Source organism: Misgurnus anguillicaudatus, chromosome 18 (assembly GCF_027580225.2).
Source record: "Misgurnus anguillicaudatus chromosome 18, ASM2758022v2, whole genome shotgun sequence".
Taxonomy (NCBI): Eukaryota; Metazoa; Chordata; class Actinopteri; order Cypriniformes; family Cobitidae; genus Misgurnus; species Misgurnus anguillicaudatus.
The window spans coordinates 32,380,153-32,956,868 of NC_073354.2; the positions used below are offsets into that span (position 1 = coordinate 32,380,153).

General features: G+C 38.1%; 18 protein-coding genes and 1 long non-coding RNA gene across 51 annotated transcripts in view; 6 read left to right on the forward strand and 13 right to left on the reverse strand.

The window, feature by feature from the left end:
* Positions 1–216: 216 nt before the first annotated feature.
* On the reverse strand, positions 217–16,967 carry rfx6 (regulatory factor X, 6). 2 transcript variants are annotated; one of them, XM_055187047.2, is made up of 19 exons: positions 15,932–16,967; positions 15,645–15,789; positions 15,408–15,531; positions 15,198–15,259; positions 15,031–15,108; positions 14,707–14,734; positions 14,340–14,447; positions 14,177–14,254; positions 13,988–14,101; positions 13,861–13,910; positions 13,600–13,759; positions 13,388–13,526; positions 13,202–13,311; positions 13,008–13,125; positions 8,886–9,008; positions 8,585–8,791; positions 7,717–8,238; positions 2,425–2,637; positions 217–1,011 (listed from the first exon to the last, which is right to left on the reverse strand). In XM_055187047.2, the coding sequence occupies exons 1-19, from the start codon at positions 16,125–16,127 to the stop codon at positions 830–832; spliced, it is 2,757 nt and encodes a 918-aa protein (XP_055043022.2). In that variant the 5' UTR covers positions 16,128–16,967; the 3' UTR covers positions 217–829. The 2 variants fall into 2 exon arrangements, with proteins under 2 accessions (XP_055043022.2, XP_055043023.2); XM_055187048.2 differs by having other exon boundaries at positions 8,615–8,791; positions 15,932–16,965.
* A 2,341-nt stretch (positions 16,968–19,308) lies between these two features.
* tdrd15 (tudor domain containing 15) lies at positions 19,309–31,660 on the forward strand. The gene is given in 5 exon segments (XM_073856322.1): positions 19,309–19,440; positions 19,916–20,009; positions 22,648–23,952; positions 23,954–28,110; positions 31,631–31,660. Coding segments are annotated over 4 exon segments (5,484 nt in total). The 5' UTR covers positions 19,309–19,440; positions 19,916–20,001; the 3' UTR covers positions 31,645–31,660.
* A 1,016-nt stretch (positions 31,661–32,676) lies between these two features.
* igf2r (insulin-like growth factor 2 receptor) lies at positions 32,677–82,711 on the forward strand. The gene is made up of 47 exons (XM_073856324.1): positions 32,677–32,938; positions 33,268–33,407; positions 37,800–37,918; positions 38,933–39,031; positions 39,201–39,333; positions 41,530–41,641; positions 42,778–42,880; positions 43,235–43,394; positions 43,506–43,692; positions 43,898–44,001; positions 46,660–46,815; positions 48,105–48,251; positions 49,927–50,214; positions 50,297–50,447; positions 50,532–50,709; positions 50,815–50,930; positions 51,150–51,306; positions 53,656–53,823; positions 54,156–54,257; positions 54,356–54,457; positions 56,117–56,291; positions 58,131–58,304; positions 58,401–58,544; positions 58,688–58,863; positions 59,169–59,256; positions 59,340–59,537; positions 65,987–66,123; positions 66,203–66,306; positions 66,404–66,537; positions 66,714–66,924; positions 67,268–67,380; positions 68,344–68,475; positions 68,774–69,036; positions 70,695–70,907; positions 70,993–71,142; positions 71,235–71,393; positions 71,530–71,713; positions 71,831–71,983; positions 73,340–73,577; positions 75,070–75,203; positions 75,287–75,414; positions 75,669–75,811; positions 78,580–78,764; positions 79,718–79,904; positions 79,990–80,139; positions 80,630–80,699; positions 80,795–82,711. Exons 1-47 carry the CDS (start codon positions 32,805–32,807, stop codon positions 81,152–81,154), a joined length of 7,359 nt encoding a protein of 2,452 aa, XP_073712425.1. The 5' UTR covers positions 32,677–32,804; the 3' UTR covers positions 81,155–82,711.
* A 1,662-nt stretch (positions 82,712–84,373) lies between these two features.
* Positions 84,374–100,445, forward strand: slc22a2 (solute carrier family 22 member 2). Of its 2 annotated transcripts, XM_055185477.2 has the most exons (11): positions 84,378–84,903; positions 85,005–85,108; positions 86,846–87,000; positions 87,426–87,594; positions 88,299–88,413; positions 88,494–88,597; positions 88,685–88,899; positions 93,429–93,537; positions 96,688–96,800; positions 99,118–99,217; positions 99,292–100,445. In XM_055185477.2, exons 1-11 carry the CDS (start codon positions 84,487–84,489, stop codon positions 99,377–99,379), a joined length of 1,689 nt encoding a protein of 562 aa, XP_055041452.2. In that variant the 5' UTR covers positions 84,378–84,486; the 3' UTR covers positions 99,380–100,445. The 2 variants fall into 2 exon arrangements, with proteins under 2 accessions (XP_073712436.1, XP_055041452.2); XM_073856335.1 differs by lacking the exons at positions 96,688–96,800; positions 99,118–99,217; positions 99,292–100,445 and adding an exon at positions 96,492–96,642 and having other exon boundaries at positions 84,374–84,903.
* A 1,088-nt stretch (positions 100,446–101,533) lies between these two features.
* plg (plasminogen) lies at positions 101,534–117,083 on the reverse strand. Its single transcript, XM_073856338.1, has 20 exons — positions 116,955–117,083; positions 116,778–116,807; positions 116,102–116,228; positions 115,886–115,992; positions 114,017–114,131; positions 113,773–113,912; positions 113,163–113,283; positions 112,959–113,077; positions 112,722–112,884; positions 111,384–111,508; positions 111,122–111,278; positions 110,831–111,033; positions 110,594–110,769; positions 110,400–110,493; positions 108,451–108,565; positions 106,658–106,735; positions 106,419–106,559; positions 105,906–106,012; positions 102,161–102,306; positions 101,534–101,931 (listed from the first exon to the last, which is right to left on the reverse strand). The coding sequence occupies exons 1-20, from the start codon at positions 117,001–117,003 to the stop codon at positions 101,770–101,772; spliced, it is 2,475 nt and encodes an 824-aa protein (XP_073712439.1). The 5' UTR covers positions 117,004–117,083; the 3' UTR covers positions 101,534–101,769.
* Positions 117,084–121,212: 4,129 nt separating this feature from the next.
* Positions 121,213–332,336, reverse strand: LOC129429024 (apolipoprotein(a)). 2 transcript variants are annotated; one of them, XM_073856325.1, is made up of 53 exons: positions 332,214–332,336; positions 330,781–330,907; positions 330,585–330,703; positions 330,341–330,503; positions 328,966–329,090; positions 328,616–328,751; positions 275,655–275,779; positions 274,482–274,617; positions 274,285–274,403; positions 274,050–274,212; positions 273,688–273,812; positions 272,805–272,931; positions 272,446–272,727; positions 272,195–272,319; positions 271,951–272,071; positions 271,755–271,873; positions 271,518–271,680; positions 271,329–271,450; positions 270,897–271,023; positions 270,705–270,823; positions 269,847–269,997; positions 269,301–269,425; positions 268,931–269,057; positions 268,582–268,700; positions 241,929–242,091; positions 241,673–241,797; positions 241,087–241,204; positions 240,885–241,003; positions 240,646–240,808; positions 240,261–240,385; positions 147,485–147,611; positions 147,287–147,405; positions 147,051–147,213; positions 146,405–146,529; positions 142,765–142,882; positions 142,567–142,685; positions 142,331–142,493; positions 141,685–141,809; positions 139,977–140,094; positions 139,779–139,897; positions 139,541–139,703; positions 138,869–138,993; positions 130,237–130,357; positions 128,319–128,437; positions 128,068–128,230; positions 126,742–127,065; positions 125,051–125,169; positions 124,793–124,955; positions 124,368–124,492; positions 121,920–122,040; positions 121,724–121,839; positions 121,472–121,634; positions 121,213–121,386 (listed from the first exon to the last, which is right to left on the reverse strand). In XM_073856325.1, exons 1-53 carry the CDS (start codon positions 332,260–332,262, stop codon positions 121,272–121,274), a joined length of 7,260 nt encoding a protein of 2,419 aa, XP_073712426.1. In that variant the 5' UTR covers positions 332,263–332,336; the 3' UTR covers positions 121,213–121,271. The 2 variants fall into 2 exon arrangements, with proteins under 2 accessions (XP_073712426.1, XP_073712427.1); XM_073856326.1 differs by lacking the exons at positions 121,213–121,386; positions 121,472–121,634; positions 121,724–121,839; ... (6 more) ...; positions 128,319–128,437; positions 130,237–130,357 and adding exons at positions 133,585–133,822; positions 133,916–134,061; positions 135,580–135,686; ... (5 more) ...; positions 137,489–137,607; positions 137,690–137,810.
* Positions 153,377–156,621, reverse strand: LOC141350365 (plasminogen-like). The gene is made up of 6 exons (XM_073855440.1): positions 156,544–156,621; positions 155,534–155,700; positions 155,247–155,387; positions 154,986–155,092; positions 154,178–154,323; positions 153,377–154,085 (listed from the first exon to the last, which is right to left on the reverse strand). The coding sequence occupies exons 1-6, from the start codon at positions 156,619–156,621 to the stop codon at positions 153,924–153,926; spliced, it is 801 nt and encodes a 266-aa protein (XP_073711541.1). The 3' UTR covers positions 153,377–153,923.
* Positions 233,389–237,744, reverse strand: LOC141350608 (plasminogen-like). Its single transcript, XM_073856337.1, has 4 exons — positions 237,630–237,744; positions 237,362–237,468; positions 234,342–234,487; positions 233,389–234,256 (listed from the first exon to the last, which is right to left on the reverse strand). The coding sequence occupies exons 1-4, from the start codon at positions 237,671–237,673 to the stop codon at positions 234,095–234,097; spliced, it is 459 nt and encodes a 152-aa protein (XP_073712438.1). The 5' UTR covers positions 237,674–237,744; the 3' UTR covers positions 233,389–234,094.
* Positions 280,971–308,501, forward strand: LOC129429025 (apolipoprotein(a)). Of its 7 annotated transcripts, none has more exons than XM_073856327.1 (27): positions 280,971–281,117; positions 283,438–283,564; positions 283,647–283,765; positions 283,842–284,004; positions 285,312–285,436; positions 286,082–286,132; positions 286,313–286,439; positions 286,522–286,640; positions 286,717–286,879; positions 287,574–287,716; positions 290,583–290,639; positions 291,724–291,850; positions 293,445–293,578; positions 293,666–293,828; positions 295,544–295,668; positions 297,870–297,996; positions 298,092–298,210; positions 298,287–298,449; positions 298,850–298,974; positions 300,751–300,877; positions 300,964–301,082; positions 301,156–301,321; positions 301,905–302,023; positions 305,597–305,717; positions 306,362–306,480; positions 306,559–306,721; positions 308,305–308,501. In XM_073856327.1, the coding sequence occupies exons 1-27, from the start codon at positions 281,069–281,071 to the stop codon at positions 308,417–308,419; spliced, it is 3,375 nt and encodes a 1,124-aa protein (XP_073712428.1). In that variant the 5' UTR covers positions 280,971–281,068; the 3' UTR covers positions 308,420–308,501. The 7 variants fall into 7 exon arrangements, with proteins under 7 accessions (XP_073712428.1, XP_073712429.1, XP_073712431.1 ...); XM_073856328.1 differs by having other exon boundaries at positions 301,159–301,321; XM_073856330.1 differs by having other exon boundaries at positions 293,445–293,563.
* LOC141350609 (uncharacterized) lies at positions 312,779–322,782 on the reverse strand. Its single transcript, XR_012358728.1, has 3 exons — positions 322,151–322,782; positions 319,304–319,426; positions 312,779–316,326 (listed from the first exon to the last, which is right to left on the reverse strand). It is a non-coding gene; the product is annotated as an uncharacterized lncRNA (long non-coding RNA).
* LOC129429028 (plasminogen-like) lies at positions 325,247–328,143 on the reverse strand. The gene is made up of 9 exons (XM_073856336.1): positions 327,997–328,143; positions 327,503–327,629; positions 327,302–327,420; positions 327,060–327,222; positions 326,790–326,914; positions 326,151–326,268; positions 325,947–326,065; positions 325,708–325,870; positions 325,247–325,422 (listed from the first exon to the last, which is right to left on the reverse strand). Exons 2-9 carry the CDS (start codon positions 327,613–327,615, stop codon positions 325,287–325,289), a joined length of 1,056 nt encoding a protein of 351 aa, XP_073712437.1. The 5' UTR covers positions 327,616–327,629; positions 327,997–328,143; the 3' UTR covers positions 325,247–325,286.
* Positions 332,337–336,703: 4,367 nt separating the features above from the next.
* On the forward strand, positions 336,704–357,691 carry LOC129429758 (uncharacterized). The gene is made up of 17 exons (XM_073855398.1): positions 336,704–336,812; positions 337,082–337,378; positions 339,886–339,982; positions 341,198–341,362; positions 347,330–347,471; positions 347,672–347,771; positions 348,590–349,595; positions 349,780–349,862; positions 349,984–350,154; positions 351,123–351,230; positions 352,897–352,924; positions 353,056–353,126; positions 353,595–353,696; positions 353,782–353,919; positions 356,214–356,298; positions 356,388–356,508; positions 356,695–357,691. Exons 2-17 carry the CDS (start codon positions 337,112–337,114, stop codon positions 356,882–356,884), a joined length of 2,874 nt encoding a protein of 957 aa, XP_073711499.1. The 5' UTR covers positions 336,704–336,812; positions 337,082–337,111; the 3' UTR covers positions 356,885–357,691.
* gpr31 (G protein-coupled receptor 31) lies at positions 343,232–344,944 on the reverse strand. The gene has a single exon (XM_055186661.2). It carries the CDS (start codon positions 344,643–344,645, stop codon positions 343,698–343,700), a length of 948 nt encoding a protein of 315 aa, XP_055042636.2. The 5' UTR covers positions 344,646–344,944; the 3' UTR covers positions 343,232–343,697.
* Positions 357,692–359,410: 1,719 nt separating the features above from the next.
* ttll2 (tubulin tyrosine ligase-like family, member 2) lies at positions 359,411–364,040 on the reverse strand. Its single transcript, XM_055186660.2, has 2 exons — positions 363,933–364,040; positions 359,411–361,635 (listed from the first exon to the last, which is right to left on the reverse strand). The coding sequence occupies exon 2, from the start codon at positions 361,593–361,595 to the stop codon at positions 359,883–359,885; it is 1,713 nt and encodes a 570-aa protein (XP_055042635.2). The 5' UTR covers positions 361,596–361,635; positions 363,933–364,040; the 3' UTR covers positions 359,411–359,882.
* An 820-nt stretch (positions 364,041–364,860) lies between these two features.
* Positions 364,861–377,806, reverse strand: unc93a (unc-93 homolog A). Its single transcript, XM_055186799.2, has 8 exons — positions 377,622–377,806; positions 377,303–377,484; positions 373,488–373,717; positions 373,285–373,410; positions 371,040–371,257; positions 370,818–370,953; positions 369,429–369,560; positions 364,861–366,098 (listed from the first exon to the last, which is right to left on the reverse strand). Exons 1-8 carry the CDS (start codon positions 377,709–377,711, stop codon positions 365,806–365,808), a joined length of 1,407 nt encoding a protein of 468 aa, XP_055042774.2. The 5' UTR covers positions 377,712–377,806; the 3' UTR covers positions 364,861–365,805.
* A 27,613-nt stretch (positions 377,807–405,419) lies between these two features.
* afdna (afadin, adherens junction formation factor a) lies at positions 405,420–549,109 on the forward strand. 24 transcript variants are annotated; one of them, XM_055186681.2, is made up of 35 exons: positions 405,422–405,769; positions 463,802–463,997; positions 465,770–465,882; positions 467,475–467,635; positions 469,827–469,987; positions 472,208–472,365; positions 473,866–473,959; positions 474,253–474,390; positions 478,433–478,474; positions 479,140–479,234; positions 480,160–480,413; positions 486,809–486,878; positions 486,960–487,066; positions 487,455–487,510; positions 489,778–489,983; positions 492,503–492,523; positions 493,342–493,487; positions 498,364–498,458; positions 499,189–499,454; positions 499,546–499,689; positions 500,662–500,860; positions 501,392–501,495; positions 504,366–504,446; positions 523,253–523,318; positions 524,453–524,526; positions 525,918–526,036; positions 526,309–526,500; positions 530,350–530,438; positions 530,699–530,884; positions 531,042–532,175; positions 534,399–534,434; positions 536,951–537,085; positions 540,798–541,329; positions 546,393–546,474; positions 548,947–549,109. In XM_055186681.2, exons 1-35 carry the CDS (start codon positions 405,668–405,670, stop codon positions 549,101–549,103), a joined length of 5,811 nt encoding a protein of 1,936 aa, XP_055042656.1. In that variant the 5' UTR covers positions 405,422–405,667; the 3' UTR covers positions 549,104–549,109. The 24 variants fall into 24 exon arrangements, with proteins under 24 accessions (XP_055042674.1, XP_055042673.1, XP_055042656.1 ...); XM_055186683.2 differs by having other exon boundaries at positions 548,950–549,109; XM_055186690.2 differs by having other exon boundaries at positions 540,798–541,107.
* A 1,108-nt stretch (positions 549,110–550,217) lies between these two features.
* On the reverse strand, positions 550,218–555,268 carry dusp23a (dual specificity phosphatase 23a). Its single transcript, XM_055186706.2, has 3 exons — positions 555,137–555,268; positions 554,752–555,027; positions 550,218–553,169 (listed from the first exon to the last, which is right to left on the reverse strand). Exons 2-3 carry the CDS (start codon positions 555,019–555,021, stop codon positions 552,933–552,935), a joined length of 507 nt encoding a protein of 168 aa, XP_055042681.2. The 5' UTR covers positions 555,022–555,027; positions 555,137–555,268; the 3' UTR covers positions 550,218–552,932.
* Positions 555,269–562,056: 6,788 nt separating this feature from the next.
* LOC129429646 (DBH-like monooxygenase protein 2 homolog) lies at positions 562,057–573,554 on the reverse strand. Its single transcript, XM_073856348.1, has 13 exons — positions 573,154–573,554; positions 572,571–572,717; positions 566,642–566,794; positions 565,974–566,057; positions 565,731–565,886; positions 565,553–565,655; positions 565,305–565,471; positions 563,579–563,670; positions 563,016–563,112; positions 562,872–562,931; positions 562,659–562,792; positions 562,452–562,557; positions 562,057–562,311 (listed from the first exon to the last, which is right to left on the reverse strand). The coding sequence occupies exons 1-13, from the start codon at positions 573,484–573,486 to the stop codon at positions 562,174–562,176; spliced, it is 1,770 nt and encodes a 589-aa protein (XP_073712449.1). The 5' UTR covers positions 573,487–573,554; the 3' UTR covers positions 562,057–562,173.
* A 2,690-nt stretch (positions 573,555–576,244) lies between these two features.
* LOC129429812 (DBH-like monooxygenase protein 2 homolog) overlaps positions 576,245–576,716 on the reverse strand; it is a 10,761-nt gene continuing 10,289 nt past the window's right edge. The window contains exon 13 of the mRNA XM_055186754.2: positions 576,245–576,667. Coding sequence (XP_055042729.2) covers positions 576,515–576,667 — 153 coding nt within the window. The 3' untranslated portion in view covers positions 576,245–576,514. The remainder of the gene's footprint in view (positions 576,668–576,716) is intronic.

Below are 576,716 nucleotides of genomic sequence, written 5' to 3' on the forward strand. Positions count from 1 at the left end.
ATAAATTTAAATCTACGGTAAATTACCAGCAACCCAGCTGCAATAACATTGTAATTTCTACAGATTTTTTTTACAGTGCAGTGTTACTCGCAGCTGGTTGCCGGTAATTTACCGTAGATCTAAATTTATGTTATTTACTGGCAACATTTTGTTCAAAGTTGAATGGACATTAGACATTTGAAAGTCTTTGTCTTTACAGAGTGAACTAGGAGAACGGCATCAAGCAAAGCATTCTGAGAAACAAAATCTGAAGCAAAAAACAGAAAAAGGTTGATGATGATTTCTGGTTTCCAGAATGCTTTGCATGAGGCTGTTGTTGTATAGTTTTGTTCTGTAGAGATAAAGACTTGTTGATGTTTGGAATTTATTTAGCTTTGAACAAATTATTGCCAGTAAATAACACAGTAAGTAAGTTACCGGCAACCAGCTGCAAGTAACACTGTAATTTACCAATACAATTGTTCATGTTAGTTTATTGTCCATTAACTACTAATAAAACTTTTGACTTTGAAAATGTATTAGTAAATGCTGAAATTAGCATTAATGCTGTATAAGTATTATTCATGAATAATTCATGTTAGCTAATGCATTGAATACAACCTTATTGTAGTGTTACCGATTTATCATATAATTAAGTTATTACTGGTTCAGCACTTTTAATAAAATGTTTAATAGCGATCTAATTCAAACAACATATAAAAAATAAATCAATTTACCAGTACAGACCCTATTATTGATTTATAGATATACACATGTATATACGTGCTAAAACATGTCTCACCTTTAGTGAGTATAGCAGACATAATGAACCAGTGGTGTTTCCTAACAGTCATGGCGGTCCACCAGATGAACCCATAAACACAGTGTTAATGGGTGGAAGAGAGGAAACCATTTCTCGAATGTCCGCAGCGGTCCCCTGATGAGGCAGCAGTGCATTCTGGGAGTGATATGGAGCAGCAGTACCATACATGCAGGGTGCAGATACGGCACAGGAATGAGGTACGCTGGACCCTGACATGTAGATGAAATGATAAACATTAGTAATAGATAAATCAGAAGTTGCAAACTGGCACATGCTCCCTCAAAAGTGGATTTTAAATGCCACCTGAAATAGTAACTTGAAAATTGGGTTTAAAAGTTATTATTATATCACCCATTCGCAAGATCTTTTGCTATAATTTCAAACCCCTATGTAGCTTTACTGGTAGAGCATCATGCAAGCAGTGCAAAGGTTATGGGTTCAAATCCTAGTGATCACACATACTGATAAAAATGCATAACTTGAATGCACTGTAATGCAAAAATGTCAATGTAAAACTTTATAATTATTCACCAATACCTCACGTTGTTCCAAAAAGCATTTGTTTTTGACCAAACAAAAATTTGGTTCCCACTATAAAATTCAGTTTGATGTTTGAATGTTTTAAGGATTTAGGATTTGAACCTGAGTTCCCTTTAACAACAAACAAAACAACTACAATATTTTATCTTAAATCATCATATCTTTGCTTATGGCTTATCTTACCCATTGCGACAAGTAAGCCAGGAGAGCCCCTTTAAAGAAATATGTGACCGTGCACCACAAAACGCGTCGCAAGGTATATTTGTGGCAATAATCAACAATACATTGTATGGGTCAAAATTATCAATTTTTATGGCAAAAATTATTAGGATATTAAGTAAAGATTATGTTCCATGAAGATATTTTGTAATTTTTTACTGTGAATATATCAAAACGTTATTTATCAGTGTTGTTACTTAATTCGGACAACTTTAAAAGCGATTTTCTTAAAGGTGATAAAGAATGATCGGAGTATTCATCCTTGTTCTGTGATGTGACATGTAGGCAAAAATTTTTTTGTTTGGGTCTGTAACCCTTGAAAAGCTTCCTAAAAACCTCTCTCAGATAGCTCTATTAGGGTGGGGTATTTTAAACAAGTGGTTTTGCACCTATTTGGCTCCCCCTACTGGCTTAACTTGCAATCTCATAACTGATTGGCTGACTTTGCTGCCACTCAAAAAAATGTAGCCAATTATTTTGGGCAGTAAGATACCTGTGATGTCATCAGCATCAGTTTTTCAGATTGGGCTGTTTTCTGGCTGACATTTCTAAAAGAGGAATTTCTATGAGACTGAGATGTTTAGCGCTTTTTGTAAGTTTGTGAATGTGGGTAGACTACCATTATTCAATAAAGACAAGGTAAAATGGTTTTTCATTCTCTGTCCCCTTTAATATTTAATTTTTTTTTGCACCCTCAGATTCCAGATTTTCAAATAGTTGTATCTCTGCCAAATAAGTGACCCTTATGGCGGGTTTTGTGATCCAGGGTCACGTATGTGACTGACGGCCCTTGGCTACATATCAAAACAGCCAAAGCTATAATAAAGGTTTATGAAAACTTCATATACGTTTTTCTTTCTGACCTGTTGTGTGTGTTCCCATTGAGGCCAGTTCAGTGTAGAAGGGTCTTGCTGTTTTTCTGCTTGTTGTATCATCCAGAATATTGAGAGGATCATGAACCTCGGTGTAGGCTGATACAGAGCGGGTGCTGCTCACACTGCTGATAACCGACACATGCTGGTCAATAAATGTGCTCATCCTTTGAGCATCCACATAACCACTGGAACCATAGTATCCTGAATGAGAAACATTTAAGGGTCACTTTAAAAAAAACTGCTACTACATTTCATGCCAGTATGCTGCTAAGACAATAAACAACCTACATTCTTAAAAATAAAGGTGCCCATAGTTGCGTTTAGTGCCGAAGTGAACTTCGGATGTATTTATCATAGATGGACGGGTGTCCGTGAAGTCACTCATAGGTTTCTGAAGATAGTTTTTAAAGCTTAAAGTAGGCGGTGGCTGCCGTCGCCACCTTGGCCGTGCATCACTCACGGATATCCGAAAATGGGAAAAGAGGTGGGACGTGGGTGAAGCTGAGGTGGCTGGTTGCTGAAACCACACCCCCTAGCTCGACTCTAGTGACAGCAGTGGCTGTTCAACCGTCACTCAAGTGGCCACACCCTTAATTATGCAGAACTTTAAGGCTTAATATAATTAAAACCCATGAGTTACAAAGCAATTCACCCCCCTCACAGTTGTCAAGAAGGGAAAAATTTGTTATATAGACCAAATAACTTTTTGTACCAGGCTGTAAACATATTATTTTGTACTGTAAAGTTGGGCATTTTAACATGGGGGTCTATGGGGATTGACTCCCTTTTGGAGCCTGCCTCAAGTGGCCAGTTGAGGAGTTGCAGTTTAAGGGGCGGTTCACATTTCGCGTCTAAATCCGTGCAAAAAACTCATGTTGGTTCTTGTCACATGACCTGCGGTGCACTTGTGGCATTCTAGAAAGTCAAAATGTTTTTACCTCAATGCGGTGCGTACACGCCTGGAAAAAACAAGCGTGTCGCACTGCGTTCGTGTCGCAACCGCGCCGCTTCCATTATGAGCGCGCATACCGCACACCTACATTTGAAATAACGCAAAAGACACAAAATGTGAATCGCCCCTTAATCAATTCCATATTGGCTTCATCAGAGAGATCGGAAGGTTGCCTCTCGGTATTTATTCATGGGTCTGGTCAGTGGCTAAACTGATCCCTGAAACAAATACCTTGTCGAAAATAAAATGTTTTTGTTTGCTAAGGAAGAGGGGAGATGACGAGGATGGATTCGGCAGCCAGGGAAGAATTCAAGGACGTGCAGCTAACATTTTACATTAATTTTACACAGTAACGTAAACTTGGTGTAATAGTTGAAAACTGTCTATAGAATAACCTGGCAGAACCTTAAAATACCTTTTTTGTAATGGATAAAGGGTTAAAAAGGTAAGAAAAAAATTAGGCGCTCAAATGCAAAAGCCGCTAAACGCCACCTGCATCAAAAATTATATAATGATATTAACCAAATGCTTCCGACACTTATTATACATTCATTAAATACTTTCGCTTCAAATCTGCTTAATCCAGGCCTCAAGTCATTAAGAAATACCGTGTTGAATGGCAGAATCCATTAAGAGTGTTTTTACAAGAAAACATGTTAGACGCACTTATGGGCGTTTCACTTTTTTTTATAGTGCGAGCGTTTTGCAGCATTTAGGGCAAATATGTATATCTTCAATGGTGCCTGCTGTAAAAAAACGTGTCCACAGAAGGGGCAGGATTTGGGTGCACGAGCAAGGCATGTGGACCAATTCCGCTCCTCCTCTGAAACCACCCCCATTTCACCACTTTCCGCACGTCTCCTACTGAAAATGAACTAGAAACTCGCGACTGACGCGTACCGTGTGAAATGTCCATAAGGGGCGATTCACATTTCGCGTCTTTTGCGCGATCAAGTTCGTTATTTAAAATGTAGGTGCGCGGTATGCACGCTCATAATGGAACCGACGTGGAATCGCCACACGGCTACAGCTTTTCTCGTATAGTGGAAGCGTTTTGCAGCATTTAGTGCAAATATGTATATCTTCAATGGTGCCTGCTGTAAAGAGCCGTGTCCACAGAAGGGGCAGGATTTTGGGTGCACAAGCAAGGCATGTGGACCAATTCCGCTCCTCCTCTGAAACCACCCCCATTTCACCACTTTCCGCACGTCTCCTATTAAAAAAATAACTAGAAACTCGCGACTGACGCGTACAGTGTGAAATGTCCATAAGGGGCGATTCACATTTCGCGTCTTTTGCGCGATCAAGTTCGTTATTTCAAATGTAGGTGCCCGGTACGCACGCTCATAATGGAAGCGACGCAGAATCGCCACACAGTTACAGCTTTTCTCGTATAGTGGAAGCGTTTTGCAGCATTTAGTGCAAATATGTATATCTTAAATGGTGCCTGCTGTAAAGAGCCGTGTCCACAGAAGGGGCAGGATTTTGGGTGCACGAGCAAGGCATGTGGACCAATTCCGGTCCACCTCTGAAACCACCCCCATTTTGCCACTTTCCACATGTCTGCTTTTGAAAATAAACTAGACACTCGCGACTGACACATACCGTGTGAAATGTCCATAAGGGGCGATTTACATTTTGCGTCTTTTGCACGCTCAAGTTCGTTATTTCAAATGTAGGCGCGCGGTATGCACGCTCATAATGGAAGCGACGCAGAATCGCCACACGGCTACAGCTTTTCTCGTATAGTGGAAGCGTTTTGCAGCATTTAGTGCAAATATGTATATCTTCAATGGTGCCTGCTGTAAAGAGCCATGTCCACAGAAGGGGCAGGATTTTGGGTGCACAAGCATGGCATGTGGACCAATTCCGCTCCTCCTCTGAAACCACCCCCATTTCACCACTTTCCGCACGTCTCCTATTGAAAATGAACTAGAAACTCGCGAATGACGCGTACAGTGTGAAATGTCCATAAGGGGCGATTCACATTTCGCGTCTTTTGCGCGATCAAGTTCGTTATTTCAAATGTAGGTGCCCGGTACGCACGCTCATAATGGAAGCGACGCAGAATCGCCACACGACACGGCTACAGCTTTTCTCGTATAGTGGAAGCGTTTCGCAGCATTTAGTGCAAATATGTATATCTTCAATGCAGGCTTGTGCACAATTCAGAATTGAATTGAGAATGACTCCTTAATTCCAATTCAATTCTTGAATTTGAATTGAATTTGAATTGATGTCAAAAACAGGATCTAGAATTTCAATTCGAATTTGAATTAAAGGAAGCAGAATTGCAATTCAATAGAAATTCAAACAAATTCATATACATATTATAACTGAAGTGCTAAAAATTTAGCTTTCAGTATATGATTGCTGCATTACATATTCTATAAATTTAATTAGTTTGAACTACTTGTACAGATTACATTAACTGGATTTCCCCCCCAGCAATTAATGTTAAAAACTCATACAACAAATAATTAAGTTTGATTTTTTTTTTATTGTAATTTTGTGGAACACGATGGAACATGACTTCATTTCCAATAATGCTTTACTTTAAGTATTTAAAATGGTTGCCAAACAATTTCCCAAAGTAACTTTCCTAACACTGAATGTGAGATTCTTTCTGGGACTGTGGAATTTCTTTGAATTACCATGAATTTAATTCCGCTTCCTGTCATTCCGATTCCAGTTCAAATTCAGCTTCCTGTAGGGCGGAGTCAATTCAATTCAAATTCCAATTCATGAATTGAATGGAGGCCAATTCTGAAATTCTGAATTGTGCACAAGCCTGTACAGAACCTTAAAAAACCTTTTTTGTAATGGATAAAGGGTTAAAAAGGTAAGAAAGAAATGAGGCGCTCAAATGCAAAAGCCGCTAAACGCCATCTGCATCAAAAATTATATAATGATATTGACCGAATGCTTCCGACACTTATTATACATTCATTAAATACTATTTTCATTAAGAAATACCGTGTTGAATGGCAGAATCTATTAAGAGTCTTTTTACAAGAAAACATGTCAGACGCACTTACGGGCGTTTCACACGGAACGTGGTGGAATCGCCACACAGCTACAGCTTTTTTTTTTATAGTGCGAGCGTTTTGCAGCATTTAGGGCAAATATGTATTTCTTCAATGGTGCCTGCTGTAAAGAGCCTTGTCCACAGAAGGGGCAGGATTTTGGGTGCAAGGCATATGGACCAATTTCCGCTCCACCTCTGAAAGTACCCCCATTTTGCCAATTTCCGCACGTCTCCTATTGAAAATGAACTAGACATTCGCGACTGACACATACCGTGTGAAATGTCCATAAGGGGTGTTTCGCATTTTGCGTCTTTTGCGCACTCAAGTTCGTTATTTCAAATGTAGGTGCGCGGTATGCGCGCTCATAATGGAAGCGACGCAGAATCGCCACACGGCTACAGCTTTTCTCGTATAGTGAAAGCGTTTTGCAGCATTTAGTGCAAATATGTATATCTTCAACGGTGCCTGCTGTGAAGAGCCGTGTCCACAGAAAGGGCAGGATTTGGGTGCACGAGCAAGGCATGTGGACCAATTCCGCTCCACCTCTGAAACCACCCCCATTTTGCCACTTTCCGCACGTCTCCTATTGAAAATGAACTAAACATTCGCGACTGACACATACCGTGTGAAATGTCCATAAGGGGTGTTTCGCATTTTGTGTCGTTTGCGCACTCAAGTTCGTTATTTCAAATGTAGGTGCGTGGTATGCACGCTCATAATGGAAGCGACGCAGAATCGCCACACGGCTACAGCTTTTCTCGTATAGTGAAAGCGTTTTGCAGCATTTAGTGCAAATATACAGTATATATCTTCAACGGTGCCTGCTGTGAAGAGCCGTGTCCACAGAAAGGGCAGGATTTGGGTGCACGAGCAAGGCATGTGGACCAATTCCGGTCCACCTCTGAAACCACCCCCATTTTGCCACTTTCCGCATGTCTGCTATTGAAAATAAACTAGACACTCGCGACTGACGCGTACCATGTGAAATGTCTGTAAGGGGCGATTCGCATTTCACATCTTTTGCGCGCTCAAGTTCGTTATTTCAAATGTAGGTGCCCAGTATGCACGCTCATTATGGAAGCAAGCAATTTTGGCTAAAACAAGGCTAAATTTGGGCTGTCAGTGAAAGTCTAATAGACGTCTACGTTACTACGTTAATACGTTAAAAACAAATGAAAGCAAACACCTTGAACACCTGTTGATTTTGCTTACATGTTGGAATATCATTCATCTTCAAGTTACTTTGGCAAAAATGGCATGTAACCAAATTCAAGGTTATTTAACTCCTATATTTCTCACCACTGTGTCCTGTGTCTGGTCCTGAGCAAGCCGGACCCGAACATCCTTCCCCGTTGACGGCACTCCCTCCAAAACTGAACCCTGCAGAGTCCAGAAGCTGAACGGCCTCCGTGTCCATCACCGCGTCACCTGCGGCTATGTATCCAGTGGATGACACCCTGGAGCTGTATGGAGATGCCGTACAGCTGATCCCAAAACAGTCTTTGGCCAGCTGCTGTCCAGAGAAAGATGTGTAACGTCCGCTTTCTGCACGAGCCTGGTAGGTTGATGTAGGAGTGTGCGCTTGAGATCGAAACACTGTCTGGTAGTAGGGGGAGTTGTGATAGGAGCCGGTGGTAACACTGGGTAGAGTCTGGTACATGGTATCAGTGAAGGCCTGGCAAGACACTTGAGGCTGAATGGGGCAGGTGCTTTGGGGTCTCATTGCCATCGGACCCTGGTTGATCACACTGCTACGGTTCATCATGGCTGGAGATATTGGAGGCGTCATGAGAGGGCCGCTGGTTTGGTAATCCATTTGTCCTTGAACATATCAATCATTTTGACAATAACTAATCATTTAAACTGACTTATTTGAATAGGTAAGCCACGCTAAATGCATTCATGTTTTTCGTTATAACAAACTGATTCATTTTAAAGAAACATTTGTATATGTTCATTTCAGCATTTACAATTACATATCAAAGTTGTTACTGTTAACTTAATGCACAACATTAACTGTACTGACATTAACTAGCATTAACAAAGATGAATAAAACATATATTGCTCGTTGTTAGTTTTGTTCATGCATTTACTAATGTTACCAAATACAAAGTTTTTGTAAAGTGTGACTAAAATAAATTTGTGGAAAAAGCTGCATGCAAGTACCAGATACAGTAAAGCCATCTGGATCTGTACCGTGGTACACGAGAGTATTGGCCCCGAGTCCTTGCTGTGCGGCTGTGAGTGCTAGAAAAACATTTTCCGGAGGATTCTCGTCCTTGACACTGGAATCACTGGAGGTCGTGCTGCCTTTATTTCGATTGGCCAAGAAACAGGAGCTTGGAGAGGCGGTGAAGGTAGCCTTACTGGCATCTGTCAAAAGCAAACATCATAGTTGATTGTGTTCAAGACACTTGCATAATAAATACACACTCATGAGATAAATAGAGAAATGTTTTTTTTTCACCTGCGTTCCTCATGTATTTCTCCAGCAGGTTCTGCAGGTCCTGCTCTTTGTCATTGTTGAACTGCGTTTCAATTGCTAGCAGGATGTACTCGTCCAAAAGCATCCGAATGAGGTGGAAGGAACCTGTTTGTGAGATTGAACCTGGTTAGATTGTTGGATAGTTCCCCCAAAACACATAGTTTGACCAATCAGAAGCCCAGTTGACTTCCATAGTATTCTTTTTTTCAATGGGGCTTCTGATCGGTTTGGTTACAAACATTCCTCAAAATATCTTCCTTTGTGTTCATTAGAAGAAAGAAATTTATACGAGTTTGTAAGAACATGAGAGTGAGTAAATGATGACAGAATTTTCATTTTAGGGTGACCTATCACTTCAGGATGATTTCTTTAGCCGAATAATACCTAAAGTTATCTGGCTAGTATAACAAATGCTTTTATAAATTCTGCAATATATTGTACAGTTTATACTGTAAGCCTGCACAATATTGTGGGAACTGGCATTGCAATATTTTGTTTATATGCAATGTATGTATATTGCAGCAGTATGAAAAATACTGGATGGTTTACCAGATGACTTGGAAAGCCAGATGTGCACTATTTGCAATATTGCTGCTGAAACTATATATTGTGCAGCCCTAATATACAGAATGCAGAGTTAAAGTTTTCTCTAAGCAAGGCAAGCCAAAATCACTTGCTACATTTGCCAAAATGTGTAGTATACAACAAGCACACTGCTTGTAATTCTGTACCCATAATGCAAAGTGCTTGACTTTCACTTTTATTTCCAGTAAAATAAAAGAACTAGAACTAAAGTATTATGTCATATTATGAGATTTTTTTTAAGATGTCAAATAAATATTTGGTGTCCCCAGAGTGCGTATGTGAAGTTTTTGCTCAAAATACCCCACAGATAATTTATTATAACATGTTAGAATTCCCATTTTGTAAGTCGCCGTTTTAGGTGTGTCCTTTAAAATGCAAATGAGCTGATGAAATGCAAACACTGATTGCAGTAATGGTGGTTTGTTGCAATTGAAACTCAATTGTGCTGTCAATTATTTTCTCTCTCTCTCTTTCTTTCTGCACTAAATGGCAGTGTTGTGGTTGGATGTGCAGATTAAGGGGCGGTATTATTGTAATTGGCCTTGCTACCTACATCACAAAATAGGCGAAATCTTAACGACCTAATTTTTCACATGCTTGCAGAGAATGGTTTATCAAAACAAAGTTACTGGGTTGTTCTCTTTAACATTTTCTAGGTTGATAGAAGCACTGTGGACCCAATTATATACCACTTAAACATGGAAAAAGTCAGATTTTCACGCTATGACCCCTTTGAAAAGAATATATATTTGAAAATCTATATTATGCGCATTATTTGATCAATTTAATTTATTTACATTGTAGCAAAGCAGCTTTACAGTAAATAACACGTATTACAGGGATATATATAAAAGGCTTATGAAATATATAGTATAGGCTATTTGTGACCCTGGACCACAAAACCAGTTATACGGTATTTTTTTTTTAAATTAAGATTTATACATCTCAAAGTTGAGTAATAAGCTTTCCATTGATGTACTGTATGGTTTAAGATAGGACAATATTTGGCCAAGAAGATACAACTGTTTGAATATCTGGAATGTGAGGTCCTTAGCATTGCATCCACTCAAAAAAATAACATTTTAATATATTTACGGTAGGAAATTTACAAAATATCTTCATGTAACATGATCTTTAAAGGGATAGTTCACCCAAAAATGAAAATTCTGTCATCATTACAAAAGAAGATATTTTGAGAAATGATGGTAAACACACAGCATATAGTGTCCATTGATTTCCATAGTAGGAATAAAACAATATTATGCAGTGTTTCCCACAGGATTTTGAGAGACTGTGGTGGTGATGACATCACACGCCAATTAGCATATATGTGACGTCATTGTGTCGTGTTTGCGTTTGATCTAGTGTTGGCACCTGAAATATGTTTCACTTTTACTCTTTGATCTGTATCTGTATTTGATCTGTATTATAAATCACATTATATTTTAAGCCGAATTAAGCTGTTTTAAATAGTGAAATAAAAATGTAAATGGGAATCATGAAAATTCTATTTGTGGGGGCCAGTGTTGATTCTGTGGTGGGCCACCACAAATAAATCAATGTATGGGAAACACTGTTATGGAATTCAATGGGTACCATCAACAGTGTGCTTTCCATCATTTATCAAAATATTATTTTTATCATTTATCACAATACTTCCAAAATATTTTTTTCCTACTATGGAAGTCAATGGACGCTATATGCTGTGTGTTTACCATCATTTCTCAAAATATCTTCTTTTGTGTTTATCAGAAAAAAGAAATTCATACAGGTTTAGAACAACATGAGGATGAGTAAATGATGACAGAATTTTCATTTTTGGGTGAAATATCTCTTTAAATAATACCCTAATGATTTCTGACATAAAAGAAATAATTTTGACCCATACAATGTGTTGTTGGCTATTGCTACAAATATACCCGTGTGACTTAAAACAGATCAGTACTAACTTTACAAATAGTTGTCTGTAGGATTGTAATCTGAACATCAATTTCATAGTGCTATCAAACAAATATGCATATTAAGCATATCAAAGTGTATATGTGTATATTAATGATACTAACTGATGAATACATTATTACACAAAGTGAATTCAATGCAAATAATTCTGTGATGGGATAACACGACAACACTGTATTTTAAAAGATTTTGATGGTGGGAAAATGTTTTAGTAACTTAAAAAAATTGTACAATGTATACTGTGCTGTATTAACTAGTATGTTATTATTCAATTCTGAAGTCTTTCTAGTCTTTCTCCTAAGTTTCACATCTGTCTACTAATGAGATTAGTGCTGAGGTCAAATGGTTGACCATCCAGGTGATACTGTTTGGCTTTGTGAACACCTGTAGGATCATCAGATGTTAGGAGACCAGAGAAAGGTCAATCTCTAATCAGGGCACACGCTACGAAAGATAAAAGTTTGTTTATACAAGCAGGGTGAATACAATTTACAGCAGGTAATTTACTCCGGTTAAAGGGCGAGTTTTAATAGTGTACATTTTAATATTATTTGGAAGATGAACAGTAATACTGTGGTTATATATAATAATTACCGTATTTTCCGGACTATAAGTCGCTCCGGAGTATAAGTCGCATCAGTCAAAAAATGCATCATGAAGAGGAAAAACCATATATAAGTCGCACTGGACTATAAGTCGCATTTATTTTGAAAATTATTATTCTTTTGGGGGACATTTTGTTTGTTAAGTCTTTCTCCGTTGTCTTTAAATCAATGTTTCAGTTAACATTTTTTTTTCAGGGGTAGGCTACAGGAACAACATATAGCGCCCTCTCATGGCTGTAGACAGTAATGTTTTCCTTTGGTTCATGTTATTCAGTATGAATTAATTTTGACATATAAGTCGCACCTGACTATAAGTCGCAGGACCAACCAAACTATGAAAAAAGGTGTGACTTATAGTCAGGAAAATACGGTATATCACTATAGATTGCTATAGTTTAGCATTTTAGCATTTAGTATTAAAGAATACGTTGAAATGACCTAAATTCTTAGATAAATCTACAAATGTTGTCACTGGGATGGAACTCTTTAAAAAGGTCCTAAAATGTACCATTTACATATACAGATCTGGGGTTGTGTGGGAAACGTGTGTACACCAGTTCCCAGGCAAAGGTCGTGATCTATCAAAAAACAAACTTGATGGGAGAACGGGCTTGAAGGGTGGGATCTGAGGATGATTCATGTACGCACACTTGCAGGTGATCTGTGATTTATAAAGGGAACATTGCTTTGTTTTATAAGTCTTAATATTTTTTGCCATATGCCATTTTTGGCTTTTTGTGCATAAGTAGACTTTTATTATGGATCTTCCTACTTTTTATAAATGAGACCCCTGTACCTCTGAGGTACTACTATGCACTCTTTAGGTACAAATGTACTTTTTGAAAAGGTATTTCCCCAGTGACAGCTTTTGTATCTTTTTTTTGAGAGTGTAGAGTACTTTAAAGCCAATAAATTGTACATAAAAGTTGATATTTTGTGCATGCATAAAGCTTACCAAAGCTAGTTGCATTGTTTAGAGTGAGATTGTGCATCACTCGAGCGCCAAAAAAACTCCACTTTAGAAGGAAATCCTGAGCTCGCTTTTTAACCGATCGACCATTTTGCTTGCTAGGCTGAAAGAAAGATAGTATGCTTAAATTTAACAGTCAACTTGGGAATTGTGGGCGATGATCTTGCAATGCAACAAACCTTTATAACTTTCTGCTCCACCACAGAGTCCAGCCATTCAATGAAAGACTCCACTGTGGCATTTTTCCTCAAGAGATCTTTCAGCTCTTGAAACACTGACACAGAGTCATCTAGAGAAGACGAGAAAGGACTCAACATCTGACATATTTTAAGTTTATACAGACAACCGTGCTACCAATAACTTACATTCAGAGTAGAAGTCAGAATCTTGGTCGTTTGTGATCGAAAGGAACGCTTGGGAACCAATACTATTCAGATCCACCTCATCAATATCATTCACCATGGCGGTAACTACGTTCTGGTCAAAAAGTGCAGGTCTTGCGATCTAAACAGACACAAATACATTAAGAAAAAAAAACAGTAAAATTGATCCATCCATTTAAAATAAATAGTCCTACCTGTGCAAGATGTAAAAACGAGGTCTGTCTCTTTAAAGAGGACACAAAGCGGCGAGCGATGGGCAGTTTCTTTTCTGAAAGGATTTCCGGGAGGTTCTCCAAGGAAGACACCATCCAGTTTTCCCAGTGCTTGGCAAAATTCCGAATATCTGCCAAAAGACTGCAGATATTTCCTTAAACTCACTTAAAACCACTTTGACAAATCAAATGCTTTTATGGATTTTGTACAATTGATGTATGTGTGCAGTATAGCAGACCAACCTCTCTGGCATGTCCTGCATGGTAGCAGGGATGAGAACATCAGTCAGAACCTGTGAAATACAATTTTGCCAGTTTCTACATAATAAACATGAATAATTGTTATAGCATAAAATTTACAAATGCTTACTTTGTAAAGTATAGAGTCACACACACAGAAGATGTCCACAATAACTGGATTCTCCAGTAGTGACAGGAGATGTTCAGGCATCCCTTGCCAAAAGTGAAGCAGGAAGTTTTGGATCTGGTGCACATTAAAAGGGAATTGGTGAATTTAAATGTAGGATTTAACAGCTTAAACAAGATCTTAGAGACATACCTCCTCAAAGTTGACATTAATGGCGTTGTCCAGAATGCACTGACAGTGTGTTTTGTACATCATAATTAACGTGTCGACCTAAAAAAACAAATAAAACAGTGCAGTAATATGGAAGAAGTCCTTATATGCAGTATATGGAAAACTGGTCACAATGGAAACAAACCTTTTCTTTTGAAACAGACTCATGGAGGACTAGATGTTGTGCAGATGGGAATTCAGGTAACAGCGTCCCTGTTTTAGAGCTAAGGGAATATTTCCTTGTGAATCCTCCCTGCCATTAAAAAAAACAACAACAGGTGTATGAGCCAAAGGTTTGGTTTGATTTAAATGTGTTTTTTGAATATTAAGATTTGATGAATGCATTAGCAGCACAAAGGTTGTAGGTTTGAATCCCAGCAAACACATACTGATAAAATAATAAAATAACTATGATAAAATTTATTGTAATACACAGTAAGTCGATTCAGATAAAAGCATCTGCCAAATGCATAAATGTAAATCTAACAAATTTTCATAATAAAACTACCAACCTCATTTTTAAGCTTGCTTCCGGAGAATCTGTGCAAAACACATAAAATGCTGATATAATAAGCAATTAAAATAATGTGATGTATGCAAAATTGTATTGCATGTGTGCTATATGCGACCCTATCTGTAAATGTAATCTAATGATAAGATTAGGAGCATCTGATTTCACATTGATTTCAATCTTTGACATGACCTTACTCCTAGTCAAAATTAAAGATATCAAGGTTATATTTTTATCAAATTTTCTTAGGATTTTATGTAGAACACAGTAAATCACAAAAATGACGCGCATATGACACTGAAATGAAGTGCTCAGCACAGTTTACCGTGTCAAGCCTTTTCCCGAGTACACAGAGTGATAATACGCACTGCTTTCTTTAATCCCAATACCATAATAATGATACCTGTAAGACATTCATAAAACATAGATGTTGCAAAAATTGGGTGCTTCTGGGTTATAGATGTGTCAAATGAAACAAGTGCTTTCACTTACTTTGAATGGCCTCTAGTTCCAAGCCTCCGTGTTGTAAGCAGAGGAAATTTCTGTCGTATAGTCTGCAAGAAGTAAAGAAATTAATGTGAACAAAAAAAATAGTAGATCTCTAAAAATATATATTTTTTAATGTATGCAATTGAGCGGATAAGCATAAAATGATAGAAGCGGGATAAAACAATACTTATACATATTAAGTATTCATCTTACCTTCCCAAAAGTGGCAGCGCAAGCAGGATCTAATTTCTCCTTCCGACAAAAATCTAAGTAATGAGCATAAAGAATGCAACGTGGCAAGCAAACACCTTCACAGACGATGTAGTTTTCCTCAAGCCTATGGCACAAAATTAAAACATTTAACAGTTCAATAAAAGTCTCCTTAGAGATCACAGAGCAATATAAAATGTATAGTGATATGAAATAAATTCACTCTATGTGCATGGATACCATTGTAAAGTAAGATGAGTCTGTTTCTTCTTGTCCTTGATAATTTGACTGATGCTTTTCTTTGGCACGGTTTGTTTTAAAGAGAAGGTCTTAGAATAATCTAGGTCTTCCTCTGAAGATATGCTCCCATTGCTCTCATCGGCTTCTGTCGAATAAATAACATACATAGCTTTCAAATGCTTTATACAAACTGTGACGCGTGCCAAAACTATTCATAACGTATCATTTCAAAACAAAGTGGGAACGGTACAATGACTGCATAGCAGTGGGTGAATCAAAAGCCAAACCTGATTTAATTCCTGAATCCTCCTCCTCCTCGAGTCTGGCTTTGAAAAACACGTTTTTTCTAAGATCGTCATGGTCAACAATAGTTGTTGCATGGAGGTCATCTGCGCTTTTGCAAGCTCGCTTCGCCTGCGACGGTTGTAGCTGATGAAACGTGCCATTCTTCAATGGACTCCCTGTGTTCCTTTTCATTGGCATGTTCAAGGAGAAATTAAAAAGAAAAACTGGAATGCAAAATTAAAACCAAGTGAAAACAAAAACGTGCCCCCCAAAAATTAAGTTGTTATAACATTCCAGAATCCATAGAGCACATAATAAAACTTGTCAATGCGAATCATGTGTCCATTCCTGAAATGATACACATCTCCAAAACTTCCTGATGAAACATTTAAACAATTTGTCAACTATGCACGTCACCTTTCAACAAAAATTCCTGCAATGTTTTAAAATCACTACACTAATTCTTTAAATATAACATTAATTGTTTACGTTAATCCAAGAATAAGGACGCTAAGACCTTCTAGTCTATATTAAAGCTCTGCTGTCTCTGAAATGGTGCGTCAGAGGTGAGCGCTTTAGGGCCATTTATCTTATTTACAGAAGACGGCCGATGGATTCTGGCTTTTAATGATTAACTAAGAGAGATATCATCTCCTTCAAATCTGCTGCTGCTCTTGTAGCTTGGGTATCAATCAGAGCCAACAATTTTATATACACATATGGTTAAAACCATGTTTAATTTCCATTTTACTACCATATTTCAAAGCAAGTTGGAAATATTTTGATGTATTTAATATTTAACTGTTCATCAAACATTAGTGATGTTTACAGATTACTGTTGTAATTGTAATAGTTTGAAGTGTTTTGTATAAGATAAAGCACCATTTACAGCCATCATTACTTCATTCTACTAAAGAACACAAGAAGTGCTCATATAGGATGACCATACGTGCCATTTTCCCCAGACACGTCTTGGCCAGGATTTTGGGTGTGTCCTCCGGATGTCGCATTTGCCGACATTTCATTCAACTCACATTTAATTAAACTAAGATTTATTCTGTTAAGACATACAATCATTGCACTTTTATTCTTATTCTTCTTATTCTTTTATTTTTATTCTTGAAATATAATTGTTGCTTTTCTGAAATAGAACCTAAAATATTAAAGGGGCCATGGGATGAAAATCTGACTTTTTCCATGTTTAAGTGCTATGATTGGGTCCCCAGTGCTTCTATCAACCTAGAAAATGTGAAAAAGATCAACCCAATAACCATTCTCTACAAGCACATGAAAAAATAGGTCGTTAAAATTTGGCTCTCCTTATGATGTCATAAGGAGCTCTTATTATAATAATACCACCCCTTAATCTGCACTATCCAACCACAGCACTGCCATTTAGTGCAGAGAAAAGCACAATTGAGTTTTAATTGCAACAAACCACCATCATTGTGATCAGTGTTTGAATTTCATCAGCTCATTTGCATTTTAAAGGACACACCCAAAACGGCACATTTTTGCACACACCTACAAAGTGGCAAATTTAACATGCTATAATAAATTATTTTTTATATGGTATTTTGAGCTAAAACTTCACATATAATGTGCTCTGGGGACACCAAAGATTTATTTGACATCTTAAAAAAGTCTTATGCCATATGGCCCCTTTAAACCTCGATGGTGTATGCGGTCGACCAAACCCGAAATCCTGGCCAGAAAAAATGGCATGTATGCTAATTTGACCTTGAAGAGGATCATACATTAATTATACCCAAACATCAAATTACAGATAATACAGTCATCATCTACTCACCATCATGATGCTCAAACTATAAAAAGAGAAGTACAAGTATTAATTTAATAGTAATCTTAAGAATAGTTGAAGAAAAGAGTCCTGGCAGACTCACTAAACAGCACACACTAAATACTATAGTACTTGTATTGTTTATTTATCATTGGTAACCTGGTTTTGGTTCATTTACCTCCACAAAAGTAAAAAAAAAGGGAAACAGGACTCCAGACTTCAGGCCTTTTAGGCTGGGTTTCGAAGAGAAAGACACATCTGAAATAAAGCAAAAAGTTAAATCTGGTGCCTGGCTGTAGCCTATTCTTTCACACAAAATTGACATTAGCCTACACATTTGGCAGAGACTTTTATGCTGCTAACGCTATTCTATACAACTTGCCGTTTCTCGCAAGTCATAAGCATATTAAAACAATTTATTATTAACTAAGAATAATAGTCAACTTTATAATTGTTAATATTCTAAAATAAGTCTTGATGACGTATTCAGCCTACAAATGAGACCTCCGGAGGCTGCAGCCTTCGAATTGAGAAACGGCCTGTATCTGACCCTAGTTTAACCTTTTATCTGTCTGTCTGTCTGTCTTTTATTAATCAGTATTAATAAATTTAATTTTATTTTATTGATATTTGTTTTATTTAATGTTTACTTATCTAGAGGAAATCCGTCACATCATGTGTTCAATACGGTGGTTTGCATTAGGTGTGTTCGACTTCATGCGGCGCTGCGCAGACCGATCGGTGGCTGACTTGAAGCAGTGCATTCCGGTTAGTATTTTTGTCCGACTTCAGCTGGCGCTGCAGGCACGTGATTGTGTCATATGGTTTTTAAGTACCGCGAGAGCGGTTCGAGATCAGCCGCCTGAGTAAGCCAGCGCAGTTCGCGAAGAGGAGCTGCACGGGCTGTAATGACGACACAGCTGTTTCACGATTGGTCGGATTCACCACATGACAACAATCACGTGTATTTCGTGTTTATTTTCACGCCCTCAGTTCCACAAATGCTCACAAATCTGTATTTTTATTACAGTTAAAGCTATTTTCATGTAGTCGCGATGTTATATTGTGTCATCTTCATCAAAATAAAATGGATAAAAAACGTAGACCCCACTACATTGGTATTTAAATAATATATGCTTATGTTGAACTCTTTATTCTTGTAAAACACTGCTGTAAGCCTCTTCAGTTCCACTCATGCTCATACACGGACATTCAAAACAGTATAATTCACTTTTTATGTAGTTTACATCTTACAAATCATGTTTAATGCGATTAAGCAACCAAACGGCACGTGATCAGCCATGCCTGACGTAAATGCAGCAAGCTACGGAAACCACAGCGCGTCCGACTTCACGTCTCCGTTTTCAGCTCCTCCCCGCCTGCACGCGGCTAATCTCGCCGATCGGTTACATCCAGCCACAGCCGATGTCGAACACACCTATAGGTTTGTTCGAGCACGTGCACAGCCCAAACGGTAGGTGTGTTCGCCTTCATACTGTGCCGCGCAAACTGACAAGCCAATGACATCAAAGTACCGCGAGAGCGAATCGAAAGCATATGAAACATCTGCTCTTGAATCGCTCTCGCGGCATTGTGATGTCATACTGTAATGTCTGCGCAACCCCGCGTAAAGTTGGATATACACCTACATTTCAGCGGTGGCAGACAAGAAGCGCGTGCTGAGTTGAGATGTCGTACTCGTACGTCAAGGTAAAAATATTTTATGACAGTTTAAATAACGCTACCTATAATTAAATAGTTATGTTTTAAATACATTGGTAGACAAGAAATACTATGTACGTCTATGGAATTACACATTAACTGTCGTTCCCGTAATACAGCTCAGTTAAAAGCAATGCAAAAATGATTATATACGCGATTGATATCGATGCAATTGATATTGGTACTGTAAAACGTTATTTGACGATAGACTTTGTGTAAAGCATGAATGCAGTTCCGAATTGTATCGTTAGTATAATTTTTAATCTTGGTAATATAATCAAACTACAATGCTGTGTGGTACTTACCATCGTTGCAGATGCAAGACTGCACGAGGTCACTACCTTTTTATTTTCTGTAACTTAAAGATATTCGTAATATAACAAATCTTTGGTGGTAACGTTATTTGCAAATTTTTGTGTTTGTCTGTAACGTTATATAAATTCATTTTTGTAAACCTCATCAGTGTGTTGACCACCTCCAGATGGCAGACATGTGCTCATTGGATGAACGTTTACCAAGACTTCATGGTTAGATTAGAGCTGTGGTCAAATGGAGAGGTAAGGATTTACTTTAAATCTATCAGAGGTGGTCAAGAGGTTACTTAAGTAAAAGTACAAATAACTACTCAAGTAGAAGTAAAATTCATGATTTTACAAAGTAAGTATACAATGAAAAAGAATACTCAAGTAGCGAGTTACTAGTTACTCTTGACACACTATGATGGTCTGAGGACATTGCTAGTGTACACTTACGTGAAATATAAAAGTTCTCATGTTGTAAATCTCATGTCATTTGTGTTTTGTGAGAAGCACTTATATCTAAACATACAGTACAATATATAGCTAATCAGACATCAATCATTGATGGATTTTCTTCATTCTGTGCTTCAAGTGTATACAGTATTTTTGAAGGTTGCACGCGTTGTGTCTGATGGCAAACAGGTCACATATAATGGTGGGCAAATAGTACACATGTGAAGTTTTGCTTTTAGTAAATAGAAATAGTAGATTCATATCCAACTCAACACCATGCCTCTTTATGTTTTGTGTGTTTCTTGATAAAAGTAAAAAATCACATTAGACGATTCAGTTTATGAAACGAACTGAACAATTCATTCAAACTGATTCGCGAACCAATTCAAAATGTTTTCTTTGTAAAGAATAGACGCAAAATACTTTTGCAATACTTTGTTAAGAATCAACTAAAATGAGTCCCGTTCGTTCTGTTTTTGAAGCTATAATTGTGTTTATAGTGCACAATATAATGTGTTCATGTTTCATGTGTAAAAAAACTACCAATTTTAAAATAAAATACACATTTCGTAATGACTTAAAATACAGTAACGAAGGAACGTTACGCCGCACAGGGTAACAAAGTAAAAGTAAAGATTTTTGTGTTGAAGGTACGTTTGTTGTTGCATGCATTATGCACAGCGACAAAAACGGCAATTATGTAAAATAATTTTTTTATTTTGAAACCATTTGAATTTATGTATAGACCCCTCGGTGTTTCTTTAAACACGAAAGTGGTGGTTTCGGTTGATTACAAATTTCATTCGATTAATAATTAATTGAAAATAATTGGATATATCATAATTGCATATTCGGAAAGAACCTCAATATTCCTACTTCTGTTTATTAATGTCTTTGCTTACTAGCAACACTTTTGTAGTTTTACTTATAAAAGTTTTCTACAAATACACTTTTTGTGAAGGGTTTTTCGTCTGTCATTTTAACACGTTAGGTAGTGCATGCTATCCCAGGTGAAAAAGTAGTACACTTCCATAGTGTACTTAAAGTGCTTTATTTTCACACACTAATTTTGTACTTAATATACTAAAGATTGATCTTTAGTACTTCTTACGGTGTTCTTAAAATCATCTTAGTGTACTTCACTGTGCTATTTTGAGACACCATAAATGTGAACTAAAATGGGCTAAAAATGTATTTAAAAACTGTATTTAGGTACCACTTGTAGTAAACTTGAACCCATCTTTGTATGAAAGTTGAGGTCAAGTTTAATAAAAGTGTTAACTAAATACATTTTTTAATACAGAGATAGTATGTTAAAAGTGCATTTTAGTTCATATTCATGGTGTCTTAAAATAGCACAGTGAAGGACACTTAGATAATCTTAAGTACATTTTAAGAAGTACTAAATTAAGTACTATTTTTTTTGTATATTAACTACAAAATTAGTGTGCGAAAATGTTACTTTAAGGTTAGGGTTAGCTTTTTCACCTGGGATAGACTGTAAAAATATTTAACAATAGCCCTATTCGGACGGGATTAGTTTTACATGGGTAGATGGCGTAATGTAATTTTTCCACAGGACGTCTGTAATATTAATGGTCAATTCGGACGGGATTAGAAATCTCAGTAAAACATTCAGAAGTGGGAGGGGTAACTCGTTTGCGCATCGCGTCACCTCTCGTCGTCACGCGCACATTACCTTGCTTCCTGATATCACATCTGCAAACAACATGACACAGACGAGGAAAACGCGAAACACTGTGTTTAATTTCAGTTTGAGGAGAACGTCAGTTTCAGAAACATTTCCGTGCCTCTAAGAAGTAAATTTGACACTTTTTTACTTTTTTTGAGTTTGTGTCGTGTTATTCAGGAACTGACTTGCCACTGACTTGTTTTTACACCTAGAACGCAAGTAAATGCTTTTTTAAGTGATTTTATATTTAAAAGAAACCCGCTAATTAACAGGAAATGACGGAATTTACCTGTATATTTACAGCTGGTCTATTCGCACTGGATTAGTTTTACCTGAGGTAATTTCTCCGGACCTTTTTACAGAATGTAAAAGTCGCCGAACAAGAGTCTGCTCAGTAGTGGTCGTAAAGTGGTGTCATGGTATCAAGATCCCGCCCATATTCCCATTTGACTCAATCACAGACAGACAAATCAAATCCTTTTTAATAGCATCTTATAACTAACTGAAACCAAACTTATTAAAATGAACACTTAAACTACATCAGTTTGATAAGACACAAATAAAACAATAGCAAAATGTTATTTGAAATTAGATTTTCAAGTGTTTAATTTGATTTCCCATCCGTTTACATTTAGAGGGCGGGGTTTATGACCTACAATGCCAGCTTCCTGCTGTCACTTTTTTAAGATGTGTGTGACATGCCTGGTGCATGCTTCATAAATGTTAAGACTTTTGTTTTATTTATTTTAGGTCTAAAGAAGAATCAAAGTTTCTTGCACCATGTGCATTGTGGCCAGTGGAGCTGAAGGTGACACACATTGACTGCAATCCCAATGACACGCTGGTTCACTTCCAGGGTCAATATTTGACCATCTGTGAATTAGACTACAACATTTTACAAGTTGAAATTCAAAATGCAGTGAAGACCAAAGTTTCACTTCAGGTTGGAGAGCTTTGCTTGGTAGAAGAGCCACAATCTGATCGCTGGTACAGAGGAAGAGTCCAACACAAAGAAAATGATTTGTTTGACGTGTTTTTGCTGGATCACGGAGATATTCTCACCGTCGGACCTGAACATTTGTCCATGCTATCCGACACACTTCTGATGCTCCCACCAAAGATCGTCTGTGGTTTCTTTGCCAACATACTGCCGGTCCAGAAACGATGGAACAGTTTGACCGAGAATTATTTCTCATCCTTGATAGGCAGTCAGATCAACGGGTACATCCATGCTCGTCTGCCATACCAAGTACTCATTCTCGAGGTTCCTGACATTAAAAGTGACTTGTTGAAACTGAAACTGGCCAGACATGTCGACACCAGTACATTTCTGTTACTGGTTGAGTTGCTAATTGAGGTTCCAATTCAGCAAAGCAATGAGTCTGTCCCAGATCTCTTGATTGAAAAGCAAACAGGGCAGGAATACTGTCTTAAATCTTCAAACCTACCGGGCTTTGAAGAGATTCTTTCTCTTAATGGCCCAAAGCTGAAAGTTGGCCAAAGAGCAGAAATGATTTTAACAGCAGCTGTAAACCCTGGTCTGTTTTACTGTCGTTTAACTTCCATGGAAAGGGACGCGCAAGAAATGGCCCAGAAATTAGCACATGTATGCGAGTCTTGCAGTGGTAGCTTAAGCAACAAGGCCCTTGAAAACCTAGGGTTGCTGTGTGCGGTGAAAGGGAAGGATGAGAAATGGCATAGAGGGGTTGTGCAGTGCCTACCTGTGAACTCCCATGTGAGAGTCTTGTTTGTTGACAGTGGATATTGTGAGTCAGTAAAAGTGGAAAACATCCTTCAGTTGACGTCCGAATTCCACTCCACACCAATCATGGCTGTACCATGTTCACTTTCATGCCTGGTTGGGCAAGATGATGGCATTAAAGAACAGCAGCTGGAGACTCTCAAGCATGCATTGCTGGGAGGAACTTTCAAGGTTTCAATAGACAGCTTTTGCAAAGATCAAAACTTCTACTTGGTCACTTTGAGCACAACTGAGATTTCGTCAAAGGCACCAGTAGTGCAAACTGACAATATTAAACCACATGTCAGTGAGAGTAAAGTTGTACGCTGCAGAGACAAAAAAGGTCCAGACATCTGATTCTGCTTCAAATCAAGCAATACAAAGCGGTGCTCTGTTTGAAGGATACGTAGTGCACGTTCAGAATCCAAAACATTTCTGGATTAGGACCAAAGAACAAAACTCTAAGTTTGAGGAGATGATGAAGGAAATTAGTGATTACTTCAGCAAAGTACAGTTGAATGAGGAGATCTTTGAAGACCCAGTTCCTGGTGCTCTTTGCTGTGCCATGTATGAAATGGACATGAGTTATTACAGGGCTCTTGTGGTAGACACTTTGGAAAATGGTGCTGAAGTTTTTTTCATTGACTTCGGGAACACTGAAAAAGTGCCAGGCATGTTAATTAAGAAACTTCCCAAGAAGTTTGCTGTTCAACAGGAATATGCAGTGAATTGTGCTCTAGCGCATGTCTCTCCGATTGAGGATACCTGGACGACCGCAGCGTCTGATTTCTTTAGGCAAGTCACATCAAATAAAACCCTGCTGGTTCGTGTCATTCACAGGAAAAATGGTAAATCCATTGTTGACCTGTTTGAGCAAGGAGAGGAAAATGGAAGGAGTATTGCAGAAATCTTAACAGCATCAAATATGGCGGAGTATTGGAAATATAACCCAGCATCAGTGTCTGTTGACATGAAGAGGCAACCTGAAGTCAAGGGAAAGGCTTAAAATAAGAAAAAAAATGTGAAGCACCCTTATCTGGGGAGCCTACGCTGCAACACATATTCAAGAATGAAACAAGAATGTGCAAAAGAGACATACGTCGAAAGACAAACTCCTAATGAAAGGACAAAATCAAAGGTCATTTCCACAGAGACTTTCAAAGCAATCCCTTTGAAACCTGGATGTCAAGTAAATGTCATTTGTTCAAACGTTAATTCCCCATCAGACTTTTGGTGCCAAAACAAGAGCACAAAAGGGGATTTGGAAAAAATGATGGAGGAGTTGCAGAAATTTTACCAAACTTACACTGTTGTGTACGAGCCCCCGGCAGTATGTTGTGCTGTAAAATCTCCACGGGATGACAGATGGCACAGAGCATGCGTGTTAAGAAAAGACAACCAGGACATGTACGTGATTCTGGTTGACTCTGGCGTAGTCCTAAAGGAAAGGATGGCAAACCTTCGAGCTCTTGCACCACAGTTCTTTGAACTTCAGGAACAAGCATTCAGATGCAGCTTAAACCTGACTGAACCTGCTGCAGGAGATGCATGGAGCGTAGAAGCATGTAAGTTCTTCAGGGATTTTATGTCGGATGATTCAAGCGAAATAATATGCCAAATCAATTCTCAGCTTTACGAGCAAGGTATAGGTGTTATCAATGTGGTCAACATCCATAATCAGTTTCAGCAGGCCACAGCATACCTTGTGGAAAAAGGCTTCGCTGTGGAAATACAAACTCTGAAGCAGCTCGATTCATCCATGTATCCTCGCTCTTTTGTGTACTCTTCCTTCAATGTGAGCTCTGGAAGCGAAGAACAGGTGTACGTTACTCATGTCTGCAGTCCGTGGGAAATCTATTTTCAGCTAAACAGAAATACAGAGATCATTGATAAGCTGATGGAGAGAGTTGCTGAAGAAAGTCAGCTGTTGTCTACCACGTCTGAGGACTGCAGTGGTAATGTTTGTTTGGCACGATATTTTTGCGATGGCCAGTGGTACAGAGCTATGACACAACCTATCCAGTCTCATAAGCACCTGAGCGTGTTCTTCGTCGATTATGGCGATAAACAAATTGCTGAAAAAATTAACGTTATGCCCATTCCCAGAAGAGCATCTGAGTTGCTAATGACACCCATGCTGGCTTTGAGATGCAGCCTTTTTGATATTCCGGAGTGTGAACACTTGCCGGAAGTCAATGCGTGGCTTGAGACGGCCTTTCTCAACAAATCTGTTAAGGCCAAGTTCGTGACAAGAGACAATAGTGGACATTTTGTTTGTGATTTGTATGATGGTAATAATGTGCACATCAATGAAAAAGTCAGAGCGCTCATTGCAACTTACAGTATGAAAGAATGTCATCAGTCTGCAAGTGATCCTGCGTTTGATCCTCAGAAAGAAGCAGCGAACGTTGGGGATTCGGGCAAAGAAGTCAATGCCAAAGAAAGCAGGTGTAAGAAGGTCAATCTGGGTGGCAAACAAACTTCAAAACCAACAAAAACTCCAAAAACAGAACACAAAGCACCAAATAAAGCAACGGTACAGGCGGAACGACGTAAAGCTTCTCCAAAAGTGGTACCTGTTCATCCAAACCTGCCGAAGCTTGCCGATCTTCCTGATACTAAAATTAAACCAGGTTCTAGAGGTGTGGGCTTCATCTCTCATTGCAAATCTGATAGTTCCTTCTTCATCCAGATGGAAGACGATGAACCAAGCATCCTTCAAATGTGCGAGGAACTAAACAGTACTGTCTTCAAAGATAACATGAAACGTGTGACGTCAGAAGTGAAAGTAGGAGATCTCATTGTTGCCGAGTATAAGGAAGACATGGCTTTGTACAGAGCTGTCGTCACTAAAGTGTTAGTCTCTGACCAACTACAGGTTGAATTTGTCGACTATGGTAATACTGCAATTGTTGACAGAAACAATGTTCATGTGCTAACCTCTGCAGTTTTGTCTCAGCCCAGATTGAGCATACTTTGCATTCTTGCAAAACCTCACTCTTCAAACGATGTGGCATTTATCAAAGAAGCGGTCGGTAAGACTTTAATGGTCGAGTATACTCAAAAGCTTGGAAATTCATGGAAAGTGAACATTCGGGTTCACGAGGGTGGCCACACGCATAATGGCGATCAAAAAAAAGAGGCAGTGTCGCCATTAAAAGTTTACGACAAAAATCCAACAGTGTCCCAAGATAAAACCAAAAAGTATGACAGTAATGTTCACATGCTCAAGACTAACACCGGGACCTCAGTCCAACAAAGAAACAAATCAGTCAAGCAAAAAAACAAACTTGAATTCAAAACCAATCAGACTTTTGCAACGCAGCCACATATTAAGGCAGCCACTTCTGAGAAGTCAAAATGGTTTTCAAGGAGGCAATTCATAAGAAAAACACAGGTTGTTCCAAAACCAGAGCCGTTGGTCATTTCCAAACAAAAATCTGTCCCAAGCACTTCAGCAACGAAATGTGCAAAAATGTTCCAGAGAAATACTAGTAATTCAAATGCTATTAAATCCTCTGGTAGGTCACCAATGAGTGCTAAGATTTCTCAGCAAGATGTAAAAGAAAGCAAATCCATGAAAAATGTTAAGTTGCCTGCTGTTGATAGCCAGCTTCCCTTACCAAATACTTCTCCAAAAAGCAGTAAGGATCATGCAGACCAGAAACGGACTCTACGTCACGCACCTGTCCAAATGAACATTGACTATAAAGGATTTGCATCTGCAGTCACCACCCCGGCTGAGTTTTACATTGTTCTTGAAGATGATCTTTTAATCCTAGAAACCGTGTCAGCCATTCTTGAGAACCTTCCAGAAGTGTTGATGCCTTTACCTGAAGGTCATTTCATTCCTGGTTCGAGCTGTTTGGTGAAATTGGGAGAGTTGCAAAAATGGCGCAGAGCAGAACTAGTTCAGTGCGATTTAACATCTGCGCTTATCAACTTGATTGACCATGGGCAATATGCAGTCTTATCAAAGCAGGATATTAGCAAGCTTAAACAACTTCCCGAGGATCTTGCTCGATTACCCAAGGTCACCTACCACTGTATGCTAAGGGGAGTCCAACCTAATGGTCAGGACTGGTCTGATGAGGCCATCATCTTCTTCCAGAACTGTATGTGTCATAGGAACCTTCAGATACGCTTCAGACAGTTTGTGTCTGAGACTCAGTGGGAGGTGGACATTACCACTGGAAACCAAAATCTTGCTAAGCTGTTGGTAGACGCAGGCCATGCCATGTATATTGATAATATGCTTGGAATCAGATTTCAGCAAGAGATTGAGATGACAGAGCAACCGTGTGAAGAAGAATGTCACCCGAGGGAGAACCTTTCGAGGAAAAATGCATCAAATGAATCAACATTTGATCTCAAATCATATCAAGATTCTGATGGGGATCAAGAAAGCAGTTGTGATGAGCCTGGACCTGTGGAAGCAAATCTGAGCCCATCAGCTGGTGGTACCAAACCCTGTAAGTAACTTTTTTATGTTATTTAATTTAATTTTTTGTATTACACAGACTATCATACAAAGCATGAAAAATGAAATGTCATTGTTATTTAAATTCTGTGAGGAAAAATAATAAATCTTTTTATTAATTTATTTAGCAAAGCATGCTTTTCTAACCTTTGCTCTGTTTTAAACCAACTTCATGCTTTTTAAATAATATTAAAACCCTTTACCTGTTTTTTTTTGTAGAGTGTAGTGCCTTTTTTTCGTGCAATATGGACATGTGACACGTTTAGAATTAATAAACTTTAAAAATACTACAGAACAGCGCAAGCCGGAAGCGGCGTGCTTGTCACGCGTCCTGCGAGAACAGCATTAGTGAAACAAAACACAAGAGCATTACTTTTAATAAGGTAGCCTAATATTTTTCTAACAAACAAACATTCCCGTATCAGAAATTAACAGCACAGTAATTACTGACATCGTAAAGGGTACGCCATTTAAATAAAACAACGAAAATAAATGAATGAAGTTCAACAAACTGTAATAAAACGGTAGCATACTTTCAAAATCAAGTTTATTTATAACACTTACACCATCCAATATGTTTTTTCATCAGTAGAACAATAATGAAGATGTTTTGCAGAAACCCCAGTGCTCCGTCATGCAAGTCAACCGATCCGCACACTTTAAGAGCTAAAGCATATATATCCAATACAAAAGTAATCCCCCATAACTTCGTGTGACATATTGACGTCTTGTGAAGCAAATCAATCAGTTTTTGCAAGAAACTGAACGTTATTTACAACATTATTAGCGTGAATGCCAAAGCAGGTTTTCCGTTTGAGGCGATCTTCCACTGGTGGCGTTTAGTGGCTGTTGGCTATGGATGTTGGTCTCTCTGCGCCACCTATAAAGCGGGATCGTGAAGCGCACTTCCTTCTTGGCAAAAACTCTGCATTAACGCTGAAAAATATTTTATATAAATATTCGAATCTCAAAAATGAAAATCGAATGTCAACCCATGGAACGAATATTCAAATATTCTGGTCCAGCCCTACAGCTATTTAATAAAAAAATGCTATGTAAATCTTGATGTATTTTTTTCTGCATTTGCCCGTTTAAAAGGTGTAAATGTCGTAAGTGCAGTGCCAACTGAGGCGGAAAATGTTTGCTGTTTTTCGTGTTGTTTACATTACATGCACGTATGCACCGATTGCAAACAAAACATGTGAGATTTTGATTTACTTACGCCTGTGGTTGCAACTCCTAAACACACAAGATTTAAAACGTCTTTCAAATTGGGACTGCTCCATCAGTTGTAAATAGGGATGCACCGATCCGATATTCTGGATCGGTATCGGGGCCGATCCGGCATTTTTTGCTGGATCGGATATCGGACTAACAGGACCGATCCAATTCCGATACTGCGCGTTACCCATGGTTGTCACTGACAAGCGATTAAAACGTCAAAGTATTATAAAAGCACCATAAACGTTTTTATGCACTATAATCAAAGTCATCTTACACTCAATAGCTTCATGTGAAGGAACAAACGCACATTTAAAAATATTCATGTTCACAGAAACACTGTAACTTACTTGCAAACTGAGTTAATCCACTGATGAGAAGCGGACGGATAAAAACGCGTCATTCAACACAGGCACACACACAATAACACACACAATAACTGTAACGTTAGGCTTTATTTAAGATCTTATTTCATAAAGTCTCAGTAAGCTGTTGGATGGATGCAATTCACTATGTGCTGAGGATTCACAGGTGAAGCAGACGGATGAAACGCGTCATTCAACACACGAACCCTCAATAACTACAGGCTGTTTTAAAGATCTTATTTTATAAAGTCTCAGTAAGTTGTTGGATGGATGCAATTCAGTATGTGCTGAGCACACGATGCATCAAATCTCTTTGTGTTTTAATAGTTATGAACTTAGCTTTCCATTGTGGAGCGAGGATTCCCATGCGAGTGTGAGGACGCTTCTAGAGCATCAATGCTGCACAGTATTGCGCAGAATGCGCACTTAATATGATTTAGGCGCATCAATTCTGCACCCGAAATGTGCATAAAAGGTCCGGTTAAGTGCATAATTCCCAAAATAACCATCTGCACACTAAAGCTTTTTTACTGTGACTTTTTGCGCAATTAAGGAAAATATATTTAGCATACTTATTTGATCAAACGTGCCTATTTTATTTTCTCCTAAACACTGCCATGGTTAATAATTACTAATGTTCTTGTAACTTGTAAATCATTTAAAATTATTGGTTTTTAATTTAAAAGTATAATTATATATAATATAATTATATTATGCTAGATTTAGACATTTATATAGTGTATGTCTGTGTGTGTGTGTGTGTGTGTGTGTGTGTGTGTGTGTGTGTGTGTGTGTGTGTGTGTGTGTGTCTGTGTGCGTGTGTGTGTCTGTGTGTAATTTAAATTGCTCAAGAAAAATACAGTAGTATCGGATCGGCAGGTATCGGAATCGGCCGATACTCAGAATTCGGGTATCGGAATCGGATCGGAGATGGAAAAAGTGGTATCGGTGCATCCCTAGTTGTAAACAAGTGGCAAACTGAGCCTTGTTTGTAAAGCAATCCTCTCCGAAATGCAGCCAGGGAACAAACATAAACCCATTCGCAATTACGTTGCTGTCCGGAAAAACTGCATTCATTGTTGTCTTAAGACAGGGAAAGCTAAATAAGGTTTTCTTCCTAAATCCAAAAACACACTTTTATCAAACCATCTTTATAAAACAAAGTTGTTGCGTGCTTTGCAGTGATACCGGTGACTTCTACTTGCTGGAGCAATACTAATGCTTGCTGTCACTTGACGTGCAGGGCCGGCATGCTTTTCTGGGGATAAAGGCCCATTAAAAGGAATATGGGGTCAATGGATACCCTTGTTTGAAAAAAAACTTTCCGAAACTTGTAGGAAAAGGGAGGCGTGAGTTTGGCCCAGAAATACTCTGTCCAAGCTAAGATGCTTTTTTGACACTTTGCTTATGTTTAGCATGAGGGTTAGAACTCTTAAACTGTGGTAATAAGTCAGAATGCATTAAATAGCATTAACCCCCCCCCCCCATTTGTATATAATGCAGCCAAGAAATGCAACCTCAGGAAGCTGCAGCCTTCAGATTTAGAAACGGCCCATGACTCGCTCATCATAAAACACTCGCTTGTCTCCACCTACTGGATAAGCAATGTAACTGACAGAAAGAGCCTATGAACAAATCTTTTGGAGAATGGATAATTTTTTAGTAAACGTAATTAATAAAAGATTACACGATTGATAATAAAGTAGCCAAACACTTCACATATTGACAAAGCTTTAAGTTATTAAAATGTATTTTTTTTTAAATAATATAGAACAATGGTGTTGGGATAAATTTACTATGCAATCATTTTAACCCTTAACCATTTCCATGCAATGACATTTCATTTTGTAGTGAAACACTAATTTATGTAATATAATTTATAGAATATAATTAAAATATAATTTTTTTTGTGTTTTTCATTTTTAGGTTCACTGATGTGAGAAGGCGTTGTAATTTGTGAGTATGGATAAAATGACTGCAGCACTGTAGAGTCCAGAACAGTTATAGTCTTTATATAATCTTTATAGATTCATTACATTTTCCTGTTGTTTTCTTTCTTTTTAGAAAGAAACTTGCCAAGTCCAGTTCTAGTTTGGGAGTCATTTTTGTTTATAATCAAGTATTTTATATCAGTTGATTTGTTTTCAGACTTTCCAGTTTGGATGTTGTAAAAGCAGCACTGTGTTCTATAAAAATAGTCTGTCTTGTTTTATAGATTACCGTATGTTTGTTTTTTATTGGTTCCCTTGGTATGCAAGTAACGAACATGTTGTTGAAATACTATCGATCTTTACCTCATACTATTCTTATTATGAATCAGACTACAAACCTACAAGCTTTTTGGCAATTTTTTTCTATAAACCGACAAATAAACATACAAATATTGTTCATGTATGATGAATTGTATAAGTAGTTCATTGATGCTTATGATTCCTTTCTAAAGATCAGCAAAGTTCAGTCACCAGCAAAGCTTTACTTTGTAATTTCATTTTGAAAGATTAATTATTTTAGTTTGACTTGTTGTGAATATGTGTACTGTAAGAACACACAATAAAACAATATTACGAGCTGACGGTGGAAAAGTTGTTGTCAGAAGTGGGATTCGAACCCACGCCTCCAGAGAGACTGCGACCTGAACGGCCATCCTGACATACATTAATAACGCACAGTATTTTTTTTTTACATATTATAGAATGGCAAATTTTTGTACCGACGAACCATTTTCAGATATTGTTTAAAAATATTAGAAAATAATTGGTAGTGCAGTAAAGTTATACAGTACAATAAGCACGTACAATAAGGGTTTTGGGGGCTTATGGCGGAACGGACAGTTTTAACCACTCAAATATATTATATATGTATAATCTAAACAACTTAAAGTATTAAAATAAAAAATATTTTTATTTTTTTAAACGTTTTTGTGCTCGCGTGACGTCACTGCCCCGCCCATCTTCTGGACGAACGCACCACGTGATCAGCACCACGCGCCTCTCGTCATGTGACCGCAAGTGGTTCCTGCTACACGGCGATGATTAGTAATCAGTCAGGACTGCTGTATCATGTCGAACCGTGCGCATTAATTTATTGACTAATGTAAAACATGGCTCATTTACGCATTTGTATGTCGGCACTCCTTCGTCAAATCTGTACTACTGTAATTTTTGCGTTCATACTGCTTCAGTATTTCCCTTCATCAGCGGGCTCGGTTGATCCATGGTACCAGGATCTGTGCAGGTAAGAGCTAATAAACAAACAAATTGCTTATGTTATTCATTTATGATGTATAGCATACGAACACTTGTGTTAGGCCACATATGTTTGTGTTTATATATGATCTAGATCGTGCATGAAAGTTTTGTTGACATTTTGAGAGCTAGTTATGGTTTTTTAGCATTAGCCTATGTGTTTAATGCATTACAACCTGAGAAGAGTTTATGCTTGTTTTTAAGGTAGGCAGATATCTAATAGCTGGATCTATATGGAGCGTATGGGTCATAAACAATCATAAAACTACCATGAGAGCTCATGCAAAACTTAAAAGTGTGTGTGTGTTTGCTTTAAAGTTACAAATGGGAGGCCATTGACCAGGACAGCAATGTGAGATACACACTGAAGCTTTGTGAATCCTCACCAAACACGGGTTGTGGAAAAGACAGTGCTGTTTGTGCTCAAAACCTTACAAATGGACAGAAGAAGTCAGTAGGTAAGTGCAATGCATCAGTTTCAGGGTTGCATGATGCACATCCAAAAGCATTTACAGGCTATACTGTACCTATAGGATGCATTTGACTATTTTGTCTTATATGTGACCTTACCAAGTGTGGGGTTTTATCTGAATGTTATGGCATTGATTTATGATTCAACTAAATTGATTGGAGAATTGATTCTTTAGTGGTTAGGATAACAAATGGTCTTGATCTTACCATATGTACAAGACTTAATATAATCATTTTATTATGGTCTACATGAGAGAGTGACTACATTAAATAATTATGGGTGGATAAATAAAAAAATGGCAAGATAATGCCAGGGTCATATTGCACACCTGAAGTGAAGTGAAAACCGAAAAGACTTCAATTGTATTGCGTTTAAGGAACCAATGCATTGTGACGTGCAAAATGTTCAAGTAAATTATTAAAATGCTTAGTTTTATGGTACTACAGTATTTTGTACTCCCTTTACATTTGATCAAATGCCGTTTTTTATAATAATAATGTGTGTCACCCTTTTAAACATCAGTACTTAGAAATTGTTTACCTGTATTATGCATACAAATGTATTGATGCATATGATTTCCTTTTCCTCTAATGAGATTCATCCTTATAAATAGGAATGCACGATATATCGGCCGATATATTGTTATCGGCCGATAACTGCTTATTTTTAATGTTATCGGTCTGATAGCAAAATAAGGCAGATAAATGAAAGCCGATAAATGCTGGATTATTTTGGTTTGTTGAACCACTTCACTTGCTCATTGCTGGCCATGTGGAGTTTTGATTGGTGCTTTCTGTGACATAGCACGAAGATGACACGTGTTGCGGGCTTAAGAAGAGTATGCTAGTCTAGCGCAAAGACAAGATGTCCGCAGTCTGGGAGTTTTTCATTGTGAAATAATATGAATATTTATCGGCCTATATATATATATATTGTGAAATAATATTAATATTTATTGGCCTATATATATATCGGTTATCGGCCCCCAAATATAAAGAATGATCGGTTATCGGTATCGGCCAAAATGTCCATATCGGTGCATCCCTACTTATAAACATTAGGCCATGTGGTTTTTACCATTTCTTGTCATATCAGTCTAGTGTAAAGTATGTTATTCTTTTGGATAAAGAAGGAAGTATTGACTTGTATTTGATCTAGAACTTCACAAGGAAGTTAACAGTTCTTACTTTCTGTCTTCACAATTGTTAATGACCTTGCAACACAGGCAGTGATATTTCATGGTTGTTTAAATTTGCACAGCACCTTTAAACACACAAAGCACTGGATTGTTTGGTCTTAAAAAAAAACATGTCAGCTGACCTCCGTATGACAATGACCCATCAACTATTCCGACCAATAACAACTCTTTGTGTGATTATATTATCTCGAGATTTACATTTACAATGGGGTTTGGGAGGCTGTTGCATCACATGCCATGATGTAATCACGTGACCATATAAAAATAACCAGCACATATTGATTTTCCTTTTTGAACATGTATTGAGTCATATGTGATAGTTTTTACATTTTATATAAAGTGCCCTTGAAGCAAAAGCAAAAGTAGTTTATTTTGTAGAAGTCATGTGAAATGTCTATTTATAACTGTGTGTCATGCTGTGCAGACATTTGTTTAAACAGTTGATTGTAGTTAAACCTACGTTGCAGCCTCACGTCTTGGTTGGTTTGTAACTGCGCTTGACATTTAGACGCGTGATTCACCGTAACACATCTTGAGTCACATTCTTCTCGTTCTTCACTTCATTTTAGGTTATTTATGTACACTATTTGGACAAACGTTTTGATACGCCCACTTCTAATAAACAGGTTTAACTACTTTAGTTATTTCAGTGAGCACAAATCCTAATCCTACAGGATATAATGCAATGACCCAGTCAGGAAAAAAGTACTCAGAAACATCTTTTTTAGAAGAGGCATCTTAATACCTTTTACTATATAGTGTAGTCTGTGTACATGTTTGTCCTGGTATTATATTGTGTTACAGCAGCAGTTTATTTGTGTTTTATCGTAAGTAGGTCACAGTTATCAAGCAGCTGGTGCTGTAGTTGAATATGACAGTAAGGCAAACATCTGTGGGCTGAGATTAATGTGTTTAAATAAAGACAGTGTAATATATTTTGTGAGGGCTATTATTTTTTTAAGTGATGTGCAACGCATTTATATCAGTTAACATCTCAAAAAATGTGGTGTTGATATTCATGACACTTTAAATGACACTTAAAGAAAAACAGGCTATGCTTCATGCTATAAATTCTGGCTGTGCAAAAAAAATCTACCTCTACGATTTTAATGCATGTTTCATCACTAAAGCTGGTTTCTTGATTAGTAGTAATGGAGCGGCATATATTATCACATAGATTATCAGAGTTGATTTTGCCTAGCTTTTCTGTGAAATATGTATGTGTAGTAAATGCCCCTCCATCTGAAAGCAGGTGATGGCGATTTAATAATAATCATGGAACCGGCATTACTGATGAAGCGCACATGAGAATCGCAGCCGATTTTTTTTGCACAGCCCTACTATAAATTATGTCACGGACAACATTGAGCACGTTCACATGCACTTTTTTTTCATCTGTGAAAGGTCATAAACAACTTAAGCAAAATGGGCCTATTACCCTGATTTCGCATTATAGACGGTTTTAGCAGTAACAACATAAACAAACGGCTTTCGTGGAACAACCGTAACTTCCAGTAAACTCGGAAAAGAATCAATAACAACATAGCCTCTTTACAGTAGTTTATTTCTGACCTTTTTTAACCAAAACGAATAACAAGTAGATTACTTTAGTTCAAATCATAGCTAAAGCGTATCAAAACCTAGACTTGGCTAACATTCCTCTGTAAAATGTATACATACTTATATAATGTATACAATGTTAACTACAGATCAGCTACCAAACCACCTTTCACATAGCAGTGATCAATGATTGCCGTCTCCCCTCATTTTTAGTAAACTAAAACATTTGTTATTTTAGACGAGGTATTTGTTCTAGAGTTTACTTTAGCTACTAGCCAGACCATTAGGGATCGACCGATATGGATTTTTCGATGCCGATTTTCTTGAGCCGATATTTGGGGCCGATACTGCTTTTGCTCACTCAATTTACATCATAGAAATTATGTTAAAAAAATGGCATGTTGTTAAAATTGGACAGTTCTTACGTTTATTTTAGTCTAAGACTAGTCTAATCCCTGTCCGGGAAACCGCCCCATAGAGATGAGAAATAAAAACCCGCTTTGTCCAGCTACAGTATGATCAGCTGTTAGGCCGAGCTTTCGATGTTGTCATGGAAAGGTTGGTTGTTTTTAGTCACATGACCTGCAATCGCTTGCGGCTTCCAGCACTCTGTCTGTAAATAATGGCGGGAAAAAAATCTGCGAACACGGAAGCCATGAATCGGCCGATGCGATACACATAAAACTCGCAAATATCGGCCCGATATAAGTTTCACCAGATGCATAACCGCAACAACGCATGTGCGTTCGATGAAATCGTCTATATGTAAACAGGAGACATAAGTAAAGAGACAACAGTATAGCTTTAGACAGATTTCCCAATGGCTTTTTTAATGACTAGGCGGACTATTAGGCTGGCTAGAAACCTGACAAATCCTCCAAATCCTGTGTAAACAGTTTTCTGCGTAGCCGGTTTATTTTCTTTGTATGCAAACAGGTTTCTAAGTAGATTTTTGCACTCATTCACTTACTGTATGACATCTTAGTAAAACCCATAAATGTATATGATAAGCACATAACATGAACTTATAATAAATTCTGATTAGTTGACATCTGATTATTTGATCTGATTGCTATTGAGGTGTTTTTACACAGAATATTAACTTAATGCCACCCAATAAATATCACTATAAACTTCATGATAGTCTGCATACAGTATAAACCAAACACAGCATTTTAAATGTCCTCTCGTGGTCTTGGACTGTAGTTTGTTTGGTTCTGGCTGGCATGTTTACAGTTGGCACTGCGTTTCATTTTAGTAGGTCATCCTCATCTGCTCGATGTTCTCACGGGTTGTTTGCTGCCAGACATTGTGACCCATAAACAACCAGTCCCTCGTTTTCACATGCTGTAATATTTAATATTTTTTCGACCTTTGCTGAACTCAGCCAAGCCAATTTTATCGGAGTTACATGGCAATGCTATCATTTCATAAGGTGTATTGTAAAATACTAACTGTTCATGATATATGACCTTGTCTTTGTTATCTAAAGGTGTCCAATTGCATTGTGTGTCTGTTTACAGTAGCATTTTGATCCTAAAGGGTTCAATATTATATTATGTTTCCACCGTGATTTGTAAAATCTACAGTGTGTCACACCGTACTGCTTTACCCCCATAGGTGAGCTCTCTTTACAAAAGGTCTCGCCCGCTGTGCTGGATTTCAACAGCTCGAAGACATGCGACAATACGGGCAATCCCATTCAGAGCAGCATCACCTTTCAATGCAGCAAAACCATGGTGAGCTTTATACAGCAACGCCTGCTGTGACGTTTGTTTCCTTTCAGACTCTTGCTTAGTAAGAAGAAAACCACATAGATGGAGATTATAATGTTGAGACAAAGCGAGAATTGCTGTGGCTAAATTTACGATATTCCTTTAGATATGGAAAAGTTGATGGTTTTGTTTTTACTCGTTTTTAGTTTCAAATCATACCTAAAGTCACTGATGAACTTCAATATGTGACCCAGCAATAGTAATTTATTGTATTGTCTGCATAAAATCATCCTACATAATGTAAAGATCATTCAGTGAACATATAACCTTGATTTCTTTAATATTGACTAAGTAAGGTCATGTCAAAGATTGAAGTTAAAGTAAAATCAATGACTGAAATCAATTGCAGGCCGTGTCACATATTTGTGGAATGCTAACCGGTAGCGTTGTCATTTATCAAATTTTTTGCTAACCCTTTACATTAACGTTAGTTAATGGATTAGCTAACATGAATAAACAATGAGCAAGACTTCTACAGCATTTATTAATTTTAAGTTTATGTAAATAAGCATGTATTAAATAAGCATGTTGAACTAGCATGAACAATTGTATTTGCATTAACTAATGTTAATAAAAGATTAATAAATGCTGTAAACTTTATTCTTAAATGTTAATTCAAGTTAGCAGTGTGTTCAGTAATGTTAACAAATACAATCTTATTGTAAAGTGTTACTATTTTTCTGGATACAAATAAAAAACGTATATATACGTAATATATATTAATATGCAACCAAGGAACCTCAATAAAATGAGCAATACGACAAAACTATGGTCTAATTTTAACACGAGGTCATGTGCTGTGTTTGTAAGCCACAGAAACAGGAAGTTGAGTTTTATAGTGCAAACCAAAGCATTCAATAATGTAACCAATAACGTTTAATGTAATTAATGCTGGTAGTTTATGGTGTTTGAAGTGTGACTTTGATTAAAGCAGAATTGCATTTATGACATTTGTATTTTGTTTGTTTTTAACAAAAGGGCACACCAGAGTTTGTCACCGTTTCCGAGTGTGTACATTACTTTGAATGGAAGACATATGTCGCCTGCAAAAAAGATACATTCAAACCACATAAAGAGGTGGGTGGAGGTGACGAGACATAGATGAGATTTGCAAGTGTGTGCAATGTTACATTAACTGTGTATCTTATGTTGAAAGTTGCACTACAACAACAGTAAAGCACATTCTTGTCCCCACCAGTCCTTGTATTTTGTTGTGATCTCTCTCTGTCTCTCTTTTTTTTTAAAGGTCCCTTGCTACGTATTTGACTCAGATGGGAAGAAACATGACCTTAACCCTTTAATTAAAATAAAGGATGGTTACCTGGTCGATGACTCGGACAATGACATAGATTTTTACATTAACATATGCAGAAATCTAAGTAGGTTTCTTTATATCACGTTTATTTTTAGCAGACATTTTGCTTCTTGCAGCTGCTTTGTAAAACAGTAATGCAAGCTAATGACTTTAGCCCTTTTCACACAGAGATTACTTAAAGGTATAGGGGAAGATTTTCCATAATTTTAGAAAAGAACCGCCTTCTCCACTATTTTTAGGAACGCCTATTAAATGTGTGCACGAGAGAGCATGCACGAGCCTAGTTCTTCTCGTGCACGCTCTGTTTACAAGTTGCTGTCGGTATGGCTCATACATTGAGATGTTTACCGTGTCTGCGCGGTTCGTGACTTGTGCCAGGGCTAGCATTGCTAGTCATACCTTACATCAACTTTTATTAGCAGTGATTTTAAATGGATTTCTCCAAATAGTATGCCAAACTTTACCTGTCGAGTAGAAACTTCGCGACTGAGGCATCAGTGGGAAGCCCAACCTGTGCTGTTAGCGCACGCCAGCATGTGATATTCTCCCAAAACACTTTGGTCTTGTTTCTTTCTTCAGAGGCCTTTCTCTTCTTGTCATACAATTCGTAGACACTTTTTCTCCTGCGACCCTCAGACTTAAAAAAAAAAAAAACCCGGTGATAATGCGAGCTTCAATATATGGCTGAACCCGTAGCTCACCACACATGTACACCTGGAAGTGCACATGAACCCAGGGACGAGCACGTACGACGGCCTTATGTAAACATATCACCAGAATGATTGACTACTAGGATGACCAATAGTCTTGATGATCCACCCGGAAAATGAAAATCCTCTGCTATACCTTTAAAAAACACAATGTATTCGGGATGTCCGGGATCATTTGAATTTTGGTTTAATAACCCTTTCCCCGGCAGCGTTTTTTAAAAAAAAAATTATCCAGTCAGTGCAAGTTTAATGCCTTCCAGAACATATTCTTCTTTAAATATGTAAACATACAATATATCAAATGAAAGAAGAACACAAAAGTTTTATCCTAGCTTCATTCTCTTTTTATCCCCTCTCAAAAATGTGTAGGTTTTTTCAAAAATACCAAATTTTGAGTAAAAAGCTGAGATAATTGCGTTTTTGTAAAAGACTTCTGATAGAAATCCGAAGATGATTTAGAGCGACGATTAAAACATACACTGAGTTTGAACTGTTTGACTTGAGGGGTTGCTTTTGGGTTGTATAAGTTGGTTAAGAGCGCTATCTGGTGGATAATAGTGGCAATATGGATTGCCGGAAAAACTCGTCATTGACAGGAAAGCGTTTTCTCTTAATTGACGAGTTAACTCGTCAATGGGGGGGAAAGATTTAACACTGCCAGTGATTTTCCGGAATCTGTGCGTGCGTTTACACATCCCGTAAAGACACATGACGTGTATTGTATTTGCAATCATTCACTTGGTAGATTTTTTTCCACTGTGTCGTTAAGTTTGCTTATTATTCGTGATTTCTCTCGTGAATCCTAGCAAGTGTATTTTTCTGATCCGATCATTAACTAGCGCATGACGTGGTCTTCTAACATGCTGGCGAATGATCTCAGTTTCAGCACGGATTGTGAGGATCTCTCTGATCTCTGCCTGAAGGTACATTCACATTATAAGCGGCTTTTTCGCTGTGTGTCGCTCTATATCTAGTTGTCATAAACAAATTAGCAACGTCCACTCCAGTAACTGACGAGAGACGGATGACGTGAAATCCCCTGCTAGTCGCTCCCGAATGTTGCTCATAATTTGCATAAAGTAAAAAAAGTCTTAACTTTGTCGCGCGACTGGACACGCCCATCCAGCCTTCAACGGTCACTGTCTCTCGTGTCGCCGGATGCCACGGGCTTCCATTGAAATCAATGAGATTGCGTCGCTCTGCTACTGCTAGTCACTGCTAGTCTGAATGCAGCTTTATTCAGATCTCCGCTATATCTGGATTTAAAACCGCCATGTCAAAGAGCTGAATGAGAACTTGTGTGTCCTCACAACAACAAACCCCTTAAGGCATTGTTTCAGCCTTTTGTTTACACAGGACACGTTCCGGAAATGATACGGCAATGTTACTAGGTCCCATTAACGGAGCGATCCTAGAATCAATTACGGGTTGTGTTTGCGATCTCACAGAAGTCAGACTAGCAATTTCATGGGATCAACATGCTGTGTGAAAAGGGTTTTTTGATAAGTTAGGAATATTGCTTTACCAAAGCGTTCAATTTCTCTATCCAGACCGAGATGAAAGTCCCTGTCCTCAAGATTCTGCTGCTTGTCTCACAACCAGCAGTGGGTCCTTTGACATGGGTCAGCCAGCCCAACAGCTCGAGCTTATCTCCAATGACAAGTATGTGTTGTTTTCTTATTGTATTACATCCAAAAGTTCTGTAATCATTTATTAACCTTTCATTTTGTACTTAAAGAGCACCTATTGTCCGATTCACGGTTTTACATTTCCTTTGGGTTTTGGTGTGTATTAGTACGTTAACGATATGCAAATGGTACAAACCCCAAGTAAATGATAACGAGTTATCGTCTCCTACGTAAATCAATTTTTTTGGACTACAACAAACGCACGGATTTTAGGCAACAGTTTGCTTCCTAGGACTGGTGATGAAGGCAAGACTGACGTTATCCTAATTCTCCCGATTCGGACTCACAGCCTGTAAATTAACTCCTGTTAGCATTGCATTGTGATCGAATCTTTCAAACATGGTAAGGAGCGTCACATTTCCTGCTGATGTCAGAGGTATTCAGATTAATCACAACATACAGGTTAGCTGGTTTCAGGAAGACAGGGAACTCTGAAGCCACAAAAATGTAGGGTATGTTAAAAATATATATTTTTTAAACATAAATCACGTGAACACGTTGTATTATACCAAATACACAAAATAAAATTATTTAGCAATGAAATGGGTGCTCTTTAACAAATTAACCTGTTAACCCTTATTCTCAAGGGTGTAATGAATATTTTTAATTTTCTTATAAATCATAAATTGTAGGGATGCACGATATATCGTTCGACATATCGTTATCGGCCGATAACTGCTTATTTTTAATATTTTCGGTTATCGGTCTGATAGCAAAATTAGGCCAATAAATAAAAGCCGATAAATTATGGATTATTTTGGTTTGTTGAACCACTTCACTTGCTCATTGCTGGCCATGTGGAGTTTTGATTGGTGCTTTATGTGACAACGCACGAAGATGACACGTGTTGCGGGCTCAAGAAGAGTATGCTAGTCTAGCGCAAAGACAAGATGTCCGCGGTCTGGGAGTTTTTCAGTGTGAAATTAATATGAATATTTATCGGCCTATATATATATATATATATCGGTTATCGGCCCACAAATATAAAGAATTATCGGTATCGGCCAAAATTTACATATCGGTGCATCCCTAATAAATTGCCCTTCGAACCTACAACCTTTTAGCCATGTTCTCCACCAATAATATTCAGTTTCTTGTCCTCTGTTTCAGGCTGAGGCTGCGGTACGAGGGAGTAAAAAAAACCCCAGACTTCTGTGATGGCCACAGTCCGGCAGTGACTATAACATTCATTTGTCCCTCAACAAGACAAGCGGTATGAGAGAGAGTATAAACTTTTCAATTGATTTTAAGTATAGACTGATAATGTTGACTTTCTTTTTTGAATACATGCAAGTATGCATATCTGCAATAACTATTTTATGTATTGTCACTAACCATTATGTGTTATATCATGTTGTGTTATCAGTAGAGAACCGCCAAGGCCTTCAGGCCCTCAGAGAGAAAAATATAATTTCAATGCATACTACATATTATTTTTTAATAAATGTCGGTCAGTTTACAATCGCTGTTCCAACTGGAAGGCCTAGGTTCCAGTCACGGTTCGCTACTGTGTGTTATAAAAAATACTCTCGCCTTTGATCTCACAGTAACCTCATTGATTTCTCAGGGAAATAACCCTAAAATGATAAGCAACACAAATTGTCGGTATGAGATCGAGTGGGTGACCGAGTACGCCTGCCACAGAGATTACCTGGAGAGTCACGACTGTAAACTTAACAGCGATCAGCACGATATCGCCATCGACCTCACTCACCTTACACACGGCAGTGGGTTTAAAAGCTGCATTACACATCCACAGATTGTTTTTCACAACAGATTATAAACATGAAAGTGTTTTTTGGGTAGATTGATGTTTATGTTATTTTAAATTTTTGTAGTGTCAGACCAGGCCTATTTAGCCAAGGCCCAAAGTGGCACGGACACATACATCTTCTATCTCAATGTGTGCCAAGCGACCAACGCTGGTCAATGTGATGATGGGAACGGTTACGTATCCGCCTGCCAAGTGAAAGAATCTGGTGACATGAAGAAGATTGCTGGGAGATATCAGAACCAAACACTGAGGTTGATCTTAATTCATGTTTTCAAATGTCTTTCTGTCTCGTGTTAACATGCATTACAAATTTCACTTTGCTATTAATAATTCAGTAATATTAAAATGTGACAGCCCACATTTGCATATCAGCATCTGTTCAGTATTCAGCAGGACAGATTCACACATAAATATGTTGGGCAATCATATCATATAAAACTATTTTGGTGTCTGAAGGTATTCTGATGGAGATCTCACGCTCATCTATCCAGATGGCAGCAGGTGCACCAGTGGATTTCAGCGCATGACCATCATTAACTTCGAGTGCAATGCAACCGCTGGTGAGTGACACATGTTGACTCAGGAAGTCAGGTGTTGATATGAATAGTGATGGGCACAAGTAATCGATTGTGCAATTATTCGAACGTGGCATCGACGATCAATCATGAAAAACGATGACCGTGTGGGTTTTTTATATTTTTGTGGTTATGGCGGCATTTGGATATCTGGTTAGCGTTACAAGCGCCTGTGGTAGTAAAGACTGGGTGCGTGTTTGACATCGACGTAAGCTGCGCAGACCGGCGTATGACATTAGTACCATGCATGATTTTAAAGCTTCTTATGCGCACTCGCGCCACGGCAACCCCTTTGATCCACGCAATGCTGTGAAGCCGAACACACCTCACATCACTGAGGCACTATGGTTTTAAAAGGATTGAGTAATTTTCGGATTCACTTCGGTAAGACAAAAATATAGTAGGGCAGGTGCAAAATGTACAGTGTCCTCATATCATCTCGTATTTGAACATCAAATGTTAAGAGATACCAGAGAGCCATACGAGCATTACATCTTGACTGAGAACAGATGAGAGGATGACACGACACACATGGGTGATTCTCACGAAATCCGTGTCCAGCATCAGAATTTTTAAAAAGCCCTTGAAGCCAATTTTTTGCACATATAAGATTAAGGTCTGAATTTACTATAACCATTATTTTTTATTGGATTTAAAACATAACTCCTATAAAATTATTTACTTTTTTTTTAGATAATCATTCTCAAAAATTATCATTACCGCAACATGATATTACATTAAATATATGCATTTACAAACTCATGTTTCGGTAATGAGAACTAAAAAGTTGTCTAGGTACTATGACAAACAAAACAAGAACTGCTTAACTGGTAGTCCCTTCCAACAATTTTTCTTTTTTTAAACAGTGAATGAAAATTGTTGCGGAGGATGACACATATATGTTCCTTATAATTGTCTCTACATTTATCAATGATCACCAAATACCACATGTTTCTTTACTGTAAATGTTCATTGTACATGAACTGAAGCTTTAATTTTTTAGAGTTTTTAATTTAAAATATTTGCATGTCAAAGAACCCAAATCCAGTCATGGACACGTTGCGGTAATGAAAAAATTCCCCTTAAATGTGGAAAAAACAACAAAATTGGTTTGTATGATGTCATTTGAAATCATGTGCAAAATAGTACGTGAAGAAATGTTTGCAACTGTATGCTTCTTATTTTAATACTCTTACTTTGCATTTACCTTTTTTATCAAAATGTTTCATGACACCTCATAAGTCTAATTTCGCGAGAATCACCCAGCTAATCGCTAAAATAATAGCAAAAGGCTTAAAGGCGCTTAATGTTATAAAGCTTGTGCTTTGACTGGACGTGTTTTAAAGTGCGCTGTTATGGTGCACATATACACAGGAAGTTAAACTTCCTGTCTAGTACATAACTTAGTTTAAGGCCCAATCCCATTTCTCCATCTTACCCCTTTCCTTTACCTCTACCCCTTAGTTTTGCACGTTCTCGTGAGAGGAAGGGCTATCCCAATTGGACCTTACTCGCCCATGAACGTGTAGGGGTAAGGGGTAAGACAGAGAAACGGGATTGGGCCTAAGTCTTGCATTTTGTGCAGATGTATGCACGTTGTATAATACATTGATGTTTTATCATGGCTTAATATTATGTAAAATGCATCATATAGAAATCGCTTCAGTTTGTGTTTATATTAACCCTTTAGTTTTACTTCATCACACAGCTGTTCCTGTTTATGTTAAAAACATTTAATTCATTAATGATCTAGTATGTTTGCATTTTTCTGTCATAGTTTTTTTAAAATTAAGTTTTATTTAAAGGAGTCATAGCGTGAAAATCTGACTTTTTCCATGTTTAAGTGCTAAAATTGGGTCCCCAGTGCTTCTATCAACCTAGAAAATGTGATAATGATTAACCCAGTAACTTTGTCCGGGTAAGCCATTTTCTGCAAGCATGTGAAAAGTTAGGTCGTTCAGATTTCGCCTGTTTGTGAGGTAGGTAGTGAGGCGAATTATAATAATACCACCCCCTTTATCTGCACTATCCAACCACAGCATTTCCATTTAGTGCAGAAAGAAAGAGGAAGAAAATATACTTGACAGCACAATTGAGTTTCAATTACAACAAACCACAATCATTGTGATCAGTGTTTGCATTTCATAAGCTCACTTGCATTTTAAAAGGCACACCCAAAAACGGCACACTTTTGCTCAGGCCTACAAATTTGCAATTTTAACATGCTATAATAAATTATCTGTGAAGTATTTTGAGCTTAAACTTCACATACGCACTCTGGGGACACCAAAGATTTCTTTTACGTCTTAAAAATGTCATAATATGACCCCTTTAAGTTTTTTTATAAAAATATATTATTTTTTACAATGACACGTCTTTGATTGCCCCTTTTATAATTAAGTTTTATTTAAGTTTATTTATAAAAATATTTAATTTTCACCATGACGCCCCTTTGATTGCCCCGCCCCCAGTTAATCAAGTACTTGTTTTTCAGTCCTATGGATTAATCGAAATGAAAAAATTACATGCATGCACATCCCTATATATGAACATATCTCTTTAAACTAAATCCTGGTGTCAGAGATTTGGTTTATTGAGTGTTTACTGGATTTATTGCAATGACACCAGACTTGTGGTTTTTAGGAAATGGCGAGCCGGTTTTCACAGGAGAATCTGACTGCACGTATTACTTTGACTGGCAGACAGAGTACGCATGTGTTAAGGAGAAGGAGGACCTGCTGTGCCATGTCACAGACCAGAAGAAGCGTTACGATCTTTCACCTCTATCACGCTTTCCAGGTCAGTACTTGTAGTTGTTTATGTATTTATTCTTTGAGAACAAAACCAAAGGTTCAAGAAAAGACAAACCAAAGTGATGCAGACAACACTTCCATTTTGGTGCCTTTAAAGGAATATTCCATTTTCTTAAAAGAAAAATTCAGATAATTTACTCCCCACCATGTCATCCAAAATGTTGATGTCTTTCTTTGTTCAGTCCAGAAGAAATTATGTTTTTTGAGGAAAACATTGCAGGATTTTTCTCATTTTAATAGACACCAACAATTAACACTTGACTCAGCACGTGGCGGTTTTTTTCAACGGAGTTTCAAAGGACTATAAACAATCCCAGGGGAGGCATGGGTGTCTTATCTAGCAAAACGATTGTCATTTTTGACAAGAAAAATAACAGATATGCACTTTTAAAGCACAACTTCTCATCTAGATCTGGTCGTGATGCGCCAGGTGACCCCACGCAATACGTCATGACGTCAAGAGGTCACAAAAGACGAACGCGAAACTCCGCCCCAGTGTTTACAAGTGTGTTGAAAGAGGACCGTTCCTACGTTGTTGTATGTCAACTGATACTAATTAATTTCTTTGTGTCAGTTTATTGTTTACAATGGTCCGCAAATGTGCGTTTTATATATGTAACACGTGACCTCCCTACGTCACCACGCATTTACGTAAGGTCGCGCTGGATTGGACCTAGACGAAAAGTTGTGGTCCAAAAGAGCATATTTTTTGTTTTTCTTGTCAAAAATGACAATCGTTTCGCTAGACAAGACCCTTATGCCTCGTTTGGGATTGTTTATAGTTCTTTGAAACTCCGTTGTAAAAAACTGTTATGTGTTGAGTTGATTGTTAATTGTTGGTGTCTATTAAAGTCCATTAAAATGAGAAAAATCCTGCAATGTTTTCCTCAAAAAACATAATTTCTTCTCGACTGAACAAAGAAAGACATCAACATTTTGGATTACATGGTGGTGAGCAAATTATATGGATTTTTCTTTTAAGAAAATGGAATATTCCTTTAAATAGCAAAATGGGTGCATGCTGTGACTTGATGATGCAAGAATACTTCAGTTCGAAACCAAGTAATGTAATGGGAACAGAAGCCGAAAGGGGAGCCTTTGAGCTCATGTTTGTATCAGGCAATTGAACAAAGTGTAAAAATCTAATCAATAAAACACTAATAAAAACATTTGGAGAGAAATAGATTATGAATGCTTGTGGGTTTAATGTATTTTCCCCCAAAAAGGCATTTTGTCAGCACATAACTGTGTGTGTATGTGGGTGTTTCTTAACAGAATCAAGTGGATCTCAGAATTGGGAGGCTGTGGATGCGGGAGCCAGAGAGTCTGATAAGAAGAGATTTTACATCAACGTTTGCCATAAAATTATAAAGGACAACGCGACAAACTCTTGTCCTGAGGATGCAGCAATATGTGCAGTAGGTCAGTGCAGAGATTTTTTAAAATACATTTGTTTGTGATTGTGTGTGTATCTCTACCTCTACAAAAATACACTTCTTTGGACAAGACTAAATATGCAACTAGAAACATTGCAAATAATGAAAGTAAAAGTGTAAAAATGAAGAAACTGAACCACACGTTAGGGGGAGCTGTGGTCTATGTGACCTCCACAAACTGGTTGTATTCAAGTTTGAATGTGATCCACGGTCGTTTTGTGTGTCGTCGTTCTTCTTATTCATCTTTCGTGCACTTGGAGAAACAAGCACACAAAATCGAGATGCCGTTTAGTGGATTTTGATAACAATGCAGTATTTCGGGATTAGTGGATTTGAAGTATATGTGTATAGTAGGGGAGAGCGGGGCACAAAGCTTTTTGGTTTTGGCTCAATCATTCAAAAATTTGAGTTTGATTAATTATATTTTTACACAAGCAACACACACAACTCTGCTACAAATGAACATTTGAAGTTTGTTTCTAGTACTTACCATTCTTGGACAATTACACCAAACGTGACTGAAGTGCAAATGTTACAACTTACCCCATAGTTGGGGTTAATTGTAACAGGCAGCGGGTTAGTTGTAACACTTGCTAAAAATTAAGTTCGCAGGCAAATATTTCAATACTATTTTGTTCTATATACTTGAAGTGGATATTGTTTATATGTCTGTCTATAATAGACAGATATCCACACTGTATTCATTCATCCAGCCCTTTTCTAACAATAGTTCAATTATAAATGGATACAAATATGTGAGAAAAAGCAGCACAATTATGACATTTTTTTTTTATATGTGACCCAGTCTGTAATAACCATACTACAGTTTCAAAATCAAATTCTGAGATAATGAGCATCAAAGTCTGATTTTAGCCATTAATTTCATTATGATTTTAATCTTTGACATGATCTTATTCAATCAATATTAAAAATATGAACAAAAATAAATTTGACACATGGTTTTTGATAAGACAGGCACATTTATTTTGTTTGCACACAGCAATCATTGTGTGTAGCCTATTTAAAACAACGGCAAGAATTATGCTAACGTTAACTATTTTCATATCGTAAGTGTTGAGGAGTTTGTTATAATAATAACACAGCGTTACAATTAACCCCGCTGGGTCCAAATATTTTCAAGCCCGCCAAAATAGTTGCTAAGAGCTGCAGACATATTTCAAAACTATGCTATGTTTTAGTCAACAAGACACTGATTAATGTCATCGCATTGGATTTGGTATCTTACACACCCAACTTGGAAACCGAAAATACATATGATGAAAAAATTTACTTGCATGCCACCAAAACACTCGTTCATCAATAACTCTCTTGAAAAACATTATACATTTCCAATTATTTGCGGGAGATCGTCTTTTGGCAGCGTGAAAACAATACCGGAAAACCAACTCGCTCAACCCTGTGCAACAATGTAAATAGTCCGTGTTACAATTAATTCTGCATTCGTTTTTTGCCCTGTGCCAAAAACATTCGGTCAATATCATTATCTCATGTTTGACGGAGGTGGCATTTAGCGGATTTTGCATACGCATATTTATATGTATGTGAGTGTGTTTTACAGTTTAATGTCTGACGTGATGTTAAAATAAATAAATACTATAACAATTTTACAGCTCACACTAACCCAAATTCCCCTTTTTTAGGTCAGGGGAAAAGTATGAGTTTGGGAAGATTTCTCGCTTCTCCGCAAAAAGCGTCCGAAGGGAACGATATCCGCCTCATATACACCGACGGAGACGAATGCAATAAAAACATGAAGTTTAAAGCCATCATCACTCTGAAGTGTAAGCCAGGAGATGTTGAGAGCGCTCCTGTCATGAGGGGCGTGTCCGGTGACGGCTGCACTTATGAGTTCGAGTGGTTCACCGCCTCGGCCTGTGTCCTGTCTAAAACGGAGGGCGATGACTGCCGGGTGGAAGACCCGCAAGCAGGTATGCGACTGGATTAGTGGCCTAGTGGTTACAGATCCTGTCTGGTAGAGGATTTAAAATGCATACCTCTTTTTGTTTGCAGGAATTTCGTTTGATTTGTCACCCCTGCGGAAACCTAGCGAAAGCTATTACAACGTTTCCAGTGACAAGTATACATACTTGATCAATGTCTGTGACGGTGTGAAGGCTGCAAAGTGTCCTGAAAGTGCAGGTGCCTGTCAAGTGGACCAGAGGTATGATTTGGACACTTAAGATTTTTGCCACTTGATTTAATAACGTCACCCCACATACAAACTATTTTTGCTATGTCTTTACAGTGGGGGGAGCTTCTGGAATCTCGGCGAGTTTAACTCCAAACTGTCTTACTATGACGGACTGATCAAGTTGACTTACAGAAATGGCTCGCAGTACAACAACGAGCAACACACGCAGCGTTCCACACACATCTCTTTCCTGTGTGACAGATTGGCCGGCCCGGGCAAACCCGAGTTTCAGGTATCGCACCTGTAATTGTGTTTAGTACCGACTGTATACATGACAGGCACACCCTCAGGCATTGTTTCTTTATGGCTTCTGTCTTTACGATATTTTCTACTGTAGGTTGAAGATGAGTACACGTACAATTTCAAGTGGTATACATCTTACGCCTGCCCAGAAAGACCGCACGAGTGTGTTGTGACGGATCCCAAAACACTACAGCAGTATGACCTGTCCAGGTTAGCCACCTTTCTCAAAAGATGCTTTTGTTAAGCATTGGTTAGTAATGCAAAAGTCATAGGTTTGACCTCAGGGAACACATACTAATGCCAAACTGCTATAAGTTGCTTTGGTTAAATTGAAATGCAATGCATCAACACTTACAGAAAAATAGTCCCATCTCTAAAGATGGATTTAGTCTTCTGTACTAAACTAATCCTTTCATCCTTGTTGCACAGATTGTCTGTATCTAATGGTGGCAGAAACTGGCAGGTCATGGAGACGTCTGACCCCGGCGGGCCGAAATACTACATCAATGTCTGCCGGCCCGTCAAAGCCGTGCCTGGCTGCGACAGGAGAGCTTCTGTCTGCGAAATGAAACTTGAAGCTGACAAGGTTTGTTCACTGGTTGTACTTTTTCTCTTTCTCTGTGTTATTTTCCATCATGACATTTGCATTGTATTTTTTATTATTACTCATGTTTTATTTGTTTCGTTTTTTTTTCAATGTTGTTTGTATGTCTACTGTCTTGTGTGTTTGGTAAGCCAAAGAAAAATTTCCACCTTGGTGGACAATAAAGATTTATTCTATTCTATCCGGTTTGCTAAAGAAATGCAGTGTATCAGTGAATTCAACTCTTGAGACAGAAAATTGATTTTACTAGTACAATAGTTGATACCATTCAATTATGTTACAGGGTTTCCCACAGAAAATTTGTTAGTTAAGGTGGTAGGGATGGGCGGGGCCTGGGTTTGTGGCAATCAAGGGGCGGGGCGCACATGTCATGATGAAAATGAAAATATTTTTATTAAAGACACTCAAATAAAACTTTATTTTGAAGAAACTATGACAGAAAACGAACACATACTAGATTATTAATGAATTAAATGTTTTTAACTGATACCTCAAACGGGAATAGCTGCGTGATGAAGTGAAACTAAAGGGTTAATAAACACAAACTGATGCAGATGTTGTAGAACGTCTGGAGAAGGACGATTGATAGTGTGAAGATTGTTAAAACTGATTATTTTCCACTATTATGTACTAGGGGTGGAACAATACATGTATTTGTTTCAAACCGAATCGGTACGGGGGTCACGGTTCGGTGCATGAATTTAAACGGAGAATACACGGTATGAAAATAAAAAAACTTGCGTGCAAAATAATTAATGTAATGCGGAACTACTGTTAGATACGCGGGTTCTTTATGGACAGCTAATCTGTTGCCCCGCTTTTAGCTCTGAAGCTCTGATTGGCGCCGATGCATCCGAGCTCCGCCTATGTATGCGCTCTATCAGAGCCCGTCTACATTCTGGCACTCTGCAGTTTTTTGTCACGTCGACGCAGGTCCAGTCAGTTACGTTAGTGAGCAGAGATAGCGAGGGTGGCAAGTGGTGTTCCACAAGAGTCGCTCCGCCAGCCATCGCAAGTTTGGCAAAACTTCAGTTACAATAGTACAGGCGAGAGAGTGGTGGAAAAGACGAGGACTTTGCATCGGCGTTGTTCAGCAATTGTTAGGTATGTGAGTGGAAATACATCTAATCAGGGCTCTCAAGTCTCACGCATTCACCTTGACAAACACGCATTTCAGTCAGTTCAAACGCCACACTTTGTATTTCTCACGCTGAGAAGTAGGAGATAAATTGTCCTGCTATATACAACAGGCATACGCAGGGCAGTTATGTCGAGTTCAGCTGGTTTCAGTTTTTTAAGCGTGCTCAACTTTACGCAGCGCCATCAGCGTCAGAGTACCGCGAGAAATCTTGCGGAGGAGGCTGATTTCAAATCGCTCTCGCGTTACTCTGACGTCATCCACTTGTCGTTTCTTGCAGCGCCTCGTGAAGTCGTACACACCTATTAATTCATCCTAAGAGCCTTTTTTTGTTCTTTAGTACATTAATATGAAATAAGGCCAAAATTTAATTTTAAAATGTATTTAGGTAACAATTGTAATACAATTGAACCCATATTTGTATGAAAGATGAGTACAAGATTACTTAAAGTGGTATACATTTTTGAAATACGAGATAGTATGTTAAATGCATTCAGTTCATATTCATGACATCTCAAAATAACACTGATAAGGACACCTATGTTTTTAAGATTAGCTTAAGTACTAAAAAAATGCCTTCTTCATTTTTGTTTTGCTTTCCCCTCCATTGTACCGAAAGTGAATCGAACCGTGGCGCCTGAACCGAGGTACGAACCGAACCGGGACTTCTGTGTACCGTTCCACCCCTATTATGTACATTAGCTTAAAGGATTGTAACTACTTTAGCATGTAAATAATGCACATAAATAACGTGAGCAAGAGCGCTCAACAATTATATCAAATCAACAGGCACGTGCAACCTAGCTAGCATGTTGCTCAAACAACAAAATCACCAGCTAACTTCTTTTAAATTAGCAAGAACTATAGACAAATACAATAATACAATAACAGGCTTAAATAAACCCAAAACATAAGTCCACTTACAGTTCTCACAGACACGCGTTTTATCAACAGGCTATCCTCCAGACATGTCTGAATACGTCATTATCTCATTTCGGTCGTGTGGAGCGCGTGCACGCTAGCGTTGTGAAGCGCATCCATGCTATTCTCTTAGATGTGCAGCAAAAATTTTTTTTTTATTATTTGATGACCTAGTTAAGGCGGTAGGGTTTCCCAGCTTAGGCGGGCCGCCCGAACTGCAAAGTGCTGCGGGAAACCCTGTGTAATAACAAATGTATATGTTGCTTGTTCAGGAGAAAGTGGAGGTCAGTAATTGGGGGGTCGCAAATCAAGGCCCGGTGATTGTAGAGGAGAACCAGCTAATGTTGACCTACACGAACGGCTCGGCTTGTGTGACGGAGGACGGTGTGATCACCACACACACAACCCGCATACACTTCGTCTGCTCGAAAGGGATGGCGGTAAGAGCAATTCACTATAATATAGTGCCATAATTGTAGTAATGCATAGAAATCATGTTTGTGTATCTCAATTGGTTAACAGTGTAAAACTTTGTGGGATTGATCCCAGGGAATGCTTATACTGATAAAAATGTTTACATTGAATGCACTTTAATTTGCTTTGTGGTGAATGCATAAATGTAAAATATTATTGTCAATATTTTTTGCACTCGCAATTGTAAAGATTTCACTATTAAGTACCTCATTTCACAGTCAATAACTGTGTATTTTAGGTTATTTTAAAATAGACGTCTTTTACAATGTGTGCCAAAGTCTTTTTTTTTCTTTTTTAGCGAACCGGTCCACGATTTGTGGTGAAACAGAAATGCGTTGTTGATTTTGTTTGGGAGACAGAAGCAGCCTGTGCCATCTCAACTGTTGTGGACACAAACCAGGTCAAACTTTATTCTGCAACTTTTGAAAACTCGTTCATATCCTCATGAAGATTTTGTTTCTCATTCTCAAACTTTATTTTTTATTTTTTTGTGGACAGACCTGCTCAGTAAAAAATCCCAACACTGGTTTTGAATTCAACCTTCAGCCTCTGGCTACCAAGGACGGATACAATGCCACAGGTCATGGAAAAGACTTTGTAGTAAGAAACTCTTGAATTTTACTTCTTTAGGTTTTCTTGAAAAAGATTCCTACAGTTATAATCTGTAAGTCAATAATTTACTCATAAATTAAGACCTAAGGGAATCCATGACTTAAAAATGCTAATACACCTCCGGCATCTTTAAAGGTCCACGTGTAGATTTTTAGTGGCATCTAGTGGTGAGATTGTGAATTGCAACCAACGGCTCAGTCCACAGCTCTCCCTCCCTTTCAAAACACTTAGAGAAGCTACGGCAGCCGCCACAGGACAAACATGTTGTCGCTTGAGACAGCGTAGTGACAAAATGCGTCATATAGAACCGGTTGTCCGTTTAGGGCTACTGTAGGAACATGGCGGCATGAAATGGCGACTGCATGTAAGGGGACCCGGCATGTATGTAGATTTAAACCCCTGATTCTAAGGTAATAAAAACTAGGGCTGTCACTTTTCGTTCGAAAATCGATTGCACAATCGATCGGACCAACCAAAAAACGTTTCGAAAACGAAAATAGGCAATCGATTTTAACCAAATATGTACACTATTAATTTTAAAAGAATTAAACAGTTAAAAATATAGATGTAACAAAACTCACAAACAAGCAGAAAAAGAAAATAAAGAATTCCGAACGTGCAGTAGGTGTGCGAAAGCTAAACAGAAAATACCCAGCAATTTTACGCACCTATATTTTCACGCTTTCAATCGCTGCATCTAGTGTTTTGCAAAGAAAATGGAGGACAACGTCAATACACCTGTGCAACATGAGACAGCGTCGAAATTGTGACCTTACAGGAGATGATGAGTTATGACAAGGAGCCACCCTTGCGAGCTGACAGCAACCCGCTTTTGAGATGGAAGATTGGCAGTACGAAATACGCAGCTGGCAACGAAGTACCCGAGTTTCCCTGGGACATCAGTGCGGTCGGAGTGCGTCTTCTCAACAGATGGACATATAGTGAATGAAAAGCGCTCTGCTCTTGACCCCTAAAATGTTGATCGACTTGTTTTCCTGACCAATAATTTGTAATGGCCCTAGTTTCATTATGCCTGCCTAGTGCCGCCTAAGTGTCGGTTACGTTTAATAAAAAAAAATACACAGCATGTTCTCAACTTCAAGTAAGTCTATTTAAAGTTTCATTTTTGAACAGTTGTTTGAAATGGATCGAATCATTATTTAAAATAATTTTTGAATTGCCTAAATCATAAAAGCAGCCGGTTGAACCTGCAGTAATGTTTTTCATTTATGGCAGCAGTCCACTCTGCATATTTTTTTTAGAGAATGTTGCACTACTAATGCGGTTTTTTATTCTGCACGAAACTTAATGACAATGAATAAGAAATATTGCTGACTTGTACGTTTCAGGCGCTCTCTTTACATTTGTCTGTTATTTGGCGTTAAATGGAAACGTCTTTTTTAGACATGGAAAATCGATTTTACAATCGATTCAATGAACACTTATATATTAAAAATCGAAAATGATTTTTTCACAAAAGTGACAGCCCTAATAAAAACAATACAGTTAATTTTATAAGGGCCACTGATAATATAGTTATATTTAATTGCGTTTCCCTCAAGAGATCCTTCTAAAATTTACATAAACCAAAGCATGTGATTGTACCGTGTTGAAAGGAAGATTCACAGACCGTCATGTTTACTGTAGGTGAACATCTGTGATTCTGTGGATAAGTGTGGAACTGTTGATGATAAACCTGTGGCCGGCTGTGAGATAGATGAAGGGAAACCTGTGAGTCAGGTTGGAGGTCAACGGTCTCTTCAGTTCTCCACCGATGGCTCGCTCACTCTCACTTACAAAGGGTCCTTGGACATATCAACAGGTGCGTACTGCATGAGATCGTGTTGTCGTTTTTGCTTGTGTTTTATGTTGTGTTATATCTTGTTATTGATTATATTGTTATGATTCATGATGTGTTAACAGTTATGTTGTGTCATATATTTTTATATATTAGTTATGTATATATGAAGAGTTTGGTTCCAAAATGCGTTAAACGCCTTTTTTTAAAGTCGTTAACACCAAAATCAGTATTGTATCAGGTCAGTATTAAAAAGTAAATTCTTAATTGTACGCAAAATCCGATATTTGCTGTGTTATTCTGTCATCTTTTCTCCCTTTTTTACCAAAATGCGATAAACGTCAGTCCTCCTTCTCTGCAGAATGGAATAAATCCACTTATCCAATCACAGCGCACCATTCCACCCATTGTAAACAACAATGGCAGTGCGTTGAGTACACACTGAACCCTAGTTTTCCTCATCTACTTTCTACTTGTGATCAACAAACAAACAAAAATAAAATAATACTTTTGATGGCATTGATAAACCTGTGGTGGTTTTCTGTGGTTGGGAAGAAACGTAAGCCATCAAAATCAAATAATTTACGCGAGAGGCACCGGAAAAATGCCGGCTGCTGCTTGTTCTCACACGATAGCATCAAGCTTCTCTCATGCTAACACATTGACCACAGGGGATCTCATGAAAAACTCTCCATTATTTTAAGCGAAGTCAATGAAAATCGAGCAGGACCGAAACATTTTATAGCTGATCGTTGTCAAAAAAGTTCAGCGACGACGTCCCAAGTATAACAGCAGCAATGACAGTGTTGTTAATATGACAAAGTAAGTGTTTTGATTAATGCCATTAATGTTTATTTTTTAATCAGTGTATATCACTAGTCAACTAAATGAATATAACATGGCAAAGACGAATGCTCATTTATATATTAATTCAATAGATTTATAGCATTTTGAAAAAAACTTGTCATGGATTTATTGCATTTTGCGGAAAAAAATCACCAGTTTTTATAATAAATGCGTTTTGGAACCAAACTCTTTATATGCATATCAGTAATGTTTGTATACTATGTTGTACTGTTTTATGTTGTGTTATATTTTGTGTTTATTGGGTATGTTAGGTTGTGTTATACATTGCATTGTGTTATACGTTGCATTGTTTCATGCTGTGTTATCAGTTTCATGTAGTGTTATATGTTTTGATATTGGTTGTGATTGTGTTGTTCGTTGTATTTTGTTGTGTTCTGTTTTGTGTTATATGGTGTGTTTATGAAATGTAAAGGTGTGTGATAAGTTATATTGTGGTAAATGTTGTGTCATTGTATATTGGTTATGTATACCATTTATGTTTGTGTTCTATGTTGTACTGTTTTCTGTAGTGTTATGATGTGTTGTGTAATTTGTGCAGTTTTATGTTGTGTTATGTTTTGTTTTGTCATATATGTTATATGCTATTTTGTGTTATGTTTTGTGTTTATTGTTGAATGTTTTGATATTATGTTTGTGTTATATTGTGTTAGTATACAATTTAGCGATATTTAAAGGGATTTATTAACACAAAGAGAGAAATTTTGAGCCAGGTTTGTAAAAAAAAACTTTTTTTTGAACACCATTGACATTCATAGTATTTGTTTTTCCTACTATGGAAGTCACTGGTGCTCCTTTTTCCTACTGATTACAAATATTTTCCTTTGTGTTCAGCAGAACAAAGAAGTTTACACTGGTTATAATGACATAATTTTTATCTTTAGATATCTTCATAAAGTAGAATTTAGCAATTGACCAATCAGAATTAAGTAATGGAGAGAGGTGGACTCTACCCTGGACTCTACTCATTGTTTCCCATTTATTTTCTGTCTGTTTAAGGCACCGAAGACACCTTCATTATTAGTTTTGTGTGTGATCAAGATGCTGCCACAGCATCTCTGCGGCTTATTCACGAGGAGCTGGGCACAAGTTCACACGTAACGCACAATGTCTTTTTTGAGATGTTCACTGCTCTGGCATGTGAGCCTGCACCTGTGGATTGCCAAGTCACTGGTAAGCTATTTATTTAACCAAAAACCCTGACGAAACCCATGCTGTTGACCATCCTGTTCAAATTTATTTAAGTGACAACTTTTCTTGCTTTTCCAGATTCACACGGTATTGAATATGACTTGAGTGACCTCAGTCTAGATGACAAGTATTATGTTCCTCTGGACACCTCAGATCAAGCCAGGTCTCAGAAGTTTTACATCAACGTGTGCAAACCACTGCCTCGCATTCTGGGCTGTGCTGGTGAGTCACTGCAGATGGGACTCTGTGATGTCACTTCCTGTTTGCTTCTTGTTTCGAGATTGTTGATCTGCTTATAACAATGTCCCATCTGATTGGTTGTGTGATGCACTAATCACTTTTTATTTTGTTGGTTATTTTGGCAGCTGGTGCGATCGGAGCATGTGGTCAGATAAATGGCATCGGACGTAATCTGGGATATGTGCAGTCGAGTCTGCAGGTGGCTGCAGATGGCTCCATCAGCATTGTTTACCAAAATGGTGACAAGTGCGGTTCAGCACGTTACTCCACCCGAATCATCTTCCAGTGTGATGACAGTCCTGTAAGCAATTGTACAATTAAAAGGCATAGTTCACCTAGAAATGAACATATGGTTTTCGAAAAATGTTCATTTACTTAAAAGCATCTGCCAATGTATACATCTAAAACAACTTTTGTAGTGCATTAATTGTGGTAATTGGAAGTATAAATGTAGATACAAAAGCATCACAAAGTTCTCCAAATGACACATTTGCATATGATATCTTTGTGTTAAAAATTAGGTCATTTATGATATTTTTTAGGCTGAATGTTTGGATGTAACTAGACTTTTAATGCATGTTAAAGCGGTCTTCTTTTTGTTAAAAGGGTGCACCAGTCTTTGATCGCAAAGACGGCTGTGAATACGTTTTCATGTGGCGAACCTCAGAGGCTTGTCCAATCAAAAGAGTACATGGTAGGATGAACAGCCAATCAGGGTAAAGGGTCATAACAAATGTTGTGTAATTGTCTTTGACGTAAAGTTTCATTCCCTCACAGGTGAAAACTGTAAAGTCACGGATCCAAAGAGCGGATACGAGTACAATCTGATGCCATTGGCCGGAAAGGACTATGAAGTGAAGGGTTCGAATTATGAGTATCACTTCGCGATGTGCGGCCCAATTAAAACCTCAGTCTGCCCACACGGTCCCGAAAACTCTGTGTCCTCCTGTCAGGTAGAGGGCAAAAAACAAAGGATTGCTGGTAAGATTCTTATTTTGCTTAAAGGCGGGGTGCATGATCTCTGAAAGCCAATGTTGACATTTTAAAGGAAAAAACTGCCGCCTCTCTCAACTTTTAAATATATTTACAATCTGAATAGACACTCGCGACTGTTAGGTGTGTTAAGCGCGGTGACTTAGTGCGTTAACGAGCCACTGTCCTGCCCAAATAATCCTGGGTGCAGATATTTATAAAAACGATTTAACTCTTTCCTCGCCATTGACAAGTTATCTCGTCAATTAAGGGAAAACATTTCCCTGCCAATGACGCTTTTCTGATAAGTTTTTACGTTAATCTGTTATTATTATCCACTAGATGGCGCTCTTACCCAATTTAACTGCTCAAATGCTGGGGATGTGTCCGCTGTCTATACTGAAACCACGCCCACTCGCGGGAAAACTGCCGCCTCTCTCAACTTTTAAATATATTTACAACCTGAATGTACAATCGCGATTGTTTTGGGTGTGGGACCATGCTCTGTGACTTCAGTGCGTCAACGAGCCACTGTCCTGCCCAAATAATCCTGAATTCAGAAATGTGGAAAAACTATTTAACTCTTTCCTCGCCGTTGACAAGTTATCTCGTCAATTAAGAGAAAACATTTCCCTGCCAATGAAGCTTTTCTGATTATTTTTTACTGTAATCTGTAATTATCCACTAGATGGCGCTCTTACCCAATTTAACTGCTCTCAAGCGCTGGGGGAGTGTCTGCTGTCTGCACAGAAACCACACCCACTTGTTAGTTTAACATCCTGTCCTTGTGGGGGCGCTAACGGGGTGAGAATGCCTCATGTTATGTATGTTTATGTTTTACCCGTGAGCAGTGGTTGCTGTTGTCGGGGTTGCTGATAATAAAGTCTTAAAAAGAGCTATTTGTTTGTTGCAATTCGAGTTTACATTGGTAGCAGAGGATGGCTGCGGGAAACTACAAGGTCCCGCCACAGTTTGATGAAAAGAAGTGTTATGAGAGCTGGAAAAATGAGGTGGAAATGTGGATGCGTGTCACAGAGCTGGAGAAAAAGAAACAAGCACTGGCTGTCGCGCTATCGTTAACGGGGAGGGCGCGAGATGCTGCTCTGGAAATATCTGCGGATGATTTAAACAAAGATGATGGTATGAAAACGATTTTAGACAAGTTGGACTCTGTATTCCTGAAAGAAGAAAAAGATCGCCAATACGACGCGACGCGTACACGGAGTTTGATCGTATCACACGAGAGCACGGAATCCCGATGGCCGATTACATCATCGAGTTTGAAAGCAAATATAACAAGCTGCGGAATTTCGGTATGACACTTCCAGATGCTGTACTGGCGTTTAAACTGCTCGACACAGCGGGTCTCGATGCTAAAGATAAACAATTAGCGCTTACCGCTTGCGCAACCCTCACATTTGCGGACATGAAATCTGCTCTGAAACGAATTTTTGGAGAAAATTACATGCGTGGAAGCCACTTTACTGGTGAGTCTGCATGTTTCACTGATTTTAGTAAGAAAGAAAACAAGCCACGTCTACAAAGACCACTGAAAACACAGCCAGGAACGAATCCTCTCGATAGATATGGCAGGCGATCTAAATGTGCTATCTGTCAGAGTACATATCACTGGGCAAAAGACTGCCCTCACAGAACTGAACAAGCAAAGCTGACTGAGGATGTAGAGCAATGTAACATCACTTTGTTTTCTAAAGAAACTTTGTCAGATGCAGAAGTGTTTATGGTTGAATCACTTGGGTCAGCAGTTATTGATACAGCCTGTACTAAAACAGTGTGCGGACAGAAATGGTTTGATCACTATGTCAGTGGACTAAAAACAGCAGAGCTAAAAAAGTTGAAACGCACAGATAGTGCAAGAGCTTTCAAGTTTGGAGATGGAAAAGTTGTACATTCTACAAAACAGGTCAAGATTCCAGCTATGATTGGACAGACCAAATGTTACATTGAAACTGAAGTAGTCCCAGTTGATATCCCTTTGCTCTTGAGCAAAACGTCCTTAAAAAGAGCAGGTGCTGTACTGGATCTTCAGAATGACACCGCAATAATGTTCAAACACCCTGTGACCCTTGAGCTTACCTCATCAGGACATTACTGCATAAACCTGACGGATCAAGACTCCTCCTGTGATGCTGAGAAATGTAGTGAAGATGAAGTTCTATTTGTAACAGAGAACATGACTTCAAAGAAAAAGAAAGAAGTCCTAATAAAGTTGCATAAACAATTTGGCCATGCTACTGTGGATAGGTTAAAAAAGCTGCTGATCAGTTCAGGTAATCATGATGAGGAGTGCATTGTGATTTTAAAGGACATAGTAGATCACTGTGAAACATGTGTGAAATACTGCAGGCCCAAACCTAAGCCTGCGGTGGGACTGCCTATGGCCTCAAGTTACAATGAAACAGTAGCTATAGACCTGCATGAACTGGATACAGGAGTGTGGTATCTTCATGCTATTGACCACTTCACTCGCTTTAGTGCTGGAGTTATTATGACCACAAAAAAGGCAAGTGAAATTGTAAAGAGCTTCATCCACTGTTGGATTAGCATACATGGTCCACCTAAAAGACTGTTTAGTGACAATGGTGGAGAGTTTAACAATGAGGAAATGAGGTGCATGGCAGAAAAGTTCAACATTGAGGTAAAGACCACTGCGGCATATAGTCCCTGGAGTAATGGTCTTTTGGAAAGACACAATCAGACGCTTACAGACATACTAATGAAAGTGAAAAATGACAACAGATGTGACTGGAAAACCGCCCTGGATTGGGCACTGATGGCAAAAAACTCAATGCACAATGTCCACGGTTTCAGTCCCTACCAGCTTGTATTTGGTCAAAATCCAAACCTACCATCAGTCCTTACTGACAAACCGCCAGCTCTGGAAAGTAGTAGTACAAGTACTTTGGTAGGACAGCACATTTCAGTTTTACATGCTGCAAGGAGAGCGTTTACAGAGTCTGAATGCTCTGAAAGAATTAGATGAGCTTTGCGCAAACAGTTACGACCTACAGATGAGAAATATGAGACTGGTGACAAAGTTTACTACAAGCATGCAGATAGTGCACAGTGGAAAGGCCCAGGTGTCGTGATTGGCCAGGACGGGGCAGTGATTTTTGTACGGCATGGAGGTACTTATGTTCGTGTACACCATTCTAGGCTCCGAAAGACAGATGAAAATCACATAATACAGGAAGACGGAGATGCAAAAGAACAAGACATTGAGAACAGTACAGTTTTACAACCTGCAGTTTTAAACAGAATGGAGTACGACGATGACACTGATAGCATTGAGAAATCACAAGCAAATGTTGAAGGTGAAATTGATGAACAAAATGACACATCGACTCAGTCAGAAGATGACACACTGACTCAATCAGGAGAAGATGCAAGAAGTTGTACTCCTAAACTGAAAGCGGGACAAACCATTATCTTTACAGACAGAGAAAGCGGTGAGTCACGTACAGCACAAATTCTTAGCAGAGCAGGAAAAGCTACAGGAAAACACAAAGACTGGTACAATCTACAGTACACCCACCCAGAGACTGTTGCAGGTATTACTGGGTCAGCTGACTTAACACTAGTGGATGACCTTCAGATTATTACCCCAGTCACCACAGTACAAGGTAATCCTCACCATGAAAGTGATGTGCTGATTATTGAAGACGAACCTTTTGCTGCAGCTAAGAAAACTGAGCTGGACAACTGGAAAAGTAACTGTGTGTTTAAGGAAGTGAAAGATGATGGTCAAAAATGTATCAGCACAAGGTGGGTGTGTTCAATTAAAGAAACACCTGATGGTATAGTACCTAAGGCAAGACTAGTTGCAAGAGGTTTCGAAGAATTAAATGTCAGTGACCTTCCTAAAGACTCTCCTACTTGTGCTTCAGATTCTCTAAGCGTTGTTATGGCAGTCATATGTCAAAGGAAATGGCACCTGAACTCAATTGATATCAAAGCTGCTTTTCTTCAAGGAAAAGAATTGTCAAGAAATGTCTATATTCGTCCTCCTCCAGAAGCAATGTGCAAAGGAACGCTATGGAAACTAAACAAATGTGTGTATGGTTTAGTGGATGCTTCTCTGTACTGGTATAATAAGGTAAAAGATACCATGCAACAGCTGGGAGGTCATGTATCACAGATTGACCCTGCAGTGTTCTACTGGCTGGACGACAAAGGTGAGTTGACTGGAATCCTCGCCTCTCATGTTGATGATTTTCTGTGGGCTGGTTCGAAAACGTTTTCTTCTTTGGTCATCCCACATTTGAAAACAGCTTTTGAAGTTGGCCGTCAAGAGAGTGATAGTTTTAATTATGTGGGAATGGAAATCTCTTCTGGAAATGGAGAGATACATGTACGTCAAAGCACATATATAAAGAATCTTCAGCCTTTTGTTTTGGATCCAACCAGAGCTGTGCAACGTACAGCTCCACTGACAAACTTGGAAGCTGACATGCTGAGGTCCAAGATTGGACAAATCCAGTGGGTTGCTAGACAGAGTAGACCAGATATAATGTGTGACACTTCTCTCCTTGCTTCAACTACAAAACATGCTACTGTTCAGACTTTGCACGATGTAAACAAGCTTATCAGAAAACTAAAGTCAGAGGAGGTCATTTTAAAATTTCAGAACCTGGGAAAAGACAGCTCCCTGAAACTGGTTGTTTTTAGTGATGCCTCATTGGGAAATCTTCCGGACGGCGGTACTCAAGGTGGACATCTAATTTTCTTGGTGGGAGAAGATGGAAAATTTTCTCCCATCTCCTGGCAATCTAAGAGAATCAGAAGAGTCGTCAGAAGCACTTTGGCAGGAGAAACTCTGGCGCTCGCCGATGGCATTGATAATGGGATGTGTATATCTGCTCTTTATTCAGAAATTACAACAGGCAACATTGCTTTAAACAACCTGCCAGTTATCTGTGTAACTGACAATCATTCTCTTTTTGATGCTGTGAAGTCCATAAAGTCTGTTACAGAAAAAGACTTCGTCTTGAGATCAGCAGCATTAAAGAACTAATCCACTCTGGAAACATCAAGCAGATCCTTTGGTCTGCTACAAAGCAACAACTTGCTGACTCTCTGACTAAAAAGGGAGCTTCTACTTTGTTACTTCTGAAAACCCTTAGTGAAGGTGTATGGGAACATAAATAAGTTAAATGTAAATAAGTTTAAAAAAAAGGGATAATGATCTCTTTAAAGAGATGTTACTGTCATTTAATTTTGTTACATATGCTCACCCCTTCTTTTAGGATAATGTTTCCACTCCCTTTAAAAAATGTGTATTTGGTTTTTTATTTTGTTTTTTTAAGAGGGAGATTGTTAGTTTAACATCCTGTCCTTGTGGGGGCGCTAACGGGGTGAGAATGCCTCATGTTATGTATGTTTATGTTTTACCCGTGAGCAGTGGTTGCTGTTGTCGGGGTTGCTGATAATAAAGTCTTAAAAAGAGCTATTTGTTTGTTGCAATTCGAGTTTACACACTCACATGAAAACTGCCGCCTCTCAACTTTTAAATGTATTTACAATCTGAATAGAAAATCGTGACTGTGTTAGGTGTGGGACCATGCTCGGTGACTTAGTGCGTTTATGAGCCACCGCCCTGCCCAAATAATCCTGAATTCAGAAATGTGGAATAACTATTTAACTTTTCTCACCATTGACGAGTTATTTCGTCAATTAAAAAACATTTCCCTGCCAATGATGCTTTTCTGGTGAGTTTTTACTATCTGTTATTTTCCACTAGATGGCGCTCTTACCCAATTTATAAAACTGAAGCAAAAGCGAATTTAACTCTTTCCCTGCCATTGACGAGATATCTCGTAATTTAAGATAAAATATTTAAAAGCGTTACTGATGAGGTTTTAGGGTTGTCTGTAATATCGCACTTACCCAATTCATAAAAAACTGAAGCAAAAAAGTATTTATTAATTTTACACTGCGTTTGTTTTGATAATCGTTCTGAATCTGATATCTTAAAAAATTCCTTCACAAAAATGCAATTACTTCAGCTTTTTTGCCTAAAAATAATTTTTCAAGAAATTTTTTTTTAGGTATGAGTAAGAGTTTATAAGCAGCGGGAAAAATATAGATAGGATGAAATGTTTGGTAACACTTTATTTTACGGTGTCTTTGTTACACATGCTACATGTAATTATTATAGTAATAGCAGTTAAATATGCATAAATACATTCAACTAACCCTAAACCAAACCCTAATCCTAACCTGTAACAGTGATGCCGTAAAATAAAGTGTGACCAAACGTTTTTCCCGTTTTTGTTTGTTTGTGTTTGTTTGAAAGCAGAGGGTCTGTTCTTTAATTTAAAATATTTGTATGTTTATATATTTTTAAAAGAAAATTTTCCCGGAAGCCATTTTGTGAAAATCAATTCTCGAGAATAATAATTCTGGTAATGACTTTACACGGTCTTTAATGTTTGCTGGTATAGCCAATCAAAACCTCACGTTTGATGATGGGATCATCATGATCAACTACACGCACGGAGAAACCTGTCACAAAATCTATGAGCGATCCACTGCTATTATCTTCTCTTGTGATCACAGCAAGAATCCTGTGAGTTTCCTACACCCAATAAAGATATTACATTTAGTTAAAATGTAAATATGAATTTATCCTGTCTCTTTCTCATCAGGGGAAGCCAGAATTTATTCGGGAGACTGCCGATTGCACGTATCTGTTTGACTGGCAAACGGCTTTGGCCTGCCCTTCATTCAAAACCACCACCTGCTCTTACAAGTTAGAACCAGCTTCCTGCTAATGCTAATTTTTGGCAATACATGACATACATCGTGCAACCCTCTAAAAATTAACATTTTCTGGTTTTTTTTGGCAGTGATGGAAATGGCCACTCCTATGATCTATCCTCACTGGCCCTACACAAATCGAATTGGATGATCGCGCCAGAAGGGACCAATCAGGCGCAGCGTTATTATATCAACGTCTGCAAGTCTCTAGTGCCTCAGACCGGTGAGTTGTAGCTTTTTACTATATTTGCTATGTTATAGAAATATTGATCTGCTATGGTTCCTGTGCAGTGAAACTAATAATACCCTGGTAAAGGGTCATAGCTTTAATAGTAATTAATTTCTAGCTATTGGCCATTTAGCATCTAGGATTTTATAGTGCTCTGTGATTCGTCTCAGGTTTGTGGAGCTGTCCATCCAGCGCAGCTGCCTGTCTGAAGGATGGAGACAAGTATGTGAGTCTGGGGGAGGCAGAGATGGGTCCAGAGTTGGATAATAACATTCTGGTCCTAAAGTACACGAACGGACAAGCGTGCGCAGATGGCAAAAGAAAGAGAACCACCATCATCCGATTCAGCTGCTCTCCTGACAAAGTGGACTCTGATCATTTGTTTTCAACATATACATATTAGTGATATAGATAGCGAAATATGAGATGGGATGTAGGATGTTATAAGAATTTGTTTGGTTTGTAAACCTGGTAGACCTATTAGGTCATTAGGTGCACACTTGGTTGCATCCACACAAAAGGAAAACTGTTGTTGACGGGCACAAATGATAACTTTTCAACTAAAGATTATGGGAAAAGATAATAATAGTTGCATCTGAGGAGATTACAGTAATTTTGTCCCCACTTGGAAATCAGTCCCCCTTACGTCTGCACACATAAGCGCACACAAAAACATACATGTGTAAGGTTTGAATATCTCTGTCTGTCAGGACTCTGAGCCCAGTTTTATCACAGCTCTTGAGGACTGCGTGTATACCTTTGTGTGGTACACGGCTGCAGCGTGTCCCCTGAACAGCACTGAACATGGCGACTGTAAAGTCACAAATCCTGCAACAGGTGAGTCAGAGCATGCACTGCAGTCATGTTGAATGCACCATCCCACACACGACAACTGAGTCATATTATCCAAACACTTCCTGTCTGCCGATTCCAGTGTGCTTAAGTGTATGTTAGTGTAGTGCTTACCAATCCTGGTCCTCGAGGACCCCTCCAAGAAAGTTTAAGATGTCTCCTAATTTAAAACGCCTGATTCAACTTATTAGGCTTCTTCCAAAACATGACTCCATGACAAGCTGATGAGTTAAATAAGGAGACATCTAAAACATTCTGGGAGAGGGTCCTCGAGGTCCTGGATTGGGAAACACGGTGTTAGTGCATTATCTTGATATGAATTTATTAGCTATTATGATGTGTACACACCAGATGCGGATTTACATATTAAATCAATGCAAAGATGAGATTCTACATCCTGCGATGTGAATGACGCAATTCTTGTGGTGTGCATTGAGAGGTTTGTGCGTTTGAACCGCATAACACTTGATTCGCGGGAATCATTTAAAAAAATCTGAACTTTGTCAGATATTTGTGCCGCATTAACAAATCAGGAGTTGTGTGTGAACACCAGAAGCTGTACGATGCATCTTCTATATACATATACATATACATATACATATACATATATATATATATATATATATATATATATATATATATATATATATATACACATATTAAGACTAAAAGCTAGCGAAAGCCTGCAAATTGAGCGTATTGACGTCTGAATTTCATGCGCGAATGAAGCGAGTTAACACAAAATGATCAAGCGTGCGCGATTTAAACGCCTCATTCGCGTCTGGTGTGAACAGTCCCCCATTTGTCAGACAAACAGACAATCCTACATCACACTCCAGCCACAGGTAGGGATTGTGTTGGTGTGTTTGGCGAGAAATGTATTGTCTTGCATTTGTCGCTGTTTTTGCATTTTTCTGAGATGAACCGTGTACGTGCTGGTCTCTACAGGTCATCTCTTTGATCTGAATGCCCTCAATCGGGCAGGAGGATATACAGTCTATGATCCTTTGGTCCCTAGAAAGATGTTCAGATTGAACGTTTGTGGCGATGTACTCAATGCCGGATGCGCCCAAGGAACAGGTGACTTCATGCATGTGTTTCCATGTTTTTTTAATTGTTCTTCCATACACTTTTTTTTAATGCCTGTTTTAGATAAATGTTACAGATTTTTAAGTTCTGTGTTAACTATCCATAACATTCAACTAGACTTTGTTACAAGACCTTAAGGGTTATTCTTGGATAAGTCTTGATATGCGAGCATGAGATTCTAACTCTGAACTGCATCATGATATGTCTCGTACAAACCAAGTGTTAAGCTCCCAGACAGATTCGTACCCTGATATCTGGGTTAACGTAAAGGCGTTTATATTTGCTGCAGGTGTGTGCATCAAGCAAACCACGATGGCTGTAAGTGCTGGAAAATTCTCCAAGAAGCTGGTGTATAAGGACCAGGTGGTGGAGCTCACCTACGATAGTGGAGATGCCTGTGCAGCCAACCCTTCCCTCAAACACAAGAGCATCTTTAGCTTTGTCTGCAAGTCAGAGGGAGGAGGAACTGGTGAACCTGTGTTGGTGTACTCGGATGAGGCAACTTGCACCCATTTATTTTCCTGGCACACCCCACTAGTCTGCGAACAACAGGTAAACAGAGCCTATGGATAATGATTGCTGTATAGGGATATTGAGGGTAATAAGGGGATTATGGGTAATGATTGAGGTATTGAAGGCTTTTGGGTAATAATTTAAGTATTGGAGATTTTGGGTAATAAGTGGGGTATCGTGGATTATAGGAAATGATTGAGGTATTGGAGGGTTTTGGGTAATAAGCGGGACATCAGGGATTAATGCTAATGATTGAAGTTTTGGATGCTTTTGGATAATATTTGGGTATTGGATGGTTTTGGGTAATAAGTGGGGTATCATGGATTATGGGAAATGATTGAGGTATTGGAGGCTTTTGGGTAACAATTGGGTATTGGAGGCTTTGGGTAATAAGCCGGACATCAGGGAATATGGCTAATGATTGAGGTATTGGAGGCTTTTGGGTAATATTTGGGTATTGAATGGTTTTGGGTAATAAGTGGGGTATCATGGATTATGGGAAATGATAAAGGTTTTTGGAGGCTTTTGGGTAACAATTGGGTATTGGATGGTTTTGGGTAATAGGTGGGGTATCGTGGATTATGGGAAATGATTAAGATATTGGAGGCTTTTGGGTAATAAGTGGGACACCAGGGAGTATGGCTAATGATTGAGGTATTGGATGCTTTGGGTAATACTTTAGGTTTTGGAGGCTTTGGGTAATAAGTGGGACACCAGGGATTAGGGCTAATGATTTGAGGTTTTGGATTGTTTTGGGTAATAAATGGGGGTATCGTGAATTATGGGAAATAATTAAGGTTTTGGGTAATAAGATGGACATCAGGGATTATGACTAATGATTTGAGGTTTTGGATGGTTTTGGGTAATAAGTGGGGTATCATGGATTATGGGAAATGATTAAATTATTGAAGGCTTTTCGGTAATAAGTAGGACATCAGGGAGTATGGCTAATAATTTAGGTATTGGAGGCTTTGGGTAATACTTTAGGTATTGTAGGCTTTGGGTAATAAGCAGGACATCAGGAATTATGACTAATGATTGATGTTTTGGATGGTTTTGGGTAATAAGTGGGGTATCATGGATTATGGGAAATTATTAACATATTGGAGGCTTTTTGGTAATATGTGGGACATCAGGGAGTATGGCTAATAATATAGGTATTGGAGGCTTTGGGTAATAAGCAGGACATCGGGAATTATGGCTAATGATTAAGGTTTTGGAGGGTTATTAGTGGAGTATCATGGATTATGGGAAGTGATTAAGGTATTGGATGGTTTTGGGTAATAAGCCGGACATCAGGGATTATGGCTAATGATTTGAGGTTTTGGGTAATAAGTGGGGTATCATGGATTATTGGAAATGATTTGGTATTGGAGGCTTATGGGTAATGATTGAGGTTGCAGAGGCTTTTGAGTAATAAGTGGGGTATCACGGATTATGCGTACCAGTTGAGGTATTGGAGGCTTTTTGGGTAATAAGTGAAGTATTGGGAGAAAAAAGTTGATGAGTGATGTATTGGAGGTTTATGCATAATTAATTATATTACATTATATTCGTATTGAGATATTGTATTCCTAATGCTTGACTGAAGAAAGAAGCCATGCACAGTTCTCAATTATCACTGTATGGAACAATAGCCAAAATAGCGGGGCTTACATCATGCTTTCAACAACTAAAGTTGTCTGTTACCTGTGCAGGGGAAATGCTCTGTTTGGAACGGCACCAACCAGATTGACCTGAGTCCTCTGATACATCTCAATGGTTACTATACAGCAATAGACGATGATGTGGAAACAGGAAAATCTCCTGACTTCTACATTAACATCTGCCAGCCCCTTAACCCCATCCCGGGGGTCAACTGTCCTCCAGGGTCCGCCGTGTGTATGGACCCTGTTGATGGGGATCCAGTTGTGAGTAAACATCGGATCATTTGTTGTAGAGTGTAAAATATTTGTCACCGTCAATCAATGCTTGTTTTGTTTTATCGCGGTGCAGGATATCGGGCGAATTACTTCCCCTCCTCAGTATAACAAGCAGACTGAAGACGTGACCATCACCTTTAACAGCACAACCGTCTGCCCTACTAACCCAACCTTAAACTACTCCTCCAGGGTCATTTTTACATGTCGGAAAGGTGCTGAGCTGGTAAGTGTTTAGGTCTGAGGTCTAGTGGTTAAACCTCTAGGCTGGCAAATCTGTTTTTTCTGTACCTGTAAGTGTTCATTTTCTGTGTGTAGGGCTCTCCTCAGATGATTCGGGCACAGGACTGCATCCATGTTTTCGAGTGGGCTACTCCTGTCGTTTGTCCCGAAACCACTGAATTAAAGGGCTGCAATCTGACTGTTTCCGATCTACAGTACACCTTTGATCTCTCTGCGCTGTCGGGGATCGTTGAGGTAACGAAATCTTTATGACACTTTAAGGGTTCGCCCAAAAAACAAAAATCTCATCGTTTTATGCCAACCCAGATACTCGTTAGAGAAAAACGTATGTCATGCTCTGTTCTGGAGCTCATCCTATTGTATCCTGCAGGTTCCTAAAAGTTTGTATAAAATCAACGTGTGTGGAGCTGTGACAGACTCGGCGTGTAAGGACAGCGCCGTGTGTCTGAACTCAAAGGCTTCATTCGGGAACAGCAAATTAATGCACGTGAGCTATAAGAGGGAAGATCAGGCTGTGATCATGCAGTACAGCGCAGGAGACACCTGCCCTCAACGTCAGACAAACACTCATGATTATAAAACCAAGTTTGTTGCCTTTCTAGGCAACTTTTAAATGACCTTTTCAGCTCTTTTATGTAAAAAATACTAAAATGTTAATCTATCTCTTTCAGTGACTGATAAAGAGGAAGTATGCGCTTTCCCATTTAATTTCATGAAAAAGTCTTATAGTGAGTGCACTACTGAGGGCAGAACTGATGGAAGGAAGTGGTGCGCCACAACAAATGACTACGACAAAGATAAGAAATGGGGATTCTGCTCTGATGGTATGAACTTCTGATCATTTTAATAATTAAATAATCTAATAATTTGTATCCATACCTGGTGACTTGTGACTGGTTTTATGGTCCAGAGTCACACATAGCAGAACTACAAAAGTTTGAACTTGCTTAAAGGGACTCTTTTGGAAGAAGAAACTGTGTATTTGTATTTCAGACATGAGACAAGAATAAAAAACTTAAAAAATGCAGTTTTGTAGTGGATTTTAAAAGAAGTGTTAAGTAGGGGTGTGACGAGATCTCGTACGACGAGATTGTTGTAATATGCTCACGACTTGCGAATGTAATGCTCAGTTAATTATCTGAAATAAACCTTGATGACGTATGCAGTCTGCATATGCGACCTCCGAAGGATGCTGCTTTCTGTTTGACCCTTTTACAGTGCATGCATTATATTTGTCTTTTACTGCGTTTGCTTTTTTGTTTAGGTTTCCAAAAATGTTCGTTTGGGAGCTCGTGCGAAGTCTGAGACGTGTTGTGTTTGTCTGTTGATCAGTGTCAGATGTGTCTCAGCAGATTAAACCTTCACACAGAGTTTACATGATTTAATGTCTGCATGTTCTTGCTCAAAAATGACAGTGGCTGTATCATTTTTTAGTGTAAAGAAATGGACATATATTAAATATTAATATAGATTTAAACATTATTTGACTAAAAATAAGCGTTTCTCTCCGTCTAAATTGAAAGTGAAGACAGCGTTCGCGAGATGAGTCCTATATCGCCCCCTGCAGGCATTTGTTGTAATACATACATAATGCTTTTTTATTTATAGTCCATTAAATGTTGTTTAATGTAACTTGGTTTTAATACTTTATTTGAACCAATTATAATTGCATCTTTGTTATTATGTAATTTTAAATGCTACTGCTCACTTGGGTCTATTTTTATTACCCCAAAATAACAAATTACTTCATTATCAGTTAGCAAAATAATTGTTAGGGCCAGTCCTTGATTAGTTAAAACATTTTAAAATAATGTGATTTCAGTTTCTTATTTATTTTATCATTGAGAGTTTCTTAAAAAGTGTCTCGTCTCGTTCTCGTGAACCCAATCTCGTGTTTCGTTTCGTCTCGTGGATTAAGTGTCTCGTCACACCCCTAGTGTTAAGGTTATACAGTTGAAAGAGTTTCTTTGTGTTTAGCCTATTTGCCTTTTTTATTTTATTTATTTTATCAAGTTAAACAGCACACACAGTTGTCATGCATAAGCATAAAATGTAAAAAATTATAAAAAAAATTCTAACTATAATCTCACCCTCATGTTTTCTTTTTAGGATACAGTAGTGGTCTTGCGTATAAAGGGTGGACTTGATTTTGAAACTGTTTTTATGTTGGTATTTCACAGCACTGAGAGGGAAGAGGCAGTCCTCCATTTTATTCTTGTGTGACCGAGCGGCGGGCCATGGAAAACCTCAGCTGATGAGCGAAACCCAAGGTTGTTCGGTCACCTTTCAATGGAAGACGAATGTGGTGTGCCCACCAAAGAAGATGGAGTGCAAGCTGGCCGGCCAACACCAGACGTTTGACCTGCGGACACTTTCCTCTCTTACAGCGCCGTGGAAATTCAGTCATAATGATGATTCGTAAGTTTCAGATAATTTATTCAGATTTTTATTTATGTGGCTTCTTACACTGGATGTATAAGTAATACTTTAAAGGTTGTATTTGTTAAAAATAGGTTAGGATATGCATTAGCTAACATGAACTAACAATGAACACTACTTCCACAGCTTTTATTAATCATAGTTCAGGTCAATTTCGTCAGTTACTAATACATTTATAAAATCAAGCGGTTTAACGTGAATACCATATTTTCCTGACTAAGTCACACTTTTTTCATGGTTGGCGGGTCCTGGAACTTAAGTTCAGGTGGGACTTGTATGTCAAAATTATTTTATATGAACCAAGAGAAACCATTACCAGCTACAGTAGCGAGAGTCCGCTATATGCTGCTCCTGTATTTATGTAATTCAATGGATTCAGTGATGCGGAATGACTTCGGGACATTTTTTAACTTGATTTCATTTGGCTTGTCGTGTTAATTTAGCTTATTCTGCCTCCCAAGTATGTCCTGTATGTTATTGTTTATCATGTAAATAACTGTTTATATTACTTTAACATGTACAGACACCTATTCAGTCTGCTGTTCGTGCTATTGTTTAGTTGAATAACTTGCCTTTCCAGATTAAATGTCTGTTCTTCAGCTTGGATTTTGTGAAATAATTTTCAAAATAAACGCGACGTATAGTCCAGGGTGACTTATGTTTTTTCCTCTTCAAAATGCATTTTTGACTGATGCGACTTATACTCCGGAGCAACTTGTAGTCTGGAAAATACAGTAACTGTATTGACATTAACTAACATTAACAAGACTTAATACATGCTAAAATTGTTCATTGTTTGTTCATGTAAGGAAATGCATTTAATAATGTTTACATCACAAGCTTATTGTAAATTGCTACAGATATAGAATATATTGATGACAATATAGATTGCAGTATTAATTTAAAAGGGACATATCATGATAATCTGACTTTTTCCATTATGTAAGTGCCTAAATTGGGTCCCCAGTGCTTCTATCAACCTAGAAAAAAGTAAAAAAGTTTAACCCAGTAACGTTTTGGTAAACCATTCTCTGCAAGCATGTGAAAAAAATAGGTCATTTAAATTTGGCTCCTTTTGTGATGTCAGAAGGGGATAATACCGTCCCCTTAATCTGCAGCTATCCAACCACGGCACTGCCATCTACAGCAGAGATTAGCTCATTTGCATTTAAAAGGACACACCCAAAAATGCCACATTTTTGCTCACACCTACAAAGTGGCAATTTTAACATGCTATAATAAATTATAGGATATATTTTGAGCTAGAACTTCACATATGTACTCTGGGGACACCAACGATTTATTTTACATTTAAAAAAAGTCTTGTGAAATGAAATGTACATTTATGCATTTGGCAAATGCTTGAATCCAAAATGACTATTAGTGTATATAAACTATGATGTCATTAATGTCAATGATACTTTAACTTGATAAAATCTATAATGCATGAAACTCCATTTTTTCTGTACAGGTGGTATTTTAATCTTTGCCAGTCCATTCACGGTGGGCATACAGGTTGTCCAGAAGATGCTGCTGTGTGTCGCAAGCATAGCAATGGGAAAACGGAGACCCTGGGTCGTGTCTACACACAGACGATGGAGGCTGTTAATGGTAAATTAACAGGGTGTTTTTTCAATCTTTTGTTAGCTTATTATTACTTTGTTGATGTCACACCAACTTGTTTTTCCTTAATGATGGAAGGATCCTTGTGAATTACTCCATGGGGAACAATGTGTGTGGAAATCAACGACCAGCCAAAACTATCATCCAGCTGAAGTGTGGGAGCACAGTGGGTCATCCGAAATTTCTGAGGAAAGTGCAATGAAAGAAAATTGACTTTGTTAACATTAGTTAAGGCATTAGCTTACATAAATTAACAATGAAAAATAGTATATAATAGTACTAAAACAGCATACATTAATCTTAGTTCATGTTAATTTCAGTATTAACTAATACATTTTACAAATTCATAAGTTAATGTACAATAAAGTAAGGTGGTGAATATTTGACTTGGCATTAACTAAGATTTAAAAATGCTGATAAACTATATTTCTCATATGTTTTAGGGAGGATAATGCCGCTTGTGAGTTTTGGGTGGAGTGGGAGACTCGCTTTGCTTGTGCTGTAAAGAAGGAGGAGGTGGAGATGGTCAATGGAACCATCAAAATACAGGAGACAGGAGCCACGTTCAGCTTGGGAGATCTGTATTATCGGTGTGTAACCCTTTCTCATCAATCTTTGCTTCTCAAGGAATCAAATTATCCTGTCATTTCCAAGAATTTGATGTGCATTGAAAACATACTGTCATTCTCAGAACTACAAAACTTGGTTTAAGATGTTTTTAACTCTTTCCCCACCAGCATTTAAAAAAAGAAAGTTGCCAGCCAGCACCTGCATTTTTATAATTCTTAAAATGTCTTCTTTAAAAAAAAAAAATCTTATTGTCTTATCTCATTTCGGCTGTGTGGTGCGCATGTATGCGCATGGTGTGAAGCGCATCTGCGTTATTCTCGGAGATGTTTTATCAGCTGGCTAATTATCCTCCAAACAGTGAAGGTCCGGATCACGGCTTTCTCATTGCGGCCGTGTGGCGCGCGTCCCCGCTCGCGGTGTGATTCTCCGAGATGCACTTGACGGCATTTTGTGCAGCAATTTTTATGGGGGGGGGGTGACCTAGTTAAGGCGGTAGAGTTTCCAAGTTTAAGCGGGCCGCCTGAACAGAAATTTGCTGCGGGAAACCCTGACATTTCAAATATGGGTAGGTTTCTTTATTTTTGTAAAGGACTTTTTATAGATATCAGAATCAAAGCGATGATCAAAACATACACAAAGTTTTGACTGGTTTTGGATCAGTGAATGCTTCACTGTTTTATAAGTTGGGTAAGAGCACCACCTAGTTGGATAATAGTAGAAATATGGATTTTAGAAATATATAATTCTGGCCTATTTCCAGGCGCTGCGTAACAGCATTGCGCCTCCTGCAGCCATGTTACGGCAGCAAAGTCCTTGATTATTACGCCAGAATGAAAGTATAGTTCCTAGACATATCGGCCTAGAAAATCACAACTTTTAATTTTCCGTCAGTCTTAGTATACGGTGTAACTACAGAAGAGTTGAGTTTTTTACAGTTACAGAAGTCTTTGGTTATTTTTGAGCGCGATGCTAATGGTCTAATCAGATTCAATGGATTATGCTAAGCTACGTTAAAAGTGGTACCGCCAGACCCGGAGATCAGCTGAATGGATTCCAAAACTGTAAAAATCTAATTTTTAACTCTAAGGGGGCTGGAAAATGAGCATATTTTCAAATCCCTTTAAAGAGCGTGGAATGATGGGAGTTGTAGTTTTCATCTTTAATGTCATCAGGAATGGATCTGACAGGACTCACAAATTATGTTTATGGATGATTTAATGAATAAAAGTTTTATAACTCTTATGAACAGAGGTGTTACACTGGTAAAATCTGCAAATTCTCAAAATTCAAAAATATTTGGAATAATTTTAAAGGGATACCAGGCAACATTATCATGTTAAACCTGTAAGACCCAAATATATAAAAAAACTTTGAAAAAATTGTTTAACCTTTTATATGTTGTTGCAGGAGTCCTCTAATGCAAAAATCATTGTTTTTTTTTTACATTTTAGTAAGTCTTTATGGAAATGTTGTAATATTGCCGCATTGGGCCTTTGTAGCAGAATTGCTGTCTGTCTAAACTAATAACATCTAAGAGTTACTCTGCAGGGTGTACTGCTTATGTACCCCAATAATAATATCCTATTTATCCATAAACATAATCACACAATACATAATCACCAGACAAAACCATATTTTTATGAAAAATCATTTATTATAAAAATATGCTCCGTTTGTATTTACAAAACCAGATAAACTGAAAGAAAACTGGTATTTACTGTGTTTAGCTGTGTTTACAGACATGTTCAATGATAGTAATCCTATTTTGTTGTTTATGAAAACTTCTCTCTTTTGGAAAATGTACTCATTGGTGTTATCTGTCAGAGCCGTGATCATGTCTTCTGCCGCAAACCTTCGGAGGTACTCCAGTGGAATATAAAAGGAGGTGGCATCATTAGTGATGCCAGTAACAGAAATATCAGTCTTGAGACTAATAAAATCCTTTTTCAGACAGTAATACCCCTTTAATGGGGCAAGCTCAGTGTTCATGAATGGCTTGGTTTTGTTGGGGTCATGTCCACATTATCATTAAATAGACAAAGTTTTTAATTTCTCTTTTATAGTTGCGAGGCATCCCCACATTCCTCCTCATCAGTTATATCTGAGTCCCACTTCAAAGTCACTTTTTTCAAATGATATAGATGATATAAATGACATTATGCAACATTGTAGATAAGACGGTCATGGCTGGTAGAAGTCTGAAATAAAAAACACTGATTTTTTTCATGCTTATTAATCTTGAAGCAAATCATTTCCAATCACATTTCTACATTTCAAAGGATTCACCCATTCCACAGAATTCACCAATACTGTTTAGGAAGCTTTTTGTCCTCTATTTATAATGCTAATATCACCTACACCCTCTGCACCACATTCCAAAACATTATCACCTGACTGTCATGCAGAAAACAGATATTTGGGCAAACAAAGCCCAGACAAGATAACAACAGTTCGTTTTTATGACAGTGTCTTTGAAAGCATTTACTACCAGCCACTAGGAGGAGGAAAAAACTCTGTAATGAGGAAAAAATGACTCGGACTTGCCTGGTATCCCTTTAAGTACAAATGTGAACATAATATCCGTTTAAAAATATCCATATAATCCTTTGCTAGTAGTTTTTGGATATTTTAATGCAAACATCTTACATATTGTGCCTTTAAGGGTACAAAGGGAATGCCTTGTGACTTTCCAGGAAACCACCCTAAACTTCTGCATCGCCCCACCTTTGGTTTTCTGCTGAGATCTCAACTTCTCCCAATTTATGAAATGTACCTTTTCTTTCCAAAGTTTACACAATGCCACAGAAGACACTCGTCCCAACGGAGACCATTATATCTACCACATCCAGCTGTCAGGGATCACAGACAGCTCCATTTCAAAGTGCCTTGGCGCCAATATCTGTCAGGTCAAGATTAATGACAGTTACGGACGAAAAATTGGCTCCTCCAGCAAAGCCAAGTATGTTGTCCAAGGTAAGAGGAAACTTTTAAAGGTGATTCAGTGTTAAAAGGGACATTTCACAAGACTTTTTTTTAAAGATGTAAAATAAATCTTTGATGTCCCCAGAGTATGTGTGTGAAGTTTTAGCTCAAAATATCATATAGATCATTTCTTATAGCATGTTAAAATTGACACTTTGTGGGTGTGAGCACAAATGTGCCGTTTTGGACGTGTCCTTTTATATGCAAATAAGCTGATGAAATGCAAACACTGATCACCATAATGGTGTTTTGATGAAATTGAAACTTAATTGTGCTGTCAAATATTTTCTCTCTCTCGACTAAATGGCAGTGCTGTTGTCGGACAGTGCAGATTAAGGGGCGGTATTATTAAAATAAGACATCACAAGGGGAGCCACATTTCAATTACTTATTTTTTACATGCTTGCAGAGAATGGTTTACCAAAACTAAGTTACTGGGTTATTTTCACATTTTCTAGGTTGATAGAAGCACTGGGGACTTAATTATAGCACTTAGGGGGGTCAGCCGCAAATTCGTGTGAACTGCAAATGCACAAAAGCACCATTTGCACGTACCGCGCACAACGCTCAATTCGTGCCTTTTGGGCGAGCTTCACGCGTGAATGAGGTGGAAACTCGTCTTCCGCGCCGCTGACCTCCTGACGCGAGTCAACGCATCTTCACATTCAATTGACATTGAAATCACTCACGCTTCACTCACGCTTCTACTGCGATTGGTGTAAACGCAGCATAACTCTGGGGGATACTGTAAATAAGCTAAATTCCCAAAATGTGGGCGTGTTCCTTTAATAGTTTACGTTTTACATGTGTTCCCTTGAGATCGAACCCATTATCTTTGAATAGCTAATATAACATTCAACCAATTAAGCTACAGGATTTTCCTTCAGGAACACTAATGTGCACATGGTACAGAGTAGACATGATCAGGTGTTGTTTGTTACCAGGTGGAAATATTGAGGTCGACGTACCATCTGAATCTAAATGTGGCCGTGACCATACCAAGACCGTGCTTTCGACCATCCAGTTCCACTGTAGCCCTACAGCAGGAGAGGGTATCCCAGAATTCCAGCTGGAGACTGATGGTTGCGGATATCTGTTTGTTTGGCACACTTCCAAAGTTTGCGACTTTTTGTGAGTATCGCTCATCAAAATATTTTTATCTGTATACATTTGAGACTTTACTCCGACTTTGATAACGTTGTTGGTTGTCACGCAGTTCAATCATAGACCAGAGCATTAATGATGGAGGGGAGGAGTCTGGAAGTTTGTCTGGGAGGAGTCAGGCTTTGGGGGCGGTGCTTAGCCTCTTAATGGTTGTGCTCACGGTCTGTTTGCTTGTCCTGCTACTGTACAAACGAGAGAGGAGGTAAATATTAACCATTCCTTTACCTGTTTTAAGATACATTAGTTGAGTCATAAGTTTGTGCACTTTGCATAATGTCCAAAACTTTTTTAAGGTGCAGTGTGTAAATTTTAGCCGCATCTAGTGGTGATGTTGTGAATTGCAACCAACTGAGCTGGTCCACTGCTCACCTTTTGCTTTTGAAACACTTAGAGACGCTGCGGTAGCCGCCACAGGACAAACAGGTCATCGTTGGAGACAACTTAGTAAAAAAGTTTGTCTGTTAAGGGCTTCTATAGAAACATGGCTGCACAAAATGGCGACTTCCATGTACAGGGACCCTCTGTGTATGTAGATAAAACGTCTCATTCTAAGGCAATAAACACATAACGGTTCATTATACAAAGGTCTTCATACACCCCCTGATAATAAAAAAATATTAAACTAAAACAATGCAAAGCAAGAGTGCGTACTATTGAGTGGACATTTCTACATAACATGTATTTGTTTTTAGGCAATTAGTTATGCAGAAAGTTTCAAGTTGCTGCAAGAAAGGAAATACAGTATCTTACAAATATTCCAGGGTAATGTTTTTTTATATATTTTAAAATAAAACTAGTATATGCATTTGTGTGGATCTCCATCTTACGTTTCTTTATCTCGCGCTCTCTCTCTACAGATAAACACAGATGAGGACGGCTGTGAAGATGAAATGGAGTGGCTGATGGAAGAGACGGAGACACCCTCAAGAGAGCCGCAACAAAACGGCCACATCACCACCAAACCTGTCAGTGCCGATGCTCTGCGATCCTTCTCCCTGGACGAGCAGGACAGCGAAGACGAAGTGCTTTCGGTCCCGGGGGTCCGAATGGCCCAGAAATCCGTATCGTCGTCTTCGAGGCAGCGGCTGGCTTTGCTGAAAGCAGAGAGCGATGAAGACCTGGTCGGGCTTTTGGACGACACGAGGAGCAGGAACATGATCAGACACAAACCACAGCCAGACCCGGACGACAGCGATGATGATTTAATCAAAGTCTGAGGGCGCCGGGCAGCCCGACTGAACTTTTGAAAGTCTGTCAATTGTTTCGTTGATCCGTAGCTGTTTTTCAAAAGGGAAATCTATTTATCTTTCAGTCAAGATTCATTTACTTAATATTCAATGCCTTCCTTGACGAAACCTCGCTTTTGTCTTTTTGTTTATTTATGTTGGTTTTCTATCGGTTCAAATGAATGATGTACAGAAAATTATTAAATGTGAATTTATTTGGTCGCCCGCAAACTTTCAGAAATGGACTATATTGATTTTTTTATTGTTATTTAAAGTTTTGGGGTAATGTTGTTTTTCAGCTCACTGGATAATGCACTGTTCGATTAAATAATGATGATTGTGGCAGGTACCTTTATAAATTAAACTACAATCAGAAGCAGTATTTCACATATCTTGAGCTTTGTAGCACTAAGAGGAGATTGACGAAGTTCATATTTAAATCGCAAGACAACAAATTGTCACGTTCTATGTTTGCGTTTTGCATTGGTTTCACCTTCACGCTGACCCGGGTGTAATGTTCAAACATCCATCTGTCTTTTTTAAATAGGCGTTTTATACAATGCTATAACCGCCACTGCCATGCATGACAGCGTGAAAGTGTAGGTTCGACGACTGCAGGGTTCTTTTATAGTTGTCGTTTCTCGGGAAAATCAGAGGAAACACTTGTTGCAGGCAGTTTGGTTTTAGTCCGATTTGTTTGCTTTATTTTTAATTAAGTTGTTTTTTTCTCTGTGATGATGAAATCAGTGCCTGAAAAAAGCCACTTCGATGCAGGCTGAATTCAGAAAGCACTTTTAAGTGCCATTTAATCACCGTTTTATGTCGACATTATCTGGCTAAACTTCGTTGATGTTCACATGAACTTGTTTGTCCCAACTTAATATTTGCAGAATATGTCATTGATCCGTTTCAGCTTTGCTTTAATGTCCAAGTGGCGAAATAATACATTTTTAAAAATTGACAAAGATGCATAACTACATTGGACATCGAAGGGGCTTTACGAAAATAAGACATTCTAGCTGGAATGTCTAACGTTGCAGTGGAGGTTCAGCGGCACGTATATTCACTGCACCTTGACATGCGTTCCTCAAACTGTTTGTATTTTTAATAATTAAATGCTTGTATTTCCATCCATCAGTGTATTCTTTACATGTATAGTTGCCAAATAAACCCACACCAGTTCTGTATGTCATAACCCGCTGCTTCTGAAAAGGTTTTGTTAAGGTACAGCAAGTCTGAAAGTCTGTAATACTTTTGCACTTTGGTGGACGTAGTTTTTCCGTCCTTTAGGACTGAAGGTGGACGGTACGCTTGATGGCCTCTCCCCTCCCCTTTGTAAAAATGTCTACTAATGCTGTATGGGTTATCATATGGTACAGTTTTGTAAAACATTTAAAGATCATGGGGTCCGTAACTCGTGCTTTTTCTGATTTGAGGCTCTCTTCTCATTTGTCATGTTTTACATCATTTGGTTTTGCTATTTAATTAGTCTGTGCTGAGATAATCTGGCATTTATTTCAATAAAATTGATCAGCTCCTCAGCATGAATTCTTTGTGGTTTTGCTGTCATGGTTTTACTGTATGAACAAATTAATCATTTGTAACTGTTGGCACTGTGGATGTCAAGTGGTAAGTTCAAACTAAACAAAAAAAGATCCACAGGACTGATAGTAGTTCGTGATTGTGAAGATGTCCCTGTCCTAAATGGCACACTTCATCTGGTCTTGTGGATTTGCAATGACCCCCATGTGTCCGTTAAGTCCCATTTGTCATTTAAAGAGTAACTAAACCCTAAACCAACTTTTTTTGGTTAATGATCTGTAAGAATGATGCTTTATTAGTGCTGATTAATTTTAGTAAGTTTTTTGATATTTGGATATAAAGTGTTTCAATACTACAATATATGGTGTAAAAACGTCTGAGTGCTGCCCTTTTCATGTTGAATGGTGGCTACTGCAGTTGAATTTTCCTATTGGATGTTGGGTCCAAAAAATAACTCATGACGTAAGCAGGTTCAAGCTCACCACACACTTGGTACGAGCTTAGTTCGTCCCCTCTATCTCCGTTGGGATCTGACCACTTTTCTTGCATTTTTCAAATATTGCCAGTGGGTGGAGTCAGGCTCTGACCAGGGGTTTAGTTACACTTTAATGTTTCAAAAGGGTGCTCAAGGGTGCCCCCTTTTCAGTTGATATGTGCCCTTGATGCATGCTGTCCCTTAGCAAGCTCTTGTGCGAGCTTTGCAGCTGACTTCTTTCCTACGCACCATTATGGTCTGTCCCAAATGGCACACTCCAGACTTGTGGACTTCCTCAGAGTCCACACTTGGATGACATCATGTAGTGCAGACCTTACGAACCCTTGATGCGAGTCCTCGAGGGGACACCAGAGTCGTATTTTGGGACAGACTCGAGTGTTACGGCGGAAATAGGAAGAGAAGCTGCCCATCAGTGTGAACTCCTCCCATCCGTCGTCTGATTCGTCATATTGCTCTTTCGCAAGGACCTCTAGGTTGGTAAAGAGCGTGAAGCCTGCAGCAGTGCGGGCTTCGCCGCAGACCACATCAAGGGTGCAAAGGGGCGCTGATGAGCACACCTCGGACCGTAAAAAGGACAGATGGGACACCCTTATAGACTCGTAGACTAAGCAAGCACACAAAATTTATGGTCACGAGAGCCTATGTCACGAAAGTGCGGACTTGTAGGAAGACTGAGAGTGTCCATATTTGGGACTGGGCAATGTCTTCAAGGATTTTTGAGTTATGGGATCAAACCCTCAAATTTTGCTAAGCTCATATAACCATTGTGCACCTTAGCAAGGCATTTTTACCCAAGATCCTTCAAACTAGTGTTCAAAGTTGCCATAGGACAAGAATGGGGATTGACCAAACTTTTATGAAAGGTTTTGATCCACTTCAAATATTGACTAGTGTATTTCAAAACACGCTTGGAAAATAATTTCTTATTGCACCACTTCAACGTCTACAAATACACATATTTAGGTTTTGGTTAAACTAGTTAAACAATAGTTTACTACTGTAATATTACATAATATTGTATAAGAACTCAATGAATGAAATGTTAATAATACAATGACAAATTCATAACTCTGTGACGACTGATGCCACTTCTATTAAAATTTAACTCTGTGGGCCCCTATGTTGTTTTGACGCATCATTGGTCAGTCACATCATGAATGGATCAAAGGTCTACCTCCTCTCTTGACTTTTGATCAGCCAGTGTGGGTATATACTCTGTCCTAATACTGTGCGAACCTGCTGACACTTTTGGGTCCTTTACCACCACGAATACTTGACTGTGATCATGACCACTTTCGATGACATCTTAGAGGAAATCGGCCAGTTTGGTCGATGCCAAATTCGAATAGTTGCCCTTTTCTGTTTAGTCTCCATGCCTTTTCCTTGCGCCTACGTGGGGATTGTGTTCCAGGGCTTCACCCCCGAGCATTGGTGCCGTGACCCGGGTGTCAGTGAAATCAGCGAGCATTGCGGTTGGAGTCTTCAAGATGCACGAAGGGTCACTGTGCCCCTGGTGAATACCTCTGTAGGTGTGGGATACAGTCAATGTGAGAGATACAACATAGACTGGAACTCCACCAATATTACCTGTGACTATCCTGAAGGTGACACCAACCAGGCCCAACATATTGCATCGCCTGTGAAGCCCTGCACGGATGGTTGGAAGTACGACTATGAAGGGAGACAATCTTTTGTCACTGAGGTAAGTGTTGGGATCACAAACAAGAGCTTTCTTAGTGTGATAATTTTGTCAAAATCAATTATAACGAATAGAGTAAGATGTCTGCCTGATGTGTGTTACAGTTTGATCTAGTGTGTGCAGACGCCTGGTATGTTGACATGTTCCAGGCATCACTCAATGTTGGTTTTTTGGTGGGCAGCATTACAATTGGATACCTGGCTGACAAGTATGGCAGAATTTTTTTTGCAGGGTTTCAATGTATTGTGGACTCCCCCTTTCAATTTATGGGATGGGCTATTCCAGTAACATGTATGTGGATGTCATACTATGCTATTTTTTGTAAACCAATTTCATTGCACCAGTTAGGTAGGACCCTATATTTGTTCCAGCATTGCATTATTAGTGAGGTGCATAAAAAGTCTTGTGTGAAAGTGTCTTGATCTGAACCCTATTCAAGACTTGCCAAGCCCCATCACCATTTCTGTGTTACGACCAACCTCGGTGACTGACTTCACTTGATGTTGCTGCCTCAGAATGGAAGTAAATCCTTGCAAAGTTGTAGCAAAATCTTTTTTAATATTTTATGGATTTGATATTACCTTTATGATAAGACACAAGCACATTGGTACAGTTGGACACTGATGTTGGGTGATGGGTCCTAGTAGGTTCTAGTCCTAGCTTAAACTAGAACAGGTCCAAGTGGTTATGTTTACCAGAATAGTTTTTTGTACACAAAAAATAGGTTGTTTCAACCTATGGTTGGCTATATTTTGGACGGGGCCGGCCATTGGGTTGTAGATAAGCATATGTTGTGTTGTTGTTACCCAACCATGAGTTGAATCAAACGGCCCAGCATAGGTTCATTTATAACACACAGGTTGGTTCTGTCCAGTATTTACCCAACCATGTCTTACAACAACCCAGTTTGTTGGGTCATAAATGGATGGACCCAGCCCGTTAGGTGAAATTAGACCATTATGGGACGGTTTCCCGGACAGGGCTTATCCTAGTTCCAGACTAAAATGCATTTTTGAGCTGGCTCAATTTTAAAAAATCTTGCACTTACATATCTTAACATATATCAGTGCCACTGTTCTGTCTTAAAATGCACATAAGTAATTTTATTCTAAGGTATGTTTGTAAAAACTACTTAAATGTTTTAAAATAACTAAGGCCTAGTCCTGGATTAATCTAAACCCTGTCTGGGAAACTGCCCCAAAATGTTTATATTTGACTTAACAATAGATAAAACAACTCAAAATTTTAGGTTAAACCAATCCAGCATAGGTTAAATTACAAACCAATTGGGTTGCCCTTTTCAGCCCAAAGCTGTTTTAAAAACATTCCAGTATTTTTAGGGTGGTTTGTCCGTATTTGCTTTGCTGTTTCAACCCATAGTTGGGTCAAATATGGACAAACCCAATTGTTGGGTTTATAAATAACCTATTCTGGATTGTTGTTACCCAACCATCGGTTAAAACATCATTTTTTTAATAAACCTCTGCTGGGATGTTATAACCTATGGTCGGATCATATATGTACTTTTTTGGCTAAATTAACCTAACAGTTGGGTTTGTCCAAATTTTACCCAACCATGGGTTTTGGCAAACGCAATAATTAGAAGGGTCTTGGTTTTCTCAATCCAGAATTGGGTCAATTATGGACAAATTCAATAGTTGTGTTATAAACAACCTTATGATGGATTGTTGTTACCAAACTATGTGTTGAAACAACCAAGATTTTGGGTTGAAATCAAGCCAACTGTTGGGATTTGTCCCTATTTGACTCAACAAAACTAAACTGTTATACTTTTAATAAGCAGGTACAGTTTGTTCAAAAGGGGAATAAATGTTTCTTTAAAATACATCAGTAAATAATGTTCGCTTTGTTTATAAATATTGGCACGTATGTAATAAATTTCAAATAGTTTATGCCTAATTGACATTTGTGCTTCTTTTTATAGAATCGGTAGAATGAAGAGTTTCATGCTGACCAACTTCGTCATTGCAGTAACAGGAATTCTGGTTGCCACGTCCCCCAATTACATCTCCCTGCTTGTGTTCAGAGCTTTATATGGCTTTGGAGTGAAGGGTGGCTGGATGGTTGGATATGTGCTACGTAACGTTTTTAAATCATTCACTCATTTTAAAAGATGTCCGCTTCTCTGTGTGCTATTTAATGGTGTTTCTTAATCCTATTAGGAATTTCAGGCTTATTCGTTACCTGAAACACAAGTTATATTATAAAGATCTTGTTTGATCATTATTGACTAATATGTGACCAAGTTTGTGGCCTGTCAAAAAATGGTCCCAAGCTGTCACTGGGGTAGCTGTCACAGTACTCTTTATAAACTCCTGGGATGTTTCAACCCAACAACCCAGAATAGGGTTATTTATAGCCCAACAGTTGGGTTGGCCATATTTTACCCATGTGTTACTGTTAGGTCATAATAATGTATGTACCACTTATATGTATGTTTGGTATTTTTGCTGTTTTGGGATCAAATGCATTTCATTATCACACTCTTGTTTTCTTTACTGTAGTCACAGAGCTGGTTGGAGTTGGATACAGGAGAACAGTGGGTGTGACCTATCAGATGTTCTTCAGCCTCGGTCTTCTGGTACTTGCTTTACTTGCTTACATCATCCCAAACTGGCGCTGGTTACAGGTGGTCTTCACCGTACCTTACATCTGCTTCTTATCATATTACTGGTGAGACTTGTGCATGAGTACAGTTATGTACAACATATATAGATTTTCATGTACCTATGCTAGTATCCCAAAATTGTTAGTCAAAGACATTTACATTACATTACATTTTACATTTGTGACCCTGGACCACAAAACCATACAATGTATATTAGATTGAAACGATACATTACATTACATGAAAACGTCTCGGGTTACGTATGTAACTGTTGTTTCCTGAGAAGGGAACGAGACGCTGCGTCTCCCTTGCCATACTTCCTGCGTCCCTGTAATGCCGTCTTTGGCAATATTTCAGATAGCGATATACTTCCTGGCTCCCGCGTCACCCTGTCTTTGTCATTAAGCCTCACCATTGGTTGAATTTGATATACACATTCAGAAGCACTTACCCCTGGAGGTGTCCCCAAAGTGTCACCGCAGTGACGCAGCGCGAGTTCCCTTGAAAGGGAACTGTAACAATGTATCTTAAGAGGTAACACGATGTAACCTTGCTCTCACTTGAAATGTGTCCCCACATTTAGTCCTTGAATTTGAGGGTATTGGACCTGGAAAGTCCTTGAAAGGTCCTTGAATTTGAAGTTAACTAAAGTGTGGGAACCCTGCAAACCACATATCAATGGAAAACTTAAAAAACAAGTTAAGCTTCTGTAATTCTGTAGTGTTAGTGTCATGGAAATAACAAACATTAAACTTAAATTGCTTATAAGGTTTGTCCCTGAATCACCAAGATGGCTTATCTCCCAAAACAACAAAGCCAAAGCTTTGGAGATCACACAAAAAATAGCCAAAGAGAACAGGAAGACACTGACCAAGAATATTGAGGTACATCATACATTCATGCTGTTTCTAGTCAACATAACTAATATGTGTAATTCACTTTAACACCTTAATTTATCTATCAGTCATTGGAAGATGACAGCACAGACTCTTCCTCATCCGCTTCCTTCATGGACTTGATCAAAACTCCCAAGTTGAGAAAGTACACTTTTATTTTGAGTTTCAACTGGTAAGTTTGATACTAAAACCAAACAGATTTTATATGAAGTAATATATTTAAAAAAATCCATAACCTCCATCGTATATTTTTTTTAAGGTTTACCAGTGCTGTGGTTTACCAGGGTCTCGTTATGAGACTGGGAATCGCTGGTGGAAATGTCTATTTGGACTTCCTCATATCTGGAATTGTGGAATTCCCAGCAGCGTTCCTCATCCTCCTTACTATTGAGCGGATCGGCAGACGGCTTCCATTCGCAGCCGCAAATATCGTGTCCGGGGCTGCCTGTTTAATCACAGCATTCATTCCGGACAGTAAGTCTGCACTTAAATGCATGATGTCAAGATATTTTATTTGTATTCGCTTTTAACAATAGATAATTTAAAGCAGCCCTATAGACAAATTATGCTTGTATAATATATTGATGAGCCAATATACACTGCAAAAAATAACTTTTTTACTTAATATTTTTTAGTAGAAATATATAAAAATTCGGTAACAACTTTACTTAAAGGAGTGTTCATAAGACTGACAAAGGACTGTTAAGTGTCATTTGTTCAATTATGTAATTTTTAATGCAAAGATGACTTTATGACATCTTGACATAAACCAATATCATAACATTACCAAGACAACATAACTTGTCATAAATCTTTCAGGCAACATAAATTTTGCGCCACCACAGAACTTGTTCTTCCTCAAACAGAGGGTTCTGAAATTTTCGGACATGGAAGAAAAACTAACAAAGAAATGTAAAGAAATGAAATGTTTTTGCAGCAAAATAAACCAAACTCTGCATGGTGTTTGGCTTAACCCACCATTGCGCTGTTGTTGTTTCCATTTAATTTTAGGTGAATCTGTCTCCAAATGCTATAAAATATAATTTTATAAATTTTAATTAGTGGTATTATTATTATTGGATGATTAACTTTTATTTTTATCACACCATTGTGTCCCTGAGCAAGACACTTAACCCCCCTAGTTGCTCCAGAGGCGTGCGACCTCTGACATATATAGCAATTGTAAGTCGCTTTGGATAAAAGCGTCAGCTAAATGAATAAGCAAAAGCAAAGCAAATTTCTCTTAACACATGGAGGAAACTAAAAAAAAAATATTTACGACGCTGTTATTAAACTGCTTGACAGACTATTAACACTTAATGACATTTTACTGACAATTTAAATTTGTACCACTGTAGTTGAGGTCAAGAAAAATATTTACGACGCTGTTATTAAACTGCTTGACAGACTATTAACACTTAATGACATTTTACTGACAATTTAAATTTGTACCACTGTAGTTGAGGTCAAGAAAAATATTTACGACGCTGTTATTAAACTGCTTGACAGACTATTAACACTTAATGACATTTTACTGACAATTTAAATTTGTACCACTGTAGTTGAGGTCAAGAAAAATATTTACGACGCTGTTATTAAACTGCTTGACAGACTATTAACACTTAATGACATTTTACTGACAATTTAAATTTATACCACTGTAGTTGAGGTCAAGAAAAATATTTACGACGCTGTTATTAAACTGCTTGACAGAGTATTAACACTTAATGACATTTTATTGACAATTTTAATTTGTACCACTGTACTTAAGGGTCAAGAAAAATATTTATGACGCCGTTATAAAACTACTTGACACAGAGTATTACTACTTAATGGCCTCATGACACCCAATTTCAAAACCAACCACTACCAACCAATGACAGTTTAATCTAATGTTAACCCATAAAGCTAGGTAGTTTCTTAAAGAACAAGTTCGGTATTTTACACTTAAAGCTCTGTTTTCAGATTGTTCATGATGAAATAGAACGGTTTTGACTGAAATTTCGACATGTGATGCTGCCCGAGAATTTTCGGGTGTTTGTTGTATCACCTCCCACCTCTATAATGGCTGCATAGGGGCACTGGAACAATCCTTACTAAAATGCATTAAACTTTCGTCTACAAAGATGTGAAACTCACAGAGTGATCAGGGGTGATCACTGATATGCTCACACAAACATCGTTTTATCGTAGTTTTTGTCCAATTCCATTGACACTTATTAGATGTGCTGTGAGGTACAGTATTACTCCGCCGCCGGGAACTCTGTTTGTATTCTTGCAATTGGCAAAGGCGGATTATCGCCACCAATTGGGTTGGAGTGTCTATTATTCAAGCTCTCAGCAGAAGAATATACGTGTGTGAGGCACTTGGAAAAATAGGTCCACAAGTTTACAACGAATGCTAAAACAGCTGTTGGAAAGCATCTTTTGCAGCGATGTTTGTGTGAGCATATCAGTGAACACCCCTGACCACTCAATGAGTTTCACGTCTTTGTAAACAAAAGTTTAATGCATTTTGGGAGGGATTGTTTCGGTGCACCTATGCAGCCATTGTAGAGTTGGTGGGGTGATACAACAAAAACTGAAAATTCTCGGGCCAGCGTCATATGTCCAAATTTCAGTCAAAATCGTTCTATTTCATCATAAACAATCTGAAAACAGGGCTTTAAGTGTAAAATACCGAACTTGTCCTTTAAATGTTATGTATTTTGTCTAAAAACTAGACTTTACTTTCTTTGGTGATTTTGCTCATCAAGAAAATTAATGGTTGATAAGAATTTTTAGATATTTGTACTGAAAACAAGATAAAAATACAGAAAGTCATTTTTTGCAGTGTAAAGTTGACTGTGGCAAGGGTAAACTTCTCTAGATGTTTAGGTAGTGAAGGGAAAACCCTGGAAAGAGCTTAGCTTGGGGTTATCTGGTTCGATTATGTGTGTTGTGTAAGTCAGGGTTTCATTGACTAAATTTAAAGATGTAATTGTTTAATATGTTAGCGAGTCAATGTTTAAGCTATAAGATAAAGATTAGTTACCTTTGAAATTTAACACATGTGACTGCAAGGAAGCTGGCAGGGGTTAAGCTGTAGTTGGCAAATATGTGACCCTGCCTGTGGAAATCCATCTAAAGCCAGTTTTTGTGATTTTATTATCTTACGTAAAAGAACCTTCAGTGAAAATATAACCTTGGTATCTTTAAAGGTCACGTACTTCCTGATCCCATTTTTTAAACCCTAGTTAATGTGTAATGTTGCTATAATAGCATAAATAATATCTGTAAAATGATAAAGCTCAAAGTTGACTGTCAGGCGATATATTTTCTTTAACAGAATTCGCCTTTTAAAGCTTACAGCGAACAGCCAGTTTGGACTACAGCCCTCTACTTCCTGCTTTAATGACGTCAGTTAAACAGTTTTTTGACTAAACCCCGCCCACAGGAATACGTCAGTCGACAGCTAAACTAACTGCAAGCTACGCTAAGTAAATTTTGTGAAAAATACAGCGTTTTTTACACGTGAAACATGAAAACATGTTACATTGCGCACTGTAAACACAATCAAAGCTTCAAAAACACATAAAGAATGGGACCTTTAATATTGACTGATTGAAATCAATGTGAAGTCAATGCTAAAATCAAACTTTGATGCTTCCTAATTTCAAAATTAGATTGAGATTTAGGGCCAATCCTATTTCTCTGTCTTACCCCTTCCCCTACCACTTCGTCTTACCCCTAGCCCTTGTCCCTCAAAACCAAGTGTTAAGCGCTAGGGGTGAAAACATACCCCTATGAAATGAGACACCGCTTGGTTACGGTTACGTCATCATACATCGTCGTTTGCTGGCTGCAACATCACCAGACGCGACAAATGTTGATCACAAACTTCCAAGATGCCGAGTGCAAGTGTAAGCGAAAGTGAATCAGCCGCCGAGTTTCTTCTGGCGTCCCTGTGTGATACAGGACGGTATACGTAAAGCACGTACCGATGTCTCCAAAGCAAGTAGTGTTATGCACTGATATCAAACGAAATGCGCTGCTAACGTCAATGGAATTTAGTTAAAACTGTAGACAAGCATGCAGTCCATTCATGGCTAGTTAGAGAAATACGGGAATGTTGTGCAAATCAGCAAATACAGGAATGTTGTGCAAATCAGCAATGTAACGTTAGCGTAGCAAACTAGCGAAATTTTTAAACATTTAAATTAAGAACATAATTCAAATATATATGAACAGGACTGTGTAGAGCACAAAACAAGACGTTAGTAATTTTTTAATTAATTATTAAGCCGAAAATACTTACATTTATGGGACGCTCTGGACGCCATTTTTGCCGGTTGCGCAGTGTATTCTGGGTACCCCTTAGTTTCAAGTAAGCTCGCGGAAATTCTTGGTTTTAAGGGGTATCTACCACTTGCCCTTAGCCCTACCCCTTGATCAAAACGAGAATTGGGATAGCCCTTACTCTCACGTGAACGTGCAAAACTAAGGGGTAGGGGTAAGGGGAAGGGGTAAGACAGAGAAATGGGATTGGCCCTTAGCCTGGTTTTCAAAGACAGGGTCACAGATACAAACTGGAATCCAACCCAGATGAATAAAATAATGCAGACAATAGCTGGTAAACTGTTTAATGCTGCATGGTTGGTATATGGGGCGGCAGTGGCTCAGTGGTTCATGTAGGTTGTCTACAAACCGGAAGGTTGGTGGTTCAATCCCCGGCTCCACCGGACCAAGTGTCGAGGTGTCCTTGAGCAAGACACCTAACCCCAGCTGCTCCCGATGAGCTGGCTGGCGCCTTGCATGGCTGACACCGCCATCGGTGTATGAATGAGTGTGTGAATGGGTGAATGTGAGGCTAATTGTAAAGCGCTTTGGATGGCCATAGGTCTGTTAAAAGCGCTATATAAATGCAGTCCTTTTACCATTTACCATTTATAGGCTATGACTGTAAATAGTTTATAACATGTACATTTTGGCAATATATGTATATTTGCTTTGAACTTTTACAGGTATGTTCTGGTTAAAAACCACTGTTGCTTGTATCGGCCGTCTGGGTATCACAATGGCTTTTGAAATGGTAGTATTTGTGAACACTGAACTGTATCCCACTGTTATCAGGTGAGTTATACTAGAAAGTGACCCTGTTTAACCTTCATTGTGTATTTTTAATACATTAAAGCCACAATGTGTACGAATGTCCAAAAACGGCTTGCACAATGTTATATATTTCATGCAGTTTTTTTCATGCCTATTTTAAATAATGGCTCGTTCCTTGTCATTGTCACCTATCAATGAAGTAATAGCTGTGCTATCCTCGATTTCCGCTTTTAAGTAGAAACTACGGCAACGCGTTTGGACAAATGCGGAAGTGGTGGTTACACTGCAAAAAATGATTTTCAAGAAAACTTTTTTTAGTATTTCTGTCTTGTTTTCAGTAAAAATATATAAAAATTCTTAAATCAAGATGCTTTTTCTTGATAAGCAAAACGACTCAAGAAAATAAGTCCAGTCTTTAGACCAAAAATATCCAATTTAAGTGATTTTGTGCATAAAACAAGCATATAACATCTGCCAATGGGGTAAGCAAATTCTTCTTGATTTTTTTCTTGAATTTAGTGTTTAAAGGGGACAGAGAATGAAAAACCATTTTTACCTTGTCTTTGTTGAATAATGGTAGTCTACCCGCATTCACGAACATACAAAAAGTGCTAGACATTCTAAACATCTCAGTCTCATAGAAATTCCTCTTTTAGAAATGTCAGACAGAAAATGGCCCAATCTGAAAAACTGATGCTTATGACATCACAGGCATCTCACTGCCCCTCCACTTTAAAATAATTGGCTACATTTTTTGAGTGGCAGAAAAGTCAGCCAATCAGTAATGAGATTGCAAGTTAAGCCAGTAGGGGAAGCCAAATAGGTGCAAAACCACTTGTTTAAAATCCCCCACCCTAATAGAGCTTTCTGAGAGAGGTTTTTAGGAAGCTTCTAGGGCAGGGGTCTCAAACTCAAACTGGCTTGGGGCAATTTCTAAGACAGACATTTCATCGGGGGCCACAGAGCTATTTTAACGTTCAAAAAAGTACAATATTTCTGTAAATGTCATGTTTACTTTCTATTATTTAATGTATAATAATACTTGAAAATATACAAGCAGTGGTTTAATCTTTTTAATATACATAATTTTAAAAAGTAGCCTAAGTAAATCTTTTCGTAACCTTATCTTAACTAAGACCTATTATAACCTTGCACTAAACTAACAAATTTAATTCCTGTATACATTTATAAACTATTATAAAAAATTACCACCAGTAAGTGTTTCTGTTTTGATTTATTTTGGATTCTTTTCAGTCATAGTATTGACATTATGTTCTTTGTTATTTCAGTTTTAATTAATTTTCTATTATATGTGGGAAATTATTAATAAGTGAAAGTGATCCCATAACTTTTGAATGGGTAGTCAATGTTACATAAGCTAGTTGGACAAAAAAAATAATAATACTGCTCTGTGTGTAATTGAATAGTAAGCTACATAATAATATATTATACATCATTATATATAGCAGTATACATACTTTTATCTTCTGTACATCTTTTATCTTTTCTTAACCTGGGCACTCGATGGCTCTTTTCTTATCTGTAGTTTAAAATGTGTTGCATTACGTACGGCTCTGCCTCCATGCGGTGTCTCCATTAGAAGCTGTTACTTGTTGATGTGAATCCCACCGCAGCTCAATCTTTTCTGAGTAACAGCTGATATACACCCGGGAGTAACAAATCTTCTCTGGACAAACACTACAAAGTCCCAACCAGATTAACTGATTGCATGGTTACAATGATATGATTGACGCGAGGTTCAGTTGAGGAATTAAAATCCGATCACGCATTCCGTTATCCTCGACATCACGGAGCGCTCGGTTCATGCCTGCGTAGCAACGGGTGATGCGACCCACGCCACGGAGCGCAACTTCCGCTCTCGAGCACTTTGGAAAGTAATGCTTTGACTCGTTAACGCGTTGTTAGACGCGACATGTAAACGAACACTTGAACGTTTAAATCAAAAATCAAACGAATATAAAACAAAGTGAATAAAAATCTTTCTGCAGGCCAGATTATATTATATTTTTGAAAGGTGACGCGGGCCGCAGATAGGGGGAGGGTGGGCCGCAAATGGCCCGCGGGCCGGGAGTTTGAGACCACTGTTCTAGGGCATTACAGACCCAAACCAAAAATTTTTTGTCTACATGTCACATCACAGAACAAGGATAAATACCCCGTTCAATCATTCTATGTCACCTTTAATAAAAATGTACAAGATTTTTTTGCTTACCCCATAGGCAGATTTTTTGTCTGTTTTATGCATAAAATCACTTAAATTTGATATTTTTGGTCTAAAAACTAGATTTATTTTCTTGGGTCGTTTTGCTCATCAAGAAAAAGCATCTTAATTTAAGAATTTTTAGATATTTTTACTGAAAACAAGACAAAAATACAAAGAATTATTTTTCTTGAAAATCTATTTTTGCAGTGTATACAGCATCTAACATGCAGCTGTTGTGCTTAATTCAATATGATGGCTTAAATAATGCCATTGACCGTTCAGGAAATAAAATATTAATCTGTGAACATGATTAGTGAATTCCATACACTGCAAAAAATGATTTTCAAGAAAAAGAATTCTTTGTATTTTTGTCTTGTTTTCAGTAAAAATATCTAAAAATTCTTAAATAAAGATGCTTTTTCTTGATGAGCAAAACGACCCGAGAAAATAAGTCTAGTTTTTAAACACAAAATATTACATTTAAGTGATTTTGTCCATAAAACAAGCAAAAAAATCTGCCAATGGGGTAAGCAAAAATTCTTGAATATTTTTCTTAAACAATAAATTCAAGAAAAATGTGCTTACCCCACTGGCAGATTTTTTTTTGCTTGTTTTATGCACAAAATAACTTAAATTTGATATTTTTGGTCTAAAAACTACATTTTGCTCATCAAGAAAAAGCATCTTAATTTAACTTAACTTAACATCTTAATACTAAGAATTTTTTTATCTTGAAAATCATTTTTTGCAGTGTATGTCTCTGGATGATGAAAACAACACCTCGTTCCCCTCTCCCAATCCTACCCCCGAACCCTAAACCGAAGAATTCCCAAGATTTTGGCTGTAGCTGTATCCCATCTAGCCCTTTAACAAACACTGGGTATTAATGATAGACTTTCATATGTAAATGATGAGTCAGTAATACTGTATCATGTCTCTCCTTGTAGAAATCTGGGTGTATCAGCCTGTTCCACATTATGTGACATTGGAGGGATTGTAGCTCCATTCCTACTCTATCGGCTTGCTGTCATCTGGATAGAATTACCTCTCATCATTTTTGGTACCAACAAGTGTTTTTGTCTGTTTGTATCTGCGACGTTCATGTTGGATCACCAAATATATTGTAGTATTGTAAAACATTGATCACTATTCTTTCTAAAACAACACTCATATCGACAGCCCTAACCCTTACCCTAAATCTGCCAATGTAATCAGAAGGCAGTGATTGGTCAACAGGAATGTTTTTCCAGGAACGCATGCGGATTTAAGTTCAGCAACGAATTGTGCAAGTCACCCCGAGCCATGTGAAGCAGTGACATTTATGTTGAAGGAATTGGAACTCTAAAAGACAATAATAACCTTAACGCTATCCATAATGTTTTGCTAAACACAATCAGAGTTCAATTTAACCTCTTTGGCCTTTCACCTCCCATTTGAAAAAACTCAAAAACGTTATACCCAAACTAAAATAGATACAGTTTATGAAGCCTTTGCCCTAAAAAAATACGTTTGGTCTCATTTAAAAGCAGATACTTGGATGTTTAATAATATTCTGGTTCTTCCCAGCTTTGTAATGCCATTAAATGGTGGTCAGCATTTTGAGGCTACAAACTGTCAATGATGATCAGAAAGTCAATATGTAAACTTTTGGACAGGGTAACTAGTGTAAATTGGCATTATTTTATTTTAATATTGTATTTTTTCATTTAGTAATGTTTTTCAGAAGCTATAAATGTTTTCTAGAAGACAAAATACTAACAATTTACAATGCTACGTACACACCAAATGCTTGGCATCGTGTTACTAGATTCCTTGCGGGATTTAACTTTGTGATAAGGGCTGTAACGATTAATCGCGTGTCCCATTAAAAATACCTGTCTGAAATGCGATTCTGTGTTTCATGCACAGCTTGTGATCAGTAGTAAGTCCTTATCAATCTTAAATCATTATGAGTCGGAGTCGTTTATAATGTGCATTTAAAAAAGCCACACTCGTTAAACAAAATCATTCAAAATATTTGTATTATCGTGAAAAGACCTGAAACAAAAGAACAGCGATATAAATATTCTGGTAGACATTTCCTGGAATAGCGTTTGTCATGCTACTTCTTCTGTGGCACAAAGGGAGTTTCTGCACGAGAGCGCCCCCTGGCTTTGGGATGTGCCGGGATTTCACTGTAATTGATTCAAATTCATTCATTGAGATTACACGCATTTGCACGGTTAACCGTTACAGCCCTACTTTGTGTCATGTTAATTTTTTGCTTGAGTTTAATATTTTCAACTTGCGCGAAGACGCGTTTGAGGCAAATAGCATGTGTTTTTGCTGCAAACGCGCCACCCAATTTGCATCGCCCCACGCGAGTTTGCGTCTATTCACATCTTTTCATTTACTTTTTAATACCGACCAGATACAATACTGATTTTGGCGGTAACTTTTTTTTAAAATGCCGTTAGCGTGTTTTGGAACCAAACTCTTTATTTGTTTTTTTAAAGAAATCTTTTATGATTCTCCATAGTTAGTAAATATTTTTTATTTTAGCTTAGCCACGTCAGATTGACTTTTGAAATATTTTTTTTTCAAGTCACAAAACACATTTGACAACCTAAAAAAATTAACATATTGTTTAAAAAAAAGGTATAAAGATAAAACTTTATAGTCAATGTCATATTAACTTAAATTCCCAAATGCTGTCGAAAGGGGGTGCTGCAGCAATCCTCCGCACCTCTACTACTTTGTGTCATGCAAATTTTTTGCTTGAGTTTAATATTTTAAGCTTGCGCGAAGACGCGTTTGAGGCGAATAGCATATGTTTTCGCTGCAAACGCGCCCCACGCGAGTTTGCGTCTATTCGCATCTTTTCATTGAATTTGGATGTAATCTTCTCACGCATGTCGAGTGTGTGCTTGGTGTATATGCCCCATTACACTTACCTGACTTTTCATGAATTTTCTTGAGCATCACTGAATGTTTGTATAGTTGCGTATGCGTTTCTTGATCGTCCTCGATATGAAAAGACAAATCTTAAAGTCACAATAAATATTTATTTATTTATTTTTAGGTAACTTTTAGGAATAATGTGGTATTTATTACAATTGCTATGATACCTGGGTTGGACCAGGGAAAAGATTGCAGCAATTACCAAATAGCAACATGATCCGACTGCAAACAATTCAAACTCAAATCAGTTCTCAATGGAAGTCCCGCCCTACCTTATTTCATTTCAGAAGCCGTTTCACTCGGATATACATCGCCACGGGGAAAATAGGATAATTGCTGCTTCCGTTTCATTGTGACTTTTACATCATACATTGATCATTCATTGATCTTTAATATCTCGATGTGAAGTTGGTGAAATTGAACTTTTACTCTCACAGGTGCTCTTGCGTTTGTGGCTGGTGGACTTGTTCTACTGTTACCCGAAACCAAAGGTGTACCTCTTCCAGAAACCATTGGTGATATTGAATGTCCAAACAGGTAAAGTTATTCGTCCTCCATATTCATCATAGTTACTTTGTCACACTGAATAATTTTTTTCTTTATTTATACAGCAACAAAGAAAACCACCTGAAGAGTCAACAGATTGAGAATCTGCTGTCGTCTGATGTGTCATCTAACAAAGATGATACAACCGTCTGAGAGAGAACACAGCAACCTCTGTAACTGCATTATTTAGTGATTTATTCAAAATATGAAAGGAAATTTAAGCAATATCACCAGAGTCACAGATGCTCTGATTTTCCAAAAAGCTGCTCTTCACTCCTCTCATTCCCCAATGTTCACGTACTGTGGACTGGATCATCATGAATGCAGACAAGAGGAGTGATACAAACATATTCTTGGGAACGTATTTTATAAGGGGTGTGCTGGGGGCGGGGCTTGATGTTGTGAGACAGAGGGACATAAAACAAAATACTTTTTAGGGGGGGGGTCTTTAAACAACAAAACACGTTTTTATATTTGAAGAGTTTGGTTCCAAAACACAATAAATCCATTTTGACTAATTTCGGTAAAAATGTGTTTTCTATACCTATTCTATATAAGTGACAAGATCAAAACCACTATTTTCTGTTACAAACTTTCACATAGCATCTTTAGGTTATAATAATATTAAAAATTCAAATCCATATTTTGATTTTCAAATTTTTTATAAAAACTTTTTTTACGCAAAATGCAATAAATCTATTGAATCAATATATAAATGTGCATTCATCTTTGCCATGTTATATTCATTTAGTTGACTAGTGGTATACACTAATGCCATTAATGTTTATGTTTTTAATCAATCAAATCAGCTGTAAAATGTTTTGGTCCTGCTCGATTTTTATTGACTTTCGTGGAAAATAATAAAAAGTTTTTCATAAGATCCCCTGGGGTCAATGTGTTAGCATGACAGAAGCTTGATGCTGTCATGTGAGAACAAGCAACAGCCGGCATTTTTTCCTTCGCCCGAGTGCCTTTCGCGTAAATTATTACATTTTGATGAGTTACGTTTCTTCCCCACTACAGGTTTAATGCCATTAAAGTATTATTTTGTTTGTTGTCGAAGTACAAAGTAGATGAGAAAAAAACAGGATTCCGTGTACTCAACGCGCCGCCATTTTTGTTTACAATGCGTGGCATGGTGCGCTGTGATTGGTTGAGCGTATTTATTGCATTCTGCAGAGAAGAAGGACTGGCGTTTATTGCATTTTGGGAAAAAAGGGAGAAAAGAAGACAGAATAACACGGCGGATCTTGGGTTTTGCGTAAAATTAAGAATTTACTTTTTATACCGACCAGATACAATACTGATTTTGGCGGTAACTTTTAAAAAAAAATGCCGTTAACGTGTTTTGGAACCAAACTCTTTATTTGTTTTTTTAAAGAAATCTTTTATGATTCTCCATAGTTAGTAAATATTTTTTATTTTAGCTTAGCCATGTCAGATTGACTTTTGAAATATTTTTTTCAAGTCACAAAACACATTAGAAAACCTAAAAAAATTAACATATTGTTTAAAAAAAGTAATAAAGGTAAAACTTTATCGTCAATGTCATATCAACTTAAATTCCCAAATGCTGTCGAAAGGGGGTGCTGCAGCAATCCTCCGCACCTCTACTTCCCACAGCCATACACTGTAAAAAATACTTTAATATGCCTTGGTATTTTTTGTTGAATTAGCTCGGATTTACAAGTCATTTCAACTTACTATTATTTATCTTGACTAGAGATGAGTTGTTATAACTACATGTGAGTTGTTATAACTTATAAAATATAGTTGAGAAAAGTCAACTTAATTTTATAAGTTGTGACAACTCACCTCTGTTGACATGACTTGTAAATCTGAGTTGATTTAACAAAAAATTTTAAGGCAGCAAAGTATTTTTACAGTAAATGATGATGCACACGGGTAATGTTGCTAAATCTCAGCTCTTATCAAATTCAAAGTGAACTGTTGCTTAATAGTTAAACACATTTAAACTAGTTTGCCAAGTAAAAAATCTATTAAAACAAATCTGCACCTTTTAAAATAAAAAAAAATATATATATAAAAATATATAAAAAATATATATATATTGTTGATGGTTTAAGCATTCATATAGTTATGCTATATATTTTTATGTTGGAGAGTTCTTTGTGTTTTATCGTGTTTAAAGTTTAAAAAGTATAATAACTCTAAATAGTATCAGTTACTTTAAAACATTTTACTTGTCTTTTCTGTCAAGGTTCGAACTTTACTTGTAAAACAAAACACTACTGTACTGTTAAGATTTGTACAGTGAAACACAAATAAAGATTCTTTCTGCAAAAGTATTTACCTCTTATTTATTGTAGGAAAACTATTAGGATTTGATTAAACCAACATGTACATTTCAACTGCATTTGTGAGTTATATTAATACAGAGGATAGCATAAATTTTAACTATGTAAGAATATAGCAGTATACACTGACATATGGCGGACGGACACTGTTGGCTTGCCTGTTAGCCCTCAATACTTTAATTCTCATGCATTTCTGTTTCGTGGCACACCACGTGCTTTTGTTTATTAATTTCCTTTGATACTTCTGTCAATCCAGTCGACAAACTTAGATACGCGTACATACACTCCAGGTTTCATGACTTCAGCACAGCCAAGACCCCATGATGTCACACCCTGAAGAACAAAACTGTTCTGGGCGTAGCAGACGAGAGGCCCACCGCTGTCACCCTAAATGATTAGGAATAAAGTACTTTGTTATTTTGATTCTGATTTTAATAGTCAAATGTTCCTCATCTGATGACTCTACATACTAGATGCATAATACATATGCAAATAATGGATGAAATATTGTCACATATGGAGGAGCGGGGCACAACCATTAGGCTTTGGTACAAATTACAAGTTGCATATAATGCATAGACTTCAGTGCATTTGAGTTCAGTGCATGTGTCCTTACCTGACAACTGTCTGTTCCACCATCGATGTTTCCTGCACACATCTCGTGATCTTTTACACGCCCATTCAAAAATGATGGACGGTTGCAGATTTTATTTTCTATTACTGGGAAGCCTGTTTCTTTAAGGATACCCTCACCACCGGTTCCTAAACAACAACATTACCATTTTATTTGACATCATCATTTTCATGCCTTTCCAATTCTAATTGGAAGTTATTAAAGTCAGAAATTAAATGTGTTCTGCATTTGTCACACCATAGAAAAATGTGTTATTAACCAACAAACCAAAATGCCAAGAATGTTATCAAAACTTGAAAAAATCTCAAGTGGTGGGGGCGTGTCCGCTGTCAGCGCTGAAACCACGCCCACTCACAGAAAGCTGCCATTTTTCTCAACTTTCAAATACACTGCAAAAAATGACTTTCTTACATATTATTTTTGTCTTGTTTTCAGTACAAATATCTAAAAATTCTTAAATCAAGATGTTCTAAGAAAATAAGTCTAGTTTTTAGACAAAATGTATCAGATTTAGGTGAATTTGTGGATAAAACAAGCAAAAAAATCTGCCAATGGGGTAAGCAAATTTTTCTTGAATTTAGTGTTTAAGAAAAATGTTCCAGATTTTTTTGCTTACCCCATTGGCAGATTTTTTTGCTTGTTTTATGCACAAAATCACTTAAATTTGATATTTTGGTCTAAAAACTATAGACTTATTTTCTTGGGTCGTTTTGCTTATCAAGAAAAAGCATCTTAATTTAAGAATTTTTTGATATTTTTATTGAAAACAAGAAGCTATCCGTAGCCTGTGCGTAGCTTTGCGTAGCCTGACGCGCACCTCACAAAAAATTTAACTCAAACTGCATCAAAAGTCACTGTTTATTTACTTCCATCATTGCTGGTCTTCTCAAATTATACACAGTTGCTGTTTCTTCTTCGTTTGTGGGTTAACTTGCTAAGCTTCTTCTTCTTTCACGTGTGTGCTGCTACTGTGGTTGCACCCGTGGATACTGCCTACCATCGGTCACGCGTGTGTTTGCACGTCGATGCGGACGACGACACAAAAGTATAAATGAAAACCGACGCGGAACCTACGCCGTCGCTGTTATGCCGTAGGACCTACGCACAACTATAACAAGCCCTTAATCGCTGATCTCCTTGTCCGTTTCAGCTAGTTCACGTGTTCTGAATGAAAACATGTGGAAACACGTTGGTAGGCTAGTGCTTTTTGTCCCTCTCTGCTATTACAGTTTATCAATACAGCGAAACAACATGGATGCCTTCTTGGACTTACCCATTCAATGTAAGTAAAAAGGAGAAATTCTTACAAAGAAAAGTCAGATCATTGGCAGAGGTCATTTGACACCAATGAGGACATATTTATGAATAAAGACATTGATTTTGATTAATAAAACAATTAAAACCCTACTTACTGCCCCTTTAACGTGAAATTGCGCAACTGTTCTATTAAAAGACCTTCACACAGAGCCATCACATTTGTGTGTGTGGAGGACAGCTATGCATTTATACAACCATCTACTCAAACGTCCAGGTGACAGCGAATCTCTGCAATGGACCAAGATTGCCTTGTTTGTTGTTAACCCACAATATAACACCCGGCTCACGTCACGACGGAAGCCCAGTGGCCCAACCATGTGTAGAACTTCCTATATTTGGTTCGGCCTGAGGTCGAGCAGCGTTCACATCACAGATGGGTCGCACCAGAGTTCGGCGACAGCCGCTCCGAGACCACCTGTTTAAAGCGATCTCGAAGCAGCTGTTTAGTGCGCACACTGCAAAAAATGATTTTCAAGAAAAAATTCTTAGTATTTTTGTCTTGTTTTCAGTAAAAATATCTAAAAATTCTTAAATTAAGATGCTTTTTCTTGATGAGCAAAATGACCAAAGAAAATAAGACTAGTTTTTAGACAAAAAATATAAAATTTAAGTGATTTTGTGCATAAAACAAGCAAAAAAAATCTGCCAATGGGGTAAGCAAATTTTTGTTTACACCATTGGCAGATTTTTTTTTGCTTGTTTTATGCACAAAATCACTTAAATTTTATATTTTTTTGTCTAAAAACTAGACTTATTTTCCTAGGACATTTTGCTTATCAAGAAAATACATCTTAATTTAAGAATTGTTTAGGTATTTTTACTGAAAAAGTACTAAGAAAGAAAGTCATATTTTGCAGTGTAAGAGGCTTGATAGAGCTTGAAATTTAAGTTAAATTCGAGGTTTTAAAACTTTGAGTATCATTTGCGTAATTATGTAGTCTTATAGTTTGACAAATAAATACAAGTAAATACAAAAAGTTGTAAAGCAGGATAAAACCTTGTATGTGGTTCATTCACTTCATGTTTTTAGAAATTAAAAGCTTAAACAAGAATCTCTAGTTTTTTATTCTTCCTGTTACTTTTACTTCACTGTAAAATAATCAGTATAAATTACAATGTTATTGCAGCTGGGTTGCCGGTAATTCACCGTAGATTTAAATGTATGTTATTTACTGGCAAGAGTTTGTTCAAAGTTAAAAATTTTTTGAATATTAACAAGTCTTTGTCTTTACGGAATAAAACTAAGCAATAGCAGCCTCATGCAAAGCATTCTGGGAACCAGAAATCATCATCAACCTTTTTCTGTTTTTTTGCTGCAGATTTTGTTTTCCGGAATGTTTTGCTTGATGCTGTTTTTTGGTTTTGCTCTGTGAAGACGGAGACTTGTTTATGTTTAATTTTCATTTAACTTTGAACAAAATGTTGCCAGTAAATAACATAAATTTAAATCTACGGTAAGTTACCGGCAACCCAGCTGCAATTTCTATGGATTTTTTTACAGTGTTGTTTTAATAGTAAAGTACAATTTTAATGCGGTACTTTTTTACTTTTACTCAAATATGATTCTGGCCAGATACTTTTAATTGAGTAAAATTTACACTCAGCACTTTTTTAACAGTGGCATTTTTGAGTACTTTTTACACCTCTGACCAGGTGTAAACATGAATGTGTCTCTCTTGTTCACTTGCACTGTCAAAAAAAGGTACAAAAGCTGTCGCTGGGGCGATTGACAAAAATGCATCTTAATACCAGGTACTGTATACACAGCCCCCTAACTCTGTAATTCAGTAATGCATAGTTTACAGTCTTTGTGGCGTGTTCTAGCAATACATTTCTAACATTTTTCGAAACAATTGTCTAGATTGACTTAACAGGAATTTTAATATCCATGAGAGCAGAAATGGCGAACACAGCAATTACGCAAAAATGTCAAGGTAAGATTTTAAGTGTGTGCTCTTAAATACAAGTTAAGATACTCTTTTCCCTTACCCAAATGTATCATATGACTTACGAAAACTTGAATTGGTAAGTCATTCACTGTAAAAAAAATTCTGTAGAAATTACAGTATTACTGGGTATTACTGGCAACTAGCTGCCAGTAACTTATTGTAGATTTTACATGTATGTTATTTACTGGCAACATTTTGTTCAAAGTTAAATGAACATGAAACATTTTTAGATCTTGTACAGTAAGTTACTGGCAACCAGCTGCAAAATTACAGCACATTTTTTACAGTGTTTTTTTTTTTTTGGAGCTTGACATTCTGTAGTATATCTATACTTTGCTTTTCTGTTTTGTGTTTCACAGAAGACAGTAAGTCTTACGTGACTGGAAAAACATAAACGTGAAGAATAAAAGCTGAAGAATAGTAAATACATTCAATAAAAATGACTTGTTAAAGCCACTTACCCTCCGTCTCTCCCCAGCCTGTCACGTAGCATTCTGTACCACTTGGTACAACGTAGTCCTTTTCTGGTAGACAAACAGGTGATACCTTATCATTTATAGCTGCAGGCCTAAAATGAAACACATTGGAAGTTTGTCAAATAAATAATATTGTACAAATCAATTTTTGACACACTGAAAAAATCTCCGGTTGCACATTGATTTTTCTTTAAAAAATAAAATTTTGTTGGATTGACACAATTTAATTATGTACACCAGTTCAACGATTGTATCAAGTTTTCTTAAAATGAAATACATTTCAATTAATGTGCAACCGATGTCCAGAAGTTTGTTTTTCCAGTGTATGCACAGAACACATCTGGGATGCCAAATAATACTTTAAAGTAAATGGTGTGTTTTACCAACACATTAAACATTTGACCATTGACTCACCAGTTTACTTTTTTGAATATTTTAATCTGCAATGGCAACACTACTGCACTACTGTTTCAGACATCAACAATGGACAACAGTTACCTGTCTAACTTAAGAAGAGCAATGTCGGTTCCAGTCGGTCCCATAACAATCTTAGAAACATCTCGTTCCTGTTTGGAGGGTTCATTGGCTCGTTCTGTATGGACCCCAAGGAAGATCTTGTAGAAGGACGGCCTCGAAGACCTGCGTGATGGGAGGTATACATTGAATAACTTGCTCTTTTCAGACATTTACCAATCTTGTCAAATGGTAAAATAATTATAATATAAATTTTCACTTACTTTTCAAGGCAATGGGCTGCAGTCAGGACCCACTGTGCATCTATTAGAGTTCCACCACAGAAGTGAATTTTGCCGGCACTTTGACAGAAATGTAAAGTTAATATATGTTAACATTGAATCTGCTGAAAAAAACGTGTAAATAGAAGACAAAAAGGTTTTCCTTAAAAAAATATTAACATTTTTTTTAAGACTAGGCATGCTATTTTGCGGTTTACAGTATTTTATTTTCGTGTACTTTTTCAAAATTCTGATTTCCTTAAAAGTTAAAATAGTTGTAAAAAATTCGATGTTGCACCTAAATTTGTAAGTTTAATCAACTTTACAAGAGTTGTTTAATCAACAATCAATTTACAATTATTATATTGCAAGTTGATTCACATTCTCTTCACCTTTTTTTCGAACGCGGAAGTAAGTGATGTAACACATTTCCCTTTCTTGTGCGAGATGTTCGTTTCAATAGCAAGCCGGTAGAAAACAGTGTCGTGGGAGCACACACAAAACATGATTTAAACAGTTATGGTAAAAATTTTCTACACCTGCCATGTAAAACCCCATGGGATGATGAAATAAACAAGTGTCCTGATATATCATATGAAGATATATATTTAGTCATTTTGTGTTGTTCCTCGGTGGTGACAGGTCTTTGATGCGCAAATATAAAAGCACAGAGACATACTTTACAATGGAAAAGTCAGTCGAGTGTTTGTACATGGAATAGACCAAGAATTCGTTTTTTAAGCTTTTCAGGCAATGGTTTAAACTGTCCTGGTGTGAGGTTTTTAAAACATACATTTTTCATGGACTTGTTTGAGTTTTTATGGTGACACATCAAGCTTCATGTGGTCTGATAGTCAGCAGCATCTTTCTCATTCAACACATTGTAAGTTATTTGAACAAACTATAATAAACATATTAAACTATTACATTTATTTAGGATTGTTTTTGTTTAATGAAAATATTATTATCGCTTCTTATGCACTAGATGGAGACATGAGCTTATTAAATTATTTGCTTTTTTATTTAACATAACAAAAGTACTCGCAAACACATTAAGAACTATCATAACATTTTATATCAGTTTATATCGTATATATTCTGTACTGTAATTGCATTTTTGTAATAATATATAGTAGCAGAATAAATCAGCATATTTTTTACCAACAAATATTAGTTGTGTTTAAACAATTATTGTGTTTATTGTACAATACAATGGCAGTGTCTATGAAAGGTTTTATTGGATGTGGATGGTGTGGTTACAGATGTTGATTGCTTGTGCGCCACACACACATTCGGCTCTAATGCATGTATTATGGTTAAAACAAATTTGTAGAGATTTACTGCGTTTGTACCAGCTATAAGGCAACCCCTAACTGCACAAATTATGCCGGTCTTCCTGGATTTCATAATAAACATTAAAAAGCCAGTCAAAAGAGCACACTCGTGTCCCTCGCAATAGACTACCATTAGCTTTAGTGGCTCATTGGAAGTCGTACACACAGAGGAGCTCAAAGATGGCCCACATTTACGTCAATAATAAGGTGGTTAGACCACAGCAATCAATTTACAATTCATTTCAATCTTCTTGACTAGTGAGGAGTTGCTATAAATAATAAAAATTAGGTTGAATTAGGTTAAGTTATTTCAATTTTATTTATTTAAGCAATTCCTCACTTCCCCACAGAAAATTGAAATGAATTGCAATTTCAAATTGATTAAACTTAATAATTTAAGTGCAACAAGGTTTTTTACAGTGAACATATCATCCTGTAAACACAGGAAAAAAATTTGTGTACCTGGTTCGAAGACTGATCTGCCAAGGCCAGGAGTGTGGTTTGGAAACGCATCCTCCAACAATTCGCCCAAAGCAACGTTTAGGTTTAACTGCTGGTTGTCCACATTTCAGACTGTCTGATTGGGCAAGAATACAGTATGTATCTTACAGTATTTGTCTTACATAGCAAGATATTTAATATTTAAAGGAATAGTTCACCCAAAAATGTACATTTTAAACACTTTACATTGTTCAATCCTACAATGACTTTCTTTGTTCTTCGGAAGCAAATGTTAATAACGTTTTTAAAAGTGTTCTGGGTTTAGGATTGGGGTTGGATTGTAACGCCTTTGCACAAGCTTCAAGAAGATGAAAAAGTTACTATAAAGCAACAAAAGTATATAATCCAGTATTTCATGAACGTTTTGACCCGTGCCTCTTGTCTTCATGTGAGATTGTATGCAAACAATGCATTTCACTCCTATAAATGCTTTCAGCAGGCAGGCATATTTTATATCATATACTTAGTGTTTTTGTCTTGTTTTCAGTAGAAATATCTAAAATTCTTAAATTAAGATACTTTTTCTTGGTGAGCAAAATGACCTAAGAAATACATCTAGTTTATAAACAAAAAATATACAATTTAAGCGAATTTGTGCTTAAAACAAGCAAAAATATCTGCCAATGGGATGAGAAAAAAAATCTAAAAATAAGTTTTGTTTTTTCTTTAAACTTAATTTAAAAAAAATTCTCACCCCATTGGCAGATAATTTAGCTTGTTTTAAGCACAAATTCACTTAAATTTTATATTTTTTGTCTAAAAACTATAGATTTATTTTCTTAGGTCATTTTGCTCATCAAGAAAATACATCTTGATTTAAGAATTTTTAGAAATTTTTACTGAAAACAAGACAAAAATACTAAGAGAGTCATTTTTTGCAGTGTAGCTCCCGTTGCCAAACACAACAACAAAACAAGCGGAGAAATAAAAGTGAAGATGATATATGGGGTGCAGGAGAAATTAGGGTCGGGAATGTGTGAATGGATAATACAAACGCTGCACTGTAAATGTTCACTGCAAAAAAATTGCACTGCAAAAAAATTTTACTGCAAAAAAATTGCACTGCAAAAAAATTGCACTGCTTTTTCTTGAAGAGCAAAACAACCCAAGAAAATAAGTCTAGTTTTTAGACCACAAGTTTCAAATGTAAGTGATTTTGTGCATAAAACAAGCAAAAAAAAAAAAAAATCTGCCAATGGGCTGAATTTTTCTTAAATTTTTCTTGAATTTAGTGTTTAAGAAAATTTTTCAAGATTTTTTTGCTTACCCCATTGGCAGATTTTTTTTGCTTATTTTATGCACAAAATCACTTAAATGTGATATTTTTGCTTTAAAAACTAGAGCAACTATTTTGTTGGGTAATTTTGCTCATCAAAAAAAGCATCTTAATTTAAGAATTTTTAGATATTTTTACTAAAAACAAAATATAAAAATACTAGAATTTTTTCTGAAATCATTTTTTGCAGTGTTAAAAATGTTAATCATTATCCTATTTCTATATCAATATGATCATGCTGGTGGGTCCCACTTTTATGAAATATTGCAAATGGTTCACATAATGCGACAAACACATATTTTGACATGACGAGCAACGCACTTGAACACATATTTTAAATTCGTGGCCCTTGGAAGAGAAGTCACCAGCCGCCACTGTTCAGGTGCAAAGAACATTTTTAAATTTTTCATCAAATAATTTATCAGATTTCATACAAGTTAAAAGAAGTTTTTGAATGGCACTTCTGTATCCGTTTAAAGCTTGACAAGAGGCGTTAACAATCCACTCTTATTGTAATTTTTAAAAACGTTTTTAAGTTTTGGTTATGAACAACAAACAAGGCATCTGGGGTTTGAACCACAAGGGGATAGAATTGCAGTCAAACATTTTCCAGAGAAATATTAAGCACTCTTACCACAGTCTGAGATGAGACAGTAATCCCACTTCTTGTTTCGATCTGTTGTATAGCACCAAGGTCCATTCACATCATTATCTGGGTTTCTGCATTGCTAACATGGTTAACAAGTAAATCTGTGTTATTTCCTTCGTCAATTATTATTGTTGAATATTTTTTCAAAAATATATACCGAAAATTCTGCATAAACCTACATTAGACTCAAGACCCTTGTCTGGATGTGACTCGGGGGTAAAACTGGAATGCTGATGAGGTGTCATAGAGCTCCATGCTTGGCATGTTACTCCCGTTGCAGTTATAGATGTGGGACCCCGGTAATCTGCTCCACTGCCAATCTTACAATCTAAACAAGAAACAAAACACATTGTGACTCTCAACCCCATAGGTGATACTTAGTACTGTCGATGGTTGTTTGGTATGTATGTGGTTACAATCTGGTTCTGAAGAACTGGGTGGTACGACTGGAGGAACTGCGACTAAAGATGGTTTGACAGTTGACTCAAGAACAGGTGTGCTGGGTTTGCTGTTACATCGTTCAATGTTACAATACTCCCACCGAACAGAGGGGTCAGTGGTGTAGCACCATGGGGCTGAATCACCATCTGGGTTCCTGCACAGGTTCCTCCTCAGATCGCTGTAAGATGGGATAAACATGCCATCTAGAACCAGAGTTACCAATTTGAAGATCACCACATAATTTGATTCTAAATTTGACTTCTTACGCTTTGGGGAAGTCTTGAGGTGTTTTGGAATGTTTATGAGGTTCCATGGATGCCCAGAACTGGCATTTCTTTCCGCTGATGGTCTCTGACATGACACCGCGGTATGAGCTCCCATCACCTTCGTAACATTCCTCCCCTTCAGGAATGACCGGGTCTTCTGTGAATCAAATATATACAGTGTTACATATTTCACCACTGGCACATAAAGAATAACAGGGAAAGAAACCCAGCATTGATATGTGTAATGAATTTATAATGGCACCAGGCCGAGGTTGATCTCCACAAGTGGGCACATTGCAGTATTCCCAGCGGGTCTTAGGGTCTGTGGTGTAACACCAGGGACTTCTCTCATTATCAGGGTTCCTGCAGTAGTTTCCCTCGAGACCTTTGCAATAAAACCATTCTTTAATTTAAAAGTAACAAAAAAAATGTTTTCAAGTCAGTTCTTGGGAATTTCAGCCTACGTCCACTGTACACGCAATACACGCAGCTGGATTTTTGTAACCACCCGTGTTGTAAACATAGGTCGTAAAATTTGTGGAAGCGTTACAGAACTAATACTTCAGGCTGTATGCATTTCTCATTCTAACCTTGCAGGCCTAAAGTGGCTTTGGATTGGCTCTTTAGTTTGCTGTCATAAGGTTAACCACTGCCGTGCCGTGTCGTGTCTTGTTGTGTTTATTGTGCTTAAAGGGACACTCCACTTTAAAAAAATATATGCTCATTTTCCAGCTCCCTTAGAGTTAAACATCTGATTTTTACCGTTTTGGAATCCATTTAGCTGATCTCTGGGTCTGGCGGTACCACTTTTAGCATAGCTTAGCATAATCCATTAAATCTGATTAGACCATTAGCATCGCGATAAAAAAAAAAACCAAAGAGTTTCGATATTTTTCCTATTTAAAACTTGACTCTTCTGTAGTTACATCGTGTACTAAGACCGACAGAAAATTAAAAGTTGCGATTTTCTAGGCAGATATGGCTAGGAACTATACTCTCGTTCTGGTGCAATAATCAAAGACTTTGCTGCCTTAACATGGCTGCAAGAGGCGTAGTGATATTACGGACTGCCTGAAAATAGTCCCCTTGGTTACTTTCAATATCAGGAGACTTCATTGCACCTCCTGCAGCCATGTTACGACAGCAAAGTCCTTGATTATTACGCCAGAATGAGAGTATAGTTCCTAGCCATATCGGCTAGAAACTCTCAACTTTTAATTTTCTGTCGGTCTTAGTACACGATGTAACTACAGAAGAGTCAAGTTTTAAAAAGGAAAAATATAAAAACTCTTTGGTTATTTTGAGTGCAATGCTAATGGTCTAATCAGATTCTATGGATTATGCTAAACTATGCTAAAAGTGGTACCGCCAGACCCAGAGATTGGCTGAATGGATTTCAAAATGGTAGAATCAAATGTTTACCTCTAAGGGAGCTTGAAAATGAGGATATTTTCAAAAAAGTGGAGTGTCCTTTTAAGGTGTGCATGTCTTAATTCGATTTGTGTTTACTTTATTCATTATGTCAACCAAAAATCCCTGTTTACATGGTAGTTAATATCGAATCATTGCTGTCCTTATAAACATACTGATTGATGCTTACTTGCATGGGTAGTTCTCATGATTTCTGGAATGCTTGTGAGGAGTTTGAGATGCCCAGTTCTGGCAAGTTTTCCCTGATTCAGTCACAGAAACCGTGCCCCTGTATGAGCTGCCTTCTCCAGTAACACAAGTAAGCTCTGGTACAATTGTAGGTGGTTCGGTCGCTTGAATATAAAATAAAAGTGTTAGTGAACAAATACTTTGACAATCAACTCAATCCAATATCTCAGAGGCTTACTGCATCGAGGAATAGAGCAGGCTTCCCAGCGTTTGTTTGGATCGGTGGTAAAGCACCAGGGCCTGGGCTCTCCGTCAGGGTTTCTGCAATAGTTCTCCTCCAAGTACTTCTCCGGAAGACTTAAAAACACACACCACATTTAAAACGTGTACATGTACAAGAGGGGCACTACCAAATGCATGCTTTAAAAGACTGTTTTCTCACGCTGAAGGGATGTAACCATGGTTGTGTGGTGTTTGAGAGTCCCAACGTTGGCAGGTGTATCCGCTCTCAGTTTTGGCGACCTTTCCTCTGTAGTTTTCTCCACTGCAGTGTATACATTCCTCTACAAATATTTAAGAGTGTGATTTTTTTTACTTAAAATTAAAATTACGCACTGCCTGAAAATAGTCCCCTTGGTTTTCTTTTAATGGCAGGGGACTATTTTCGGGCAGTGTGTAATATCACTACGCCTGCTGCAGCCATTACATCAGCAAGTCCTTGATTATTACGCCAGAATGAGAGTAAAGTTCCTAACCACATCTGCCTAGAAAATCACAACTTTTAATTTTCTGTCTGTCTTAGTACACAATGTATCTACAGAAGAGTCAAGTTTTAAAAAGAAAAATATGGAAACTCTTTAGTTATTTTTTAGCGCGATGCTAATGGTCTAATCAGATTCAATGGATTGTGCTAAGCTATGCTAAAAGTGGTACCGCCAGACCCGGAGATCAGCTGAATGGATTCCAAAATGGTAAGAATCAAATGTTTAACTCTAGGGGAGCTTATTTTTTAAAAAGTGGAGTGTCCCTTTAAAATAAACAGCTGGATGTACCTGTGCAGTCTTGGATATCACAGTTTTCCCATCTTTTATCCAGATCTGTAGTGTAGCACCAGGGACCTCCTAGGTCTCCATCTGGGTTACGACAGAAGTTGAACTCCAGGTCAGCTTTTGGGTGTGTCTTTGGTGTAATGCTGTGAGATACATTATGGTGGATGATAATCATATATTGTGTTGGTTTTATTTTCAATCAGTTTTTACTGAATATATGGAAAAAGTTTAGGATTAGGATGCATACTTTGGCTTATGAGGGAAAAGAGACTCCCATCGCTGACATAATTTTCCTGTTTTTGTCCTGGTTTTTGTCCCTCTGTAGTCTGTGCCAATTCCACTGACACATTCCACTAAGTAAACTGTGTAAAGAAATACACGGCAGATGCACACATCAGTCCAAAAAAAAACAAATAATTGTAAAGCAGCATACACTTTCAAACAAAATAGCAGAACATGTATTATAAATTACACTGCAAAAAATGATTTTCAAGAAAACACTTCTTAGTATTTTTGTCTTGTTTGTAGTAAAACTTTCAAAAAATTCTTAAATTAAGATGCTTTTTCTTGATGAGCAAAAACGACCCAAGAAAATAAGTCTAGTTTTTAGACAAAAATATCAAATTTAAGTGATTTTGTGCATAAAACAAACAAAAAAATCTGCCAATGGGGTAAGCACATTTTTCTTGATTTTTTCTTGAATTTAGTGTTTAAGAAAAATGTTCAAGATTTTTTGCTTACCCCATTGACCGATTTTTTTGCTTGTTTTATGCACAAAATCACTTAAATTTGATATATTTTGGACTAAAAACTAGACACATTTTCTTGGGTCGTTTTGCTCATCAAGAAAAAGCATCTTAATTTAATAGTTTTTAGATATTTTTACTGAAAACAAGAGAAAAACACTAAGAATCATTTTTCTTGAAAATAATTTTTTGCAGTGTAAATTATTTAATTCAGCGGTTTTAGCATAGGACAGTAGATAGTAGACTCATTTTTAATTAAAAAAAATTTAAAACAAGCAAAATAATCTGCCAGTGGGGTATGCAAAATTTTCTTGAATTTTTCTTGAATTTAGTGTTTAAGAAAAATTTTCAAGATTTTTTTGCTTAACCCATTGGCAGATTTTTGTTTGCTTGTTTTATACACAAAATCACTTAAATTTGATATTTTTGGTCTAAGAACTAGACTTATTTTCTTGGGTCATTTTGCTACTCAAGAAAAAGCATTTTAATTTAAGAATATTTAGATATTTTTACTGAAAACAAGACAAAAATACTAAGAATAATTTTTCTTGAAAATCACTTTTTGCAGTGCGCCATTGAAGAGTTAACTCGTCAATTAAGAGAAATCGCTTCCCTGCCAATGACAAGTTTTTACGGCAATCCATATTTCCGCTATACTCCCTGGACACTGAAAAAAATTATTCATTGAATTTAATCAATTTTTTTAAGGTCAGTGGTTGCAATCAATTTATTTAAGCTACATTTAAACAAAAGCTTTATATTTTATTTTACTTTACTAATCTTTTTTGTTTAAATGTAGCTTAAATAAATTGATTGCAACCGCTTACCTTAAAAAAATTTATTAAATTCAATTAATCATTTTTTTTCAAAAAAATGCTGGTGCTGGCTGGCAACTTTTTTTTAAAACCACTGGCTGAAAAACTGGTCATATTTTGTCTATAAAACAAAGTTACCGATAAAAAAAAAAAATGCTTTAATGATGTTGAGCTGGCATGCAAAATCCTCTTAGCACAAAAAAACCGAGGGGACACATGACTCCACAATTTAAATGTTTATGATGCCTCTGAGAGAGCGGCACATAAAATAAAATAAAAATACTTTTTAATCTTACACAGTACTTGCAACAGAAACCCTTGTTGGACGATAGATTTTTAGATAATCCTCTTTACTTTGTTTACTGACATGGGCCAAACTACACTTTGATAAATCTGGGAAGATTACATATTAACTTAGGGATGTTAACCTAGCATGTCCATGACTATAATTGTAATGACTATAATGTACTTTAAGTTAATTTCGACAAAAGTAGTGTATATGGAAACTTGGAATACTAAACAGTCCTAAATTGAAATTAGGCTATGAAGTCTTACCTTTTTTCTCATATAGTGCAGTGGTCATTCTTCGCAGTATTGGATCAGTCTTAGAATTTGCAGGTAATGTTATACAGTCCTGATCCTTTTCAATATAGTAAAAAGACCTGCAATACAAATGCAGTATACAGTGTGTGCAATATCAGATTAATCTCAAATCAATCCAGAGTAGTTCACCTAGAAAAGAGCCAAAATTAACAATGGTGTCAACTGCACCTGCATGTAAAGGAAGTCTCTTTGTCACACTTGATGGCACATTCTTCCACTGTTTTTACAGTGTACCGTGATTTGGTCACTTTTACTATCCAAGCCCCGTCAGTTTTAATGTATGAATCCAGAACATCTATAGGATGTAAAATTATGGCAAATCATGTTTTTGTCATGATTTTAACATACAGTAAATGTTATTTCTTCCAACATACTTCTTTCATAAAATATCTTGTCAGCCTGAAACTATTCACCTGGCATCATTTTTAAATTATGTGTTAAGGTGACACAGTACAGAAAACAACAATAATTTATATTGTATACTCTTAAAACAAACAGTGCCAAAGTGGTTCACTGGCTTGTAATCATAGGGGAGCCATTTTAAGTGCCACCTGTGTAGAACCATACGTTTAGATATAGTGGTGCTATATCACCCCATATGGTTCTTCATTGGTGCTACATAGCACTAAAAATGGTTCCCCTATGATTACGAGTTTTTAGTACTATTTAGCAAAAATGTTTTTGATTCTGCGATTTAGGTTCACTAAAATGAACAAGGCAGAACTGTCCTAAATAAGAACCCATTTACTATAACTTAAAGAAACATTTCTCAAATACAAACACAGTATTGAGTATAATAAGATATATATGAAGAACAAATACAATTTTCAAGCCATTTTGTTACCTGTGCTTTCGGTGTGGCCCCTTAGGACACCTGCAGGTAACAGGATTCATCACATTGGACATCCAGATGAAATTATTGTTATTGATCATAAGTTTGTTTAGATTACAATCATTTAAAAGGTAAAAGAAATGGACCAATAATTAAATGATGTTGAGGAATGACAGTTCATTGACTTACCCGAGAAAAGGAAAAGACAAAATAAAAGACCTGCTTTTTGAAACTCCATGTTGGAGCTTTCACAAGCAAACTGAGCACAGAGATTCTGAATCTTTTAAACAGGACAACAAACATCACAGTGTAGTCAGTCATCTATCAATCATTATCCTAACAAGGACTTGGATCAGGTCATATTAGGTTTGCCGATCAATGTGTTCAGAACCCGCCATTAACGTTTCGGATCTCACAATTTACCTGAATGATAATCAAAAAATATCTCATTTGATGTTCTGTACATTAAGTTGTTTTATTGTTGTAAAAATTGCCTTGAATAGGAAATTGTAAAAGAGGGTATTAAGGTCTTTTTTATTTTTATTTTAAAAGCAATTTATTACCAAGTAATTTTGGTAAACTGTAAATTAAGCAAACACAGCGATTTGAAACAGTATTTTGAAAAAGAAATTAAATGCACCGATATGTCCTGTCCTAATAAAACGAAAATTCCCATCAATGTCTTAAATCAACAAGTTAATTATCAACTAAGCGGCCAACTCAATACACAAAAAACAACCCAATTTTGCAACTGTGAACAAATTCCATGTTCTTTTGAAGCCAGTGTGATTGCTTCATGATTTAAACTGCCAGGAAAATACGCCACTTTTAGTGCTATTAAAACAAGAAGGTATGCCAACGCTATCTAAATATATGATCACAATTAAAAAAGATGTATTATTCTTATTTGCTATTCTTATTTAGATATTTTCAGTGTTCAAATGGAGGGGGGGGGGTCTTAACCTCCTATAAACATTGAGGGTCCCCTAGTTTTTATTTCAATTAAAATACTACATGAATTTTAAATTCTCTTGCCAAACAGCAATACTGTCCATTATTTGTCCCAATTTTGCAATAAACTAATTCCATATTTTTGTCTGAAATAAATGTAAACTCTAAAGAGCATCCCATGTTGTTTTCTAGAGGGGTTGATAGATGTTAGATTTAGGAATGGATTAGGGTCTTTCAAAAAATTATTCTCAAACTTTTATTTCACACTAATTTGAGGGGTAAAAAATGGTAAGGGTTTGTGTTAAGGTTAATTTATCCAGATTAACATCTTAGCCTACTTTGTGAAATCACGATGACCCTACAGTATAATGAAAGGTTGGGGGCTTGGTCAGCGGGTGGGGGGTTTATGTGGTAAACCCCCATAATCTTTGACATCATTTGAACACTGGATATATTATAGAGGTTCTGGCAGTTTGTGTCTCTGTGTTGTCAGATTTTACTGATCTTATACACATACAGTAAGCCAGGTGTAAAAAAGGCAACCTTAAAAAATGATCACAATTATAAAATCACAAAATAAAATTACATACGACCAAATCCAATTTATAGAAAATAATTATAAACGTATACATACACACTGAAAGAATTAATGCCCACAGGTTTGGCTCTCAACAAGCCATTTTTCTGCATTTTTTGAATGAAATGATGAGTCCAGACATCAGAAAAATATCAGTCTGTACTCATGTTTTCTTTGTTTAGATATGGGACACATGCATGCATTACAGAAGAAGGACATGTTTTGGGAGACAACATACTTTATAAGAGTTGAAAGGCAAATAAACAGAAGTACCCAACAAATTGAGAAGGGACAGCTCTTCAAATAGAATTTCATTTTTTTTATTTAATTTTATATTTCCCACATTTCTATTTATTTTACTATGGAAAATGTTAAAAAGTTTTTACAATTTACATGAGACTTTGCATTGCCAGTTAAACCACCAAATATTGACATTTCTATAGTTAAAAACTTTGGATAAAACTTTTTATGATAAGGTTGAAATCAGCATGGAATTGATGTGTATGTTTAACCTAAACCATTATCAGCTTTTTTGTACTTTGTTCAGTCAAGAAGACTGAGTTTCAAGGCATTAGTGAAGCCAATATCCCATTCTTCAACTTTTTACAGAATGAGGGTCATGGTCTTTCTGTAAAAGAGAGACCAATGAACACTTAAATGAGGAAATGTGAGATCTTACCATCACCCCGAATGAAATAAGCATACATTTTTGTAAACCTATTCCTAGGACAAATTTAAATTCAACTAGTATATTTGCAAAACATGTATATTGTGATTAGCCCAAATGTAACCCTAACAAGGAGCATTTTATGCCAAAGTTTTAAAGAGGAACTTAATTTTAATCATATTTTGGGATTTTGTTGTAATCAAATTCTTACTATAATACATTACTAAATTAATATTAAATGTATTTAGTTTACTGAGTCGTGTAATGACTCGCTCAATACAATTGACCATGTCATTCTCTACACTGCAGTATTCCAACAGATCTGTGGTGTAACACCAAGGTCTTCTCTCTTGTTTTTATAGGGTTCCTTCTGGGGGGAAGCTTACGACATTTAGGAATAGAGCAGAACTAAAACTAAACTAAACAAAACTATCTTTAGAAAACAAGGGGTAAGATTATCAGCAAGATATCAACTGTTTAATTTCCATCTTTCAAACATTATTATATAGTCACACAAATGGTCCTGGTCCCTTAAATTCACTGGCTAGAAAACCGACCAAATATTAATCATCATTATAGTGTCTACAATGACAAAGTGAAGTTGCACATTTCAGCTGAAGTGATTGATGATCAAAGTAAAAGCAAATTTACACATCGTTTCATCATTATATCGCACTTAGAAACGGCTATTATATGATAATAATAAACGTGTAAAATAAAGAATTAAATAAATAAATAAATAAAATAATTCAATTCATGGAAGGCAAGCCGTTCTCACATTCATAGTAATATTTCTATAGTATATTTGAAGAGTTTGGTTCCAAAACGCAATTAACGCCATTTTTGAAAAAAAAAAATTAGTATTTAAAAGTAAATTCTTAATTTTACGCAAAATCCAATATCCGTTGTGTTATTCTGTCATCTTTTTTCCCTTTTTTCCCAAAACGCAATAAACGCCACTCCTCCTTTTCCACAGAATGCAATAAATCCGCTCCACAAATCACAGCGCACCATTCATGCAATGTAAACAAACAATGGCGGCTCGTTGAGTACACGGAATCCTGGTTTTCCTCATCTACTTTTTACTCCGTGATCAACAAACAAACAAAAACAAAATATTACTTTAATAAACCTGTGATGGTTTTCTGTAACGGGAAAGAAATGTAAGCCATCAACATCTAATAATTTACGCGAGAGGCACTCGGGAGACGGGTGCTTGTTCTCCCGACAGCATCAAGCTTCTGTCATGCTAACACATTGAGCCCAGGGGATCTTATGAAAAACTTTACATTATTTTACTAAAAGTCAATGAAAATCGAGCAGGACCAAAACATTTTATAGCTGATCACTGTCAAAAAAGTTAAGCGACGACGTCAAGTATAACCGCAGCAATGACAGTGTTATTAATATGACAAAGTAAGTGTTTTTAATGCCATTAATGTTTATTTTTTTATCAGTGTATAGTCAACTAAATGAATATAACATGGCAAAGATGAATGCACATTTATATAGGCTATTGATTCAATAGATTTATAGCATTTTGAAAAAAACTTGTCATGGATTTATTGCATTTTGTGGAAAACAGAATTTGTTTTTATAATAAATCTTTCAAAATCAAGTTATGAATTTGAATTTTTTATGTTTTTATAACCTAAATATGCTATGTGAAAGTTTGTAATAGAAAATAGTGGTTTTCATCTTGTCACGTTCTTGGTATAGGAAACATGTTTTTACCGAAATTTGTCAAAATGGATTTATTGCGTTTTGGAACCAAACTCTTCATTTCTATAGTCTTTGTTTTAATATAGAATCTATGTTTTATGTAATAAATTGAGTCATTTAATAACTACTTTAATACGCTGTATAGGGACTTCCTCTTTCACTCATTCCCCGTCTGGTCTCTTCCGAGTTGCTATACCTGACTCTCTTCCTATCCATTGAATTATAATCATTGTCTTCTTTAAGTTGTTTTCATCAACATTGTCATCCATTGTCCAAGTTAGGGTAAGTGTTAATTGTTATCTGTGACTGTCAAGTGAGTTACCTGTTTCTGTCATCAATATTCATTCATATCTGCCATTCACCCTGTTGGATTGATTGTTGCATGTTTCACCCTGTTGCTTTTATCTCCATGTCATTCACATCTGTCTACCATCATAATCTTACAGAGCTGCATTTTATCTTCTGTATGTATGGTACATATTTCATCAATTGCACATAAAATCAATAAGTGAAGACAAATCAGACTCATATACATTGTAAAATGTATTTTATTCAGGTGATGGCTCCTTCAGTACAGAACAGGTCTAGATTAAACTCCACAATTGGGTACATTGCAGTATTGCCAGCGAGTTTGAGGGTCTGTGGTGTAACACCAGGGTGCACTGCTACCATCAGGATTTCGACAGTAGTTCTCCTCAAGATCTCTGGAATTGAATGATTCTCAATGTTAAAGGAAAAGTTCACACACAACTGAATATCATGTACTGAAGTTTATGTATTGATGCTTACTTGCATGGGTAGTTCTCAGGAGTTCTGTCATGGTTGTGAGGTGTTCGAGATGTCCATTTCTGACAGGTTTTCCCTGATTTGGTCACAGAAATTGTGCCCCTGTAGGAGCCTCCTTTTCCAGTAATACAGGTGAGCTCTGGTACAATTGGGGGTGGTTTTGTTGCTACAAAGAACGATTACCAATAACTAAATGAACCAGTAGTAAACCGATTAATTTGACAGTAATTTCAGACTAACACGACTGAAGCTTACTGCATTGAGGAATAGAGCAGTATTCCCAGCGTATGGATGGATTTGTTGTATAGCACCAGGGCCTGTGCGATCCATCAGGGTTTCTGCAATAGTTTTTCACCAAGTTCTTCTCAGGTCTACAAAAACACATTTAGGTTAATTTTACTAAATCTCGAAACAATATCTCATTCATGTCGAGTAAGTCCTATTTTCTCACGCTGCAGGGGTGTAGTCATGTTTGTGTGGTGTCTTTGAGTCCCAGTGTTGGCAGGTGAATCCACTCTCAGTGGTGGAGATCTTGCCTTTGTAGTCTTCTCCAATGCAGTGCATACAATCTTCTGAAGGTAGAGCAAGAGCGTATACAAGAGTGTGACATCATAGGAAACAGTTCCTATCAAATGAAGGGGAGGTTTTTGTCATAATTTTCTCTTTTGAAGTTTGACATAAACTTTTTTGCTTTTCAGCCACAGTGGCTAGTGGTTTTCCAAAGTTACTAGCCACTCGGCATTTTCACTGGCCACAATTTAGTTTAATTAAAATGACTATGGCAGGCTAAAATTCCTTGATATAGACCTTTTGCGAGTCGATGTCACAGTTACGTCACGCACGCAATGTGGTGGCAGAAAAACAGTGGAAATTCATTAGACACGAGTGAAACGAACAAATAACTCACTAGAAAATGTTTTGTTGTGCTGTTGAGTGTCAGAATAGGAATGCCAAAATAGATGACCTTCATTTTTATAGTATACCGTCATCGAAGACACCATTTGAAGATAAACGTAGGTGTTTATGGTTGCAATAAGCCCTCAACCGGACAGACTGGAGTGATGAAATCATCTGAAAATCTTTTAATAATTAGAATAGAAAATAATTAGAGAAGATATCCGGTATTCTGTTGAAGTCTGATCCCTCTTTGTGTTTCTTATAGCGTTTTCATCACGTTACGTTTATAATTTATTTAGAAAGATTAAAGATTTGAATGAGTTCATAATATCAATAATATTACCATTTATTAAAGTTTTCATATTTTTTTCATTTTCTATTACTTCTTTTTACCTTCTATCTTAGCCTATGTCTTCTTCCTGTTTGTTCTAAATTATGATGTATACTAATAAATATATAAACATAGCACACACACACACACACGCACACGCACACACACACACACACACACACACGCGCACACACACACGCACACACACACGCACACACACACACACACACACACACACACACACACACACACACACACACACACACACACACACACACACACACACACACACACACACACACACACACACACACACGATGTAAAGTGTTAATAATATATAAACAGGCTTATACAAATTAATTTGTATGTAAACATAATAGTTTTAGAACAAACACGAAGGCTATAAATATAAGGAAGAAATTGAAAACAGGAAATGATGAAATATTAAATAAATGATATTATACAGAATACATGATAGTATTGCTCTTATAAGTACTTCAGCGATTCATACTGTAAAAATAATTGATTTACCAATAAAGAACAATACATATACATTACATACATGCTCACATATCAGTAGCCAAGCCATTTAAACTTTTAATTTATTTAAAAAATAAACGTAACTTGGTGAAAACGTTATAAGAAACATTACACTTACTGTAAGAGAAATATAGGGGAAACAGACTTCTATAGAACTCCGGATCCATAAAAATCACAGTTTAATGCTAAAACACTTCACACCGCTATTGCGGAGCTGTCACTTTCTGCCACCAGTTGGGCTCCGCCCACAAAAATGTCATCTCTGTTTGCAAACACGCAAAAGGTCTATAGAGTAATTTTACTTGATTTAGCTATTAAACCCTTTTAAATGCAGACTGACTACCCAAATTAAGACTACACACAGTATATCAGCTATTATACAACAAATCTTTCTGGTTATCGAATCTGATTGATTAAGAGCTCCTAACCAGCCATGCGATATTCTACTAATAACACCACAGTAACCGCTTCACCATTAGTATCATTCCACCACCTACTGGTCATTTTATTAAAAGAGAGGCTTCCTTAAACACGTCAGCCATTCGCTTATCTCTAACTGTAAAAGCTGCTTCCAAGGTGAATGGCCACACACATCAGCGGGCAGGGGCTTTGCACAAGATTTCGGGCTCTATGCATAGGCTGTCCTGATGAGCCCCCATGCCCCACCCCCATAATATATTAAAGACGTTTCAAGGGCCCTCTCTTCCTTTGGGGCCCTGGTAATCAGTACTGGTTTTACCCCCAGTCTGACGCCCCTGTCCATGGGCACAAACCTTCTTTTAAACACTTTCTATGTGTCTCAATAAGTTCCCTGGCTTGTGAATCAGTCTGTAAATCCCAGTCGGAAGTGATTATCCCTATGCCCTAATCCTATTGAAGATCAGCGTTCTTGGATGTAAACTGGCCTCTGGCTTAATCACAGCCGCAATGATAGCTATATCACACTCCTACTCGAGCGATATTGCTTAAGTATATAACTGGTATATCACTACAGATCATATATTTATTTACACCTAGATAAAAACATTAAAAGTAGGTCTATCAACCATGGTAAACACTGCTTAGTCAAGACATGTACACGCATTTTTCTGTCAATTTTCTTCAGATAGGCCTACCAACTCCAATACACACCAGGTTGAGGTTGATCTTCACAGTTGGGCACATTGCAGTTTTCCCAGCGAGTTTCAGGGTCTGTGGTGTAACACCAGGGTGCATTGTTATCACCAGGATTCCTGCAGTAATTCTCTTCAAGATCTCTGAAATCGAATGATTCTCAATGTTTAAGAAAGAGTTTACTCGCAACTAAATATCATTTACTGATTCTCATGTGGATCTACTGTGTGCCAGCACAGAAAGGGGCACAACTAAGAGCTTGACAGGTGGTCACAATGAACTGTTGTAACTGTTTTGTTATTAAAGAAAAGTCTCCTTTTGTGTTCCACAGAGAAGAAACATTCTCAAACATTTGCGGGAGCGTTACAGTAATGATGACAGAATTTCTTAAATTGTATCAAACCAAATAATACCTCAGCACCAGTTTATGCATTGATGCTTACTTGCATGGGTAGTTCTCTGGAGTTCTGTCATGTTTGTGAGGTGTTTGAGATGTCCATTTCTGGCAGGTTTTCCCTGAACTGGTCACAGAAATCGTGCCCCTATAGGAGCGTCCTTCTCCAGTAATGCAGGTGAGCTCTGGTACAATTGCGGTGGGTTTTGTTGCTACAAAGAACGATTACCAACAACTAAATTAACCAGTAATTATAGGTATACTGATTATTTTCCATTAATTTCCGGCTGACAGGAATGAAGCTTACGGCACTGAGGAATAGAGCAGTATTCCCAGCGTTTGGATGGATTTGTTGTGTAGCACCAGGGCCTGGGCGATCCATCAGGGTTCCTGCAATAGTTCTGCTCCATGTACATCCCTGGTAAACTACAAGAACACACATTTTGTTTATACTAAATCTCTAAACAATTGGCCCTATCATACACCCGGCGCAAGGCATGTTTTTTGCTAGTTTCCGCCTGAAGCAGTTATCACTTTAACGTCCTGCGCCACATTGTTTAAATAGCAAATGCATTTGCACCTATTTGTGCACCAATGGGTGTGCTGTGATAAAAACAAGGTTTGCTCTGGCGCATTATTTGTGCGTTGCTATTTTGAGGCAACTGAAATTTTGACCAACTAAAACCTGGCTTTAAATAATTTGTGCAGTGTTTTTTGGGTTATTTAAAGTGTGCATTAGTAATATGCGCCGTAATCAAGACGACAACGCGCATACACTTTGCTTATTACACACACAGGGAAGCACAGCAGCACATTAAGATTTTTAAATATAAAAAATTAGATTAAAATGTAAATTAAAATAAATGTAGATTACTATTGCCTCTCTTGGACATAAATGAGGACATATTACAGGATTTTAGAAGAGGGAGAAGGGTCTGTCTTTTGAAGATCTGCTTCACCTGTAGCCTGGTAAGTAAGGTGATTCTTTGTATTTAAAAATGCAAATATTGCATTTATTTTAAAATGTTTTTTTTAAATGCTACTGATGGATTTATTGTATACGATGACTTTGTACCTATGGATATGGTGAGATAGGAACCATTTTTAAGTAATACTTTTATTTCAAAACACTCAGGGCGCATTCCCAGGTGCTAAAATCTTTCTGCTCTCCATACGTTTGTAAATTCTTTATCTCCTGTTTGTTACAAATAAAGTATTTTTAAAATGTGCAAACCTTTTTTGCATATTTGTAAATTATTCTTGTAAAAATTATTTTTGAGATTACAGTAATCACCATACTTTTTTTCCACTTAAAACTTACTCCAAAATCTAATTTTAAAGAGAACCAAAGCTTTAGTTTTATTACAAATAATCTTTTCAATAATTTAAAAACAACTGTTTTTTACATCAATCTTAAACTTGTGGTCCTCCACTTAGGGGCAGTTTCCCAGACAGGGATTAGCTTAAACCAGGACTAGGCCTTAGTTTAATTAGGGAATATAACTAGTTTTAACAAACATGACTTACTAAAAACATAACTTGTGTGCATTTTAAGCCAAAACAAATGGTACTGATGTATTTTAAGATATGTCAGTGCAAGCTGTTTTTAGTTTGGACAACTCTTAAAAAATGTTTAGACAAGTCTAATCCGTGTCCGGGAAACCACCCCTTAAAGTTTTTCCATTTACAAACTCCGCCATGTAAATAATGAATCCGCCATGACGCAAGCACAACTGGCTTTACATGGGGTTGAAAAATGAGACTCTCATTGGTTTATTGCATGTTACGAAAACACACCCATTTACTCATTAAAAGAATATGGACAACCCTTTTAGATCATGCACTGGATGTGCCGACCATTTTTCCCATTGTTAAATTAACAAAAGTGGATTCGGGCATTCCCTAAGTGCACTTGCGCCTTGCGGTTTAGACCATGCCTTATATTGTTAAAATAGGGTCCAATATCTGATTTATTCAGAGTAAGTCCTATTTTCTCACGTTGAAGTGTTGAAGTTATGTTTGTGGGGTATCTGAGAGTCCCAGCGTTGGCAGGTGTATCCACTCTCAGTGACGGAGATCTTACCTCTGTAGTCTTCTCCAATACAGTGTATGCATTCATCTACGGAGGCGATACAAGAGTGTGACACTGAGTATTTTTTTAAATGCATTTCATTTAGCTTCCGACTCCAATACACACCAGTATGAGGTTGATCTCCACAGTTGGGCACACTGCATTTTTCCCAGCGAGTTTGAGGGTCTGTGGTGTAACACCAGGGTGCATTGTTATCACCAGGATTCCTGCAGTAATTCTCATCAAGATCTCTGTAATTGAATGATTCTCAATGTTTAAGAAAGAGTTCACTCGTAACTGAATATCATTTACTGATTCTCAGTATGCCAGCATAGAAAGGGGCACAGCTGACAACATTTTTGCCATTTTTTCAAGAGGAGAGTTTGACAGGTGGTCACAGTGAACTGTTGTAACTGTTGTGTTATTAAAGAAAAGTCTCCTTTTGTGTTTCACAGACATTCTCAAACATTTAAAGGTATAGCGGAAGATTTCCGTTTTCCGGGTGGATCATCAAGACTATTGGTCATCCCAGATGTCAATCATTCTGATTATATGTTGACGTATAACCGTCGTAGGTGCTCGCCTCTAGGTTCGCCTGCTGCACATGCGCACTTTCACGTGTATGTGTGTTGTGCTACGGTTTCAACCATTCATTGAAGCTCGCGTTCTCGCTGTGTTTTTTTTTTCAAAATGTCTGAGAGTCGCAAGAGAAAAAGTGTCTACGAATTGTATGACAAAAAGAGAAAGCACTATAAAGAAAGAAACAAGACCAGAATGTTTATGGGAGACTATTTCACACGCTGGCGTGAGCTAAAAGGATAGGTTGAGCTTCCCACGCAAAGTTTCTGCTGGAAAGGTACATTTTGTTATGCTATTTGGAGAATCCATTTAAAATCACTGCTGTTGATGTAAGCTATGATTAGCGATGCTAGCCCTGGCACAAGTCATGAACCGCACAGACACGGTAAACATGCCGACAGAAACTTGTAAACAGAGCGAAGAGAAGAACTGAGCTCCTGCATGCCCTCTCTCTCTGTCTCATGCACACGTTTAACAGGCGTTCCCTCTCGGGAAGAGGGAGGGAGAGTGTTGGTGTGCATTTTTTTTTAAATATCGAGGGGCGGTTCTTTTAAATAATTCGGGAAAATCTTCCGCTATACCTTTAAGGGATTGTTACAATAATGATGACAGAATTTCTTAAATTGTAACAAACCAAATAATACCTCAGCACCTGTTTATGCATCAATGCTTACTTGCATGGGTAGTTCTCTGGAGTTCTGTCATGCTTGTGAGGTGTTTGAGATGTCCATTTCTGACAGGTTTTCCCTGAACTGGTCACAGAAATCGTGCCCCTGTAGGAGCGTCCTTCTCCAGTAATACAGGTGAATTCTGGTACAATTGCATTGGGTTTTGTTGCTACAAAAAACGATGGCCAACAACTAAATGAACCAGTAATAAACCGATTATTTGGCAGTAATTTCCGGGTGACAGGAATAAAGCTTACGGCACTGAGGAATAGAGCAGTATTCCCAGCGTTTTGATGGATTTGTTGTATAGCACCAGGGCCTGTGCGATCCATCAGGGTTCCTGCAATAGTTCTGCTCCATGTACTTCCCTGGTAAACTACAAGAACACACATGTTGTTTATATTGAATCTCTAAACAATTGGCCTTATCATACATCCGGGCGCAAGGCATGTTTTTTGCTAGTTTCCGCTCTACACAGTTATCACTTTAATGTCCTGCGCCACGTTGTTTAAATAGCAAATGCATTTGCTCCTACTTGTGTGCCCATGAGTGTGCTGGGCTGAAAACGAGGGGTGCTTGGGGGCTTGGTTGGTGTGTTGCTATTTTGTGACCAACAAAAAACTTAGTCTAAAAAAAATTTGCGCAGGGTTTTTATTTAATTTAAAGAGTGCATAAGTAATATGTGCCTAAATGGGATGACAACACGCATACACTTTGCTTATTACACACACAGGGAAGCACAGCAGCACATTAAGATTTTTAAATATAACAAATTAGAATTAAAATGTAAAAGTTTCTTATTGTGTTTCTTGGACATAAATGAGGACATATTACAGGACTTTAGAAGAGCGAGAAGGGTCTGTCTTGTGAAGAGCTGCTTCACCTGTAGTCTGTAAGTAAAGCCCGATTTATAGACCCCTTCACGGGTCACGTCACAGGCAGTTTCCACTGCGCATGTCAGGGTCAGAAAAGCCATTACAGCAGATAGAGTTGCGTATTATTCGGTATAGTCAAAAATGCCTACTTACGTCGTGGGTTGTGAAAATCGCACCAGGTCTTTCGTTAAGTTTTCGCGATTCATGCAGAATCTCAAAAACAAAAAAATACAACATCTGCAGCTGCAAGCAATTAACGTGCAGACAGGAAAAAAGCAAATATCACAGAGGCGTGTGTTGGTTGTGTTCACGTCATTTGAGGTAAGTCATCATTTTTCAGCCCTGTTAGATTACATTATAAAGCCTGGATGGTATGAACAGTTTGACCCCATGCTGCGCGCGCACCCGATAGTCATTCAATGTTTACAAACTTTGAAGGGGTCTATAGTCGTGCGTAAGTTCTATGCCGTAGCTATGGCGTAGGCTATCCGTAGCCTGTGCGTAGCTCTGCGTAGCCTGATGTGCACCTCGCAAAAATGTTAGCAGCTGGTCAGTTCTACGCGGACCGCAAGCGCTGTGATTGGTCCACCAGAACCCTTCCCATCAGGTAAAAAAAACTGCGTCATAGGTATTTCTGTTTGCAACAGTGAAAACAAAGAATGGCCAAGTTGAGGAGTGATTTAACTCAAACTGCAACATTAGTCGCTGTTTATTAACTTCCATCATTGCTGGTCTTCTCAAATCATACACAACAAGTTGCTGTTTCTTCTTCGTTTTTGGGTTAACTTGCCAAGCTTCTTCTTCTTTGACGGTCACGCTGCTACTGTGGTTACACGCGTGGATACTGCCTACCAGCGGGCTGCGTGCGTGTTTGCCCATCGACGCAGACGACGACGCAAAAGTATAAATGAAAACCGATGCGGAACCTACGCTGTCGCGGCTACGCTGTAGGACCTACGCTGTAGGACCTACGCACAACTATAACGAGCCCTTAAGCTGATTTTTTGCATTTAAAAATACTCAGGTGCACTCCCAGGTGCTGAAACCTTTTGTCTCTCCACACGATTAAAAATTCTTTATCTCCTGTTTGTTACAAAAAAAGGGTTTTGCTGAAAATAAAAAGCCAACCCTTTTAGATCAGGCATTAGGTGTGCTGACCATTTTTCCCATCATTAAATTAGCAAAAGTTGATTCGGACATGCCTTAAGTGCACGTGCGCCTTGCGCTTTGGACCATACGCTTAGATTGTTAAAATAAGGCCCAATATCTGATTCATGCAGAGTAAGTCCTATTTTCTCACGTTGAAGGGTTGAGGTTATGTTTGTGTGGTGTCTGAGAGTCCCAGCGTTGGCAGGTGTATCCACTCGCCGTAATGGAGATCTTACCTCTGTAGTCTTCTCCAGTGCAGTGCATACAATCTTCTGCAGCTAGAGCAAGAACAGATACAAAGGTATGACATCACAGGAAACAAGCTCCAGCAAATGGGGGTGAACGTAGTAACGAGTAAGCATAAATTTGGTTTCTGGAGATCTTGTCTTACTGTAAAAACACATTTGTTCAACATGATGTCACGGAAAGTCGTGTTATAGTCATGAAAAATGTGATTAATTTATTTGTGTCCATGGCATGAAATTCAGCTTTTTTCGTTCCTTGAGCACAAATGTTCCTCTTCGTGTCAATTGTTTTTTGCGTCTTGTGTCTTCGTGTCACTTTATGTATTGTTTACTCCCCCCCCTATTTTTAAATCATTGTCATTTAGGGTTGGGGTTAGATTTGGGGTTTGGGTTAGGATGTACTTTTATGTATTGGTTTCTACATGTTTTTCTTACGCTTTTAAAACTGTTCTCTCCTGGAGTAGGTGTTAGAGTTGGGGTTAGGATATAACAGAAGGTGATTCTAACCCCAAGCGACAGTTTTAAGAAAATAGGAAAAAACTATGAGAAAACAATACATAAAATGAAATGAAAAAGAAATTTGTGCTCAAGGCACAAAAAAGCTGCATTTCTTGTAATGAACATGAATAAATTAATAGTAAAAATAGTTGTGTCAACTAATTATTAAGTTGAAATAACTCAAAATCTTTATGAAACCAGGCAACTTTCTTTTTTAAGTTAGACCAACTTTTTACAGTGGATATTTGGGCTAACCTTTTTGGGTTAACAATGATAAATGTAAAGGGACACTCAACTTTTTTAAAAAATATGCTCATTGATTTTTACCGTTTTGGAATCCATTCAGCCGATCTCCGGGTCTGGCGATACCACTTTTAGCATAGCTTAGCATAATCCATTGAATCTGATTAGACCATTAGCATCACGCCCAAAAACAACCAAAGAGTTTCGACATCTCTTTCTGTTTAAAACGTGACCCTTAGTTACATTGTGTACTAAGACCGACGGAAAATTAAATGTTGCGATTGTCTAGGTAGATATAGTATGGCTAGGAACTATACTCTCATTCTGGCGTAATAATCAAGGACCTTGCTGCTACAACATGGCTGCAAGAGGCGCAACGACACCACGCAGTGCACGAAAATAGTCCTCTGCTATTGAAAGATACTAAGGGGATTATTTTCGGCTAAGTCCTTGATTGTTACGTCAGTACACAATGTAACTACAGAAAGTCAAGTTTTAAATAGGAAAAACATAGAAACTCTTTGGCTATTTTTCAGCGCAATGCCAATCGTCCAATCAGATTCTATGGATTGTGCTAAGCTATGCTAAAAGTGGTACCGCCAGACCCGGAGATCAGCTGAATGAATTCCAAAACGGTAAAAATCAAATGTTTAACTCTAGGGGAGCTGAAGTAAAGTGACTTGTGATAAGTTAACATAACTTATAAAATTAAAGTTGAAACTTAATTTGTTAAGTTAAAGTAACATAATATATTTTGGTTTAAAATCTTTTTTTACGATGTACAGTATTTGTCTACAATCACAAAAAAGCTGTTTTAATGTAAATATATAATGTAGATTTTTCAACTATAAACAACGATGAATGTGCAGAATTAAACCAAACAAATGGACATCAACAAAACTCCCATGATCAGAAGATTCATAGGATCAAGTATATGAGCACATTTGTTTCAATTTTGCGCATGGCCATCTTTAAAACATCTTACTGTATTTTCACTTTAAGTGCACTCCCTAAAGAAAGGAGGTAACTGATTTATAATATTAATCACATTCAGATAAAATTAATGTAAACGACATTAAAGGGATATTTCAGACATTATTTATTCATCATTAAGTTGTTCCAAACCTGTATAAATGAATTTTTTCTAGTTAATGAAGATATTTTTCGGTTAACTATCCCTTTAAATTAATTAAAAAAACTATTTATTTAATTTAAAGCAGTATAATGGATAACAGAAACGGACTAAAGTGCATTTTTGCATTGCACTTTGGCTTACCTGCGAAGAGGAAAAGACAAAACAAAAGAGCTGCTTTTTGGAACACCATGTTTGGGCTTTGACAGGCTCAGAGGTTCTGAATCTTCTCACACAAATATCAAACATCACAGTGCAGTCATCTATCAATCATTATCCCATCAAGGACATTAATCAGGTCATATTATGTTTGTTTTGAACCGACCATTATTGTTTCTGATTTCAATATAAATTAGCATTGGCATAATTTTTATGTAATGTGATGTAATATCTTTTGATTTCCTTTACATTATACTGAATTCTGTACTAATATTGCATTAAAAAAAGAACAACAAGGAAATAACGAATAAGACAATTTGTTTATTTTAAAGTGATTTTTAAATAAAAAATAAATTGCATGATCAAATAAAAATAGAAACATTTACTTAAAAAATTGATTCTGCTACAAAAAACAAAACCTCACCGATGCTACATCAACAAGTTAATGATCAACTAAGAAGTTAAAAGCAATCTTAAGCTAAATCAGTACACAGATTACACATGCGTCCCTGATTTGTCTGTTTGATTTTGGTTAATTTACACTGCCAATGATTTTCCGGAATCTGTGTGTGCATCCACACACACGCCATAAAGACACGTGACATATTTAAAGTCCTGAACTTGGTACACTGTCAAAACTGTACCTTTTTGTCGCTGGGGTGGTACCCTAAAGGACAGATTTGTATCTTTATAGGTATAATGAAAGGTTGATAGGTTTATTGAATCTTGAATACTTAACATAATACATTGTACCTTTTGGGGTACTGACCCATTTGGACCTTTATTAAAGGTATGCTACAATTAAATGTTTTGCACCCCAAACATTTTGGTGGTACACACTTGTTCCTTAAAGTATAATATTGTACCCCAAAAGGTTTTTCAATGTGTTGTATAACCATAAAGGTACAAAAAGTACCTTTGAGGGTACCACCCCTACAATAGGTTTTTCAGCATTATCTACAGTTTGCTTATTATCTGTGATTTCAGGCACACTCCGAAAAGTTTGAGCACCAAAAAGTGGATCAATGCAGGACCATTCAATAAATAAAGGAACCCATAACAGATTGAGAGCATCTTTGACTGGTGCTTCTGTTGTATAGATTTTATTGGTCTTTGTGTGTTTTCAGTTTTGTAATTGTTGTAAAAAACAACATTCACTTGTGAACAGATCTGGCATTTGCATATCAGAAATGTAGTACAGACTGTGACAGTGAGCACTGAATGTTTTTCACATTTTTTAATCAGGACCTTTAACTATGGCATTCATATCATATTTTTGTTTAAAATGTAACTTTTTTTTAGTTTTCTTTCATGCTTTGTTCAATCCAGTCAACAAACTTAGAGACGCGGGCATAGACTCCAGGTTTCTTTTCTTTAGCACAATCAATCCCCCATGATGTCACACCCTGAAGAACAAACTTGTTTTGGGCTTGGCAGACGAGAGGCCCACCGCTGTCACCCTAAAGGTGTGGAAACAAAATGCACATTTTCATAAAATATCACCATTTGTGGGATTTAAGAGACTTGCAGGCTTGCTGTGCATATTTTCTAACCTGACAACTGTCCGCTCCACCTTCTATGATTCCTGCACACATCTCATGCTCCTTTACACGGCCATCCAAAAACGGTGAACTGTTGCAGATTGTATTTTCAATTACTGGCAAACCAGCTTCTTTCAAGTAACCCTCTCCACCAGTTCCTAAAGAAACAGAAAACTATAACTATGACATCATCCAAGTAAATCAACCAACATACATATCAATACAGCATTTAAATGTGGTTTTAATTCTATATAGTTCTCATGAGAAACAGGTTTTAATAGCAGAATGTCCAGGATTATACTTTCTTCTTTATAGTATGTACAGTTAATGTTGACCACAGCTGCAATGTCAAGCAAAATTTTCCAAGGCATTTAATTGGTAGTACACTGTAAAAGTAAAAAAATGACTTCAATTGGTAACACCTTAAAATTGAAAGTTGAAAAGGTTTGAATATTTAAGGTGTAAAAAACGTAAAGTGAAAAAAAGTATGTTGAAAATTTTAGTAGGTGTTGCCAATTGAAGTCATTTTAAAAGTTTTTTTTACCTAAAATTTTTTACTTAAGGTGAAAAAAGTAAGTTGAAAATGTTGACCATTTTCTGTGTTACCAAAACCGCATTCACACAGACCTTTGGTCCCAGAAAATACCAGTAAAATTGCCAGACAAGGGTCTGTGTGAACACAAACTTGTCCCGTAAATCTTCTGGGATCGTTGCCGGAAAGAGGACCTAGTCAGATACACGGAAACCCCCCTGTGTGAACAAGAAGCCGAAACAATGCCGTAATGGGCGTGTCGTGAGGACGCGCGCATCATCACAACAAAAGTTATGGTTCAGGTCCTCAAAACGAGAGATAACGTGCATAAACATTCACCACGAGAAACTAGATTGAAGCAGTTATCAGGAAATGATAAATGAGACGCATAAACAATGACGCACGTGCCGTAGTGTGAACGCGCGTGTCATGGCAACATGAAGTTGGTTTAACTCTTTAAAATGAGGGATTTACAACATTCATGACGAGAAATGTCAGCAAACTGGACTGAAGCAGATATCAGGTAAGTTAGCTCATCACTTACTGCGTTGAAACTGAGATCATTCAGAAGCATAAAAGAATATCGCGTCACGTGCTCATTTGAGCTATAATAATCGAAAATACCTGCGTGTCATCCCAACAAGATATATCGTTCAGCTCCTCAAAATGTTTCTGGAGAGAGAAATAATAAATAATTTGCAAACTTCAGACGCTGCGTAGAGGAGACGGCGGGACTTTAAACAGGTCACGTGTCCTTCCGAGACCATCAGATGCCGGATAATCATGGCAGTGTGAATGAACAAAAAAAAAATCGAAGGATCCCGGAAAAATCCAGGATGCCTTTCCCATGTATTTTCTGGAATGTCTGTGTGAAAAGGGCTCAATTGAAGTGAGTTTTTTTTAAAGTAAACAGCATTCACTTACAGTGTCTGGAAGTTTTTGGATGTCACATTTTTGTATTTTCTTTTAAAATGTTGATTAACTTGAAATGCGTGAAAAATGTGAACTGTCTGCCTTATTATAAAAAGTCAATTAAGGTAAGTCAGTGATGAGAGTTTATCATTTTGATTGCTCTAAGTCTATACTACAAATGATTTTATGTTTGATAAAGAATTGTTTGTCAAAACGTGTTGAAATGACTTACCCCGTGTGTCTCCCCAACCTGTTACAAAGCAGTCTGTAGCATCTGGTACAATGTAGTCCTTTTCTGGTAGACAAGCTATTGAAACCTTATCGTTTATCACTGCAGGCCTAAAATGAAAGACACCTTATTGTATGTTTGCCTTTTTGCTGTCATTAAAAATAAAGTTATGTTTATACAGTAAATACAGCTTAGACTTTTATTATGACAGGTCCATAAATTGCATTTAGGCCACACTACTGTTTCAGACATCAACTGTGAACTGACTAACCTTTTTAACTTGACAAGAGCAATGTCAGCTTCAGATGGTCCCATAACAATCTTAGAAACATCTCGTTCCTGTTTGGTGGGTTCATCTGCGTTTTTTGTATGGATTCCAAGGAAGATCTTGTAAAAGGATGGCGTCTGAGGCCTGCGTGATTGGAGGTATACATTTTAATAATTTACTTTGAAAGCAGCATTGCCGGTCTAAACCTTCAACCCTTCTAGTTCTTTAAAACCTTTGCTTTATTAATTCCTTCAAATGGGAAAATAATCATAATGATAAACAGCCACTTACCAATCAATGCAATGAGCTGCAGTTACGACCCACTTTGAATCAATTAGAGTTCCACCACAATGATGACTCTTGCTGGCACTATAGGTGAAAATGAATATAAGTAAGCTTACGTAATGCAAGCGATTGATTAAAAACAATATTTTAAAAAAATCAAACATTGTTTAATTTAAATAATTACTCTTCTAAACAATCTAGAACCAATGATGCTCATGCTCCAACCTATCCTCCAAGTCATGCGACCATTTAGGCTATCCCATGTGCTGTACACAGATATAAAGTAAGCCTTTAGGAATAGTTCACCCAAAAACAAATATTCTGTTCCTTTATTTACACACCTTCATTTAAGGAGATATTTTGATAAATGATTGTAAGAACACAGTTGATGGTACCCATTGACTTTCTTTCTCCTACTAAGGAAGTCGGTGTAATGTTAACTGTGTTATTTTGTGTTCAGCAGAACGTAATTGTAGGTTGTGCACAAAAAACCTATGTTGTCATTTTATTTTGGAGGTAAAGGTTCAGATCACCGGTACATGAAAAATAATGCACAGAGACACAATAGGGAAGTTTGTGTACCCGATTCGAAGACTGATCTGCCAAGGCCAGGAGTGTGGTTTGGAAACGCATCCCCCAACAACTCGCCTTCCAAGGCAATGTTTAGGTTTTATTGCTGATTCTCCACATTTCAGACCTTGTGATGGGATGAGCATCTTATGTATCTAACAGCACTATATAATCATCTTAATGCATGTAACATATTTTACTAGTTCCACATAAAAAAAACAAGGAAGGAATCATTAAGTACAGACCAGGTTGAGGTTGATCTTCACAATTGGGCACATTGCAGTATTCCCAGCGGGTTTCAGGGTCTGTGGTGTAACACCAAGGAGCTTTCTCATTTTCAGGATTCCTGCAGTAATTCTCATCAAGACCTCTGGAATTAAATGATTCTTAATGTTAGAGGAAAAGTTCACATGAAACTAAAAATTATTTATTCTCATCTGGTTTCATGTCTTCCTATGGAAACCACTTTTTTACTTTTTAGGATAGCCTGAGAGAGATGGTCTCTGGGAATTCTTTTTTTATTTAAAAGTGTTGCATAGATGCTTACTTGCATGGGTAGTTCTGTTGAGTTCTGTCATGGTTGTGAGGTGTTTGCGATGTCCATTTCTGACAAGTTTTCCCTGATTTGGTCACAGAAATCGTGCCCCTGTAGGAGCGTCCATCTCCAGTAGTACAGGTGAGCTCTGGTACAATTGTTGGTGGTGTAGTTGCTACAAGACAAAGATGACCAATAATTGTTGAACTGAATTTTTGACACGGTAATTTCAGACTGACAGTAATGAAGCTTACAGCATCGAGGAATAGAGCAATATTCCCAACGTTTGGACGGATCTGTTGTATAGCACCAGGGCCTGGGCTGTCCATCAGGGTTCCTGCAGTAGTTCTCCTCCAAATGTTTCCCAGGTAAACTACAATGACACACATTTTGTTTACTTGAATTAAGTGAACAATTTCTCATGAATACTAAGTGAATAAGTGGTAATTTCTCACATTGAAAGGACAAAATCATGTTTGTGTGGTTTCTGAGAGTCCCAGCGTTGGCAGGTGTATCCACTCTCAGTGATGGAGATCTTGCCTCTGTAGTCTTCTCCAGTGCAGTGCATACAATCTTCTACAGATAAAGCAAGAGCAGATACAGGAAACAAGCTTCATCAAATGAAGGAGAGTTTTCTGTTATGATTTTCGTTGTTGTATTATTGTTTTATTAATCATTCCGTCTCAATACCTTATTGCCATGCATCAAACTTATAACCACTATAACCTATTTATAAACCCACACTGTAAAAATGATATCAAATCAACATATATTTTAGTTACTCTACCTTAACAAATTAACTTAAACAATTTTAACTTGTTTTTATAAGTTATGTCAACTTATCGCAAGTCAAAACTTAAAATTAAGTTGAACTGACTGAAAAGTAAGTTCAACTTTTTTAACACAGTCTCACCCCATATCGTCAATATTTGACGACACTTGACCATTCGTCATTTTTTGACGAACTGGGGACTTCAATACTATTACGTCGGTTGCATTCTCTTCTCCTATTTTCTTACCATTTTCGCGTCGGTTTAGGGTTAGATTACGCAAAATTAAACAGTGTACGCGAAATTAAACAGTGTACGCGAAATTAAACAGTTGTCACCTGGCGTTGGGGTTAGAAACAGTTGTCACCTGGCGTTAGGGTTAGAGTTAGGTTTGGGTAGGGATGTCATTATGTAAATCTAACCCTAAACCAACGCGAAAATGGTAAGAAAATAGGAGAAGAGAATGCAACGGACGTAATAGTATTGAAGTCCCCAGTTCGTCAAAAAATGACGCGAAAGGTATAGCCTCCGCGTCACATATTGACGAATGGTCAAGTGTCGTCAAATATTGACGACATGGGGTGAGACTGGGTTGACTTTTTACAGTGTATAATGAAATCGTATAATGAACGTGTATAATGAAGTCCTTCAAGTTGGCTGGTTGCGAAGTTGTACACAAACTCAATGTCTTAAAATATAACCATATTGTATTGTATTTATATTGTATTTAGAAAAGGCTGTTCTAACCTCCTTAGCATAAAAAAAGAGTTAGAGTCTTTAAGCTCCTTTGCTAACAAAAATGACTTTAAGCAGAATCTGTATTTTTTGGATACATCTCATTCAAGTACTGACACAAATACAGACCAGATTGAGGTTGATTTTCACAACTGGGCACACTGCAGTATTCCCAACGGGTTTCAGGGTCTGTGGTGTAACACCAGGGTGCTTTCTCATTATCAGGATTCCTGCAGTAATTCTCTTCAAGACCTCTGGAATTGAATGATTCATAATGTTAAAAGAATAATTCACACAAAACTAAAAATAATTGACAGATTACAAAGTTATTTAATAATAATAAAATGCCTCACTGGTAATGATATGAATGGGGGAGATCGCAACAGTCAGAATGGCCGCTCTAGTCCTGCCTCTCAAGAGCCAGTATTTAATCAGAAACGTCTAGCAGATGGACTTTGCGCATGCACAGAATCGGCAAGTCTTGTATGTCTTGTTCTAACAAGACCTGAAGGCATTGCAAATATGGCAGCGGAGTGACGCGACTTCATTATAGGGGCTTTGCTGTTCTCAAATGCTTCTATGTCAGAATTGACAACATTTTTGCCCTTTTATTTAGAAGGGGAGCTTATTGACGGCTGGTCACTATGAACTGTTGTAACTGTCTCCTTAAACATTCACATTCCTAAAAATGTGAGAGTGTGTTACAGTAATAATGACAGAATTTCTTAAATTGTTACAAACCAATTAATACCTCAGTCTCCCTCAGCACCTGTTTATTCAAATTGTTGCAATGATGCTTACTTGCATGGGTAGTTTTCTGAAGTTCTGTCATGGTTGTGGGGTGTTTGCGATGTCCATTTCTGGCAGGTTTTCCCTGATTCGGTCACAGATATCGTGCCCCTGTAGGAGCGTCCTTCTCCAGTAATACAGGTGAGCTCTGGTACAATTGGGGGTGGCTTTGTTGCTACAAAAAAAAAGATTAACCAGTAATTAACTGACTATTTAACAGTAATTTCAGGCTAACATGGCTGGTGCTTACTGCATTGAGGAATGAAGCAGAATTCCCATCGTTTGGAGGGATTTGTTGTATAGCACCAGGGCCTGGGCTGTCCATCAGAGTTCCTGCAGTAGTTCTCCTCCAAGAACTTCCCCGGGAAACTACAAGAACAAAGATTTTGTGTACTTTTACTAAATTGAACTAAGTCTCATTCATGTCAAGTAAGTCCTATTTTCTCACGCTGCAGGGGTGTAGTCATGTTGGTGTGGTGTTTGAGAGTCCCAGCGTTGGCAGGTGTATCCACTCTCAGTGATGGAGATCTTGCCTCTGTAGTCATCTCCACTGCAGTGCATACAATCTTCAAGAGCAGAAACAAAAGTGTGACATCACAGGAAACAAGCTCCATCAAATGAATGTTATATTATTGTTTTATTAATCAATCCGTCTCAATAACTAATTGCCATCTATCAAACTTATAATCACTATAACCCATTTATAAACCTACACTGTAAAAATGATATCAAATCAACATATATTTTTGTTACTTTAACTTAACAAATTAAGTTAAACAAATTTAATTTGTTTTTATAAGTTATGTCAACTTATCACTAGTCAAAACTTAAAAGTAAGTTGAGCTGACTTGCAAACTAAGCTGTTACTAACTTGTTTACATTGTATAACCAAATCATTTATGTATTTAGAAATGGCTAATTTAACCTCCATAGCATAAAAAAAGAGTTCATAGAGTCTTAAAGCTACACTGCTTACAAAAATGACTTTAAGCAGATTCTGAATTTTTTGGATACATCTCATTCATGTAGGGGTGTGCGGGGCAAAAACTAACGCAGGGTTAGTTGTAACATGGACTGTTTCTATTGTTGCTCAAGGTTGAGCGTTTTGTCTTTCCGGTATTTTTTTCACGCTGCCAAAAGACAATCTCCCTCAAATTATTGGAAATGTATAATGTTTTTCCAGAGAATTATTAATGAAAGAGTGTTTTGGTGACATTTTTTTCGTCATATGTTTTTTCGATTTCTAAGTTGGGTAAGATACCAAATCCACTGTTATATTAATCAGTGTCTTGTTGACTAAAACATAGCATCATTTTGAAATATGTCTGCAGCTCTTAGCAACTTTTTTGGTGGGCTTAAAAATATTTTGACCCAGCAGGGTAAAGTGTAACGCTGTGTTACAACTAACCCCTCAGCACTTACGATATCAAAACCGCTAACGTTAACATAATTCTTGCCGTTGTTTTAAATAGGCTACACACGAATGCCAACAAAATAAATGTGCCTCTCTTATCAAAAATTGTGTGTCAAATTTATTTTTGTTCATATCTTTAATATTGATTGAATAAGGTCACATCAAAGATTGAAATCATAATGAAATGAATGGCTAAAATTAGACTTTGATGCTCATTATTTTAGATTTTTTTTTTGAAACTGTAGTAAAATTATTTCAGACTGAGTCACATATAAAACGTTTTGTCATAATTGTGCTGCTTTTTCTCACATATTAGACATTTTGTATCCATTTATAATTAAACTATTGTTAGAAAAGGGCTGGATGAATGAATACAGTGTTGATACCCGTCTATTATAGACAGATATATAAACAATATCCACTTCAAGTATATAGACAAAATAGTATTGAAATATTTGCCTGCAAACTTAATTTTAGCATGTGCTACAACTAAACCCCTGCCTGTTACAATTAACCCCACCTATGGGGTAAGTTGTAACGTTTGCACTTCTGTCACGTTTGGTGTAATTGTCCAAGAATGGTAAGTAATAGAAACAAACTTCAAATGTTCATTTGTAGCAGAGATGTGTGTGGTGCTTGTGTAAAAATATAATTAATCAAACTCAAATATTTTTTAATGATTGAGCCAAAAACAAAAGCGTTACGTTGTGCCCGGCTCTCCCCTACTGACACCAATACAGACCAGATTGAGGTTGATCTCCACAACTGGGCACATTGCAGTATTCCCAACGGGTTTCAGGGTCTGTAGTGTAACACCAGGGTGCTTTCTCATTATCAGGATTCCTGCAGTAATTCTCATCAAGACCTCTGGAATTTAATGATTCTTAATGTTAAAAGAATAATTCACACAAAACTAAAAACAACAAAGTTATTTAATATTATCAAGATGTGTCAGTGGTATTGATATGAATAGGGGAGATCGCAACAGTCATTATAGCCACTCTAGTCCCGCCTCTCAGTAAAAAGAGCAAATATTTAATCAGAAACGTCTAGCAGATGGACTTTGCGCATGCACAGAATCGACAAGTCTTGTATGTCTTGTTCTAACAAGACCTGGAGGCGTTGAAAATATTGCAGGGGAGTGACGTGACTTCCTTATAAAGACTTTCCTGTTCTCAAATGCTTCTATGTCAAAATTGACAATATTTAGAAGGGGAGCTTATTGACGGCTGGTCACTATGAACTGTTGTAAATGTCTCCTTAAACATTCACATTCCTAAAAATATGAGAGTGTGTTACAGTAATAATGACAGAATTTCTTAAATTGTAACAAACCAATACCTCAGTCTCCCTCAGCACCTGTTTATTCAAATTGCATTGATGCTTACTTGCATAGGTAGTTTTCTGGGGTTCTGTCATGGTTGTGGGGTGTTTGTGATGTCCATTTCTGGCAGGTTTTCCCTGATTCGGTCAAAGAAATCCTGCCCCTGTAGGAGCCTCCTCCTCCGGTAATACAGGTGAGTTCTGGTACAATTGGGGGTGGCTTTGTTGCTACAAAAAAAGATTAACCAGTAATTAACTGACTATTTAACAGTAATTTCAGGCTAACAGGACTGAAGCTCACTGCATTGAGGAATGAAGCAGAATTCCCATCGTTTGGAGGGATTTGTTGTATAGCACCAGGGCCTGGGCTGTCCATCAGAGTTCCTGCAGTAGTTCTCCTCCAAGAACTTCCCCGGGAAACTACAAGAACAAAGATTTTGTGTACTTTTACTAAATTGAACTAAGTCTCATTCATGTCAAGTAAGTCCTATTTTCTCACGCTGCAGGGGTGTAGTCATGTTGGTGTGGTGTTTGAGAGTCCCAGCGTTGGCAGGTGTATCCACTCTCAGTGATGGAGATCTTGCCTCTGTAGTCATCTCCAGTGCAGTGCATACAATCTTCAAGAGCAGAAACAAAAGGGTAACATCACAGGAAACAAGCTCCATCAAATGAACGGGAGATTTTCTCTGCTGTATTATTGTTTTATTAATCAATCTGTCTCAATAGCTAATTGCCATCTATCAAACTTATAATCACTATAATAAACCTACACTGTAAAAATGATATCAAATCAACATATATTTTTTAGGGCCGGGACTCGATTAAAAAATTAATCTAATTAATTAGAGGCTTTGTAATTAATTAATCTAAATTAATCGCATTTTAATCACATATAAATATTTGACCTGAGAACATTAATAAGTAATTTTTTTACACTCTTAGTATACACTCTTAGAAAGGATGGATTGTTTACACATCATTGTGCGGTAAGCTTTTAACACATTATGTGTAATTTTAACACATTATGTGACATTTTGTGTTGATTTTGTGTTCAAGTATAACACATGTTGTGTTAAAAGTAACACAAAATGTGTTGTTTCAACAATAACACAGAGATTCCAGGATAACGCAGTTAGTGTGTTGTCCCAAAATCAACACTAATGTGTTGTTTTTAACGCATTCGTTCTAAGAGTGTACCATGAATAATAACTGAATACATAAGCTTAAGCAACAAAATATTGTTTATTTTTGTTCAACCAAGTCGTTGTACCCGAAGTCGGGCTAATGTCCACGCTAGCTGCTGTATGTTTTGCATTGAGATGATACTTGAGGCTCGATGTGCTGCGGTGATATGTGAATTCCTTGTTGCATAGCTTACACACAACCATGCTCTTATCGACGCTTACCAGTGATGCGCGGGTCAAAACAACCAGAACCCGACCGAGGTTTTCATCTAACCCGCCCGCAACTCGGACCGTAAAGAAAAAAATATATATATTATACCCGACCCGCTTCCTGGCCCGCATTTCTTAAAGTAGTCATTTGTTTAATAATTGCAGGGTTCGGGATTCTCGGGTTTTGACTGTCTGTGTTCCGGTACCTATTTGCGCGGATCCCCCACCTCACGTATAAAAGCAACAAAACATATACTATATGGCCTATATTAAAATATATAAAAATATATTATGCACATTTTTAACTTCCACATTATAGTTTCGGATTCGGATGTGAAAAGCGCTGCATAATGTACGCGCCTTTAGTTAGTCTTACCATTGAAACTTAACTAAATTAAAAAATAAGAGGTGATATATAGCTTTAGCCTACATAAATGCTTATTGCTTTAATGTTGCGAGTTCCTCTTCAGATTTTCTTGCTGTTATGTTTATAATAGTTCATTGTTCAGAGTTCATATTGATGATCTTATAGTCCATTTAAAAATGTTCTTACAAACTGACTCTATTCGTCAGAAAAACACCATTTAACTTTTTTCCTTTACCTGCCGTCGCTGTTCTCTGTGCTTGTCCTCAGTCAAAGTAGCCTATTAAAATTAATATGAAGTTGATTTTTAAAAGTCTTAAGAACACCGCAAATCAAACGTGCTGCTACATTATGCTCTAAATGCGCGTGTAAATTTAATTTCTGGGCACTGCCAGGCTGATTTTTTGAAAAGTAAATGATTTACTCACTGCATGTTTTGGCATTCGGAAGCATATGCATCAATGAGATGCACGGTGTTGCTTTTAATGTTCTTTTTAATTTATATTCACAAAACCTAACAACAAAACATTGTTTATAATTACGAGACAAATTATTTGAAACGAAATTCATTTTAAAGTAGCAAACAAAACTTAAATTTAACTCGTAATAAGCTAATTAAATTGAAACAAAACAACATTACAACAATATTTAAACCCAACAATACTCAAACATTAACATATAACAGACATTACGATACATGTTAAAATAATCTGTAGATGGTAGATGTTTATTGGGCAAAACCTCCGTTGCAAACCATTTTTACTTTGAAATTGATGCGTTGTCACGTTAAAATCAGCTGTTCGTTTAGGTTCCGTCTACTTTTATTTACACTGCAGCACAACCCCGGAGTTCTCGAACTAAAACAGGGTCTGTAGCATTTACGAATGACTCCGTTAATAAGTGCGATTAAAATGCGTTAAAATGTTTAACGCGTTATTTTTTGTGTAATTAATTAATCTTAATTAACGCGTTAAAGTCCCGGCCCTAATATTTTTGTTACTTTAACTTAACAAATTAAGTTAAACAAATTTAATTTGTTTTTATAAGTTATGTCAACTTATCACTAGTCAAAACTTAAAAGTAAGTTGAGCTGACTTGCAAACTAAGCTGTTACTAACTTGTTTACATTGTATAATCAAATCATTTATGTATTTAGAAATGGCTAATTTAACCTCCATAGCATAAAAAAGAGTTCATAGAGTCTTAAAGCTACATTCAATACAAAAATGACTTTAAGCAGATTCTGAATTTTTTGGATACATCTCATTCATGTAGGGGTGTGCGGGGCAAAAACTAACGCAGGGTTAGTTGTAACATGGACTGTTTCTATTGTTGCTCAAGGTTGAGCGTTTTGTCTTTCCGGTATTTTTTTCACGCTGCCAAAAGACAATCTCCCTCAAATTATTGGAAATGTATAATGTTTTTCCAGAGTTATTGATGAAAGAGTGTTTTGGTGACATGTAAGTATTTTTTTCGTCATATGTTTTTTCGATTTCTAAGTTGGTGTGTAAGATATAAAACCCAATGCTATGTTATATTAATCGGTGTCTTGTTGACTAAAACATAGCATCGTTTTGAAATATGTCTGCAGCTCTTAGCAACTTTTTTGGTGGGCTTAAAAATATTTTGACCCAGCAGGGTAAAGTGTAACGCTGTGTTACAACTAACCCCTCAGCACTTACGATATCAAAACCGCTAACGTTAACATAATTCTTGCCGTTGTTTTAAATAGGCTACACACGAATGATTGTTGGCTGCCAACAAAAAAAAATCTTATCAAAAACCATGTGTCATATTTATTTTTGTTCATATCTTTAATATTGATTGAATAAGGTCACATCAAATATTGAAATTATAATGAAATGAATTGCTAAAATCAGACTTTGATGCTCATTATCTCAGAATTTGATTTTAAAACTGTAGTATGGTTATTACAGACTGAGTCGCATATAAAAAAAAATTGTCATAATTGTGCTGCTTTTTCTCACATATTTAGGCATTTGTATCCATTTATAATTGAACTATTGTTAGAAAAGGGCTGGATGAATTGATACAGTGTGGATACCTGTATATTATAGACATGTATATAAACAATATCCACTTCAAGTATATAGACAAAATAGTATTGAAATATTTGCCTGCAAACTTAATTTTTAGCAAGTGTTACAACTAACCCCCTGCCTGTTACAATTAACCCCACCTATGGGGTAAGTTGTAACGTTTGCACTTCTGTCACGTTTGGTGTAATTGTCCAAGAATTGTAAGTAATAGAAACAAACTTTTTACTATAATTTATCAAACTCAAATATTTTTTGAATGATTGAGCCAAAACCAAAGCGTTAGGTTGTGCCCCGCTCTCCCCTACTGACACCAATACAGACCAGATTGAGGTTGATCTCCACAACTGGGCACATTGCAGTATTCCCAACGGGTTTCAGGGTCTGTAGTGTAACACCAGGGCGCTTTCTCATTATCAGGATTCCTGCAGTAATTCTCATCAAGACCTCTGGAATTTAATGATTCTTAATGTTAAAAGAATAATTCACACAAAACTAAAAACAACAAAGTTATTTAATATTATCAAGATGTGTCAGTGGTATTGATATGAATAGGGGAGATCGCAACAGTCATTATAGCCACTCTAGTCCCGCCTCTCAGTAAAAAAGAGCAAATATTTAATCAGAAACGTCTAGCAGATGGACTTTGCGCATGCACAGAATCGACAAGTCTTGTAAGTCTTGTTCTAACAAGACCTGGAGGCGTTGAAAATATTGCAGGGGAGTGACGGACTTCATTATAGGGGCTTTGCTGTTCTCAAATGCTTCTATGTCAAAATTGACAATATTTAGAAGGGGAGCTTATTGACGGCTGGTCACTATGAACTGTTGTAACTGTCTCCTTAAACATTCACATTCCTAAAAATATGAGAGTGTGTTACAGTAATAATGACAGAATTTCTTAAATTGTAACAAACCAATACCTCAGTCTCCCTCAGCACCTGTTTATTAAAATTGCATTGATGCTTACTTGCATAGGTAGTTTTCTGGGGTTCTGTCATGGTTGTGGGGTGTTTGTGATGTCCATTTCTGGCAGGTTTTCCCTGATTCGGTCAAAGAAATCCTGCCCCTGTAGGAGCGTCCTCCTCCGGTAATACAGGTGAGCTCTGGTACAATTGGGGGTGGCTTTGTTGCTACAAAAAAAGATTAACCAGTAATTAACTGACCATTTAACATTAATTTCAGGCTAACAGGACTGAAGCTCACTGCATTGAGGAATAGAGCAGAATTCCCAGCGTTTGGATGGATTTGTTGTATAGCACCAGGGCCTGGGCTGTCCATCAGAGTTCCTGCAGTAGTTCTTCTCCAAGAACTTCCCCGGGAAACTACAAGAACAAAGATTTTGTGTACTTTAACTAAATTGAACTAAGTCTTATTCATGCTAACTAAGTCCTATTTTCTCACGCTGCAGGGGTGTAGTCATGTTGGTGTGGTGTTTGAGAGTCCCAGCGTTGGCAGGTGTATCCACTCTCAGTAATGGAGATCTTGCCTCTGTAGTCATCTCCAGTGCAGTGCATACAATCTTCTGCAGCTGAGAAGAAGAACAGAAGAGTGTGACATCACAGGAAACAAACTCCAGAAAATAATTATAATAATAATTTGTTACATTTATATATCGCTTTCTGCAGCACTCTACAGCTTTACATGACTTCAATGAAGGTGAGATATTTAATCTGCGTTATTTTGATCATGAGATCAAACAGACAGTCTTTTAAAAATGAACAATTTAGCCGCTTGCAGCGCTTTGCATTTTTTCAGGAGTGCTCTGAGCGCCTGAAGTTAAAAAAGTCAAAATGCTAGCAGGTGGCTAAACGGTGAGGCACTGAGGTGCCTTTATTACTTTAGTTCTGTCTGATCAACCCCTTAAACATTATTCTACAACCAGCTTGCAAACGTCCTAGTTCTCCTTAAGTCACTAGTTAATACACTCAATGTATTTTTTTTTCACATCCCATCATTTTTTAATATCAGCTCTACCAAATGGTTGATATGTCACTTAAAAAAAAATCATACACATACTATGGAAATCAGAAAAAATATCTATAATACTAATTTTTTAGGTTTTTTATATTAAATCTTCTTTTTTTATTAAAGTTAAAATATTAAAATATTTCAGGTTTTATTTTAACACATGAAATGAAATGTTTTCTTGTTTTTTTAAGAATAAAAAATAACTAGAAGTAACAAAAATAAAAATATTACATTCTTTCTGCATTCAAAACCTAAAATAAAAGAAGGCAAAAGATAATAACACAATGGCATTTTAGTTAAATTTATGATTCAAGAAACACACTGCCAACTTAAGAGTGGTGGTGCAACAGGATTTTTTCCAGATTTTTTTGATAAATGAACATTTCTTTGTAAACTAGCAATGCTGTGTAGATTAAGCCAACAATCCTTCAAACAATATTAAACATAATTTAAGAAGTAATTTTTGATTAATTAATCAGTAATTATGATTTCCATAAATTAATAATATGAATTCATAATATTTATTTTAAAAAATCCAGAGGTGGCAAAAAATACATACTTCAGTAATTATCTCAATATATTCAATAAGAAAAAATTGCTTTGTCATATTCATAGCTTTGAATGATCAGGAATTTATATTTTTCAGCAAATAGTACATTCTGACTGCAGAAATGGATGATCTGGAAACATTACCTTAGCTTTTCTACATTTACCATAAAGTGACAAATCAACCGTTTGGTTGAGCATGTGTTTGAAAAATTATAAAAAACATACAAAAGTTTTTTTCATGGTACCAAGTAACATCATTTTGTAAAGTTGGGGCTCTTACAGTGTAATATTTAAAAAAAAAAAAAAATGCTTTCACATGGCAGGAGTGATTTCTGTGTTGTGACAAGTGCTATTGATTTACACTTTGACATCTAGTGTTTTTTTTTTGGCATAACATAGCTCAACCAAATAGTAGAGATTGCTCAATCAGCTTGAGTTAAGTTAGGTACTCCTTTCAATAAAATAAAGGGACTCAAAATGTGCTCAACCATTTGGTTGAGCAGGCAGTTAAAGGGTTAAATGTTTGAAATTAGTTTTGTTAAAAATTGTTTACTAATTACTTATACAACATAATTACTATTATTGTTATTATTACAAACGTTTTCGTACACGTTATTATAATCAATATGAAATTACAAATTGGACTTTATTGTGTTTACATCCTCGGGCTTTATTTCAACAATCTAAGCGCATGGTCTAAAGCGCACAGTCTAAAAGGGCGTGTCCAAATCCACTTTTGCTAACTTAACAATGGGAAAAATTGTTTGTGCGCCTAGCGCACATTAAAAGGATTGTTCCTATTTTCGTAATAAATAATGGGTGTGTTTTGGGCGTAACGTGCAATCTCCCATCCCCTTTAACAGCCAGTTGCATCCGTGCCATGCCGATATTTAGATGGCAGAATTTGTAAACTAACAACTAAGCAGTTTTTACAATTTACTTGTCTGCAATGCTGGATGTACAGAATAAAACCAGACAAATGGACATCAACAAAACTCCCATGATCAAAAGACTGTGATAGGATGTTGTGCACATGGCCATCTTTAGAAAATAAAACATCTTATTTTTAATTGCAATGCACTCCCTAAAGAAAACTGGAGGTAACATAATTTATCATCACATGATTACATGAGTGATGTTAAGTTAACCGTAACTCTGTTTATTTAATTTGCAGCAGGATAAAAGATAGCAGAAACATTTCTGTATAACAGTCAATTGGCTTACCTGAGAAGAAGAAAAGGCCAAATAAAACAGCTGCTTTTTGAATCTCCATTTGGGAGCAAACTGAGCACAGAGTCTGATGTTCAGAATTTTTTAAACATTTGCGTACAACAAACATCACAGTGCAGTCATCTATCAATCATTATCCCAACAAGGACATTGATCAGGTCATATTATGTTTTTCTTGCAGTTTGTTCTGAACCCACCATTATTGGTTCTGATTTCAATTAACTTTAGCATAATTATTATTTAATGTAAGGTTATGTAATATCGGTGGCTTTTCTTTATTAAGCTGATTACAGAAGAGAAACATTTATTACACAAATTTATTTTGACCTGCGGCAGCATTTTTTATGATTTTTCCAAAAGTTTCATGTTTTCCAGAAAAGTTTCTTTTTTACATATAAACATACAATACGGTATTTTAAATGAAAGAACAGACCCTCTGCTTTTAAACAACAACAAAAACACGTTTCATCCTGTCTCTATGTTATTTTTATCACATCTCAAATACCAAATTCTAAACAAAAAGCTGAGAAAATTGAATTTTTGGACTTTTATCAGATTTAGAACGATGATCCAAACATTTACAGGGTACTTACTGCTTAATTACAAAACATTACTGCATAATAGCGGAAATATGGATTGCTGTAAAAAAAACCTTGTTTTTGACAAGGAAGTGTTTTCTCTTAAATTATGAGATAGGTTCTCAATGGCGGTGAAGGAGTTAATTATCAATTAAAGAGTTCAAATCAAGGTGAAAGTCAAAAAATGAAATGAAAAACTATTAAAAAAATTAAATATTGTAGTATTTTTTACAAATTACTTTTCTGTGAGCTTCATAAATTTTTTGAAAATTCCTGTGCCCTCATAATCTTTATTCAAAAACACAAATCTCCTCTCATCCTTGAATCTCGCTTTACTTCTGACTACAGCCAGTGAAAATTAAGTTTAAAAAAAATTGCCAGACCAGGCCGCCAAAAAACTTTCCACCCTGCCAAAATTTCCACTGGCTGCAGTTAGTGGCGAGACCTGAAGTTTTAAACTAAGTGGATCTTTTTGAAATAGGGTGGACCTTATAGGATTAAAAATGTAGAAATGTATTACTCCTTCACAATCCACATTCACTTCCTGTACCATCTGCATTCATGTGCTCACTGAGGTACCAAAGACTGTTGCCTCAGATTGTTAACAGTGGGGATTAAAGGTGGTCTTCTTGGCCAGTTTAATTGTATCAAGTTGGGTTTGGTCACATGGTAAAGTAAGAGATAAAAAGACAATGTTAACATTTGCGAGGTTTAGAAACACATGCAAATGATAAACTTTCTATTATTTATTTCTGAAGTATGCGTATTTGAGCAATTATTATTAAAGTGTATTTTCATTTTTGCATGAATTTTTCTGCTTTCCCACAAAAATATTTTGTATCCCTTTTGACTGGGTGGAGCAGCGGTCAATCTGAATGGACCAGTTTTAAAAATAAATTAAACTAGCCTAACTTTTAAACATTTCAAATATTGTTATATTTGAAGTATATGATCATAATGTATATTTATCTGAATGTCAGTCAGAAATAAGCAGCTAACTTATACTCAACACATAATACCATAATGACATTTAAACGTGTTTACAGTGTATATGCCAACTTCTACACTGCAATCCCTCTATCTGCATTACCACTAATAACTATAACAGTAATAACTATAGCTATAACTGATAACAGTGCTATTTGTCAGTTGTTGATATACTCAACATGATGGTACACAGTTTTATTTGCTGATCAATACCTGGACTGTGTTGTATGTTTGTCAGTCAATATACTGAACCCATCATTACTGTTACTGATCATGTGATTTTTTAGAACTAGATATTTGTTTAGACATTGTTTGGTTTTACGTAACATATGGCTATTTGTTCAAGGCTATACATATAGAAAACACAAAAAGTGGAGTGTCGGGTGACTCCAGGTTGGCTTTAAGGGCAACTATTTTCTAAAGTTTCTTGGATGGTTTTTAGCAGTAACAACATAAACAATCGGCTTCTGTGGACTAACGCAACTTCCGGTAGACTTCCACATAGATTCAAAAACAACAGAGTCATTTTACAGTAGTTTATTGCTGATAACAAGAGAAATAAATGACAAGACAATTACCTTAAAATATTATATCTAATACGTATCAACTATTAAACAGTTGACAGGGTAAAATTTATGTATATTGTTAGCTGCATGTCCTTGAATTCTTGCCTGGCTGTCAAAACTCAGTTGTGATCCATGCTCATCATCCTCCCTCGTCTTTAGCAAACCAAAACAATTTATTTTCGAGAAGGTATTTGTTTCAGAGATTAGTTTAACCACTAGCCAGACCAATGGATAAATACAGACCACAACGCAACAACGCGTGTGTGTCTGATAAAACCGTCTATAGGGACACCAAACATGTCTAGTTATTAACTTAATTAATTTAATTTAAATTGATTAAAAATGTACATTTTTTGCCTATATTAGGTGAGTAATTGTTAGCAGACAAAAGTGGTTTATTGAAAAACATTTCATAAATTTGCTTTGTCGTAAGGTTTATATAGCAGTCATCATGTTATTGATGTAGCTTATAGTTTGTTGGGATGAGACAATTATTTGACAATTTGGAATTCTGAGCGAATGTGGAATTCCAGTAAAACAGAAATTTAAAAAGCATTTAAACACAGATGAAAACGTTGGACAGACCCCGACTGTAGGTGCTTGCCAGCTTTCTTCATGCTAATCGCTTTGTTTGCTATGATGCTTCTGCTTTGTTTATCAGTCATTGAACGATGTGCCATTTGGTTGTTGTGATATTTGTCCCGCCCCTAATCCACTGTGATTGGACGGCCATTAGAGAATGACATTGATGAGCTTTTCACGCAAAGTTAAATATTTTTCAACTCTCTGTGAGTAAATAATGACAGAAATTTAATTTTTGGGTGAACTATCCCTTTAAGCTAACTATACGAAACCTAATTTTGATATGAAGAAGTTACTTATATAATTGTTTGATTTTGAAATGAAAAAAGTTGAGCTAAACAAAAATTCACAGTTGTATTTAGCTGCCAGCAAAATGAAAGGCTCACACTGCCTCCGGGGTTCACCAGCCTTTATGGGTGTGTTTTAATATTTATATTGTTTCAGTCATGTCTGTTTAATCCAAGGTTTCATATGTGCATGTTATGTTTTCTTTATATGTTTTTATGCAGCTTTTTCCAAAGCAAGTCCTTATTGAACTCAATGAGTAACCATCCTACTGCTGCTATTATGTAAGTCAAAACAATCTAAATCAAATAGCTGCTATTTGAACCTTTATGTTGGAGTTTACAGTTTACACAAACAGATTGAGCAAAGAGGTTCTTCAGTCAACCACTAACACATGGATCAGGTCATTTAATGTCCGTCCATCAATGTGTTCTGAACCCTCAATTACTTTGTCATTCAGTAACGTTTTCAAAGAATTTTATTTATAATTAAAAGTAAAATAAATTAAGTCATGCAAAAAATGAAAAAGTGTTAACTGAGAAAGTGCAGCTCATTAACCAAAGTAAATAAATGGTGCTTCTGTGTTTAAGTGTCTGTACTGCAGTGGATCTCAAACTCATGGGTGGGCTCGAATCGTTTTAGGACATTTTTAAAAATACATTAATTTATTATAAATTCTTTTTAATCAAACCTCAGAAAAATATAGCCACCAGAAGCACTACAATGTTTCATTTAATGCTTTGTTTAGAGTTTCAGATTGGTTTGTCAAAAAATTTCTTTAAGGGTACATCCTACACAAGGGGGGGACACTCCGAAAAGTTTGAGAGTCAATAAAGTGGATCAATGCACGACCATTCAATGAATAGAGGAACCCATAACAGAGAACATCTTTGAGTGGCGCTTCTGTTGTGCGTTTTCAGATTTGTAATTGTTGTAAAATACAACATTCACTGGTGACAGATCTGGCATTTGCATATCAGAAATGCAGTACAGGCTGTGAGCAAAGAACATTGTTCAAATTAATCAGGACCTTTAACTATTGGCATATATATAACTATAATGGCATCCATGTCATATATTTTTTTAAGACTTTTTTTAGTTTTCTTTCATGCTTTGTTCAATCCAGTCAACAAACTTAGAGACACGGGTATAGATTCCAGGTTTCTTTGCTTCAGCACAACCAATCCCCCTTGCTGTCACACCCTGAAGAACAAACTTGTTTTGGGCTTTGCAGACGAGAGGCCCACCGCTGTCACCCTAAATATGTGGGAAAAAATGCACATTTGCATAAAATATCAACATTTGTGGGATTTAAGAGACTTGCTGGCTTGCCGTGCATGTTTTCTAACCTGACAAGTGTCCGTTCCGCCTTCTATGTTTCCTGCACACATCTCATGCTCCTTTACACGGCCATCCAAAAACGGTGAGCTGTTGCAGATTGTATTTTCAATTACTGGCAACTCAGCTTCTTTCAAGTAACCCTCTCCACCAGTTCCTAAAGAAACAGAAAACTATAACTATGAAATCATCCAAGTAAATCAAAAAAAAAATACAAATAAATATGTCATTTAAAAGCTATTCCAATTCTATAGCTTTCATGTGAAACAGGTTTTAATAACAGAATGTCCAGGATTATATTTTCTTTATACAAATTAATGTCAAGCAAAATTTTCCAAGACAATTTTTGGTAGTACACTTTAAAAGTAAAAGTTGGATCAACTTAAAGTAAAAAAGTTACAAATGTTTTAATTTTTTAGGTATTACCTATATTTTTTTAAAGTAGAGCAGCATTCATTTAGTGTTTCTAAGTTTTTTTTGTAACGATTTTTAAAATGTTAAGAACCTTAGTATCTATTAACTTTAATAGTGTGAAAAATGTGATCTGTCTGCCTTATTGTGAAGAAAGTCAAGTCAGTGATGAGAATTTATAATTTTTTTGGCCCATTTTGCCTTTGGGTGGAGAGAGGGGTATGGGATCGGCAAGGGACCTAGAGCGGGGATTCGAACTTGGGTCGCCGGAAGTGCGTCTGCGCCATATGTCGGAGCACTGCCACTACACCATCGGCTCCCATGAGAATTTATAATTTTGATTGCTCTAAGTCTATACTATAAATTATTTTATGTTTGATAAAGAATTTTTGTGTTGAAGTGACCTACCCTTTGTGTTTCCCCAACCTGTTACAAAGCAGTCTGTACCACCTGGTACAATGTAATCATTTTCTGGGAGACAAGCAAGTGAAACCTCATCATTTATCACTGCAGGCCTAAAATGAAACACATCTTAGCGTATGTTTGCCTTTTTGCTGTCAATAAAAATAAGGATATGTTTTACAGTGAATACAGCTTAGACTTTTATTATGACAGGTCCATAAATTGCATTTAGGCTACACTACTGTTTCAGACTGTGGGCTGACTAACCTTTTTAACTTGAGAAGAGCAATGTCAGCTTCAGATGGTCCTATAACAATCTTAGAAACATCTCGTTCCTGTTTGGTGGGTTCATCTGCATGTTTTGTATGGATTCCAAGGAAGATCTTGTAGGTGGACGGACTCTGAGACCTGCGTGATTGGAGGTATACATTATTATAATTTACTTTGAAAGCAGCATTGCCGGCTAAACCTTCAACTCTTTCAGTTCCTTAAAAACTTTGCTTTTTTAATTCCCTCAAATGGAAAAATAATCATAATGATAAACAGCCACTTACTTTTTAAAGCAATGGGCTGCAGTTAAGACCCACTGTGAATCAATTAGAGTTCCACCACAATGATGACTTTTTCTGGGACTATAGGTGCAAATGAATAAAAGTAAGATTTTAAATTGGAAGTGATTAATAAAAAGTAGATATTGACAATAGAAAATAGAATTACTCTTCTAAACAATCTAGATCCAGAGATGCTGTTGCTCCAACCTTTCCTCCAACTCATGCGACCATTTAGGCTTGTTAGGCAAATTAGTCTCTTCAGGTGCTTTGTTGATATCTTTATATTCTGTTTTGGTCATATTTTCCAACCTGTTCTCATTTTTCTATTATCTATTACGTTTTTTGAACTATTACGTCACAGTATTTTCAGCGGAACTGCCAAATAAGGGCATCGACTCCCAGCCCAACATTTCGAGCAATCCGAAATTTTTATTTCTCCCTGCAATATTGTAGTCCAAGCTCAAGGATGCAGAAGTTACGAGAGAGTAAGTCAAAATGTTCGGTTGTTGAACCTGTGCTTGGTTGAGTTTTATTTTTCATGGAAATGTACCCACATCTGTGGGTAAAGTCATTATTTTGTGCGCAAATTACTTCAAGGATAACTATTTCACCAACCTCCACCAGTATAAAGAAGGATTTGCCGATAGACTTCGTCTGATTGAGGGTCAATTTCTTCTATCTTTGGAGACGACGAGCAGAGCACTTCGGTAAGCTGTAAATAACTTAAATAACTTTAAAAAAGTAAAGTACACGGTGGTCATGGTTTAGCAGTGCCGTTTCTCAATCCGAAGGCTGCAGCCTGCAGAGATCGCTTTTTGGTCATCAAGCCTGGTTTAATTAAGTTAACTGAGCATTACAGTTGCAAGTCATGAGCACATTAAAACAACTTACGTTTAACTAAGAATAATAGTCAACTTTATAATTGTTAATATTCTGAAATAAGACAGCCTTGATGACGTATCCAGCCTAGAAATGCGACCTCCGGAGGCTGCAGCCTCACACCATTGCGATACCTCCATATGAAGACGTTGTTCTGCAGGTTCGTCGTCTTCATTTTCATCTCGCTCCGTTTCCGACTCTGGCTCGAACATTTAAGGCTGGATGGACAAGTCTTCCGTTGTTGACATTTTGTGAATAACGAGTGAATAAAAAGTTTCTGTGCTGCTACTAGATAATCATATATCTGCAAAAAACTACAAAAATGACCGAACGGGGTGGAGTTTAAGCGAGTGTCACCTCTGCAAACTGGAGAGGGGGCAGGGTATGAAGTGTCTCACTTGCATTTAAAAAGACAGCACCAAAATGAGTTGCTCTCAGATGCACATCAGAAAAGGGGTAGAAAAGGGGCCTGTGGGGCTATAATAATAATGAGGAATTCAGACGCAAGCATTGCAGTTCCGCCTTATATAGACCACAAATAGATGATTTATATGTAAAAAGGACAGATTTAAAAGCATGATATGTCTGCTTTAAAGAGCACCTATGTTCGATTCACGATTTCACACATCCTCGCGCGTTTTTGAGCGGCATTGACAAGTACATAAACCCTGTGCGTGCTGTTTGCTGTGATTGTTTTTAATAATAGAGAGCACAAACCATTTGATATTTGAGATGAAATAAAACTTACCGCTGAGTTAGCAGATCTTACTTGTCTCTGTCGTCTATGTGACGTGACAGTCAGAACTCAGCAGCACATGATCATTTCAAATTCGTTTACAAGACGAATGCTCTTGTTATGCTTAATATAAAGTTTACATTGCGTTGTAAAAATGATGAAATTATCTTCATACGTGCTTAAAGGCAGGATAGGCAGGAATTATCTAAAAAAACTTTTTTGCAAATTTGTTTAAGCTGTCTTTATATGCCAATGCATAAGTAAATGTAAGTACTCTGAAAAAGAGAGTATAAAAATCGAGTGTCTGTAAACCTCTCATGACTGTTTAAAACACAGCTCATTTTTCCATTCACTCCACCCCCCCTTCTGGGTTTCTTCTAAAGCCACGCCCCCAAAACACATGAATGCGACGCTGACCGGCTCTGCTGGGAGCAGCATATTTACCTCAGACGAGCGTAGAGGAAGGAGCGCGGTGCATGTAGTAACATCATGTCACAATCACATGTAATAATACACCTAACTTTATCACTATGAATATAAACAAGATGGCATTTAGTACTCACTATTAAGCCAGTGTTTTGCATGTAAGAGTTTCCGTGATGAAAGCATTGTTGACTCTGATGAGGACTACACTCCGAAGACAGTACCGCTACCGCATCGTCGACTCGAGGAAAAGCCACGCGATATTTACTCTCGTTTGATTTCTTCATTTATTCCTTTTTTGCCTTGTTTGCCTTTGCTGACTGCATATGCAGGTACTGTGAGTTCTGAATGCGCTTTCTCTGCCTTACTTTTGCTCTTCCTAGAGTGCCTCATGCACGTTCAAATCAATCGGGTGTGCGGATGTGTGGGCAGATCCCATAGCAACAGGGGTGGTGCCATGGTCGTGAGAGAGAGTGATAGTCGCGCAAGCCAATCATTTGTTTCGTCCCGAATGGAAATAATTAGCTGTGTTTAAAACAGTCGTGAGATGTCTACAGACACTCGACTTTTATACTCTTTTTTCAGAGTACTTACATTTTACTTATGTATTGATATATAAAGACAGTTTAAACAAATTTGTAAAAAAGTTTTTTTAGATAATTCCTGCCTATCCTGCCTTTAATTCATAATGAGAATGTATTAACACAAGCTTTTTTATTCTGCTATAATATATAACATAAACAATATTATATGTCATTTTTTATACAAAATATAATTCTATCTTGACATGCACATTATCTGGTTCATGTTGGTCCAGTTTATTTAGAGGACTCATTGGTTTGGTGTATTCATTTTAATTGTAAGCCTTAAAAAAGTAATTATTTTAGATGAAATTTTGTAATTTTTATAGCTTAAATTCTCTAATATCTTCTAAAAACATTTAAAATTATTTTGCAGATTTTTCCAAAAAAATTCCACAGAAAAAGCAAAAAAGTCCCCAGATTCCGTCTGGCCCGGATTATGAGCAACAGTTTACTACTCAGCCGGTTGATGTGGACACAACGGTCATTATCATAATCCCGCCCGCTTCTAACTCACAACCTGTAAGTAATGTTTTCATTTTGAAAGCATTAACTACTGACTAAACCATGGCTCAAACACAAGTTTTGTGCAGTGTAGTGTAGCGCTTGTTGTTTGTTGTTTCTACGATCACAAATGCAGACATGGTTTTATGTTGTAGTATACCTGAAACATGTTGATTTTTTTCAAATTTCTCACACGCCATTTTAATATCACAAACGATGCTAATATTTTTTGTTCTTGTTTTGCTTGACATTAACAAACTTCAATTCAATTCAACAACCTATTGTATGTGGTCGTTTTATTTTGGAGGTAAAGGTCAGATCACGGTACCTGAATTAACAGTAATGAATTGAGACACAATAACAGTAATGAATTGAGACACAATAGGTAAGTTTGTGTACCTGATTCGAAGACTGATCTGCCAAGGCCAGGAGTGTGGTTTGGAAACGCATCCCCCAACAACTCGCCTTCCAAAGCAACGTTTAGGTTTTATTGCCGATTGTCCACATTTTAGACCTTTTGATGGGAATAAGCATCTTATGTATCTTACAGAACTATATATTATTTTCTTACTTATTTACCAGTTGCATATTTAAAAAAAGGGATCCACATTTTACAATAGGTTTTATTCATGTAAAACGGCTCATTCATTACAGACCAGTTTGAGGTTGATACCCACAACTGTGCACATTGCAGTATTCCCAGCGTGTTTCAGGGTCTGTGGTGAAACACCAGGGCGCTTTCTCATTATTAGGGTTTCTGCAGTAGTTCTCTTCAAGACCTCTGGAATTAAATGATTCATAATGTTAAAGAAAGAGTTTACATGAAACTGAAAATTATTTATTCTCATATGGTTTCATGTCCTCCTTGTGTAACCACATTTTTACTTTTTAGAAATAGAGCCTGGTAGAGGTGGTCTATTGTGTTATTAAAATGTCTAGTAAGGAAGTACATAATGACAGAATTTCTTTTAATACTTCCATCTCCCTTAACACCGGTTTATTGATGCTTACTGGCATGGGTAGTTCTCTGGAGTTTTGAAATGCTTGTGAGGTGTTTGCGATGTCCATTTCTGGCAGGTTTTCCCTGATTTGGTCACAGAAATTGTGCCCCTGTAGGAGCCTCCAACTCCAGTAGTACAGGTGAGCTCTGATACAATTGTTGGTGGTGTGGTTGCTACAAGACAAAGATGACCAATAATTTTTTAACTGAATATTTGACACAGAGATTCAGACTGATAATAGTGAAGCTTACTGCATTGAGGAATAGAGCAGAATTCCCAGCGTTTGGATGGATTTGTTGTATAGCACCAGGGCCTGGGCTGTCCATCAGGGTTCCTGCAGTAGTTCTCCTCTAAATGTTTCCCAGGTAAACTACAAACACACACATTTTGTCTACCTAAATGGACAATTTGTTATTTATGCTAAGTATTGTGCACTAATTTCTCACACTGAAAGAACAAAATCATGTTGTTGTGGTGTCTGAGAGTCCCAGCGTTGGCAGATGTATCCACTCTCAGTGATGGAGATCTTGCCTCTGTAGTCTTTTCCATTGCAGTGCATACAATCTTCTGCAGATAGAGCAAGAGCAGATACAAGTAGTCGGGGAGCCAAAGTCTCAAAAGTTCAGTAAAATGGGTTGAACCTGACATAGTCTGCCATACTTTTTATTTGTGTTTTTTCTGTTTGACCCCAAGAACCAATAATTGGTGGGTCTGCTCTGCCGGAAACATCGCAGAAAAAAACTGTGGCCTTTATTTTTATCAGAAAAATGTGAAAATGTTTTTTTTCTTCAAATCCTCAGTGGGTTGAGTAGGCTGTCAAATAAAAATGTGCTGACAACATCCACTGAAAAAATTACTCTTAAAACACATTTCTACATGATTTTGCATCAATTTAATGCAAAAAAGTAGGCATTTTCTCACTTTTTTCCCAATATTTTCATCTCTACTTCATTGGCAATCAACTATTCCCCCAAGTTATTACATCAGTCAATATGCCATTCTTTTCAACAAACAGTATACTCATTCCACAGAATTATAAAAATCTACATGCAGGAAGTAGAGGGCTGTAGTCCAAACCGGCCGTTTGCTGTAGGCTTTGAAAGGCAAATTCTGTTAAAGAAAATATATCGCCTGGCAGTGAACGTTGAGCTTTATCATTTTACAGGTATTATTTATGCTATTATAGCAACATTACACACTAACATGACCTTTAAGTTATGTTAAATTATTTTGTTCCGTTAAAGTTGTAATAGTGTCATATGAGCCAATAAATAATAAAGGTAATTTTATTGTGTGACACATTTCCATTGGGAGAACAGGGTTATGATGAAATTAAAAAGATCCCTAGGCCATGATGTTTAATAATGTGGACATTAACAATCATGTTATTCAGTATGTCTTTCGGAATTTGATTAGCCAAAAATTCTAGTAAGGTTCTGAGCCTTTTGATCGCCAACTAGTAGTGAAATCATCTTAGATCCATTGATTTTGGTTGGATTTTTATATTTTTTTTCTGTGGAATGAGTATACTGTTTGGTGATAAGAATGGCATATTGACTGATGTCATAACTTGGGGGAATAGTTGATTGCCAATGAAGTAAAAAATGACAATGAAATGAAAAAGTGAAAAAAACGCCTACTTTTTTGCATTAAATTGATGCAAAACCATGTGTTTTAAGAGTTATTTTTACAGTGGATGTTGTCAGCACATGTGTTATATGTATATGGAATGCATTTATCTCTTTCCCCGCCAGCGTTTTTAAAAAAAAGTTGCCAGCCAGCGCCAGCATTTTTCATGATTTTCACAAAAGTTTAATGCCTTCCAGAAAATGTTCTTCTTTAAATATATAAACAAAGAATATATCAGATGAAAGAACACACCCTCTGCTTTCAAACAAACAAAAAAAAAAAACGTTTCATCCTACCTTCATTAGTTCTCTTGTAATCACCTCTCAAACATGGGTAGGTTTCTTTAAAAACACCCAATTTTGAGCAAAAAGCTGAGATAATTCCATTTTTGTGAAGGACTTTTGATAGAGATCAGATGCAGAGCGATCTTTAAAACATACATGGAGTTCTTTCTCTTTCACGTGAGCCGCTACTTCCGGGTTGTATAAGTTGCGATAATAGCGGTATTGCGGAAAGATGGAAACTCTCGTCATTGGCGGGGAAGCGTTTTCTCTTAATTGACGAGATATCTCGTCAATGGCGGATAGAGTTATTGACAGCCTACACTAAGGGTACATACACTAAAATGGCAAAAACATTTTTTCGCCATATTTCCGGCAGAGCAGACCCTTCAATTATTGGTTCTTGGGATCAAAGTTAACAGAAAAAAAACACAAATAAAAGTATGGCAGACCATGTCAGGTTCAACCCAGGTTCATCAAATGAAGGGCAGTTTTTCTGTTATGATTTTTTTATGTATATTTTTAATCAATCTCAATAATTAACTGGCATTTATCCAAACTTGTAAACCTACACTGTTAAAATGACTCCAAATCAACATATATTTTGTTACTTTAACTTAGCAAATTAAGTTAATTTCAACTTGTTTTTATGTCAACTTATCACAAACCAAAACTTAATAAGTTGAACTGACTTGCAAACCAAAACCTTTTTTTACAGTGTATAACCAATCATTGTATAAGCATAAAAAATGTGCTGGTCCCTCGTGTTGGCTGGTTGCAAAGTTGAACACAAATTCATGTCATTAAAGTAAAACAAATGTTCTTATTCTTATAATATAACTATATTGTATAGTATTTATATTGTATTTAGAAATGGCTATTATAAACATCCAGAGCATTATAAAGCAATACAAAATAAGAGGTCATAGGATGGGTTGCACCAACAAGGACTAAATTAAGCGGAGTTTAGAGCTAGGGCCGTTTTTTCAATATGCGTTCTTATCTGTACTTGTGTTCTTGTGGACTTGTAAAACGTCCTCAGTCGTGGCCCAAGTACTGCTCCAAATCCAAGTTCGCATCAAGCCAAGTTCACATAACATCCCTGGATGTGTTCTTGATCCACCCATTTTATTGAGGATGCATCAGGAGGTGACTTGTGCGGAAGCTAAAACTTGCACAATATTCAAAATATTACTCTTTCTGTGTCATAAATGTAGTTTTAAGAGCTGTTTAGCAGAGAATACAAATGAATAAACTAACTTCAAATATGTTTATTGTTTATTAAAGGGTTAGTTCAGCCAAAAATGTCATAAATGACTCACCCTCATGTCCTTCCAAACTCGTAAGACCTCCGTTCATCTTTGGAAACACAGTTTAAGATGTTTTAGATTTAGTCTGAGAGCTTTCTGACCCTCCATTGAAAATCTATGTACGGTATACTGTCCATGTCCAGAAAGGTAATAAAAACATCATCAAAGTGTAAGAGGAAAAATAAAATATAAATCCATCCCTTTGGCCCAATGGCGGAAACCAAACATCATGGGAAAAGGATCGTCATGCGTTCGGTCTTTTCCAGTTATTACCAATGACGATTTAACATTACGCAACTTAGGTAGCTTCATCTGACTCCAAAAGATAAAGAACACATAGATATAATTGTGGAATTTGGATAAACGTTTGATCATCTATTTAACTCATCATTATATTGACTCGTTCAAGTGGATCTCAATTGTCGCTTAATTAATGGCAGTCAATACGTCAATGTTTAACTCTGGTAAGCAGAGTTAAGTAGTTCGTTAGACCAAATAATTAAAGGCAGTAAATGCGTCAATGCTTAACCCTGTAGTTAAAATTAAGTGGTTCGTCAGACCAAAATGAACTGAAAAAGGCAGACGATGCGCCAAACTTTACTCTATTGATAAAGAGTAAGTGGTTCGTCAGACCAAAATAATATAACGAAAAAGGCAGACGATGCGTCAAACTTAACCCTATTGATAAGAGTAAGTGGTTTGTCAGAACAAAATAATAAAAGGCAGACGATACGGCAAACGTAACCCTATTTAGAGTAAGTGGTTCGTCAGACCAAATAACTAAAACACAAAAAGGCAGACAATACGCCTACTTAATCCTGGTCATAGATTTGCAGTAACAAAGTATACATCAATTTACTTGTAGTCAATAATTCTGAGTAAGGCAGAATGGACCCAGACGTAACAATTTATTAACCAGGTAGGAAAAACATAATTCAGTAGCCAATTTACAATTCAATTAAAATCCGAAACAATCAAGCAAAAAACCATTGCATACCTGGTAAGGAAATGAAGATCTGGTTGCGGATTCCTCAAAAAGAAATAAAAGAAATAAAAATACATTACCCAAGTTCCTTTCTGCATATAGAAAATCCCACCCGAATCTTTTACCATTTTCCTTAAATATCCAGAGAACAAAGCATTGTGAAAATGATATTCTGATTGGTTCTTGTAATCCCAGGGGTGTTGCCTAATATACATACAGTGGGTGATTGGTCAACATGTCTAAGGTAGGAGGTGTCTCCCAACATTAAGTTAAGTTTATTTATTTTATTGTTACAGATTAACATGAATCCTGTTGTCATATTAATCAACCCAAATGTACCACTTACATTAAAATACTTCATATGACACCAAACAAGACCAGATTCAGATTCTTTGTGAATGTAGAATGTAGCATTCCATATACTGTTTGCTTTTAGAACATGAGCAGAGGGGGGCAAAAAAGTGCGATAGGGTGTGACTCTTCTGTCCCCACACCATTGGGTTCTCGGGGGTAGATGTGAATTCGTTGAGAAAGGTTTCAGATGATAATTCAACAGGAATTAGAAAACGGTTCCCTGTGGATTCAACCAGCAGCTGAAAAAAATAGCATCAGACCAGCATAATGTGGTCTGAATGTGGTCTGAGTTCGGTTCACTTTTAGGTCCTTTTAGGGGGGTCTGAGATCACTTGGTTTGTTCACATATACACCCTGAACTGCTCTGAGAGCGTTTAGAGGGCTCAAACGAACTAGGTGTGAAAACACCCTAAAAGACAGCTAAAAACATACACTCACTGGCCACTTAATTAGGTACACCTGTCCAACTGCGCGTTAATGCAAATTTCTAATCAGCCAATCACATGGCAGCAACTCAATGCATTTAGGCATGTAAACATGGTCAAGACAATCTGCTGCAGTTCAAACCGAGCGTCAGAATGGGGAAGAAAGGTGATTTAAGTGACTGGTGCCAGACGGGCTGGTCTGAGTATTTCAGAAACTGCTGATCTACTGGGATTTTCACGCACAACCATCTCTAGGGTTTACAGAGAATGGTCCGAAAAAGAGAAAATATCCAGTAAGAGGCAGTTCTGTGGGAGCAAATGCCTTGTTGATGCCAAAGGTCAGAGAAGAGTGGCCAGCCTGGTTCAAGCTGATAGAAAGGCAACAGTAACTCAAATAACCACTCGTTACAACCAAGGTACAAGTTCAAGTTCAAGTTCAAGAAACTTTATTATCCCCGAGGGGAAATTTGTTGTGCAGCAGCATACAATACACATTACACAAAACAACGACCGTACAATCAACAGGAATAAATTCAATACATACAACACAAAAGTCCGCAACTCACATTAACTTGTTAAGACCACCTATAGCAGCGGGAACAAAGGAATGTTTGTGTCTGTTTGTACTGCATTTAGGCAGTTTGAATCTACGACCTGACGGCAACAAAATAAAACAGCCGTACAATGGGTGGCATGGATCAGCTAAAATTGAATGTGCCTTTTTAACAGTCCTAATCTCATATAAATTGTTTAAACCAGGCAAAGAATTGTGGGAAATTTTGCCGCACACCTTCACTATGTTTTGAAGCCTGTTCTTGTTTTTAAGTGAAAGGGACCCGAACCAACTCACAAGAGCAAATGAAATAATGGATTCAATAAAACAACAGTAAAACATCCTCATAAAAGTATTATCAACATTAAAATTCCTAAGTTTACGGTAAAAAAACATACGTTGATTTGATTTTTTACAGACAGCGTCTACCTGTGGCTCAAAGGTGAGTTTGTCATCAATAATAATTCCAAGGTATTTATATTGCTTCACCACTTCTATATCCTGATCATTTATGGAAGAGTGGGTGGGGAGTGGAGGATTCTTTCTAAAATCAATCAACATTTCTTTTGTTTTTTCCGTATTGATATCGATAAAAGACGACTTACACCACTCTGTAAAATCAATAGGGCCATGCTCGGGGTCCTTGTGTGTCAACAATGACACGATCAATGAATCGTCAGCATACTTAATAATATGACGCCTAGTATGTTGGCTTTGACATGCATTTGTATATAATATAAATAAGACCGCGGAGAGGACGCATCCCTGTGGGGAACCAGTGGAGGAAAAGAGAACATCAGATAAAATGCCATTCACTCTTACACGTTGAGATCTATTAGTTAAAAAATTCATCAACCAACAGATAAGACTGGGGTCAATGTTAAAAGTATTTTTTAAAATCCCTGCTAAGACATGTGGTTGAATGCAATTAAAGGCTGAAGAAAAATCTATAAAAAGCAGCCGCACAAAGCTCTTTGCACCCTCAAGATGTGTATAAATCAAATTTAAAAGAGTACATACTGCGTCTTCCACTCCTCTATTCGATCTGTAGGCAAATTGAAACGGATCAAGGAGATCCTGGACAGCCGTCATAAGTTCATCCTTCACAATCCTTTCTAATGTCTTCATAGTGAGGGACGTGAGCGCCACAGGTCTAAAATCATTAAGAATCTTTGGAGCTTTATTTTTCGGCACTGGAACAATAATTGAGTCTTTCCAAACACGAGGGACAATGTGCAGATGTAAGGACATTTTAAAAATAAAACAAAATATGTCTGCCAGCTGTTCTGCACAGTTCTTTAATATACGGCCCCCAATGCCATCGGGGCCAGGACTTTTCCTTTCTTTTATACCACTGAAGAGTGTCACAACCTTATTCCTGTCAACGTGTATGTTGCCATGCCCTGGGGCAACGTTATTAAAAACGGACAGCTCTTCGCTATAATCATTAATGCTGAACCGATTATAAAAACTATTTAAGTCATTTGAAAGAGCAAGGTCAGTCATGCCATTTAGAGAAATCGGACACTTCTTAGGCTGCATCCCCATCATGGCTTTCACCCCCTCCCATGCAGGTCGTGAATTGCCTGTGCTCAGCATGTTTTCTACTTTATCTTTATAATTAAGTTTAGCAAGCTTGAGGTCCTTTTTAACTTGTTTTTGAAGTATCCTGTATTGATTTATATTACCCTGATTAAAACTAATATTTCGTTGATTAATTAAGTTTTTTACTGATTTAGAAACCCATGGCTTATTATTTGAAAATATGGTAATGGATTTACGAGGAATGACTAGGTCCTCACAGAAAGTAATGTACGCAGAGACAGTCTCTGTGAGCTCATCAATATCCGTACATTCGTTTTTAAATAAATCCCAGTCCGTGCAGTCATAACACTCCTGTAGACACTGTATTGAGTCCTCTGACCAAACCGGAACCAATTTCCGTTCCTGCTTGTTTCTCTTCAGTACCGGTTTGTAGGACGGAACTAAATAAACAGAGTTATGGTCAGACATACCGAGGGGAGCCCTGCTATATGATTTAAAAGCACCTTTGACGGATCCATAACAAAGATCCAGACATTTGGTCCGTCGTGTTGCGCAGGTGACATATTGATAGAAATTACACAGGGACTTCCCTGGTTTACAGTTATTAAAATCGCCCATGATAAAGTTCGGTGCTTCAGGTGAAATCCCCTGAAGCCGCTGCACACACTTCACCATAGCCCGTGTTGCTAAATCTGCATTGGCTTTCGGGTGAATGTAAACAAGTGTCACAAATATCTGTGGGAATTCCCTGGGCAGGTAAAATGGGCGTAAAGACACGGACAGGAGTTCTATATCAGGGGTACACAGTTTTTCTCTGATGATCATCGTATTGCACCATTTCTTATTTATATAAAGACATAAACCTCCACCAAGTGATTTTCCCGTCACTGTGAGGTCTCTGTCAAGACGGACAGGTTCCCCAAACCCATCCAACTCAAGATCGGAGAGTGGATCCTGCTCTTTAAGCCACGTCTCTGTCAGAGCGAGTAGACAGGAATTTCTATATTCCGAGAGGAACTTTACTTTTGCTTGAAGCTCGTCCACTTTATTACGAAGGGACTGGACGTTAGCGAGGATAATTGAAGGAAGAGGCATCCGACGATGACCTTGTCGCTTCAATCTTTGCCGCACACCTCCACGTCTCCCCCTTTTCCTCACTCCTGTCCTGGGTGCCCAACTCTGGTTCACTGCGGTAGAAGTGGCTGCCGACCGGATGATCTCTGGTGGAAGAGCCGCCGTGGGATCCACGATGCCCGCGCCAGAGTTACGCAGGAACAGGAGAAATTCACGGGAGTATTGATGGGACTCCCGATGTTCACAGAGTACGCCCAAAAGTTTGCATAATAGCGTAAAAAAAATAAAATAACCGGTCAAACTAAGGTGAGTCATTATTATCACCGTCACGCACAGATCGCTTAAAAGCAAAGTTAGTTTGGGACAGGTTTAACTTTAAAACAACACTCTCAACTCAGTACTCTACACACATACTGCTGCTTGTCGCCATTACAGCGCCACATGCAGCGCAAGGTATGCAGAAGAGCATCTCTGAACGCACAACACGTCGAACCTTGAGGCGGATGGGCCACTGCAGCAGAAGACCACACCGGGTGCCACTCCTGACAGCTAAGAACAGGAAACTGAGGCTACAATTCACACAGGCTCACCAAAATAGGACAATAGAAGATTGGAAAAACGTTGCCTGGTCTGATGAGTCTTGATTTCTTCTGCGACATTCAGATGGTAGAGTCAGAATTTGGCGTCAACAACATGAAAGCATGGATCCATCCTGCCTTGTATCAACGGTTCAGGCTGGAGGTGGTGGTATAATGGTGTGGGGATATTTTATTGGTACAGTTTGGGCCCATAAGTACCAATTGAGCATCATGTATTGTTTATGACCATGTTCATCCCTTTATGACCACACTGTACCCATCCTCTGATGGCTACTTCCGGCAGGATAACGCGCCATGTCATAAAGTGCAAATCACCTAAGACTGGTTTCTTGAACATGACAATGAGTTCACTGTACTCAAATGGCCTCCACAGTCACCAGATCTCAACCCAATTAGACAGCATCTTTGGGATGTGGTGGAACGGGAGCTTCGTGCCCTGGATGTGCAGCTGACAAATCTGCATGTCAATATGGACCAAAATCTCTGAGGAATGTTTCCAGTACCTTGTTGAATCTGTGCCACGAAGAATTAAGGCAGTTCTGAAGGCAAAAGGGGATCCAACCCTGTACTAGTAAGGTGTACCTAATAAAGTGGCCGGTGATTGTATTTTACGGTGTACTTAATAAAAATGTGTGCAATTAATGAATTCACTAAAGCAACTAACAAGATTAAACACAGCTACTCCTTTAAAAATGGGGAGGAGACTGCCAGAAACTCAAGAGTTTACAGGATAAAACCTGCTCCCGACCAAGTTAGGTTCACAGAGTAAGTTACTCCGGAAACAGACTCTGAGTATAAATTACCTCTTCTTCTGAAACAGGCTTGACTTACCCCACTGTCTCAGGTTTAACCTACCTCCCATTTTGAAACAGAAAACTCAGAGTTTCCCTCATTCCAGGGTTAACATACTCAGAGTTTTCACTAATCCACCTTTCTGAAACAGGCCCCAGCAGCGTCACTGCAGTCTCATGCGTGCGGTTCACAACAGACCCGGAAGAGAAGACAATGTTGAATAAAGTCGTAATTTTTGACCAAAATGTATTTTCAATGCTTTAACAAATTCTAACTGACCTACTGATGTATTGATTACTTTGATGTTTTTATTACCTTTCTGGACAGTAAACTGTACATAGATTTACAATGGAGGGTCCGAAAGCATTCGGACTAAATCCGAATCCGAATGGTAGTGGTGTTAGTGAGACCAGCAGGGGGTGCTCACCCTGTGGTCTGTGTGGGTCCTAACACCCTAGTATAGTGATGGGGACACTATACTGTCAAAAAAGCACCGTCCTTCGGATGAGACGTTAAACCGAGGTCCTGACTCTCTACTGTCAAAAAAGCACCGTCCTTCGGATGAGACGTTAAACCGAGGTCCTGACTCTCTGTGGTCATTTAAAATCCCAGGATGTCCTTCGAAAAGAGTAGGGGTGTGCCCCGGCATCCTGGCCAAACTTGCCCATTGGCCTACTAATCATCCCTCATACTAATTGGCTATATCACTTGGTCTCCTCTCCACTAATAGGCTGGTGTGTGGTGAGCGGTCTGGCGCAATATGGCTGCCGTCGCATCATCCAGGTGGATGCTGCACATTGGTGGTGGTTGAGGAGATTCCCCCGTTCATATGTAAAGCGCTTTGAGTACTGAGAAAAGCGCTATATAAATGTAAGGTATTATTATTATTATTATTATCTAAAACATCTTAAACTGTGCTTCCAAAGATGAACGAAGGTCTAACGAGTTTGGAACGACATGACGGCGAGTCATTAATGACATTATTTTCATTTTTGGGTGAACTAACCCTTTAAAGTTTCCAGTGTTTTTGTAATCTCCGTGTCCTCGTCTTCCTTGCACACCAGAGTAACCATTACAAGAGCAATGTGGCAGGAAATATTGCGAAGCTCAGATATTGTAATATATGAACGCAATGTGTCAACGCATTTGTAATGAGGTGCCGCCATATGTGTTCATTTACTGCCCTTCAGTTCCTGACTGGAGCGCATGACAGAGGAGAAGCGCACATGAGCACCAGTAGCTCTCACCGGTGCTGTTAATTATCATTTTGAGCGATTTGTGTATTTTAAAAAAAGATGTCTGTCTTGTATGTACTGTCGGATAAGGAGGGTATCCCGGATTTGACGCTTCAAAGCCAACAAAACATGTTACTGAGCCGCAAAACTCACTCTGTTGAGACGTTATAATAACGCATCTTTGAATAGCGAAACAACGCTATGATTTACCCACACATTTAATTGAAAAAAAATGTATTCAATTAAAAACAATTATTTAAACCTCCTCATATGCAAGTTTAAAGTTAATCCCTTACTGACATTTAAAACCGAGTTTAAAGTAATGGAGCAACAGGGTTAAAGATAATCGAGGTTTACTGTAAAATTTAAACCTGGATCAAAATGATGTTTGTTTAATAACGTGTTTAAATGTAACCTTGTTTATTTTAAAACAAAATATTGTCATGATTTTTAAAGACAGAACCTAAATGCAGGCACAAATGAGTTTTAATAAATAACAGAAAGCCATCAAGATCCAAACAAGGCAAAATTAATATGACCAACATGACAAAGGTAAGGAAGACAATAAACGAGCACAAGACTGAAAACATCAGGGGCCTGATGTATCAACGTTGCATACGCACAAAATGGGCATTGAAATATGCGTACGCAATTTTCCACGCACATATTGGGATTTATAAAAAATAAACTTGCCGTAAATAAATGCGCACCGTACGGATGCTCTCGTCTGTGCGTATGCACTCTTTTTGAGCGGAGTGAAAGAACACAAACCCTGTTCTTGTTTTTATAAACATTTAGTTTTAATATTCCGGTTTCATTCATAAAGATCAGGAGTGGGGAACCCTGGGTCCTGGAGGGCCACTGTCCTGCAGAGTTTAGTTCCAACCCTAATCAAACACACCTGAATTTCATTCCAAATAATCCTGAAGGCTATAAATAGATTTTTCAGGTGTGTTTAATTAGGGTTGGAACTTAACTTTGCAGGACAGTGGCCCTCCAGGACCAGGGTTCCCCACCCCTGATAAAGATCATCACTCAAGTCGCATATTGGAGTTGCACCTGCCTATGAAGCAAATATTTAACAGATGAAAAGTATTGAAAAGACGAAGCCTCTACAGTGAATGGAGTGCCACACACTGTCATGAGCGCGTCTGCGTGTTAGAAACGCAAGGCTATAAAGAACTTGACTATATAAGTATTTTACTTCACTCAGCAAACACTAAAGGCTAATGTTTCATGTATTTGAGGAATGATAAGAAGTTTATTAGTCTTTATCATCTAATCATAGACAAAACTGTAATAGTTTTAATTTAGTTGGGCCAAATGACAGAACCAAACCCGAGTGCCTTTGCTACAATCGACTTTATAACTTGTAAGATGATGAAAAATAATGTGATGTACTAGGACATTTAATAACGTAGCCCATTTGAAGTTTAGCCTAATATAAAGAGACGTTCTTACAATGCAGGTTTATAAGAAAAACACTAACAAGTATTTAAGCGCATTGGTTTTTATATTCTGGTTTCATCTGCTTACCTGTAAATACTGTATGTTTTTTTAAGGTTTGTACTGAACTTTTCGTTTGTAGCTACTGAACTTTAGTTTTTTATCTTAATACCTTATGGCTGTGCCGCATAATACATCATTGTCTTTATGTTTTATTATGGGAAACACTTAACGCAAAACTTTTATATGCTGGGCTCGTCTACTTGCCCATAGCACCCTATTCTCTTTAAGGTAATGTAATGCATTAAGTCGCGTTCAATGGTATAATTGATGCACTTGCCCCCTGAGATAAAGACGAACATGACCCGAAACAATCTCCACCATCCGCTGGTCAAAAACATTTCATCTCCCTCTGAGTTTGTTTTCCATTAAAACTTTTATGAATATAATGACACCTGTCTGGTCATATGTGAAACCAGTATCAACTTTGACAATGCCAGTGTTTTTTTATAATTTCATAAAAACCCATAAGGCAAAAAAAAAATTATTTCTCTGGCCAAAAGTATATTTTAAATATATGCAAAATAAGTTAATTTTATAAAGTATATTTTTTAAGTTGAAACTATTTTAACTTTTTTAAAACTGTTATGTTTACAGGTTCGTAACATAAAGTTTTTCTTCCAATGCGACGTATTTCCTTGAATTCAAATATATGAAGGGCTAAATATATTTTTTTGGAATTTTGTGTATATTTTGAATTTCAAAAATATATTTTAATATGTGTACATATTACACATTACACAGTACGTATTATTTATTGCCGTATTTATTTGTTTAATTTTTTTAATTTTTTTGCCGTATGGGTAAGTAGCGTTTTTTTTTTGTTTTTTTTGGAAATGACAGTTTTCAATTGGACAGCGAAAATTTTTTTTCCTTGAGTTTTGTAACGTCAATCCATATTAAAATGATATGCAGACACAGTGCTTTAAGTGGCCCAAAAGAGGTGCTTTTTTGCTGACTCGACTACTATATTAAATAGGGTTTATATTCAGCAGCCAACAGAAGACCTTGTAAAAAATAATAAATCCTTTTATAAGTTTGTGGATTTGCTTGAGCTAGAAATACTGTAGCTATTGAACATAAATAAAATGTACAAAAGGTAGATATAGGAGTAAAATTTTCAGCATGGTTAAATGCTAAAACTAGTTGTTCAGATAGAAAGAGCTTGAATAATAAACTTTAAAATGACACCAAGTCCAGTCTATGGGTTCAAGAATAACAAAATACTGGCCATTTCAAACTAGAAAGTCTTCACTTTATTTTGTCCCATTGTTTTACATTTTGCGGGTGGTAAAACTACTGTTGATGTCGTTTAAATGCATTAAAATTTCGTTCACTTGTAGTTTAGCAATTAAACTAAATTTCTATTACAATTTCAAGAATGTTTTTACTCTGCACATCGACTGAGGAAATCCGAAGTTGCGTCAAGGGGAACCAAACTGACAGCCACGACAGCGGAGATTGTCACGCACCTACAAAAGGGTATTGGAAAAAGCTTGCGTCTGACCTGCAGCTATGATTCTGGCTTGGTGGGATGTCAGCCAGCGAGTCCTCTGATTCTGACCTTGTTATTTTACTACTCAGAGTCTAAAACAAGATGGGCATATTAAGTGTTCATTGTATTTTCATTTTAACCGAGCAGCTATGGTTGCGCATTTCACACAGAAACACACACCTCTCCAGACTGACAGCAGCAAAAGCGACGCATGCGCTTTTAACTTGTAAACGCAAGGGTGTATGGGTTATGTAGTCTCTGCTCTCGGTGGGACGAATTAGGAAGCGTACATTGTGAAGGGCGCTCTCAAAAGCGGCAGCGCAGCCAAGGATTAAATTACACCTCTGATTTTTAAACAGATGTGCAGATGAGCGTTCCGGTACACTAAAAGCACGTTCTGGGCACACGGAGAGGTGGTGGTACGCTCAAGAGCTATATTTGGAAGTAGCGGTACTTAGTACCGGCGCACTCCGGCCCACTTAAAGCACTGTGCAGACCACATTATGCCCATTAAAACGAAGGGTTGTATGCTCCATATATGGTTGTTTCGGGGAAGAGATGGGGCGGAGAAGCACGTATGCACAATCTTCTGCTCATTGGGATTTAGGAATGGAATTTTGTGCAGTTTCTGGAGTACGCATGGTTTTATAAATCTGAAAACTTTTGTGCGTACGCAAATTCTGCCTTATGTACGTACCCACACTTTAAGGATGGAATCTACGCAAAGTTTTATACATGAGGCCCCTGGACATTAAATACGGAAACTAATCAAGGAAACCGGGTAAGAGGAGTTACTAATAATAATCATTAACTAGATAACAAGGCGGGTGGGGCCAGACTCAATCCTTATTGGTGCAACCCACCCATAGAGTCTTAGAGGTAGGTGAGCGGTGCAACAAACTAATGCCGGGGTTAATTGTAACACACATTGAGCGAGTTGTTCTTCCAGAATTGTTTTCATGCTGCAAGAAGATGATATCCCGCAATTTTTTGGAAAGATTCAAGTACATTTTTTTCATCATGTTTTTTTCAGTTTCTGAGTTAAGTTACTAAAACCAAAGTTATATAATCTTAATCGATGTCTTGTTGACTAAAACATAACATCATTTTCAAATATGTCAGCATCCCTGCTGTAAAATGGACCAGCATGATTTATGACCAAAACTATGCTGGTTTGATACTGGTTTGGCTGGTGTTCACTAGCAAACCAGCACCAAAACACAACATATGCTGGTCTTGCTGGTATGCTGGTGTTTTCAGCAGGGATTTCTTAGCACCCTTTTTTTGGGTGGTTTGAAAATATTTTCACCTAGCAAGGTTAGTTATAACGTTGTGTTACAACTTAACCCTCATGTGTACAGCACTAATGATTCGAAAACAGCTGTCGTTAGCCTAATTCTTGCCTTTGTTTTAAAAAGGTTACACACTAATGATTGATGGCTGCCAACAAAATAAATGTACCTGTCTTATGAACAAAAATAAGTTGACATAATTTTTGATATCTTTAAAATTGATTAAATAAGGTCATGTCAAAGATTGAAATCATAATTAAATGAATGGCTAAAATCAAACTTTGTTATCTCAGAATTAGATTAAATTGTAAGTACTGTACTAGAAACAAACGTCAAATGTTTATTTGTAGCAGAGATGTGTGTGTTGCCTGTGTAAAAATATAATTAATCGAACTCAAAGTTTTTTTAACCATTGAGTCATAACCAAAAAGCATTAGGTTGTGCCCCGCTCTCCCCTACTTTGCTTACAAAATGACTTTAAGCAGAAGCTGTATTTTGTATACATCTTATTCATGTAAATGTACTGACACCAATACGTACCAGGCTGAGGTTGATCTCCACACTTGGGCACATTGCAGTATTCCCTGGGGTTTTCAGGGTCTGTGGTGTAACACCAGGGCTTAATGCCACGACTAGGATTCCTGCAGTAATTATTTTCAAGACCTTTGCAATTCAATGATTCTTAATGTTAAAGGAATAATTCACACAAAACTGAAAATCATTACTGATTAAAAGAGATTTAATATTAATAAGATGCGTCACTGGTACTGATAAGAACATGAATTGGAATCTTCTAAGAGAGGGACTTTACGCATGCACAGAATCGACAGGTCTTGTATGTGTTGTTCTTACAAGACCTGGGGTCAGTTGCACCAGCTCGGCGTACACCTGATGGCAAGCTAAAATGCGCTTTACGTCCTATGTAGAAATTACACCTGTTACACCATCTAGACACAGTGTACCTCCAATAATCTCATATATAGTGCACTACATTTAGCGTCCACTATTTTGTACATGGCGGGCGCCATCACTCATTATTTACCATGATACAACTAAAGACAAACTCGTAACTGGAAACAGCTGAAGGATACTGACAGTAAACACTACAAATGTACATTCATACAATTTTGTAATACTTGTCAGTTATTTTCTATTTAAAAAAATGAATTAAAAATAAATGTGATACCTTTTGATACCTCAAAATATAATACATATGTTTATTAAATATAATAAATAAACATAGTAAATAAATATGACAAGCCGTTGTTCCCTATCAATACGGTTCACTTCACATGGCATCAGCAGCTGACGCTATGGGGGAAACTCCTGTTCACTCCGCGATTGAAGCCTATTGGTTAATGTCTGTAAAAATTACAGACAAATGGTGTTTAAGCCTGCAAAAGGGGCAGGGTATACGCCCTTTATAAGTCCGAGTCGAAGGCAGAAACTGTTTCTCCTTCAGTGCGATCCTCTTGCTGCTCAGAAGAAGCAACCTTACTTGCTGTCGACATAAGCCCTGCAGCGGAATCAAGACCTAGCGTATTTCCAGAAGCACGTTGATATAATGTTGTTCGGCATTGTGGCTCGTGCCGAGCCCCTTTGCCCATGGATGATTCCCACGATGAGTGTGCCTCCTGCCTGGGTCCTGCATCCACTGTGAACTTCTTCCCCCTGCGGTGCTGCGTTCCCGTCTCGCCCCTTTCAAAAGGAAGGCTTCCAGCACTCCACCGCTTAAACAGCAGCGGAGCCGTGAACCTGAGAGGCGCCCAGAGACAGCATCCATGCCGGTTGTCCCCCCGCGTGCCCTTTCTCCCCGCCGTCAACCCGTCACTTTCGTCCAGAAGGACCAGCGCCCCTTGCCGAGCGCCAGAGCATGGTTTCCTTTGGAGCGAGTTACACGGTGGATATGCCTCTGAAGGAAGTGACTTGTAAGGACCAGTCCTGCCAAGGAAGTGGCCTTGACATTGAGAAACAGCTCGAAAACTTAGGCAGCTGACTTGTTGCCTCGCTGCCTCATGAGGCAATGACTTCAGAGGCATGAAGGCAGTTAAGAGAAACGCTTTCGGACACACTTAAAAGGCAGCACCTTTGTGATAACTAATCACATATTTGAAAACTACAATACAAATTTCTCGGTAGAAATGCAATTAATATGTGTAAAAGTGAAAATATACATTTATTTACACTAAATTTGTGCTCCAGCCACTTTCTTGCCTGCCATTTTATTTTTTCAAACTTGACCAGGCTCGAACAATCACATTCCCCATGCGCGCGCCGCACACTAGGGTGCATCAAATTTGAATGGGAAATTTTAATTCACAAAAACCCATAGTCATCTCGCTTGTGGTCAGTGACTTCTTTTGCGCACCTGACGAGTTCAGCACGTAAATTGCCCAGGATTGGTTGCTCGGTGTTGCCAGAAATGTAGTGGGACCATTGGCTGATGGTTCCCTTTCAGTCGGTCACTACAACGTCACGTCGTAACCGACGAATTGGGAACCGCTTCGCGGGTGACCTATCTACTTCGAGAACTATCAAAAACGCCAATGAACAAGGCATGCAGGTATTTGCATAATGCCGGCGCCGCCCCGCCAGGTGCGTATATAAGGCGCAGGTGCATAATACCAAATCAGCTTTATTGCTTCGAAGCCGGCAGACATCTGCTCTCGAGAAGCTTTCATCTGATCTTCGTAGAGCCTGTTCTGTGTGGGAAGAAAATATCTCAGCTTGCTGAAGTTGGTTGGGCAAAGACACCTCAGCGGAGGCTCGCAGTGTTTTTTCTCCACCCTTTCTCTCTCTCTCTCTGTCTCTTTAATTTAGGACTTGAGTTCGAGTGAGTGCGTTGCCTCTCCCTGTGTGTTTCACCAGCTTGCACAAAGAGTGATTTCCCTAAAAGAGCAGCACGTTTGAGCTTTGTGTCTTTTTAAAGACAACCACTCATTCGTGTCACGGTCGGGGTCGTCTTTTTAAAGATGGATTTCCGTCCATGCTCCGTTTCTGGGTGCGCCCCCCAGGATGGCCACAAGCGTTGTCTTTCGTGTCTGGGGCTCCAGCACACAGAGGCAGTGTTGCATGATAGCTCATGCCCCATCTGCGAGGGCATGACTATGGCGGATTTGCGGAGACGGGTGTCGTTCCTCCGGCAACGGCTCCCGCCTTCCCAGTCTGGTGCTGCTAAGGGTGCAGCTACCAAACTTGCGAAGGATGACCTCCGTATAACGGTGCTGGGTCGGTCTGCTGGTTCGTCCAGTAGCTCCCAGCGCCCTGATCCGTTGCCAGCGGAGGTCCCGATGGAGACGAGCGGCCCGTGTTCTACGGTGTCCTCGCGCTCTGTCGAGCCTCCACCTGACGCGATGTCCACCGTAACGTCGGAGGGGGGGTTGTCAGCCTCGGACGTCGATCCGGATCCGCTCACGCCTTCGGGCCAGGTTGCGGGTTCTGCGTTCGACCCTGAGATGGCAGCCATGCTCGCTCGGGCGGCGGAGGCGGTCGGCTTGGAGTGGACTAAACCTCCCCCACCTGAACCGTCCCGCCTCGATGATTGGTTCTTCGGGGGTGCCTGGGCTTCTCAGTCCTCGTCCCCGGTGCCTTTCTTCCCCGAGGTGCATGAAGAGCTGACGCGGTCGTGGAAAACCCCGTTTTCCGCCCGGAACCGGCCATATCAGCCTTCACCTCTCACCTCTCTCGAGGGTGGGGATGCCAAGGGGTACACTGGTATCCCGTCAGTGGAGCGCCCGGTCGCGATGCAGTTGTGTCCGGCCGGTGTCGCTTCCTCCTGGCGGGACCAGCCTACTCTCCCCTCGCGGGCCTGTAAGCAGTCTTCGGCGCTGTCCGGTGCTGCTTACAAGGCTTGTGGGGAGGCAGCCTCTGCCCTGCATGCCATGGCATTGCTGCAGGTTCACCAGGCTAAGGCTCTGAGGGATCTGCACGCGGGAGGTCACGACTCGGCGGAGTTCTCTGAACTACGTGCGGCTACGGATCTGGCGCTTCGTGCGACCAAGGTCACCGCACGCGCCGTCGGGCGTGCGATGTCTACCCTGATAGTCCAGGAACGCCATCTCTGGCTGTGTCTGGCGGACATGAAGGACGCCGATAAAACCCGGCTCCTGAATGCTCCGGTTTCCCAGACCGGCCTGTTCGGCGAGACGGTCGAGGAGTTTGCGCAGCAATTCTCCGCGGCCAAGAAGCAGACTGAGGCCATCGCTCAGATCATGCCACGTCGGAAGCGTCCTGCGCCTGCCCCATCCACGTCGGCGCCTCAGCCTGCTCCTCGCCGAGGGCGTCCTGCGGCGGCCGCCTCCGTTCCTCCCCGGGGCTCTTCTAAGAAGCGAGGAACCGGTCGTCAGCAGTCCGCCCCGCCCGCTCAGCCCGCTTCAAAGGGTGGTAAAAGAAGATCTAAGCGGCCCTGAGACGGGCGACCTAGAGATGGAGGGGATCGCTCTTCGGGAGATGGTGAAGGCACCACTCCCCCCACCGGAGGAGGGCCGGTTGGGGAATCTTTTGTTTCATTTTTCTGTTCAGCCGACTTTTCAGTCGGCACCCACAAATTCACAAAAAGAGCGAATTCCACTTCCATCTCTAGGTCTTCAGATGAGCGCCGGAGACACGAGCGGGCTCATAACCCCCCCTCATTCTCCGACTCATCAGAGGAGAACGAGAGCGACGCACGGGCTCATAACCCCACCGCGCTCTCCGACTTCTCAGGCGGTAGGAGACAGCTACGGGCTTATAACCCATCGTCTCCCTCCTCCTTCGCCAGAGGGTGCATCGAGTGGTGTGAGGTGTCTTCAGCAGAGCCTCCCTTACTCAACCACCCAGCAACGGACTCAGGTGAGTGTTATCACACACAACACTGCTGTCGGTGCGGCCGTTACGCACACACCGGCGATCACCTCCGTTGCGCCCGCCGCGGGTACACCGATCGTGCCTTTAGTCCCCCTCGCACGGTATCTGGGGGCGTGGGAACAGCTTCCCAGCCCGTCGCGTTGGCTTTTACGCACGATTCGTCTCGGCTATGCGATCCAATTTGCCCGGCGTCCCCCCAAATTCTCCGGCGTTCGTTTCACTACGGTGAGAGCTGCCGATGCGCACGTCCTCCGTGCGGAGATCGCTGTCTTATTGGCGAAAGATGCGATCCAGCCGGTCCCTCCAGCCGAGATGAGGTCGGGGTTTTACAGCCCTTACTTTATTGTACCCAAGAAAAGCGGCGGCTTGCGACCGATCCTGGACCTGCGTTCGCTGAACCGTGCAATTCACAGAATGCCGTTCAAAATGCTGACGCCCAAACGATTGGTTCGCATCTATCGACCTGAAGGACGCGTACTTTCACGTATCGATTCTCCCCCGACACAGGCCGTTTCTCCGCTTTGCGTTCGAGGGGCGAGCATACCAGTACAAAGTCCTCCCATTCGGGCTCTCTCTGTCGCCCCGTGTATTCACCAATTCAAGTAGTGGAGGGGGCTTTAAAACCCCTGAGAGAGAGAGGTGTGCGCATTCTCGCGTATCTGGACGATTGGCTAATAATAGCTCAAACACGTCAGACGCTGTGCGATCACAGAGATTTAACTTTAAAACACCTCGCTCGTTTGGGTCTTCGGGTCAACTGGGAAAAGAGCAAGCTTTGCCCCGTGCAGAGAATCTCTTTTCTCAGTATGGAACTGGACTCGATCGATTTGACAGCTCGTCTAACAGAGGCGCGTGTACAGTCGATTCTGACTTGCCTGGATACATTCAAGAGCAAGAGTGCGGTCCCGCTGAAACAATTTCAGAAGCTTTTGGGGCATATGGCAGCAGCCGCAGCTGTAACTCCGCTCGGACTGCTTCATATGCGACCGCTTCAGCATTGGCTTCACGATCGAGTCCCGAGGAGAGCGTGGCTGCGCGGCATTCACCGTGTTATCATTACACCTGCGTGTCGTCGCACTTTCACTCCGTGGTTAGACCGTGCGTTTCTCCGAGCCGGTGTGCCTCTGAGACAGGTCTCCAGGCATGCAATAGTATGCACAGATGCGTCAGACACGGGGTGGGGGGCCACGTACGATGGGCTTGCGGCTTCGGGGGTCTGGACGACACCCCAGCTGCATTGGCACATAAACTGCCGGGAAATGTGGGCTGTATATCTTGCGCTCGTCCGTTTCAGCAACGAGTTACGGGGCAAAGATGTATTAGTTCGAACAGACAACACTGCGACCGTGGCGTACATCAATCGTCAAGGCGGTTTACGCTCGCGTCACCTGTCGCATCTCGCCCGTCACCTCCTCACTTGGAGTCAGAGGAATTTGAGGTCTCTTCGTGCCATTTACATCCCGGGCACGCTCAATGTAGAGGCGGATGCGCTCTCTCGGGCTGCGCGTCCCGGCGAATGGCGACTCCACCCCATTGCGGTTCAGCAAATTTGGAGACGTTTCGGCAAAGCGCAGATAGATCTGTTTGCTTCCCCAGAGACGACCCATTGTCGCCTGTTCTATTCACTAGCCGACGACTCGCTCAGCGTGGATGCATTGGCACACAGCTGGCCGCGAAACATGCGCAAATACGCGTTCCCTCCGGTGAGCCTCATTGCGCAAACCTTATGCAAAATCCGGGAGGACGAGGAGAGCGTGCTGTTGGTGGCACCGTATTGGACAACCAGGAGTTGGTTTCCAGAACTCTCTCTCCTCGCGACAGCCCCTCCGTGGAAGATTCCCCTGAGGAAGGACCTTCTTTCTCAACAAGAGGGCACATTATGGCACCCGCGCCCCGACCTGTGGAACCTCCATGTGTGGTCTCTGGACGGGGCACGGAGGATATGAGTGATTTACCGCAAGAGGTATCTAACACTATTGCTGCTGCGCGAGCGCCGTCTACGAGACAGGCTTACGCGCTTAAATGGAACCTGTTTGTCGACTGGTGTTCTTCCCGAAGTGAAAACCCCCGAGAATGCCCGATTAGTGTTGTGCTTTTATATCTCCAGCGTCGTTTGGAGAATAGGCTGTCACCATCCACTATTAAGGTCGATATCACTGCGATATCAGCTCATCATTCACCCGTAAACGGTAGAACAGTGGGTCAGCACGACCTAGTCATTAGATTTCTCAGAGGCGCTCGAAGACTGAATCCTTCGCGTCCCCCCTCTATTCCTCCTTGGGACCTGTCCTTGGTGCTGAAATCACTCCAGGAAGCCCCATTTGAGCCTCTGCATAGTGTCAGTGTTAAATTTCTTACAATGAAAACTTTAACTCTCCTTGCTTTGGCTTCTGTTAAGAGGATAGGGGATATTCATGCATTTTCGGTCGATGAATCGTGCCTTCAGTTCGGGCCGGCTGCATCCAGCGTGACACTGAGACCCCGGCCCGGCTTTGTGCCCAAAGTTCCCACCACTCCTTTTAGAGATCAAGAGGTGAATCTCCAAGCACTGCCTTTGGAGGAGGCAGACCCAGCCATGGCTTTGTTATGCCCTGTTCGTGCACTACGTGTGTATATAGACAGGACGCAAAGTTTTAGGACCTCAGATCAGCTCTTTGTTTGTTACGGTGGTCAGCAGAAAGGAAAAGCTGTCACCAAGCAGAGGATGTCCCATTGGATTGTGGATACTATAGCCCTTGCATATCAAAAGCAGAATGTGCCTTGTCCATTTAATTTACGTGCCCACTCTACACGCAGTGTGGCATCATCTTGGGCACTGGCTCGCGGTTCCTCGCTAACAGATATTTGTAGAGCTGCAGGCTGGGCCACACCTAATACGTTCACAAGATTCTATAGTGTTCGTGTCGAACCGGTTTCCACTCGGGTTCTTTCTACTAACTAGTTAAGAATGCCGAGGGTCGGCTCGTGTGTCGGCTTGGAGCCTCTATTTTGGTGCTGTACAGTTGCACCAATATGGAAGGCAATCGGGGCAAAAACGTCACAAAAACTGTTTTTGCCTCTCCTCCACCGCCCTGATAGCTGGTGTTGCGGAGCATCCGCTGTCAACCTATCACTGATGTATTCTCTGTAAACCTGTGTAGGCTAGGCGTCCACATTTGTCCCCTACGTGGGGTTCATTTGTGTGTAAAGTCCGTGGGGTTCTAATCCTCCACGTTTTTCCTTAGCAGAGCCTGCTCTGCATCTCTCAACATACCATGTATTGTTCAGAGACTTATTTTGAGCAACCTGTCGGTTGTTTCATATATTTTTATGTCATCCATTTAACCTTCTTAGGGGATGGCTTCCGCAGTGTTCTAACTCCGCTCAGTTTAGACGCTTCCCCCAGTTCGCTGCTTCACTATCGTGGGTTAAGGAACAGGTAGTGACCGGCCTTCTGCATTTTGCCTTAGGTTCCGCCCCTTTATGTGGAGGGCGGAGGGCTTTTGCAGGCACTGGAAGGGTTCAGCTGCAGTGGCGTTTTGGTAGGGATTCCCAATTCGTCGGTCACGACGTGACGTCGTAGTGACCGACTGAAAGGGAACGTCTCGGTTACGTATGTAACCCTCGTTCCCTGAAGGAAGGGAACGGAGACGTCACGTCCCGTCGCCACAGTTTGCTGTTCCATTGCTGTTTTCAGGCCGGGCACTGTTGCTCGGCTTCTCAGCAATAATATAGCTGATTTGGTATTATGCACCTGCGCCTTATATACGCACCTGGCGGGGCGGCGCCGGCATTATGCAAATACCTGCATGCCAAGTTCATTGGCGTTTTTGATAGTTCTCGAAGTAGATAGGTCACCCGCGAAGCGGTTCCCAATTTGTCGGTCACGACGTGACGTCTCCGTTCCCTTCCTTCAGGGAACGAGGGTTACATACGTAACCGAGACGATTCTTGTGGTAACAGGTTACATTTCTCTCTCAGACGTGTGAACAAGGTAACCTCTGGTGAGCGTGATGACTCCACCTTCAGGTCTGTGAAAACCATGTTCCGGAGGACCTCACCAAAGTGGTTCCAACACCAAGACCAAAGCAGTGGTCGGCCCAGTGAGAGCTGTATGGCAATGCAGGCTGCTGTGAGATGGGGGGTTTTTGACCCAGTGGTGTCAAATGCGATGTTAACAACCTGGTCAGCACAGGACCAATCCTGCAGCAACTTGCATGTCAACCAGGCAATGATCACTCCACATGCCTCATTGGTCTTCTGCTTATACGCCGAGACACCAAGCAGTTTCAGCCACTCTGCATCTCCAATCACCACTAAAAGACGCTCCTCCAACTGGTATGATAGTAATATGTAATAATACATACCCAACAACACAGAAAGATCACCTCAAATAGAAAGATCAGCTCAGTTTTCTTGAGCTGTAGCATTGTTTACCTCAGATCTTCATGGCGACCATGGAGCACTGTTAACTACTTTATCCAACAAAAACAGATCTGCGGTGGCACCCCTAAATCATCATGTACTGGAAAAATATTTTGTATGTGTTGTTTCTACATATATTGGAACACATTTAGCACCCCGCCATATCAAAATTCAAGAATTGTGTTTTTTATGCACCCTAGCGCACACGCACAGAATTGTGGGCAGGGCCTGAAATTAACACCCAACCACGCGTCAAATGCGGGTGGATTTTGCAATTGGTGGGTAACACTGTCAATCTACCAGCCACATTGGCGGGTTGACAATGCAAATCAGTGATGCGTGGGTCAATGTATAAACAACCCACTCCCGACCGACGTTTTCAACTAACCCGCCCGCAATTGTTTAAAATAGTTAATTGGCATCTTAATTTCAAATGACCCGACTGACCACGGCCCGAATATCAGTAAAAATATTTTTGGATGACTCGCCCGCAGCTTTTGTCCCGCCTGCAGTCAAACAGGAATGCTCTAGAATAGAGTTTAAAAGAGAAAACATTTTGATGTCCAACCGGGAGGACCCAGACAGCGTCTGAAGGGAGCTTTAGCGGAGACGCTCGCGGCATTGGACGGGTAGGTCCCGCCTGCAGTCAAACAGGAATGCTCTAGAATAGTCATTAATTGAAATTAAAAAAGCTAAACTAAGATACAAGGATAACATCGAGGCTGAGTTGAGGAGTAACAATTTGAAGGAAACCTGGAAAGGTATGAAAACATTAATTGAGTCTACTGAGAAAGCCAATAGAGTTGCCCTGGATGGTTTTTCATCTGATAAACATTTAGCAGATTAATTTAATGTATTTTTATCTCGATTTGACAATTTTGATTTTAACAATGAAATGATTGACATTAGGGGTAGCACACTGGCAGCTCCATCCATTACTATTGATAGTAGTACTGTGGTTAATATTTTCAGGCACACTAGATCAAAAAGTCCTGGGCCAGATGGCATTTGTGGGCAATTATTAAGAACATGTGCTGATCAACTCTCTTACATTTTTCAGTTCATTTTTAATTTGTCCTTGTCACAACAAAGAGTAACGAAAAGTTGGAAACACTCCATTATTGTGCCTATAGCCAAGTGCAGCTCCCATAAATCCCCTTTAGACCTGTAGCCTTGACCTCATTGGTTATGAAAAGTTTCGAGAAAATTATTAAAAAGGCTGTCCTATCACAGGTGAGAGATCAGCTAGATCCACTTCAGTTTGCATACAGGTCTGGTAGGGGCGTGGAGGATGCTGTGATCACATTACTCCACTATATTTTTATTCACCTGGATAGAGCAAAGACTCATGTCAGACTTCTGTTTGTTGATTTTACTTCTGCTTTTAACACCATTCAGCCCTTCCTGCTTGCTGATAGACTGATTATGGATTTTAACCTTGATTTAAATTTGGTGGGCTGAATATTGGATTTTTTAACTGATAGATCCCAGAGTGTGAGGGCTAATGGCACCCTATCTGAAGTCATTTTTACATCAACTGGTTCTCCCCAAGGCTGCTGTCTGTCTCCTCTCCTGTACATCCTGTACACAAACCAGTGTCGCAGTTTGTATAAGGACAAAGACATTCTTAAGTTCGCTAATGATTCTGTCATTGTCAGCCTGCTAAAAGGGGATGAGCGGGACCATGGGCCAGTCCTCAATGACTTTGTTGAATGGTGTGATAGTTCCTTTTTACAGCTGAATGTATCCAAAACCAAGGACATGATCATTGACTTTTGCAGGTCACCTCCTTCACCTACAGTTTCGGTCATTAAAGGCATAGACATTGAGCTCGTGGAGACATACAAATATCTTGGAGTCATTTTAGATAACAAACTGTGTTTTGAACCCTTGGTTGATGCTGTATCAAAGAAAATCCAACAAAGATTGTATTTCCTTAGGAAAATGAATTATTTTAATGTTTCTTCAGAATGGATGACTCTGTTTTATCGTGCTTTTATTGAATCGGTTTTATCTTTTTCTGTCGCTGCTTGGTTTGGAAGCCTTTCCCTGACAAACAAAAATAGATTCGGAAGTTTGGTTAAAGTGGCGAGCAAGATCTCCAGGAGAGGTCAGGCTCAACCTGGGGAGTTATACATAAAACAGGTCCAGTGGAAAGCTAGAGTTATAGCTCAAATATAGGATCATCCCCTAAGAATAGAGTTTGAGCTTTTGCCCTCTGAGGGGCGCTATCGGGTTCCTAGATGCAGAACAAAGAGGATGCAAATATCTTTTATTCCATCAGCTGTGAGGCTCCTTAATGGCACTTAGCACTTTAGAACAATTTGTATAATTTGCACAAATTGCATTTTTGCAATTGATTGTGTTACGTATTTATGTGTGAATTTGTTATTTGCACATTATGTAATTTGGGGCATTAATGTGAATTTTATCTCTGTGTTGTTGTATGTTTATGTATTATATATGGAGCATTGCAGCAAATCCAATTTCCCCTTGTGGGACAATAAAGGTACTTTGACTAGAATAGGGTTTAAAAGAACAAAAAATTTGGTGTCCCACCGGGAGGACCCTCGCAGCATCCGAAGGGAGCTTTTGCGGAGATGCTCACAGCATTGAACGGGTAGGTCCTGTTGCAGTCGAATGAAAATGTAAAGGTATGAAAATGAGTGATGGGGCTCGACCAGTGATTCGAAGGGGCAAGACTTAAAATGGTGAAAGAAAATTCGGCACCACCTACAAATGGGGAGCCCATACAGCAAAGTGCACGGTGAAGTGCAACTGTGTGTGAAAAATGCTGGGAAAAAATATATATGAATTCTGTACATACAGTATATTTTCACAAGTATAAACGCACGCAGATAAATATACATATATTATTTATTTAATAAATGTGCAAGCGAAGCAAACTAACAAACTAGGGGTACATGAGCTTTTCTGATATGGAAGTGGTTAAATGTAATGTAGGATTTGAATGATTCTGACAACCAGCGACTGAGGGCCTAAATTTGTTGATTAGAGAGGCCTTTTGGAGCGGCAGTGGTTGCGGCACCGATGCGAAATGAATTAGCTGAATGAAACTTTAATAGCTGGGATACCAGACTGAATTAAAACAGATTTTAAATGTTTTTTGGAACCAAAATCTCATAGCCAATTGAATTCGGTTGTCGACAAAAAGAAGATTGAAACAAGTTTTGATCAAAATTGTCTGTACTGCAGATAATTTAGAAGCAAATTATATGATTGGATGGGGTTTGGTAAATTGAAAATAGACAAAGGGGTAGTTTCCCGGACAGGGATTAGCTTAAGCCAGGACTAGGCCTTAGTTTAATTAGGACATATAACTAGTTTTAACAAAAATGTCTTACTAAAAACATTACTTGTGTGCATTTTGAGGCAAAACTAAGGGAACTGATGTATTTTAAGATATGTCTGTGCAAGTAGTTTTCAGTTTGGACAGCTCTTACATTTATTTTAGTCTAGGACTAGTCTAATCCCTTTCCAGGAAACCGCCCCAAAGAGTCCTTTCTCAAATTGGAAAGTCTTACCTTTTTTGATGAAAAATGAGATTGTATCAAGGTTTAAGAACTTTTAAATCTGAAATTGTAGGGTAGAAGATTGGACTGAAATTTTAGATCACTGCAAATCCTGAACAGCAAAGAAAACCGAAAAGCAAAAACGCAAAATGAACTGTGCGTCTGGCGTGCGGGCGGTATGTATGGAGTGGTAGAGGGAGTGGTGACCGAGCCGAAAGGTGGAAATGCACCTAGATATTAGATCAATTGTAAAGGGCTGCCTGGAGTTTGGGCGAGTGGGCTTATTTCTAAATATAGTTTTGATGAGGGGTGAGAGTTTTAGAGTTGTTTATAAAGGTTTGCCAAAGATTAGTTTATAAGAAATTAAAGCCACTTAGGTAGCCTGAATGGCTTAACTGGGTTGAGAATAAATGAGATGTACAACAAAGAAAAAATCAGAAAACAGACCAGGAATGCCTGTGGCACTGGACAGGTAGGCCCCATATGCAGTTGAAACGGGAGTGATTGAGTAAAGAGGTGTGAATTTTAAGGAGCAAAAATGGGCATCGAATTTAAGGATTTGACAGGGAGGACCCTCGCTGCATCTGACAGGAGCTTTAGCTGGGATGATCACAGCATCAGACTGGTAGGTCCCACCTGCGGTCGAATGGGGCTCACCCAGCACTTTGAAGGAGCAAGACGAATAAACAGGAGAAGAAAAAAACTTTGCATAGTCTCCGAATGGGGAAAACATGCAGTAATGCAAATAGCGGAGCATATAAAGAAAACTATCGTTATTAGATGACTGAGAAATTATGAGGTTTAGAGAAGCAGCAAAAACTGATAGAAATTTACGTGAAATAAGAGCTGATATGCAAGCTCTGAGCAATTGGGAGAAACACGACTGAATTGGCATGTTCCTACTGCTGGCTTCATCACCACCAATGTAACATGAGAATGTGATTGGTAAAAGCGGGAATGCTCAGGTGTTGAAAATGAGCAAATTAATTAACTCCAGGTATGGTTTCCTTGGAGAGATAAAAAATAGTTCATGGTTAAATGATTTACAGTTGAATAATACCTTTAGAGAATAGGTCAAATGTCTCTGAGTATACAGTTAAATCGAGGTATGTAGATTTTACTTGGTGGCTTAAAGGACAAGTTCGGTATTCCACACTTAAAGCCCTGTTCTCAGACCGCCCATGATAGAACGGTTTTGACTGAAATCTCGACCCATGCGGCTGCCCAGAGAATCTTAGAGTGTTTGTTTTTCAGCTCCTACCTTTACAATGGGTTTAATGGTGCACTGGAACAATCCTTCCTAAAATGCATTAAACTTTCGTTTACAAAGACGTGAAACTCACCGAGTGGTCAGGGGTGTTCACTGGTATGCTTGTCACACCCAGGGGCTGGCTGCTAATGGCTAAAGCCACGCCGCTTCTCAACTTCCACCTCGAGGAGGTCCCCAAAACCAACCCAATGACCAGACAACAACGAGGAGAGGCAAGTATAAAATAATCTTTATTTATTAAATATTTAAAATGTACTGGGGAAATGGGGAAAGGGGAATTAAAACTAATATCTGTCTCCGCCCTCCAGGTGGGCCACGGCCAAGAGAAGGACAGGGAGAAAGGGGGCAACGGGGGTCCAAGGCTCTATGGACCAGGGTGTGAGGCTCAGGCTCCTGCCTGGTCTCTGCTGTCCGTGGCGCCCTCCTTCTTCTTCCTGGAGGCAGAAATCAAGACAATGTGGGTGTTGGAAGTAATGTCCTGTTTGCGTACCTGGCTTTCTTCGTGGGGACTTCTCCCTCGTGCTCGCACAGTTCTTGTCAAGTCAAGTCAAGTCAAATTTATTTATATAGCACAACATTAACACAACAACAGTTGATCCAAGGTGCTTTACAGAAGGTTACATTAAAATAGCAAGGTTAAATTAAAAAACATTGAATAAAAAATACAGCTAAGAAAAAAAGAGAAAAGAAGGAGGGAAAAACACAGTTAAAATATCAATCAAAAGCAAGAGTATAGAAATAAGTCTTTAAATTAGATTTAAAAGCACTCAGGGATGGAGAGGCTCTGATGGTAAAGGGTAGGCTATTCCAAAGTTTGGGGGCAGCAACAGTAAAAGCTCTATCTCCTTTGGATTTACAGCGAGAGCGAGGAATCGACAGAAGAAGCTGATTACTAGATCTCAAAGACCTCGAAGCTGTGTAAGGTTGGATGAGGTCACAAATGTATTGTGGAGCCGAATTATACATGGCCTTATAAGCAAAAAGAAGTACCTTAAAATCTACCCTGAATTTGATCAGAAGCCAGTGCAATGAGGCGAGAACAGGAGTAATATGCTCCCACTTTTTTGTTCCTGTCAACAGTCTGGCTGCAGCATTCTGAACCATTTGAAGCCGAGATAGAGTGCTTTGAGGAAGGCCAACGTACAACGAATTGCAGTAGTCTAGCCTAGATGAAATTAACGCATGAATTACAATTTCAAGATCTTTGCGAGAAAGAAAGTGTTTTACTTTCGCAACAGATCTGAGGTGAAAAAAGCTGCTCTTCACAACCATGTTTACATGCTTTTCAAATTGTAGAAGTGGATCAAAGTAGACCCCAAGATTTTTTACATGAGGTTGAAGGTTGTCACCAAGGGGGCCTAACCTGCTTATGAGAGTAGGAGTATGTGCAATGGGGCCTAGCAGAAGCACCTCAGTTTTATCAGTATTTAATTGCAGGAAGTTGTTGGCCATCCAGATTCTTATTTCATCAAAGCATGAGAGAAGAGGTTGTAAAGAGGAGTCAGTTTCAAGTTTAATAGGGAGATAGAGTTGTAGGTCGTCAGCATAGCAGTGATAATTAATATTGTATTTCTGGAGAATGGAGCCTAGTGGGAGCATGTAAAGCGAGAACAGTAAGGGTCCGAGAATAGAACCCTGAGGAACGCCATAGGGGACGGACGCAGTAGGTGAGGTGGATGAACCAATATTTACTGAGAACGTCCTATTTTTTAAATAGGAGGTGAACCACTGTAATGCTGTGCCTTGAACCCCAACTGCATGTTGTAGACGATACAGAAGTATGTCATGGTCAATGGTGTCGAAGGCTGCACTCAAATCTAAGAGTATCAGAATGGCAGATGACCCTGAGTCAATGGATAATAGGAGATCATTCATGACTTTAAGCAGAGCTGACTCTGTACTATGAAGTGCTCTAAAACCAGATTGAAACTTGTCCAGAATGTTAAAAGAATCCAAGTAAGATGTAAGTTGTAAAAGCACTGCTTTTTCTAAAACCTTTGAGATAAAATTCTAAGCAAGTTTCAACATTGCCAACAGGGGCTGAGCTAGTGGGAGGATTAAGAACTGAGTTTACAGTTTTAAAAAGCACTTTTGGCCTGTTTGCATTTGAGGCAATCAAATTTGAGAGGTATTGAGATTTTGCATCGCAGACAGACTTTTGATAGGTGGCGAGGCAGTCTTTTAAAATTTGATAAGAAACCTGAAGCCCATCCTTTCTCCACCTACGTTCAGCCCTTCTACACTCCTGTCTAAATGCACGGGTAGAAGCATTTAGCCAGGGTTGAGAATTATATCTTACTTGCTTCTTTCTCTGCTTTAGCGGGGCAACAATATTCAATGCAGTGGTACAAGCAGAGTTAAAATTAGAAACCAGCTGATTAGTGTCCACATCATTTGACAGGGAAACCTCGCAACTGAAGAAGATTGTAGAAAATTCTAGCGCAGAGGTGTCAAGGATAGTACGAGAGGTGTGTACAGGCTGAGGAAGGATGGACTGCACATATTGGACTGCAGGTTTAAATATAACAGAGCAGTGATCAGAGATACCAATATCTAACACTTCACATGAGTCTAAGGAAAAACCATGAGTCAAAATGAGGTCAAGTGTGTGGCCACGGTTATGAGTCGGAGAAGAGACACACTGTACAAAACTGAGCGAGTCAATGAGATTCATAAAATGATTAACCATAGGTTTGGAGGGACAGCAGACATGGATGTTAAAGTCTCCCAGAACCAATAGTCTATCACAACGTGACACTTGAATCGACAAAAAGTCTGAAAGTTCTTGAATAAATGTTGTGGTAACTTTGGGTGGTCTGTAGATCAAGATACATATTAGAGGGCCATTGAGGTCGATAAGCAAAAGTTGTGCCTCGAAACTAGAAAAGACATCTACAGGTAGCATTCGACATTTAAACGACTTCTTAAAAATTGTAGCTAGACCACCACCAGTTCCCTTTAGCCTGGGAGAGCTATAAAAGGAACAATCAGGGGGAGATAGTTCATCCAAAGGCGAGAGGTCATCCGGTTTCAGCCAGGTTTCAGTCACAAATAAAAAATCTAGGGCATGCGATGAGAAAAAGTTGTTCATAATAAATGTTTTATTTGACAAAGACCTAACGTTTATTAAGGCCATTTTCGGTAAAGGTAGAGCTTTTACAGTTGGTGAAACAGCTGGTAGAGTCTTGAGTGAGACGTATTCCAGAGAACGGAGATTTGCATGGTTAATATTTCCATCCTTTCTACGTGTTTTTGCGTACAGTCGACGAGAAGAGGACCAGACAGCAGGAATAGTACATCCATCAACGGAAGAAACTGAAGTAGTGGTCGCAATACAGTGTTTGCGAGAACCTCTATGCATATAACGAGGCCGGCGAGCGATACCAAGAGCAACGCAATGATTATATAAGCCGATGGGCAGCGACGACCGAACTTTACGGTTTAGGTGATGTAAATCGAGCGATGAATAAAAAGGCATATTGTAGAAAATAAAAACAAATACGGGCACTAGCACAAGGAGGATTGCCCTAGCTTCGCACATACTCAGCCGGATTTAAAACCACGTTAGCTGACACACCGAGCAACTAAGCCACAACACAGTGCAAATACATGGAAGATACAGCCCTTTCTAAGACTATCTCAACCAGACCAGCAACTGACAACCAGAAATCCAAGAGAAAGTGGGTACTTACTCACGGAAGACGGTAAAGCAGCCTGCTACTTCAGTGGAGAAAGCTCGCGTAAGGCAGGTAACAGCTAGGCTAAGGGTATCCAAAAGCAGGACGTACAATGCCGCATTGAGTCAAATCAGAATTAAAAGTCCAGTAGGATGAGCTCAAAGCAGTAAAAATCCATGCTCGATAAAGTCCAATCAACGCTCGAAAAATAAATACCTAATCATTCACTGTAAACAAAGGAACAACGGAAGAGCAGCGGCAGTCAGAACACGCCAGCGTACACTCTCTCAGCCTGAAACACATGTTAAATTGTCGTATCGCTCACTCTTACTCTCTATTTCTCTCTCCACAGGCGGTGACTGGGACACAAAGGTGCAGTTAATTCAATTCGTATGGCTCTCACCTCTCTGCTGGACACAGCGTACCGTAAGTACAGGTTCCACTCGTTTCCCTCTCGTGTTATTCACTCTCTCTCTTTCTCTCTCCACAGGTGGTGACTGGGACACAAAGGTGCAATTAATTCAATTCGTATGGCTCTCACCTCTCTGCTGGACACAGCGTACCGTAAGTACAGGTTTCACTCATTTCCTTCTCGTGTTATTCCCTCTCTCTCTTTCTCTCTCCACAGGTGGTGACTGGGACACAAAGGTGCAGTTAATTCAATTCGTATGGCTCTCACCTCTCTTCTGGACACAGCGTACCGTAAGTACAGGTTTCACTCGTTTCCTTCTCGTGTTATTCCCTCTCTCTCTTCCTCTCTCCACAGGTGGTGACTGGGACACAAAGGTCCAGTTAATTCAATTCGTATGGCTCTCACCTCTCTGCTGGACACAGCGTACTGTAAGTACAGGTTTCACTCGTTTCCTTCTCGTGTCGCTCACTCCGTGCCGATCGGGTACAGTGCGTTCTCCGTCTCTGTCAATCAACGGGCTCAAAGAGGTTTGTATAATTTTTAGCAAAAGTGGCAGACTTACGACAGTTTTGCGATGTGTCAGATGGGGTAAGCAGTTCCTACGTGGCGTCGGGGGCGAACCCTCTCGACTGGCTCGATGGTTACAGAGGGGTGGACGTCACACCGTCTCACAGAGCCGAGCGCTGCCCTCTCCTCGCTACCGTTAGGCGATCGAACACTGGACAGGGGCGCCCCTTTGTAGAGGCCTCGGGACGGTGAAATTTCTACACCTCTCTCTCTGCAACAGCAATTTCTACACAGTTGAACACATCAGCAATGATAGCCCCTGATCGTACTCACACATCTGCTAATCCTTCCGTTCTTCACTGCCACTCTGCCCAATGTCTGGACGGGGGAAAATCGTTCCGGGGCACCGTACCGTTGCTCTAGACCTGAAGCACACTCACAACATATGCTGTACTATATTATTCTAGGGCCGGCAGCCTCTTCGTCCTCCGTCAACGAAGTGTGTGAAGGCGGGGGTTTATCTGACAAGACACACAGTATTACACAGCAATCCACAGCAATATACAGCACCACGTCAAAATAAAGGTTTCCACAGCACAAGGACTCACCCACCACACTCAAGTGTACACAAAGGGCACCCGTCTTCCTCCACTTCGCTTAGATCGGATCTGACGATGAACTATACGGCCTAGTTGGTAGTGTCGTCGTTGTGACTGCTTCAGTATGTGTTCCTTCGGCTCACCCACCACGCTATCTTAGGGGTAGGGCCGCCCTCCTTCTCCTGGAGGTGTCTAACACAAAGGCAGATCAATATACAATGCGTTTCCAATGTAATCTGGGTACTCACATCAACGCCGTTCTCAATTCCTTTTCACTTTGTCTCCGTTTGCAATATATTCCATTCCCGTTTCAACCTTTATGGTTCACGATGTCTTCACCACCATACAACTTCAGCCTACGAGAGAGAGAGTTTAGACAGCCACCAGCAACGCACCAGACGAGCACAACACAGCGCTGTAACACACCAAAAAAGCTCCCCAAACTGTGATTAAACTTGATCTTAAGTACTGCCCTGTTTAGCGTGTCCTCCAATCACCAACCGCTCTTCATAACTAGGCACAGGTGCATCCAATTTGGCGATTTTCCCTCTTACGGCGCTACCGGAAGTTCCGGTGTTCTGCCTTTCCGGTCCGGGCGGAAACACTTCCGCCCCCTAAAAGATCGTCACTTTGTGACATGCTCACACAAAAATCGCTGCAAAATACGCATTCCAACAGGTTTTACCATAGTTTTTGCCAACTCCATTGACTTGTATTAGTTGTGCTGTGAGGTACGGTATTACTCCGCGCCGGGAACTTTGTTTCTATTCTTGCAATTGGCAATGGCGGATAAGCGCCACCAACTGGGCTGGAGTGTCTATTATTCAAGCTCTAAGCGGAAGAATATACGAGTGTGAGGCGTTTGAAAAAATAGGTCCACAAGTTAACAACGAATGCTAGAACAGCTGTTGGAAAGCATCTTTTAACGCGATTTTTGTGTGAGCATATCATTGAACACCCCTGACCACTCGATAAGTTTCACGTCTTTGTAAACGAACGTTTAATGCATTTTAGAAAGGATTGTTCCATTGCACCATTAAACCCATTGTAAAGGTAGGAGCTGAAACACAAACACCCAAAAATTCTCTGGGCAGCCGCAAATGTCAAAATTTCAGTCAAAACCGTTCTATTTCATCATAAACAATCTGAAAACAGGGCTTTAAGTGTAAAATACCGAACTTGTCCTTTAAAGTAAAACGGCTTTGTATGATGACTTACTAAGGATGGACTTGCATCTAGATTTGCACTCAGCGATGCCAAAATGCCAGGATCTTTAAAACTTCTTGAACTGTGGGGAGATCTGCTGTAATGGCATCGGGTGGTTAGATTGAGATTTTTTCATTGAATGAAGGAATTGCCTAGTTGCATAAAAAACCCGAAAACCAACACGAAACGAAATTTGCAACTGATTTTTCCAGAAGCAGCGAAATAAACAGCGATGCGAAATTGAATGCGGTAGCCTATACACCAGCGGGCGTTAAATAAATGCTGCGAACCAGAGTAAGTGGGCATTAGTTTAATGTCAACTTTGCCAGGTCTATACCTAGCAGGTTTTTTATTTTACGGGCTGGCCAGCAGCCATATCACCCTGTAGCCAAAGACAGCTTGCCCACTGAAGCTAAGCAGGGCTGAGCCTGGTCAGTACTTGGATGGGAGACCACCTGGGAAAACCAGGTTGCTGTTGGTAGTGGTGTTAGTGAGACCAGCAGGGGGTGCTCACCCTGTGGTCTGTGTGGGTCCTAACACCCCAGTATAGTGATGGGGACACTGTCAAAAAAGCACCGTCCTTCGGATGAGACGTTAAACCGAGGTCCTGACTCTCTGTGGTCATTAAAAATCCCAGGATGTCCTTCGAAAAGAGTAGGGGTGTGCCCTGGCATCCTGGCCAAACTTGCCCATTGGCCTACTAATCTTCCCTCATACTAATTGGCTATATCACTCGGTCTCCTCTCCACTAATAAGCTGGTGTGTGGTGAGCGGTCTGGCGCAATATGGCTGCCGTCGCATCATCCAGGTGGATGCTGCACACTGGTGGTGGTTGAGGAGACTCCCCCGTTCATATGTAAAGCGCTTTGAGTACTGAGAAAAGGTCTATATAAATGTAAGGTATTATTATTATTTTTTATTATTATAAGAAATACGCTTAAATGAAGATTAAGAGATTACCTGGTGCGGCATGTTTTAGACAGATCGGGAGTCAGGATAATAAAATATTTCGAGAATTCAGGGATCCTGGGACAGAATTAAGTCATGATAAATGTCAGACATCAATGGTAAAATCAGCGTCATGGCTCGAATCAAATGAATTTATTGAAATAAATAACCCCCTAATGTGAAGGAAACGGGCAGAGCGCGCTGCTGCGGGTGCTGAAAAAACCCTGGCTGTATATCCATCAGGGTATGACACAAACAAGGAACAGCGTTTAAAGTCGGCAGCAAGAGATGGAGCTAGTTAGTGCACTAATTAGGGATCAAACACTGTCCTGTATAAGGACAGATGAACACTTTAAAGCCAGACGCGGTGTCGGCAGTAACTGATCGTCTTAGTAGTGGAAAAAACATTAAAGTATGTTTGTATTGAGTGTCTGTGACACAATGTGTTCTAAAATAGTGTGTAATTAGTGAGTAAGATCCACTTAGCAGCATATCTCCAGCAGCTGGAGACGTCGCCGCTTCTAGATAACTTGCATAATGGCAAATGTGAGATCGCACGATTTAAAAATAATTACAGAACTGACTGACAGATTTATGATTCGGGCAGGTGGGTGGTGATAGCGCAAAAGTCTGCCGCTGTGATGAAAGTGTGGGCGGCTGCTTATTAAGTTTGCAACTAGGGGGAAAAGCAGAGCAAATTATTTCTGTATAGTGGCTAAATCAATACAAAACTCATCAAAGTGAAGTATGAAAGTACAATACTTTTTAAGAGTAACGTGGAAAGAAAAATCAACACGGTCTACATAGAGAAGTCCGAATTGTGTGGAAAATATCGATAAGTGCGTAGCATATATAGCGGAGCGGAGGCAGCCTCACACTAGGAAGCACCTGAAGTTAACATCCTAGGATAGAGAATAATACAGATGAGGAAAACTTAATGACGGATTGCGACGCTGGTGGATATAACAGAAATATTTGGTGAAATGCAAGCAAGAGTCACTGTTATGCGGGCGAGGGAACTGGTTGAAACCAGTGGTCTCGGACGCAGCCTGAACCTGCCGAGCACCTGCCACCGGTGGTGAGATGCATTAGGAAAAACCTGGTACTTTGCGGAGTAGGGTGGAAGCTGCAGGACGGGAAATTTGGGCCTGGTGGCCTTGCTCAATGTGTCACGGTTTCAACCGTGTTTCTGTTGTCTCTGTTCTGATTGTTGTCATCTGGACTTTTCACTGATTACCAATCATCACACCTGTTACCATTTAGTCTTTACCAATCATCACACCTGTTTAGTGTATATATATCCCAGTCACCTGTATGTTCAGTTGCTGGATCGTTGCCTCAGTTTGTGTCCTTACCACAGTGTATGTCTTGGTCCCTGTTCCTGCCTGTTTACTTATTTATCGCGCCCTGTTTTGTTTCCTGTTTATTTAATAAATGTTATTTATTTCAAACTTTGCGTTTGCATCCTCCTACTTGTTCCGGGGACGTGACACAATGAGGAGGAGAGGCTCAATGTGAAATGGTTAGTAGACTGAAAGGATAGATGAAGTCATTAAACCTGCGCGAAAGTTGTAGATTAATATTGATCATTTTAAGCTTTTATCAGTCCCTGTTTAACGATTCTGCTCGATGGGCCAGATAGGAAAGTGGAAAGTGTCGGTTAATATCCCCAAAGTCTCAGGTAGAGAGAAATTATTCCTTGGGCAAGTAGTGGCGGGCCAGAGAAGCTTGTCGTCGGACAACGCTCGAAACCGGAAGTGACGACATATGGGCTGGTCCATATGCTGCAAAAAATCTGTCACAGGACAGAGCTGAGGGACTACAATTTATAGGCACCTCTTTGCACTGATTTGTTGGATCACATGACCATGCTTCTCCCCAACTTAGTTAAATAAACTTCATTAAATATTTTAGGTGCATCAAAAAGCGTGCTCGTTACAGCAGACAAGCTAATCCAGCACAAATTATTGCATAAAAGGTCACCAAAATGAAGTATTTGAACCTCATAATCATGGCCGTACCCACCATTGAGGTCCCTGAGGTCCGGACCTCGGTCATTTTCTGATGCTCGTCTTATTTGACTCAACCCTCAGCGCTCGTTTGGCTTCTTGCTGCGCCGCGCAGACTGAACAACATGTGACGTCTTAACACCGTGAGACCGAATCAACAGTAAATAGGTGTGTTCGACTTCATGCTGCGCTACGCAGACCAATCGGTGGCTGACGGTTAGTAATTTTATCTGACTTGAGGTTGCGATGAATGCACGTGACTGCGCATATCCCTTGCGAAAATTAACCATGTTTTTTTGGTGTATTGATTACTATCAGCAAAAAAATGGTTTTACTACAAAACCATGGTTATTTTGTGGTTACCATGGTTTTACTACAGTAACCATGGTTTTTTTTGTTTTAACTGTAGTAAAACCATGGTAAATTTTCGTAAGAGATGCTTTAAAATACAGAGAGAGCATGTCGAGAGTAGCCAGCTAGCTCAGCCTGTGCAGCCTCTACAGAGCGGCTGCACGGAGTTCTGGGGCACACTCAAGTTCAAAACGGTGTGCAACTTTTTGCAATGGTTTCCGGGTTGAACGTCATGTTTCCTAGAAACGGTGTGCACCGATGTGCAACAGGGTTTGAGATAGGTTTTCTCTTGTTTAGTGGGTGTGTCAGAACTGCAGTCCAATCAGCTACAACATGTAAATAAACCATCCAGTACTAATAAGACAGCTCACACAATGGGTTCAAGTTGGAATGTTCTCTTTCATTCTGGACGGCAAGGGCAGTGACTGTAACATCAAGCATATTTTACAGTATTAAACAAGTATTTATAACGACTTCATCAGGCTCCGGAAACATTTAAAAAAGATCACAAAGCATGGCCTCTCAGCTACCATAGTTACCGGTTATGACACATGAATTATTAACACGTGAATGTTTATTAGTAGAAGTAAACGTTGGATTAAACTTGAAATGCACGTGATCATTGTCATCAGTGAGGTGACCAATCACAAAGAGCTGTCGTCATCCCAACCCCCGTCCAGCTGCTCTGGAGAGGCTGCACCGGCTCAACTAGCCGGCTACTCTGGAAATGCTCTTGCGGTACTTTAAAACCATATGACACAGTCACCTGCCTTCAGCGCCAGTTTAAGTCGGACAAAATTACTGACAGGTGTCCTAATTCAGGCCCTGTCCCAAAATTCACACTAAGCCCTAAGGTCTTCCTCAAAGTGGACACTTGTTGAAAGTGCACTTAGAAGAGTAAGTGCGCAAGGGCCCGAAGCTGTGAAGAGCAGAATTGGGACAGTTTTGCACAAGTCACTATCTACGTCACTTCTATTGTGATCTGGGGCTGGATTCACGAAAACATTCTTAAGACAAAAAATTCTTTAGATCAATTATAAGAAGTTCGCAAGAATGTTCCTAAGTGCAATTCTCGAACATTTCTTAAGAAGTTTTCAAAAAATTTACTTAAGAACATCTTAAAGGAATAGTCTACTCATTTTCAATATTAAAATATGTTATTACCTTAACTAAGAATTGTTGATACATCCCTCTATCATCTGTGTGCGTGCACGTAAGCGCTGGTGCGGGCTGCGACGCTTCGATAGCATGGACATGAATAAAACAATGAGGGTGACAAGGGAGCGAGGTAAAAGTGACAAGACACCGGGAACACGTGGTCTAGTAAAACCAATACTTAGACCACGTGATCCCACACAGAACATGGGCATGTCATGATTCTGCCACAAGACTAGATTAAACACAGGATAAACTGGCAGAACCATGACATAACCCCCCCCCCCTTAAGGAGCGTATACCAGACGTTCCCCAGGGGAACATTAAACAAGGGACAACACTGACTGCATACAAGACATGACTATATTGAACATAACAAATAACAACAAATGCAAACAATGCAAGATAACAAGAGGGTTAGGGTGGCACAATAAAAACAACAAGCAAGGGAGGGGGGGCAGGGGAACGAAAGAGTTCACAGGGGAATGTCCAGACAGGGTGGGACTGGGAGTGTACGGGGTCTTGGGTGAGGTCTGTGGAAGAAAAGTACTGGCGGGCTTGGTGAGGGGGCAGACTTGGTAGAGAACCAGGCAGATGAACAAGACGACAGTGCAGGGAAGTAACTGGCTGATGAATCCAGTGAGACAGGGGGAGATGCGACCAGCAGCGGAGATGAGACGGGGACCATGCCTGGAGGCGCTGTGGGCAGCAGCGGAGACGAGACGGGGACCATGACTGGAGGCGCTGCGGGCAGCAGGCTGGGAAGCCAAGACAGGAGACGCTGCAGCGGGATGGGAAGCCGAGACAGGAGACGCTGCAGCGAGCCGTGGCAGAGGCTGCGCCGGCGCCGGAGGCTGCGCCGGCTGTGGCAGAGGCTGCGCCGGCTGTGTCGATGGCTGGAGCTGCACTGGATGCCCGGTGAGAGATGAAGAACCAGGCTGTGACATCAGCCCCCTCCTCTTCTTCTTTCTCCTTGGGCGTGGCACAGAAGCCGTGGCAGGGGAGGTGAGCACGGTGATAGGAGCAGCAAACTCCGACGAGGACCCCTCGGATGGTGACTCCCATGAAACCCTCCTCTCACGTGTACCACAGAGGGAGACAGGTGGAGTGGAGCTTTCTGGGGTAGGAGAGGAGGGTCTCTGATCGCTTAGGGCCACAACCCCCATGGCCCTACCCTCCATGATGGGAAAAAGTGGGACGGGATGAGGAGCTCTGGTTGCGGCCGCCATCTGACAATTAGGGGCACGAACAGACATGGCGGTCCCCCTAGAGGAGGGTGTTCTGCGGATCGCCAACCTTGAGCCTTGAAAACAGGCAAAGGCACCCGCTAGGTCCATGTGTCTGCTGGGTTCAGTGGGCCTGTTCATTCTGTCACGAAATGTAAGACGGAACCCAAGTGCAGACACAGATGTATCAAAATATGGATTTATTGAAACACAAAAACACAAATAAACAACCCACGAGGGGGCAAAATAACATAAACAGGATAACAGAATATGATGGGACACTAAGCTTGGAAACACTGAACAATAAACTAATAGAACACAATACACGGGATAACTAGACTAAACTGACAAAGTACTCACGGATGTAATGAGGCATAGAATAACACATGGAACAACAACGAACAGGCACAGACTAACAAACACAAGGACCTTAAATAGGGGAGAACAAATAAAGACAACAGGTGACATGAATAAAACAATGAGGGTGACAAGGGAGCGAGGTAAAAGTGACAAGACACCGGGAACACGTGGTCTAGTAAAACCAATACTCAGACCACGTGATCCCACACAGAACATGGGCATGTCATGATTCTGCCACAAGACTAGATTAAACACAGAATAAACTGGCAGAACCATGACATCCACCCCCTGGTTATTTGCGCATGATTAAACATGAGTATGGCGAGAAAACAAAGTGGGGATTGGGGGTGCGCCAACCTGTTTGGGCCATAGAAGGGGTGCACAGGAAAAAAAGGTTTGGAAACCGCTGCTGTAGGATACACAAGCACTAGACTTTCATGCCTGCAGAGTGAAAGGCTGCATCAATAAATTCTTATATCATCATACTTAGATATTTACAAAGACAAAGTATAAAACGTATTAAAAGTTTGTTTAATTTCATTTTAATTCAGAAATGTTAGGATGTTAGTAGATTTGTGCAAACGGGAAAGGCATGGTTTGTGAAGTTAATGTGCTGGTTTGATGGATCTGCACGTCACACATGCATCTTGAGGGACAGCACTTGTAAATGTGTGAGAGGAGGGTAAGCTTTCATTTGTCATCTATTAGCTAGCGTAAATGTGAGTTTGTAACCACAGTGAAACAAATGGCGTCTCAGCTGTTAACCACATACATTTATGTCATCCTGGTGCAACCGGCCCCTGGAGACGTTACAAATATGGCGACGGAGTGACACGACTTCCTTATAAAGACTTTGCTGATTCTTAAATGGTTCTATGTCAGAGCTGACAACATTGTTGCCATTTTTGAGGAGTAGAGCTTGACAGGTGATCACTATGAACTGTTGTAACTGTTTTGTTATTAAAGGAAAGTCTCCATTTGTGTTTTACAGAAAAGTTACATTCCTAAAGTGTAAGAGTGTGTTACAGTAATGACATATTTAAAAAAATTGAAACAACCAAATATTAGCTCAATCTCCCTCAGCACCTGTTTACTCATTGATGCTTACTTGCATGGGTAGTTCTCTGGAGTTTCTTTATGTGTGTGAGGTGTTTGTGATGTCCATTTCTGACAGGTTTTCCCTGATTTGCTCACAGAAATGGTGCCCCTGTAGTAAAGTCCTTCTCCAGTAAAACAAGTGAGCTCTGGTACAATTGGGGCTGGTTTTATTGCTACAAAAAAAAAGATTACCAATAATTAAAATAACCAGTAATTCACTTATTATTTGATATGAATTTAGGCTAACAGGAGTGTAGCTTACTGCATTGTGGAATAGAGCAGTAGTCTGTGCTTTTGGATGGATTTGTTGTATAGCACCAGGGCCTGGGCCATTGATTAGGGTTTCTACAATAGTTATCTTCCAAAAACTTTCCTGGAAAACTGCAAGAAACATTTCGTGTACTTTTACTAAATTGAACTAAATCTCATTCATGACAAGTCAGTCATATTTCTCACTCTGAAGGGGTGTAGCCATGTGTGTGTGGTGTCTGAGAGTCCCAGCGTTGGCAGGTGTATCCACTTAGAGTGATGTTGATTTTGCCTCTGTAGTCTTCTCCAGTGCTGTGCATACAATCTTCTGCGGGTAGAACAAGAGCAAATACATTGTGTAACATCACAGGAAACAAACTCTAGCAAATTATTTTTCTGTTATGATTTTCTCTGTTGTATTATTGTTTTATTAATCAATCTGTCTCAATAATTAATTGCCATTTATCAAACTTATAACCACTATAACCTATTTATAAACCCACACTGTAGAAATGACATCAAATCAAAATATATTTTTATTACTTTAACTTAGCAAATTAAGTTAAACAACTTCAACTTGTTTTTGTTATGTCAACTTATCACAATAATATTAATAAGTTTAACTGACTTGCAGATCAAGTTGTTTTAACTTTTTTACTTTTTAACAGTGTATAACCAATCATTCTATAACTATAACAAATGTGCTGGTTCTACCAGTTGGCTGGTTGCAAAGTTTGACACAAATTCAATGTCAGTAAAGTGTAAAAACAAATGTTTTCATTCTTATAATGCAATACAAATTAATTACTATTTTTTAACGAATAAAATAGTTATATTTAGAAATGGCTATGCAGCGCAATGCACGACACAAGTGTCTTTTGCTAGTTTCGACCCAACGCAATTATCATTTTAACGTTCATGTTTCACGTTCGCGTCCATGGGCGTTCTGGTCTGAAAACGAGGTGTGTTCAGGCGCATTGGTGGGCCGTTGCTATTTTGAGGCAACTAAAAGTCTAAAGTCAATGGCGCAATATGTTTTTTGTTATTTAAAGAGCGCAATAGTAATATGCGCCTATAAACGGGACATACAGGACGACAACGCGGGTTTGCTTATCACATACATGAATGGCAGCAGCACAAAAACGCTTTTAAATATGAAAGATTAAATGTAAAAGATTATTACTGAGTCTCTTATACATAAATGAGGACTAATTATGAGATGTTAGACGGCGCAAAGAGCTGCTTCACCTGTAGCCTGGTAAGTAAATAAATGACACTGTCCAAGTGCTGAAACGGGCGGAGAGCCGTTTGTAAATTCTTTATCTCCTGTTTGTTACAAATAAAGTATTTATAGAGTACAAACCTTCTCTTACATACTTGTAAATTATTTTTTGATGATATTGGATAGCCATACATTTAAAGCAATTAAAAGCCTGCTTTTTCACTTCCATGACTAAAAGAAAACGGTTTTTAAAGGTTTTAATAAAAAATAAAAATTTCAATACAAGTGAAAAACAACACAATTATTGAACATTAATCCTAAACTGGGGATCTTCTTCCTCCGCTTACACTCAAAAAAATATTTAACCCAGGGCTGGGTTACTATAGGACAAAACACATTTCTGGGTTAAAATGACCCAAATAATGGGTTATTTTGACCCAACTGCTGGGTTATTGTTAATCAACCATGGTGAAACAACCCAGCAGTTGGGTTAAAACAACCCATTATTTGGGTCATTTTAACCCAGAAATGTGTTTTGTCCTATAGTTACCCAACCCTGGGTTAAAAACTATATTTAAATATACAGTGTTGGGAAAGTTCACTTTCTTCATGAACTAGTTCAGTTCATAGTTCATATTTCAAAAGTTTGAACTAGTTCACAGTTTCAGAAATGAACTAATTTATAGTTATTATTCCCCATATTATTATTTTTTAATTATTGCCATTATAGCCCATATAGAACCCAGACAGCAATTATTTTATTAGTTTTAATACTGAAGCTAAATGCATCAGATTTCATCAGATTTCATCTTCATATCCAACTTTAAATCCTTATCCAACCAGGGTTTACATTAGCTTTGACTGTCTTTTAAGTTTTGTATTTGATTGCACATACCTTGAAAGGCTAGCCGGGTGCTTCAAGGGTTTTTTCCGGGCGAGAAGCGTTGCGAGGCATCGCGTGTAGGACAACTCGCACGTGCACGTTAAATAGCGTGAGGTTAGTCAGAGTCTATCAAGATCCAGAATATGCGTTAGCAGCCTATGTTAATCGTTAACCGTTTAGGACAAATATGTTATTTAATGTTAAATTATGTGAGCAGTGTCCAGTGTGTCACCTCCATGCTGCTCTTTGTTTTGATGACTGATGCAGCCATGAAACGCGGGTGTTGCCAGATTGGGTGTTTTTTCCGCTACACATTAAGGCCTGTTTACGGTGTGTTTTAGTCGGGTTTTCGCCTGGAAGTCTTTATGGAAATCTGGCACCCTATTGAAAGACGTTAAACTGAAAGAGCGCGTCGTTCACAAGCCCCAGAATGAACGAGTTCACAGTACGTTCATCAGGCAGTAATACAGGACGTTCAGTTCACGTTCGCCCAAAATATGAACGAGTTCATGAACTTTCGTTCAATGAACTCGTTCAGGCACAACACTGTAAATATATTTAAAGACCCTATATTTTTTAGAGTGTTCGTTTTTTGGTTTACAAAGGCTGTCATCTAAATAGATATTGGACATAGCGCCAGCGCAACTTGCTTTTAAAGGGGATGAGAGTTTATTGCACATTACGCCCAAAATACTCCCATTACTCATTTAAAAAGGATATAAAAATTTAATTTTAAATTAGCAAAAATGGATTCGGACATGCCCATTTAGACAATGCGCTTAGATCGTTAAAATAGAGCCCTTAGAGGTACTTTGCTTACAACATGACTTTAAGCAGAATCTATATTTTTTGGATACATCTTTTTTATGTACTGACACCAATACAGACCAGGTTGAGGTTGATCTTCACACTTGGGCACATTGCAGTCTTCCGAGCGGGTTTCAGGGTCTGTGGTGTAACACCAGGGTGCACTTCTACCACCAGGATTCCTGCAGTAATTCTCTTCAAGACCTCTGAAATTCAATGATTCTCAAAGTTAAAGGCACATTTCACACAAAACTGAAAATAATACTGATTCCAAAGAGATTTAATAATAATAAGATGTGCCACTGGTATTGATATGAATGGGGGAGATCCCAATGTCAGAACCCAGCCGGCATTTTAACCCAGCCGGCATCAATGTTGTTTCAACATTGAAACAAGAACTGACATTATTTTAACCAATTTCAACACTGAAGGTTGGTCATATGCCTGCTGGGAATGGCTGCTCTAGTCCCGCCTCCCACTAAAAAGAAACAATCTTCTCGGAAAGGAACTTGCATGCACATGCACAGAATAGACAGGTCTTGTATGTGTTGTTCTAACAAGACCTGGGGTTGGTTGCACCAGCTAAGCATACACCTGGTAGTAATACTAGCCTGAATGTAAAATGCGCTCTCCTGATCATCACGAGTGCCACGCTCACTTAGCTGTTAATCGCGGATGCCACCCTCGCTCAGCGGTTCGTCGCAAGTTCCATGCTTGCACTCCTAGTCCTCAAGAGGTGCACACTCAGTTTCTAAGTCTCCGCAAGGTGCATGCTCTTTCACAAGATTCTAATGATAAGCCCTTAATTGATTTTTCAAACCCCACTCATCCCTGTGAGCTACATTATTGAACAGTTTTGTGCATTCTCTTTGCCACCCAGACTGAGTCTAATAACGCTAATCCAGCCATGCATCCCTGAATACAGCCCAGTGCCCACTAAAGTCCCTGAATTCAGCCCAGTGCCTGCTGGCGTTTCTGAACTCAGCCCATTGCCCGCTGACGTCCCTGAACTCAGCCCATTGCCCTCTGGCATACCTAAACTCAGCCCAGTGCCCGCTGGCATATCTGAACTCAGCCCAGTGACTGCTGACATCCCTGAACTCAGCCCAGTGCCCTCTGGCGTATCTAAACTCAGCCCAGTGCCCCCTGGCATATCTGAACTCAGCCCAGTGCCCACTGACATATCTGAACTCAGCCCAGTGCCCGCTGGCATATCTGAACTCAGCCCAGTGCCCGCTGGCGTCTCTGAACTCAGCCCAGTGCCCGCTGGCGTCTCTAAACTCAGCCCAGTGCCCGTTGGCATCCCTGAATTCAGCCCAGTGCCTGCTGGCGTTTCTGAACTCAGCCCATTGCCCGCTGACGTCCCTGAACTCAGCCCATTGCCCTCTGGCGTACCTAAACTCAGCCCAGTGCCCGCTGGCATATCTGAACTCAGCCCAGTGACCGCTGACATCCCTGAACTCAGCCCAGTGCCCTCTGGCGTATCTGAACTCAGCCCAGTGCCCGCTGGCATCCCTGAACTCAGCCCAGTGCCCTCTGGCGTATCTAAACTCAGCCCAGTGCCCCCTGGCATATCTGAACTCAGCCTAGTCCCCGCTGGTATATCTGAACTCAGCCCAGTGCCCGCTGGCATATCTGAACTCATCCCAGTGCCCGCTGACATATCTGAACTCAGCCCAGTGCCCGCTGGCATCTCTGAACTCAGCCCAGTGCCCGCTGGCATATCTGAACTCAGCCCAGTGCCCGCTGACATATCTGAACTCAGCCCAGTGCCCGCTGGCATCTCTGAACTCAGCCCAGTGCCCGCTGGCATGTTACTTTTTTCAAGTAACGAGTAAAGTAAGGGATTACAATTGCAAAACCAGTAATTAGATTACTGTTACTTTCCCATTAGCAGGCTGCGTTACTGCGTTATTTTTTAATCTTGATTTTGTTTCGTGAGACTCTCTCGTGTCGTGACGCGAGTCGAGTGACAATGACGTATGAGCGCCGCGCCGTCAGTCAGTGTATTGTTGAACGTGAGAAGACAACATGGAGCGCGGAAGAGAACAAGACTATGCAGCGTTCAGTGCTTGGAAGTACAGACATTACTTTGAGTTTAACCCAGTTAACGGTGACAAAAACATCAGCGTCCGCTGTACACTCTGCGTGGGAATAAAACTTTTATCTACAGCGAAAGATTCCACCTCAAATCTAAGCAAACACCTAGAAAGCCGGCACAGGAAAGTGAAACTTACTGAAAATATCCCTGAACCCCCAGCTGACATGACCGCTGCGGCTCCATCTCATACACGTTCACGCGAAATCGTGATGTATTTTCACGCCCTCAGTTCCACAACAGACTCACAAATCTGTATTTTTATATAAGTTAAAGCTCTTTTCATGTAGTCGCGATGTTATATTGTGTCATCTTCATCAAAATAAAATGGTAAAAAGATAAAAAACGTAGACCCCACAACATTGGTATTTTAATAATATATGCTTATGTTGAACTTTATTCTTGTTAAAACAGATGCTGTAAGCCTCTTCAGTTACACTCATGCTCATACACGGACATTCAAAACGGTATAATTCACTTTTTATGTAGTTAACATCTTACAAATCATGTTTAATGTGATTAAGCAAGAAAACGACACGTGATCAGCCATGCTTGACGTAAATGCCGCAAACTACGGGAAGCACAGCGCGTCCGACTTCACGTCTCCGTTTTCAGCTGCTCCCCGCCTGCACGCGGCTAATCTTGCCGATCGGTTACATCCAGCCGCAGCCGATGTCGAACACACCTAACGTTTGTCTGTTCTCGTTTATGGTGGTTGTTGTGAAATGTATGTGTTTACTTTTATGTATTTAATAAAGTTTATATTTTCTCCTTGGATTACACACCCCATACTGTAACATCTATGTCAAAACTAACAACACTTTTGCCATTTATAGGAGTTAAGCTCGATATGATATGAACTTTTGTAACAGTTGTGTTATTAAAGAAAAGTCTCCTTTTGTGTTTTACAGAAAGGGAGCATTTCTAAAGTGTAAGAGTGTGTTACAGTAATGACAGAATTTCTAAAATTGTAACAAACCAAATAACAGCTCAAGTCTCCCTTAGCACCTGATTATGCATTGATGCTTACTTGCATGGGTAGTTTTCTGGAGTTCGGTCATGGTTGTGAGGTGTTTGAGATGTCCATTTTTGACAGGTTTTCCCCGATTTGCTCACAGAAATGGTGCCCCTGTAGTGAAGTCCTTCTCCAGTAAAACAGGTGAGCTCTGGTACAATTGAGGGTGGTTTTGTTGCTACAAATAAAAAATATTACCAATAGTTAAATTAACCAGTAATTAACTAATTATTAGACAGAAATTTCAGGCTAACAGGGCTCAAGCTTAATGCATTGACCACTGTATAACCACTATAACCTATTTATAAACATACACTGTTAAAATGACATCAAATCAACGTATATTTTTGTTTTTTTAACTTAGCAAATGAAGTTAAACAATTTCAACTTGTTTTTATGTCAACTTATCACAAGTCAAAACTTAACAAGTTGAACTGACTTGTAAACTAAGTTGTTTTAACTTTTTTACAGTGTATAACCAATCATTCTATAACCATAACAAATGTGCTGGTCCCTCAATTTGGCAGGTTGCAAAGTTGAACACAAATTCAATGTCATTAAAGTGTAAAAACAATGTTTTATTTTTATAATATAACTATATTGTATTGTATTTACATTGTATTTAGAAATGGCTATTCTACCTTTTAGAGCATTAAAAAGCAATACAAAATAAGATGTCATAAAGTCGTAGAGACTTTAAACAGAAACTGTATTTTTTGCATACATCTTATTCATGTACTGACACCAATACAGACCAGGTTGAGGTTGATCTCCACACTTGGGCACATTGCAGTATTCCACGCGTTTTTCAGGGTCTGTGGTGAAACACCAGGGCGCAATGCTACCACCAGGATTCCTGCAGTAATTCTCTTCAAGACCTCTGGAATGCAATAATTCTTAATGTTAAAGGAATAATTCACACAAAATTAAAAATCATTTACTGATTCCAAAGATATTTAATATTAACCCTTGTGGGTTGTTGAGGCCATTTTTGTTTTTTTATGTCTTAATTTGGCCACAACTTCCTCTGTGTTTCAGCAAATGGAATGATTTTCGGTGACAAATCTTATATTTATACATATTTTGAGAAAATGCTTTGAATTTTTTCAAAAACTCAACAATATACCGTGGACAAATTTACTACACTTTCAGGTTGTTCGTGGACAAAAAAAAAAGTATCAGATGAATATTTTTTCCAAATTTTTTTTTCATAAATCTGTTAATCGCCCTCAGTACTGATCAAAACTACCAAATGCTTAAAAATACCATGATTTTAACATGACTTGTCAAAGATTGGTAAAAACGTTGGCTTTGATGCATTTTTTGTTTTTGTGCAGCATCAGTTTTTATTTTTTCTCCCTAATTAGTTGTTTGTGGCCATTTTTGCCCCATTGACTTCCATAATAACAACATTTTTTGATTGTAACTATGTTTGTGGCTGCACTAAAGAAACTTTCCGAACATTGTGAATTCGGTGATGTTTTAAATGATACAATCAGGGACAGGCTCGTATGTGGATTGAGAAGCGAAGCCCCTCAAAAAAGACTGTTAAGTGAAAGTAATCTCACATTGCAAAAAGCCACTGAAATAAGTGTAAGCATGGAACTGGCATGGGCATAAAAACATTGAACTGTATTTCAAATACAAATACAAATTACTGTGTGGAAAAATGTATTTAAATACAAATACAAATACTGTGAAGAAAAAAATGTATTAAAATACAAATACAATATTTTGTATTTTGAAAATACACAAAATACATGTGAAATTGGCGATTCAGTTCAAGTATCCCTATTAGGCTGAAATCTATCTGGGTCTATTTCTGAATGCCAAAAAGCATTTAGATGTGTGCAACTGCTTAGAAAAGTTTGTTTTATTTTACATACCTCTTCCCTTCCCCTGCCCTGTAGGAAATAAAAAACTACGAAAAAACCTTGGTAACACTTTACTTGAAGGGGTGTTCATAAGACTGACATGACACCTTCATAATCATGACATGACACGTGTCATGAACATGAAGAAGATTTTATGCACATTTATGATAACTGCAATTACGTGTCATTCACTCAATTATGTCAGTTTTAATGCAAAGATGACATTGTTTGAGATATCTTGTTATGACAACTTGACATAAACCAATACAACACAACTTGTTATAAATCTGTCATAAACAATAATTATACTTAAAAAACTACCAAGCTTTGTGGGTTAACACATTACATTAAACTGTCATTTAAATGTCAGAAAGTGTTAATACTATGTCAAATATTATTAATACTTGGTCAAATAAACATTATGAACTGAAGAATATTCATGATGCTGTTATAAAACTATTTAACACTTAATGACAAATTATATTGGTACCACTGTCAGGGCCGTAGCTAGAGAATTCTGGGCACCCTGAAAATATATATGTGGGCCCCCCATCACCACCCTCAACCCATATAATATACTGTATAAGAAATGAGCATGGATAAAAAAATGAGAACTATATTGCATGGCGGAAGAGCACCCAGTCTGCAGCACTCCGACCTCTGGCGCAGAAACATCATCACTCCTGTGAAGATGTTACTGCACGCCGAGGTTAAATGGTGCAAACTAAGTGCTCTTCCTCCATGCAATGAAAAAAGACAGTTTTGTATTAATATGTCTAAGTTGAGGTAAGAACATAGTAAAATCTTGAAAAATTGTGGTGTTTTCATTTAAGTCAAAAGTGTAGGCCTATATCTCCGCGCTCCACACTCTGTCTCAGGAGCGCAAAAAACTGTCTGCCAAAGTGCAAGTGTGAATTTGAATTTCCTTTCGCAACTATAATAACAAAAATCACATCACACCCAGAAACTCAATCGCCCTTGCTTTTTTCCCACTCCAACATTTCAATTATTCCTGCCCACTAAAAGCTGCACAGAAATATTTGCTTACCCTGATAGGCCTATCTATGTAAACAATTTAGAAAAAGTTCAATCAATTCACAATTTATATCATTGCTAACCTACCAATCTACGATATGTATTGTCATATGATATCCCCCATCCCTAATATGCAGTAACGTTAATGCTTTAAACACATTTGACAAGCTATTTTAATTAACAAGTAGCACATTCCAGAAAAGTTGCTGATTTAAGGCTGGGTTGTACAGCTACGTCTTACGCAACTCACCTGCATGAATGTTGGGGTGGAGGGAAAGGGGCGTGTCTGGTCTGAACTGGTTGATGCATGAAAACAGCACCCTGACTGGTTGACTGGCTCAAAGTATTTTGAGTATTTTAAAAATACAAAAATACTCATCTTAAATGTATTTGAATACAAATTACATTTCATTTTTTCAAAGGTTTTAAAATACAAAATACTATTTTGTATTTCAAATATGTATTTTAAATACATGTATTTGAAATACTGCCCATCCCTGGGAACTGGCGGCTAAAGAAGCCCAGCAATTCAGTAACTCAGATAAAGTTCATAAACTGTCTACTAAAATTAATACATTCCAAAATTCCCTTGGTAAAGCACATAATATTTGCAACATGTTATAGATGTGGCAAAGTCAGACATCTGGCATCTGAGTGTTGGTGTAAAAAATTTGTGTGCCGTGGTTGTGGAAAAAAAGGCCACGTGAGCCCCGAAGCCGCCGCCAGGCGCAGCCATTTGCGCCATTTAGAAGTTCAGCCGGCGCCAGCCAATAATTTCCTAAGCCAAATTGAGCCGCCAGCTGATAAAGTTTGGCTGAGCCGGCTAGAATTATTTGCATCAAATAATAATTCTATCACATAGAGACATACACACACGAAATATATAAACAATACACGAGATCTATTTTCCGACTGGTTTCATAACAGCATAGTCTTGTGCTCGCTCGTTGCTACGATACACAGAGGCCGTTTCTCAATCCAAAGGTTGCAGCCTGCGGAGGTCGCATCAAGCCTGGTTTATTTAAGTTAACTGAGCATTACATTCGCATGCCATATGCATATTACAACAATTTACAATAACTAAGAAGAATAAGAATAAACTTTATATAATTGTTAATATTTTGAAATAAGACTTGATGACGTATGCAGCGTAAAAATGCAACCTCCGGAGGCTGCAGTCTTCGGGTTGGGAAACGGCCAGAGACTCATGGTGAATTGACGACCAATTAAAATAGCTTGTTTTCCGTACAGAAGAAGCAATAAATTTTTTTCTCGCACTGATGTGAAATGGCGGAAAGAAGCAAGCAAGGTAATTTTGATCTCACTTCTCACATACTTTCCTAATTCCTACTTACTTTTTTTTTTTAAATCTTCAGGGCACGGTTGCACAAACACCTGAATCAAAGATTGATGTTATGAACCAAATATTCTGGAACGGAGAGATTTATAGCACTGAACGTGATATTACTGCAGTAACAAACCACCATTTCCACATTGCTAATTCACGACGCATGCTTCAGTGTACATTGAAGTGCAATGTGCAAAACTTTGTCCAAAATAATACTGATAACAGTGTGTGTTTATATTACAGTTTTTCTCAGTCTCATTTTCTCATTGCTTGGAAAGATTATCTAGTTAATCAGTATAAAGTGGCAGCTTCAGCCATTTGCTATGAAAAGTTTGGGGGCTGCAACAGCCATTTAGGTTTTGGATGAGCCGGCTAGCCAGCCAATAACTTCATCAGCCAGCCATTATTCTCAAAACAAATGGCTTCGGGCTCTAGGCCACATAGAATGTGCTTGCAGAGGAAAACAAAAGACTCCCAAACAAAAATTCAATAAAATGCATGGCACATTAAAGAAAAAGAAGAATGTGTGTACAATGCAATTGAGTTACAAGGATTATACAGATGACACTGACTCCTCTTTGGAAGAAGGTCCTTTAAATATTCTGGCAGTGGAAGCAGAATCCAAAGGATATTGGGTGACACCCGTCATTGAAGGAGAGCCGGTGCGTATGGCAATAGATACTGGTGCTGCTGTGTCGATTGTGTCAGATGCTTTGTACCATAAAACACTAAAGCATGTCTGCTTAAAGCTCTCAAATATAGTATTAAAAACGTATATGGGGGAGCCTGTGGTCATAAGTGGAATTAAATGGTCAGTCAGCAACATTGCCGCTGTATGTGGTTAAAGGGGACTACCCAGCTTTGCTTTGACGAAAATGGCTGGAAACAATGAAACTGGATTGGCCGATGGTGCAGATGGTGTCAAAGGGAAACACTGAGCTCAGTGCTGTTATGGAAAAGCATCCTGATGTTTTCAAGGATGAACTCGGTATGATGAAAGACATTATAACTAAACTCGACATCAAATCTGATAGTAAGCCCAAGTGTTACAAAGCCTGTTCTGTGCCATATGCCCTAAGATCTAAAGTTGAGACAGCTTTGGAAAAGTTAGTAACCAGCTGAGTCATCATACTAGTGAATAATAGTGAATGGGCTAGGCATGGGTCTATTAGAATTTGTGGTGACTTTAAAGTGACAGTTAACCCTGTTCTGTCTTCTGACCAGTATCCATTTCCCCTCATTGATGATCTGTTTGCTGGCTTGGCTGTGGGAAAGCGGTTCAGCAAACTGGATTTGAGTCAAACCTACCTACAAATGAAAGTAGATGAGAGCTCTAAAGAGTTACTGACAATTGTCACACACAAAGGATTATATAAATACCAATGTCTTCCTTTTGGTATTACTTCAGCTCCTTCGATTTTCCAAAGGGCTATGGATCAGGTGTTAAGTGGCCTGTTTGGGGAGCAGTGCTTCTTAGATGACATATTAGTGACAGGTAAAACGAAAGTGGAACACCTGAGTAATCTGGATAATATACTCCAGCGCCTAAAGGAATATGGCTTAAGCGTGAGAAAAGACAAATGTGAGTTTTTTCAAGCAGTCTGTGGAATATCTTGATCAATTCTGATAGACTGCACAAGGCACCCTCAAAAGTAAGAGCTGTATTAGAGGCTATAGCACCACAGAACATCAGCCAGCTCTGCTCATTCATTGGTTTTCTAAATTATTATGGTCGATTCATCAATGGTTTGGTCACACTGCTGAAACCTCTACACTAACTTCTGTGTAGCAACCATGGGAGTGGACACAGCAATGTGAGACCACTTTTCAAGAAGCCAAGAAAGCTCTGGTAAAGTCTAATGTGCTGACCCATTTTGATCCAAATCTTGCCCTTAACCTGTGATGCATCACCCTATGGTGTGGGGGCCGTGATTTCCCACATCATGTCTTCAGGAGAAGAGAGGCCAATAGCATTTGCCTCGCGCACCTTGAACAAAGCAGAGTGCAGGTATGCACAAATCGAGCGAGAAGCTTTAATAATTTTTGGTATTCACCAATACCTGTATGGCAGGCAGTTTATACTGCTGCCTGATCATCTGCCTTTAACCACCATTCTTGGGCTGCACACAGGTATCCCCTCTCTGGCAGCAAGCTGAATGCAGAGATGGGCTCTGTTTGTTATCTTCACATACCTATGAAATTAGATATCGGAAGGCAGAACTGCATGGTAATGCAGATGGTCTATCCAGACTACCATAGCCTGTGACTGTCACGAGAGCAAGCAGAGAGACATCTTCTACTTTAAGCAAGTCATTATGGCTCCAGTGACGTTCACACAAGTGAGGAGATGTACACGGAACGATCCAATTCTGTCAGCAGTCATGGAAATGGTAAAAGATGGACATATCCCTGCGGACATCACCAACTTAAATTCAATTCAATTCAATTCAATTCAATTCAATTCAATTTTATTTATATAGCGCTTTTCACAATACTCAATTGTTTCAAAGCAGCTTTACATTAATAGAAGCAGTAAAAGCACAGAAAAACGACAGAAAGCATAACATAATACACAATAGCATAAGCAGTCAAATTTGCGGCTATGACGCAACATTATGAGCGAGCATATTACTAATGTAACGTCTAGAAGAAGAAGCTAAGTTAAGCCAAAGCAGGCTACCTCCCCGGGGTAAAAAACCCCCTAGGAGAAAAAAAACAAAAACCCCGGGTTGTTTAGCCGAGGAAATAAAAATAAAAGTCCTAGGAGGGAAAAACCCTTGGGAGATATACATGTATATACACACATATAAACGGATAAGGAGCTTAAGCGGAGATTAAGCGGAGATTAAGCAGAGATTAAGCGGATATTAAGCGGGTCCTGCCGGTGGTCGTTGGTCAGGCATCAGCTGGGAATCACATTGAAGGACGACCAGTAGATCAGAGGTGTGCCGACTTTCACATCTACCGGAACTGGGTCTGTTTGTCCCATTGTCCTCAGGGTCAATGGGACCCAGGGACGAGACAGGGAGAGAAAACAAAATCATATTAGCGTAGGGGCCGTTCACATGTAATGCAAGTGTCACACAGTGATGTGGTTTAATCAGCTTAGTTTCAGACAGACTAACTATTGAGGCATAATTGTTTTATCCACAGTTGAGGATTTTCCAAATTGGGGGCCCACTGCGACGGTATATATGGTAACTAAGGGTCACCTTCCGATTTTTAAGAGAAAATGAAACCTGTCGACCCGTTTGACTAAGGCCTGTAACCCCACTGTCGTCGTTAATGCAGGTTCAGTGGCAAACGGGTCTATATTGCATACTATTTACAAGATCACGAGAAAACGCCAACATCGCAACCTGACCATACGTGTCAACCCGTTTGACTAAGGCTGGAGGCCCCACTGTCGTCGTTAATGCAGGTTCAGTGGCAAACAGGTCTGTATGGCATACTATTCACAAGACACAAGAAAGCGCCAAAATCGCAACCCGACCATACGTGCCAACCCGTTTGACTAAGGCCGGAAGCCCCACTGTCGTCGTTAATGCAGGTTCAGTGGCAAACGGGTCTGTATGGCATACTATTCGCAATAGAAAGAAAGCGCCAAAATCACAACCCAACCATACGTGCCAACCCGTTTGACTAAGGCCAAAAGCCCCACTGTCGTCGTTAATGCAGGTTCAGTGGCAAACGGGTCTGTATGGCATACTATTTGCAATACAAAGAAAGCGCCAAAATCACAACCCAACCATACGTGCCAACCCGTTTGACTAAGTCTGGAAGCCCCACTGTCGTCGTTAATGCAGGTTCAGTGGCAAACGGTTTTGTATGGCATACTATTCACAAGAACACGAAAGTTCCAAAATCGCAATCCGACTATAGGTTAAGATAAGGTTTTTATTTATTTATTTGGTTGGTCTGTGTTATGACCGCGAGTGCTTTGTTCCGTACAGATAACTATTTCGAGTTAAGTACTTTTACTAGACAAATTATGCGAATGTACGGAGCCCTTCTGATGACATGGTAAAACTTTTTTTTTAAATCGTGGCCACGAATTAGCAATTCGTTCCCACGAATTATTAAATCGTGCGCACGTTTTAGTAATTCGTTCCCTCGTTTAAGCTAAATCGTGCGCACGATTTAGTAATTCGTTCCCTCGTTTAAGCTAAATCGTGCGCACAATTTAGTAATTCGTTCCCTCGTTTAAGCTAAATCGTGCGCACAATTTAGTAATTCGTTCCCTCGATTAAGTTAAATCGTGCCCACATTTTATTAACTCGTTCCCTCGATTAAGTTAAATCGTGCCCACGTTTTATGAATAAGTGCCCAGAATTTCATTTAAACCATCGAAATAGTGACGCTTATCGCAGCTCAATGCATTAATACATTGCTATTAAGTATAAAATTCATACACCTTAGGCTCGTGTATATATACAGTTTTATTCCTTTCCAGAATTTCATAAAAAATATTGGGACATAACGTGAGCTAACGCATTGATACAGTGCTATATAAGAATCAAATTCATACATCTTGGGTCTTAAACCGTTTTATTCATTCCTGCCCGGAATAATAAAAAATAAACCATCGGGGCATTAACATGACGCTTAACGCATAAATACAGTATGTAAAGATCAAGATTGATCTATATACCTTATTAATGAGCCATATTTCATATACAGTTTTATTAATTCCTGTGCAGAATAAAAAAAAAACTTAACACAACCGACAGTAACATGACGCTTAATGCAAAATCACTTTATTAATAAGTCACATAGTGCGTTTTATTTATTCCTGCACAGAATTAAAAAACATATTGGGACATTAACGTGAGCTGGCTCATGATACAGTGCTATAAGGATCAAATTCATACACCTTGGGTCTTATACAGTTTTATTAATTCGTGCCCAGTAGGCCATTAAAAAGTAGGGACATTAATGTGACGCCTAACGCATTAATACAGTCAGGGGCGGAGTGGGACCAAAAAATCTATCGGGAAATTCCGTAAACCACCAGCCCTCCGTGGTAAAAAAAAAAAGGTCTTGTATTTAAACTAGGGTACAAATCGTAATCAATCTGCAAAAAAAAAAAAACATTTTCATAATAATAATAAAATCATTAAATCATGGATAATTTTCCTAAATGAGTAACTATACAAAATTATACCTGTTCGAAAGACGGAGTTGCGCACCTGTCAATCAGCTATTACATAACAGAGCCAGGCCAGAGATGAACGTGTTCATGAATAATGTGTGCATCTTTGAATAACTTTAAATATAATTTTTGTCATATAAAGTTTTGATAGATAATAACGTTTTTTCCACTGTTATTGCTCATTTACCTCAGAGTTTATTTCAGTTATTTTGCTGTTTTTCCGGTAATAATAGCTAATACAATTTACATGCCAATCCTGCTTCCTTGTCTTTTTATTAATTTCATTATGTTGTTATTTGAAGTTATGTGGATATTTATTGCCATATAAGACGTTCATTGCTGTTATATACTCTCGACTAATATTTAAATCATATGCGGAATAATGTGTGCATCTTTGAATAACTGCAATAATACAGTTCCTTTGAAAATAATTTTTGTCAAAGTTTTGAGAAATAATAATGTTGTGAGGATATTGCCATATTGCAGTTGAATACTCTCGTTTATAATATGAAAATCACTTAGTAGAAAATATATAATATGATACTGCAAAGTTACCCTTCTTATTTGTATTTATTATATAGCCATATGGAGACAAACCTTTGCAAATGTGCTGATTTGATCCATTCATGTACTGACCACCAAGCTAGAGATTTTAAACATCCTTAATCCACACTTTCTATCAAATAGTCTATCTGCTTGATGGATCAATCCGACCGCATATGTACTGCAATAAACAAACATTGAGCGGCGCGGCTTTTTACATCAAAGGCCGACAGGCTATGCCATTTGGGGAGGAGCCGTTAAATGATCCCCATATATTTTTAAAAATCTCTATGGTTGGACCTGCCGAACAGGTTGAGCACTTTTATGTTAAGCAAAGAGGCTGCACCGTTTGACCAGCGATGCTAATGCATGCTAATGCATTAAATACAGTAAAAGATCAAAATCAGTATTAATAAGTCATATACATTTTCTGTTTTATTTATTCCTGCCCATATATTGTCCCAACATATTGGGACATTACCGTGACGCAGGAATTAATTAAACTAAATAATTCAGGGGCTTAAATATCACTAAAATAAAATAACTTAATAAAATCTCATATGTCACTTGGGTGATTTTTTAGTTGGACAAACCAAAATAAATGACAAAATTAATTACTGCGTCACGTTAATGTCCCAATATGTTTTTTAATTCTGTGCAGGAATATGTGACTTATTAATAAAGTGATTTTGATCTTAAAAGCTCTGTATTTAATGCATTAGCATGCATTAAGCGTCATGTTAATGTCCTAAAGGTTGTGTTAAGGTTTTTTTTATTCTGCACAGGAATTAATAAAACTGTATATGAAGTATGGCTCATTAATAAGGTATATAGATTAATCTTGATCTTTAAATAGCACTGTATTTATGCGTTAAGGGTCATGTTAATTTCCCGATTATTGTTTTTTTATTATTCCGGGCAGGAATGAATAAAACGGTTTAAGACCCAAGATGTATGAATTTGATCCTTATATAGCACTGTATCAATGCGTTAGCTCACGTTGTGTCCCGGTATATTTTGTGAAATTCTGTGAAGGAGTTAATAAGCTGTGTTTATACAGGAGCCATGAGGTGTATGAATTTTATACTTAATAGCAATGTATTAATGCATTGAGCTGCAATAAGCGTCACTATTCCGATGATTTTAATGAAATTCTTGGCAGGAATTTATAAAACTGCATTAAGTATGCGTCATTAATAATGGCTAGAGTGAATTTGATCTTGTTAGCGTTGTGTTAATGTCCAGATGGTTTAAGTGAAATTCTGGGCACTAATTTATAAAACGTGGCCACGATTTAACTTAATCGAGGGAACGAGTTAATAAAACGTGGGCACGATTTAGCTTAAACGAGGGAACGAATTACTAAAACGTGCGCACGATTTAGCTTAAACGAGGGAACGAATTACTAAATCGTGCGCACGATTTAGCTTAAACGAGGGAACGAAATACTAAATCGTGCGCACGATTTAGCTTAAACGAGGGAACGAATTACTAAAACGTGCGCACGATTTAATAATTCGTGGGAACGAATTGCTAATTCGTGGCCACGATTTAAAAAAAAAGTTTTAACATGTCATCAGAAGGGCTCCGTACGAATGCTTTGTTGAAGAGAAAAGTTTTAAGTCTAGATTTAAAATTATCGACTGTGTCTGATTCTCGGACATCGGTTGGTAAATCATTCCAGAGCTTAGGGGCTAAGTAGGAAAATGACCTTCCACTTTTAGACACTTTTGATAGTCTAGGGATAATCAAGAGACCAGAATTTTGCGACCGTAGTGTGCGTGATGGATTGTATTCTGATACTAATTCTCTAAGATATGAGGGTGCTAGGCCATTTAAAGCTTTGTAGGTGATTAGTGATATTTTAAATTGTATGCGATATTTAACTGGTAGCCAGTGTAAAGATGCCAGAATTGGGCTTATGTGGTCATACTTTTTAGATCAAGTAAGTACCCTTGCAGAAACGTTTTGAACTAGCTGAAGCTTGTTTACTTGATTTGCATGGCATCCCCCGAGTAGCGAGTTACAATAGTCTATTCTAGAGGTCATAAAAGCATGGATAAGCTTCTCTGCGTCAGATGTAGACAGTATATGGCGTATTTTCGAGATATTTCTAAGATGGAAGAATGCTGTGCGGCAGACGTTGGCGATATGACTATCGAAGGATAAGTTGCTGTCGAACATCACACCTAAGTTCCTAACCGTGGAAGATGGCACCACAGTGCAGCCATCTATGTGCAACTTGTAATCTGACATATTATGTTTGTAGCGATTCGGTTCAATAATAAGTATCTCTGTCTGATTGGAGTTCAGCTTAAGAAAGTTATGTGCCATCCAGTCACTAACATCGCTAAGGCAGTCTGTTAGCTTAGAAAACGTGTGTGTTTCGCTGGGATGTGAGGAGATGTCCCGCAGCGAAACACACACGTTTTCTAAAGCCATAACCGTCTAGACAAAATGAACTGTCGGTTAATTCAGGATGTATTCTCTGGTGACAAAGAGTCATATTTCCCCCATCGCTATGGAAGCCAGTCCTTTAGCAGCTCCATGTAGGCCATTGTGGTATCGTGCGAATGAAGGAAATTGCACATAGTTATTTTTGGTGGCCAGGTTTTGAGAGCGACATTGAAGGTAAAGCAAAGTCATCCTGCCAACAAGTGAGAAATGAACCTCAATTGGCCCCATTACACCTGTGAGACTGGCCAGAAACAGCCTATACACATGGATTTTGCAGGTCCGATTGAAGAAAAGATGTTGTTTATTGTGGTGGATGCCCACAGCAAGTGACCTGCTGTTATGCACTCTACAACTGCTGAAAAACATAGTAAAACTGTTTAGCCGTTTTGGCTACCCTGAACAGATAATCAGGCCACAATGGGCCACAATTTACATCCCAAGAATTTGCTGTGTTTTTACAACGTTGTGGTGTTCAACCACTGATCTATATAAATGACTGGATTGCGCATGACGTCACACTTGTGAAGCCACCGCGCCGCCATGTTGGTATACCCAAACGTTCTATTAAATCAATGGACGATGTCAGATTTTTATGATAAAACATCACTTTACTCGTCTTCGTTTTTATATGTGAAGTTACCCTGTACATTATTACAACACAAACGTCCAAAGCATGTAAATAGTTATTTACTGAAAGTTGTACCTTTTGCGTTTTAAACAGTTATTATACATTCATCTTCATTACAGTATCAGATCAGCAGACAGACCGCAGCATATTTAACATTAATGACAATAAACGTGCTCATTCTGAAATCTAAATAAATAATCATGCTTTGTACCGTATGTGCATGCAATAATTTGCTAGTTTTGTAATTATGTTATCTAAACTTACAAGTTACCTAAACTTATTTAGAGAAATAACGCTGACCGTCACCGTGTAGCTGAATGTCAAAAAAAAACTTTATTTATACCCGTGTAATTAACAAATGCAACAGACACACTCACCTTAACGGTTTTTTGTAAATCCATTATCCTGCCCGATTAAAACATAAACATTGCAAATAACACCAGAATTAACAAATAATTAACGTACACATATCCTAAACATTAACCTTGTGTAACTGATACGCTGTAAAGGGGGTAAATTTTGATCATGATTTTGAATGGAAGTCAATGACGCTCTCTGCCGGGTGGGTATACCAAGATGGCGGCTCGAACTCTGCGCTGGTTTCACCTCATGCAGTTACGTCAAGCGTTCTATGCGCAATCCAGTCATTTATATAGATCAGTGTGTTCAACACATTAAAGCAGCACCATACCACCCAGCTACTAATGATCTCGCAGAGAGAATGGTTCAAACCATCAAACACACCTTAAAAACATCACATACATACAAACATATGTATATACAAAATATAATTATATGGTCTTGACATGCACATTATCTGTTACTTTAGTTTAATATAACATGCTCATTTGGTTTGGTGTATTTTGAGTGTGACAGTCCCTCTATTAGCACCAATCAATCACAAATCATCACTTTATGCCTCTCCTCTTTTTCAGCGGATGAACTGAAATCTGTTGTAATCTGCATTTATATACATTTTACAGGAACTAGTATTGATAAAATTTTAAGAACTTTTTTGGCACTTTTATAAGAAGAAAAGTATAATAGTATGGGATAAAATAATAACAGAGACTATAAGCTCAGGCATATAAACTCAGTAAAAGCTTTAATTTCTAAAATATGATTGGATTTGTATTGTAAACCATTTTTCCACAGCCTTTTCAAACAATTTAACACAGAAATAAAAAAAATTCTTAACTAAGAAACATTTAAGGAATTGTTTAATGATTTTTACAGGTTAGTTATCCACTTTTGAAGCAAAAAAATTAAACTCAATTTTATTTAGATTTATTTATATAGCGCTTATATAAATATATTTATATAAAAATATTCTTTAATAATCATTTAACAAATAATAATCATAATATTAATTTGATAATGCCAATAGAAGGTCTATAGAAGATAATGCCAATAGAAGGTCCAGAAGGTTGGTTCAAATTATTATTATTATTATTATTATTATTATTATTATGTAAAAAAAATTACTTTTACTCTGAGTACAGTTAAAATAACGTACTTTTTACTTTTACTTAGATTTTTAGACCGGTAACTTTACTTGTACTTAACAGTACTTTTACTTCACTGTAAAAAATTCGCTGTAATTATGCAGCTAGTTGCCAGTAACTTACTGTTGAAGATTAAGACTGAAAATGTTTCATGTGTATTCAACTTTGAACAAAAAGTTACTGTTGCCAGTAAATAACATAAATGTAGAATCTACAGGTAGTAATTAGTTGCCAGTAATACAGTAATACCCAGTAATACTGTAAATTTTTTACAGTTTCCACCTCTGCTCACCTGTTAACTGAACATGCGGTGACACGCATCGTCTACACTGAGCTTAGTTGTGTCTGGTCGTTGTATTAGATGGTGTAACAGGCGTAAAATTTTGTTCACAAAGCTGGACAAAGTTAAGCTAGACATAATGCTTACACCCAACTCTTCTGTTGCAACTGGACGCATTTCAAATAGGGAGGCGGAGTGATGCGACTTCCTTATAAGAACTTTCTGATTCTCAAATGGTTCTATGTCAGAACTGACAACATTTTTGCCCTTTTTTAGGAAGGGAGCTTGACAAGTCATCACTATGAACTGTTGTAACTTTTGTGGCATAAAAATGTCTCCTTTTGTGTTTTACAGAAAAGTTAAATTCCTGAAAAAAGAATTCCTGAGCTTGTTATGGTAAATTTTAACAAACCAAATATTAGCTCAATCTCCCTTAGCACCTGTTTATGCATTGATGCTTACTTGCATGGGTAATTCTCTGGAGTTACTGTATGTGTGTGAGGTGTTTGTGATGTCCATTTCTGACAGGTTTTCCCTGATTTGCTCACAGAAATGGTGCCCCTGTAGTTAAGTCCTTCTCCAGTAAAACAAGTGAGCTCTGGTACAATTGGGTCTGGTTCTGTTGCTACAAAAAAAAGATAACCAATAATTAAATTAACCAGTATATATTACTCATTATTAGAAAGCAATTTTAGGCTAACAGGGCTGAAGCTTACTGCATTGTGGAATAGAGCAGTATTCCAAGCGTTTGGACGGATCTGTTGTAAAGCACCAGGGCCTGGGTGATTTATCGGGGTTTCTACAATAGTTCTTTTGCAAGCACTTCCCTGGATAACTATAAGAAACAGTTTGTGTAATTTTACCAAATCTAACTAAATCTCATTCATGACAAGTAAGTCGTATTTTCTCACGCTGAAGGGGTGTAGCCATGTGTGTGTGGTGTCTGAGAGTCCCAGCGTTGGCAGGTATATCCACTCTCAGTGATGGAGATTTTGCCTCTGTAGTCTTCTCCAGTGCTGTACATACAATCTTCTGCAGCTAGAACAAGAACAGATACAAGAGTATGACATCACAGGAAACAAACTCCAAATGAGGGGGACCTTTTTTTTAACTTATTTTACTCATGCGATCAAACAGACAGTCTCAGGCTGTGTCCCAATTTGAAGGCTGGTACCTCCGAATGCTGCATTCTATGACCAATGAGGTATATGTGCAACCTACTTCCACATTCCTGTTAAATGTAGTACATCGCCTCCGGTTCTATATGCTCTACGCTGACATGATGCTGTTTTTATACCTTCAGTCCAGACCAAATAAAATGTTTTTTTTTAATTCTTTTTTTATGCAGTTTGCATTCACACTACCCTTTTTGCAAGTGAACCAAAGTTTGTAAACAAAACCACATGTGTGTGAAGGTCATCCATTCATTGGACAGAAATTAGGTGGGGGAAAGCAGGAAGTGCAAAATCATGGAGATCGTTCGTAATTCTTTGTTCTGTTACTGATTTGGTGTTATCAGCAGCTAATATAAAATGCAGACACTTTTGACGAGCACATGATACAATGTCATCTAAACGATGTTGTCATTTGTATTTTGCAAAGACAGCGTGCATGCTCTTATGTGCACCTGCTGACAGTTGTGCTGTGCAAAAGACGGATCCATTAATAAACTTTCAGTCCCTCCATGATTTCACAATATATTTTTTTTTGCAATCAAAACGACTCATTGTGTGGCGGTAATTTCCAGAAATTTGCACAAAAAAATTGATATTTTTTTCTCTCTAATTAGGATACCAAAGCTTGTCTAATATAAAATTAGAAGTTCTCAAGTAAACAGTTAATCATATAATCAGAGCAGAGAAACAAAATGAAAATATGACAAACAAGATACACTGTTTGTTTTTTGATTAACCTAGACAGCTGTCATGCAGTGGTTTTAAAAATTGGGTCGCCAGGATGATTTAAGGAAAATTTTATTAAGGTAATTAATCACTTCAGCTGCATAAATATTTGATAAATGTTTGATATTAATAAGAACATATCAAATTCTTATCGCCAACACTGAAAGAGGTGCGTCGCGTTATTTTTTTATTTGTTTGAAACTTACTTACCTACAGTAATGCACAGTAGCCACAAGTCCAAAGCTATATTTCCCAAAAGACAAGAGGGCAGAATAATGACAAGCTCGGATGTAAATTTGCATTCCAATAAAGGTAAGCCTCTGAAGCAGCACCGCCACTCCTTACGCAGAGTACGCAGTTTGCGTAGGGCACCAACTAAGTTACTCAGACAACTAAAACTTTTAATTCTGTATAAATATGAATTACAACAATATACACACTATATGACGTTATATACAGCATTTTACGGTGAGTAAGCAGTGAGTAACAAACATTTGTTGTTTTGTATATGCTCTCAGAAGTTTTTACACCATATATTGTAGTATTGAAACACTTTATATCCAAATTTCAAAAAACTTACTAAAATCAATGAACAACACTAATAAACCATCATTCTTACAGATCATTAAAAAAGTTGGTTAAGGGTTTAGTTACTCTTTAAGTGAATGTTTGATTGTCAAACGAGGGGCAACCTTCTGATCTCTCTGATGAAGCCAAAACAGAAGTGACTTATTAAACTGCAATTCATCTACTGACTGCAAGAGGCTGGCTCCAAAAGGGAGTCAATTCCCATAGACTGCCATGTTAAAATGCCCAACTTTACAGTAGAAAATAATGTTTACAGTCTGGTACAAAAAGTTAATTTTGGTCTATATAACAAATTTTTCCCTTCATGAAAACTATAAGGGTGGTGAATTTTTTTGGTAACTCATCCGTTTAAATTATGTTAAGCCTTGAAGTTCTGCATAATTAAGGGGGTGGCCACTTGAGTGACGAGTGAACTGCCACTGCTGTCACTAGAGTCGAGCTAGGGGGGCGTGGTTTCAGCAACCAGCCACCTCAGCTTCACCCATGTCCCGCCTCTTTACCCATTTTCGGATATCTACGAGTGATGCGTGGTAACGCGCAGCCAAAATGGCGATGGCAGAAAAAAGCCTTTCTGAATAAAAAGGTCTTCAGTTCAGCCTTGAAAGCATGCAAGCTATGTACCCTTAGCCCACATTGGAGGTGGTTTCAAAACCACGGTGCAGCTGAACAGAAAGCTTTGTCCCCCATAGTACGAAGACTGGTGGTGGTGGCCTGATGATCTGAGAGTGTGGGGGGAGGATTTCAAAGTGATGAGTTCTTGTAGATAAGGTGGTGCATGTCCAGTGATACATTTATGTGTGAGCAACAGAATTTTGTAGTCGATTTGGAATGAGTCGAACAGGGAGCCAGTGCAGTGAGTGTAATACAGGAGGACGTAGTTTGGAGATATTTCAATGATGGTGAAAGGAGGTTTTGCAAATATATTTATTGTGTTTGTTGAAGGTCAGCTGTTGGTCAAACTCCTAGGTTTGTAACTGAGGAGGAGAAAGTGATGGCTTGGCTGTCCAAGGTGAACTGAGATACAAGAGAGGAGTGGATCTGGTGTGGGGTTCCAACAAGTAGTGCCTCAGTTTTCCTAGAGTTTAGCTTGAGAAAAGTCCCTTTCATCCATGTCTTTATTTCCAGAAGACATGTGTTAAGTCACAACAAAACTGTGGAGGGGCTTGGGGCAGTTTTAATATAAAGTCATCAGCATAACAGTGGAAGGACAGTCCATGTCTGCTGCTGACAGCACCGTGGGCAAGCAGGTAGAGAATAAATAGGATTGGGCCGAGAACCGAGCCCTGCGGAACACCACATGTAACAGTGAGCTGCCTGGACTCATATTCGCCCAATATAACTCGTTATTGATGACCATGCCATCCTTAGGGACCGCCTCGACAATACAGTTGGACTATCGGGAACAGCACTGCAGTGGTTTCAGTCCTGCCACAAATGTAGGACTGAAACCACTGCAGTGCTGTTCCCGATAGTCCAACTGTATTGTGGAGGTGGTCCCAAACTATGGCATGGTCCACTGTGTCGAATGCAGCTGTTAGGTCGAGTAGAATGAGCAGTGATAGTGATCCTGAATTAGCTGCCTACAGAAGGTCATTTTATCACCCTGAGCAGTGCTGTTTCGATGCTGTGAGCCAAACAACGATCCAATCATATACGTTATTGTGTTTTAGATGGTTGTGAAGCTGAGTGGTGACTTCCTTCTCTAGAACCTTTGATAGAAAGGTGAGGTTTGGAGATTGGCCTGTAATTTGCCAGGACCTCTGGGTCTAGGTTTGGTTTATTAAGTAGCAGATGGATGACAGCAGCTTTAAGGGCCAGAGGAATAACGCCATTTTTGAGTGAGAGATTAATAAACTCTGATTGGGCTGACACTGGAAATGAGTGACTTAAGCAGAGCAGCCTAGATGGGATCCAAGGTGCAGGTCGACAGCTTCAGTTTTTTATGGTTTCCTCAACATGGCTCTGCTCAACCTCAGTAAAGTGTGATAGGATTGTTAATCCACCAGACAGGGGGTTGAAGGATGGTGGAGATAATGAGGAAGAGACAGATATTGAAGAGTGGATGTTATTGACTTTAGATCTAAAAAAGTCAATGAAGCTGTTGCATTGCTCCACTGTGGTTTAGTGGATAATGATTTTGGCTTCAAGAGATTGTTTACTGTAGAAAAAAGCTGCATAGAATTTCCAATGTTCTTATTGTTCGGGTTTGTAATACATTTTTAAGTGTGCACCCTTTTAGGACTTAAGATAAGCCTTTTGATGGTCGTGGAATGCAAGATTATAAACAATTAGACCAATCTGTTTACAGCGGCATTCAAGGATACGGCTCTTAGTTTTCATTTGCCACAGTACCTGTGTGAACCAGGGGGCAGAGCATTCAAAGTTGACTTCCCATGTCCTGACAGGGGCATGGAGGTCAAAAACACTGCTCAAAGATGTATTGTAATGTTCCACTAGTCCGTTCACTGTTTAAGAGTTAAAGGTCTACCGTGATGGAAATTGGGTTTTAGTTGTTTCCAGTTCTGGAAAGATTTTTGGCGCTTGGGTCTGATGATGGGCAGTGAAAATGTAAGGGCCATAGAGACCAACTTGTGATCGGATACACCCAGATCATTTACTCCAGGCTGTTTATGGGGGCCGTATCAGTAATGCCAAGATCTAAGGTGTGGCCCTTGGTGTGCGTAGGAGCCTTCACATGTTGCTGAAGACCAAGACAATCAATTAGACACATGAACTCTGTTGCAAGATGACAGGAGGGTTTCTTACTATGGATATTAAAATCACCAAGAATAACAATTCTGGTTGATATGAAAGTGATGTGAGATGTCATGAATATGAACTGAAATGCATTAAACATATCTCGTATAACAAAAATGTATAAACTTGTACTCATTTTTCATACAAAGATGGGTTTCAAATGTATTACAAGTTACCTAAATTTTAGCACATTTATTTCATATTAATGTACTAAAGAACAAAAAAAAGTAGGCTTGTAGGATGCATAATAGGTGTGTACAACTTCATGAGCTGATGCAAGAAACGACAAGTGGATGATGTCAGAGTAACGCGAGAGCGATTTGAAATCAGCCTCCTCCGCAAGATTTCTCGCGGTAGTCTGACGCTGATGGCGCTGCGTAAAGTTGAGCACACTTAAACAACTGAAAGCAGCTGAACTCGAGAGAACTGCCCTGCGTATGCCTGCGCTTCGTCCATTATTTGTATATCGCAGGACAATTTATCTCCTACTTCTCAGCGTGAGGCGTGTGAACTGAAATGCGTGTGTCTCATGTTGAATGCATGAGACTTGAGAGCCCTGATTAGATGTATTTCCACTCACATACCCAACAACTGCTGAAAACACCAATACACAGTCCTCGTCTTTTCCACAACTCTCTCGCCGTTACTACTGTAACGGACTGGAAAACTAAAGTTTTCCCAAACTTGCGATCTGTCGCTACTGACTGAGTGACTCACTCACTCACTCACTCGACCGTCAACCTGACAAAAAACTGCAGAGTGCCAGAGAATTTAGACGGGCTCTGATAAGAGCACCTACATAGGCGGAGCTCGGCTGCATCGGCGCCAATCAGAGCTTTAGAGCTAAAGCGGGGCTACAGATTAGCTGTCCCTAAAGAACCCGCGTATCTAACATTAGTTCCGCATTACATTAATTATTTTGCACGCAAGTTTTTTTATTTTCATACCGTTTATTCTCCGTTTAAATTCGTGCACCGAACCGTGACCCCCGTACCGATTCGGTTCGAAACGAATACATGTACCGTTCCACCCCTAGTGTTGAATAATTCCATAGTTGCAGGAGACAGAGCTGTTGGTGAAAGTCTTTGTGTGGGCCAGTCGATGTTTTGTATTTCTCCCACCACTAGAGGCTCTCAGGAGCGGTGTAGGATTGCTACATAATCCAAACTCAGCAGTGTTCTGATGACGTCGCTGGAGCGCGATTTGCGCAGCCGAGGACCAGATGGAGGGGATCGTCGATGTACCATGCAGGAGGTAAACAAAGTTTCCCAAGCACTTCTGTGGCAGTACAGTCCAAGCTGTTTTATGGCTGTGATGCAAGGTGGAGCAGTGTCCAGTTGAGACTGAGAATTGGAATATTTCAACTTCATGGCGGATGTTTTTGGCATTGGCACAGTGTTAGCACAGAAGAGCAATGGCAACAGGTGTGTTGCTAAAGCACCCGGTCAGAAAGTTGTAGCGATATACAGAGGAAACTAAAGTCCATTAGCTACACGAGTACAGATGCAGAAATAAAGGCTATAGTATATAATTGCTTATTTGTATAAATGTAGTTTGAGTTGCTGTCGTGTGTCTTTGTAATTTTTATCTTGTGCTGCGTATCTTAACCAGGACTCCCCTGTAGCAGAGATATTGTATCTCAAAAAGACCTTCCTGATTAAATACATACATAAATAAAATTGCCTGTTTGTACAATTGACTTGTCTACACAGAAGTAAACCAGACAAATTGACATCACAAAACTCCCACAATCCAAAGACTATGATAGGATAAAGTATGAGCACATTTGTTTTAATTTTGCACATGGCCATCTTAAAAAATAAACATCTTACTGTATTTTCACTTTCAATGCACTCCCTAAAAATAATTAGAGGTAACATAATTCATCATATTGATCACATCCAGATAACACAAGTTTCAAAGACATTAAGTTAAGCAAAAGTGTGTTTATTTAATATACAGCAGGATAAAAGATAGAAACATTTCTTTATGACAGTTCATTGGCTTACCTGAGAAGAGGAAAATACCAAATAAAAGAGCTGCTTTTTGAACCTCCATTTAGGTGCTTTGATGAGCAAACTGAACACAGAGTCTAAGGTTCTGACTCTTTTAAACATGAGTACAACAAACATACAGTGTAGTCATCTATCAATCATTATCCTGTCAAGGGCATTGATCAGGTCCTATTATGTTTGTCATGTACTTAGTGACCATTGACTTCCATAGCAGGAATAAAAAAATATGATGGAATTTAATGGGTACCGTCAACTTTGTGCTTGATATCATTTATCAAAACATTGTCTTCATCATTTATCACAATACTTCCAAAATATTTTTCCTACTATGGAAGTCAATGGCCACTATCTGCTGTGTGTTTATCATAATTTCCCAAAATATCTTCTTTTGTGTTCATCAAATTCATACAGGTTTAGAACAATATGAGGAGGAGTACATAATGACAGAATTTTCATTTTAAAGTGAACTATCCCTTTAACTCAGCATTAGTTCATGTTTAAGTAAAAATACATGTATGTCATTATGGAATAATGTGTGTATCTTTGAATAACTGTAAGAATACAGTTCTTTTGAAAATAATTTTTGTCAAAGTTTTGAAAAATAATAATGTTGTGAGGATATTTATTGCCACGCAGTTGAATACTCTCGTCTATAATATGGAAATCACATAGTAGGAAATATATAATGTGATACTGCAAAGTTACCCTTTCTCATTTTTATTTATGATAGCCATATGGAGATAAACATTTGCAAATGTGCTGATTTGATCCATTCATGTCCTGACCACCAGGCTAGAGATTTTAAACCTCCTTAATCCACACTTACTACTGGTCTATCAAATAGTCTATCCGTGTGACGGATCCGATCGCATATGTACTGCAATAAACAAGCATTCGGCAGCCTTTTACATCAAAGGCCGACAGGCTATGCCATTTGGGCATGCCATTCACTGATCCCCCTATATTTTTAAAATCCTAGACATGGTTGGACCTGCCGAATGGGTTGAGCACATTTATGTACTGTGTTTAGCAAAGAGGCTGCACAATTGGTCAGCGGGAAGCGGCCGCACATCAGGCCGCCAGACGGGGTTGCTATATAACTCGCAAAGTATAGCCTATTATCAGACAGGCTCTCGCAGCCTCAAAACACTACCGGCCCACCGGGAAATGTTCCGACTCTCCTGATGGCCACTCTGCTACTGATAGACAGTGAAACATAAGACATTTGTAAATTTCCCATCCCAAACTTATGTTTCTTCCAATGTACCCTATGGGGAGAAACCTGTAGCAGTTTTAAATACAGATGATCATTATACCACCAGGTTTGGGAAGTTCCCTTATGCAACAAAAATATACTGCAGTATATTGGAAAATATCATGTAATATATTAGGCAATATATTCCCATATATCGGATTTAATATTTATATTTCCCAATATATTGTAATATATGCATAGAAAATATCATGTAATATATTAGGCAGTATATTCCCATATATAGGATTTAATATGTATATTTTCCATTATATTGCAGTATATGAATAGACCATACATGTATATATTGATACAAAATATATTGTAACCAAGACCAAAAAGGGCACTATGTTTTTCCATGTAATAGTTTGTCTTCATATGATTTAAAATACTGCAATATATTACATACATTAAGATTATATTTATCAACATATTACTCCATATATTGCCAATATATACTGCAATATATTACATACATATAGAATATATGTATCAATATATTACATACATTTAGAATATATGTATCAACATATTACTCCATATATTGCCAATATATACTGCAATCTATTACATACATTTAGAATATATGTATCAATATATTACATACATTTAAAATATATGTATCAACATATTACTATATTGCCAATATATACTTCAATATATTACATACATTTAGAATATATGTATCAATATATTACTTCATATATTTCCAATATATTATGGGATATATTAAATAGTATAATGAGATGTATTTACTCAATATATGAAAACGGCAATAATTGCAGTATTGTATAATATATTGCAATATATCCCTTACATATATATATGAAATATATTCTTATATAATATATCATGATATTACTATGTAAATTTCACAATATATGGAGACAGATTAAATATATTGTCATGTAATATATTGAGAAATATATTTTTGTTGCATAAGGGTTATCAAACCAGTATGTAGACTTATTGAATCTAGCCTCCAGATTAATTTATTTCAAGGCTTTAGCCAAATACAGGACTGTCATCATTCTCCATCAAAGTCACTCAAAGAACCAAAGGGTCATTTTTGACCCGACATTTTTTTTAACCCATACACTGTCAGAAATAAAGGTACAAACTGTATTAATCTTATTAATTTGTATAAGTAATTACAGTTAATTGTACTTATTATTTTCCTTTGAGTTCAATCTGGGAATTCCCCTCGGTCTGAGGTTCATAGTGTTTTAATTAACGTTATTCCCCTCCTCCCGTTGAATCGCTACATTTTTATGCAGCTTATTACAAAGCAAGTCCTCATTGAACTCAATGAGTAACCATCCTACTGCTGATATTACGTAAATGGCCATAAAAAAAATGTAAATCAAATACTTGCTATTTGAACCTTCATGTTGAAGTTTAGTTTACACAAACAGATTGAGTAAAGAGGTTTTTCAGTCAACCACTAACACATAGATCAAGTCATTTAATGTTCATCCATCAATATGTTCTGAACCTTCAATAACTGTAATTCAGTAATGTTTCAAAGCATAATTAAAAGAAAAATAAACTTCATGGACATTTAAGTCATGCAAAACTGAGAAAGTGCGGTTCATTGACCAAAGTAACCAAATGCTGCTTCTTTGCTTAAGTGTCTGTACTGCAGTGGTTCTCAAATTTGTGGGTGGGCTCAAGATTTTTAGGACATTTAAAAAAATACATTAATTTATTATAAATTCTGTGTAATCAAACCTCAAGAAATATAGCCACCAGCAGCATATTGTATGATTTAATGTTTTGTTTAATTCAAATTCTAAGTTTCAGATTGGTTTGTCATAACTTTTCTTTAGGGGGGCATGAAGGGTGCATCCTACACAAGGGGCACACACTCCGAAAAGTTTGAGAGACAAAAAAGTGGATCAATGCAGGACCATTCAATGAATAGAGGAACGCATAACAGACCAAGAGCATCTTTGACTGGCGCTTCTGTTGTGTAGATTTTACTGGTCTTTGTGTGTTTTTAGTTTAGTAATTGTTGTAAAACACAACATTCACTGATGACAGATCTGGCATTTGCATATCAGAAATACAGTACAGACTTTTAGCAGTAAACATTGTTCAAATTAATCAGGACCTGTAACTATGGCATCATATTTTTGTTTAAGATGTAACTTTTTTTAGTTTTCTTTCATGCTTTGTTCAATCCAGTCAACAAACTTAGAGACGCGGGCATAGACTCCAGGTTTCTTTTCTTTAGCACAACCAATCCCCCATGATGTCACACCCTGAAGAACAAACTTGTTCTGGGCGTAGCAGACGAGAGGCCCACCGCTGTCACCCTAAATGTGTGGAAACAAAATGCACATTTGCACAAAATATCAACATTTGTGGGATTTAAGAAACTTGCTGTGCATGTTTTCTAACCTGACAAGTGTCCGTTCCACCTTGTATGTTTCCTGCACACATCTCATGCTCCTTTACACTGCCATACAAAAACGATGAACTGTTGCAGATTGTATTTTCAATTATTGGCAAACCAGCTTCTTTCAAGTAACCCTCTCCACCAGTTCCTTAAGAAACAGAAAACTATAACTATAAAATCATCCAGGTAAATCAAACAAAAATACAAATAAATACGGCATTTAAATGCTCTTCCAATATAGTTCTCATGTGAAATACAGTTTTTAATATCAGAATGTTCAGGATTATTTTCTTCTTTATAGTATGTAAATGGGGACCACAGCTGTCACGCTAAATTTTCTAAGGCATTTTTTTAGTAGTACACGGTTACAAGTCAATGTCCCACACCTGTAGGTAATTATTAGGTGTGTAGGAGAAGACAATGAAGTCCAAATATAGACACAAACAGAGGCTATGTTTACACGTGGGCGGCTATTTTCATAAACGGACATTTCAAGCTCTCCGGTTTCAAAAATAATATCGTGCACACATGTCAGTTTTCAGAAAAGTGTTTATGTACACGTACCCGTGCATATATGCCGTCAAGAAAAGCTCAAGCCCACGTAAGCCAATCACCAGCAGCGCTGGTGGTGACGCGAACTGGTTCTTCATGTTGGAGGGAGGAGCTGTTGCAGTAGGTGATCGATGACGTCAAATTACCGCGAGAGCGAGTTGAGGAATCACACGTAGAGGTCTAATTTTGAATTGCTCTCGCGGTACTTTGACGTCATCCGTCTGTCGGTTCTTGCAGCGCCGCATGAAGTCAAACACGCGTAAAATTGCTGACCTCCGAGCACTCGTCTTTGCTCCTCGACATAATGGAGCAGCTGTATTTGCAAATACAAACACACGAAACGAGTTTGCACGAACATAAATGTGATCTTGGAAGCGTTCAGAGTAGCAGTCACATGTAAAATAGGTCGCACTTTTGACGTAGGTGCGAGCTCTGGCGCATACTCTGTGACGTTGCCTGCTTAAACATCCGTTTGTCTCAGTTTACATGCAACCGAAGATTTTCAAGATCTCCACTCTGGCCGGAGTTTTTAGAAACAAACGGTTTCAGAGGCGAGTTCTCCGTTTGCGTGTAAACGAGGGGCACAAACGAAGGTAAATCTCTCAGTTTTTAAAAAGAACCATGTACGTGTAAACAGAGCCTCAGAAGATCCCGCACAGTATGTTCTTGCAAAAACGTATCACATTAGGTGTGTTCGACATCGGCTGTGGCTGGATGTAACCGATCGGCGAGATTAGCCGCGTGCAGGCGGGGAGGAGCTGAAAACGGAGACGTGAAGTCGGACGCGCTGTGGTTCCCGTAGTTTGTAAGTTTACGTCAGGCATGGCTGATCACGTGCCGTTTGCTTGCTTAATCGCATTAAACATGATTTGTAAGATGTAAAGCATCTGTTTTTACAAGAATAAAGTTCAACATAAGCATATATTATTTAAATACCAATGTAGTGGGGTCTATGTTTTTTATCCATTTTATTTGATAAAGATGACACAATATAACATCGCAACTACATGAAAAGAGCTTTAACTGTTATAAAAATGCAGATTTGTGAGCATTTGTGGAACTAAGGGCGTGAAAATAAACACGAAATACACGTGATTGTTGTCATGTGGTGAATCCGACCAATCTTGAAACAGCTGTGTCGTCATTACAGCCCGTGCAGCTCCTCTTCGCGAACTGCGCTGGCTTACTCAGGCGGCTGATCTCGAACCGCTCTCGCGGTACTTAAAAGCCATATGACACAATCACGTGCCTGCAGCGCCAGCTGAAGTCGGACAAAAATACTAACCGGAATGCACTGCTTCAAGTCAGCCGCCGATCGGTCTGCGCAGCGCCGCATGAAGTCGAACACACCTAATCTCTTTATCAGCGACGTTTCAATCATATGATCTTTATCACGCACAAAAAAGTAAAGAAACATTCTTTTACAGTTATTACGACTTATTCCTCTAAATCATTTGTCATCTGATCCTGTAAACTTCCTCCATTGATTGTATTTAAATGCGCTAAAATTTTAAAAGATCATGTACTACATGCCTGGTATCAGAGTTGTTTTTCCAGTTCGTCTGAGAGATTATTGAGTCCATTACAAAATGGAAATTATCTGTGTGGGAATTGTGCTCGGTGCAATAATACAATTAAAGCATCATTCTTTTGTCATCCCAGAACGGGAAAGAAATGTAATATTAACTCTGTGATTACTTGTGTATCTACATATGTTGTTTATTTGATTCAGTGTCTTTGTGTTTTGGGTAATGTGGAAAAAACTTTGAAAAGTACATGTGTCACCTAGAGGATGTGATGTTATGAATGATGGGTATGGGTATGAATGATGAAGCATTATTCAATATGATGTTATAACCTTTTCTATGTTAAGATATGATTGTGGTCTTAATTATGTGATGTGCTGTTAATTATGTGTTCACTCATTTTGATTGGTCAATGATGTTTCTTCATTGTGATTGGTCATGTGAACATTTTAATACAATGTAGTTTGAAAAGTGTGTTGATGCCTGATGAAGATCATACGATCGAAACGTTGCTAATTAAGATATTTTGATACATTTTTGCAAGAAGATATTGTGCGGGATCTTCTGAGTTTGTGTCTATATTTGATAGTACACTGTAAAAGTAAAACTTTTAAAAATTAGTACAGTTTGTAAGCCCTTACAAGTTTTAAGGTTTTTCGCCTTAAATTTGTGTAAGTGAAAAAATGAAGTTGAAAATGTTTGAATATTTTAGGTGTTACCAATTTTTTAAATAGAGGTTTACTTCTTACAGTGTCTGGAAGTTGTCACATTGTTTTTCTTTTAAAATGTTGAGTCTCTATTGACTTGAAAAATGCCTTGTGAAGAAAGTCAAACAAGGTAAGTCAGTGATAAGAATTTATCATTTTGATTGCTCTTAAGTCTATTTTAAAAAGGAAATATGTTTGTTAAAATATTGTTTTGCAAAACGTGTTAAAGTGACCTACCCCGTGTGTCTCCCCAACCTGTTGCAAAGCAGTCTGTACCACCTGGTACAATGTAATCATTTTCTGGGAGACAAGCAAGTGAAACCTTATCATTTATCACTGCAGGCCTAAAATGAAAGACACCTTACTGTATGTTTGCCTATTTGCTATCATTAAAAATAAAGTTATGTTTTTACAGTAAATACAGCTTAGACTTTTATTATGACAGGTCCATAAATTGTATTTAGGCTACACTACTGTTTCAGACATCAACTGTGAACTGACTAACCTTTTTAACTTGAGAAGAGCAATGTCAGTTCCAGATGGTTCCATAACAATTTTAGAAACATCTCGTTCCTGTTTGGTGGTTTCAGTTCCATGTTTTGTATGGATTCCAAGGAAAACTTTGTAAAAGGATGGCGCCTGAGGCCTGCGTGATTGGAGGTATAGATTTTAATCATTTGCTTTGAAAGCAGCATTGCTGGTCTAAACCTTCAACCTTTCCAGTTCTTTAAAAACTTTGCTTTTTTTAATTACTTCAAATGGGAAAATAATCATAATGATAAACAGCCACTTACCAATCAATGCAATGAGCTGCAGTTAGGACCCACTTTGAATCAATTAGAGTTCCACCACAATAATGACTTTTGCTGAGACTATAAGTGCAAATGAATAAAAGTAAGCTTAAGTATTGCAAGTGATTGATTATAAAAATATTTGTAAATATACATTGTTTAATTTAAATAATTACTCTTCTAAACAATCTAGAACCAATGATGCTCAGGCTCTGTTTACACATGTACATGGTTATTTTTAAAAACTGAGAGATTTACCTTCGTTTGTGCCCCTCGTTTACACGCAAACGGAGAACTCGCCTCTGAAACCGATTGTTTCTAAAAACTCCGGCCAGAGTGGAGATCTTGAAAATCTTCGGTTGCATGTAAACTGAGACAAACGGATGTTTAAGCAGGCAACGTCACAGAGTATGCGCCTACATCAAAAGTGCGACCTATGTTTACATGTGACTGGTACTGTGAACGCTTCCAAGATCACATTTATGTTCGTGCAAACTCGTTTCGTGTGTTTGTATTTGCAAATACAGCTGCTCCATTATGTCGAGGAGCAGAGACGAGTGCTCGGAGGTCAGCAATTTTACGCGTGTTTGACTTCATGCGGCGCTGCAAGAACCGACAGACGGATGATGTCAAAGTACCGCGAGAGCGATTCAAAATTAGACCTCTACGTGTGATTCCTCAACTCGCTCTCGCGATACTTTGACGTCATTGATCACCTACTGCTACAACTCCTCCCTCCAACATGAAGTACCAGTTTGCGTCACCACCAGCGCTGCAGGTGATTGGCTAACGTGGGCTTGAGCTTTTCTTGACGGCATATATGCACGGGTACGTGTAAATAAACACTTCTCTGAAAACTGACATGTGTGCAAGATATTATTTTTAAAACCGGAGAAGTTGAAATGTCCATTTATGAAAATAGCCGCCCACGTGTAAACATAGCCTCAGGAGCCAACCAATCCTCCAAGTCATGCGACCATTTAGGCTGTTTGTCTGAAATACGACCCACAGGTTTTTTTTATTAAATTTTGTGTCATTTTATCTGATCATAGGCTCAATCGCACATGCTGTACAGTGTACACAGATAAAAAGTAAACCTTTAGGAATAGTTCACCCAAAAACAAATATTCTGTTCATTTATTTACTCACCCTCATTTATTCTGTTAAACACAAAAGAAGATATTTTGATAAATGATGGTAAGAACACTGTTAATGGTACCCATTGACTTCCATAGAGCACTTTACAGCCCACGTGATTAAATAGCCTGCGCGCACATTTTGGCAACAGAAGTGGTGTTATTCCACATGTGTAGGCAACTCAGAAAGTTTATTAAAACAGTTTCCCAGCATCAAAATGTCTGGTTGTTGCGTTTGGTTGCACTAATATAATATACTAATATACGTATATATGTATCTGGCCCCTTTATATTTGGTCATCTGCTAACGTCTTCTATCCATTCCACTATAGTACACGGATCTGGTAGCTGTGTTGATAAAGTTGATAAGTCAACTTTTTAAAATAACTTCTCTGCTTCACTGCTGATTCTTGCCATACTTCCGTTGCCAAACTGTGAGCGCATTCATTGCCACGTCATCACTGTGTACAGTAAAAGACAGTAAAAGGGTGTATAGTATTTCTTTCTCCTACTATGGAAGTCGTGTACTGTCAACTGTGTTATTTTGTGTTCAGAATAAAGACATTCATACAGGTTTTGAACAACATGAGTGGGAGTATAAATGAAGAAACAAAATTTTAATTTTGAGTGAACTATCCCTTTAAGTCCTCTGTAAATCACTTATCTATAGCATCTGACAAGTACATGAATGTAAAGCTTTGCAAATTAAATATTGTAAAAATGAAAGGTAAGGGACCATGTTCACATATTACATATTAACGCATTTCGCTTGGTGGTGACTGTCACATGCAATTTAATATCACACACAATACGATGCTGACGTTTTTATGTTGTAACTTAAAAACGCAACTGTACGTCGTGCACAAAAAAAACCTATACGGTCATTTTATTTAGGAGGTAAGGGTCAGATCACAGGTACATAAACAGTAATGCACAATTGGAAAGTTTGTGTACCTGATTCTAAGACTGATCTGCCAAGGCCAGGAGTGTTGCTCGGAAACGCATCCCCCAACAACTCGCCTTCCAAAGCAACGTTTAGGTTTTATTGCAGATTGTCCACATTTTAGACCTTTTGATGGGAGTGTGCATCTTATGTATATCACAGAGCTATATTATCATCTTAATGCATGTTACATATTTTATCAGTTCCACATAACAAAAAAAATGTACAATAGGTTTAATTTATGTAATGGCTTATTCAGTACAGACCAGATTGAGGTTGACCTCTACAATTGGGCACATTGCAGTATTCCCGGTGGGTTTCAGGGTCTGTGGTGTAACACCATGGCGCTTTATCATTATTAGGATTCCTGCAGTAATTCTCATCAAGACCTCTGGAATTGAATGATTCATAATGTTAAAGAAAGAGTTTACACGAAACTGAAAATAATTTATTCTCATCTGGTTTCATGTCCTCCCGGAACCAAATTTTTTCTTTTTAAAAAGAAAGCCTGATAGAGATGGTCTCCGGGAATTATTGTGTTATTAAAATGTCTTTTGTGTTCAACTAAAAATATCAATATTCCCAACAATTTAAGGAAGTAAATAATGACCCTCAGCACCGGTTTATTTAAAGTGTTGCATTGATGCTTACTTGCATGGGTATTTCTCTGGAGTTTTGGAATGCTCGTGAGGTGTTTGCGATGTCCATTTCTGGCAGGTTTTTCCTGTTTTAGTCACAGAAATTGTGCCCCTGTAGGAGCCTCCATCTCCAGTAGTACAGGTGAGCTCTGGTACAGTTGTTGGTGGTGTAGTTGCTACAAGACAAAGATGACCAATAATTGTTGAACCGATTATTTGAGACAGTGATTTTCAGACAGGACTGAAGCTTACTGCATCGAGGAATAGAGCAATATTCCCACTCTTTGGATGGATTTGTTGTATAGCACCAGGGCCAGGGCTGTCCATCAGGGTTCCTGCAGTAGTTCTCATCTAAATGTTTTAAAGGTAAACTACAAAAATATTTTTTTGTTTACTTGAACTAAGTAAATTTCTCATGAAAATTACAGTAAGTGAATAAGTGATAATTTCTCACATTGAATGGACAAAATCATGTTGTTGTGGTGTCTGAGAGTCCCAGCGCTGGCAGGTGTATCCACTCTCAGTGATGGAGATCTTGCCTCTGTAGTCTTCTCCAGTACAGTGCATACAATCTTTCGATGCAATTCAAAAGTATGACATCACAGGAAACAAATCTCATTAAATAAACATGATGATTTTTATGTCTTGTTTTTTTAAGATTTCAACACAAGTGTTTCTATAGATCTTAACGTCTCTGTAACGGTAAATTCACATGGGACTTAAGTGTTAAATCTTGACGGAAGGCATGTCTGAAGCGTGGCCAAGGCGCACATATGTTGGCGCTTGAAAAGTTAAGAAACGTGACAAAAAAAACCGCATGGCGTCACCCATAATGACTTACGACCCGTGTGAATGTACCGTAGTTGTATTTTAAAATTTCTCTGATTACTCTCAACTATTTAATTGTCATCAATGAATTCTTAAACCTTACTTTTGTCATTTGTGTTGGCTGGCTGCAAAGTTTACAACATATTCAGCATCATTGAATCTACATTTTATTTAATAGGTTGGAGCCATGTAATGACTACTTCAGTACAGACCAGGTCTTGAAGGATCTTCACAATTGGGTACATTGCAGTATTCCCAGAGGGTTTTACGGTCTGTGGTGTAACACCAGGGCGCTTTCCTAGTACCAGGATTCCTGCAGTAGTTCTTTTCAAGACCTCTGGAATTTAATGTTTCTTGTTTTGATTTATGGTAGGAGAGCTTGATAGAGTTGGTGAATATTATCTAAATTTCTAAAATGCAAATTAAATATTTATCTCAGCATCTTCATACTGTTGCATTGATGCTTACTTGCATGGGTATTTCTCTGGAGTACTGCAATGCTTGTGAGGTGTTTGAGATGTCCATTTCTGGCAGGTTTTTCCTGATTTAGTCACAGAAATTGTACCCCTGTAGGAGCCTCCATCTCCAGTAGTACAGGTGAGCTCTGATACAATTGTTGGTGGTGTAGTTGCTACAAGACAAAGATGACCAATAATTGTTGAACCGATTATTTGACACAATGATTTTCAGACAGGAGTGAAGCTTACTGCATTGAGGAATAGAGCAATATTCCCAGCGTTTTGACTGATTTGTTGTATAGCACCAGGGCCTGGACGATCCATCAGGGTTCCTGCAGTAGTTCTCCTCCAAATGTTTTACAGGTAAACTACAAAAACACACATTTTGTTAACTTGAACTAAGTGAACAATTTCTCATGAAAATTACAGTAAGTGAATAAGTGGTGGTAATTTCTCACATTGAAAGGACAAAATCGTGTTTGTGTGGTGTCTGAGAGTCCCAACGTTGGCAGGTGTATCCATTTGTAGTGATGTTGATCTTGCCTCTGTAGTCTTCTCCACTGCAGTGCATACAATCTTCTGCAGCTAGAACAAGAACAGAAGGGTGTGACATCACAGGAAACAAACTCCAGCAAATAAGCAAAAGACATTTTTCTGCCTTATTTTGATCATGAGATCAAACTGACAGTCAGGGGTCGATCACAGCGAATGCATTTATGGCAGTGAGAAGCGCCTTTTTAAAATAGTTTTCTCACGTTTAAGCCGCCTGCTGAGCCTCGCGTTAAGGCGTGCCTTCCGTTGATCAATGCTGGGTAAATATCGGACAGAACACATGTTGGGTTATTAAATAAACCTATGCTGGGTTGTTTCAATGCAATGGTGGGTTGTTTCAACTCATGGTTGAGTTAACAACAACACAACATGTGTTTTGTGTAATATTTACCCAGCATTAGGTTAAAAATAACAGCAAAATTTAAAGTGCATTTTTGCGTCACTAAAAATTTCTTTACATGGTTTAATAACTGATTAGGATTTGCATTGCTATAGATCAGTAATTCTCAAAGTGTGGTCAAACCCCCCCAGTGGTCTGCCAAAAGATGACCTAAAGTAGGCAAATGTTTATACAATTGTCACTTATTTAAGTAGATTTTTAATGCACTTGTGAAACTGTGATATCAGCAGGGACGTGCACAGGGGGGTTGCTCAGGTTGCACGGGCAACTGCCCATATGCCCTTCTCGACTCAAGTTGCCCTTCCGAGGTGGAAATTTTAGTTATAGTTTACATTGCGCAGCGTTCCTTTGTTACTGTATTTTAATTAATTACGAAATTTATATTTTATTTTTAAATTGCTGTCTCGTGTTTCTGGGGCATTCGCAAATTGATGACTTGTTTGAGTCGATTCCTTACAAAGTGTTGCAAATAAATGAGTCTTTTGAATCGATTCTTTACAAAGCAAATGGGCAAAAGTTTTGAATTGGTTCACGAATCAGTCTGAATGAATTGTTCAGATCGCTGCTAAAACGGAATCGTTTGATCCTGTTTTACTCGTAGAAACACGCAGAATATAAACAGTTTTGGGTGACGTGGATATGAATTTACCAATCTTTTAACTAAAAGCAAAACTTCACACATGTACCCGCCATTACATACCCGCGACCTGTTTGTCGTCAAACACAGTAAACGCGCGCAGCCTCCAGAAGCATTGTAGCACAGACTGAAGAAAATCCATCGATGATTGACGTCTGATTCGCTGTATACTGTACTGTATGATGTAAGTGATTCTCACAAAACACACGTGACATGTCAACATAAGAAAACATGAGTTTTGTGTAAGTTTTGTGTAAAATCAGTTTGTGTAAGTGTAAACTGTCAATGTCCTCAGACCATCTTAGGAGATTCTAACTTTATACATAATGAATGCAAAACTCTTCGTCAGTTTACTTGTCTGATATTTCAGCTATAAGCTACATCAACATTGAGACTAGAGTTAATTTGTAATGCATGTCTATTCTGTGTTTGTATTCTTTTTTTCTGTACTGTTTGTGTATGTTGCAGTTTTACACATAATGTATAAGTGCCCTTCATATTGCTCTGTTTGCTGTGGAGTCAAGAAATGTCTAAACATTAAAAGATGAACATTATACAAAGGTACAGAATCTGTCACATTATTTTTTTTAATGGGCACTGAGCTGTGTCCTGATTGTTTACACATGAAAAGCATAAAATGTGTAGGATCAGTGTAGGATCAGTTTGATTCACGTATGTGCATTTGGGTACAACACACATAAATCAGCATTTAATGCTGTTGTTCTTTGTTTTTAAAGCATGTATGTGTTGAAACTCAAAGATTAATAAAATGTGACATTCTAAACTTCTGCCACACTGATATTTATCTTACCAATATCTGGTCTCCACAGCAAAAAGAAAAATGTTGTCTTTACTGTTCTGATACTTATGGAGGGCACTGTATTGTGAGTGTGTGTGCGCGTGCATGTATGTATACCTAGATTTATTTTTTCATGAGTAACTAGTAACTCGCTACTTGAGTATTATTTTCATTGCATACTTTTTACTTCTACTTGAATAATTATTTCTTTACTTAGTTGTACTTTTACTTAAGTAAAGTTTTTGGCTACTCTTTCCACCTCTGTTAAAATTTTCATTAATCCAGGCTGAGTTTGCCACGTTAGCCTAAATAATCAGACAGATAGCAGCTAGCTATCATAGCTTGCAGACAAGCAGCCTAGGCTACTATTTTTTTGTAGGCATTAGGCAAACATGTTTGCTGATTTTAATAAAGACCCTGTTACTCTCCTTCATATAGGCCATAAGTTTTTTTTCAGGGGGGTGCCCTTTTTTAGGACAGAGCAACTGCCCCTAAAAATTCCTGTGCACGTCCCTGGATATCAGTTCTTGCCATTCTGTTTTAATAACGTAAAAATGGATCGGTGACTAAACCAAAGAAGAGTCAAAAGAAGGATCAAGCATCAACTGAAAGCAGCTAAAATCCACAGATCTGTTTGTTTTGTAATGTACTAGTTTTTGTTTCATGTGTAAAATTCCTGTAATTTCAGTGATTTTGGACATTAAGGGGAAAATTTTTTTTCAGCATTTTATAGTTACAACCATAGACTTCATATACCCACCACCTCAGTTTTAAACTATTGGCTCTTTGGAATGACATTAAGTGGAACCTAGGCTGTTACAGTATGTTTAATTGGTTTTTTTTTCCACATGTGCAGTTTGTTGTTCATATTAAGCTGCCACTCATTTCACATTTACTTTTAAATGAAATAAATTCATATAATAATTTCTGAACATGGCATTGCATTTGTGTTTAAAACAGTTGCATATTAAACTTAAATTTAGCTTATCCTTCCTATTATGTTGTTTTTTGGGGGGGCGTGTTAGAGTGAGATTTTGTTAGGTGGTCCTCGGAAAAAATTGGAAGATAAAGTGGTCCTTGGGCTGAAAAAGTTTGAGAAACACTGCTATAGATTTAAATAATTAAAAATCAGTTTTTTCTTACTGTGTCTCTTTGTAATTTTTGTCTTGTGCTTCCTATCTTAACCAGGACTCCATTGTAGCAGAGTTAATGTACCTCAATGGGATTTTCATAATTAAATAAATAAATTGCCTTTTTGTACAATTTACTACAGTGCTGGATACACAGGATTAAACCAGACAAATGTACATCAACAAAACTTCCACATTCAGAAGAATGTGATAGGATTAAGGATGAGCACATCATTGCCATATTAAAAAAACCTATTGTATTTTCACTTTGAATGCACTCCCTAAAGAAAACTAGAGATAACAGAATTCATCATATTGATCACATCCAGATAACATACTGTAAGTATCAAAAGCAATAATTTAATCAAATTTCTATTTATTTAATTTATAGCGGTATGAAGTTAGCAGAAACATTTCTGAATAACACTTCATTGGCTTACCTGAGAAGAAGAAAAGACCAAATAAAAGAGCTGCTTTCTGAATCTCCATTTTAGAGCTTTGATGAGCAAACTTGAGCAGAGTCTGAGGTTCTGAATCTTTTAAACGTGAGTACAACAAACATCACAGTGCAGTCATCTATCAATCATTATCCTGACAAGGACATTCATCATGTCTTATTATGTTTGTCCTGTACTTTGTTCTGAACCCACCGTTATTGGTTCTGATTTCAATGAACAGCATCACATCAACAAGTTTAAGTTAACTCTTTTGTGCCGTCATTTTTTCAAAAAGTGGCCAGCCATCGCCAGCATTTATTATGATTTTCACAAGTTGAATGCCTTCCAGAAAATGTTATTTTTTACATATGAACATTCAATATTTTAAATGTTTTGAAACAAAAAAACATCATACCTTTATTTCTTCCTTTACTTTTTATAACCTCTCAAATATGTGAAGGTTTTTTTAAAAAGACAAAATTATGACCAAAAGGCTGAGATAATTGCATTTTTCTAAATGACTTTTGTTAGATATCAGATTTGGAACGATGATCAAAACATTGTTGGGTTATTATATAAACCTATGCTGGGTTGTTTCAATGCAATGGTGGGTTGTTTCACTTCATGGTTGAGTTAACAACAACCCAACATGTGTTTTGTGTAATATTTACCCAGCATTAGGTTAAAAATAATGCAGCAAAATTTAGAGTGCCTTTTTTGCTTCATTAAAAAATTGTTTACATGGTTTAATAACTGATTTGGATTTGCATTGCTACAGATTTAAATTATTAGAAATCTGTTTATTTTTATTATGTCTCTTTGTAATTTATTTTTTAACTGCATTTTTGTAAAGAACTTTTGTTGGAGATAAGATTTGGAACGATGATCAAAACATTCACAGAGTATTTACTGCTTTTGAATCTGTATATGCTAAGTTGGGTAAGAGTGCCACCTACTGGATAATAGCGAAAATATGGTTTGCTGTAAAAAATTGTCTTTGGAAGGAAAGCGTTACTAGTTGTGCGTAGGTTCTACGGCGCAGCCTTGACGCAGTTGGCTACGCAATGGCTACACATTGGCTTTCATATATACAGTACTTCTGCATATATACTTTGTTGTCTGTGATAACTTGCAATTACACATGCAGCCACTAGTAGGCAGTATCTAAGTGTGTAACCCGCAGTAGCAGTGCAACAGCCAATTAAGAAGCAGCTTGGGCAGTAAACCCACAAACGAAAAAGAAGCAGCAGCTTGTTGTGCATGATTTGAGAGCAACTTCTCAACTTGGCCCATCTTTGTTCTTACCGTCACAAGCAGAAATGCCTATGAAGGAATGCAAAACAGATTTTTTTAACCTGATGGGAGGGGTTTTAGCTGACCAATCACAGCTCCTGCCGTCCGCATAGAATGGACGCGTTTCATTTCTGGCGAGGTGCCATGTCAATTTCGCGCTCGGTTTTTTGAAGCTCGTGGAGGCATGGAGCAGCATGAGCATACACAGTTAACTTATGCGCGCTATACCGGCATTGCCTTTGCGACGTATTGGACACCCCTGGTGTAGAACATATGCACTTTAATTGATAAGATACCCTGTTAATGGCAGGGAAAAAGGTAATTATCTACTAAGAGGTTAAAATCACAATGAAATTGAAATGAAAAACTGTAATTCTCTTTGGATTTTTTTCGACATATTTGTGAGCTTTATTATTTTTTGATATAATCTTTAATAAAAAATGCAAATCTCCTCTCCTCGAAAAAATTTCTCTTAACTTACGGTCATGTGGTATGGCTGGTGTGCGGGGCACGGAAAAAGATTGCCCTTTATGATACAGTACATTCACACAATGCATCGGCGTTACCTGTCTGGAGTGCGGACCTGACATGGACCCAAAAGCACACATGATGTTATACAGTTTTTTTTTATCAATACCTGGACTTTTATGTTTGTCAGTCAATATTTACTGAACCCACCATTACTGTTTCTGATCATGTGATTTATCAGAACTAGATATTTGTTTAGATACTTTATTTGGCTTTACGTAATATTAAGCTATTTGTTTAATAAAATTGAACTCAAGGCTATACATATAGAAAAAACAAATAGAGTTACGGGTGACTCTAGGTTGCCTTTAAGGGCAACTATTTCCTAATGTTTCTTTGAAAAACTATAGGGACAACAACATTTCTACACTCTTAAAATGAATGTGTAATAACACATCTTGTGTCTAGTTAACCCTTGTGCATTGTTCAAATTTACTACCTTTCGTGTTGTTCACGGCTATAAAAATGTATCAGATGAATATTTTTCCATTTTTTTTTACATAAATCTGTTAATCAACCTCAGTACTGATCAAAACTACCAAATCTTCACAAAAATTCCATGATTTTAACCCTTTAATTGCCAAGTTTATAAGGTGTGTCACTGATTTGGGGAAAAAACACACACAAAATGACTGATTTTCAATATAAAAAGTGATTGTAAACTGGATTTTTTAAAACCTTTTTCACGGTCTTGGGCATGCCAAAGATTGGTAAAAACATTGGCTTTGAAGCATTTTTAGTTTATGTGTAGCATCAGTTTTAATTTTTTTCTCCCTCATGTATTGTTAGTGGCTGTTTTTGCCCCATTGACTTCCATTATAGCCACATTTTTTGATTGCAGAGCTATGACACCTTTTTATCATGCATTTTTAAATGTTGGTGTTTTTTCCTTTTGCTAAGAAGCCAAATTAGTCATTTTTACTGTTGATCACCATGTGGCCCTATTAACCCTTTAGTAGCCCTGTGCAAAAACAAAGATTAATTTCTGGCTTGTACATTGTGTTTTATGGAGTATAACTCCATAATAAAATAATATTTGTGTGTGTGTGTGTGTGTGTGTGTGTGTGTGTGTGTGTGTGTGTGTGTGTGTGTGTGTGTGTGTGTGTGTGTGTGTGTGCGTGTGCGTGCGCGTGCGTGCGTGCGTGCGTGCGTGCGTGCGTGCGTGCGTGCGTGCGTGCGTGCGTGCGTGCGTGCGTGCGTGCGTGCGTGTGTGCTTGTGTGTGCAAAAAAGATATTCTGTAAAAATCTTCTCTGCATCGGATTTATGAACATCATATATTATGAACACATGTTTGTTCTTTGCACCAACTGCATGTTCCCCTCTTCACTCCTGAGCTGCTGGTGCCTGCTGGTGTCTGTGGATTTGTGTCTGGAGAGACAGCTACAGTAGACTGAATCTCTCTCACAAGTGCAGCAACTGGTGTGCGAGGGTGATGCTCTCTCCTCAATATTGCTGCAGAGATTTTCCCAGGTCTTCTAAGAAAGCCTTCTCCTAAACAGCTTTCCACCTCCCTCGTGCATGAGTTGCTGTCCCTTCAGACAAACTTGCAGAGAGCACCAAGTGATATTCTGCAAGTCCTGTTGGAATGACTAAACACTTATGTGTTCATAATAATGATGTTCATAAATCTGATGTCTAATGCAGAGAAGATTTTTACAGAATATCTTTTTTTCATGCACATACACACACACATACGCACGCACGCACACACACACACACACACACACGCACACACACACACACACACACACACGCACACACGCACACATTCTGGTTTCCATGTTTTGTGGGGACGTTCCATAGACGTAATGCATTTTATACCATACAAACTGTATATTCTATTCCCCTAACCTACCCCATTCCTAACACCAACCATCACAGAAACCTTTCTGCTACTTCACATTTTCAAGAAACATCATTTTGTTTGATTTATAAGCTTGTTTCCTCATGGGGACGTCAAAATGTCCCCACAAGATCACAAAAATACTGGTATTCCTATCTTTGTGGGGAGATCAATTGGTCCCCACAACGTGATAATTACCAGGTACACACACACACACACACACGCACACACGCACACACGCGCACACACGCACACACACACACACACACACACACACACACACACACACACATACACACAAAATAATATTCTTTTATTATGGAGTTATACTCCATATAACTCAATGTACAAGCCAGAAATTAAGCTTTGTTTTTGCACAGGGCTACTAAAGGGTTAATAGTGCCACATGGTGATAAACTGTAAAAATTACAAATTTGACCTCTTAGCAAAAGGAAAAAACACCAACATTCAAAAATGCATGATAAAATGGTGTCATAGCTCTTCAATCAAAAAATGTGGTTATAATGGAAGTCAATGGGGCAAAAACAGCCACTAACAATAAATGAGGGAGAAAACAATTAAAACTGATGCTACACAAAAACTAAAAATGTTTCAAAGCCAATGTTTTTACCAATCTTTGGCATGCCCAAGACTGTGAAAAAGGTCAACAAAAATGCAGTTTACAATCACTTTTTATATTGAAAATCGGTCATTTTGTGTGTGTGTTTTCCCCAAATCAGTGACACACCTTAAAGACTTGGCAATTAAAGTGTTAAAATCATGGAATTTTGGTAGTTTTGATCAGTACTGAGGTTGATTAACAGATTTATGAAAAAAAAATTGGAAAAAATATTCATCTGATAAATTTTTACAGCCGTTGAATTTAGAGGATGTTTTCATCCACTAACAACACGAAAGGGTAGTAAATTTGCCCACGGTATATTGTTGAGTTTTTAAAAAATATCAAAGCATTTTCTTAAAATATATGTAAATATAAGATTTGTCACCAAAAATCATTCAATTTGATAAAACAGAGAAAAAGTTGTGGCCAAATTAAGAGTAAAAAAAACCCTCTAGTGGATGAAAACATCCCCAACAACACATAAGGGTTAACTTAACACATCTCTGTGTTATTTTTGGAATAACACACTTTGTGTTGTTTTAACACATCTTGTGTTGTCCATTTCATTTATTTGAGCTCACAATCTACACGAAATGACACACAATGTGTTAAAATAACACATAGTGTGTTAAATAGTTTAACACAGAACAATGTGTTAAAATTAACACATCCTTTCTTAGAGTGTAGTTACAACCCTGAAATAGAATTACATACATTTTAAGTGATAAAAAATTTACATATTTTTGCCTGTATTATTTATTGAATGTTAATAAATGTATTGATTTCCTACATAATCATTGTAATCTCATAAAATAATTTGCAAATATGCAAGAAAAGGTTTGTGCTCTAAAAATACTTTATTTGTAACAAACAGGAGATAAAGAATTTACAAATGTGCCATTTCTGCACTCAGACAGCCCCATGGATTTAAAAAAAAAACATTACTTAAAAATGTTTCTCATCTCACCATATCCACAGGTACAAAGTCATCATATACAATAAATCCGTGGGGGAGTATTTACTGCCTTTGAATCTGTATATGCTAGTTTTTGTTTCATGAGTATAACAATAATGTCACGGTAGGAAAATCCATTGTTTTCCTCCGTGTCATGTTTGTATGTGTGTGTTGTTCACTTACCCTGCCATGTGCTCGTTAGAGCAATCCCTGTCACCTGTGTGTTGATTGTCTCGCTCCAGCTGTTCATCATTACATCATCTCCATATATACTCACCTGACTTTCTGTTCCCTGCCAGATTCTATTGTTTGCTCAGTCTCCGTGTTGCTTGGTTGTTCCGTGTGCATTGGATTACGTGTTTCAGTTTGGATGTGTATTGTCGTCGTCGTCTTCGTGTGGATGTTCCGTGTCAGTCTGGATTTCACCACTGCTCACCACTCCACCAACGTCGCACTCAAAACACCAACTTCCACCGTAGTCATCGTCACCATTGCCAGCAACAACACCGGACTGGATTACTTCCGCATTGACATTGAATACTCTCTCTTTGTTTATATTTAATAAACATTGTTTCATTTTACACCTGCGTTTGCTTCCGTCTCTTACAAGTCATTACAAATAAGCATTTCAATGCCAATGATGTTAAATTTGGTAAGACAACCTTTACTGTAAGCATTTTTATCACTGTTCAGGATTTCTTTAGTCACACAAAGGTCCAATCACATCAGTATATTTATATTTGATGCATTAAGTCAATTTTGTAATTTTTCTCAATGACCTGAGGGTGGGATTAAGTAGATTTTAGGGAAAAATTATGAATATAGGTGTCAAAAACATGTTGGTTAATATCATTACATTTTTGACAGAGGTGGTGTTTAGGGGCTTTTGCATCTGAGTTTCTCAATTATACATTTAGAGATTAAGCTAATGAAAATTCCAAATAAACACTTTCTCATACTTTAAAAAAGTATTAATTTGTACAAGAGTTTGATGTTATGTAACAATTTTGAACTACTTAATTCTTTCAGTACAGAACAGGTTTGGGTTGATCCTCACATCTGGGCACATTACAAAATTCCCAAGGGGTTTCCGGATCTGTGGTGTGACACCAGGGGTCTTTTTTACCATCCGGGTTCCTGCAGTAGTTCCCTCGAAGACCTCTGAAATGTAATTATTTTAAAACATTCAAAAAATTGTTCACACAAAACCATGCTTTACTTTCTAAGGGCGTGTGCACACCAAAGCATTTAAACGTGGCTGAAAACAGCAGGTGGACGACACCAACTGTAGACGCTTGTCAGTTTTTTTTTTACAGATGAGTGCTTTGGTTGCTGTGATACTTCTGCTTTGTTTATCAATCATTTAACAATGTGCCGGTTGGTTGTTGTGATGTTTATCCCGCACTCCGCTTCCATTGAAAACAATTGAAAACGTATGCGGGCCACTTTGGTGTGCACGCTACCTTAATGCCTCCTTTTGTTCTACAGAAAGATATCAACATTCCTGTAAAGGTGAGTAAATAATGACAAAGTTCATTCCCGAAGCAAATTAGTTTCTTAAAAGCACACCAGATAAGATGTTTTAATATCCAAACGTCATTAGCACAGTTTTATTTTGTTCACGTGCATAGATCAGGGGTCTCCAACCCTGCTCCGTCCTGCAGATTTTGCTCTTAACAGTTCTGAACGGTGCCACATGCAGAACATAATGGCTTACATTATATATAACAGTTATAGAACTCTATTTCATTACGTCATTGTTGCATCATCAAAGTTATGTTTTGTGAGTTCCTTTAGACCGAATTCTTATAGCAGTGGCAGTATCCTCCATCTACACCTTTATAATTGTGCCATATTGTGGCTTTCCTCTCAAAACCAGTAATTAAAAATTCTCTCACTGTTGCTTACTTGCATGGGAAGATGTCTGGAGTCATGAAATGCACGTGAGGTGTTTGAGATTCCCAGCTCTGGCACGTTTTCCCTGATTCGGTCACAGAAATGATCCCCCTGTAGGAACTTCCATCTCCAGTAGCACACGTGTGCTTTGGTACAAATGCTGGTGGTTCAGTCTCTGAAAGAAAAAAAAGATGAAGAAATAATTGATAAACTGTTTATTTGTTACAGTGCTTACAGAATGACAGGAGTGAAGCTTACTGCATCGAGGAATAGAGCAGAATTCCCAGCGTATGGATGGATTTGTGGTATAGCACCAGGGTCTGGACTGTCCATCAGGGTTTCTGCAATAATTCTTCTCCAAGTGCTTTTCTGATAAACTACATAACAAAAACTGTTGTACTAAAAAGACAATATCTTATTTATGTTTCAAGTTAGTATGCACTCATTTCTTACTTTGCTGGGGCATAATAATGTTTGTGGGGTTTCTCAGAGTCCCAGCGTTGGCAGGTGTGTCCACTCTCAGTGATGGAGCGCTTGCCTCTGTAGTCTTCTCCATTGCAGTGAATACAATCTTCTACAGGAAGAACTGAAGCAGATTTAAAAGTGTGACATCCAAATTAACAAAACCCATCAAATAATGGTAAGTTTTTTATGATCATGACTTTTTATGATCTTAACCTTTCTGTAACTGTAAATGAGCAATTTTCTGAATCACTCTATTATTCTATCACTTTGATCTATCGAGTTGGCTGGCTATGAAAATTACCTTGTAATTGAATCATGATGTTCTCATCATTGATTCATCAGTATAGACAGTATATTAAAATGGCTACCGTAACCTACAGGGCTGCGTTTCCCGATAACGTTGACTCTTAGCGCGCTACGAAGACTCTTAAGTTAAACCTTAACTACAGGTTTACCTTTTCTAGGGGTGTTTCCCGAACTGTACCTTAGCGGGTTTCTTAAGGTATACTTTCTTACGTACGACGTTACCAGGTGCTGTCCATGGCGATGGTGCTGAATAGGTTGATATCGATTGCTCGACAATCAATTATTCACTTTATGTAATAGGTACTTCGCGGCGTTATGAGAGAGCGGTGTTATTTATTAAAGAAACATTTCAGAAATAGTTCAAGTTACATTTATCGGGAATATAAAAATATTTCAAATTGCAAACAACTAAATATAAACCTTGAATATTTTATTTTATAGCAAACCCGTGCAAAACCCGCAACTTAATGTCCAAAAGTATTATGCATAAAGTGCTCCAATGCATCAATTATTCCTTCACTTTAAAGGATAATTTGTATTAGGGGTTCCCAATAAATGCGTTGCACAGGGGAATGAGGTGGGTCGTGCATGTCACCTGGCTTGGCATTACACTTAAAATGTATAAAAACAAATTGTTGTTCATTAGTTCACGCGTTTATGTGCTTGGACACTGGATGCGCAACAGCGCGTTTACAATGCGGATAACGCTTAATGGACGCATTTCTGGAGCCGCGCCTGTCTGTTTACCTTAAATATAACATAAAAATATATATTATATGATATATAAATATATATTATGATTGTTTTAGATTTTAGCTTTGATTAGTTTTAATGTGGAAAATTTGTTGACCTTATACAAGCAATAATCAAGTGGAGCAGTTTCTTTTGAGTGTTTATAAAGAATATGATATGCAGCTGCCTCAAATTAAAAACTTCGATGCAAAGTCGACTTAACATCAATAGCCTAATAATATTTAGGAAAATCAACAATTATGATTTTGTGATGAATGTGCTCCCGTGGCATGCGATTTTACATTATTTGTTTTATTGCAGCTAAAATAGCCAATAAACTAAAGACTTAACGGATTTGAAATGCACAAATGAAATAGTAAGATTTGCTGTATAGCTGCCTGCCATAGTTTCACCAACTCCTAAACCCAAAGTGTTTTTTTAATAGTTTAAAATCTAACAACCATCATTGTAATGATCTCTAATTATGTGATTTTTTTTATTCTTTAAAAAAATGCCTAATTTAACACGGAGTGTACTTCAACTATTTTTTACAGATATTTATAGACTGCAATATACATAAGCTTTTATCACAGTCATGGCCCCTAGCGGAGTCAAGTGGGATAAGGTATAGCTAAGAGTGCTCCAGACCAACCTTCCGAACGAATGACTTACAGAAGGGATACGTAACTAAGAACGTTTCGGGAAACACGTATTAACGATAAGGTACGGTACAACTTAAGAACGACGTAGAGCTAAGAAGGTTTCGGGGAACGCAGCCCAGGTCAATATAGAGCAAAAACTCTTAAAGGCAGGGTCCATGGTCTCTGAAAGCCAATGTTGACATTATTTCAAATCACCTAAACAAACACGCCCCTACCGTAATAGACTCTGGACCTACTTTTAATAGACCCGTCCCACACATATGCAACCCAGGCAAATATGTTGTTTTTAGTGGACATGCAGAAATTAATAACAGAAATTATTTTTTTCTAATAACATTTTTCATGTACATTTTTTTAATTTCATTTATGCATACACACACTTTGGACTTAGCTGTTTATTATTGGATTTTTTTCTCATTAAAACTGTAAAAATAACTCAAAAAAGTGAAATAGTCTACTGTTGCATTTACAGAGGATAAGGACACACCGGAAATATGTTTATTATGAAACTACCCTCGAACGCTTGAAGGTAAAAAATGACAGACGTTTAATTTTAATGAAATCCCTTTAATATAAGTCTTTTATTGTTGAGCCACGTATACTTGTTGTCAAACAATTATTAAATAAATAAAAAAATTATCAAAATCTTCATCTAGCCCTGTTATACCAACCCCATCCAAAAAGGGTTTAATACAAACCAAGTCTAGGTTCAGGTTGATCAACACAACCAGGCACATGACAGTATTCCCATTCGGTTTCAAGGTCTTTGGTGTAACACCAGGGTGCTATTTTACCATCAGGGTTCCTGCAGTAGTTCTCCTCAAGACCTCTGAAATAAATTATTTAAAGATTTACTATAAGCTCTTACAGTATACTGTAACTACGACTGCCTTACAAAATTTTAATTCGTATTAACACATGATTTCCTGATTAATTAATCTTTCCATTAATTGCATTTAATTACACATAAGTTTTGGCATGCAAATGGAAAATATACCCTCACATTGCATAAAACAAATAAACAGTGCTTTTCATGTTTTTCAGGTTGGATTAGTTTTCATGTACAAAAATCAGATTATGTAAACAAATGTAAAATAATACTGTATAATCTTTATTGTATAAATACATTTAAAGTTGTCCTTATTAATGTTACAAAAGTTAATCTTTTTTTTTTTTTTTGCATTGTTTGATTAACATGGTAACACTTTACTATAAAGTTGTATTTGTTAACATAAGTAAATGCATAACATTAACTATTTGAGCAATGCAGTTTATCAGCATTTATTAATCTTTGTTAATGTCAATACAGTTGGTTATGTTTGTTCATCATGCACATTGCAACTGCAACTTAAAAAATATTCCCAACAATGTGAAGCTGAGTAAATAATATGGCAGAATTTCTATAAATGAATAAATGCCTCTCCATCAACACCTGTTTATTCAAAGTATCACATTGATGCTTACTTGCATGGGTATTTCTCTGGAGTGTGGTCATGACGGTGAGGATATTCAGATGTCCATTTCTGGCAGGTTTTTCCTGTTTTGGTCGTAGAAATATTGCCCCTGTAGAAGCTTCCATCTCCAGTAGTACAGATGAGCTCTGGTACAATTGTGGGCGGTTCAGTTGCTACATGTATAAGAAAAAAATTAACCAGTTTCACTTAATCCTCTCGTGTTGATGTTACTTAAAAATCCATGTAACTATGTGAACTTAATTTTATTATTTCAACAAAAGTGTGTCTTAAAAATTCTTTGTTCAGTCAACATAAAATTATCAGATTAATCAAACCAATACAGACTTGAATTGGCTGCTGATGCTGCATTACTCAAAATTTTGCAGAATTACTTATATTTTTCCTGTACAATGAACACAAACAATGAATTGTTGTTTGTAGACACTACTTACAGAATGTTTGTTTAGTTTATTTGAACTTCCTGTAAAATGAACTAATTATATTTTCTTTAGTAAACCATACATTACATTTTTTGGTGCATTATTTATTTGATTAACTGAATATTGAACACTGTGATTTCAGAATGACAGGAGTGAAGCTTACTGCATCGAGGAATAAAGCAGTAGTCCCAGCGTTTGATCGGATCTGTTGTATAGCACCAAGGCCTGTATTTTCCGTCAGCGTTTCTGCAATAGTTCTTCTCCAAATGTTTCTCAGGTAAACTACAAAAAAACACAATTGCGTACTTGTGCGAAATGGACAGTATCTCATCGATATTAAGTGGTAATTCCTCACATTGAAAGGACGTAATCATGACTGTGTGGTGTTTGAGAGTCCCAGCGTTGGCAAGTAAATCCACCTATAGTAATGGAGACCTTGCCTCTGTAGTCTTCTCCGGTGCAGTGCATACAATCATCTGCAGCTATTGAAGAGCAGAAGCAAGTATGTGACATCACAGAAAACAATCTCCATCAAGTAAGGTTAAGTCTTTTTGGCATTTTTTATTTTCTCATGATCTATTTATAGTCAGGTTTAAACTATTAAATTGGCCTCTGTTAAAACTCTTTCTGATGAAGGTCCTGGTTGTTCAAGTTGCTTGGACACCCTGTCATGTCCAAGTTGTAGATTTAAACTTGAGCGATTCCTTGATAACTAAAATTTGCTCATCCTTCATCGAACAATACATTCACATTCAAAAGTTTAGTGTCAGTTGAGTAAAATGTCTTGCTTTTACTGTGACCTTTTATCTGAAGGCGTATGCTTAAATGGAGAGTTGAAGATTCAAAAATCTAGATAAATGGGGCCCATGATCGGTTTGGTTACAAACATTTCTCAAAACATCTTTCCCTGTGTTCATCAGAACAAAGACATTTATGAGAGTCAGAATTTTTTTTAATTTTTGGGTGAACTATCCCTTTAAATGTCTAAAATTGGTTCTGTATAATGTCTGAAATAAATTTACCTTTACAGGTATACTAAACATAATACAATGTTGTACCTTTTAGGTACATTACTGTACCTTAAGGATCTATTGAACCATTTCCGACTATGTATAGATGTATAATGTATATGTTTACACACATTTCTAAAATTCACTTTGTCATTGGTACTTAAATGAATAGTGTCAGGCTGGAACATAACAAAATTGATTAAATTTATACTGTATAAAATCTTACCTTTACCTTCAGTGCAGTCCCGTACAAAAACTGGAGGTAATCAAATTCATCATATTAATCAAATCCAGATAAAATGTATGTCAGTAATCATAAAAATTCATTAACAACATAAAAAAAATAATTACAGGACATTATGAAAGCTATTTATTGGCTTACCGGAGAAGAGAAAAAGACAAAATAAAAGACCTGCCTTTTGAACCTTCATGTTAGAGCTTTGATAAGCAAACTGAGCACTAAGGCTCTGAATCTTTTAAACGTGAGTACAACAAACATCAGTCAGTCGTCTATCAATCATTATCCCAACAAGAACTTGGATCAGGTCATATCCTGCATGTATTTATCAGTCAATGAATTTTGTTGGAATATCTGTGGATTTTCTTTGTTAATTTTGGCACTAATTCTGCATGTAAAAAACCCAAACAAGAACAAATGGGAAAGCATGTAAACTACAGAGTACACTTAAAAAAAGGTTCCAAAAAATATTTGTCAAAGAGCAACTATGGCCCAATGCATAATTTAACATTTCCTTTGGTGTGTTAGTGTGTATTAGTACATGTTAACTCTTTCACCGCCAGCGTTTTTTTTTAAAGTTGCCAGCCAGCGTTTTTCATGATTTTCACAAAAGTTTAATGCCTTCCAGAAAATGTTCTGCTTCAAATATATAAACATACAATATAACAAATGAAAGAACAGACCCTCTGCTTTCAAACAAAAAAACCGTTTCATCCTACCTTCAGTAGTTCTTTTGTAATAAGCTTTTGAATATGGGTAGGTTTCTGCAAAAACACCACATTTTGAGCAAAAAGCAGAGACATGGACATGCAACAGCTTGCCATAGGGCAATACTTCCGAGTTTAAAAAGTTGTGGAATGGTGCCACCTAGTGGATAATAGCGGTATTGCGGAAAGACGGAAATACTCGTCATTGGCGGGGAAGCGTTTTCTCTTGATTGACGAGATATCTCGTCAATGGCGGCGAAAGAGTTAACGATATGTAAAAGGTACAAACCCCAAAGTAAACGATGACGCAAGTTATCGTTTTCAACGTAAATCTCTTTTCTTGAACTACGACAAACACATGGATTGTAGGCAACAGTTTACTCCCTGGCCCTGTTGACGTGGACAAGACCAACATTATGATAATTCCTCCTGCTTGGACTCACAGCCTGTAAGTAAACTCCTCTAAGCATTGCATTGTGAGTGAATCTTTCAAACATGGTAAGGAGCGTCACATTTCCAGCTGACGTCAGAGGTATTCAGACCAATCACAACCAGTGGTGGGCCATCAGGACCAGCAGGGCCTTCTCTGCTGGCCCTATAAAAAATAAAAAAAATATTTTTAAAAAAGTGTTAAATGTTTTTCTTTAGTATGCTTTTTATTTTTTTTCATTGGTGTAATGTCCGCAAAATTCGTTAGTTTTGTTGAGGTTGAACCGGAGTATCATCAAAAATTCACATAAAAATCAGCTTATTCAGCTGGGGCCAGCTTTACAGATACTGCTTGGCTTGTGTTGAAGGATAACACATCTGATTTGTTACAATCATTAGTGACAGAAACATCAACCAATCAAATTTTGACGTTTATTGACAGCACGTCCTCCGGGTCTAGCGACGTGCCCAGCGCTACCCCTAACGTCTGTCGTCAATTTCCAACGTGAGCGGGAAATTCAGTTATTATTAAAGAAAATTACATCCGCTGTTGCAGACACACGCAATCTTGTTGCCCCGAGCACAAGAAGTTATTTTGTTGGCCTTGTTTACTTCTTAATACGAGTCAAGGGACATGGAATGATTCTGGCTTTGACAGTCTAAACAGCTTCACGAAGGCAGCTCTTAAACACCGAGGCTCCGAGCGCCATAATAATGTCCGTCATGCATTTAAAAACTTTTGGTGAATGTCGTGTGGATTTGCAACTTAAAGAGTAGAGAAAACGGGAGTTTAGCGTCCACAGTGAGAGGGTCAGAAAGAACCGGGACATTCTGAAGCGTCTTATTGACTGTGTTCTCTTTTTGAGACAAGAATTATCAGGGGACACGATGAATCCAGAGATTCGCTGAACAGGGGTAATTACTTGGAATTATTAGCGGAGCATGATGCTGACTTCCGACATCATCTTGCCGTCAGGAAAAAATCAAAACGATATAATAAATGCAGTGGCAGAAGTGTTAAATGATCACATCAAATAAGAAATTAAACAAACAAATTTTGTGGCAGTTATGGTGGATAAGGCGACTGACTTCAGTAACACAGCACAGCTCTCATGTCCTCGGGTATGTGACTGAAAAGTGACGGGTGAGTGCTTTACTACATGGCGAGTATTGTATCATGCAGATTGTGGTTTGCATCTGATAATAAGCATTATTAAGGGCTTATGCACATTGTTATTGAGTGGTTCGTGTTGCACTACTGTGGCATGTGGATGTGACACTATGCACACAGTGTGCATAGGGGGATTACATTTATTGATACATGCAATGAAATTTAGTCTGAGTTCAACCCACCCTTACCTAGCATACTGTTTTAGGCTAATCAGCTGTCATGTTGCTGAGTGCCTGTATGTGCGGCAGAATATGCACATTATTTGCATATGGGTGGGTTAGCTGTGACAGATGAGTATGTATGGGGTTTACATGCTTACTGAAGGCCCGAAACCCCCAGACATGCCACTGATCACAACGTACAAAATCAATGCGTTTGAGGAAAGCAGTATATCTGGAGCTACAAAAATGTACAGTATATGGAAAATAATGTGTTGTTTTAGTACCAACTAATAGAATTTTTTTTGTTACTATTGAGTTTTAGAGAATTGGATAATAACATCTTTTCTTTCAACTAAACAACTTGACAGAGAAGGTGTAGGGAGGACTGAATTAGGTGAAGAAGATATATAAAGCTGAGTGTCATTAACAGTGGAAATGAATGGCATACTTTCTGAAAATTTGTCCAAGGGGGAGTAAATAAATTATAAATAAGAGAGGGCCCAAAACAGAGCCTTGGGGAATACCACAAAGTGATTTTTTTTAAGGTTCAGATTTGTATATTATTTTAATCAGGATAAACAATGTAGGACATTTGGTAAAAATAAGCATATATTTCTCTCTGATGTCAGGATCCTTCAGATACTTTGCAAGGGTGCTTGTTTTTCACAGCAAGCAATAACACATTATGTGTTTAACATCTCAGTCTTACTGTTATTAAAAACTTATTGTGGTTGTAAACCACTTTTTCACATCCACTTGCATCTCAGACCGAATGCCAAAGATACAATGTGAAAGGATGTGGTGTTTTTTCTGTTGGTAGGTCTCAGATCTAGCAATCTTAGTCATGGCTCTTCTTAGAGCATGATAACATAAATGACGTTATTCAATAACAAGGGTGTTTTAAGCTAAAAAACTTGCAAGAAACTTGATATTCATTTTAGCATGATCACTTACAGTGGGTAAAATAAATATTGAACATGTCACCATTTTTTAGTAAATATTTCTAAAGGTGACATGAAAACCCTGATGTTCCGTGGCTCCAGTGCATTATCAAGCCACCATTTTAGCGTGCCTAAAATAATCCTGAGTACAGAAATGTGGAGTTACACCAATCAGTTTTAGTTGAGTCTTTGTAACATGTTTCAGCAATACATTTCTAACATTTAATTGTTTGAAATGACTTAAACACACAGACATTAAAGACACACTATGCAGTTATTTTACCTTAATATACAGCTTCAAAGTCATTTCGTTGGTAAACAAAGTCATATTATGGCGAATCATCCTCCTGTTGAAGCTCGGGGAGGACGTCGCTAGCAAAACCACCAATGCAAGCTTGAGAGAACCGCCCCTGACAAATCTCGTGAGAATCACGACTTGCTTTATGGCAACGACGTCACACACGTTAGGCTTGTTCGACTTCGTGCAGAGCCGCAAGAACCGGCAGCCGGACGACGCAAAAGTACCGCGAGAATGATCCGAGACGGCACTTCGACATCATCCAGCCGTCGGCTCCTGCAGCACTGCATGAAGTCAAACAAGCCTATAACAACAACTGCATGCGCGCATTTGAGACGTGATGCTCGATGAGGGAAACAGCTAAGAAAACCCGTTCGGAAGAGAGTAGAAAGCGAAAAAGAGAATCTGACCGAGTTAGGAACCGGACAAGAGTCAGGTTTTTACTCGTTGGCGTGAGCTAATAGACAGCACTGGATGCAAAAGGGATGCTGATCTGGCGATCTTGTTGATGGACAAGTAAGTAAATCTCTTATTTGTAAATTTGTTTGCGGTCTATGTTGTATGTGGTTGTGCTTGCTTGTGTATTTTTTTACTATGCTGTTCATTCATCCAGTGTTGATAATTAGACTAGTAAAATAACTTCAACATGGGTCTAGCTAGCTTACGATCATAAGAGCATTTAGCAGACTTGCTAACAAACACTCGTTTCTCTTACATGTTTTTTTGCCATCTAAACTCAAGTGTTGTTTTGTGATGGGTACGTAGTCATTTGTCTAATTTCGATTTCTTATGGCCAACGAATAACGGCCAATGTTATGAAATAATGCAACGTATACAATTAACTTTGTCAATGCATTCTGTAATGTTTACAATTAAAAAACAAATGAAATTATACAGTAGACATAACGTTAGACTATAGACTGTTTACTTGTGATTAAGCTGCAATCTTGTAAAAACGTAATAAGCCAGCAAACGCGGTAGGCTACTTTATTATTATATGCCTACTCTACACTTGGCATAAACTTCTTATTATCCTATTACCATCATCTGTAGTTTAGTAGACATGCAGTAGCCTAATATTTGAATGAAATTGTGAAACATTCCCTGGTCATTATCTTCGAAATCCATCTCTGCATATTCACGCCCAACACTATCCTTACAGGTACGTACAGTGTGGGGGTGCGAAATTACGACAGTTGCAAGTTTTCCCCAGTCACTTTAGGGGTCGCTGTTTGACAAAAACGTCAAACTGCATGGAATGCCTTTAATTCATCATGGATATAGGAGTTTTTAACTTGAAACCAGTAAATAAACCAGGATTATTTTTTATTAATTTTATTCTAAATATTTCTTTACAAGTTTACAATGTCATTTGTTAAAAATAAACAACCATTCCTCTCTGATGTTAGGATCCTTCCGATATTTGGAAAATATGTTTGTTTTCACAGCTAGCAATAGTGTCACAAGTCGGGGTGGACCCAGATGTAAATAAGGTCACGCCCCTTTCTCCACCTCGAGGAGATTCCCAAAGCCACCCCAATGACCAGACACACAAGGTAAGCATAAATTAAAATGTACTTTATTTAATTACTTAAAAATGATAAATAGGGAGGGGAAAAGGGGGTCTTAAAATAATGGCCACTCTAGGCTCTCCTCCTTCAGCACCCACGGGATCTTCACACAGTCCATGCTCCGAATGTTCCTTCTCATTCTCCTTTCTCTCCACAGGTGGTCGCTAGGACACAAAAAACACTGTTACTGAACTCTGAATGTTTCTCACCGGCTCCGCTGCTTACAGCTTTCTGGGTAGGTATCACGTTCACAGTCTGTTCTTCAATGGTTCACTCTCGTTTTCCTGTCTCTCTCCACAGGTGGTCGCTAGGACACAAGACACTGTTACTGAACTTCGAAGGTTTCTCACCGGCTCCGCTGCTTACAGCTTTCTGGGTAGGTATCACGTTCACAGTCGGTTCTTCAATGATTCACTCTCGTTTTCCTGTCTCTCTCTACAGGTGATCGCTAAGACACAGAAACACTGTTACTGGACTTTGAATGTTTCTCACCGGCTCCGCTGCTTACAGCTCTCTGGGTAAGTATCACGTTCACCGTCGGTTCCTCTGTAGGTCAGCAGGGGGGCGAAGGTCACACACCACCTCGCCGGGTCGAGCGCTGCCCTATCCCCACTGTCCGTAGGCCGATCGAATCCCGGATAGGGGCGCCCTTTCGTAGAGACCACGGGGGCGGCGGACCCTTTCGCCTCCGACTCTGCGACAATACAAACACAGATAAGCTTACACCGCAAATGCTTCTAATATTTTACTCACAGTCCTTCACGGCTCTTGGTCTGCGTCTCTTCGTACTCTTAAAACAGCACACAGCGTATGGTAGCAGAAATTTCTGGGGTCGTTAGCCCCTCCGTCCTCTGCCCAGTAGAGAAGATGGATGTACGGGGCTTCGTCTACAAGATACACAGCAACCCACAGCAAATACACAGCACCACTCCAATGTCAAAGCTTATTTTTTGTAACGTCTCACTCACCACCCTATAAGTGCAACCCCACAAGGAAAAGCGCCCGGTGTCCTCCACTGCGCGTGGGCTAAATAGGGGCGATGGCAAACACGACCGAAATAAAGTCTCGTTGCTGTGGCTGTTTTGGATCTATGCTTCCAGCGGCTCGCCCACCACACTATTATAGGGGCAGGGCCGCCCGTTTCCTCCTCGAGGACTCCAACGCTCACACAGGTTAATCTCTGCAGTTTACTCCACACCAAACAAGTATACTCACAGCGGATAGCCTTTGTTTACGTTGTACAACAAGGTCAGTTTTCTTCCTGCCTTACTCCTTCAAAAGTACTGGTTAAACCAAAGTTCCTTTCTACTCATCGGATTTCCCGTTTACTCCAGCAGGTCCACCGTCAACTACAGTGAGAGAGGGAGAGAGAGAGAAATACAGACAGCCACCACGTCTGACAATGAGCACAGCTCCGTTCCTCAGCACACACTAACAACTTCCCCAAGAAGTACACGGGGTGCTCCTCTACGAGATCCACAGCTCGCCCTTCTTTCACCTCCTGTGGCTCCGTCTTCTTTCCGCGCGCTCCTCGCGCAGCCCGGATCAACAGAGCCTTCGGGCTCTTCAAAGGGTGCGTGTTTCTTCCTGCCTACGGCAAGGGAGCTTTCCCCGTGTCAATCACTACTCGTGTCCATTCCTTCTCGTGTCAAGCCCTCTCTTTGTGTTACAACAGAGCTATTTATTTCCCACAGCCTCCAATCACCATCCGCTTCATAATGTCTTTCACCTGTGGCTCGTAAAGCCCTAATTTCGTTGCCCTGGAAACCAGGAAGTGAGAAGGTCCGTCCTCAAATGCAGGCCGGTGGGAAACCTTCCGGGCGGAACCAAACTTCCCTAGCTTTGGTTCCGCCCCTGAAAAGATCGTCACCTTGTGACATCCTCCCCCGCCAATCCGTTCTCGTCCCGAGAACGAGTTATTTGGGGACTGATACCATATAATGGGGTCTGTCTTTTTAAAAAAAAATGTGGTAGGCCATTGGGGGACCTTGGTCTCAACCCGAGGTGGACTGCCGACTACGCCAAATCTGTCACAAGTCGGGGTGGACCCAGATGTAAATAAGGTCACGCCCCTTTCTCCACCTCGAGGAGATTCCCAAAGCCACCCCAAATGACCAGACACACAAGGTAAGCATAAATTAAAATGTACTTTATTTAATTACTTAAAAATGATAAATAGGGAGGGGAAAAGGGGGTCTTAAAATAATGGCCACTCTAGGCTCTCCTCCTTCAGCACCCACGGGATCTTCACACAGTCCATGCTCCGAATGTTCCTTCTCATTCTCCTTTCTCTCCACAGGTGGTCGCTAGGACACAAAAAACACTGTTACTGAACTTTGAATGTTTCTCACCGGCTCCGCTGCTTACAGCTTTCTGGGTAGGTATCACGTTCACAGTCTGTTCTTCAATGGTTCACTCTCGTTTTCCTGTCTCTCTCCACAGGTGGTCGCTAGGACACAAGACACTGTTACTGAACTTCGAAGGTTTCTCACCGGCTCCGCTGCTTACAGCTTTCTGGGTAGGTATCACGTTCACAGTCGGTTCTTCAATGATTCACTCTCGTTTTCCTGTCTCTCTCTACAGGTGATCGCTAAGACACAGAAACACTGTTACTGGACTTTGAATGTTTCTCACCGGCTCCGCTGCTTACAGCTCTCTGGGTAAGTATCACGTTCACCGTCGGTTCCTCTGTAGGTCAGCAGGGGGGCGAAGGTCACACACCACCTCGCCGGGTCGAGCGCTGCCCTATCCCCACTGTCCGTAGGCCGATCGAATCCCGGATAGGGGCGCCCTTTCGTAGAGACCACGGGGGCGGCGGACCCTTTCGCCTCCGACTCTGCGACAATACAAACACAGATAAGCTTACACCGCAAATGCTTCTAATATTTTACTCACAGTCCTTCACGGCTCTTGGTCTGCGTCTCTTCGTACTCTTAAAACAGCACACAGCGTATGGTAGCAGAAATTTCTGGGGTCGTTAGCCCCTCCGTCCTCTGCCCAGTAGAGAAGATGGATGTACGGGGCTTCGTCTACAAGATACACAGCAACCCACAGCAAATACACAGCACCACTCCAATGTGAAAGCTTATTATTTGTAAAGTCTCACTCACCACGCTATAAGTGCAACACCACAAGGAAAAGCGCCCGGTGTCCTCCACTGCGCTTGGGCTAAATAGGGGCGATGGCAAACACGACCAAAATAGAGTCTCGTTGCTGTGGCTGTTTTGGATCTATGCTTCCAGCGGCTCGCCCACCACGCTATTATAGGGGCAGGGCCGCCCGTTTCCTCCTCGAGGACTCCAACGATCACACAGGTTAATCTCTGCAGTTTACTCCACACCAAACAAGTATACTCCCAGCGGATAGCCTTTGTTTACGTTGTACAACAAGGTCAGTTTTCTTCCTGCTTTACTCCTTCAAAAGTACTGGTTAAACCAAAGTTCCTTTCTACTCATCGGATTTTCCGTTTACTCCAGCAGGTCCACCGTCAACTACAGTGAGAGAGGGAGAGAGAGAGAAATACAGACAGCCACCACGTCTGACAATGAGCACAGCTCCGTTCCTCAGCACACACTAACAACTTCCCCAAGAAGTACACGGGGTGCTCCTCTACGAGATCCACAGCTCGCCCTTCTTTCACCTCCTGTGGCTCCGTCTTCTTTCCGCGCGCTCTCGCGCAGCCCGGATCAACAGAGCCTTCGGGCTCTTCAAAGGGTGCGTGTTTCTTCCTGCCTTCGGCAAGGGAGCTTTCCCCGTGTCAATCGCTACGCGTGTCCATTCCTTCTCGTGTCAAGCCCTCTCTTTGTGTTACAACAGAGCTATTTATTTCCCACAGCCTCCAATCACCATCCGCTTCATAATGTCTTTCACCTGTGGCTCGTAAAGCCCTAATTTCGTTGCCCTGGGAACCAGGAAGTGAGAAGGTCCGTCCTCAAATGCAGGCCGGTGGGAAACCTTCCGGGCGGAACCAAACTTCCCTAGCTTTGGTTCCGCCCCTGAAAAGATCGTCACCTTGTGACAATAGCACAACAAGTGTTTAACATCTCAGTCTTGTTATTTAAATCTATTTATCCCTTTTCAGATCCACTTGCTTCTCAGAACGAATGCCATGTAAGAGACAACAACACAATAATGTGAAAGGATTCATTGTTGTTTCACATGAAAATTAATCAGCGCTTGTGATGTCTCAGCTGAAGCAATCTTACTGGCTTCTTTCAGAGCATACTAACATAAATGCTTTTATTAAAGATAAGGAGGATGGTTTTAATTATCCCATGATCTCTTATTTGTCAAAAGCTCAAGGGAAATTTGATCACCCCTTAAAGGTAAAAATCGCTAAAATCACATTTACTCATATAGTAGTACTGCAGCATCTTGCTAATTTCTATATAGACTTTGTTTTGTACCAGAATCTGCATTTAAGTTTGAGTCATGTAAAGACTATTTTAGTAAAGCCCAGTCTTCTCTTAACACTTGGGCACATTGCAGTATTCCCATTTATCCTTAGGGTCTGTGGTGTAACACCAGGGCGCTATCCCATTATCAGGGTTCCTGCAGTAGTTCTCTTCAAGGTCACTGGAAATGAATAATGTCTTAATGTTTATTAATTCAGACTCTATGTTTCCATGACATGATCCAAAAAATGGCATCATTGTTTAGGTTAAATGTTTTGATTAATATTTTTTTGCAATTAAGTTAATTTGATCAACCCTCAAGCTCAGTTCATTACAATGTCTCTCACCTGCACAGATAGTTCTCTGGAGTTCTGTCATGCTTGTGAGGAGTTTGAGATGCCCACTTCTGGCAAGTTTTTCCCGATTCTGTCACAGAAATATTGCCCCTGTAGTAGGTTTCTCTTCCAGTAGTACAATTGAATTCTGGTATAATTGTGGGTGGTTTAGTTGCTACAAGAGAAAAAGGACCTATAACTGATGAACTGAATATTCATTATGGGAGATTTTCTGACTGACAGGAGCAAAGCTTACTGCATCGAGGAATAGAGCAATATTCCCAGCGTTTGGATGGATTTGTTGTATAGCACCAGGGCCTAGGCTTTCTTGTAGGGTTCCTACAATAGTTCTCTTCCAAGTTCTTTCCATGTAATCTACATACAATAAAAACAATTTGTGTGCCTGTACTAAATCTTTAAATAATATCTCATTCATGCTTAATGAAGATCTTTGCAGACTGGGTCCGAAATTCCACCCCCCCAAACTCCACTTATGTTGTGTGCGTGCGTGCGTGCGTGTGTGTGAGACGAAATTGTAGGATCATGAATATGAAAATGCACATACAAAACTTTTGGACTACATTATGCAAAGATCTTTTTCTCACGTTGAAGGGATGTAGTCATGTTTGTGGGGTTTCTGAGAGTCCCAGCGTTGACAGGTGTATCCACTCTCAGTGATGGAGATCTTGCCTCTGTAGTCTTCTCCAATACAGTGCATACAATCTTCTGCAGCTAGAGCAATGACAGAAGAGTGTGACATCGCAGGAAACAATGTCCAGCAAACAAAGGTGAGCAATGTCTGTCATGAATTTTTCTTGTTGTGTTTTTATTTTAAGGCATGATCACTTTAAAACATGTCAGTATTCTTCTCAGATCCTCTCAGATATTCTGCATTTTTGGCTACAAATCTTGTAACAATTCGTACTTGATTTCATAACAAAACTTGAGTTATGCAGTGACTACTTCAGTACAGACCAGGTAGGGATGGATCTTTACAAATGGGTACACTGCAGTACTCCCAACGGGTCTCGGGGTCTGTGGTAAGACAAAAGGGACCGTTGCGTCTGTCAGGGTTCCTGCAGTAGTTCTCCTCAAGACCACTAGAATTGAATAATTGTTAAATCAGTATTTCACCTCATATACTAATTCTGATTCTATGATTTTTTTAGTATACATCCCAGAAATTGACGACATGGAAGGCAAGGGGTCTCATTTATAAAACTGTACATAGGATCCTTACTAAAAGTACGCACAAAAGCCAAAAATGGTATACGCCAAAAATATTAAGACTTATAAAACAAAGCAATGTTCCCTTTTTAAATCACAGATCACTTGCAATGTGCGTACATGAATCATCCTCAGAACCCACCCTGCAAGTCCATTCTCCCATTAAGTTTGTTATTTAGAAATCACAACCTTTGCGTGGGAACTGGCATACACATGTTTCCAGACCCATTTAGTGCTTACGCACACTTTATAAATGAGACCCCAGATCATTAAAAGAATCACTTTGCTTCTTACCCACAAGGGTAGTCCTCGTTTGTCATTGAATGATCGTGAGGAGTTTTAGATGTCCATTTCTGACAGGTTTTACCTGAGACAGTCACAGAAACAGTGCCCCTGTAGGTGACGCCATCCCCAGTGGAACAGGTGAGTACATCTTGTTTAGTTGCTGCAAAAAAGATGAGCACTTAAAGGTGCAATACTATCAAGTTTCGGCAATCTAAGGGGGCGTGCACACCAAAGCTTTTACACCGAGGCTGGCGCATGTTTTCAATTGTTTCCATTGGAAGCGCAACGTTTTTCAAAACAGCCAGCAGCTGGCAGATTTTTCCCATGCTGAGAGCCGGCGTTCTGCATTTTTTCCGCGCTCAGCACTGAGCATCGAGAATTGAAAGAGATTCAACTTTGGATGAAAAGCTCTGCTTGTCACTGTCAGTTCTTACACGGCCATCCAGTCACAGTGAAGGAGGGGCGGGACAACTATCACAACAACCAACTGGCTCAAAGCTCAAGTATCACAGCTACCAAAGCGCTCAGCTAAAGAAAGCTGGCACTCAGCTGAAAAAACAGCTGGCATTCGGCGTCCTTCAGGCGTTTTCAGCCGCATAAAAAAGCTTTGGTGTGTCCTGCCCCTAATAGGTTGACGATAGGATGCTTTCAAAATGGGGCATATATAATAGCGGCCTTCACATCTTAAAATGAGTATTATGTGTGGTTTTTATTTAATTATTTGATGCGTTTCTAGCAATGAATTTTAGTAGTGAAAAGCCAAAATAAAAAATTCAAACATACAAGTCTTCATAGTCAAGGTACCATTTAAAAAAGAGATTACGATATTTGACACAGTGATTTTAAACTGACAGATGTGAAGCTTACTGCATTGATGAATAGAGCAGTAGTCCCAGCGATTGGATGGATCTGTGGTATAGCACCAAGGCCTGGGGGATGTGTCAGGGTTCCTGCAATAGTTCTCCTCCAAGTACTTCCCAGGTAATCTACAAAAACACATATTTTCTACAATATTTGCTATAAGGACATTAACTTCGTGAGTAAGGTCTAATTTCTCACTCTGAAGGGATGTAGTTATGTTTGTGTGGTGTCTGAAGCTCCCAGCGTTGGCAGGTGTATCCATTCGAAGTTGTGGAGAGCTTGCCTCTGTAGTCTTGTCCTCTGCAGTGTATGCATTCTTCTGCTTCTATTTGAAAGACGGTTCAGATAGGGATGAGCTGAGCTTTTTCTCTCAGTTATCAGTTTTATTGAGCTGTACTGTAGGTGATTAACTTCACATCACTGCACAAAGTTATTGATTTATGTCTTATATATTTAATACATCCCACACAGCAGTCATCTGAGATCTTTTGTATGTTTCATGTCATCTTTCGTTCTCATTACACATTTGAGATTAAAATATTTAAAAATCTCCTTAAAGTCATTGTTGTGTTAAGAATAATAGATGTTACGCAATAAGTTAAGGTTATTTAATGACTCGAGTATACAGACCAGGCTCAGGTTCCTCACATCTGGAGACATTGCAGTATTCCCAGCGGGTCTTCGGGTCTGAGGTGTAACACCAGGGCCCTCGGCTACTATCAGGGTTTCTGCAGTAGTTTCCTCGAAGACCTCTGGAATTGAATGATTCAGAGACTTAAAGGTGCAATGTGTAATTTAAATTCTCACATTGTTGCTTACTTGCATTGAAAGTCTTCTGGAGTCGTGAAATGCACGTGAGGTGTTTGAGATTCCCAGCTTTGGCAAGTTTTCCCTGATTTGGTCACAGAAATTATGCCCCTGTAGGAGCGTCCATCTCCAGTAGCACAGGTGTGCTCTGGTACAAATGCGGGCAGTTTAGTTGCTGTCAAAAGATGAGCAATAATTAATTAAGTAAATATTAGACAAATACTTCAGGTTGAAATTATTGAAGCTTACAGCATCGAGGAATAGTGCAGAATTCCCAGCGTTTGGACGGATTTGTTGTATAGCACCAGGGCCTGGGCTGTCCATCAGGGTTCCTGCAAAAGTTCTCCTCCAAGTTCTTCTCAGGTAAACTACAAAAACACACATTTTGTGTACTTGTACTTACTATAAGTCTTATTAATGCTATAAGTAGGCATTAATTTCTCACATTTCAGGGACATAAACGTGGTTGTGTGGTCTTTGAGAGTCCCAGCGTTGGCAGGTGTGTCCACTCTCAGTGGTGGAGATCTTGCCTCTGTAGTCTTCTCCAGTGCAGTGAATACAATCTTCTGCAGCAAGAGCAGATTAAAGTGTTTAATTTCACTTTTAATGTTGTCTACAGAGGTATCATGACCATGTTTTCAGATTGTAGTATTTGTTGTGTAGAGTCTCCCGACTCCTTTAATACAGACCAGGTCTAGTTTTATCTCCACAATTGGGCACATTGCAGTATTCCCACTCGGTCTGGGGGTCTGTGGTGTAACACCAGGGTGCTCTCTCATTATCAGGATTCCTGCAGTAATTCTCGTCAAGACCTCTGAAATGAAGGTACGTGACACAAAATAACAACTTTCCCAACAATGTGAGGAAGAGTAAATGATGAAATTTCTTGCAGACATTCCTATATTATAAATACTTTAACTCAATCTCTCTTGATGCTTACTTGCATGGGTAGTTCTTTGAAGTTCTGTCATGCTTGTGAGGAGTTTGAGATGCCCATTTCTGGCAAGTTTTTCCTGTTTTGGTCGTAGAAATATTGCCCCTGTAAAAGCTTCCATCTCCAGTAGTACAAATGAGCTCTGGTACAATAGCGGGCGATTCAGTTGAGCATCGAGGAATAGAGCAGAATTCCCAACGTATGAATGGATCTGTTGTATAGCACCAGGGCCTAGGGGATCCATCAGGGTTCCTACAATAGTTCTCATCCAAGTGCTTCTGATGTATGCTACAAAAACACACATTTGGTGTACTTTTACTAATTGTGCAATATCTTATTACCAAGTGAGTAAGTGTGATTCTTACATTGAAAGGACGTAATCATGTTTTTGTGGTGTCTGAGAGTCCCAGCGTTGGCAGGTGTATCCACTCTCAGTGGTGGAGATCTTGCCTCTGTAGTCTTCTCCATTGCATTGCATGCAATCTTCTGCAGCTGTTTAAGAGCGTGACATGACATATAGTTGAGTTTTTTTTCTGTCAGTTTTTTCCTCAAGATCATCATATAATCCTACTAGAGATCTCAACTAGATTTGATTTGCTCGATTTTGGGGGTGGGCATAGTGATGATTTGTTTTTCTGTGATGAACATTGCAATATGAGATTTCCTGTATTACTTCAACAAAGAAATTGAAAAGCTCAGTTTGGGTGGCTCAGTGGATAACACTGTGGCCTCACAGCAGGAAAGTCCCTGATTCAAGCCCGGCTAGGTCAGGTGGCCTTTCTGTGTGAAGTTTTTCATGTCAATGTGGGTTCACTCTGGGTACTCTGGTTTCCTCCCACAATTCCAAAAACATGCAACTTAGGTGAACTGAAGATACTAAATTGCCCTTTCCCAACCTGTGTATGGATTAACTTGTGTATGGGTAAGCAAGTTCTCGCTGTGAATATAACTATAGATGCTGGAATGGCGTAGAATAAATAAAAAAAGAAAGCTCTGTTTGAGAGGATTTAACGTCTGTCTTGCATTTCTTGTACATTATAGCTCACAGATTTGGCTTAGAGTAAAAACAGTACATAGCCTTCATAGCAGTAGAGAAAATAACTTGATTAGATTAGAAAAAGTTAGAAAAAATAGACTATGGTCTCTTAAAGATTCTGTACATTGCTTGCAAAAATGACGTAACCCATCTGTAGTTTTTGTAATACATTTCATTTATACAATGACTACTTTGACTACTTCGGTACAGACCAGGTCTAGGTTGATCTTCACATCTGGATACATTGCAGTATTCCCCAGGGGTCTTAGGGTCTGTGGTGTAACACCAGGGCCTTTCGCTACCATCAGGGTTTCTGCAGTAATTCCATTTGAGACCTCTGTAATTGAGTGTATCGTAATGTTAAAGGAAGAGTTTACCCAAAACTTGATTATTCATTAATTCACATGTTTCTAGTTTAGCACACTGTATAAACCGAGCAAGCAAAAACCATCATTTCACTGTATAGGTAATATGTAGACCGGAAATAGTCAGACTGTGAGTAACCCCACTTATAGTTAAAATAACCTTGAATTTGGTTGCATGCTGTTTTTGCCAAAATCACGTTGATGCTCACTTGCATGGGTAGTTCTCTGGAGTTTGGTCATGCACGTGAGGAGATTGAGATGGCCATTTCTGGCAAGTTTTCCCTGATTCGGTCACAGAAATTATGCCTCTGTAGGAGCGTCCATCTTCAGTAGCACATCTGTGCTCTCGTACGAATGTGGGCAGATCAGTCCCTGAAAAAGATGAGCAGTAGTTGATTAACTAAATATTAGACAGAGATTTCAGACTGACAGTAGTAAGCTTACTGCATTGAGGAATAGAGCAGAATTCCCAGCGTTTGGACGGATTGGTTGTATAGCACCAGGGTCTGGGTGATCCATCAGGGTTCCTGCAGTAGTTCTCATCCAAGTTCTTCTCAGGTAAACTACAAAAACACACATTTTGTGTACTTGACCTGACTGGGTGGGCAATATCTCATTAATATTGAGTGTTAATTACTCACATTGAAAGAACGAAATAATGGCTGTGGGGTTTCTGAGAGTCCCAGCTTTGGCAGGTGTGTCCAGTCTCAGTGGTGGAGATCTTACCAATGTAGTCTTCTCCACTGCACTGCATACAATCTTCTGAAACTTTAATCTCTAGCAAAAAAAAAAATCTGTAATATTTGTTCTGTATTTTCTCATGATCTTCATTTGTTTGTTTATCCAAACACTTTTATTGCACTTTTGAGGTCAGAGAACCATACATTATACACATGACATAACACACTTTCTACAATACACATCATACAACACATTATATGTGTGCACAATATTTACACACTAAAAATGTTGGGTTATGTAACTCATAATTGGGTCAAACCATATTTGGGTGTTGGGGAAAGATACTTTTTAAAGTAATGCATTACAATATTTAGTTACTCCCCAAAAAAGTAACTAATTGTGTAACTTAGTAACTTTTTATGGAAAGTAATACTTACATTACTTTTAAGTTACTTATGCGTTTTTCTTACCTGGCTGAGGCTTGATCCCTTTCAGGCCTTGCAGGTGTTTTTTATTACTGAGAAGTTCTGCACTCAGAAATTGCATTTTCCATCAAAAAATGTCAAGCTCTGGGGCCTCATTTATAAACTGTGTGTAGGATCCTTACTAAAAGTCTACGTACGCACAAAATCCAAAAATGGCATACGCCAAAAAATATTAAGACTTATAAACAAACCAAAGTTCCCTTTATAAATCACAGATCACCTGCAAAGTGTGCGTACATGAATCATCCTCAGATCCCACCCTGCAAGCCCATTCTCCCATCAAGTTTGTTTTTTATAGATCACAACCTTTGCGTGGGAACTGGCGTGTGTACGTTTGAAAATACAATTGTTACGTTTCCTTGAGTTTGCTGGCTACAAAGCTGACCACATATTCCGCATCATTATAGCATAAAAATAGTAAAATTGTACATTTCAGCTTGGAGTCATTGGTCAAAGTGAAAACTAATGTTTGCCCAAGCGATTTATCAATATATATACTATCGGGTGGTGTTCCGGACAGAGATTAGCTTAAAGGTGTAGCGGAGGATTTTCTAGAATTTTAGCAAAAACCCCGCCTTCTCCACTATATTTAACCTATATTTTATTGTAATACATTTTAATTTATGTAATGACAGCTAATGTACAGACCTGGTTTAGATCGAGTTTTACACTTGGGAATAGTGCAGTATTCCCAGCGGGTCTTAGGGTCTGTGGTGTAACACCAGGGCCTTTCACTTTCATCAGGATTCCTGCAGTAATTCTCTTCAAGACCTCTGGAATGAAATGACCGTTAATAGTATAGATTCAGATTTCACACAGAAATTAAAGTTATTTATTAATTCTCATGTGTTGAGAATATAAAGCATATAAAGTGGCACTACTGATGACATCCTTGCTGGTTTTTAGGAGTAGAGTAAAAAAGGAGACACTATAAACTATTGTAACTTGTGCTCCACAAAAAATAACATTCCCAACAATGTGAATGTGTGTAAATAATGACAAACTGTATTCATTTTAAACAAACAAAACCTCAATCTCCTTCAACACCTGTTCAACAATCACATAACAATGCTTACTGGCATGGGTAGTTCTGTGGTTTTCTGTCATGCCCATGAGGATTACTAGTGCTCCATTTCTGACATCTTCTTCCTGATTCAGTCACAGAAACCGTGCCCCTGTATAATCGACCTTTTCCTGTTATACAAGTGAACTCTGATACAATTGTAGGCGGCTCAGTTGCTAAAAGAAAAGATGACCAGTAAATGATAAACCGAATATTTAAATAAAAAGTGGAATTTTTTTTTAGGCAGGTGCTCGATCACAAGAGCTAAATTATGAAAAATCCAAAAATGACACACTGCTAATACTGCCCCCAATATTTATGAAAAGACAACTTTTGACCACACAGGTCTTTGTCAGGTCATTCAAACTCTCTGACCTGACAAAGACCTGTGTGGTCGAAATGTTAGCAGTGTGCAGTTTTTTTCATTACACTGAATACTTAACTCATTGATTTCAGACTGACAGTAGCAAAGCTTACTGCATCGAGGAATAGAGCAGGGTTCTGAGTCTCTGGATGGATTTGTTGTATAGCACCAGGGCTTTCTTTCTCCATTACGGTTCCTACAATAGTTATTCTCCACGTTCTTCCCAGGTAAACTGAAATAACACACATTTTTGTGCACTTGTCCTGTATTTTCCAATACTAAGTAAATGTTATTTTCTCACGTTGTCTGAGACTTCCAGGGTTTGCAGGTGAATCCAGTCTCAGTGGTGGAGATCTTGCCTCTGTAGTGTTCTCCAGTGCAGTGCATACAATCTTCTGCAGCTGTTCAAGAGCAGATTCAAGAGTATGACATCACAGTAAACAATCTTAAATACTCTGAAACTGTATATCAGCATATTTTTAGTCAGGTTCTCTCTCAAGCATCATTATACAAACAACCTATAAAGTTTCAAGTTGCTCAGGTTGACGGGCTTGTTCAATACAAACCTTGGATCACGGGTGACAGTTTGGTACAACCAAATGCTAGGGTTTTTCATTTATTTCGAAGAGTCTTACAGTTTGTTCAGGTTAGTGCCACTTAGGAGCCATCAACAAAACACATGAGCACATTTGTTAAAAACTAGCATATGACTGACAAAAACATCTTACCTTTACTTTCAGTGCAGTCCCTTAGGCAAACTGGTGGTAATTGAATTCATCATAGTTATCACATCCAGATAAAATAAATGTTGATGATCATTTAAATATATTTATAACAGAAATAGACAAATTATTAAAGGACTTTACATATGACAATTCATTGGCTTACCCGAGAAGAGAAAAAGACAAAATAAAAGACCTTCCTTTTGAACCTCCATGATAGAGCTTTGATAAGCAAACTGAGCACTGAGGCTCTGAATCTTTAAAACAAACATCAGTCAGTCATCTATTAATCATTATCCTAACAAGCACATTGATCAGGTCATATACACACAAACCATAGGTTGCCCAGGTATATTTATAGCAACAATACATTATATAGCTCAAAATTCATATTTTTTCTTTTATGCCAAAAATCATTAGGATATTAAGTAAAGATTATGTTCCATAAGATAAAATTATCATAGGAAATGTACAAAATATCAAAACCTTTATTTTTGTGAGTGGATGCAGTGCTAAGGACTTCATTTGGACAACTTTAAAGGCCACCCTACTGAAAAATCCAGCTAAAACCAGCATAAGCTGGTAGCTGGTTTTAGCTGGTTGTAGCTGGTTTAAGGTGGTTTAGGTCCTCCCAGCCTGACAAAGCTGGTCATGCTGGTGGGCCAGTTGGTATTCCAGCATGACCAGCTAAGTCCAGCTAGACCAGCTTAAAATGTGACCAAAACACAGCTAGACCAGCTTGCTACACCAGCAAAACCAGCTTCCTACACCAGCAAAACCAGCTAAAACCAAGCTGGGGACCAGCTAAAACCAGCTCACCAGCTTATGCTGGTCTTAGCTGGATTTTTCAGTAGGGCATTTTCTCAGTATTTTTGTATATTTGTATCATAAACTATTGTCTTACCAAACCACATCAACGGAAAGCTTATCTATTCAGATCTTGCTATAGGAGTCCCATAGATATGTACACTAGATGTCGCCTTGGCTACGGCAGTTCATTGGACCGAATGCGTCAAACAGAGCCGCCATCTTGAAACAGGGGAATCCCGTATCAGCGTCATTGTAGGCAATGGTGTAACAGAAATAAAATCACCATAAATCGTCATGAACGCGAATTTCTTGGTTTTCTTTTGGTTCGTTTCAACAGTCAGACATGTATTTAGCATTTAGTACAGGAAAAAATAAAAGTTTTGATTTTATGAAAATTTACTTTTTCTAACTGTAATGCATAATGCTAGTAGCCCTTTCATCCACACGCAGCACAAAAGTCCGGCATCGTTCATGAATTCGAAGTACAGGCGGAGATAGCAGCTTTACCTAGATACTTCCTATGCCGAGACCCCTGTTCTAAGATGGCGGCGGTTTTGACGCATGCTCAGAGCCCCAAGGCGACATCTAGTGTATATATCTATGTAGGAGTCCGATCAACCACATCTCTTGCAACATTCATAAAAGAACTAAAAACTCATCTCTTCCATAAATACTTGATATTCAATTAGCAGCCATTTGACTCTCTAGTCTCACCTTATAATTGTTCCTTGCCTGTAAGATGTCTTCCTTTAGCTCCCTTGTGGCTGCTTGTTTATTTTAATCAGTGGAATCACTTTGTTTAAAGGGACACTTCACCCATTTACATTAAGCTTTGTATCGTTAAAAACCCAGTCATGTTTTCGAATGGTTGTGCATCATTCCCTCAGTTTCCCCTGAGACGGGAGGAATACAGATTTCAGTGTTACACTCCCTTCTTTCAATTATGTAAAAATCGTCATTTTGAGTCACTGAAAGAAGGAAGTGCTATATCTTTGTCGAGGGTGTAAGACTACAAACACTTATTCCTCAATTAATGCTAACTAAGCTAAAAGACGATGTGGAGCAATAATAGCGGAAGGTAAATCAATATGATACAGAAGTGTGTGATTTCGCAAGCGTGATCCGCTGTTTACAGCTACTTTTATGAGCCACAATACAGCAAAGAGCTGCGGCGAGAAGGAGGGCCAGCCCCGGCCTTTACTGCGTTGAGGAGCCCTGACTGGCGCGAGCTTAGACGGACTAGTACTCTCGCTGTGTGCCTTCTGCACAAAATTTTTGCATCAGATCAGAATTTGGACGTTTGTGTGATGAATGGCCGACATACTTTTTGGGCCGATACATTTCATACTATTTTAGTCTGAGCAGCCCATAACACTCATACATCACTGCCCCTTTTTTTCTTTCTTTGCTTAATTCATTGATGGCGCTGCAAGGCGCTTTGGCAGTGTAATGCATTTTCAAAAAAGTTTGTTTAAGATGTATTTTTCCAGACAAACCAGCCCATGAGACACCTAATCAGCAGCCCATTGTTTCTTTTATATGAAATTAGGCTAGCCCATTCACATCTTTAAAAAAGTTTCGGGCTCTTTGGGAGCATGCAGCGTCAGTGTGCATCTGTAAAAATAAGATCAAAACCTTAAAGCGAGTGGTTTGGGGTAAACAGAACTGCTTTTAAAACATTGTCGTCAACAACACAAGTGACAGATCAATGTCTGTTTGCAAAATGATGCTGATAAGTGCACTGCAATAATATATAGTGTGTGGCAGAATTATAAGGTAGCTACTTCAAATATATATGCCTATACCCTGCACTACACCATGGACTATAGCGGTTTGTTTCCTGGGTTCAATGACCTTTTGTGCTGCTAACGCAATGCTTCACCACCAATCTATACAAGAACAAACATAGGATAAAAAAGCTCATTTAAAGGGTTTTGCATCTACACTTTTTAAATTAGTAAATAGAAAGAAGGGAGAATTGAAAATGTTTCCTTCAAAGCTAATAAATGATACAGTGCTGTAGACACTGAGAGGTTTGTAATTTGTTAGTAGCAAAGATTGAAGTAAATGCCATTAAACGATGATCAGCATGGTAATAAATATTGGAAACACAGTGAATCAATGGACAGTTTGTGAAATTTAAGATATATTTTCTGTCTTTTACAAGTAAAGATTTTACACATGCTTATACTTTTCTGCAAGTATAAACTTAAAATATACTGTATGTTGATATTTGGGTGATCTGTTCCTTTAAAGTGATTTCCAGATGATTTATCTTCCTAAGACCTGGATGTCCACATACGTGGACATTACATTTTTTTTTTTTGGTGTTTGCACCATGATTATTGTCTGTCAAATAAAGGCAAAATGGGCCAAAAAAAAAAAACAAATATTTAAAAAATGACCTGATCTATGTCCTTGTTAACTTAACCTGATATGTCTCAGGGCAACATATTGTGTTGATTCAAGAGCAACATTTTTGTAAATTAAACCTAAACCCACCCCAACAATAACTGAACCCTAAAATCAGCGGGAAATGTTATGTACAGTTAATGGCATACATTGAGTTCCATAGTATATGTTTTTCCTATACTATGGAAGTCAACGGATACAATTAACTGTGTTCTTACCATCATTTATCAAATTGTCTTCTTTAAAAGAATAAAAAAACACCATACAGGTTTAAACAACATGAGGGTGAGTAAATGGTGACAGAATTTTTGTTTCTTTGGGTAATCTATACCATTAAGATAGCTGTCTGCCTCTTGAATATCACTTGATTTGTGATATTGATGGGGAGAATATTTTGTGAAATTTTACTTAATTTTAATAAATTGTCTTATTTTGATTTCCCTTCCTGTTTTACTTTAATAATTTTAGTATAACAGGCAATCTGATTAATGAAATTTAAATAAATTGATTTATTAAACATTCTTGTAAATTATGAGATCTAAAACTGTAATGTTGGGTTCACACAATGATTGACAAAGATAACATGACTTGATCCATGTCCCTGTTAGGATAATGATTGATTGGCTAAAGTTGTGTTTGTTTTACTCCTGTTTAAAATATTCAGTGCCTCTGTGATTGCCAAAGCTTCAGAATGGAGGTTCAAACGGCAATTCTTTTATTTTGTCTCTTCCTCTTCTCAGGTAAGCCAAAAAAACATGAATTAAAGTATTTAACTTATTAGTCTATTTTTTTATTTCACTGTCAGACAAATGTCAAAAATTGGTCCCAAGCTGTTACTGGGACACTACTCTGTAAACAGCTCCTATTTGAACTCTTGCACTGCAAAAAGAATTTTCAAGAAAACATCTTCTTAGCATTTTTGTCTTGTTTTGAGTAAAAATATCTAAAAATTCTTAAATTAAGATGCTTTTTCTTGATAAGCAAAATGACCCAAGAAAATTAGTCTAGTTTCTAGACCAAAAATATTAAATTTAAGTGATTTTGTGCATAAAACAAGCAAAAAAAATCTGCCAATGAGATAAGCAAAAATCTTGAACAATTTTCTTAAACACTAAATTCAAGAAAAATTTGCTTACCCCATTGGCAGATTTTTTTTGCTTGTTTTATGCACAAAATCAAGTAAATTTGATATTTGGGTCTAAAAACTACACTTATTTTCTTGGGTCGTTTTGCTCATCATAATTTAACACAACCACTAGGGGGCGCTGTGATGAAACGGTGCATGCACGTTCAGGTCATCACTGTTATGACATATACCAAGTCTCATATCAATACGCAAAAGTTTTGCAAAAGATACAGGCTGAAATACATTCTGGCGTGCTCGCCTTCACATTCTATGATGTGTTATACAACAACGGATAGGTCTACCGAAAAGCTTTTGATAAATTTTTGTCTGGAGTGTCTCTAGATAATGCCTACCAAAAATCTAGCCAATCAAACAAGCGCTCGAGGAGGAGTTTGAAAAAGTAGGTGAGCAATATAATTCAAAATGGCTGACAGGAAGTAGGTTTGACAGTGACATTTTTGGTACCGTCGGACTCAGGATGAGCCAAGGAATCAGTAAAGTGATGTCTTACTTCAGTGTGGTTCCAGCCTAAAGATTTATAGGTGCGCTCAGAACATGTCACTGATGAACCATACCAAATTTTGTAGCGATACGCCATTGCGTTCGTGAAATACTGAACTTAACAAGAAAATTCAAAATGGCCGACACCCAAAATGGCCGACCAAAAAACGTTTGTTATCATTTGTCTCGCCATGCCTCAAGGAATCTAACAAGACCACATTCATGATTTTAGACTAAAGGTTGCAGTAGTTTTTAGCAAAAATAGGCATTTTTTGAATATCATGACCACTAGGTGGCGCTGTGACGAAACGTTGCATGCACCTTCAGGTCATGACTATAATGACATATACCAAGTTTCATGTCAATACACATAAGTTTTGCTAAGATATGGCCTCACATCCATTTTGGGGTGCTCGCCACAGAATATGTTGTACCTGTATACAAGAACGCATTGGTCTATTAAAAAGCTTTTGATAACTTTTTGTCTGGGGTGTCTCTGGATGCTACATACCAAAGGACATGCAAATCAGACAAACACTCTAGGAGGAGTTCAAAAAGTAGGTTTTACGGAAAACTCAAAACGGCGAAAAAATTTGCATGACAGAAATTACATCATAGAGTGTAATTTAATCATCATATGCCAAGGATTCAGAGGAAACAAGAATTTAGTTTATAGGACGCACGGGTCAGAAGTTATGAGCATGAACATAAGTGGATTTTTGGACTGTTGGTGGCGCTAGAGGGTTTGAGTTAGACACTTCTAAGACTGTCCTCTACATGTGTGCCAAATTTCATAACTTTCCTACATACGGTTTTATGGGCTGCCATTGACTTCAATGGCGGAAGAATGAGGAAGAAGAAGAATAATAGGAAAACTAACAATAAGAATAGGTGTCTACGCCACTTCGTGGCTTGACCCCTAAATACTAAGAAACTTTTTTCTTGAAAATTATTTTTCGCAGTGTGCACCTCTGATGTACTAATATTAACTCTTTGGGGGAAGTTTCCCAGACAGGGCTTATCCTAGTCCCACACTAAAATGCATGTTTGAGCTGTCTTAATTTAAAAACATCTTGCACTGACATATCTTAAAATAAATCAGTTCCATTGTTTTGTTTCAAAATGCACACTAGTTTTGTTTTTTTGCAAGCCACATTTATAAACTAAGGCCTAGTCCTGGATTAATCTAACCCCTGTCTGGGAAACGCCCCTTTATGTCCAAAGGGCACTGCCCCAGTGACAGCTAGGGACCATTTTTCTGACAGTATGGATGTAAATAATGTGACAGTTATGAGTTTTTGTTGGTGGACTGAAAATGTGCAAATGTTAAAACATGTATTTGCTGTACACTATCGGTCTTCTGATCGAGGAGGTTTTTTTTGATCAAGCTCATGCATAATATAAATACCCATATTATTACGCTCCTGCTCTAGCCACAGAAGATTGTATGAACTGCACTGGAGAAGACTACAGAGGAAGCATCTCCATCACTGAGAGTGGATACACCTGCCAACGCTGGGACTCTCAGACACCACACAGCCATTTGTATATCCCTGCACGGTGAGAAATTAATGCATGTAGCACAAACATAACTAGACAATGTCCATTTAGTACAAGTATAAACTACTCTATGTTTTTGTAGTTTACATGAGAAAGACTTGGAGGAGAACTATTGTAGGAACCCCGATGGAAAGCCTAAGCCCTGGTGCTTCACCACAAACCCGTCCAAACGCTGGGAATTCTGCTCTGTTCCTCAATGCTGTACGCTTTTCTTTGTTAATCTGAATTTTTTTTTTGTCAAAAATTCATAAATCAATTATTGGTCTTTCTCTTTCAGTGACTGAACTGCCTGCATTTGTATCAAGGCACACGTGTGCTACCGGAGATGGAAGCTCCTACAGGGGGATTATTTCTGTAACCGAATCGGGGAAAACTTGCCAAAGCTGGGAATCTCAAACACCTCACGTGCATTCCATGACTTCAGAAAACTTCCCATGCAAGTAAGCATCAGTGAGAGAATTTTGATGGAATCATTTTTAGGTAGATTACATTTTTTTGTTTTGTTGCTAGATGTCAATAACAAAGCGTAGCTTGATCTTCTTGATTCTTTCCAGTAGCATGGAATGATGAGATGTAGACATCACCTCCTCTGCCAATCAGTCAAAAGCAGTGGTGGCCTGTGACTTCTTTTTTCGAGGGCGCACGATGCGACGTTCGTCACAACATGTATGTAGCCCGTCCATCTTGCCGGTATAGTCACGGAATATTTAGCTCATTCATTCTTGTCATTGTCACGGATCTCTGCATTTTTACGTGTCCTTACCACAGGCTTTCTTTTCCGTGTCAGTTTCACATATTTGTTCCTCAGTTGTTTGTCCTATTTTTAAACTATTTTCGCTTTGGTTTGAGGGTTAGATTTGGGGTTTGGGTTAGGATGTCATTTAACTATTGGTTTGTACTATTTTTTCCGGATTTTTAAACAATTGTCGCCTGACGTTAGGGTTAGAGTTGGGTTTGGGTTCGGATGTCATTTTATGTGACTGAAAAGAAAGTCCATGGTACGGACACGGAAAAATGCGGAGATTCATGACAATGACACGGATAAATGAGCAAAATATTCCATGACTAGAAATTCGTGAGATCAGGCTAAGCCTGTCATGTGTGTGGTTCATAATTTCAAAATATGTGTTCGGCGCGTTGAGTGAACTTATGTGCATCACTTGTCTTGTAAAACAAGTGCCTACTGCAGACGCGTCTTAAGGGTTTATGATAAAAGAGGCCCTCTCATTTGCCAGATACTCGCATAATCTCATGCGAATCAGAGTTTACTGTTAAGGGAGTGTCTTGCGTGTATTTTGTGAACGTGAGCGTCTCTTTTATCAGAAACGTTTTTGACACGTGTGCAGCAGGCACTTATTTGACAAAAAACGTAATGGTTTACATGAAGCAAACAAACACATATTTTGAAAACACAAGAAACACACATATTTTGAATTTGCACCCCTCAGAAGAGCGGTCACGAGCCGCCACTGGTCAAAAGTAATGTTCATCAAAGATGTAATAAAATAATGTTATTACTTAAATTATAATGTAAGCCAACAGAGTGGCTGGCAAGACAAATACTTCGGAGCAGATGGTCTAGGGCAGTGTATCTGACAGATGCACTCTTGGCGACCCGAGTTCAAATCGCAGCTTGAGGTCCTTTGCTAATCCCAATCCCCTCTCTCCACCCTGTACTTTCCGGTCTTGTCCTTACATGCTGTCTATCAAATAAAGGTACAATTTTTTCTAAATCATTCAATTCCAGAGGTCTTCGAGGTAACTACTGCAGAAACCCTGATGGTAACAAACGTCCCTGGTGTTACACCTCCGACCCTGAGACCCGCTGGGAATACTGCAATGTCTCCAGATGTGAGGATCGGCATAGACCTGGTTTGTACTGAAGTCGTTAAATAACTTCCCAGACAATTCTTAGCTTAATGCATGTTTGAGCTACCTTAATTTAAAAACACTTTGTACTGACATATCTTAACAGAGAAATACGCTGACTTAGCAACAAATTATGTTTTATTAACAAGGTTCGGGAGGAGCACGATCAGATAATTAACTAATCAAGCAAAGGTGCATCTAATTTGGTAATCAGCCAAACACTACATATACAGACATCCTACCTACCTCAGTCTCTTGAGATTGTTTTCAGATATCCCTCCACCACCCCAACTCACCACTCTAATCTGTTCTATCCCAGTTTGGGATGGGGGAGTACTCGGGTTCGGGCCATACCCCAGATTCGGAGTTCGAGCTTCACTCCGGATCCTGAGCCCTCCCTCAGGACAGCGCGCCAAAATATGCTTACTTTCGCAATCAGATTAGATGGAAGGGCGAACTCGTGAAACCTTGGGTCTCGAGAAATCTAAATTGCAAACTTGTTCAGGACCATGAGTAGTTCACACTTAATTCTGATATGAGCAACATAAATTAAACAGCCAAACAAAAATATCAATTTAAGCTATAAATCAGAATTGAGCTTTAATCACTCTGTCTCTCTGTTTGTCTGTCTATCCTTTCCACATCAAGATGACCCACGAATGAATCCTGAGCAGGAAGGAGAGCTTTTTATTAAAAGGGGTGAGACACATCTGTAATGTGGATATGGTTTGGGTTTCTATATAAGTTTTTGTTGGTGGACTGAAATTGTGCAAATCTTAAAACATGTTCTTGCTGTACACTATCGGTCTTCTAATTGAGGGGGTATATTTGAAGTTTATGCATAATATAATTACCAATAATATTACACTCTTGCTCTAGCTGCAGAAGATTGTATGAACTGCACTGGAGAAGACTACAGAGGAAGCATCTCCATCACTGAGAATGGATTCACCTGCCAACGCTGGGACTCTAAAACACCACACAACCATTTTTATAACCCTGCACTGTGAGAAATAATTGCATGTAGCACAAACATAACTAGACAATGTCCATTTAGTACAAATATAAACTACTCTATGTTTTTGTAGATTATTTGAGAAGGACTTGGAGGAGAACTATTGCAGGAACCCCAATGGACTGCCTAAGCCCTGGTGCTTCACCACAAACCCGTCCAAACGCTGGGAATTCTGCTCTGTTCCTCGATGCTGTAAGCTTTTCTTTGTTAATCTAAAATCTTTTTGTCAAAAATTCAGAAATCAATTATTGGTCTCTCTCTCTTTCAGTGACTGAACCGCCTGCATTTGTTTCAAGGCACACGTGTACTATTGGAGATGGAAGCTTCTACAGGGGCAACATTTCTGTAACTGAATCGGGGAAAACTTGCCAAAGCTGGGAAACTCAAACACCTCACGTGCATTCCATGACTTCAGAAAACTTCCCATGCAAGTAAGCGTCAGTGAAAGAATTATTTTTAGGTAGATTACATTTTTTTGTTTTGTTGCTAGAGGTCAATAACAAACCGTAGCTTGATCTTCTTGATTCTTTCCAGTTGCATGGAATGATGAGATGTAGACATCACCTCCTCTGCCAATCAGTCAAAAGCAGTGGCGGCCGGTGACTTCTTTTTTCGAGGGCGCACGATGCGAAGTTCGTCACAACATGTATGTAGCCCATCCAACCTGATCTCATAACTATAGGGTTTTGACGCGTGTGCAGCAGGCACTTATTTTGACAAAACATGTGATGCACATGGTTAACATGATGCAACAAACACATACAGTATTTTGAAAACACTAGAAACACACATGACACTCCGAACACATATTTTGAATTTGCGCCCCTCAGATAAGCAGTCACGTGCCGCCACTGGTCAAAAGTAATGTTCATCAAAGATGTAATGAAATAACGTTCTTACTTAAATTATAATGTAAGCCAACAGAGTGGCTTTTTAGAAACAGCAACACAGTGGCATACTTGCAGTGCATCTGACAGATGCACTTTTGGCGACCCAAGTTCAAATCGCGGCTTGAGGTCCTTTGCTAATCCCAAACCCCTCTCTCCACCCTGTACTTTCCTGTCCTGTCCTTACATGCTGTCTATCAAATAAAGGTAAAAATGTTTCTAAATCATTCAATTCCAGAGGTCTTCGAGGTAACTACTGCAGAAACCCTGATGGTAGCAAAGGTCCCTGGTGTTTCACCTCCGACCCTGAGAGACGCTGGGAATACTGCAGTGTTTCCAGATGTGAGGATCGAAGTCGATTTTGGGCCTCATATTTCAACTGTGCGTAAAAAAATTTCTATATTTTGACCTACGAATGAAATTTTGTATGTGTGCAAGTACCAAAAAAAAATCGGGATTTATCAAACGTGCGCACGTGATTCGTACGCACATCTGTAATTAATCCCACATGTTCTTAAGCACCATGCTCGTGCACGTTTATGGTCATTTGCATTCCGAAACGCCCCCATTTAACCATTTATGGTGACAACACCTCCCGTTATAAGTCACGTGGTTGTACTTTTTCCCTCACCGCAATAATGGCAAAGAAAGCAAAAAGCGTAACTTTACCGACACAGAAATGGAGGGACTGGTTGATGAGTTTGAGTCCAATCAACACATACTGTTTGGTTCACTTACTGTGGGAGGAATTACCAACATAAGGAAACATTCAGTATGGGAACATATCACCAGTGCAGTTAATTCCGTGGGGTCTGAGGAGAGGACAGTTCCAGAAATAAAAAAGTGGTTTGATATTAAATTATCTGCCAAAAAACGCGTACATCGATGTGAAATCAGTGCAACTGGAGGAGGACAGACCACAAGAGAAAATTTCTCCCTTGGACAGCCGCGTAGCCAGCATCATTGGCGACACAGCTCTGTCTGGGATTACTTGTGATGGGGACACTGATGCTTTTGTGCCAGAACAAGCCGGCCCATCTAACACCCAAATGCAAGGTAAGACAAACCAACTGGAATAGGCTGTGTAAACATTTTATTTTAAGTGTAACACAATTGAATTAATGTGTTTAAATAATTATGACCATGTGTCCTTAGTAACACCCATGGTTACAGAGGAGCTGGAGGAGCCAGTAGAGGTGGTAGAGCCGTGCCGTCCGTTGCCTCTTCCATGTGCCGTCAGCCAAGAGTGCTGACTGATGCGGTGCGTCAAAATCAAGAGGACACAACCAAATTAATGAGTTAAAAGAACAACTGAGCAACATAACCAGTGTATTGTTGCAAATTAACGAGTTTCTTAAACGGATTGCTTCTGGCACAAATAAAATGGCAAATAATCCATAAAGCATTGACTCTTTTTCCATACTGCAAAACAACTTCAAATAAATGTGTAAAAATGTGTAATGTTTCTGAGCCCGGCCAGACTTACCTAAAATGTCTGTATGATCCTCTATCTTGCCTGAATAGCAGCGGCATTGGGACGTGGCAGGAACCCTGCGTCGGGCATATAGTGCCGTCTGGTCTGGGGGGTTCCTGCAGAGGGACACTCTGCCTGACGGCCAAGTTGTGTAACACGCAGCAAGCCATGATAATTTTGCACACTTTTTCTGGCCGATACTGCAGTGTCCCCCTCGTGTTGGACAGACACAGCCATCGCCCTTTTATTAATCCTATTGCACGCTCAACTGTTCCCCTTGAGCGCGCATGGGCACGGTTGTAATTCTGTTTGTTAGGGGGGTCATTAGCCATGGCTCCAGCGGGTAATCTTGATCACCTAATAAGGAACATTTGTTTAAAAATTATACATAGCCGAGCAATAGCAGTTTAAACATCATGTAGTGTAAAACTCACCAATTAGCCAGCCATTCGCAATTGCGCCTTCTTGGAGACGCAGACTCACAGAGCTGTTCTGCATTATGAAGGAGTCGTGTGTTTCCCCAGGACACCGCGCAACAACGTTTAACAACGAGAGGTTTGCATCACAAATAACTTGCACGTTAATTGAAAGAAACCCCTTTCTGTTAACATAATTAAATATGTTTGTGGATGGTGCTTTGATGGCAATGTGAGTGTAATCTATGGCTCCTATTATGTTGGGAAATCGGGCGATGGCATAAAAGCCCCGTTTCACTTTGGCTTGCTTTGGATTTATGTAGGGGAACTGGGTGTAGTTTGGGGCCAACACAATAATCGCATCCAACACTGCCAGCATAATTTGACTCAATGATGGCTGGGAAATGCCGCATATGTCTCCAACCTCACGCTGAAATGTACCAGTTGCTAAAAATCCCAGGGTGGATAGCGGTTGGATGTGCACGAGAATAGCTTTCGTGCGTTGGGTTTCTCGCTCCAACGTTGGTCCTAAATCACGACACAAATCAAGCAGTATATTTCGGGGAAAGCGATACCTGCTTAGAAGCTACTCTGTGCTCTCGCCAAGCAGATCAGCCCGATCTTTGAAAATGCGCTCACTGAGGAGCTCACGGTTTCGGACACTTCTGGAGAATTGCAGAGCACAGCCTTACCCTTGGAGGGGTCCCTAAAATGTCACCGCAGTGACGCAGCGCGAGTTGCCTCGAAAGGAAACTTTTACAATGTATCTTAAAAGGTAACATGATGTTACCTTGCTCTCACTTGAAATGTGTCCCCACATTTAGAGTGCGTCTCATTTCTCAAAAAAAAAAATCCTTGAAATTCAAGTTAACAAAGGTGTGTGAACCCTGCTGTTAGCAACATAACACTGCATACAACAATAGATATTACATGCTGATTCATGTTATTGTTACGAAATGTCTTGTGTATTTATTTTTTTATAAATGTTAATGTTTTACAGCTCCATTTTTTAATGAAATTTTACATGGAATTTTAAGCAATTTATGCAATTGCTTAAAATTTCACATAATACGTCCTTAAAAAAATGGATGCAAAAATTATGCACCGGATTTTCATGTAAATCCAGTGTTTTATTATTTTACAGTTTAGCCTTGTTTCTATCATTTTTTACTTAATCAAAAATATTTAAAACAATTGATTTTGTATTTAAAAAAGTTCTAAAAATAAAAGAATCCTTTAATTTTTTACTGTCTTGTGTCTTTTCTTATAGTTAATGTATTAATTATAAAGAGGCACGCAAAAATGATGCACTATATTTTTTGTAAATTCAACGTATTATTTTTTACAATGTTTCCAGATAAAGATGACCCACCAATGTATCCTGAGCAGGAAGGAGAGGTTATTATTAAAAAAGGTGAGACACATTTGTGATGTGGATATGATTTGGGTTTCTATATGTACAAATTAACTATTTTGGAGGTCTTAACCTTCAGGAGAAACAACATGACCAAGCACATACTTTACTCTGACCTTGGTATTATGATATATAATGTTACGGTGAAAAAATACCCTTAAAGGGTTAGTTCACCACAAAATTATAATTTTATCATACATCACTTACTCTTGTCATTCTAAACCACCAAGTGCATTGATTGTCTTCAGAAGACATTTTTAGATATTTTTTGATGAATCCGGGAGGCGTCTGTCTGTCCCATTGACTCTAGTTAGTTTCACAATTCTTTTCCCCAGAAAGGAATGAAAGACATCGCCAAAAAGGTCCATGTTCCATACATAGTTAAAAAAAATTATATTATGAAATGACGAGAACACATTTGTGCGAAAAGAAAACAAATTATTTTATTCAACAATTTGTTCCCCTTGGTTGTTCAAAGCACGTTCACGACCAGACTACGGCGCATGCTGCTGACGTCACCTTCTGACTTAGTTGTCAGCATACAGACACAGAATAGGCTGAAAAAGTAATTTGTGCATTTATACCGGCTGTTTAAGTATTGTTTATAATTTTTGTATAATGGATTAAATAAAAAAGCAAAAAAAAAATTTGCAACTACATCAGCAGGTGTGAATGGCTCGTTCGTTTTGTTTTCTTTGCGCATAAAAGTGTTCTCGTTATGCATAAGTGGTGGAACATGGTGGACTTTATTGGCAATGTCTTTCATTCTTTTCTGGGCAAAAGAATTGTGAAAGTACCTAAAGTCAATGGGACAGACAGAAGCATCCTGGTTTTCATCAAAAATGTTCTGAAGACAATTAAAGCACTTGGTGGTTAAGAACAACACAGGGGTAAGTGATTTATGAAAAAAATAGGATTTTGGGGTGAACTATCCCTTTAATAATATCATTGAATATTTAACTTGTAACTACCCAATTCATAAGATCGTAACCATAGACAACAAGACACTTCATTTGCCAATGACTTGCTATTTGATGAAGACTGTTGCATGTGAGCTCATACTCTTAAATCTTCTCTAAATTAGATGATAATGAATGTATACACTGCAGAGGACAAGATTACAGAGGCAAGATCTCCACCAGTGAGAGTGGATACACCTGCCAACGCTGGGACTCTCAGACACCCGTGAATCATAGCTACGACCCTTCAGCGTGAGAAATTAACCCCCTAATTACAGGGCTCGGTGATAAGGAGCGCATGATGGCCCGGGGCAAGCATGAGAGATTCTTGGGCCAGTAGTTGACAGAACTGTTACATTCCCGATAGGCATGGATTACTCATAATATGCTGCTTGAGAGGTTTTGAGTGCGCGCACATCCAAAGCGTGCGTCTGGTGTAACACCAATATCTGTGAACCGTCAGATTATGTGACCGTAGTAAACACTTTAGTGCCAGTTGGGTTTAGTGGTCAGTTTGGGGGATGGATTAGGTTCACAACACAGCATCCTTCAATGATTAATCAGCGCGTCACAAACACGGTGATCCCGGTATAACCGGGTGGGAGGGGCTTATAAATGCGCATGCAGACGTGTGCATTTTACTTTCACTTTTGAATTACGCAACTGTTTAAATGCAGCACTTGCGCACGCTGCGTTAAATCGCGTATGAATTTGCGTGCAATGCGAGCAGCAACCGGCTACTTCTCCATAAAGCGCTGCTTGAAAGATGGGTTTATTATTTTTCTTAATGAAAAACGCAACAACAAAACGATCTCGCTTATATTAAACATCATATATGTATATTATAACAAAAACGAGTAAGCACGCGGCTTCTGCCATCGTCTGGTCAGTCAGCTCGCCTCGCACACTCTGATAGGAATAAATGAAATCTGACACCTGCTGCTGTGTGACGTGATGCGCGTTCAGCAGACACATTCAGTTGTTAGTGTGTTTGCTCTCTCTAACGAAACTAAATTATTTAATTACACGGAAATATCAAAACGACGGTGAAAGACGGTGTTGCGGTGGACAAGTGATTTAACCGGCGAGAAGCAGAAGCACCGGTAATCACCGTTTCACCGACTAACGCGAACAAGCCTATCCTCAACTTGGCCCATCTTTGTTCTCACCGTTGCAAACGGAAATACTTATGACTCAGTTTTTTTACTTGACTGGGGGGTTCTGGTGGACCAATCACAGTGCTTGCGGTCCGCATAGAACTGACGCACTGTTAAAAATTTGGTGAAGTGCACGTTAGTCTACGCAGAGGCTACGGATAACCTACGGCGCAGCTACTGCGTTGACCTTAAGCGCGAATATAAATTGGACTTAATTCCACGGGATACAAGCCACATCTTAGACAGTGTGCAAATAGGCGCAAAAAGTTTGGACAGCGTGCAAATACTTAAGTTTTCTTTCATTTGAACGTAAACACTTTATCTCAAATTATCTCAAATAAGTTTCCTCTTAAACAAGTTCAGTTAAGTGAATAAACATTAAACAAACAACAAAGTAAAAAACACTTCTTGACCCTTCTTGAGGTGCTGTGTCTAGATCTGGCGGCATCACACGGTGAGATTGTGAATAGCAACCAACAGCTCAGTTCACAACGCATATTGTAGCGGTTTAATAAGATTACATGGGTCAAAAACACTAAAAACAATAATCCGGCATATATTTTTTGAAAACGTAAAAAAGTAAAAAAACACGACTGGGCCGGCTGAAAAAATCCTTAGAGTTGAGCCCTGTCAGCATGAACAAGACATTGTCCATTTAACAAAAGTACATAAAATGTGTGTTTTCATAGTTATCCTGGCAAGCACTTGGAAGAGAACTATTGTAGGAACCCCGATGACAAGCCTAGGCCCTGGTGCTGGATCACAAATTCAACCCTTCGCTGGGAATTCTGCTCTATTCCTCAATGCAGTAAGCTTCACTCCTGTCAGTCTGAAATCACTGTCAAAGAATCTGCTCATTAAGTATTAGCTCTTTCTTTTAAGCTCATTAAGTATATGTTTTTTTTTATAGCGACTGAACGGCCAGCAAATGTACAAAACCTTGCGTGTGCTACTGATGATGGAATCTCCTACCGGGGCAACATTTCTGTGACTGTATCAGGGAAAACTTGCCAGAAATGGACATCTGAAACACCTCATAAGCATAGTGTAACTCCAACAAATTACCCTTGCAGGTAAGAAACAATGTGACAGTTATATTATTGGTTTTAAGGGAGATGAAAATAAAAAAAGTAAAAAAAAAAATTCATACAGTCTGTACATAAAGTCGATATATCTCTCAAGGTTTTTTTTCCTCTTGGCTAAAAATGCGGAAGGTTTTTCACCTAGGGGTTTATGGGAGTCACCCAACATTGGCTTAACTTAGCACCCTCTTCTATACGTTACATCATCACAACGCTCGCTTGTAAAGCTTATTCATAGCCTCTATATTTTGCTACTTATGTTGTATGTCGATTTTTCTGTGTTTTCCCCTGCTTCTAATGTAAAGCTGCTTTGATACATTTACCTATTGTGAAAAGCACTATATAAATAAAATTTAATTGATTTGAATATTATTCCTAAAATTCAATTTCTTTGTCGCTACAGACTTAAATATAAGGTCTGTTTACACACACAGAGAGCTAATGAATAGAGCATTTAATAATTTAATAGTAATAATAGAGCATTTAATTTTAAAGGCAAATCCTAAGGTGTAAATGGACATGTAAAACTGTCTTTGGATAGTGTTTGCATTTGAAAATGCCACATAGCTTGTATGCAGATATCAGAGAACTATTCAACATACACTAACCTAACGGATTATTAGGAACACAATACTAATACTGTGTTTGACCCCCTTTCGCCTTCAGAACTGCCTTAATTCTACGTGGGATTGATTCAAAGTATTTTTTAGAAATGTTAGCCCCTGTTGATAGGATAGCATCTTGCAGTTGATAGAGATTTGTGGGATGCACAAGGTAAGAAGCTCCCGTTCCACCACATCCCAAAGATGCTCTATTGGGTTGAGATCTGGGGACTGTGGGGGGCATTTTAGTACAGTGAACTCATTGTCATCTTCAAGCATCAGAGAATGGGTACATGGTGGTCATAAAGGAATGGACATGGTCAGAAACAATGCTCAGGTAGGCTGTGGCATTTAAATACAACATTTTTCCAGTCTTCAACTTTCCAATTTTGGTGAGCTTGTGCAAATTGTAGCCTCTTTTTCCTATTTGTAGTGGAGATGAGTGGTACCCGGTGGGGTCTTCTGCTGTTGTAGCCCATCCGCCTCAAGGTTGTGCATGTTGTGGCTTCACAAATGCTTTGCTGCATACCTCGGTTGTAATGAGTGATTATTTCAGTCAAAGTTGCTCTTCTCAGCTTGAATCAGTCGGCTCATTCTCCTCTGACCTCTAGCATCAACAAGGCATTTTCGCCCACAGGACTGGCGCATACTGGATGTTTTTCCCTTTTCACACCTTTCCTTTGTAAACCCTAGAAATGGTTGTGCGTGAAAATCCCAGTAACTGAGCAGTTTGTGAAATACTCAGACCGGCCCATCTGGCACCAACAAACATGCCACGCTCAAAATTACTTAAATCACCTTTTTTCCCATTCTGACACTCAGTTTGGAGTTCAGGAGATTGTCTTGACCAGGATCACACCCCTAAATGCATTGAAGCAACTGCCATGTGATTGGTTGATTAGATAATTGCATTAATGAGAAATTGAACAGGTGTTCCTAATAATCTTTTAGGTGAGTGTATTATTTCAATGCATTCTTTGGCACCTTTGAACTCAAAACAAAAATTTTTAGAGCATCTAAAAACAGTACATTGTATGTTTCTGGGATGACAAAAGTAATATGAGGTGAAATATTGATTTAACATGAAGAATTTTTCCATTCCAGTGGCCTAGAAGAGAACTACTGCAGAAACCCTGATAGTAAAAAAGGTCCCTGGTGTTACACCAAAGATCCTGAGACCCGCTGGAAATACTGCAGTGTGCCCATTTGTAAAGATCCATCTAGACCTGGTCTGTACTGAACTAGTATTGCACTTATTACTGTAGAGTATATCAATGTAGATTCTGGTACAAAATCATGTTTTTAAGTACAGACGCTCTGAGAGGCCATGAACTACTGTATTTTCCTGACATGTTTTATTGTGAGCATGACATGAATGGTTCGTTATATGATATTCTAACATACTAAAAACTGCAACTTTATCATTGTAGGCACTATAATGATGCTGGAAATATGCCCAATTGTGTAGCCAGCCAATAAGCTAAATGCGCCCAGCCAATAAACGCAAGCATTACACACGGGGGTCACCGCAGCATTTACATATTTTTACAGCAATTATATGCCTACACATTGCCAAAATCACAGCATAAAATTACAGGTATCACTTAAATAAAATATATATGTGTGTTTTCTGCTCTTTTTGTGCACATGTCTGATATATGCGGACTGTTCTTCAGCAGCACGAGGTTATCCACTGCTTTACAAAGAGCAGACATATAAAACATTAGTAATTTAAATTTAAAAACATAAATCAATTACCTTTTACCTAACAGACTTGCACTAACTTGAACACATGTGAGTAAATATTTATTTTAGTGTAATAGGCGAACACATGCAGGTTTTGTTATGAACATCATAATTAGGACTATTATAAAGATAACATAGAGAGAAACCATTGTCCGGGAGCTTGATGGCTGTATTTTCACACTTTGACATTTGATGATAAAAATGCACAATAATTAAGGAAAATATTTGGTTATTCACTGCAAAAAAACACATTTTCTTAGTATTTTTGTCTTGTTTATCTAAAAATTCTTAAGATGCTTTTTCTTGATGAGCAAAACGACCCTAGAAAATAAGTCTAGTTTTTAGACAAAAATATTAAATTAAAGTGATTTTGTTACCCCATCTGCAGATTTTTTTTGCTTGTTTTATGCACAAAATCACTTAAATTTGATATTTTTGGTCTAAAAACTAGACTTATTTTCTTGGGTCGTTTTGCTCATTAAGAAAAAGCATTTTAATTTAAGAATTTTTAGATATATTTAATAAAAACAAGACAAAAATACTAAGATTTTTTGCAGTGTTTACACTGTGTTCTGGGGTTATCTAATGGATATTTGATGCTATCCATCTGTCGGGCCATCTCGCACTCCCGTCATCTGTGTCGCCAATTCCCATTAATTGCGCACATTTTTAGCCCCATTTTGTGCGTACGCACGCTTTATAAATGAGGCCCCAGGACTGGGACCATTTGTATGGTTATAAAATTTAGTTTGATAGATGGCAAATTACGGAGCCCCTTAGGGGACATGGATCAAAAATTAAATAAAGTTTAGTTTCGATAGTTTCACGTGCGCGCGTGAAAGTTTCACGTGAGCACCCGAAACTAAACTTTAAAAAAATTCTTCTCATGAAGGTTTCGCGTGAGCACATGAAACTAAACGTTAGATTTTTTACTCTAATGTCACCTTAAGGGCTCGGTAGCAAATAAATGATCAAGGCAGAAAAATTGTGATGTAAAGTTACAATACAGTAACATCAATGTTGACATCTTTAGAAATATTTGTTAAAATTTCCAAAAATGAAGTCATGATCATTAAAAACAAGACAAAATACACCCTCTGTTTTGCTGGAGCAGTGTAAGGGGCCAGTCACACCAAAAGCGCTTTAAACGCTTGCAAACGCAAGGCGCGAAGCACTGCCTTTTTTAAAAAAAGAGCAGTGCGACGCGGCTTTTCATATTGCTAAGCAACCACCGAGTCAGCTGTCTTTTCAATCAAATATTAAAGCGTGAGCGCTCTTTTGCTGTTAACTGTCATATTAGCAGAAACTTTAAAAAGAGGACGCTTGCTCTGACCTTGTTTGAGGGTGAGAGGTGCACAAACACGCAGGAGAAAGTGAGCGAGTGGAGTCCGGTTTTTCAAAGCAACTGTAAACTTCCCTCACCACAACGTAAGGCCCGCCTCTCCCCTCATTCGATTGGACAATGGAAAGACGCGAATGACGTCGGGCGCTTCTACGCTCTCAGCGCTCCTTCAAAAACGCGTGCGCGGCAGGCGGCAAAAAAACGCAAGGCGCTTGGCGCGCAAACGCTAATAGAATATCATTCGAAAAAGGCGCCTGCAACTGCCATAAACGCTTTTGGTATGACTGGCCCCTAATGCTTGTTTCCTGTGATGTCAAACTCTTGTATCTGATCTTGCTCTAGCTGCAGATGAATGTATGCAATGCAGAGGAGAAGACTACAGAGGCACGATCTCCGTCACTGAGAGTGGATACACCTGCCAACGCTGGGACTCTCAGAGACCACACAAACACAAATTCATCACTTCAGTGTGAGAAATGTTCACTTATACAGCATGAATGAGATATTCTTTAGATTTGTTAAAGTTCTTCAGATTTGTAAAAGTACACAATATGTGTTTTGTAGTTTACATGAGGAGGCCTTGGAGGAGAACTATTGTAGAAACCCTGATGGGAAGCGTAGGCCCTGGTGCTATACCACAGATCCGTCCAAACGCTGGGAATTCTGCTCTATTCCTGAATGCGGTAAGCTTCACTACTGTCAGACTGAAATTGGCGTCAAATATTCAGTTCATCAACTACTGGTACATTTTTCTTGTAGCAACTGAACCCACAATTGTACAAAAAGAGTTCAAATGTGCCACTGGAAAAGGACGCTCCTATAGGGGCAAGATTTCTGTGACTGGTTCAGGGAAAACCTGCCAGAAATGGTTATCTAATATTGCTAGACTGCATTCAACACTTCCAGAAGACTTCCCGTGTGGGTAAGAATCACTGCAACAGTTTAAATGAACACCTTTTGAGGGTGACTGAAATGTTGACTTTTGCTAGAAATGTTACATTTACTTTAAATTCACTCCCAAAAAATAGGTTTGTCACTTTTTGCAAATGACAAAATCTTGCACATAAATGATTCACAGATAAATAAAATGAGAATTACACAAATAATAATGACTAGTATGCGAAAAATCTGATACAGTCATTTTTGTCTACATCAAATTCCCTTAAAATCAGCCACCATGACCAAGGACTGCCCAAGAGGCCACATGACTGACACTTAAAATGTTTCGATTTGTGTCGCGTCATGTTTAGGGGCTTGGAGATTTCGCCACAATAACAGACTGGTGTGCTTCTGCTTTAACATTAAGAACTATGTAATTGCAGAGGTCTTGAAGGGAACTACTGCAGGAACCCTAATAATAGAAAAGGTCCCTGGTGTTTCACTACAGACCCTAGGACCCAGTGGGAATACTGCGATGTACCCAATTGTGAAGATCCGCCTAGACTTGGTCTGTATTATTAAATGTCTCAAATGCATTATATAAAACATAGATCCTATATTAAAACAAAGACTATAGAAATACAAGATACTGCAGTATGACTATGAATGTGAGAATGAATTGTTATCATATAATAGCCATTTCTAAGTGTGAGGTAATGTAGAAAATGATGAAACGATGGGTAAATTTGCTTTTACCTTGATCATCGATTTCACTTCAGTTGAAATCTGCAACTTTACTGTGTCATTGTAGACACTAATGATGCTAAATATGTGGTCAGTTTTCTTACGTAAGACATAATCCCCGGCTAGCCATGCATTAAAGGGTTTTAATGCACAACGTTGAGGCCGCTTCGCATCGGGTAGTTGCCTCTGCGTTGTGCATTAAAATCCTTTAATCCTTTATGTCACTTTCAGTGACTTTTTGCACCAAAGACAGAAGAATTGTGATTTCGAGATCTACTCTGCTTCTTTTGCAAGTTTGATGTGTCTCAGATCAGGTAAAGACAGCATTGCTTGACTTAAAGTCTTTATCACGTATGATGTTGTATTTTGTAATGTGATGTTTTATACCTGATCTGAGACACATCAAACTTCCAACGTTGTATTCACGTCCAGCGGTAGACTGAAAAGAGGCATAAAACTCCCGCAATGTCTCATTTAAAAGATAAGCAGAGTAGATCTCCAAATCACAATTGACCTATGGCTAAGCCACGCCCCAAACGCTATGAGCCAATCACAGTGCGCTAGCTAACCCAATACACTTGGACATTCTCTGCTTTCACGGCCATTGAAATGCATTGCAGTTAGTCAGTTTTCATTCATTTTATATGTTTTTTCTTGTCATTTTAAGTTTAAACTCTGACACTAAGTATCTCGAGATGCTGGGCGACTTTGTGTATTTTTACCCGTATTTTTACCCTTTCCCAAGCCACATCTCAACCGAAATAAGTGTCTGCTCTGTATTAAGTTATGCGGTAAACCACAACACCAACTAAACGTGAATAAATGAAACAAGGATGTCTACATCTGTTCTAAGCTAATTCAACAATGTATTTGAGCGTTATCTTTAACATCTCTAATGTAACGTTAGCCTAATATTAGAAAATGTTAACGTAAGCTGCGTTGTACATCATGTCACTTAGCTTCATTAATGTATCTGTAAATAACCGAGACAACAAATGTTATTTGTAATAGCATGTTGCGCAGATAGGTACTCTTGGTAAACATGGTAAGAAGGCTTGTCCTGAAAACGTATGCAACTTAGACCTGTACATATTTAATTTGATCATGATGCGATTTATCGCGTTTACACTGTGACCTGTACATTTTTGCGTGGAGCTGAAGCTTTTCATCGACCTTTTCAACAATAAAATTATTGATATAACCCTCCAATGCATAGTTAATTCCGTTTTGGTGACTTCGACGTGATATTTAGTCTTTCTGTCTCCAAAAATCATCAATTGCCTCCTGTGAAATGTCTCCTACTGTGACAGCTGCCATAGCGCCTGTGACCGAATGTTGATTGTTTGTCCGAGTGAGTGGAGGGGGCGTGGCTTATCCATAGGTCAATTGTTCTGTCTTTGGCGCAAAAAGTCACTGAAAGTGTTAACTGCAAATTTAGTTTAAAGTCGTAGAGTTTAAAAAAGAGACGCACATAGGTACTCGCACACGCATCTCAAAAATAATGTTATGATTATAAAAAGACAAGACAGAAAAAATCTTACCCCTTGTTTTCTGAAGATTGTTTTTCTGTGATGTCACACTCTTGTATATCTTGCTCTAGCTGTAAATGAATGTTTGCACTGCATTGGAGAAAACTACAGAGGCAACATCTCCATCACTGAGAGCGGGCACACCTGCCAACGCTGGGACTCTCAGACGCCACACAAACATCTTTATGTTCCTCCACTGTGAGAAATGATCACTTACTTAGGATTAATAAGATATTCTTTAAAGATTTATTAACAACACACAAAATGTGAATTTGTTTTTGTAGTTCAGATGACATGCACCTGGAGGAGAATTATTGTAGGAACCCTGATAGAAAGCCTAGACCTTGGTGCTATACCACAGATCCATCCAAAAGCTGGGAATTCTGCTCGATTCCTAAATGTCGTAAGCTTCACTCCTGTCAGCCTGAAATCTATGGGTCAAATTTTCAATTGGGTTATTGGTCATCTTTCTTTAGTAGGAACTAAACCACCCACAATTGAACCAACGTTCACCTGTGCTACTGGAGATGGCAGCTCCTACAGAGGTTCTATTTCTGTGACCAAATCAGAAAAAAATTGTCAGCGATGGACATCTAATATTTCTAAGATATCTTCCACACTTCCAGAAGACTACCCATGCAGGTAAGTATTACTACAACAGTTAGAATAAGCACATGTATTTTTACACAAAAATACTTTCATCATTATTTAATTGAATTTCTTCATCTAACATTGTTTGTGTGTAGGCTATGTTGATTTTTATGTTACAAAAAAGACATTTTTTTAGAATTACTTCAATTTAAAAAATAGCATTCTTAAATTCAATGCGAGAAAAATGCTGTTTCGGTCAACGTGCCAATTTCTGGGATGACGTTTCATGTAATGGATAGGGAGCCGGCTGTTATTTGAAAAATAATGGCTGCCTGTATATTATCTTGATTATTACATGGTTATGTACCTTATTAAGTATGGTAAGGAAAAATATCTTATTTCTCATTTTTAACGAATACAAACATGGAAAATGCTTACTTTCGGATTTAATATAAGATAAGACGTTCAAATGTCACAAACACACTATTTGATTTAATAATTTTTAAATATTATATAATGTCATACATGTTATTAAAACACATATTTATATTTATGTTTTTGTGTAATATTAAATCGAGCATTTCAAAGAGCCGTGTAATAAACTGATTTAACATGAAGAATTATTCCATTCCAGTGGCCTTCAAAGGAACTACTGCAGGAACCCTGATGGTAAAAAAATGCCCTGGTGTTACACCACAGACCCTAAGATCGAGTGGGAATACTGCGATGTCCCTGTTTGTGAAGATAAAACTGGTTTGTACTGAAGCAGTCATTACATGACTCAAACTGTAGATTCTGTCTTAAAATCATTTGTTTACACTGATTTTTGTCTTGTTTTCCAGTATAAATATCTGAGAATTCTTAAATTGAGATTATTGTATTTGATAAGCAAAGTGGTTTAAGATTTTAAGTCTTGTTTAGAGGATTTAAGAGGTTTATGGGTAAGAGGTCTTCCATCACTTCCGGTTTTGGGAACGCTGTGTGTGTTTGGCTGCGGCTCCACGCTGGACCTGTTTGTTTGTTTGTTTACTCTTTCACTCTTTTTCTTAAGCCTGTAAAGTAGGTCTCTGGGTCTTACTTTCCACACGTTTTGCATCTCGGACTACGTTAAAACTGGATTTAATTTTACGCCAAACTGGATTTAATTCTTCTTGTCCTGGTGTGCATTTTGTCGCTGCTGGGGATCTCTCAGCTGTTGGCTGCTGTGAGCCCTCTCACCCTTCTGTCCTCCATCTAATCAAACTGACTGTGAGGTGAGTTAACACTCTTCTATCAGTCGTTTCCTAGCTTAATGTCCGGTTGGGTAGCTTTCTTCTCCATAAGCTTTTATAGATGTTGTGATGGAAGCGGTTCTGGCTAACGTGGTCCTGCTGATAGCTGGTTTTCTCGCGACTAATGTTAATAGGCCAAAAGCGTCTTTATTTGCTTTTTCTCTGGGCCCTGTTATCTTTGGATTGTTTGCAAACATGGGAGCCAGTTACCTGGCTTGTGAACTCAATGCACTTAATACACACCCACGGCTCGATCCTGCGACTTATGAGCGTTGCCGCTCGCTTGAGATTCTCCGTCGACCCCATTACGTGCACCGATCAGTTCGTAGGCTTTTCGATGTTTACCAGCCAACGTGTATTTGGTCAATAAATAGAGCTTAGAGACTCTCACCCACCACGATCCCTTACGTACATTAATAAGTCTGACCCTAGCGCAGCTGGAAACATAGAGGCGCAAAACCATTTTGCTCTGCTCAACTGTCGCTCCATCACGGATAACGGCCCCTATTTGAATGAACTAACTACTGACTACAATATAGATATGTTATTTCTTCCCGAGACTTGGCAAACACCGAACAACTTTCTGCATCTAAATCTGCTTACACCAGGTGGATATCAGTACCTGTCTAAACCGTGACTATCCGGCAAAGGAGTTGGCCTTGCGATCCTCTTTAGAAACTCTGTCACTTTCCCAGTTAGACTTCCAAAGTACGAAGTCTTTTGAATATGGTTCTAAAGGTGGGCTCAAAATGTCCCCTTATAATCATCCTAATCTATAGGCCACCCAAGCAGCATAATGACTTTTTCTCTGAACTCAGTGAATTACTAACCTTAACTTGTATTACATACTCTAAAGTCATCTTACTTGGTGACTTTAATATACATGTTGACGTTACCGGTCCTGCACCAATAGCACTCAGCTTAAGTCTACACAACTCTGCCGAATTACTAAACTCTGCCTATACATCAGTAGACGCGATTCCGCCTCATTTGCACATCTGGTTCACGCGAAAGGCGCAATTTGAACTTTGGCGGAAAAACGTGCCGTTTAGTGATTACAGAAAGCGTCCGGAGTCGCAGAAGGCCCTTCCATGACACGAATTTCCGTGTGAATGTCTCGATGACTAGAATTTTATGTGCGAATGATGCAAGGTAACTCAAAATGTTCAAGCGGCAAACTAGAAGCGATAGACGCGACTATGACACCTCAAACGCGGCTGGTGGTAACCCACGGTAAGAATTCTTACTGTGGGTTAACACCAGCCACGTTTGAGGCGTCAAATTTTTGCCACTTGAACATTCTGAGTTTACTCGCTTTATTCGCGCGTGGAATTCTAGTCATCGAGACATTCACATGGAAATTCGTGTCATGGGAGGGGCTTCTGCGACTTCGCTCGCTTCCTGTAATCATGTCACTACTAGAGCAAGCTCCTGATTGGTAAACGCGGCACGTTTTTCCGCCAAAGTTTGCATTTTTTAACTCACGTGTTTCGCGCAGCAACAGCATTTGCGCGAACAAGACGTGCGAATGAGGCGGAATAGCATCTACCGCGCCGTGATAAACGCCTCATTTGCGCTGCGAGACCTCCAGACGCGCGTCAATGCGTCTTCACATTGACTTAATATTGAATCACTCGCGCTTGACACCTCTACCGTGGCTGGTCTGAACCCAGCATTACATATTTATACTGATAAACAAGACAAAAATACTAAGTAAGAAGAAATTCATTTTTGCAGTGAGTAAGCAAAGAACCTTTAGGAGGATATTGACTACACTGAAAACCCTAATAAGTTGACTGAACTCATTTGAGTGAGTAAACTTGTTGGATAGTGCAGATTAAGAGGTGGTATTATTATAATAAGTTCCCCTTCTGACATCACAAGGGAGCCAAATTTCAATTACCTATTTACATGTATCTTCATTATAGTGGAGAGAAAAACACTAAATTGAATGTGGTGCATCTTGCATACCAAAGCAAACAATGATGACCTGAACGATGTAACATCAAGAATCATCAATAATGCTACAAAAAGTGTCAAATTTAAAATTAAATCATTTAAAGTTTTCAGGTGCAAGGGCTTATGGGCAGGTGGCCTTCCTGTGTGGAGTTTCTGCATGTTCTCCCTGTGTCAGTGTTGGTTTACTCTGGGTACTCCGGTTTCCTCCCACAGGCCAAAAACATGCAAGTTAGGCAAATTGGAGATACCAAAATTGTCTCTCCCCCAACCTGTGTATGGTTCAACTTGTCTGAATAAAACTTGTTCTTGCCATGAATATAGCCGTAAACGCTGGAATGGCGTTAAAAAATAAAGGAAGAAGAAGAACTAATAATTAATTGCACTGGATTTTTTCTTAAGTTAAATGAACAAAAATAATTAAGTTATAGATCCAAAATGCAAAATCATGAATGGTTGACTTTTTGAGTACAAACCAGCATTAGGGCTTTCAGTGTATTATTTTCTCCTTGCAATCTTGACTCCACAAAAAAAAAAATTCTTCATTTGGAATTAATTTGTAAATGCAATATACTGTACATATAAAAACAAGGATGTGCACTGTACATTTGTTTTCAAATATTCAGTCAAGCTATAACCTACCATTTTATCAGCATCTGTTTAGTTTCAAAGTCAGCCAACTCGAGGGATCAGGGATCAAACATAAAATTATGTTTAAGAGATGGCAATATAATGGTTTGAGACTGACCAGAAATGTGCTCTTATCCATTTTTAAAGGAACAGTATGTAAGAAATGTATATCAATTAATCATAAAATGGCCCTGATATTTCACTAGACATTAAGAAATCATTTTCATTTCAAATACTTATATTACTCACAACAGTGGTCTGGCCAGGATATTGTCATTTAAAAAGTGGAGTTGCAGCCCTCAACTGATGTTTATGTTGTCATGTTGTGTATTGGCCACCATTTGTGTGATTGCAGTACCAGTTTTAGCCACAAGTTTTGTGATTGCAATACCAGTTTTGGCCACAATCCTACATACTGTTCCTTTAAGGAGATTGATTGTGTTATCATGTGTTTCCTGAACTGCTGCAGAAGAATGTACAAACTGCAAAGGAATCGAGTACAGGGGCAAGATCTCCACCACTGAGAATGGATACACCTGCCAACACTGGGACTCTCAGAAACCCCACAAACATGGTTTCAACCCTGCATAGTAATAAATCTTTCTTACTCAGCATGAATAAGATGATGTTTTAAAATATAGGCCCAATTTCATTTCTACCCCACCCCTACACTTTCCCCTACCACTTTGTTTAGCGCGTTCAGGTGAAGGGATAGGGATGTCTTAATTCTCTATGTGACCTTTGTAAAGACAAATGTAACCCGCCCCGGATCCCCTGACTCAACGCATCCCTGTTCCCCCATCTGATGGCGTCCTGGTTCCCCCGGTCTAATCGCATTCCAAAGGCGGAGGAGGAAAACTCCTGGTGCTTTAAATTGCCAGTCCACTACAGAGATTGCGAACACACCGGGGAAACCGGAACATGAATAGATAGAAGACGAGGGCGCTCTGAATTGCCAAGAGAGGGGTGTGTGGTGTGCTGCTTTTGGGCTTCCACTTTTTAGATTTTAGACTGTAACTTAACTTATATGACTATAGGTGAGGGTGGCATCTTTTAAGTTTTTGATAAACATTGCATCCACTTTGACGTATAGGGCATATGATGTCACATGACTTTGTAGTAGTGGTGTCCCAGTTTTTCCCCATTACACTCTGTTTTAAGGAGCAACGGGAAGGGGTGAGGCGTAGGGGTATAAATTAGAATTGGGCCTTAGTACACAAAATATGCTTTTTAGTTATTTTGAGCAGAACTTGGTGGAGAACTATTGCAGGAACCCTTCTAGAGACTCCAGGCCTTGGTGCTATACCACAGATCCAGACAAACGATGGGAATACTGCTCTATTCCTCAATGCAGTAAGCTTTACTCCTGTCACTCTGAAATCAGTGTGTAAAAAAATGCGTTAATCAATTATTGATCATTTTTTGTTATAGCAAATAAACCACCCACAGTTGTACAAGAGCACACCTGTGCTTCTGGAGATGGAAGCTCCTACAGAGGTATGATTTCACACACCAAATCATGGAAAACCTGCCGGAGCTGGAGTTTTATGTCTAACCGCATATATTCCAAATTTTCAGAGGACTACCCATGCAAGTAAGAATCAATGAAATTGTTTTAATGAACTGGGCTGCGTTCCCCGAAACCTTCTTAGCTCTACGTCGTTCTTAAGTTGTACCTTAAGCTGTACCTTATCGTTAATACGTGTTTCCCGAAACGTTCTTAGTTACGTATCACTTCTGTAAGTCGTTCGTTCGGAAGGTTGGTCTGGAGCCCTCTTAGCTTAGCTATACCTTATCCCACTTGCAGTAGATTGCAGTCTATATAACTAAATATCTGTTTAAAAAAAAGTTGAAGTACACTCCGTGTTAAATTAGGCATTTTTTATTTAAAGAATAAAACATTCACATAGTTAGACATCATTACACTGATGGTTGTTAGATTTTTTTTTTCAAAGAAACATCAGCTTCGAACTATTATTACAGGCTAAAGAAACTATTAAAAAAGATTTTGGGTGGAGGAGTTGGTGAAACTATGGCAGGCAGCTATACAGCAAATCTTACTATTTCATTTGTGCATTTCAAATCCGTTAAATCTTTAGTTTACCGGCTATTTTAGCTGCAATAAAACAAATCAAGTAAAATCGCATGCCACGGGAGCACATTCATCACGAAATCATAATTGTTGATTTTCCTAAATATTATTATTGATGTTAAGTCGACTTTGCATCGAAGTTTTTAATGTTTTCTAACTTTGAGGCAGCTGCATGCCATATTCTTTATAAACACTCAAAAGAAACTGCTCCACTTGATTATTGCTTGTATAAGGTCATAACTAGTATAACTAGCTTGTATCACTAATCAAAGCTAAAATCTAAAACAATCATAATATATATTTATATATCATATAATATATATTTTTATGTTATTTTTAAGGTAAACAGACAGGCGCGGCTCCAGATGCGTCCATTAAGCGTTATCCGCATTGTAAACGCGCTGCTTGCGCAGTGTCCAAGCACATAAACGCGTGAACTAATGAACAACATTGTTTTTATATATTTTAAGTGTAATGCCAAGCCAGGTGACTTGCACGACCCACCTTATTCCCCTGTGCAACGCATTTATTGGGAAATTATCCTTTAAAGTGAAGGAATAATGGATGCATTGGAGCAGTTTATGCATTATACGTTTGGACATGAAGTTGCGAGTTTTGCATGGGTTTGATATAAAATAAAATATACAAGGTTTATATTTAGTTGTTTGCAATTTGAAATATTTTTACCAGATATTCCTAATAAATTTAACTTTTTCTATTTCTGAAATGTTTCTTTAATAAATAACACCGCTCTCTCATAACGCAGCGAAGTACCTATTACATAAAGTGAACAATTGATTGTCGAGCAATCGATATCAACCTATTCAGCACCATCGCCATGGACAGCACCTGGTAACGTCGTACGTAAGAAAGAATACCTTAAGAAACCCGCTAAGGTACAGTTCGGGAAACGCGCCTAGAAAAGGTAAACCTGTAGTTAAGGTTTAACTTAAGAGTCTTCGTAGCGCGCTAAGGGAGAACGTTATCGGGAAACGCAGCCCTGGTTTTGAGAAAGCTGTCAGGTTATGGATTCTGATGTAATGAGGTGAACTACTGCTTTAACATTAAGATTTTTTTCATTCCAGTGGCATTACATCGAACTACTGCAGGAACCCTGATAGGAGCCTAGGTCCCTGGTGCTACACCGGACACGATAGTGACGATTGGGAATTCTGCAATGTACCCAGTTGTGAAGAGTAACCTGGACCGGTGTGCACTGAAGTAGTCATTCAATTACTTAAACTTATTACAAAAAATGTATGTAAGTTATGTCGTTATAACGACATCTTTTCTCGTTATAACGATATATTATGTCGTTAAAATGACATCTTTTCTCGTTATAACGAGATATTATGTCATTAAAACTAAATGTTTTTCTCGTTATAACGAGATATTATGTCATTAAAACGACATCTTTTTCTCTTTAAATTTACATATTTTCCGTATTAAGGAGACTTAAATTTTATTTAAATTACACATATTCTCACGCACGCTGTTCCATTAATCGACCCTTCAATGCAGAACTGCTTTTTGCAAGATCATTGGACATTTAACTCACCTAATTCATTCTAACTTTATTCTTTTCATTTTTACTTTTTTATTAATTTATTATGATTAGGCAATGTTGACAGGATGCTGCAGACTGTACGTTGGAACTTCACTTTCACAAGAATCAAACGGAGCAATTGGAAATGGCACTATTCTTTGTGCACGAACTTGGCCGTTATGGGAACTGCAACATCTGAAATGTATTTAGGCTGGATTTTTTGTCCAAGTGTAAATCGACCCAAGATAGCAATATACTCCGGGGCGGATCTGCCCCGAAGTCGCAAAATCTTTTTATATCTATCTGAAATAAGTAAAACACTGCTCCATATAATACAGAGGAATAAAAAAATTAATGTAATAAAAATCTATAATAATTAAATTATTTTATTATATAATTGTCTATTGAAATATTATATGAATGTTTTACAGGTTATTTTAAATAAAAATACCTAAACAAATTGTACATCGCACATAGTATTTATATAACATTATATTTTATCAAATATATACATAACCAGTGACTTCAACAATAGATGACTTAAAACAGATATTTATTTAAAAGAATAAACATTTTAGTCATTTAGTAACAGATCTTACCAAAGTCGCCTCTCTGTTATTTAAATTCAAAACAATCAAGCTTCTAACATCATCTCTTCATAGATGAAAATCACTAAAATACATTTTCGTTTTCACATAAGTTACTAAATGAAAAAAGAGAAAAAGAAATTGCTAGAATAGTGTTAGACTCTGGGGTGAAACGAAATGACAAATAAATAAACATTTCATTTACTTTACCTTAACATATCAGTTTAGCCGCCTAGCTTTCAGTTTTTACAACAATCAAAAGCTTCTTATTCTCTATTGGAAATGACTAAATTATATTTTCGTTTTCACATATTTAAGTCACTAAATGAACAAAGAAAAAGAAATCGCTAGAATAATGTTACACTCTGAGGTAAAAACGAAATGACACATAAACATTTTATAACAGATCTTACAGTCTATCCGTTTGTACATTAATCAAAAACTTCTAACATCATATTCTCCTCATATAGACGTGTCAAGTCGATCAAAAATAACTCAAATATTCCTTCTCACATATTTAAGTTACTAAATGAAGAAAGATAAAAAAGGCTAAATAAAGGGAAGTCTCTGAGAGGTAAAACGAAGTGACCGTAATTTTTTGTCGGGTAGGCCTACTGGTGAAGAGCGGTGCCTGAAGAAGCGCGTGCAGAAGAACGCGCACATATCAGACGTGCACACTAAATAATGGGTTTAATTATGCTTTCACTTCATTTCCTCAAATGAAATAAAATAAATAATAATAACAACCATTAGAGAAGGTTCTGTATAAGTTATTTTTAAATAATCACTTTGCAACTTTATGGGACCGTTATTTTATGGTTCCCAAAAATAAAACATAAAAAGAATATTCCCAGAACATTATTATTTGGTTCCCAAAAAATGACCGAAAGATAACCAAAAACTAACGTTAGGCGAACGTTTTGTGTTAGCCGTGACAGTCTGTTTTCTGGGTGGGACATTAAATTGCTTCTGCAACTTTTTATATGAATTGAACATAATAAATAGTTGAAATGACTTGGGCTAATTTTTATTTCTTTAAAAACAAAAATTTCATGAGCAAAATATTGCACAAAAAATAAAAATACAGCTTTGATCACAGCATAAAATTGTAATTAACTCGGGTTTAATGTTTGTAACATTGTTAAGATAAGGCACCACACCATCTAGGGTGTTGACAAAAAACCCAGCCTAAATACATTTGAGATGTTGCAGTTTACATATGAATAGCTTCCCATAACGGCCAAGTTCGTGCACAAAGAATAGTGCCATTTCCAATTTCTCCGTTTGATTCTTGTGAAAGTGAAGTTCCAACGTACAGTCTGCAGCATCCTGTCAACATTGCCTAATCATAATAAATTAATAAAAAAGTAAAAATGAAAAGAATAAAGTTAGAATGAATTAGGTGAGTTAAATGTCCAATGATCTTGCAAAAAGCAGTTCTGCATTGAAGGGTCGATTAATGAAACAGCGTGCGTGAGAATATGTGTTATTAAATGATATAATATCTCCTTAATACGGAAAATATGTAAATTTAAAGAGAAAAGGATGTCGTTTTAATGACATAATATCTCGTTATAACGAGAAAAACATTTCGTTTTAATGACATAATATCTCGTTATAACGAGAAAAACATTTCGTTTTAATGACATAATATCTCGTTATAACGAAAAAAGATGTCGTTTTAACGTCATAATATCTCGTTATAACGAGAAAAGATGTCGTTTTAACGACATAACTGAGTGAAAAAAATAATATGTATGGGGCAGCAATGAGCCACCGTAAATGATAACTAGGTGCTGCAGTTTTACTTTGACTGGAGGAATGTGCAAGGCTCACTACAGTAGCAACAAAAAAAAAAACAGAGAAGAAAAGGGTCATATATTTTTACATTTTGCCTGATATTTTTTGGGCAAAAACATTTGTAATATTATATTTACACATCAGGGAACATAATTAAAACAAATGCATGGCATGACCCCTTGTTGCACTCTAAAATCAAATGGTGCTAAACAGCATTAACACTGCTTGTAATCATAGGGGAAGTGCCATACAGGCCCGGATTGGCCATAGGGAGAACCGGGAGGATTCCCGGTGGGCCGGTCTGTTTTTTTGGCCACGAGGGCCGGTGTTGTCATGCCACCGGGATGACGCGTATTTGCGGGTGAGAGATGTCCCCGCCACTTTATGCACAAGTTGATTGTGTCCCGAGTCCCGACCACTTATTGGAAGAATTCTTGCATTAGGGTTCATTGACATCTAAAACGCATGGGAAACGCAGGACGTGCCGCTGTCTTCTGGTTTTCAAAGCGCTTACTTGAACACGAGTTTTGTTTCAGACGCGTTTATATTGAGTGCGCTTGCCGGCCGCGCATCTATATTTAAAATAAACTTGAGCGCGTCTTTTGAGTGCGCTTGCCGGCCGCGCGTCTATAAATAAACTTGAGCGCGTCTTTTGAGTGCGCTTGCCGGCCGCGCGTCTATATTTAAAATAAAATTGAGCGCGTCTTTTGAGTGCGCTTGCCGGCCGCGCGTCTATATTTAAAATAAACTTGAGCGCGTCTTTTGAGTGCGCTTGCCGGCCGCGCGTCTATATTTAAAATAAAATTGAGCGCGTCTTTTGAGTGTGCTTGCCGGCCGCGCGTCTATATAAAAAAAAAACTTGAGCGCGTCTTTTGAGTGCGCTTGCCGGCCGCGCGTCTATTATATTTTAAATAAACTTGAGCGCATCTTAATACAAACGGGCTGGCCTCTAAAAGGAAAAGAATTTACAAAACGTATTTTTTTATCCAAGCCTTAGATGAATTCTCTATGAATAGTCATTATTCATCGTTTATTGCAAGAGGAACAAAAATCTATTTGATGCAAAACTCATTAGTTTATTTGAAAAAAGTAGTTTCAAAAGTATATCCATGACGTTTTCTTTTTTTTAACACAATGTAGGCCTACGTTATTTAGCAATAGACATGATCTAAGTACTAAAAAAAAGATACAGATTTTTTCCATTTGTTTCCAATGCATACTTGATAAATCTTGCTTGTGTATTGTATATCAGGGGTTTCCAAACGTTACCAACCCAACAGTTAATCTCAAGACTCACCATTTTTTAGAAATAGAAATATAGAGGAAAACACAAACAAATTTGTTTCCTTTAGTTTTTGAATAAGTTTACTTTAGTAATATTATGGTCTTATGGTAGGGCTGCATGATTATGGCAAAAATTATAATTGTTTACTGCATTTGCACGGAATATGAAATTATATATTTGAAAGTGAATTGCAAGGCTGCAGAGAACAGTGCACTACTGCAGACTTATACTACTGAGGGTTTAAAGATATTTTTTTAATAGTCAGTCGTGAACTAAAGTGGGCCGGTCTAAGGCATGAAATTCCAGGGCTGAAAATGAGTCCCACTCCGGCCCTGGTGCCATATACCTATGTAGCACCTGTAGAACAATATTGTGAACCATAACTGGAGTTATAATGGAGCTATATCACCACATATATGCTATATACACTGTAAAAAATCTACTCTGGTGGATGTTAAATAGTTTACTTAAACTCAAGTATGCAGTTTCACCATCACTTGTGTATGGAAAACAAACAAAACGTTGCAAAATGCATTTTCACCACTTCAGCATGTGTTGCTTTATTTTCATGACAGAAAAACATGCCTGGACTTCGTACAGCGTAAACAAACGTAGCGACTTACCAAATGCCTGCTTTTTGAACCTTTATGTTGGAGTTTACAGTTTACACAAACAGCAAATAGGTTCTTCAGTCAACCACTAACACATGGATCAGGTCATTTATTGTTCATCCATCAATGTGTTCTGAACCCTCAATTACTGTGTCATTCAGTAATGTTTTCAAATAATTTTATTCATAATAAAAAGTAAAATAAACTATATGGACATTTAAAGGCGGAGTCCACGATGTTTGAAAAACGCTTTGGAAAAGGAGACGGGCCGACTACCAAAACACACTTATAGCCAATCAAATCAAATCAAATGCCGGGTTGCGTATGTGTGGGGCGGGTCTTTCAACAGAAGGTCCAGATTCTATTGGGGTAGGGGCGTGTTTGTCTAGGTGATTTCAAATATCAACATTGGCTTTCTAACATCATGGACTCCGCCTTTAAGTCATGCAAAACTTAGTAGGTTTAAATGTAACATAATACACAAACAAAAACAACTGCTTCTGTGTTTAAGTGTTTGTACTGCAGTAGTTCTCAAACTGTAAATAAAATACATTAACGTATTATAAATTCTGTGTAATCAAACCTGAAAAAAGACAGCTACCAACCAGCAGCACTACATCTATAATGAGGGGTGGCATGAAAGGGTGGATCAATGCAGGACCATTTAATAAATAAAGAAACATATAACAGAGAGCATCTTTGACTGGTTCTTTTGTTGTGTAGATTTTACTGGTCTTTGTGTGTAAAAAACAACATTCACTTGTGAACAGATCTGGCATTTGCATATCAGAAATGTAGTACAGACTGTGACAGTAAGCAGTGTATGTTGTTTACATTTTTTAATCAGGATCTGTAACTATGGCATCATATTTTTGTTTAAGATGTAACTTTTTTTAGTTTTCTTTCATGCTTTGTTCAATCCAGTCAACAAACTTAAGCCCTTTTCACACAGACATCCCGGAAAATACACATAAAATGCATCCTGGATTTTTCCGGAATCATTTGATTTTTTGTTCATTCACACTGCCATGATTACCCGGCATCTGATGGTCCCGGAAAGACACGTGACCTGTTGAAAGTCCCGCCCCCTCTTCTACGCAGCGTCTGAAGTTAGCAAATTATTTATTATTTCTCTCTCCAGAAAACACTCGCGTGCATTTTTGTTTATGATAAGACTATAAAGGAGCTTGTGATGCGCCGTTCTAATGCTGGTGAATGATTTCAGCTTCTGAGTGGATATTTGACGAGCTCCCTGTTCTCTGCTTTAATACAGTTTTCAGACATTTCTCATCGTGATTGTTTATAACTCGCATTTTGAGGAGCTGAACGATATATCTTGTTGGGATGACACGCTGGTATTTTCGTTTATTATAGCTCAAATGAGCACGTGACGCGATATTCTTTTATGCTGCTGAATGATCTCGGTTTCAACGCAGCAAGTAAAGAGCTAACTTACCTGATATCTGCTTCAGTCCAGTTTGCTGACATTTCTCGTTGTGAATGTTGTAAATCCCTCATTTTAAAGAGTTGAACCAACTTCATTGTTTATGCGTCTCATTTATCATTTTCTAATAACTGCTTCAATCTAGTTTGCAACATTCCTCATGGTGAATGTTTATATGCATGTTATCTCTCGTTTTAAGGAGCTGAACCATAACTTTTGTTGTGATGATGACACTACGACACGCCCATTACGGCATTGTTTCGGCTTTTTGTTCACACAGAGGATTTTCCGTATATCTGACTAGGTCCTCTTTCCGGCAACGATCCCAGAAGATTTACGGGACGAGTTTGTGTTCACACAGACGCTTGTCTGGCAATTTTACTGGTGTCACCCTAAATGTGTGGAAACAAAATGCATATTTGCATAAAATATCAACATTTGTGATTTAAGAGACTTGCAGGCTTGCCGTGCATGTTTTTTAACCTGACAAGTGTCCACTCCACCTTGTATCTTTCCTGCACACATCTCATGCTCCTTTACACTGCCATTCAAAAAGTCTGACCTGTTGCAGATTGAATTCTCAATTACTGGCAAACCAGCTTCTTTCAATTCATCATCTCCACCAGTTCCTAAAGAAACAGAAAACTATAACTATAAAATCATCCAAGTAATCAAACAGAAATACAAATAAATATGTAATGTTAATGCTTTTCCAATTCTATATAGTTCTCATGTGAAACAGGTTTTAATAGCAGAATGTCCAGGATTTGATTTTCTTCTTTATAGTATGCAAATGGTGACCACAGCTGTCAAACAAAATTTTCCAAGGCAAATATTGCTAGTACACTGCAAAAGTTGGATCAACTTAAAAAATGACTTCAATTGGTAACGTCTTAAAAAAAATTAAGTGAAAAAAGTAAATTAAAAGGTTTAAATATTTTAGGTGTTACCAATTGGAAGTATTTTTTTAAGTTTTATTACCTTAATTTTTTTTATTTAAAGTAAAACAGTAAGTTAAAAATGTTTGAATATTTTAGATGTTACCAACTGAAGCATTTTTTCACCTTTACATTTTCAATTAAACTGAGAAAATGTAGGCATAAACCTGTAAAAAATGAACCTCAGTCTCTATTAATCTAAATTTGTATGAAAATACAAAAACTTATTGTGAAGTAGGTCAAACAAGGTAAGTCAGTTTTGAAATTTTAAATTTTTGATTGCTCTAAGGTTATGGTCTAAATACAGCTAGACTTTTATTATGACAGGTACATAAATTGCATTTAGGCCACCACTGTAAAAAAAAATGCTGTAATTATGCAGCTGGTTGCCAGTAACTTACTGTAGAAGATAAAAACTGAAAATGTTTTATGTTCATTTAACTTTGAACAAACTGTTGCCAGTAAATAACATAAATGTAAAATCTACAGTAAGTTACTGGCAGCTAGTAGTTTCTACAGAATTTTTTTACAGTGTACTGTGGACTGACTAACCTTTTTAACTTGAGAAGAGCAATGTCAGTTCCAGATGGTTCCATAACAATTTTAGAAACATCTCGTTCCTGTTTGGAGGTTTCAGTTCCATGTTTTGTATGGATTCCAATGAAGATCTTGTAAACGGACGGGTTCTGAGACCTGCGTGATGGGCGGTATACATTTTAATAATTTGCTTTAAAAGCAGCATTGCTGGTCTATACCTTCCAGTTCTTTTTTAATCCCATCAAATGGGAAAATATAATCATAATGAAAAACAGCCACTTACTTTAAAGCAATGAGCTGCAGTTAGGACCCACTTTGAATCAATTAGAGTTCCACCACAATGATGATCTTTGCTGAGACTATAGGTGCAAATGAATGAGAGTAGGATTACATATTGCAAGTGATTGATTAAAAAATATTTGTAAATAGACATTGTTTAATTTAAATAATTACTCTACTAATTACTAAACAAGAGATTTGGGTGAACTATCCTTTTAAGTCCTTTGTAAATCCTTTATGCAAAGCGTCTGACAAGTCCATGATGTAAAAGCAAGATTTTTAAAATTAAATTAAAAGTGACCATGTTTACACATTACATATTAAAGGATAATTCCGGTATTTAACACTTTGAGTCTCATTTCTGGTTTGTTTTGGATGAACTACAGTGATGGACACAGAAATTTTGACAATGGGTCGTGTCTTGACTTTTCGATTGATTTAGAAGCGTCTCTTGACTGCTTCAGAATGGAAGTCAGTGATCATGCACAAACATGTCATTAAAACAACACTTAACGTTCATTTTCAAAACTGTACTACTCACCGAGTGGTTAGTTAGTTAGTTAGTTAGTTATCAACTTTATTAATCCCACATGGGGCAATTAGTTAAGAGCAGCAAATTCTGTATACATTCATAGCATACATCATACACGTGCACATAATATACAACATACACATTCACAACATACAATTTTAATCTACACAAGCGCTTGTTTAAATAATAAATAAAACCACCAAGAAGCCCTACATAGAATTTAAGATTTTGATAGCATGAGGAATAAAAGATTTATGATAGCGATTTGTTTTACATACCGGAAGCGCATAACGACGCCCAGAAGGCAACAGAGAGAATTCCCCTGCTAAAATGTGTCCCGGAGAAGCGAGAATACTTGCCGCTTTCCGACCCATTTGTTGATTGCAGAGGGCGTTAAGATCTCTTTGTGTGATACCAATAATTTTCGAACAGATTTTTACAATATTGTTCAGGCTATTTCTGTCTTTAACTGACAAATTTTGAAACCAGCATATAAAAGAAAAGCTTAATATGCTCTCAATAAAAGATTGGTAGAATCTGCCTAAGATGACCGATGAGACAGAAAAAGAATTTAATTTACGTAAAAGGTAAATTCTCTGTTGTCCCTGTTTCATGATGGCAGCAGTATTTATGTCAAACTTGAGGTGGTCATCGAGAAATGTGCCCAAGTATTTATACGATGAGACAATTTCCACCTTTACATTATGTATAATACTCTCAGAAGCAGTCTCTCTGTTCCGGCCAAAATCAATAATTAATTCTTTGGTTTTAGATACATTCAAATCAAGGCAATGGTTATCACACCATGAGATAAATTCAGTCAGAGCATTTCCATGATCAGATACTGGCCCTTGCAAAAGTGATAACAATGCTGTATCATCTGAAAATTTCACCAAATAACTGTTCTCTTGTGTACTTCTACAGCCATTTGTGTACATGATAAAAAAAAAAAAAAAAATTCGTGGTGTTCGTTGATGATTAAAAACAAATATATTGGCGCAATGTATGATTTCAATCCGTGTTGTTTGCTATAGTGGAACTATTTTTTCAGATACCTCACAACCGCGTATATACTTCCGCTCTATATTTGAGTCTGAAGCATGAATGAACGTAGTCCAACAAACTGTAATAAAACGGTAGTATACTTTCAAAATCAAGTTTATTTATAACACTTACACCATCGAATATGTTTTTTCATCAGCAAAACAATAAAGAAGATATTTTGCAGAAACCCCAGTGCTCCATCATGCAAGTCAACAGATCCGCACACTTTAAGAGCTAAAGCATATATATCCAATACAACAGTAATCCCCCATGACTCCGTGTGACATATTGACGTCTTGTGAAGCAAATCAATCAGTTTTTGCAAGAAACTGAACGTTATTTACAACACTATTAGCGTAAATGCCAAAGCAGGAAGCGTGCTTTCCGTTTGAGGTGATCTCTTCCACTAGTGCTGTTGGCTCTGGATGTTGGTCTCTCTGCGCCACCTATAGAGCGGGAGCGTGAAGCGCACTTCCTGCTTGGCAAAAGCTCTGCATTAACGCTGTAAAAAAATATATATATATATATTCGAATCTCAAAACTGAAAATCGAATGTCAAACCACGAATCGAATGTCAGCCCTACAAATATGGGAAAAATTTCTTCTGAGAGTAAACAGCCCCTTTTCTGTTTCCCGGCGGCGGAGTGATATATCAGCGAGCATTGCGTCTTCCTAGAGAAGTCAATGGAATTTTACAAAATGCCAAATAAAACACGACAGAAACTGTATTTCGCTACACAACTTGTTTTTAATTATCAACGAACACCACGAACCACTCGGTGAGTAGCACAGTTTTGAAAATGAACGTTAAGTGTTGCTTTAATGACATGCCTGTGCACGGCCACTGACCTCCACTCCGAAGCAGTCAAGAGACGCCTCCAAATGAGTCAATAACTCAAGACACGACCCATTGTCAAAATTTCTGTGTCCACCACTGTAGCCCATCCAAAACAAACCAGAAACGAGACCCAAAGTGCCAAACACCGGAATCATCCTTTAACAAAGGCACATTGTTATTTGTCGTGATGGTTACACACCATGTAATATCACACGATGCTGACGTTTTTTATGTCGTAACTGCGGGTCGTGCACAAACAACCTATGTGGTCATTTTATTTTGTAGGTAAGGGTCAGATCACCGGTACATAAATTAACAGTAATGCATTAAGACACAATAGGGAAGTTTGTGTACCCGATTCGAAGACTGATCTGCCAACGCCATGTGGTTTAGAAACACCCCCACCCCCCCCCCCCCCCAACAACTCGCTCTCCAAAGCAATGTTTAGGTTTTATTGCCGATTGTCCACATTTCAGACCTTTGATGGATGGGAATGTGCATCATGTGTATTTTACAGAGCTAATTATTATCTGCTTAATGCATGTAACATATTTTACCAGTTACTACAAAAAATAGATTAACAGGGAAAGGATGCACATTTTACAATAAGTTTTATTCATGTAATGGCTCATTCAGTACAAACCAGATATTTGTACTGAAGGTTGATGTCCACAATTGGGCACATAATTGCAGTATTCCCACTCGGTCTCAGGGTCTGTGGTGTAACACCAGGGTCCATCCTCATTATCAGGATTTCTGCAGTACACTGTAAAAAAATTCAGTAGAAATTACAATGTTATTGCAGCTGGGTTGGCGGTAATTTTACCGTAGATTTACATCTATGTTATCTACTGGCAAGAGTTTGTTCAAAGTTAAATACATTTCAAACATTAACAAGTCTTTACAAAATAAAACTATAAAATAACAGCCTCGTGCAAAGCATTCTGGGAACCAGAATTCATCATCAACCTTTTTATGTTTTTTGCTTCTGATTTTGTTTCCCAGAATGTTTTGCTTGATGCTGTTTTTTTAGTTTTACTCACTTGTAAATGTTTAATCTTCATTTAACTTTGAACAAAATGTTGCCAGTAAAAAACATATATTTAAATCTACGGTAAGTTACCGGCAACCCAGATGCAATTTCTACGGAATTTTTTTACAGTGTAATTCTCGTCTAGACCTCTGGAATTAAATGATTATAATTTTAAAGGAAGAGTTTAAACAAAACTGTCCTCCCAGTGGAACAACATTTTTACTTTTTAGGATAGAGGTGGTCTATTGTGTTATTTAAAATGTCTTTTGTGTTCCACTAAAGCTTTCAATATTCCCAACAATGTGAGGAAGTATATGCTGTCGTGATTTATAAGCTAAATATAAGGTAAGAGCGCCACCTACTTCATTATAGCGGAAATATGGAATGCTGTAAAAAAAATATTTGGCAGGGAAGCGTCATTATAGTTGTGCGTAGGTCCCACGGTGTAGCGTTGGCTAAAACAGCGCATCTTTTTTGTCGTTTATGTATTGGTTTCTCTATGTTTTTTATTTTTTTACCTTTTCTATTTTCGCTTGGGTTTAGGGTTAGAACAACTTTTTGTTACATAACATTACATCCTAACCCAAACCCCAATTCTAACCCCAACTACAAGCGACCAAAAATAGACAAAAACACAGAGAAACCTGTATATTAAATAACGTCCTAAAGCACATCTGAAATCTAACCCTAAACACAAACGAAAATGGTTTGAAAAACAGGAAAAAAATAAAATAAAATAAAACGACCAAAAATAAGAGGGAAGGGCTGGCATATCATATGCACGCCGTATGTATTGTACGAGTTTTTACACTTTGTGCTATTTATACGCATCTACATGAGACTGGGTAGGTAAATAGACAGTGACTTGGCCCGTCTTTGTTCTTACCGTCGCAAGCTGAAATGCCTATGAAGAAGATGCCTGATTTTCTTTTACCTGATTGGAGGGGTTTTAGCTGACCAATCACAGCACCTGTGGTCTGCATAGAATGGACACGTTGTTACATTTCTGGCGACGTGTGTGTCCAGATACGCAGAGCTACCCAAAGCTTACTGCATAGCTACGGTGTAGAACCTGCGCACAAGTATAAATTACACTTTACTTGATAAGATAGCTTGTCACCGTCGGAGGAAAGGGCTATTATTTACTAAAGAGGTTAAAATCACAATGAAATTGTGACAGGACTGCAATGAAAAGATTGCCCTTTTATCACACAAGGCATCAGCGTTAACGCTTGTGACTGAAGCATGGGCCTGACGTGGACCCAAAAGCACACATGATTTTATACCAGGGTGACCATACGTGCCATTCTCGTCGGATGCGTCCTGACAAGGATTTCGGGTGCGTGTTCCGGAAGTTGTATAGATTGTGTTATCTTTGTCAGTCAATATTACTGTTACTGACCATGTCATTTATCAGAACTAGATATTTGTTTAGACATTATTTGCTTTTACATAACATTAAGCTATTTGTTTAATAAAATCGAACTCAAGGCTACACATAGAAAAACAAATAGTGTAGTGTCAGGTGACAAACAAAATAACTTAGAATACAATAAAGAGTCTCAATAGAATTATAACAAAACTAAATAAATCAACCAATATAATACTAAACAAATTAAACAAAATAAATAAAAAACAAACTTTAACATTTAAATATAAGAACAAAAAAGATGGCAACAAAACCAAAGAAAAACACAAGCACTAGACTGCCATCAAACACACACACGCGTGCACTCACAAAAGTATTATATAACAGCCAAAGCAACAGCGCTTTAACAGCCATTTAATATCACACACAATACATACAACTGTATTGACGTTTTATGTCATAACTTATTTATGTCGTAACTGTAAGTTGTGCACCATGCAAAGACCTTCTGAGGGGCATGTTCTTAAAACTAAAAAAAGGGCACCCCCTGCCCATAAAGAACCCATAATAATTGTCTCAAAACTTTATATTTATTCACTATTAATGACAGTTATATAGACCTTTTCAGCAGTAACAACATAAACAAGCGGCTGCACGTAACTTCCGGTAAACTCCGCTAATAATAAATAACAACAAAGTCCTTTAAACGTAGTTTATTTATATAACAAGAAAAACAACAACACATAGATTACCCAGGAAACCAAAAAATTTTTTATTTTCGACGAGGCATTTGTTCAAGAGATCAGTTTAGCAACTAGTCAGACCTTAAAAAAAATGAAACCGGAAGTAAGGTTAGGATCCAGACGTGTATCACGTGCATCCGATGAAACCGTCTATAGATAATATATAGATATTCAGGGTATCAGGGCTTCTACATGCAGGACACTTTCCTTAAAACAATGAAAAATGAATAAAACATTGTCATATATATATATATATGGATGGGCTACAGCAGCAGAAGACCACACCGGGTGCCACTCCTGACAGCTAAGAACAGAAAACTAAGGCTACAATTTGCACAGGCTCACCAAAATTGGACAGTAGAAGTTGGAAAAATGTTGCCTGGTCTGATGAGTATTGATTTCTGCTGCGACATTCAGATGGTAGAGTCAGAATTTGGCGTAAACAACATGAAAGCATAGATCCATCCTGCCTTGTATCAACGGTTCAGGCTGGTGGGGGTGTAATGGTGTGAGGGATATGTTCTTGGCACACTTTGGGCCCATTAGTACGAATTGAGCATTGTGTATTGTTTCTGACCATGTTCATCCCTTTATGACCACAGTGTACCCATCCTCTGATGGATACTTCCAGCAGGATAACATGCCATGTCATAAAGCGCAAATCATCTCAGACTGGTCCTTGAACATGGCAATGAGTTCACTGTACTCAAATGGCCTCCAGAGTCACCAGATCTCAACCCAATGGAGCATTTTTGGTATGTGGTGGAACGGGAGCTTCGTGCCCTGGATGTGCAGCCAACAAATCTGCAGCAACTGCATGATGTTATCATGTCAATATGGACCAAAATATCTGAGGAATGTTTCCAGTACCTTGTTGAATCAATGCCATGAAGGATTAGGGCAGTTCTGAAGGCAAAAGGGGGTCCAACCCGGTACTAGGTGTACCTAATAAAGTGGCTGGTGAGTGTATATATATATATATAGAGAGAGAGAGAGAGAGAGAGAGAGAGAGAGAGAGAGAGAGAGAGAGAGAGAGAGAGAGAGAGAAATTACATTCTGTATGATAAAATAAACATGCTGGTCATATAATTAGAATATCATCAAAAAGATGATTTATTTTTCTAATTTCACTCAAAAAGTAAAACGTGTATATTATATTCATTCATTACACACAGCCTGATATATTACAAATGTTTATTTATTTTAATTTTGTTGATTATAACTGACAACTAAGGAAAATCCCAAATTCTGTATCTCAGAAAATTTGAATATTACTTAAGACCAGTACAAAGAAAGGATTTTTAGAAATCTTGGCCAACTGAAAAGTATGAACATGAAAAGTATGAGCATGTACAGCACTCAATATTTAGTTTGGGCTCCTTTTGCCTGAATTACTGCAGCAATGTGGTGTGGCATGGAGTTGACCAGTCTGTGGCACTGCTCTGGTGTTATAAGAGCCCAGGATGCCTTCAGCTCTTCTGCATTGTTGGTTCTGGCATATCGCATCTTCCTCTTCACAATACCCCACAGATTTTCTTTGGGGTTAAGATCATGTGAGTTTGCTGACCAATTAAGAACAGGCATCCCATGGTCCTTAAACCAGGTGTTGGAAGCTTTTCGGTCCTGTTGTAAAAAATCCTGTTGGAAAATGAAATCTGCATCTCTATAAAGTTGATCAGCAGCAGGAAGCATGAAGTGCTCTAAAACTTCCTGGTATACGGCTACGTTGACCTTGGATCTCAGAAAACACAGTGGTCCAACACCAGCCGATGTCATTGTACCCCAAACTATCACTGAGTGTGGAAACTTTACACTGGACCACAAGCCAAATGGATTGGATGCCTCCTATCTCTGGGACCCTGATTTCTAAAGGAAATGCTAAATTTACTTTCATCAGAGAACATAGCTTTGGACCAATCAGCAGCAGTCCTGTCCTTTTTGTCTTTGAGACGCTTCTGAGGCTGTCTGTTGTTCAAGAGTGACTTGACACAAGGAATGCGACAGCTGCAGTCCACGCTTTCTGAATCTCCCCCACATTTTTTAATGGGATTTGTTTGACAATCCTCTCTAGGGTGTGCTTATCCATATTGCTTGTACACTTCTACCACATCTTTTCCTTCCCTTCGCCATTTCTTAGAAATATATTTTACCTAGCTGACGGCGAGGATCACTCAAGTTAAATGCAGTTACGCAAGTTTTTGACCAGTGAATGTGTGCAAATGTGCAATTTGTCTGTCATAAGGCCTCGAATTCATAAAATATGAGCCGTTACAGACATACTAGTGCAGGGCCGGAGTGGGGCCACTTTTCAGGCCGGGAGTTTCAGGCCCAAGACCGGCCCACTTTGTCCATAGTGTTATTCCAAATTAGCACTTTTTTCAAATTGGATAAATAAAGCAACAGTTCAGCTCTTACTATAGTTTTTATTAATATCATGGTTCAACAAATAACAAAAGTTAAATAATATTTCACTTAAGATGAGAAGTTAACAAAAATATTCCTCTAAACTCTAAAAAAGGCTGGGTTATTTTTTACCCATAATGGGTAAATATTGGACAGAACAAATGCTGGGTTAAAAATAATCCAATGTTGGGTTGTTGTTATGCAACCATGGATTAATAATAACCCAACAGTTGGGTTAAAACAACCCAGCATTGGGTCAACTTCAACCCAGCAGCGCGCTCCGTCCAATATTTACCCATTATGGGTCAAAAATAAGTTAACCCAGCCCTGTTTAGAGTCTATTCCACAAGGAAAGGTTGATAAATTATTAGCATTGCTAATACTATGAGGCCTATGATTAATCAGGTGCAAATAGAAATATAAAACCCAGTCCTAATTAAACTTTTGTTTGTCCTCTTGAAAATAAATCTGTAAGTTTGGCAAATTTGGCAGCATCCTCCTCCAATGGTTTTTTCTTCAACCTGTTGTTTTACGCCCTCCTCCTCTCAGACGCGTTTTGTTACGGTAGGGCCGGCCCAACCTACCGGAGAAAAGTTTTGGAAAAGACGTGCTATGGACCGAACCAACTCTATGGGAGGGGAGGGGAAAACTCATTCACATGGTACAACCCATGTAGAGGCTGCGCGCTGCAGTGTCAATGCGAAACGTGTGAAGTGTCATTTAAGAGAAGATATTCTAACCGGCCCAAAAATGAAGCGGCCCACCGGGAATTCTCCCGGTTCTCCCGATTACCCACTCCGGGCCTGTACTAGTGTTTCTTTTGTAAAGACACAACATTGTACTCAAACAACAAGATATTTATTTACTGTTGCAAGACTTTCAGCTGCTCTGCTGTGGAATTTCAACTCAATCTGCACTTAGTCAAACCTCTTAACTCCGCCCCCTGAGTGCAGGATCTAAAAATATGTGTGTTTTACAGAGCTACATATTATCTTCTTAATGCATGTAACATTTTACCAGTTGTAAAACGGGAAGGGGTTCAGATTTTACAATTGCTTTTATTCATGTAATGGCTCATTCAGTACAGACCAGATTGAGGTTGATCTCCACAATTGGGCACATTGCAGTATTCCCAGCGGGTTTCAGGGTCTGTGGTGTAACACCAGGGTGCTTGCACATTATCAGGATTCCTGCAGTAATTCTCGTCAAGACCTCTGGAATTGAATGATTCATAATATTAAATGGAAAGTTCACACACAACTGAAAATTGTTTATTATCATTTGGTTTCATGTCCACCCAGTGGAACCACATTTTAACTTTTTTGTAAGAGAGCCTGATCTGGTCTCTGAAAACTATTGTGTTATTAAAGTGTCCTTTGTGTTTAACTTAAGATAACAATTTCCCCAACAATGTGAGGAAGTAAATTATGACAGAATTTCTTAAAATACCTCAATCTCCCTCATTGCCTGCTTATTCAAACTGTTGGATTGATGCTTACTTGCATGGGTAGTTCTGTTGAGTTCTGTCATGGTTGTGAGGTGTTTGTGATGTCCATTTCTGGCAGGTTTTGCCTGATTTGGTTACAGAAATTGTGCCCCTGTAGGAGCCTCCATCTCCAGTAGTACAGGTGAGCTCTGGTACAATTGTTGGTGGTGTAGTTGCTACAAGACGAAGATGGCCAATAAGTGTTGTACTGATTATTTGACACTGTGATTTTCAGACAGGACTGAAGCTTACTGCATTGAGGAATAGAGCAATATTCCCACATTTTGGACGGATTTGTTGTATAGCACCAGGGCCTGGGCGATCTATCAGGGTTCCTGCAGTAGTTCTCCTCCAAATGTTTTACAGGTAAACTACAAAAACACACATTTGTTTTGCCTTCTTGAACTAAGTGAACAATTTCTTATTACAGTAAGTGAATAAGTGGTAATTTCTTACATTGAAAGGACAAATATATGTTTGTGTGGTGTCTGAGAGTCCCAGCGTTGGCAGGTGTATCCACTCTCAGTGATGGAGATCTTGCCTCTGTAGTCTTCTCCAGTACAGTGCATACAATCTTTCGATGCAATTCAAAAGTATGATATTACAGGAAACAAATCTCATTAAATAAAGGTGGTGATTTTATGTCTTTTTTTGAAGATTTCAACACAAATGTTTCTATAGATCTTAACGTCTCTGTAATGGTAAATTCACATAAGTGTTAAATCTTGACGGAAGGCGTGTCTGAAGTGTAGCCAAGATGCACAGGTTGGCACTTGAAAAGTTAAGAAAAGTAACAAACAACGGCAGTGACCTGGCACTGACGGATCCACAATTCAGTTTGGCAATGCATGGCGTCACCCATTTAAAGTAAATGAGAAGCATTAATGCTTACGCCTTGTGTGAATGTACCGTAACTGTATTTCAACATTTTTCATTGTCATACTCTGAAGTATGTAATTGTCATCAATGAATTCTTAAACCCTTACTTTTGTCATTCGCGTTGGCTGGCTACAAAGTTTACAACATATTTAGCATAACTGAATCTACTTTTTATGTTATAAGTTGGAGCCATGTAATGACTACTTCAGTACACACCAGGTCTAGATGGATCTTCACAATTTGGCACATTGCAGTATTCCCAGCGAGTTTCAGGGTCTGTGGTGTAACACCAGGGTGCCCTCTCATTATCAGTATTCCTGCAGTAGTTCTCTTCAAGACCTCTGGAATTTAATGTTTCTCGACATTAAAGGAAATATTTTTTTAATGGTAGGAGAGCTTGATAGAGGTGGTCAATATGATCTGAATTTCTAAAATACAAATTAAATATCTACCTCAGCACCTTCACAAGGTTGCATTGATGCTTACTTGCATGGGTATTTCTCTGGAGTTCTGGAATGCTTGTGAGGTGTTTGTGATGTCCATTTCTGGCAGGTTTTTCCTGATTTGGTTACAGAAATCGTGCCCCTGTAGGAGCGTCCTTCTCCAGTAATACAGGTAAACTCTGGTACAGTTGTGGGTGGTGTAGTTGCTACAAGAAAAATATGACCAATAACTGTTAAACTGAATATTTGACACAATGATTTTAGACTGACAGGACTGAAGCTTACTGCATTGAGGAATAGAGCAATATTCCCACTGTTTGGATGGATTTGTTGTAAAGCACCAGGGCCTGGATGATCCATCAGGGTTCCTGCAGTAGTTCTCCTCCAAATGTTTTACAGGTAGACTATAAAAACACACATTTTGTTAACTTGAACTAAATGAACAATTTCTTATTAATACTAAGTGAATAAGTGGTAATTTCTCACATTGAAAGGACAAAATCATGTTTGTGTGGTGTCTGAGAGTTCCAGTGTTGGCAGGTGTATCCACTCTCAGTGATGGAGATCTTGCCTTTGTAGTCATCTCCAGTGCAGTGCATACAATCCTCTGCAGCTACAGCAAGAACAGATACAAAAGTATAATTTAACTCATACAAAGAAATCAGAACATTTAAGTATACAAGTTGAGTCATAATAAATAATTTGAAATTTTCTCGGCTGTATCTGTTGGGTATTTTAAGCTAAAAGTTCACATAAGCACTCTGGGGACACCAAAGATCTCAGAATACGATCCCTTTATGTCAAAACTTAATAGAAAGTTGAATTTTCTTGAATTTACTTTTTTTTACAGTGTATAACCAAATCATTTTATAACCATAAGAGATGCTGATATCTATTCAAATGGCTATTCTAACCTCCATAGCATGAAAAAGCAATAAAAAAATCTTAGAGGTACTCATTCATCTCATTAATGTACTGACTCCAATTCGGACCAGATTGAGGTTGATCTCCACAATTTGGCACATTGCAGTATTCCCAGCGGATCTCAGGGTCTGTGGTGTAACACCAGGGCGCTCTCTCATTATCAGGATTCCTGCAGTAGTTCTCTTCAAGAACTTTGCAATTTAATGATTTATAATGTTAAAGGGAAAGTTCACACACAACTGAAAATTGTTCACTGATTTCAAAGATATTTAATATTAAAAAGATGCATCACTTTTTGATATGAACGGGGGAGATCACAATGGCTGTCGTCTGGGAGAGGGACTCTTATATTTGTTCTAACAAGACCTGGAGGCGTTGCAAAAATGGCGGCAGAGTGACACGACTTCCTTTAAAGGGCTTTGACATTTCTGAAATGGTTCTATGTCAGAACTGACCACACTTTTGCTTTTTTTAGGATGGTAGCTTGACAAATGGTCACTATGAACTGTTTTAACAGTTGTGTTATTAGAGAAAAGTCTCCTTTTGTTTTTTACAAAAAAAGGTAAATTCTTAAAAATGTAAAAGTGTGTTACAGTAATAATGACAGAATTTCTTAAATTGTAGCAAACCAAATAACACCTTAATCTCCCTTAGCAACGATGCATTGGTGCTTACTTGCATAGGTACTTGTCTGGAGTTCTGTCATGTGTGTGAGGTGTTTGTGATGTCCATTTCTGGCAGGTTTTCCCTGATTTGGTCACCGAAATTGTGCCCCTGTAGGAGCTTCCTTCTCCAGTAAAACAGGTGAGCTCTGGTACAATTGTGGGTGGTTTTGTAATGTCATTATAGTGTAAAAACAAATGTTCTCATTCTTAAAATATAACTGTATTGTATTTATAAATGGCTATTTTAACCTAGCATGAGAGTTAATGGAGTCTTAGAGCTACTTTGCTTACAAAAATGACTACATGCAGAATCTTTATTTTTTGGATACATTTTATTCATGTACTGACACCAATACAGACCAGATTGAGGTTGATCTCCACAACAGGGCACACTGCAGTATTCCCAACGGGTTTCAGGGTCTGTGGTGTAACACCAGGGTGCATTCTCATTATCAGGATTCCTGCAGTAATTCTCTTCAAGACCTCTGCAATTAAATAATTCTTAATGTTAAAAGAATAATTTACAAAAAAAACTGAAAATCATTTACTGATTCCAAAGAAATTTTATATTGATAAAATGCATCACCGCTCTAGCCCCACCTCTCAGTAAAAAGAGACAATATTTAATAAGAAACCTCTGGCAGATGGACCTTGCGCATGCGCAGAATCAACAAGACATTTGTTTTGTTCTAACAAGACCTGAAGGCATTGCAAATATAGCAGTGGAGTGACGCATCTTCCTTATAAGGACTTTCTTTTTCTCAAATGGTTCTATGCAACCTGTAATTAAAAAACCTGCGCTGGATCCCGCAGATCTCGCAAAATTTAGACCTATATCTAAACTACCTTTTCTGGCAAAAATCCTTGAAAAGATAGTCTGTAGTCAATTAATGGCCACAATATTTCAGAAATTTTCCAATCTAGTTTTAAAACTTTACATTGCAGAGAATCTGCACTTCTTAAAGTTTTTAATTATATTTTTCTAGCAACTGATTCTGGGGATTGTGTTATTTTGCTGCTTTTGGATCTAACAACTTCTTTTGACACACTGAACCATGATATTATGATGTCGCGTTTGGAGCGGTGGGTGGGCATTAAAGGCATGGCACTGAAATGGTTTATATCTGGATGGTCCTATCTGGAGAGTAGAACTTTCTTTGTCAGTTGTGGAGATGCTGTGTCCTCCTCTGCCCCGCTGTCTTTTGGGGTTCCACAGGGCTCAGTTTTAGGCCCCCTTCTGTTCTCTCTGTATTTGCTTCCACTGGGGTCTGTACTTAGGAAGCATGGTATGTCCATTCACTTTAATGCAGATGAAAGTCAGATCTATGTCCCTCTTAAAAAGAATGAAACTGTTGGTCCACTACTTAAGTGTCTTGATGATATAAAAGCATGAATGGCTTTTAACTTCTTAAGTTTCAATGAGAGTAAGACTGAAGTTATGTTATTTGGTGGCACCACTGGCATCCATTGTGCTGATCTGGGTTCTCTGAGCCAATACATTGTGCCAACAATTACAAATCTAGGGGTAAAAATTGACCCCTAGATTTGGGAGGGAGGGGAGCTAATTGACAGGTGGTCACTATGAACTGTTTTAACTGTTGTGTTATATGTTAAGAAAAGTCTCCTTTTGTGTTTCACAGAAAAGTAAAATTCCTAAAAATGCGAGAGTGTGTTACAGTAATAATGACAGAATTTTTTTTAAATTGTAACAAACCAATTATGCATTGATGCTTACTTGCATTGGTAATTCTCTGGAGTTCTGTCATGTTTGTGAGGTGTTTGTGATGTCCATTTCTGACAGGTTATCCCTGATTTAGTCACAGAAATTGTGCCCCTGTAGGAGCGTCCTTCACCGGTAAAACAGGTGAGCTCTGGCACAACTGTGGGCGGTTCTGTTGCTACAAAAAAAGATTACCAATAATTAAATTATCCAGTAAATAACTGATTAGTAATTTCAGACTAACAGGACTGAAGCTTACTACATCGAGGAACAGAGCAGAATTCCCAGCGTTTGGATGGATTTGTTGTATAGCACCAGGGCCTGGGCAGTCTATCAGGGTTCCTGCAGTAGTTCTCTTCCAAGAACTTCACTGGAAAACTATTAAAAAGAAACATTACTACGTTTATTAAATTGAACTAAACCTCATTCATGCTAAGTAAGTTCTATTTTCTCACGCTGAAGGGATGAATTCATGTTTGTGTGGTGTCTGAGAGTCCCAGCGTTGGCAGGTGTATCCACTCTCAGTAATGGAGATCTTGCCTCTGTACTCTTCTCCAGTGCAGTGCATACAATCTTCTGCAGCTAGAACAAGAACAGAAGAGTGTGACATCACAGGAAACAAACTCCAGCAAACGAGCGTGAGACAATTTTCTGTCTTATTTTGATTAGGAGATTAAACAGACAGTCAGGGGCCGATCACACAGAACACATTTATGGCAGTGAGAAGCACCCTTTTAAAATAGTTTTCTCACGTTTTAGCTGCCTGCTGTGCCTCCCGTTTAGGCGTGCCTTCCATTGTGGTGACAGAAGTTTACGTTTGGAAGTTTGCAGAAATTTCTCCTGCGTGTTTGTGCACCTCTATCATGTTCTGTCTGATCGGCCCTTAACTCTTTCCCTGCCATTGACGAGTTATCTCGTCAATTAAGAGAAAACACTTCTCTGTCAACGACGAGTTTTTATGGCAATCTGTATTTTCCCCTGTTATCCACCAGGTGGCACTTAAACCCAACTTATAAAACACTTAAGCATCCACTGATTCAAAATAGTAAAAACGCTGTGAATCTATTGATCATCATTCTGAATCTGAGCTCTAACAAAAGTCCTTTACAAGTGTAATCATCTCAGCTTTTTGCTTAAAATTTTGTATTTTTGAAGAAACCTATCCATATTTGAGAGGCGATAAAAAGAGAATAATTTGATCACCCATTGATAAAAATACAAAATAAACACATGAAACTAGAATTGTTTGTCTGTGGTCAGCTTATGCATATTGTGTTGGTCTATTGTTGTGTCACATAGGATCACATAAGTCACTGTAGAAAACCAGTTTATTCCTAGGGGTTCATATACTTTTTTATTGCCACTGTATTTTATCTCAATTGGACCTTCCTGGTTAGATAAAATAATAAATACAATTGCCTGTTTAAAACAACAATTTTAATACAAATGCCTGTTTACAAAACTCCCACCCACGATCAGAAGACTGTGATAGGATGAAGTATTGAGTAAATTTTGCACATACACTGTAAAACATTTATTTAGGAATTACAGTATTACTGGGTATTACTGGCAACTAGCTGCCAGTAACTTACTGTAGATTTTACATTTATGTTATTTAGTGGCACGAGTTTGTTCAAAGTTAAATGAACATGAAACATTTTCAGTCTTTATCTTCTACAGTAAGTTACTGGCAACCAACTGCATAATTACAGCTATTTTTACAGTGTAGCCAGTGTTTTCACTTTTAATGCAATCATAAAGAAAACTGGGCATAACAGAATTTATCATCACATGATAACGTGAATGTCAAAGATGTTAAGTTAACCGAAAGTCTGTATATCTATTTTACACAGTATAATAGCAGAAACATGACAGTCAATTGGCTTACCTGAGAAGACGAAAAGGCCGAATAAAAGAGCTGCCTTTTGAACCCCCATTTGGGAGCTTTGATGAGCAAACTGAGCACAGAGTCTGATGTTCTGAATCTTTTAAACATTTGAGTACAGCAAACATCACAGTGTAGTCATCTATCAATCATTATCCTAACAAGGACATTGATCAGGTCATATTATGTTTTCCTTGCAGTTTGTTCACAACCCACCATTATTGGTTCTGATTTTAATGAACATTAGCATAATTATTATGTAATGTAATATCTGTAGCTTTGCATCACATTAGGTGGATTACAATAGAGAACGATTTAATACAAAAATGTATTCAGTGACTTGATGTCACATGCCAGTTTCATCCAGCGCCAGCATTTTTTCACAAAAGGTTGATGCCTTCCAGAAATTTTTCTTTTTTTACCTATAAACATACAATATTTTAAATGAAATGTTTCATCATATCTTCATTAGTTCTCTTTTTATCACCTATCAGATATGGTAGGTTTCTTCAAAAATAGGAAATTTTGAACAAAAGGCTGAGATAATTTCATTTGTGTAAAGGACTTTGGTTGGAGATCAGATAGTAGCTGATCGGGCAGCACTGTTGCCTCAAAGCAAGAAGGTCCCCGGTTCAGTGTATGTTCTCCCAGGCCAAAAACATGCAAGTTAAGTAAATTGGAGATACCAGGTTGCCCCTCCCCCAACCTGTGTCTGGATGAACTTGTTTATGGATTAACTGGTTCTCACAATGAATATAGCCATAGATGCTGGAATGGCTTAAAGAAGAAAGAAAGAATCCATAGTGTTTGTAAGTGAGTGAGAGCACCAACTACTGCATAATAGCGGAAATATGGATTGCAGTAAAAAAGATTGTCAAAGTGACAACATTACAGCATAAATGTAATTGGCTAACGTCTGCACTAGGTTATTTGCATAAGACAATCTGATTGACTGACACCCACGTTGGTGCTTGAAAAATTGAGAAATGTTTAACTTCTATCGCGAGCAACAGTAGATGATGCAACGCCGAAGGATCCACAATTTAGTTTGCCAATGCATTACATCACCATTTAAAGTATATAAGAACAGTTAACGCCCCATGTGAATGTACTGTTCCGGTACATTTACACTGACGCAATTGTCATAGTGACAACAGCCAATCACAGTGGACTGAAACACATGCTCCTCTGTTCATCGGTCTTGCAAAAATGTAATTGGCTAGCGTCTGCACTAGGTTATTTGCATAAGACGATCTGATTGGCTGTCACCCGCTTGAAAAGTTGAGAAACATTTAACATCTGCAGCAACGGCAATAAAGTGATGCCGACGGATCCACAATTCAGTTCAGCAACACATGACGTCCCCCATTTAAAGTTGACACTAACCCCACGTGTGAATTTATCGTTGCTTGCAACATGATCTCACAAAGTTCCGTGGGATAGTCACAGAATTTTGTGCTAATTTTTTCCATGGCATTCTCACGGATCTCCGCATTTTTCCGTGGCCCTGCCACAAACTTTCTTTTCCGTGGCGTTCTCACGGATTGGTTACTTAACTGCTTATTTTTAGGTTAGATTTGGTGTTTGCGTTAGTATGTCACTTTAAGTATTGGTTTATACTATTTTTTTTTCTTTTATATTTTCTAAACTTTAAACAATTGTCGCCTGGCGTTGGGGTTAGAGTTGGGTTTGGGTTGAGATGTCATTTTATGTAAATCTAACCCTAAAACGAAGAACCCTAAAATGGTAAGAAAATAGGACAAAACAGTTGAGTAACCAATACGTGAGAATGCCACGGAAAAGAAAGTCTGAGAGAAATTTGTGTGAACAGGTTGCGTTAGTAACTGAAGTCTCTATGAATCATGTGAGACCCAAGCTTTTTGGACTTACGGTTGCAACATGACCCAACTTCAATTGATCCAATCAGTTCCTTGGGGACATATCATGAAAATCTGACTTTTTCCATGTTTAAGTGCTATAATTGGGTTCCCAGGGCCTTTATCAACCTAGAAAATGTGAAAAAGATCAACCCAGTAACTTGTTTCGGTAAACCATTCTCTTCAAGCATGTGAAAAAATAGGTAATTGAAATTTGGCTCCTCTTGTGATGTCAGAAGGGGATAATACTGCCCCTTAATCTGCACTATCCAACCACAACACAGCCATTTAATGCAGAGATCAGCTCATTTGCATGTTAAAGGACACACCCAAAACAGGCAATTTTTGCTCACACATACAAAGTGGCAATTTTAACATGCTATAATAAATTATCTATATGATATTTTGAGCTAAAACCTTACATATGTACTCTGGGACACCTTATAAAAAAAATTCATTTCAAATGCCGTTTCACTTGGATATATGTCACCACGGGGAAAATAAGACAATCGATACCTCAGTTTCATTATGAAGAAAAAAAATAACCATCTTTGTAGTGCAGGGCGCAAAGTTTTTTTTTTTTTTTGCTGGCCTGGTCTGGCAAGTGGTACAAATTCTTAGTTGCCCTGCAAAATTTTTATTGACTACAGTCAGTGGTGAGGCCAGACATTTTAAACTGAGTGGATCTAAGAGTAATAAATTACAAGGTCCACCCTATTTCAGTGTCACACCCCCCATTCACTTCTTGTACCATCTGTGCTCACGGATGTAATCAAGGACTGTTGACTGAGATTGTTTATCCAGTACAGTAAGGGTTAAAGGTGGTCTTCTGATTAGTTAGTTTGATTGTATCAAGTTGGGTTTGGTCACATGGTCAAGTAAGAGATAAAAATGTTACTCACCGCAAGGTTTAAAAAACACACATGCATATGATAAACTTTCTATTTAAATAGTTATTTATTTCTGAATGATGTGTATTTGAGCGATTATTATTAATGCGGTTATTTTCGTTTATGTGTACATTTTTCTGCTATCCTACAACATATTTTGTGTCTCTCCTAACTGGTTGGACCAGCCATCAATCTGAATGGACCAGTGCCACCCATGGGCTTATGTAACAGCACCACAGGGCTGCAAAAAATCCTGTAGGTTTGATCCTTGCATCAGAGTTCAATCTAAAAAGGAGGCCTTTAAGGGATAGCTCACCCTAAATAACAATCCTGTTTATTCATTTACTTCCCCTTACGTTGTTCAAAACCTGTATGAGGTTCTTCATTCTGTTGAACTCTAAAGATGATATTTTGATAAATGATGGCAAGCACCCAGTTGACCTACTATGGAAGTCAATGGGTACAATTAAGTTAGGAGCAGTGCAAGATGCTAGTGGTATAAACATCTGATGGTATGTGCATCTTCATCACATTCAATTATTATTAATCCCATATGCGTTTTATTATTACAAGTTATTAATCTATTCATTTATTGCATTAACCAGCAGAATCACAGTGTCAAAACACTCCACCTATGCATAAACATGCACTATGCATCGTCATCACGTTTAGCCTCTCTAATTACACAAAAATGTAAAAATAAAATTAAAGACTGTTCGTGGTTTGTTCTGTGTTGCTAATATTATCCTCAGCCTATCAAGTATCAGGACCAGTAGGGGCAAGTTCATTTTTTAAAGGAAAACACCACAGTTTTTCTATATTTTACTATGTTCTTACCTCAACTTAGACAAATTAATACATACCTATCTTTTTTCTGAAATCTGAATCCTTATTCTGAAGTGTACTAGCTCCTACTTCAAAGCGTTCCAGGCAATTGAAGTTGAACCTAAACAGAAAACATGGACGACCGACGCGCTAAGCTTCATGCTAACAGATAATAACAACATAATTTCACGCCATAATATAAAAAACTGTGTATTACAGTGTCTAAAACAGCCCAACAAGCAGAGAAGTACAGTTTATAGCCTATTCGTTGAAGCTTTACCTCTCACGTACCTCAACACGACGTCAAACACGCATCTCCAGATCCAGTCTTTACTACCACAGATGCTTGTAACGCTAACCAGACATCCAAATGCCGCTATAACCACAATAAATAAATAAACCCACATGATCATTGTCTTTGTGATCGATCATCGATGCCACATTTGAGTACTCGAGCAATCGAGTGCTCGTGTCCATCCCTAGTAGTTACATGAGTAAGTATGGTGGCACAAAATAAAACTTTTGTTTGGAGCCATAGGAATGAATGGGGCTAGGCTAAATGCTAACACGTGCAAGAAGCGCTGTATACAAAGATTAAAAGTAAACGCATTGAAAAAAATATAGGTATGTATTAATTCATCTAAGTTGAGGTAAGAACATAGTAAAATATTGAAAAACTGTGGTGTTTTCTTTAAAGTAAACCCTGAAAGGGATTTTTTAAAAATTAAGACTTTTTATACATTTGGTATGTTATTATTTTCAGATCTTAAGACATAAGGGTTTAAAGAAAAAGATTTGCTAAAATTGATTTCTTGTAAAAAAATACAACATTTATGCCTCATCTAATCTATACGCCTATTCAAAGTTTGTTGCTTTAATCTGGTATCAACATTCATTGTTTACAGTTACTATAACTACTAAGAGTTAAAGCTGTCAACCACAGGGCTTGCATGGCTGTGTGTATTTAAACCACATGTGAACACTTAAACAAGATTAAAGAAGTGAACAAGGTAAGCATGATTTAAACATTACTTTTATTTGGTAAAATGGACACAAACCATCTATAAAAATCTGTTTTTGTTTTCCAGTCCAATTTTTGTTTACATTAAGCTGTACTGCGTTCAGTTGTTCATGCTGAGACATCTAATACTTTAATTGACTCGTTTCTGTTGTTAAGGGTTAAAGTTTGCTTGATTTAGTTGTCCTTGACTATCATGCTGCACTATTTGCATATATAAATCAGGTTTTATGACAACTAACAAACAAAAATCTATTTCAGAAGTTCTACAGTAAACCTACAGTAAAGGCAATGTCTGCAGAAATACCTCAAAACCAAACTGTGATAAAAAACAGCAGCTCAGGTCAACAAACAGACCCTTCGGCAAAAGTTCAGACCATGTGTCCTATTGTCCAGCAGCATAGAGAAAACATGCAGAGTGACCGGCAGCATCAGATGAATGAATCTGACCCCAGTAACCCATCTCAGTCATTGAGTCAGGAGATATTTGAGCAGGTGTCTGATGTAGGTACCTCTCAACATACCCAACATTTAATGTCTCAGAGATTTCCCAAAGAGGTTAGTCACAATACTTTTGCATTTTAGTTTGAAAATCTTTTTATTTTTTATTAAAGAGTCAAAAAGCAAGGTTAATGCTAAATGTGGTATTTAATATTGTTTTTTTAATTCTTTAGCCGTTTGTGGTTAATCTACTGTCTGTGTACCACCAATAGGTGGCGATATTACATTAAAACTCAAAAGCTACCAAGAAATGCGAGAAAGGATGGTTAAAAATAAATTCTAGAGAAAACTATTTATACATATATATATATATATATATATATATATATATATATATATATATATATATATATATATATAACTTATTTATTTATATACACTTATATTTTTTAGGGTAACATTTTGCCTTAAAAGCCAAAGAGGTGACATTATACAGAGCTGCATTTAGTACATTTAGTAGACTTGTAAACTTATTATCACTGCAGTTTAGTTTAGTTTAATTTAAGTTTTTTCTAAAGCACTATTTAAACAACGGGACATTGTACCAAAGTGCTGTACAACTATAAGTACCTGTAATACATCAATTAATATAAAAACCACACATCATAAAAAACACACAATAAAGTATAGACAGACAAAAATTCAACCCTCTTAACTCGCAGAAGCTGCACATAGAAAGTGTATTTTAACTCATTCCCCGCCAGCCTTTTTTTTAAAAGTTGCCTGCAAGCATTTTTTGTGAGTTTTACAAAAGTTTCATAAAATGCATTCCAGGAAAAATTTTCTTCTAAAAATATATAAACATACAAATATATCAAATGAAAGAACATACTCTCTGCTCTCAAACAAATAATAAACAAACAAACAAAATGTGAAAAATAGTTTTATCCTATTTATATTTTTTCTCTTTTAACTCTTAAATATGGTTATGTTTCTTCAAAAATACAAAATATTTGAATTTTTGTGAAGGAATTTTGTTAGAGATCAGATTCAGAACAATTATGAAAACATACTGAGTTTAAAATTAGTAAAATAATTTTGCTTCATTTTATTTATAAATTGGGTAATTCATAGTGGATTTACAATCGTGGTATTACAGATTAACATAAACCTCATCAGCAAAACTTTTTTATGCAAATGTTTTCTCTTAATTGATTTGATAACTCGTCAATGGCAGGGAAAAAGTTAAACAGCTTTTTAAAGCGTCTTTGGTAGGGTCAGATCTAATATGGAGTGGCAGACTATTGCATAGCAAATGTGCAGCTATGCAAAAGCCCTATGATCCCTTCACTTATGTTTGGTCCTTTGAACACAGAGAACCCCTTTTTAGGAGACTTTAGGGACCTAGGGGGGATTATAGACCTGAAGTAGCTCAAATAGATATAAGGGAGATAAACCATCCAGGCTCTTACACAATTTGCAAGTACACTCTTAAAACAAAGTGAAACAATGGACAGTTTATGAAAGGAATATTCCATTTTCTTCCAGATAATTTACTCACCACCATGTCATCCAAAATGTTGATGTCTTTCTTTGTTCAGTCCAGAAGATAATATGTTTTTTGAGGAAAACATTGCAGGATTTTTCTCATTTTAATGGACTTTAATGGATACCAACACTTAACACTTAACTCAACACGTAACAGTTTTTTTCAACAGAGTTTCAAAGGACTATAAACAATCCCAAACGAGGCATAAGGGTCTTATCTAGCAAAACTATTGTCATTTTTGACAAGAAAAATAACAAATATACACTTTTAAACCACAATTTCTCGTCTAGATCCGGTCCTGAAAGCTTCAGCGTGACCTCACGCAATATGTCATGACGTCAAGAGGTCACAGAGGACGAACGCAAAACTCCGCCCCAGTGTTTACCCCAGACAGCAGACGACTCTGGGCCGGATTCGCACCGGATCAGCGCCAGAGCTGTTGACTTCGGCACAGATCCGGAGCGGATCCGGCCCAGCGCCGTCTGCTGTCTGGGAAGTGTTAAGAAAGAGGACCGTTCCTACGTTGTTGTATGTGGAATGATACTAATTAATGTCTTTGTGTCAGTTTATTGTTTACAATGTGCGTTTTATATATGTAACACGTGACCTCCCTACGTCACTACGCATTTACGTTAGGTCGCACTGGACCGGACCTAGACGAAAAGTTGTGGTTTAAAAGTGCATATTTTTTATTTTTCTTGTCAAAAATGACAATTGTTTTGCTAGATAAGACCCTTATGCCTCGTTTGGGATTGTTTATAGTCCTTTGAAACTCCGTTGAAAAAAAACTGTTACGTGTTGAGTTAAGTGTTAAGTGTTGGTGTCCATTAAAGTCCATTAAAATGAGAAAAATCCTGCAATGTTTTCCTAAAAAAAAAACATAATTTCTTCTCGACTGAACAAAGAAAGACATCAACATTTTTGATGACATGGTGGTGAGTAAATTATCTGGATTTTTCTTTCAAGACTATTCTTTTAAGGTATATTTAGGTAAAGATTTTACAGTAGGCCTATTTACACTTTTACTGTTTATCTAGATTTTAATTTTTTTAAATCATTTGATGTTTGTGGGCAGAGTCGAGGTCAAGATGAGCTGCTTCTTCAGCTTCAGGTGAAACAGTTGCAGAAGGTTTTACAGGAACAGAATGCGTTGCTTTCTCTCATCAGTCCAGGTAGATCCACAGCACTTCATATTATTTAGTAGTCTGTTGGTTTTTTGCTTTTACGTTTCAAGTAAACGTTGTCATCATTCACTCACACTTCTGTCATACCAAATCAGTATTGTTGTTTTACAGCTTTAAAAAAAAACATATTCAGTCAACCCTTTCCCATACAGTAAAGAGCCTGAAAAATAAATTATATTGTGTGTAAATATTGGACAGAAATAAACCTATGCTGGGCTGTTTGTTAGCCCAGTTGAAACAACCCAGCATAGGTTAATTTATTAACCAACATGTGTTCTTTCCAATATTTACCCATGCAGCATTGGGTTAAAAATAATAACCCAGCAGAATTTAGAGTGAAGGATCACAGAAGTATCTATATAACTTTAGTAGAAGGGTTTCATTTACAATACCACACTAGTAATTACAAAGCACCCTGAAGCACATTGTAAAAAGGTTGAATTGGTCATCCCACATGGGATTAAAGGATTACTCCACTTTAAAAAATCCCCAAAATTTACTCACCCCCATGTCATCCAAGATGTTGATGTCTTTCTTTCTTCAGTCGAGAAGAAATTTGTTTTTTTAAAGGAAACATTCCAGGATTTTAGTGTGAAACCCACACTTGCGAACCATTTTAAACAAAAAACAGACACAAATAAATTTTTTAGTATCATTTCACATACAACAACATCGGAACGGTCCATTTTCTTCGCACTTGTAAACACTGGAGCGGTAGTTTCACATAATTCAGGCGTGACCTTTCAATGGGATTATGTAATACGTAAGGTCACGCTGGCGCATTGCACCCCTAGTGCAAGACGGGAAGTTGTGTTTAAAAAGTACTTTTGGCAAAAATGACGATTGTTTCACTATAAGACCCTTATGTCTCGGTTGGGATCATTTAGAGCCCTTTAAAGCTGCATAAACTGTAAACGGTTGAGGTCCACGATATGGAGAAAAATCCTGGAATGTTTTCCTAAAAAAACGTAGTTTCTTCTGGACTGAACAAAGAAAAACATTTTAGATGAAATGGGGGTGAGTAAATTATCAGATTTTTTTTACGAAAGTGGATTAATCCTTTAAGCCTGTGATGTTAACTTTACAAGTCCACTGCCTTAACCATCAAGCCCTCAACAACAGTGCTATATAGAGAATATTTTTTTAAGTAAACATTTTAATTGTATTTCATTTTTCATTTTAGTTCATCCCTTTTTGTTTCAGGGCTGATTTTATCTCCCACATTCTTAGCGCATCTGCAAGCCCAGACACCTTCAGGCTTTCCACAAACTGCTCCTGTCAACCTTACCGAGAATTCGCCTGCTTTAAAGGAAAACTTAACCAAACCCACATTGTCTAGTAAGGTTGAGAATGGGCCTGAAGGCACTGGTAAGAGACATGTTGGTCATTTACTTTTGGGAAGGGTTTGGCACACTATCAGTTTAAATGTTTAGAAATTAGCTACAGCAGTGAAATAACTATTAACTATTATAATACTTATTTATTTGTGTTGTTGCTAATAGATATTAAAGTAGTTGCTCACCCAAAAAAATGGTCCCCATTGACTTGATCATACTTTAAAAAAATGAAAAGTTGGATTAACTTAACTTAAAAAAAATCACCCAAAGTGAACCAAAGTATTTTTTATTTTTATTTTAAGTGTTACCAATTGAAGTAATATTTTAAGTTGATCCAACTTTTCACTTTTTGTAGTGCATAGTAATTTCTATTCATACTATAAAAAGTCAATGGGCCCCAATTGGGTGAACTACTCATGACAGAACCTGTATAACCTGAATATGCCAATCACAATTATTTATTTAAGTACATTTTGTGTACATTATGTGTTTAATACAAAACATTCAGGGATAAAAATTAAACTGGTGCTAATGGTTTAGTGTTACAACCCTTGACTGTAACCTACAGTTTTGGGATAAGTTGTAGATTAAAAAACTACTTCATAGCAAACAAGAGTTTGAGATAACAAGAAAATGAATGGGGAGAACTGGGGCAAAGGAACGCAGAACAAAAGTAACGCAGGACGAAAGTAACTAATCGATTTTCTCCGAGCCCTGAAACTACGACAGCATCTTTAGCACGCAACCCTTGACAAAGCTGCAAATATTGCATTATTTCATCACCGTTTTGTGCGTGTGGATCCTGAAAGATCCCGTTTTTAATCATGATAAGTAAATTCCTAAAGTGGTGATTTTTTTCTTATAACGCATTGTTTCTCATTTCATGTGTTAAAGTATCAATCTACAGGTAATTTAGTGCTCTAACACATCCTGAAGTTTGACTTCTCAGAGTTTTTTCAAAATAAAAGTAAATCTAGTTCACTTTCCGCGACTAATACTGTTATATTATGTTGAAAATGTATTTTATTTTAATTGTATTTTATTTAATTTTCATAATTTTCAGATTTAATTTTTATTTTCAACAATTCAAGTTTGTACCGTCGGGTTGCTTTTGCAACATTTGATGAAACTAAAATGAAAATGTAATTTCATTATTTTTTGCAAAGATAAACAACAAAATATGTGTGCAGTTACATATTAACAAGGTCATAGTCATGTATATTTACTAAACCAAGTGTAATACAAAAATCTATCTTGATCTCTTGTGTTACTTTTGACCAGTGTTGGGGAAAGTTACTTTTAAAAGTAATGCATTACAATATTAAGTTACTCCCCGAAAAAGTTTTTAAATTAATTTAATTCATCTGAAAAGTAACTTGCATTACTTTTTTTAAAAAGTAACTCAAATATTAATGTGTACATTTATAAAATAATGCGTTACTTTACTCGTTACTGCAGAAAAGTAATATAATTACGTAATGCGCGTTACTTGTAATGCGTAACCCCCTCACTGTTTTTGACCCAACTGTGTGTTACAGTACTTTTGTCCCAGCTGACAGGGTCAAAAGTAAAAATGCGCTACTTATTTTTAACGTGAAATTATACTGAAGTCGTTTTACATTTGTTCAAAATTCCACTTAATATTAATAGACCACATTTGTGAGTTACTGACCACAGCAAAAATATATTTCTGTCTAAAACATTATCTTAAAAAAAAAAAAAATCTGTAAAATGGTACTTTCGCCCCTGCTCTCCCCTACAGTAAGTTACTGTGCAGGTTGTTTTACAACATTCATACATTGCAAATTATTCTTGTAATATTTGTGGTGTGAAAGTTTATTTAGCATATTTACACAAAATACATAATGCATGATGGTTGTATATTTCCTACCAGAGAAGTTGACTGAATCATGATTTGTAAGAAACCAGACAACTGTGACTCAGATGTAGGTCACATTACTGTCATAAGGCTTAATAGAAACTCCATTACGTTCAATCCACATACTAACTCGATTGTCATTCTGTTACGCACTTCATAATGTGTTTGGGTAGTTGATGTCATGCGACGTCGAATGCAATACTTTATCTAAAACGAAACTAAAGACACTGTAACATTTTATAATTATTGCATTAGCAAAGATGATTAAGAAAGCTAAAATACTTCATCTAAATATTTGTTTATTTCAAAATATACACATTTTACATTACATATACAATTTTATCCAAAAGATATGTGCATTTTATGCATCAACTACTTATTTACAAAAAAAACAAAAGTGCAAAAAACACATTTGACTAAACTTTTCTTAGCAGTCTTAACAAAGCATCCTTACTAATAATTTTATCATCTGGCATAGTGTAAACAATCATTGTGAGTTTTCTTCTGACGTTTCCATTGGCTCTTTCTCCAGCAGAAAGGGAAAATAAATCGACACGTATAGCTTCTTAAATTTGGTGCTGCTCAAGCAGTACAGGATTGGATCTAGCAGGCAATTCAGATACGACAGACAAACGAGACCGTCGTATAATTTAACAACAGCAACTTTCTCCTCGGACATCACAGGTCCGTTTTGCTGTAGCTGCACTGCTCGCGTGAAAGTATACGGCAGAAAGCAAACGGCAAAAACAAGAACGACAGCCGTAACCAGGAGCATCGCTCTCTTGAGCTTCGTCCTGTCTCCAATCGACTTCTGATTCCGAAGTCTTCTGATAATTCCAATCGAACAATACACGAGAACAAAAAAAGGGATGAAAATCTGGGTGTAAAACACGATTTCCCTCAACAGAACCACTGGACTGAAATCATCCTTTTCATTGCTGTGGCATCTTATGAAGCTTTGCATCATGGCTGGAATAGTCAGAATCCCCAGAAGCACCCAGATAAAAATTGAAATCTGAGGCGAATGTTTCAGCATCCTCAGGACTTTCCTCTTCTCGGGATGGACCACGCTGAAATAACGATAAATGGAGACGACGGTCAGAAAGGCGATGCTTGCTCCTCGGTTGAGAAACTGCAGGAAGAGCTGTACCTTGCACACAACCTTGTTCTCGCTGCATTGTTGAAAGTTATAAGCCTTCACTGGCAATCCAATAAGCAACAAAATGTCAGCCAAGACCAGATTGAACAAGAATATGTAGATGGTTTTAGATTTCCAGAATTTCAACTTGAAGATGAAGACATGAATGACCGTAATGTTCAAAAGGAGACCGAAAACAAACTCCAAGCCAACCACAGACGAGTAGAAAATGTAAAGTGGTCTGTTATTGTTGATGTGATCCTGGCAGCCCTCATCTGTATCGTTCTCCACGTTCATATTTTCCAGATTTATTGTAGGAATTGCTTCCTGATGTGTGTAGATAGCACAGGAGTTTTCCAGCACATAGCTTTAGACTTCATCTGTTCGCCTGAGAGCATTGCATTTTAAAGCTGCTCAGACTTGTAGGCTGGGTACTTCCTATGCTCCGGTTGCTTTTCAAGTCTCTGCCTGTCATGAAGATAAACACCTGATCTCACGAGCTTCTCATGCACTTACCTAAAGAATGCATTGCACTCTTAAAATAGTGACAAATAAAAATATGGTTCCAAAAAAGCATCTATGATTAAGTGACAGGAAAGTTGACATAATGTGAAAAGATAAATAAAAAAATAAAAATAAAATGTGTTCCTGTAGCTAGGAGTGCATGCAACGCCAAGGTCCTGGGTTTGATTCCCAGCTCATTAAAAGCTTACCTCAAATGCACTTCAGTTGGTTTGGAAAAAAGTGTTTGCCAAAAAAAAAATAAAAAATACATGATGTAGGCTTTAGAGTTTTATAAAGAAAGTCAGATCGTGTTGATTTTATAATATGACAATTCAATGAGCTCCAGAGTTGAGCAGATTAAGACCGTACAATGGCATGGCATGTTGACTTTAACAAGCAAGTTCAAACGAATGTACTGAAGTGATCAAACAACTTTGGTTATTGATCTGCTTTCTTAAGCACCTGTGTTTGCTGAATGACGCATTTTAGGTGGCTAGTCCGGGCAGGTCTGATGCATTTTTTTGTAAAGAAAAGTAATTGACGGGCCAACATTACCTTTTATAGCTACAGGACCTGGTCTGCTACACCCCCTATTGTATTCACTTAACATTAAGTTTGTGTAAAGTCATTTCATAAATGTTTTTGCACATTTCTGTGTTCAGGATTATTTGGGTGGGGCTAAAATGCTCCTAACAAAATCGCAAACATCCATTCAGGTTGCAGAGGTATTTGAAAGTTGAGAGACATGGCAGCTTTCCCGCGAGGGGGCGTGGTTTCAGCAAAGATGGCGGACACGCCCCCAGCATTCGAGAGCAGAGAATCTTGCTTATTTTGCCCAGATTTTGATAACAACTTGTATTTACTTGGCGTTTTTCTCATGCAAATTTGGTTGGGTAGGTAATAACACATTTTTCTGGGGTGAGACAAAACTCGGAATGCATTTAATATCACTTTACACATACTTTAACATACAGATTTTTATTTCTCTTGGCAATTTTTTGCATAACAATTGTGCAAAACATGATTATTTGCGTGCTGCACGATAAATCGCATGCGCATGGCGTCGGAATACAGCCTTGACTTCCACGCTGCCGCTTCCTGAAATCCATTCCACTTGGCTAATTTAGAGTCCATATAAATGAAAGTCCATTTAAAAAACTAAAAAAAACCTTAAAGGGACACAAGGCAGCATTTTTATGTTAATAAATCATCTTCGTAAGTCGGTATATGGTTAAATGACTCATTACATGACGAATGAAGACCCTCTCGCACGCCCCTACCGTCTGTAGGAAGAATACCCCACTTGCAAGTTCGCTGTATCCGACCCGGTGTCCTTCAGTCTCGTAAAGTCTCAGATATAGAAAGCAATTACTCCCAGACACTAGGGGGAGCTAGTAGAGAAATAATACTCAGACTTGCCTTGTGTGCCTTTAAAAAACTTAAAAGCAATTATTTTATTAAAAGGCACCACAATATTGTATCTACTCCAGTACTTTTTTTAGCTTCTGACGCCCCTGGTCATGCGGAATTGTCGGTGAAGCCGGTTCCTCGATTGGTGGTGGGTCGGCATCACCTGCTTTCAGATGGAGCAACATTTACTTGACAATCTGGTCAATTACGCCTTCATTATCGTGGACATATCACCTGCGATAATAAATTCGATGCTTTGTGTAGTAAATGCCATCATCTGAAAGCAGATGATGGGGATTTATTACTAATTGAGGAGCTGGCTTTACTGACGAGATCCGCATGACAATCGCATGCGATTAATCGTGCAGCTCTATTTATTTGCAATTAAAAATAAGGTTAGGTTACCTAGTTCAGACTGATCTCACGAAAAGTCGTGTTATAGTCACGCAAAATTTTATTAATTTATTCGTGTCCATGGCACGAAATTCATCTTTTTTTGTGACTTGAGCACGAATGTCTTTTTTGTGTCACTCGCACAAATTTCAATAGTTTTTCGTGTCCGTTGCATGGCTTTCTTTTTCATTTATTATATGCATTTTTTCTCATAGTTTTTTTCCTATTTTATTACCATTGTCGCTTGGGATTAGAATCACTTTGTGTTACATTTTTGGACATCCTAATGCAAACCTCAACTCCAGGCGAGAATAGTTTTAAAAGTGGAAGAAAAACATTTAGAAACCAATACATAAAAGTACATCCCAAATCTAACCCCAACCCCAAGCAGCACAGATCTAAAAATTGGAAAAAACAAAGAGAAAACAATACATAAAATGACACGAAAAAGAAAGTCATGCCACGGACACGAGAAACTATTTTTAGAAATTCGTGCAAGTGACACAAAAAAGACATTTGTGCTCAAGACACAAAAAACTGAATTTCATGCCATGGACACGAATAAATTAAATTTTGTGACTATAACACGACTTTCTGTGAGATCATGTTGGCTTAGTTATACTCAAAACTTTGCCAATAAGTTTACATTAAATGGATCTCTATTTGCATTGTAGATGTTACTGTCAACAGAACACAATCGATAGAGCCCAGAATCTTATCACCCATTAAAGAAGAACGGTCAGAGCCTGCTGCAGACAACTGTTTATGTAGCCCATTTGGATCCAGACGAAATGTCCTGGCAAACCCAGAGGAAAGGTATTGAAGATTATCTGGGGAGAAAACTGGTTTATGTTGTCACTATTTTGTTAAATTTTTATGGCTTATGAGGTCAAGCTTGAGTTTGTGTGAAGAGGTGTTTCTTTTATCTGTGGTAAAATTACTTTAATGGCTTTTTATTTTAATTTAGTAAAAACATGAAATGCAGTACTGTATTGAATAATACCATTTTTACACAGACCTATTTGCCCAGGACTTAAAGAGAAGCAAAAAACCTTTGAAGAGTTTGTTGAGGAGCATCTCAAAGTACATCAGCCTGTTCTCCAACAGGACGATCAGGTATGAGCTGCATTCATAAGGCGCTTTTTCATTGCATAATACCGCACGGTTTGGTTTGGGTCAGGTCGGGTCAGCTCACCTCACTTTGGCTTGGTTATCTTTTCCATCAAGTTTAGTAACACTTCGGAGTGGGAGGGGTTATAGGCGTGTCGTTATATTTGCTGTGGCTACTGATGTGACATCATACAAGTGAGAGTGTCGTTGTACATTCCCATACATTCATTTATTTCTCAGTCTGCCACAAAATTAAAATTGACCACCACAAATAGATGTTTGCACATCGCGTTCATCACTACCTCTGTCTAAAATGACAGTTTCTGTACAAACACCCGTGGCGTCAGTCGACAAGCTCCGCTGAGTCTCATTTAAGCATATGTGCAGACGTGTGCATCGTGAATGTGCCACCACTAACTGCAAGTCTGGAAAAAACGGTTATGTGTTCCTGATTCTCAACCTGTGGATGTTTTTCATCGCTAAAAGGGAGTTTGGGAACTTACAACAAAGCACAGATGAAAACAGGTTAACTCGATACAGTGCATGCTAGCATGAAGGTAAAGCTCTAAGCTAATCTTTTACATTATAGCGATGACCCTGGTAGTGACGTTTCTCTCAGACCAATCAGTGATCTACAGAGTTTTTGCTTCACGTTTTGGTATCAGCTCGGGTCGCTTGGAACCCCAATCGAAGTGGTATCGGACTGCACCCAGTGGAAAACCCAAAACCCAAACCATGGGGTACTATGCAATGGAAAAGCGCCAATAGAGTGATATAACACAATGTAAAGATACAGTCTAAGCATCTTTACATCTCTTTCATAGACTTGTAGACAAATCACACAAGCACAAAAGAAGGATTTCCTTCGTAAAGGAGAAGGAATGTGTAGGATTGTGAAGGGTAAGGATGGTTCACAGATAATCCAAAGGAGAAATTCTCTTAGTCCACAATTCATGAATGTGAAGTCCATGCCTCAAAAGATATCCCCTGTTGAACTTCATCATAATGGAAAAAAGAATGAGATGCCAAATATCAGCCGTACCAGAAGATATTCACTCCCAAATGTAAAGGACTTGGGCAACCTTGGTGACTGGAAATGTGACCTTGAAGAATTTCAGAGGAAGCCCATTGATCCACAAGATGACCATTTGCAGAAACAGGCTTACAAACCTCTGACGTCTAGCCTTGTTGACAAGACAAACTCGCTCAAAAATAAGCACAGTTCTGAAGAACAGGGTAAAACCAACAAAGCTATGTCCCAAAAAAGTGGATTAAATAAACCTAGCTGTCTAAGAGATGTCCGGAAAGTGGACTCTTTTAACGAAAATGTTGACTTTAAAAAAATTAATGACCATATTGTCAAAGTCAAAGAAAAAAGTGACCCAGCTACAAGCCGTTCGCATGGCCGAAGCGAATTTAACAAAGAGTTGGGTTTAAGCAATGAGGTAATGGAGTCTCTGGCTCTTAGTGATTCCAATGACAGCACAAGCAGTGAGGATGGACCCATTTCTCAATCTCACAGACCATTGCCTCATTTTCCCTCAAGGCACACAGATTATAAAGATCAAAGTTTAGATCTGTCAGACGATGACTATGCAAGCGATGCCCCGAGTGAGACTGATATAGTTAATGAAAAACATCGTTCCTCAACTCCTACCTCCAGTTCTTCAAGCTCCAGTAGAGACTCAGAACTTCAAAGCTTACAGGTGCCAATGACAAACCATTTCAAGAAAACAGAAAATCAACACGTTCAACCTGAGGGAAAATGGCCAGGAGATACTGTCTGTGATTTCAGACCACCTTCAAGACTCACGCAAGTTCTTCTTTACAGTTTATAGCAGTATATAGTCAAATAATAGGTACTGTAGTGTAACCACTTACCTATGAAGTACATAATAAATGAATCATTCTCAGGCAAGAATCTCAGTCAAGTCACAACTCTTAAAACTTTTAAAATCTTCATAAAGTTATACTGTATGTGTTACACTTGAGCTTAATTACTGAATCTGACTAGGAAGGAGACAGGGCAGCATGACTTTAATGATGGAGATGACCACACACCTGTCAGAAGACATAAAGAAGACCCATTTGAAATTTGTAAGACTCAGGTAAAACCAAAGGTGTCTTTGCGAGACACTGAGACAGCCTTTTGTTTTTCATAAAGTGTGGGTTTGGTAAAAATAAATCATATGTTTTTGTCTGTGTGCTGTGCTTATAGGATCTGAAGCAGCAGATCTTCTCTCTAAAGCAGAAGTTGAGGGAGAGGGAGGTTCATTGGTCTCAGGTCCACAATCTCCTGCAGAACCGTGTGGAAGCCCTCACCAAAGAGAACCAGGAGCTTAGCAAACTCAGTGGGAATGGAAGATCTCAACTTGGATCATACAATACAGTAAGAACAAATATATGAAGAGTTTGGTTCCAAAACGCGATAAATGCCATTTAAAAAAAACGAGTTACTGCCAAAATCAGTATTGTATGAGGTCAGTCCTTAATTTTCAGCTAAATTCCATATCCGCCGTGTTATTCTGTCAACTTTTCTCCCATTTTCCCAAAACGCAAAAAAAACACGCACTGTAAACAGCGTTGAATACACATAGGGTGATAGTTTTTGTCATCTACTTTGTACTTTGTGATCATTAAACAAACAAAAACAAAATAATACTTTTGATGGCATTGATGGCGAGGAAGAAACGTAAGCCACTCAGGCAAAGGAAAAATGCCGGCTGATGCTTGTTCTCCAGACAGCATCAAGCTTCTTTCATGCTAACACATTGACCCCAGGGGATCTTATGAAAAACTTTCCATTATTTTACTCGAAGTCAATGAAAATCGAGCAGGACCAAAACATTTTACAGTGTTCTTGACAAAGTAAGTGTTTTGATAAATGCCATTAATGTTTAATCAGTGTACCACTAGTCAACTAAATGAATATAACATGGCAAAGATGAATGCACATTTATATATTAATTCAATAGATTTATAGCATTTTGAAAAAATCTATATTTTTATTTATTTAGTTTTAATAATAAATCTTTGAAAATCAAGTTATGGATTTGAATTTTTTATGTTTTTATAACCTAAAGATGCTATGTAAAAGTTTGTACCAGAAAAAAAGTGGTTTTCATCTTGTCACTTTCTCACTTTCTTGGTATAGAAAACAAGTTTTTATCGAAATTAGTCAAAATGGATTTATTGCGTTTTGGAACCAAACTCTTCATATATTTGTTTTTAACTTTTTTTACACAGTGCATAAGTATAAACCTCCAAACTTTAGCCTGACTTACACACTTTTAATCCATTAGAGCCTGTCATTATTCAGTTCTCTGCTCTCTATGAATAATACACATTGAATTTTAGGGTAATACGAGCAGAGAGGACATGCAGAGAAACTCTGGAGTCAGAAGTGCAACTCCTGCGTTTACCAAACCCTCTGTCCACAAGAAGGAAACACAAAGGGGACACCTGGTGAGTCTGTAAACACTATTAATGTGCATTATTCTCCGGTTTGAGCCATTTAAAGCCTCAGTCAACATGAGACTTGATTTGATGTAAATTCACTGAGGTGTATAATGTGTTTTGAAGTTCTCTTTAAGCTCCAGTAATAATTCATGATGTCTTTCAAAGCTCAGTGTCTAGACTCTTCATAATTAATTCATGCATGTGCAATGAATCTACTGAAGTCCACTTCATACAGTGTCTTAAATCTTGCTTTTCATTTTTTCATATTTTTGCTTGTACGGTTTTTATTTCATGACTGCAAAAATCGATTCACTAAAAATGGTACACAAAGACCCTGTTGATTAGAAGCATCTATCGCAAATGATTCCTTTACTGAGTCAGTTTGCATGATAGTGTGGATTTCATGCCATGTACTCTCGCTTTATCCTGCTTTAATTTATTAAACACTATTTAATAATTTGATTTCAGTGACGTCCCAGAAAGCAATTTTGCATTTAAATGACCCAGACATCTAAGCAAAAACAAGGCAAATATTGGCCTATCAGTGAAAAATTAAAGAGGACATTTCACAGGACTACAGATTAAGGGGTGCTATCATCCCCTTTGACGTCACAAGGAGAGCCAAATTTCAATGACCTATTTTTTCACATGCTTGCAGAGAATGGTTTACCAAAACTAAGTTACTGGATTGTTCTCTTTCACATTTTCCAGATTAATAAAAGCATTGCGGACCCAATTTTAGCACTTAAACATGGAAAAAGTCAGATTTTCATGATATGTCCCCTTTAATAGACATCTAACTATAGCTCAAAATTAAACAAATGAAACCATGTACACCTTGTAATCACTGTTTACTTTGCGTACATGATGGAATATCATATACTGTATCTCACAAGTTATCTTGGCAAAAACGACATGTACCTAAATTCAAGGTCATTTTGGCTAGAAATTAGTTACACGTAGCTGGACTCTATCAAGTCTATAGGTAACTTAAAAGGACACTGCACTTTTTTTGAAAATATGCTCATTTTCTAGTTCCCCTAGAGTTGGGCATTTGATTCTTGCCGTTTTGGAGTGCATTCGGCTGATCTCCGGGTCTGGCATGATTACCACTTTTAGCATAGCTTAGCATAATCCATTGAATCTGATTAGACCATTAGCATCACGCTAAAAAAATAATGACATTACGCAGTGCCTGAAAATAGTCTCCTGCTATTGAAAGTTGCCAAGGGGACTATTTTCAGGCAGTGCGTAATGTCACTTTGCCTGCTGCAGCCATGTTGCAGCAAAGTCCTTGATTATTACGCCAGAATAGAAGTATAGTTCCTAGCAATATCGGCCTAGAAAATCGCAAATTTAAATTTTCCGTCGGTCTTAGTACACGATGTAACTACAGAAGAGTCAAGTTTTAAATAGGAAAAATATTGAAACTCTTTGGTTATTTTTTATTGTGATGCTAATGGTCTAATCAGATTCAATGGATTATGCTAAGATATGCTAAAAGTGGTAGCGCCAGACCCGGAGATCGACTGAATGGATTCCAAAATGATAAAAATCAATTGTTTAACTCTAGGGGAGCTGGAAAAATAGCAAAATGACGACTATTGAGTTTTTAGATTACATTTAAGATGATCCTTCTCACTTTTATGTTTCCCACATCTTTAATGCACAGGCCAACGAACACACAGCCATCTCTTTGAGTAAGTATGTGTTCTTTACTTCATCTAATGAACTCCTATGAATCACCTTAAGCTTATGTAACTAGAAACAGTGCTGTACTAGATGTACTGTACTCAAGTCATCAACTTGTCATGTCTTGTGTGCTGTATAGGAAAGAGTTCTGCATGTTCACTTGATGTTGGGAATCTTGATAGTAATGCCATGATAACCCAAGGCAGACAGGTATTTACTTTTCTCTTAAAGCAATTGTCATTCCAACACAGCATGAAACACCAAGAAATTTAGTGGAAGATAAAATAAAGACCATATGACACATTTTTCTGAAGCTATATTACCTGAGCATTTTGATTTGCCCTTCACACAAACTATTGTATGGCTTTTAACATATACTTTAACATACTATACACACCGCATATCACATGCACAGCATATTGGCGTGTATCCATTAGTGATCAGTTGGTAAACTGATTTATTCCTGGTATGTTCAGGGCCTGTGTAGGCCTGTAGACAGCAGATATGAATCAGAAATCCACAGATGCTTTATCAATCAGTGTTCTCATATATAATTACATTAATAAGGATATTACATTATCCCATTGTGTCAGTGATTATGAATAGTTGTGTTGGCCAACAAACCGAATTGTTGTATCATGATGTTTCATAATATCACAATGACTTTTCTATAAACAGGGAAGTTTGTTTCAGCGCAATATTGACTGCAGTGATGCACAAATGACATCTCAATCCAGAAAAGATCAAGTGAAAGAAGAGATATGCTATCCAGATGGAAGGGTACGGAGGATGGTTTGCATTTATGGTGCATGCAATTTTAGATATTAGATCTTTTAACCTGTTCTCAAAAAATGTTTTATGCCAGGTAGAGCGTCTATTCTTGAACGGATGTCGCGTAATCACATTTCGCAATGGAACGAAGAAGGAAATTGGTGTTGACAGGTCTATCACAGTTACCTTCTTTAATGGAGATGTTAAACGTATACTGGCTGACGGGACTGTGGTATGTGTCATTATTCACAGAGCATCAATATCTTACATTTGTGACCCTGGACCACAAATCCAGTCATAAGTCGCATGGGTATATTTGTAGCCAACAATGTATTGGTCAAAATTATAAATTTTATTATTTCAAAAATCATTAGGATATTAAAGGAGTAGTCCATTTTCTTAAAAAATCCAGATAATTTACTCACCACCATGTCATCCAAAATGTTGATGTCTTTCTTTGTTCAGTCGAGTTTTTATGTTTTTTTGAGGAAAACATTCCAGGATTTTTTTCATTTTAACGGAGTTTAAAATTGCAGTTAAAACAGGGTTTCAAAGGACTTTAAACGATCCCAGACGAGACATAAGGGTCTTATCTAGCGAAACGATTGTCATTTTTGACAAGAAAAATAAAAAATATGCACTTTTAAACCACAACTTCTCGTCTTCCTCCAGTCATGTGACCCTCCAGCGCGACCTTACGCAAACGTTATCACGTCAAGAGGTCACGGATGACATATGCGAAACTACGCCCCAGTGCTTACAAGTGTGGAGAAAGAGGACCGTTCCGACGTGGTTGTATGTAGAATGATACAATTATTGTGTCAGTTTATTGTTTAAAATTGTCTGCAAATGTGCGTTTTATATATGTAACGCGCAGTGTTGGGGGTAACGCATTACAAGTAATGCACATTACGTAATAATATTACTTTTCTGAAGTAACGAGTAAAGTAATGCATTACTTTATAAATGTACACATTAATATTTGAGTTACTTTTAAAAAAGTAATGTGAGTTACTTTTCAGTTTTATTAAATCAATTTAAAAATAAAATAATGTACTGATTTAAACTGAACATTTTAACGTAGAATTACCCACTTTGTGCGCCTGAGCGGGAACAGTTCAGTCAGAAAACGGAGATGGCAGGCCAGAGCTTGACATTTTTGCGATCATAAAAAACACCTGCAAGGCCTGAAAAAGATCAAGCCTCAGCCTAGTAAGAAAAAGTAATGCAAAAGTAACGCAAAAGTAACGTAAGCATTACTTTCCATGGAAAGTAACTATGTAACGCAATTAGTTACTTTTTTAGGGAGTAACTTAATATTGTAATGCATTACTTTTAAAGTAACTTTCCCCAACACTGGTAACACGTAACATTACGCAGTTACGTGAGGTCGTGCTGGCGCATCACAGGACCGGAGACAGACGAGAAGTTGTGGTTCAAAAGTGCATATTTTTTATTTTTCCTGTCAAAAATGACAATCATTTCGCTAGATTTGGGATCGTTTAGAATCCTTTGAAACTCCGTTGAAACTGCAATTTTAAACTGCATTAAAACTGTTACGTGTTGGTGTCCATTAAAGTTCATTAAAATGAGAAAAATCCTGGAATGTTTTCCTCAAAAAACATAATTTCTTCTCGACTGAACAAAGAAAGACATCAACATTTTGGATGACATGGTGGTAAGTAAAATATCTGTATTTCTTTTTAAGAAAATTGACTAATCCTTTAAGTAAAGATAATTTTCCATGAAGATATATTGTAAATTTCCTACATGTAAATGTATTTATCATTAGTTATAATGTGTGAGATGCAAAGGACTTAATTTGGACAATTTTAAAGATAATTTTCTTGATCTCTTAAATTTTTTGCACCCTCAGATTCCAAATTTTCAAATAGTTCTATCCCGGCCAAATGTTGTCATATCCTAACCTAAATCAATGGAAAGCTTATTCATCCAGCTTTCAGATGATGTATAAATCTCATTTTTAAAAATTGCCCCCTATGACTATGGTATCGTTTGTGGTCCAGGGTCACATTTGTGCTGTATGCAACTTATGTGAGCCTGTCTGTGAAATCCAGGCTAAAGTCTTATAATCTAATAATGAGATTAAGTGCATCAAAGTTTGATTTCAATCATTAATTTCACATTAATTTCAATATTTGAAATGATCCTACCCAGTCAATAATAAAGATATCAAGGTTATATTTTTTTACATTACAGTAAATTACTAAAAAGTGACTTAATCTGGGTTTTACCCTGCAGGGTCACATATGGTGTTGGAAATTTACTGACTACTAAATATCTTTTGTGACGATGCACCAAAACAGTAACGTGTGGCTACAGGCCCAGTCTTTTGTTTTCAGGTTTCTAGTAATTTCATGGGTCCACCACACCTTTTTTGTGAGTTCCTGCAGTTGTATACAATAGGTGTATACTGTCTGGGCAGTTTTTTAGTGGCCTTAAGGTGATCGTTTGGTTTTCGGCCTTTAGTTACAAAACTTTAACTGTTCCCTTTAATCTGTTTAGATATACTATTATTGTGATGCTCAAACGACACATTCAACTTATCCATCTGGTTTGGAGGTTCTGCAGTTTCCAAACAACCAAAGAGGTGTGAATAAAATTATGCAATTATGGAAATGTCTTTTTTTCTGGGAAATTGGGGTCAGGTGTATTTAATGCCTTCACATGTCTTCCTAGAAAAACGCTATCCTGATGGTAAAAGAGAAATAGCCTTTCCTGATGGCACAGTCAAGATACTCTACCCGGATGGTCGAGAGGAAAGCATTTTTTCGGATGGAACGGTCGTCCGAATATCAAAGTATGGATTATTGGGATTGTTTATGCAAAAATCATTTACTTACACACGTGAACACAATAGAGATAATTTACGTCCAAACTTTAATTTTTATACCACAGCTGCCCCTGCTCCCCATCCACTTCCATTGTACAGAAAGAGCATAAAAAAATAATAAATTAAATCCCTTTCTATGTGTTGTTTCTACAGACACGGTGAAAAGATAGTGGAGTTTACTAATGGCCAGAGGGAGATCCATACTGCGCAGTATAAGCGAAGGATGTACCCAGATGGGACGATTAAAACTGTCTACACAAACGGGAGGCAGGAGACCAAGTTCTCATCCGGGAGGGTTCGCATAAAGAACGATGAAGGCATCGTTATAATGGACAAGAAATAAATCCCTTTTCATTTAATTATTTGATTTTTTTTATTGTTAAAGACATTTCACAAGACTTTTTTAAGATGTCAAATGTGAAGTTTTAGCTCAAAATATCATATAGATAATTTATTATAACATGTTAAAATTGCCACTTTATATGTGTGAGCAAAAATGTACAGTTTTTGGGTGTGTCCTTTTAAATGCAAATGAGCTGATCTTTGCACCAAATGGCAGTGCTGTGGTTGGATAGTCCAGATTAAGGGGTGGTATTATCCCCTTCTGACATCACAAGAGGAGCCAAATTTCAATGAAGCAGTGGGGACCCAATTATAGCACTAAAACATGGAAAAAGTCAGATTTTCATGATATGTCCCCTTTAATATAATGTTGGTATAAATTTAAACCCAAAGCCATAATCAACAGCACAGTGGCTCAGTGGGTAGCACTGTTGGCTCATTGCAAGATGGCCCTCTGTTTTAGCCCCGGCTGGGTCAAGTGGTCTTTCTTTGGATTTTGCATGTTTTCCCTGTATCACTGTGGATTTACTCTGTTTTCCTCCCACAGTCCAAAGATATTTTCATGTGAAAAAGTAGTACACATCCATAGTGTACTTTACTCTTTCCCCGCCAGTGTTTTTTGACAAAGTTGCGAGCCAGCACCAGCATTTTTCATGATTTTCACAAAAGTTTAATGTCTTATTACTTCCGGTTGTATAAGTTGCAGAAAGCCGGAAATACTCGTCATTGGCAGGGAAGCGTTTTCTCTTAATTGACGAGTTAACTTGTCAATGGCGGGAAAAGAGTTAAAGGGATAGTTCACTTCAAAATGAAAATTCTGTCATCATTTAATCCTCATGTTGTTCTATACCTGTATGAATTTCTTTTTTCTTATAAACATAAAAGAAGATATTTTGAGAAATCATGGTTAACACACAGCAGTAAGTGACCATAGACTTCCATAGTAGGAAAAAAATATTTAAATTCCATCATATTTTCAATTTTTCATATTTTTTCCTACTATGGAAGTCTATGGTCTCTTACTGCTGTGTGTTTACCATCATTTCTCAAAATATCTTTTTTTGTGTTCGTCAGAAAAAAAATTCATAAAGGTTTAGAACAACATGAGGTTGAGTAATGATGACAGAATTTTCATTTTAAAGAACTATCCATTTAAAGAGCTTTATTTTCGTGCACTTATTAATATATGCACTAATTAACTTAAAGGATTAGTCCATTTTATAAAAAAAATACAGATAATTTACTCACCACCATGTCATCCAAAATGTTGATGTCTTTCTTTGTTCAGTCGAGAAGAAATTATGTTTTTTGAGGAAAACATTGCAGGATTTTTCTCATTTTAATGGACTTTAATAGAGCCCAACACTTAATACTTAACAGTTTTTTTCAACGGAGTTTCAAAGGACTATAAACAATCCCAAACGAGGCATAAGGGTCTTATCTAGCGAAACGATTGTCATTTTTGACAAGAAAAATAAAAAATATGCACTTTTAAACCACAACTTCTCGTCTAGGTCCGGTCCTGTGTTACGCCAGCCCGCCCTAACGTAAATGCGTAGTGACATAAAGAGATCACGTGTTACATATATGAAACGCACATTTGCGGACCATTGTAAACAATAAACTGACACAAAGACATTAATTAGTATCAGTTGACATACAACAATGTCGAAACGGTGCTCTTTTTCCACACTTGTAAACACTGGGACGTAGTTTCACGTTCGTCCTCTGTGACCTCTTGACGTCCTGACATATTGCGTGAGGTCACACTGGCGTATCACAGGACTGGACCTAGACGAGAGGTTGTGGTTTAAAAGTGCATATTTGTTATTTTTCTTGTCAAAAATGACAATCGTTTTGCTAGATAAGACCCTCGTTTGGGATCGTTTATAGTCCTTTGAAACTCCGTTGAAAAAAACTGTTAAGTATTAAATGTTGGGCTCTATTAAAGTCCATTAAAATTAGAAAAATCCTGCAATGTTTTCTTTAAAAAACATAATTTCTTCACAACTGAACAAAGAAAGACATCAACATTTTGGATGACATGGGGGTGAGTGGATTGTCTGGATTTTTCTTTTGGGAAAATGGACTATTCCTTTAAGAAGTACCAATGAATAATTTTTAGTATCTTAAGAAAATCTAAGTGTACTTATCGGTGATATTTTGAGAAATGTATGAATGTATTTATATGTAAATGAAAAACTTGAACCTATCTTTGTATATAAGATGGGTTCAAGTTTACTACAAGTGGTAACTAAATATATTTTTAATACAAAGATAGAATGTTAAAAGTACATTTTAGTTCATATTTATGGTATCTCAAAGTAGCACGGATTATCTGAATTTATTAAGTACAAAATTCGTGCGTGAAAATAGATCACTTTAAGTACATTGTGGAAGTGTACTTCTTTATCACCTGGGCATGCAAGTTGAATCAATTGGAGTTGCCAAATTGCCCTTGCCCCAATGTGGGTATAGATCAACTGCTGGAATGGCATTAATTAATTAATAAATAACAAAGCCATGATCATCTGCAATTTAAATGTTTTATTTTGATTTAAACTGGCCTGTATTGCTTCATCTTCAGATACCAATAAACCAAATTTATGATTAATTAAGCCTCTTTATTTTACATGTATACTCAAAAAAATGCTGGTTTGTTTTTAACCCATGCTGGGTAAAATTACTCAACAACAATCCAGCATTGGGTATTTTTAACCCAACAGTCTGATCTGTCCGGTATTTTCCCAGCGTGGGTTAAATACAACGCAGCATTTTTCGAGTGTACTGTCAGTAAGCATCTTGAGTGGCACAGAGAAGCATATTATTTATAAGGGTGTGAAACGGTGCCGTCCGTTACAACACATACAGTATCAGATACTCTATACGGGTAAGGTGACCCAGTGCTGACATTTTACTACTTTTTAACAGTCTGGTTTCAATGGTGGCGAACTCTAAAACAGTAGTCCAAGACATTACAAATTGTGCATACTAGAGCTTTAGCATTTTGAACTGAAGGCACAGACTTCACTAAGAAGAGGTGGGTTTTTCGGCCCCCAAAGTAAAGCTTCAAATTTGTCCCTTGCGGCACCAGGTTTATCTATCTTTGTCCTTTCTTCGTCACTAAATGAAGAGGCGAGTCGACTTGTGAGTTTATGGACCTCGTGCACAACAGTCTTAACATCCACTTCATCCCGAGAGGCTTTCCACGTCACCTCGTTGAATGGAAACGTCAGTATGAAGTCGCCGACACGAAAAGGAGGGATGCATCTGTCTTGAGATCGGCGGTTCGACGGGGCTGTTGCGGATTTGTGATTTTGTACATGAAGAGAAGGTAACTTGCATGCAGTGGATGCCAATTTCCTAGATGTCTGTCTCACTTGGCTAAGTGCTGTGAGATCAGATTCCTCAATATCTATTTCCTCATCATTAAGAAAGACGTCGACCAGTTGTTTATGGTAAGAATGAGTCTGTTCATACCTTTTAGAAAAGGTTGCTCTTGTATTGGGAAAAGTAGTGTTGTATGTTTCTTTCCGGGGACAGACTCGGATAGAATTTGAAGAGATGGATTCGTTTAGGCCTGTTGTCTTGTGTAGCAGAAACGCTGGAGGCCGTAAATAGTGTCTGAGACAGCATGGTCTCATATATCTTGTCCTGAGGTATCCCTTGTGTCTGAAACTGTCAATCATCTTGTAGTTCATCAGGTCGATGATGTCATTGATCAAACCTTTCTTGACCGTTACGTCCGCAGGGCAGTCCAATGAAAGCGCAGGACTGTAATTCACCTCTAGAAGCCACGGCTTAAAGCTGGTGTCAATGAGGATGTCAAAACCCAACAGCTCTAGACAGTTTGGGCTGGAGGGACTGGAAGGAGCAGCTGTGAGTAGAGTCAACGTGACAATATTACTGATCTTATTCCATAGCAGAAGATCATTAACACCTTGGTTTTGAAGAAAGCAGCGAAATTTGCTCATGGTCCACTTGCATCCCCTGCCCACTTGTTCTTTATATGCGGTATAGCACAACCCAAACTTATTGATGCTGGTGTTTGTCAAATGAGAATATAGGTTATCCAAAGAGGCGAGGCTGTATTTTTCGGTCCCAAAGCGCACCAGGCCTTCCTGATGCATGTAAATTACGAGAGGAGAGAAGCTCTTTACGCAAACGTAAATTCGCAAGTCGAATTTGTAGCCTGAAATGAGAAGAGGGTCGCTGATGTACTTCTGTACGATTACCGGCGAGTCGTAAGCTAAGTCCTTAATGTCGTCAAACAGAAATATTCCTCTTCCTCTTGACAGATCAACTGGTTTACAAATCCAGTACTGAGATTTTCCGGATGTACGATTCCTAGTGTACACCCCTAAAAACGTTGTGTATTCATTTGGCAAGATAAAGGCAGGAGGGCTGAAGTCATACGTAGATGTGCCGTAAGCGCTCTTCATTCTTCTTAAGTGTCGTGTCAAACAGTCCTTGCGTGTGATGTGGATCGTTTTGGGATGGTGGTTCATTCTCTGCCAAGGCAAGATGTTTTCATAATCGGAGTTTCGGAAGGCAGACGTTCTCCAGTAGAGGTTCCAATCTCCTTCCTCGTGTTCTTGTTCGTCATACTCCTCCCATCCACGCTCCAGCAGAACCTCACGTACCACCGGCGGAGACCCTTCATGTAGTCGGAACACCAAAGGAGAAACGTTTTCGTGCTCCCCCGCAGCCATAGAGGAATTCAAGTGCTTCTGATTGATTGAAGACAGGAACCTCAAGAAGAACAATTCTCTGATTCTGTGCAGAATTAAGACAAAAATGAATTTTTACTTTTATAATTTTCAATTGTTGGCATCCAATCAGAATTGTTGTACTGTATAGGTCATGTTATGAAATGCCTTATCGATTTTATAAAAGTTTTTAACTTTTTCCGGCCATTGACAAGTTATCTCGCCAATTAAGAGAAAACACTTCCCTGCCAATGCAAGTTTTTACTGCAATCCATATTTCCACTATTATCCACTAGGCGGTGCTCTTATCCAACTTATAAAACACTAAAGCATCTACTGATCCAAAAACAGTAAAAACGATGTATGTTTTTATCATTGCTCTAAATTTGTGCACGGTTGCATAAAAGTCCTTAAGCTAAGAAATCCCTAAGATATAAGGTTAAGGGTACCCTTAATAAAAAAATGGGTTGCAAGAGAAACCAAAGTGTTCACTTAGGGAACCATAAGGCTGTATTTACTCTTAAATGCTAAAGTATTACCTTAAGTTCTGCTATGCATTGCTACAAAGTCCTTAGTATTTTCTCTTAAAAACTTAAAGCAACACTAAAGAGTTTTTGCTCTTTGCTCCCACTACATGTTGGAAGCGGAATTGTCCATTACCACTGTCGTAAATAATTTAGCCTACTGCAGCATAGCTGGCTCTGATTGGATTGTAGGTCTGCCGTAGAGCAAGTTTTTGTAGTTTTCACTCGAACTACAAGATCACGACCCGACGGTTGGAAACTTCTTTAGTGCGGTTTTGGCCGATAGAGGGCTGCAAAGTGAATGTGAAAGTGCCGTTCACCCTGTTTCTGGTAGATGAACGACTGAAACTTTTTTGAAAACGTTATTTTAAGGTAAAAAAAACTCTTTAGTGTTTAAGAGGTCCCTTAATGTCACACGCGATGTCTGCTTTTATGGTTATTTAAGAAAAGAAAGTATCAACGCATATTTCTAACGATCAAAATAGTCCCTTAGAGAAAAGTGATTTATTAGGAAAATTAGGTTGTCAATTTATGTCTATAACAGAAAATATGAATCCTGTAATTCATTGCAATTACTATGTGCAAAAACTAAAAATAGCAAAGTTTTTTTTTTTATCAAACGCCACCCTGGCTTTTTTCTGGTCATATATTACATTTACAGCTTTTATTAAAAACTGGTCTTTCTGTTTTCTCGTTTTTAATAAAACTTTTCATCAAAAGGAATTGACCAAAAAGGGAGAAGTCAGCTTTTGTTATGACATAACACAAGAAATAATAGCAGAAGCTCACACAAAAATATTTCTCAGAGAACAAAACGCTGACATGAATGTATGCTGGTATCCACATTAAACATAAAGGGAAACAGATGAATAGATGAAATAAGAACATTAGTCACTGTTTGTGCCCTCTGTTATAAAAATAATAATAATAAGGCAAGCAAAGAAAGCATCAAAGGCCAAATGCTCATAAAAATAAAGTACATTCGAGGGAAAAAATACTTCAATGAGTGCTTTTCTTTAAAGGGTTGCCAAATAATATGAAACTTTTTATTGTTACCAAGCATTGTAAATAAAAAAAATATTGAGGAAACTGCAAAAGGTCATGCACCCAATTACGATAGGTCCAAAAAGAAAGTACGGAAAAGAGTCGCTCTTCTCGACATCTGTCACGTGTAATGTCAAGATCTGGGTTGAATTTGGACAATTTAGTCTTTGTCCAGTAAGATTAAGATCTTGGTTAAGATCTGATTCCCAATTCTGTGTTATTTTTAAAAGGGGTGAAAAGCCTGATAGCACAGTAAATGAACAGATTGTTCGGCACCATAAATTGAAACTTTTGTCTTTATAGCTTGGTCAATCTCGTATTTAAGAGGTGCATGAGGAAAGTGAGAAAAAGTATTGCTTATAAATACACGAACTTGGAGATATTGAAAAATATATGTATTTTAGGAACGCTATCTGATAGATATAAAAAAGTTACAAATATATTCAGAAAGATAAGTAATAATGCCATGTCTAAACCATAATGCAAAGCATCATTTAAAACACATTTTTATATTCAGGAGACATATCAACATGCCTCGAAACCAAAATGTTTTCTTAATAGTATTCAGATTTTTAAGCTATGTAAGGTTGGATGTATATGGTCCTGCTACAAAAATTAGGCTACACTTTTATTTCGACCCATTCTGGAACCCACTGACAGCCCATATTGTGACTGACTCCAATAAAGAATGCTATTCGTCTTTATGTGTTTTACATGTTAACTGTTTTAATGTATCGTTTTGTTGAGTTGTAAGCGCATAAATCACTCTTACCTGCCCGAGTTGATGTTGTCCTGTCAGACAGGTCGGGCTCGCTCTGGTCATCTTCCGTTGCCTGGCAACCTGCTAGGCATTTGAATAAAAGCGCGTCCTCAAGAGCGGATGACGTGCGCGTGCTAATTCAGGTGAGGTAATGTCGCGCAGTCCGTGAAAACAATCACGCTCGTGCTCAGTAGCTGTGTGTATTTTATTTATAAGTAAAAGACGTAGACACCCAAAGCTTAAAAACAAAACATAGTTTTGAATAATTCACAAATGTCTTACACAGCGTAGTGTTAAATAACTGGTGAAGGAACGTTTGAATATTTATAGAAATGTACCCTAATATGTTTTTGAAAAAATTGCGTCCACAGTTTTACTTTTAGTTTTGGAAAAACTATGAATTCCTGTTATTTAAGTTTAAAACAATTCTTACATTCATTGTCTGGATGCTTGCTTGTTGTTCATGTTTATGTCTTCACAAAATGTACACGCTTGTACGCAACCACATTATACTGGAGGAACAGTGCCACCGTGTGGTCAACAAATATATGCACTTAAACTGAAAGCAAACCCTTACGAAAATTAACCATGGTTTTACTACAGTTACAATGGTTTAACTATGATTTTTGAAAACAATTTTACAAAACCATATTTATTTTGTGGTAACCATGGTTTTAAGCAACCATGGTTAATTTTCGTAATGGATTTTAAAGGGCTATATACAGTATGTATCTGTCAGAAAAAAAATTACAGTGAGTTACAAGATGTTTTTCCTGTCATATAATACAGAACACATTGGAATATGAAATTTACAAAATGTACATTTACATTTAGCAGACGCACTCCAGACTTCCAAAATCAAATCAAGGAAAAACAGCAAAGCGAATTGTCAAATTGGTTTCCTTGTAATATCCAGTAAGAATCACTGGGCACACTGAAGTGAATTGCAAAATGTTTTATAATATTTTTTTACAATTGTTTTACAGCTGCTATAAAATGATAAAATTAAATTCCCCAAGCTGTAAATGTATGAACCATGTTTGCCAACATAATTTATAGTGTTAGTAAGCAAAGTAATGACCTCAATTACAACCTAGATCCACAGAATGAATGACAAGATCCGAATCAGTTATATCCATCTTTAAAAATAAGCTTTATTTTGATTCGGCTGTACCGTACATTACTTCGCTTCTAGTTTTCAGCAATATATGTAAACTGTGGGCTTCTCAATACAGTACATACTTTGAAGCATCCCTTGAAACATAAATGTTACATCTACAATTTTTTTTTTTCAGATTTTCTTCATAAATTATTCTCATACAAACTAAATTTAATAATGAACCAACTTATTTTAATGAGTGTCTATAATCTTTACTGTATAATGTAACTTGGAGAAATGCCCTTCTGCCCATTGCTGATAAGAAGTGCATCCTGTACACCCAAAGCTGTAAAGACGGTATTTTATGTGAATGGCATCTCAACATAACTTATACTTATATGTTTTTTATTATTTGGTTTATATATTGATTTACATCATGTGAAACTGGCATGATACACCAAACGTTGATCTTTGACTCCTCAACACAGTGGTGCAAAAATAATCTTGAAATAAAGTTTATACAAAAGTTTATACAAATACTAAACACAGTGCCAAACATATCACATTAATCATTGTTTTAATATTTAACATACGAGTATGCTATTTATTGCACTTAAATATATGAAAAACACAAGTGGTTAATCAGCTTTTTACATTGAAAAAGAATGATACTAAAAGAAATGATTTGTGCATATTGTAAAAAAAAGTGTTAGTAAAAATACTGCAAAAATAACCTCTTAAAAACATTAACATTTTACATACATGGATAAAGTTTGTGTTCACCCTTTATAATTGTGACTGGGTGATAACATATTTTTCATTTGCGCCTTTTAGGTCATCCTTCTCTGGATTATGCATGTCGTAACTCACTTGTGCTGTTGGATGCTTGTACTCGTTGTACTCAACGTAAAGGTAAGTTACCATGGTAAGGGCCAGAACAGCCATAACGATGTAAATCTTGGTAGACAGGCAGATATATGTGCTGTATGCAAATGCTATGACGAATCCCAGTGATTCCCACATGCGGTAGTTTGCAAATGCAGCTTCTTTATTCGCAGAGAAGAGAATCCCATACAGTACTGTAAAGATAATGGAAATTTTATATAAAAACTATAAATAAAGATTTTTTTCTTTATTACTGTTAGTGATAAATAATTACAAATTAAATAAACATTAGTACACATAATTTTGTACATAATTCAAAATATTTATAAAGCTACAAAGACCTGTGATTTTAAAAGATTGAGCTTATTAAGGCCTCAAGGCATTTTTTATAATAAAATAAAACAACTTATCCTGTGGCTCAATGAAAGCCTGTAAGTTGCTTTGTATAAAACATCAGATGCATAAATTTGAATGCGTAATGTATCTGTGTTCCTAAAACTCAGTTGATTGATCCTTGCATTTGCAACGCAAAAGGTTGTGAGTTAGATTTTTTTAGGGCATGCTGACATACTGATAAAGAAATTTCTTTGCTTAAAGGACAAGTTTGGTATTTTACACATTGTTTATGATGAAATAGAATGGTTTTGACTGAATTTTGGACATATGATGCTGGCCCGAGAATTTTCAGGTGTTTGTTGTATCACCCCCCATCTCTACAATGGCTGTATAGGTGCACTGGAACAATCCTTCCTAAAATGCATTAAACTTTCGTTTACAAAGACGTGAAACTCACAGAGTGGTCAGGGGTGTTCACTGATATGCTAACACAAAAATTGCTGCAAAAGATGCTAAATGCTATGGTTATGAAACCATACAGCCAAAAATAATTATTATAAAATGGCCCGTTCTGGTTCTTCATTCTGATTGGTGATAAAATACCCCGTTAACCCCACGGTTCAGACCGCATTACATAAGTATCACTGCGCCACTGTTGCAGCGTACTGATTTATGAAAATAAACACCAGTCTTTAATCATATTTTAAATTTTTCTACAATTGCACAATTAATGGCGATATCTAGATAAATGTCAATAAATATTGTTGAGTCATCTCGTCAATAAAGAAAAAACGTTCCCTGAGGACTTTCTACCTCACGTTCATATTTCCGCTATCCACTGGGTGGCGATATTACCCAACTTAAACACTGACGCATTCACTCAACACTAAAAACACCCTGTAGTACTGTTCATGGCTCTGAATCTGATCTCTTACAAAAGTTCTTCACAAAAATTTAATTATAATTTGAGAGGTGATAAGAGAACAAATGAAGGTAGGATGAGACTTTTTTTTAAGCGGAGCGTCTGTCCTTTCATTTGATATATTTTATGTTTATTAAAAGAAGATCATTTTTCTGGAAGCCATTAAACTAAAACTGGGGGCAACTTAAAAAAAAAAAAACGCTGACGGGGAAAGAGTTCAAGTTAAGCATGCTTCCACGCATATTTGATTGTCACTTCAACAGTAAAGCGATATAAATGTTAATGTATATTTTAGATGAATGTTGATTTATAAACATAAACACCCCAGTCTTTAATTATATTTTCATTGTGTCTTTGCTGCGTCTGTGTTGGTTGGGAACTGCGCTCTGTTGCAGCCACACTTGATTCTTAGGAACTACTTTGTTTGGCAGAAGAGTAATATTTGTACTAATATAATTACAACTTATTTGTGTTTTATTTTGTGAAATCCTGCTAACGTTATGCATATGAAGTAACCGTTTTATAAAAGCAATAAGCCCCGCAACGCAGTGGGGTTACAGTGCATTTTATAACAGCTAAGGGGGTTTAACGCCCCTTAGCTGTTATAAAATGCACTGGTAACTAGGGGTGGAACAATACATGTATTCGTTTCGAACCGAATCGGTACGGGGGTCACGGTTCGGTGCATGAATTTAAACGGAGAATACGCGGTATGAAAATAAAAAAACTTGCGTGCAAAATAATTAATGTAATGCGGAACTACTGTTAGATAGGCGGGTTCTTTATGGACAGCTAATCTGTTGCCCCGCTTTAGCTCTGAAGCTCTGATTGGCGCCGATGCAGCCGAGCTCCGCCTATGGTTGCGCTCTATCAGAGACCGTCTACATTCTATGGCACTCTGCATTTTTTTGTCACGTCGACGCAGGTCCAGTCAGTTAGTGAGCAGCGATGGCAAGTGGTGTTCCACAAGAGTTAGACGCTCATTTTTTTGTTCTTTAGTACATTTTAGTACATTGATATGAAATAAAAATGTAATTTTAAAATGTATTTAGGTAACACTTGTAATACATTTGACCCCATATTTGTATGAAAGATGAGTACAAGATTACTTAAAGTGGTATACATTTTTGAAATACGAGATAGTATGTAAAATGCATTTCAGTTCATATTCATGACATCTCAAAATAACACTGATAAGGACACCTATGTTTTTAAGATTAGCTTAAGTACTAAAAAAAATGCCGCCTTCATTTTTGTTTTGCTTTTCCCTCTATTGTACCGAAAGTGAATCGAACCGTGGCGCCTGAACCGAGGTACGAACCGAACCGGGACTTCTGTGTACCGTTCCACCCCTACTGGTAACCCACGGCTTCTTGAGGCTTATTGCTTTATTCTATCGATTCTTTTAGCACTTTTATTTTTACCTCATTCCCCACCAGCCATTTTTGTTTAGTTGCCCCCGACATTTTTTGTGATCTTCACAAAGTTTCACAAAATGCCTCCCAGGAAAAATATATTCTTCTAAAAATATATAAACATACAAATATTTCAAATGAAAGAAAAGACCCTCTGCTTTCAAGCAAAAGTCTATATATCTATATTATATATCTATATATTTTCTCTGCTTATAAAATTTTAAAATATGGGTATTTTTCTTAAATAATTGCATTTTTGTGAAGGAATGTTGTTAGAGATCAGATTAAGGGGTGCGTTTCCCGAAAGCATCATTAGCCAACTGTTGTAAGTTTTGTCGTTACTGGCAAAGTTCAACAACTTGGTGTTTCCCGAAACATTAGTTCTAACAAACATTCGCAAGCTGCATCGCAAACTTGTGTGGTTTAAACGACAGCTTTTCACCTGTCGTTAGAAGCATAGTTTCTTGTTATTATCATATGTAGACTTAAGTTGATCATGCTTTTGAACAAAAACAGTCATTGACAAGGTAGTTCGTTTCTTGTACTATGCATCGTACAATGTTGGTTCAACAGCGAGTTATGACGTTGTTCAGAAAACGCAGCCCAGAACGATTATCAAAACATACACAGAACATTTTTTATAAATTGGGTAATTTAGTGGATAATCGCGGTATTACAGATTAACATAAAACCTCGTCAGGAACACATTTTTAATGCAAATGTTTTCTCTTAATTGACGAGATAACTCGTTAATGGAGGGGAAAGAGTTTAAAGTGTTTTTCAATAATTTGATTAATATTATGACTTAAACTGTATGCCATTATGATTAGTATGCCATATGAAGCACTCACCATTGGTTTGTGTTTGCCACACAGCATCTGCCATACCCCACAAAGCAGAAATTACAAAGAACACAGGCAGCTGATCTGGATGAGGTCTCCAGTACAACAGGCCCAATAAACAGCCCAGATTTGTTGCTGCAGCTGTAAGAGTCAAGAAACACAAAATTAACATCAATTCAACAACCGTATTTAAAGGGACAGTTCACCCAAAAATGAAAAGTCTGTAGTCATTTACTCACCAGTGCTGGGGAAGTTACTTTTAAAAGTAATGCATTACAATATTAAGTTACTTCCAAAAAAGTAACTAATTGTGTTACTTAGTTACTTTTCATGGAAAGTAATGCTTACGTTACTTTTTAGTTACTTTTGCGTTACTTTTTCTTGGCTGAGGCTTGATCTCTTTAAGGCCTTGCAAGTGTTTTTTATGACTGAAAAGTTTTGCATTTAGAAATTGCATATTTCATCACAAAAATGTCCAGCTCTGGCCTGCCATCTCAGTTTCTGACTCAAACTGTTCCCACACATGCGTGTATGCATAGAGTGCATAATGTGACTGTTTATTTTAATTCAGTACATCATTTTTTTAAATCAAATTAATTAATCTAAAAAAGTAACTTGCATTACTTTTTTGAAAAAGTAACTCAAATATGAATGTGTACATTTAAAAAGTAATGCGTTACTTCAGAAAAGTAATATTATTACGTAATGCATGTTACTTGTACACTGAAAAAAATGATTCATTGAATTTAATCAATTTTTTTAAGGTAAGTGGTTGCAATCAATTTATTTAAGGTACATTTAAACAAAAAAGATTAGTAACGTAAAATAAAATATAAAACTTTTGTTTAAATGTAGCTTAAATAAATTTATTGCAACCACTTACCTTAAAAAAATTGATTAAATTCAACGAATCATTTTTTTTCAGTTTAATGCGTTACCCCCAACACTGTTACTCACACTCATGTTGTTTTAAACCTGTACAAAAAGATATTTTGCTAGGCACACAGTTGACTGTACCCATTGACTTCCATAGTAGGAAAAACAAATACTATGGGAGTCAATGGGTACCGTCAACTGTGTGCTTACCATCATTCATCAGAATATCTTCACTGAAAAAAATGATTCATTGAATTTAATAATTTTTTTTAAGGTAAGTGGTTGCAATCGATTTATTTAAGCTACATTTAAACCAAAAAGATTAGTAATGTAAAATAAAATATAAAACTTTTGTTTAAATGTAGCTTAAATAAATTGATTGCAACCACTTACCTTAAAAAAATTGATTAAATTCAATGAATCATTTTTTTCAGTGTTCTTTGTGTTCAACAGAATAAAGAGACTCATACAAACATTTTTGTGTGAACTATCCCTTGTCAAACCAACTTGTTCCTCTATTACCCAAGCAAAAGAGAGCGATCCTTCCAGTGTATGCCGCCAGTCGTCCAAAAGCAAACGAGCAGACAGAATTTGTAGCCCCAAAGCAGATCATCACAAAACCAACATAGTGTATCCCTAAAGCACAGGTCACATAGTTCTGCGTGGGAAAATGTGATCATAAACACGTTAAGTTCATGGATATGAGGGAGAATTAAGATGCAGCAGAGTCTTTATTTGATGTACCTTTGTGTATTCACCAGACATAAAACTTTGCTCGAAGCCGCTGTACATGGTCAGTGGAATGAGCATCAACAATTTTGGATCTCTCAGGAGAGCAAAGGTAGCCAGAAAGGTGCTGCAGAAGGATTGATTTCCTTTGTTTTGACGAAAGTCTTTGGCTAGATCTCGGTCTACGTTGTCCAGAAATACTGCCACGAAAAGTATGGCCAAGAGCCCCACACCTGCACGCACCCAAAACATGAGGTACTGGATGTTATCTAACTTTCAAGGAAATACTATATTTTTTTATTTAATGTAGGAAGACGTGGACATTTTGTGAAATCCTCAATAAGACAAATTTTACATCACAAACAGAAACGGTGAAGATAAATGATTCAGAGATTTTAGTCATTATTCAGTTTCTGCTATATAACGTATTTTTGACAAATTAGGACATTTAGGTCACACATTTAGATATTTTCTCACAAGTAAGCTATTAAAAGGCTGTGATAAAAAGGTGATTTTAAGTGGATGTACACTCTCAGAAAAAAGGTACAAGAAGGTACAAAGTGGTCACTGGTTGGTACCCTTTTAAAAAGTACACCTATGAGTTCATATTAGTCTCTCAAATACACATATTGGTACCAAATGTATACATATCTGTACATAGATGGTACATACACTCTCCTAAAGGATTATAAGGAACACCTGTTCAATTTCTCATTAATGCAATTATCTAATCAACCAAATACATGGCAGTTGCTTCAATGCATTTAGGGGTGTGGCACTGGTCAAGACAATCTCCTAACCTCCATGGCATGGTTGTTGGTGCCAGACGGGCCGGTCTGCTCGTACTGAGATTTTCACAGACAACCATTTTTAGGGTTTACAAAGAATGGCGTGAAAAGGGAAAACATCCAGTATGCAGCAGTCCTGTGGGCGAAAATGCCTTGTTGATGCTAGAGCTCAGAGGAGAATGGGCCGACTGATTCAAGCTGATAGAAGAGCAACTGTGACTGAAATAACCACTTGTTACAACCGAGGTATGCAGCAAAGCATTTGTGAAGCCACAACACGCACAATCTTGAGGCGGATGGGCTGCAACAGCAGAAGACCCCACTGGGTACCACTCATCTCCACTACAAATAGGAAAAAGAGGCTACAATTTGCACAAGCTCACCAAAATTGGACAGTTGAAAACTGGAAAAAATGATTAGTCTCGATTTCTGTTGAGACATTCAGACGGTAGAGTCAGAATTTGGCGTAAACAGAATGAGAACATGGATCCATCATGCCTTGTTACCACTGTGCAGGCTGGTGGTGGTGTAATGGTGTGGGGGAGGTTTTCTTTGCACACTTTAGGCCCCTTGGTGCCAATTGGGCATGGTTAAATGCCACGGCCTACCTGCACATTGTTTCTGAGCATGTCCATCTCTTTATGACCACCATGTACCCATCCTTTGATGGTTACTTCCAGCAGGATAATGCACCATGTCACAAAGCTCGAATCATTTCAAATTGGTTTCTTGAACATGACAATAAGTACACTGTACTAAAATGGCCCCCACAGTCACCAGATCTCAACCCAAGAGAGCATCTTTGGGATGTGGTGGAACGGGAGCTTCATGCCCTGGATGTGCATCCCACAAATCTCCATCAACTGCAAGATGCTATCCTATCAATATGGGCCAAATTTCTAAGAATTTCTTTCAGCACCTTTTTGAATCAATGCCATGTAGAATTAAGGCAGTTCTGAAGGCGAAAGGGGGTCAAACACAGTATTAGTATGGTGTTCCTAATAATCCTTAAGGTGAATGTATTTAGCACTTTTTTTAAAGGGTACTGCCCCAGTGACAGTTTAGGACCATATTTTAACCATTTTCTTGCATAGTGCATCCAAGCAAAGTTGAAAGTCCTCATACTAAACTTACTATACTATACATACTATATGTTTTATAATGCAAATGTATTGCACAATTGTCTTAGGTGTATACAGCCTATAAATGCTGGATTATAAAACAACCCAGCAAAGGTTAAATTACAACCCAACAGGTTGGGTCAAAAAGAGACAAACGAAACCTGTGGGTTTTCATTGAACCTTTGCTGGGTTGTTTTAACCCATTGTTGAGTCAAATATAAACATTTTCTAGGCTAATTTAACCCAACAGCTATTTTGCATTTTTTGACCCAACGCAAGGTTAAAAAAACAGCATTTTTTAGAGTCCAAATACTTTTTGGCACTACTGTAATGAAAACTAATTTCGCCTACCAATATAACTGCCCACCAATGTGTCCACTAGGCTTTTTGCTGGCCGTGTTGTATTTCCAGTGTTGGTAAAGTTATCATAGCATAACGCAGCACCGCAGTACTGCAGATCCTCCTCAGGGATTTCAGCTGTAGACACAGACAGATATTTACTGCATAAAGATGAATTTTGGCGAATAAGTACGTTTTTGATTGTATTTTATTACCGATGTTAGAATCCTGTCCGAATATAAGAGATGACATGAGGTTTCCCCACACTGCAGACGATTGAAAGATGAAGAAAAAGACACCAAAGTATTGGTTTATGATATCCTGGCCTTTCTTGTTGCTTTTCTGTCCTTCCAAATTTCCAGTTATGGTGAGATATGTGCATTTTGCAGACCACAGCGGTGCACCTCCCAAACCCAAAATGGCAGATGTGCTCAATAGACTCGCCCTGGAGAGAAGATATTTCTGAAACACTGCAGATACAGGTAACATACAACCAAACTCAAATGCCTGTTTTGGTTACACTTTACCTAAAGGGGTGTTTATAAGACTGACATAACACCTCCACAATCATGACATGACACGTGTCATGAACATGAAGGAGACCTCCTGCACATTTATGATAACTGTCATTAAGTGTCATTTGTTCAATCGTGCCACCCTTAATGCAATGACGACATTGCTAGAAACGTCCTGACATTGACAACTTGACATCAACCAATACGTCCCAACTTGTCATGACAACTTGACATTATCAAGACAACATAACTGACCAGTTTTTACAGAAATGCAGTAATTGAATTTGTCATTAAAATGTCATTAAGTGTTAATACTCTGTCAAATAGTTTTATAACAACGTCATTAATATTTTTCTTGACCTCAACTACAGTGTTATAAATATAATTTGTTATTAAAATGTCAATAAGTGTTAATACTCTGTCAAATAGTTTTATAACAACGTCCTGAATATTCTTCAGTTCATATTGTTTTTTTATTGGTTTCCTCCATGATAAAATCAATCATCCAATAATAATAATAATAATAATATTTAAAATTGATAAAATTATATTTTATTGCATTTGGTGATCGATTCACGTAAATTTAAATTAAATCAGTACAATGATGGGTTAAGCCATGCAAACTTGGGTCCATATCATTGGAAAAACAGTTAATTACATTTAATTAATTAATTAAATGTTTTGTTATTTTTTTGGTCACACTTTATTTTACGGCATCACTGTTACAGTGTAATTATACATTTAAGTAATAAGTAATAATCATTAACAACATGTACTTAGTATAGGGTTGGGGTTAGGATTAGGGTTTGGTTTAGGGTTAGTTGCATGTAATTATGCACAATTAACTGTTATTATATAATAATTACATGTAGCATGTAACAAAGATACCGTCAAATAAAGTGTTTCCTTTTTTTTCGTTGTCAGAAAATTTCAGAACCCTCTGTGTGAGTAAGAACAAGTTCTGTTAGTTGTAAGTTTTTTATGTATTGTGCACAAAGTTAAATTTAATCTTTAATTTTTTAGACGTGTTTGTTGCATTTTGTTAAGGTATTTAACAGTATTTTACATAGTATTAAGACTAAATGACATTTAATGACAGTATGCCCATAATGCTTGTTTTTTAAGTTTGATAATTATTCTGCTGTCATGTTTATGTAAGATGTATGACAAGTTATGATGTATTGGTTTATGTCAAGTTGTCATAACAAAGACATCTAAAACGTTATCTTTGCATTAAAAATTACATAACATGAACAAATGACACTTAATGACTTAATAAATGTGCACAGAGGCGTCATGCCCATTCAAACTGAGGGGGCACGTGCCCCCTTGGTTTTTTGAGCCAAATGGATTTTGCATGCAAAATCAAAGAAGCATCCATTTATCTGTTATTTGACTTTTAATCTGTTTAATATGGACAATATTATCAATTCTGTGCTGCATTCTTGTCACTTTTCAGAGATTTTTTGTTGTTTTGATAGTGTTTTGATCATGTTTCTTCATGTTACATCAGCGTCTGAGCGCGCCCATGAGCTTTGCTGTTGCTGGCGCTGCATTTGGCTATCTGAGGAATTAAAACGCGTAAGAAACGCTCACAACATTTCCAAACCCCAGTACAGTAATGTGCAGTTAACCTCCTCTAGAAAATGTAGTTTAAAATGTGACCGTCTCGACGTTATATAGTAGATATTTCTAGATTCATCTTCTTGGTACAACGCCAACGTTCGCCAGAGTTCACGGGGGCGCCGAATCACACATGCTCACATATGAGGTAAAATTTAATGCAAAAATCTGTTCCTCTAAAAATGTTATCGAAACATATTTAAATCATTATTGAACATTAAAATCAATCACGTGGCTATAGCTTATGTCATTTTCGTTGTTTTTATATACTTTATGGATTTAAAATTACATTATAGGATAATGTAGTTGTTGTGCAAAATGCATTAATGAAACAAATTTAAACAAGTCATTAAACAAAAGCAAATAAACAAAACATGCTGTTTCAGATGTAAATATGATGACAATATTTCGATTGAATAGTATTTGATATAAAAGTTAGTCAACACTTTAATTTTGGAGGTTTTTGCATGAAGGCAGGGGCGCTCAGATTGTTAGAAATCTAGGTGCCATGGAAAAGACTGAAAGCTCTATAATATTTCGTTTGATGTCTGTGTATGCACACATTTCTGTGAACTGTGCACACTGTGCCCCCTTAAAAAAATGTATGCATGACGCCCCTGAATGTGCATAAAATCTCCTTTATGTTCATGGCACGTGTCATGTCATGATTATGAAGGGGTCATGTCAGTCTTACGAACACCCCATCAAGTTAAGTGTTACCAAAGATTTTTAAAGCTGTATTTGTTAACAAGTAAATGCATTAGCTAATATGCACTAACAATAAACAATATAGTTTTCAGCATTAATTGGTGACCACAGACCAGTCATAAGTACCACCGGTATAGCAATAGCCATCTAAACATTGTATGCGTCAAAATGCAAAAGGCAAAAATTTGGTACATTTCCTATCGTAAGTATTAAAAAACTATTTATTATTAGTAATATGTGTTACTAAAGACTTCATTTAAACAACTTTAAAGGCTCAATATTTCTCAATATTTTGTTTTGTTTGCACCCTCAGATTCCAGCTTTTCAAATATTATATCTCAACCAAATATTGTCCTATCATTACAAACCATACATCAATAGAAAGCTATATATTCAGCTTTCAGATGATGTATAAAAGAATGTTAATGTTAGTTAATGCCAACACAGTTGTTCATGTTAGTTCATTGTGCATTAACAGTTAAAACTTTATACATCCTTTATGATTTATGACTGATTTTGTAATTGTATTAGTAAATGTTAAAATTAACATGAAGATTAATAAATGCTGTAGAAGCATTGTTTAGTGTGTTAGCTAATGCATTAACTTATCACTGTTAAACATTTCTGTAGAAATTACAGTATTACTACCAGCAGTAACTTGGATAGATATAAATTTATGTTATTTACTGGCAACAGTTTGTTCAAAAATAAATGAACATTCAACATTATCAAGACTTTAAAAGTATGGCATTATGCAAAGCATTTCTGGGAACCAAAATCTGAAGAAAAAAAAGTATGGCATTATGCAAAGCATTTCTGGGAACCAAAATCTGAAGAAAAAAAAAGTATGGCATTATGCAAAGCATTTCTGGGAACTAAAATCTGAAGAAAAAAAATGAAAAAGGTTAATGAGGATGCTTTGCATGAGGCTGTTTTTATCATTTTATTCTGTAAAGACAAAGATTGTTTATGTTTAATATCTTTTTTTCTTTAAACAAACTGTTGCCAATAAATTAGATAAATATAAATCTACATTAAGTTACAGGTAAACTGCTACATAATTACAGCAATTATTTTATAGTGATGTTAACAAATGGAATATTTGTGTGAAGAATCCCAACAAACTGTATATCACAATATTGTGTGCTGTTTTGAACTATATAATATTTTGAAAATGCACGCACCAGCCTGGCGATAGGTTTCCAAAAGAATATGCCACATAACAACCCATAGAAAGGACGATGGTCCATTTACAGCCCAAATTCTTGATCATTATGGGAGGCAGAAACATTGAGGAGAGAATAATGGCTGCATATAAGACGCTGAGAGATATAACTCCCATTCCATCCTCAGCATTCAGACTGCTCTGTAACATACAAAACAAGCGACTAGCAAAGTATAAATAGAAATCAATATTAATGATGAACCACAGTATCAGTAAGAGGGTTTCTACAATGCATAAAGAAACATAGCCGTGCAACACCATGTATTTGTATTTGTTACCTGTAAACTTTGCAAGCCTCCATATGCAGTGAATAACAACAAAAATCCAAAAGAAACCACAAGGATATTTTTGGTGTTTCGACTTATCATTTTCGTAGATCTTAAATCCTGTTTAAAGTAATACGGATCAGTAATGTGCAGAAAGTCCTGTAAGATGGTAACGTATGGATTAACTTCTAGTTTGTAGAGAGCTAATATAGTAAAGAGATTGTGCTCCAGGACAAAGTTCAGGGTGTTGCAGTTATAAACGCTGGCAGTATTTGTATGATGTTATTTGCATAAAGTTAGGTCAAAAAACTGCTGATTTCTTATCAGTCACTTAAATGGTTTTAAAGCTATTTTAGAGTCTTTATCATGTTCATCTCTTACATAATCTGATGTAAACGCAGATGCTTTTGCAAGTCCATACATGAGCTGAATGTGTAGACTGTGATATATTTAAATAACATATTTACTTTATGTGTTGTCCTTTTATTAATTTGCGAGAAAAACGAATAAAAAGCTCACAGGTTATATTGTCCAACATTTTTATTATTTGTCACATGCTCAATATGTTTTAGTAAACATTTTATAGACGCACCATTTCCAGTTTGAACTTAAGGAGTTTGAACCCACATTTTTGTGTTTATTAGCACGCCTTTTTAACAAATACAGTATAGTATGACATTTTGATGTGTTTATAAATCAACCCCACTTAAATGTTTTGTTTATAACCGCTATTATGTTGTATTTAATTTTGAAATGCATTTTAGTGACCCTTTGCTTTGGCACAGTTGCCAAACGTCGTGCCAGACATTTAGTGACTACATTCACAACAAGAAAGCCCCGTAATCATAGCAGACCTGTGAACAACAACATTCAAACAAACATTTTCTTGATGTGAATTGTTTTCTTCAGAAAGATTTTAGTCGCTAACTTAGAAAAAATCAAAATTCCAAAACAAACTTTATTTTTGTTCACACCAATTATAAAGTCATTACAAACCATTTCCTTTTATTTGTACACAAGGTTGAAATTTACCAAACAAACTTTGAACTTTGTAGCAATCATAAAAATATTTTATATTGTTAAACATTACACTCCAAACTGCAGATATGTTTTTATTATGCAATTACAATATGAGGCATGAGGGCTGTGCTGTGTTGTGAATGTAGTCACTAAGGGGCGGTTTCCCGGACAGGGATTGGACTGATCCTAGACTAAAATAAAAGTAAGAACTTTCCAAATTGAAAACAACTTGCACTGACATATCTTAAAATACATCAGTGACCTTTGTTTTGCCTTAAAAATCACACAACCAACGTTTTTAGTAAGGCATGTTTGTTAAAACTAGTTATATTACCAAATTAAACTAAGGCCTTGTCCTGGTTTAAGCTGGTCTCTGTCCAGGAAACCACACCTAATGCTACGTACACACCAAACGCGGGTCATTGCGTTACTCGCTCTAGATTACTTGCGGGATTTAACTTTGTGTCATGCAAATTTTCCGCTCGAGTTGAATATTTTCAACTTGCGTGAAGGCGCGTTTGAGGTGAATAGCGCGTGTTTTCGCGACAATTGCGCCGCCCATATCACGTAATTCGCATCGCCCCCACGTGAGGACGCGTCTGATCGCATCTTTGCATTCACTTTCTATGTAATCTACTCCCGCAAATCGTGGAACTCGCGTTTAGTGTGTATGCCCCATAATGCTATGTACACACCAAACGCGGGTCATCGTGTTACTCGCTCTAGATTACTCGCGGGATTTAACTTCGCATCATGCAAATTTTCCACTCGAGTTGAATAGTTTCAACTTGGGCGAAGACGCGTTTGAGGTGAATAGCGCGTGTTTTCGTGGCAAACGCGCTGCCCATATCACGTCATTCGCATCGCCCCCGCACGAGGACGCGTCTGATCGCATCTTTGCATTAACTTTGTATGTAATATTTTCAACTTGCGCGAAGGCGCGTTTGAGGTGAATAGCGCATGTTTTCGCGACAATTGCACCGCCCAATTTGCGCCATTCGCATCGCCCCGTGCGAGGACGCGTCTGATCGCATCTTTGCATTAACTTTGTATGTAATCTACTCACGCAAATCGTTGAACTCATGTTTGGTGTGTATGCCCCATAATGCTACGTACACACCAAACACTGGTCATCACGTTACTCGCGGGATTTAACTTTGTGTCATGCTAATTTTCTGCTTGAGTTGAATATTTTTTACTTGGGCGAAGACGCGTTTGAGGCAAATAGCACGTTTTTAGCGGCAAATGCGCCGCCCATAACGCGCCATTCGCATCGCCCCGCACGAGGACGCGTCTGATTATGTCTTTGCATTGACTTTGTATGTAATCTTCTCGCACAAATCATTGAACTCGTGTTTGGTGTGAATGCCCCATAAATGTCTGGCACGACGCTTGGCAACCGCGCCAAAGCAAATGGACACCGAAATGCATTTCAAAATTAAATGCAACATAATAGCGGTCATAAACAAAACATTTCAGTGGCGTTGATCTATAAACGTGTCAAAATGTCATACTGTATGTGTGTTTTATCAGGCACATAATGAGTCTGTAAAAAAACATATCAAATCAACATAAATGTTTATGTTACTTTAACTTAGGTTAAATCATTTGAAAGTCAAAACTTAAAAGAGTCAGTTCAATTGATTTGCATAGTTAAAATTTGCTACAGTGTATCTTTATAATAATTATATTAATTGATTTGTTATCAAACCACCAAGAAACAGATACTCGTGTCACAGCATACACTGCAAAAATGATTTTTCTTAGCATTTTTGTCTTGTTCTCAGTAAAAATATCTAAAAATTCCTACATTAAGATGCTTTTTCTTGAAAATAAGTCTAGTTTTTAGACCAAATATATCAAATTTAAGTGATCCTGTGCATAAAACAAGCAAAAAAATCTGCCAATGGGGTAAGCAAAAAAATCTTGAACATTTTGCTTAAACACTAAATTCAAGTAAAATTTAAGAAAAAATTGCTTACCCCATTGGCAGATTTTTTTTGCTTGTTTTATGCACAAAATCACTTAAATTTGATATTTTTGGTCTAAAAACTAGACTTATTTTCTTGGGTCGTTTTTGTTCATCAAGAAAAAGCATCTTCATTTAAATTTTTTTAGATATTTTTACTGAAAACAAGACAAAAATAATACAAATTTTTTTCTTGAAAATCCTTTTTTGCAGTGTATGGATATAAACTACATCAAAATTTGCCTTTAGGACTCAACATTTGTGCCCTGACTGGTTGTACTATAATACACTTTAGCCAATCAGTAATTTAGACTTAGCACCTGGCTGTCTTTGAGTTATAATGTTCATTAAGTGTGTTTCCCTGAAGATTTATCTTCCTGTTTTATTTACCGTCACCTTGTAGAAACACCTTTTACAGTAAGCATTCTTAGATAATGTTTAGGAAAATGACCGCTGCATGATGAATGCGATAAAGCGCTGTTATCATCAACATCATGTCTCTGATTGTAAAATGAATATTGTTTTACTGTCTTCTCTATTTCAAACAGCTGAGTGTTGAAATGTAACCACAGCAGTAACTCCACCCAACTTTTATCTCTTTGTTTGACTCTTCTTCCTTTAAGTCAGACTATATCACGTAACCTGATGCTTTTGTCCCCACAGTGATTAGAGATTAACTCAAGTTAGTTCACTCATAATGATTACAGTTTCTTACTTAGAAGAACTGTAGGGTTTATCTTGGGATAGCGTATCCTAAGAAGGACTGAAGATGCTAAGATCCATCATAGTAATTAGTTTAAAGATCAGCTAGGTTATAGGTGTTTATGTTCGAGTACACACTTCATAAACAATACCTATTTGCTCATAAACCTACATGCAGATTTTTATATTACAGTGGAAACCTTCAATTGACATACAGTCAAACGCTAGATAAGATAAGTACGTTTGTTGGGAGATTTTACCAGAAATCCTAGTAAAGGTAAACGATTTGATTTCAAGATTACAGTTAAATAGAGAGCTTTAAATGATTCTCAATCTTCTATAGACGGTTTCATCGGACGCGTGATACACGTCTGGATCCAAACCTTACTTCCGGTTTCGTTTTTTAATGGTCTGACTAGTTGCTAAACTGATCTCTTGAACAAATGCCTCGTCGAAAATAACAAATGTTTTGGCTTCCTATGTAATCTGTGTTGTGTTTTTTGCTTGTTATATAAATAAACTAAGTTTAAAGAACTTTATTTAATAATAATAATAAGTTTATTTTATATAGCGCCTTTCTCAAACCCAAGGTCGCTTTACATTGAGATAGAAACACACAGTCAGATAAACATTACACATGAAACAAAGAAATTGAATACAACTAACAAAACAACAAACATTTAGTTAACAGACTATGAAATGTGTGGAGAGAAGTGTTCGTTAAACAGAAATGTCTTGAGATGGGTTTTAAAGAAAGGAAGAGAAGTACTGTCACGTAGAGGTTGTGGGAGGGAGTTCCAGAGTTTTGGTGCCTGGGCGCTGAAAGACCTACCACCAACGGTGGATAGTCTAGTGCGTGGAATGAGAAGGAGGTTTTGGTCAGATGATCTGAGCAGGCGGGGGGGAGTGTAAGAATTTAAGAGGTTGCAAATGTATGGAGGAGCAAGGTTATGGAGGGCTTTGAAGGTGAGTAGTAGTACTTTGTATGTGATCCGGGATGAAACTGGTAGCCAGTAAAGCTGATGGAGAATGGGGGTGATATGGGCAGATCTTTTTGTATGAGTAAGTAGCCTGGCTGCAGAGTTTTGAATATATTGCAATCTTTGAAGGGATTTGGTGGGGAGACCGAGGAAAAGTGAGTTACAGTAGTCTAAGCGGGACATGACGAAGGAGTGAACCAGGGTCTGTGCATCACTGACAGGAAGGAAGGGTCGAAGGCGGGCAATGTTACGGAGGTGAAAGAAGGCAGTTTTTGTGACTGATTTGATATGATTGTCAAAACTGAGAGTGGAGTCAAATGTAATCCCAAGGTTTTTGACAGTCGCGGTAGAGTGAACAGGTGAATCATCAATATTAAGGGTGAAGGTGTATGGTTTGGTGAGCATGCTTTTAGGGCCAACCAGCAGAATTTCAGTTTTATCTGTGTTTAGTTTAAGAAAGTTATTTTGCATCCATGTTTTTAAATCAGAGAGACAGTCAGTGAGTGAGTGCGGGGGGGGATCAGAGGGTGAAGTGGTGGTAAGATACAGTTGAATGTCATCTGCATAGCAGTGGAAATTTAGACCGTGGCTGCGAATAATCTGACCAATAGGGAAGATGTATATGAGAAAAAGGAGTGGCCCGAGAACAGAACCCTGAGGGACACCACGAGTGACTGAGGACTGGGAAGACTTATGTGAACCAAGTGCAACAAATTGCTTCCTGTTTGTGAGGTATGATTGGAACCAATTTAGGGCTTTGCCAGAAACACCAATAGCAGACAGACGGGAGATTAAGACATTGTGATTTATTGTGTCAAATGCAGCACTAAGATCGAGAAGGATGAGAATATTAAGTGAGCCGGAGTCCACAGACAGAAGAAGATCGTTGACTATGCGTAGTAGGGCAGTCTCTGTGCTATGAAACGGGCGGAAACCAGATTGAAAAGGCTCATACAGGTTGTGATGGTGTAGAAAAGTGTGAAGTTGCGATGCCACCACTTTTTCTAATACCTTAGCCAGAAAGGGGAGGTTGGAGATAGGACGGTAGTTTAGCAGTGATGTAGGGTCAGAATTTGGTTTTTTGAGAATGGGTGTAATTACAGCGGTTTTGAGTGCAGCAGGGACATTACCAGAATTGAGACAGGCATTTATAATCAGAGTAATGGGTTCAGCTAGGGATATGACACAGGCCTTTAGTAAAGGGGTGGGGACAGGATCGAGCTGACAGGTTGAAGAGTTAGACTTAACAATGATGTCGGTGATAGTGGTAGAGTCAATAGCTGTAAATTGGGAGAGCTGTGGGCCCAAGGGCGGAGGAGTAGTTTGTGAGCTGACATGGGTGCTAAAGGTGTTATAAATTTGGGTGATTTTGTCATCAAAGAACTGTAAGAAAACCTGGCATTGTTCAGGGGTTTTAGAGCATGCAATGACAGGGGGTTTCAGAAGTTTGTCTACAGTCCTAAATAAGGTTTTTGGCCTGGACAGGGAGGAGGTGATGAGTGATGAGTAGTAGTTTGAGCGGGCAGTGTTGAGGGCATCCCTATAGGTCTGGGTGTGTTCAGTGTAGAGCAAAGAATGGATTGTAAGGCCAGTTTTTTTATATAGCCGTTCAAGACGGCGGCCATTTGCCTTTAGATGCCTGAGCTCAGGGGTAAACCAGGGACACCTACGGTTTATTGGGACAAGCCTATTTATTCTTAGCGGAGTTTACCGGAAGTTCGTGCGGACCGCTTGTTTATGTTGTTACTGCTAAACCGGGCTATACAAAAGCAGGGATCTTAATTTTTTATAATAATTAACCACATTTTAATTATTTCATACTTTTATAAGCATGCAAAAAATGTTTCTGTGATAGAAAATATTATTAGTTCAAAAAACTAATCATTTCATATTCCTAATAGTGATAAGAGAAACTGGTGTGTTTTTTTAAGCTTTCAAACTTTTTATTGCATGTTCACTAAACCTCACATAAAAGAAAGCAAGAGAAACTGGTGTGTTTTTTTAAGCTTTCAAACTTTTTATTGCATGTTCACTAAACCTCACATAAAAGAAAGCATACAACATGATATAACATATATAACAGGGTGGGAAAGATAACAGACCTTACTAAATTAATATACATAGCTTACACAGAGAAAATAATAATAATAAAAAAAGAATAAGAATGATACATTTCCATTTCAAAGCCACACGATCCAGACAATCGTGAAAGAAACTTTTCAATTTCTTACCACTAGATGTCAGTGTTTGACAAATATTATGGTGAGAACTTTCCATATTCAACCCTATAACTTCCACCATATCTGTTTTCCAACCAGAGGCTTAAAATTATGTAATTTAGGAATTATTATGTAAAATTAAAAACAAAACAAGCATTAAAGGTTCACATTTTCCATGTTTAATTGCTATAATTGGGTCCCCAGTGCATCTATCAACCTAGAAAATGTGAAAAAGATCAACCCAGTAACTTAGTTTTGACAAACCATTCTCTGCAAGCACGTGAAAATAATAGGTAATTGAAATTTGGCTCCCCCTGTGATGTCAGAAGGGGATAATACCGCCCCTTAATCTGCACTATCCAACCACGGCACTGCCATTTAGTGCAGAGATCAGCTAATTTGCATTGTAAAGGACACACCCAAAACAGCAAATTTTTTTGCTCACACCTACAAAGTGGCAATTTTAACATGCTATAATTAATTTTCATTATACCACGGGTCTGTTGAATGCTGCATTCTGATTGGCTGAGAAATGTTCTATGAGTGTTCATTTTTTTTCCGTAAACCGCACACCTTCGCGTCGTGCCGCATTACCACCTTGGTGTGCATTATTTTCTTATAATTCAATGGCCCGTCGTCAATTATTCCTTACTTATACCAGAGGCCTGTTGAATGCATTATTCTAATTGGCTGAGAAATGTTCCATGGGTGTTTTTTTTTTTGTAAACCGCACACCTAACTTGTCAAATGTCTTAAAATAGACACCAGAGCAATGTTTTTGGTAACCGTGGTATAAGCAGAATAATTGATTTCGGTCCTTTGAATTATTTGAAAATAATGCACACCCGCTTTGTGTGCATTATTTTCTTATCATTCAACAGCCCGTCGTCAATTATTTCTTACATATGGAATTTGGGCCAAAACTTCACATGTGTACTCTGGAGATACAAATATTTATTTTAAATCTTAAAAAAGTCTTGTGAAATGTTTGCTTTAAAACAAGGGATTTTTAACATGTCTCGAAAATTTGATTGGGTTAAAATTAGTTAGTAGGGGCCTTCACATATTGTTATGGACAAAAAGCGGTTTTAAAGTAAAATAATGAGATCCATTGCACCCTAAAATTTTTATACATGTTTATATCAAATATGGGTCCTTATACCACGGGCCTGAATGCTTTATTCTGAATGGCTGAGAAATGTTCCATGGGTGATGATTTTTTTTCTGTAAACCGCACACCTGACCTGTCAAATGTATTAAAAATAGACACCAGAGAAATGTTTGTGTTAACCGTGGTATAAGCAGAATAATTGACTACAGTCCTTTGAATAATTTGAAAATAATGCACTCAATTATTCCTTACTTAAAACCAAACTGACTTATGACTTTTAATGCGCAAAACAACAGATGAGGTTAAAACTACTTGTGTTCGGGTGGGATTGGGCGAACCTTCACGAACCTTGCAAGTGCCTCACTGTGAGATTTTCCCTCCTTCTCAAGCCTCCTGTTCATGTGCAAATCCCTTCAGGAATGCCAGACATTCACGCAACATTGTAGCCATCTCATCCAAATCCTCTAAATCTGAAATACTCTCCATGGGCCGACCAACTGAAAGGTTTATATTATTAAATGCATGTTTACACAATCTTCTGCAGCTTAGTGTATCATTAATGTTTTGTGAGGTGGCTCATTAACTACAAATTGTTGATATACACCTTTAAAAAAATGCTGGGTTATTTTGTAATTTTACTTATACTGGGTTGTTTCAACCAAAAATGCTGGGAAGTCTCCATTCAGCCTCATTGCTGTCTGAGAGAAACATAAGGAATATTGAAAATATTTTCACATTTGGTAGACGCTTTTATCAAAAGCAACTTAGTCAGTATACACATTTTAGTAGTAAATCTATCTTTTTTCTTTTGGTTACTGTGGTTGTGGTTCACTCAAATTGTCAATGAGACAACAGGGTGACGTAATTTCAATGCTAGGTGGCGCTGGTGGTTGTTACAACACGTTGTCAAGAGTCACATGTGCTCATTTGTTTAGTTTTGTATGTGTGTGGTGAAGCAGGAGAGACAGGTTTTTCCTGCTGATAGTTACTGATGACAGGCGTGAGTCACTCGCAGGACTCATTGTTAACTGTTTGCTGATGTGGATGTTGATCTGCAGGGCTTTTTCTGCTGCTGGTTCAAGCACAATACACAATGGATAGATGCTGACATCCTACAAAAATGTCTTTATTTAGCAAAATTAAAGCCGCTGTGACATGTCTGGTTTCCCCTCATCTCATCCCTCCAAAAGATGAAGTGTTAGGTTTAAGCACTTCTGATTTTCAGCCTTGTTATAGTTTATGACTTTTGTTGTTTTAACGAAATCTAAGTTTTGTCTGTTGTTTGATTTTACTTGCGGTCTGTAAATCAAGTTCAAATGAATGTTTTGCTACTGTTGAACATATTTAATAATATTCAATCATTTTTGTCATAAAGGTGCCCAATGGGGCAGTCATTGTTCAACGATTAGATTCAAGCTTGTAACCTGAGGGTTGCTGGTTTGATTCCCACAACTGGCAAGAAGCAACTGTGTGGTGCCATTTCCCCTAATTGCTCCCCGACACTAGACACTATTCCCATGAATATTTTCTGCCCTTTAAGGCTGCTGGCCACCAAACTTGGAGCTGAGTTTGTTGATAAAAGCCATGAGTTTGGGGTTGGAACTTGAAGATGTTGGCTGGCATTTGTGTCCCCCAATTGTTCCCCGGATGCTGCAGTGGTGTGTGTGTGTGCGTGTGTGTGTGTGTGTGTGTGTGTGTGTGTGTGTGTGTTCACAGCACGCAGTTCATGTGTATATTACTCACTGGGATGGGTTAATTGCAGAAGACAAATTTCATGTCACTTTCATTTTCACTTGACAAGAAGTTTAAACAGTGTTGTTTTATGAGCTAAAACTTGCATGCGTAGGAAATTTTTCCCTTCATGACAACTGTGAAGGGGTGATTTTTTTTTTTTGTAACTCATTCATTTACATTTATTAAGCCTTAAAGTTCTGCATAATTAAGGGGGTGGCCACTTGAGTGACAGCTCCACTCACATTCCGCCTATTTGGCATTTTTGGTTATTCGGGAGCAGTGTTGGGTGTAACTAGTTACTAAGTGCACTGAAAAAACAAACTTTTTGGTGTAGTAATATTTATTAGATTAACTCTCATAATTTCTACATAATAATAGTAACATTTATTGAGAACTAGATTTTCCTAAGTAAAATGATGATAAATACACAATTAATTCATGTAAAAAATGAACTGTGTGGGAATAGTAAGTCTTATTAGATATTTTCTTGTATTATTTAACTGTTTTATAGTCACTGCACATAGTCCTAAAATAATTAAGTAAATTTTAAAAAACTTTAGCAGATTCAAGTAAAAAAAATCTTAGCTCATTTTATTTAAAAATATTAAATCCATTAAACTAAAAAAATCTAAGTAAAATTTACTTACATTTATTTGCACATGTTGTAAGGAATACCCACAATTCTTTGCGCCTGAATATTTTAATTTTTTAAGCTTTATCACAGAATAAGAACTGATAAGAACTTTAACTACTTAAATATTTGTTAGCAAAATGTCATAACGGTTTAAGCTCTTATATTATTTATGTTGTTTTGTTGTAAATAATAATTTTGTGACGTCACCGTTCAGGTGATCAGTGTTTCTTTACATGAACCCTGTTTAGAACATTGTATTGTAATTCTCTCCACAGTGCTGATAATACATGTCAGAAACACAGTTTGTGTGCGTTTCTGTTCCGAATCAAGTTAATTCAATGACTGACTTGTTGTCAGTCATGAATTTTGTGTTATAATGCCATTTATAACACTAAAAATAACTAGGTCCATAGGAATATGTTAAAGAAAATAACAAACAGAAAATATGATTTATTTAATATTATTAGGACAGCAATGCTTCAATTAAAAAAAAAAAAACTAATAGACTTTACCTAAACGATTAAAATAAATCTAACTTCTAAATAAAATAATTAAGTAACATTTAATTAATTATTTAACATATGTTTTATCATGCAATTTTAAGTAAATTTTATTTGATTTTAGTAGGGTAGTTTTACTTATAAAAAAGCAATACATTTTACTTAAAAAAAGTTTGTGCAAATTGTTACGAGGATTTTTTAAAGTAAATTTTACAAGTTGTTTTTTTCAGTGTAATTAGTTACCTTTGAAAAAGTAAAGTAAGGGATTACTCTTATTTTTCTTGTAATCTAATTACAGTTACTTCTGATGTAACTAAATACTGTGTATGGACTCTAAACAATTATATATACTGTTATACAATAGTGGATTTAACATGGTTTAAGTTTACAATTCTCACTATTAACTGGTTGATTATTAGCATTAATATTAATGAGATGCTGACTGTTTATTAATACTTAATAGCACATATTAATGCCTGATTCTGCAAAACCTTATTCTACATCCTTAACCGTCCCCATTTCTACCAATACTTAAAATGTATAACTTCTTTAGTATTAGTAGTTGGATTATATTGAGGCAAAAGTAGTTAATAGTTAATTAATAGAGAGAATTGGACCCTAAAGTGGGACCAGAATAATTGATGTACATTTATATATTATTTTTTCAAGCCATTTCAAGCCTATCCTTGTATCATGTACTAAATAGGATTTAGAAAGTAATTAGCAATAAGTAATTAAATACTTTTTGGAGAGAGTAATTTGTAAAGTAATCTAATTACATGATTGAAGATGTAATTAGTAACTAGTAATTAGTTACTTTTTTTGAGTAACTTACCCAACACTGTTCAGGAGTTATACGCGGTGAAGCGTTTGGCAAGATGGCGTCGACCGGCTTCGCCCACTTTTGGCTCCAAAACGCTTTTCATAAACCTACGATTGACATCGCGGATATTACGTTCATGCTATACAGTCTATGCTTAAAACTTATCTTTGAGCATCATAATAGCATAAAAGTTTTACCTGTGACAGTAATTTCTTATGCTTTGAAACAGCTTGGATGTAACTCTACACTCATGCCCTCTCTATCCATACATAATATCTCAAACTACTGATCCACACATTTAACTGTGTTGCTGTGATTGGTTACATGTTTGTGACATAGGAAACCAAGGCATTTCAAATCACGGGAATGAGGATGTCTCCAATTTTACAGAGAGAAAATACTCAGCAATAGTGTTGAATGATGAATTAGCCTTAAAGCGTGGTTTGACTTAAAGCATTTAAAAAAAAAACACCACAGACATATAAATAACAATAAAAAACTAATTTTCACCACAGGGGGACTTTAAAGGAACAGTATTTAGGATTGTGGCCAAAACTGGTACTGCATTCACAAAACTTGTGGCTAAAACTGGTACTGCAATCACACAGCTGGAGGGCAATAGACAAAATGACAACATAAACATCAGTTGAGGGCTGCAACTCCACTTTTTAAGTGACAATATCCTGGCTGGACCACTGTTGTGAGTGATTTAAGTATTTGAAATGAAAATGATTTCTTCATGTCTAGTGACATATCAGGGCCATTTTATGATTAATTGATATACATTTCTTACATACTGTTCCTTTAAGATTTAGAAAAAATTAAAAAGTAGGATTTTGAATATTTGTTTCGTATCCTATTCTAAAAGGATCCTTAGAAAAATGTTGCTTGCTTACTTTACTTACCAAATGATTGAATATATTTGCATTCCTTAATGTATTTTAATACAGTGAATTTCTGCTCATCTGTTCTTATCTTTTAAAGTGAGGTAAGTATATATAGGTACAAAACCTCATTGTTTTAAACATCTGATTATACCTCTGTGATCGTTCAGGTGATAAGAAACAGTGGCTTCTATTGTTTTGTCTGTCTGTGATTCAAAACTGCATTTTGTCTCAAAAGAAATACTATGCAGTGTGCTACTATTGTCACGGGGGCGGTACCCTTTCAGAAGAGTACACCTTTGCAAATCAAAAGTACATAAAATGTATACACATATGTATAGTACATTATGACCTTTTAAAGGGCACTACCCTAGGTGACAGCTAGGGACCATTTTTTCTGGTGTACATCTAGTGTATGCATTTTAATAGACAGTCTCACCTCAAATAAAACACGTTTATCAACATATAAAGGTGCCAAAAAATGCATTGAAATAATCTGTTAAATTGTTCTCTGATATCTACATAGGAGGTATGTGGCTTTATTACGTCCAAAAATGATCCAGAGACGGTTTATCATGTCCATTTACAACCCTAGGATTTGCCATTAAAATGAAATAGTCAATTATTACCTTATTTAAAGGGTCATGAAAAATGATGTTGAGGTCTGCTCTGATTGGCTGTTTCAAAGAGCAGCTCCTTTAGTAGCTCTGTGTGTGTGTAAACAGACCTTATGTTTGAGCCTGTATCAGACGAAGATACAGATTATGAGCAGTGTTGGGGAAAGTTACTTTTAAAAGTAATGCATTACAATATTAAGTTACTCCCAAAAAAGTAACTAATTGCGTTACTTAGTTACTTTTCATGGAAAGTAATGCTTACGTTACTTTTTTGTTACTTTTGCGTTACTTTTCTTGTCTGAGGCTTGATTTCTTTCAGGCCTTGCAGGTGTTTTTATGACTGAAAGGTTCTGCATTCAGAAATTGCATATTTCATCACAAAAATGTCCAGCTCTGCCATCTCAGTTTCTGAATCAAACTGTTCCCACACCACACGTGTGCATGCATAGTGCATAATGTGACTATGTTTAGTTTAATCCAGTATATAATTTCTTTATATAATCAAATTAATTAAACTAAAAAAGTAACTTGCATGACTATTTTGAAAAAGTAACTAAAATATTAATGTGTACATTTAAAAAGTAATGCGTAACTTTACTCATTACTTCGGAAAAGTAATATTATTACATAATACACATTACTTGTAAATGCGTTACCCCAACCTGACCTTACGAATTTCCGTGGCATAGTCACAGAATGTTGTGCTCATTTTTCAATGGCATTCTCACGGATTGGTTGCTCAACTGTTTTGTCCTGTTTCTCGCCATTTTCGCTTTGTTTTAGGGTTAGATTTACATGATATGACATTCCTGACCAAACCCAACTCTAACCCCAACGCCAGGCGACAATTGTTTAAAGTTTAGAAAATATAACAGAATACATCAGAAAAAATAGCATACTAACGCAAACACCAAATCTAACCCTAAACCAAAGCGAAGATGGTTTGAGGGTGGGAAAAGGCAGTTGAGTAACCAATCCGTGAGAATGCCACAAAAGGGACCGCCCGTAGCAGGGCCACGGAAAAATGCGGAGATCCGTGAGAATGACACGAAAAAATTAGCAAAAATTCTGTGACTATCCCACGGAACTTTGTGAGATCAGGTTGGTTACCCCCAACACTGAGCTATGAGAAATAATAATTATTTAGAGATTGGAAATTTATGTTTCTGAGTGGTAAGTTTTAGTGATGTAGTACTTCAGTCTCGAGACTTCTGGATTTCTGCTTTCTCTGACTCGTCTCGGACTTCTTCCTTCAAAGACTCGGTCTCGGACCACTGTGGTAGGAGAAGGACTCGTAAATTCAGGCCGAGTCCTCAAGACCTACGGATTTTTTTTATGTTTATATAAAAAAACACAGAACACATAACAATAATAATAGAATGCAATGTTGAAGGGCATTATTTGAAAATGAAATCCCATGGTGCAATGCAAAGTTACTGCCATCAGAGCCGTTTATTTATCCCTAGAAAAATAGGCAGAAGCTGATGCATGTGGTAGGGATTTTTTTAATGATATAAACGCATAGTCCATATTAAGACGTTAAGACTGCTCCTCTAAACAATTCCCAATCTAGCTTAGTCTGTAGGCCTAACTGTTGATTATTAACTGGGGTGATATTAAATCATGAATATGAAAACTGACATGTTTTTATGGTCTTGGTTTGGACTTGGACTTGCTTCCTCAAAAACTCGGTCTTGACTCGGACTCGACTGTATTTAAAAACCAACGGACTCGGTTTCGACCCTTAAAAGACTCGGTCTTGACTCGGACTCGGCATAGGGGGTCTTGTCCCCATCACTAGTAAGTTAAACTTTGCAAAACATAACTGTAATGTCAACAGTAGAACTTCCGCCTAAACGCTAGCATATAGCAATAACTAGCATGTAGCGCTAACTCAGCACTCACAACTTTTAGCAGTGTAACAACATTGTACTGTAATGTGGGGGGCGTACATCTCGACTGTAATGTCACAGTCTGTGTTATGTTAAGATTGGCCTGTTTTCAGCGGTCATTTGCATGCAGGAGGTTTGCATAAGAATGAGGAAACAACCGTGTTGAGGCTCACGATATGTCATTACCATGTACAGAACTCTTATGCCAAGTTAAATACAGTTTTACATTATACGGCACCATTACACATTTCATTCAAACGTACTTCCATATGTTAGGCAAGATATTTGTTTTCCTCTAAATGGGTGATTCTCATGAAACCATTGAAACACCACGGCACTAATGATTTTAGCTTTGAAATGTGTAATATAGTAACATTAAAAAGCATCAGAATTAACACAATACTGTGTTCTACCTTGCACAATGAGTGATTTCAACATAAGAATTTATAATTGTAAATTTTATCTCATTTTCTGCTGAAATTCTCATTACCGCAATGTGTCCGGCTGTGTTTGAACATGCGTTATGTTGTAATTAATCAAATTAACACAAAAATATTAAAAAATAAAATAAATGGTTGTTTTGCTAGACTACTTTAGATGACAGAAAAAATATTTACTGAATATTCATGTATAATAATAATGAAGAAAAATTAGGAAAATGATGTGTCCATGCCTGATGTTCTCATCCTCCGCAACACTTTTTGAGAACAGTTTAAGCACACATACAGAATTTTAATAAAGTTTAATTTTGAGTGACCAAGCACATGGACCAGTTACTTCAAGATGGCTACCAGGTAAGATCTTTTTTTTTACAGTTGATTTGAAATATTGTCTTGTCAGAATGCTTACACGACATTTTGATTATCATTACCGCAACAGATGCTTATTAAATGTTAATTTAATTAATAGAAGCATAATACTTTGATTTTAAATGCATGTGCAGAATCTCCAAATTATGTTCTTTCAGGTTTGTCATGTCATTTTGAAAATATGTCAGTGTTGATGTTTTCTGACTCTTGCGGTAATGAGATTTTTTAGGATTAATTTTTTAAATTATAAAAAGTGTTAAATGATAAGTAAAAGTTTTTAAATTAATGTTCCCATTTACTCCAGACTTTGTTTTTCAATGTCTGGTGGGAAAAAAAGTAAATTTAAGCAATTTTTACATTTTCATGCTTGACATTTTTAAAACCAAGTTTTCGTGAGAATCACCCAAATGGTGTTCAGGGGCAGAAGTATGCAAAATGGCACAGACTCTGCATGCCTTGCATTAAATGCAGAGAAGGAAGATATTAGTGACCATGTCTGAAGCATTAAAGGCAGGATTTACTGCAAAGTGAAAGGTGTCAGGGTCAGAACGAAACAATAAGACTGTGACAAAACTTTCATGAATAATTCATCTCCCCTCTTTGTCTTATGCTCCTCTTCACAGCGCACAACTCTGACAGCTTTATTCCAGCTCCACGTAGAGGCGAGAGTGTGGTTTTCTGCACCTTCTTACTTCCAAAAATGGCCCTTTAATTAGGCTGACAAATTACAGTCCACGCTCACTGCAGCTATCAGGGAAAGGAACTGTGAGAAATTTGTGTTCCTCAAGCTTTCTTTTGTCTGCCGACTGTAAAGAGAAGTACCAGGCTGTGGGAAGCTATTATTCAGGTAAAATGTGCTACCATTAGCATCCTTTAAAGGTATCAGTCTTGCTATTCCCTTGATTATTTATCACACACAGCTTTTGTCTTCACAGTAATGAAACACTTTAGGAAATCGATTGACCTTGTAAGTAAAATGTTTTTTAATGTATTAGCTGCTAAACGCCACCTTTGTCGAAAATGAGATAATAATTTCAGCACATATTATATGTTCATCAAACACTTTCACTTCAAATCCACTTCAGGGAAAAAAACCCTCTGCAAGATTTCTCTATAAACTCTGTGCTGTGAGTAGATGTGGGTGGTAACTCACTCGGCTAAACCACACAGATGCAGAAGTTGCACCGGTTGCCATGGCAAATACAATTAACAGGTACAAGGCATTTGCCTCTATCACTTAACGCTCATAAATCTTCCCCTTATTGGTCTTTTTAAACTGCTGGTCTTGTTAAGACCGATTCAAAGGACGTAATTTGAATGCCAGAGAAAGAAACGCATTGTTCGTCCCGTGTAAACTGAATTATATCAGCGTGCGGCAGCCTCTCGTAAAAACGTACCAGCGGCTAATCAGATGCGCAGACATCTGCCACTTCACAGGCACTGAGACTCAGTGAGACTCAATGAGGTGAAGCTTTCCCCATTGCCAAGCCATCGCCACGGAAACGGCATTCAGTGCCAGAGCGCATCCTCGGGGGACTGAAGGCGACTGCCCACTGCTTCTCTCTCTACTAAATAAATGGACCTGGAGGACAGACTTGCTGTGGCTCTGAGGTTTCTGCTATCTCACTTTAATATCAAACACAGATGTGCCTGCAGAAAGCTATTACAGGCCGGGCTGTTGGTTTATGGTTTGGTGACCATTTGGTTGTTGACCTCAGCTCAATACTGAAAGATTTTACATTTGTGATCCAGCCATTGTTCTGATGAACACAAAGGAAGATATTTGGAGGAATTTTTGTAATGAGCCACATTGACTACCATAGTATTATTTTATCCTACTATGGAATAGGACCTATTATGGGTTTGGCTACCATTTCTTTAAATATCTTCCTTTTTGTTCATCAGAACAAAAAAAAATCTATACAGATTTATAACAACATAAGAGTGAGTACACTGTAAAAATAGCTGTAATTATGCAGCTGGGTGCCAGTAACTTACTGTAGAAGATAAGGGCCCTATTTTAACGATCTAAGCGCATTGTCTAAAGCGAACGGTCTAAACGGGCGTGTCCGAACCCACTTTTGCTAATTTAAGGACTGGAAAATGGTTTATGCGCTAAGTGCACAGCCTTAAAGGGTTGTTCCTATTTTCATATTGCATAATGGGTGTGTTTTGGGCGTAACGTGCAATAAACCAATAAGAGTCTCAGCTCTCATCCCCTGTAAAAGTTGCGCCTGGCGCCATGCCTAATCCCTTTTTAGAAAGTGGAATTTATAAACTGAAAAACTAAGCGGAGGAAGAAGACCACCAGTTTAAGATTAATGTACAACATTTTTGTGGCTTTTATTTCTATTGAAATTATTATTTTTTGGATTAAAACCTTTAAAGGTGCAGTGTGTAATTTTTTGAAGGATCTCTTGACAGAAATGCAAAATAATATACAAAACTATATTATCAGGGGTGTATAAAGACCTTTTTATAATGAATTGTTATGTGTTTATTACCTTAGAACGAGACCTTTTTATCTACATACACGAGGGTCCCCTTACATGGAAGACACCATTTTGTATCGCCATGTTTCTACAGAAGCCCTTAACAGACAATTTTTTTTACCAAGTTGTCTCCTATGATGACATGTTTGTCCGGTGTCAACTACCATAGCTTCTCTATGTGTTTCAAAAGCAAGGGGTGAACAGTGGACTAAGCCGTTGGTTGCAATTCGCAACCTCACCATTAGATGCCGCTAAAATTTACACACTGCACCTTTAAAAGCCATTTTTTTCAGTCATGGAAGTAAAAATAGCAGGCTTTTAATTGCTGTAAATGTATTGATATCCTGCATAATCATTGTAACCTCATAAAATAATTTGCAAATATGCAAGAAAAGGTTTGTACTCTAAAAATACTTTATTTGTAACAAACAGGAGATAAAGAATTTACAAACGTGCGAAGAGTCGTTTCAGCACTTGGAAAGCGCCATGGGTTTTTTAAAAGCAATACTTAAAATTGTTCTCATCTCACCATATCCACAGGTACAAAGTCAACATATACAATAAATCCGTGGGGTAGCATTTAAAAAACATTTAAAAAAAGATGCATGTTTAAAGCAAAGCATTTATTTACTTACCAGGCTACAGGTGAAGCAGCGGCATCTAACGTCTCATATCGATGCTCATTTATGTCCAAGAAACTCAATAATAATCTTTTACATTTTAATTATTGAATTTTTCATATTTAAAAGTGTTTTGCTGCTGTGCATCCAAGTGTGAACCCGCGTTGTCGTCGCGTTTATAGGCGCATATTACTAATGCGCTCATTAAATAACGAAAACAATATTGCACAATTGGCTATAGACTTTAGACCAGATTTTTGTTGGTCAAATGGCGTAGTATATTTTAGTTGCCTCAAAATAGCAACGCGCCCACAATGCACCTGAGCCTGAACGCCCACGGGAGCACAATTGGGCGCAAATGCATTTGCTATTTAAACAAAGTGGCGCTAAACGTGAAAATTATCATTGCACCGGGGTTGAAACTAGCAAAAGACACTTGCGTCATGCATTGCGCTGCATTGCGCCGGGTGTATGATAGAGCCCAAAGACTGAAAATGTTTCATGTTCATTTAAAGGAACAGTATGTAGGATTGTGGCTAAAACTGGTATTGCAATCGCAAAACTTGTGGCTAAAACTGGTACTGCAATCACACAACTGGTGGCCAATACACAAAATGACAACATAAACATCAGTTGAGGGCTGCAACTCCACTTTTTAAATGACAATATCCTGGCCAGACCACTGTTGTCAGTGATATAAGTATTTGAAATGAAAATGATTTCTTAATGTCTAGTGACATATCAGGGCCATTTTATGATTAATTGATATAAATTTCTTACATACTGTTCCTTTAACTTTGAACAAACTGTTGCCAGTAAATAACATAAATATAAAATCTACAGTAAGTTACTTGCAACCAGATTTTCTACAGATTTTTTTACAGTGTAAATAATGTGAAGAATTGCGGATGGATGAACCCAAATGCAGGCGATGTCGGGGTGAACAAAAAACACTTTTATTGAACACTGACAAAACAAAAGTCCACATGGGAGCAAAACATACACAAAACACGAAATACTAACAGATGACTTAAACTAAACTTGACAATGATTCAAACACTAGACAAGATCACACATGACCGATACAAAACGAACGTACACAGGACTAAGAACATGAGGGCATTGAAAGACTAAACAGGATAACAAGGGGAAAACAGGTGAGGGTAATGAACTAATGATTAAATAATGAACTGGGAAAACAAGGGGGTGGAGACAAGAGACGAGACACCGAAGGCACATGACCCAATTCACAAGGTCATGAGCCTTCACATAGAACATGAGACTGTCAGAACCCTGCCACCATGACAAGACATATATATAAAACAAGACTCTTGGGCAGGATCCTGACAAATAATGACAGAATTTTTGGGTGAACTATTCCTTTAAAACATCTCTACAGAAGTCTCCATTTTTGCACACACTGCATGCCAAAAATGATTTGTTTAGTTTAAGTGTCTGCTGTTATACTTCGTGTTGTTATGTTTGGCACAGACAATAAAAGTAAGAACAATCTGCCACCTTGTGGATTTCAATTTTGTCCTAGATTCTGATGCGCATTGTCTCTGTGTGACTTTTGTTTATTCCTTACTCTCTAAAATAAACCACAGCATGAGAATATAAAACACCAGTGAGAGATGATCAGAATCGAAAGTTTCCATTTTCATTGTTAGTGCATGCAACGTGATGGAAATATTCATCATCATTAAGATCATGTTTTGCCAACCTTTGCGGGCAGCTGTGTAAACTACATGAGTTCCCAAAAGGCCATGCGAGCCACTCCTAAAATTAATTTTGTGATGGAAACTCAACAGGATTTTTTTCAGGAGACCCAGCTCTTGACAAATACAATGATGAAAACCAGCTAAAGTGTCAAACCAGTGTTAACTGAAACAGGAGCTGTGGTGTGGCTATAATAATGCAAAATATGCTAACTGTCAACGATGTCAAGATCTTATCAGTCAATTATATCTAATTTTACAAGAAACTCATTGCTTTGTAAACACCATCTCTGAACAGTCTCTGCAGATCACTGTCATATTTTTATTTTAATTTAGACTCATAGCTTTTGTCTCTCACCATATGGCAGAGTCAGGCTGTTTTGTCTCAAAGAAAACGATGTATCTGTGCAGGAGTGCATATGGGGGTAATTGAATTAGTCTCTTTGGATTCGAGTTCAATGGTTTACAGATGGGTGGGTGTATTCGGTGATGCAAAACAGAGATGTTCCACTTAATTCTTATTTTGTGTCTATTATTGAGATTTTATGTAAGACATTTGTAACTAACTTTCCTGTAGCTCAACTGGTAAAACACAGAGCTAACAATGCCAACGCCACAAGTTTAATTCCTAGGGAATGTGTGTGTTCTTCTTCCAGTGCTTATATACAAATAAATGCTGGTATTTGTTTCAGTTTACCAGTTTTAAATCTTAACCCTTTATGGCGCAAATCCCTTTTGAGTGGGGAGGTGAAAATGTTATGTACAACTTTAAATTAATATAACTCAATTTTTCACAAAAGTGTCTGGAGGTAAAAATCTTAAATAACTTTTTTTACAGCAAATTCATTTGAAGAAATACAAATATTTCAATAACATCATAATTTTATAAATAAAATTATAAAAATGTAAACATTTCACAAAAGTAATAATGCAAACATGAAGTCTCAAGTAGTTGTGATCCAAATTTTAAGTTAAAATCACAAAAAATGTGGTTTGTGTAATGCTGCGTTTACACCAAACGCAGTAGAGGCGTGAAGCACGAGTGATTTCAATGTTAAGTCAATGTGAAGACGCGTGGACGCGCGTCTAGAGGTCTCGCGGCACGTATGAGCCCTTTGGCGTGGCGCGGATGACACGTTTCCACCCTATTCGCGCAAACTAGACACTAGACGGTAATTGAGCGCCTGCCACGATACGTGTGAATGGTGCTTTTTGTGCAATTTGTGTTTGACGCGAATTGCCGGCTGATGCCCAAGTTGAAAAATGTGAACTTTGGTGGAATTTCCCGCCGCGTTAACCAATCAGGAGCCTGCTTGCTTCTGTGGCGGCAGCCCCGCCCGGAGTCACTCATTCAATATGAAGAAATGCTTGATATTGTCCGTGAGCAGTCTCCCAGAGCTATAAGACACAAGTTCTTATTTCTATAGAGACAGGAATAAAAAGGACCTCGCTTGGAAGAGTGTCTGAGGACATTGGACAACCTGCTAAGTGTAATACACATTTCGTGACGTTTATCGACCCGTGCTGTTTATCGACCCGTGCCGTTTATTTTTTCCCCTATAGTAAGGTTACCAAATACAAACTGGTAACTCTCTCGATAAATGCACAATCAACAGTCATTTTGCAAACAGACAACCTCATAGCACTTGCCCCTCCCACAAGAAGCGGAGTTTGCCTCTGATGCGTGTCAAATGCTCGCTTTTTTCGCGCGTCTACTTTGCTCTACATGCGTGAATGCATTTAAACTGTTCAAGCGGCAAACTAGGCTCGGTAGACGCGATTTTGACGCCTGAAGCGCGGTTGGTGTAAACGCAGTATGACAGTTTTAGTGGTTTTACCAACAATGGCCACTAGGTGTCAACGGTTTGCAGCATACTCCTGTCACAAATTAATAAATTACTGTCACTGCATTATTATTAACACAAAAATGTTTTGAAATATGAAAACTACATTCTTAGAGCTTTCCAACAATATATAGTTTGTCAACATTTTTGAAGATTTATAAAAGGATATAGTGTTATGAATAAATAACACTTTTGAGCCACATGACGTTAATCGACCCGCGCCGTTTATTTTCCCCCTATAGTAAGGTTACCAAATACAAACTGGTAACTCTCTCGGTAAATGCACAATCAACAGTCATTTTGCAAACAGACAACCGCATAGCACTTGCTCCTCCCACAAGAAGCGGAGTTTGCCTCTGACACGTGTCAAATGCTCGCTTTTTTCGCGCGTCTACTTTGCTCTACATGCGCGAATGCATTCAAACTGTTCAAGCGGCAAACTAGGCACGGTAGACGCCTGAAACGCGTTTGGTGTAAACGCAGCATGACAGTTGTAGTGGTTTTACCAACAACGGCCAATAGGTGTCAACGGTTTGCAGCATACTCCTGTCACAAATTAATAAAGTACTGTCACTGCATTATTATTAACACAAAAAGGTTTTGAAATATGAAAACTACATTCTTAGAGCTTTCCAACAATATATAGTTTGTCAACATTTTTGAAGATTATAATAGGATATTGTTATGAATAAATAATAATTAATATGCATTCCTATGGGGGGAGGTCATGTAACAAAAAACTGTCACTACATTATTTCTATTATCAGATGACCTTGAAATATAAAAACTACATTCTGAGAGCTTTCCGGTGATAAATAGTTTGTCATGATTTTTTAGGTTAAGAGTTTTAGTGTTACAAATATATAATAACAAAGTGGGGCTACCTGTGGACCCGTGGCATTTTAGAAAATGTCTCTCACTATGTCACCAAAATGGTGATGATGGATGAAATCTACACTCTTAGAGCTTTTAAACGATATATAATTTGTCACGATTGGATAAGAATTCACATTCAAAACAGTGACGTAAACGTAGGCATATTCATATTCGTATAACCACGACTATCTTGTATATCTTTTCTCATCTGTCACTGAAGATTAATTGTTTGTGTTCATGTAATGTGATGATATCCATATATTAGCAGAAGGATACAGGATGCATGATGTTGACCTTATTTCACCTTCCTTCCTCCCTCCGGGCTACAGCACTAACATTCCTCAGCTTTTATTGCAAGAGAACAGATGATGGGTTTTGTTAGTATGTGCTGTGCTATAATAACTATTCTTATCACCCCAGTATAGGCTGCCGATATGAAGATTTGCTAAGTGCTTTTAGATATCAGTTCAATTACATTTCTCAGTTCAAAGTTCATTGCTAAACCTCAGATTTAAAGTAAGCATGGGTGTGTAAGCGAAAGAGTGAGATAAAATGAAACGGGAGTATAAAAAAAGCCTCAGACCGCAGCAGGAAACCATATCACTTTAACTCTCATCCACTTCCTCTTTCTACCACAGATATCACAACTGGAGACTCTGTGATTTTCTTATTGTTAACCATGACCTCACAGTACTACTAAAATAGAAGAGGTTCTGAGATAAAGATATAGTAGATGGGAAAATAAAAAATAAAACTAAAAAATCTAAAAAAACTTCAATTAACTGTTGCTTGGGCAACAATCCGTACCAGATGCCCTTACAACATTAACTTTTTACAGCAGGTTCACTTAGTCTTTGCTTAATGAGATTAAACAGCCGTAAATCTGTAGTTTATTCTCACTCTCTGAGCCAAAATAACTTGTGAGATGATCTCTTAACAGTGATTACAAGGTGCCTGGTTTTATTTATTTGTTTGAGTTCATTTATTTTTTAGCTAAAATGTTCACTGATAGGCCAAATCTTGCCTTGTTTAGACATCTGGGCTGTTTGGACAGCTATTAGACATCTTTTAAATGCAAAATTGCTTGCTGTGTCTGTTTTGGTGCATACAGAGCCCATACAGAGGCTTTCACAGAGACAAGTGTGATTTCTCAAAAAACTATTTAAGTGATATCTGTCAAGTATTAAAGGAAAACACCACTGTTTTTCAATATTTTACTATGTTTTTACCTCAACTTAGACGGATTAATACATACCTATCTTTTTCAATGCATGCACTTAATGTTTGTACAGCGCATTGTGGATGTGTTAGCATTTAGCTTAGCCCCATTCATTCCTTAGGATCCAAACAGGGATGAATTTAGAAGCCACCAAACACTTCCATGTTTTCCCTATTTAAAGACATGAGTAGTTACACGAGTAAATATGGTTGCACAAAATAAAACGTGCCGATTTTTTAAGTGGATACAAAATGAGAATTATATTGTATGGTGGAAGAGGATTTAGTTTGCAGCACTTCAGCATCAGGCGCAGTAATATTGACGGATGTTTGAGCGAGAGGGGTAGTCAGGAGTGAAGTGCTGCAAATTAAGTGCTCTTCCGCCATACTATATAGTTTTCATTTTTTATCTGCTTAAAAAAATCACCACGTTTTATTTTGTGCCACCATACTTACTCATAACTACTCATACAACAGTCTTTAAATAGGGAAAACATGGAAGTGTTTGGTGGTTTCTAAATTCCTCCCTGTTTGGATCCTAAGGAATGAATGGGGCTAGGCTAAATGCTAACACATTCACAATGCACTGTACAAAGATTAAGTGCATGCATTGAATAAAGATAAGTATGTATTAATCATTTGTGTAAGTTAAGGTAAGTACATAGTAAAATATTGAAAAACAGTGGTGTTTTCCTTTAAGGACATTTTATGCACGTATTAGAAAAAAATCGCTTACGCACCTTTAATAAAAACTTTCCATCTGTGCTTGGTCAGATTCTGCTTGTCAATATATACGATTAAAGGGGAGAATGTTGCCACTACGGATGCTGACTCACAACACACACGTATCCGTTACAAACGATGATTTATTTTCCGCTCTTGTCATTAATTTGCCTGTCAAATAGACAATTGATGTCTAGCTCTTCAGACCACCAAGTGCAGCGCTAGACAGGATCTTTCTATAGCATCCCAAGTAAGATCAGACAGAATGTACATCACTCATGTCTGTTTCATTTATTGATTTTTCTGATCACTTTTTTTAGACCGCAAACCACATTGCGTTAACAGTTTATAAAAAGAAGGGATAAACTAGATGTTTAAGAAAATGTCAACGTTGCTTTCCAGTACAAATCTGGTCAGTCACCATGATGCAGGCCTAAAGTCAGAAGAGCTCATCAATTCGTCTCTGTGATGTTCTGTAGCCAAATGCAACAAATCCCTTACATTAAAAGTAAGTTAAGTTTAATACCCTTAATAATGTCTGTAACATAAACAGTTTAGGGCAAATTACGTGCCAAAGTTTAATACTTAAGGTTTTGAAATGGCTTAGTAAGCACCACTTATATAAAACAGTCTTTTCAGACTCATGTATTATAGTATCATGTATCTCGTATTAAAAAAGTGCTTACAAGCGAACAGCACTCTAAGGTGATGCAACAGGGTTATACCGAATTAGTTTTACATGGTGGATCTTTTTGGCTCATTGAGCTGTTGAGCAGATGTGCACAGCTGGTCTTGTCAGGTCTACCGTGATGAATGCAAAACCAGAGAATTACTGTGCACCTGAACCATTAACTATGTAATATGTAACATATGAATAAATATGACTATGTTATGAAATAAAGACATAGTTCACCCAAAAATTAAAATTCTGACCTCATGTTCTCACTGTCATGTTGTACAAACCTGTATAAATTGCTTTGTTTTGATGAACACGAAGGAAGATATTTTGACAAATGTTTGTAACCGAACAGATCATGAGGCCCAATCACTTCCATAGTAGGAAAAAGAATACTATGGGAGTGAATGGGGCTCATGAACGGTTTAGTTACAAACATTATTCAGAATATTTTCATTTGTGTTCATCAGAACAAATACATACAGGTGAAAGTAAATGATGACAAAATTTTAATTTTTGGGTGAACTATCCCTTTATTTCATAACATAGTCATATTTATTCATATGTTGCATACAGGGTTTTTTCCTCCTAGGACTTGTTTTCTCTCGGCTAAAAAGTCCGAGTTTTTTCTCCTATGGGGGTATTCAACCTGGGGACTCTGCCTTCATTGGCTTAAAGTTTGAAAAACGCTTTGGAAAAGGAGAAGGGCCGACTACCAAAACACACTTATAGCCAATCAGCAGTAAGGAGCGTGTCTACTAACGACATCCTTGCCGGGTTGCGTATGTGTGGGGCGGGTCTATCAACAGAAGGTCCAGATTCTATTGGGGTAGGGGCGTGTTTGTTTAGGTGATTTCAAATATCAACATTGGCTTTCAAACATCATGGACTCCGCCTTTACCTTAGCACCCTTTCTATATGTTACATTAGTAATACACTTGCTTATAATGTTGATTCATAGCTGCAGAAAATTCTGCTGCTTATGCTATTTGTATTATGTTATGTTATCTGTCGATTTTTCTGTGTTTTTCCCTGCTTCTATTAATGTAAAGCTGCTTTGAAACAATTACCAAGTGTGAAAAGCGCTATATAAATAAAATTGAATTGAATTGAATTAAATGATGAAAGGATTTTCATTTTTGGGTGAACTATCCCTTCAACAAAGGTAATAAAGTGCACACATTTTTCAATTTGTCATAATGTCGTATTTTTAACATGAAGGAAGTTACCTGCAATTTTTTTTACATTTATTTAAAATGGTCACATGGCATCACTGCAAATAATCCTTATAAAACCATTATATCCATATATTATATGTTTTTATTATTACTATTTTAGTTTACACAATGTAGTAAGTAGTTAATATTTTAACAAAACAAGTACGCTTATATTGTAATAAATATGCCCTGCTACTGTATTCATTAATTGACATTATTTACCATACGACAGTTTTAGATTATATTGTAAATTTGATTTTTATTTATTTAAATCATTTATAAAATCTTATCAGGTAAAACATTCACGTCTATCAGGACAAATAATCGTTCGTTGTTTTATTTATTTATTTATTTATTTATTTATTTTTAAGAAACAAACATATTCATAAAAGTGAGAGAGCGAGAGAGAAATCAGTGCCTGGCACAAGCCTGTCTATTCTCCTGCGCGCTCCCGTCAGCGTCCCTCGTGAATTGTGTGTGTAGAGTGTCGGGCGCGCGCACCGCTCCAGTCAGTCCCACTGCTTTCCACAGGGAGCGCGCACGGAGCGCGATAAGACAAACGAAAGAGGGGAACGCGGAAACAGTAGAAGCGACGGACGAGAGCGGAGGTACGTTCACCGGCGACTGCGGGAACGAGCGATACTCGCCACACGAACCGCTTTAAAACCCAAACACGGGTTTAACGTATTCACTTTTATCTCGGTGCCGTTGGAGTGGATAAAAGCGAGGAAACGGGATTGTTTGTCTCTCCGGCTTGACTAGAATCAGTCGGATTTGAGCATGTCGGGGAGCCGAGAGGAGGAGCGGCGGAAACTCGCCGACATCATCAACCACTGGAACGCCAACAGGCTCGACCTGTTCGAGATCAGCCAACCGACTGAGGTGAGACCGCGGAGCCGTGAACGGGCGCAGGCCGCACGCATATCAGCTCGTAGCGGTGGCCAAAAACGTGGCGTAAATTACTTTTGTTGATGTGTGAGGGACCGAGGACGTGTTAAATCACGTTGACTAGTCGAATGACGTTATGTCTTGATGGCTGAGGTAAATAAAATAAATACTGTGTGGGCTGAATTAGCCGCAGCAGCTGTCAGTTATATTATAGGCGATTGCTGTTCAACATCGCCACGGTTCTTATCGGGAACGAGCCGGTAATTTATCGAGATCAAATCGTTGCAGATTGTAGCAGACAGGGGTGCAGGGTGAGAACTGCATAGGTGTCAGATTTGATCAAACCAGCTTTATTATAATAGCTGCATGAGGCTGTGGGTTGTATATGTTATTATAATAACATGCTGCCTGTATGCATGCACTAGTGGGGCTGTAATACCGAGGGAAAAGCCGGTGCTAGCTAACAGAAGCTAGGTGGTCACCATTATTCGTATGCTAAACGTATAACTAAGCGATTCAACCTTAAATACTCCCGTGTGGAATGACGTTTGGGTGCTCAATGTTGTCTTACAAGTTGTACCATTAATGTTTTTATTTATTTCGCAAGCTGTCATTGCATCGCATGCGTGGCTAAGCCACCCTGATGCATGAGGGCTTATGTTTGAATATGTGATGCATCTATTAGTCGCGCAATCATTGTTGTGTTTTAGTGCATTTTAGCACATTTTAGTACTAACGTTATAGCTTTTTAGTGCATGTGTCTCTTGCACCTGCGGCTGCATTGGATTGCAATGCAGTTTGGCAGGGTATTAGTGCTTTTAGGCGGGCAATGCATGAATGCATTGAATGATGGGGGTTGGGGTAAACCATCAGGTCGGGGGTCTTCCCTGCTGATTTACTGGAAAAGCCCAAAGACTCGTTGACTGTCCTTTAGCCACTAATAGTTCATGCACAAGTGATATTGAGGAGCCCCCCAGGACACCTGCTAATGTGACACAAAAAGCTTAGATTAGGTTTGCTTTGGTCTGTGGCACCCTACTCGAGGGTGATTAGGACCCCCAGACGCCCCATTATGACCACGATCTGGCAAGATAAGCAAGTGTTGAAAATCTGATGATGACGTAATGGTCTCATTCTCTTGCTGAATGTGACAGGAGATCTGGCAGCCTGGTGCTATTGTGGCTGTATATTTACTGGCACGTTCTGGAATAACACCTCTATTTAAAGCAATATTTTATCAGCCAAACCGATGCATGCATAAAAATATAATGTGCTGAAACAGATTGAGCTATATGAGGGATTTGTTTTGTACCTCGATCTTAGTTTATGAATGGGCATGCTGTGCTTTTTTGTCAAATCTAATATCATGTGGCATTTCAGTAATGATGAACTTTGTGTTAACAAAGATGAGATATCAGGATATTTTGGGTATCTAACTAGTTTACTTGCATATTGTGTGTATAATATTATCTTAGGGTTGTAGTAGGGAATGGGGATTGTTTTGGTTGTGGTATCTTCACTGATTCTTGTCCTATTTTGATATGCAAGACTATTTGAGATCATTGGACTGAAGTTGGAAATGATTTAGCTTTGACACAAGATGCATTTTGTTTGGCAAGTATTAAAATGAACTGGATTTTGAAGGAAGTTCAAAAGCCAAACATTTCATTGTTCTATCTATGTTGATCATGACAAACTAAGCAGTTTAGGTGCAGAGAGAATAAAGGCGATGCATGCCATCATTTCCTGACTATGCATTTGTGTCAAAACACAAGGACCAGCACTTGAAACTGTCCCCCCTTCCCATTTGTCCCACCTTCGCCCAAACGGGTAGATGTTCATTCATAACTTAAAAAAATAAAATTGAAGTCAGATGCAGACTCATTTGCTGCGTCCGAAATCACCTACTACCATACTATATGCAAAAAACACTACTTTGCCTACTATATAGTATGGAAGTAGGCGGTTTCGGGCGCAGCAATTGTTTTGCTGACATTGACAGTCCTTTCAGAAAAACGCAGAGTTTTTTGTGATCAAAAATCTTTGATCTTGCGGCACGTTTTCTTAAAAAATGCGATGGAATATGCGGATATTTATGCAATTTTATGCTATGAAATTGCGTAAACTTGCAAAAACTGCGTGAACTTACAAAAACAGTTTGCAGCTTTTGCAGCTTTTCATTGATGTTCACGTCACATTGCCATGACAACAGGGGACATGGCTGCGCATGTGTGAAGTAAATGCAACATTATTCAACTTTCTGCTAAAATATATATGACTTTTTGCGAGCAGAAATCTGCAATTAATGTGGCGACAGTGAGGCGTATTTAAAAAATGCGTCCCCCGACTCCCCCCGCATAAATATGCGGACTTTGGCTGATTATGGATTGAGTCATCCGGTCGCATAATCACGTTTTTCTGGAGGGACTGCATTGAGGTTGTGAAGTTTTGCCTATCCAAATTGGATAAATGGGATGGAATTTATACCTTTTATAACCAGTAATAATCATTCATTTGGTAGTTTGGTAGCTGTCATATTTCGTTAGGTTAATTTAGTTGATTTGATTGATTAACATGACAATTCACAGCAGGTGCAGTCAATGAGCTTTAGATATTGTGTTCGTTTCTAACATTAAACTGGTTTATTGTTTGCGTATTTATATAATGATTATTTGTATGTATTATTTTTTATTATATCCATGCTTTCAACATGCTTGTGAAAGCATTGACTATGTAGTAAGTGTAATGGTGTTCCTGTTTGCAAACCTTCATGTTGGGTTGTTGAAACTTTTTGATGTCGGTGAACATTAGATGTGACCCCTTTGCCCAGCGAATGAGAGACAGCGTTATGGCTTGTGGATTATAATCGCATACCGCATTTGAACTTTTAATTCGGATCTCCCAAGGCATAGACTTTTGTGGCTTTGTATTTAATGAAGATCATAACCCAAGAAGATATTGCAATTTAATGGATCTAAAATGGCATTTTAGAAATTATGAAGCTTGTCACCTTATAATAATAATACATTCATCTCCATGGTAATCTTCATGGCTTTAAAAGTTCATTTGAGCAAAATCTCTCCTTTTGCGACAACATGCCTTGCAAATCGGCGTGTCTGTGAATAAAAAACCTGAAGTTTCCCTTTAAAGTAATTTAAAGTTTAATCCATAGTTCCTTAATCTTTGGGGACCTTCAAGAAGTGTAGGATTATAGTGTGCTTTCAGCATGTTAAAAATGTATTTTTAGACAATATCCTGTAGCTTTTAGTGCACATCACGGCCTGCTAAAAACATGCACTATAGCACAACCAAAGACACTTTGATAAGCTGTGAGTTAGCTACCTGGTATTGTTAGTCCATGGCAGGTAGTATTTATAATTTAGATGGAGCGGACATTCTCGTTTTAAAGAGCTTTTATTGTATGTAAATTTCTATATGCCTATGAATACAAGATTATTATATTTCATTATAAGTCTATTTGCTTTCGGTAGTACACAACAGATATGAACGGAATAACACAAAATTTTATTTCTTGCAGTATTGTAAAATCAAATGTTATTTAACTCTTTTATAGATGTTTTGGAAGTTCTCATATGTTATCATTTAGCATTTATTTACTTTTTAAAATTCCTGGGTTCTCAGTCACTGAGTTCTCAGAAACGGCAAAAGTTCAGGTTTTGTGAACCTTTTTTTTTGTCAGCTGTGCAGCAGTTGTTTTTTTCTGAACCTGCAGCCGTTGGCTGAGCGTCTGTGCAAAGGCTGCGTGTTGAATCATAACAAGTGGCCTCACGTGGTGCGGTGGGTGGGGTTCCTATCAGGATGATTGTATTCCACTCTCATGATATTCCTGCTCGTACAGCCTCTGCATTCCTCTCGCACACGCGTGTACTTCACCCTCCCTTGAGTGAGAAAGCTCGGAGAGTGGCTGGCTTCAAACTGCAGCCTGAGAACAGTTGTTGTGCAATTGCACAAAGTTCAGCCTGAGAGGTTGTTAACGGAGAGCAGGGCTACAACAAACAACAACTTTCCTCGCTGTAGTTCAGTTGGTGGAACTCTGCACTTGAACTTTGCACTTGCCTTGTCAAGGTCGTAGGTTTGATTTTTAGGGAGGATTATGGTTAGGGTTATTATTGAACTAACAATAAGCAATATAGTTTATCAGCATTTATTAATCTTTGTTGATGTTAGTTAAAGGTGCAGTGTGTAGATTTTAGCGGCATCTAGCAGTAAAATTGTGAATTGCAACCGACAGCTCAGTCCACCATTCACCGAAACGCATAGAGAAGCTACGGTAGCTGCCAAAGGACAAACATGTTGTTGTATAGTAGTAATAAAACGCGCTCTGTACAGACGTTTGTCCGTTTAGGGCTACTGTAGAAACATGGCGGCACAAAATGGCGAAATCCATGTAAGGGGACCCGCAGTGTATGTAAATAAAAATGGCTCATTCCAAGGTAATAAACACATATCAGTTCATTATGTAAGGTCTTTGATTATGTAGTTTATATAATATAATGTATATTATATTGCATTTCTGTCAAGAGATCCTTCTAAAAGTTACACACTGCACCTTTAATGCAATACAGTTGTTCACGTTAGTTTATTGTGCATTAACATAATATTAATGTTAAAATGTTTTAGTAAATGCCAAAATTAACATGAACTAGGATTAATTAATGCTGTGCACATATTGCTCATTGTTAGCTAATGCAGCTATGTTAACAAATACCACCTTAAGGGGGTCGCGCACCGGACACGCAGCGCCGCATCGCGTCTAGGACAACTCTGAGGTATCGTACACCAAAAGTGCACATTAAATAGCGCGAGCTTAGTCTGATATACTTTAAAATGCAAAGTATACGTTAGCAGCCAATGTTAGTCGTTAATGATTTGGGACAATATGATGTTATTTAATGTTAAACTATGTGAGTAGCGCTCTGTGGCGCGACAGGGATTTGAGCAACTTCCTGAGTTGTAGCTGGGCGCTACGGACAGGCGGCACCTGTCGTCGCTGGTGTGCGTATAATCATAGAAAACAATGCGTTCGTTTTTTTTGGTTTTTTTTTAGATTTGCGCGGCACGTCCGGTGTGCGACCCCCTGTATTGTAAACTGTCACGATCACTAATAATTTAGTGTTTATTTAAAAACAATCTCATCCTCTTTTGTGAAGATCTTGAACATTAGTGGTGACCTTTGTTTATTAGTACATGTTAACGATATGCAAAAGGTACATACCCCAAAGTAAACGATGACGCGAGTTACCATCTCCAACGTAAATCTCTGTTCTTGGACTACAACAAACACACGGATTGTAGGCAGCAGCTTACTTCCTGGGATTGGTGATGTACACAAGACCGACATTATCATAGTTCCTCCCGCTCTGACTCAGCCTGTAAGTTAACTCCTGTTAGCATTGCATTGCGACCGAATCTTTCACACACGGTAATAAGTGTCACATTTCCGGGTGACGTCAGAGGTACTGAGGCCGATTTTGAACCATAAAACCAATGAAATAGGTGCACTTTAACGTATTTGTTGATGGATAGTTTGGTATGTATGACAACTATCCATGTGGCCCAAGATCAAGGCCTCATCCACCCAGCAACTTTGATCTTATCGTTTCTGTGAGGTAATTCTGCGGCGCACACACAACGGCTTTATTGTCACTGTACTGAATGGCCGTGGTTACACTTGATGGATGTCCTGTGAAAGAGAAGTCTAATCCCAGCCCTGCCCTTGTCCTGTCACTCTCTATTAATCTCTCAAGAGGCCCGATGGTCAGTCAGTGGCCGCTTTAGGGGTAACCTGATTGGCTGATGCTCCATCCAACAAACGCCCTTTGTGTGTGTCTTGTGTGTGTATGTGTGTGAAGTCACATACAGGTGAGCTTATAAGATTCTAATGCATTAAAAAAAATTTTTTTTATTCACCAACTTAAATGAATATTGTTGCAAAAGTATTATTTATTTCAGAAAATATGCCTCATGGTATTGTTTTGAATGCTTGGTGTTGAAAACCCGGCCATCTTTTCAATGTGCAAACATGTGAAGCTTTGCCAAATATTTCACAGTGTGTTGCACATTTTTGAATGCGTCTGTTGTTAAACTATGCGTGTGTTTTTCACAATCCTGAATCGCCAGGTCATGTTTTTGGCTTACTGCTGTCTTCAGTACCAACCCTTACTAAAATACTGTGGTGCAACAACTGAACGAGTATTTATGGTCAGGATTGAAATTCAATGTTTGAAGGGATCACATTGTTCAGGAATGTTCAACACTTTTAACTCATTAGTTTCAAGCATTCTCACTCGGTCCGAAAAGGGTGTGCATTCACTTCCTTTGTGCCAGTTCATCCATGTGAAGTCACATACAGGTGAGCCAAACTGAAGTTCAGTGTTCTCGTCAATAGTTCAGCACAATAGGGCTTTACATTTTGGCGTACAAAGGAATGTGGCATCATAGATTGTGTGCCTGTGACATGATAATAGCTTTTGGTATTGACATGGTACGGAGCAGTAGCTGCATTACTTCAGCTCTGTTTTAAGGGCAATTTTTTTCCACTGAACACAATCAGGCCGTGTCGTACTGCCTGCTACCACTGTTGTTTTTAATTCGCTTTGTTCAGCTTGAAAAAATGGTTTTTGTTATACAGTTTTAATAGCTACGACCTCAACAAATACTATTGTTTAATTCTAAAACAAAGAATAAGCTGCGTTAAAGCGCCTTTTCATATGTGACCTGTGCTGGCAAATTGACTCGGGATTAGGGGTGGGCGATAAGGGAAAATCATGGTTTTTACGATTTTATTACAGTTCTTTTTCATGTTGGATTTGCCAACACTGAGCCTTAATACAGCCATACAAATGCCCCAATTGAAAAATGCAGTCCTACAAGGTAACAAAATATGCTCAGACAATACGCATACAACACTCATGCGCAACAAAAAATTGAGACAGCCACTACAAAAATTACACAATGGTAACAAACAGCATTTGCACACACACTATTGTTTTCTATTCTTTTATTTTCACTTCTTCCAAGAACATTTTCCAAGAGCATTTTCGTCAACACTTGATGTTTGTTATAAACTTTGTTCGGCTACTTTTCTTTACTTATCCTATTTTGTTTTATGTACTATAAATGTCGCAAATCAGTGCTGCCCTGATGGCCTAGTAGAGTAATAATTTAAATAAGAAATCCTTTGTATTGTGTATTTGTCGAACACGGCCATCCGTGCGTAGACGCAGTGAGTATATTTTTAAAAAGGTAAACCCAGCCCTTAGTGCACCTCAGTTTGTTGCGAAATTGCACTTGTCGCGTACTTGATGTAGGCACGATACAACGACATTTCCAAAAAAAGTGGATTGTGGAGACATTTTAATTGTTCACGATAGAATATCGTCATATTGCACACCCCCTAGTCGGGATGCAAACAGTCTATTTTTTTAACTAGAGGCCCAATGCTCTACATAGTCTCTAAAATGATCTTTATTTGTACGTTTTCTGAGAGGTGTACCATCCTAAATGCTTAACCTAAACAAAGATGCGTGTCCATTAGGGGTATCACGATTTTCCAAATCCTCGATTACATTTTCGATTCTAAAGACACAATTCGATTCTCAATTTTTACCCTTTTTTTTTATTTGAAAGCGCGATAAAATGCTATGCCATTTTTTGACTAGACTTTTATGGAATATAATATCTGACCTTGAACCCGGAGATGCCCTGCAATGTTAGTTGTAGGGCTGGGTATTGTTAGGAATTTTACAATTCGATTAGATTTAGATTCTTGAGGCTTCGATTCGATTCAATTCAATATTGATTTACTTGCTTGGATATCGATTCAATAATAAGTAAATACACAAGCAATTAAGTACCTGAGTATATTTTTAAATAATGTGTGTAGTATTACTAATGTTTGATCACGTTGATGGTGCAGGCTTGAAAGAAGTGCTGCTGTTTGCCATCTTTGATCTTTCTGTTTTAAAAAAGCACGTCTTGTACAACGCTGAACGCTCTCACTAGAGTGTTGCCCACAGCGCCGCCACTGGCCGGGGGGGCTGAATCGATTCATAGGATTTGATGAATCGATATTGAATTGAGAAACAAATAATTGCAATGCATTGATGAATCGATATTTTTACCCAGCCCTAGTTAGTTGTGCTGCCAGTGGGAAAATATGGTACACGCACATACCTGATAAAACGAAACTTCCTGTCAGATGAACATTCCTATCAGTACTTTGCACCTTGTCATTTAAACGCGAGCGGGAGTAATGACGAGTATCGACGCAAACTAATATTATGTCGGAGTCCGCTGCTTGTGTTGTTAGTAAACATGCTGCACAGTGTTTTGTACATGTATATGTTAGAGCTTTCTTTGAATTTTCAGAGCAATTGATGAAATAAGATCGCGCAACTTTCACACGCTTGCAAAATGAAACTGCGGAGATCAGCCGCTTTAGTTTTATCAATGAAAGGCTAAAAATAGCGCTGTACACCGTGTGTTCGCACTAGAAGTCAGAAAAGACAGAAAAACATTGTGTTCAGTACCTCAGATTAGATAAATGGGCGGGGAGAAGACTCTTTTGGCTGTTCGAGCACATTCAACCACATGTGGGTTTACACTACTTGGCAAGCTGATCAGACTTGACATGGGGGCGTGGCAGCATCGATGATTCCATTTTTTTTAATTCGAAGTTCGAGGTTGTGACTTAATTTCGATTTAAAATCGAAATAATGACACCCTTAGTGTTCATCCACATGCCCGTGACATTTTGGGTTTCGGTTTTAAAACATGCAGGAATAAGAAATTAAAGTGCAGGACTGACTTGATTTTTAAAGAGTTATTACGAGAGATAAAGTTTGTGACCTGATTGATGTTAAAGAGAGACAAGACTGTCATTAAGAGTGACAAGACTTGAAAAGGAACTTCCTGGCGCTAACTGACAGATCGGAAGTTTCCCCACAGACGCACAAGCCCAATATATTTATACACAGAATTACAGTTTTAAAAATATCTGTTTTGACAAGAATTCACGCAGATATAATCTGTTATGTCTTAAGTGAATGTCTGGTTGGGAAATTTTGAGCGTCACATCCGGGAAATTTTGAGCGTCACATCCGCTAACATGTTTATGTCATTATTTGGATAATTTGACATGATGGCACCGCTCAGAGTGACACATTTTACCCCATTTTCAAACGTTTACCCATTTTATCATAAGCTGATTTTTGGAACTCAGTGCTTGGAATCTCTCCTGGTTAACAGGGGCTGATTTCGGCTGCAGAATGGGGTTAAGGAAAATGACCACAGCGCCTGGTCTCTGTTTGTCTTGGACGAAGGAGATAAGCACAGTCATCCTGTGTGTGTGTGTGTGTGTGTGTGTGTGTGTGTGTGTGTGTGTGTGTGTGTGTGTGCTGGCCTTTAGATAACACTGGAATGAGGGTTCAGCCACAGTAAAAAGGCCTTCTGCTCCCATGGGACAGGGAACGAAGGGGGGCGACCCTGTCAGCTACTCGCTGTCTAAATGTACTTTGCTAAATCACAGCCCAGGAAACATCTAATGATGGTTCAAACTGGTGTAGAAAGGACCACAGGACCCAAAGAGGATGTTCTGTTTCCTGTGCTTTTGAATGTCTTGATGCTTTTGTTTCTGGTGAGGATGCCGCAAGAGGGATATCGCTTACAAAATTACCATTTTAGTTGATTTTATTACCTAAACTTATAAAGGATCTGTGATGCTATTATCCAAAGCGTTTTATTGGCAGTTATAGCGTGTGAAAGTTTTTATCTTTGTTGGCTAGTTAATAATAAGGAAAAGCCCTTTGAACAGCACTGCCACTGTTTCAGTGTAATGTCAATACGGAAAGAAAATATGTGAACCCTTCCTTTGAAATCCAAGCTAAGGTATCATCTAAGATTGAGAATAAAAACAATAAAGTTTGATGAGTATTTACAAAACTACTTACAAAAGCATAGTTTATTTGACTCATACATGTACACAGATGTCTGACGCATGCACATTGCGACAAAATGCAATGCATCTACTGGGCTACATACTACATTCTCCTATGCACATGCGTGACCTATGCATACAAAGTATACAAAAATCTGTCAGTGCGTGTATGGTGCGTAAATACTATTCTAATGATGAAATTTGCATCGCACGCACCGTGTGGACCCTCGTGTATGCGTAAAACTGAACTATACTTCTATATCAAGAATAAACAATACTTCTACAGGTTTTATTAATCTTAGTTCATGCACGGTGATCATAATGAACAATAATCTGTATTATTGCTATTATTTAACATAAAAAATGTTTAATAAATTCTGTAAAAATACATTGTTTATGTTAACAATAAAGTTAAATTCGTGAACATTAGTTAAATACTGTTTAATGGGGTCTTAAGGACATTGTCTTTCTTTTCTGTTGATTAACTATTAACTATTTCCCTGCCATTGACAAGTTATTTTTGTCAATTAAGAAAAAAAAATGCATAAAAAGTGTTCCTGATAAATTTTTTTGTTACTCTGCATACCGCAATTATCCTAGATGGCGTGCTTACCCATTTTGTGAAAAAACTGAAGCCAAAACGTTATTTGCTAATTTTAAACTCTGTGTATGTTTTGATAAGCGTCCTGAATCTGATCACAAAAATGCAATTATTTCAGCTTTTTGCTAAAAAAAAAAAAATACCCATATTTAAGAGTTTATAAGCAGAGAAAAAATATAGATAGGATGGAACTTTTTTTGTTTGTTTGAAAGCAGAGGGTCTGTTCTTTTATTTATTTATTTACATATAATATATAATCTCCATTTTATATATTTTTAGAAGAGAATTTTCCTGGAAGGGATTTTGTGAAACTTTTGTGAAAATCACAAAAAATGTTGGCGGGCAACTTTTTAAAAAATGGCTGGCAGGGAATCATCATGAAAATCGGACTTTTCCATGTTAAAGTTTTAATAAACAATTCTCTGCAAGCAGGTAAATAAATGGATCATTGAAATTTGGCTGCCCTTGTGATGTCAAAAGGGGATTATACGACCCTTAATCTGCACTATCCAACCACGGCACTGCCATTTAGTGCAGAGATCAGCTCATTTGCATTTTAAAGGACACACCCAAAGATTGCACATTTTTGCTCACACCTACAAAGTGGCAAGTTTAACATGCTATAATAAATTATCTGTATGGTATTTTGAGCTAAAACTTCAAGTACGTGCTCTGTGGACACCAACGATTTATTTGACATCTTTAAAAAGTATTGTTAAATGTCCCCTTTAATACTGTTTTTAAAAAAAATTTTATGGTTTAAGAAATGTATTACTGCAATATTAGATGCTTACAGCATAACTTTAAGCTTTAATTCAGCCATAATGTGCAGATATGTTTCATTATGTTTCTCAAGAATCTACCTGAGCAGAGCAAATGCTTGGTTTGGCAGTTATACGGGCCTTTCCGTTGTAGTTCTCCACCCAGGGCCTCAATCCGGGGGACGTTGCCTACCGAGAGCAATAATATTGTAACATGTAGACAATGCGTGTATAGGAGATGACCTCTACAGGGGCGAGGTTCCAAGTACAACACCGACCCTTTCGATGTTTATTGAGCTAGACAGTGACTCTGGCACCCGAGAACGTAGTGAGAACTTCAACATAAAAGTGTCTCCACCCTACACAGATATCTTCATCTGTTTTTGTTTCTGAAACCCGCTCTGGCCCACCTGAAATCCCACGCTGTTGTTGATAAGTTGTTATGAACATGACGTACGTGCTGTATTAACCCATGATGATGCAGAGAAAGATTTGTCTGGGCGGTTTGTGGTGTTGGCCGGTGGATGGTGGTTTCTTAAGTGTTGGGATGTGGTTTTCTGTCAGATGGCCCGGTATATCTGATGGGCCTCCTTACGCAGTCTGGTTCTGGCGGGCGGCGTAGTGCTTGGCGTGAACCTAAGGGGAAATCCTGTGCAAAAATGATTTCCATATGGGAACGTTCTAACTTCAAGCTGGGAAGGAGGTGTCAGACTGGTTTTTCAGACCGGGATGCATTTGTGAGGAGTGTAGTTTGTTTATAAACTATTTAAAGTGATCTGCAGGCACACCCATGCCTCCTGGCTTCAATTTCTCTGTTTATCTCATTCATTCACGGTAGCTCTCGAACAAAAAAGTGTCCTGGTGTGTGGCCCTAATCAAAGTTTAAACGGGGCTAGAGTTTCACTCCTTATGCAAAGTTTTAGCGTTTAGCCACATACCCGGTGTTAATTTTGCAATAGCGTGTCTTCAGAATGAAAAAAAAAAGATTTGCGGTGAAAACAAAACATTGATTCTGTTTCCTGATTAATTAATGCTACAGAAACTAGATGTTGGCTCTCTTCCCGTCATTGAAGTCGGCTCATGACGGATGAAATTGTACTGTTGCATAATTTAGAGTCCTTGGTGTGTATGTGTGTTTTTACAAGTTAAACCTGATACTGCTGTTTACACACAAATACACAGCTAGTGTTTTGGATCGGTCACACCTGTTATGGATTATTGCATGTTTAAAAGGTTTTGCAAATTAATGCTGATATTTAATAGTCCCTGCTAAAGCTAGCCTTGTTGTTGTTGTTGCTTTTGATAAAACATTGCATTTGCAGCGCAAAGGTTGTGGGATTGATTCCCAGGGAACGCACATGCTAATAAAATGTATATCTTTCATTCAGTCGCTTTGGATAAAAGCATCTACTAAATGCAATGCATAAATGTAAAAGTAAACACGTAGCACTTCAATGCAGTTACAGAGAGATGTTTTAATATTTTGAGATTTTATATTTTATCGGTGTGTAGTGAAAACCAATCTAGAAAGCATGTTTTGTACTTGTCTTTGCAGTTTGCTTAAAAGGCTGTTTGTCCCGAGCTGGCCGTCGCTTATTCGGACTATTGGACAGAATTGAATGATATCCTGTGAAGAGCAATCTGTAGTCTTTGCCAGGCTTAGCTATTCTCACTGTGATCCTTTTACATAGACGGCAACTTTCTTTGGCTCAGACAACTTTGGTTGGAATTTGTGGGGTGGAGTTTGTGAGGTTAAATGTTTGTTTTGTTTAAAGCCTTAACCAAAAGTATTAAGCGTAATTTATCCTGCACCGCTTGTGTTGTAGTCATGAATGATTTCAAATTGTTCGACTTTTTTAAGAGAGATTTTGCAAGTTATTTCTTTAAGCAAGTTTTGCCTAAAAATAATAGCTAGCAGTAGGGGCTATAACGATTAATTGCGCAAATGTGCGTTTTCTTAATGAATGAATTGTAATGAATTATGGTGAAATCCCGACACATCCCAAAGCCAGGGGGCGCTCTCGTACAGAAACTCCCTTTGTGCCACAGAAGTACCATTACAAACGCTATTCCAGGAAATGAATATTTATAATATATAATATTATAATAAGGAATATTTATATCTGTGTTCTTCAAATTGTTTCAGGTATTTTCATGATCATAGAGAATATTTTTAAATGATTTTGTTTAACGTGTGTTGCTTTTTTAAATGAACTTTATAAACGACTCCGACTCATAATGATTTTAGATTAATAAGGACTTCCTACTGACCAAATGCCGTAGTACACACACACAAGCTGTGCATGAACACAGAATCGATTCAAAATCGATTTCATAGGCATTTTTAATGTGACATGTGATAAATCGTTGCAGCCCTAGGTAGCAGGTTGGTCTAATGGGGTGTACATACCAAACGCGAATTCAACGATTTGTGCAAGTAGATTACATATAGTGCTGCACAATTAATCGCATCGCAATTGCGATGTCAGCCTGTGCGATTATATGACAGCAAAATGTTGCAATTATATTAAATAAATGTGTGGACTTGTTAACACAAACTTTCTGATAACAGTTTGATGATTTTCCTTGCTGTTTAAAAAAAGAAAGAAAAACGAACAAAAAAGGCAGTGCAATAAGATAGATGAAGAGGAGGTTGACAGTGATCTGGTAGCTAAAAAAAACTTGTTTGTTGTATGGCGGTATTTTGGATTTAGGATTACTGACACTGAGCAGTTGCTGCATCATGTGGCAATACAAAAACATTTCTAGTTTTACAAATACACATTTTAGCTAAACTGTGTGTGGAGTTGACTCATGATACCATTTAGTATAATCGCACATCGCAATATTAGCATCAATAACCGCAATGGGAAAAATTACCCAAATCGTGCAGCCCTAATTACATACAAGAAAGTCAATGCAAGACGCGAATAGATGCAAACTTGTGGGGCCCGACACAAATATTGCGAATTGGGTGACACGATTGACACAAAAACATGCAATATTCGCCTCAAACGCGCAAGTTGAAAATATTCAACTCAAGCCAACAATTTGCATGACTCAAAGTTAAAGCCCGCAAGTTATCACGGGGCTTAACGCAAATATTTTTTTAAGGATGCACTGATAGGATTTCTTTGGGCCGATACAGATTTAAACAGACAACTTCTGACCGATGCCGATACCGATATTAAACACTTGTATCCAATAGGCTTGCCGCGATAGTCGGTGAAACGGTGATAACCGGTGCTTCAGCCTCTTACCGGTTATATCACTTGCCCACCGCGACACCGTCTTTCACCGGCGTTTTGATATTTTCGTGTAATTAAATCATTTAGTTTCGTTAGAGAGAGCAAACACTAACAACTGAATGTGTCTGTTGTCTGAATTCAGCGGGGCTGAACGCGCGTCACGTCACAGAGCAGCCGCAGGTGTCAGATTTCATTTATTTCTGTCAGAGTTTGCAAGGCGGGCTGACTGACCAGATGATGACAGAAGCCGCGTGCTTTGCTCGTTTTTGTTATAATATACATATATGATGTTTAATATAAGCAAGATCGTTTTGTTGTTGTGTTTTTCATCAAGAAAAATATTAAACCCATCATTTAAGCAGCGCTTTTATGGAGAAGTAGCCGGTTGCTCTGCTTGGGACTGGCGGGTTCTGTGAGAATTACCTGCACACATTGACTCAAGCACTTAAGTAAACCAGCTGTTGCACTTACATTGCACGCAAATTCATACGCGATTTAACGCAGCTTACGCAAGCGATGCATTTAAACAGTTGCGTAATTCAAAAGTGAAAGTAAAATGTGCACGTCTGCATGCGCATTTATAAGCCCCTCCCATTCGGTGATACCAGGATCACCGAGTTTGTGACGCGCTGATTAACCGGTGGGAAAATTACGTCACCGCGGCAACCCTAGTATCCAATACTATACAGTTGGTCTATTAGCTAGTTTATTTCTGCATCAAATAATTTTTACTGAACATGGATTGGATCTAATTAACATTCAACTGACCGACATAATAAGAGAGGCACAATTTGAGCTAAAACAAATATAATAAGACAGCATGACAACCTTCAAAGGTGGTTTTTGCAATTCAGCATTTATTTTATTAACAACATTAACTAATTTTTTACATATAATGGATTTCTTTATGCAGTTAATTAATAAACAATCGGTATCTGCCTTTCTCGTGCTATTGCCGATATGCCGATGGTTTCAAATTCATCAAAAATCAGCCAATAAATATCGGCGGCCGATACATTGGTGCATCACAATTTTTTTATTCTGGGCCGGTCGGGCCAGTGGTTCAGGTTTTCACTTGCCCTGCCAAAATTTTACTGGCCCCACTAATAAGAGATTTCTGTTACACTGCATCGTTTCTATCGTCATGTTTTACCCAAGTAAATGTCTGCTTTCAAGATGTTAAATAATTACATTTTCGTTTGGCCGCCGCCGCCATCTTAACGTCTCTTGCTCTACCAGCTGATATAACACGCAACAGTGTCTACAAAAACCAATAAGGTAGGAGAAACCTCATGAAATTGCTAGAGAAGTTAACATTGCGACCCTTAAAATATGCCTCTGATAACATTGCATAAGAATAAATACAGACAAATGGCTACGAGCAGAAAATATATTTTAGTGACTGAGGGAGAGGCAGTGGCCAGATCGGGCCAGTGACAATACTGTTTACTGGCCCCGGGCCATCGGGCAGTCCTTATGTTGAGCCCTGAATCTAGAGCGAGGAACACGATGCTTCACCTTTGGTGTTTACGCAGCATAAGGATGCTGTGGATGGTTTGTCGAACCCACATCACCCATGTGACATTTCTATGAAAGGTTAGTACCACTAAAGCCCCAAAAAAGAAAGTAGCCAGCTGCTTTATAGCTGTGTTTACATGATGTAAGACCTGTGATTTCATGTTGACTGTATTTCTGTAACTGAATAGTGTGTCATTTTCCTGTCTGATTATGCCCTATTTTGTCACACCGCGGCTTTAATGACACAGTGTGACCACTACGAGGGTTCTCGTACCTTCCAGTAACTCATAACTTAACTGTTAGCCTCAAGGGAAAAACACATCTCTCCCACTTTGAGATCATTGGGGCATTTAAATCACCCAAGCCACTTTACCACCCTATTTTATTTAACGCCTCTCTGAAATTTCCTCCCCTCAATTTACTGCCAGTTTGAGCTGAAGGGCCAGTTCTCATCCGGTCCAGTGGCCTTGGAAAGCTTTCAGGACTGAGGTAAATTACTCAAGCTTGGGAGACAGTAACTAGCGCACCACCCCCATGAGCCATTCGGTTACAATGCTACCATTGTAATACTTTGGCTTATCCTTGGTCCTCGCGTATATTAATGCACCTGTCGTCACGGTTAAGCATTTGCCGTGGTTGATTTGTGACGTTGCAGTTGTTGGACGATAAATAATGCCGATATCTTATTCAATGTTCTAGAGTTAATATAACATCACAGTCACCTGTGTGTATTTTAATAGCTCATGCACATTGTTCACGTTTCATTAGTGTTAAGATTCTGTACTGTTCAACATGGACTATGAATTGGAGTTGTTCCTGTGATGTAGAAGAAGTTTTTTTAGGATTACAGGAAGTTTCTGGCACATTTTTAAACCTAGCTAAAGTCATTCATTGATAACTCTTAGCAAACATTTACCCAGGATGGAGACGTTGTGTTACTGAGCCGTCACGCTTTAAGATAGCTTCATCTCCAGAAGGGGCGGTCGTCCGGTGAAGGACATGAATCCACGAGAGATGACAGCTTGCATCAGGAATTCATTACAGACGCTGATGTGAAACAGGTCCTTTATCAGAACGACTGTCATCGGCTGTCGCAAAGAGAAAAGTTTGTTTTAAACTGCCGAGCAACTTAACCGACCAGCACATTTTTGTTGGATTGTATTCTGGAGACATGACATGCCAGGTCAAATACTGTTTGGCATGACAATGTTTCAATTTTGTGGCCACTAAACTTGTATAGTGTTAGCCAGATATCCAGAAATAAGTAATAGTAGCGTATTTTTAAACTGTTATATCATCGTAACTTCTGAATTGATTTGTTGTCAAAGTCCCATCCTCCATTATTATTATTTTACTACTGAAAATCTGCCAAATGTGCCATGTTCTAAAAGCTAAATGTGCTACGAATGTGTTTCCCCTCTTTTTGAAAATCAAAATTTCCAAAATATGGGTTAACATCTAACCCCCCACACAGTACTTTGTAGTGACTGAGATCAAAGTCCTCTTTGTGTCTTTTGAAATGTAAGTTTTTTTGCAGTGTGTTTTTAAACCTAAGTTTGCAGAAGTGGAGGTTGTGTGTCAGTCTGTTAACTCGGATGGGAATCAAACATTTAAAGCCTGTAAATCATTGTCCATTTCTTGTTTTGATCCCTTCAGTGAACACAAATGGCCACTGGGAAGTTTAAGCAGGTGTGCAGGTCCTGCTTTTGACTTCAGCAGGCTTTGTTTGCCTGTACTGTAAGCTTTACTGTAAGTTTTGTAGTCCAACAGTAATTGTCTGTTAAAGGGATAGTTTAGCCAAAAATTTGGTCATCATTTACTCACCCTCATGTTTTACCGTGGGTTCACACCAGCTGCGTTTGAGGCGACAAATTTGTGTCTACCAGGTCTAGTTTGCCGCTTGAACATTTTGAGTTTACTCGCTTCATTCGCGCTTTAAATTCTAGTCATCAAGAGATTCATGCAAAAATTTGCGCCATGGGAGGGGCTTCTGTGACTCCGGTTGCTTTCTGTAATCACCTCACTACTAGCAAGCTACTGATTGGTTAACACGGTGTGTTTTTTCACCAAAGTTCACATTTTTCAACTTGCGCGTTTGCCAAGGCAACGCTTAATTCGCGCGAACGAGGTGAAATCGCGTCTGCCGTGCCACGCTAAATGCCTCAATCACACCGGTAGACCTCCAGATGCGCGTCAACGCATCTTCACATTGACTTAAATCACTCGTGCTTGACGCCTCTACCGTGACTGGTCTGAACGCAGCATTAGACCTGTATAATTTTTTTTTTGATGAACCCAAAATGAAGACTTTTGATAAATGATGATATGCACACAGTTGATGGAACTACTCTATCTCACGGCAAGTCGTTTTAGTCACGAAATTTATTTGTGCTATTGACACGATTTTCCGCTGTTTTTCATGCCACTGGAGCACAAATGTCTTTTTCGTGGCACACAGCACAAATTCTATGAACTGGGGCACGACTTTCTGTATCGTGCCATTTTTATATTTTTTTTCTCATAGTTTGTCCTATTTTTAAATCATTGTCGCTTGTGGTTAGGGTTAGATTGGGGGTTTGCGTTAGGATGTAATTTTTTTCCATTGGTTTGTACATGGTTTTTCATCCGCTTTTAAAACTATTCTCATTTGGATGTGGGGTTTGGGTTAGGATGTCGCAGAAAGTGATTGTAACCCCAAGCGACAATGGTAAAAAAAATAGGAAAAAACAATGAGAAAACAAAATATAAAATGACACGATACAGAAAGATGTGACACAGGCACAAAAAACGGTTTATAGAAATTTGTGCTGTGTGCCATGAAAAAGACATTTGTGCTCCAGTGGCATGAAAAACAGCGGAAAATCGTGTCAATAGCACACATAAATTAATCAAAGATTACATGACTATAACACAAATTTCCGTGAGATTGGGTTGGATGGAAACAATTTACTTCCATAGTAGGAAAAACAAATACTATGGAAGTATTGTGATAAATAATGATGAAGAAATTTTAATAAAATATGGTGAGAACAGAGTTGACAGTTCCCATTCAATTCGAAGGATTTGTTTTTCCTACTATAGAAGTGGTTTCCACCAGCTGTGTGCATATCATAATTTTACAAAATTTCTTCTTTTGTGTTTCATTTTTGGGTGAACTCAACCATATAATAGTGATTGGTTATTTAAGCCTCTTAAGAATCTGACTTTTGCTCTGCCAGATCACTTTTGTGGCAGCATTCCAGCACAGCTGTGAATCTTATATGACCTGGATGAGCGTGTCTCTTTGTTTAACAAAACACACCGAGCTAATAGCATTACAAGCCGCAGTGGTTAATAGGCCTTTAGCAAATGGCCTGGCTCTTCCCTCAGTAAATATCTGTCCGAGCATTCTCAAGAAGTTTAAAGTAGATGGACTTTTTTTCTGGAACATTGTGGAATCTTACAGGGATGGAAATTATTTTGTTTTTGGTTTGTTTTTGCTCCTCCGAGAGCCATTAAATGACCAGCTGGTTAGGCGTGCTATCCTCATCCATGTGAATTAGGGTTAGACATTGTCGTCATTTTTTTTTTTAAGGAGACATTCTTGGTTACGACAACTTTAACGTTTGGTTTTGAAAATCCAGAACTGTGGTTCAGAGGCGTGGTTGCAAAAGTCTTGCTCTGTCAGATTTATCTCTGCTTTGTTCGGCCACAAAAATCTGTGGTCTGATGGAGAGAAGTTCTGGTTAGTGTATTTCACGGACTGTCTCGAGCGTGTGATAGTAAGTCATGATAGCCGGCCACTTAGAGAGAGGTGGCAGATGTTATGCTAATCTCTCACAGATAAGAGAAGATCTATAGGTAGCGTTGGAATTTCCTTCAGATGTGTAGGCCAAATAGGAGCCAGCACCACTTGTTGAAGATAAGGGTTAAAATAGATTAGAGTGTTTAAATGGGTTTACTTTTTCCATTTAAGATTTTAGCTTAATACAGTCCTCTTTACTAAGAGAGACAAGACATACTGGTAGTCATGTCTTATCAACGTTGTATTGGTTTAGAGATGCAACGATCCACCAGACGTAAATCGCAACCGATTCAAACTTTTTGAAAATGTCCAACTTTTTAAAAGAACTTTCTGTAGTGTTGGGAGTTGGTGTAAGCACCTTATGTCACAGTTAAACTGGTGTTTAGGGTTTAACATGATGTCATTTCCCACAAGGGGCTTAATGGTGTCCTCAAAATTGACCCAATGCCATCTGCAGACGTGCTCTTTCTCCTGCAAACCTGGTCTCTTGTGGCCTCCATCATGCCCTTGATCGACCCTACTTCAGTCTGACTCCGTTCTGTTGATCGTCTACCTCAGCTGAACCTCTGATGACAAATGTTATTTCAGTGACCAAGCTGCAGTATATCAGCACAAAAACCTTGTGAAAATCTATTAGTGTCATTGTCATAGAAATGAACGGCCTTTCATTCCTTTAGTCATCTTTTAGCTGTTTTTTTATCTCATCCTGCTGTGCTTTTTGGCTGATCTTGCAGGAAGTGCTGAACCGAAGAGTCATTAGTTGGTGTGTTATATGCATGACAGAAAGACAAATCTCTGAGGTTTCCTGCTGACATCAGGACCCACATGTGATTTTAAAACTTATGACCTGACAGCAGGTGGGCTGCATGGTAAAAAATTGATGACCTTTATCAAAGATATTTTAGTGTTTACTACTTCTAATCAGGTAGTGGTGGGGGAATAGATTTGGTTTCCCGAAGCACTTTGCAGTTAGGGCGGCCCGCTTAAGCTGGGAAACCCTACCGCCTTAAGTACGTCGACCAAAAAAAAAAAAAAATTTGCTGCACAAAAGGTCGTCAAGTGCATCTCGGAGATTAGCACTTAACACCGCGAGCGGGCACGTGCGCCACCCGGCCGAAATGAGATAAAGACATGGTCCGTCGTGTCTGGAGGATAGCCAGTTGATAAAACACGTGTCCGGGAGAACTGTAAGTGAACTTATGTTTTGGGTTTATTAAAGCCTGTTATTGTATTAGTCTATAGTTCTTGCAAATTTAAAGTAAGTTAGCTGGTGATTTTGTTGTTTGAGCAACCTGCTAGCTAGGTTTCATGTGCCTGTTGATTAGAACAGAATTGTTGAGCGCTCTGCTCGCGTTATTTATGTGCATTATTTACATGCAATAGTACTTTCACTCCTTTAAGATAATGTAATTAATTGTGGGAATTTTTTTACCATTTTTGAGCTATCTATCATCATTAGCCAGACGTTCTACAACATTTGCTTTAGTTTGTGTTTATTAACCCTGTAGTTTCACTTCATCACGCAGCTATTCCCGTTATGCTGCTATCACACCAGCCGTGGTGTCAAGCATAAGTGATTTCAATGATCAGTCAATGTGAAGACGCGTTGACGTGCGGTGCGAATGAGGCATTTAGTGCCGCGCGGTACACGAGATTCCACCTCATTCGCGCGTCTAGTTTGTGCGAATGGTGCGAATTGAGCATTGCCATGTCAAACACGCGATTGAACTTTGGTGGAAAAACGCGCGTGTTAACCAATCAGGAGCTTGCTCTAGTAGTGACGTGAATACAGAAAGCGAGCGGAGTTGCAGAAGCCCCTCCCATGACGCGAATATCCGCGTGAATGAAGCGAGTAAACTCTTACTTATTAGCAAATGTTTTAATTACAAATCACAAATTTATGTAATTAAAAAATTTACATTAGCAGATTGAAAAGATTTATCGGCCGATTCTTTGTATTTGCCGTTAATTTGCAGATTGCTGTTAAATCCCACCTATATTATTAGATAAGATAAGTTTCATGTTTTTTTCTCAAAGTTTAATCAATTAGAAATTACAATTAATTTAAACTTTCTTAACAAGTGAGGAGTTGCTAGAATTTATAAAAATGAAGTTGAAATAAAATTTGCCACCAAAATTTCAGAGTGTGGCACTGAATTTTACATTGTCGCACATGTAAAAAAAAAAGTTTAAATTAATTGTAATTTCTAATTGATTAAACTTTTACCAGTACTTTTTTTGTGATGTGACAATGAATATGAAACAGCACATTGTACTTTTTGCATCTATCATTAAAGTATTTTTTAGTAATACCGTGGAAATTAGTAGAAATGTGAATATTTGGTTAGCATGTTGATTTACGATGTGTGCCCCTAAATTTTCTGTTTGCGCCCCTAACATTTACAGTTGAGGCCACTGTGCTTTACAAGCTGCTGTTGTGTTAATTTTTTTTTAAATTTATCTTTACATATATGCATTTTGCAGACACTTTCATCCAAAGCGGCTTAAAGTGCATTTAAGGTATGTTATTTCAGGATGTGTGTTGGACCTTGTATTTGGACCCATAGACTGTGTGTTGCTAGCTCAGTGGTTCGCCAATTTACAATACATGTTTTTACTTTATCCATTCGGTTTTTTGGTGCCCAAAAAACATCTTAATTTTTTGCTATTGGTTTTGCAAAAGTCCCATGCAATGAGAGACCACACTGGTCAAGTGTGATATACTTTGTTCTCTCACGGAAATTTAAATGAATGTGATGCTAGAATGAAATGACCTTCAAAGATGAGTCCTGGATTTACAATCCACACAGGAATTCACACCACCCATTGCACCCTGGATAAGACATTAAAAAGTTCCTCTAGGAAAACCAAATACTAAAATATGTAGAGACAAAGACATTGATGTTGTTCCTGTACGTTGCACAATGCCTAACCTCCATGAGCAGTCTCATTGTTATGTGCGTTTGTGATTGTGTAGATGTTTAACAAATGAACTCGGCCTCACCCCGGTTATTTACCATCATTTCATGATTCATAATCTTTCCTGAGTTTTTAATTAATCTTTGCTCACACAGATTAGTTTAAGTGTCAATTTTGTTTTTATTTTAGTTGTTCTGTTTAAAGCATTACAGCATACTGTGTGAACGATGAGGTAACTGTTTATCTTCACTACGCCTTGTAAAACAGCCGGTTTGTAAGTGTTGCCTTGCTCATATTGTTTGTACAGACCAGCAGGTGTCAAGCCTTATGAGAATGTGCACTATTTTAGCTTTAAAAACCATGAAAATCAGGACATGAAACGGCCATCTACTGACACACATTGGCCGCTTTCCCAAAATATAGCCTTTGTTCACATTCCCCTCAACGAATAAATGCTGTTTAATGTATGAAAGAGTTGCTGTTGTTAAAATGCCAGAAATTGAGCTTCAGCACTTTGCCAAACTGAGGAGCATTGCAGTAAATCTCTTTAATGTTTAAACACCCATAACGTTAACAGTTTAAGCATGCACAGGATTAAGGTGATCTGGCAGATTGGATTGATTTTACAGTTTTAACATGTTCAGGGCTCCAGACTGCCACCAAATGGTGGCATTTTGCCACCAAAATTTGAGAGTGTGCCACTGAATTTTACATCCAGTCGCACATGTGTGACCAGTAAATTTGACCTTTTTTTGTGATGTGACACTGAATTTAAAACAGCACATTGTACTTTCTGCGTCTATCATCAAAGTATTTATTAGTAATATAGTGTATTACTTAGTAGAAATTTGAATATTTGGTTAGCATGTTGATTTACGGTATGTGCCCCTAAATTTTCTGGTTGCGCCCCTAAAATTTTCAGTTGGAGGCCACTGTGCTCCTAGTGAAAAAAGTTAGTCTGGAGCCCTGATGTTGGTGTGTTACTAAAAGCATTACCTATAAATGCACAGAAATTTGTTTTGGAGGCCAATAACAAATGTGGGACTTTTCAAAGAAAAGTGCAACAACATTTTTATGGTAATTTACTATGTTTCATGTTTAATACTGTTGATTTATGATAAGATTCATTTTAAACCAATGCAATAGTTTTTTAAAGCCACAATATGTAAGATTTTTGTAATAAAATATTCAAAAACCACTTGCACAATGCAATATATTTCATGGAGTTGTGCACTTGCATTATCCCAAAAGTTTCCAAAGATTTTTAAATCCCGATAAATTTGTATTTTAAATAATGGCTCGCCCCTTGTCTCTCTTTTAATTGTCACCTTTTTAGTAGGGGTGGCACGGTTCACAAAGCCCACGGTTCGTTCGTATCACAGTTTTAGGGCCACGGTTTTCAGTTCTGTATGGTTGTTGTTGTTTTTTCTTTTAATCGTTATCACTCATTCACTTCAGCATAAGATATATAGTAGGCTTGCCGCGATGGTCGGTGAAACGGTGATAACCGGTGCTTCAGCCTCTCACTGGTTAGATCACTTGCCCACCGTGACACTGTCTTTCACTGTCGTGTTGATATTTTCGTGTAATTAAATCATTTAGTTTCGTTAGAGAGAGCAAACACTTACAACTGAATGTGTCTGCAGACTGAACTTAGCGGAGCTGAACGCGCGTCACGTCACAGAGCAGCAGGTGTCAGATTTCATTTATTCCTGTCAGAGTGTGCGAGGCAAGCTGACTGACCAGACGAAGGCAGAAGCCGCGTGCCTACTCGTTTTTGTTATAATATCCATATATGATGTTTAATATAACCGAGATCGTTTTGTTCTTGTGTTTTTCATCAAGAAAAATAATAAACCCATCATTGATCATTCAAGCAGCGCTTTATGGAGAAGTAGCCGGTTGCTCTGCTTGGGACTGGCGGGTTCTGTGCGAATTACCTGGGCACATTAACTTAAGCACTTAAATAAACCAGCTGTTGCACTCGCATTGCACACAAATTCATACGCGATTTAACGCAGCGTACGCAAGCACTGCATTTAAACAGTTGCGTAATTCAAAAGTGAAAGTAAAATGTGCACGTCTGCATGCGCATTTATAAGCCCCTCCCACCCGGTGAAACCGCGATCACCGGGTTTGGGACGCGCCGATTAACCGGTGAGAAAATTCTGTCACCGCGGCAACCCTAATATATAGCTTAATTGTCCACAATTTAGGATACAGTATTAACAAAATTGTTATATCATCTAATCATGCACAAACTGAATTTGACTTGACGTTAAGCACATTATTGAGACCATCTCTGAGGAAAGCTGTGTGAGATTTTGATACAGCAAGAGAGAAGACAATAATGACATGCTTTTCATTTTCTTGGCAAAAAAGGAGTGTGTATTGCTATCTCTACAGGAACTTATGTGCCTTTTTAGCACACAAAGATTAAACTGAAGATTTAACTTGCATTTATCAAACTTCAGTGTCGCTTTAAGCCTTGTTTATACTCAACGCGTCCAGGTTGAGGGTGCGTGTGGCAAAAATGATGTCAACGCGTAGTGGGCAGTAGAGCGTGTTGAGTGCGCGAGACCCCATTTCGCTTGGCGGTGTGCACATCAAATTATTTTACTTTGTGTGCTGCTCCGCAACCCAAGAAGCACGAGTTCCAGGCAAATCTAGCCGAGCATGATGACTCAACACGCCGGCACCCAGTCTGTGTGTCGAGTATAAACACCTCCCCAAACGGAGGCTCACGCTGTGGAGCTAGACGAAAGTATACAAGGCTTCAGGTAACATACGGGGACGAGGCTACATTGCGCATGTGGCGAAGCACACTCTGAACAAGACAAGCGAACCGAGCGGTTTGGATGTTTTTTCATGTACCGTGCCACCCCTACTTTTTAGTGACTTGATATTCATGGTACCCTCAGTTGTAGAAACATGGCATACGAGTAGACAAATGCAGAAGTGGTGATTGTACGGCATCTAACAAGCAGCTGTTGCGCCTTGCAGCTGATTCAGTATGATGACATGAAATATGTGATAAAACTGCACATAAAAACATTAATTCATCATGCATGAACATGATTAGTGAGTTTCAAACATTTCTGGATGGTGAAAACTAGGGCTGTGTATCGCCAGCAATTTCCCGATACGATACGTATCACTATACAAGGGTCCCGATAAAATGCGCATCACGATACAATACTAATTTGAATTACATTTTTTTTTGTTCAGAATTTAGTAACATTATTATTATTATTATCTGTTTATTGTACATTGAATAAGCAGTGTTGTAACAGTTGTGTGTGAGAGAGCGAGTACGCGGCTCGCTATGCAGACACACGTGCGCCAGCGAGACAGACACGCAAAGTGAAAGTATACCCCGCTACCTTTAACTCTACGTACTCCATGCGTCCTTTCCATATGGATCACGGATCAACAGCGATTCCTCACATTACTTTCAAAACTGCATCCGAATCGATACGGAAGTGCATCGAGGACGATGTATCGTCGTATCGATATTTTGAACACGGCACTAGTGAAACCTAGCCTGGCTCCGCCCTCCTACGTGCTTCCGCTTAATTTTCATTTCGCTTCAGTACTACGTCTGGGACTGCTCTGTACAGTTTCGTTTTCTCCTGCAAAAATCTGCAGGACCAATCAGCGAACAGATGGGCGTGGCTAAGAACGATGACGTTGAGGTCGTGCGTCAGTTTGAGTTGTAGTTCAGTAATGGCAGCGGAGAGAGACGTGAGAAAATCTATTCGGTCCGTTGTTGCAAAACTGGCGAATATACAGAAGTTAAAGCTGGGGCAAGAACCAGGTTTGCTACGTTTTGTTTGTCTGATTATTCTAACTTGTTGTTTCCGGACAGTTTCTGTGCATGACCAAACGTTAGCGATTTGGTTATGGCAGATTCAGAGTGACTCTGGGCAGATCCAATAGTTTTAAACTTCAACAGAGGACCCTCCTTAACGGAAGTAACGGTTTGCAATGGAGCGTGGCCAGGCTCTCTGTACAAATGAAATGAATGTACGCGAGTCTGGTAGGACCAGGCTAGGTGAAAACAACATCTCCCACCATTCCACTCTCCTTCATAAAGCCATCAAGCTTCATCTTTGTTATTGGGAAATAGCGACCTTTTGTGGTGACTATCCTACATATTTAGGGCCGTATAAAATCCGTTTTATTTTTTCTCAAATTCCGTTTTATTTTTTCCCAAATTCCGTTTTCTCCGTTTTAATTTTTGTAAATTCCGTTTTATCCGTTTTAATTTTTGGCAATTATATTTTTTACCCTTTACTTTTATTTTAGTCATAAAAAGAGTGTGCCTTTAATGTTAATGATTAAAATGTAAATGATTTGGGGGAAAAACTGGATAACAGGATTACTTAATGACTATAAAAGATGCATTTACACACGCACATACACACAACTCAATTCAATGCATTGTTTTTTAGTGTTGTTGCAGGAGGCTACAACAAGGTGTCAACGCAGTGGTGCCTTCAGAAGTGCCTTAAACACATCAATCCAGCGGAACGCGATCCATATTTTATACACAATCGCTTGAAATGCATATAACTTTACAAACATACACATGATAGTGATCTGACTTAGGACAGCATGAGCACGCAGCTCTTTGCACGTGCGAGCGAAAGAGAGACAGAGAGCGACGCCATGATGCAGATGATTATATTTTAAATGCGAGGGATAGTTAGTTTGCCTCAGCTCGCTTGAAATGCATAAAACTGAACAAATACATGAGGATTTGTGTTCGCACTTCGGACAGATGCGTGAGCGCGTGACCGTGAGAGGTACAGTGAGACAGACATGGATGAGAGAGTGCATGTATCTTTGCGCTCACCGTGAACAGAGTGTTGACTAAACTTCCAAAATAACAGTTCTCCGGTCACATAAAAGTCATGTGAGACCTGCTCGGAACTAAGCCCTTTCGTCGAATTTCTTAATTTTTTCGCTGACGAAAGCAGAGTCGTGGAGAGCCGCTTCGCCATGGTTTCAGTGTTTTGGAGGAGGTCTGAAACGACGGGAGGGGGCGTGTCGCCCAGATTTACTTCCCCCGGTCTGCATTTTCCCCAGACATACGTTCGTCTCCCACACAAAAACATAATTTTATTCAAAATATGTAAAATTCCGCAAAATTCCGCGTTAATACTAGATTCCGTGTTAATTAGCCAATTCCGCGATTCCGTCCGCGATTCCGTGATCGCGGATATTATAGGGCCCTACATATTGTGGCTTTAAACAGCATTTCATAGCAGGTAGTTAATAAACTACAACTTTTTGGGTTTGTTTTTCCTTCATGTAGGTGGATTAATCATTGAACAGGTCATTGCAGCTGGGTCTCAGTAACAAAACTGAACTGTTCTTGTCTGGAATTCCATGGGTAGTGAAGTTAATGTGAATTTGCTATGAATGTCATCTGATTTTGACTGAGTCCTTAAAGGAATATTCCATTTTCAAAAATCCAGATAATTTACTCACCACCATGTCATCCAAAATGTTGATGTCTTTCTTTGTTCAGTTGAGAAGAAATTATGTTTTTTGAGGAAAACATTCCAGGATTTTTCTCATTTCAATGGACTTTAATAAAGCCCAACATTTAATACTTAACTCAACACTTAACAGTTTTTTTCAACTGAGTTTCAAAGGTCTATAAACGATCCCAAACGAGTCATAAGGGTCTTATCTAGCGAAACGATTGTCATTTTTGACAAGAAAAATAAAAAAATATGCTCTTTTAAACCACAACTTTTCGTCTAGGTCCGGTCCAGCGCGGCCTAACGTAAATGCGTAGTGATGTAGGGAGGCCACGTGTTACATATATAAAACGCACATTTGCGGACCATTGTACACAATAAACTGACACAAAGACATTAATTAATATCATTCGACAACCAACAATGTTGGAACAGTCCTTTTTCTCAACACTTGTAAACACTGGAGCGGAGTTTCGCGTTTGTCTTCTGTGACCTCTTGACATCATGACGTATTGTGTGGGGTCACGCTATCGCATCACGACCGGATTTAGACAAGAAGTTGTGGTTTAAAAGTGGATATTTGTTATTTTTCTTGTCAAAAATGACAATCGTTTCGCTAGATAAGACCCTTATGCCTTGTTTGGGATCGTTTATAGTCCTTTGAAACTCCGTTGAAAAAAAACTGTTAAGTGTTAAGTATTAAATGTTGGGCTCTATTAAAGTCCATTAAAATGAGAAAAATCCTGGAATGTTTTCCTCAAAAACCATAATTTCTTCTCGACTGAACAAAGAAAGACATCAACATTTTGGATGACATGGTGGTGAGTAAATTATCTGGATTTTTCTTTTAAGAAAATGGAATATTCCTTTAATGAATGATATCTCTTAGTTGTTTACAATAGTATGGTGCATTTTTTTGATTTTGTGAGCAGCTTGCATTCATTGCATCGCTTGCAATGCATCCCCACAAATCGCTGGTTGATGTTCACACCGACAAGGGAAAATTACAGCGAATGCAAGTGGCCACTGAACGTGCATGCAGACTTTGGCATTAATGTCAGATCGTGAACACGAGAACTATAAATGGGGAGGAGTATTATTTATTTATAATTTTTTTATTTAGCCCGGACAGGTCTTAAAAAATACTGTCTGGCACTTTATGTGTAGAAAGCTGACAGAGCGCTACTTCAGAAGTTCATAATTGGTCCCTCTCGACTTTTGGTGAGAAGAGGTTGTTTTTTTGTAATTCACAAGCAGTGAGATTGCAGGAGGGTTTAAAGAACTGAGCTGTAAACCGAGGCAGATGCTTCATAGCTGGAGTGAATTTATTTTAGCTTATTTTAGCTTTCCAGATAGAAAGCAAGTAATCGACGGCTTATTTTAGATACTTGTCCTTTTGTAACAGTAGGCACTCGGCGTAATAACTGGATCTAAAGAGATTACTGCTGGCTTCATGGGTTTGTCTAATGGCTATTCCAGCTGTCTGAAAACGGTCTAGGGTAGTTTCTGCTAGAAAAGGCGTTCTTGGGTCTTTGAATTGCTCACCTGCCATTGCCCATAACTTCAGATGAGATGTGCAGTCTTGTGCTGTAAATTATCTCCTGATTGACAGTTCCTTAGCCACAGTGATCATTATTGTTCCCCATGTTTCTTCTTCTGGGACACTTATAGCCCTTTTCTATTGTATAATATTTATTATTGACTAATAAGTGTTGTAAATGTATTGTTTGTTTCTTCATGTTTTGCAATTACCGTAATGAATATTAAAGAGCACCTATTTCATTGCTAAAAAACAGTGTTATTTTGTGTATTTGGTATAATACGATGTGTTTGCGTGGTTTATGGTTAAAAAACACGTTATTTTCACATAACGTACATTTTTGTAGCTTCATATTTCACTCTCTTCCTGAAACACACGGATTTGAAAATCTTTGTCTCCTGGTTGGTCAGCTAATCTGTACTTTGTGATTGGCCTGAATACCTCTGACGTCAGCCGGAAATGTGACGCTCCTTACCATGTTTGAAAGATTCGCTCAGAATGCAATGCTAACAGGATTTAACTTACAGGCTGAGAGTCCAAGTGGGAGAAATAATGATAATGTCGTTCTTGTCTACATCACCAATCCCAGGAAGTAAACTGTTGCCTACAATCCGTGTGTTTGTTGTAGTCCAAGAAAAGAGATTCAATTTGGAGACGATAACTTGCGTCATTGTTTACTTTAGGGTATGTACCTTTTGCATACTGTTAACATGTACTAATACACACCTACTCACCGAACGAAATTTAAAAACGTGAATTGGAAAATAGGTCCTCTTTAAAGTGTTAATAATTTAATCTTATTATGAAATCTTATTAAGAAAGTTTTTGTATTATTGTATTAATAGTTGACTTTTTAGTTTATTAGTTGAACTACAAACCAATTATCACAAACCAATAAAATAATCAAACTTTTTTTGAAAGTAACACACCAAAATTGGATGAAAATAAAACAAAACTAAGCTTAAATGTTCTTTATTTTGTTATACTTCGAAATTGAAATCTGAAAGCGGAGTGCCGTTTATTTTCGGTTTATATTTTTGGCCATTTTTTATTTTTATTAGGTATACACTGAAATTTCAACCTCTGAAACCTTCGTCTGAAATCAGTTTTCGACCGAAGATTTTCAGTGACAAAATATCAGTGCATCCCTAATAATACGTTTTCTGGTCTACTTTTGTTTTGCATTGCTGTACCAACCTAGATCCGAAGGTTTAATGGACTTTGCAGAGCTTATATTTCAGGCCCTTGAACAGCTTTAGATGAAACTGAAAACTGGGCAAAATTTCTGTGGAAAAGAAGTATTAGACATCCAAGATCCAACTGGGCTTACCTTGTCTTGAACAATAAATCTCTACTCGCTACTGTATGACCGAAATTCCCTTCTATGGTTTTTTCTGATATCTTACCTGCTGCATGAGGTGATTGACATGTGGTCAGTTTGGGTTTTATGAACTTTATGATACTTTATTGATTCAAGTAGTAGTAATATTTGATTTTTTAAAAAGTTTTTTTTTTTTTAGAAATTTAGTGTATTATCACTGTGCACAAAGCTTTTGTGATGCATTTCAGTGCTTCTATTTATCATGCCAATCTGTTGGGAAAGAGCTTTGCACATTTAAGTAATGCATTAATGTTTTCTGCATTAATCTTTAGGGAAGGAACGGCATTGTTACCATTGAGTCGTTACAGTGTTTGCCATACTCCAAATTATCATAAAAAAAAACGTGAATTAGGCTGTGCACAGGAATTATTTTTTGCATGATCAAAGTTTTTCATTGTGCACATTAACTTCCTAGACTTCCAGTGGTTTTGTCTCTGAATGCTTGTCGAGGGTCTTGAGCTCTCATTCTTTCTTAACATATTATCAGATGAAAATTTTGGCTTGTATCTGCTTTTCTGCATGTGCTTCCTCTCAGCATGTAGTCGTCTCTCTGAAAGCAATTACAAGTTTGGGTTCCTTCAGGTCTCGGTTGGTACATTCCTTCGAGGTCTGGTCTCAGCCTGGTACGAGGAGGGGATAAGCTTTACTCTTCATCCCTCGATTAGACGCAGACATTACTTCAGCTTGAAAAGGGCAGAAAAATTCTCTTTGGTTTTCAAAGCCCTTGTTGTCTTTAGTTTTTTGGGTCAGCGATGAATCTAGCCTGCAAAAGTGTCATGTATGTAATTTAATCCTGATGTTTATAAAAACAGAAATTATACGCTGAGCAACCTTAATAAAAATCAACAGTGGTATGTAGTGCTTGTGTGAAAGATTGTGCCACTGGATCCTGAAACTATTTTTTGTAATCTGCTAGAGCTTTAAACACTGGATGGTTTCTGTTTTTCAGGTTTTTGACATGGCAATCAGATGTAGTAATCCGACTGTGACTAAGTATTTGTGTTTTCCACTCTGGTGTGAAATTCAAAACTCTGCAACGTACTGATATAGAGATGAAATCGGTGCATACAGTTGAATTTAAACACCCTTTATTCACAAACCTCTACACTTTCTCCACCTGTTATGTTTTTATTTGTAAAATGACTCTACTGAACTGCCAATATATTGGCCAAATAGACTAATAGATCAGTTGGCTATTTGCATACTGGGAATAAATTGAAAGATAAATAAGTGCTCATTCCATCTACTATCCCCAGAACCAAAATTTGGTTTTTAGTGTTGGGCGATCTGCCCCATTTTGAGATTGTCCTATGAGATCACAAAATATGATTGTATTTGGGGGCGGGGCAATGGTTTACTCATTCATTTATTAGTTTATTTTTTACTCATTTGTGACAAGTCACTTGATTGGTGGACAAAAATGAAGCTGACTTATTCTAATGCTGAGTTCACACCAGCCACGGTAAAGGTGTCAAGTGCGAGTAATTTCAATGTTAAATCAATGTAAAGACGCGTTGACGTTCGTCTGGAGGTCTTGTGGCACGAATGAGGCGTTTAGAGCAGTGTGGTAGACGAGAGTTGAAAAATGTGAACTTTGGCGGAACAACTTGCCGCGTTAACCAATTAGGAACTTGACCTGTTAGTCACGTGATTACAGGAAGCGACTCCCAAGCCCCTCCAATGATGTGAATTTCTGCGTGAATGTCTCGATGACTAGAATTTCATGCGCGGCTTTCACGCAAGAATGAAGCGAGTACAAAAATTTTCAAGTGTCCAACTACGCACGTTAGACGCGAAATTGACGCTTCAAACGCGACTGGTGTGAACCCAAAATTAGGGCAACACTGCCATGACAGCAACTTGTGCTTTTAGAAATTGCACAAACATGTTGCTCCTTGAACATACCTGAGCTGTTACAATAATAATAAAATAAAATAAAAATGGACTAACACAAAAAATACACATGTATGCTTTACATCTGCCAAATATATAGAAGCCTCTCTTGAAGGGATCAAAAAGTTAGTATATGAGTACACTCTCAGAAATAAAGGTACAAAAGTTATCACTGGCCAGTACTCTTTCTAAAAGGTACACCTTTGTACCCAAAAAGTGCATATTAGTACTTCAAAAGTACATATTGGCAGTTCAAAGATACATATTTGTACCTAAATGGTACATATTAGGAGCTTTTATAAAGGGTACTGCCCCAGTGACAGCTTTGTACTTTTATATTTGACATCATGTGTTTTCTCTTATCGGATAGCTATATCTCATTTGTTAAAACTGTTCCATTTACATTTGGGCCACATACATGCGTCTTGTGAAAACGGAAAATGCTTCTTCTACTCCTGCGCAAAATGCAAATACACCATTCATTACTTCGCCTTAAAAAATGTAAGACGATGTTTATGCAACAAAAGGCGGCACTTACTGTATGTTGTACTGTATGTTGGGCCGAGCACGTGCATCTCCCTGCTCGGCATGAGCTGGAGCGCGCAGTAAAAAGCAGCATGAGAGTGACGGCGCGATGATTTTACGTACAGGTCCTTGACAGGGAAAAGCGTTCACACAACTCTCTCTCAAAGTTTTATTTCTTTGTTTAATATCATTGGAGTTTGTCATTGGAGTTTTTTATTCATTCTAGAAACTTTTTTTACCCGCTGTCGTCGCTCCATAAAGCATAAGCGTGTCATCTTTGTTTGTTTACCTCTTTGCCGGCTAACTTCCAGGTGACGCGCTTACGGTTGGGATGAGTAAAACACTGACATGTGGTTTTCTCTACCTTTGCTGTTTCTTTTCTCCGCCACCCTGTCTTTTCTCCGCCCTGTCTATGAGGCGCCGAACTCTGCAAGCAACAGTGCGCGAGAGAGACCGACGCTACGTCCCAAAACGCATACTTCCGTACTATATAGTAGGCAAAAAGCACTACTACTCGTACTCTTTGCCTACTATATAGTATAGAAATAGGCGGTTTGGGACCCAGCGTGAGTGTGTTCACTCCGCTCCACGCTTAACTGAAGTTTTTCTTATTTCTTTTTTAATTTAAACGTCTCTGCGTCACGCGGCACGACGAATCGATTATGAAATTCGTTGCCAACTCTTTTAGTAATCGATTTTTATCAATTAAATCGATTCATTGTTGCAGCCCTAGTATGTAATCTACTTACGTGTTGAATTCGCGTTTGGTGTGTACGCTCCATAAAGCTGAATCAATTGCAGCCTATCACAGCATCACATCACATTGTTGCTGGTTGGGACAAAACCTCTAATTAACGTGGAAAATAACTTTTATGGCATGTTGCGCATCACTTCATGGTGGTTAGGACATGAACATGGGGTTTTGAATGAATGAAAGAGTCAAACCGTTGACATGATAAACTAGGTCCTTAAGTTCTGAAGTATCGTTTCATATGGGTGGTTAATAAATAATAGATTTAGACTCTCCACCTTGATCTTTCCTCTTTGTGTTATGTTATTTTTACGGGTAGTCTGGTCTGTTTAATCAAATCAAATTAACTGGTTGGAAGATGTGACTTATTTAAAAGCAAACATTTTTAGAATGTGTGATTGCATGCGAGTAAATGATAATTTCACTTTTCTTCTTTTTCTGCTGATTCATTGCAACCTTGTCTTTTCATTTGCTTTGACACTCTGTTGCACAAATTAATGGGTGAATTTTCACTCCCAAATTAGGTCTGTGGCTTGATTTGAGGCCTGTGTCTTGTGAAACTGTTGGTGTGATGTCGAACGCTGAGGCGCAATGCATTATTCAGTGGCTTGGCTGCTTGTCTCTGCTTATCGGGTGACAGCTGCCAGACGAACAGGTAAATATATCCGATAACGGGGGTGATGTACTGCTGCAGACTGCAGTTAGAGAAAGCGGAGGAATTTTGTAAGAAGGAACCTGTCATGTACAACTTTATTCCTTGTCTAGACTGTGATTTTGTTTAAAGGTTGACACTTCGAAGTAAGCCTGTGAGATTACGACTATTATCATTATTTCCATTAATAACATGTGCATTTGAAATGCATGTTTTTATGGGGCAACTGCATTTCTTGTTTTGAATGTAGGGTTCATGGCCAAAGCAAGTCGAGAACTGTGAACCCAGGGGCGTAAGAACAGTCTGAAAAGTGGAAAGGGGCACATAATCATACTTAATTATAGTGTTTTGATTTCAGTTCTTGCTGTGTATTCTGAGTGTTATACACTACAGTCTACATTAAAACTACACTGGTTGTGTTGCTAACTTGTAAAGTAATTCCACATTACCAGATGTGGTTTTTGATTTAGCTTCTTTTTGAGTGTTTTTGGTGTCGTGTGCTTAGGGTGAATAAAATAATTATAATCTGTATCTTTGAATCACAGTTCTATTACAGTGTTGTACAATCGCCATCAAGGTAATTTGAAAATACCGTATTTATTGGATTTATAGGAAAGATGAAGATGTCAGTTTGATCATACAGCAAACTATTACATAATAATCAACTGTAGTTGGTGCACTCTTTCTCTGAATGTCTTTACTTCAATATCCAGACTTCAAGTCAATCTTCTATTTCCATAAAATCTATTGTTGAAAATAGTAGAGGTAGACCGATTAATCGGCTTTGCCGATTAATTGGCACCGATAGTTTATTGGTGAAACAAACGGCTAACAGTGAAAATCCATGCCGATAGTTGTTCTGAGTTTCATCCATTGCTTCATATCATTATGAAGTAATTAATTTGCTGACTAGATGGTGCATTAGCCTAACTTTGTCGTCAAGGCTGACAGGACGCTAATAGTAGTACCTCAAACAGTTACAAAAAAATGCACGCAGATAAACCCAACCCAAATGTTTTAAAGTCATGATTATTGCAATCCATTTTTGGCTTGTATCCAGCTGGTTACTTTTGTCCATGATTTAGCCAGCTAAACTGCATATTTCTAAGTTAATTAGGTAAAAAAATCAAACCATATGCAGCTGTCGTCTATATTAACATATCCAACAAATTAAAATCTGATTTTAGCTCTGTTTTATCATCACTGCAATACACAGCAATACATTAATATAATAGATTTATTTTTATCATTTATTTCATTTAGTGCATTTTCATGGTTCAGTAATGTTGTTTTATTAATTTTGCACTGCAAAAAATTACTTTTTACTTTGTATTTTTGTCTTGTTTTCCGTTTAAGCAAAATAGAAGAAAATATACATTTTAGTAAATTTGTGCTTAAAACAAACAATCTGCCAATGGGGTAAGCTATTTTTTTCTTGAATTTTTCTTGAATTAAGTGATGTAAAAAAAAAGTAAATTTATTTTAAGATTTATTTTCTTACCCCAATGACAGATTTTTTGCTCGTTTTAAGCACAATTTTGTCTAATTATTAGACAAAAAATATAAAATTTAGTTTCTTGGGTCATTTTGCTTATCAAGTTTTAGATATTTGTACTTAAAACAAAACAAAAATACGTCAGTAAGTCAGTAATTTTTGCAGTGTGTAATAAATTGCGGCACTGTTTCACTTCGAATGTTGTGTTTTTTTTAATCCAGTGTCCATTTTAAAAACTATCGGCCGATTAATTCGTTATTGACAAGTACAGACCAACCTGCTTATGGGTAAAATTCACTATAGACCTCTAGAAAATTGTTATAATGTTAACTTTGTTGTACCACCTTGAACAATTGATAGCTCTCTTGGTTCGTCAATTTTTCAGATCGTAAGCTATGTCATACTGTTTTTGGTAAACAGGCCCAGGAAACCAATCACCAATTTTGGGGGTATATGACAAGCAAGGGCTGGTGTCTCAAAAAAAAAAGTGTACGACAACCGGCTAAGCAACCAGTGGAACCACAACCGCTTGTCAGTCCAGTCAAATAGTGGTGCATTAAAACAAAGCTCCTATTTATATGAATGAAATATTTAGACTGTGAGGTAGTATGTGGTGTGCATGAGTACTAAATGACAGTACAGACATTAGAGATAAAAAAAAATTCATATGCAGAAAAAAGGTTGCAGATTTGGTTTCAGGTGTAGATTTTCCATGAATTTTGATATGGCTCTATAAACCAATTGCTTCTAATTTGGCTGTACATTTATATTTATGCACTTGGCAAACACTTTTATCCAATATGACTTGGTACATTAAATCTATACATCCTTTTATATTATCAATATGTGTGGTCCCTGGGATTGAATTTGTGTTGCTAATGTAATGCCCTGACCACTGAGCCACATGAATATTCATATGCATTTCTTTTTTTTTTTTTCTTGTCTAACATTTGAGTTGTATTTATATTTTCACATGTATCGTAAAATGAGCCTTAAATTAGTTTTAAGATCAGGTTCTCAGATCTAATAAGAAGCATATTGTGCTCTCTTTCTTACTCAATTCTTTATTATTACGAAGTTACATTATTACGAAGTCATATTTGCCTGCAATACACAGGTAGGTTTAATTTATCATATTTATGTGCCTGCTGATGAAGCAGTATTTAAATACTTTAAATTGATGAATGTGAGACTATAGATTAGATTTCCACTCGAAGGTGACCATGGTGTATTCTTGCATCATTGTTGAAGAGAGGAATTCCTCTGGTTTGACTTCCAGACAGACAAATTGACAAAAAGAACAACGTCCACTAATTCTGTTATCTAGCAGTACCCCTCCACTTACCATTATTTCAGTTAGTACTACACGGTTTATGTAGTGAAACATTTCACCAGTGATTAACGGTGGCACATAAACTTTCCGATTGCTGTTTTTGGCCATTTTTGATTGAGGAACCAAGGTTCTCCACAACAGAATGACCAACGTAGGATTGCAAACCTATATTTGGTTTTGAAATACAGCATCTGAGCTTGTTGTCTATTTCTTGTTGAGTTGGGGTCTACAGCCGAGGCCAATGCCTAGCAAAGAAGTTATTAGTTTGATCTTTTTCAGATCTTCTCTGTGGGTTGTATCTGAGCCCCAGTTTTGGGTGTGGCCCCATGCCTCAGGGCTGCCGCCACATAGAGGAAATTGTGGTTTGCCCCTGGTTATTAAAAGGTCAAGAGCAGTTTCCTTCCAAGTTGTTTTCCTTTAGCACACCTGTACATTTACAGCATAGCATTCCATGGTTTTGATAGACACCAGGTGGAATCCTGAGCTCTTTCTGCAGTCCTGGAGAGGTTGTATATTATAACCGTGAGGTGTTTTTTACCTTCGGGTCATGAGGCATTACCGGATATTTGAATTCGGCACAATGTCTTGTGGACATCCTGATTGCATGTGCATGCTCGCTGACTATTACTCTTCAGCATTGAAGGATATGTGGACGTGTATTGAATAGATGTCAGATACCTCTGGGACTAGTAAGGCGGCAATGGGGGCTTACTGTAGGGCTGACGACAGCAGACCCCTCGTCCCTTGCCCATTCCAAGTGATGGAGAGCCCCGCCCCATTCACCCTCATGTCTGATGGATGGACCCTGGAGAGCCATGCTCAGCTTTTAAATGTATCCTAGGTGATGATTCAGAAGCAACTTAGTATTGGAAATAACCTAGGTTATTTGTTTGTGGTGGATTGAGGATGTTGGTGCACAGTTGTCTTCCTCTTCCTGGTATTGGCGTTTTTGTAGCTGAACTTGTAGAGCATGTTGCTTGCAACAGTATACTGTAGACATCGAATGGACTGTAAGTTGCTTCGGATTAAATGATCGGTCAAATGCATAAATGAAATTGTTACATGGATATAGCTCCCTAAGAGTCAAGAGTTACACGCCTGCAAAAGTACACTTTGTAATTCTGTAATTTAGGACTTTGCATTTGGCATTTGCATACCACAGTTTCTTCAAGTTCCTGTTCTGGCATTCACATTACCTAATCCATAAAGGTATTAGGTTTTCAGTTCCTATGGAAACCCAGTACAGCAGGTGACGTGAATTTGGACAAGGATAGAAGCGTGTACCATGTGAATTGGAAAGGTGCCACTGTTTCGTTATCGTTTATGAATACTCTGGACTAATTTTCTGTTCTTTTCACTTCCTGTCATTCAGTCAAGTACGTAGACGGGAGTACTAGCATATTGGAGCCTACATGTTACAGTCAGCATAAACGTTACACTGCAAAAAATTATTTTCAAGAAAACATTTTCTTAGTATTTTTGTCTTGTTTTAGTAAAAATATCTAAAAATTCTTAAATTAAGATGCTTTTTCTTGATGAGCAAAACGACCCAAGAAAATAAGTCTAGTTTTTAGACAAAAAATATCAGATTAAAAAAATCTGCCAATGGGGTAAGCAAATTTTTCTTGATTTTTTTCTTGAATTTAGTGTTTAAGAAAAATGTTGCTTACCCCATTTGCAGATTTTTTTTTATTTGATATTTTTGGTCTAAAAACTAGACTTATTTTCTTGGGTCGTTCAAGAAAAAGCATCTTAATTTAAGAATTTTTAGATTTTTTACTGAAAACAAGACAAAAATACAATTTTTTTTTGATAGGGGCGGGGTAAGGGTGTGTTTTTTGTATTGTTTTTTCGATAATCTTAAGTTTGTGTGTGATTAACCTTAGCCAGAATGAATTAGCCAGCTTTTAAAATACATATGATTTCCTTTGTACAAATTCATACGAATAAGCCAGCTCGTAAAATACGTACGAATTTCCTTGATCAGTCTAATTCATATTTATTCATACAACCACAGTTGTACGATTTGCTTACGCCTCTGTGACGTTGGGATAGGGGTGGGGTTAGGGTGTGGTGGTGTTATTGTTTTTTCAAAAATCTTACATTTTTGTATGATTAACCTCATACGAATTTATACGAATTAGGGAGCTTATAAAATGCATACGACTCACTTTGTATGATACAAACAATTATTGCACCTACTCATAAAATACCTTTTAAATTCCTTTTTTTCTTGGCTTTGTCATGTGGCGTACAGTAACATTGATACAGAATCCACTCTTTACGTTCAAAACAGGAAATAAAAAAGCCAGCAAGGGGAATTGATGGATTCACTCATCAAACCTGTAGGGTGGAGACTGAACCCTCAGGATGTGGCCATTCTTTGAACCTTCATCCACGTTTCCTGTGCTTTTTGTCCAGTCGCACATGAGAAATGAGCTGGGTTTGGTTCCCACCTCTTGCGCATGAGTTTTGTGCCCCCTACTGAATTCGAGTTTCATGACTGGGCACCGAATCAGCGCTGCTCTCCACTATCCCAGCGTGCACTGGTTGGCTGTCTTTTGTTTTTCTCACCATGCCATTTATCCTGCATGACTGTGCTAACCAGCACATAGATGAATGCTGTCTCCAAGGAGGAATAGCTTCGCGGATAGGCTTGAATGATTCGCTCGGAAACGTGGCCCACATTCCTACTAGTAAATCACTAACCCTTTCTCATTACCCTACGCCCCTCGGTTGTTTTATTTCTCTCTTTTTTGGGTGTAGTTCCAATAGTTGGAGCTAAAGTGACCCTTCACAAACCCCTCCCAAACTGTCGACAGTGTGTATTGTGAAAGGAATGTGTAAAAGTTTAATTTGCAACTCTGTCCTCTCTCTGTGTTCGTCTCTCTCTCTCTGTCTCTCTTAGGCCTCCCCACCCTTCCTACTCTCCTTTTTTGTGACAAACCGAAACTACTGCCTATCTCATTGAGAATAGGGGCAGGGGGGTTTGGTTGGCTAGAAAGCAACAAGTGTTCAGCGTGAAAGAGCTTCATTGTTCCTCTCTGTTGAGAGACTGTCCTCAGGTCAGCAGCCGTCAGCACTCAGTCCATCACACTGGAGCGACTGTAAGCGTCCCGTCAGGCTCCAAATCACCCCACTGATAACAGCTGCCAGGTCCCTGCTGTAAACCAGGACTAGGGTCCTCATGGGCTTAAATATTAAATGTCTTTCACCAACGTTTAATGTATTTGGTGAAAGCTTGAGCTGATGGGGTGTGTTTTTGTGGTGTATAAAATTCACTGGATGTTTCTGTTTATGATTATGAATGGGTTTGGTAACTGTGACGTGCAAAATCAGTGATTAAAATCAAACTTGGTTTCTGCAAATAATTATATTATAATGCTTAATTGTACCAACATGCAATTATGGAAATTATGTTTGGCACAAAATTATATTTGCTGGATTTATTGCAAACATTTAGTACAGAAACATTAGTTTAAATCCATGTCTTTTTTGCTGTGGAACGAAAGGAAATCTGTTCGTCCGGTCCATCTCTGGGTTTCCAGTGTAGGAAAAGCATCTGTTCGTATATGTCACTCCACCCTTGACTATAACCCACATGTTTGCATTTGCTGTAAAGTGCAGGATTTGTATATAATGTCTAGACGCACGCTCTGCATTACTTTATACATTCTGGTTCAAAATCAACGTCATCAAATCACTTAATGATTTGAGTATGCGTGTGTTGGCTTGCTCTTAGCATCACTTCTGTCGTTGGCGTGTGGTTTGCTCTCTTGAAATACACTATGCACATGTTTTTAAATATGAATTCTAGCTGCGTATAGGGTTGTGTGTTGTTGTGTACTAGGCTTGTCCCGCTGAACTGTTCTCTCATTCCGTGGTAATGCTGTGCAAGCAATGTGTTTGTATCTGACCCAAGGGCCATTATTGGATTCTTGTCGTGGGGTGGAGGGATACCCTGTTTCCAAAAATGAAAACCTGGTAGGGAATGTCTCTTCAGTAGCCACCTTTTTTTATTTTTTAAGTTAGCTCCTATTTCAGAACAGACCTACTTGGGGTACATGTCTGGTTACAACATGGCCAATACAATAAAAAATAGCGTTAACAATGCAAATTTCTTAAGTTCGATTCCCAGGAATCACACATACTGATATAAAAATGTATAGCTTTAATGCACTGCAAGTTGCTTTGGCTAAACATCTGCCAAATGCATGAATGTAAAAATGTTCAACTATTTCAGAATCCGACATCATGTCTTGTATTCACAGTCACAAGTAATATTCAAACACACACATACTGATAAAATGTATTCCTTTATAATTGTCGCTTTGAATAAAAACATGTGCCGAATGCATTTGTTTTAAATATATGACATTTTCATTCAAAGCGGCATACATGACATTCAAGATATTTTTTCTCAGTATGTGTACCCTGGGAATTGAACCCATGACCAGTGTGCTACTAACACAATGCTTTACCAATTAAGCTACAGAAATATTACAGAAACTATTTTAAGTCGTTCATCAACTATAATGGTTAACACCAAGGTACGCAACAGAGATTTCTCTCTGGTTTAAGATGCTGCAAGCATGGCTGGGTTTTAACAAGTGCATCCAACCTCATTTCTTGCATCTAGCTAGAAAACCATGGGGGCTGGGTGTGGTTACTAGTGCATTAGTAACACGGTTAACTCCTAATTCTCGCACACGTCCTCGGCGTCTAAACAGAACCTGCAGCGTCATTTTCTCAGTAAAGGACCAGACCACAAGGAGCACGTAATCCGGCTACACAAACAGACTGCTAATCAGATTTAACCGGACTGTATTTGGCTAACAGGCACTTCCAAACGGGTTAAAGAGGAAGTATTCGAACGTGATTGGCTAAGGAAGCCTGAATCTCTGACTTGATTGGCTGAGCCGGCCTGGCTTCGTCTGTATGAAGTGTTTTTGTGCTATTCATGTGGTCGTTCTAAATCTTTGGCTGCATGGCTGAATGCATGCATGCTGTGTTTTACACTGACCCCAGAACAGTGATCGTGAAATGGAAAACTGTGGATGGTGTACGTGCATTATGTTTGCTTTGAAAGGAAGTTATTTCAGATAGGACTCGTTGTGACATTGATCCTAACTAGTAGGACTTACTGTATAGCACGTGGTGTAAAATAGTAAATTGTGTAAAAAAGCCGCCAATTAATACATTAATGTAGTGGTCTTTGAATTGTAGAGAACAGGTGGTTGCTGGTGCGCTATTGGAACATGGGTTTGGACAAGGAGGGGGGACTGTTATTGAGACAGGCTGATTTGATGGATTAAGAGATTATTTTTTTAACAGCGATTAACCAAATTAATTAATTAGCTTGCTTGTTGTTTTCATGTCAAGCTCATCAACTTGAGATTTTTTTCCTCCATACTATGGGGATTTTTTTGGTACCGATACTTTATTCTCTCTAATAACAAAAAAATTCAAACATAAGTTTTTATCTCAGTTTTAGCATTTTTGTTATTAATTTAGAAATGTTCATGTTGGTCTGTATTTTTCTGTAATTTTCAGGTACAGAAGCTAAATAAAATGTAAAATAATACTGCATAGTTTCTTTACTGTATAATACAAATATATATTAATCCTCATTAAAGTTACCAAAGTTAATCAGTTAAGACAAGGAAATATTAATTTGATTAACATTAAAAACAGAGAGCATCATGTATTGTCCCTTTAAGGGGCGATTAACATATCACGACTTTTGCACGCTTAAGTTCGTTATTTCAAATGTAGGCGCGCGGCATGCTCATAACAGAAGCATAACGCGCTCGTAACGCGCTTGTTTTTCCAGAATGCTGCAAGCTCATTGCAGGTCATGTGTCAAGAACCAACCGATGGTTGTGTTTTCCTGCGTGGTTTTAGACACGAAATGTGAACCACCCCTAAGAGTGCACATAATATCCAATATAACTGCTATTGTTGTGTTTGAGCAAGATGTAGGGTTGACGTGACATCACAGGTCGCTCGCTAACACGCTCTCTGTCTCTCTCTACTGGCTTGCGCAGCACCCAAATGCTTTTTCAGGTACCGAAATTAGGCACCGATTGATTAAATCGGTAGTACTGATATAATTTGGTTGGTGCGCTAAAGGTTCGGTGCCCAACCCTACATCTTGAAAAGTGAAGCTGCTTGCTCTTTGATTGCCCCTTGGTGGCTGGCTGCAGTACAAGTCATAAACCCCGCCCCATCCATGCAATCAAACGGGATTTGGGTAAAAAAACCACTTCCAATAAAAGTTTCCGAAATATGTTTTTGGTTCTTTAAGGTAGTTATCATGCTGATAAATGTTCAATTGTTCATTTTTGTGATAAGTTTCATTTTAGCTAGTAATTTGATGCTATAGGAAGGGGACGTGTTGTTATGATTGACAATAGGGGATTATCACGCTGATACATAGTACTTCCGCTTTCAGCTATCTTTGTGCACGTCCACTTCCGGTTTATTGTAATGTCAGTTCTCCTGGTTCAGATTGAAGTTGTTGAGAAAGGTACGTAAAGGAACGATGGGGTTGTAGAAATGTAGTAAAGTAAAAATACAGATAATTTGTTGAAAAATGTAAGTCAAAAGTATGCACTATAAATTCCACTTAAGTACAAATAGATGCAAAATGTACTTAAATACAGTAACAAAGTATTTGAATTTGAACTTTACCTTTGTTAACCACTGCCTAACAGGATGTTTACATGCAAGTGCGTTGTAGGTTGACAATGACATGCACAAAGTTGACATGTCCTGTCCACGAAACCAGGAAGCGTGATAATCCCCTATTACTATATTTACTATTTACTATTATTATAAATACGCCGGATTTAGCGCAATGCTAATTCCCATCTGTAGTCCCACACATAAAAAACAATCACAAAACTGTGATTGACAGCTTCTCTGACCGGACTCTCTGAGCTTCTAGAAAATCTTGAATATATAACTATTAATTTTCGATTTTTCACACCCACAAAATTAGTTATATTTAACTTACCTAATTTCAAATAAGACGTTTAAGGGGCGTGGTTGAATTGGGCGCGCAAGCGTTTTTCATAGCGAAGTTTCATACATGGTTTCGCATCCGGGCTCCACGGACGATTCCTTCTGCGCATACCCTGGCTCCAAACTGATGTTTTTACGTAACATGTCAGCGCTCATCGTCGGACATTTTACGATCAGTTCATTACAATGGAAGGAAGCGTCGACGCTTCTTCAATTTGTTTTTTACAGTCTATGGTTCGAACCCATGATTTTTCTACACTGCTAATTCTCTACCACTGAGCTATACAGAATCCACTCAAATTGCCCAAAAATATTTAATTACATAAACAATTATATGAACAGTCTTTGTGGTTATTCAGTGCTCTGGAGAGGTTTGGCTCTTAGGTTTTGTGTTTATATAGGAGATGCTATCAGGGTTCTGTGAGTCTCCTGTCCACTGCTGTGTTTTATTGCATCTTCATCGCAAGCTCCCGGCCAGATCTTTTAGTTGCCAGCAGGACAAGACGTGAGGATGCTGATATGTTTCTATTTTGGGATTCTACCAGCCAGTTTATAGCTCTATGTCCTCTATTTTCATCACAATTTCACACCCATCTCTGGACCTGAGTGCATGGAGTGTTGCATTTGGTCTTTGAATGCTTTAAGATTAGTTGATGGTTCTTGTAAAGCTTCAGATGATCGCAAGAAAGGTTGATGCTTTCAGTGGGTTTCTAATTGAAGGTCTCGAGCACTGAAGAGTGGCTGATTTTAATCAAGCTGTTTATCTTGATACAAAAACCCACGCATGCACATTTTAACATTGCAGCAATTAAGTCGCATTCAAAGTTGCTTTTGTTTTTTCGAATAATCTTACTTTACAGTGTCATTTTATGTGTATAGACATTAGTTTGTGTCCTCTATGCTTTAATGTGTATAGCTGGAGATATAGGTTGTGTGTATAGGTTTTAACAGCATTACTGTATGGAGAAATGCTTAAATCATTATTCCCACACCCCGTACCAAATTAGATTTTGCTCAGCTCCCAATAAGAGTGTAGTACACTCAGCTTTAACACATTTTCCATTTTTATAACTCCTGGGCCTAAATAAGACCAAGAAAACATCAAATCTTTGATATCCGCAGAGTTTTAATATCTGTGCTTCTCTAATTGTTTGATAAATAAGGGACTGTAGTTTTTCATATCCAGACAGACTGTAGCTTTGCCGAGTTAATTTCATCTGCAAATGTCAAATCAAATAAGCTTTTTTCAGGCCCACAGCGGTGAGGTTTTATTAAGAACTGTGGTGATTAACCTACTTTTAGACCTGTGATTATAGCGCTGTCATTCAGGGCTGTGGTCCTGTGGTATTATCCTCCGGTGATGTCACATGTCACATTACCACACGCTTACCTCATTCGTGCTTCATTGTTTGTCTGATAACTCTGTCACGGGCTTGTGAATAAACCCGCATCAGGTCCCTCTGCAGTGAACCAGTTACTATCAACCATGATAAATGAGAATCATTGTGTTGGTTTGTGTGTGACTCATTTACCATTTTAAGATGATGATGTAATCGTTTCACAGATAGTAATGAATAATCAGGAGAAGGAATCTGGGTCGGCATGTATGTAAGCTTCTTTGCCGGAATGACACATCTTCATTTGTCGGAAATAAAAATCATATGACACAGGTGTTTTGGAATGGTGGGAATTCACCACAGTTGTATCACGTTATCCTCTTTCTTTTGAAAAGCACAGCGTTTTTGTATTTTTTTTTCATTGGAATACTGAAAAAGGTGTCTTGGAAAATCATGTTTTTTTTTTGTTGTCAGTAGCCAAGTTTTTGTAGCCAGTCAGATATTTTTTTGGGCATCAGTCTTTTTCTTTGTGGTAAAAACCTTGTAATTGTAATCAATTTAATCTCTCTCTCTGTCTCTTTCTCTTTCCCTCTTTTCAGATAAGAGCACGAAATAAGCATTTAATTTACATTTTATTTAATTTGGTAAACGAGTCCTAGGGCTGGGTATTGGCAAGGGCCTCACGGTACGATACATATCTCGATACATGGGGCATGATACAATGTATCATGATACAATACGTTGCATGTTGCGATATATTGCGATACTTTTTTTCAAAAATGCAAAGAAAGCTGAATTTTTTTACTTTTATTTTTTAGCCAAAGTGCTTCCACACGTCGGCTTTGAAAGCTGCAGGCATTTTAAAATTTTCTGCCATTTTGTCACTTCCGCTACCTTCCGAGACATTTGCCGAATGGCTGTCTATGACAGACAACTTGACAACGACAACTACAGCACCGGCGGAGGAGGTCGTTTGAAGCACACAGAGGGATTTGAATTATTATTATTTTTGTTTAATATCGATATTAGAGATTGAAATATCGATACATTACCGTGGAAACTTTATCACAAAAGTTAGCTATATCGCTTTTTTTGTTTTGCACAGCCCTATAAACGACGACAGGAGACTTCATCTCACAGATGTTATCACTTTAGAAAAAATTTGCCATGCCCTGTGTCTCAATTCGTTCCCTAGCTCCAGAGGTCGTGAATCAGTAGATCGTGTACACAGGCTCGGGCACTGGTAAGGACCCTAGCTCACTTGACATTGGGACAATGTTCACTTTTTTTTCTGTCACGTGGCTGCTTAAGCGCGTAGTGATTATTCACAGCTGTTACTCATCAACAACCGGCAAAACCAACATATCTCTGACTTAATTTTAAACAGTAAATTGTGGAAAAACGTTGTCATTATTCTCTTACGTATCCGTGCATAAAATTGAAGGAATATAATTACATTTTAAATGTATATATTTTTCACAATTTTAAATAAATACTATTATTTTAAATATTGAGTAGATTGTGGTTCCTTACTGTGTAGCAATGTGTGTTTATATTTAAAACTAAAACAAACGTTTGTCTTTATAAAAGTTCTGTCACGTTTAATAAAGTTTTTTGAGTTGGGTCACGTGATGTTCGGTTGGCGAGCTTCAGAAAAGGTCACGTGATTTCCGGTAAGGGAACATAGGGAACATCGATGCTCACTGGTTTTTGCGTTGCATTGTGGGAATTTTTAGGGAACGAACATTCCAGTGCACTGGATGGATTTTGCGATTGAGACAGCCCTTAAAATGTCCGACTCCCTGATCAGTGCCCTGACTACTGAACAAGGGAGCTGATTGAGACACACGGATGGTTTTACTATACTAACCCTGTAAAATTAAAAAGAACAAAATAATGCAACATCTATTTGAGATATGTGCTTCATTTGGACTTGGTAATGGAGTAGCCATAGTGTTTTCTCATTGAACTAACACATGTGTTCGAAATGCATCCTGCATACAGATCTGAAGTGTCTTTTGGGAATTTGACCTCTGTCTCCGACTCTCCGCAGGCCGAAGTGTCCAGCTGATGACTGGGCACACCAGTCTATTAATCTGGGTTTGAGTCCTGTTGATCGCTTTGATTTCTTCCCGGATCAGCCTCCATCAGATGTGAAAGGTTCTCATGGAGGAATGTACTTTCTGCATTTTTAATCTGCTTCTTCAAGCCTTTCCAACTCTTCGTTAGGTTTAAATGAGCTGCGACCCTCTTAAAAGGCACCATGGGCTACACTTGCGTGTCCTATTTTATTTTCCATGAAGTCAACTTAAAAACATATGTTAGGTTTCTTGTAACACATATTTTTTATGATCGGGTTCTTAATTTAAAGGGACACTCCACTTTTTTTGAAAATATGCTCATTTTTTAGCTCCCCTAGAGTTAAACATTTTGATTTTTACAGTTTTGGAATCCATTCAGCCGATCTCCGGGTCTGGCGGTACCACTTTTAGCATATCTTAGCACAATCCATTGAATCTGATTAGACCAGCATCGTGCTAAAATACAAACAAAGAGTTTTGATTAGGGATGCACCGATAGGATTTTTTTGGGCCGATACCGATACCGATTTAAGCAGACAACTTCTGGCCGATACCGATGCCGATACCGATATTAAACACTATACAACACTATACAGTTGGTCTATTAGCTAGTTTATTTCTGCATCAAATTATTTTTACTGAACATGGATTGTATCTAATTAACATTCAACTGACCAACATAATAAGAGGCACAAATTAAGCTAAAACAAATATAATACGACAACAGGACAACCTTCAAAGGTGGTTTTTGCTATTCAGCATTTCTTTTATTAACAACATTAACTCATTTTTTTTTTACATATAATGGATTTCTTTAATAAACATAAATAATGCCAGTGCTATTGCTTTAAACAGAGTATAAATATTGCTACTTCAAAAAAGTTGGACTTCTTGCCCCACTAAAGTGCAGTCTGTTTCTTTTATTGTCCAAGACATTTGAGCCAGCTTAACAAAGGTTTTCTGTCTGTGCTTAAGTATAGTGCACACTAGGGCTGGACCAGAATGTTCGAATATTCGTTCCGTTGGTTGACATTAGATTTTCAGTTTTGAGATTCGAATATATATATATTTTACAGCGTTAATGCAGAGCTTTTGCCAAGCAGGAAGTGCGCTTCACGCTCCAGCTCTATAGGTGGCGCAGAGAGACCAACATCCATAGCCAACAGCCATCAAACGCCACCAGTAGAAGAGATCAGAAAGAGATCGCCTCAAAGCGGGCTTCCTGCTTTGGCATTCACACTAATAGTGTTGTAAATAACGTTCAGTTTTTTGCAAAAACTGATTGATTTGCTTCACAAGACATCAATATGTCACACGGAGTTATGGGGGATTACTTTTGTATTAGATATACATGTTTAAAGTGGCGGATCGGTTGGCTTGCATGACGGAGCACTGGGGTTTCTGCAAAATATCTTCTTTATTGTTCTACTGATGAAAAACATATTGGATGGTGTAAGTGTTAGTAAATAAACTTGATTTTAAAAGTATGCTACCGTTTTATTACAGTTTGTTGAACTTCATTCATTCGGTCATTTATTTACGTTGTTTTATTTAAATGGGCTAAGTTACCATTTACGTTATCAGTAATTACTATGCTTCTAATTTCTTATACGGGAGTGTTTGTTTGTTAGAAAAATGTTAGGCTAACGTTACCTTATTAAAAGTTTTGCTCGTGTTTTGTTTCACTAATGCTGATCTCGCAGCACGCGTGACAGGCACGCCGCTACATACGCACACAGATTCCTGCCTTTATTAAAGAGAAAAATATGTTCAGCCCCTCCTTCCGAAGCTTTGAATATTTGATTTGATTTCTACTAGAGCTTTGAAGCTCAAAAAATGGTATTCGGAACAGCCCTAGTGCACACCCAAACATTAAATCATTTTAATTGAACATGCAATTCATTGACTTTATGCGGTTAATTAATAAACAATCGGTATCGGCCTTTCTCGTGCTATTGCCGATATGCCGATGGTTTCAAATTCATCAAAAATCGGCCGATAAATATCGGCGGCCGATGCATTGGTGCATCACTAGTTTTGATATTTTTCCTATTTAAAACTTGACTCTTCTGTAGTTACATTGTGTACTAAGGCCGACGGAAATTCTGCCGTAATAATCAAGGACTTTGCTGCCGTAACATCATAGATATATACACTAGATGTCGCCTTGGGGCTCTGAGCATGCGTCAAAACCGCCGCCATTTTAGAACAAGGGTCTTGTCATAGGAAGTATCTAGGTAAAGCTGCTATCTCCGCCTGTACTTTGAATTCATGAACGATGCCAGACTTTTATGCTGCGCATGGATGAAAGGGCTACTAGCACTATGCATTACAGTCAGAAAAAGTAATTTTTCATAAAATCAAAACTTTTATTTTTTCCTGTACTAAATACATGTCTGACTGTTGAAACGAACCAAAAGAAAACCAAGAAAATCGCGTTCATGACGATTTATGGTGATTTTATTTCTGTTACACCATTGCCTACAATGACGCTGATGCGGGATTCCCCTGTTTCAAGATGGCGGCTCTGTTTGACGCATTCGGTCTAATGAACTGCCGTAGCCAGGGCGACATCTAGTGTACATATCTATGCCATACATGGCTGCAGCAGGCGCAATGATATTACGCAGTGCCCGAAAATAGTCCCCTGCTATTGAAAGTTATCAACGGGACTAATTTCAGGCAGGTGTACTGTAGCTTTAAGACTATTATTGTACTGACATAGTACTTGGTAGGGGAAGCTTCTTGTGTATCGTCAAACTCTTATTTCAAAAGGGAAGTTTTTTGTTTCATGTATAAATTATTCATAATACTTTTGATAGTTCTGCTTAAGCAGAGATGTGAGTGTTTTTGAGCATTTGGTTTGTCTTGTCTTGTGTTTTTGAGATTGACGGATAGGGAGCCGTTTGCACATAGTTAATCTGGACTGTCAGAAACGGAGCCGGGCTACTTGTATGCTAATTATGCTGAAGACAGATGAATGCTAACTCTGCAGCGTGGGCTTAAGGGTCGATGTCTCTCAGTTGACACCGTCTAATCTAACTGTCCAAGCTGTTGGTTTGGTGTATAGAAATGTTTAGCGATACACAGTGCGTGGTGTGCAGGTTAGCCATAAAGTTGTTGTTACTTGCATTGAAGGAGGGACCCAAGCTATAGAGATGTGGACAGGGCTCCTGGATAATAGCTCAGTAATAGAGCATTGCGTTTGCAGCGCAGCAGGTCATAAGTTCGAACCCAGGGAACACACATGCTGATAAAAATGTCTATTTGGCAATGCACTGGAAGTCGCTTTACCAAATGCATAAATGTTACCACCAAAATCGTCCTTGCAATCCCTTAAAAAACATCCAGAACATGCTGGTGCAGAACATCATGCTTAAAACTTCAAAACATCTTAGCAATCACAACAGTACCCTATAGTGATGTGGTGATTGTGGTAGCACACATTTAAAAATAAAATGTAGAAATCAAATAAAAATGTCTATAAATGCCTCTATGTCTTTGAAGACGAATGCTTTTAAAAGCATTTTTTATTAAAGGGGACAAAAATCTGAATTTTTCCATGTTTAGGTGCTAGGGGTGTAACGGTACGTGTATTCGAACCGGACCGTTTCGGTTCAGGGCTTTCGGCACGGTGCACACGTGCACCGAAAGGCCGAATGCATTTTGTGTGCGCCTGTGCGGAACATAATACGTGCGTTTCCGCACGAACATATTAAGTGGCGGAAGTCTCCTCGTTCAGCGCAAGTCTTCTGTCAAACATATAACATAATTCGGCCCGCAGAAAGATTTTTATTTACTTAGTTGTATATCCGTTTAATTATTGATGTAAACGTTTACGTGTCGTATCTAAAAGCGCATGTTAAACGCGTGTCAACGCGCTGCTTTGTTCTTTCAAAAGTGAGTGAGAGGTTGCGCGTCTTTCGTTGCTACGCATTCATGAGACGCGCTTTCTGTGACAGCGAGAATAAGGAATGCGTGATCAGATTTTTCATCTGCACCTCACGTCAATCATATTGTCACAATGCGATCAGCTGGTCGGGACACGGAAGAGTTGTACCCGGGCTTACTCAGCTGTTACTCAGCTGCGGAGGGGTTCGTAAGTAAAGTCACAGCTTACATTGATGACACAAGCAAAGAATAGGAGAAACGTGCAAAAGATCATGGCTATGCATGCAACTCACTAATCTCAAAATGAGTGTATAATAAGTATATCATCATGTTGCTTGCTATGCAGTTACACATAGAGCAGTAATATTATTTTTATTATACAGAGATGGTACATAGCCAATTCAATACTGTGAGGTAAACAATCCAAAATAAATCAAAACAGAACATTTTTGGTGGCAAAAATGTAGGCTAATTGTTCATAAATGTATTCAGGAATTGAATTTGTTAGTTCAAGGTTTTAGTAGAAAAAGTTTAAGAGAAGGTTAAGAAAAGAGTTACCTTCTGTTATAAAATAATGTAGAAAAAAGAACTTTGCAGTAGTATTTTATTTATTATTTTTTCATTTTATATATATTTTATATGTTATATTTAATAAAAAAGTGTTTAAAAAAGTGTAAACAAATTGTAAAAAAAAGTTTATAGTAATAAACAACCTGCAGTTTAATGTTTGCATTTTTCCCTTACTGTACCGAAAATGAACCGAACCGTGGCTTCAAAACCGGGGTTCGCACCGAACCGTGATTTTTGCGTACCGTTACACCCCTATTAGGTGCTATAATTGGGTGCTATCAACCTAGAAAATGTGAAAAAGAACAACCCAGTAACTTAGTTTTGGTAAACCATTCCCTGCAAGCATGTGAAAAAATCGGTCATTGAAATTTGGCTCCCCTTGTGATGTCAGAAGGGGATAATACCGCCCCTTAATCTGCACTATCCAGTTACGCCACTACCATTTATTGCAGAGATCAGCTCATTTGCATTTAAAAGGACACACCCAAAATGGCACATTTTTGCCCACGCCTATAAAGTGGCAATTTTAACATGTTATTATTAGGGCCGGGACTCGATTAAAAAAATTAATCTAATTAATTAGAGGCTTTGTAATTAATTAATCGAAATGAATCACATTTTAATCACATATAAATATTTGACCTGAGAACATTGAGAAGTTATTTTTTCACATGGATTTTTAGTATACCATGAATAATGACTGAATACATAAGCTTAAGCAACAAAACATTGTTTATTTTTGTTCAGAAAAGTCGTTGTACTCGGAGTCGGGCTAATGTCCACGCTAGCTGCTATATGTTTTGCATTGAGATGATACTTGAGGCTCGATGTGCTGCGGTGATATGTGAATTCCTTGTTGCATAGCTTACACACAACCATGCTCTTATCGACGCTTCCATCCGTTCGTTTTTTATAAAAAAAATGTCCCATCCACGGGGCCAAACAAAGCGATCTCATCAGCTTCTTCGTTCATGTTCACTGTGGTTTGTTGTTGTCTGAAGTCATGAACGCTAGTTGGTGCTCCAGTATAATTGGTCCGCCGAAACTCATCCAATGAGAAATGTTCCACGGTGCAAAAATAAGTGCGATTAAAATCCGTTAAAAATGTTTAATGCGTTATTTTTTGTGTAATTAATCTTAATTAACGCGTTAAAGTCCTGGCCCTAGTTATTATAAATTATCTATATGGTATTTTGAGCTAAAACTTCACATACATACTCTGGGAACACCAAAGATTTATTTGACATCTTAAAAAAGTCTTGTGAAATGTCCCTTGTAATTAAAATTGGGAGACATCTGAAGTCTCATGTGTTTTGAGTTGGATTTGAGATCAGGTCAGATCACCACAAAGCCTGACCAAAATTTCCCTGTTTCATTTCAAGCTCCAAATGAAGTCGTGAGCTCACTAAGCTAGTCAATGTCAAAACTAAGCATTGATTTGCATAAAACCTCTAATAACCTCTCATTGCCCCCTGCTGGTAGGATCTCACCTTTATTTACAAACTTTAGTTTTTAAATATTAAACCATTAATTAGAATCATTTTGATGATTGGACTTTTCATCTTGAGGAAAAACTGTAATGTGACAACTGATATTTCTCCAGTTGCTTCGCACATGTTTTTCCATATGCAGAATATAGTTATGGTTGACGTATTTATGGGCCTGAGCAGACGGCAGCATGATGATATCATCCAGGAGAGAGGGAGAACAGAGTTTTAACACCGCTTTGGAATTCCTAAAATTCAAACTGTAAAGAGATGAAAGACCACATCTCGCCCCATAACTGATTTATGAGCTCAGACGTGCTCCGCATGTGTAACCGTGAAGCCGAGTTTTCTCCATCCAAGGTCAAAGGTGTGACGGCAGGCTGCAAACATTCAGATGTATCGCTCGTATGTCGCAGCTTCAAGAGCAAATCATCTTGCAGAGCTTCAAAGACATTCTTGTGCGGCATCATCTACCTGTGTCTGTGTGAGCAGATATATTGTACTGCATGATATCAGGCGTGTAAAGTCTTGTATTGTGTGCAGCTGGGAACGATCATTATATAAACTATTAAAAATCTGGATAAGCCACATTCAAAGGCATTGCTAAACGTCTGATGTGCCCACTTGTGACAGCACATCAGTCTAATTTTAAATGGCGATCGATTTTGTGTACAGCTTATTTATACCCTGCTCTTCAGACATTGATAAAACCTATATGGTTGTGTATTACTGCTTTGCAGTCCATCAGCTACATTTAGGCCAGTGGTCCATCTATTTTTGCGGCGCCCCAAAGCATACATAACTACATTATCAGTGCTGTATAAAATCTTAACAAAAAAAAACTATATTGTTTGAATTTCCTCAGAATATGCTGGTTTTGTCTACATACAGTACACTGCATGTCCCCTTACATGGAAGTCGGCATTTTGCGCCGCCATGTTTGTACAGTAACCCTAAACGGACAAAAAGTTTTTTCAGGGGTTAGTTTTGCCACTACGATGTCTCAGCAATGACATGTTTGTCCTGTGGCAGCTATCGTAGCTTCTCTACGCATTTCTAAATGGAGGTGTAAGTTGTGGATTGAGCTGTTGGTTGCAGTTTACAATCTTACTGCTATATGCCGCTAAAAATCTACACACTGGATCTTTAAAGAGCAATTATGGTTCACAATTTTACATTTCCTTTGGTGTGTAAGTGTGTCAGTGTTTCCCATACATTGATTTACTCGTGGCGCCACGCCACGGAATCAACACTGGCCGCCACAAATAGATTTTTCTTGATATTTATTTACATTTATATTTTACTGTTTAAAAACGTTTTAATTCATTGTTGCAAGCGCCCAGCGCGTCCCCTCCCTTTCTCTAATGTTGCGTGCAGTGCGCGCGCCTCTCTCTCGCATGAAAAGGTGGCGGTGTTTTCAATGTCCGTTCCTCCGTATACTTTCTTTGTGCGCTATACGCGACAATAACACTCACATTAAAAATAAAAAAGGGCTCATAACAAGACATTGATGAGAAGAGCAACAGCAGTAAGGCTTCAGTGTAAATGTATGGTGATTTTGTCAGACGATGCTGCGTTTATAAATCAGGATTTTAGCAGCAGTTGGATTAAACACGAGGTGTTACTGGGTCGTTTTTTGTAACTATTTTATAGTCTACTCGTTTTATGTCTGACAATGATAATATGTAGAAATTGCATTCAGTTGTGTTAAAATGCAAAATAATGTGACAGATCAAAGAGTAGAAGTGAAACATATTTCAGGTGCCAACACTTGATCAAACACGTGACGACGTCACCTATATGCTAATAAGTGTGTGACATCATCACTGCCAATCTTGTGGGAAACACTGTACGTATTAGTACATGTTAACGATATGCAAAAGGTAGGAACATTTCCAACGTAAATCTCTTTTCTTGGACAACAACAAACACACGGATTGTAGGCAACAGTTTACTTACTGGGCCTGTTGACGTGGACAAGACCGACATTATCATAATTCCTCCCGCTTTGGACTTACAGCCTGTAAGTTAACTCCTGTTAGCATTGCATTGTGACCGAATCTTTCAAACATGGTACGGAGCGTCAAATTTAAAGCTGACGTCATAGGTATTCAGGCCAATCACAACGCTTTTCAAATCTATGAGTTTTGTACAAAATCAATGTGTTTGAGGAAGAAAGGGATATCTGGAGCTACAAAAATGTATGGTATGTGGAAGAGAGTGTGTTTTGTGACCATAAACCATGCAAACACATTGCTTTTTGGCAATGAAATATGTGCACTTTTAATTAGAGTACACAAAATTTATGATAAATTAATAATTTAAAAAATGACATAAAACTGGGTCCCCCTGTCATCATCTGGTTGCCCCCAGTTTGAGAACCACCACCAATTAAGGCAAATTAACTACTTTGATAAGAGAGGAATCTTACATTTCTACTTGAAACACAACAGGAGTATTGTAAACTAATAGAGTCAAGCTGGCTGAAGTTAGTATATACACATTAGAAGTGAAAGGAAACGGTCTTTTGTGTTTTAAGGAAACACATTTTGACTCCCTTGACTCCCATTGTTCAGGTTGCTATGTTGTCAGTTCTCCTGATGTTTGTAGTCATACCTTTCGCACACACACACAGTTAAATTTCTGGATTTTTGTTTTTTTGTAAATTTTATTATGCCCAGAAAGAGCACTACGTTTTGCCAAATGTCCTCTGTTTTGCACAATTTTGTTTTAAATATCTTTAAAGTCTTCTGTGACACCACAGAACATTTTTATATTAACCACCCAGCAAAATTTCAATGATTAAAAATGCCAGATAAATAAAATAAGTTATCAAAATCTTAGCAAAACTGGCAGGTTTCTTTGTGTCGCTGTCATGCTGAAACCACACCGGTATCTCCGCTACAACCTAAATAAATGCTGTTTTGTTTACATAATATATGTGGATGTACTGTGTATAATAATTATGTGTATAAATACACACACACACACACACACACACACACACGCATGCATATTTATGTGTATATTTATTTATAATTTATATTATATTTATATTATAAATATTTTTTTTTCTTAATTATACATACATAATTATTGTACACACACATATTTCATGTAAACAAAAACTTTTCTGCTAATGATTATTCACGACTACTTCAGATTCCTTATGCACTACTAAATGCATTATTGTGGAAGTGATCTGCATTGTCTGCATATGGATTTGTCAGGTTGTTTACGTTTATTTTTTTTACATTGGTCGATTCGTGATGTGCTTCTGAGGGCCCAAATAAATCGTACTGTATGTAAGCCGGCATCTTACTGTGACACACAAGCAGACGTGTGTTCGGGTGTGTCCGGAAACATCAGATTGGATTATACACCATCAATGTGTACACAAAGTAAAAAATCCTATTGATGCACGTATTGCTGGGGTGTGTTTGTACAATATCAATGAACGATATACAATCGCATTTTAATTATATAAACACAAAGACCTTTTTAAGCCTTTCTTGAGTGTTGAGTGTAAGCTGCTATCCTCTCGTCCCAGATACACCTTCCGATCTGGTCAAATATCACCCTTGGCTAAAGGTTCACTGTTCACGTTTAATGCTATACAAAGGTTTTTCACGCAACACAGATGCTACAGATGTAAACTCTTGCTACATTCAACCTTAACCCATAGATAAGGATGAAATTTACTTGAAAATTGAAAGTGAATGCTAGTTATAATGACCTAGATGCATTAATATAATCTTTTTCACTTTCTTTTTGTTCTTTCAGGATTTGGAGTTCCATGGCGTCATGCGCTTTTACTTCCAGGACCGGGTGGCAGGAAACTTTGCCACCAAGTGCATCCGTGTGTCGAGCACAGCCACAACACAGGATGTGATCGAGACGCTGGCGGAGAAGTTCAGACCTGACATGAGGATGCTGTCTTCTCCCAAATATTCACTCTACGAGGTGCACGTCAGCGGCGGTGAGTCTGGCTAAATAGAAAGATAGCATTAGGACTAAAACCCTTATTATAGTTCTGCATAGGTCCTACGCTGTAGCCTTGAAGCCATAGGATACGCATTTTTTTTTTCAAAAGTTTGAATGCGTTCGAAGGTAGCTCTTTATTGTATTGGGTACATCGTGTGTATTGGGTATTTGCAAAAAAACTCAAACCATTATAGACTAACATTTTATACTAAAAACCTAGCTATGCAGTTGTACAACATAATAGGCCACATACACATAACCAGCTGCAATATTTGAAAAACATTTTGCAGGTGTCACTTTTCAATTATACAATTTATGTATAGGGGTGCCTGGGGCAAAAACTAACGCGGGTTAGTTATAACACGGACTGTTTATATTTTTGCACAAGGTTGAGCGTTTTATTTTCCAGTATTTTTTTCACGCTGCCAAAAGATGATCTCCCGCAAATTACTGGAAATGTATAATGTTTTTCCAGAGAGTTATTGATGAACGAGTATTTTGGTGGAATGTACACTGAAAAAAATTGCAGTATATAAAATTTGCAGCTAGGTTGCCAGTAATTTACTGTAGAAGATAAAGAGAAAATGTTTCATGTTTATTTAACTTTGAACAAACTGTTGCCAGTAAATAATATAAATTTAAAATCTACAGTAAGTTACTGGCAGCTAGTTGTACATTAATACTGTAATTTCTACAGAATTTTTTTACAGTGCAAGTAGGTTTCTAAGTTGGGTGTGTAAGACACCAAATCCAATGCGATGTCATCTTAATCAGTGTCTTGTTGACTAAAACATAGCATCGTTTTGAAATATGTCTGCAGCTCTTAACAAACTTTTTGGTAGGCTTAAAAATATTTTCACCCAGCAGGGTTAGTTGTAACGCTGTGTTACAACTACCTATCAGCACTTACGATATGAAAACCGCTAACATTAATTCTTGCACACACGAATGATTGCTGGCTGCCAACAAATAAATGTGCCTGTCTTATCAAAAATAGTGTGTCCACATGTATTTTTATTCATATCTTTCATATTGATGGAATAAGGCATGTCAAAGATTAAAATCATAATGAAATTAATGGCTAAAATCAGACTTTGATGCTCATTATCTCAGAATTTGATTTTGACACTGTATGATGTTTATTACAGACTGGGTCACATATATAAAAAAATTGTCATAATTGTGCTGCTTTTTCTCACATATTTAGACATTTGTATCCATTTATAATTAAACTATTGTTAGAAAATGGCTGGATGAATGAATATAGTGTGGATGCCTGTCTATTATAGACAGATATATAAACAATATCCACTTCAAGTATATAGACAAAATAGTATTGAAATATTTGCCTGCAAATTTAATTTTTAGCAACATTACAACTAAACCCCTGCCTGTTAGGGGTAAGTTGTAACGTTATTACTTCAATCACGTTTGGTATAATTGTCAAAGAAACAAACTTCAAATGTTCATTTGTAGCAGAGATGTGTGTGTTGCTTGTGTAAAAATATAATTACTCAAACTCTAATCTTTTTTGAATGATTGAGCCAAAACCAAAAACGTTTTGTCCCGCTCTTCCCTATAGATTTATACACAATTTACATAAAGTTGCCCAAGGACCAACATATTGTACACAATTATGAGCTTTTATTTATTGTCACACTTTATTGTTTCTTTATAAAGTAAAAACAGCTCTTCAGTTTTTGATAGCTTCAGTAATACATCTACTTTGACACAAAATTCTGACGGGTACATTTTTTTCTCTGACAGAAGAGAGGAAACTGGACCTGGACGAGAAACCACTAGTCGTGCAGCTCAACTGGAACAAAGATGACAGAGAGGGACGCTTCGTCCTCAAGAACGAGAACGACATCATGCCCAAAGTGAGCAAACTTCACGCCCACACTCTTTCATGTCGGATGATTACTGTGTAGCTTTGTGGCGGTTCAGTCCAGGGTTTCTGTGTTTGTTTTCTGTTGAGTCATCTGATCTTGATTATTTTGGAGCAGCTTCTCAAGTCCTCGGCTCTTCTGATAACCTCTTAAACCATTGTCTTCATAAGTTGCCGCTGGAGTACAGAAGTTGGTTACAAGTAAACCAAAAACGTGTTACATTTTTTTATTTAGTGGGGCTTCATGCTTGCAGCAGATTCACTTGTGTCTGTTTTTGGCTTCACATTGGTGCAGTTGACAGTGTTAGGACGACAAATCGCGATTAGCCGAGCACTTATTTTAACCCAACTGATTCACTAGTAAAAACACTATTCAGTTTAATTTACCTTTGTACAGTTTACTCATCTACACAAAAATCGCATGTAGCTCAATGCATGTAGATATGTGGCATCCAGATGATAAGTTGTTATGGGATGTGCTCTCTCTCTCTCTCTCTCTCTCTCTCTCTCTCTCTCTCTCTCTCTGTGTGCATCAAAGCTCCCAAAAGAAATGTAAAAATAAGTGTGGGAAAGTGTCTGTGACTTTGTGTGTATCAGAAATACATCTCGCCCCCTTACTGAGAATAAACTTTACTCTTCAGTGACTCTCAGCTCAACCATTTTATGATTGAGTTGAAGCACTTTTGTGCCATCTGCCAGCGCTGTGGAGGATGATGGGCCGCCCTGTTGTTGAGTCGACACAGACATTGGTTTGCGGCAAAGAAATCATATATTTCCCACAGAGGTTTTCCATCTGTGGGAAAAATTGGCATAGCCAGAAATGTAGTTTATTTAAAATATTTTTTATTGAAGGGCACATATTGTGCAAAATCCACTTTTACAAGGTGTTTGGACATAAATGTGTGTTGCCAGTGTGTGAACAATTACCCTATAATGAAAAAAATCCACCCACTTGGCACTTCATCTTTTTTAATCCCTATTAAACCAAAGCAGTCTCATTAACTCTTTCCCTGCCAGCGTTTAAAAAAAGTTTCCAGCAAGCACCAGCATTTTTATGATTTTCACAAAAGTTTAATCACTTCCAGAAAAATTTCTTTTTTTTAAATATAAAAACATACAATATATCAAATGAAAGGGCAGACCGTCTGCATTCAAAATAATAATAAAAAAACACATCATCCTATCTTTATTTGTTCTATTTTTATAACCTCTCAAATATGTGTAGGTTTTTCAAAAATACCAAATTTTAAGCTGAGAAAATTGCATTTTTGTGAACGAATTTTGGTAAAGATTAGATTGAGAGCGATGATCAAAACATACACAGAGTTTTTACTGTTTGGACTTGTTTTGTCCTGGTGGATAATAGCGGAAATTTGGATTGCCGTAAAAACTTGTCAATGGCAAGGAATCATAATATGTGCCCTTTAATAAAATGGAGTAACCAAATGATTATTTATGATTATAAGGAGTTTATAAGGAAATCTGAATTTCTTTCAAAGATGTGCAGGTGCATGCTCCATGTGAATATGGTCATAAGTTTCATATTGATGTCCTGCTCTGTCTTATTTCATTAATCTCCAACAGAGAGCACTGACGAATGGCCCTGAAAAGGAAAAGGATGGGGTGATCCAGAACTTCAAAAGAACGCTCTCCAAGAAGGAGAAGAAGAAAGAAAAGAAGAGAGAGAAGGAGGCCTTCGCCAGAATTCCTGACGGGGATGAGCCCGTGTTGAACCGTGAGGACGGGTGAGCGAGATATTCCAGCCGTCACACAGTAATCTTCAGGGTGTTTTCTTTTTTGAGGACTTTAAAGAGACTCTCTTCTGTTTAATTCCTGACGAGAGAAAAAATGCTTTCTTTTATATGGTGGTTTGTGAAGCACTCAAGAGCAACAGTCAATAAAAAAGTTGGCTTAAGAATAAAGCGATACACATCTGCACAATGCTAGTTTTTTGTTTTAACCAGCTGTGACTGTCAGTGGTGCATAAAGATGTGTTTTTGTGGCTGGGTAGGCTTGTTTCTGTGACTGGCTTGTCACGTTTGCAGTATTGTGTTTAGTGAGTACTTAAAACTACTCACACGTCAGAATACACTAAACTAGAGCAACTATTATTTTGTCTAACCACATCAAGGCATTTAATTTCTGTTTCTGTTGTTTTTCACAAAACCAGAAGATTTGTGACTAGCTGGGACATATTGTAAAGAGTTTTCCTTTATGGGCGATTCCACAGTTTAGGGCTCAGTATGTGAGACATTAGCCTGCAAAAATCAATCTCCACGGAGAAAGCCATTGTTTCTCAGGTTAACATCCTAAGAAAACCTGTGATACAGCTGTGTGAAAGGCAGGATAAATCTGGTAATGGTAAACTAGTCAACTTTAATCAAAGTTGAGTTGATGTATGTATGTAACACTGGGCGCGGAGGCACGGAGACTCTCATTTACGATATGATTTTACGATAATGATGATTGACGCTTATCGTTCGTAAACTTTTGGACAGAAACCACAAACTTACCCACATTTGTCGAAATCCGTGAAATCCTGTCAACTCTTCCTCCCACGCAGAGCATGCGTGTCCTAGAGAATCTTATATCTGACTTGAGAACTGCTGAGACATCAGGAGATGGAAATTTTGCGTCAGAATACAGGGTTCCCACGGGTCCTTGAAATCCTTGAAAGTTTGTGAATCTGGGGGGAAAAATCAAGGACCTGAAACGTTTTTGAAAATATACATACATAGATACAGGTCATTTAAAAGTGCTTTAATCCGTTTTATGCAAGAAGTTTTCTGGAAAAAATCCATATTATTACCTGTGTAGTGTAGGATAATATGATAATAATTCTAGACTTTTTAAGCACACGTGCTAAACTGTTCGCTTTAAATGCTTATATCTTCTGTATGCGAATGTTGATTTATATCAAAATGCTTTTTTGCATAGTTGTGTTTGACACATGAAAGCGTCTCTGGTTACGTATGTAACTGTTGTTCCCTGAGAAGGGAACGAGACGCTGCGTCTCCTTTGCCATACTTCCTGGGTCCCTGTAACGCCGTCTTGTGCAATATTTCAGATAGCGATATACTTCCTAGCTCCGGTGTCACCCTGTCTTTGTCGTTAAGCCTCACCATTGGTTGAATTCGAAAGGGAACTGTAACAACAATGTAACCTGGCATCACTTGAAATGTCTTCCAACATTTAGTCCTTGAATTTGAGGGTATTGGATCTGGAACGTCCTTGAAATGTCCTTGAATTTGAAGTTAACTAAAGTCTGGGAACCCTGAGAACGTTATGATTTTTTGACAAACTCTCTGGCCCTGTTTTATCCCCATTTATTACCAATTTATCATTTAGCAACGCATATCAGAATTTAACCCACACAAGATGTTTTATCATTTTGCTACTGATAGAATCACATGGAAAAATAATATCTTTGTTTCCTTTAGATTCATAGTTTAACGTTCGCAACTGTTTGGATAGAAGGAGTTACGAACATTAGTGAATGTTTTCATCATTGTGGTGGATTAAGGAAATTATACTTTCAGTTTAGTAGTAGTATTTTGTAGAAGACACACCAATATAAATGTTATGCACCAAAATTCAGGATTATATTCAAGGAAATGAAAGAAATGACTTAGGAAAAGCCCAGATGCACTGAATGTCTCACCTTGACATCCCCAGTTTCTGGGGACGGAAAAAAAAATTAACTTTTATTCCTTACATCTATCTTAAACAAAACCGTGAACTAAAAATAAAAAATAACAACAACTGGGTATTATACGATCTATATTGTTCATTACACCCCTTAAAGACCGAAACTGTGGAATCGCCTTTATGTGTGTGAAGTTGAGCTACAGTACTATGCATTTCTGTGCCTATAAATCACATCATGATTTTTTATGTATTTGTGTTTTCATTGTTCTTGTCATATTCTCTTAACAGTGAGAACTCCAGGTTGGCTGCTGAGGTATATAAAGATATGCCAGAGACCAGCTTTACACGTACCATCTCTAACCCTGAGGTGGTGATGAAGAGGAGACGACAGCAGAAGTTGGAGAAGAGGATGCAGGAGTTTCGCAGCGGTGACGGACGGCCTGACTCAGGTCTGTGGACTGTACACACAGTGTCTATTTAAGATCTGGAAAAGTGTCGAATAGAGTATGGTTGTGTGGTTTAAAAGTGTCCAATACAGTATGGCCAATTAATTTTAGATTTTCTTTATCGGAGTTTGCTTTCGGTCAGTATTGCAGCAAGGTTGATAGTGTTTGTTTTTATTCACGTGTGTCTGTGTTATTCATGCTGTATGATGTCAGCAGTGTCTGTGTTTGGAAATGAAACCTGTAATTTTTAAAATGAGAAGTTCCACCTTGAGGGCATTAGAGAGCTAAACCAGAGGCTTTTTATACAGTCTTAGACCTCAGACATCTCCATTGCACTGGTCGAATCATCAGACCTTAGCCAAAGAACCAACAAAAGTGTCTGGGAACTAGTTCCAGACCTCACCGTAAAACTGTTTTGTTTGGTTTTTAAATAGTTTTTATATCCTGGACAGACAGACATGTGCTTTGCCAAGTTTATGTAATCAGAATAATAACACATGTCTGCTTCTGATGTTTTATAACTCGGTGTGACACAAAGGTACACTTACGTTAAATCCAGAAGTTAAATACGTGAAAATGCTACCCTGTGTCAGAGAAGCAACTGGATAGTTTTTTCATTGGTCGGTGTGAATATAAGTGATATGTTTTAATGATGGCAAATAAGATGTTGGTGAATTGTGATGTTTATTGGAGGACGAGAGATTTAAGAAGTATTTAACGTCACTACTTAAATCTTGTGCACTGTTTGAACTACAGAAGTTTACTTTAAAGGACCAATATGTAGGATATAACTGCCATTTGTTTGTTTGTGAAGGGGGTCACACAACGGATGCGCAGCTCAGCGCCGCATCGTTCTAAAAAAAATGTAACACATTGTTTTCTATGAGTATATGCACACCGGCTACGACTCAGCTTTTTGTCCAGCGTGCGACACCCTTGACTGTGTTGCCTACAGTTTCTACAACCAAAAACACAGGATAGTGCGAATATTAAGTCACTAAAAGGGCGCCAATTACAAGTGAGACAAGGGACGAGCTATTATTTAAAATGGAAATGTATTTGGATTTACACATTTTTGGGGATAATGTAAGTACACAACTGCATGAAATGTCACACTGTGCTAGTGGTTTTCGGATATTACAAAAATTGTACATATAGTTTAGAGGTGTGACGAGACACTTAATTCACGAGACGAGACACGAGATTGGGTTCACAAGAATGAGATGTGGCAAGATTTTTACACTTTTTAAGAAATCCTCAATGATCAAATATATAAATGGGGAACTGAAATCACATTATTTTAAAACGTTTTAACTCATCTAGGACTGTGCCTAACAAATTATTTTGGTAATTGATAATGAAGTTCAAATAAACTATCAAAACAAGTAAACATTACAGTAATATGTAGGTAGCCTTGGCTATGGCTGCAGGTGGTGCTAAAGGACCCGCTTCTGTTAGTTTCACTTTCGATGCTTACTTTTAGCCAAACAACGTTTAAATGCATATAAATCTTTAATGTTTGTCTAATTCTTTACAATAGAAATGATACAGCCACTGTTATTCTTGAGCAAGAACATGCAGACATTAAATCATGTATACCAAACTCTGAGTGAGGGTTTAATCTGCTGGGACGCTTCACATCTGACACTGATCAACATCATACGTGCGTTTCAGACGAACATTATTGGAAACCCAAACAAAAAAGCACACGCAGTAAAAGACAGAATATAATGCATTCACTAGCACTATAAAGGTTAAGCCAGAAACATAACTTTATGCTGATATTAGGACAGTGGCCATTTCTCAGACAGAAAGCTGCATCCTCCGGAGGTCGCATATGCAGGCTGAATACGTCATCAAGCCGGGTTTATTTAAGTTAACTGAGCATTACATTTGCAAGTCATAAGCATATTACAATAGTGAACTTATAATTGTTAATATTCTTTTTATGATATGCAGTCTACATAATTAATTTCGTGATACACATTTAATCTTGCGAGATCTTGTCGCATCCCTTATATAGTTGCTTTACGTCATGTAGCCTGTGAAGGAGGTATTTTGTTGGTTAACAATAAAACGAGCAGAATCTTGAAGTGAAGGAGACTAGAACCAAAATGTAACAATCCTCCTGAACATCACTTGAATATTTTCCATGTTATCCATTTATTTTATAGATTTTATAGATCCATAGATTTTAATACACTTTTTCTCTTTCTCTGTTAGGGGGAACCCTGAGGATCTACGCCGATAGCCTAAAGCCCAACATTCCCTACAAAACCATCCTGCTCTCGACTACTGATATGGCGGACTTCGCCGTGGCCGAAGCCCTGGAGAAATACGGTCTGGAGAAGGAGAATCCTAGAGATTACTGCATTGCACAGGTTTGAAGCGAACTCCAGCACAACTTTTCTGATTCACAGAGTAATCCTCACTTAATAATTTTTAACCTTTTCAAGGCCTTATTTTGGACAAAGTGCTGGAACGTAATCCAGCGTCACCGCCATATTGGTTGCGTCTCCTCACTCTATGCTACGGAGAGAGAGCAACTATGTCTGTATTTTGTGCATCTTACGGTTGCAATAACCGGTGCAGTATTGATACCAGATCGCATGGGGTTACCTTTTAAAAGTAAGATTGAACAATACTTTTGGTTCACCATTTATAATATTTTGTCATCGTAACTAACGTTACTTACGTGTAACCAAACCATGTGAAAATACACGGGGATACACCTTCCTCAGTAGAAATAAATGCAGAGGGGGTGCATTGGGGACCCATTCAAGATGGCGGCCGTGCTGATACGTCAGCTCCAATAAGCAGCATCAGTCTATGAGACGTCTATGTATATAATGTCCATGGACCCTTTGAGAAGACATTAATTCAATGCAAGATTTCATCCAAGATGGCGGATGAGTAAAATCAACTGTTAATAGGTTCATATTTGTGTGTGCATCAGTTGTAAGTCACTTGTGCACTTGTTTGGCAGATGCTTTTATCCAATGGGACTTGCATTGTTTTCAAGCGATCCCTAGGAATCTAACCCATGACCTTTGCACTATTAACACAATGGTCTACTAATTGAGCTACAAAAATGGTTGCCACCTATGTAGAGCATTTCAAGTCTGTCACTTATGAGGTTTACGTATTTGGGGTTAGGATGCATGCCCTGAAAAGCAAAGCAAAGCAGCATATTGTGATTTGGATCGGAGCTTAACATGTTCTGGCTGCACTGTGTTACAGCATGACCCCGAGTTATTAAGCTGATTGAATGCCCCCGTCGTGTCCGGCGTTTTCCGCAGATACCTCCCCTTATCGGATCTGGCATATTTCATCAGGCCTGTCTTTCAGATTAAAGTCAGCAGCTGACATGTGCTTCACCTCTTCGCTTTGAGATTTATTGAATTGTGCGGTTCTGTATGTTTACCACGGTACAGAAGAAAAAAGACGTTTACGTGGGAGCATGGAGGAGGAGAGTGCCTGGTCTAATCTCGGCTGTCAGCACATGACAAACGTTCATACAGCAGCATCAACCTTGAGCTGTTTGCTCCGCTCATTCTGTTGTCACCTTAACCAATCACTTTGAGTTTTGCAGAGTAGTATTGGCACATAATCTCTTCAAAATCTCTCCTATCATGACCTGTTAATTACACGGAAAACTCGACCATAAAGCTTAAAAAGTCTGCATCATCATGTCAAACTTTATTGTTGAACAAAATTGTAACTATGCTAGCATAATTTGTGCAGCTTGACAACAAGACACTCGTGCCAAAATTGTGTTATATACTTGGAATGGGATGCAATGTGCACCAGACTTTAGGCTAATACTCAGAGCTCTGGTTATGCAAAACCAGTTGCTGACCTTGACGTATGTGTGTTTGCAGGTGATTCACGTAAATGATAAACCAGTGAAGGAGACCATCCTGGACGACAACGATTGTCCTCTGCAGATCCTTAGAGACTGGACGAGCGATAAAGGTTTGACTGCTACGGGCATTTTTTATTTGACAGTGTCAGTGAAAGAAAATTAAATTGAAAGCATGTAGTGTAGTAAAAGAACAAGGAGTACTTCATCGTAGTGTCTTTCAAGTATAACATTGTTTATTTACATATTTATTGTTTATCAGCATAATTCTCATAGGTACATTTACTATTACTCAAAAATTTAACTAGTGTATTTAAGTATACCTTTGTCAAAATGCATGTCTCACCATCTTATATTGCCCCCTGTTGACTATAATGTGACATTACATCACATATATTATTTTCAGAGGCCCTCGTGTTCCAGCTAAAAAAGCGACCTCCAGACAATGTTCCAAGAAAAGGACGTAAAATTGACAACCGGATGGGACCGCAACCTGGATCCATTCCCCCAGAGAAACTTCCCTACCTGGTTGAACTCAGCCCAGGTGACACACACTATAACATGACACCCAGGGTTCATTGTGGGGTAGGATAGCTGTTCTTAGATCAGTCATGCTGATCTAAGCTTGCGTTAGACCTGACAACTGTGAAGAACAGTCCAAGACTGACATTCACGCATGAGAGGAGAAGCTCACGTTGGCTATCAAATGATGCCAAAGCGGAGCTGGGTGTTTGCCGTAGATGAGTCAACGTCTTCATGTTGTTTTCACAGTTTCACATCATTTAGATCTGACCCTGGCACTAATACTGCCTCTATCTAACTGCTGCTTGCATACTGTACCTCTCCCTGCTTGCCTGGCCATGAGCTACGGTCTAACAACTAACCCTGTAGGTGTTTGTTCATAACCAATGCTATTCAACTGTATAACTTAAGCAAAAGAGTTATGATTAGTAAGTATGGAATAACATGTGTCTACACCAGAAGCCAGTGATGTCATGGCACGGCACAACTTTTTTTAGCGATTGTCTCTAGTCTGCGAACATTGAAATACTGTGACTGCGTCCGAAACTTCGCTGCCTAATGGGGCAATGACTTTGGCGGCATGAAGGCAGCCCCGGAAACGTATTCGGACAGCCTTTATAAGCCTTTAAAAATATATCCATCTGTTCTTTTATGTAAATGTGGGTGCTGCCATATTTGAGCTTTCACGTTTATGACTTCCGGTGAGCCACTAAAGCTAATGGTAGTCTATAGAGACAGAGGGCAGCGCGTCATAACCTGAAAACCACGCCCACCGGGGGGAAAGCAATCCAACCGTCTCCATTGACTTTGTATTGCGAGAAGCCGCCTCCTTGTCATTTCTGGGTTATAACAAAAAACTGAATAATGCCTAAAAGCTGCTGTGTGACAATATGTACAGCTAACAAGCCAAAGAACCCAGAAAGAAGTTTTTATAAGCTGTCGAGCCGTAAAACCCAGACTTTAAGGAGAATAAAGTGGATCGCCGACTACATTTCCCCCTAGTGGACGCAGTTTTACTAATAGGAGTACTATGAAAAGTTGCCTGTTTCTATTTCTTTGTCTTTAAACGCTCGTTCTTTGAAGTCGACAGCTTATAAAAACTTATTTGGTTTTTTTGGCGTGTTAGATGTACACCTTGTCACACAGCAGCTTTTAGGTATTATTCTGTTTTAAGTTTAATCTGTAAATAAGTTTTTATAAGCTGTCGACCCCCAAAAACGAGCGTTTAAAGACACAAAAATGGAAACAGGCAACTTTTCATAGTAATACTATTAGTAAAACTGCGTCCAATAAGGGGAAACGTAGTCGGCGATCCACTTTATTCTCCTTAAAGGGTTTTACGGCACGACAGCTTATAAAAACGTATTTCTGGGTTCTTTGGCTTGTTAGCTGTACATATTGTCACACAGCAGCTTTTAGGCATTATTCAGTTTTTTGTTATAAGCCAGAAATTACAAGGAGGCGGCTTCTCGCAATACAAAGTCAATGGAGACGGTTGGATTGCGTCTCCCCTCCCGGTGGGCGTGGTTTTCAAATTTGCATAAGTGCGCTCTGTCTCTATTGTGAAGGACACAAGTGTGCCGTTTTGACTGGCTGTTTTTATGTTTATTATGAAATCCAGGAAGACCGACGTAATTTGTGCAGTTGGGGGTTGCCATAATAGCTAATACAAATGCAGTAAATCTCTACAAAACATTAGTTTTAACCGTAATCCATGCACAAGAACTGAATGTGTATGTGGCGCACATGCACTCATGATCTGTATAATCCATCCAGTAAAACCTTTCATAGGAACTGCCAGTAAACAATAAATACAATAATTGTTTAAAAACAACTAATATTATGCTAATAAAAATATGTGGATTTAGCTGATTTATTTATTCTGCTACTATACATTATTACAAAAATGCGATTACAGTACAGAATATATGCGACATAATCTGCTTAGTTAATGTTTATAATAGTTCTTAATATGTTTGCGTGTACTTTTGTTATGTTTTAAATGAAAAAGCAAATACTTTAAAAAGTAAGCAAATAATTTCATAAGCTCATGCCTCCACCTGGTGCGTAAGAAGCGATGTAATTATATTTTACAATGTGTTGAATGAGAAAGATACTGCTGTGTCGGACCGCGTGAAGCTCGGCGTGTCGCCATAAACAAGGCCATTAAAAATTGGCGTTTAAAAAAAAATCGCACCAGAGGGACAGTTGTGTAAGGAATAATTGATGACGGGTCATTGAATTATACGAAAACAATGCACACCAAGGTGGCAATGCGGCACGACGCGAAGCGGAGTGCCGTTACACCGCAGGTGTGCATTATTTTCAAATAATTCAAAGGACCGGAGTCAATTATTCCGCTTATACCACGGTTACCACAAACATTGCTCTGGTGCCTATTTTTAAGCCATTTGACAAGTTAGGTGTGCGGTTTACAGAAAAATAATCAACACCCATAGAACATTTCTCAGCCAATCAGAATGCAGCATTCAGTAGACCCGTGGTATAAGACATTTTAAACCATCCCCTGAAAAGGTAAAAACACGAAGTCTTGGTAAATTCCATGTACAAACTCTCGACTAACTTTCCCATTGTAAAGATACGATACTGGTATGTCTCTGTGCTTTTATATTTGCGCATTGAAACCCGTCACCTCCGATCAACAACACGAATTGATTGAATATATCTTCATATTTCTAGCCAATTCTTAATTTTCATCCTCACACTGGTTCATAAGGTGGATACAAAGAGAGCGCCTTTGTGATAACTAATCCCATATATGACAACTGCAATACTAATTTCTCACTAGAAATGCAATCAAAAGGTGTAAAAAGTGAAAACATAACTTAATTTACACTAAATTTGTGATCCAGACACTTTCTTGCCCGCCATTTTTATTTTTCCGATCGCATTCCCTGCGCACTGCCACACATAGAATTGTGGGACAAGACGATAAAGGTATCAGGAAGTAAAGCAAATATTGGATTCGGACGTGCGTTGATGCCTTCCTGCATAGGAATGCTGCCTCCGAAGGTGGCATTTTAGAGATTTCGGACGCAGCCTGTGTCACCTCAGGATGTAGTAGGATCAAGAAGCCAGATATCAGCAATTGGAAAATGGATCAATAATAAATTGCTAAATTTTTATAAGAATTTTTATGAAAATATTATTTAAAGGGCACCTATTATGACCTTTTTACAACATGTAATATAAGTCTCAGGTGTGCCCAGAATGTGTCTGTGAAGTTTCAGCGCAAAGTAGCCAAGAGATAATTTATTTTTTAATGTCTGTACCTTTAAATGCAAATGAGCTCCAGCTCCTTACTTCCTTACAAACAGACGTGAAGGATTTCAGTTCAAATAGATCAGATTAATACAGTCTGAGACAATAGTATCTAGTGGACAGAGTACAACTCGCTGAGGGTTAAAACTGTGGTAATGCAGGACTGTAACTGGGCGGAGCGTTCTCAATGTGACCTCACAATGATAAGAGCATAAAAACTGCATGTCTAATGAGACTGCTTTGTTTTAAGTGATTAAAAAAACAAGGAGCAAGTGTTTTTTTTTCAACGTATGGTGGTTGTGTTCACACACTGCCAACACACACATTGTCCAAACACCTTGTAAAAGTGGACTTTGCATAATAGGTGCCCTTTAAAACTTTAGCATACAACTGAAAAGCATTCATCTGAATGTGTGTTGTATTGCCTAGTGTAGAAAGATTTATTTTTTTTTAAACTGTAGTGCTTTAGTTTGCGGCGTATCCGGTGTAGACACGATGTTAGTTGTCATCATGACGGTTATAGATTTTAATTTGTGGATCTAGAAAAAATGAGTTTTGATGGACATGTACTCATCTCTGGTGTGTATGAGAGCTGAAGGACTGACAACTTGCTTATGGTGCTTTTTTCTCTTTCTTGCTATGGTTGGCACTTTTTGGCTACCTCTCTATTTCTATCTCTCCCTATTCTCTCTCTCTCTTTCTCTCGTGTGTTGTTGGCGTGTGTGGGTGCGTGTGGCGTCATTCTCTCTGCCCCTGGCTCCCGTGCATGCGTCCTGTCCTAGGGCGAGGAAGTCACTATGCCTACTACTACCGCCATCATGAAGGTAACACAAACCTACCTGCACCTACCACCCCTCTTCCCCAGCTCTGCCTCTCTCGCTTTCTTTATAACACACAGATACTTTGTAAGGGAATCCACAGACACTTAAGCAAAATGATATTTGACCCGTTGGGTATGTCAAAGTAAGGTTTGAATTATGTGGCTGGCACTAGATGTGATTGTGGGATTTTTCCTGGGTTTGTAAAAAGTTCCCAGACTTTTATGTAAACACACTTTATACTTATTTTTTTACTATTTTTTCATAATCAAAAAATTACAACAATATTGACTATTTACATTTTTATACTTGTTTCTACTCTAACTTGAATAGTTGTATCATTCAACTAGTCGCTATTTGGGCGCTAATATTATTTCAGCATTTCACTGCCCTATTTACTGCGCTTTACATTTGCTTAGCTCATAATTATCAAACCATTTTACTAATTTACCCTTAAAAATCCTAATCTAACCCTTTCCATCATCATCTATAATAATCCAAACTTTCCAAGGTGACTTTTTGTTTCAGTGATCTTTATAAAAAATGTGTCATTTCTATTGTGTGGTATTCAAGAAGAATCATGTTTGGCAAGGAGTAAACCTAAAATATTCGCATTGTAAACTAGTGAAAGCAGTTTTTGTTGTGTCTCACGCTCTGTGGCTGCCCTGCAGATGGCTCAGACTCGAGGGACAAACCCAAACTCTACAGACTACAGCACAGCGTCACCGAGGTCGGATCAGACCGAAGTGAAGATGGAAACATCCAGGTGAGGAAAATGCAAATGAGTCGAATAAAAAGTCAAATGTTTCATAAGCCTTTGTGATTTTTAAAGGGGTGGTTCAATGGTATTTCATGCATTCTGACTTATTAACACAGTTATAGAGTTTTTTCCTCGTGCTAAATGTAGGCAAAGTGTCAAAAAAGCAGTTGGGCGTGTTACAGGGTGTTTTTGTGCCGAATGCACTTCGCCAGAGTTCGTTAAGTTTCGGAAAGTTTTTTTCGATTTTGGGTCCAGTTGACGTTTTAGAGGTTTCTATACGTATCACTTCTTTTTATGGGCACTTCCCCCGGAAAACCCCGCCCACCCGCCAATCAGCGGGAGATGCTAGAACATTTAAACATCACATCACGCGACAGCTTTGTTTAATTTCAAAACTCAACAATGGCACGAAAGAAGTGTGTTTTTGGATGTAAGGAGAAGAAAGCCAGCCTTATGGAAACAATGGATGTAGTTTAATATCCGGGGTAGCAGCGGTGTTTTGCGTGTGTGTATGATGCGCTGGACTTCATTGAAAAGTCCCAACCAGGTCATGAGTTGCATGCGGTAAGTAAGACTTCTGTCTTATGTTGGAAATAGGTGCGTGCATATTATATAAATGACACGAACATGTAGTGAATCATAAGTTAAACAGTGTTGTATAAAGTGGTGCATGACTCGTACTCGCTCCTCCCGCGGTAGTAACTCCTCCTTCTGCATTTTTCGTACGTTATCGGAAAGAATCGGTAAAGCTAATTTTTCTTTTATAAATTTTATTAAACTAAAGACTCTTCAGAGATATAAAGGATGTAAGACTACTCTATAGGTACTCCAGATTAACATCAGAAATGGAGAACAGCATGAACTTAAACTTTGCATGGGATGTGTGTGGTTTGCTAGAGTGAAACACTGCCTCTTTTTGTATGCATTATAGTTGTTTGGACCTGGCATTCTGCCTCACCACTGTGACCTTATGCATGCGGACGGGCTGGTGACCGTGACCCCGGCCAGTTTGGATGCGGAGACGTTCGTGGATGGACAGCGAATCTCAGACACTACGATTCTGCGCAGCGGTGCGACGGTGCAGTTCGGAGGCACTCATGTTTTCAAATTCGTGGACCCCAGCTATGACCAGAGCATGTCCATGAGGGACATGGGGCCTATGATGAAGGACAGACACAAATCGGGGTGAGTCGGTTTAACCAATTGCTGCCGAGTAAAACTCAAATATAATCTAAATATAATTCACCCCAAAATAAAAAAATCACCCTCAAGCCATACATTGGTTCCCCTTAGAAAATATTAAATAATGTATGTAAAAGTTATTACATTTGTTTTTGATGAATGGGTGTGCTGTTTCAGAGCTTTTAAAATGGGGCACTATCCAATTCCATTGGAAAGCTGAAAAGAGCCAGGATATTTTTTATTTAAAGGGATAGTTCACCCAAAATTTTTTATTACACCATGATTTACTCACCCGCAAGCCATCCTTGATGTATAAGATCATCTTTTTTCAGACGAACACAATCATAGTTATATTAATAGAAAATGTCCTGGCTGTTGCAAGTTTTATAATGGTAGTAAATGGTGCTTTTGATTTAAAGCCTTAATAAAGTCCATCCATCCCTCACGCAAGTAATCCACATGGCTCCAGGGGGTTAATAATGGCTTTCTGAAGGCAATCGATTTTACAGACAGGGTCACATATGGCGCTTTTTCATTGCATAGTACCACACGATTTAGGTCGGCTTTGGCTTGGTTAGCTTTTCCACCGAGTTTAGTAACTGTTCGGAGTGGGAGGGATTATAGGCGTGCCGTTATATTTGTGCTGTCTAATGCTGTGACATCATACAAGTGAGAGCGTCATTGTACATCCCCATACATTCATTTATTTCTCAGTCTGCCACAAAATTAAAATTGACCACCACAAATAGATGTTTGCACATCGCATTTATCACTACTTCTGTATCACACGACAGTTTTTGTACAAACACCCGTGGCGACAGTCGGCGCCCTACGCTGAGCCTCATTTAAGCATATGTGCGGATGTGCGCGTTGCGAATTTGCCGCCACAGACTGCAAATCTGGAAATAACTGTTATGGTATTCCTGATTCTCAACCTGTGGATGTTTTTCATCGCTAAAATTGAGTTTGGGATCTTAAAGCAAAGCACAGATGAGAACAAGTTTACTCGAGACAGCGTAAGGTAGCATGAAGGTAAAGCTAATCTTTTACATTATAGAGATGACGCTGGTACAATGACGATTCTCTCAGACCAATCAGTGATCTACAGTGTTTTCGTGTCACGTTTTGGTATCTTCTCGGGTCGCTTGGAACACCAACCGAGGTGGTACTAAAAAAAGTGTCTGGTACTACGTACTGCACCCAGTGGAAAACCCCCCAAAAGTAAGCCGTGGGTAGTGTACCAAGCAATGGAAAAGTGCCAATAGAGACCATTCAACATCTCACTGTTGCTTATTTAGATGTTATACACTTGTTAAGCCATTAGATGGCAGTATTTAGATGTGTATTTGTTTTCATTCTGCACATGTGTGAATGATCTTGCTTGCTCTGTGTTTATGATGTGTATATCCGTAAACCTGCCGTCACTCTGAACAACCGCTGCGAGTTGTGTTGCGAGATGCTATGCTGCCATGGCAACAGCAATGCGGCAGGTTTGGCAAGCATGCGTGCGGATGATTTCTAGAGAGGGCGTCTTTAAACACAGTGTACTCTGTGAAATGTTAGGGCAGGAGAGGGTGATGGGAAGGTTATGTCAGCCACAAGCGGAGAGAGAGTCTATAATTTGATCTGTATGGAATTGGAGAGGGGTGTGTCAATGTGTCGCTGCACAGAGACACACTAGCAAAGTGTGTTAGAGACGGGGCGGAGAGTTATGACGTTCCCACAAACACACACATGCTCGCTATACTACATATCACATAGAGGAGTTAGGAAGTGTCCTGGTGAGTACATTCATCTTTCTCACTTTTCATGCTCCACTTTTGATGTCGGTGTTGTGGAATGAAGTTTAAAGGATTTTTACATAAATTTATTTGATTTTTAGAGCTGTTTGTTGATTGAATTATGGATTGAGGAGAACAGTTTGTTTTTAACACATATGTGACCCTGGACCACAAAACCAGTCGTAAGTCACACGGGTATATTTGTAGAAATAGCCAAAAATACAAATGATCAATATTTTTAATGCCAAAAATCATTAGGGCTTTAAGTAAAGATCATAAAGTTCCATGAAGATATTTTCCTACCATAAATATATGATGAATACATTTTTGATGTGTAGCTAAGGACATTTGGAAAACTTTAAAGACGATTTCCACGATATTTTGATTTTGAAATTGACCCTTATGACTGGTTTTGTTGTCCAGTGTCACATATGACAATTTACTTGTTTCATACACAGTATGTGTTGTATGTGCAGATATAAGGTTTATAAAAGTGAAGACTGTTGTGTAGTTAATATTTGTCATATAAATTAGGTCTGTCTAACAATTAGTCGCGACTAATCATTTGCAGAATAAAAGTTTTTGTTTACATAATATATGTGGGTGCACTGTGTATAATAATTATGTATATATAAATACATACACATGGATGTATAATTTGAAGAAGAAATATATTTATATAATTTATATATATATAAAATTTTATATACACATGCAAATATTTCTTAAATATATACATGCATGTGTGTGTTTGTATTTATACATGATTATTATACACAGTACACCCACATTATGTAAACAAAAACTTTTATTCTGCAAACAATTAGTCGCGACTAATCGTTAGGCAGCCCAAATTAAAAATTATATTAAAAATAGTGCTGGGCAAAAATTAATCGCATACAAAATAAAAGTAATTTTTTGCATAATATATGTGTGTGTATTGTGTGTAATTATTATGTATATTAAACAACACACACATAAATATATTCATTTCAGAATATTTTTATTTATATATCACTTTTTTAAATTTATATAGAATATAGAATATATAAAAATATAAATAAATAAATATACGCACGTAAATATTTCTCAAATACATACACGAATGTGTGCCAAAAATCACTTTTTTTTGTATGCGATTAATCACGATCAATCTTTGCCCAGCACTAAACAGATTTTGTAGGAGTAATAAACAAATTTTGTAAACAAATAAGATGTAACATAAAAATATTAAACCTAAAAAAATATTTAATAATTAAGCATTAAATATATTTTTTCTTTTTAGTAAAAGAGTTTGACACTTGATTACTTAAGCTTTCTTTGTTGAACCTGCTTTACAACTGTAGTACTTTGGTTAAAATAGTATAATTACCCAACCTTACATACTATTCAATTAAATGACAATGACTGAAATGTACGCAAAATTGCTGAAATGAAATTAGACCATTATATACTTATTTAATATACTTAAAGAAATCTTCATAATGCATTTGCAAAGCTGTTCGTAGATTTTGTAACTAACAGCATAAGGTAAGCCTTTTGTTAATCGGCAAAGCAAATCTGCAGTAATCCATATGGCCAAATATCATCCAGCGTTGCTGTGTTTGATGTTCTTTGAGCTGTTTGTGATTTCTGTCGTGTTTTTTGCTCCTGTAGCAGAGCTTATGAATATACTTATTAATTTTAAACAACTTTAGCCTGTGATTCCCTCATGTCTCTGTCCTCATGTCTCCGTCTCCATGTCTAAGTCCTGTTCGATTTTGTGATTAGTTTTGTTTCTTTAGTAATTTCAAAAAGATGTTTTCAGTAAGTGTGTTAGTGGCAGTAAGCGGACACATCTCTAATCTGATGTCCTGATGTTTCACCGGATTACAGCTGTGCTTATTCTCATACAGTAAGGCTTGCAGATAGGAGTGTGTCAGAGGTTTAATATCTGATTTTTCTGGTTGTACTGTATGTTGTAGAAATATTATAGACATCAGAAAATTTAGAATGAAATGTTCGTTATAATCCTCGTACAGCTTTTTGAATGACTACATTTTCAATGCAGTGATCTTGTTCAACAGCTGTTCTGAATTTAGAACATATTTACTTACATTAAAGGAACGAGAATTGTAATTTTTCTCTTAAGTCGACCTATAATGGTAGTTAATGGTTTCAAAATGCATTCAAAACAGCATTATTCAGATTTACAGGACCATTTTCCACTTTGTCTCACTCTTGTTTTTCTGCTGTGAAGTATTTTGATTGTAAATGACTTCAGTTATGGTTGTCCTGTGATGCATGTAAAATCAATAGCTTAAACCATAGCTTAAAGGACCCCTAATGGATAGAGAGCAGTAGCAAGGACCCCCATTACATGCATCAAATTAATACTGTATTTATTATTATTTATAACACATCTTTTGTTATGATGTTTATGTTACAAAGATTAAAATAATAATGTTTTGCATACTACATAACATTCAACTAAATAGTTTTATCGTGGGAATGTTATGCTATTTATTTTAGTTTTTTATATTTATTAATAACCTATTAACGAATTTTAGTTTGATGCCTCATTTCATTTTACCCAAAAATTATTTTGCAATCAAATAATATTTGTAGGACCCCCAGTAATGCCACCACGGACCCCTGTTAAAGACCCGTGGCTTAAAGGGACACTCCACTTTTAAAAAAAAATATGCTAATTTTCCAGCTTTCCTAGAGTTAAACATTTGATTTTTTCCGTTTTGGGGTCCATTTGGCTGATCTCCGGGTCTGGCTGTAACACTTTTAGCATAGCTTAGCATAATCCAATGAATCTGATTAGACCATTAGCATTGCGCCTAAAAAAAATTACCAAAGAGTTTCTATATTTTTCCTATTTAAAACGTTACTGTTCTGTAGTTACATCGTGTACTAAGACCAACAGAAAATTAGAAGTTGCGATTAGGGCTGTAACGATAAATCACATGTCCCATTAAAAAAACCTGTCTCTAATCGATTCGGCATCGCAAGGCTGCGATTCTGTGTTTCATGCTCAGCTTGAGGGTGTACTATGGCGTTTTGGTCAGTAAGAAGTCCTTATCAATCTAAAATCATTATGAGTCGTTTATAACGTGCATTTAAAAAAGCCACACTTGTTAAATAAAACCATTCAACATTCTTTATTATCATGAAAATACCTGAAAAATCTGAAGAACGGCGATATAAATATCCTTCTAGACATTTCCTGGAATAGCGTCCGTAATGCTGCTACTTCTGTGGCACAATTGGAGTTTTTGCACGAGAGCGCCCTCTGGCTTTTGGATGTGGTGGCATTTCACCGTAATTCATTCAAATTCATTCATTGAGAAAACGTGCATTTGCACGTTAAATCGTTACAGCCCTAGTTGCGATTTTTTTTTTTAGCGCAATATGGCTAGGAACTAGTCATATTTTATTCTGGTGTAATAATCAAGGACTTTGCTGCTGTAACATGGCTGCAGCAGGCGTAGAGATATTACGCACTGTCCCAAAATAGTCCCCTTGGTTACTTTTACCGTGTCCAAAACCGCCTACTTTCATACTATATAGTAGGCGAAAGGCAGTAGGCGAGGCGAGTAGTATGTCCGATTTTATAGTATTCCAAAAACAGTAGGCGAAAAGTACCTGGATGACCTAATACTTCCGGTAAGATTTTGAAGTGTGCATACGAAATAGGAAAAATATCCAAACTCTTTGCGTATTTTTTAGCCCAATGCTAATGGTCTAATCAGATTCAATGGATTATGCTAAGCTATGCTAAAAATCGTACTGCCAGACCCGGAGAACATCTGAATGGATTCCAAAAAATGTAAAAATGAAATGTTTAAATCTAGGGGAGCTGTAAAATGAGAATATTTTCATCATTTGTGGAGTGTCCCTTTAAAGGGATAGTTTACTCAAAAATGAAAATTTTGTCATAATTTACTCACTCTCATGTTGTTACAAACCTATATGAATTTCTTTGTTCTAATGATCTCAAAGGTAGATATTTTGAGGAATGTTTGAAACCAAACCAATTCATGAGCCCCATTGACTTCCATAGTGGGAAAAAATAATACTATGGAAGTGAATGGTGCTCATGATCGGTTCGGTTTCAAACATTCCTCAAAATATATTTTTGTGTACATTTTTATAACCAGTGTCTTATTTTAAAAATAATGTTATGTTTCCCATAAGTAGCTGTTTAAACTGCAGTTTTTGATGTTTGATTGAATGAAGACAGGCATCTGTCGACATTTGTCGAGTCTGTTTGACAGCTGTTAAATATGAAAACACTTCGCTGCAGATTTTATGACACAGTGTCTGTACTTTTAGTTCGTATATTTTTAAATCTCTGTATGTGTGTATATATTTCCCGTGGAGTTTCATTTAGTCTATTAAAAAATCCAGGAGTGAAACTGACAAACCGCTTTTCATTCATAAGTCTGTGGGCCGTTTTGTTTGACTTTCCGTCCGCTTCACATTTTGCACCTGCGCAGGTGTTATATTTTAATTCCGTGTGCGTGTCTGTCTGTTTGTCCACGGATGTGTACCTCTGTGTCATCTCCTATGATGATCGCTTTCTGGCTGTAAATAAATTTTTACCTTCTCTTATCTTGTTGCTCACAGAAGCGTACCGGAGACAACCTTTGACCTTCACGGGGACATTCACAGTGGCTCTGCGATCCCTACGAGCAAGGTGTCACATCTACCTGCTTCTTTCAGATGTATGTATGCATGTGTTTGTTTACAGTCTCACAGGGATATTTGCTGTTTTCAGAGCTCAGGGAAGCTGGAGATGGAGCGTTCAGGAAACGGCAGCGAGAGAGGCCTGGTGAAACCCATGATCAGAGGAGAACAGCAAGACTTTAACAGACAGGATGGAAGGTCCCAGGCTTTTTTGCTTTGAGAAAGGTAGGATCATACGCAGAATATAGTTTTAAAATATAGTTAATATTAACTATAGTTAACTTACAGTTTTGGTGTAAACATGCCTTTTACTAAGCGATGTCGTGTGTAGGGTTTAGGTCTTTATATGTAACCTGACCCTTACCTTTCTGTCTGAACTGGAGATACCCGAGACCTGCCTTCAGTCTTATCAATAATCCAGTGCTTATGAGAACCCACATTGACACTCGGCTCAGTCGGATGTCTGTGCTGGGATGTTTTACGGCAGGATGGGAATGGGCTCTCTGGAGCGGTGGGCTTCTGTAGACAGCGGTGTCAATCTGTCCTACATTAACTGGTTTATTGAACAACGGTTCTTTCCCCGCAGGTCCCAGGACGGCCCAGAGCTGACGCTGCCGGCCAGCATTGAGTTCAGGGATAACTGTGAGTAGCGTATATGTCTGATCGATTTGTGCTGGTTTGATTTCGGTTAGCAGTTAACTGGGTCGTGGATCATGTGTCACGTCTACTGTGTGTAGGCTTTTAGTTTTCTGTTTGTGCTATTGTTATGTACAGGCATAGCAAGGACCTGTTTGATGACAGCGTGCACTTTCTGTGCATATTATGAAGCAAAACACCCAGTTAATTACGCTTTATAATGGTTGAAAACGGGGATCAGGGAACTACTTCTGAGTTTAAACCCCAAATCCTTGAAATCCTTGTGAATCTGTTTGTGAATCTGGGGTAAAAAAAATTCAAGGCCCTGTGAAGTTTTTGAAAATGTACATAGATACATAGATACAGGTCATCAAAAGTGCTTGAATCTATTTTATGCGAGAAGTTTTCTGGAAAAAATTCTAGACTTAAGCACACGTGCTAAACTGTTCACTTTAAATGCTTATATCTATGCGAATGTTGATTCATACCAAAATGCTTTTTTCCACAGTTGTGTTTGACACATGAAAACATCTGGGGTTACATATGTAACCTTTGTTCCCTGAGAAGGGAACGAGACACTGCGTCTCCCTTGCCCTACTTCATGCGTCCCTGTAACGCCGTCTTTGTCAATATTTCAGATAGCGATATACTTCCTGGCTCCCGCGTCACCCTGTCTTTGTCGTTAAGCTTCACCATTGGTTGAATTTGATTTACACATTCAGACGCACTTACCCCTGGAGGCGTTCCCAAAGTGTCACCGCAGTGACGCAGCGCGAGTTCCCTCGAAAGGGAACTGTAACAATGTTTCTTAAAAGTAACATGATGGAACCTTGCCCTCATTTGAAATGTGTCCCCACATTTGAATTTGAGGGTATTGGACCTGGAAAGTCCTTGAAAGCTCCTTGAAGTGAACTAAGGTGTTGGAACCTTGTTTACAGAGGTAATCCACACAGCTCCAATGTGTTGTTAAACGTGTTCTGCAGAAAATCTATACATTTTTGTAAGAAAAATATCCATATTTTTAACTATAAACTATAATAAATATTGCATTAATTACCTGCAAATTAACCCTTTGTAGCCCTCTGTGAAGGATGGGGGCTTTTTTCTTTAAACTCAGAAGTTGTTCCCTGATCCCTGTTTTCTCCCATTATAAGCTTGAAAAAGCAAAGACATTTACTCAAATAACTTCAAATGTGTTCGTCTGACGTAATTATATCAATGCCGGTTTGCTAGCTTATAGATCAATGCATGGAAAGTATTGATGACCTCATCACTTGTTTGCTCAGTGCTTACCCGGTCGGTTTAAACCAATATGCATTTTAATTTAATGGGTGTTTCAGTGGAAAATTATGGCCGTAAGAAATGGGATATTATGGTTACACTTTGCACAGTATGTTTCAGTTTAAATTACAATGAGATATTGTATGTGTTAGATATCTTATCCAGCAATAATAAAATTAGGTTAATTTGCATTTTTAAGTTAATCCATTGTTAATTTTTGTCAGCTTAATAAATTCTGTGACAAGTATTGTTCATATATTTTATGTTAGCTATTGAATTAACCTTCAACCAACGTATATCATCTCATTGTAAAGCGCAAGTGGTATCAGAATAATAATAAAAGATATGAAAGGCTTCCTTCTGTATATTTAAATGTGACCCTAGACCTCAAAACCAGTTATAAGTCACACGTCTATGTTAGTAGCAAAAGCCAACAATGCATTGTATAGGTCAAAATTGTTGATTTGTTTAATGCCAAAAATCTGAATTTTCAAATAGTTGTATCTCTGCCAAATATTGCCTTATCATAACAAATCATACATCAATTGGAAGCTTATTCATCTTTCAGAATTGTCAATTCAATACCCGTTCCTCCCGTCGTAGTCTGCATGCTGCAAAGAAAACCACTCAAAAGAGCATCTGAAGTCCTGTTTACCATTTTATATGTTCATTTTTAAAGGCAGGGTGCACGATCTCTGAAAGCCAGTGTTCACAATTAAAATCTACTAAACAAAACACACCCCTACCCAATAGAATCTGGACCTTCTTTTGATAGACCCGCCCCCCACAAACGCAACCCAGGCAGGGATGTCGGTTAGTAGACACGCTTACTGCTGATTGGCTACAAGTGTGTTTTGGTACTCGGCCCGACTCCTTTTTCCAAAGCATTTCTCATTGTGCACCCCGCCTTAAATATGCATCAGATGTAACAACCATGTGCATCCTATGTAAATCTGTCCCTGCCTCCTCTATCCCATAATTCTCTTCTGCAGCTGAGGACGCCTTCCTGTCTGCCATCATTAACTACACCAACAGCTCCACGGTGCATTTCAAACTCTCCCCCACCTACGTGCTGTATATGACGTGCCGTTACGTCATGTCCAGCCAATACCGGCCTGACATCAGCCCCTCGGAGCGTACGCACAAAGTCATTGCCATTGTCAACAAGATGGTGAGCATGATGGAAGGAGTTATCCAGGTGGGTGTCTGCAGTTTTTTACTCTGATCCTTTGTTAAATTTGAATTAGCTCCTCCCACTGTTTTTTAAAGCCTGCTAATTGGTTACAGTTGTAGTTGGTTGTAATTTCGTAGACTGCCTGTAGCTTTATATATGTAGCTAGATTATATACACGCTTTTGTAGTTTTTAGTAGCATCAATGCTTGTTTCACTTTCATCAATTCAGGTCACTGCCTCAGCAAACAATGCTAAAGTACTGCACTCAGTGTTTCCCGTGTGTGTGTGTGTGTTTGTCTCTGTACCTTGTTTTACCTGAATCATTTACCATGTTTACCCAGCAGCGCTTGGTTAAATGATCTCTGAGAGGTTACGGTTCAGAAATGAGGTCCACATGCTCTTGGCTTATTTACTTTTCTCATTTGGACATTGTGGGTTTTTTGAGCAGCCCACCCAGGTGTTCAGACCTGCATATGAAAGGCTTAGAGCAAAGATTAAACACTATTTTATAACAACTCTCTTTTATTTACTGGTAGCAAGTGTAGATGGAGTTCAGCATCTAAGAATAGAGTTCTTATGCAGGGTTCACACCAGACGCGGTAGAGGCGGCAAGCGTGAGTTATTTACATGTTAAGTCAATGCAAAGACGCGAATTGGCATTGGTTGTCGCAGGAAACCCGCGAGTTGAAAAATCTGAACTTTGGCGGATTTCTGCGCCACATTAACTAATCAGGACCTTGCTGTAGTGGTGACGTGATTACAAGTCGCAGAAGCCCCTCCTATGACGCGAATTTCCGCATGAATGTCTCGAATGACTAGATTTTCACGCACGGCTTTCACGCGTGAATGAAGCGAGTAAACTCAAATGTTCAAGCGTCCAGCTACACTCGAGTAGCGCGTTTTTGCCGCCTGCACCGTGGCTGGTGTGAATGCACCATTACTGTGACCCAATTTTAAAGTAATAGTTAGCTTATGAATTAAAAACTCGTATGGGGCATACACACTGCGAATTTAACGATTTGTGCGAGTAGATTGCATACAAAGTCAACGAAAAGATGCAAACTCGCTCGGGGCGATGCGAATGACGCTGATTGGGTGGTGCGTTTGCAGCAAAAACACGCGCTATTTGCCTCAAACACACCTTCGCGCAAGTTGAAAATATTCAGCTCAAGTGAAAAATTCGTATGACACAAAGTTAAAGTCCCATGAGTAATCTAGAGCGAGGAACGTGATGCTACGCGTTTGGTGTGTACATAGCATTATTTTCTTTCTCGTTCCAAACCCTTATTGTGTCTTGATAACAAATGCGAAATAAGCGAATAGATCACGCTATTCGCGAGTAGTTGGACGCTTGAACATTTTGAGTTAACTCGTTTCATTCGCGCGTGAAATTCAAATGCGGATATGCTCAATTTGCTGGCTTTAGCTAGCTTGTAGACTCAATATGTATATATACACAGTAGGGGTGCCCCGATCAATGCCGATATACACTAAAAATATGTGGCCGATAACTATTCTGAATCGCACACGATATTATTCGCACCTATTTCATGTACTACGGCTTTTGATGAGTAAGTCCTTATCGATCTTAAATCACTGTTAGTTGGAGAAGTTTAAAACATGCATTTGAAAAAGCAAGATTTGTCAAACATAATCATTATACATATTCATAATAGTCATGAAAATACCTGAAAAGGTTTGAAGAACAATAATATAAATAATATAATATAAATGCGTGTGTATGGTTCGCATATTGTGTTTCTGCACGAGAGCGCCCTCTGGCTTTTGGATGTAGCAGCATTTCACCGTAATTCATTAAGAAGCATAGCAAGCATCATCGGCCGATATATTGGTGCACCCCTAATATACAGTATAGCTCAAATTGAGTAAAGAGCGTTTATTACAACTTACCAGATTGTCTGACCTCCTCACTCACTTTCTTTAAAGCAAGATCCTTTTTATTCCTGTTACTGTAAAAGTAGGAAGATGTGTCGTTCGGCTTCGGGTGTCCACATATAGCAACAATGATTTTGTTCTCCCTTGTTGTTTCATAATCACTTCACTACTAGAGCAAGAAATATCTGCATGATTCGCGCAAATCCTGTGTTACGTGCGAAATGCTAAATTCGTGCCACATTATTTGCCCGAAACGCTCAATTTGCGTGAAACACGCGGCGGGATGACTATTGCGTCTTTGCATTGATTTGGGTTGTGGATCACTTGCGCTTGGCGCGTCATTCGCGTCTGGTGTGAATGCACGATAATGACTTAACAGGAGACAACTTAAAAAATTTTGAGAGTGCTTTAAAAAAATACCAGATTCAAAATATATGCCATTTATCTGAATGAATGTAAATGAACAGTTCCTCCCCCTGGTGCACGATGATGTTATCAGTTCTGCGTGAGTGTGAATGCCTGTTTGGTGTATGTATGTGTTTACATGCCTGTGATATCTGTCCATGCCATGGCTGTTGTTGACAGTCTCTCTCTTTGTCCTGTCGGATGTCTGTCCCCTCCTCCCCCCATACCTACTTTCTCTACAGGAGATTGCTGAAGGTGATCAGGTAGGAGTACGCACTGCTAGGGAGGCATCTCAATCTTTCTTCCCTCTCTTACTTTCTCGCGTTCAGCTTGGCTCAGTCCTTCATGCCTTTTTTATCCTCCCATAACAGAAACCAAGCCAACTAAGTAATCCCCTCTTACAGCTGGACTCTCAAACCAAACGTTCATAACCCTCATTACGGCTCAACCTGGAACATGTGATACTAAAAAAAACAACTGCAGTTACGATCTCTGAACGTTTTAATTCTGGCATCTTCCATTTTGACCTCTTGCTTACTGCACTTCGGTGTGAATGAGAGTCTACCCCATGTTCTTTTGCTTTGATTTCTTTATTTGATGTCTGTTGTTAACGTCATTTCTATTTTTTTGAATGCGTCCTGTGGCCAGTATGATGTATTTCGGAGGGAGGGGTTGAGGGTCGTCGTCATTTGGGATAGACGCGTGCTGGTATACGCAGAGGTCCAGTTCGTGCGAGTTTAAGGCACGTTTGGACCGTGTGTATCCCTCTCTCTCTGTGATGTGGGGATGCGGTTTCCATAGCAACCAGTCACTGCAGCTACCCAGTCAAGCATCTGTATCTCACTCTTGGAATTTGAACTAATCCTAACATGTTTTCTGTACGATTCATGTTTTTTTCTGACCGGACGTGGTGACTGGTTGTTAGGGGCGGGGCGGGTTGAACAGAGGGCACAAGTCTATCCCGGGAGTGCTACTCATGGCTGTAACCCTTTCTCTTTTTGTTTTGTGTTTCCTTTGTTTCTTTTGTTTTATCTTAATGTAACCACCGGTCTTGCCCCTTTCTGCCTTTCTTGTGTTACAGAAGCAGAAAAATATTGCTGGAGCTTTGGCCTTCTGGATGGCGAATGCCTCGGAGCTGCTGAACTTCATCAAGCAAGACAAAGATCTCAGCCGCATCACGCTAGACGCGCAGGATGTGCTTGCTCACCTGGTTCAGATGGCTTTTAAGTAAGTGTTTTAGCATGCACATGCTCTAGTGTTTTGCGATAAATAACATGAGCTTGCATGCTAGCTGGCTGCCTACCCAAGGCAGTATTTTAAAGCATCTGTATCCTAACCAAGCATGACACGATTAAGCAAGCAAGTAAATTACCTCTGATTTATGTTAATCCTAACTAAATGTAGCTGTTTACAGCAGCATAAAGGCAATTTTTCGGTTGATTGTTTTTTCCACAACGTTGAACAGGGAAGCATCATCCCTCTTTGTTATCTGATATTATAGTGCCTTCTTTGTGAGCACAAACTAGAGGTTTTCGCGGGTCCAAAGATTCTCCAAATCACCTTTTACCGAACCTGACGTGCATAAATAAGTTTTTAAAATAAAGACCAGAGACAAACGCGAGAACTTAACCCAACTTGTATCCGAATGTAAACGGCACCGACGTGTGTGCAGTCGGCATCCTCGCACGTACCAGGCAGCCACTGCTCCATTTATTTATTTTGTTATCTGATAACAACACCAAGGTTACCGCTAAAATGTGCATTCAAAATTGATTGACAGGTCTCTCTAAACGAAAATTAACCTATGTCAGCCACACTATGTGCAAGCGCTGAAGGGTGGTTTGTTTGGGCCGTTTCAGGTCCGTTTGGCACATTTATTTTAAATTACCCGAGACTCGATGCTGCTAATATTATACCCAACCTGCATCCGAGGCACACTTAAAACTTTTAGACCCGAACTGTCTCGGGTTGCACTTTGGGTTTTAAATCTTACTGGACCCGTGAAGACCTTTTGCGCAAATACATCAATCCTGGGATGGGGACCTACTGGGATTGCTTGGATTAATCCTGGAAAGCCCACTGTGTGAACAAAAGGCAGGAACAATGCCATAATGGGGGTGTCATAAGGATCATCACATTTCGATAAGGGGTTTTAAATGCAGAATTGCAGATCAGTGTTCACAATGAAGAAAGTTTGGCAGATCCTCACTTTCCGCTCTAAAGCCCAGTGTTTTTTTACGTGTATGCGAACATGCATGCACAGTCGTCCGCACAGCTTTGCAAAGCATAGTTTATTTAACGTGTAAGTGAAAGCAGACGTTCGATGCATGCGCATTAAGCAAAATGCAATGCATATCCTTGGCTACATATGTCATTCTCCTGTATGCGCATGCGCCAAAAAGCCCAAAAAATGCATAAACATTAGGTCTCATTCACTAAGCATGCATACACACAAATTTGTGCGTGAGATGTGTGTACGGATGTTTTCACAAACAAATCGTGATTCAACAAAAACGTTCATGTCAAAATGTCTTCTAAATGTACGCAAAAAATTCAACCTAAAGCCACTTGTACACAATCACTTATCCTACACTATAATCAAATAACCTACTAGGCTATAATTATAATGTGTATGATAATGTTAATATATAAAATTATATTTCATATTATAATATTTTCTGTATTATATACAGCACTGCTATTTGGGCGGATGATCTATATTATTATTATTATTATTATATATACATTATATTATACATTATTATAGTCTACTAAGAAGATGCACGTAATAACAAATCCTTATGCTCTCCTTCTTCACTTTTTAAATATCTATATAAAAACTGCTTAAAGGAACACACTCGGATTTTGGGAATTTAGCTTATTCACCGTATCCCCCAGAGTTATTAAGTCCATACATACCTTTCTCATCTCATTTTCCTATAGTCACACCGTGTACAAATAACAAGGTGATATGAGACAGCGATCTTTTAACAGTATACATCAGGGGTGCAAACTTGTCACCTTTCGGCGAAATTCGCCGTTTTTGATCCAAAATAGGTCATTCTTGTGATTCGTCTAGATCCGATGAGTTTTTGAAAATGAGGGGTGAGGGGGGTCTGCGACAGGGTAGCAGTAAATGAAATTATGAAAACCATGTCCAGCTATTGTGGTAACGATGTCAAATTACTAGCCAGTTTGGCGGGTTATGTTTTACAATTTATAGCCCCCTCATTTGCTGCCGAAGTTTAAGCAGTCTGCAGATTGAGTGCACACACTTAACTCGTAGTATTTTCTCATTCGAGGTTACGCGCCCACGTCACGGTGCTGTGCGCGTGGTCATAAAAGCTTAACATTTGTACACCGCAGTTTTAAATTAAGTGATTTTAAGACGTTGAAACACAAACAACAGTGCTATATGCGCTATATACCTGTTTCTGTTTGAGAGGAGCGTGAAAGCCGCGTATCCGCTTCTCATTAAGCTTGTGAGTATTTTTGCCGCTGTATTAGCCTTTAATACAAAAATGCGTCAAAAGTCCCGGTTTTTGCAACTGTCCTCATATAAACACTACAATTCAGGGCTTAAGAGAAAGTAAACAGCTAAAAGAGAAAACACATGTGTAACAGTATATTAGATCCGGAGTCAGAATTCGGTCTTAAAGGGGAAGTTACCTAATTTTGCTCCTGTCTGTCACTCGTGTTAATCAAACAGTATTGAGAGAAAATCTCTCACTGCTCTTAACTAAATCACTTTTCTACCTTTAATAACATTTGTAATAACATAAGTTGCTCGTTCAGGGTTCATATTCTTAGAGCTATGACTGTGGAACAGAAAAAACACTAAATTACTTGTTTATGTGTACTACTAAATAATAATAAAAACGCACATTTCTGTAACACTTTACAAAAAGGTTGTATTTGTTCACATTAGTAAATGCATTATGAACGAAAAATGAGCATTATATTGTATATAAGCATTTATTAATTCTTGTTTATGTCATTACAGTAATTGGTATTAGTAATTGATGTTGCATTAACTAATGCTAACAGTTTCAAATTTGATTTAAATTAAATGCTAAAATGAATAAGATTTACAATAAATAAATGACAAATTATAATATGTATGTATGTATGTCATGTATGTATGTCATATTGATGATGAACGCTTGTGTCTTCGTCACCTTTTTCACCCCTGATGAGTTTGCACCCCTGATACATACTGGGAACTATATTCTCAAAAGGCGAAGCACTGCTATTTGGGCGGAGTAATTTGCACAACTCTGACCGAACTCTCTGCTCCTCACCAGGGGGATTTCGGGTGCTCCGAGCAAATTACTCCGCCCAGTAGCAATGCTTCGCTTTCTGAGAATATAGTTTTTAGTATATATACTGTTAAAAGATCGCTGTGTCTCATATGACCTTGTTATTTGTACACAGTGTGACTATACAAATCACAACACATAAATAGGAAAATGTTCACGTTATTTTGTCACTTATTGGAAGCAGTATGCTAGCTGAAGCTATTTACTTCAAGTCTTTGTGCTAAGCTAAGCTAGCGGGGGCTGCGTCAGACAGAGTTACAGCACGCACGGAGATGAGAAAGGTATGTATGGACTTATCTAACTCTGGGGGATACGGTGATTAAGCTAAATTCCCAAAATCTGGGTGTGTTCCTTTAATGCCTAATGTAAATGTAATGAGAAGTCCAAACATCAATTGCCCGATCTCCTGTCTGTTTTATTTTAGATACAGATGCGCGTCTCTGTCATATTAATTAAATGTCATGTTTGTTAACAGATCCAATACTTCTTTAATGTTACTCCGGTCCGTGGACAGCACTGGCTTCCTCCTACAACAAAACCTCCCAAATAAAAATGCAAAGCAAAACTGAACTTTACCGATAATAAATATGATCATGGATTTCTTTCCGAGCTCTTTTGCTTTTATGACAAACTGCTCTAAAATTTTCTGTGGACCAGCGCTTCTCTGAGGAAAACCCTTATATGGAGCTGGTTTGGGCGTGTTTTATGCAAATTACCAACCTTGTGCACACGGTCACTCATGTAGAACCCTCCAAATTCACTAACTTAAGAAAAGTATAAGAACAAACTCATGTGGCTACGTACGTGTTGTGAATTAGGCAAAAGGTTTTCGTGAGAAGATCAAGTGTGCGTATAAATACGAAAAACATACGCAATTATTAGTGAATGAGACCCCCCAGATAACAAAAAATATCCGCATGGCTTCTTTATGCTATAGGTGCGTCCCGCTGGTGGGGATGAAACTTTTGCCGCCGAATACGTCACTCTCATTTGTTGCGAGATGCCGCCAGCATGCAGCCGGCAGACCGACTGCTTAATTTATGCAAAAGCGGCTGCCGCGGCGGTCCGCCGTCAGACCTGTTTGCGATTACGCCCTTATGACGCTTACTGCCGCCAGAGCACCGCCGGTGGTCCGCCTACTCATTGCTATCTGGGCCATTGTTTCCCCGATATATTGTCTCCTAAGTGTGTTTTGTTTGACTGAATTTTTTTTTTTCATTCAGCAATTTGCTTTCAGCAACGCCAGAAAATCAAATTTTTACATCACAAAACAATTTGGTGTGTTTTAATTCATCTGCATTTGCACGAAAAGGATCAAAATCCTGTCCTGTTTCTACTGTGCTCTCTAAACCATTGTCATGCGGCAGGAAGTGCTGAATGTCAGGAATGTTTTGGGTCTGGCTTATATTGGCCCAGCTGTAGTTTGGATGTTTGAGTGAGAGGTTTGCAGGCATGGGGCCGCATCTCAGCCCAAACAATGTGGTCGGAGTTCCTCCGCTTCCTTCTAGGCGCTGGAATGGCCAGCTGAAACAACTGCGCCTTTGTGCCGCTCGTGCGGTTTGTAAAACGTCCAGGTCTCAGATTTATGATGCCGTTCAGATTTACATAGCGTTCCTCTAGCTCAGTTTGATTTCAAGGGAACACGCATACTGATTAAATGTATACAATGAATGCATATACTTTGAAGCATTTGGCAAATGCATCCTATAGGGTTGTGGTAAAGTTAGTGATGATGGAAACTGATAATTTGTTTATCACACTTTTAATAATGTGTTTTCCTGCAGGTATTTGGTACACTGTCTGCAATCGGACCTGAATAATTACATGCTTGCTTTCCTGGAAGACCCAGATGAGCAGGACCCTCAGAGGCCCAAGATAGGTGAGTAGATACCTGGTCTGAGATGGAGAGCAATAACTTGAAAGCTGAATTGTTGTCAGATTTTTTGTGATGTGAAATTCAATTAAGTTTTGGGTCCACCTAGTGGTGGTTTTGGACCGCAACACCTCTCTGTTTGTCTGTTACAGTGGTTCCCAAACTTTTTCAGCGTGCGGCCCCCCTTGTGTACTGTGCATTCCTTCGCGGCCCCCCCAAAGAAAATTTGTTAGAAAAAACTGTTCTAAAACTCGCCATTTAAAAAAAAACACATTAAATTATACAAAAAAGTAGTGCTTTTGGTTAGTAGCCTTATTTTTTTAGGTTTAATTACACAGAATTCATGATAAATTAATGTATTTCATAAAATGTCATAAAACTGGGGCCCCTCTGACACCATCTCGCGGCCCCCAGTTTGAAAACCACTGGTCTGTTACATGGTCATGTCTTGATGTTATTGCAGAAATGTCTTAAGCAACAGACAGTATGACAAGTATTACCTAGAACGATGCCAAAACATTCATCCCAAACTCGGTCCTGGATGCCCGGTGTCCTGCAGAGTTTAGCTCCAACTTGCCTCAGCACACCTTCCTGGAAGTTTCTAGTATACTTAGTAAGACCTGCTTCAGGTGTGTTTTTGATGAGGGTTGTAGCTAAACTCTACAGGACACCAGCCCTTCAGGACCCAGCTTGGGCATCCCTGTTCTAGACTGAAGCACCATTTGTTTTGTCACAGAGGATGTTCTGCACACGCTGACGGGCGCCATGTCTCTTCTGCGCCGTTGCCGTGTCAACGCTGCCCTCACCATCCAGCTGTTCTCCCAGCTCTTCCATTTTATCAATATGTGGCTCTTTAACAAGCTGGTGACGGAGGCCGATTCGGGCTTGTGCTCGCACTACTGGGGCGCAATCCTGCGCCAACAGCTGAGCCACATCGAGGCGTGGGCTGAGAAACAGGGACTGGAGCTGGCCGCAGACTGCCACCTCAGCCGTATAGTGCAGGTAATAAACATGTAATCACATCAAGAGTGTCAAGAGTAATGTACATGCACATTTGCTTGCCTAACATAGAATATTGTCTTTTTCTCTCAAGGCAACAACACTTCTCACCATGGACAAGTACTCAATGCAAGACGTACCGAACATCAACAACACCTGCTTCAAGCTCAACTCTCTGCAGCTCAACGCTCTGCTTTGCAACTACCACTGCGCTCCCGATGAGCCCTACATTCCTCCTGTGAGTCAGCAGCTGCATACGCCCGTCTCCCTTCCAGGGTTCCCACGGGTCCTTGAAATCCTTGAAAGTTTGTGAATCTCGGGAAAAAAATTCAAGGCCCTGGGAAGTTTTTGAAAATATACATACATAGATATACAGGTCATTGAAAGTGCTTGAATCTATTTTATGCGAGATGTTTTCTTGGAAAAAAATCCATATTATTCCCTGTGTAGTGTAGGATATCATCATAAAATTCTAGACTTTCTAAGCACACGTGCTAAACTGTTCGCTTTAAATGCTTATATCTTCTGTATGCGAATGTTGATTCATACCAAAATGCTTTTTTGCATAGTTGTGTTTGACACATGAAAATGTCATAGGTTACATATGTAACTGTTGTTCTCTGAGAAGGGAACAAGACGCTGCGTCTCCCTTGCCATATATCCTGCGTCCCTGTAACGCCGTCTTTGGCAATATTTCAGATAGAGATATACTTTCTGGCTCCCCCGTCATCCTGTCTTTGTCGTTAAGCCTCACCATTGGTTGAATTTGATATACACATTCAGACGCACTTACCCCTGGATGCCTCCCTAAAGGGTCAACGCAGTGACGCAGCGTGAGTTCCCTCAAAAGGGAACTGTAACAGTGTATCTTAAAAGCTAACACGATGTAACCTTGCTCTCACTTGAAATGTGTCCACCCATTTAGTCCTTGAATTTGAGGTTATTGGACCTGTATTTTACCAGCTGGATAATTTGAATGAATATGTATGAACTGAATAGTACAAAAACATACAATTAGCATAAAAAACAACAATGCAATCCCACCCCTAACCCCAACGTCAGGGGCAAAAGCAAATTGTGCTAAATTATACGAATGTGGTCGAAAAAATTAGCCACTTTGTAAAATACGTAGGAATTGCCAAGAGATGGCGTACAGTGCCAGCAGTTTACTTATGTAACCTCACGGTCGTTGCCCTTCTCATGCCCGCAGGAGCTCATCGATCACGTAGTTGCCGTCGCAGAGAACACAGCAGATGAACTGGCTCGTAGTGACGGGCGTGAGGTCCAACTAGAAGAAGACCCCGACCTGCAGCTGCCTTTCCTGTTGCCCGAGGACGGCTACTCGTGCGACGTGGTGCGAAACATTCCCAACGGATTCCAGGAGTTCCTGGAGCCGCTCTGTCAGAGAGGTATGAACTGTAAACATGCTTGTGTGATTATTAATGGCATTTACAGTGTTTGATGTCGTCAGCTGTTGTGTACGCTGTGGGTTTCAGGTGAATTCGAACGGGGGGTGAGTTTGTTTGTTTAATGTGATGTGATGGCAGAGGAATGTGGTTTGTTAAGGTTATCGCTAAAAAGTCTGCCGCCATTCCTATAAGTGTTTACTTGTGAGTGACAGAGAAAGCGTTAAAGAGAGCTGGTGACCGAGAGTAAAAGAAATAGCTGCTGAATGAGAAAAATATTGTGAGGAAAAGGTTAAGGGGTAAAGAGCAATTGACCAAGAGAAACAGAGCGAGAAAGAGAAAGGGAGTGAATGACCACGCCACGCAGATCACAAGTGATCGAGAGAGACAAAGAGAGAAAGCGAGTGACCGAGAATAACAAAGAGAAAGAGGAGAGTACAGGGAGAGAGCGAGTGACTGAAAGAAACTGGACCAGTGCATTTAAACTTTTATCTGTTTTTAGTTTAGCATACTGATCTGCTGGTTCTTCTCCAGGTTTTTGTAGATTGACCCCTCATCCACGCTCTCCTGGAACCTGGACCGTGTATTTCGAAGGTGCCGATTGTGACAGTCATTTTTCAGCTGACACTTCAGAACTGGTGAGTTCTAACACCATTTTGGGTAGATTAATGGATGGGCATTGCAATAATCATAAAACTATTTATGAATTAGTTAACATAGTTAAGTGGTTCTTAAACTTGGGGCCGCAAGTTTAAATACTTACATTTTGACCCGTGCTGGCAAAATGAGTCAGAATGAGCAAATTTTCAAAAATTATTTATTTATATTTTAACATTCTCTATTCAGGGTTCCCACGGGTCCATTAAATCATTGAAAGTTTGTGAATCTGGGGGAAAAAATTCAAGGCCCTGTGAAGTTTAAAAAATATATACATATATAGATACAAGTCATTAAAAGTGCTTGAATCTACTTTATGTAAGAAGTTTTAATTTAAAAATTCAAGACTTTTTAAGCACACCTGCTAAACTGTTCGCTTTAAATGTTTATATCTTCTGTATGCGAATGTTGATTCATACCAAAATGCTTTTTTGCATAGTTGTGTTTGAAACATGAAAACGTCTCGGGTTACGTATGTAACTGTTGTTCCCTGAGAAGGGAACGAGACGCTGCGTCTCCCTTGCCATACTTCCGGCATCCCTGTAACGCCGTCTTGGCAATATTTCAGATAGCGATATACTTCCTGGCTCCCGCGTCACCCTGTCTTTGTCTTTAAGCCTCACCATTGGTTGAATTTAATATACACATTCAGACGCACTTACCCTTGGAGGCGTCCCCAAAGTGTCACCGCAGTGACGCAGCACGAGTTCCCTCGAAAGGGAACTGTAACAATGTAAAAGGTAACACAATGTAACCTTGCTCTCACTTGAAATGTGTCCCCACATTTAGTCCTTGAATTTGAGGGTATTGGACCTGGAAAGTCATTGAAAGGTACTTGAATTTGAAGTAAACTAAGGTGTGGGAACCCTGTCTATTAAAAAACTTCAAAGCGATTTATGATTTGTTGAAATCTGACAAAAAGGATTATTTTATGTGATAAATTTTCTTTGGGGGGGCCATGAAGGGATACTCCGTACACAAGGGGAGCCGCATGCCGAAAAAGTTTGAGAACCACTGATTTAACAAGAATAACTAAAAAATTGTATGTATGCATTTATCCAAAGCGACATACAGTGCACAACAAAGTATACATTTTATCATTATGAATCAATCCGAGACTTTAAAGCGATAGTTCACCCAAAAATGAAAATTATGTCATTAACGGCTCACCCTCATGTCGTTCGAAACCCGTAAGACCTCCATTTATGTTCAGAACACAGTTTAAGATGTTTTAGATTTCAAAATGTATTTTCATTTCAAGAGGAACTAACCCTTTAAGGTCTTTTATTTTTTGTCTCATGCATTAGCAACTCTATATATATATATATATATATATATATATATATATATATTAGGGCTGGGCATAGATTAATCTAGATTAATCTCATACAAAATAAAAGTAATTTTTTGCATAATATATGAGTTTGTGCTGTGTGTAAATATTATGTATATTTAAACACACACACATACACATATATACATTTAAGAAATGTTTTATTTAAATATAGTTTTTTTATTTATATATAATTTCGAATATATAAAAATATAAATAAATATTTATACACATGTAAATGTTTCTTAAATACATACATGAATGTGTGGGTATTTATATATACATAATAATTACACACAGCACAAACTCATATGTTTTGCAAAAAATTACTTTTATTTTGTATGAGATTAATCTAGATTAATCTATGCCCAGCTCTAATATATATATATAGACACACACACACACACACGCACACACACACACACACACACATATATACAAATTTTTTTTTTTTGCTAATGCATGAGCTAAGTGCTTGTTTTTTTATTCTAGGGTAACCAACACCAATTACACCACAGACGCAGTACTTAACCATAGTGCCCAAGCATTGGCTGTAAATAAAACGTCCTCCATATCCTTACCCTAAACCAAAAAGCTTTCGGACACTCCTCTTCTGCCTTTTCTTATATTTTTGTGCATTTTGTTGCTTAACATGTTGATATTTTTTAAACACAATGTTGTCCGTCCCATAGCCGACAGATCTGGAGCCGTAAGTCAATTTAAATTCCAAATAGTCTCGGGTCTCTAATGCGGTTTGGTCGCGTGCCAAACCCTGCGACCCACCCCACGACCACATCCCTTTCTTTTAAGGTTTCAGTAAAGGGCTCAGTGCACTGTAAAACTCAAACAGGGTTTCTTTAAAATGTGTTTTTATGTAATATACATGTGACATGTTAAAAAAATCCAACCTAAGTTCATTGCAAAGGCAGATTTTTAATGAATGGTGCAGTGGGATATCAGTTTATCTATTCTTCAATGCCAAGGTTATGAGTTTGATTCCCAGGGAATGTACATGCATAAATGTTTAACTTAAATGCACTGTAAGGTACTTTGGTTAGATCTTTATTGTTACATAAATGTTGAAACCTGTTTTCCCAGTGAAATTTTACATCAAGATTTGGCTGGGTGGTGAGAAATGTTTTTGTGTAAATCCCTGCCTTACTCGTAAGCGTTCATAAAGGAGAGTCTATTGCACAGTGGCTCTCTGTGGGAAGCTCTTCTCTCTCAGACTCGTTCTGTGCGTAAGCGAGTCCGCTGAGGCCTAACATGCTCTGGAGCAGACGCATGTGGCTTTCATTCTTGATTCGTCTCCAGCGCCCGCCGTTTCTCTCTGCGGTCGCCTGTTCTCTGAGAACCAGCAGCGGTAGAACCTCCCTAATTCCCCATCACCCCCTTCTTTGCGCTCAGTTTGCTTCATGAACGAGCACCAGACGCAGCTCACACAAACTGCGAAAACTTGCGCAGGCAGTTCAGGAATTGTTTTTCTTCCGAGTAAACTCACCTGTCTTTTCTCCACAGCCAATGCGGAAGGAACCAGAAGTTGTGACTGTGACTTTGAAGAAACACAATGGAATGGGCCTCAGTATTGTGGCAGCCAAGGTAAGAGTTGATTATTTTGTTTTCTTTGCAGCGATGAAAAATGCATAAAATAAGTCTGTGACTTTCTCGCAGTTACTACTAACGTAGCAGTGAGATAAGGATCTATTGGCGCTTTTCCATTGCATAGTACCCCACAGTTTGGTTTGTTTTGGGTCAGCTTATTTTTGGAAGCTTTCCCCTGGGTTCAGTTCGTAGTACCTGATACTTTTTTTTGTAACGTTTCGGTCAGGGTTTCAAGCAACCTGAGCTGATACCAAAACGTGACGTGAAAACACTGTAGATCACTGATTGGAGAGAATCGTCACTACCAGCATCATCGATATGATGTAAAAGATTCGCTTTACCTTCATGCTAGCTTGTGCTGTCTCGAGTAAACATGTTGTCATCTGTGCTCTGCTGTAAGTTCCCAAACTCCCTTTTAGTGATGAAAAACATCCACAGGTTGAAAGTTAGAAACACCATAACACACTTTCCAGACTTACAGTTTGTGGCGGCACATTTGCGACTCGCACGTCCGCATATATGCTTAAATGCAACTTAAATGAGGCTTAGCGTAGCGCGTCGACTGACGCCATGGGTGTTTGTACAGAAACTGTCATGTGATACAGAGGTAGTGTTAAACACGATGTGCAAACATCTATTTGTGGTGGCCAATTTTAATTTTGTGCGGACTGAGAAATAAATGAATGTATGGGGATGTACAAGGACACTCTCACTTGTATGATATCACAGCAGTAGGCAGCGCAAATATAACGACACGTCTATAATCCCTCCCGCTCTTAAGTGTTACTAAACTCGATGGAAAAGCTAACTTAGCCAAAGTGAGGTGTGCTGACCCGACCTGACCCAAACCAAACGTGTGGTACTATGCAATGAAAAGTGCCATAACTGGTTACTAAAGGGGTCCTTCATTATGATTTCACTTTTTTAACTTCAGATAGTGTGCAATGTTGCTGTTTGAGCATAAACCGCATGTGCAAAGTTACAACGCCCAATGTTAAATGCAAAGGGAAATATTTGAAGAGTTTGGTTTCAAAACGCGATAAACGCCATTTTTGAAAAAAATGAGTTACTGCCAAAATCAGTATTATATCAGGTCAGTAGTTAAAAGTAAATAATTATTTTTAAGCAAAATCCAATATCCGCGTTGTTATTCTGTCATGTTTTTGCCCTTTTTTCCCAAATTGCGATAAACGCCACTCCTCCTTTTTTACAGAACGCAATAAATCCATTCCTGAAAATACAGCGCACCAGTCACGCAATGTAAACAAACAATGGCGGCGCGCTGAGTACACGGAGTCCTAGTTTTCCTCATCTACTTTGTACTTCGTGATCAACAAACAAAACAAAATTATACTTTAGTTGCATTGCTAAACCTGTGATGGTTTTCTGTGACGGGAAAAAACGTAAGCCATCAACATCTAATAATTTCCGTGAGAGGCACTCGGGTGCTTGTTCTCTAAATCTGCTATGTGAAAGTTTGTAACAGAAAATAGTGGTTTTCATCTTGTCACTTTCTTGGTATAGAAAAAAGTTTTTACCGAAATTTGTCAAAATGGATTTATTGCGTTTTGGAACCAAACTCTTCATTTGCTTTATCATAAATCGCTTCTCATGAACTACAAATGAACGGCTGGATGGACTACAGTAAGCTTCTTCCTGGTTTGTGACATCACAAACTTTGCTCCCGGGAACGTGCAACAAATATTGGGCTGCTTTTTATGTTTTAGCAAGGATGTAAACAAAGAAAAACTCTGTTTAACTTTGTTAGCCAGTTAGCTGGAATGCAAGGTGGACAGATAATTACTCAACATGTTTAATCTGAGTGATTTCTTAAGTTATTTACGCCTGCTGGCTGTGTACGAGCGTTGCTTTGTTCTGCTATTTTGAATGGAAGTCAATGGAAGGTCTAGTCTGTTTTCCCCCAAAAGTGGGCATGAACCTGTTCAGAGACAATTTATGATGTTGCGCCGGTTGTGCGTATAGTTCTGGCGACAGATATTTGGCTACATTCTTTAATAAAGACAAAACTAATGGTGCTATATAGTCAGTAGCAATTCCTGGAGATCCGTAGTCTGTTATCAAATTATACTAATAACAGCGCATGTACAAAGTATGAGACAACTGCAAAAAAAAAAAAATACCATTCTGAAACGTTTTGTAAGATCAGATTCTGCTTAATTTGATCTGGGCTCAAATTAATAAGGCAATATTGACGCCACTGTTTACAATCCACCGAAACGCATCCAACTTCCCGATGGTAAGTGGCCTGATGTTTCCGTACAATGTGCAGTAGGTTGTTAACGAATCGCAACACATTCGGCCAGCTAACCAATTGAAGCATATTGTGTATTTTTCTGGGAGGGGCTTTGTAGAACCAGGAACTCAACTGCCTGTTTTTGGGAGAATGGTGGTGTAGAATAAAGGTAAAATATAAGAAAAATAATGTTATTTTTATTAAGCATGAACACATGTATCATTGCACACCATAAACGCAACCAAACAGACGGTTTATCACAGTTTTAAGGGAAAAGTCAAGGATGCATTATAACCTTCAAGGCATCTGGTGTTGACGCATAACTTTTTTGATCTGGTAGTGGTTTAACGCAGTTTAAAAAAAACGTGCAGTACTCTGAGGAGCAAAGTTGGGTAACTGTTGTAGTAAACAGTGAAGGTGTGGTGTATTTTTCGGAAACTCAGTGTTGTGCAGGTCACAACAGATTATGCTGTTTTCACAACACTAGCTTTCTGTCCAAAAACCAGGATGTGCTTTCAAGACAACATAGACTGATTCGGTCCCAGATCTCTCTGTAGACAGGCAGACATTCAAATTCAGAATGTCATAAGCAAATCGGGTGCATGTCCGCATCAGTCAAGCTCAGTGTTAATGTACCTTTATCAGAAAAGGAAGTAATGTGCCTTCCTTTTTTATAAATGATGTTTTATGTTAATGGAGATACTGTTCAAGTGTTAAATTATTAAGTGTTTTGCATGTTGGTAAAGCATAAAAAAGGCCAGTTGTGGTTAATGCTTGTACAAATTTGTATTTATATTAGGGATGTTCTTATTGACCGGTTAACCGATTTATGACCGATTTAATATTATCAGTTCATATTTGTAAGCACACGGTGCATGTCAACATGTGCCTACAGACAATTCGGCACTTTTCTTAATTTGTGAATAGCCTGTAAATGAAGTTATTGCTGCTTTGATGGCCTGGTAAAGTAATCATTTGTATGAGAAATCATTTGTACTGGATGTGTCACTGTCCATGCTTGAGTATGGTTTGGAAGCTGCACCGAGGTCCAGACAGAACTTCGCTAATTCCCTCTGTACTAGACTGTGATCATAAACATCTCTTTTTTTGCACAAACAGAGAAAGATGAAGCAAAAGCGAAACTTTTTGAGATTTGTCCTTCTTTAGAAATGGCCACTGTGGTAGACGAATAAGAGTCCGCCCTCTTTGGACATTAATCTGGACCGATCACATGCTCTTTGATAATGTAATGTTGTGTGGTTTTACTGACAACATCAACTGTATTTTTACTCAATGACAATTAAAATTTAAATCTTATCATTTAATGGTTAATGTTCAGTTTACAAGTTGTGGTCATCATGACATCCCTAGTTTATATATTTGTATTATTAATATATTTAACACTATCGATAAGACATTTGCACTAGAAGTTAATCATGGTCCAAGGTGAGATTTTTTTTGTATGGGAGCAATTTATGGGCCGTTTCTCAGTTGCATTTGTGAATTTTTTTTAAAAATGGTAAATGGTAAATGGACTGCATTTATATAGCGCTTTCATAGACCAATGGCCATCCAAAGCGCTTTACAATTTTGCCTCACATTCACCCATTCACTCACACATTCATACACCGACGGCGGGGTCAGCCAGGCAAGGCGCCATCCAGCTCGTCGGGAGCAGCTGGGGTTAGGTGTCTTGCTCAAGGACACCTCGACACTTGGTCAGGTGGAGCTGGGGATTGAACCACCAACCTTTCGATTTGTAGACAACCTACATGAACCACTCAACCACTGCCGCCCCGTAAAGGTGCAGTGTGTAGATTTTAGCGGCGTCTAGCAGTGAGATTATTAATTGCAACCAACGGCTCAGTCCACCGCTCACCGAAATGCATAGAGAAGCTATGGTTGCCGTAAAAGGACAAACATGTTGTTGTCTAAGTCAAAATACAGTAGTGACGAAATACAGTCTGTAGAGCAGTTTGTCTGTTTAGGGCTACTGTAGAAACATGGCGGCACGAAATGGCGACTTCCATGTAAGGGGACCCGGGATGTATAAAGATAAAAACGGCTCATACTAAGAGTATAAAAACAATACAGTTCATTATGTAAGGTCTTTATACACCACTGATAATAAAGTTATGTAGATTATATTGCATTTCTGCCAAGGGATCCTCCTAAAAGTTACACACTGCTCCTTTAAGGGACACCACTTTTTTTGAAAATATTCTCATTTTCCAGCTCCCCTACAGTTAAACATTTGATTTTTACAGTTTTGGAATCCATTCAGCTGATCTCCGGGTCTGGCAGTATCACTTTTAGCATAGCTTAGCATAATCCATTGAATCTAATTAGTCCATTAGCATCGCGCTCAAATATAACCAAAGAGTTTCAATATTTTTCCTATTTAAAACTTGACTATTCTGTAGTTACATCATGTACGAAGACTGACGTAAAATTAAAAGTTTGCGATTTTCTAGGCTGTATGGCTAGGAACTATACTCTCATTCTGGCATAATAATCAAGGACTTTGCTGCCGTAACATGGCTGCAGAAGGCACAATGATATTGCGCAATGCCCAAAATTAGTCCCCTGCTATTAAAAGTTATCAAGGGGATTATTTTCCGGTGCTGCGCAATATCATTCAGTCCCTCCAGTAAAACGCGATTGTGCGATCGCGCGATATATAATGCATAATCAGCCAAAGTCCGCATTTTTATGCGGGGCTGCATTTTTTCCAAATACGACGCACTTTCGCCGCATTAATTACATATTTCCGCGCGCAAAATATGCGGGGCTTGCATGATTTCATAATCTCCGCATTTTCGTAGCAAAAAGTCACATATATATTAGCAGAAAGTTGAAAAATGTTGCATTTACTTCCCAAAAGCGCAGCGTGTTCTCTATTGGCATGGGAACGTTATGAAGTGACGTGATTATGTGACGTGAACATCATTGCAGCTTTTGCAAGTTTCCGCAGTTTTTGCAATTTTCGCTAATTCCCGCAATTCCATCACATAAATTGCATAAGTATCCCGCATATTCCATCGCATTTTTTAAGAAAACGTGCCGCAAAATCGAGGATTTTTGCTTGCAACAATAACAACAAACTCCGCGTTTTTCTGGAAGGACTGATAATTGCACCTGCTGCAACCATGGTACGGCTTGGTCCTTGATTATTAGAGAGTATAGTTCCTAGCCATAAAAAACACAACTAAAAAACACAACTTTTAGTTTTACGTCGGTCTTACTACACAATGTAACTACTGAAGAGTCAAGTTTCAAATGGTAAAAATATTGAAACTCTTTGGTCATTTTTGAGCGCGATGCTAATGGTCTAATCAGATTCAATGAATTAAGCTAAGCTATGCTAAAAGTGATACCGCCAGACCCGGAGATCAGCTGAATGGATTCCAAAATGGTAAAAATCACGTTTTTAACTAGGGGAGCTGGAAAATAAACATATTAACATATGACAGGTTCATGGACAGTGGAGAGCCTGAGCCGAGCAATAGAGGTGTAGTTATGGGAGGAGAATGTTGCTGACAAGCATAGTTAATTTTCATACCAAAATCTGCCCTAACTGCTTCTGTTTCCATCTTTGAGTTTGTCCCTCTGAAGAATCCCAAAGTGTTGTAGAGGTAAAAGGGAGGGAAAAACTAGGGGAAGGAGGCTGGGAAACTAGAGGGAGGGGTACAGCACGCTCCGGGAGGAAAGAGGAGGGAAGGTTTAGTCCCGGTGTGGAGTTTGCTGGGAATCAACGTTAAAAGTTCACCTAAAGTGTTGCGTCTGGAGAAAGTTATGTAAGAGTCTGATTGTGGTATTTCCCACTTTGGCTTGTGATATTTGCCATATGGTGTTGTAGCATGTAGCTCAGGAGTCTCTCCTCAATAGACCTGCCTGCGTTCAAGAGTTGGTGAAGTTTCCCGGACCACTGTTAGTTGCTTCTTCGGTTCTTAGCTCGCTGACATAACTCCAGAGCGGCCATGTGGTTTTCTGTGGTCGGGAAAAAAGACCCGGTAAGCTTGGCATTAAGTCTTGTGTGTGGTTTATGAGTGTAAATGAAATGCTGATTGATGTATGAGCTTTGGTGAATGAATGAGAGTCCTTTTAAGTTTGGCATTGGGTTAAGTTACAGTGCAGTTGGGATATGGATGTTGAAGAATTAGTTATGTTTTTAATACAGATATGTCAAACAATAGAAATGTAAAAGAAGCACTTGGACATTTGCTGACGTTTTACTTCTGTGTGTTTTGCATTAGTTAATATGTTGAGTTTTTGCCAATGTAAACAAAGTCATGCGACTAACCGCACAAATGTGTGTGCACATGACACACGTGATAGATTTTCTGTGTCAAATATACATCTGTACACGAGAAAAAAGTGCTTCAAGTGTATGTTGTCGATTTATTATTATTATTATCCATTTGTTTTGAGTATAAACAAGCGAGTTAATCTGCAAAGCAATGAAACGAATGTATTAAAGATACATTCTCATAATGAATAAAATCAATATTTTTAAGTTTGCAGTATATACATACCAAATGCTATAAATCCTTTCGAAACACAAGTGTAGTGTCATACAGTAGTTTGAGTAAGTGTGCACCGTGTTATCTTATTATCAGTGTTACAGGGTTAATGATTACGAGCTCTGAACATTGAGTTCTTGTGTATCCTGCTGTCTGTAACTCATCATCACTCGTTGCAAACAATCCGGTGCGGTAAATCCAGCTGGGGTGCCGTGAAGGCGGCCCGGCTTCTTTTCCCGGGCTTGATCTGCTCAGGTTGCAGATGTTTGTGTGATAACAACTCTGTTGGGACAGTGTTGAGTTTCAGAAGGAAGAACAAGGGGAAATCCTGACCTCTTGCACTTCACGAAGGCGAAAGAGCCAACTTGAACTTTTCTTATGTTTGTTTTACATTTTTAAGAGAACGAATGTCTGCTACTGTACAAGAACCTGCATCTTTGTGGTTTTTCCTCCTGTTTTATCTGATAACCCATCTTGCCCAAGCCATGTGAACTTATTTTTTGTTTGTTTGTATACTTTGGTAGTACAATAGCTCATTTGCTTCCTTTTCTGTAAGCATCTGATCTCATATACAACAACAATAGAAGGATGTGGCTCCCATCCTGAAGACTGCAAAGTGGAGTCCAGTCTCTGATGTCTGTTTTTCCTAATCTCCCTGTACCTGCTTCATGTGTTTATTATATGGACTGATATAACCCATTAAAAATGAAATATTGATATGAACCGAATGCTCTTGGCACATATCATATTCTCATTAAATACGTTCGCTTTAAATCGGCTTAATTCCAGCCTCTGGGCTTTCAGAAATACTGCTTTGTTTGATAAATCCATTAAGAGTCTGATAAAAATTTATTTACAAGAAAACATGTCATACTTGCAGTGATGGCATTACCATTTTTTTTCCGTAGGGATTCCGGAGGTGACTTTCCAGTGTTTTACATTTGTTCCCTGGGCACTTGACATTTTGAACTTTATTATGGTTTAGGATATGATCTTTGCTGTAGTAGCTGCTTTAAAGTTTATTCACTTCAAAGTGAAACCTGAAAGGAGATGTTTCAGACTGTCAGCTTGTGTTTATTATGATCACATTTTAGACTTTTTTACCCCCCTTCAGTTTTTTTATTTGAGAATTGTGGCCCATGGGACATTTCCATAAATTTCTATCTACTGTTTTTTTATATTATATTATGAAGGAATGTAGTAGTATACGGGAGACCAGTTGTACAGATTAGCAAAACGTCAAGAATTTTTTGCACTACCGGTTAAAAGTTTAGAGTCAGTTGACTGACATGTTTCTCATAAATAATAAATAATATTATTAAATATAATATATTAAATAACTTGATTAAAATAAATAAAAGGAACATTTTGTTTTATAAATATTGGTTTTTAAAGTTTTTCTCGATCGTTTTGGTGCATTTCTGGAATCATATTTATATGACGTACACCAGGGTTCTCCAACCCTGCTCCTCGTGAGTTGCCGTTCTGCAGATTTTAGCTGCAACCCCAATCAAACACAGGTGAACCAACTAATCAAGGTGTTCAGGGTTGCTTGATAATTACAGACATGTGTTGGAGCTGGGTTGGACCTGAAGTCTGCAGGATGGTAGCTCACCAGGAGCAGGGTTGGAGACACCTGATGTACACACTAAAAGCGAATTCAACAATTTTGCGCAAGTAGATTACATGCAAAGATGCAAATGAAGAACTCTTTTCCAAAACGCCATAAACGCCATTTTTAAAAAATATGAGTTTGTCATGTCATTTGGCTGTGTATTGAACCTATTCACTGCTCCATGAACGTTTTATGCCAAATCACTACATTTCCTTGTTAAAATGTAGGTACAAGATGCCATTCTTTTCCAAAACGTGATAAGCGCCGGAGCCTATTTTAGCCTAAACGCGATTTATCCTCTCGACCAATCAGAATTCGATGAGCGTTCGACGCAATCCAATGGCGGCGCTCTGAACAGATGTTTGTTTATGTTCATTCATTACTCAAAATGAGGATTAATGTCATGTTAATACATCATCCGGAAAATGTACCCGTTTGCAAGGCGATCTTCATCAAAGTGTTTGGTATGTACAACTTTCGTTTCAGAACTGGCTCGTTTAATACCGTTTTGTACGTTCGCGATAAAGTTTTTTTTCCTGTGAAGAAACCAGCTAACGTAACATGAAAAGATAGTTCGATAGGCTGCTGATAGACAGACTGGTGTTTGATACATGGACCATGATAAGGTGCTATCGAAGATTGTGTGTAGTGCAAAAGTACAAAATGTGGCTAGTGAACAATCCAGGGACATCTGTAAAGTTGTGCTTTTTGGATTGGACATTATGAGCGGGTTGTTACATTGTATGTCATTGAGAGATCGAGGGGAGCTCGCTGTGTGTGCGTGTGAGGTTAATACAACTGTGTGTAGACGAGAGAGAGAGAGAGAGAGAGCGAGAGAGAGAGAGAGCGAGAGAGAGAGAGAGAGAGAGAGATGTGAAATATATTGAGCAAAAGAGGTTCCTACCGCCCTGCTAAGGAGAAAACTGAAATGGTGGAGGGAGTAATAGCAAGTTAGTTATGTGTAATTCTGTTTATTTTATACTGGCTCCAATGTATATCACAATCTGAATAATTTACTTATTCATTTATAGTATGAAGAGTCCCTGAGTATATGTTGCATTTTCTCTTATTTGTGTTTTTTAAAGAAAAAACATACATTTATGGAAAAAATGTATGGACTTATAGCGTTTTGAAAGAAAAATTAACTTTCAATTTATAATCAACAATATTGTTGTTTGATTTAATAATCATTATTCAACATGTTCAGACTGAGCAAAAAACAATTTTAACAGAATAAGTTGAATATTCACAAAATGTGTGGGTCTAGTTAAAAAATTTACTTTTTCTGAAAACTATTGAAATGGATTTATAGCGTTTTGGAAAAGAGCTCTTCAAATAGACACAAACTTGCGCAAGGCGATGCGAATGACAAGGTGCAACTGCTGCGAAAACACCCGCTATTCACCTCAAACGAGTCTTCGCGCAAGTTGAAAATATTCAACTCTATTGAAAAATTAGCATGACACAAAGTTAAATCTCGGAAGTAATCTGGAGCAAAGTGTATATGCACCATTAAAGTTTGCAAAATAAACATCCTGGATCAAGGATGTTCTACAAAATCCTTAGTTAATCTCTCAAAAGTACATTTTTACGGCATTTGTTCAAGTGCTTGTGTCGTTGTTCAAGAACAAGACATTCGAAATGTTTAGCCATGTTTTTAATATACTAAGTGTACACAATTATACATGTCAGTATTTTCTGATGTAAACGGTAGACGAATTAATACTTTCACCTTTTTACTGTAAACAAATTACAAAATAAAAAATTACAAAATAAAGGTACACTTAGAAATTCAAAAATTTCTATAACTCAAGATTCACTTGACAGCAGTTTATCACAAAAACTATGGAAAACATGCTTACAGTAACAGATTATGACACAAAGGTCAACAATTTTGCATGTCATGACTTATGCGATAAACCAATTATTAAATGTTTTCAGGTTTAAGACTATTCAACCGAAACCAATATAATGTATTGCGATTATAACAACATAAATGTAGCACAGAGTTTTCAATTTGTCCAAAACAATGAGAGTTTGCTTATGTTGTGCATAACTTACTTGATGATGTTTTAAAAAGTAATTTCTGAAAATGTTTAGTGCTGAGCAAAGATTAATCGCGATTAATCGTATACAAAATAAAAGTGAATTTTTGCATAATATATGAGTGTGTGCTATGTGTAATTATTATGTATACATAAATTCACACACATTCATGTTATGTATTTAAGAAACATTTACATGTGTGTATATATATATATATATATTTATATATTCTATATTATACATAAATAAAAACAAAATTATATATATTTTTTCTAAAATGTATATATGTATGTCTGTGTGTTTAAATATACATAATATACTTTATAGGCCATCATTTAGGACTAAAGCAGCTGATATCAATTAGTACTGATAGGGAGCATGGTTTGTCTCTCAATAATGACAGATTTCAGGTGATGATCTGGCTTTCTATGCCATTTTGCACTTTGTTCTCTTCATGTGCTCAATACTTATTCCCTATGTCATTTCACTTTATTTATTATGACTCAACCTGTATACTTAAATGTCCCTTACTGATAAAAAATGCTTGTGTGTCAAATACGTATTTTCCCCGCTGTATTATGCAAAAATTCACATTTATTTTGTATGAGCTTAATCATGATTAATCCTTGCCCAGCACTAGTTATATTATAAACTGCAAAGGGCATATATTATGCAAAATCCACTTTTACAAGGTGTTTAGACATAAATGTGTGTTTACAGTGTGTGAACACAACCACCCTACAATAAACAAATTAACCCTCTCCTTTTTTAATTTCCATTAACGAAAAGCAGTCTCATTAGACATGCTGTTTTGATTCTCTTGTTAATGTGACCTCACACTGATAAAGCCCCACAAACAGCCACTGACTGACTGCTACATTTTACCCAAAATGTGTTTGTTAGCATGTTGTAGCATTAATGCGGCTAAAGATACTATTGTCTCAGACTGTATTCACCATAATTAGATATATTTTAACTGAAAGCGCTCACGGTCTCTTTTTTTAAGAGAGTGAGGAGATATAGCTCATTTGCATTTAAAGTTACAGGCACAAAAGTAGCACTTTTTCTGCTCCCGCCAAAAAAGGGGCATTTTGGACATGCTAGAATTCATTATTTGTGGGGTATTTTGAGCTGAAACATTACAGATACAGCTAAACATTCAGAGGTTAAGAGACGGCCAAAACAAAGCTGTCCTCTCAACACGGTCAGAGGACCATGAACAAGACAGACTTCTTTGTTTGGTATTTCTTAACTGAAGCAAGACGTCTAGAGGCTGCACATCAAGCCCAAATGGAGGTCACACAGACGTCAAGACCATCGGCTAAAAGCAGATCATTACTGAAAAGCCTTTTGTTTTAGTTGTAATATTTTGCACCCACCATTAGCCTCAGCAGTCCATATTTCTTTCAGCTGTCTAGACTTGACTGTAAGAACCGAGCACACACTTCAGTCCCGGCTGCTTTTGTATTTGTTGTGGGTGATTAAACAGAGCAGGAAATGATGGTGGCGGGTAAGGTTTCAGCGCCTTGGATGAATAGATGTATTTTCTGGTTTTCAAGCGCACTGTTAGGTTCTTCGTTTTGGTCAAAGGTCAGGAAGGTCAGGCACTTTTCTCCCTGGGACTGCCACTCATTCATTCACTCTCACGCGTGCAGCACGCGGCAGACTTCGGTCTCAATTCGCATCGCATCCACAACCCCAAACATTTAACGGCAAGCTGTGCATTTTAGTTCTGTCTTTGATCAATCATTTTTTTGTGGAGTTTAAAGTCTTGTCTAGCTGGGTTTTCAATTTCCTGTATTTGCAACGGCAGGTTCGGAAAGTTTTTCCCATGCAGGAAGCGTCAGGGTGGGGCCTGGAAGCTCTAGATTTTGTTTGCTTGGTTGTATCACATCAAAGCTATCTGGATTTCTGTGGTTTCATCATCTGCACAAATTCCTGTTATCAGTAAACCCCTTCAAAACGTTATTTAGTCTCTGGTAATGTGTAACGTCTGCACCGCAGATGCAAACATATATTTGCGTGCAGTCAGTGTGCAGAGTTAATAAGACCGGACAGTCATATTTGTGATGTACAGTCGTGTAATAGGAATATTATTCTGTCCAGCCTCAGGCCTGCAGTTAGACACTCATGTTTACTGACCTTTAACTCTGACACACTAAAAGACTCGCATGCTATCGTGCAACAAATAAACGTAGGGATAATGGCTTTGGGTTTTGCTCATGCTGCTGTTAAATATTATTTACAGTGTGAATGCATGCTCACATTTGAATATGCCAGGACGTATTGACTACCAAATTATATATTTGTCTCAGAGCTGTGAATTCGGCTCCTGGCAGAAAGATGAGAGAAAAGACAACCACACCTAGAATAAGATCTCATGTGCATGAATGGCGCACACGCTCAGCTCAAAACACGATTACAGTTATTTAACTGTTGTTATGGGGGAGAGCAGGGCACTACCTAACGCTTTTTGGTTTTGGCTCAATCATTCAAAAAATATTTGAGTTTGATTAATTATATTTTTACACAAGCAACGCACACATCTCTGCTACAAATGAACATTTGAAGTTTGTTTCTAGTACTTACCATTGTTGAACAATAACACCAAACATGACAGAAGTGCAAATGTTACAACTTACCCCATAGGTGGGGTTAATAGTAACAGGCAGGGGGTTAGTTGTAACGCTTGTTAAAAATTAAGTTTGCAGGCAAATATTTCAATACTGTTTTGTCTATATACTTGAAGTGGATATTGTTTATATATCTGTCTATAATAGACATCCACACTGTATTTATTCTTGCAGCCTTTTTCTAACAATAGTTTGATTATAAATGGATAAAAAGGTCTAAATATGAGAGAAAAAGCAGCACAATTATGACAAAAAAAATGTTTTATACGTGACACAGTCTGTAATAACCATACTACAGTTTCAAAATCAAATTCTGAGATAATGAGCATCAAAGTCTAATTTTAGCCATTCATTTCATTATGATTTCAATCGTTGACGTGACCTTATTCAATTAATATTAAAGATATGACCAAAAATACATTTGACACGCAATTTTTGATAAGACGGCACATTTATTTTGTTGGCTGCCAGCAATCATTCGTGTGTAGCCTATTTAAAACAACGACAAGAATTAGGCTAACATTTTCTTATCGTAAGTGCTGACTTAGTTGATAACACAGCGTTACTATTAACCCCGCTGGGTCAAAATATTTTCAAGCCCAAAAAAGTAACTAAGAGCTGCAGACATATTTCAAAACGATGCTGTGTTTTAGTCAACAAGAAACTGATTAATATGACATATATCATTGGATTTGGTATCTTACACACCCAACTTAGAAACCAAAAAAAAACATATGATGAAAAAATTTACTTACATGCCACCAAAACATTCGCTCATCAACTCTCTGGAAAAACATTATACATTTCCAATAATTTGTGGAAGATCGTCTTTTGGCAGCGTGAAAAAAATACCGGAAAATCAAAATGCTCAACCTTGTGCAACAATGTAAACAGTCCATGTTACAACTAACCCTGCATTAGTTTTTTGCCCCGCACACCCTTACTGTATCAAAATACGATATGTTGTGATATTGATTCTCTCGCCTGATGATACCGTGTTTGCCGATACGATCTACGTATCATATTTAGATGGTGTACAACAGCAGAAACAAAAGCAGTGTCTCGTTTCAGAGGCTGCAACCTTTGCATCCTCTGAAGGATGCGGTATATGAAGTGTCCTCAGCCTAGAATGAATCGAGACGTCCTTCGTAGGACAAGTGGACAAAAAAGAAACGTGAAATATTATGTTGCTATGTCAAAATACATACAGATACATCTCATAAATCCTCCGAATTCCTGTAAAAGAAGGTTGCATTCGGAGTGTCCTACGTGAGACAGCCTTATGACGTATGCAGCCTTCGAATGCGACCTCCAGAGGATGCAGCACAATAAAACGAGACACAGCTAACTGCCCACCACTGCTTTGTTACTGCATTGCATGCGTTGCGTGAACATAATGGTACATCATATTGATATTATACGCACGGCATCGATGCATCATAACGTTAGACATTTGATCAATGCATTGTTACACCCCTACTAGTATACTCTATTCTTATTGCTCATTTGGGGTCATAGTTACTTGAAATGTCTGTGCTATTAGTTTGGATGTGACCTAATTTGGATAGATATAGTAGCTATGAACATACTGACATTTTAACATGCTCAAAGTCTCTTTAATCTTCAGAGTAACATAAATCAGCAGAGGTTTGAAACAAGAATCTCAAAAAAGAAAAAAGTGTAGCAAAATCCAATTTAAAGACTTGAATAGGTCTTTAGTAAGCTGTAATGAACTCTTTGTCGCTATCACCTCTTTTTGTTTTAAAACGGCAGCAATTAGTCCTCTTGTTAACACGCATCTGGTTTTTGTCAGCGATTTTTGCAAACTTTACTGCTTTTCATGTTCTGTGTGCTAGATACGGTGAATTGTTTTAGCTTTGATCAAAGCAGGTTTAATTTGGGTTTTCCTGAGGATGGCTGCAGGTCAACTGAGAGGCTCAGGGCGCGAGCTCTCCTGCTGGGCCTGCATTAGGCTCCTGCATCAGGCAGCGTGGAACCTCCCTCCCTTAGAAGTTAACCTCAGGGCTTCTCATGTTTCTCTCACTCTTTAATGTGGCGAGACTGGTTTCTGAGTGGTTGTTTCTCATCGCTGTGTAATATGTACTTTCAAAGCCCAATCAAAGATGTTTCGGGCTTTGCCAGGCGACAGGTATCTCCCTCAGGACTTAGACGAGTTGAAACTTTAAAGCTTCCCACCAGCACAACACTGAGAATAAAAACAGCGGCATGTATTTATACAACCTAATTATCTGGTGATATTAGAGAGTCAGTGTCCTGTAATACAGAATGTTGTAGACCAGCTAACCCAATATCTAAAACCAGTTTGACCAGGCTGAAAGCTTTGCCAGCTTGGCTAAGCTGGTTGGCTGGTCTTAAGCCCGGGATACACTGCAGGATTTTTGCACTCTTATAAGATCGTACCTTATCACACTGTGCGACATGGATCGTTTAAACTTTGGTACGACAAGCATGTAGACTGTACGATAATGGCACTGAGGCTTCGGCAGTTGCGTCACACGTTGGCGCAACGGCACCAGCATGCGCTACTGGTAAACCTTTGGACACAAGACCAGGAAAACGGCCGCCTTTGAACCTCTCTCACTGTATGACATAGTACCATCGATGAAGAGCCACGATCACAGAAATCGCGACGATTGTTTCACGATAGCAATCTTTCATCTGGGACAGCCAATAATCGTGCAGTGTATCCTGGGCTTCAACTGGTTTAAGATTGAAATAGCTGATTTAAGCTGGTTTGTCAGCCTGGTCCAGCTGGTCGGAGAAGGCAGGTGATTCTCATGAAATCCAGATTTAGGTGGTGTCCAGCATCAGAATTTTTAAAAAGCCCTTAAAGCCAATTTTTTTTTGCACATAAGATTAAGGTCTGACTATAAACATTATTTTTAGAGGATTTAAAAATATTTCCTATAGAATTATTTACATTTTTTAGATTATCATTATCAAAAATTATCATTACCGCAACATGATATTACATTAAATATATGCATTTACAAGGTCATGTTTCGGTAATGAGAACTACAAAGTTGTCTAGGTACTAGTACAAATAAAATTTAAACTTTTATCTGGAGAGAAAAAAATAAGAACTGCTTACCTGGTAGCCATCTTGAATGTCCCTTCCAACAATTTTTTTCTGAAAATGTTTGTTCATTGAGGGCTTAAACAATGATTGAAAATTGTTGGGGAGGATGAGAAAATTGGTCTTGGACACATTTATATTGCTTATTATTGCCTCTACATTTACCACATGTTTCTTTACATGTACTGAAGCTTTTTATTTTTTAATTATAAATATTTCCATGTCAAAGAACTCAAATCCAGTCATGGACACGTTGCGGCAATGAAAATTTTCCCCTTAAATGTGGAAAAAAAAAATATTTGTATGATGTCATTTGATATCATCTGCAAAATAGTACATGAGATGTTTGTAACTCTATGCTTCTTTTTTTGATAGCATTTACTTTTTTTATCAAAATGTTTCATGATACCTCATAAATCTAATTTCGCGAGAATCACCCAGATTTGTAAATTCAGTGTTTATATTCGGTACCATTGTTTTAAATGCATTAGATCTTCACTATTTATATACTACTGTAAATATATTAGGTTTTGTTTTTCTACTGTACAGTGTACCTCAAATAGCAGCTAACTGTTGTAAATGTTAGCTTAGGATTGTAGTTTAACCATTTTTAATAACTTTCCCAACATTGGGATTTATTCCCGCCCCCCTTTTGTTGTATATACACCCTTTGAGGTGGATCGGATAATATCACACCACATAAAGTTACATAATCTTTACAAAGCCAGAGCAACAAAGAGACGGTAGGTTACCTTGTTGTTTATAAGGTTTATGACGTATATGATTTTCATGTAGAATTTTCTTTCTACGCGTACGCGTTTACTACATTCTCTGCATAGTTTTTAACATTTTACTAGTATGTATTTAGACTTCTTTTTGATGTGTATTATTAATAGAGATGCAGATTACTCTTTCTATTATTGAACGGAGATGTGCGATGTCTATTTGGTTACCCCTATAAACTCATGTTTTAATGCCACCAGTCTTTGGATGTTTTATGGGGGGGTATTTTAAAATGTTTATACAAACACTTTCATTTCTAAATGTATGTTTTTCAAGCTGGTTTACATTTTTGGTTTGCTAACTGGCATGACTTCAATCATTTTTGGTGCTTATGTTCTTCTGTTGATTCATATTTTCTTACATTTGTGGTTGAATCATAAATGTTAACTTGACATTTCGGAGTGGTGTTCGTGTTACTGGTGTGTTTGAATTGAAGTTCATGTTTGTGTGGCGGTGTAATGTAATGTGAGGTGATGGTCTGTGGTTGGCGTTGGCTTTATTTAACAGGGTGGAATAAAAGACATTGCTGCATTTCTCGGGCAGATTCTGTTACTGGGTTTCTGGTCAAATTACTTCCCGTCAGCATCCCTTATTCTCACATATTTAATGCATATAAAAACAGTTTATGAGCTCATTTAACAGTCAAATCGGGGTGATACCCAAACCTGGGATAGGAAAATACTGTTTATCAGATTGGGTGGAGTGTTCATCTTACACAAGGTGAATAAGTTATTTTTTTGTTTCAGCTTCCAAAGGAAGTGAATTTGATTTAAATATTTTAAAGATATTTAAGTGAAGAGTTCTTACTTATAACCTGATTCAGACCTTTGATGATGTGCATGGCTTTTTATATAGAGAAAGCTGAATACACCGCAGACCTCCGGGCATTTTGGGTGGGTTGAGTGAAGTTGAAGACTTGGGTGGCATGTGATTCAGTAAATCATTTTTGTTTTGTTCTTGGTGTGGTTATTTAAAGTATCATTTGGAGTATGACATGGACTTTTGTGGTCCAAACCTGGAATTTAAAAGTAAATATTGCACTGCCGAAAGGCAACTATCATCTCTACGCACACGAGCATATTTAAACATGCCACCTCAAGATGCGTCACACTTTATTTGATGTCAGATCTTTCATTGATGTGTTTGTTTGGAATTAAATGGGATTAGACTAAATGACATTTTTTTGGTTTAAATGGTTGCAAACTGTTTTGTTGTTTTGCTCTTTTTGCGCAATTGTGCAGATTGCTGGGAATTTAATACACTTTGAATTTTATAGTCAAACTTTTTGCCCAAATCTCTTTCAACAGAACTGCTGCCAGGGGATTTTCTTGCTGGAATAGCAAATCCAGGCATTGAAAAAATGAATGTTTTGAAAAGCAGAAAACGCGGTTCTTGAAAAGTTACAAACTATTATTTAGATGTTTCACCAAGTTTCGCCTCACCAAGTTGTTATGTGTTAGAAATCATTTTGAGTGTGAAAGCTCTGTCTGTTAATCAGGAAAATTCCCGTCTGTGTTTCAATGAATAGATTGTCTTTTCCTAAAACGAACTTTTCCACAGTATACCAGACGGCCAGCGTCGAATGATGACCTGACCCCTCAGTACAGGATGAGTTATTTAGAGCAGATACAGAGAGGGTTAAATATGGCTGGACTGAACAAAAGTCGGATTTCATGAATGAGTATTTATGTGAATGTCTTCACGGCTGGCTTCAGATTTATGGAGCTTGATTCTTTTGTCCACTACACTACAGTAAAGCAGCGAGAGGTTTCCTTATAGTGAATGTGAAGAGACAGCAATCTGTAGTATTGGTAATAAACTTAGCTCTTCATTTTGCCTTTTTGTTTTTTAGGGCGCCGGCCAGGACAAACTTGGTATTTACGTCAAGTCTGTTGTGAAAGGAGGTGCGGCGGACATGGTGAGTTAAAAATTTTGAACTTGATGTGCATTAATAATGATGTTGAATGAAAATCTTATGTCCTTTTTTAATGACATCATGCACACATAAACTCTGGCATAAATATCTAAACATCAGATTTTTTGGTTTGACAATGAAGAGTTTAATATTACTTCCCTTTAAAGGGGTCATGATGTTTTTTTATTTTTTTTTATTATGTGCCCTGAGGTGTACTTACAGGGCTCCAGACTAACTTTTTTCACTAGGAGCAAAGTGGCCCCCAACTGAAAATTTTAGGGGCGCAACCAGAAAATTTAGGGGCACACACCGTAAAGCAACATGCTAACTAAATATTCACATTTCTACTAATTTCCACTGTATTACTAATAAATACTTTAATGATAAATGCAGAAAGTACAATGTGCTGTTTCAGATTCAGTGTCACATCGCAACAAAAAAAATGTCAATTTAACTGGTCGCAAATGTGCGACTGGATGTAAAATTCAGTGGCAAACTCTCAAATTTTGGTGGCAAAATGCCACCATATGTTGGCAGTCTGGAGCCGTGACTTATAATTTTACTTAAGCATTTTTTTGCCAAAAAACATACAAATTTAATTTATTTATGACAATTTTCCTGTTTTCATAAAGAGTGATTTGTGTGCTTCATCTTTAAGAGCGTATTACCTGGCTTAGTGTCCCGCCCACTTTTATGATTGACAGGCTGCATGCTACGACTAAAACTGCAGTTTCATTACAGAAATGGCTTCTCAAATGGGCTTTTTAAGCACATTGTGTTTTTATTCATGTTACAGACAGCCTAACAATCTCACTCGATTCCCCTTTATTTTTGTAATCCTAAAACTTTCAGGTTGAAATTAGGTTTTAAATCCCAGATTTTCAATGTTGGCTTATGATCCCTGCTTGATCTGAAGCCCATAATATCATAGAGACTTGGGAATGTGCTTTTTTCACCTGGGGCAACTACTCCAGACATAGACATACTTCATAGCATAGTAACTGTTGTATCCACACCTGAGGCAAAGAGTTTCGCATGGGCAAGCTCCAAACTTAAGTAAATGTAAAAATCTAGCCTTACTCTTTTTTATTTTGGCTCTGTTTTTGATCGTGTCTTGTTTATATATATATTTTTTAGGATGGCCGTCTGGCTGCTGGTGATCAGTTACTCAGCGTGGACGGACGAAGTCTGGTTGGCCTATCACAGGAGAGGTAATTTTTCAGTCTTATCTAAAATACAAGGTTCCCACAGGTCTTTGAAATCCTTGAAAGTTTGTGAATCTGGGGGAAAAAAATTCTAAGACCTGGGAAGTTTTTGATAATATACATACATAGATACAGGTCATTGAAAGTGCTTGAATCGATTTTATTCAAGAAGTTTTCTGAAAAAATATCCATAGTATTCCCTGTGTAGTGTAGGATAATATCATAAAAATATACTTTTTAAGCACACGTGCTAAACTGTTCGCTTTATATGCTTTAAACGCTTTAAACATCTCAGGTTACGTATGTTACTGTTATTCCCTGAGAAGGGAACGAGACGCTGCGTCTCCCTTTCCATACTTCCTGCGTCCCTGTAACACCATCTTTGGCAATATTTCAGATAGCGATATACTTCTTGGCTGCCGCGGCACCCTGTCTTTGTTGTTAAGCCTCACCATTGGTTGAATTTGATATACACATTCAGACGCACTTACCACTGGAAGCGTCCCCAAAGTGTCACCGCAGTGACGCAGCACGAGTCCCTTCGGAAGGAAACTGTAACAATGCATCTAAAAAGTTACATGATGTAACCTTGCTCTAACTTGAAACGTGTCCCCACATTTAGTCCTTGAATTTCAGGTTATTGGACCTGGAGAGTCCTTGAAAGGTCCTTGAAGTTAACTAAGGTGTGGGAACCCTGAAAATAATGACTTCTGTAGAAATGGTATTTTAAAGATTTTGAAAAGGACTTGCAATATCCGGCTACACTGAAGTTAAATAACCAAAATGATTGCACACGAGAACAATTTTATTACACTTATTTAGGTGGAATTAGAAGAAAAACATTTATTATGTTGGCTTTTCTTGGCTTTTAGTGGTTTGTCCTGTAATTATCAACGAATCCATTCATGGATTTAAAATGTAATTAAAACTGTGTACTAATACTTACTTAACTGAAACCGTTTAAAACTTGTGTTTCTGTCAAAAAAAACATACATTTATACATTGTGGGTTTAGCTTTGAGATCTAGTGCGATTGATGAACTTTTTTAAATCGGTGGATTCGAGTTAAATGAGATGCACATGGCTTATTACGTTTTTATGACTAAATGGGCAAAGCTTGAGTTGCCATTATGATCCGTCACAACATTGGTCTCTTTGATCACCAAGATATTTTTTTTATGGTAACGGCATGATTTCCAAACAGAAAGTTTTGTGGTGTATTAAAGAATTTGTCTCTTTGTCTCACGGCATTGTGGGAATGCACAAATAAACGACAGTACTGTTTAGTAATGTTGTATGTCAGTATCAATTCCCATTCCTACTTTTAAATGGAAATTTGGGAAACTCTGCATTATGTATGTCTGACACATACTAATAATATGTCCTCTGTCTCTATAGGGCAGCAGAATTGATGACACGAACCGGCTCAGTCGTAACGCTCGAGGTGGCCAAGCAGGGAGCCATTTACCACGGACTGGCCACGCTCCTCAACCAGCCCTCCCCAATGATGCAGCGCGGTAAGCACATCACACAAATGCGGCAAAAAGTATTTTTAAAGCAAAATGTTGCTGCCTGCACATCGTGCTAGCTTGACTAATTCCATACAGAGGTGGAAATGTGATTGATTTGGCACCCCACCAGCACAGCAAATTGTTAAATTCAAGTGTTTCTTACATGTCTGCAGTAAGTGTCTTATGTATTGATTTTGGCCATTATTACCGACCGTGAGTTTGGGCACTTTCCCTGCACTACATTTTGTCTCATTTAAGTCTCCTTCTCTTCTCATCAGCGTCAGACCGTGGACGTGGTGACAAAGGGAAGATGAGACCAAAGAGCGAGGGCTTTGAACTGTACAACAACTCCGTGCAAAACGGTTCACCGGAGAGCCCTCAGGGAACGTGGGACGCTTACCCCGAACCAAAGAAAGACGATCGCTTACTGAAGAACCGCGCAGATCACAGATCCAGCCCCAATGTGGCCAGTAAGTTAAGCCAGTAACATTTCACACTGTGACTTGCTTTATAAAAAAATTATATAAATTTGTGTATATATTTAAAGGAATATTCCATTTTCTTAAAAGAAAAATCCAGATAATTTACTCACCACCATGTCATTCAAAATGTTGATGTCTTTTTTTGTTCAGTCGAGAACAAATTATGTTTTTTGAGGAAAAACATTCCAGGATTTTCTCATTTTAATGGACTTTAATAGAGCCCAACATTTAATACTTAACTCAACACTTAACATTTTTTTTTCAACGGAGTTTCAAAGGTCTATAAACGATCCCAAACGAGGCATTAGGGTCTTATCTAGCGAAACGATTGTCATTTTTGACAAGAAAAATAAAAAATATGCTCTTTTAAACCACAACTTTTCGTCTAGGTCCGGTCCAGCATGACCTAACGTAAATGCGTAGTGAGGTCACGTGTTACATATATAAAACGCACATTTGCGGACCGTTGTAAACAATAAACTGACACAAAGACATTAATTAGTATCATTCGACAACCAACAACGTCGGAATGGTCCTCTTTCTCAACACTTGTAAACAATGGAGCGGAGTTTCGCGTTCGTCTTCTGTGACCTCTTGACGTCATGACGTATAGCGTGGGGTAACGCTATTGCATCATGACCGGATTTAGACGAGAAGTTGTGGTTTAAAAGTGGATATTTATTTATTTTTTTGTCAAAAATGACAATCGTTTCGCTAGATAAGACCCTTATGACTCGTTTGGGATCGTTTATAGTCCTTTGAAACTCCGTTGAAAAAAACTGTTAAGTGTTAAGCATTATATGTTGGGCTCTATTACAGTCCATTAAAATGAGAAAAATCCTGCAATGTTTTCCTCAAAAAACATAATTTCTTCTCGACTGAACAAAGAAAGACATCAACATTTTGGATGGCATGGTGGTGAGTAGATTGTCTGGATTTTTCTTTTGAGAAAATTTAATATTCCTTTAAGGAATCCTAACATCTAAAACAAACTGCTAAATATTTTGGAGAACATCCATAAAGGGAATTTTGCATACATTGGCAGTTCATGGTGACCTTAGACGAGGTCTAAATTACCCCTAAAAACAATGCCCTGTACTCCAGGTGTAAACCAAGTAATAACATTTAACATTTTGGCCTGTTTACATACAGATATTGCATGAGTTATAGCAGAGATGTTCGACCTTTTTAAGCCCAATGACCCCTAATGGTTATAAAGGAGGAGCAGAGACCCTCAGGACATGTATTAATTTAATTTGTATAATGGTTACATTACAAAGATAATAATATAATAATTTCTGGCTATATATATATAATTTTTTTTTTAATATATATATAGCCAGAAATTATTATATTATTATCTTTGTAATGTTACCATCATACAGTAACAAAGTATGCAAATGGTTACATTACAAAGATAATAATATAATAATTTCTGGCAATAATTTCTGTTTATATATATATATATATATATATATATATATACTGTTAGACATGCGTTTTTCTTTTTTTAGCTGTTTTCTTTCTTCTAAGACATTAACTTATTCCCCGCCAGCCTTTTTTTAAAGTTGCTCGGCAGCATTTTTTGTGATTTTTACAAAAGTTTCACAAAATGCTTTCCAGGAAAATGTTCTTCTTAATATATATATATATATATATATATATATATATATATATATATATATATATATATTAGGGCTGTCAATAGATTAAAAAAATTAATCTAGATTAATCGCATGATTTCATGAGTTAACTGCGATTAATCGCAAATTAATCGCACATTTTTATCCATTCTAAATTTACCCTAATTTAACACTTTTTAGGTTTTTAATATTCTAATCATATATACATATATAGATGCTTTATGCAAATGTATGTTAACAATAGCCTGTTTACATTTTAACAGAATCACCAGCCATTGTTTTGTATATGAATTTTCCTTTCAGAAGATTTTTCTTTCTCCATTTTTGTTTGCTGCTGCATCATTTGTGACCTGTGCTGGCAAGTTGAATCGGAATTAGCAAATTTAAAAAAAATAGTGGTTCATATTTTGACATTCTCTATTAAAACATAGAACAATGCATGATTTGTTGAAATATAACAAAATATGACAGAACTACACGTGTTTAAAGTTGAAAGAGTCAAATTACCACAAACATTTCCACATCCATACATTATATTACCACATCAATACCTTAAAATCACTGGTAAAACTAATAGATTTAGCACACACAAAGCAAAAACATCATCAATGTATGTTCAACTTTTTTTCCTTTTGTTTGATTGACATTGAGACAGACTGCTTAAAATCTAAGTGATCTAATATAATGTTACACATCAGATAGTTTTACCCAACAGTTAACCAAACATTTACTTAAAACATAACAGATTATAGAGCCTACCTGCTTGAATTCTTATCAAAACAGATATTTGTAAAACTGTAATTTTGTGTAGATGTCTATATATCCGGGTCGCGCACTCGCGCGTCTGTGTGCACGCGCTTCAGATATCAGTCAGTCAGCGTGAGGGGATCGCTTTTGAGTCTTGTCGCTCTTAATAACTCTTTAACATTAATCAGGTACCGAACTTTATCTCTCTTAATGACTCTTTTAACATCAAGCAAGTCATGCAGTCTATTTTCTAAGTCATGCATAAAAGCGAAACCAAAATGAATTGAGACGAATCTTTGTATTATATTAAGCAGGAGGACGGTAACGTTACACCTCTCAGACGTATAAATAAAGATCATATCAGATGTCCAACGAGCATTTAGAGCATTGGATTTGGTAGACAATTTGCTTAATGTTCTTATTTCTATGAAAACCTTTTACTCATTTAGAGAGAGTCACATTTGTCTGCGTCTCTGTTCATTCAACTATGGACTGGACCAAGGGTCACACAGAAATTGCGCGTTGCGTTAATCTCCGTTAATAAAATTAGTGGCGTTAAAATGAATTTGCGTTAACGCGTTATTAACGCGTTAATTTTGACAGCCCTAATATATATATATATATATATAAACATACAAATATATCAAATGAAAGAACAGACCCTCTGCTTTCAAACAAACCAAACGGGAAAAAAAAACTTGTCATTCTACAGGGATCTATATTTTTTCTATGCTTATAACTATTAAATATGGGTATTTTTCTTCAAAATTTGTTTTTTTTTTGCAAAAAGCTGAAATAATAGCATTTTTGTTAAGGAATTTTGTTAGTGATCACATTCAGAACAATTGTCAAAACATGGACAGAGTGTAAAATTAACAAATAATTTTTTGCTTGTTTTGTTTTTTTTTTTTATTGGGTAAGTGCGCAATCTAGTAGATAATATTATTGGTATTACAGATATCCATAAGAACTAATCGGGAACACGTTTTTTTTTATGCAAATGTTTTATCTTAGTTGACGAGATAACTCGTCAATGGCTGGGAAAGAGTTAATGACGGTGTTTATGAGTATACTTTGACACGTATTTAAGGCCAATAAAGCATCAAAATGCTCACAAGCTCAATGAGCAGTGGATGCGCAGCTATTTGTGTTTCAACGGCTTAAGCACCATAGTTTTAAAACAAGTGATTTTATGTATGCATACAAATGTTATGTTTTCGTGACCACGTGCACATCAACATGACGTGGTCATGTAACCTTGATAGAGACGATAGTCCAAAATCTCTACCGGTTTATCGCTCACCCCTAATAGTAATATGGTGCTTTAGTCTTGTGAACTACATTTATAGTCCTTTTATGATGTTGTTGTTTTTTTAGGTGGTCACTATTAACTATCTTTGTATATTAGTATTGTAAAGAATGTGTAATGTGTACTTCTTTCCCAAAGACCAGGCACCGAGTCCAGGAGGGAAACCTGTCTACCCAGGAGCACCAGGAAAGATCACGTCGGTCTCAACAGGGAATCTCTGCCCTGATGATGAGTTGACCCAATTAATCACCACCTCCCTTTTAAAATTAAATTACTGTTGTGTTCTTGATGTAATTAATCCTAATCATGTCTGTAACCACAAACTCTTGATTGGTTAGTCACCGTTTGTTATACATTCCTCCGTGATTCATTCATGAAGTTTCCATTAAATAGTTTCCGTGCTCGCAGCCTGTTACTAATAATGCATTTAGAAAGAATTCAGTTTCACAACTTATACCCATCTCTCTTTATTCTATGTGTCCAACAGGATGAGCCGTCCCCACCGCATCCAGAGGCGTATCCAATTCCTACTCAGACGTACCCAAGAGATTATTTCACATTTCCAGCTCCTAAATCTCAAGACCGGGTGGGCCCTGGCCAGCCTTGGCAAAATAATGAACCAGAGCCTCTTCCCCCAATGGACAACCACACGAACAACAACATGGCTATGCCGGTTAGTCTTTGGTTAAATGTTAATTAGACACTAAATACTAGTGTAATGTGGCTTTCTGGTGCCACTGGGTTTTGCTATGCTAATGCACACTATGATATTGCAATTATGTGTGTATCTTAAATGTGTGAATCTCACTGTTGTCATTGTGCTCCGTTAGCGGGTGGCGCGGTCTCAGGAGGAGCTGTGTGACGTGCCAGCGGGATATCCAGGTGAGCGCATGCGGCAGGAAGATCTGATGCACCTGCAGCATCATGAGGTGGAGTACCAGCGAGGAGGCGGTGAGCACTGGAACAACCAGGTGTCGTCCTCCGTGGAGTCCAGCACCTCCAGCCAGGAGCACCTCAATTTTTCATCGTCCTCCGCCTCCAGAAGCCAGGGCAACCACAAGAGCGGCCCTGGTCGCTGGAAGACCCCAATCCCTCCCCATTCCGGGCCGGTCTCTCAGCCGTCCCGTGCGGACCTCCCTCCTCCCCCTCCTCCTCCACCTGCGCACTACGAATACGAACCGCAGGCCGACCTGCCTCTCCCACCTCCCCCCACCGCCTTGCAGCAGCAGGCAGCGGCCGCCGCCGCCTTGGCCGACCGCAAGAAACGGGAGGAGCAACAGCGCTGGTATGAAAAGGAAAAAGCTCGGCTTGAAGAGGAGCGTGAGAGGAAGAGACGAGACCAGGAAAGAAAGTTGGTGCAGATTCGTAACCCGAGCGTCTCCGGACCCCCCGCGCTCAACAACCAGCACAGCCCCCTACCGCCCGCCCCGCAGCACCAGCAGATGCCCCATAACCAGCCCCCCACACCAGGACAGATGCCCCAACAGTTCATGCCACCAGTCCAACCGCCTCAACCCCAGCCACCTCGACCCGATAAGCTTTCCAGCCTCCCGCGCCAGACGTCGCAACCCCAGGACACCGTAATCCGTGATCTCCAACCCCAGCAGCAGCCGCGCACCATCGAACGGCGCGATTTGCAGTACATTACCATCAGTAAAGAGGAGCTGAGCGCCAGCGACAGCCTGTCACCCGACCCCTGGAAGAGGGACGCCCGTGAGAAACTGGAGAAACAGCAGCAGCTTCACATCGTAGACCTCCTGGACAAAGAGATCCAGGATCTGCAGGCCAAGCCCGACCGCACGGCGGAGGACAACGACCGGCTGCGCAAACTCATGCTGGAGTGGCAGTTCCAGAAGAGACTGCAGGAGTCCAAGCAGAACGAGGAGGATGAGGAGGAAGAGGACGATGAAGATGTAGACACCACGCTAATAATGCAGAGACTGGAGGCGGAGAAGAGAGCACGGGTAAGGAATTGAGATATTTGATTGTGTGCATATGAAATAGTTAATTGTGCCTTTTCTTAAAGGTGCAGTGTGTAATTTTTAGGATGATCTCTTAAAAAAAATGCAAAATAATATACAAAACTATATTATTAGTGGTGTATAAAGACCTTTTATAATGAACCATTATGTTTTTATAACCTTAGAATGAGACGTTTTTATCTACATACACCGAGGGTCCCCTTTCACGGAGGTCGCCATTTTGTGCCATCATGTTTCTACAGAAGCCCTTAACGGACAAACTTTTTTACTAAGTTGCCTCCGACAATGAAATGTTTGTCCGGTGGTGGTTATCGTAGCTTCTTTATGCGTTTTAATAGCGAGGGTTGGACAGTGAGCTGACCAGATGGTTGCAATTTGCAACTTCACCACTAGGTGCCACTAAAATTTACACACTGCACGTTTAAAGGAATAGTTCACTCAAAAATGAAAATATCATCCTCATGTTGTTCTAGATCGGTATGGGTTTCTTTTTTCTGATGAATACGGGGGAAGATATTTTGGTGAATGATGGCGGGCACGCGGCTGATGGTGGCCATTGACTTCCATAGTAGGAAAACAAATATTATGGAATTCAATAGGGGTGCTTACCATCATTTATTAAAATATTTTCTTCATCATTTATCACAATACTTTCATAATATTTGTTTTCCTACTATGGAAGTCAATGGTTATAATCAGCTGTGTGCTTACCATCATTTATCAAAATTTCTTCTTTTGTGTTCATCAGTAATAAGAAATTAATTCAGGTTTAGACAACGTGAGGATGAGAAAATGATGACAGAATTTAAATTGTTGGGTGAACTATCCCTTTAATACGATTTTTTATTAAAATGTAATAATTATTGTCTTCGCCTCTGAAACAACTTTTCTTTTCGGCTGATGTCACGGAGGCCATGTGTCAAATAGATATAGATTTATAGTTTCATGTGGAGTTTAAGTGCCATAGGCAGCTTGTTGGATTATATTTTGTAACTTTATCCCGCACTCGGTTTAAGATTAGTATAGTTAAGTTAACAAGGAAAAGTTTGAGTCCAGAAAGTAAGAATAGGAAATTCTATCCTTGTTGTGTAGTCGAGGTCAGTTGTTGTTAGTAAACGTTGCATTTAACGTTGCAGTGAGAAATACTGGTGGTGGATTTGTGACTTTCTGAGCTAATGACTAACCTGAAATTCCCTACATTAGTCTCGCCGTTATAATGAATGTTTTTCCATATGCTCCTGCAACATGCCTATGCCATTGCTTTTCCATGCCGCACTGCTGACGCCGCATTCGCTGCGCTGACGGAGCGGAGGAACGGGGCTTTCTGATGCCAAGCACTGGACCTACCTCCAATGCTTGAACCAGCATCAACCTGCCCGGTCCGGATCAATGCATCTCTCCTGAGCTCATCTCTCATTATAATTTAATATTCATTAACTTAAATCCTCTAAAATCAGCACAGAGCCATTTCTGACCTATAACCAACCAATCATTTGATCAAACGATGAATCATACCAACATGATTTCTAACAAAACAATCATTTATTATCAAGCACATGAAGCCAGAGATGATTCACGGTGGAGAATCAGGACGATTGATTCTGTTAGCAACTAGGACTGGGCGATATAGTGATTTCGAATACATCATAAATGTTGGATATATCACCCAGTCCTACATATATAAGATCATTGCTTGAACATTTTGAGTTCAACCTCTAGACTTCTGTTTGGGCCGGTGTGTGTGGCGTTTTTACACATGGCTTGTTAAATCAACATCAAACCTCTACACACACCAGCCCCTCAAGTCTACTAACGTTTGCCATAACCGATGTCACAGCGCCGACATAACGTCCACCCGAGGGTCTGCCGTGTCGAGAGCGATGATATTCCGGCATCTCCTTTGAGGAGTCGGCAGGTCGAGCCGTCTAAGGGAAGGTCAAAGCCTGTGTGTGGTTGAAGGAAATTTTTTATCTGGAGGATTTCTTCACTAGTTCGAGTGTTTGAAAGGGAAAGTGGGCGCTAGTCGGATCAATGTTGCCTTGGAATGTTTCTGGCAGGACGTCGCCGCGTCCCAGCCCACAGCGCCAGTGCTTTTTTGTTTTTTATCTTTTTAATACCCCTTCTTTATTTCTTACTTGATTTAATCTATCTCTCTCACCCACCCACCCACTTGGTTGCTCTTTACGGTTTGTTTGTCTCCTGCAGCAGACTGCTGTACCAGCAATCTCTGTTCTAGACTTGGTATGTTCTTTACGCTCTTTAATTCTCTTCCTGTTTCGGCTCCACCTGTGTCTCCTCTTGTTCACTACTTACCCCCTTCATTCGGCTGTGGCGTGCTCCATGTTATTTAGAGAGATGTGCCACTCTTCAAGCAGGGATGCCATCATGGGGAATCCATCTTTGGGATGTTCATTGTTTAAGTATTTGTGCTTCACTTAAAAACTGCTGCTTTGGAACAATGTCTACAAAATCAGGCTAATTTAGGGAACATTTGATTAAGTAATCTTTAAGACTGAAGTATACGGGTGATTATATAATTGCAGGTACAATTAGTGTCTTAAGTATTTTTATTTGTAACTTAGGCAGGATTTACACTGCAAATCTTGATGACCACCCAGGTACATCATCTTTTAAAAGCGACTTGTATCTGATATTAGCATTTACACTTTGCAAAACAATTCAAGGTAGACATACTAACTCGAAGCAGCTTAAACCACAGAGGAAGTAAAATGCTGTGATATGCAATGGACACAGACAAAATGATTATACAAGATTATAGAGCTTTATTTCTGTAACAAGACATAAAACTCCATTAAGCAGAGTTGTCGTCCTCCATTGCGCTGCTAAGAAGTGCATTGTGAATCACGGTTGGCGTCCACCCGAGTTGACGTCATTCGGACAAGAGGATTTTCAGCTGTATAAGACACTTTTTAAAGAAATGACCAGATTATTAAAATACTTAGAAATATATAGAAATATTGAAAAAGCAGAAAAAATTATGACTTTGGACACCAAATGTACCTGCAATTATATAATCGCCATATCATTTCTGGGACACTATAGTCATTAAACAAATTTGAAAAGAAAATTATTGTATTCAACAAGTATTTTAACATTTAAAACATTTAAACTTTAGCTTTAAAGCCTAGTGCACACTACAATCCTATTGTTTATTTGTTTTTTATGTTTGCAACTATTCTGTTTAATTTTTTTTTTAGAAAACTTGACTCTTTTGTGACACTATCACATGTTTTCTAACAAAGAGAGACCACAACAGAGCAACCAATCAAACTGTTACTGCATTTCCATTAAGGATTTCCACAAAAACTTTTGTCTAAACATCAACAAAAAACTCTCTGATGTTATGTGATTAAAACGCATTGATAAGTTATTACAAAACTATGGTGTGTTCGACATTTAAGTATACAAGTTTAGTCGTGATGAATGCAGTGAAATGACACGGGGAATAAGTATTGAACCCACTTTATTTAATACTTAGTAGAAAAGCTTTTGGTGGTGATTACAGCTTCTAGATGCCTCAGATAGGGGGCAGGGTTTCTCTCTTCATACAGACAGATTTCGGGTGATCATCTGGCTTTCTATGCCATTTTCCACCTTTTTTGCATACTTATTCTGTGTGTCATTTCACTTTATTTATTATGACTCAACTTGTATACTTAAATGTTCTGATTTCAAGATCTGGTGGAAATTTTGTGTCAATAGCCCACTTAGAAATCCTCTTACTGTTAAAAATGCTGATGTGTCAAATACTTATTTTCCCTGCTGTATACCCGTGCAACTTAAGACTGCAACATGCAACTGGCTTTGTGGTCCAGGGTCATATATAAGATGAGAAGAATGTAGACGAAGATGATATATGCATCACCTTTTAATGCGTGTAAGGCAATAGTAGTGTGCACTTATGCTTTGCAATGAAAAATAAACATGGTAGAAACCAACCAAATAAATAAAAACTTGTTTAGGTTCAGAGACTAATAAAGCTCTGCTGGTTTCCGCAGGCGTTGTTTCAGTGCAGTTTGACATTTGATGAACAGGCAGGCGCATGCGTTTTACCCGCCTGTCTCTCTGGCCCAAAGCTTGTCTGCATGCGGGTCTCGTATACGTGCCGTGATCATCATTCCTGTCTCTCCGCTTCATTCATCACTGCTCTGCGTTTCCTTCATGGTTTTCTCTGCTGGGTGTTTTGGGGTTTTCTCTTTCCTGTCAGATTACCGGTCATGTTTCTTCCATTGTATTTCCAGTAAGAGGGAAAAGATGTTTTGTGTGTTTTCTAAGCGTTTGAAATGTGTTGTGTATAAAACGTGAGGTGTTTGGATTACGTATTCTGTAGACGTAAGGAAACGCTGCAGTTGTCAGTAAGTTTTGCATGCGACTGTATTTGTGCATGTCGTTGTGTTTCCTGCGTACTGTGCAGGGGTCGAGTCTGCTCACAATATTATCAAAGATTATTTGTTTAAATACTGTTATCTATACAAAAGTATTTTGAGCTTTTTTAAAGAGTTAAGTTTATAAGTGGGCTTTATTAGTGTTAAATCTTTTAATCCTTAAAAAATAAAGTGTACTATTAAGTTCAGACTTTAACCATATATCATCAAGTTTATACATATTTATCTACATTCCTTTTAATGTTTCATTTACATTGATACTAAATTTTATATTAAAATTGAAGCGTTGAGAATGCATCTCTTTTATCACCTCCAATGTTTTAAACTCGTATGTATCATTCACCTGCTCAGCTACAGGATGAGGAGCGTAGACGAAAACAACAGCTGGAGGAGATCCGCAGACGCGAGGCGGAAGAACGAGCCAAACAGGAGGAAGAAAGACGCTGGCGAGAGGAAGAGAGAGCCAGACGAGAAGTCGATGAGAAGGTACTGTGATCGAAACAGACCAACGACAACTAGAAACTTTTTATATGTAGTTGCATGCATATGTAAAGAAGTTTTGATGATAATTTGCTTTAATATATAAATGTAATTGTTCAGTAGATAATTGCAGTCACATATGGAAAGCAGATTATTACTGTATTGAAGTTTTCTCTTTTAAGCAGGCTCTGGAAACTCAAGTCATGACATTAGCAGATTCGCTTAATGAAGGAGTTTGATTAGCTGATATAATTAAAGTTTAGCTTCAAGAACTCTCAGTGATCTCAGTTTTATTTGAGGGAAGAATCTTTGAAGTTTTATGTATACATGATGTGGTCAGCTTTGGGTTTCGCTATTGCTGAGCTTTTTAAGTATTCTTCTGTTTTTCGATGTGGACTGGTCCTCACGATCTTTGTAAGTGGATGTGATTAGAAAGAGCAGCTGATGTTTAACACGTCAGGCTGTACAAAATCACAAGCACTTTAAAATGTTGATCTACAGTATATATACAGAGTATATTCTTAAAGGATTAGTCCATTTTCTTAAAAAAAACCCAGATGATTTGCTCACCATCATGTCGTCCGGGATGTGGATGTCTTCCTTTGTTCAGTCGAGAGGTAATTATGTTTTTTGAGGAAAAGATTCCCGGATTTTTCTAGTTTTGATGGACTTTGATGGACCCCAGCGCTTGACAGCCTTGATGCAGTTTAGAATTGCAGTTTCAGTGGACTCCAAACGATCCCAAACAAGGCATAAAGGGCTGGTTATACTCGCGCTTTGGTCCGCAACGCAAGCCTCCGCGGATCGCGCGCGCGTCTCACCAAACGGACGAGGCGTTTATAGTTAACGCGCTCGCCGTTGCACTATTTTTTTAACCACCAGGCAGCGACGCGAGCAATAAAGTCAAAAACAAACACAAAGAAGAGGATAGAAGAAGTCGTCCGCTGTAACAACACTACTGCTTTTAACATTAGAGTTTGATATATATAAATATGAGAACATGAATAAAACAACAATCTTTTAAATATGTCTTTATTAAACATTATCATTTCATTAACGTTTTTACTAAACAAACAGTACAGACATCTTAAGGTTTATATTTTATTCCTCATCCAGTGGTTCATTCAATACAAATATAAGCCAAACATTCTGATTCATGTAAAATAATTCGTGTTTTAAACTGCAAAGTTTCCATACTTTATTTCCAGAGTGTCCGATAAATATATACATTGTTTTGCTTGGATTTATCAAAGAGATACGTCACAGGCTTGCCTGCTCGGACAGAATCGCCTCGAGTTCGGTCATTTTCGGATGCGGAGCCGCGCGGAAAGTTAAAAAAAATGCAGTGCACAGCGCCACGCGAAATGGGGTCTCGCGCACCCAACGCGCGCGACCGCCCACTCCGCGTTGACGTCATTTTTGCCGCGCGCACCAACGCGCTCTTGCGGACGCGGCGACTATAAACTAGCTTTAAGGGTCTTGTCTAGCGAAAGAAAAAAATTGATTTTTGGACCACAACTTCTCGTCTTCCTCCGGTCGTGTGGCGCGCCAGCGCAACCTCACGTAATACGTCATCAAGAGGTCACGGATGATGTATGCAAAACTACGCCCCAGTGTTTACAAGTGTGGAGAAAGAGGACCGTTCCGACGTTGTTGTATGTCGAATGATATTAATTAATGTCTTTGTGTCAGTTTATTGTTTGAAATGGTCCGCAATTGTGCGTTTCATATATGTAACGATACGTGACTTTTCCACGGCATTAGCAATTGCGTGTGGTCGCGCTGGCTCGTCACACGGCCGGAGGAGGAGGAGAAGTTGTGGTTTAAAAGTGCATATTTTTTATTTTTCTTGCCAAAAAAGAACAATTGTTTCGTTAGATAATACACTTGTGCCTCGTTTGGGATCGTTTGGAGTCCTTTATAGCTGCAGTTTTGGACTGCATTGGGGCTGTTGGGTGTTGGGGTCCATTGGGGTCCATTAAAATGAGAGAGGTCCTTGAATGTTTTCCTCGAGAAGCATGGTTTCTTCTCGACTGAACGGGGAAGGGCATCAGCATTTTGGATGACATTGTGGTGAGTAAATTATCAGAATTTTTTTTTTTTAGAAAATTGACTAATCCTTTAATAATCAGGTGCTTTAAAGGTTCTTCATAGCAGTGCCATAGAGGAACCATTTTTGGTTCCTCAAAGAACTGTTTCTTCATGTTAAAGGTTCTTAATGGAACCATTTAGTTCTTCTATGGCACTGTGAAGCACATTTGTGACCCTGGACCACAAAACCAGAGTTGCACCACGGGTATATTTGTAGCAATGGCCGACAATACATTGTATTGGTCAAAATGATTGATTTATGCCAAAAATCATTTGGATATTAAGTAAAGATCGTGTTTCATAAAGATATTTTGTACATTTACTACTGTAAATATATATATAAGTATTTATCATTAGTAATGTGTTGCTAAGGTCTTCATTTTGACAACTCTAAAGCCGATTTTCTCAATATTTTAAAAATTTTGCACCCTCAGATTCCAGATTTTTAAACAGTTGTATTTCGGCCAAATATTGGCCTAAATTTAAAAAAATTACCCTTATTGACTGGTTTTGTGGTCCAGGGTCACATTTATTTTTAAAAGTGTAAGCATTATATATTATTATATTAAACTTGACTATAAATATAGCCATAAATGACATTAAATCTGTAACAAACAGACATAATGTAAATGCATTTAATCCCCATCTGGGATTTCTCTGAGCTATGTGTTTTGTTTAACGCTCATGTGTTGCATTTTCCACAATTGTGAAATGCCTCAGCGGGTCGTCAACTTACCAGTGGTCTGAATCTACATTCTCCATGTGACCAAATTATTGTCCCACTGTGTGACCATTCAATTTTATTTGTGTGTCTGTCTGTACCCGTGCGTCATTTTCAGACCACTGGTAATTTTAGCGCCCGGCTGCGATGTCCAACTGCATGTCTTCACAACATCCCCTCTCCTGTGTTTGTATCCCCACCTCTATAAAGAACTGCATGAGATCACGTCAGATTTTTACACACCACCCAGCGTTTTGTTGGAAGGCCATTGCCATTCCATACGACATTGCTTGGAAGTGCTGTTGGAAATGGGCCCGCCTCGGTTTGGCGGAGGCCGTCACAGATTGAACTCGCTCATCTGTGTTTGCCTCCACATGCTGTCTCATATGGGACATTTCCACTGCACGCTTACCCACGGGTTCGATGCGTAGAGACCAGAGCAGTCAGCCTCCGGGTGTTGCTTCCAGAACTAAACCACCGAAATGCCAGCCAAGACCTTAAATATGGGAACTTGTAGCAGTATGATGTATTCCGGTCCTTTTATTCCAGTGTCTGCGTCGCCCCCTGGTGTACACTAAAGGAAATGCAACAAAATATTAAACACTGTAGACCTGCTGGCTTACTTTATCATTGAAAAACGTTAACAGTGATGCCATAGAAGAACCATTTTTTGGATTTTATGGAGCCATACATCCAAAAATGGTTCTTTTGTGGCATCCCTTAATTTTAAAATGTTAGCTCATTCAGAAGCATGTTGTGTTACTTTGAATATCACATCAGCTTCCTCCCAAATTCAGGGTAAACATACATTGGTTCACTACATTGGTTTGACCCAGGCCTTTCAAGGACAGCATTATAGATTAGCAAAGGCAGCTCTAACCAGCTCTTCCCATGTTCCCCCCTTAGAGGAGACAGGAGGAGGAATACTACACCCGCCTGGAGGCGGAGCGGCGCCGGCAACACGACGAAGCCGAGCGCAAGCTGTTGACGCCAGACGACCCTGGTCTGTACAGACCCCCCCTCCCTCGGGACTACCAGCCCCCTTCACCCGCAGCTGCCCCCGCCACTAACAACAGCAACAGCGCCCCCCCACCCCCTCCCCAGAGAAACACCTCCTACCTCAAAACCCAGGTCGCCTCCCCCGACACCATATACACTGCCAAGTTTGTCTCGTACAACGATGACGAGGACGAGGAGGATGACCCAGGCCTAGCAGGTCAGGTTAAGCTCTCCGCTACCCGGAAGTCCTACGGTGATCTTCCACCGGCCCAAAAGCCCCAGCCGCCGCCCACCGCACGCAAGCCCCGCCCTGTCTCGGACGGCATCTTTCTGTCCAACTCATTCCAGCTGCCCGCTTCGGCCAATGCCAACAGTACCGTTTCAAAGACAGGGCAGCCCCCTCCCCCTCCCACCAAACCTGGCTTCATCCAATCGAAAGGTAGAGACGCCGCGGAAAGAGGGAGGGCCTCGATTCGGCCCACCTCTCTTCCATTGGTTCATTCGTTATTTTTTGTGTTTGTTCATGTATGTTTTCCAACGAAGAAATCCATCTTCGTTTTTCCGTATTTCCTCTACCTTTCTATCTGTAATCAGTTACGTAGTACCATAGCCAATCAATTCCTGTTCCTATCTCATTTTAAGTAGCAAATTTAATTTTTTGATAATTTGGTTTTGTTTTCGATCACCTTGTTTTTCCCCCCGATTCCTCTTCCTCGAATCATCCTAGCGCCATAGAGGCAATCGGTAGACTCCGTGATTCACCGTGTGGTCCAAAATCAGTCCGAGTACTGTTGGTGTTGCCGGCCGTTTCATGTGTGTGTGATTTGCTTTGGGGTAGGCCCGGGCCTCAGCAGCTCGACGCCTGGTCGTCCATTACTGGCTCAGGGAACGAGACACTGGCTTCTTGTCACATGCAGTGGTGGGCTGAACCCCGCACCTCTCCTCAGTCCTGTTTACACTTGGCAAAGGGGACGAGATCTGTCGGATGAGGCACTTTCTTTTGTGCTTGACTGTTTAAAGTGTGGTTTTGCACAGGAAACGCAATCTCGGTTTTAATATTGTGTTTAGCGCCCTCTATTGTTCATTTATATATGTGTCAATGCATTTAATTCAGCCTAGTTATTCAGTTTAAGCAATTTGGACACCAAACGTCCATTCAATTAAATAATTATGTGTATATTTTAACATCATATAATATAACATTACTTATCATTTTTTTACTTTTTTATGTACTGTTCACACAAAGTACTACATGTATTCAGGGTAGTTTTCCGAAACTTTTAAACAGTCATGCACAAAAAAGCAATTCAACCCAGTTTCACTAAGATGCCCAGTGTACCTTGCATGTAACCTGCACCAAGCTTGCCCCACTTAATGCCATCGCGGCCTGTTGTGATTACAATTGCATTTGCGCTTTTTGAAAACCTAATGACTAACTTTGCATTAATCGACGTGAAAGGCTATCCAGCACGGCATTCCTCCGGCTCTGACTGACTGAAACGCTTCAAGTCTTGAATCTGCTGCTTAAATTCGCTGCTGCTTTGCTGCTGTACTCATCTCAAATCCAACATAATCATGTCTGCAACACTGCTGAAGCCCCTCATGAACCCAGAAATCTGTCCAATCAAACAGCCTTTCAGCAAAACACTAGTGATATTGTGACAGCACTGTATACATACTTTTGATTATTTTCTTTATTTTAGGTCCTGTTCCTAAACCTAATGAGCTGCCTACCTAACCAACATTTTAAGGCGTCATAGACAAACTCCTAATGTCTGTAAGGGTCTTAAAGGAAAACATCACCGTTTTTGAATATTTTACTATGTCCTTGCCTCAACTTGGATGAATGGATACATACCTATTTTTTTTCAATGCGTGCACTTAATCTTTGTGCGGCGCGTCGTGAATGTGTTGGCATTTGGCCTAGCCCCATTCATTCCTTAGGATCCAAACAGGGATGAATTTAGAAACCACCAAACACTTCCATGTTTTCCCTATTTAAAGACTGTTAGATGAGTAGTTACAAGAGTAAGAATGGTGGCACAAAATAAAACTTTTGTTTGGGGCCATAAGAATGGACGGGGCTGGGCTGGATGCTGGCACATTCAAGAAGCGCTGCACATAGAAAAAAGATAGGTATGCAGTGTTTCCTCTAGGATTTTTTCCAGCTGTGGCGGCAGGGGGCGCCCATGATGATTATTAATGTACATTATTTTTTTTATGTAGAATATAGGCTACAGTAAACTAACATGTTTTTTTTTTTATCATTTTCATGCTGTCATTTAATTTTCCTTATATTTATATCATATTGCTTTTGTATGTTTGATCTAAACCATATTTTCTTAAAAATACGTTATATAGCTAGTTGGGATATTTCATTGTAGTTTTAATGTAGTGTGCATGCAAGTTCGTGCTCGTGTTTAGCATTACAGTTCCCTGTTGCAAAGTCACGCACAGTCCTGTTTGATAATCCGCACCGCTGTGATTGACCGAACACCCGACCAGTTATCCGACATCATCAGCAGCAATTTTATTCCACACCCGACCCGGTCTCACGCAAATCGCGCAGTTGAATAGAAACCTTTAACGGTCTTCAGACAGATCTTAAACACAAAGCACGGGGCCATTTTAAACGAGTCGAATTTTGGTCTTGGATGTTAGACCCGCATTTTACTCTTGTCTATTGAGTCCCGACCTGCATCTACAACGCAAATGACACGTGAATAGCCTATTATTACACCCGTTACATCCAATATTATGCGGTTCACCCGCAGGTACCCCGACCCTGCTGTTTCGTCTGAAAACAGATAAAACAGTCTCACAGTCTGCCTCAAGTTTTATTACCAACGTTCTTCTCTTCCCACGGGAATAATGTAAGTTTCCTTACAAACAGATTCGACTATTAATGTCTTTCAGTCGCATATGAGCAGTATTCAGTATTTAGATTTTTGTTTTTGGACAAATATCTTATCATTTAATGTGTAACCTAATGTGAGTGTCGAAGAACGGAAGATTGACAGCTGAGCGGTCAGCAGCGCGCTGCGCTTGTAGTCTATATTCTGAATAACTAATGACCTGATAAGTTGATTATATGAGTACAGTGATTACAAATGAATGTCCAAAAAACTCCTAATATGTTAAATCGAAAGTTTAATCATGTCTTTTCTCGCAGCCCTGCGCTGCGTCCGTGTATATGCGCCGGTGAACATCATATGCGTGATTACCTTGCACCTTAAATTACCCTAAATTTATAGTCATAAAGATACAAGTAAAACAACATTCGAAACTTCAAATTATGTATTTTTATTTGTGTAAACTCACAATAAGGAGAAAAGCTTGTGCTTATTTAAAATCATTAAAAACATGACGTGCCTTCGATCTGCTGCTTTGGTTTTAGAGAGTCACAAAAAAGAACAAACTCAAATACTTTTTTATTCGTTTTGTCAATTTAATAATTATTTAAGTGTAGCATATTTCGTATAGGCTTATTTATTTTATTATTATTTCTCAAAACAGAGACGTAGCCTAATCATCCTCTGTTGATTTAAATTTATTTGTGCATGAAACTAAACCCAGGGAGGAAATTATGATATTTTAGGAGATTTATTTATAAACGAGTGAACGCGAATCCAGAAAATAATTTATTTCTAAGACAGCCAGTCTGGCAGGTCGGACATTTCGGTAGCTTTATTTTGCGAGCTGCGCCGTGGGTTTTGTCTAGAAGGGATACAGCAAATGCCGAAAAGATTTGGAGGTAGGATTATTAGGATGAAAACAGCGGCTCTAGTCTGGCTAAATAAGATACAAATACATCCTACAATCGTGTGAATTTTGTGTTTAGAGTTGGGTTTGGGTGAAGGATTAGGATAAAACAGTGCTCATCTGGCGAGATTTCGTTTGCTGTATCCCTTCTATCCACAACCGCAGGCGTGGCGGGGATGTTTTATGCGCGGCGGCCCGCCACGGTAGAATGTATATAGCGGAAACACTGGGTATGTATTGGTTTGTCTAGGTTGAGGTAAGAACATATTACAATTTTGAAAAACACTAACCCTAAAATATAGGCAACAACATTATCCTTTCTTCTAAGATGCCTTGTTTGGCCAAAATAAACAGCAATCCCATGATGCATTGCAATATGCTTAATAAAATTCAATACAGATGGTAGACAAACACAGATTATAAATATCACTTTTATAGCTACATATAGTAAAATTTTAACATCACACTTTCTTGAAGTTGTGTGGCATGCAGAGTTGCTGCCTATGTAGTGTACTCCGTGTAGGCAGCTCACTATGTTTCGCAACAGAGCCTCTGTGTTCACGCGGTAGTGATTTTATCCTTGGTTTCAGCTGTGTTGTAGGTCTCATTTATATCTTTTGTTTGTCTGCTGTCCGGTTTGTCTTTATATATATATATATGTTTGACATTATCATTTGCTTGGCCCCGCCCACCCTCCCCTGCTTTCTCTCACATCAGATTGTGTGGATTTCTTAGCATCCCTATGAATCCACCGCCCTCCCATTACCTTCTCTACTGCCAGGTCTCTGTGAGCAAAAAGTGCAAAATGTATTGCCAATGGCTATATAACAGAACGACTCTAACATGGTAGAAGAAAACTGATGAATTTGCATATTAGTTAAAGTCATCCTGTAATCAGTTTATCCCTTAAAACTCATCTATGATGAGCAAAATGACTAGGGCTGCAACTAACGATTATTTTTATAATCGATTAATCGAGCGATTATTTTCCGATTAATCGACTAATCATATAAATACATTTGTTCCTGCGATTACTCGACATGTTTATCTTCCACGATGCACTTTTTGCCCCTGCGGTACTTGGTCATCGCCAGTAGAGAAGGTTTTATTTGGTTCACATGTCAATGTGTTTGTCTCTCTCCCTCTGGTCCAAACTCATTCCATTCAAGCGATAAAACAATCAACATGCATTTGGATAACGGTTGTGCTCTTGCACCTCTCCTGGTTAGGAGCACAACCTTGATAACAAAACTGACGATCACAGGTTTAGTGTAGATGTCCCTCACATCCTGACAGACACACGGACAAGTGAGCCACGTAGGAGACGCCTGCGGTAGGTCAGAGGTGGGAGTCGGGGTTAAAGCCTGTTGAAGAGCTTTTAAGCGACCTCCACCTTCGACCTGTCATCCACAGACCATGTGCTTTCGAATGCTTTTTTACTAACTTAACAAGCTTTCTTCCTGCTCTTCAGCTTTTGGTCTGTGAAAGGGTTAAAATGCAAAAGTATTTGGGCAAAGGTTATGGTTGGAAACAAACTCTAATTTAAAATACATCACATTATGAACGTAAAATGTGATTCATGTTGCATCTTTTCTGATGTGTTTAAAGCGATTCCACCATTACAAGCCCAGAAGCTTTGCAGTTGAGATTTTTGTAACCTTCCTCTCGCTCTTGAAATGTTCAAGAATGTATTTTCTCCAGAAATGCTCATTGTTTTTACCATTTGACAACATTAAACAGGATTTAATTCATACACTGGAAACACAACAGGACTAGGATCGGGAGAGGTTTACAAGGATCCGCGAGAGAAGTGGACGAAAGGGTGAGAAGCACACTCATGCATCTGAAACATTTCTGAGAACCAGAACTGTTTTTGTATGATTACATTTAAAACAAAGTTGATGGTCTGTTTGGGTTGAATCATTTCTGTAAGCCTCTACAAACATAAATCATGAGTCGAGCTTAAAGCTTTGGGTGTGGTAAACACATAGTTTTCTACACATAGAAAACAAAAATCTTACTTGGTTTGTTTTCAGTTTTGCAGTCAACAATACATTGTATGGGTCAAAAACCATTAGGATATTAAAGATCGTGTTCCACCTTAAATATATATATTTTTAGGACTGTCAAAAGATTAATCACGATTAATATTTTTTTCTTACATTTATACGTGTGTGTGTGTGTGTGTGTGTGTATGTATGTATATATGTGTATGTATATATATATGCTTATATACTTGTATATACTTATATACTTATATATACTTATATACTTATATATACTTATATATAATAATTACACACTACACACACACATTTCATGAAAAAACAAACTTTTATCTTGAATGCGATTAATCACGATTAATCTTTTGATAGTCCTCATTTTTTTAATTATTGTTAGTAACATGAGTTTCTAAGGCGAATTTCTCAATATTTAGTTTTTCACCCTAAGATTCCAGATTTTCAAATAGTTTTGTCCCGGCCAAATATGACCGTTATGACTGAGGTCACAAATGAAAATGTTCCACACTGGGTTATTTTCAACCCAGCATTGGGACAAAAGGGACAAACCCAACTGTTGTGTTAAATTAACCCAGTAAATGTTTATATTTGATCCAACAATGGGTTAAAACAACCCAGCATAGGTTAAATTTGTCAGGTTGGGTTTTTCCTTTTTGACGCAACGCTGGTTTGAAAATAACCCAGCACAGCACAGAATACTGTGATACAGGCCATGAGCTTTAAAGGGGATGGGTGTTTCTCACGAAAACTTGGTTTTAAAAATGTCAAGCATGAAAATGTAAATTGCTTAAATTTACTTTTTTTCCCACCAGACATTGAAAAACAAAGTCTGGAGTAAATGGGAACATTAATTTAAAAACTTTTACTTATCATTTAACACTTTTTGTAACAATTTAAAAAATTAGTCCTAAAAAATCTCATTAACGCAACAGTCAGAAAACATCAACACTGACATATTTTCAAAATGACATGACAAACCTGAAAGAACATAATTTGGAGATTCTGCGCATGCATTTAAAATCAAAGTATTATGTTTCTATTAATTAAATTAACATTTAATAAGCATCTGTTGCGGTAATGATAATCAAAATGTCGTGTAAGCATTCTGACAAGACAATATTTCAAATTAACTGTAAAAAAATGATCTTACCTGGTAGCCATCTTGAAGTAACTGGTCCATGTGCTTGGTCACTCAAAATCAAACTTTATTAAAATTCTGTATGTGTGCTTAAACTGTTCTCACAAAGTGTTGCGGAGGGTGAGAACATCAGGCATGGACATCATTTTCCTAATTTTTCTTCATTATTATTATACATGAATATTCAGTAAATATTTTTTCTGTCATCTAAAGTAGTCTAGCAAAACATCCATTTATTTTTTTTCTTAATATTTTTGTGTTAATTTGATTAAATTACAACAGAACGCATGTTCAAACACAGCCGGACACATTGCGGTAATGAGAATTTCAGCAGAAAATGAGATAAAATTTACAATTATAAATTCTTATGTTGAAATCACACATTGTGCAAGGTATAACACAGTATTGTGTTAATTCTGATGCTTTTTAATGTTACTATATTACACATCTTTAAGCTAAAATCATTAGTGCCGTGGTGTTTCAATGGTTTCGTGAGAATCACCCGGATATATCATGAAAATTTGACTTTTTCCATGTTTAAGTGCTATAATTGGGTCCCCAGTGCTTCTATCAACTTTGAAAACATGAAAAAGGAAAACCCAGTAACCAACCCAGTATCTAACCACTGCACCACCATTTAGTGTAGTGAGGGGGAAAATAATTGACAGCACCATTGAGTTTCAATAAAAAACACCATTATGGTGATCAGTGTTTGCATTTCGTCAGCCCATTTGCATTTAAAGGAACACAACCAAAATCGGCACATTTTTGCCCATGCCTATAAAGTGGTAATGTTAACAGGCTATTATAAATTATTTATTGGGTATTAAAAAAGTCTCATGAAAATGAAAGTGTTTGGTGGCTTCTTAATTCATCCCTGTTTGGATCCTAAGGAATGAATGGGGCTAGGCTAAATGCTAACACATTCACGACGCGCTGTACAGAGATTAAGTGCAAGCATTGAATAAAGATATTCCCATTCACAAGAGCATTATGCAGTATGTTATGTATAGTGTATGGTATACCGTATGTACCCATGAGGGTGTGACCCAAAGCAACATATAATGCATTAAAGTGAATAAATGATCTGTTCTTCAAGTTTGAATTTTTAATGAAACATTGTGTCTTGTTGCAGAAGTCCCGATCAGGAAAATACAATAGGTGGAGCCCCAGAGAGTCTGACTTTTAAAGAACGGCAGAGACTCTTCTCCCAGGGAAAGGAAGTGTCGAACAAAGTGAAAGCTTCCCGGAAGCTCATGGAACTGGAGAACGAACTCAACATTAAACAGTAGCGAAGAGCCCGTGCAGGACTTGTTGCCAATATCTGATCCATTCCTGGAAAAATTCACATCCAGTTAGCGCTTCCCTCTCATTTTCAAACATTCGTTTTGGTTTTATTGAATAACTGGAAGGTTAAGTATCGTTTAGCTGCAATAAGAGACACTCTGTAAAATCCCTCGAAAAATATCAAAGATATATTATAATAAACACTGTAAATTGTTTTAATTATATTAATAAGAAAATTGAAATGACATGAAGGGGGTATATTTTTGTTTGTGAAAATGATGCATTCTCGGCTCATTTTATATTTTTTAAAATAGGCAGTGATGTGGGATATTTTATGGTGTTATTTTATGATCTTTCCATTTCGTTTATTCCTTTGGAAAGTGGCGATATAATAGGCCAATGGTAACATCTCTCGGGGGATTTTCTTGGTCCAGGTGTGTAATTGAACGGATGAACGGTGGTGTGTGAACGAAACACTTTTGTTTATCCTCCTGCGCTGTTTTTCCTTTTACTTGATGGCACCTTACCATCAAGCCCCATGTCTGCATTCAAATGTTTTTTGTTGCTTTTGTAGCACCATTGTGAATTTCAGTTTTTCTTTTGGAAATGTAGTCACCTTTCTGATCGCTTTACTGGGCCTCACCACAAGAGCACGAAAGCTTTTTTGTCAAATTTCCAAATCATTTTAGTTTTTGATTAAATTAAATCGATGGTAAAGTTTAATAGTAGTATACTGTTAAAGAGGGACGATTTAAATAAAGAGGTTTGTGGAGATAAGACGCAGGAGCCTATTGATCAGCAGGTATTTATTCGATCAATTTTTATTTATAAATCTGAACAGTCTGCCGTTTAAATTTGACCGTAACATGGCTTTGTTTTGACAGTACAGGCCAATATTCCTCTGTTGAATTGTGCATTAAATGGGCTCCCACAGCTTACAGTATTGCAGACCTTTATTTAAATTGAGGATCTGGTTGTGTCTCCTCTGTTTGAAACACTTGCATTTTTTCATTCATAGTCTAGATCTGTGTATATAATTTTCCAGAGAACACAGACTTTGTAAATTCGAGTGATGCATTTAAGGGTAATGTCAATATCCTTTCTTTTGCCACTTTGAAAGACATAAACTGACACATATACACGGTCGTGTTTTCATTTTAGGTTAAAGACGAATACATTTTAATGGTTGTTACATAGGCTTTTGTAAATCATAAATAAATACAGATTTTACAAAAAAATCAAAGACTTCGGTTTTTCTAACACCTTTATTTGGGAAACTTTTTGCTACAAGGAGCTTGCAGTTTGCTCAATTACAAATAAGGATGTACAATATGATAAAATTGAAAAATCTTTATAATCTCTAGTGTAAAGGGTGTGCGCTGAATAGTGTTTATTGCTATCAATACACTGCAAAACATGATTTTCAAGAAAAAAATTCTTAGTATTTTTGTCTTGTTTTCAGTAAAAAATATCTAAAATTCCTGCACAAAACGACCCAAGAAAACAAGTCTAGTTTTTAGACCAAAAACATCAAATTTAAGTGATTCTGTGCACAAAACAAGCAAAAAAACTGCCATTGGGGTAAGCAAGTTTTTCTTGAATTTTTCTTGGACTTGTTTAAGAAAAATGCAGATTATTTAGCTCGTTTTATGCACAAAATCACTTAAATTAGATATTTTGGTGTAAAAACTAGACTTATTTTCTTGGGTCGTTTTGTTCATCAAGAAAAAGCATCTTAATTTAAGAATTTTTTGATATTTCCACTGAAAACAAGACAAAAATATCAAGTAAGAAAGTCATTTTTTGCAGTGTAGTTTTATGGATACACAAAGTGGCAAGTACATTTTTGCTCAGTAATAGAGCATTGCATTAGCAGTGCGAAAGGTCATGGGTTCACACATACTGATTTAAAATGTATACCCTATGATGCATTGCAAGTCGCTTTGGATAAGTGTTGCCAAATGCATAAATGTAAACACTAATGCAATTTATAATTTTTACAAATATGAATTTAATCATGAATATTGCATTGTTTTAAGAGGTAAAATACTGTATGCTCCTTTATAGCTCAGTGGTAAAGCATTGCACAACAGGTCATGGGTTTGAATACAGGGAACACATATAAAAAAAAAGGATACCTTGTGATGCACTGTACAGTACTGTGCAAAAGTCTTAGGCCACCATCACCAGACTCGTTGTTTTAGAAGTTTTTATCTCATCGATATTTATTTATTTTTCAATCTATTTTATTAACATACAAACAGAAAATACAGGAAATATGTATAAAAAAATCAGGACTAAATGCACTAAAAAAAATGATTCAAGCCCTTCTTAGAAATGACACATTAAAATTGTGTTCAATTAATTGAAAATATCTCATTAAGAGCAATAAGTATATATTAAATTAGTCTAACACAAAATGAATATGTACTATAATTTATTGATTTCTTTTAATTGCGTTAACACAATTAGTTTGAGAGTGGGTTCTGGAAAAAGAATACCGTTTTTTTTTTATCTCAACCTAATTTTATCAAGTTCAGTCCACTTAATAATTTTATGTTGGGACAACATGAATGATTTTTGTTGCTATTACTAACTGGGCCGTGGATCTGTATTTCCCAGCATGCTTTGCATGCAACTGCTTTTGGAGAGTAATTTTTTTTAATTAAGTGTTATTTTATGCATTTTTAGGTAATGAGAAAGACTTAACAGTGTTTAATGTTTATGTTTTTGATAAGAAGTGTTTAAGCAGAATGAATTAAAAAGACTAATTTCTTTAAAATTAGAAATTAGGATTTAATTTTATTTATGTTTAAGAGATCCTGCAGTTTCCTGCTACTGCTCAAGTGGAAGGGGAGTTTACCCTTAAAACTTGACACATCAGTTTACATTTTTATACAGTTTTTAGTACTATATACACATTTCCTGGATGTATTCTATTAAAGTTGCAGTGTGTAATTAGAAGGATCTCTTGACAGAAATGCAAAATAATATACAAAACTATATTATCAGTGATGTATAAAGACCTTTTTATAATGATTCGTTATGTTTTTATTACCTTAGAATTAGGCGTTTTATCTACAAACACAGAGGGTCCCCTTACATGGAAGTCGCCATTTTGTGCCGCCATGTTTCTACAGAAGCCCTTAATGGACAAACTTTTTAACGAAGTTATCTCAGACGATGGCATGTTTGTTCGGTGGCAGCTACCGTAGCTTCTCTATGCATTTTAAAAGCAAGGGGTGGGCAGTGGACTGAGCCTTTGGTTTGCAATTCCCAACCTCACCACTAGATGCCGCTAAAATTTACACATTGCACCTTTAAAGAGACTGAGAAACAATTATATATGATCACAATAACATTGCAAAAACAACAAATCTAATTGTGGCATGGTGGCCTAAGACTTTTGCACAATACTGTAAGTCGCTTTAGATAAAAGCATCTGCCAAATGCATAAATATATAATGACCTTAAAACACAACCATACAGCGATATCATCTATAAATTACATTATTATACTTTTAAATAAATGAATAGACCCATCACATTAAATGCAAAATACTAGCACCAGTAATTATGTAAAGATTGTTTTGGTACTCAAGTTGTTTTGTTTTTTAAGTACAACTGACAAAGCAGAATCAACCCTTTTAAGTTTCCTAGGTGAACCGATTCATGTTTTGTGGATAAACAGACACACCCAGTCCATAGGCTATACATAAAGAGTTGTCAGGCTACACAATGCAGGTTTGTTATATAGATTATAGTTTTGTGTATTCTTAATAACTCATTGAGTGTGTGACTCACCACAGAGATTACTAACAACAGCAGACATGATTATATAGATTTAAATGTGGGTGGAGTGTTAATGTTGTTCACACAGAAACTATCTTGAATGTGTTGATGAAACTCTATCACTGCTTTCTCTTGCTCTTCTGTCTCAATCGACCCCGGTCGAAGTCGCCGGACTTCTTTGATGGCTTCCAGACCTGAAATGTTCCTGGTTTTCACAAGATAGCAGGCCAGCATGGTCCCAGTCCTGCCATGACCGTGCATACAGTGAACCGCAACACTCTGAGGAGAAGAACAAACCAAAACCAGGTTTAAAGGGGTAGTGCACCCAAAAAATGTATCTTCTCATCCTCTTGTTGTTTTCTATGTTGTTTTAAAACTGTATAAAGAAAATATTTTGATAAATGATGGTAAGCACACAGTTAATGGTACCCATTGAATTTCATTGTATTTGTTTTTCCTACTATGGAAGTCAATGGTTACCATCAGCTGTGTGCTTACCATCATTTATCAAAATATCTTCTTTTGTGTTCATCAGAAAAAAACGCATACATGTTTAAAACAACATGAGGATGAGAAAATGACAGAATTTTCATTTTTGGGTGAACTATCCCTTTAAGACAACTCATGAAAACAGATATTTTGGTGACACTATGAAATTTTTTGTTAATTGTTAATGTCCTCTAATATGTAAGGAATAATTGACGATGGGCCGTTGAATTATTTGGAATTAAACTATTTAATATAATTTGAATAAATATGCATTATTTTCAAATAATTTAACGGACCAGAGGACCTGGTCTTCATGAGAGTTGAGGTCAGGAGGTTGATCTCAGACCCAAATTTACAAAAACCCAACATTTCACCTCAGAAAACATTTTAATAACTATAGATTAGTTTTTGAATGATGCCGTTTTGGAGCTTAAAAAATGGGGCACCATTCAATGCCATTATATGTACGTGACAAACTCCGCTGCCGCGACTGTCAGTTTGGTTCCGCTCGACGCCACTTCGGATTTCCTCAGGCGATGTGCGGAGTTTAAAAATTCTTGAAATTTTAATATACATTTACTTTAATTGCTAAACAACAAGTGAACGAAATTTCAATTAATTTGAACAACGCGCACGGGAGTTTTACCACTCGCTAAATGGAAAACAATGGGACAAAATAAACTTAAGTGATGACTTTTGAGTTTCAAATAACCAGTATTTTGTTATTCTTGAACCCATAGACACTTGGTGTCATTTAAAAGGATTATCAAGCTCTTTCTATCTGCACAACTAGTTTTAGAATTTAACCATGTTGAAAATGTTACTCACATACCTACATTATAAAGCTGAAAAGAGCAAGAATATTATTTAATAACTTTCATAACATATATTCCTGGCTTTAGGGTGAGTAAAATATGGGCTAATTTTATTTTGGGGTGAACTTTCCCTTTAATAAAAGGTTATTACGTCAGTTTCCGAAATCGTTCACTCATTCCCCACACAGTGGACTCAAATGTCATTCTTTTGCAAGGAGGTTTCAGACATACTGCACCTTAAATGCTGTCATCATCAAGTACAGTCAAATTTGCCTTTCAACTAACTAGTTAACCATTTCTGTCAGTGCAAGGCAGGAGAAAAACATGTTCACAGTGTACATATCATTTCGCACACTTATTTTACACTGTAATATTGTATGGAGGTAGGCGGTTTCCTATGTAAGGCGGAAGTCACGAGATTTCAGCGGCACAATAATCGATTAAAATTTTTCCGCCTCGTTCCGTTCTCCAGACCAGTCGAACCAGAGTACAGATGACATTCAATCGGTAGTTTCCTTTATTCTTGTTATCTATGTTGTTAGAAAGTGAGTCCTAACCTGTCCTTTGCCATTGGCTTCCTCCACGATGCCTAGGAATCGCTGTATCTGGCTCGGAGTGGGTGGTGTGAAATCCACGATGTTGATGTGATGCAGGGTGATTCCGAGACAGGTGTCATAGTTCGGAGGTTTGGATTCGCACAAGCATACCAGGTGTGTGATGCCATTCTCCACCAGGTACTTATAATGACCCGGTTCTGAAGGCAGAGCCAGCGCGGCGAGTTTCTTTGGCTCGATCCAAGAGAAGTTTTTCGGCGTGAGTCCTGGCATGTCGTGCTGTATTTACAGAATGCTGAAAGTCACGAGCTGTGCTTAAATATATAGCGACTGTCCGGGAGAATGAAACGAGGCGTGTTGTGTGACTGTCAAGGTCTTACACAATTACCTGATGTATGTGAAGAAAATACCATGGTGAAGGCGTACAGTGGAAAATACACGATGCTGGTGTTGAAACATGAACCTTGGATTCCGCGGCTTACTACTATGTTTAGTTCTGGTGGGGGCGGGGTTAGTGCCAGTGCGTCATTAGGTAACGCCCTCCTTGTGCTTATCAACCAATCACACGCAGGGAGTCAGAATCCGGTGTTGTGTCGAACTCAGTTCCCCCTATGTTTCCCTTTAGTGTAGTGCTTTTATAGCGTTTTCATCACGTTACATTTAGAAAGATTAAAGATTTGAATTGGTTATACTAAAAAGGCATAATATCATGTATTTTATAATACAATTTATTAAATATTTCATACATTTGACAGTTTTCTATTAGGGCATTTCTTTTAAAATATAGCCTGTCTTTTTCTTTTTTTTTTTCCTTTACTGGTTGTTTTAAAAATGTAATGTTTGCATACATAATTAAATAAATATTATACATATAATATGATTCATACTGTTGTTCTGTTCTTTAGACAGACAACCGAACACGAGCTGCTGCTTCATCATAACTTTATTTAACTAACTCTCAATCATAAAACACACACACACACACGTGACTCTGGATGTCAATGTATCAGATGGCCACTAGATGTCCCCATAACATCATATATGTATAACATATACTATATGTTACATCCCTCTTCTTAAGTATATTCCTTTATACAGATGAATAGAACTTCTAAACACAACATTTGAGTTTCATTAACTAAATATTTTCAGCATATCTACAAAACGATTTAACACATGCAATTATACTCAGAAACTATTGCATTTCAACTTATTACACATCCAACAATGCACAAACATTGTATGAACTCTCAGTCTTTGTATTTCTCAGGTATTTTTACAATTCTACCAGACCTTGTACGATAAGCTTGCTCTTTCTCCACGCTTTCATTACCATTTCTTTTATCTGAAACGTCCATACTGTCAAGTGCATTGTTTTGTGAAGCATCAACTGACTGCTGACTATCAGTATCCATGTCAACGCTTTTCTCAAATGTTGAAGAGTCTGTTTCGTTTGTTTTTCTTAAATGTCTGCGATTTCGTCTGAACAGCTTTCCATCAGGAGTCTTTACTATAAAAGAACGTGGCTGTTCATGCTTGTCCAGAACAACGGCTGGCTTCCATGAATCCCCCTTTCGCATCCTTATTCCTTCTCCAGGTTGCAGATCAGGTAAGTATTTAGCCATCCTGTCATAATACTGCTTCTGTTTCTTCTGTCTCTGCTTTAGCTGCTCATGCACTTGCGACATTGTGTCTGTGGTAAGCAAAGCAGATGATGTTGGTAGCTTCGTCCTGAGACGTCTCCCCATCAGTAATTGTGCAGGTGATAATCCTATCCCTTCCATTGGCGTGTTACGGTACTCCAGCAGTGCTATGTATGGATCACATTGACTACTCTGTGCTTTCTTTAAGAGATTTTTCACAGTTTGCACTGCTCTCTCGGCTTGTCCATTAGACTGTGCATAACCAGGACTTGAAGTCACATGCTTGAATCCCCATTCCTCTGCAAAACTTGAAAATTCAGCACTTGCATACTGAGGTCCATTGTCAGATATTACTATATCTGCAATTCCATGCCTTGCGAAGATGGATTTCATTTCCCTGATGACTCCACAGCTTGTCGTGTCCAGTAGCAGTTTTACCTCAATGTACTTTGAAAAGTAGTCCACACATAACAGAAATGCTGAACCATTATGGTAAAAAATGTCTGTACCTATTTTTTCCCAAGGTCGTCCTGGTACTTCATGTTGATACAATGGCTCTTTTTGATTGTTGTTTCTGTTTTCATTGCAGGTAGCACATTTGGATACTGCATCCTTAATTTGTGTCGACATACCTGGCCAGTACAAAATGTCTCTGCCTCTTGCCTTACATTTGACAATCCCCAGGTGTGACTCGTGTATTTTGTTGATCATTTCCCGTCTTAGCTGGTTTGGAACAATGAGCTTATTTGCTTTGAATAACAGACCATCTTCATGACTGATTTCCTCTCGAAATGTCCAGTATGGCTGTATCGACCTTGGCATCATAGATCGCTTTTTCGCCCATCCATTCAGCACTGCATTTGTCAACATTTGCATCTCAGCATCCTCAGCTGTTGCTTTTTTGAAAGCATCCAGTTTCTGTTCTGTAATGGGAAGTTGTGACGTTATCCAGTTCACTTCTAGATCCTCTTCCAACAGATTTTCCTTCTGCTCACGCAGATATGCCCGACTTAGAGCATCTGCAATGTACAGCTCCTTACCAGGTTTGTACATCACCTTCAGATTGTATCTCTGTAGGCGTAGAAGCATTCTTTGTAATCTCATAGGAGCCTGATGCAGCGGCTTCTTAAATATACTCTCTAATGGCTTGTGATCACTTTCAATCGTGATTTCCTTTCCGTACACGTACTGGTGAAATTTCTCACAACCATAAACTATGGCTAACAACTCTTTTTCAATCTGTGCGTATCTACGCTGACAGTCGTTCAGAGCTCTCGAGCCATAAGCCACTGGCCTTCCTTCTTGAAGAATCACAGCTCCTATTCCTTCTGAACTGGAATCGACCGACAATGTGACTGGTTTGTTCACATCAAAGAATTTCAAAGTAGGACTTTGAGTAACCAAATATTTCAGTCTTTCAAAACTTTGTTGTTGAGCCTCCTCCCAGTGCCACTATGTCTCTTTCTCCAACAATTTCCTCAAAGGTGCACTTATGTCAGACATATTTGGAATGAACTTTGCCAGATATTGCAATACTCCAAGAAATCTTTGTAGTTCCTGCTTGCTTTTTGGTGGTGGAATTTCAGTCACTGCCCTCACCTTTTCATCATCAGGCTTAACTCCTTGAGCACTCAGAATGTGTCCTATGTATTTGATCTCCGTCATTCTTATTTTGCACTTATTTCTGTTGAGCTTCAAATTGTTTTTTCTTGCACATTCCAGCAGCTTTATTAGCCTGTCATCATGCTCTTGAATGGAGTCTCCCCACACCATCAAGTCATCAATGATATTTACCACACCTTCCCGTCCTTCTATCATTTGTGCTATGGACCTCTGAAAGACTTCTGACGCTGAGTATATACCGAAAGGTAACCTTAGAAAACGGTATCGTCCAATAGGTGTGTTCATTGTGCAAAGCTTTGAACTTTCATGATCCAGCTTTATCTGCCAAAACCCTTGATTCGCGTCCAGCACAGAAAAGTACTTTGCATTGGGCATTCTTGAGACCACATCTTCTACAGTCAGCATTGGATAATGCTCTCTCTTTATTGCCAAGTTGAGATCTTTAGGATCCATACAAATGCGCATTTTCTTTGATGTAACCACAGTTACCATGCTGTTGACCCATTCAGTTGGCTCAGTTTGCTTTGCGATGACCCCCATCTGCTCCATTCTTTGTAGTTCTTCAACCACTTTCTCTCGCAGAGCTACAGGTATCCTTCTCGGCGCATGCACAACTGGTCTGACATTTGGATCAATTTGTATGTGGTGTTCCCCGGGTAAACATCCTAATCCTTCAAACAGATCCTCAAAATCCTTGAGAATGTCACTGCTCTTTTCAATTTCATACAGTCTTTTAATCATGCCCATTCTTTGACATGCAGCTCGTCCTAGAATGGCAGGTGCATCATGCTTCATTATTTCAAACAGGATTTTGTATTTCTGTCCTTTATACACACAATTCAGTGCTCTCTTGCCCAATGGCGCCATCTTGTGTCCAGAATATGTAACAAGTTTGCAGCTTGACCTCTGCAGTCGTCCTGGTATGTTAAGCAACTTGTACACTTTTTCTGACAAAACATTACATTCTGCTCCTGTATCCAGTGTCACTTTTACATCATTCTTGTTTATCTGGATTGTTTCAAACCATTGTTCATCCTCTTTACTTGAGTTGATGGACATTACATTTCTTTCTTTTTCCACAGTTACTGTACCAATAAACATGTTACCATCTTGTTCAATCACATGCATTCTTTTACTCTGACTCTGCAGGTCTTTGGTTTTACACATCTTTGCAAAATGATTTTTCTTCTGACAAGACTTACATGTTTTCCTGTAGGCTGGGCATTTTCTGTACTCGTGTTTGTTGCCGCATCTGCTGCATTCCTTACTCATCACTGATGTCTGCTCTGATTTGGTGTCCCTTTTCCTTGGCTTTATAGATTCAACTTTATGTACATTTACTTCGTCATTGAGTGCTTTCATTTGACTCGACGTGATCTCGCTGGCCCTGCATATGTCTATGGCTTTTTCCAATGTGAGATCCGTTTCCCTTAGAAGTCTGCCTTTTAGTTGATCCTCTCTAATGCCACATACAATCCTATCACGAATTAATGAATCGTGCAGATCACCAAACTCACAGTCTTTTGCTTTACTTTTCAGATCAGTGACGTACATGTCGATTGTTTCTGCTGGACCTTGCGATCTCGTGAAAAACACGTGTCTGATGTACGGTAGATTTTTCCGAGGCTCACAGTAATTTTTAAACTTGTCTTTCATTATTTGTATTTTATTTTTCTCCTCTTCTGAGAAATCAAATGTATTACATACTTTTATGGCCTCTTCCCCCGCCACGTGCAGAAACGTAGCACACTGCACCGTCTCAGACTTTTCTGCCACTCCGCTTGCTAGTGAGAAAAGCTCGAACCTCTGTATCCAGTTCTTCCAATTTTCCGAGAGATTTCCTTGCAAAATCAACGGCGGTGGTGGCTGTAACTGTGCCATCCTCTTTTTTTTTCGTTTATATCAGCTTTATTCTGACACCATGTTCTGTTCTTTAGACAGACAACCGAACACGAGCTGCTGCTTCATCATAACTTTATTTAACTAACTCTCAATCATAAAACACACACACACACGTGACTCTGGATGTCAATGTATCAGATGGCCACTAGATGTCCCCATAACATCATATATGTATAACATATACTATATGTTACACTGTAAAAATAATTGACTTACCATTAAGAACAATACAGATACATTACAGAAATGCACACATATACATCTCAGTAGCCATTAAAACTTTAAATATATAAATAATAAAACCTATAACGTGATAAAAACGCCACAAAAACACCACACTGAAGGGAAAAATAGGGGGAACATAGGGGGAACAGACTTCGACACAACACCGGTAACCATCGTTTAAAATAATAAAAAAAAAAACTTAATCAATTAATACAAATTTATAAATACATCTATTTATAAATGTACCTACTGGAAGTATTATTTACTAGGAATTACTTGCTAAGGATAACATAATAGAATATATAAATATAAAAATAGACGTTTTAAAGGTGAGAGAGAAGAATCAGAAACGGTATGTCTGTCTGTTTGTCTGTCTATTTATGTATCTGTTTGTCTGTCTATTTATGTATCTGTCTGTCTATCTATCTTGTTATCTGTATGTCTGTCTGTCTATCAGTCTATCTATGTACAGTACCTGTCTGTCTGACATGATATCTTCCTTCCTTCCTGTCTGTCTGTCTGTCTATCTATGTACAGTATCTGTATGTCTGTCTATCTATGTATCTGTCTGTCTATCTATCTATCTAGTTATCTGTATGTCTGTCTGTCTATCAGTCTATCTATCTACAGTACCTGTCTGTCTGACATGATATCTTCCTGTCTGTCTGTCTGTCTGTCTATCTTTCTACAGTACCTGTCTGTCTGTCTGTCTGTCTATTTAGTTATCTGTCTGTCTGTCTGTCTGTCTATCTAGTTATCTATATGACTGTCAGTCTGTCTATCTATCTACAGTACCTGTCTGTCTGTCATGATATCTCCCTGTCTGTCTGTCTATCTTTCTACAGTACCTGTCTGTCTGTCTGTCTGTCTATTTCTGTATCTGTATGTCTGTCTCTCTATGTATCTGTCTGTCTCTCTATCTAGGTATGTGTCTGTCTGTCTGTCTGTCTATCAGTCTATCTATCTACAGTACCTGTCTGTCTGTCTGTCTGTCTGTCTGTCTATTTATGTATCTGTATGTCTGTCTATCTATGTATCTGTCTGTCTGTCTTTCTATCAGTCTGTCTATCTATCTACAGTACCTGTCTGTCTGTCTGACATGATATCTTCCTGCCTGTCTGTCTGTCTGTCTGTCTATTTATTTATCTGTATGTCTATCTATCTAGTTATCTGTATGTCTGTCTGTCTATCAGTCTATCTATCTACAGTACCTGTCTGTCTGACATGATATCTTCCTGTCTGTCTGTCTGTCTGTCTGTCTGTCTGTCTGTCTGTCTGTCTGTCTGTCTGTCTGTCTATTTATTTATCTGTATGTCTATCTATCTAGTTATCTGTATGTCTGTCTGTCTGTCTGTCTATCAGTCTATCTATCTACAGTACCTGTCTGTCTGACATGATATCTTCCTGTCTGTCTTTCTGTCTGTCTGTCTGTTTAGTTGTCTGTCTGTCTGTCTGTCTGTTTGACTATCCGTCTATCTATCTACAGTACCTGTCTGTCTGTCTGACATGATATCTGTCTGTCTGTCTGTCTGTCTGTCTGTCTGTCTGTCTGTCTGTCTGTCTGTCTGTCTGTCTGTCTGTCTGTCTGTCTGTCTATTTATGTGTCTGTATGTCTATCTATCTAGTTATCTGTCTGTCTGTCTATCAGTCTATCTATCTACAGTGGCTGTCTGTCTGACATGATATCTTCCTGTCTGTCTGTCTGTCTGTCTGTCTGTTTAGTTATCTGTCTGTCTGTCTGTCTGTCTATCTGTCTGTCTGTCTGTCTGTCTGTCTGTTTGACCTTCGGCCTATCTATCTACAGTCCCTGTCTGTCTGTCTGACATGATATCTGTCTGTCTGTCTGTCTATCTATCTGTCTGTCAACTCGCAGCATTAAAGACATGTTACACTATCATTTTGAATTTTATGTATTTAAAATTCAGTTTATTTATTTCACTTGTAATCACAAAAAGTAGAAAAACATTTTACAGTTTAACTAACAAAAGTACAGTGAAACAAGAAAACTATGCATTTATGTGGATATTAAAATTTAAGAAAACCATTGCAATGCCAAAGAGAGAAGCAGTGATATCCATGCAAGACTTTGAGAGGCACAACCGCTCCTGCAGAGTGCAGGGGGAACGACTTTGAGATCAGGAATCTTCCCAATTTTGCGTGATATGTTATTCTGAAAATAAATGTGAAAGAGACTGTTAGACATTCTTTATTATATCAGTAAGTTTGATGAAACTGATAGATGTAGTCCTATAAATTCTGTTTGTACGAAGCTCTTAGCATGATTCATTTTTGTTGGGGTGTGACACTTACATTTGAGCCAGCGACAATAACAAACTGGTCGATTCTTTTCAGCGTTTGTTGGTACTGACTTATAGATGCGTCATCCCAAGCCTTTGTAGACATCATAGTGAGCCAGTTACTACAAATGGATCAAACACACACACACACAGACAATGTTAGTGCAAATCTCAAGACATAAAAACACTGGAGAGAATGGTGCTGGAGTGAATAATTGAATTAGTCTCATCTGGGTTTTCCATCTCGGTTCTTAAAGCAGTTAAATTCGGGAAGCTCATACACCCAGAAACACTCATAGCAGGATAATACAAGAGGAAAGCCAAGCACATCTCATCTGTAGTTGAGAGCCCTCCCTGCACACAGAGGAAACTTTTTACAAATCCATACTTTTTGTTAAAATAATAAAGTAATAATATTTGCGAAAACACAAACCCATGTGAGTTTTGTGCGATTTTCTGTGTTGTAAATGCACTGCACCAGCAATTTGTCGCCCTGTTTGAGGAAAATGTAAATGTTTGCTTGAAACCTTTGTCAAAAAAAGAATGAAAATTGTACAATCATTCATTTTACACTTACCAACTTCACAGTCTTAGTTTTACCCAAATTTGTCACATCCTGGTATTCAAAATTATAATTTTCATCCACAGCAAGGAGATCAATCTGTTTACCCCCTCTAAAAAAGATACAACATGTTGCAAAAGTCATGGGTTTGATTCCCAGGGAGCACACACCCAAATACATTTTATCTGGAGTGCCCTTTGGATAAAATCATCTGGCAAATTAAAGGCGGGGTGCATGATTTTTTGAAAAAGGACACTTTGGAAAAGGGAGTCGGGCTTAGTACCAAAACACACTTGTAGCCAATCAGCAGTAAGGGGCGTGTCTACTAACCGACATCATTGCCTGGGTTATTTTTTATAGTATAACAACGCCTTAACTGTCAAAAGATTAAGAAAACGTTTTGACATTTTATTTGTAATAAACAGTTGCCAAAAAATATTAATAAATTGTAAAAATTGAACGTGAAATGTTAAAATGTAATGTTTAATATTAAAACGTTAATATTATGCACTAATGTCATTCCGGGTCTCTAATTATTTGCATTATTTCTGAAGTGTCTGTAACACTGTGATGTTTACCTGAAGTGTCCAACTCGCACCTTTCGTCCTGCCAAATGTGTGTGTAACATTGCAGCGAACACCTGAAAATCTTGTGGAGTCTCGGACAGAACCTGGACAGAAAACTTTATCTGGTAGTCTCATATATCCACATCTTTGACTAAACATTTGAATGACAATTCTGCTCATAGATATCGTTTCACTTATTACTTGTGGTCCACAAGTGTAACTGTTGGTTCACACCAGATGCGAGTTCAACGATTTGCTCGAGTAGATTACATACAAAGTCAATACAAAAACGCGATCAGACGCATCCTCGCATGGGGCGATGCGAAGACGCGTTTGAGGCGAATAGCACATGTTTTCGCAGCAAACGCGCCATCCATATCGCGGTATTCGCCTCAAACGGGTCTTCGCCCAAGTTGAAAATTTTCAACTCGAGCGAAAAATTCGCATTACACGAAGTTAAGTCCCGCGAGTAATCTAGAGCGAGTAACGTGATTCCCCACGTTTGGTGTGTATGTAGCATAACTGTGGGTTCACACCAGATGCGAGTTCAACGATTTGCGCGAGTGGATTAGATACAAAGTCAATGCAAAGATGCGATCAGACGTGTCCTCGCATGGGGCAAATGACGCAATATGGGCGAAGCGTTTGCCGCAAAAACACGCGCTATTCGCCTCAATCGCGTCTTCGCCCAAGTGGAAAATATTCAACTAGTGTGAAAAATTCGCATTACACGAAGTTAAATTCCACAAGTAATCTAGAGCGAGTAATGCAATGCCCCGCGTTTGGTGTGTATGTAGCATAACTGTGGGTTCACACCAGACATGAGTTCAACGATTTGCGCGAGTGTATTACATACAAAGTCAATGCAAAGACGCAATCAGACGCGTCCTCGCGTGGGGCGAATGACGTGATTTGGGCGAAGCATTCGACGCAAAAACACGCGCTATTCGCCTCAAATGCTTCTTGGCACAAGTTGAAAATATCTTGAGCGAAAAATTTGCATGACACAAAATTTAATCCCACGAGTAATCTAGAGCGAGTAACGCAATGCCCCGCGTTTGGTGTGTATGTAGCATAACTGTGGGTTCACACCAGACATGAGTTCCACGATCTGCGCGAGTAGATTACACACAAAGTCAACGCAAAGACGCAACCAGACGCGATATGGGCGAAGCGTTTGCCGTATAAACACGCGCTATTCGCCTCAAATGCGTCTTCGCCCAAGTTGAAAATATTCAACTCGAGATAAAAATTTGCATTACACGCAGTTAAATCCTGCGAGTAAAAGAGCGAGTAACGCAATGCCCCGCGTTTGGTGTGTATGTAGCATAACTGTGGGTGTACGCGATCAGATATGGGGAAGCGTTTGCCGCGAAAACACGCGCTATTTGCCTCAAACGCGTCCTGGCACAAGTTGAAAATATCTCGAGGGAAAAATTTGCATGACACAAAATTTAATCCCACGAGTAATCTAGAGCGAGTAACGCAATGCCCCGCATTTGGTGTGTACGTAGCATTATGTTGAATATTTTCAATAGCACAGTTTTCTCCAATACCAATTCACATCATTCTCGCCGGCCAATTTGTGTCATTCGCATCGCCCCGCGCGAGGACACGTCTGTTTGTGTCTTTGCATTGACCCTGCATGCAACCCACTCGCGCAAATCGCCGAACTCGCGCCCGGTGTGTATGCCCCATTAAGACAGCTTTGCCTATAGAAATATCGCATATACTGTACCTGTGGAATATAAGCAGTGTCACATAAGCCGTAAGTCATGAAACCCTTCGCCCGAGGTGGGATGGCATATCCAGGAGCCACCACAAGCCCCGTCCCCAAAATACCAGCATCATACTGACGGAGCTCAGATGTATAGTACAATCTTAAACCAGAGTTATCAACTCGACCTGTGGAGAGAAAACCAAGTATTGCTTAAAAAATGTGCAATACATCGGTCATCACAATGTGAGATTTTACATACCAGCTACCTTCAGTGTTATTTTGGTTGTTGTAATGCACTTCAAGCCTATAAAAACTTTCGCCGTTATTTCCTCCAATCGGAAGGCCGGCAACTGCAGGGAATTCAAAAGCCTGAGAAATAGTAATAGTGTCATTCAGAGAGCTTACAAAAGCTTTCATGAATAAAAATCGAGAACAGATACTGACCCCTCCACCAACACCCCACAGTGCCACGCCCTCCATACACTCCTCTTTTTGCACTCCTGTGTAACATTGTCCTTCATATACATCTGTTACACCTGGAGGACAGCGAAACAGCAGCAGGTGATGCACCAGATCCACATTTCGGATTAATGGCTCAAACTAGAGATGAGGATGAGAGACGGTCAAAGTTCGACGGGATCATGTGATAGATGAATGGATAGATCATGTATGTGAAATCAGACTCACGCGATAAATGTGCTGCTTCTGACTGAAAGTGGGTCCTTTTATGATCTTGCAGTGATAGTAGGTTTTTTCAGTTGGTATCGTTAACTGAAACAAGCATTTTAAGCAGGACTCTTTATCGTCACACTTAGCCGCACACTTAAGTCTTTTAAGGAAGGCACTCCAAATATTTTTCTGCATGATCGCAACAAGGTTTTGAAGTATTTGGGTTGAAAGCAGTGGCGGCCTGTGACTTCTTTTTTCGAGGGCGCTCGATGCAAAGTTTGTTACAACATGTATGTAGCCCGTCATGTGTGGTTCATAATTTCAAAATGTGTGTTAACGTGTATGTGCATAACGTGTCTGGTCAAAATAAGTGCCTGCTGCAGACGCATCCAAAAGGTTTATGATAAAAGAGACGCTCACGTTTGCCAGATACTCGCATAATCTCATGCGTAATCAGAGTTTACTGTTAAGGGAGTGTCTTGCGTGTATTTTGTGAACGCAAGCGTTTCTTTTATGGTAAACGGTTTTGACGCGCGTGCAGCAGGCACTTATTTGATGCACATGGTTCACATGACGCAACAAACACATATTTTGAAAACAAGAATTCGCGGCCCTCGGATGAGCAGTCACAAGCCGCCAAAGTATTGTTTCATAAACAAAACACAAAATCACGTATTCTTGCTTACATTGTCTGTGGTCAGGTCGAAATACTGGCTGTCTGGAGGACTTATCCGAGGCTTGTACCTCAACAGGTTCACCTCCTTCGTTCCTCTTCGGGTATCGTGGTATGTGATGTCATCATTCAGTCCATAAGCGTAGATGAGCTTGATGGGAAGACTCTGTAAGGGGTTTATAACATACAAAGAGCATAAAACACCTTTATTTGTAGATTTTGACGCGATTCACAACACACACTGAAAAAACGAACTTTTTGGTGTAGTAATATTTATTAGATTAACTCTCATAATTTCTACATAATAATATTAACATTTATTGAGAACTAGATTTTCCCAGGTAAAATGATGATAAATACACAATTAATTAATGTAAAAACTGAACTGTGTGGGAATAGTAAGTCTTATTAGATATTTTCTTGTATTATTTAAGTAAAATTTACTTACATTTATTTGCACATGTTGTAAGGAATACCCACAATTCTTTGCGCCTGAATATTTTTATTTTTTAAACTTTATCACAGAATAAGAACTGATAAGAACTTTAACTACTTAAATATTTGTTAGCAAAATGTCAAAAAAGTTTAAGCTCTTATATTATTGATGTTGTTTTGTTGTAAATAATAATTTTGTGAAGTCACCGTTCAGGTGATCAATGTTTCTTTATATGAACCCTGTTCAGAACATTGTATTGTAATTCTCTCCACAGTGCTGATAATGCATGTCAGAAACACAGTTTGTGTGCGTTTCTGTTCCGAATCAAGTTTATTCAATGACTGACTTGTTGTCAGTCATGAATTGTGTGTTATAATGCTATTTATAACACTTAAAAGAACTATGTCCATATTAATATGTTAAAGAAAATAACAAACAGAAAATACGATTTATTTAATATTATTAGGACAGCAATGCTTCAATTAAAAAAAAAACCTAATAGACTTTACCTAAACGATTAAAATAAATCTAACTTCTAAATAAAATAATTAAGTAACATTTAATTAATTATTTAACATATGTTTTATCATGCAATTTTAAATACATTTTATTTGATTTTAGTAGGTAAGTTTTACTTATAAAAAAGCAGTAAATTTTACTTAAAAAAAGTTCATGCAAATTGTTACGAGGCTTTTTTTAAGTAAATTTTACTAGTTGTTTTTTTCAGTGCAAACATTTATAAAGAGAAACTCTGCATAACTTGAAGGCAGGGATGGATTAACGGAAACTACTGAAATCTACTGTTTTTACATTTTTCATATTTTTTATTTTGTGTCAATAAAATGGCGCTAAATAGGGTGACATAAAGTGTCTTTAATAAATAAATAAATAACAAATCATTTTTTACAAATAAATAATCATATTGCAGTCCATCACTGTTAAGAGGGAGTAAAAACATGTTGTGCAGTTAGGTGTAAAAGAGGTTAGCATCTCACAGATGTCTCATTCAGTTCATTGTCTTTAATGGCCATTTAATATGAACTTTTCTGGGAACTGGATTTCGATGATGATGTGAAGGAGTTTTCCCGAAGGAAATCACGAAAGATAAACATAAGGTAAATGTTTTATATTAAGCTATTCCTATCAGCTCTTGGCACCTTAAAACACATTGTTATTGCCCATTTATAAAAAAACTGAAGCAAAAATTATTTATTCATTTTACACTCCATGTATGTTTCTGATAATCGTTCTGAATCTGATCTCTAACAAAATTCCTTCACAATAATGCAATTATTTCAGCTTTTTGAAGCTTTTTTAATTTTGGTCACTTAATTATCCCTAGAATATCAAAAGTGTCTAAAGGTGGTAGATCCTTCTCATACTTAGCCCCTAAGCTCCGGAATGATTTACCAAATAATGTTCGAGTATCAGACACAGTCGATCCATTTAAAGCTAAACTTAAGACATTCTTCTTTAACAAAGCATTCACATAAAATGTCCAGTATTTATCCCGCAATAGTTATTTTGTCTAGAACAAAGCACTCGGATACCTCATATGGGTAATATACTTATGCCGCAATAGGTGGCCTGTCTGGAACAGAGCGAATTTTAAACCACAATACTTTATTACACTTGCATTACATGCGGACGGCCCCTACGCTATTAGAATTCTGTTTTTCTCTCCCTGTCTCTTCCTCGACTCCGAGGACAATGAGACAAACAGACCCAGTTCCTGTTGCTGTGAAGGTCATTACACCACTGATCTACTGGCTGTCCTTTAATGTGATGCCCAGCCGATGAACCAGTTTAATCTGCTTACCCGCTTCCTATCCCTACCGTGTTTATATATATAAATATATATTAATCTCTCCCAAGGGTTTTTGTCCTTCTAGGAGTTTTTCCCACTGGGTTTTCTCCTAGGGTTTTTTCATCCCCGGGAGAGTCAGACAACTTTGGCTTAATTTAGCACTTTACTATACGTTATATTATTACTACACTCGCTTGGATGGTTTATCCTTAGCCGCTATATTCTACTTTCTGTGTTTTCCCTTACATCTACTCATGTAAAGCTGCTTTGAAACAATTAACAATTGTGGAAAGCGCTATATAAATAAAATTGAATTGAATTGAATTTTTTCTAAAAAGCAGAGAAAAAAATATAGATAGGATAAAACTTTTTTCTGTTTTGTTTGTTTGTTTATTATTTGTTTGAAAGCAATTTGATATATTTATGTTTATATATTTTTAGAAGAAAATATTCCTGGAAGGCGTTTTGTAAAACTTTTGTGAAAATCACAAAAAATTACGCGGGTAACTTTTCAAAAAAAAAAAAAAACGCTAGCGGGGAATGAGTTAAATGCAGTTTTCATAACTTTTAAGCCACTGAAATAAGTTGTTGTGAAATTTAAACGGGTCCCAGTTCAGAGAAACACAGACTCCCTTCTGCTGTGCGCATACTCTGTTCAGAGTGATTTCAGCTTTGTTCACACCAGACACAAAGCGGGTGAAAAAATTTTGCTATTCGTGCGTAGTAGGATGCTGGAATATTTTTAGTTAACTCGTTTATTCACACGTGAAATCCACTATATTTGCATGTACCGTGCCAAAGGATGTCTAATCGCTTCTTTGCATTGACTTAACATGTAAATCACTCCCGCTTAACGATTTTTCTGTGTCTGGTGTGAACGCATCATAAGTGCGTGCTGTTTTTATTTCCCATGTAAAGGGCAGCCTGTCTGGTGTATTTAATCTATTTTTACTTATCTAAGGGACAGATTTCCAACATTGAGACTGAAAAGTTTTTATCAAGTTAAATCTGTCGCAGTGTAAATGTGCTTATCTAGAATTTCATGCATTCATGCAGTTCCTCCGAGTGGTTTAAGGAGGGTTTTGAAAGTACAGATGAGAGCTTTTGAAAAACAAAATCAGTGGTTAATACAAAAAATAAAAGAAGTTTTGTGTTCCCAGCGGGTCTGTGTGTGCACCATATGGATTTCAGTACAGTAGTGAAAGGTACATGAAAGAAGACACCAACAGTATTTATACAGGCTTACATTGCTGGTTTCATGTTGTAATACATTGTGTGTAACTGCAGACTGCTTAAATCTTAGACATAATAAAAGGGGAGGGTTTAGCTGAACTGCTTTGTACCTACTTCTACATAGATTTCACAACATGTCTTTCAGGTGTTTTTACAGAAAAAGAGAGGAATTTGAATAGGTTTCTGTTTTGGATATCAATGTACAAACTGTACAGTTTTATCGTGAGCGATTATACCAGAACGTGTTCCTCTATCCAAATTTTTCCTGATACCAAACTAACTTGATATACAAATTTCATACCTGTAATACTTTTATTATTTAAACAGGAATAAGTGGGACATGTCAAAGGCCATGTGGACACTTAATAATAAAGGCGCTATGATGACTACCAAAATAGTCAAGTTAATAAAGTTTGTTTTAAGTCAAACTGCAAACAAAACTGTCGTTACTTAAAGTAAACTGTCTGTATATCTTGTAAGTCCGCTACACCAGTGGTTCTCAAACTTTTTCAGCGTGCGGCCCCCCTTGTATATGGTGCATTCCTTCGCGGCCCCCCAAATTTTTTTTATAACAAATTTGTTCTAAAACGTAACATTTTAATAAGACAAAATATATTAAAGTATACAAAGTAGTGCTGTTGGTTAGTAGTCTTATTTTTTTTAGGTTTAATTACACAGAATTCATGATAAATTAATGTATTTTATGAAATGTCATAAAACTGGGGCCCCCCCGGCCCCCAGTTTGAGAACCACTGCGCTACACTTTATTTTAGTTTTGAAATCATGAAAACATGATGCATATTTATTGGGGGGAAAACTATTTAGTTATTCTGCTTAGTAGTTTCTCTGTTTAACTTTCAGTAACAGCTGATTTTTATGGATATTTAAGGTATAAAAAGGTATTGAAATACATATTAATATATTCATAGTCTAATAGATAACTTTATATTGGTTCAGTAAGATGGGAATTCCTCTTCATACCCAGCTAAAATAAAAAAAAAACAAAAAAAGTTTTCTAGGGTAGGGATGGGACAGTTACCGGTTTCACGATTAACCACGATAAAATGTCCTGACAGTTAGTATTATCATTTAAAATTTAATTATCATTACAACCGTATTTGATTACCGTGATTTTGAAAACTCGCAGTAAATCCTGTCCGTCAGTTTGACACAGGCGCGCACAGGCATAGTTTTTGCATATAGGCTTTTAAGGGATAATATATTAACACTGTAAAAAAAATCAGTAGAAATTACAATGTTATTGCAGCTGGGTTGCCGGTAAGTTACCGTAGATTTAAATTTATGTTATTTACTGGCAAGAGTTTGCTCAAAGTAAATTTGAAACATTAACAAGTCTTTATCTTTACAGAACAAAACCATACAATAATGGCCTCATGCAAAGCATTCTGGGAACCAGAAATCATCATTAACCTTTTTTTGTTTTTTGCTTCAGATTTTGTTTCCCAGAATGTTTTGCCTGATGCTGTTTTTTTTAGTTTTACTCTGTAAAGACAAAGACTTGTAAATGTTCAATGTTAATGTTCCAGTAAAAAACATTTAAATATACGGTAAGTTACCGGCAACCCAGCTGCAATTTCTACAGAATTTTTTTACTCACGGTAAACTTATTAGACAGATTTATTAATTTATTTACCACAGAAATAATTTCAGGGACATGAAATATTAAATTGTGATTTTTAAAAATAAAACTTGTTCAAATGTTTTTAGTGTGTATCAGTTTTTTTTAACATTTCCATCTCATTTTAACAAAACTCTGATAATATTGATAACCGTGATAACTTTGGTCACTATAATCATGATATGAAATTTTCATACCATCCCATCCCTACTAGTAAGTGTTCATCTGTTAAAATATTTTTTTTACAGTTAGGGTTTTTGCAATGCAGTTTTGTCTTTCTAATTTTACTCTTTGGAGAAAGCAAAACTCTTATCCTGTGTTATCCCAAAAAGGTGCTGTTTTAAATAAATTACGGCATGCACAACAACAAATTTGGTTTTGCATAATTTCTAATTACAATTTTACATAAATTTAATCAATTTGTTAACTTGAAAAAATAGAAAAGTAATGGGGAAAACACGTTTAATTACTGTAGTCCTTAAAATATTTTTACAGGGTAGAAAAAACACTTTCTCTGATTATTCTGAAAATTAAATAGGTGTGAGGGGCCTCCAACATAAATTTTGCCTATGGCCTCCAAATATCTAAAACCGGCCCTAGTAATATGTGTTGCTAAAGACTTCATTTGGACAACTTTGAAGGTGATTTTCTTAATATTTAAATTTTTTTGCACCCAGATTTTTAAATAGCCTAGTTGTATCTCGGCCAAATATTATCCTACAAACTATAGATCAATTAAAAGTTATTTAGCTTTCAGGTGATGTGTAAATCTTAATTTTAAAAGATTTACCCTGTATGGTGGATATAAAATGTATTCATTGACTCACAGTGATGGGTAAATCATCTTCATCACAGGACTCGATGGACCTCTGAAACTTCATGACTGTTTTCCCATCCGATTGGTTTAGAGACAGGAGTTTATAGTTTTGTTGCTGGTCGACCACAGGCATTGAATTCCCCGCAGCATGCCAGTCCTTAATACAGAAATAACACATTTATAAATTAAACATTAATTGTGTTCTGTCATAATTTACTCACCCTCACGTTATTACAAACCGGTATTAGTTTCTTTGTTCTGTTCTTCCTGAGCTTGTTCTGTTTTTGAGCACAATTGACTTCCATAGTATTTTTTCTCCCTATTATGGAAGTCAATAAGTACCGGCAGCTATGTGCTTACCATAATTTATCAAAATATCTTTTTTTTTGTTCATGAATAAAACAACATGACGATGAGTAAATGATGACAGAATGAACTAACTCTTTAAGATAATTGCATTAAATCTGATCTGATTGTCACCACATTGTACAGTATAAACTATCAAACCAAGTGGCGTCTAGTTATACCAAACCCCTTCTTTAAAACAACTTCTGTATGTTTGCTCATTTGCTGAAATCAGTCGAGATTTCTACCGCAAAATAGCTGCCATTTGGTTCGACTCCTCCAATGACGATATCAGCTCCAGTCATTCCTCCATTGGGGCTAAAGCCAAAACCGATCCAGCCGCTGGTGTTGACGGTGAGCTCGAATAAAATGGTGCCCTGGATCTCATCGAATCCCCACTTCAGTCGTACCTTCTGCTCGGGGTCCAGGTGTTCAGAGAAAGGAAGAAGAGGATCTTCCTGAGCCCAAGATAACTGGACTGAAATCAAGACCAAGGACAAAACAAGAGATAGCAGACTCATATTACCCTTTAAAAAGACCGTCTTTCTCTTTCTAAGATGTTTTAAAAGGGCAGCGCACATGAAACTAGTCTGTAGTGCACTTCAGCAGAACTTTTTGTAATCTCTGTCTAACCCCCACCCTTCTCCCCTATAGTCACGAAACTCTTAGGTTCCAGTTAACCTGCTCATTACAGTTTTATTGTGACTGGACAAACAAAGTTTGCAAATCTCTCATGCACTCTTAAAGAACCCATTTTCGTTCCCCAACGTTTCAGTCAAAGGTTCATAAAGCACAATTTCATTTCTTTTTTTTTTTGCTTTTTTTAATCCGTATAACCTTTCTCCACAAAGAACCAAACATTTTGTGGATGTAAAAAGATCTTTATGGAACCATATGGTCCACAGAGACCTTTAAAAGCACTTTTGTTGTTTACAGCAGGGTTTCTCAAACTTTTAGTGGCCTGGGATCAGTGTTGGGCAAGTTACTGAAAATTAGTAATTAGTTACAGTTACTAGTTACTTCTTTTAAAAGTAATTGAATTACTCTACCAGTTACTGTATATCAAAAGTAATTAGTTACTAGGGAAAGTAACTTTTAAGTTACTTTTATGTCTGCTTTTTAAATGTAAATATGAACAGTACTGAACAGTCAAACAATAAAATGATATGGATGGGCTATTTTACACGTAAGACTCTAATATATCACATACTGTAGGATATATTTTTTGCTTTAGATTCAGCCTTTGAATATTTTTGTTAGAAATTATCTTAAAATGTAAGCTTAGTTTATTTATGTATATCATTTAGATCATTTAGACAAATATTCTGTATGTTTACATTGAAAATATATAGTGTGTTAAAATTGTGTAACGTGTCATATTTTCTAAAATAAATTAGCATTTTTCTGATTCCATATTTAGCCTATTTTAATAAGTCAGAAAGGTTTTCGCTGTGTCCTGTTGACAGGCGCAGTGTGCGCATGCAGCAGGTAATGCAAATTATGGGTACTCTAAAGGTTAGACCGTCTCATTTCAGTTCTCTTCGCGAACTTCTGAGGCTGCCACCTTGAAAGATCGAGTGCTCACATTTTAAGGGCGCATGCTTAGCAGGTCGCAGCCCTTGAATTGGGACACGAATTGGGACACATCTTGTAAAGCTTCCGGCGGGTAGTGCACTTTTTGGTCATATATTGTTTGTATATTATATATGTTTGATTTAAATGATACACCAGATTAAAGGAAGATATTTAATCAGACGTACGGAGTACGTGGATTGTTTTGTCGGACGGACACAGAGCGAGTGAATTGTTTTGTTGGATACGGAACGAGTAAAACCAAAACTAAATGCGCACTCACACATATGGAGTTTTAACACGTTTAAACAGTTGTACAGTGCGGTTTGAATATTTTACTGGAAACAATAATCGCGGATCGTTCTCTTTCATGAAGGCAGATGTAAACATCTAAGAATTAACATTTCTCAGAATTATTGCTTTTGTGGACTACAAATGCAAGTTGATGTTATACTGTGATTGCTTGGCAAAGATAATTTCCAAACATGAGACTGGATGGATTATGACTTCGTTACATGCTCGTTACTGAAAAAAGTAGTGGAATTACAGGATTTTTTATTATAGGAATTACTTTGTAACGCGTTACTCCCATCACGGCCTGGGACCCATTACAAGGGAATATTTTTTTCCAAGGACCCCCTTAAAGGAAAACATTTTCAATATTTTACTATGTTTTTACCTCAACCCTGTGGACGCAAAAGACCGCTGGAAAACAGGCGATGTCAAAGTCGAGAGGTACACCCCCAACATTAAATTATACATTAAATTAATTACAAAGATGTTAAAAGTTTACTAATGTGAACTTCTGGCATGAATCTCAGAGCAGAGCTCAATATTATTATTGGGCAAAAATAGACCATTTCATTCAAAGGACAAACCCTAGAGTTGTAAATGGACATGTAAAATGTTTCTAGATAATTTTTGCACTTAATAAAGTTACATACCTTCTATGTAAATATCAAAGAACAATTTAACATATTATTTCAATGCATTCTTTGGCACCTTTAACTGTCTCAGGCTTGACTGTCAAATTACATTTTACATTAAACTTACAAATTTATTTTTAGATAAATACATTTGATATGTTTATACATGTTTATCTGTTATTGTACAGAAACACCAAGCAATCAACATTTTGTTAATATCCATTTAATTGTAAAATAATAATAAAAATACAATGATTTTCAGAAGAAACCATAACTAAAGCAAAGAATTTTTGAGTAGACTTTAAAAAAAAAGTAGTTTTATCCATTGTGGTAGTCCTTGCTCACAAAAAGGTTGGAGACCCCTGATATAGACGCTATCCAAGAATGCATTATTGTTAAATATCTACCTGTGATTTCCACTTGAGGGTGCTGTATGTATTTGTCATTTCAACTTCTGAGTAACATCCCAGTGTAAATGATGTTAACACCAAACATTGTTTATTCAGTATAGTTCATATTTCATCTATTTTTGTTATACTGTGTGCTAAGTTGGTATGAATAAAGTGTGTAGTAGTGTATTCATCAAAAATATGCAAGAAATGGTATAAAGAGGTATAAAGTCTGTGCTCTTCCCTTACACATATTAACCATGGTTTTACTTCAGTTAAACAAAAAAAAAACAGTTTACTTTAGTAAAACTATGGTTACCACAAAATGCTAGTAATCAATACACCAAAAAGCCATGGTTACTACACTTTTACCACAAAACAACATGGTTATTTTTTGTAAGGGGTTGGATGAGGGATTTCTTAATTCGTCAAAAAAAAAAAAACTAAAAAAATAATGGAAGATAAAAAGCCTTTATTCTTACATGGCTTTACATAAAAGCAAGTACACCAGCACATTGTGGCTAATAAGCCAACAACAGGGTGTCAAACGCCAAACACACGTAAAAGTCCATTTAAACAATCGAAACAATCATCACTTAATTATAAAATATATATTATATCCTTTGTTCATCTAGAATTTTTTTTTTTTTGAAAAAGCCTTATAAATGCCTTACAGCTCATTTAACATTTTGATATCTTGCTGAATTTTTTGTGACTCATGACTATTTTGGTAATAAAGATGCCAACTGCACCACCAAGCAGATGAGCAGGGATATCCAAGCAAGACGTGCAGTGGTACAACTGTTCCTGCTGCAGGGTACAGAAGGAGTCACTTGCAGATCAGGAATCCTCCCAAAGTAGTGTGACTCGTTCTGCTGTAAGTGCATATGAAAAAAGCTGTCACAAGCTGGCCCTTATCAAAAC

Excerpts from the sequence above, each read along its gene's own strand:
- rfx6 (XM_055187047.2), bottom strand. The coding sequence starts at position 16,127 with ATGCCAATGAAAAGGAACACAGGGAGTCCATTGAAGAATGGCACGTTT. Across the intron at positions 13,126-13,201 it reads TGGAGCAGAAAGTTATAAAG|CCTAGCAAGCAAAATGGTCG; the intron begins GTTTGTTGCATT and ends TCTTTCTTTCAG. Across the intron at positions 1,012-2,424 it reads AATGGGAACACACACAACAG|GGTCCAGCGTACCTCATTCC; the intron begins GTCAGAAAGAAA and ends TCTACATGTCAG.
- igf2r (XM_073856324.1), top strand. The coding sequence starts at position 32,805 with ATGGCTCATTTACGCATTTGTATGTCGGCACTCCTTCGTCAAATCTGT. Across the intron at positions 50,448-50,531 it reads GCCTGTCAAGTGGACCAGAG|TGGGGGGAGCTTCTGGAATC; the intron begins GTATGATTTGGA and ends ATGTCTTTACAG. Across the intron at positions 51,307-53,655 it reads TGAAACTTGAAGCTGACAAG|GAGAAAGTGGAGGTCAGTAA; the intron begins GTTTGTTCACTG and ends TTGCTTGTTCAG.
- slc22a2 (XM_055185477.2), top strand. The coding sequence starts at position 84,487 with ATGACCACTTTCGATGACATCTTAGAGGAAATCGGCCAGTTTGGTCGA. Across the intron at positions 87,001-87,425 it reads GATGGTTGGATATGTGCTAC|TCACAGAGCTGGTTGGAGTT; the intron begins GTAACGTTTTTA and ends TCTTTACTGTAG. Across the intron at positions 99,218-99,291 it reads GATATTGAATGTCCAAACAG|CAACAAAGAAAACCACCTGA; the intron begins GTAAAGTTATTC and ends TTATTTATACAG.
- plg (XM_073856338.1), bottom strand. The coding sequence starts at position 117,003 with ATGGAGTTTCAAAAAGCAGGTCTTTTATTTTGTCTTTTCCTTTTCTCG. Across the intron at positions 108,566-110,399 it reads CTGTCTCATCTCAGACTGTG|ACAGTCTGAAATGTGGACAA; the intron begins GTAAGAGTGCTT and ends TTGCCCAATCAG. Across the intron at positions 101,932-102,160 it reads GTGGAACAGACAGTTGTCAG|GGTGACAGCGGTGGGCCTCT; the intron begins GTAAGGACACAT and ends CTAATCATTTAG.
- LOC141350365 (XM_073855440.1), bottom strand. The coding sequence starts at position 156,621 with ATGTTCGAGCCAGAGTCGGAAACGGAGCGAGATGAAAATGAAGACGAC. Across the intron at positions 155,701-156,543 it reads AACAACGTCTTCATATGGAG|AAGAGTAATTCTATTTTCTA; the intron begins GTATCGCAATGG and ends TAGATTGTTTAG. Across the intron at positions 155,388-155,533 it reads GCAGCCCATTGCTTTAAAAA|GTCTCAGAGTCCGTCCACCT; the intron begins GTAAGTGGCTGT and ends CCAATCACGCAG.
- LOC141350608 (XM_073856337.1), bottom strand. The coding sequence starts at position 237,673 with ATGGAACCATCTGGAACTGACATTGCTCTTCTCAAGTTAAAAAG. Across the intron at positions 234,488-237,361 it reads AGGTTGGGGAGACACACGGG|GAACTGGTGGAGAGGGTTAC; the intron begins GTAGGTCACTTT and ends CTGTTTCTTAAG. Across the intron at positions 234,257-234,341 it reads GTGGAACGGACACTTGTCAG|GGTGACAGCGGTGGGCCTCT; the intron begins GTTAGAAAACAT and ends CCACACATTTAG.
- LOC129429025 (XM_073856327.1), top strand. The coding sequence starts at position 281,069 with ATGGAGGTTCAAACGGCAATTCTTTTATTTTGTCTCTTCCTCTTCTCA. Across the intron at positions 283,565-283,646 it reads CATTTGTATATCCCTGCACG|TTTACATGAGAAAGACTTGG; the intron begins GTGAGAAATTAA and ends ATGTTTTTGTAG. Across the intron at positions 286,440-286,521 it reads CATTTTTATAACCCTGCACT|ATTATTTGAGAAGGACTTGG; the intron begins GTGAGAAATAAT and ends ATGTTTTTGTAG.
- LOC129429028 (XM_073856336.1), bottom strand. The coding sequence starts at position 327,615 with ATGCACTGCACTGGAGATGACTACAAAGGCAAGATCTCCATCACTGAG. Across the intron at positions 325,871-325,946 it reads TTGCTCTATTCCTCAATGCA|CAACTACACCACCAACAATT; the intron begins GTAAGCTTCAGT and ends TTCGTCTTGTAG. Across the intron at positions 325,423-325,707 it reads CAACAGAACTACCCATGCAA|AGGTCTTGACGAGAATTACT; the intron begins GTAAGCATCAAT and ends ATTCAATTCCAG.
- LOC129429024 (XM_073856325.1), bottom strand. The coding sequence starts at position 332,262 with ATGGGGGTTCAAAAGGCAGCTCTTTTATTCGGCCTTTTCGTCTTCTCA. Across the intron at positions 241,004-241,086 it reads CATGATTTTGTCCATTCAAT|TTTACCTTTAAAACATTTAG; the intron begins GTGAGAAATTAT and ends ATATTTTTGTAG. Across the intron at positions 128,438-130,236 it reads CATAACCTCAACCCTTCAAC|TTTACCAGGGAAGTACATGG; the intron begins GTGAGAAAATAG and ends GTGTTCTTGTAG.
- LOC129429758 (XM_073855398.1), top strand. The coding sequence starts at position 337,112 with ATGTCTGCAGAAATACCTCAAAACCAAACTGTGATAAAAAACAGCAGC. Across the intron at positions 353,127-353,594 it reads TGATAACCCAAGGCAGACAG|GGAAGTTTGTTTCAGCGCAA; the intron begins GTATTTACTTTT and ends TTCTATAAACAG. Across the intron at positions 356,299-356,387 it reads GTTTCCAAACAACCAAAGAG|AAAAACGCTATCCTGATGGT; the intron begins GTGTGAATAAAA and ends ATGTCTTCCTAG.
- gpr31 (XM_055186661.2), bottom strand. The coding sequence starts at position 344,645 with ATGAACGTGGAGAACGATACAGATGAGGGCTGCCAGGATCACATCAAC.
- ttll2 (XM_055186660.2), bottom strand. The coding sequence starts at position 361,595 with ATGGCTGCGGGGGAGCACGAAAACGTTTCTCCTTTGGTGTTCCGACTA.
- unc93a (XM_055186799.2), bottom strand. The coding sequence starts at position 377,711 with ATGATAAGTCGAAACACCAAAAATATCCTTGTGGTTTCTTTTGGATTT. Across the intron at positions 377,485-377,621 it reads GAGGCTTGCAAAGTTTACAG|AGCAGTCTGAATGCTGAGGA; the intron begins GTAACAAATACA and ends TGTATGTTACAG. Across the intron at positions 373,411-373,487 it reads CGGACAGGATTCTAACATCG|CTGAAATCCCTGAGGAGGAT; the intron begins GTAATAAAATAC and ends CTGTGTCTACAG.
- afdna (XM_055186681.2), top strand. The coding sequence starts at position 405,668 with ATGTCGGGGAGCCGAGAGGAGGAGCGGCGGAAACTCGCCGACATCATC. Across the intron at positions 487,067-487,454 it reads TTTAACAGACAGGATGGAAG|GTCCCAGGACGGCCCAGAGC; the intron begins GTCCCAGGCTTT and ends CTTTCCCCGCAG. Across the intron at positions 530,885-531,041 it reads ACAACAACATGGCTATGCCG|CGGGTGGCGCGGTCTCAGGA; the intron begins GTTAGTCTTTGG and ends GTGCTCCGTTAG.
- dusp23a (XM_055186706.2), bottom strand. The coding sequence starts at position 555,021 with ATGCCAGGACTCACGCCGAAAAACTTCTCTTGGATCGAGCCAAAGAAA. Across the intron at positions 553,170-554,751 it reads AAGCCAATGGCAAAGGACAG|AGTGTTGCGGTTCACTGTAT; the intron begins GTTAGGACTCAC and ends TCTTCTCCTCAG.
- LOC129429646 (XM_073856348.1), bottom strand. The coding sequence starts at position 573,486 with ATGTGCGCTGCCCTTTTAAAACATCTTAGAAAGAGAAAGACGGTCTTT. Across the intron at positions 566,795-572,570 it reads AAGATGATTTACCCATCACT|AGTCTTCCCATCAAGCTCAT; the intron begins GTGAGTCAATGA and ends AACCCCTTACAG. Across the intron at positions 565,656-565,730 it reads TGTGGGGTGTTGGTGGAGGG|GCTTTTGAATTCCCTGCAGT; the intron begins GTCAGTATCTGT and ends ACTATTTCTCAG.